Source organism: Ptiloglossa arizonensis, chromosome 2, assembly GCF_051014685.1.
Source record: "Ptiloglossa arizonensis isolate GNS036 chromosome 2, iyPtiAriz1_principal, whole genome shotgun sequence".
NCBI lineage: Eukaryota > Metazoa > Arthropoda > Insecta > Hymenoptera > Colletidae > Ptiloglossa > Ptiloglossa arizonensis.
The window spans coordinates 13,872,294-14,449,009 of NC_135049.1; the positions used below are offsets into that span (position 1 = coordinate 13,872,294).

The window sequence follows — 576,716 nt, forward strand, 5'->3', positions numbered from 1 at the left end:
ACGTTCATTTTTTAACCGTGGTGCGACGCCATAATGCGTAAAAGCAGAACTATACCTTAGACGAGTAAATCGCGTGCATACTCACTAAGGTTATCAACATCTGTGTGCACCTGAACCCTACGATTATTATGTAAATCGTGTTACGTTAAGTTAAAATTAGATTTTCTATCAAGATTTTTGCCTACATTTATTGTGCACATACGCATTCTATTTATATTTTATTCTTTTTCGTATATTGATATAAATATGCAGGTAATGGATCGAGAAAAATGGATTCTGTAACGTTTTAAGGATCATTAAAAAATCTATTATCGATCTACCATGATAAATTGATTCTAGATTAGATTCAAAATCAGATATATGCACACTGTATTTATTCGCGTAATAACGACCTTTAATAATAATAATAATTAAAGTAATTATCAATCCACGATAAATATACAAACTTTCAACAAAGCCAAATTAATCAATGGTACAATAATAATTGATTCTAGATTATGTTCAAAATCGAATACATGTGTGTCTAGAGTATTTATTCGCGTAATAAACACATTTAATAATAATAATAATAATAATAATAACAACAATAATATTAATATTGATAAAGTAATTATACAGTTTAAAGAATTCAGCTCCGATAAACTTGACCTCGAATAACCGGTAAGCAGTTTACCCCTAAGCGGTGCTCATTTTTAAGTAAAAAGTTATCAACTAAGAAAGTTTGAAAAATATAGTACTTATTTTCAGTGATTGTTCGGTAAAGATCAACTTTTTCTATACGAAGGATCGCCATCTGAAAGAACAGACGTAAACCAGTAAAAACAGTACACTACCCGTATCATTTATTTCGACGAATTATAATTCACTAATGTATTCGTTCGATAAATAGAAATATCATTGAAAATAAAAGCCACATATTTCGTTAACATTAGAACGTCCTACGTAACTTACGTCAAGGTAATTGGAGCTAAATTTCCTAAACTACATAATTACCAATAACGATAATAATAATTATTAATCGAAGATAAACATAAAAACCCGGCCTAGGAATTCGAGGAATTCGAATTACACTCGAAACGAATTGAAACTGAGCAACGATCGAATCAACCGTTCGAAATTATTCGTGTTTTAAAACGCTGTTTCAGTTTCCCGAGTAACGATTGAATTAACGGTTCGAAATTATTCGTGCTTTTAAAACGCTGTTTCAGTTTCCCGAGACCAGTAGTTTATTCACCGTGTTCCTACGGTGCTATTCCTGCCTCCGTGTTCTCAGAGGAAGGCTGCCCTTTCTGATATCGAGTGTCGTAGAAAGATCGCGCGGAGCGTTTGCGCCAGCTGATACCCTAACCTCAAAAATACCGCCCGATATCGACTTGCAGGTAGACGAATTTGCTTTTTATCACACGGCTGCTCCCCGAAACGATCAGACGTATTTTCGTTAGCGCAAATTACCCGCAATTCCTCGTAATGGAACTTTTACGAGGTGCGTCGGCAACGGAGACTAATGGCGGGAAGAGCTTCGGGACAACTTTCCGAATGGACACGCTTTTTCGTTCGTCGGTATACTTTTACGATGGTAAGAAGACAATCGATCGGCAAAGTATAGAATTTAATAGATGGACACCGTGATAACGTTCACGTTAGCTCGAAAATTGAACAATCTCGATACAGGCCTTGTCAAAATAGGGGTACGATTATTTTAATAATTTAAAATAATCTTCATCCACTTGGTTTATTTCTTCAAAAATTAGAGACCAAAATTTTCTCAAAACAATCAAAAAATACAAATATACGTATAGCAAATAGCGAATGGGACTGTACTTCGTCGTTGCCATAGGTCTTAAAATACTTAGGTACGGTTATGTATGGGGTAGGTAGCGATTTTTAACTTCAACCGAGGTCGATAAAGACTCTCGTTTGTGGTCTCTGATCTCACAAATCTACAAGCTTCTCGCACCGAGCAAACATAAACAATGGTGCGGATGATCCCGTTGTTCGAATCGGATGTAAAAATCGTTACTTGAAAGCGGGTATCGTTATTATTTCCACGTGTAACTCTTCAACCGATTTTGATAAAGACTCTCGTTTGTGATCTCTGATCTCACAAATCTACAAATTTCTCGCAAACATAAACAGTGATGTGGATAATCCCGTTGCTCGAATCGGATGTAAAAATCGTTACTTGAAAGCGGGTATCGTTATTATTTCCACGGGTAACTCTTCAACCGATCTCGATAAAAACTCTCGTTTGTGGCCGCTCTCTCACAAATCTACAAATTTCTCGCAAACATAAACAATAATGTGGATAATCCCGTTGCTCGAATCGGATGTAAAAATCGTTACTTGAAAGCGGGTATCGTTATTATTACCGCGCGCAACGTTCCTCTGACGACAGGTCGGTAATTCGTGACAAATATTTTCTTGTTTATCCTTTAACGACTCTTGTTCGACACAACGGAGAAGAATACGAAGAAGAAAGAAAGAAAGAAAGAAAGAAAGAAAAAAAAGAGATAAAAAATTCAAGTAGACGGAGCAGAGAGGGGCTCTAAGAGCGAGGTTTCGAGGAATTGTTGCTTTGCAACCTGACCCTAATCTATATAAAGAGACGCAGGGGACGTCGGGGAAGATTTGCGACAATCTTTCCCTGTCGTATTGTACGCATTCCGGATTCGTTCTTTGTAGGTATCACGTGTCCTGGTTGTTACACCGATCGATGGAATTTTCACATCGCGATCCCTTCCCCCCTCCCCCAGTAACCCACACCCCTCCCATTTTTTTTCTCTTCAGAAACAAATGGTCAATTTTATCGAGAAGTTTTATCTCCGCGTGATATACGGGGAGCTGTCCCCGTTCCTCTCCTTATTCCCTTTCATCCCTGATATCCCTACTTCAATCTCGTGCCTTGGATATCGAAACGGACGTACATTGGAGGATCTGCGATATAAGGTCCATTACGGCGACCCGAATGGAAGCATCGACGGGCTATCTGTAGATTTACGCTAAAGCAAGAAGGAAAAGCGATGTCGCGGACCGATAGATTCTTTTGGGATTTTTCTACGTTACGTTGACCAGCGGCAACGTCTCCACGAGTCTTTTTAAATCAATTAGAGTGGGACCGAGAGAGTATCGGGACGCCCGATATTCGTGCGAGAATTTTCTACAGAGAACCGATACGTCACCCCTTCGAGCGCGTTTCGCGATACTTTCTTCATTATTTCCAGATACCTATCCAATGGTTTATTCGTAGCGATATTTTAAAACATACAAGAAATTGCTCCCGTTACGTTTAACGTTATTAAATTTCGTTCCTTCAACTCTTCGAAGGGATTTTATCCGTTCTTTCTCAAATTGTTTCTAATGAACCTGTATCGAGGATATTCACGACGCGTTGTGTAGATTTCGTCGAATACGCAAAGAATTGTTCGGTTTTCGAACGTAACGGGTGTCGAATGGGTTTGTTTCTTTTCATCGGGAAACTCGAATACACAAAGTACTTCGAATCGTTCGAAGTTTCGTTATCGTTAACGACGATCCGCGTAAATCAGATAAATCGTATTTAAAAGTTACTCGTACAATGAATAATTTGTTCGTCGCCAAGCAAAAATATACAATCCAGAGATAGTTCGCGATTGCTCTTAATCCGTAATACGTAACTTTCCCTATCCGATATTAAATTTGTTTAACTTATTGCGCCTTAACCTCTTTAATAATTCGTATATTACATAGATTCTATAAAAAACTGTACTTCTTTGTATGTATATATATATATTATATATCACATTTCTTGATATGTATGTGTTGAACCAGCTCGCAAGTAGCTCGCGAGCGTTTTTCAAACGCGGAGAATTTCACGATATCGAAGATCCCCGTACGATTTACGAATCTTAAGTCGATAGAAGGTATCGCGCGATACGTTAGCTAAAAAACTGTTCAAACAATATCGAAGCGAAGAAACCCATCCGTACGGGTCTCGGGTCGATTCATTTCTTCCTTCGATCCGTGTTCGTTTCCGTGTACACCCGAGAGAAAAACAAAAAGCGAAGCGAATATCGATCAAACCGTAACAACGCGATTCGAGGCTACGAGAGCGTTTCTCGTTGCTTCTTTCGAAAATTGTCGCGCACGTTTTCACTCTATCTCGTCGTTCCTAATTTGTACAACGAATCGATCGCGAAATAGAAGAACACCGTTGACGAAACGCGACAACGCACCGATTCACGCGGTCGTTCGGAGCGACGAAACCAAAGATCACCCAGGAGCTTTCTCTCTCTTTCTCTCTCTATCTCTCTCTCTCTCACTGTCTCTCTCAGCTTCCGAAACCCCCAATTCCCAAACGGGTGGCTCTCCTCCTATACACAATAAGCTTAACGACTCAATATAACAACTTCCAATGTGGATTATAAAAATATTAAATCTTCTGTAATATGAACTAGTTAACCTATACGATATGTAAACTCACGGACCAATGTGATCCATGCGACGAAGGGTCCGCGCAACTCACCGTTCCCCGATCCACCATTGCGATCGGTTCACCCGTGGTTTCGTTACGGGACCCCGCGTCTCTATTTTATTTTGGCCGGCGTTACTGTTACTTCGTGTGAATTCGTGTACTCGTGTGATTCATTTGTGTCTGTGTGTCTCTGTGTGTCTCTGTGTATTTTTTCTTCTCTCGTGTGCGCAAGTTCTTCTTGCCTGTCGACGCGCGCGAGCGTGTACATACCGTGGAACAAGACGCGCGCGGGTCTTGCGCGCAGCCACGTGGAGGAACGGGTAACGGATTCGATGGATCCATTTCCGTGCTCTTATCGTGAGATCGATCGACCTGGATACAACCTGCAACCCGTTATCGTGCAATGTGCTCGAACTCGTTCGAGTAATCGACGAACGAACGTACGTAGGTAGGTAGGTACGAGGAACGATCGCGCGCGGGAAGAATTCTCTCAGAGACGCTCCTACGGGATACAGGCTCCCGTGACTGATATCGTGGATCGTTCCTCGAAACTCCTTCCCTAACACCCCTCGATAATTCCAACGCGATTCATCCCTGTCCCTACATCCACCCCACGGGAGGCGGGTTCGATCGATTTCTGCGCGCTTCGCCGGGCCGATCTTCCGCTGTTGCGTCAGGTGAACTCGTTAGCTCTCGAACCGTTTCAACGATTCTGCGCACGATGGCAATTTCGTCCACTCGTGGTCTAATGAGTCGTTCCACCGTTACCTTTACCTCGAATGCAACGGGTCCTCGAATCTACGGATAAACGGGACCCTGTGTGTATATACTTTTTTGCTTTTCTTTTTTTTACGAGCGCCTGGAGTACCGAGTGCTCTTATCGTGCAGGAGGTGGTACGGGCCCCTTTCGACTTCGATCGATCGGTCTTCAAACCCGAGATCCCGCGAGGTGTGTATCTCGCGAACGATCGAATCCGAAAGAAATTGTTCCGATTGTTCTCGACACTTTCACGGTCGCACGATTCAAAATGGCGGCGTCGAGTTCCAGCGTACCGAACGTCGCTCCGAATTGACTTTTTATTGGACATTTGGAAATTGAGACTTTCAACGGTATTGGAATGTGTACTATTGTCATCAAAGGTGATTGAACAAATGTTTCGTTGAATTTATAGGAATTGGAAATTAAAATTGGCGATTAACTTGGGAATTTTTATCGGTGAATCGAATACCGTTTTTAAGAATTTAGTAAGTCGAGACGTACGATTCGAGAACTTAAGAGTAATGTTTACAGACCGATGTAAGACACACGAGGATAATATTATTATATGGAATCGAAGTGTAGATATTATTACGAATATTGAAACTCGAACAAAAAGTTTTATAGTCGAGTAAATGATGTTGTAGCGAATAAAATAACGAGATCACGTATACGTGACAGCGGCCGTGAAAGTGTTGATACGGAGCTTTCTTTCTTCTAGGAATGTATCGTATCATTTACACGATTGGACTTATTGCACAGTTTACGAGACCAAGATCCAAGTATTTAACACGTTCATTGTCATGGGTAGCCAATTGGATACGCAGCTATAATACGCGGGCGAGAAGATTGCGTACGAAGTTATGGTGAGTGTTATTGGTTCGGAGACCATTTCCTCGGTCGCGAAAAGGATGTATATCTGTCCTGTACGCTCTCAAAGAGACGACCCATAAACGAATACCATCCGCCATAACTTCAGATGCAATCTCTTCGCGTGAGTATAGTACTTACGAGGGTCTAGGACATTTCGTGTATCCATTTGAATTTATACAAACATTTTGCGTTTATATAAGCAAATATTTTCATCGAGATCGTTCATTCGATGACAATATCGACAGTAGTCACGTTTAAATATTACAAGTATCTATCAGGAAGTAAAATAATATTGTATGGTAAACATAATCACACCGTATAAAAATGAATGAAGTTGAATACGTTGTGATATCTTGTTAAGATTTTATTAAATTATTTTATTAGAGAAGATAGGGAAAAAGTTTATGCAAGACAATTTTTATATTTTTGATAAATATTAAATAAAGAATATATACGTATGTATATGTATATCAGAGAATTTTAAAACGTGTATCTTCACGCACAATAATTTTTCTCAATTTTCTCAATTACGATACTTTGAAAAATTGACAAAATTATTCATAAATATTTCTTTCTACACATTTTCTGATTACCTTTACGGTTGTAATATTATTTGATTTCTTTACAGGAACTCGTAGTATTTGAAAATGACTGAAAATAGATCGAAAGCGTTTATAATTTTATCACGTCCGTATCGTCATTGATTAAACGATAACTCGACAGACCGATGCACTGGATTCTTCGCAGTTTCCATTATTGCGATAACATTTATTTATTCTTGGCTTAACAGCGTGTCACGAGCCTCGAAGAAGCCTATCGACTCGAACGAACATTTCCCTTCCGGAAGACACTCGAAGCGTTTCGAAACCAATTTTAACGTTCATTAAACGGAAAATAAGCGCGAGGACTAATTACAAAAATACGTGTCAAAAACTTTCTGCTTCGTTTCGAATCGTTCCCACGTTTCCTCTAACGTTAAATTTGTTAAATCGCTCCGCGGTTACACGAAGTTCGTTCGAACGACAAACTATCTTCGTAAACATCGTGGAAACATAATGAAACGTAACACAAATTCCATTCCAAATGGAAACATTGTTAATTATTAAAATCGTTAAACTAACCGTAGTTACTTCTCGTCGAATGGAAAACAGAAGAAACGCAGATAAAAAGAACACGCGCTCGATATACTCGTTCCTTGACTCGTGAACCGCGAGAATGAAAACGTGGATCTTGGTTCGAGGTTACGGGATCTTGAGACACACGGTACACACCGGTCCCGGTTGCAATCTGTTCTCGAATCGTTGAAACTTTTCGTCTGGTAACGGGGAACAAATATGCCTCGAGTGGAAACACGGATACTCGTGGAACGTGCGCGTATCGTCATCGAGAACGCGTGGCACGGATCATCGCGAGAGACGATTTCTTCCCCGAGATTGGCCCGATTTCGCGAAAGTTCCCGCCACCGGCGTAACGAGCCACCTACTCGTCCACGGACGATGTTCACGATCCTCGAGAGAACCGGTGACTCGGTTCGAGCCGCCCGACTCGTTCGTCGATCCATATGATGATAATTCGCTCGTGGCAACGAAACGAACTCCCACGAGAACTCGCGCGTCGCGATCGAAGACCCACGGATGGATTTCGAGGGTCCTGGATTCCACGCGTTGGTCAAACGAGCGTTCCGTCTCGATGCGCGTCATAAAACGCTCCTTAACGTTAAATTTCAATTAACGGTTCACCGAAACGTTTAAACATATCCAACGTGCTCGTTAAATCCGTGGGAAATTGTCCGCGGGCCGAGTGCCAAATTTCCCGTTTCGATGCGTACAATCGTCGATGCAAACCATTATCAATCCCGGAGGATGAAATCTTTTACGTCTGGAGGACGCGCATCGATCGCGAGCACCGACGATTAGGGGACGTACGGGATGGTTCTGGATGGTGACGGGAAGAGGGACGTGGGTGAGAAATCGGTCTCGACGGTGCATTGAAAAAGCAATTCGAAGCAATTAGCACGCAAGGACGAGTGACTGAAACGCGAACGCAAGAGGAGGACTCTCCAGGATCTCCGCTAATAATGACGAGTTCCGGGGGACGACGGGTGTCGCCGGGTTGTAGGGACGGAGCATATATCCATTAAATTGCATGCACTCGATTTAATGGCTTCGTTCGTTGCCACGGGCTCTTCAACGTGGCTCTCGAGTGTTCGCGTGCTCGAACGTCCTTCCTGCGGAGACCCGCAGGATTGTTGCACTTTTAAGGAATTGTATCGCGCCTACCTGTTCCGCTCGTTTTACGCCGGTGGTGCTCGGTGAAACTTCTCCTCTCGGTTATCGAGAAGAGTGCCGAGATCCGAGAACTTCCCACCGTGGGGAAGCTGTACGAGTACCCCGCGTAACCGTGGATGTTCAGACACACGAGTGAAAAGTACAAACGAGTTATCCGTTGGTCGTTTCGATCGTTCGAGCACATCGAACGGTGTACACCGAGCTGGTCCATCGAACCGTTACCCCATTTTGATCTTACAGCTAATCAGTAAAATATAAAAGGTACTCATCCTGATCAGCCTTAATTCTCTCCACGATGAGGTGTGCCAGTTCCGTTCCGACGAGAATCCAACGATCTCCTCTTGGAACTTCTCGTCTGGAGGATCTCCGATCGCGAGGTGTCCTCTCCGCGACGCCGTGTGCACGTATCGTTCGATTCGTCGCGACAGAGTCCCTCGATGTCCTCCACCGGGGGTTTGCGGTGTGCCTTTGTCGTCGAATCCTCTCTCTCTCTCTGTCTCTCTCTTGGATGTCTTGTCGTTAATTTTCGACGAACGTGGCGCTGGTGCGACACGAGTCGCGGTTTTCGAGGTACCCGGTGAGCAATTTCGATCGTGTCGAGCGGATGGACCGTGGCCACCCACTGGTGACCGTATCCGAGAACTTCGGTCCAGCCGAGTTCGCATCCGTCGTTTTCGCGCTGACCTGTCTCGTCTTCCCGACACGGTCTCCGGGGGTTGTTCGCGTATCGAGGGAGGATATGGCCCGCGCGATCGGTGTTCCTCGGGATCGATCGGTACACGGCGACCAACGCGAACGGGTCGCGCGAGTCTCGGTGTCTCTGTTCCAGGAACGCGTTGAACTCTTGCCCCGTGACGATCCATCGTGGCTGGGCGTAGGTCCCGCCGCGTCACTCGTGCGGCTGGCAGCGATCTGCACCGGTTACTATCTACAATGGTTATTCCTCGGGCCAGCCGAGATCCTCGCCCACGAGCTCGTAGAATCGTTGGTTGTGTTCGTTGAAGAACCTCCTCAGCTTGGTGACTACCACCGGGCTTACGCGCGGATGACGCCTGCCTTTGCTCTCCTTTAAACACTTCTCGGAGGTTTCGTTGCGCAGACAGTAGAAGCCCTTCGTGTGGTTGAAGTAGAAGTTGTGCCTGCCGATACGCGGCTCCAGGCCGAGGAAGCTCTCGATTCTGCGCAGCTGCGGGACCGGATCCTCGATCAGTTGGTCACCGTTCACCACGAGGATCTGCTCCCTGGAGAACACCTCCAGCCATCTGTGCATGTACGTGTGGTAGAGGGAGATCGCGACTGGTCGGTAGGATTCGTTGATGGTACCGTCCGCTCGTATCACCAGCTCCTCGAAGCTACGTGCCGCTTGCTGTTGCTGGAGTTGCTGGAGTTGCTGGACGCTCCGCGGTGTCCCGTTCGTTACGGTCGACGCGGTTGCGGCGTGCGTTCGCAGCTGAGTGTAATCCGATATCGCTCTGGTTACGGGCTCTCGCACTATCAGCAGCAGTTTCACGCTCGCGTTCATCGCGCGTATCCTCTCAGGCACCTGGAACAGACACGCGCGCGCGCGCACGTGAAAATTCGTGTGTTATTTTTCGACGTTGGGATATAGGTATACAGGGGGCTGGGGGTGGGGCTATGGAAACTCGACTGCGCGTAACAACTGTTAAGGTTGCAACGAACGCGGGGTCCACACGAGCGTAACCGCGTCGCGTTAACCCCATGGGCGAACGAAATCGTTAGCGCGCACAGAAGCATGTAACTGCCTTCGCGGACGCAACAGAGCGGAGCAGCCATTTGTCGGTGTTACGTCCGGTGTCGTGTCGAAGGATTCCACACGTTGGTATTACGCGCAATCTCGACGAACAACGAGCTACACACTTGCGCGCAATTGCGGTTTGATTCGTAATCGGGGATCGTAACGTGGTTTTCGTTCTTAATCTTGAAACGTTCTCTCGGTTCGTTAGAGATTCCAAACTTTTGGCTCGGGAATCTACCTGAACGGAACTCATGATTCTAACTTTTGAATTAACGGTATCTCTCAAAGTAAGTAGAATGCTGATTGGAAATTTTAACAGATCGTGAAACAATTAGTTTTTTAGATCTTGTGCCAGAATCGATCGAGTACACCTCCTGATGGTGTAAAGAACAGTTGTTTCCTGATTGCTTGTTATTTATTCGTTAAGAGTTCGGTTTAATCTACACGCTGAGAGCTCAGTTTGACCTACACGCTGAGAGCTCAGATTCATCTACACGTTGAGAACTCAGTTTAACGTACACGTTGAGAACTCAGTTTAGCCTACACGTTGAGAGCTCAGTTTAACCTACACGTTGAGAGTTTGGTGCTCTCTCCACTGTTTCCAATTCTAGAGCGAGTTAGAGGTTCTTAAAGCGAGCAACACGGACAAAGTATTGATACTTTGTCTCGATTCACGTTTTACACTCTGTTCTTTAGGTATAGTGTGTTTCGTTTGTCTCGTACTATATTTGTCACACTTGCTTTTAATCCTTCCGACACATTCTATTTCTCTGTACACAAGAAAGAAACGAGAAACTGCTCAATAAACGTGACTCCTCTGCGTTAAGAGTCTCCGAATCGAGTCGTGAATTTTCTACCGTGACTGTAAATATTTCTCGTTGATCCGTGAGGTTTAATTTCATTCACTAGTGTAGCGAATAATGCATGAAAACGAGAAACTTTTGTTCGAGATAATTGACTAGTCGATTGACACCTAGAGGGCAGTATTTCGCGTTGATTCGGAGTCCCTTTAACACGGGACACGATAAATGTTCGCGACGCGATAACGATATGCTCGTGTAGACTCAACGAAGGATTATGTCAACGACCATGCCATGCATGTACCACCAGTTCTCGTCCGATCACTGAAGTTAAGATGCATTGGGCGCAGTTTAGTACTTGGATGGGTGACCGCCTGGGAACACCACGTGTTGTTGGCAATAATTTTGCAGAGGAGCATCGAACGTTATGCCACTGGCGTTTCCAACCTCTCTCCCTTTAATTACGTCAGAGATAGGTCACACCGTAGCTATTTTAATAGGGAAATTCCAGACGACTCCCCAATTTTCTCCAAGAAATATAAATTGTTTCAAAAATTTTGAAAGTTTCTCCCACTCGGAAAAAAAAAGGATACAGTAAAGGATTGCTGAACAATAAATACAAAGTGCCGTGTGTAATTGTGTTAATTGCAATACAATAAATTAGAGTAAAAAATAAAACTTCGGCATTCGTTGGTAAAAAAAAAAAAAAAAAATCAGAATTGGCGAAATAAAGCAGGTGAAATAATGGAAAACATGAGACAGATAATAGGAATGGGAAAACCAATTCTTTCAGAAAAATATTACCACGCAGTGGTGCAGAACCGGATAATATTATCTATCTTCTTGCTGGTTTCATACCGCATATGCAACTGTTTCATATTCGTTTTATATCGTTTGATGTGTCGCAACGATAAAATCAAATTATTTAACACAACCACAAATAAATTATGTACCACCTTTGAGCTCGGTCTTGATATATATTGTAATTACATTATTTCTCGGTGAGTTACAATGTTCATAGTTTATGATAATCCCCGAAAGATTAGGTTAGGGCTGGATTCAATCAACATTAGATTAACTTCGTTGATCTCCAGGTACTAGGAACGTTGAACTAAGGTAACCGTAATTAGAAATTTACGAAGCGCTATTCATATTGCAAAACTCTTTGATACAAAGAAACTGAAAATGAATTATTTCCACGATTGATATACTATTATTGTCACGTCTGTTTGATTGTCAGTTGAGGCGATATAAATTATTTTTATTAAAATTCTATCGAATAAAATATTTACTCGGTTGTTGCCTAACGTGAATTGAAATCTTTTAATATTTTTCGATAATTAAATATTTCTTTGATTACTAAATCTAATTAAGTTGTTACGTAACGTAGAACGTTTTCACCGTTGAAATATAATTAATTCTATTTTAAAATAAAGATGTACCAACGCTGTAGTTGGAATCTTAATTGATCGTGTATATTTTATACATATAATTATTTGATTGAAAAAATTGATAAAATACGACACTTGTACAGTTACCGTTATTCGAATCGATATAGCGAGTTTTCAAGTAGTGTTTCTTTAAACTTATCAAGCGAATAATGTGTATTCCAATTATCAGAGTATTCGTATAAGTCTTTGTTAAGAATATTTCAATTGTAAGACCGTGCGAGATCAAAATTATTCGACGAAAAGACGTGTAGAAAATCTCTCTTCTTTCTATTGCTAGATGAAAATGAAAAGGAACAATGGTGGTCGTAAAGAAATCTGTTGATATATGACAATTTTCTTGGCGTAAGGAACTCTTGTTGTAGTTAGAGAAGTAGTTGACAGATGGAATACTTGCTGTTGACTTGTCGAAGAACTTGTGAAACTCTGGGAGTTGAAGAACAAGGGAACGCTGTGTAGTAGGGAGAACAATGGCTGTTGGTCTCGAACTTTATAATAAGATAAATTACGTAGTTACATAGATGAAACGATCATTTAGGTTTTTGTAAATGCGTTTGATTCGATGGGGCACTTTTCGTTGAAATTTCTAACGATCGGTGTTGAGTAATAACAACCGATTGCTTTCTGTTTGTTTTGCAACTGATTAACAGAGTAATCGTGGTAAATAGACGATTAATTGCTTACTCGTTTACATTGGTATATAAAATTCTGATTAATGCGTAAATTACAAAAACAATTTATTTTTGTTTTTAGATAGTATTCAATTAGACAAATATTGGAATAGTATTCGATTAGTTAAGTATTTGAATAGTTTTCAACTGATCAACTATTCGGATAGTTTTTGACTAGTCTAGTATTCGTTCAGTATTCAAATCGATTAATCAAATATTCGAATAGTATTCGACTATTCAAGTGTTCGAATAGTATTCGACTAGACAAATGTTCTCCAGCATTCTATTAGTCAAGTACGTGACTAGTGTTTAACTATACGAGTATTTGCCCACTATTCGACTATTTAAGTGTTCGGATACTGTTCGATTAGTTAAATATTCAAATACCACTTGATTAGTAAGTGTTTGAATAGTATTCTATTGGTCAAGTGTTCGAATAGTATTCGATTGATCGAGTATTCGAATAGTATTAAACTAGTCAAATGTTTTCCAGCATTCGACTAGTCAAATACGTGACTAGGGTTCAACTACGCGAGTATTTTCCCACTATTTTACTATTCAAGTGTTCGAATAGTGTTCGATTAGTCAAGTATCCTCCAGCATTCAACTAGTCAAGTATGTAACTAGTGTTACTACCCAATTATTTGTCCAATATTCGACTATTCAAGTGTTCGAATAGTGTTCGATTAGTCAAGTATTCAAATAGTATTCGATCGGTCAAGTATCCTCCAGCATTCAACTAGTCAAGTACGTGACTAGTGTTACTGCCCAATTATTTGTCCAATATTCGTCTATTCAAGTGTTCGAATAGTCAAGTATTCAAATAGTATTCGATCAGCCAAGCACTGAAACACTATTCATCGAATATACCGAAACGATTCGAGCGTTGAAACACATCAGAATACAGAAAAAGCTCGACAAGTGGTCCCTGTTCTGAAAGTAATCGTCTTCCTCGACTCACCTCTGGTGTGACGAAGTAGCTGGGACTTTTCTCGATGGTGATCTGTCCCCTGAAGGAATAGGGCATTTTCCGTCGGTACCATTCGAGGCCTTTCCCGTAGTTGTCGTCGCGGTCGAAGAAATGGACCTCGCCAGCAGCCTTTTGGATCTGCGGATGAAGGAAGAGCATCTCGAGTAGCGCTCTGGTGCCGCACTTCCGCACGCCGATGATGATCGCCTGAGGTAGATGTCGGCTGGTACGCGGGAAGTGGACCTTACTGGAGAATAGCAGGGGCGGCGTGGCACGAACTTGCGACACGAGCTCAACGGTACGACCCTCGACGGCCGAAGCCGCGTGGAGGCTGTACACAGCGCTGTCGTAGAGAATGTGGAAGGTCAGAAAGAGGGAAAAGAGGACGACCGTGAGGAAGGCGGCGGCCATCTTCGGTCTGGATATGCCAACCACCAGGATGCAGTCCGAAGTGTCGCCCTCGGCCGGCCTCATAGCAGAGCGGGACATCCACCTGGACGAGAAATTTTGATACCTTTGTTAAAGGACCTGTCTGAGCTCGAACTGAAGAAAAATAGTCTCGATACTCTACTCTAGAGTATCTACAATCATTTCTAGACATTTCTCTACACATTTCAAGAAAAATTTCTACTCTACCACCCTGTATAAACGGTTCTTCCTTTAATCAACCACCCAAGATTACGCCAAATCAGACCACTGTTAGAGTATTGCGATGTAACAAAAGGTGTTACAAGCGTAATCGATGATCCAAGGTTACACCAAACGGACCACAAACTAAAAACTATTCACTCCCAAGTATACTTTCCTCTGCCTAGTTTATTCTTCTCGACTATTCATTAGTTAGAGCAATGTGATCTAATAAAAGGTGTCAGAAACATAATCAATGATCGAATGGAACTATAATTCCATTGGAACTATAAATCTATTCGGTTGGAACTATAACAGATTACAAAATAATTACAGTAAAATCCGTGTATCTGGGGTTGGTGATAATTCGAAAAAATTATACAAAATACATCGGGTTGTCAGGTGTCTGCGTCTGTTACCCGAAGTTGATGATTCTTTTGTACATCTAGAAGTGTGTACGTTTTACGTACGTATGTATGCACATTTTATCTTATCTCATAGACATTGACATTTCATCTTATCTCGTGACGTACCATTTTCGTTATTACTACATTTCTATTGTTTCTTTCTTTTTATATTATAAATTTAAATTTCAGTTAAACGAGACCACCTATTTGCTTTATTTGTTACTGTATGAGAAAGCTTCTCAAGACAGAGTTCTCAAGGCCATTATTTTACGAGATTTCAAGTTCATCGATAGTTTTTTAAACGATGCTCTATATTTTTCCCCTTATCCTACTTCTATGCTCTCATGGAGCATAGAAACCAAATTCAACGACCGTAATAACCATAAATAACCTATCCTCTATGGATCCTCTATGGTCTTACTGTATACTCTTTTAGGAATAAATTTCTTTTTTGAACACGTTTCCCCACCAGTTCGTAGAAAACCAAGTAATAAAGCTTCCAAATAATTAGCCACATCGTGCAACCCAAGGTAGCTTCAGTTTCGATTATCCATATCTCTAAAATTATCGAGTATTTACACTCGATACTCTATACATATCAAGAAAAATTTGTACTCTACCACCCTGTAAAAACAGTTCTTCCTTTAATCAACCACCCAAGATTACACCAATACTTTCCTCTATCTATTTCACTCTTCTCGACTCTTCATTAGTTAGAGCATTGTAATGTAATAAAAGATATTACAAATGTAATCAACGACCCAAGATTACACCAAACAGACCACAAACGAAAAACTATTCACTCCCAAATATACTTTCCTCTGCCTAGTTTATTCTTCTCGACTCTTCATTAGTTAGAGCATTGTAATCTAATAAAAGATATTACAAATGTAATCAACGACCCAAGATTACACCAAATCAGGCCACAAATGAAAAACTATTCACTCCCAAGTCGAGGGAGTCGACTATTCTACTCTGTCTATTTCACTCTTCTCGACTCTTCATTAGTTAGAGCATTGTAATCTAATAAAAGATGTTACAAGCGTAATCAACGACCCAAGATTACACCAAACCAAACCAAACCACAAACAAAAAACTATTCACTCGCAAGTCTACTTTCCTCGGTCTATTTCACACTTCTCGACTCTTCATTGATCAGAGCATCGCGATCTAACGAAAGCTATTAGAAGCTTTGGGATCACTCGATATACACCGAGACTACGTCGCACCTGCAAGGAAATATTTCCGATTGTGTAAATGTATCTCACCGTAGGCGTGTAGGGGTCGCGAAACGAAATCGTGGCTCGTTATCACTGAACTCTCAATCGAGCTCGACAGTGACCAGGAGCATTATTAGCAGATTGCGGTGTGTCCCTTTCAATTGGGTGGCACGCGTGTCGGTGGCACGCAACATCGACATTAGCGGCACGCGTTGCTCCCGGCTTATACTTTCCACGCCGCAAGAATTATTAAGACCGTCGCTGGTTACCGATCATCGTCTGCATACTTATAAGACCGTGTTACACGCTCGTTCGTGTGTGCCCGGGCGGTCGTGCACGCTGCGTGCCACACGACTTCATTGTGCAACGTGTCGTCGAGTTTCGTGCGTACCACGGCCACGGGTATTCACGCGGAAAACGCAACGCAACGTGGATCCCGTAGACGGGCCGCGTTAAGTATTTACCGGTGTGCAATTGAAATGCGATAGAATAAGCAGAGTCGAGCGAAACGGGAGTTGCCGAGAGGTGTACGGTTCCCGACTCGCGTAATTGCGTATTCATTGTGTCGTCGGTTCGGTTTAACGAGCTGTCGTGTTTCGGGGACACCCGGTGGATTCGAGGGGCATTTAATCGACGACAGCTGACGCGATTTTTTCTACCAAGATTTCGACCCGATGGGAAATGTATACGTTTTTAAAGCGTCCGATTAATTTTGAAATTTTTTAAATCTTGGAAATTGGAAATTGTTTGTTTCTTTTTTTGTTGAGAAATTGATCGAGTGCATCGAATTGAAACGGTGCGTAAATATTCGTCCATGTTTCGTCAAGTTTGAGGAATTTTTTCGGTTACGAACAATTGATTCTGTCGATGGAATTTGTGGTTTATTTAATTCGGTGTTACACGGAGAAGGTAGTTGTATTATGGATTTGTATTAATATTTTCTCGTAAGAAACCAGAGTTACTCTTGATTGTAATTTTTATGCCGAGTATTTTGTGGACAAATTTTCATCGTCAATTCACTGTGTCCAATAACGTGCCGAGTAAATATTACTTTTTACTTTGGATTTAATCGATGTTGAATGTGGATTTAGTCACTTTTTAAAATTAATCTACTTACTGGGATATCTTACTGATTATATTAGGGTGTTATTACTTCTAGTAGCGGTTAGGAGCATATCGCGAGACTTACGATAAATTAAATCCCTTTATGGTCGCGGCCGTAATTAGGATTTTCCTCAATGAAATCTCCCAGATCAAAAGATTAAGCGTGACGTGCTCCTCTATGATTACTGTAGTATATCTGCGTAAAATTAACAAGAACTTCTAAGACACTGTCGAATTTTTACAAAATTGTCAAATCTCCTATTTTTTCGGGAAATAGCTCCCTACTTTCTGAAAAAAAAAAAAAATAGAATGAAACAATTTACACGAACGTGACAGTTTATTATTTCGCGTAAAAATATCCCAGTACCGTTGAAACAAAATTTTTGTTTCGCATCGGTACGTTAAATTGAAAACTTAAATTACGGACAATCATCAATTGTATTGCAATTGAAACGATACGCGTTAAAAATTAAAACGAGCGGCGTCGTAAGCGATCGTAACTTACTGAAAAAATAATTTTCCAAGTATTTTAACCGTGTTGAACGACACACTTGCTCCTTCCCTTTTCAACGAATCACTGTTTGCTCCGCTATCGATTGTTCCCGTGGGAAATAAATAAAAGGAAAACACGTCGAACCCGTGAATAATGATAGCTCAGAGGTCTAACGCGATTGATGCAAGATCAGTTTCCTCATGGAAAGAAATCTCCCCGAATGATTAACGGAGCGACAAAATTAATAGTGGCGCGTTTGCACAAATTGCAACTCGAACACGGCGGGTGTTTTATCGATACTGCTGGAAACAATAAATCAAGGAAGGAAGCCCGCATGCACTCTCGTGGAACGAAGGGATCTTTCGGGATGAAGAAAGTGTACACCAGATAAGAGTAATCGCGTCGGAAATGCCGACATCAGCTACGCGATATAAGTGTCCGTTAAGCGAAATTAATAAATCATATTCGTATGCGTGTTTAATTACTACCGGGTAAGATAATATCGAAGTGAAAAGAATTTACCATCTCTTGGATTATCATACGTAAAAATTCATCTACGGTACCACGATTCGTACTTTACGTTGTTTATTTATATTGCGTTAAATGTATACTTTTAAATCTACAATTTTGTATTACACAGTAGAACCTTTATTGTTCGCGGTTTCGAACGATCGGTTCGTTTCAGCTACTTTTATAAATTTTCCAAACTAATTTTGTAACACATTTAGTTCCACGAAAGTACGTCTCGTTTATACTTTGAATCGTTTAAACACTTTTTTAACGTCCATGAATTCATAGAAGGTTATCGGTAAATATTTTTTACGATTGTGTTTTACATTAGAAAGATACGCGAAGCTTTATCTTTTAAGCGGTACTTTCTATTGTACAATTAATACTTTCTTTGGTTTCAATTTATTTGCGATTGTACATAGATACAGCTTGAAACATTAATATATCATGGTGACAAATTTGCATTTTTTGAGATAATTTGTTTTCCAAATACACTGCGTTGGATTGGATTCCATTTTCAAAAGTTTTCACACCTTTTCCCTCAAATTGGAATTCTTACATTTTTAATTTTATTTTACAAGATTTTTTATGGTTATATAAATAGTAACAAGGGTAGTTCAATTGGAATCGTTTACAGTACATTGGACGTTTTTGCACAAATTTTTCTTTTTTTGATTGCGTTGACGGTTTACAAGGACTTTCGATGCATTTTTCAATGATTACAACACCTACCTTTTTCTTTATTCTCGTATTAATACTTTCTAAGAGTTGGAATAATAATATCGATTAACAAGACAAAAGCCTTGAAGACCTTCAAGCTGTGACTTAGGTCATTACCCGTAATGTATCGTAACTTGGGATACTTGGAAAGTTACGCGAGAGTTGCGTCATGTGTACTAGGACCTGGCCGTGAAATATTCGAGGAAATTACATTGTTAGTCTATTTCCAAGAATTCCAAGTCAATACGTACTTCTTGGAAGAAAATCCCACTACCTTTCCTAACCGACGACGCACATTATCGAGGCATGTTGTACCTGCCGTAATCCTCTTACCGATTGGACACAAATACATTCACCACTGTCTTGTAACGTTGACCAATCAGAGAATCGAAATGTTACCAAGGGAAGAGACTGAATGAATCGGTCGGAGCGGAACAGTCAGTGTCGCAAAGTCAGTAGAGTCAAATGGTGAATACAGCCGTACAGTATTATATAGCGAGTAGTATTGAACAATGAGTAGATTGAACAGTGAGTATTATTGAATAGTTAATACTGTCGAACAGTGAGTAGTACCGAATAGTGAGTAGTATCGAATTGTTAGTAGTGTCGAAGAGTGAGTAGTATCGAACAGTGAGTAGTATAGAACAGTGAGGTAGTATCCAAAGTTAGTAGTATTGAACAGTGACTATTATCGAATAGTTAGTACTGTCGAACAGTGAGTAATATCGAACAGTGAGTATTATCGAATAGTTGGTAGTATCGAACAGTGAGTAATGTCGAACAGTGAGTAGTATCGAATTGTTAGTAGTGTCGAAGAGTGAGTAGTATCGAATAGTTAGTAGTATCGAACAGTGAGTATTATCGAATAGTTAGTACTGTCGAACAGTGAGTAGTAACGAACAGTGACTATTATCGAATAGTTAGTAGTGTCGAACAGTGAGTAGTATCGAATAGTTAGTAGTGTCGAACGGTGAGCAGAATCAAACAGTGAGTAGAGTCAAACACTAAGTAAACTCTTTATGTTTTAAAATCTGCCGTGGCTATAAAATTGTTCACCTATTCGAGTTCTTCATTATTCTACGACAACGTGTCACCTAAATTACTCAGAGGATCGTCTAAATAATTTAGATAATAATTTATCAATTCCACGCAACAGTAACGCTAATCGAGTAACGAATATACGACAGCGGTTGGTACGATTTGAAACAACCGTGGAAAATGAGCTTGATTGCTCCCTAAACTAATTGTTTATTTCGCTGACGACTAATAGAATCTGATTGCTAGTCTAAACTGGCCGAAGCCCAAGACTGACTAAATTGACCGACTGATTCTAACTAGGAGACTCGATGTTTCTGCGCACAAACTGATTGATTAAATGGAAGCCTAATTGCTACCAGCGTGCCGACTGATTTCTGGCAAACTATCGCAAGCATCCTCGCTGGACAACTTTGTCAACTCGTTTCCAGCCAACTTCTAACGTTGATACAATCCCCGTATAAGGACACGAAAGCTCACGAGTGGACCATTTAAGTAAATGGTGTGGTACGTATGAACTTACATAGCACGTAGCCAGGTACGTGGATACATTGACGTCACCGTGGAAAAAGCTCGAAACCTATGACAAACTGAACTTTCACATACGCGTCCGAGGAACTGAACTGAACACATTTCTCGTGGAAGGTTTTACGATGTTGCAATTTCAGAAACTCCGGTTTCATTGCTTCTACCGTAATCGATAAATCAGCTGCCTCCGCCTCGGGCAACCAAGAACAAACCGCGATGAACTATGTCAGGTTATACACTGTATCGGGTGGGGATAATCGTGAGAAAAACATTCAACGTTTATAATTTCCTCGAAATACGCGCGGAACGAACATTTCAAACACGATACGTTGTAATTCATCGTTCTCCCATTACGTTTGCACCGTGCTGCGAATATTATTTTTGCAGATACTTTGAAAGATAAGAAACCTGTACGATAGCTTAATATGGTAATAATAGATAGGTTGGTGTCAAACAGGATGGAATGAGATTTAATGCCTACTTTCGACATTATTAGTAATTCACATTACAAATCATAGAAATCGAGTTTCTTTTCGTATTACAAATGTCTTTACTGTTCAGGTTTGTTTTAAACAATACGGTGTATCGTGAAAGTGGTTTTTGTAAGTTGTTATTATTATTGTAACTATACATAGATTATTCGGTTGAAGTAATTTTTCAAATGGAACATTGTTCTCTTCCCTTTTCTTTATGTTGATTTCGTAACATGAATTTTACTATATCCGAACAATAAATATCAACAAATTGTGCGAACGAGAAAATTGATAATATAAATCAGGAATAAATGAATAAGAAATAACTTCTTACTGCTTATAATAGTAATCCCTGGTGTAATATATACCATTTATTCAACTAGAAACGTAAAACAAATATAAAACTCTAGAAGTTGTAACTGACTAATAATCCTCGTGAATTATCAACTAAAAGTTCCGAATGAAAATTTACGAAAAAGCCTTTTAATTTCGAATCTTGACTCGATAATTAATAAGGATTATTACTTATCTACAACTTCTTAAGTGTTATAATTATTTTACGTTCTTAGGTAATAAACTATTTAATTATTCCCGAAAAGGGTCTTCGTCTTAATAGATATGTATATTACACCCAATATTTGCTCTCGCGATCAGTAAGAAAATTACATTAATTTTTGTTTAAATCGAACAAAGATAATACAAAAAACAGAGGACCAAACGGAACCGTGAAGAAATTATTAGCAATAAAATAGTCGTTACGTTTTTCAAAGACATCAATTTATCAAACAAGCTTTAATAAACAGAACAAATCCCTGATAATCACAAGCAGTTGATGCATTTTTAAACAAGTATGTAAAAAAGAATACTACATGTTTATTTTGTAACCTCGAAAGGGACTCGTTGAAATTACAATTAGAATACGTTAGTGTGTCCATTTAGCAATTTTGAGCAACATTGTTCCTGAATGAAATAATACTTGAAACCTGGTACAAACTTTAATAAACAGTACAAGTCCCTGATAATCATAAGCAGTTGATGCATTTTTAAATACATACGTAAAACAAGAATACTACGTGTTTATTTTGTAGCCTCGAAAGGGACTCGTTGAAATTCACAATTAAGAATACGTCTGTGTGTCCATTTAGCAATTTTGAGCAACATTGTTCCTGAATGAAATAATACTTGAAACCTGGTACAAACTTTAATAAACAGTACAAGTCCCTGATAATCATAAGCAGTTGATGCATTTTTAAATACATACGTAAAAAAAGAATACTACGTGTTTATTTTGTAGCCTCGAAAAGGACTCGTTGAAATTCACAATTAAGAATACATCTGTGTGTCCATTTAGCAATTTTGAGCAACATTGTTCCTGAATGAAATAATACTTGAAACCTGGTACAAACTTTAATAAACAGTACAAGTCCCTGATAATCATAAGCAGTTGATGCATTTTTAAATACATACGTAAAGAAGAATACTACGTGTTTATTTTGTAGCCTCGAAAAGGACTCGTTGAAATTCACAATTAAGAATACGTCTGTGTGTCCATTTAGCAATTTTGAGCAACATTGTTGAATGAAATAATACTTGAAAATGTTACCTGGTAGAAGCAAACGATCCCACCGGACGAAGAGAGCATTAACGCTCTGCTCGCGAACGTTAACGCCGTTGGAAAAAGAATCTGCAACGCGAACTATCGGGGCACAGTTTCTGAACGAAAGCGCTTAATGAAGTCTCGAACAGGGACACAAGAGAGAGGAAACTTTCGATCTCGCGTCGCAACACGGCCGTGAATAAATCGGAATTTAAAAGTGATAAAACTTTCGGTCGAAAGCTCTCGAGCTTAGAATAACTAACGAACGGTTGAAACCAAGTGGATTCGAGGCGAATGAAAATCGTACACGGTGCTTTTGATGTTGTACATCATCGGTCTCCGGTGAAATGTGTCAGTGAAGTAACCTACTTCCGAAACCGTGAAAAATATCTATTCTATTTTTACATCCGTTTCTTCGATAACGCGTGATAAATTATCATTGCCGTAAGATGACAATCGTGGTTGAAAACAAACCGAAATGGAACATAAAATTATTGTTTAATTTGTTCTGGAGTACGGTTAATCGTAATCGAGAAATTTCAACTTCTCAATGAATGTTTCAATTCTCTGCACTATGTGTATAATGTAACACATGGTATAATTTATTGTATAAATATTCGTATATTGATATCGTAATGTATAAATCATATGTACCGTGACCTTTTAGGTGGAGTATTACAACAGTTACGAAAAGTTATCGTAATGTATATTTATCGAAGTATGAATTGTACTTCAATTTTAATTCGAATCTGTATTTCGATAAGTGTGCGTTATTGTAACTATTCTTGTTATGTACATCAATGTTCATTGGTCACCTGCTCGGTTTGGACAGTACAAGGTAAGAGATAAGTAGAAATTTCAGAAACGATTTTTTCAGTTTTTTCTGTCACATTTAGTTACTCGAAGTTATTATTTTACGCATATAATATAATAGGTTGCTCAATAAATTTTGTCGTTCGACAAGAAATGGAGCTATTAGGTTCGTCGTTTTATTTTTCTAAAAATGATACTACTGTTTGATGAATTCCTATATTTACAGTTGTTCAAAGTTGAAGTGTCATAGTATATTTTTACATTGGAAAAAACGACCAAATTTACCGAACAACCCATTACACTCCAATTTAAAAGATTTAGGACATTTGCTACTTTTAATAACACTCTAGTACTTGTAGATTATGAATTTAGAACTACTTATGTTGATATATTATATAATTACAAGCACATGTTTCTTGATACTTGGCACGAGAGTGAGTTCAATAACACGTTACATACGTTACCAAAAAAAAACCTATTCGAAATCCTCATGGTGCGTTTCATAAATGATAGACAGTTTCATTGACGTAATTCACGACTAAAATAATATTACAACCGATCAGTCGTATTTCAATAATAATAAAACACTGTAACAATACCTCCAAACCTGAAATTGAATAGAGAATATTGAATAACTATATTTAATAAATTACAGAAAGAAAGACACACAGAGAACCAGATTCTTAAATAAATAAACAAGTGGGAAAAATTTCTATTTTACATTTATTTTCAGAAAATATAAAAATACTCAACCGTATGCAAGAACTGATCCGTTAACGGTATTGAGAAATTTAAAAAAAAAGAAAAGAAACAATTAAAGTAAGGGAACACGATCTACTATCGATAAAGTCTTCCTACGCGAGGTGAAAAAAAAAAGAAAAAAAAAAAAAACGATCGGAGCACGGGCAAAGTCGCTTTTTAGTTTCCGTGTTGCGAAAAATTCGGATTTGCCAATCGCTTTCGAGAGAAAGAAAGGAAGTTATTGGCCAGCTGGAAGGCAATTCGAGGGAAACAAGCAGCATTGAAAAACCGCAGAATCGTTCTACTCTCTGGTTTCGATCAGTTGATTCTGGCGACCAAAGTCGAGAGAGGGAGAGAAAGAGAGAGAGAGAGAGAAAGAGTGTGTGTGTGTGTGTGTGAGAGAGAGAAGAGAGAAGAGAGAGTTGGCTTTCGGCGCAACGCCAAATATTTATCTCGCATCGTCGGAATCTCTCTTTGGAAACCCATCGACCGTATTATTGTGACAAATCGCAATTTCGACGGTTAACATTCGCGCGAACGACCGATCGTCGATTGACGGACATGTCCGCGTTTTGCTATTGATAGCACCAAGGATACGTAACACGTACATGTGTACGAATCGTGCGCGAGCGCTTCGTAAATATTACAACGCGCTATTAAGTTTACCGATACGGACGATGCGATGAACAATTCTATTGTACAGTGGTGGTCTATCAGAAACGGATCTTCGGTGTCTACGTTTCATCTATGTTTCAGATAACGGGAAGAAACGTTGCTGACGAAAGTTGCGTGGCTTCGAGAAGGATTTATTATAGTGACAATAGGTTTTTTTTTTTGTCTGGTAACGTGGAAGGAAGAAGGTAATTGTCTGACTTATAAAGAAGGAATTTTTTTTCCAATTGTCTAATCGATACAAATTGAGGGAAACTTTTGTTTATGGAAATACACGTTTTAAGAACTCTTTGATAATTTCGTTATTAAAAGAACGACAATTTTTTGAATACACGTATGTATATTATGTACGTATATATGTCTGGTTGTGTTTCAAACTGCTCGATGGATTAGAATGAAACTCGATATTTAAGTTTTATATTCTGATCTGAAAATCTGATTTCGAGTCAATCAAAATCAATTTTTGTTAAAAAATGGTCTTATACTTTTTGGGGGTTTCTCTGACGATATTCGTTATTCGTAAAAGTATTAAAAAATGTTCGGAATAAATTGTAAAGAAAATTAAATTCCGTACAAAAGAGTTAATTAAACTTCTTCTCTATTCTCTCTAATAAAGAAAACATTGAAAACCGTATTCAGCTGGATTAATTTTTAAACGAAATTACAAATTCATCCCTTTGAACTAGTATCTCGAGTACAAAAATAGTTACGTTATATATTCGATTAAAAATGTAACACCTATTACAGTGTTGTGATAAATTGCTCGAATCGACTACGGTATTAAAGTATAGGAAAATTACCGTACGAAATTATTTAAGTTAATCTTTAAACGTGTGGCTCTGTAAGTGTTCGTGTAACGCAGGAATTTCGTTTACCACGAAAGCCATTATACCTCTCCCCCCTCTTCTTGAAGAAACAAATTCCGGGCAGCTTTTCCGTTACACCGTCAATTTTCGATGTAATTCGCAGGAGAGATTGCCGCAGTTATGATAAGTATAGTTTTAGGACAGTGTAGCTCACGGTACACCGTTTCTACCTTCTAATTGCATCCGGTTGCGTCGACCGGTTCGTGACTTCTCGCCATGTCCGTTGCGTTAAAATTGAAGACCTTATCTTGCGAACTAGTTCAATTAGAATCTGCGGAAAGCAACGATCTTCTCGTCACGGAGATTATCCCGGGAACTTTAATTAGCTAATTTACCGAGAAAGAACATTCGAGTTAGACCGAGGATCGTACAAGAGTAAATCTAGTTTGTTATTATTGAGATCTATCGTTTGGTTCTGCGTTTGAGAAGTCCCTTAGCAGTTGATCGTTCGATGGATAATGTGTATAGTGCAATATACCAGATTGTTCGATAAGTTTTGTCGTTCGATAAGAAGCGGAGCTATCGAGTTCATCGTTTTATTTTTCTAAAGATGGTACTACCGTTGGATGAACGTGTGTAAATTTTCATACAGATCTCTCGACTCGTTCGTATATTTACAGTTGGTCAAAGTTCAAGTGTCACAGTATTTTTTTTTACAATGGAAAAGTGAAGAATCATTGATGAAAGAAAGTTTTTGAAAATTTTTATCAGGTTCTTGTGAGAGTGTTCTCGGTGAATCGACGAGGTTCTCTCGATGAAAATGAGCCCAAACACGACTAAATTCGGACTAGTTTTAATTACGGTGAAGTTTGATAATTTAAAAAAAAATTGAGTCGTGTAACGTATAAGTGAAAATCACTCCAAACGAGGTCGTGTTTGGATTCGTTCACATCGGCGAAAACTCATCACTCTATTGATAATACTATCGTAAATATTAACCATAGATTAGGAAAGTTGTACTTCTTATTTCGAACATTACTTGTTACATAAAATTTTTTATACTTTCCATTGTACTTTCACGACAGTATTATCAACAGAGTGTGAATGGATTCAAACGCAACTTCGTTTGGAGTAATTTTTACTTATACCTTACACGACTCATTTTTTTAATTTTCAAATTAAAAATGGTACAATAAATATAATGAAAAGTGTAACAAATATTCATCGATACGTAATGTTCGAGATAAGAAATACATGTATGGAATATAGCCGTATTTTGTGTACGTATCGTGAACCCAATCCGTGGTTAATATTTATATTTTATAGAATCGAGAATCATCGATTTTCGATAGTATTTATTTCGTAAACGAAATTAACCGATTTTTGTATAATACGAGTACGAAATGATACTTACAATACATCTATAGGGGACTGGGAAGACCACTCTCGACGAGGCCGTGCCTTGTTGGGCATTTGCGCTAGTTTGATTGTTCACATCCTTGAATTTTCTGCAAAGTAAAGAAAGAAAGAAAGGTTACGAACGTGCCTCACAATTCGAAGAAACGTTCCGCGATAAAAGTACAAATTTCTATCCGTCTTTATCTTATTTTCATCCTTATTCTATCGCATCGTTCGTTCGACAGAAAAAGTAAACAGAAACAAAATTTCATTTTATTCAAATCGTTGAACAAAGTAACAGCGGAAAGTCTTCGTGAAATACTTGTTTACGATAAAGGCAAATATCTTTTACCCATTTAATGCGAAAAAAGTGCTTCATCGTTGTATTGAATTTTGATGTCCAGAAAGGTGAACATTATTTTAAATAAAAAGCTACAGAAACGAAACGAAAATCGTATCTTAAACCAGTTTGTTGCGTATCCATTAAACAACTGTTAATCATTCGTTAGAACCACGCTGAATGTTCAATTTTATTTGAACTGTTCAATTTTAAATGTTCAAACGTGTTCAATTTTGATTTCCAGAAAGGTGAACATTATTTTAAATAATAAGCTACAGAAACGAAACGACGATCGTATCTTAATCTAGTTTATCGCGTATCCATTAAACAACTGTTAATTATTCGTTAGAGCCACGCTAAATTGAAAAGTGTTCACCTCACTTGTTTGTGAAACGTATCTTTCGTTAAATCGAGTTTTCCGCGAAAAAAAAAAAAAAAACTATAGTAAAAGGCAATTTCGTTCAATTATGCATGCCATTGCAATTCGACACGATTTGCATTGCCGCGTCCCCGTAGAGTTCCTTGGTAGGTGTTTCTAAATTTAATATCGCGTCGTGCGATATCGCTCAAAAGCAACAATTCGTTTAATCGCTAACCGTCACGTTATCTCGGTGAATGAAAAAAAATCTCTTAACCCGATTTTATCACAAACGCGTAAAATCTTCGAAACACGTTTCAGCTTCAGCTGCAATTCCACGGAGTAGCGCTTTGATGGATCGTGGCGAGAAATTATTGTTGTTTGTAAAAATTCGTTTCTCGTTCGACAGTGATTTTTCCGGAATTTTTCGTTTCGTTTGTCGCGCCGGTATCAACAGGCGCGTCGAGAGGCCACGGAAGAATGCAATATCCGCCGGCACATGGAGACCGTGGCGATATGAAAAATCAAACGATTTTAAGAACAATTGGACGACACGGTGGCCGCGTTATTGCGAACGAAAACGAAGATACACGAAAACAACGGTATAACTTTTCTCATTCCGTTGTTTGACGCTCGCGAGTGGCTTCCTGGAGAGTTAAGAGCGCATTGCTGTCCGTCGCCGCGATTGTCGTTCTCACTGGATGTATTCATGAAACTTTCAAATTCAAGTTGCAACTCACCGCGGCGAATGTCTTTAAATGAAGAGTTCTTTTAATTTTTCCTCTTTTTCTCTGCGACGGTGAAGTACCCGCGACTCACTGTTTGCCGCGATGCACTTTATATGTACGAGCTCGTTTCTCATTTCTACTGTACGGTACCGTGAAGTTGACCCGTGGAGAGAACTGCGTAGGCCAGACCTAACCCAGACGCACAAATGAGTCGTGATAGACTTTAGACGAGAGATCGTTTCTCGTTTCTACTGTACCAGGTTGAGAAGTTGACCCGTGAAGTGAATTGCGTAGGCTAGACTTAATCCAAATGTACAAGTTTGCCATAAGAGTCTTTATAAGAGATCCGTTTTCTTTTGTACTATACGAAGCTAAAAAGTCTATCTATGGAAGGAATTGCATAGGCTAGACCTAATCCAAATGCGTAAGTTTGCCATAAGAGTCTTCATACGAGATCGTTTTTCATTTCTATTGTACGAGGATGAGAAGTTGACCCGTGAAGTGAATTGCGTAGGCCAGACCTAATCCAAACGTATAAGTTTGCCATAAGAGTCTTTATAAGAGATAGTTTTTCATTTCTACTGTACGAAGCTAAGAAGTCTATCTATGGAAGGAATTGCATAGGCTAGACCTAATCCAAATGCATAAGTTTGCCATAAGAGTCTTCATACGAGATCGTTTTTCATTTCTATTGTACGAGGGTGAGAAGTTGACCTGTGAAGTGAATTGCGTAGGCCAAACCTAATCCATAAGTTTGCTATAAGAGTCTTCGTAGGAGATCATTTTTCATTTCTTCTGTACAAGGCTGAGAAATTGACCTGTGAAATGAATCGCGTAGGCCAGACCTAATCCAACCGCGTAAGTTTGCCATGATAGTCTTTATACGAGATCGTTTCTCATTTCCACTGTAGGAATCTAAGAAGTTTATCTATGGAAGGAATTGCGTAGGCTAGACCTAATCCAAATGCATAAGTTTGCCATAAGAGTCTTCATACGAGATCGTTTATCATTTCTTCTGTACAAGGCTGAGAAGTTGACCTGTGAAATGAATCGCGTAGACTAGACCTAATCCGAACGCACGATAGACTTTATACGAGATCGTTTCTCATTTCCACTCTACGAAGCTAAGAAGTTTATCTATGGAAGGAACTATGTAAGCTAGGTTTAATTTGGCACAACTCATACCTTTGATGTAATTGTTTATTAAACTCTAACAACAAAAATGACACAAGAGTAAATATCCGTTAGAGAGTGGAGTCAAAGGTTCTTCGTACTCGTCCTCGATAATTCGAATACGATGACAGAGTTAGTTATTCCAAGTTAGATCTCCCGATAATGGTGTATACTAGGGGCTAGACACTCCTGTAATTCGTGATCTCCGATCGATGGTGTTATAAGCGAAAGCTATGTACCCACATTCAAAGACCTAACCTAGATATTCTTCTGCGATATGCTTTACACGAGCTCGTTTCTCATTTCTATTGTACAAAACTGTGAAGTTCACCCTTGAAAGGAATTGCGTAACCTAGACACACTGCTTGCCGCAATACACTTTATACAAACTCGTTTCTCATTTCTACTGTGCAGATCGGAGAAGTTGACCTACAGAAACAATTGCCTAACCCAGACCTAACCCAAACCCACTGTTTGCTGCATTACACTTTATACGAACTCGTTTCTCATTTCTACCGTACCCGAGCAGTTAACCTCCGGCAGGATTTGCGTAAATCGTATTGGGTCAAACGTTCCAGCCAACTTTCTGAAAGTTTACGAGTTAACAAATATTATTCGACGCTGGTCACACAGTACTCTTACCCATGACGATACACTAATCCTTTCGATGCCAAAGTATCAAAAGCAGCGTCAAAAGATGCTAAAACAGTGTCTATACACGCTTAATAATCGGTATGCACGTATAAGCGTATAAGCGTTTAACGAATTAGGCACTATCAACGCTAGATATGTGTTTGCAGAAAGTATATGGTTAAAGCGTGCCACAAATAGTGGCATTCCTCACGACACAATTATCAAAAGTGTGGAGGGCTAGGTTGAAAGGGTTAATCTCAACCAGTGACCCTCGTTCTCTCCCTATTACAATCTTATTTGTACCACAAACAATGATATTCCTGGTGTATATGATACTCTTTTTCCTCGCGTTACAATCGTATTTCCACCCTAGTATTTGTACCAGAAATAGTGATATTCCTCGTGTATATGACACAGTCGTCGAAAGTAGGCAGAGTTAGGTTGGAAGGATCAATCTCAATCGGTGACCCTCTTTCTCTCCGCATTACAATCGTATTTGTACCACAAACAATGATACTCCAGGTGTATATGATACTCTCGTCAAAACTATGCAGAGTTAGGTTCAAAAGGTTAATCTCAACCTTTGACCCTCTTTCTCTCCCCGTTACAATCGTATTTGTACCACAAGCAATGATATTCCTGGTGTATATGATACTCTCGTCAAAAGTGTGCAAAGTTAGGTCGAAAGGGTTAGTCTGAACCAGAGCTCCAATTTCTCTTTTCCCTCCCATTACGATCGTATTTGCACCCGAGTATTTGTACCACAAACAGTGATATTCCTCGTGTACATGACACAGTCGTGAAAAGTAGGCAGAGTCAGGTTGAAAGAGTCAATCCGAACCGGTGACCCCCTTTCTCCCCGCATTACAATCGTATTTGTACCCGGTTATTTATTCGCGGTTCTAGGTACTTCGTCCGCAATGTGTTGAATTTTACAGCACCGCCCTCCTCGTGGACTAGAATTGCATTACGTGCAAGAAACAGCCGCGAATCTTCGAAAGGAAACCTCGGCGTGTTTGCACGTCGGCAGCGTTAACCTTCAAACAAGACAAACAATGGGCGAAGAGGTCGCGATGCGGGAACAGGGAGACAATACGGTGGAGAATGAGGGAACGGTTTCGAAACAAAACGCGAAGAATTCTCCGCGTTCTTCCGCAGTGATACGTGCATCGGAAGGGAAAGTTTGACGAGCATTGTTTGCGCTGGTTATCGATCATCGTTGCCCGCTGTTTGCAAACCGGCGCCGACACGACGATCGTTTACCACCGCCTTTAGTCCTGGATTTTCCCTTCCGGGTTCTCCGTTTCCAAGGGCACATCAATTCCGAAAACGAATCCTCTCCGTGCCCTACAATCGATCAACCCTTCCCGAGTCCACGTCCTGTGACGATTTCGACCCTGTCGGCGTTCAAATCGCGACTCGACCACGAGGAATGCTTCTCGTAGTACGTGTTGTCCAATTGGCAATACTTGGGCATGCATTGGCATTCTTTCTGCGAGAAAAATGGATTTTTTTATTAAAAGAAAATTGAGAAGAATTTTTATTGTTTTGTGCGTACCATCTACTTAGTTTTAAGTTCTTTGTCAATAGGCAACGAAGGGTTCATGTTCCTTCTCGTGGATCGAGAGGCTATAGTGATAGGAAAATTAGTGGTACGTTTCTGGGTTGGTAGGTGACCATATGATTATAATTCTTTTGATTTTATCCAAGGAAAGTAACGATGGGAAAAAGTTACAGTGTACAGCTAGCTAATTTTCGGGTTTGATGAAACTTGGACACATCATTGGTAAGCTGATAGGTCTTCGTTGATGGTGACGTAAAGTAAGGCAGTTATTGTAGACTTAAACAGGGGTATTTATTTCTGTTTTCAATTTTGGATCATTTTCAGTCGCATCGTGACAAAATAGGGGCGGAAAGGACACTCGAAAGAAATTTTGATCTGAAAATTTTGTCGACTCGTGTACAAATGTGTATCTACTGCAAAGTGAATAAACGAAGGACTTTGTTGTCATTGTTACTCCAAGCATCAAAATACTTAGACAAGGTTTAAGAAAAAATAATTACAAAACGAATAAATGATGAAAATTAACGTGAATTTAAGTAAATAATAATAATAATTATATCGAACATGAAATATTATTCTCAAATACTAACTAAACAAATGTGGAATATACAGGCAATAAATCATCTCGATTAGAAATTGTATTCAAGAAGTGAAAACCCTCGAAATTGTGTACGAAACGCTTGTTTAGTTACATTTATGAAAAACTAACAGAGATAGCATCAAATTTTCAGCAATCATACGATCTGTATATAAATTTCACTAAATTATAGATGAGGCCACTCTGGCCGATCGGATCGCCCTTTTATAAATATTTGATTGCCACGAGTGGCACCGTTGATAACTTCATGAAATTTTCATTTACACCGTATTGTTGCTCGCCAAAAATCAAACATTTTTCGTGTACAACATTTTTTCCTACCATCGTTCAGTTTCCAGAAATTTAAATACACTGCTCTTACCTCGATGCATGCTCTCATCTAATGCGCAAGATGTTAAAACAATGTGCAAAAAATTGAGTAGCCTACTCTCGCGAGAGATTTGAACAAACACACGAATTATGCCACATCTCGTACCAGCTACTTTCTTATTTGACGAAGAAACCACTCCTTGTACCGTGTACACCCAATTTATTTACGTCTGTGCAACTCTAAAATTACAAGAGACGTTGAAAAGTGTTTCGAACAAACGGTTTTGCACCGTTTCTCGAGTGTCTGCGAATGTCGAGGAAAATAATCTTCGAAAATGATTTATTTTATATTTTGTATTCGAAGAGGAACGCGATCGATGCATCGAGTAGCCTACTCTCGCGAGAGATTTGAGCAAACACACGAATTATGCCACATCTCGTACCAGCTACTTTCTTATTTGACGAAGAAACCACCCCTTGTACCGTGCACACCCAATTTATTTACGTCTGTGCAACTCTAAAATTACAAGAGACGTTGAAAAGTGTTTCGAACAAACGGTTTTGCACCGTTTCTCGAGTGTCTGCGAATGTCGAGGAAAATAATCTTCGAAAATGATTTATTTTATATTTTTCATTCGAAGAAGAACGTGATCGATACATCGAATAGCAAAGAGGTTAATGATGCACAAGTGGAAGGGAACCGTGTATACGATCGCTTCGACGATGTAACACACGACATTCTTCCGCTTGCATAATGGGTTGCGGCCGCAAGGCCGCGCGGAAGAGCCGCACGGCCGCTTTTCGCCGCCTTAAACCGTCGTACCTCGATCGTCGACATGCAAAGCGAGCACGCAACATTCGCCTCGAGTTTTTTTTCTTTTTTTTCTTCTTCTTCTTCTTCTTCTTCTTCTTCTCCGTTCGCGATCAATTGACTTCCTCGAGGATGATTACAGGTTACTTCTTTCCTCGGATAGCGCGGTGATTTGCTTTGAGAAATTTTTTCACCGCGCATCCGCGCCGCGATCGCGTGGAATCGCTTTGACTTTGTAATTTCACGAACGTAATTCACCCAGATATCGAGCGTTTCGACGGGAATTTATTTTTCTTTTATTAGAAAAAAATACCAAGAGTTTCAACCCTTAACGATGAGAATATCACCGACTTCGAACACCGTTACCTTTCGATTCAAGAGTATCTGTAATTGCACAAGGAGGAGCACGATAAGTGTTGGTACATTTACTTGAGAATTACGAACAATATCGAGAAAATTCTTTTTTAATTTTAAGTCAAGAAACAACGTGCTCGAGATGGAAATTATTCGTTCGTAAATTGCGTTAAACTGGTGGAAATAATCATAGATGGACAACTCGGCAAGTGTATCTATATAATTGTCGTTTCTTGACTTAAAGATATATTCTCGAAGAGGTTTTAAGAAAGCTCTGGAAGTTCGATAGTTAAGATTTATCTCCAACGCTGTTGGTGTATCAAAAAGAGAGAAGAAAAGAATTATTATATTGTTCGCTTTTATTAAGACGTTCTTCGTTTCTTCTTAAAGGAAAAGCTACACCGAAAAATCACACTGAATCGTTGCCAAATACGCAAATAATCGTTGCCAAATACGCAAATAACCGTTGCATACCCAAATGCCAAAGTAATAAATTAGTCGAGCAAGGAAATTGTATTCGCGTAGAGTGTCAAGACCGTGTCTAACAGGGGAAGTCGGTTCAACCTAACAGAAATTGTTTCAGAGAATTGATCTTTCGGGACTGTTCGCCTTCCCACGTTCTTCATTGAAGTGCATTCGAGCCGCGACAAATTAATGCTCGTTGGCATTCCTTTCGCATCGCGAGAAACGCACGGTCACGTGAAACTCGTGTCGTGCATCGCGAGTTTGATCAAGGCCGAAGGGACAGATTTTATACGAACCTCGTAATTGCATTCGGCGGAGATGAGGGCAACGATATAAAATGTTGAAAGTGCCTCGGCAGTCGAAGAAAAGGTGAATGCACTATGACCAGGAATTTGCATAATTGAAGAGTTTCCGCTTTGACCTTTAGCTCGTTAGCGTGAACACAACTCTTCGGAATGGAAGCGTTTTAATTAGAAGCCCGGATTACTGTCCGCTTATTACTATCTTATTTACATGCACGAAATTAATTCTCGAAAACGGGCACGGGCTACCGCGGTTATCGCGTTTATTGTCCGTTATTTTCTTCGGACGTTCTCGATGCTTTGGTATTTTAAATACGCGCAGGACGATCCGGAGAACGATCGAGGAATCGCAAGGCGGTTCCCGCTTTCAAGAGCCGAGTTTTACACCGGATTCAAGATACGGAATTTATCGTTATCAAAGTTTACGTCTTCCCGTAAACTCGTGTGATTTATGCTCCCGGACGAGAATAATGGAATACATTCGAGGAATCTAATTTCGTACAATAAGAATTATAATTTTTATACTCATTGATCTTCGTAAGAATATTATCAACGAATTGGCGAGCTTCTTCCGATAAAAACGAGCCCAAACACGACCTCGTTAGGAGTACTTTCAGTCACACGTGATTCGACTGATTTTTTCAAAATTTACATTTTAAAAATTGCTTTTAATCAAAACTAGTCCGAATGTGGTCGTGTTTGGACGCATTTGATTTATGCTCTCAGACGAGAACAATGGAATACACCAGTGGAATCTAATTTCGTACAATAAAATTTCTAATTTTTACACACGTCGATCTTCGTAAGAATATTATCAACGAATTGGCGAGCTTCTTCCGATAAAAACGAGCCCAAACACGACCTCGTTAGGAGTACTTTCAGTCACACGTGATTCGACTGATTTTTTCAAAATTTACATTTCAAAAATTGCTTTTAATCAAAACTAGTCCGAATGTGGTCGTGTTTGGGCTCATTTTCATCGGGAGAATTCTGCCGATTCGTTGACAATACTCTTGCAAAAGTACGGCGAGAATGATGAAAAAGTTCACTTCGTATCAGTAACCGATATCGATACGATACGCGTCCAGCATCGCTTCGAATTCTCGAACGTCGAATATAATTCAAATTTCATACCGAATAAATCAGTGGAACGCGTACGTGTCCCTGGTATGGAAACAAAATTATAACGCGATCGTTTCTATGACCCGGTTTCCTCTGTTCCGTTTTATAAATTGCATTCACTTATCGGGTAAGCCGTGTATCGGTAATTAATTGACTTTACCGACGGTTCGCGATAAAATTCCAAGTAAAAAGTCTCGAGTTGGGAGACTTTTTAGGCCGCCCTTATTTCGCTTGATTTAAAAACACTTCTGCGGGTATTATTCAAACCCTAAACTGGAAACGTTATCTGACGATCGTTAATGTATGTGGTGTGTTTCATCGTGCCACGCCGCTTTTCAGCGTGTTAAACGCTCGCCACGAAACGTTTCGCGCACGATGCGCCGGGAACACGCGAAACTCGCCTCAAGAACTTTTTCTCGAGCGTGCATTCGAATCGGTCGTAAAGTTTCGTCCTTGATCGACGGGCTGCCACTTCTCGCGCCTCGTTTCCGCAACTCTTGAAACTAATGCGATTTCTCGACGGTCTCGCGGTCATTTTACAAATGCTCCGACACTTCTTTGTCAAAGTAATTGACTCGAGCTCGTGCCACGATGCATACATCGGCCAGCCGTGCACTGGTATTTTTTGCACGACGAAAACACGTCGTCTTACGTGTCGTTACGTTCGTTCGATAAAGTCAAAGGGATTGTAATCGCGTTGTATCTTTTTGAAAACATTCTCGTCGATTTTCGTTTCGTTTTTTCCCGTCGTTAGGTCTTCTTCGTGTACCAGAGCGATATAATCCTTTCGTTGGCTAACAGAGAATTTTAACCGTGCACGAAACGTTAAAAATAAATTCGTACCGTGTTAATTAGCATTCTCTCCACATGGAACTCGTTTCACTCGTGGAAGGAACGTCGGTGGTTAACTATTCGTGAAGAGTTAATCGAATGAAGGCAATCTCGATGATTTACTGGATCGATCATTTCGTTTCTAGTAAAAGTGATAGTCGAATTAACGAAGGATGGTTGTAAGGCAAGAAATGATGATTTAAATTACGTTTACACGTTTCAAAGGTGTAAATGTGATAGTTTAGCAATACGATACAATGTACATAGACAGTTGGGTAGTCGATACTTATGACAGTTGGGTAGTCTTTAGTCCTTAGTCAACGCTTCCAGCAAATAGGAATTGGAAAGGAAAAAGGTGCTGGAGTCGAGGAGTTTAAAAATTATCGAAGAAATGGACGCAACGATGGGATTCGAACCATTTCAAGACATCTTTAGCGAAGGAGCAAAAGTCAAGAAGTCTCGAGACGTTTTACATAACTGTTTTGATTGAACGTTTTGCAAGTTCTTCGGAGTCTTGAAAGTATAAATGTCTTGAATATCTTGAAATTCTTACAGGTCTAAGTCTGTAAGGTAAGATGGTAAACGATAATAAAACGGATTCACAAGGAATCTAAGAAGAAGCTTTCATTGGCAATAGTATCTTTTAATCTGTTTGCACAAGGTGAACAAAAGCAAACTCTTCTGTATCGTAACGATACCAATAAGCAGTGTCCAGCAGGTTGTCTAAAGTGTACATATTTTAATGCGTTTTAAAACTTCTGAAATATTCAAAATATTAAAAATACTCCAGCAGATTTTTAAAATGTTCAAGATATCGAAAAGACTCCAGCAGACTTTCAAAATATTCAAGATATTAAAAATACTTTAGCAGGTTTTTAAAATATTCAAGATATTAAAAAGACTCTAGCAAATTTTCCAAATATTCAAGATATTAAAAAAAAATCCAGCAGATTTTCCAAATATTCAAGATATTAAAAATACTTCAGTAGGTATTTAAAATATTCAAGATATTAAAAAGACTCCAGCAAATTTTCAAAATATTCAAGATATTAAACAAAACTGGAGTAGATTTTCAAAATATTCAAGATATTAAAAATACTTCAGCAGATTTTTAAAATGTTCAAGATATTAAAAGTACTCCAACAGATTTTTTAAGTATTCGAAAAAATATTTCAAATTTTTCAAGTATTCTAGACATTTTAAATATTCCAGATTTTCCAGTTATTTGAAACTCTTGAGCCTATTTTGCTCGTAAGAGAGTCACTAAAAAACTCGAATCTCTACATTTTTTACTTGTTTGTATATTTAAGCTACAAAAGCTAGGTTGTTGAAGTTTTATGTCTCATACGGGGTGGAAGCAAAAATCTTGTGGCCATGTTCAGATGGAAAAACGAAATAAAGCAAATTTCATCGGTATCAGAAACGCATACGACTTGGTCAAATAGAAAAAAATTATTTTGAAATGAAATACGGCGAATAAAAATATATCAAAGAAATAAAAAGTGACCAAAAAATAGATGACCTACTGATATAGGTAACACGAGCTTCTGGGTGCTTACCTTTCACTCTGACCCACTTGTTCAACGGCTATAATTTATTGCAAAAAAAAGGTTAGGAATTTTTTTTCGAAACGTGCTGCGAACTGGACAATTTTCGTAATTTTGAAAAATCCTTTCGGATGCGTTTAAATATCGTCAAAGCCTAAAATATAACCAAATTTCGACGAAATTCGAAACATTGTCGCAAAAAAAGTGTAGTTTGATGCGGAATGACCCGGTTTGGTGATGGGTTGCTGGAACGGTGCACGCGGATTGGTTAATTTTAGAAATTTATCGGCTTCGAAGGGAAAACGGACGATGGTATTTAATTGGTTAAAAAATTCTATCGGTTTTACGGAGGTGATCATCCTCGACTAACAAAATTTCCGCATGACCCTACAGCTGATCCTGAAAGTTGTAAACTTGTAAAGCGCATGGATCCGAAAAACAAGCGTACAAATTGCTCGCTAACTAGTAGCCTTCATGGCATTTGGCCAGAAAGGAAAATTCGAATTTCTGAAGCATGAATAGCTACCATTACCTTTATGAATCCACTATTACGATGCAACACGGTCATAAACGGACAAATTGAGCAAAATCGCTTCAAGCAAAGGAGATGTACAGGATGTAAAATAAACATTTGTGGAATCTATACATTCAGATCGGTGAAGATGTATCGAAAAATTGATTGTCGTTTTAAGAAATTATCGATCTATATAACTTAAGAAAGTTAGATTTTTTTATTAGTTTTTGAATTTCACTCGAGAAAAAGACGAAAATAAACAGGGATACATTTTCCTTTAACATTCTCGACTTTGATATTTCCACGTGTATATTTCTAAACGGGAAAAACGAAAAGAAAGAAGTACGAAACGTAAACCAGTACGAGTACGAAAGAACGTTGTAAAACACCGATAAATAAATTATATTTGTCACCTTATGTATTGCAAATACACAGGCTAGAAAATTACGAAAATTTAAGTAGCCTTCTTGGAATAAAATTTAGGAATGGAGACACTTATTAAACGAAATAAATGGTGTATTTAAAATAATACAAATTTTAAATTCACCATTTTTTTTTTTGGTTAAACACTTTCTTTCGTGACCTCTTTGAATAGCAAAGCTTTTCACCTAAACGTTATGTATTCCACTTTGGAAAATGTTGGTCCAAAGGAATGTTTCATAACATTTTAAATCGTATTTTGCATCTTGAAAGTTAAGAAAAAAATCTTGGTAAATATGGATACTCGGACTTTTCGATTTTCACGAAAATAGAAAATTGTACGAAAATGTTTGCTTCCGAGTAAATGCAATCTTATTCAGAAATCGCATGTTCTCGTTTCGAAATAAAAGAGTTTCCCTTTGAAATGCCAATTCCGTTTTCCGAATTGTTGCAATCTCGATTCTGATCAAATCTCCTTAACCTGGACGAGTCGATCCATTCTTATGTTTCTAAAATTTATATTTAGAGTCTATTTCAAACTCCTGCTATAAATGGTGAACAGAAATTGGGTAGAAACACGGTGCAATTATATGTTTGTGTGTCCATCAACAATTTCGGTAGCTCAAATTAACGATTAGTATCATTTATAATTCAGTTCGAGCCATTACTATTTACACTACACACACTAAATGTAAGCAATTAGTAATGCGGCAAACGAATGGTAATTAACTATGCATTGTTTGCATTAGGATAGATGTCTAATATTTCACGTGTAACAGGTAATGTATAGTAACTAATTACGCGACGATACAATGGCAATTTCACTGTGTACGCGTACAATTTACATAGCTACAAATATTTATACAAACATATTTCATTATCCAATTACGAATCCTTGGAACCTTCAATTACCACGGATTTCTATAAATAAAATACCTTCTTAACTTACGAACTCAGAATTCCAGTTTTTAAAAATACTTTCGTAAATTGAATAATTCTTCGTTCAAATATTACGAAAGAAATCCAAGAAAGTTTGGGATCATTTTGAATCGTTCGTAAAGTTTTGGACGAACGAAATTTAATTCCCCAACGTTTCCACCCATAGGTAGTGTCACGCTTGGTAAATTTTAGACGAAGAATTCTCATTTCTTAATAACCGATACATACGTGTTTTTTTACGTAAAATCGCAACGGTCTTCCAAAGGCAGTTACTTCAGACTTTGGCCCGCGGAAACGAAACGAAAAAGAGTCGAGCTTCGAGAGAATGGTTCGATCGTTTTCCACGGGCTGAATGGCTACTTTAAAGGTTTACTGTTCAATGTTCCCGGAACACGCGAAATTTGTGGAAACTTTTGCCATCTGCAGTCGATCCCGGCGAACTGGATCGATAATTTCGAAGAAACTTCAAAGTGCATCATATCCGTGCAAGCGCGTGCGATTCAAACTTACCAAGAAATCCACCCTTATATTTTCACCGTATTGCGTTCCACGCGTTCGAAATAAATTACGTTTACGTCGTGATAATCGAGCCCTGGAAATACCACACTCCGACAAATTTATTTCACTTTGCGTTTCGAGACAAACGTATAACGGTACCGTGCGTAAAAATACGATATGTATGCACGCGAATATCAACGTGCAAGTGCACTGGACACTTTCCAAGAATCGTTACGCACACTTTACCGCATCTTCTCTGCTCGCGCTAAAATGAATTATTAATTCCACTTTATTCCCTTGCAATGCCGTAACTAAGTTTTCTACTTGATGCTAGAAAATTCGTTCGGTTGGCTCGACGGTGTAACGAAGCGAGCACTTTTTGAGAAGTTATAATCGCGTTGATGTTAACCAACACTAACACTAACGTGGAAATGGAGCGTGTGCGTCGTATGGGAATATAGCTAACGAGTGGTGCTACCAATTCAAGATGAAACCAGCAAGGGTGATTCTTTGTGTAAAAATGAATCGAAAATGTACAATGGACATTCTTCACACGGGACTTTGTTCTCGAGTATGTAATACAACGAAGATCATAATTGTTTACGTCAGTACGTATCCACCGAATGATTTATATTTCGTGTTAGTTTTATTTTTTCTTTCATTATTTTCGTATCGTTTACAGAATCGAGTTTGAACATTTATGGAGCACTCACTTAAATGCGATTTGGTTAACATGTCTGACCATTGTTCGCTGTTTCTACTTGAATCGACGTTACGATATTATTTATTATAACCGGTGACTCGATCATTGCACCACAATTGAAGAAATGTATTTATGCAAACTGTAAGTGGAGAAAGAGTGCTGTATTTTATTATTATTAATATTAAGTGGTACACTGTGCGTTAATAATATTAAGAAATGGACATTTTTTTCGGAGGTATACAATAATTGGAATATTCCACAGAAATATTATTTGCAAATCTTATCATTTATTTGTGGAATAATATACTGAGAATGTATCGGTTCAGAGATTTTGAATAATAATAAAATAAGATCGATATTAATGTTTGGTCACGTTCCATTAATTTCACGTCTTTTATTTTTATTTTAAATACTTTTCCATTTATAGATATTAGATACAAACAGAGGATCGAAATCGTTAATGGTAATCGGTTTGCGAGACACTTACGGTTGATAATTTTCGCGATTGAAGAGGACCAATGCGCGCCATGTTTGCTACGAGAGTAAAACTTTGGAAATTGAGTGATAAATTTGCCCAAAAATCATTTACAGTTTACTCGCGGTTGTAAAGTTGGGATCTTGATACTACAATGAAATTTACCGTTTCTTATCGAAGGGTCCACTTATTCGGTGGACCAATGGAGAGAAGCATTACCAAGATAAGCTGCTATTTGTCTGAAACGTAACGTTCCAGTGGATAAATGTTATCGTAACGTGAGAAAACTTCGGGTCCACGATAAAGTTCTTAATAAAATCTCGTGTTTCCGTGAAACATCATTTCGACACATAATCGGAACGAATTTAGACATTATTTATATCGAAAAGAAGACTGATACTTCCATACGTATGATTTTTCCTTCTTCTCGGATTATATAAGATGAATTATATATATTTATTGAAAACCGAAATATAAATCGAAAATTTAACATCAACGATACGAGTGCGATATATGTAACATACAAATAATCAAGGTTATATTTTTTTTCAAAGAACAAAGAACAGTATATTATTTCACAAAGATTTCCACTCGAATTTCTAACGCATTTTGACGAGTGCAGACCTAGTGACGAAGATTATAATTGTTCACGTCAGTACATCCACCAAATGATGTGAAATAATTACATTTCGTATTAGTTTTATTTTTTCTTTCATTATTTTCGTGTCGTTTACACGACCCTAAGGGAAAGTTTCTCGGATGGTTCTCTTGAAAATATTTCGTTGATTTCAATAGCTCGATCTTGAGATCGAAAGGTGTTCTTATTGCTTAAAACAGACGTAATAACAAAGATTATAATTGTTTACGTCAGTACATCCACCGAATGATTTACATTTCGTATTAGTTTTATTTTTTCTTTCATTATTTTCGTATCGTTTACACAACCCTAAGGGAAAGTTTCTTGGATGGTTCTCTTGAAAATATTTCGTTGATTTCAATAGCTCGATCTTGAGATCGAAAGGTGTTCTTATTGCTTAAAACAGACGTAATAACAAAGATTATAATTGTTTACGTCAGTACATCCACCGAATGATTTACATTTCGTATTAGTTTTATTTTTTCTTTCATTATTTTCGTATCGTTTACACAACCCTAAGGGAAAGTTTCTTGGATGGTTCTCTTGAAAATATTTCGTTGATTTCAATAGCTCGATCTTGAGATCGAAAGGTGTTCTTATTGCTTAAAATTGTGTCCCCTTACACTTCAAGGTGGCGACCGTCTTTATTCTTTCAGTGTCGTGATCGAGTATTCTTGACACAATTTTCGGGGTCACCATTGTCATTATTGAGTGCACCCTCCATTTATCATACGTCGTGCAAGAACCGAGGTCGCGCGAGGATTTAAAAACGATAACCGAGAGACAATACGTTCTCGAATGCGACATTGAACTTCTCGAACTAGCCCTCTTTGTCTCCCAGGTGTCCGTGAATATTCTATTTAAAATTCCTTAGCGAACAATAGCTCGTGAAAATGAAAAATGAAACTTTCGAAGTTGCGACGATACAACATCCCCGAATTGAAAATACGTATTTTAGTGCCCGATGGAAAAGGTAACGCTTAATAGTAAACATTTTCAGTGAATACACGTCTAAAGATGTTTCTTTAGAACGTTAATTTGATTTAAAAAATTTAATATCTATTTATATTTAATGTTTTAGTTACCGTATCTGTGCAATATATGTAACGTATACTTATGTGAAAAAGTCCTTCGTATGCTATCACGACAAATATTTTCCAAATTTCGTGTATTAATCACAATGATAATATTAATTTAAAGCATCACTATTGGAAAATTAATTTTTAAAAGGCAATACAGAGGTTTGAATTAGCTACACTACGCTAATAACTGTCAATTACTGTCATATTTTAGGAATAAGTGTTATCGAAATATTAAAATTAAATATCTTTTAAAGGAACAGCTGTCTCTATATATCATAATTTTATTCGATTTCAATATCTCAATTAGTGCTAAAATACTCGTTAAATATTCATCTACATTTCAGGACACGTGTTGGAAATATCTAATTTTTATCCGTACATTATTAATAAGTTATTCGTCGTTTCATCGAGTCGATTATAATTTATCCGATAGAGATATAATATCCACTTTAGTGCAAACTGAAATAGTCAATGAAACTTGAAGAAAAATGAGAAAAGAAAAAAAAACAAACGTATAATAATGTAATACATTTTTATTATACCAAGATTGTACGTATTAGGAAGGAAAACGATACAATATTGAGTGAAGAAAATATAGTTAAGAATACGTTCGGTACAAAGACTGGGTACAGCTATATGCTCTTATTAAGTTAACCTTGAAAGAATAAAGAATAAAGAAAAGGAAAAAGAAAAATGAGAATAAATATATAAGATAATAATTACGTTGAAAACAAAATTGCTATATTTATTACGATCAGCTTCTTTAACTTTTATGTAGTTCAACAAACTTAATCTTACATTATTTCAAAAACTCAATCTTACATAATTCCAGAAACTCAATCCTATATAATTTTAAAAACACAATTTTCCAAAAATTCTAAAAACATATGGACACCAACTTAATAAATAATTCTGGGGATCCTAACAAATACTCTTGTTATCTCGAAAATAAGATTCGTTCAATTCCATTACAGTTTAAATATCTCGCAAATGTTCAATCCCCTAATACCAACTCAATAAATAATTCTAAGGCTTCTAATAAATAACTTCTAATAATTCTAAGGCTTCTAATAAAATACTCTTGTTTTCTCGAAAAAAAGGTACATTCAATTCGATTATAGTTTAAATATCTCGCAAAAGTTCCACCCCCTAATACCAACTCAATAAATAATTCTAAGGCTTCTAATAAATAACTTCTAGTAATTCTAGGGCTTCTAATAAAATACTCTTATTTTCTCGAGAAGAAGATTTATTCAATTCCGTTACAGCTTTAAATATCTCGCGAAAGTTCAATCTCTCCCAGTTACGTGTAATATGATTCATCGCACGTGTCGGTTTAAGCATACGCTATAGCACACCACGGCTCGTTACTCGCTTCGATTCTTGACCGACCTTCGTCGCTCCAATTAGTGATTACGTTGGTTACCCATTTTCGCCGTGACGCCTCCGTTTTCGAGCGCGTTCGTATCCACAACCAACAGAGACGCATCCCGATCTTAAACCGAGCGGCGTTAGAGGTTTCCCGATTCGCTCAAGGACAGACACGTCCTTCGCTAACTTGATCCCCCTTCAGCCTTTTTCCTCGAGCACTTTTCACGAAGAAGGTTGAGGGAGGGAAGACGCGTCCGCTTTTCTCTCCGGTTGCCATGGCTTTGAGCATCGTCGAACAACGCAAAGGCCAAGTGTCGCAACCACGGCTCTACCCTCGTGCATCGATTATATCATTCTTCACCTCCAGTCTCGCCTCCCGCCCTGCTCCTCCCACCCCTCCGCGTCCCTAGGAGGTCGAATGCAATCACGACCAAAGGTGGAGACGACTTTCAACAGTTCGAAGAAACGGCTGACACGATTTGTTCGCTAATGGATCTGTATTTGGTAATGGCGCGAAGTGACTCTTGCTAACTCTTTCAAGATTAAGTTTCCTCAAAGCTGGATTTACCGAGAGAGAGTCTTCGACGGTTTTGTGTGCGCCAAACAGGTTGGGTCTGGGCTGGGTTAGGTTTTGTAACTACGAGAGACGATCCGGTGGAAGGAATTTGAAAATTGGTCAGAAATTCTGTATAGGGAACTGGTTTAACAAACGTCCACGCGAAAAGAAACTTCGAATCGGTGATTATTAATGTAAACTAAAAATTTGTTGTATACTTTTTTGTTATATCTTTGCGAGGGTATTATCGGTGGATCGGTGAGGTTTTCCCGATGAAAATGAGTCCAAACACGACCATGTTGTGAGTATTTTTTCATCGTAGGTAATTTGGACCGTTTTTGAAAATTCTTCGTGTTACGATTTTGTGTAATTAAAAGTTGTCCGAACACGGTCGTGTTTGGACTTGTTTTCATCGGGAAAATCTCACGAATGTATTGACGACACTCTCTTGATGATAAAACTTTATATGGAATGTAATGGAAATTTTGTATACGAATTAGTATTTTTACTCTTGGTAACATCGAACATATATATATTTTTATCGATTAATTAAGTAAGAGAACAGGCGAGGAATACTTTTGCACACGGGAATGAAATATGTTCGTATAAGTATACGTTTCATTTAACCTTGCCTTCGAGTTATAGCAAGTGGAGTGTTCTAATGACCTGTGTCTGTTTGTATGTCAGCCATAATGCTTGCTGTCTGAAGAACGAACTGGAATGACACATAAAATGCTATGAGTTAGTGTTTGCAGAATAGTTAACAAGGTAATACGTAAGTTATTGAGCGTTGTTTGTAGACTATCGAAAGAATTATTGCAGCACAAAACTCGTTACAACTCGGTGACAAGGCCAAATGCATTATATATATAACCATCGTCTTTAAAACAATTGGAAAACATTTTAATTGAAGAACGGGGTAATATTTCACTGGAAACTATTCCAAAGTTGTATGAATAATTTCGAGAAAGATTGAAGCAGTATCGAAAGCAAATGGTGACATAACACTGTATTAATAAATAATGTAGTGTACGTTCGCGTGTGGTATCTCTTTATTGTAAGAAAGCTCGCGGATCCAATTAAAATTGAATATTTCATTTTATGCAGAGTTCGATTCCTTTCAAGATTTATATAAGCGACATTTTTTATAAATAACGACTATACGTATACCAGAAGAAGCGTAATTATCCATAAACCGATTTTACTGAAAAAAATTTCATTTTTAATATGCAGAACGTGCACAAGAATCCTCGAAACATCTATTCGAATGAAAAACAAGGTGTTTGAAATTTTTCTCGCTTACAATACCTTCCGATCTATAAAGGTCACGCAAAAATGTTCGGTTACAAAAAGTTATAAAATCGTAACCGTATAAAGATTACGAAAAGTATAAAAATTCTTCCTCCTCGCTTCGAGAAGTAATTAGTAACCTCGATCATCGTTTCGTCCCACTACCTAGACAACACGATGACTGAGAAAATGTTGGCGATAATTTGGTAACATCCAAGGGTGGCAAAATTTCCAACAACTCGAAGGACATTACCGTAATCGGAAACAGTATTTCTTCCACAAATTCGGTTCCTTTCTCGACCCTTCGATATTGATATCTCGGATAACAAATACCCGTGTCGCTGCACAATCTCGTGTAACGAACCCCAGACCCCGTCGGGGTCTATTTCGATAAAAACGCGTAACAGACAGCTTCTGTCGGGTCTGCCACTCCTCCATCGAGTACGATTCGTAGGAATTTTAACGGCGCCCCGGAGGAGGGTTGCCACGAGCCAAGCACCCGGTTGCGTTGTCGTTGCCTAGCCACCGTGATTCTCGTCGTTCAAACGACGGGATAAAGGTTATGCGACGCGGGGGGTGTTTCGAGGGATTGTTCTCGTATTACGCGACGCGTCGACGAAATCGAAGCGCGACGTCTCGTGTGTATCGGTATCAACACTCGGTGGGACAAAAAAAAGAAGAAGAAGAAGAAGAAGAAGAAGAGAAAGGAAAAAAGGGGAAGCTGGCCCCGCTACCGCGGACGCACGATTCCCGCTAGCGGAGTGGGGGACTTTCTCTCCCCTCTCCGAGCGTACGTGATGCGCGAGGAGAGATGCGCACCGAACGCAACGGCGCGTACGTCCGTGGCGGTGCAGCCGCGTTCTTTTCTCACCGAGTGTACTCGGCGTCGAACCACGTCGGCTAAAAGATTCAAACCACCACCACCACCACCACCACCACTGTTCTCGTGGAAGGGAGAGGGCGACGGTTTTCATTATTCGGTTCACGTGGGAGCACACGGATGATGCGCACGAAAAAATAGGTTATGCATACTGACAGGCGACGGTGAATGCTTCCATGTGAACCGCGAACATCGACGCCCGTCCACGGAATAACGTTGTTACCGATTTTCGTATCGGGGCATTCGTTATTGTTAGCGTTGACAGGGCTGGCACGGAACAGTTATCGCGCTCGCGCTCGCGCGCGTGCTTTCTGCCAATAATGGGAAACGAAGATTTATTAATCGATCTTGAACGTGTTCACCGAACGAGGATCGAGAGAAAAGGTTCGCGAGCGTAGAATCTCGCACAAAGTCTTGATTGCGGGGTAGGGGTAGGTACGTTTCCAGCAAATATTATTTGTTTTTAAGCAGCTGGAAATGCGGAGACTCGTTCCATTAAAAATAAACGAAGCGGGGTAAATCCCTGTCTGTCTTGGATATTGCAATACCTTGTCGCGTGACACAAAAGACCGCCGAGAACCCGATAAAAAAAATAATAATCGCGTCAAACGAAAGAAACTATAAGTAACAATTTTACTTGTACTTCTACTTACCTGAATAGAAAATTTATATCGATATACGAATTTATGTATTGAATTTTGGCGATCTCGAGCGAAAGACGTTCCCGGTCAGAATTGTTCTCCAAGATTATCCTTCTGTGATAAGAACAGGGGAGATAATTTCGATAACCTTGAAGCGTACAACCGTGAAGCTCGTTAATCGTGAAATTTTCCTTCCCCGTACGAACACCTTGTCTCCGAAATCTAATTCCGTTTGGTCAAAAGGGACGGAAATATTCAGGATGGTCGAGTTAAATGGAACACCCTATATATAGGTGAACTTTTGCCTTGGACAAAAATACAGAGTCCGAGGAGACGCGAAACGAATATCCCTCGTGAATGTATGTACACACATTCTTGGGTAAATCCTTGAGGAACTTTTCACCAATTGTAAGACGAATATGCATCCTTCAACGGAAATCTCGGTGAATTGAAGGAAACTCGAAAGCCAAAAGCGAAATGGAAAACCGAATCGAGAGAATTCACGCCGGATTCGAATATTTCCAAACGACGTGGAAATCCTCGCACGATTTCTGGATTTAATCCTCGCGGTTGAATGGGCGGATGTTCAACGGAAAAAGAAAAGTTATTTCAAGTATGGCGGGGAATTCTTTACAGGAGTTCTGGATTAAATGAATAATCGAGCGGATCCTCGCGCCGAAATGGTGGATCTTGAACTTCGAAAGAAAAGTTATCCCAAGTATGGACAAATATTGATTTGTGCTACGCGTGTCTCGTGGTGTTACACTTTCGTACGACCACGATTCGTATGTGTCTGTATATTTTCATACGGAGAAATCATAATTCAGAAATTATAATTCGGAAATCGTTGAGAATACATTACACTAGATTGATTCGATGGAGAAACATTTAAGAATGTTGAATTATTCTTTCAGGAAATCTCTGTAGGAATCATCCATTTTCAGTTACAGTACGTTGCCTTTAACGTTCAAGGATATCGTGTGTACCAAGACAGAGTGTATCTAATAAGCTTACTGAAACGAAAGTGCATCGCGATACTAAATGTTCCACGGCGAATTTCGTAGTTAATTACTTCTAAACCGTAAGCAGTAGTTGAAATTAGAGCTTCGAAACTGTTCCAACATCTAGGGGGTGGTTGAAAACTTTGACCACCGAAGCCTAGATTGTTTCCTAAACAATTCGTCCCAGTGTACATTTCGGGAACGTAATTTTTCAATCACAGTTGAACCGAAACGTAAAAATTTGCCGAGGAGAATTACAATCTGGGTGAAAATATCTTCAGTTCGCGCACCGGATGGAAAGAAATTGAAATTAATATTCGAGGATAAAATTTAATTGTTCGAAGACCGAACTCGATTCGGAAAACTTCTCGAAACTGACAAAGCTTTCTTCGATTCGATATTCGAGAGCGATAACGACTATGTTAATCATACCGATGGAAGGAGAGATACAAACGAACTTTCGAAGATTGTTGAAGGATCTTTTTTTTCTTTTTTTTAACAGCGATGACAAAATGAACGTTACGTTTTCCTGGAGGGAGTGGTACTCCAGAGGAACCAAGTTCCATTAATTCATACATACCATGTTTGCCTACCATGCAAATAAGGGCCCCAAAGTGAGGCACCTGAATGTATTCCGAAAGATCATTATTCAAGAGTGTAATGCCTTCAACAAGGTGCATTTGATTAATTCATATGCGCCTCAGTTCGGTCATACTTCAGCCCGTGGAAGTGTAATTCCGGAGCTTTAAGAAAGAAGCTTTCAAATTCTATAGACGCCTGAATTTTGCATTACAAAGGCAACGGTATTTTTAAAGTCGTCGGAAAATCAGTAAAATATCTATTCTATTTGTGCGCACTAAGAGAGCAATAGTTTTCGCTTAAAAAAGAAAAGAAAAAAAAAAGGAAAATTGTATTCGTCAAGTTGAAACTAAGACGAGTGTGAACATCTTGAGTCGCATATGGCTGAATATTACAAAACTATACTACTGCTAGAAATTATTTAATTATTCGTTCTACGTGATCTATAAAATGGATAGAAAAAATGGTTAATCTTTGCGATACAAGTATATGCATGTTTAGAGATACAACATTCTCTCGATAAATAGAAATAAATTTTTGACGCACCAGAGCCACGATTGATTATTTTTCGGTGGTGGCGTACATCGTTGCTTTTTTAAACTAATTACCACCAAGATTGTGCTCGAAAATATGCCGGTGTTAAAACATACTGTCGACGATTTTGTACACACACAGGGTTACCTTCTTGTGCTTAATTAGAATTTTCTTCTTCTTTCTGCGCGAAATAACACGAGGACGACCGCGGACTTGTAGATTTTTCCCCTCTTTGCGATATCCAAGAAAGAGAAATCGTACCGTACGGAAAGTAAAACAACCGCAATTTATCATACCATTTCGTATAATTCAATGTCTACTTTGTATCGTTTAACTAGCTCAACATAAGTTCTTGTCCCAACATAGTTACTCCTACCCACGTACACACTAATCGGGTTGTACACGTCCAAGTTTTTCTTCCGTTTCGTGCAAAAAAACTTTTGTAAATTCCTACAGAAACCGAGCATTCGCACCGTTCCCGTACTACCGATATCCAAACGAAAGTTCCACCCGTTTCTCCAAACTTGTACAAAAAAAAGAATTACACCGAATCGACCCACCCGTGTACCGAACGTATAACGAATTAATTCCTCTCGAGCCATCGTAGAATCTACCCGTGGCACGCAAGTAGTCCCATTTTACAACTTCGCAGAAAAAATCCCGCTGAATCCGTTTGTAAACTCTGCGCGCTGCTTTCGTCCCGAATCCGCCCCAGTTTACAATGCCGCCCTCCTGACCGACACGAATCCCGCGATCCCGCCCGAAAACAATTCTTTCCACGTATTCGACCTGCCCCCCGCGCGCGAATATATTTTATTCATCCCCGGTGTCTACTCGGCGCTCCATCGACGAATATCGGAATTCAAAGCAGCCCGCGGGTGGAGGACTCGTCCGAAATTTTAATTGAACGTCGTCGTTCGTCTCGCGAGTGTCCTTCCGCGGAAGGACGTCGTCGGTGTGTCTCGTAATCCGCGGAACGTGGCTGCGCGCGCAACTCGCCAGCTCGCGGTGCCTTGCACTCCGGTCCGTGACGTGTTCATTAATCGGTTGCGTAGGAGAATCGAGCTATACACGTGGGAGGAGTGGTGGTGGAGGAGAATCCGACGATTCGGGCTTCGGAGTGGGGATTGGCTGTCGGAGAGGTGAGTGGGGGTAGCGCGGTGCCGCGACTAGGGGGTGCTCGCGAGAGAGGGGGAGTACGTAGTAGTAGTAACGATAGTAGCGTGTAAGGGATAGCTCCTCGGCCCGGTCGGCGCCAACGAAGGGGCAGGAAACGGGTAACCCCGGCCGTAGTATCGCGCATGCGCGCTCCGCGACTACGGCCACTGAGTCAAGGTCCCGCCGAGCTGACAATCGACCTGACCTCGCTTTTCTCCTTAAAACCAGCGCAAACATCGACACATGCACGCGAAAGAGAGGAACGAGAAAGAGAGAGAGAGAAAGTGAGACGGTACAAGCACACTGCGTGTACGGCCGTGCATGTGGGGCCCGCGTACGTCAAACGGACCAACCAAATTGCGAACAGTGTTCTGGCTTCGACGGGCGTCGTTCGCTCGAGGACACCGCGTTTACGGCCACGGAGGATCCGGAAGTCGCCGAGAAGCAGGGAACCGGGAATAACAGCGGGGAGGATCGGGTTCGTTTGAGCTGCTTTAAAGCTGATTAAAATGCCGCAGCGCGGGAAGTACAGAGTATATGTAGACGGGACGTGTATCGTACACTTTGGTTGTTCGTTTTTGGAGGATAATGAATAATAAACGGTTTTGGGAATTTGGACTCGGTGAGGCCACCCGGGGAATACAGCACGGTATCGGTGACAATAATAGTAATGGAGCTTTGTTTCGAGATTATGTACCGAGTACGAACTGTCGAGGAGGGGAGGGGGCTACTGAGAGGATATAGAAGCGAAAGTAAGTATACGTCACGGTACAAGTCGAGGTATATTAATTTAGTATCGAGTGCGGTCGAAGGAAACTGACTTTGGTACGAAGTGTGTTTATTCGTTATTGTCGAAGGTTTGCAAGATTCTTGGATCGAACTGTAAGATACGGTTATGCTTTGTTGAACGACAATGGTGAAATACAATCTGCACGAATTTAATAATTATTGTACGTTAAGAAGCTGCTCCAGAGATCGTTAACGTAGCCATTGTGTTTTAAACAATGTAATAATGAAATCGTGTATAATTTACCTAGTTTTTTTTTTTTTACTACGAAGCAATTTCTTTCGGTAGTTTAATGCAACGAATGATATCGAACACGATATTTAAAAAGGATGTTTCAATTTTGTCAATTATTCGACGAAAGTTATCTTTCAAAACGAATAAGCGATACCATGAAAAATAGATGTAGATGGTTTTTTAATCGCAAGATACAGTGTGTACACTCAATTTTATACCTGGAATAACGTTTCTTTGTACGTTGACATACAAACTACCCCGCTGTCGTGCCAAAGTACTTTCCAATGTATGCAAAGTACATATTTGAATTTCACTTATAGACTTGTTAAACTTCCTCGCTTATAGACAGCCTCTAGAACTTGAATAGGATCAGTTTTCGTTCCGTGTAAACGATATTACTGGTTGATACCACTATCTCATGAACCATGAACAGAGGTAAAATATTTCCGGTGATTAGAAACAACGACTGAAACATTCCTTTCGTTATTGTACGATTATTCGTTCACAGCCGAGACGAATTGCAGTTAAAATACGAAACATTTATCCCACGTTGATATCCATCTTGTAATTTACCTACAATAAAATACAATGCCGTGGAAGCATTATTTGAAACGAGATTTCTTATTTGAAACGTGTCCCATCTGTTGTGTAATCTACTGTGCAGTCAACTGTCAGTGGTAATATCCTGCGCGTGTCAGACACACGTCACACGAGTGCGAATGCTACGTCTTGACTACTGAAATCCAACTTCTTCAACTTACCGCGAACGAACAATCCTTCGAAGCAAATCATTTTCGCCGAGTTTCGTGTCTTGCAAATTTACGATTTCCATCGGATAAATAAAATTACATATATGCCCTTGACATTTCAAAAGTGAAAAAGTTGTTTCCAGTTCCACGCGAACTTCGCACGTAATTGAAAATATAAAGGAGTGAGAATTTACACACGAATTTCAAAGTAAGAGTGATTCGATATAAAATATTATCGTAATCGTAAAATTAAATAATCTTGACTCTCGAGTATTCCGTTCTGGTCCTCTGCGCGCAAAGTGTACCATAAAATTGTTAAAATAAAATATGGAAAATCGTCGACCGTACACGATAATATTACGTCGATGATTTAACGTAAATGTTAATGGAATGTGTAAATAAAATAATATTAATATTCAGAGGAAGTTTACCTTGCAATTGTTGGGACGAACGTGAATTCGTCGTTCGAAAAATGAATTTTTTTCGTTGGAAAATTTCGATCGTCGAATGTTTAAATATTAACCGGGTAAAATGGCGCAATTACGCGGAAGAGGGACGAAATAAAGTCAGAGGTAAAGTAGGAAACGTATACATTGAGGAAGCGAGAGACACTCTTATCGATAGAAACTTACTCGATAATCACCTGAGATTCCACTTGTTCGACCTAGTCGATATTCGATTAACTACTAACGGACACGACTTGCCCGCGGGAATTCCTGCATTGTTCAGTTTCTGTATCCACTCGAATCGACCCCGTTACAGGAATGAGTGGCACCTCACTGTTTATCGAGACAAGTATTTCGTTATTTTTCTAGCGATAGAATATCGGAGAATCCGTTTCGTTCAGTTTCGGATGAAATAAGAACCCACTTCTTGTTCACGAGAGAATTAATATTGTTACAGAGTGATTCGTGGAAACACGAATAAATTTTCAGAATGTTCCTCCGGGGTTTAGAAACGTAAATATCTGTTCGAATTGTTCGATTGTTTGAACAGAAATTAATATAAAGAAATAAAGAAAGATACTAGGAATATATGACAGAAACTAATATTTATTTCTATGTTATTTAATAGGTGTAAAAAAGTGATCCAAGTCTAATAGATTCGCCATTGACAGTTACTATTTAACAATTTGGAAATACGTTAAATAGTAACGTAAAATTGAACAAACAATTCGTATCATCAGTGTTGAACATTTTTCGAGGTTTCTCGTTGAAATCGACGATAAGGATGTTCTCCAAGTTGAGAAAATAAATTGATACAATCGATGCCGAAACAGAGTACTTCCGACTTTGCAAACAAGGGGATTGTTTAGAAAGGTTCGAATTGCGACGAGTAATTAATAGAGTGGCCTTGTGAGAAAAACGCTAATTTGACGAAATTGATGAATATTTAAGTGGAAACGTACGCGGTATTCACTCGAGTCACAAATTATGCCGTATATTTGCATCTTTACTAGAATTTAATTACTTTCGCGGGGGCTAACAGAAAAATAGGGTCCGCGCGGCGAGTTCCTGACCGAAACGAGTAAATATTCATTGTTGGTAAAGAGAACAAAATCGTGGACATCGTTGCAGGTCCCTTTCCAGTAAATTCATTGGTCAGTCCAGGTCCGAAAGGCCACATTTATGAATTTATGAATATTGTTAAAGCCTGTACTCCCGCTGAACTGCCCTTTGCACTGGGTCAGGTCAAGAGTTCGCGTTCGTCCTTCTTTATGGCGAAACGGTGGTGTTGTCGTAATTACGGTAAAATTATAGTCTTAAGCAAGGGTGAGCTAACGCGGTTGATGTTACACCTTCGTAAAGCTCTACTTACAGCAGTAAGGCTACTTGTCATAACGGTTTGTTCAAGCTAACAACATGACAACTGTAGTTTAAAGCGTACGTCGAGACATCGTGCTAAATGTTTTCGTAATTCATCGCTATAACCCTTGTGTGTGTGTACGATTTTTAATGGATTTAAAAAAAATTGGTCCATTTCGATGCAATTTTCAGTTTTTTAAATTTTCGTTTAGTCAAGAATCGTCTTTCTATTTGTCCTTATTCGTGCTTCTTATTAGGATAAAAGTGGGGTTAGGTTTAGAGGTGCTCAATTTTTAACGGATTCTATGGAAGATTGGTCTATTTCGAGGCGAGTGTCAATTTTTCTTTTAGACAAGACATTTCTCAATTTGTTCTTTTTCGGGCTTCTTATTAGGATAAAAGTGAGGTTAGGTTTAGAAGCGTCCGATTTTTAATGGATTTAAAAAAGATTGGTCCATTTCGAGGCAACTGTCAATTTTTAAAATTTTCTTTTAGTTAAGTCTCTCGATTTATCCTTTTTTATGTTTCTTATTAGGATAAAAGTGAGGTTAGGTTACGGTTTAAACTATTCTTTCCTAGAATAATTCTAACAATAACTCAAAATTAGGAATCAAAACGTTAAGAAACTTTTTCATTGTTAGTTTTACTTCACGCACACGCATTTTTATCCAGCGTAACAATTTAGTAAAATATAAATAAAAAATCAAAAATAATAATACGAGAAAAATTCTCGTTTCAATATTCTAGATCATTGTAAATGTTTAACATGAAAATTCTTCGAGCTGCCAGTAGCTTTATTTATTTGAAAAATATGAATGACTATTGCATATACGCAAAAAAGGCATCATTGCACATCCAAATGACTGTGAAGAGATCGAAGGACGATATCGAAAAGGGGGAACCATACTGGAGCCAGTGAAGTCTCGCGTTAGCAATTAAGGATTAAGACTCATAAGCGCTTCTAAGTTAGAAGTTCAAAGTGGTGAGTAAACTATCGAACGTCATAACTTTGGAAACTCTGTCATTTTCCGACGGAGAGTCTCTACTTTGTGCAGAATTAACTGTTTGTCGAACTTTACGAGGTTCTCATGCGTCCATGAATAATATAACAACGAGCACAGCCACGTAGTGCCACGTAATTACGATAATATTACGCGATAAGCAACCGTGCTGCATTCACATACCGATAGGCTAATGTATTTAAATCATTAACGAAACAAATACGGCCTTACAAATGTTCAATTTAGAAAATTATTGTAATTTCTATGCCAGTTGCGATAAAATTCAATCGGAGTAAATGCAACCAATCTTCTCTTACCCAAAAATGCATGTTGCATGTTACTCTCGTTACTGATGACAGAAAACAAGAGGAAAGAACAAGAAAAACACATTAAACAAAAACGTTTCGTAAACTGTGGCCGTAATTTCAGACTGTAAATGTAATGCGTACACATAAATAATAAAAAAAGTTTGCGTAAACACTAATCTTGCTTAACGTGGTTTACTATTTACAGATATTTTTATTTTTTCAATAAAATATTCCCTGACGACCGATACGATTCAAATTTGCGAATTTTTTAACAAACTCGAACAATACAACTCTCTGGGTCATTGAGACGACACCAAAGTGTGTATCGTAACATGTAACAAGTATCTAACAGGTGTTAAGGATGTTCGGCTAGAAGAAGTGTATCAATATAGCCTAATCCCTCTCTAATCTGATCGAGAGTCATTGAAGAGTGACAAAGCCCAACTGCTCCTCGAACAGATTGAAGCCTAGAGTGCTTCTGATTCTAACGTAGAACTGCCTGGAAAGCCTGATTGATTCTAAGGCTGATTAGGTTGATTGATTAACTGGGTGCTCGATTGCTTTCAGCGTGATGGAATTCTAACTGTTCAAGTCTATTGACTCGAGGATCAAAATACAATACAGCTAATTGGGACGAGCCGTTTAAACAAAACACACAGATTGTTTGCGGAAGGATTTTATTCCGAGCTGGGAACCAGTGTTCAATTCCCATAGACATAAAGATCATGTTTGGGCAAGAATAAGGTAATAATGCTTCCGTGATCACGCATCTCTGAAACACGTTCTAGGGCTGATTAAGCTTTGATTGATTAACCGAACACCCGATTGCTTTCAGCGTGAAAGAACTCCAACTGCTGGGGTATAGTTATCTGAAAATACCTTTCGCGATAAGGGTGATGAACGAAACACGCAGATTGATTGTTCGTGGAAAGATTTTTTTCGCTATTGCGTGTCAGTCTCCATTTACAATAGGCGTAAAGATTACATTTGGGCTGGAACAAGGTGACCGATACTTTCGTGATCATATTTTTGAAACGTGTCACCAAATTACAGGTCCTTTCGAACAGTCCATTCTGAGTACAAATACACTCAACTTTATTTATATCAGCGTTCACGAACCGTGCTACGACAGCATGCAACACGTTCAAACAAGTGAGAATCCCTTACATTACGTGTTGCGTTACACTCGTTCCAATCTAAGGTGTGTTTAATGTCCTTCCATGATCATATTTTTGAAACATGCCACCAAATCACAGGTTCTTTCGAACAGTTCATTCTGAGTATAAATACATTCAACTTTATTTATATCAGCGTTCGCGAACCGTGATACGACAGCATGCAACACGTTCAAACAAGTGAGAATCCCTTACATTATGTGTTGCGTTACACTCGTTCCAACCTAAGGTGTGTTTAATGTCCTTCCATGATCATATTTTTGAAACATGCCACCAAATCACAGGTTCTTTCGAACAGTTCATTCTGAGTATAAATACATTCAACTTTATTTATATCAGCGTTCGCGAACCGTGATACGACAGCATGCAACACGTTCAAACAAGTGAGAATCCCTTACATTATGTGTTGCGTTACACTCGTTCCGATCTAAGGTGAGTTTAATGAACCATGTGTCAGCGTCAATATATTTTTAAACAGAGTCGAAGGCAGATAACACACCCCTGTTTCACTTTCGAAGAATTTATAACACCTACTCAGGTGAAATGCAATCCTTATCCGTTCGTTACAATGGGTGTACACAGAGTGGTTGTACACGCCATGTAAAATAATAATTAAACGGTGGGAGATAAGGGAAAAACGTGACAAGATTTTGATCGTGATCATGATAAAGTACATTACTCGTGTGTTAACTAACTAACCACTTAATACTGACGTGTACTTTTCTCATAAAAAAATCACAAACTTTGCCTTTCTCTTCGTACTCTACAACGTTGTGTAACTCCTTAAGGGCTAAAAGAGAAGCCTGGTTTTAAATATTTCTTTTTCCTCCGGAGGAGTGTGTTTAACAATTCTATCGAACCTACTAACCGTAAGAGCGTATAATATATTACGAGTTTATTAAATTTTATTCGATAAATTATTATTTGCGCCTGTACTTGTGGAAGATACCTAATCTCCAAACTACTTGAAGTAAAAAGACCAAGAAAGTTTTAAGTGTATGAAAATTTTTTATATCATATTTTATCTTTTATTTGTATTTCTCGACCACAATGTTTTTTATAGCCTTTCCTAATAAGTAATAAGTTAATATTTGATAAACTTAAATACTCGTCTTTAAAAAAAAAAACTTCAAAACCCGTTCAATATTTTTCTAGTTTTCCATCTGAAACTATAAAAATATAGTGGTTTTACGCAACTGACCATAACTGTTAAACATATTAGAATTTTTCAATAAAATTTAGTAGATTCGTACTCAAATGTATGTACAAATTTGTACTTCTCATTCTTTTAGAAATATTTCTAAGGATTTGTACTTTACAGTTTGTACCTATCATTATTTTAGAAATATTTCCAAGGATTTGTACATTTTCATTGTTCTATGAATATTTCAACGAATTTGTACTTCCCATTATTAGAGAAATATTTCAAAGAATTTACGCTTATCATTATCATAGAAATATTCCAACGAATTCAAAACCCGTTCAATATTTGTATAATTTCTCCTCTAAACCCATTGGGGTGGTTTCACGCAACTGACGTTGCGTACACGCATTAAAATTTTCCAATAAAATTCAATAGATCCTCAAATGTGTGCACTTGCATCGAACGGATGGAAATTTGTTACAATTACACACTCGTCTCCGAAGAAAAAAAAAAAAAAAAAGATTCCCAAAAATGTACGTTGCATTTCGTTCCGTCAACCTGTGTTCGTAAATCCTTAAACGACCGCGGACGTTGCCGTCGGCGAGCGCGTAGTATAGATCGTAACAAAGAGACAATTTAAAATTTAAAATGGATGTCAAGTTCGCACAGTCGTAGCCGTGTGAAAACGTGATTACACGAAGGCCAGCTTTCATCTTCAATTTACAGCGGCGCGCAGTTGCATATCTGAATTAAATCACCCGTCTTTGTCAGGGGCTTTGCCAGGCACGAAAGGTAAATACGAGCAAATGAATGGAAACGCGATGGCGCTCGCGGAAAAAGCTTACGGAAATTGCCGAAACAGACGGCTCTGTCTGCTTTACAGGTTTTGGGGAGGGCGAGTTGACCCTCGCCGCGCCGCGCGGTTAACCACGCGTCGAACTTTACAGCCCTTTTACATCCATCTGAATAATAGAACGGGCAATTTGCACGAGGTGCAATATATACGAACACGCACGCGAGCATCAGCTGCACCCTAACCTCGCAACTGACGACAATGCTTTTTCATCGCGATGTCTGCTGCTAATACGCTGGCTGGCTCTATGAACGTTACATTTGCATTGTACACGTTACGAGTACCTAAGTCGCGTTACCTCCTCGTAAGAATTTAGTTTCTGCACAGAGTTGCGAGAAATTCTCGGACACTTGTATCGATTTCTCGATGAAATTTTAGAAATTATGGCCATCGATTATGTAACTCGAAACAGGGACTATGAAAGAGGATCTGGTAAATTATTTTGAAAATTATGGTAAAATTATGGTACATGGTGGAACGTACGTTTATATGTTTGCTCGAAACGTTTTAACTTTTTCAAGTGGAAATTAATTGAAAGTAATTTTACTGGAAATTAAAATTGATGGAAATTAATTGAAAGAAGCTTGTGACTAACTCGTCCAAAGCAAGCTTTTACTTGTAATAATTTATATGAAAGTTTTAAGTAGATTGTGTGCAACAAATTGCAAATAGTCGCACTATTTAGATAAATATAAATAAGATTTACAATGTTTTGAAGTATTTTAAGAAGCGTGTAACAAGTGATGTGCATAGCACGTGTTTTCAGTGCAAAAGGTTAAAGAGGAATGTTATCGAAATTGTTCCTAGCACACATCTGCTGATACAAATTAAAATTTTTTTATTTTTCTCGTTGAATCTTCGTAAGAGTGTTATCAATGGCTCGACGAGATTCTCCCGATGAAAATGAGTCGAAACACGACCTACTTCGGATTACTTTTAGTTACACGTTAGACGACACATTTTTTGAAAAATTTTCGATTATTATTAAAACCATCCCAAATGTACTCGTGTTTGGATTCATTTTAATCGCGAGAATTTTACCAATTCATTGATAATACTCTCATTAAGGTATAAGAAAAATGATAGAATAGTTTATTTTGAATTAGGGATTGATACTCGGAACATGTGCAGCATTGTTTTGAATTTTCGATCATGATCGATTATACACGCAAGTGAGATCGAGTTATGAGCTAATGATCCGGGTTAGGTTTAACCTATCGGTGTTCAGACAATTCGATACGTTTTATCGAGGGACAGTCGTGACGTTTTAACGAGGAATTACGTTTCACAATGGATGATAGCACATTTGATCTATTTACAATTTTAATAATTGCTCCCGTGCTACGATACATAAATGAATTGAAATCTTGTCGACGAGAGAACCAACGATCCTTTTGCGGGGAGTGTGCTATTAAATTGAAAACCAAGAATGCTCGTACGTGCCAGTTATCTCGAAAAAGTTAAATTGAAAAAAAAAGAAGAGTTTCTTGCTATCTTCAACAGCTATCAGTCAGTTGTCCGATCAGCCCTGAAAGCACTAGCTCGTTGGTCAATTTAAGATAGCAATCGGCCGCTAAAAACTGCTCTACTCTAAAAACATTCAGACAATCTATATCAATGAGGCGTCAGATAGTTCAGATAACAATCAAGCTCCATTTATAGAGCCGTACAAATCTTTCCAATTTCTTGTGGTTCTTCAAGTGGTTCAGTCTACATCCTTCCTTGTAATATTGGAATAATCATTAGAAATTGCATCACGGTCTTGACGTTTGGTTTATTATTCTTCTAAAAATAATTTTAAAATTACCGATTATTACATAAGAGACATGTGTAATAATTCTAGAGAAAGCAGTAAAGTAATTAAATCGAATTCCTACGCAACACTAAAATAGCTTGTTCTCACAGATCTATTATGTTCATGTATAGCAATGCTTTGTTTAAAGTTTTAAAATTGTTCGAAAAGGATAATGTAGGGAATAAAACACTGAAAATGTGCAAGATAAACCTACAGTTCGAGCTAAACAATTATAAACAACAGTGGAGGTGATTCCTAATCGCTAATCCCTAACACAATCTTGATCTTCAGATTATCCAATTCTGTTATAAGTCCTGTTATCAGAATGATCGTTGTAAAAGTATTGAAAAATTGCAAAAGAATAATACACATTATCACACCTAACTTACTATAACTTACTTGCACAATTAATAACGAAGAAAACTACTATTCGTCTAACTATTACTCGAAAGATGACCCTTTACCAGGATACAGACTCGCAGATGATAGAAGTTGCTTTGTCAGGGCATTCTTCAGGCTATTCACATTTTTCTGAGAAGTTTCGCGGCCTATAGTCTTCGAGCCTGACACAGTTCGTAATCGTTCGCAAGTGAATTGAAATCTGGCCTACGAAATAGCCAGTGATTTGCGAGGAGCATCCCATGAAGTGTCACGCCCTCTTCATTTCCCTGAGAAAGGCGTTAAAACCGTGGTCAAAGCCTACCAAAAGGATGCGCTGGAAGGAGTACTAAAAGCTCTGAGTGCGACTCTCCTCCAAAAGACAAAGGATGGGTTTTCCAACAGAACTTCGCCTCCAGCTTGGAAAACTGAAACAACTCGAGAAGAGGAACAGTGTCCTGAGTTCATTTCAGCAGAAGCCTCGCCCGCTGGTAAAACGGAGTTGAATCCGCTTGATTATAAATTGTGGTCGGAGTTTAAGAACACGATGCTGCAGGATTATTCATAAAAATTCGGGTGGCCCGAGGTTCTCGTCTCAGCTTCTGAAATCATTTTCTCGTTTGTTGGGTCGCTGCAGAAGGCAACGTTGCCTTCGTTGCATCTTAAATGCAATTACATCTCTCTTGTTGTTAACCGTGGAAAAAGAAAATTGTAATCGATAGAAAATCATAAGCTTCAGTCAGAGCTGGAGAACACTTCTTGATAGATTGTTCGTGAAAATTTGGATAACTTGAAAAATTCCCTGAGAGAATTTATAATATGTAATAATAGCTCCTCCTGAGATAATCTTATATTCGTAAGTCAGGTTCCCTAAAAAAAGGTAGCCATTTTGAGTACCGTTACTTTTCTCTTATTATTAACTGTGCAAATAAAAATTCTTGATAATTAAAAATGATACTTTTCGTTTAATTCACGATAACCGAATACACTTGGAACAGAACTTGTAGCGTTACTAAGTAAAACGACGAACTCGTTTCAACGATAAGCTTAACAAATTATAGTTCGTTGCTCGGCTTACACAGGATGCAACGAAAGGTACATTGTCATTTAAATAATGAAACGGGTCATTTACAGTTACTACACAGCCACGCCGTATCTGCAGAACCCGCGAGCATTTCTCCCGGTTTTCCATCCTGCTGTCTGCTGAACCGGACACGACGTCTATGCACCGATGCTGGTACAGCGCAGTCGCAGTGCAACGACAGACTAAACTAAATGTTGCCAGAGAGCCGGCCTACATGGAAGTTTATATCATGTGCGAATCATATGCATACAAATGTTCCTATTTCCGAGACTTGTGTCTCCGTCTCTCTCGCTCTCTCCCCATCAATCCTTTCCTTTGTATCATTTGACGATTCGTCAGAATACCTTGGCGAATATACGCCTTGCATATTTCCTTGAAGAGACGTCACACAGTTTTATGGATACATCGACTGCCATTATTATTTCGATTATTATTGAAAAATTATATTTTCGCGTGAGTAATTATTCTCGTCGTTGTTGCTCTCATCTCTGTAATACGAGATGACAGAAATCTCTATAATATGCAGAGCACACGATAGTAACATGTCGAACAGTTTATTTTTATTATTATTGTATTTCCTCTTTGTTTCTTTCATTCGCAACTGTACAAGCTGCTACGGATTCGGCGCTTTTGTACGGACTATTCCCCATGTATCATGCTGTATTTTCTAGTCTATTGTTCCAAGGAACGTTTTGTTGTACGACACGTATTCAATGTAACAGAATTGTGTATTTATTCAAGTAACTGTAGTGTATTTAACCTCCTTTCAATTATTGTTCCGTCGGTGAAATAATCCCAGTGCAGAGATTACAATTGGTCTTTATTATTATTACACCTCCTTATTACGCTTATGTGGATGTATATGTATTATATGAATATATCTACGGACCAAATGTAACCGGAACACGTACGTGCGTAAAAGACGAGATGCAGCTGAAATATTCTCGTGGAGCCTAACCTCAATTGATGGAGAAAAACAGTAGAGGCGTCGAGTCCTTTGAGTACTAATTAAAATTTGGAGTTTCTTCTAGCCACAGAAATGCAAACTGAAAGAACAAATATCGAAATATTAAATGTTGAAAAAAAAAAAAAACGAAGGTGCCATATATCCATTATAAATTCCAGCTTTCGTCGTTGGTCGTAACAAGATGTAAGTTTCATAACTTCGTAACGTTACAAAGTACACTAACCCCCTCATTAAAACGTTACACTGTCGGGTCCCCGCTCGAAGCGTTTTAAGGAAGGGTGGTAACGAATTTGTTCCTGAAATCGACTTTTCGTATCTCGAGCTGAGACCCAGCGAACCGTCTGACGAGAAGAGTGAACGAGATACGCCAAGAGTGAAAATTTCGTATTAAAAGTGATGCCACAACCGCATCGATGTAAGAGTCATTAACACAACCAAAAACTATTATACCTCTCGTCGTACCTTCGCGAGAGTCTTATCAATAGATTGGCGAGATTCACCCGAGAAAAATGAGTCCAAACATGACCACATTCGGACCAATTTCAATCACAGGTCATTTTTCTAAGTAAATTTTTCAAAAATGTGTCGTATAACGTGTAACTAAAAGTAGTCCGAATTTGGTCGTGTTTGGACTCATTTTCATCGGTAGAACTTCGTCAGTCTACTGATAATACTCCTGTAAGTTTATATCGTTTAACGAGAAATATACCAAATTTTAGTTTGCATCAGTGATTATCGCACCGATAAACGTACAGAATCGCGTAGAAGTTTGGCCAGTTGTTAGGTACTTGTGTTCGATTATCGCTCGAGCCGAAGAACGCAAACGGTGGTGGCGACAATTCGTTACGCTTTATCGAGGAACAAGCGTGACGTTTTAACGAGGGATTAGTGCACTGCCTCGATTAAAAACTGTTGGTTAGAATTTACAGGCTCATTTGTGGTAAGTTTCGCATTACATAATCAACAACCTTCGTGCAAGCTCTCTACCCTCTAGTCGAGTTAGGTGTTATTTACAAAGAACGATGCACCAGACTTGTAGCGGCAAATCGAACCACTAAAAATATCGTCGCGTGTTAAGGCTAATCGTTCGTCAACAGATTAACCTTTATTCCCGTGCAATTTCCTCTCCCGTTCAACTTTCTCGATTATATAAATAATGTACTCGTTGTTTAAGGAAAATCTAATCGACTGTGAAGTACTTTAACGGGTAAGCTTGCGCGCACATATGTGTGTATGTGTGTGTGTGTGTGTGTGTGTGTGTAAAAATCGCAAAGGTCCGCGGTCACGTTTCGCGCGTTTCCTTCGAGTCCAGATGTTTTTAAAGATTAAAAGTTACGAGCCCGGTACTGTATTATGTTTCATGCTTCTAAAGTAAAAGGAAAGTTTCCAGCAGGTTTTCTGCATGGTCCTTTTTACGACAAACATAATCCAATGGTCGACGTGGAAATATGGTGCGTGACAAACAATTGTATCGCAGAAATAGGAAGCAGCGAGCGTAAGTAATGTATTACGAATACTCGAAGAATTAATAATTAGCAAACTTGGACGCGTATGTTAATTTCCGTATTAAAATTAAGTTCCTAGAAACTATTAAAAACGAATAAAAGCACTAATGTTCCGTCATCACGAATATTTCACACATGATATACACGCGTGTATATTTAGTTACTTGGAACATTGTAACGAGCAAGTAATCGTTAAATTTTGTAATAAATATTCACGATTAAGTGTTCTGAAGATATCGTACAGCGATATCGTTACAATATTGCTGAATATGTATGACTCGTAAAAAATCTTTCCGAGAAGTATTAAGCTTTGTACATGAAATTGCGCACAGTGCAGGAATTTTCACTTTAAAGTGAGCTTTTACCCCGGATTCAAGTGACAAAATTATCAGCTGTCTATTCGGTGAAATATTCCCCATGTTTCTTCAGTGACCTATTAACTCGTGTTGACAAAAACTAACATCGTTGTTTCTACTAGTTTTTATTTTAAATGTCAAGTATTCAAAGTCATTTCTTCTTTTTTTTTTACGTATACCTGTGTACAGTACAAAATGGAGTATAGTTCAAAATATAATAGAAGCTACAAAGGCCTTCCAGTTCCATGCTCCGTTAAAAAGGATGATCAATTTTCCTTGATAAACCTTTACTCGAAATACTGTTTAATTAAAAACAGTTTCTAACGAGGATCGATCGTTGGAAAAAAAAACAGCAACTTTAATACAGGGTTCGACGATTCGAATAGAACGAACGGGACAAAATCAGCCGGGAGAAAGTCAACGTATAATTTGCAGCTGTTGCAAAAGTTCGTTAATCGAATTTCATTGTCAACACGAGCTAACCTTTTGATTCGTTGAAAAAACATTTACAGGAACACTTTGCCTTTTACTCGGACATGTGATTCTCATGGAACAGGTTTTTACGGAAAAGTTTCGCCCGCGAAGGGATCAAGGGGCGGAGAATTAAACCAGTGGAAATTTTCTTTGAGCTTGCTGATGTAAAATCGAAAAGTAAACGTAAAATAACCTCTCCCTTCGGCTGTAAAATTGAAACGTGTCCCCGCCTCTACGACTTAATCGACGTTAATCTACGACGTGAAAGTAATTAAAATTTCACAGCTAATCGTCTATAAATCCATCGACCGCTTTTCCTCTTTACGCATCTTCCGGCTAACGGCTTAAGAACTTCCTTCTATTGAAGTAAAATTTAAATCACTTCAACGTACCTATTCTTCGCTCGTCAGTTGTCTAAAATGATCTTTGAACGTTAAGAGTTCGCGTTGTACGAACTTCGATAAACTGCAACGAATGTATCGAAAATAATTCTATCACGTAAAAATTCACAGCACACTTTGTTAATTATAATTCGACGAAACAATTTGTTTCGCATACTCCGCAACTGGTCACGGATTGGAGAAATTCGGTGATCTACTTGTTCCTTGAATTGGCATTGGCTCAAAGTAAATTTTTGAGCGGTAAATTTTTATTTGTGGCGTAATCGTTGCATTTCTTGTTTCGGTGCGCTCTGTATAGCGCAAAGAAGAAAAACAGACGGTAATTTGCAGTACGCGTGAACACACGTTTGAACGTATTGATCTTTAGGATTACCTATAACTACCTAGGCAGATCCTGCGAGTTAGGGCTGTACACAACACGGTAACACTTGCAAATGCTTGATTGTACAGGGAGTTCTAGACGAAATATTACGAAAATAAATGAATCTATTCAACATTTCAAAATGAAGAAAAAAGATTTATTAAACGTCCGTTAGCGAACTCCTTATTAACGAGATATCAAGAGGTATCGAGTGTTACCTCGCTTATTGATCGTAAATTCGCTTCTTTCGATTATCCGAGGAAAGTAGCGATTTTTTTTTAACGAGAAGCAACACTTTTTTTTTACAATTCAAATCTTACCGTTTAAGTACCGTCGATCCAATTAACAAATCGTTATTTAGTCAATTTGTCGTTATTTAGTCGTATTGTTGTATTTTAATATATTTGTGTAAATGACAGTTACGTAAACGATACAAGATATTCAACGTTCTGTGCGCTAACAAATATATGCAAGCTTAATGTGACCAATACTTTCTGGAATTCTGTGTAAGAAAAAGAAAATTAGTATATAGAAATAAAAATAAGCATACGTTTGATACAAAGGTGCTCGTACTTGAAATCTAAAGAATTAATCAAATATAAAACTGGAATAATTTTATTTAGACGATTAAGAGTTGCCACGTACAAAATTATGTACTTGACAATTTTTCTAATAATTCCTTTTTAACAAATATCTACAATCCGTGTAGAAAAATATATTGCACTTAATAAGCTATATTTCGTGTGTAATTAATTTATTATATGTACATACACTGAGCATAAAAAGTTTAAGGTAGCCTGTATAACAGGGTTATAAATATCTACAATCTACAATACTTTTGTAAAGAAAAATATTGTCCATTTTACGTTAATTGTATCATCTTTAATTATACACTTACAAAGCCATACTTCATGATTAATCTACACCATACACTAGGCATGGAGAAATTAAAGTGACTAATTTGCAATCTATATAATAACCCAGTAAATATATATAATCTGTAAAGAAAATTATATTTGTTTACTTTTAATCATTACTATTCGTACAATTAACTCACATTCATACGCTGAGCATAAAAAATTAAAGTAGCCAATTTTTGATACACCCTATATAACAGGGTTATAAATATCTACAATTTGTAAAGAGAAATATTGTCCATTTTACGTTAATTGTTTCATCTTTAATTACACACTTGCAAAGTCATACTTCATGATTAATCTACACCATACACTAGGCATGGAGAAATTAAATTGACTAATTTGCAATCTATATAATAACCCAGTATATATATATAAATTTATTTTCTGTAAAGAAAATTATATTCGTTTATTTTTACTATACGTACCAATCATTACTATACGTACAATTAAGCTACATTCGTACGCCGATCGTAAAAAGGTTAAGGTCACAGGTGTAACGTACACACCAGGTGTAAAGGGGTTAAGGCGGCCCTGTTTCCAGGGCACACCCTGTACAACAGTTTCAGTTGGACAACCGCGCGTAACTTGCACCGAAACGACGTCGACTACGCCAGTATCGTTCCAACAGCTCGCTACCATTATCGCCATTCGTCAGCATTTCGAGATACGGAATTGCCACGGTAACAATTCAATAAAAATTCGCAGAAACGAGGAAGAACGCGAAACGCTGGCATCCGAGACGGTCAGACCGACGACATTCGTTCTCGTAAACTGCGCGCCGCCATGCGCAACCCCCTCAAAGGAAAATTGTGCTTTCCGTTTGCACACGCCGTGGCAGATATGACGTCGCGCTTATTTCCATGCTTTTAATCTCTGTCGATGTTAAATCAACCGGACGCGGGGCGCCGTTTCTTTTGAGGGAAAATGGCGAATATGCCCGTACAAACGAAGGAAAATGGACCGTGTTCGCGCAGATAAAGGAAACTACTACCGGGAACGCGGAAATAATCGTTACGTCTCGCAGAGGAATACCGGCAATTCCACGCTGAAGAATTTCGTAAATGAAAAGAGACTTTTTTCCATTGCGTAGACTACCGTGGAACGGGATTTTCCTTTTCTTTTTTTTTCGAGAACGCTTTAATTTAAGAAAAAGGAAAAAATCGTTGAACTACGTGGGGTTTTCTCACGGTAATACCCTAAAAATGCTGTCGATGTGAATAATTTATAAATTATTACTCCTACAATTCGAACTTTAAAAAGTTTGTACGAATGATTGAAAATGCACGTGTATGTACATAAAAAGTATAATGTCGCTTCATTTGTATGGATAAATCGAATCGATCGAACTTGATTTAAATCTTTCAGGAGTTCTAGCGTCGGTAGTTGCGTAGCCATTTTGTTTCTTTGTAAGTTTCCGAGTATCGATGATTCAGAATGTAGGAAAGAATGGAGAGAATAGCGACAAATGTTGTAATAATAATTGGTCTTTATCGTAACAAGTTTCCATGGCCAATTTAAGGTGATTCAAAAGCGCAGAGCGAACCTTTGTGATAAGATGCTGAAACCAGGGACTTCGAACAGACTGGCATGTACGGAATAATAGGGACGACAGTGATTAAATAACAGATTGCGCAGACAGAAACTGTCTGCTTCCTCTTCTCTTGAGATTTGTCCTTGCCTCAGACACATTTTCCCCGAAATACACCCTAATGCAGCGTTTCTCAAAGTGTGCACCGCGGAGCCCTGGGGTTCCGCTATTTTCACAATAAAATTATCATTTCCGGTTGTAACGAAGGCGCAATGTATCGTTAGGCCGATAATTTGTAAAATTAGTAAGTACGAAAAGTATACTTAAGTTTAAATGTAATGCTTTTCATATGTTTATAAATCATTGTCGGAGAAATACCACGAAATATTTCATGCAATTTTGCAACGTTTTTCAAGAACATCGTGAACTGAAAATAAAGAAAATTATTGCCAATCAACGAAAGTAGACGAAAAGACAAATCTTGTCTCATTATGCCTAGTCGTCGTTGAGGGTAAGATGCTCTTTAGAAAAAACACTCATTCTCTGTAGAATACACACGCTCGACTTTTATAGAAGTTGCAAAACTACTTCCAGTACTGCCACTATTATTGCTACTATTACCTCTGGATTTACTACTGCTACTGGTACATCTGTTACTATGGCTACTAATGCTTCTACTGCTACAAACTGGCACTATTACTGGTCTATTGCTGCTACTCGATTACGAGATTACCACTGCTGCTAGTTATTCTACGACTATTACTATTGCTACTAATGGATGTACAACTATCACTACTGCTACCAGATGTTCTTTTCGTATTACTACGGCTGTTAGATGATCCGTTATTATTACCACAAATCACTATTACGGATACTAACCGATCCACTACAGTCATTACTATTACGACTAGTGATACTACTTATGTTAAAATTATTACAATTCCTGATTATTGTTATATTTCTGTACTTCAATAATTAAGATAGCTTCAAATTTTTGTACGTAGGATAACACGTTAATAAATTTGATGTTACAAAAAATTAAACAAAACTTGTCTTATATATTACATTCCCATTCCCCATTCCTATAAACAATTCCAAATATTGTGCATAATTGGCACTGTGGCGAAAAATTTTAATAAAACTTCGTAATTTCAAATATATTTCCATACTTTCGCTAAAATTGTTCGTCGATTTTCGAACTTTGGTATCAGGAGAACATGATGGCCGAGGAGGTGGCACGATTTCGCTGATTCTTGGAAATGACGTCATTTCCAGGAATTTCCGCGAATCGAGACTTGGCGGGAGTTTTAAATGAAGTTTTACTCCGTTTTACCGATTTTGAATATTTTGCGCCAGTTTTAAGAAATTCCGGCAATAGAATTTTTTTATATTTTACCAAAAGTCTCGTATATAGTCTTTGGTTCGTATTATTTCCATAACTTAATATCAATTTTTCAAGTTATGGAAATAATTAAAGGAAGAGGAATAGAGAGTGGTGAATCAAAGTGACGCTTGGAATGCTTTCGATTTGTATGGTTTATTAACGTAACTATACATTTTGCATATGTTAACAATAAATGCCAGTAGATTGTGTATGTTTTGAAGAGAGATGGTACGGTGTTATTTCGCTTTCTACATGTTTGTCTGTGTTAAGGGTTGAATGGATCGTTGACATAAATCATGGATTCTCATGGGGTGGGCGTTGAATGCTGGTTGGAGACTTGCGCTTATTTTGCGGCAGATGATATTGTTCAGGAAAGTTGTTTAGGAATATCGAAACGTTTACAGGAAATGCGATTTCGGTGTCTGCTTGGGCTGTGAGCATTATGTCTCTAGGAAACTGCAATCATATATGCACAAGTGGAGGCAACCCTGCACATACTGCAACAAATATCTTAAATACTTGTTTTACATTTCAATAATACATTGATATTACATATAAATTCTGCTCGTGACGTAACTCAACGAATTATATATATATAATTATATATAATAAATATTATATATAATATATATGTATATATATATGTATATTCAACAATTATATATATTTAATTATATATATAACTTGTTAAGTATGTATATATATAATTACGTCATAAACTGAGTTTATTTACACAAATAGTCGACTTACATCACGACTTGAATTATTTACATCATTATATAATTGTAGTAAGTCTCTTCTCTAAGATTTCTCTGGTAGTCTATATAATTTCGTCCTATTAGATACAAACATTTTCTTCCATTGTAAATATTTTTTCATTCAGGCTCTTTTCTGTAAAAGACTCCCCCCGTCCATATACTAAATTTTACGCCAATAAATGCATATATTCTTAAAAATCCAACTCGAGTTTACAAAAAAAAAAAAAAAAAACAATTTCTCTCCCTTTTCCAATTACATTTCAGCAATTACTTATATGCACGAGATGGAAAAGTGTTCTTTATCTGATCAATTAATTTATACGTGCGTTATCATATCTCTCGCTTTTCATCACAACCAAAGCATCATAAATCCAGATAACTTTTAAAAGCAGATGACACAACGAAGACACTGAAAATTCTCTTTCGGGCGAAACGTTGAATGTTTAATCAGTTTATTAGCCCCAGTGAAAGAACTTCTTTTACCATTTTTTTACTGTAGCTTCCGTAATCATAAAATTACTTTTTAAAGAGAATCGAGTCCCCGGTTCCCTAAACTTTTAGCTCTGATACACTCGTTCCCGTTGAACATCAATTTGTATTTATGTATATTTTCAAAGCTGGTGGGTGCAGAAACTTCCTCAAATATTTGATTTATTTTTGTAACCGAGTATATTTCCGTATGGTCGCTGTCTGGGAGCTTGTATTGAATTTTCATATCGATTATATCAACAAATATAATAAATTATTCCCTTGACACAACGTTTCTCTAATTAAAAATGCCAACAAATGAATCAAGGAAAAGTATGTGTAACAAGTAGTTCGAAAAATATTTTAAGTTCAGTCGTTAATAAGCTACGAAATTTATCAGCACTCAAAGACTATATATAATAAAATAACTCAAAAGTTGCTAATTACATTCGTAACAAAAATGTTGTATTGTTGGCAGACTGTCAGTTCCGATTAAATTTGTTTCGTTCTATTTTTAATTATGTCTCCTAAACTATCACAGAGAATGTAGATGAAAATTAAGATATCAATAAATATTACAATGTTTCCAAGACCTGCTTTCGTTACTGATAAATTAAAAACCTTACCTCGTTCCTCGACTTGTCACCTTGATCGTACCTCTCGAATAGTCGAAAATCGCTCGCTCAACGTCACGTTTCATAAAAAGAAATTCGAAACCAAAACGATGATCGAAATCTCCCCTAATTTTACACGAGCTACGTCGTATTTTCGTTTCGCTAAAATCCCTATCACCGACTGGAAAAAGTGCTCGACTTGACGTGGAATGGCCCGTATATCATATAGGGATGCAGTGGGATTACCCATTATTGTACAAAATGTCCACCAGAGGGCAACGATCAGAAATCTACCACGTGATAGCCAATCGAAACACTTGACCCTTCGTATCACGGTTACCAACCTTGCGAATTTCACGACGCGAACAAGATCCGTGACTCGTGAACCATAAATCCACGGGTACCTAGACTTTGAAATGTTAGACCACAGGTAACTTGAAACCGACGCTTCTGCAAAGAGTTTCATTTAGAAACCGTACCCTTTGTGTTTCGATGATCGTGCACCGTTTTAGATCAAATATTCTCGTTCAACGTCTCGAGAAAAGAAAAGAAAAGAAAAAAAAAAAATGTACGGTAAATTCTGCCAGAGGATACACTCGAAGCGACGAAGTTTCGCTTTCGATGGTATCGCAAACGCACAAGTATAGCCGTGAGGCCAATGGATGAAGCTATTCACATAGTGGAAATTAGATCTTCTCGTCTACCATACCTTACCGCGATGTCACGACGACGCTTCATTATTCAGGAATTTTCAAACTTGTTCCGCATGCCTTTCCAATTTATTTGTTTTATGAGTTTACAACTAGCTAGGTCACCCCTATTACAAGTTTAGTCGAAAGTTTAACCGAGGAATCGTGCTCCCATCGAGAATAATTTTTCACAAAACGCATCCTCGAAAGTCGTGGACGATTCTCAATTGGAAATCTTTTATCAAGACTTTGTACGAGCCTTTAGGCGCCATTCTCAAGTATCTTAGGAAGGGTTAGCACGGAGTGAAATTTGGAAAAAAAATTTTCGAAATTCTTTTCAGCTCAAATGTTAATTTTAAGTCTTGAGAACAGAACATAGAGTTTCAGGGTGGAGAATATAACTTTTTTTTATAGTTCACAGTATTGTAAAAGACGTTTGTATTAATATACGATGAATGTATAATAAATTTGTAAGAATATGCAATAAAAGTAATTTTTTAATACCTTACGTTTTCTTAACGCCTTGAGAATATATTTTGGAAATCTAGCTGAAAAATACCGACTCCTTCCCGATTTTTTTACACAAAAACCATAGAACTTTTCGGTATGGAGTTTCCGCACGCGTGTTTGTCCAACTTTACGCTAGGTTCACGATTTATTACAAACGAAAATGATAAAAATTGCCGGAGTAGTATAATTTTAGGCGAAGCGTGTTTTGAGAGATTGGCTCAAATATTTCACGCGATTCCTGTCGTTCTATTTGTGCGAAACGAAAAAACCAGACAGCATTTCGATCAGTACGAAACTGTCCATGGCACGGAATCAAAGTAGAAAAACAATCTCGCGAATTAAACAAAACGGGAGCTCTTGAAGTTCGACCATCGATTTTTCCGTGTATTTTTCGCCTTTAGCGTGCCAGAAACGATAGAGAAAAGTATCAAATTTTAAAATCGTCGCGATTCGCGCGACAAAGGAACATCGACCGAAGATTCTCCCTATGTAAATCGATCGATCGAAACGATGTACTGTCGGCCAGTTTGAAAAATGCAGATGCGAGAAAAAACGCGTTCAAAGTTCTGGTTACGCGCGCTACGAAGCGTGTACTGCACTCTTCGAACGTCTACAACTTCGTCGACTCTACGAACTCGAGGTGATCCTTTTGCACGGATATTTTCGAAGTCGCTTTGAGAAAATATAAGAAACAAAAAAAAAAAAAAAGAAGAAAGAAAAAAAAAACAAATCGATCTTTCGGAGCCGGTTTACCGGAACACTTAACGATAATGCGATACCAAACGGAGCAAATTTTTGTTTCTTTCTTTCGATCTCGCTTCGAGGAGAAATATATACGACACGATGCACAGTTTTCCCGTGAAACGGGGAGGGGGAGAGAAAAGGCGTTCTCGTGAAGTTTGAAAGTTTACCGAAAACGAGGAACGGCCACGGAGTGCTCAAAGAGCGAGGGCATTAATTTCTCGACGCGTGTGTAAATTAAAAAATCGTCGTCGCGCGTGGACTCGAAAAGGGTTTTCTTTTTTTTTTTCCCCCTCGAAAGAATGTACATTCACGGCGGAAATTGCAGTGGGGAAAAGGGTCGCGTCGGCTTGTTCCTGAGGAAAAATTAGCCCGGGCCCGAAAATAGAAAGAAAAATGTTTTTACGCGCCGTTGAAATACACCCGCAAAGCAACGATTCAGGTACACGGTAGCCTACCGGGAACAGAATCGGACGTAATGTGCATTCGAATGACGATTTCGAATTAACGTCGAGCCAGTGCTGTGCAAAATATCTTTGATCCCGTTTTGAAAGAGCTCAGCAGCGTGCCTTTGACTTTTAGAAACGATTTACCGAGCAAAGATGACTTTCAGCTCTGCACGATTCATCAGAATGCCGAAACGACTTCAAAGCGACTGGTACGAGGTATCCCGACAACTCTTTCGTCGACAAGCTCGAGTTACTCGTGCCTGTAAATAATATCTGGAGGAAACCACGTTTCCTTATTCTCGTAATATCGAAACACCACGTTCGTCACTTTGAACGCGAACGTTCCCGCGTCTTCGGTGACTTCCGGTCGACACGAGTACATCGTTGGATCGGATCGAACGATGAACAAAGAAGATCAAAAGAATCTTTCGGACTACCGAAGTGGTCAATTTGAAACGTTTTCAAGTTCTTTTTGAAATATAGTAATTCAGTCACCAACGACGCTTCGGCGAAATATTCGGTGACAGTGAAGTAGAGAATTGATTATATTTATGAATAAATTTTTCTTTCATCTTTTTCGATTTTAAACGTACGTTACGTGGTCCGATGCGAGTAGGAATTTGTTCATCGTTGGTTGTTTTAACGTTATGGATGATTAAGAATTTTTTTATGCCGGAAGGGGTGCCGATGTTCGAGAATTTTTTATCAACGATACGGAATGTTTTATAGAAAGGTTTCGAATGTGTGTTAAAAGTGTATACTTCGGAGTGTATTTCTGCTAATTTTCATGGAAGAATGTTGGTGCGTATGGAAAATATAAGCGTTTTCGTAATACACTGACCTAAATTTCTTAGTCGTACTGTGGGGCAGATTTCTCTGGAACTAATGGTCAGAATTTAATGAAATTGAAATATTTAGATACTAAATGGAACATCGCTATTTTTATAAATACGAAGTTTTAAAAATTTTGATACGTTCGAGAACAGTAGGCTCTTGAAGGAAAAAATTAAATTTTACCGAACAAGTATCGTACATTTTTTAAATTTTCTCGAAAAGTATTATTAAATAAAAATGAGTCTTTGTGTGCAACGATAGAGAATGTTATTGTGAATATACAGTTCAAATTTCAAGTCGATTGAATGAGTAGTTTCCCAGAAAAATTATTCATCAGTTTGAACGTATGATTTAACAATTTTCAGTTTTAAGAAAATGAAAAAGGAAAGAAATTTGGTTTTTAAAAATTTTTTTAAATAATATTGCCCTTTCAGAAACATATGTAAAAACTAATGATTCAAGTGCACTAATGCAGCCTATGACAAATTGGTTTTATTGCAGATTGTCTTCGTGGGTGAAAAAACGAAAATTTTCCTCGAATTGAAAATATGGCACCTAATCTGGGTAAACGTTAATTTATTGAGACTTCTTTATTAGTTTAGATACGCATTATAAAATCTAAAAGTTTGCAACACTTTTTGCGACACCCTGTATATCTGTATCAAACTTAAATTTGTAAGTATGTCGTTTGATGTACACATCGAAGTGAACTCCGCAATGCAATATTTTCAATGTTGAACGACTTCAAAGCATACATTTCCGCTTTTGAGTACTTTGAGCTCCATTTTGAATGCGTACATTAGCAGTATGTGCGTGAATTGGAAAATTCCTAAACTGTTTGGTCCAATTTCTGAACTAAAACGTTCTTCTACATAATTAACCCTCGATGAATTTCTACTAGGAAATATTAAAATAAAAAGTATAGAATTTCGTGTAAACATGAAAAATTAACGACGTCGAAATCTTTCATACGGAATCAGTTTTAATTACCCCACCCAGTAGATACGAAGAGAGATATAATATTCGGAAAAACTGTTAAAAAGAAAAATTCACGAAAAGGTAGAAGTCGTAAAATGTCAAGTACACCTCTCGAAAGTGGAAGGGTTAATCCTTTCTTTTGATTCGTTCTTAATTATTTTCTTTCTTTCATAATTCTCCTTCTAAAAGTGCTTGAAACAATTCTGAACGTACATTTTCGTAAAACTGAATTCTACATTTTATTTAATTCTACATCAAAAATATTCTTCACCTCACGATATTATGAAAGGCACAATTCCTATTCAAAAAATTAAATTGCACACAATTATTTACCGATGTCGAGCCTTAAAAAATACACATAGAATATTTAAAATCGTAACAATTTTCGCGAGAGAATTAATTCTCCAAGCGATGTCCAAAATTCTTCGTACTCCCATAGTAATTTGCACACGATACTAATCGGTTTCGTATTAAAATAAATATTCTTAAAATATACTTTTTCAATAATTCCTCAATACGTACCAACTCCTATTATTATATTACGTCACTTTCGATCTCGAATATGTATAACAGAATTAAATTATTTCGATTAATTGGTCCAATTATTCTCTTAATTAAACTTCAAATAATTTTGAAATTATTATGTCATGGATGTGGATGTAGGAAAAATATCAATGTGTTATTTTCTAAAATAATAAACCTGTATACAGGTGTGTGCATCAAAAGGGGCATTAAAATTGAAGCTTGACACATTATGCAATTACGGTGACTCCAAAAACTATTTGCACTCTGTATTATAAGGAAATTCTTCTTACCTGCAAAACCGATTTTAACAAAAATTTGTGCGCATGTGGAGCACAATAATGCATATACAGAGAAATTTTTATATCCACAAAAAATTTATTTAAGAAGGTGAAATCAAGTCTCGAAGGTTTTAATGTATTTTTAATTTTTTTAATGCATCTTTTGCAATGATCCAAAGATGTTCAGTTTTTGAACCAAAAGAATTGTATTAAAACAACGAAGAAATGAATTTTTCGGTCTTAAGTTTATCCTCTCGAGAACATTTTTCGTCGACAAAAAAATTATGTCGTGCACAGTCCGGTATGCTTTATATGCGCAAAAACTTCCATTGAAATCAGACTTGTAGGTAGATTCCTCACAATATAGTCTAGAAATACTTTTTTGATCCACTGTACGTGACATTAAACTTGAAACTCGACGAGAGAAAGGTTCCTACTACGTAAACTTATTCGCGACAGAAGATATTGTGGAAGTTCACGCGGCCATATTGGAATCAACCAACGTCCAATCTAATCGAAATAATTGTCTCAAAAATGACTCGAAATACGTAGCGTACCCGCGTTTACGTATCCATCTTACTTGCAAACTGTACTTAGATATAATTTAATTAAAAGTTTTCGTTCGTACAAAGTGCAAGAAAACTCTGCCACGCGACACTAGAAGCAGAGTGTGACTCCATTATTCTAGACAAGCGAGATTTGTCGCCCGATGTAACCAGCCATAACCATTGTAGTGTAAAACGACTATTTAGTTCTCTTTACTACCGCCTCGAATGTACAGAAACACGGAAGTTTCATTATCGTAAAAAGCGGCCAAGTATGCTTTTGTCCTCGTTATGTTAGTATTTAGTTGCGAGAAACATGAGCACGGTGTTAATAAAAATTAAGTATGCTTCAACGAATCGAGTGAGAAAGTATTCTATTCAAACCGAGGCTAAAAACGAAGTGTAAAGTATTTACATGCAAGCTTCAACTTGGTTATTTAAATATCACCGGTACATTATGAAAGTGAAAACCTTGAAACTTTGCACAAACGTAGTTAAAGAGATGCTATTAAGGCAACCATTTTTTTTTTTCCGACTATGAAACAATTTCAAAGGTGAAAACAAACACCTACCCTAAAGAAATCGAAAGTGTTCGCGTTGTCGCGAATATTCACAAAACCGTATAAAATATCGAGAAAAAAAAATTTTACTCGAAATTTTATGGTTTTTAATGTTTCACAAAACGATGAAAATAACAGACGTGACTCTGAAATAACAGACGTGAACCGCCTATCGAATTCTTCTTCGTAAGAGAGAAGAGAAGATAAAAATAGAGCTCGAAGAACGAGTGACTGCGGAATGAAGTACGAATAACTTTTCTTTTAAATTATGTAACGCTTCGCGTGCGCTTACCATCGCGATCAAAAATAAACTATTACCGACAGGATCTGTAAATGACAAGGGACGTCTCCTTTAACGCTGAGAAAAGCGATCTGAGAATTAATAAACGAATTCAGTGACGTTTCGCTTGTGTCTTTAATCTAGCGACTTATTTAAATTTATAGAAATATATATAATTATAACACCGAATTTAGCACTGAACTTACCAATTGGTAAAAACAACTGGTTTCGATTACTTTTATAAATAAATTTACTTTAAATTCCATTGCACATTTTCCGAAAATTTTACAACTTTGTCTGTTCTACAAACAATCAGTTTTAAAAACCATAAATTGGTCACTATAGACCTCGATTCTCTTTTTTTTCTACTTTGTTATTTTATCGTTCACTTTATCTATTAATTTTCAAATAAACAGTTCAAGGTTTAAACGATCCATCGCAAGTCGAGGAGATCGACGAGGTTTTTGGTAGCGTGGGTCAGAATAGACCCACGCTCGGTTAACGAAACCCTAAAATACCGAAATCTGTCGGTAGTTCTAGTTGTTAACAAATTTCACGAATCGTCGTTCATATTAATTTGACGAAATAATCGTCGAGTTTATTTCGATTTAAAATAAAGGTAATAATTAAAATCTAGATTTACCTCAGATTGGGTTAGTATTTCTTCGAGTCAGATGCATCCAACGAAAGAGTCGACGAAGGACGAAGAACATTTGCGAAGGAAAATAGTCGAATTATTATCGAACATGAGCCAAAGGTATAGTTCTCTTTAATTAGACTGTCAAGTGCATTCCTTTAATTTGGCTGGTCTTTGTTCCACTTGTCCGATACAAGTCGACCTATTTTCCGGTAAGTTGACAATTACAGCTCCTTCGGCTAACGATGAACTCCTGACGTAATCTTAGACCTAGCTGTCTTTGTCGTTTTCCTCTGACAATTCAATGAAAGTCGAAGTTTAAGTAATGGCGAGGACGGATTTAGTCCGTTCTCCCTCGACTTGGATATCTCAAGGTTAGGTTTAAGGCGAATCAGTAACGATTAAAAATTTCTTTTTACGTTTTGAAAATTTTAACCTGAAAGCTTTCCTACGTTTGACTATACATTCGGAGTTAAAAATGTTCCGAATATATGGAACTCTTATTTTCTAAATTTAGAATACAATTAGTACAGGAGGTAAAATATAATTAAGCCATGGGTAAGAAAAGACCCAAGGTACACACTGTGGTGTGTTCAAAAATTAAAGTAAAAAGAGGTCAAAGAAAAATTGCAAAGTAAAATTACCTTTTGATTTGGTTTCCTGAGTATCAGCCTTAAAAGTAACATGTAGCTTTATGTATTATTCTATAATATTTAAATTTTCGTTAAAATTTCTATTTTGATTAAAACCAAAATTTTGGGCAAATGCACGATTATTGAAATACAGAACATAGAAATTGTAACGTTGTCAAAACTGTGGATATGCAAGAATAAAAACAATTGTGTGTCCATACATGTATTCACGGTAGGTCTACGTCTGACTAATGGCTGACTTTTCTACTTACTTTTGTTTTTTCCTTCTGTAGATTTGGAATAAAAATTCTTACAAGAAAAAAATAGTCAGTGTGAAAAATTACAAATTATCAGTTACAAAAAACTTGAATAGAAGTGTAAATAATTAAAAAGTTGAAAATTAACAACCCCTTAGATTTCGATCTAGGAAAGGTATCGTTCGATCGAAAAATTTACCACCCAACATCTTTTAAAATTGAGCAAACAAAAAAAAGAAAAATAGAACAGATAAATCGACGAGTCGTATAAAAAGAAGTTAAGAAATATTTCTGCATAAATTTACAATGTACAAAAATCCAACTATAAGAGACGATACTGATAATTTAGCACGTATGAAGTTTACAGTTTTGTAAATATATAAAAAAAGAAGATGCAACTCTTGTTTAAAATTTGTCTCGATCTCTTTCACCTTCCGGAGTTATTCCGCGAAAAAGAAAAATCTGCATTTTCTTCGAGGGATTTCATCCTCTCGAACAGCATTATATCATCAACGAAAAATGGTTTCATGTTATGAATGAACTACTTTACTTACACAAAATGTTTCAAAATTTTCGGCTTTCCTAGCCTGCTCTGTATGCAAAAATGCAAACTTGACACTATTCGCATTTCCCTTACACGTGGTATCTATTACATTGTCCTTCATCCAAGAATATTCTTAACTCCTGACTGTGGTATTTTAAATGTAAGGAAACACATGGCTACAAATATCTAATTCGTACGTATCTACAACGTGACTAGAAACGAGATAATTGTTCATTAATCGATCTAATTTAAAGTTAGAACCAGGTAGTTAACAAAAAAGTGTGTTAGATAACTGATGGGGTGACCAATAAAAACCAAAGGTCAGAATCAAATAGTTTGAATGAAATAAGTTACATATTTTTAGATTCCAAGTTCTACAATTATATTTACTATGTATTAAATAAAAAAAAATGCCTGGATTGGATGCTCCGGAGACTTACATTTCTCACATTATTCCTAAAATAATCGTAGGTTTTAGGAAATGATTACGAGCCAAGTTCCTAGTTCTGAACACGCGATTTTCTTAACCTCACTTATGCCACCGAAGAAGACTCGAGACTGTCTCGTTAATCGTACGATTAGAACTTAATACACAACTCTGGGGAATCCAATCGAGGAATTTTTTACCCGGCACATTCTCGATCGATGCGTAATAGAATTAACAGAAAAGAAACACTCTGTCCCGAAAACGATATTCATCGTATTATCGGCCGAGTTCTTCGTATCCAGCTGATCCGCTCGCCGAACATCCTCCCCGTCCAAGATGTGTCCTGTATTCGGCGAGTTGCTTCTCCCATCTTTAAACGCCGTGAACGTTTCCTCGTTTTCGTTTCGTTTCCCCGTTTAAAAGTTTATTCAGGAATTCAATTATAACAATTGAATCGCGCATTACCGGGATCCAAATTCAATTTACGCGAAGGGTTGAAGCTGAACAGCCACCAGCATCGGACAATTAAATGGATTGCGCGCTCGGACAGCGCCGGTGTATAAAACCGATGGTTTTCGTAACTCTTTTTACAACGGAAGGAAAACGGCTGGGAAAAGGTAACCCCGTGTGCCGGGACTCGCTGCGAAATTGCGACGCGGAAACGAGCCAGCAGTTGCATTAAAAATTTCAACAATACGTTCTCCTCGGCGCAACTAAGAACTTTATAGACGTACGATCTCCAGTTCCTCGTCCCCGCGACTCCAACTTCTGTAAAATATAACTGTGCTCGCGTACCTCTTGCTTTTACGCGCTCGTTCACCGATGCAACGCACTGATAAAAAATTTCAACGGTAACCTTCTTTTTGTTCCCGACTGTTTGTTTGTAACGTTATTGCGCCTCCTGCGCCGTACACGGCGCTGTCTTCTCGACGGGAGTGTAACACGATTTTTTTTTTTTTTTCCCCACGTGGAAAAAATATCGGTGTGTTCTGCTCACGGTGGTTAAACGGGACCACTGTTTTCGTAGTTGCGCGGCGACGAGAACGTCTCGCGAGCGAGCGAAACATTTTAATGGCCATTTATCATTCGAGCGCGACGACAGTCCCCGATTTTTCACGGTTTGCGTAAACTTGCGAGATTACGGGCGAGAAAGCTTCGTAGCGGCCGTGTAGTGTGGTTGTAATAAGATACACGAGATGAATCGTTCGTAATGGTGAACTTTATTCGCGAGACAACATGGTAATTCACTTATAGGTTATGTCTACCGTGGCACACGTGTTCAAGCCCGGCACACTGCTTACTGCGTCTCGAACCAGTTGACGAATCACTAGCACGGAAGCGACCGAACACAGCCGACGCTAACCGATCCCTGACAGTTGATTTTCTATATCTACGTATTACTGATATCGAACTGCTGAATGAATTTCACACCTTGTGTATACACACTCGGAACTCTGCTCTGCTCGGCGGTCGAAAGTAAACTAAACACAACGAATGCTTCGATGTATACCTGAGACGGATTAACAGGCTTGAAAGGTGTCCCTTCTCAAAGTCGAAGCACTTTGATAATGAAAACCGAGAAGTCCTTGGAGAAATACGTATACACCCGTCATTGCAATACCGTGTAACGGTACGTCACACGTTACGGAGAACAGTCTCTTTAAACGTTCACAACTTCGTTAGTTTTGCCAATCCAGCAATATCTTTTGGCAGAAGTATTTTCAAGGGCCTATACTTTGAGAGAATTTTTAAAAATCAATTTTTTTTAATTCTAGACTAGAATATCCCCGTAGTAAATAGACGACGATGACTTAACGTAACATCGATTTCATTAATTATTAAGCGTTGACTTTTCGTTACGATAATGCATCTCTTGTATACAGAGTATTCTGCAATTGTTGCTACAATCGAGTGAGAGATACAGTATTTATTTATTGAGAATAAATACGTTAAGAATAGATGGCTCGTGCTGTGTAACACAGAGAGGACTACCGAGTGGTCGTTTGTCGTTTCTTTCTCGACAAAGGCAAGAGCGAAACTAAAAGCGAGCGAGGAACAATACGACACGCACGAAACATTATTGCGCGCGAAATACGGAGTATCAGGTGCCTCAAAGGTGGATCGCGACAAAATATCAATGCTTCGTCTGACATGAGCCGTACCATTTCTCGCTTGTGGTTAGTCCCTCTGACTTGCTCCCATTTCATCTCATTGTCGCCTTAGCAGGATAGAAGTGAATCAGAAATGGTGGGAAGAGCATCATCCAGCACTCAAAATGTAGGCCAAGCCTAACTTTCCACGAATAAATACTACTATTTTATATCGACGAATAAATGTAATATATAGAATAAAATTGATCTTTCTAAAAATTTACCCTATATTTTGAGAACCCTTCCACTACACACGTATGCGACATTTAATTTATCAACCGTGTTTACTTCTATGCATAACTTTAATGTAATCCAAACCTAGCTTTTAAGTAACAAATACTATTATTTTATATAGAAGAATAAATGTAAAATATAGAATAAAATTGATCTTTATAAAAATTTACCCTATATTTTGAGAACTCTTCCACTGGCACACATGTGCAAAATTTAATTTATCACCCATGTTTACTTCCACGCATAACTTTAATGTAATCCAAACCCAGCTTTCAACTAACAAATACTATTATTTTAGATTGAAGAGTAAACGGAAAATATAGAATAAAATTGATCTTTATAAAAATTTACCCTACATTTTGAGAACTCTTTCACTGGCACACGTGTGCAAAATTTAATTTATCACCCATGTTTACTTCCACGCATAACTTTAATGTAATCTAAACCTAGCTTTCAACAAACAAATACTATTATTTTAGATTCAAGAGTAAATGTAAAATGTAGAATAAAATTGATCTTTATAAAAATTTACCCTACATTTTGAGAACTCTTTCACTGGCACACGTGTGCAAAATTTAATGTATCACCCATGTTTACTTCCACGCATAACTTTAATGTAATCCAAACCTAGCTTTCAACAAACAAATACTATTATTTTAGATTCAAAAGTAAATGTAAAATGTAGAATAAAATTGATCTTTATAAAAATTTACCCTATATTTTGAGAACTCTTTCACTGGCACACGTGTGCAAAATTTAATTTATCACCCATGTTTACTTCCACGCATAACTTTAATGTAAACCAAACCTAGCTTTCAACAAACAAATACTATTATTTTAGATTGAAGAGTAAACGGAAAATATAGAATAAAATTGATCGTTATAAAAATTTACCCTACATTTTGAGAACTCTTCCACTGGCACACGTGTGCAAAATTTAATTTATCATCCATGGTTACTTCCAAGCATAACTTTGACAAGTTTTCCAAGTGATCCGTAACACGTCCCGCTCAATAAAAAATAACGATCAAATCATCGATCATTACTTTTCAAACACTCGAAGCGAGTCTACCTTTTCACCGTGACGAAGGTATGCGCCTCCTTGATAAAAATGGCTGTCCCATTTCCCCACGAACAAGGAAACCACGATTCTCGGACGCGAGTATGACGTTGAAAATGTATCATACCGCGGAGAAATAACGCGATTCAACGAACTAACGGATTCCTAAGGCGTGTAATCTTCCTTCGTAACCTGTTTCCGAAAGAGCGACCGGCCTGGAACGAGGTCAGAATTTTTTACAATCGTCCTCGCGCGGGTGATACCACCGCGGTATAAATATACTCGGCTTGCAAAAGCACCAGCTCGGTTCTACGTGGAACACGAGAGGAGATCTTGGCTTCGTTTAACCGGCTACTACGTACCACCGCGAAGCGAAAAACGAACGAACGGTCCTCGTGGGAAAGCGAAAGAGACAGGTAACAAAGAAAATAGATCAATTCATGATTCGCCCTCGCGTCCACGTTTGATGAACATTAAGCCGGAAACGAGTGGTGCTTGTTGCAATAATATTCGTAACAATGACCATTGTTCCGTGCCACGTTAATTCGTTCCTACTGGGAATGGAGAAAGACATTTTGCACTTTCACGTGGATACTGATGTACCTTCTCTCTTTCTCTCTTTTACTTTTTCTCGCGCTCGTTTCAAGTTACGTCTGGTATTCCAACGAATCCGTCCATTCAGCCACTACATCCGCCTTCAAAATTCACAGTGCACGTCGTCCCTTTGATAAATCCGGATGAAAGATGGAACGAAATTTCAGATGAAAATGGTTCAATTCTACGCGGATACACGAACCGAACAGTCAGCGATCTGGACACTTCGATCGTGGAATTTCCACTGATTTCTGTAAAAATTCGGGGATTCGAACGATGCTAACTAGCTCGACAGGATCGAGTAGGTAATTCATCGGTGCGATCGAAAGAGACGAGAAGATATTAGGAACGTTATCAATTTTTGATCCAAATCGAGAAACAGCTTGTAACGATTCGGTGCGGATCACTTTGTGCATTGTTCTATTTTAAAGAAGAATATAACTCGAGGAAGCAGAATCGTAAAAAGATAATGTAAATCGTTTCCAATAATAATTTCCTCGACAATTTCAACGACCTTCGAGTATTTTTAAAGAGAAAGATTATTAGTTCGTTCCTACGATTATGGTATTGGAAACATCGAAAGATTAAAGGAAAATAATCGACAATTAGAATTTATTTCGAAGATGAAATTATACACTGGTTATTTCCACGGATCCAGACCTAATCCGGACCATCACTTTTTCTCTGGAACACTCGCGAACCTCTCACCTTTAGTATACTCCAAGGCTATTGAAATCAGCAAGGTCGTTAGTATGGTAAGTAATTACAGAACTTGTTATGCCATTCAATTTTCTCCTCCTCCTCGTTTTTTTCTTTTTTTTTTTTCTATCTACCGGGAAACAAAAAAAAAAATAACACGACCACGGCTCGGTTATTTGTAATGCAATCATAGAAGTGTAGCTGCAATTACACCGGGCACTCGCGATAATAGCAAAAGTGGTGCTTAAGTAGCCAATTTCAAAGAAACGTTCAATCCAGAGTGCCCTTAGTCTGGTGTATAGCTACAGTTTTATAGTAGAGTAATGGCTCTATTTTGTGACACGGAGATGTGTGTGCTTCCGCGAATTAAAGACGACTGAGCGTCAAAGGGGAGAAAAGTCTGCCTTAAGAAAGCACACGCATGAATATTTACGCGGGAAACGCGGTGGTGAGGTGTGAGAGATTAAGGGGTAAGCTTAGGTGCGACGTATAATTGTACTTAATTACGCTTGTGCGATACTATGTTTTCTAATTATTATTTAAGTGTTCTCTATAGCACTTGCCACCGCGTTTAAATTACATTTACGCGTGTTAGAACTTTTCAAACCTCGGTTCGCGGTCACCCTGTATATACTATAATATTTTCGTAAAACAGTAATATTCTCGACAAATGGATTCTATACATGTTTTCTTCACAAGGAATTACGTTTCGTACAGCCTGGTTTATTTTTACGCGGCGGAGTGTCTCATCAGGGAGTGTTTTTACAAAAATAATCTACAACGTGACATTATTCTTTTACTTTTGGTTATTCGGATGTTCTGTCGTGTTCGAATGAAAGAAACACCCTGTATTAAGTAGCTTGACAATTTCTTGTTGACTCGTGTAGTCCAAAATTTGTAGTACTGGAATCCTTACAGAAGTTCGTCGACCCCTGCTCCTAATCAATACAGTTAGGGGTACGTAGGTAACTTCGTCACCGTGAAAAAAAAGGTACTTTTTCAAGAATTTATTCGGAAAAAATCACGGGACGAATTGATTTGTCATTTTTTTTTATCGGAAAGGGGCAAGATTGTAGATATTTTTTCAAAATTTTCCAAGTTCTGTGTAAGCTAATATGGCCAACAATTAAATAAACACCGCGCGTGTGTGCAGTGAAAACATACCCGTTTTGTCTACACGAGTTAGATTTCCATAATAATCCACCGTGAAAAAGGACGAAACTTTATTCAATTTCATCGTATTGACTGTGACCTATCGGGACAGATTTTTAAATTTTCAAAAATGGACAGAGTTACGCCATTTTGTAAGAAAAATTGACATTTTACGTAAAAACTTTCTTCTTTATTAGCGAATGGAAACCTGAAACTTAACAGTCGACGACAACGCACATACTATCAGCACTGTTTATACAATATTTACGTTAAGTGCAAAAAACGATTACTGGATGTTATATACGCGTTAAAAATTATAATAAATGTAACTTTACACATAATAATTGTAATAATCGTATTTGTAAATATTATTGTACGAAACGAAATAAAAAATACTATGTAATACATCTACTGGCACAAGTATTCAATAAATATTACTTACTTGAAATAAAAAAAAGTGGCACTTATTTATAATTTCTAAATTACTCCAGTGCCTATATAGTGATATCACTCACGAAGAAAAAGTAGGTGAGTTTGGATTTATCGGCGTGGGTCACTTTAGACCCGCGTAAACTAACTTTTACCTCGCGTGAACTAACACATACCAAAACAACTAACCAAACTTTGACCTCCCTTTTCCCCAAAGTTTACAGGGACCTAGATTCACCTAATATTTGTGGGATAATCTACTAATTATTAATAATTAATACTCAGACAATAGCTGGACAACAGTAAATAACGTGACTATAATATTATACAACTCCATACAACGCTTCACAACTCTTTGCTCAACATTCCTCGGTTCAACAATCTTCGACTCAACACTCTTCAGCTCAACGTTCCTCGACTCAGCACTTTTTAGCTTAACACTCCTTGACTCAACACTCTTCAGCTCAACAATTCTTGACTCAACACTCTTCAGCTCAACACTCCTCGACTCAACACTCTTCAGTTTAATACTCCTCGGATTAACACTCTTCAACTCAACACTCTTCGTCTCAATACTGTCTTTCCTTTCAAAAAAAGTAAAGCTCCTTACCTGCTTTCTCTCACTCCCACCACACACTCTCTTGTACCCTCACTCGTTGCTCGCAAAATTTCGCTAACGTACCAATAGGCCACCCGTTGTCAACCACCTTTTCGTTGAACCTGACTCCAACCCTCGCCGACTCTTGCTTTCTCTTTCATTGTCCTCTTCCAGTCAAGACCCTCAAAACTATGTTCTCTTAAAGTTGTGTTCTAAACCTACTCTATGCTAAAATTACGATACTACATATTGCAACCCCAGTTTTCGATACACCTTCGAAGTGTGGAAGATAGGATCGTTAAAGGCAACTACATCTTCACATCTTAAAAATCCTCCAATTTATTCAACAATATTTTGGGGCTATCCTACTGCTAGACACGTGGTCATGACACTGATAGAACTCTGACGCAAACTAGATATGAACTCTGACGCAAACTGAACTCTACTGCCTCGAACACTGATCTCTGCTCAACTCTAAGGTCACCAGGGCTCCGATATCCAGTATCTACCCTGTGCTTCGAGCTAAACAAATTACAATTTTGATTATCGACAAATCCGACCCGTAGCCATCCTAAAGTTCCCTAACGGACTCGAATCACGTGTGTTCTCAGCTGCAAACCTCCACCCACGGTAAACGTAAAACAACAGTCTACCAAAGAAATGAAAGTATAGAAGAAAGTGAAGTAACCGAAGTCTACCCCTATGCGTTCCATATATTCCTGGTGATTCCAGAAACAACGAACAAAGGACACGCTGGCAAGAGATACCGCACCTTAATGTACCGGAATCTGTGGTTCTAGTGTCAAATACTTTCCGTACGGCTCTGGAGCGGAATAAATTTACAAAAGGTTGGGAAATCGTCGAATGACTCTTCGTTTCCGGGTACGGTGCAAATGAGCCGGCAGAAAAGCGACGTACGATCCGTAACAAAGGTGAACGCACAAAAGAATCTCTCCGTGCAGAAACAAGACGAAGAACCGGGCCGCGGGTAAAATGGCGATCCCATGGTTCTCATTCTACGTTCGTTCCGGCCACGTCCTAGTTCCGAGAACGCGCAGACATTCAACCGCGAAACCGAAGTTTCGTGGCTTTATGCAAATTCCCGCGCAACTTTTAACATTTACACTGGCTGACTTTCTCGTTAGATATTTCGTGTCGGGTGAAACCGCGACAAGGGCGGAGGAGCCCGAAGTATCCAACTCACGTCGTACGAACGACTTTCCCTGCTCACTTTGTGTCTTCCTCCTCGTTTGCCCTCGCGAGGGAAGGGTCCGGCGGTACGAGACGCCGATTTCAATAAAATTCCTACCGAACGGTGGGATCTGCACCATCGAGAACCGTGGCTACAATATTAGACGAATCTACGTCCCGATAAACTTTGGGAAAATGGAGGTCGGTTGAGTGCGGAGAATTCCGAGAAATGCAACGGGGAATAAGCGAAAGTAACGTTGATGACTATTGTACGTTGTGGGAAAAAATATATATTATTGTTAGTTGTACGAGTCAATGTGATTAATCACCTGTTTTTATCACTGCTATTTTATAGTGAATAGGGTGAATGGAATTGACAACTGATGAGTTGAGCTTTGAATAACCTTGAGTGTAGAAAATCTTTGAGTATAACCTTGAGTATAGAAAATCCTTGAGTATAACCTTGAGTATAGAAAATCTTTGAGTATAACTTTAAGAATAGAAAATCTTTGAGTATAACCTTGAGTATAGAAAATCTGTGAGTATAACCTTGAGTATAGAAAATCTTTGAGTATAACTTTAAGAATAGAAAATCTTTGAGTATAACCTTGAGTATAGAAAATCTGTGAGTATAACATTGAGAATAGAACATCTTTGAGTATAACCTTGAGTATAGAAATACAATGGGGAATAAATGAAAGTAACATTGATAACTATTGAGTGTTATGGAAAAAATTATATATTATTGTTAGTTGTACGAGTCAATGTGATTAATCACCTGTTTTTATCACTGCTATTTTATAGTGAATGGGGTGAATGGAATTGACAACTGATGAGTTGAGCTTTGAATAACCTTGAGTGTAGAAAATCTTTGAGTATAACCTTGAGTATAGAAAATCTTTGAGTATAACCTTGAGTATAGAAAATCTTTGAGTATAACCTTGAGTATAGAAAATCTTTGAGTATAACTTTAAGAATAGAAAATCTGTGAGTATAACATTGAGAATAGAACATCTTTGAGTATAACCTTGATTATAGAAAATCTTTGAGTATAACCTTGAGTATAGAAAATCTGTGAGTATAACATTGAGAATAGAACATCTTTGAGTATAACCTTGAGTATAGAAATACAATGGGGAATAAATGAAAGTAACATTGATAACTATTGAGTGTTATGGAAAAAATTATATATTATTGTTAGTTGTACGAGTCAATGTGATTAATCACCTGTTTTTATCACTGCTATTTTATAGTGAATAGGGTGAATGGAATTGACAACTGATGAGTTGAACTTTGAATAACCTTGAGTATAGAAAATCTTTGAGTATAGAAATACAATGGGGAATAAGTGAAAGTAACATTGAATGTTATGGAAAAAATTATATATTATTGTTAGTCGTACGAGTTAATGTGATCGTTCACCTATTGTCAAAAGTTGACCTTTGAATGACCTTGAGTATGGAAAATTTAGAAATGCACCGGAGGAGTAAGCGAAAGTAACATTGATAATTGTTATAATTAGTCGAAACAATCATGTACTATTATTCATCGATCTATGAACGTTTTTGGAAACTGAAAGTGAATTTTTGTAGTAATTTATGCAAAACAAATAAATACGTAAGGTGTAATACCATGAACAAAAAATAAGTAAAAGTGATGATACAATCACAGTGGAAGGATTATTGCTAAAAGTTTATTTTAGCGAATGCTCGAAACGATGTCATCCTTTGATCGATGAATGCAGATATTGTTTCGAGATACATTTTTCCAGATATTTTCTAATTCAAAATCTACACGCGAACTTCCAAACGGGTTTTCGCCGACATTCATTCACCGAACTGTAACTTGATATTATTTAACAATAATACATGGGAGTTGACGGTAAAAAATTAATTGCTTCTGCCCGTGACGTTAAACTGTCGCAAAATTTAATTCCACCTTCTTGCAATTGCAAAAAGTAGGAAACCCAAAGCGGCTTAAAAAGTAAATTAATACCTTAATAATTGCGGAAAGTTTCATCGCGAAAGGATTTCGAACTTAAATTTTCCTGACCGTTCTGACACTGCACTTTAATCCAGTTAGTCGCTTGGGAACTTATTTAACCGTTTCATAACTTTCTTGTCAATATTATTATGGTCACAACAAATGCAGGTTACTCCCTGTATAATTGAACAAGTCGATACAAAGACGTACCTCTTAATGGGAAAATTCCGAGACGGAGAAAATAATTTCGAATAATTTGAAACTAGAACAGCAAATAAACTTGAAAAATCAACGTTTCAAAGAGCTGGAAAACCGTTTGTTACCTACCAAAATTGACATTCATAAGAAACTTAATCGTAACGACGAATATTCAACATATTTCATTACATTTATCCCAATTAACCGTTTTAAATCTTGTTCAAATTATTAATTAAGGTCATAAATTGCAACCAATACCACTCGATGACTATGTACTTGAAACCATGTCCTTACGATTAATATTAAAATACATACCTATATATATAAAAAAAGTTAAATTCTTACCATTATTTATCCATAATTACCAATCGTTCAATCAGGTCGATTACGATAAACATACAACCAATGTTTGACCCATTTTTCTCTAACAATAATATTAACGCGAATCGAGGTAATAATTTCAATTGCTTCGCATTGCACGTGCACTGTAGACGATAGAAAGAAAAAGTTGTAGAGGAATTTGAAAGTTTTTACGTTGAACTTGTCGAAAGAATTTCTACGAAATTATAAGGGTTAATTGTGCGTACAACGTTTCGTTGCACGAGCTCGAACAAAACATTAAAGAAGTGCAAGCAAAACGAGGTGAAAAGAGAAGAGTTGAAAAATCAAAAATGAAAAGAGTTCGCTGCAAATTCAGCCTTAATTCCGAAACGTACAACCTGCACCACAGAAGGTGGAAACGAGTATTAATTAGGCGCGAACGGGGATGCCTGATTACACGTTCCGCGATGCTTTAAACGAACCGTGATTTCGTGCATCAGGGAAAAATTGCTTCTGAAACATTTCGCTCGAATCGAAGGAGCCCTGAATGGCGGAGAAAAGAACTGGGACGCGTATGCGGCAGCCTGTGATTGGAATAAAGGATGAACCGATAAAAGAGACGAAAAAAAAAAGGGAAAGAAAAGGGCAGCATTCCCCGAATGATAAAATCAAGAGACAGCTTTGTCCTTTTTTTTCCTTTTCGATCGAAGAACGAACCCGATGCATCGTTAAAATATCGTCACACCTTATGATAATATTCGTAGCTCGGTCTGGCACGAGAAAAATTGAAAATACTGATCAAACAAACCGGGAAATTCTTAACACCGAAGCAATTAAATTTCAAATATTGGAATTATTGGTCCAAATAAATAATGAATCAAGATAATTGTGTAATGTTCTCATTTCGTGGATAAAGCTCACTTGAACGAACGGGTCGAGAAAATTATCGCTTCAGAATCATCCGTACATCGAACCTTTAAGCTATTCTTCCACTTGAGCGACTGTCACGTTATCGAAAAAATTACTCGACAATTTACTCTATGACGTGAACCTTCAAATCGTTTAAACAATACCAGAATTGTATGATCGAAACACTCGACCGTGGTTAAAACTTTAAATCGATTTCCCGGTTGAGTGGTATGATAATAATACGATCGAACAACTAATCGCTCGACAATGTGCTACATCTCGGACCTTTAGGCAATTCTTCCACTTGGACGTCGATATTGTGATTGAAAAAATTATCACTCGACAATGGTCTATACATTGACCCTTTGAGCTGTTCTCTCACCTGAATAGCATCTCTGTAACTCTATTGAAAAAATAATCGCTCTACAATATACTGTGCGTTGAATCTTTAAGCCGTTGTTCCACTTGAAAAACACCATGGTGGCGAAAAAATTAGCATTCGAAAGTCGCCGATACATTGACTCTTTAAACGGTTCTCTTACCTAAATATCACGACAGTAACGCTATTGACAAAATAGTTACTTTACAAAATACTATGCGTTGAATCTTTAAGCCGTTGTTTCACTTGAAAAATACTATGATGGCGAGAAAATTAGCACTCAATAGTCGCCTATACACGGACCTTCTATGCCATTCTTTCAGCTAAATAGTACAATTGTAACGCTATTGAAAAAATAATCATTGTACAATATACTGTGCGCTAGACCTTTAAGCCGTTTTTCCACTTGAAAAGTGGAGCTATTTGTATGAGCTATTTTCTCAGTTGAATGACACAACGATGATACAATTGAAAAACTAATCACTCTACAATGTATTATGGCCCGAAACATTATGCTGTACTTCCACTTGAAGTATAGAAAAATACTTGTAAGAAAAATACCACGATAACGAAAAGATTAGCACTCGACGATCGTCCGTACCTAGACCTTAGGTTCTTTGTTCACCTACGTATTACCTAGTCGTTATCAACCGGAGGTTAAAATATCGTGTCGGTGATTGTTCTTTACGTATCGTCAATTGTTCGGTAAAATCCAACGAAAGGAGCATTTAGAGCGGGATTCGAGTGAAGCATTGCCAGCGGTAAACATAATCCGCCGGGCCGGACAGAAATATTCTCAGCGGTGTTATTTCACAAGGATAGTAGAGTCCTCTTATGCTTTATCCCCATCGTACCTTGTACCACGTAAAAAGAGTTTCTCCTCGACTGTACCGTGCGTCCTCTCGAAACTTTATTTCCCGGTTCAGATTTTTATGCTTACACACGTAGTGCTACGTCACGAGTAGTTCCAAAGAGACCAAAATACAATTCCAAGTTCCGTGAAATTCTCTTCTTGTCACGGTATAGACGTCTTTTCCAGCGACGTTGCTTCCTAAGGAGTCACTATTCTCTCCTCAATCGTTATTTCGCGGTACATCGCGGTCCCCTTCGTATCAAATTTTTCCATAGCTTTCGATGTCGGTGCACTTGCCAAAATATTGCTCGCTTCAAGTACTCCGATCGGAACTTGTTCGCGCGCAAAACCGATCGGACGATGACTCTTGAATATTCGCGACAGTATGGAAAAGTTATTTTTTCTTTTCAAAGCGAACCACGTATAGATTATCGTACGAAAAGTATACGTATAATAGATGGTTCGATAAATTCTGTCGTTCGATAAGAAACGGAGCTATTAGGTTCGTCGTTTTGCGAAGTTTCGTGTAGATCTGTCGACTCGTTCGTATATTTACAGTTGTTCAAAATTGAAGTGTCGTAGTATTTTTTACTATAATGAAAAAAACGACAGAACTTATCGAAGAACTTGGTACGCTTGTAAAATAAAATATTAATATAATCGTTCGAACGTACGATATATTATTCGTTATGCAATCGTGCACCATAAATGCATAAAATTCATGTATTTACAGTTGTTCAAAGTTGAAGTGTCATAGTATTTTTTTACAATGAAGAAAACGACAGAACTTATCGTACAACTTAGCATGCGTGTAAAATATTAATATAATCATTTGAACGTACAATATATTATTTCTCGTACCATCGTGCACCATAAATGCATAAAATTCATATATTTACAGTTGTTCAAAGTTGAAGTGTCATAGTATTTTTTACTACAATGAAAAAGCGACAGGACTTATCGAACAACTTAGTACGCGTGTAAAATATTAATATAATCGTTCGAACGTACGATATATTATTCCTCGTACCATCGTGCACCATAAACGCATAAAATCCGCCTTCTACTGATCGAGGTGCAACGAAAGATATCGAGTCCCGAAGCACCGTGTAACGCGAGACTCGGTCGCTGTTGGTCTGTCTCTCTCGCTCTCGTTGCACTCCCATTGGCCATTCTCGTCGGGCCAGCTTACGTCAACCGAACGCGTTTATTGTTCCAATTTGCATTCCCCTTGGTCTTTTCAATGATCGTGCGAACTGAAAATTTCATTCCATTGAAACCTTTTTCATTGTCGAATCGATGCCACGCTTTCGCGGATACGCGTGAAAAATTAATCGACGAAGAAACGTTACGGTGTCGTGCGTGAAAGCGAGATAAAAAGTTCACGAATTCTCAACGTCGGGAATACAAACGACGAGCGAGGAAACTTCACTGCGCACTTTCGATGCACTTTTCTCGCGTAGAAATCGCCCCCTCGTCGATCGGTTCTGTTGCTACCAAGATGGAGAAGAACTCGATCATACGAAAGGAGGACTCGAAGCAGCGCGCGGTACGAGTGGCTGCGCGCAAAACGATGGAAAAAGAAACGTAAACGTGTGGTGGGGAGGGGGTTTCGAGCGTTCGTAGTAAAAAGGATGCACCGGGTTAAGTACGACGATGCACGAAAGCTGCAGAGGGTCCAGGGTCGCATCGATAGGTCAGCGCACTCGTGCCAAATGTCCTGCGAAATAATGCCGCGTGAGTCGCCACCCCCCTCCCCTGTTTCGTTTTCTTTTACACGCGTGCGCGCTCCGTTGGCCGAGAAAAAGGTTAAAAATTCAAAGAGCACGGTGGAATGCAAATGGCGAGCGCCCCGAGATAGAAAAGTACCGTGTTGCGACGCAATAATTAAAATTCCTTTGCTTCTGAACAAAAGCTATCTCTCTACTCTATTTTAGACGCGCTTAACGTACGATCGTGGAAATTTTGACAAACTCGGTTCGGATGGAAAAGGAGAAAAGGAAATTTTCATCCGGTGGAAAATATCTCGGTCGAACAATTTTCTTTGTTTCTTTTTTTTTGCTTATTCTGAATATACAAGATCGGTGGAAATTTTAGCTTCTTCAATTTCGCAAATTATTGTAATCGTTTTCCAAAATGGAGAATGTGTAATTTAATCGTACGTTTGTACACTCTAAAAGAATCTTGTTTCGTTTTCACCAAAAAAAAAAAAAAAAAAAAAAAAAAAACGAAATGACTTCCGAAAAAAAAACTTCTTTTGAGGAAAAAGTGGAAAAATCGAACCGAAACTTCAATTCCAAACAAGGAACATCGTTTGAGAAATTTACTCGACACTGTTCAATTTCTTCGTTGAGCGATTTTTTTTCACACTCTTTTCCAAATATTTCTATTCTTGTTTCGTCGCTAATTTTCGCTGGAAATTCCACGTGAATCGAGCCGGTGTGATCGTTTCGGTGCGATCAATTTTCAACGACACCGGAATTGGAAAACGAATCGCGTTGGAAAAATTCGAGACGAAGCGGAATCTCTCCCCTCGACGAATCCCAAATAAGCGACTTTACACAACCGTGATGACCAACCGTGGTTTCGTTTCTTTTATTCTCCCGCGGCTGAAACTTACAGTGCTATGAATATTTTCGGAGAGTACGCGGTATGTGAGTTACACGGGGCAAACTTTTCATTCTCTGACGCTCGGAGAACTTCTTATTTCGCGTTTTCTCGTGCTCCTCGAGTATCTCTCCTCTCTGAAAACGTTCATTCCGCATCGTCGTATAATGGATCCAATGTCTCGAACAAACATAACGGCGTAATATCGTCGTAATTACTTTCTTTCGTCTATTTTCTTCTTTCTTTTTCTTTCTTTCTTTCTTTTTTTTCGAGCAACACGATCCCGAGACATCGTTTCCAGGATACGAACGTTACAGTCGCGAATATTCTTTAACGGGAACACCGAGTGTTCAACTTAAGACGAAATACGGCACAGTTGCTTACAGTTGAACGGATTAAAAGGCTACAAAAAGGCTTCGGTGTTGCGCCGAGGGGTGATGGAATATAGCTGAAAGCCTCGTAGGCGTTATAAATTGAACGCGGGCGTGAGAAATTACGAGTCCCCGTGAATGAAAAGAGTTTTCGTGATCAAGATCGTGCTAAAAGGTCAGATGGAATCTCCGTTGAATTTTAATCAGACATTATCCTCGTCAGTCTTTACCGAAAGGCTGAGCATTAACATTTTAAACAGGTAATTATACTGTATCTTTCACGGTATCCTTATTACAGTGGGAAAGCTCCTTGGAGAAACATACGCGTGAAGACGAACGAAATAAATCGAAGGAATTATTTCCGGTACAGGTGGCGAGAAGCTCGTATAAATTGGAACGAACGTTGTTGTCGATACGACGATCAATTTTCACGTCTGTGATCACGTTTACTCCCGAATAATCGAAGTTGATAATTTAGTGTAATTGTCTTCGTCGGAACACCGTACGCGATCTTACCGATACCAATAGTTCGTAATTTAATCCACGAGCAAACGTTGAAATCTCTCGAATTTATACATTTCTGCGAAGATACATCTCGGTCGTCTTTTTTTATTTACGATTCGTTTAACTACGGGGAATCGACCGTGTGGGAAACTCGAAACGCACGAATTTCCTCGAACATTTTCACGGCAGTTTTGTAGTCGAAAAAACACGGGGCCACTTTTATTTAAAATTTGTTTCTGAAAAAATCTGTATTTTTTCAAGCGGTGATTCCAGCCCTTCGAATTGTATTACGAGACCGATGGAAAAATGGTTTTATATCGCGTGTAAACTACTCGACTTTCGCGCGCTGTTGAAAAATTTTACAAATTTCCGGTTACCCAAACTTCCCTTGTTAGCGACTTCCTCGACTAATTTTACGAGTGTGTATTCTACTTTCTACGTAGATTTCCGAATCTCGTATATGTCGCAACTTCGGCTGGCTGTATCTCGAAAACAAACGAGTTTGTGTTCGGTAATGGTCGAAAATTTCGTCACAGAATTTTCAACTCTTTGTACAGAGTGTTAGAAAAAATTCAAGAAATATCTACGGATCGATTTTCTGCGAAGATATAACGAAACTTTCGAATACACACGTTGGTGAAATTCGAGAAATATCTACAGATCGATTTCCTATAAAGATGTAACGAAATATTCAAAAACATACGTTGGTAAAAATTCGAGAAATATGATAAAAATGTAACGAAACCTTCGAATACATACGTTGGTAAAAATTCGAGAAATATCTACAGATCGATTTTGTACGAAAATGTAACGAAACCTTCAAAAACATACGTTGGTAAAAATTCGAGAAATATCTACGGATCGATTTCGGACGAAAATGTAACAAAATATTTAAATACACACGTTGGAAAAATTCGAGAAATATCTACAGCATCGATTTTGTACGAAGACGTAACGAAACGTTCAAATATACACATTGGTACAAATTTGAGAAATATCTACGGATCGATTTTGGACGAAAATGTAACAAAATATTTAAAAACATACTTTGGTAAAAATTCGAGAAATATCTACAGATCAATTTTGGACGAAAATGTAACGAAATATTCAAAAACATACATTGGTAAAAATTCGAGAAATATCTACGGATCAATTTTGGACGAAAATGTAACGAAATATTCAAAAACATACTTTGGTAAAAATTCGAGAAATATCTACAGATCAATTTTTTACGAAAATGTAACAAAATATTTAAAAACATACTTTGGTAAAAATTCGAGAAATATCTACAGATCAATTTTGTACGAAAATGTAACAAAATATTTAAAAACATACTTTGGTAAAAATTCGAGAAATATCTACAGATCAATTTTTTACGAAAATGTAACAAAATATTTAAAAACATACTTTGGTAAAAATTCGAGAAATATCTACAGATCAATTTTGTACGAAAATGTAACAAAATATTTAAAAACATAATACTTTGGTAAAAATTGGAGAAATACCTACGGATCGATTTTCGACGAAAATGTAACAAAATATTTAAATACACACGTTGGAAAAATTCAAGAAATATCTACAGCATCTATTTTGTACGAAGACGTAACGAAACGTTCGAATACACACATTGGTAAAAATTCGAGAAATATCTACGCATCAATTTTGTACGAAAATGTAACGTAATATTCGTTGGTAAAAATTGGAGAAATACCTACGGATCGATTTTCGACGAAAATGTAACAAAATGTTTAAATACACACGTTGGAAAAATTCGAGAAATATCTACAGCATCTATTTTGTACGAAGACGTAACGAAACGTTCGAATACACACATTGGTAAAAATTCGAGAAATATCTACGGATTGATTTTGAACGAAGACGTAATGAAACGTTCAAATGCACACGCGTGCGAAAACGCTTAATTTTTTAGTCACATGTTGCTTTACCCCGTTCTAAAACAGCGAGGAAAAACGCCTGTGGGAGAGCAACCGCCCCGCAGCATTGGACTTCCTGCGCACAAAATCGTTCTACTCGGTAACGATCGTTAGTAATGGCTCGTCTGCAACGTGACGTTACATGATTGTGAAACTTGCTAATTCTCCCGTGCAACATTTCTCGCAGAGGTACAGTTTCTGAACAATTCTCGAAAAAAGAAAGTATTCGTAATTGAAAAAAACATCGAAACGTCTCAAGGGAAACGCTGCAAAAATAAACGTTGTAAAAATGTGTAAATCAATGAAATCGAATTCCCAAATTTGGAGTAATATCGATAACCAAATTCCAAACATTGATCTAGTTGCTTTAATAGTCTCAATTCGATTCTAGTTCTCGCTCGAGCAATTTTATTTTCATTTAACCAAAATCTCATTTTGAAGTATACACTGAACAAATTACAGAGTTACTTTTTATCGCTGTTTGTTTTTATCTTTGTCGCCTACCATTGTTCATTGTTGTTATTTTTATCGAAACATAAGTTTCGAAATAATGATAACACTTTTGGAGTCGTGGAAATGGAACGAATTTTGTCCATGATTATTTTCTTTGTCAAGTTTTATTACGTTCGACTTGGAGATTGTCGAGCAATTTGTATCCATTGCTTAGAATTTGGATATTTTCTTTAGAATTTATCAAGAATTTTTTACTTCTTGTAAACGATCTTGATTACCTTTCGTATCATTTTTCACATTGATGCAATCTTTAGGTAGGAAAACTATCCACAATGATGCATTCTTCCTTCGTAGAAATGAATTGCTTATGCAAGCGACTCAATTCATTGCTCTCTAATGAATGGATCGTGGTAGGTTTATCTTCGTTTCCCTATATTTCAACCTGCGACGCATTTCCTACGCATTCAACTGTCTAATTTTATAAATTCGTTACGTAACATTGGCTTTCGGTACGCTCGACAGTCTTCGTGGACGAAAATTACAACTGACGTAATGATTCGCATTCGCATTTTGTTACAGACGAAAGGAAGACTGTCTCATTTGCTTTTCGTACTTTGTAATCTGTCGATCTTTGAATGTAAACGTTTAACAACCTGCTAAGTTGTCGAAGACAACCTAGTTAGTGCAAACGTATTTATTGAAAAAATCGTTTAAAGAATTCGTTTTCGATTATTAAATTTTAGCTTCCTTGGGCATATAAGACAATTATAATGTATACAAAGATCTTGTATACATAATGTAAAAACATTTAATATATTATATATGTATAATGTATTATATATATAATAAATATTTACTATATTATGTATACTAATTTGATTGTATATAGTATAACTATAATATACACAATAGTGTAGAAATTGTATTATCATAATATAGTAATATATCGTAATGTATATGTGTATATATATACAGTGGATTAAAAAAGTATTTGCACACTATATTACGAGGAAGTCTGATTTTAATGAAAATTTGTGTGGTTATAAAGCACACTGAGTTGCATATGACATAACTTTTTGTCGACAAAAAATTTTTCGGAGGGAACTTTTATCATAATTGAACGATAGGGCTAAAAACTGAAAATTTTTTGTAAATGAAAATTTTTACACGATTACGAAGTTATAAGCACAATGAAAGTCGTTCCAAGTTCTTCGATCGTCTGAAATCAACCTTGAAAGTGTCACTTTCTCTTCGATTTTTCAAATACAACTTCATAATAGTGTGAAATAGACTAAAACTTTTCATATGAAAAATATTCAGCTCTCACTGTTCCATCATTCTGTTACCTCGATACAAGAGAAGTTGTATTAAGAAAATTAAAAAAAAACAACATTAAAACCTTTGATACTTGATTTCACCTTTATTGAAGAAATTTCCCTGCGGACAAAAACAATTCACATATGCACTACATGCACTATTATGCTCTACGTGCACACAAAACTTTCGTTAAAATCAGTCTCGCAGATAAGAAAAATTTCCTTACAATACATCGTGCGAATACTTTTTCGAGCCACTGTATAAACAGTACAATCGTAATTTACAATTTGTAAATACACATATATACATGAATTGTTTATGTACACGTGTGCATACATCTATCTACCTATATATATCTTTTTGTTAGGAACTATAGAGCCAAGGGGAAAGAAACGAAAGCAAGACAAATCACAGGGGTCATTATCACCAGTCAACTCGTCCCAATTCGACCCACAGCTCGTTGCCAACGAATATTTCGTGGACAAAGTGCACCCTGGCTGGCGTTACTCGTTTCGTTCGTCTGTCGGGAATTCATCTTGGATTGCAGAAAACAGGAAACGGAAGAAAAAAAAAAGAAAAGAAAGGAGGAAGGGAGAGAGAAGAGGGGTGAGTTTCGTGGGGTTGTTCTCGAAACCGGCTAATTCTTCCGCGAGGCGTGATTGGCCTGGATGCAAGCCACGATCTGAATGTCGCGTTTCCATCGACGAAAATTCTGCAACGTGCATTGCCAAACACCGGCCATTGGCCATCGTCGGAAATAATGACCCAATTTCGATCGCTCATTTTTCAGCAAATAAGCGACCACTGCTCGTCGATCACGACTGGACTGATATCTTCGAATATCGTGGGAGAAAAATATATTCAAATGTGAGAATAAAATGTATCGAACACGCAAGCATGTAACGTATCAACGTACGTAAAGAAAGTACACGTGATGTTACAATTGAGGTACGTTTTTAAATGGAACGACCCTACAGTTTCCCAACTCGTGATTTATGTTTCGTAAATATAATTTTTTTCGGTGAATTAAATACTCGAGTAATTTACCTCGAGTATCTTTATCGAGGATAGAGATTAATAGATTCTACAGTTTCCCAACTCGTGATTTATGTTTCGTAAATATAATTTTTTTCGGTGAATTAAATACTCGAGTAATTTACCTCGAGTATCTTTATCGAGGATAGAGATTAATAGATTCTACAGTTTCCCAACTCGTGATTTATATTAATTAATCGAAGTAAATAAATAAGTAATAAAAGTAAATATAATTTTTCTTCGATGAATTAAATACTCAAGTAATTTACCTCGAGTGTCTCCATCGAGGATAGAGATTAATAGAAGAGTATTAAATAATAGTTTTTATAGTTGACGAGTCGTAATATAATATTATGTAATTTGTAAAATAAAACAGTTCGGGGTTACAACCCTTAGAGGATAACGCAAAGGACAAACAACAACGAATTTATTTATATTATAAAAAGTAAGAAAAGGAATTGGAAAATAGAAAAATCGAATTATTTTCGTAACTGTTATGAGCTCGAACATATCCAACTCGATTAGTTACTAAATGGAAAATATTCAACTTTTCGCTAGATGTAGGGAATACGTCGTTCACGATGTCGGGAGCGTAAAACGGAATAAAGTATGAAAATAATAATTACGGTAATTGGTTGCTCGTGGAAGACGAAACTCCGTCACGATAGCGATAGAATATGCATTTCCTGCAATATCAAAACGTGGAAGAAAAAGTGGGTTCGTATGAGGATTCGTTTGTTTATTCCGCGGTGGTTTGTTCCTCTTTTTACGGTATCTTGCACCGCATCTTTAAATGAAATCGGCTTACGCGGGTAAAATGTAATTTTCCATGTAGCCGTGGTGTTTTTAATGCAACTTAACAAGACGAAACACAAAAGTCACGTAATAATATCACAGTTCTAGATAATAATTCCCCTGGACTCGCGTACCCCGGATGCATTTAAAACTGCACTCTTTCTCCGAATTAAATCAATTAAATGGAAACTGTGTAACGAACCTTTCAACCGTGAACTCTGAATGTTAATTCATAAACTTCGCATCGAATCGCGATATATTTACACGAATACGTGGTCAATCGAACATTTAAACGGTTTATCTTTCACCGTGAACAAAAAAGTTATCGGAATTATTTCTCGTATTTCTGCAATCGTGATAAAATACAACGTACACTTTTTACCAAATTCCAGGTATATTAAGTCCGTTTAGGAAAGAATAGATTTATAAATGTGACACGCACATAGAGACCCCGTTTACGTGTAATTGAATGGAGCACGTTCAATTTTATGTAACCAGAGACTGCTCTTCCAATACTTTACAATTACAAGTGTGTCTTGCAACGTTGCTATTGATACGCTCCAAGATTTCTTTTCAAATTTCAATATTGACAAAACAAACTTTACGATTCCTCTCTCCTCTACTTCGCTACATTCAATTAAAACGATTAAAATTCTCCTCTTTCTAACAGGTTTTTGAATCCTTTCAAGAACATGATATTTCTTTAACAAATTTGTACCTGCATTTCATAGACGTGAAATTTTTTCCACAATCTGGACTTTTTGATCTACCATTGATTCAATTAAAGAAAAAAAATCTGTAACATTGACAATTTTTCTGAACTGTATCTCTTTTTTCCTTTTAATACACTACAGAGATTAGTATTTAGAATGGTATTAAATAATAGTTTTTACAGTTGAAATTTTCGCTCGTGAGCTATTTGGAGTAATTACGTATGATATTATGTAATCTATAAAATAACGTACATACTGGTAACTCTTCCAAAGCTCTGAGACACGATGCTAAGATACTTCAATGTTCATTTGAAAAGACTTTCTTTTCATTTATCGTTACCGTTATTCACGAGTACGAACGAATCGAAAATTTAAGATTCTTCGAAATAGTGACTCTTTGGAACAAGAGTACACGCGAGACGCTCGAACCCGTCACTACTTTCATCGAATGCTACCGCACTCCGAGAATTCGAGCCATCGGCCAAGACTGTAACAAAGAAAGGAGTTCCTCTCAGAAGAGCAACCGGCGGAAGGCCTCCCAAGCCGATTCTTCCGTTGACTCCACCATAGGGAGAAAAATTGAACGATCGATGAATAATAGACTCACCCCCTCCAGCTTTACTAGACGCTCGTAGTCCTTGCATTAAGACCGGTCAGTCAAGGTCCATGCAAGCTGATTTTTATGCTCGAAAATCTGTAATCACACGAAAGAAACAATCAGTTTGAATATTTTCTTCGGACGAATTCTTCGATGATAAATATTACCACAAGTTGTGTCGATATTGTACAAAAAACTGTAAACGTACACCTAAAGAATTTCCATTTTTCGTTCGAAAGTGAGCAGAAACAAGGATAGAAAATTAATGGAATTTTCGAATAATTCTTAATTCTACAAACTCGTGGAATATTCGCGGTGGATACAAATTAATCGCGAAAATAACTTTTACGATAGAATAGCGAGAATTATGAAACACATTTAACGACGGAATATATTATATTATTCCCCGAAATTAAAAACGAAGAATCGAGTTTAAGGTACAAAGAATAGATTTCAAGTAATTTCCGTGTATAATAACACGGTAATAAATTATCGACGAAATATCTACTGTTTGAGTGCAGAAAATACCATTTTTGAAAACAAAAGGTACGAAATGGTATCACCTGCGGTTCGGACATCGCAAAAGTCAATTGAAAATACCTTGAAACACCTGAAGGAAGTTAACATCTAGCACAAAATATTCGATCTAAAAAGGAAGAAAATAATATAATTTTAAACACTGATTAAAAAGAAAAAAAATGACAAAACACTTGTACAGAATATTTTCGTACTTCAATTGAGCGAAATATTTCACAAAGAGGAAGAAAATAATATAATTTTAAACACTGTTTAAAAAGAAAAAAATGACAGTACACTTGTAGAGAATATCTTCCTACTTCGATTGTGCGAAATATTTTTCATATATCGTCCACGGTTGAAAGTACAAGAAAATAAACACTTATACCGGTGGTATAAGATGGAAGATGTTTATTCCCGGTGCTTTACAATGAAAACGTAAAGGAAAGCAACGAGAACGCGGGATTTCTTCACTGCTCGCGCGAAGCATCATGAATGTTCTTAATATCACCGAGACGGGGCAGAAAGGTAACAAGAAAAACCCGCACCTAACAGCACTCCGAAAATTTTTAATCTCGAAGGAAAGACCTTCGGCGTACCGTTTGCCCAATTCCAGCCCCGTTAACCCCCCGCATACGTTACTCTTTATTAAACTGGCAAAGTTTCTCCAACGGGGCTGAATTTGAAACGAAAGAACGCTTTCTTTGTTCTTCTGGAAACCCTAAACTTTCGACCCGTGAAATTCAAGCTTCTCTCCCGAGCGACTTTTACAAGGTACTCCCAGAGCCTGGTAAATAAATACAGGATTTCTAAATTATCTCATAAAGACGATTTATGCGCGGTGGTATTTAGCGAGTAACTTACGATCGATTTGCAGGAGGAGCTGTGAGCGCAACAACGCTGAATGTAGATATTTATTTGCGTGCACTCGTGACTTTTAATTTGTAAAACGAGAAGTAATATAAATTTAAGTTCCTTAATTCGAACTGTTGTTTAACATCTACTGAGGATGTTATCTCGCGGCGGTGTCTTTTGTAGAGGATTGCATCAAAATGTATTTTTGAAAATAAATTATTTGTATCCTTAACTTGATCCTTAGGTAAATAATTATATATTTACTTGGTGCATGGAATGTATCACACGAGTACTTTTATTCTTTCTAGTTGCACAAGTACAGTGGGTAACCAAGACTACACTACTCTTTCTTTTTTAATATGTAAAATTATGTATCTGTAACGGGAGGAAATAATACAAATTTAATTACGTTAACTTGAACTGTTATTTAATATCCACCAGTTTAATGCTCAGTTACTCCAATATCAAAATGTATTATATTTTCAAAAATAAATTATTTGTACTCTTAACTTGACCCCTACGTAAATAATCGTATATACTAGTATTGCATACTACTATTGTTCAATAAATTTCGTCGTTCGATAAAACTTATCGAGCAACCTAGTACTGTACTGTTCAATAAGTTTTATCGAACAACCTATTATTTACTCGGTGCACGGAATATATCGCACGAGTACTTTTATACCTCATAATTGCGTAAGTGAATAGTTAAAGCGTACCTACGATTCGGTGTAATTCATCGCTCGGATATAATTTTGCAACGAATAAAGGGAATTAAGGTCCATTAAACTCTGGAGATGAAACTCTGGACGAAAACGTGGCATTTAATAATCGCGTTGAACTAATAATTAAAAGAAACCGCAAATAGAAATTAGTTAAGCCCGAGCTTATCGAGAATTCGTAACTAACGAAAAGGCACGACGCGATCCAGCATTCTCGTTAAGGTCGTGCCTTCCATTCATTCGTCAGGAAACACAGCGGTTAAACGTACGGCTTCACCCACGCTCAATACTGACCCAGTGAAACTGGGAATCGCTGATGGCGGATAAATAGCATCGGCATTGTTCAATTTGCTCGTGACGTTAGCCTCTCGTTGGCCGCGTGGAATTTCAATCGATCCGGGACGAATTTCGTACGTCGAGTGGTTAAAGTGTGCCACTGATAATGCAACGAGTAAAACCATTGTCTCTGCATCTTGCTCAAATTTCCAGACATTTTTCAAAACGCAAAAGGGATACAATAGCACCTACGATTCGATATTTCTATTCAAATGTTTGTTCGTTAGAAATGCACGTCAGAAATCAAATTCTTGTTCGCACTTAGCATTCTCTTTCGTATCGATTAACAGAGAAAACGTTTAACGAATACTGTATCTGTTTGGAACATTTATCGAGGCTTTGGTATTGCTTGTCAGAAATCAAATCTCTTTTATATTCGACATTCTTTCTTTCCCCCCACCCCTTATCTCCATCGATACAGGGGATATTTAATGGGTAGTTTATTCTTGAATTTTAGGGTAGTTTTCACCCCTTGATCATAAATATCAACCGATAGGAAAGAATTCGTAATATTTTTCAATGCTCCATCAGTATGCCATGTTTCATAAAAATCGGAGATCGTCGATTGGCCGATGCTCCTCGTGAGATAAGAATACGATTGGTTCGACCAATCGCTCGAGGCCACCGAAGGGCCATCCCCGCCATATTGTTCGACTATCTCGCGACCATGGTGGGGATAACTACCCCACAGTGGTGTTGGGGGTAACCCTTCGGTGGTTTTGGGCGGCCAATTGTGTTTGACCTAACTATAATTACAAATGTCCCTCTTAAACTACCAGCCGCGTGTAGAACACCTTTTTCCACTATGATAAATAATCTATCTGTGCTTCACAAATGTTCCATTCACCAAGAATAATAGATTCTCTAGATTCTGATTAATCTGAAAGACGATATTTGTTGCTGGGAGTGTTGATTCCATACGGATAACGTATAAACGAATAAATGTATTTTATACGAATTTCTGCTTCTTTTAATATTCATTCGCCATTTTAATTTGTCCGAGAATCGCACGTAACGAGCATACGAATTACACGACTGATTATAAAATTCCAGAAACGTTCCAAACGGAACCATTTCCTATACGAGAGGATGAAAATCATAGTAACGTAAGTCGAATTTTGAAAAACATTACGAGTTAAAGAACTGGAGGGTACAATCGATATAAAAATCGATTCCAACTACGTGTAATAAGCTTTCGTGACAATATTTCAAATGTTAAAATCATAAATGTACGGCTGTGGAATTTATTACGAGTGCTTTGTACTTTTCTTTGAGATGTGCGAGCATCTGTTTTTATTTTAGAAGTTTTCAGTTTCGTTTAATTCTGTATATAGTGTGACAAGTTATCAAATATTTCAATTCGCGTAATCTACCACTCAACTACACTTGCTACTATACCACACTTACTATTGTTTGGGACGCACTATTACCCAAGTGTAGTAAATGATTTTTCCAAAATGATCATCTAGGAGACTGGTAATATTTTGACACGAGATGTTCACAGTGTAGCATACACTTACGTTTACAAATTTCCTACGACCAATTTCACCCAAATTCCTACACTTGCCATAGTTACTATTGCTTAGGACTCTCTGCCGCTCTAGTATACCCAACTGAGTACTTTTTCTCAACTTGACACTCACTTTCTTCTCAACTGGCTGTTCATCTACAGCTACAATACACATAGACCTAGAAGCCTATCTAAGTACTTTTTCTAAACTTGACACTCACTTTCTTCGTAACTAATTGTTCTTCTATAGCTACAATACACATAGACCTACAAACCTGAGTAGTTTTTCCAAACTTGACACTCACTTTCTTCGTAACTAATTGTTCTTCTATAGCTACAATACACATAGACCTACAAACCTGAGTAGTTTTTCCAAACTTGACACTCACTTTCTTCGTAACTAATTGTTCTTCTATAGCTACAATACACATAGACCTACAAACCTGAGTAGTTTTTCCAAACTTGACACTCACTTTCTTTGTAACTAATTGTTCTTCTATAGCTACAATACACATCGATCTACGAGCCTACCTAAGTACTTTTTCTAAACTTGACACTCACTTTCTTCGTAACTAATTGTTCTTCTATAGCTACAATACACATAGACCTACAAACCTGAGTAGTTTTTCCAAACTTGACACTCACTTTCTTCGTAACTAATTGTTCTTCTATAGCTACAATACACATAGACCTACAAACCTGAGTAGTTTTTCCAAACTTGACACTCACTTTCTTTGTAACTAATTGTTCTTCTATAGCTACAATACACATAGATCTACGAGCCTACCTAAGTAGTTTTTTCAAACTTGACACTCACTTTCTTCGTAACTAACTGTTCCTCTACAGCTACAATACACATAGACCTAAAAACCTACCCGAGTAATTTTTCTCAACTCGACACTCACTTACATCTCAACTGGCTGTTCACCTACATCCACAATACACATGGACCTACCATGTAGAGAATAACCACCCTCGTGGACCTACAATCCTACCAAATTTCATCAAAATTGATAAAGATCCGTACCGACGTTACCCTCGTCAAACGCAGCAACATCCACCGCGGAAATAAATCTGTTGATCGTTGGTGTCGCCTAAAAGGTTCGATCGGGCCACGTTTCTAAAGAGACGGATACAAACAGGATGGAGTGGCGACTGGATCGAAGTTTTGCTACAACGCCTCTGGTATCCGGCGTCGCGCAACCCTGAAGTAATGCTCAAGGGAGCCCGACGCCTTCTCTAAAGAATCATTGTGGATGTAGGAGGCGGAAGATTGGAAAAGGTGGTATGCACAATTTCGCGAGGAAACGGGTCAAGGGTGATTAAGGGACCCTCGTGTGTGCTACGGAATCGGGGTCAACGGGATTCACCTCCCCACACCCCCCACCCCCACCCCTTCTTCCCCTTCTTCCATCTCTACTCCCCTCCGTGGTTACCGCGAACGGAAGAGTCTCGAAGGCACTCGCTCTTAGTCGCTTAAAACATACCTCGTCTTCGCCTCTATCTCCTAATATCTTGATTGCGAGTTATTGCGAACAGCCTCGACTCTTGCCGAAAGAACTTCCATTATTCTTTTATAGCGTACGTGTGAAGCACCCCTTTATACCGCGACGGCTGCCAGACCAATTTGCCCGTGAAGCACGGAGCACGGATATAGCGAGGGTAATACTGACCACCTTTGATTCACTCCAGAGAGGAGCTCTTCATTTTCGCGTGTACTTAAATACGCGCGACGAGGGATAACGATTCCGGTAACTTATTCGTATTTTCGCTACCGTGAGATTTACTATCACGGAGTTCACGCGCGTATTCTCCGTGACAATTTTCCAGGTGAACGTCACCAGGCTCGGTGACTCGTATCACCAATGACGATGATACTTTGTCTTTGAGGGGGGACGCGTAAGTTTAGGCGAATTTTGGGTATCGCGAAGAAAGACCGTCTCTTGTAACTTTCGACGCTAGAACTACCGGCAGTGAACGTATTACTATTTGTATCAGATCGCGTATGTATCTTCGATGTTAGATGAGGAAGGGGAAAATTAATTTACGAGCATCTTTTGTTGTCTATTTTGTCCACGATAATTGTCCACGAAGATTGTAAGTAAAGAGGAAGAAGTTTGAAATGGTCAAATTGATCCCTCTAGTAGTTTTAGTGTTAAAGCTACGACTACCATTAGTTGTTTATTTTGGTAATTGTCCACGAAGATTGTAGGCAAAGATACCGGATTAATAATTTGAGTAATTTTAGGAAGAAGTTTGAAATAGGTCAAATTGATCCCTTTGGTAGTTCTAGTGTTAAAGCTACGACTACCATTAGTTGTTTATTTTGGTAACTGTCCAACGAATATTATAAGCAAAGATACCGGGTTAATAATTGAGTAATTTTAGGAAGAAGTTTGAAACGGGTCAAATTGATCCCTTTGGTAGTTTTAGTGTTAAAGCTACGACTACCATTAGTTGTTTATTTTGGTAACTGTCCACGAATATTATAGGCAAAGATACCGGGTTAATAATTGAGTAATTTTAGGAAGAAGTTTGAAGCGGGTTAAATTGATCTCTTTGGTAGTTCTAGTGTTAAAGCTACGAGTATCATTAGTAGTTCTAGTGTTAAAGCTACGAGTACCATTAATAGTTCTAGTGTTAAAGCTACGAGCACCATTAGTAGAAGTACCAATTTCGATGATTATACACGAATACTGTAGGCAGACACCGTTAATAATTAAGTAATTTTAAGAAGAAATTTGAAATAGGTCTATTCTGATAATTATCCACAAATACTGTAGACCAAGACATCAGGTTTATAATTGAGTAATTTTAAGAAGAAGTTTAAAACAAGGCAAATTGCCCTCTTTGCCAGTGCTAGTGTCAAATGTGGAGTTTTTGCCAAAAGTTGAAAATACAATTGAAAATAATTATTTGACTCGTGTAACAAGCAAATATTAAATAAGAATGAATTGTAATTCAGAAACCTATATTGTAGAAATGCAACAGTAGGTGAGAAACATTTCTGCAAATCCAATTTTACAACTATATTCATTTGAAGATCAATTTTGATCTTTTTTAGAAACCTTTTTGGTTTAGAATTGATATCAAATGTATATTTTTTCGAAAATTGGAAATAAAATTGAGAACAATTATTTTAATCGTCGTAACAAGTAGGTGCTACCTAGTAAGATCTATATAAACGAGAAATGTATATGTTACAGTTCTGCAACCGTGAGATCCAAAAATGAAGGAAATTTACTCAATGATGGCATTGGTTATTGCTCAGTGGTTGAACAAATTTTGGTCAAGGCGGAGAAGTTCCAATGTAAATTTGTTCTAAGAAAATTCCCTCAAAGATGACTCGAGTAATTACTTGGTGGTTGAATAAAATTAAACTCTGAAGTGGTCCGAACAAGCGAGTCTCTGTTTTCAAAACTTCGTACTACAGTAGTTTGGTCGTCGGTGAAAAATAGTGGGACACAGTGTTATATAGGTTAACCATAAATGTAATTTAAAAACAATAAGAAAAAAACGTTTGCAGATAAATTCTTTTTCTAAATGGAATTACACGATTATTATAATTAGAGTTTTATCTTTTTTAAAATCATTTTACACAAGATGTATATTTACACGTATCAACTTACTAAAAAAAATAATTCGTTGCAAATTATTCTTCTCTAAAGAATAATCTCACTTAGCTTCTAAGCTTTCAAGAGTATTTATATACTATAATATATTTATTTGATATTGATCTAATATAAATATACGTATTATAAACTGTTTGTACGCAAGGATATACGTAATAGCGTCTCTTAGATTGTAAATGGAAATCTAGAAAATAATATAACAAACTTCAGGGAAAATACGTTACACTTTGATCGACAAAGAATGGTATCAAATCGAAAGTAGAATATCTCTTGTCTGCAACAAGCAGAAACGTTGGATCGCCTAAAACCATTCGCGACAAACATTCCGTATCGCATTTTCGTTTAAAAAACAACGTCTGTCAGTTGGTACGAAATAGAATTCAGCGTTGTTTGAACAACACGAAAACACACAACGCTTCGATTATCAATTTTGAGCATAGAGTAAACTCGAACGTTTTTTTCCTCACAGAAAAGTTCGTCCATGTTCAAAAAAGTTCTCATACCATTTTACATGTGTCGTATACCCCAGTCGTTGTCACCGAAAAATACCGAATTCTTCTCTCAAAGGAGTAAAAATCACTATTGGAAAAATATTCGATTCCTTCGTAAAGAGAACAATCCAAATAAGATCTAGAAAACATACCGTCATTTGACTCATCGTTAAATTTCAGTTCTTAAAATCTTTCAAGACCTTTGGTAGGTGAACTAACAATTTTAACAGATCACTGGCAGTAAATCTAATTCCAAAACCAATTCGAGTAAATACAGTCAGTGTATTACACAGTGCAAGTACACCTTTAAAGTTTGGAATTTTCATCTAAACGTTAATAATACTATTTGGTATGCTTGAGTCCCAAGAATGTAAAACATTCGTAACTACTCAACGAACATCGAATGTTTTCCTCGATCGAACGTATTATTACTGTCGCGTGTACGGAAGATTGCCATTTGTAAACGAATAGATGAAGAAAAACAAGTCTGCGAACGTAGAGAGGAAAATTGGGGAGAAACTTACCCTCCGAATTTCCCATTGACACGCTCGGGGCTTGAAATACAGGTCGACCTTCAGAAATCGACGTTCCTGGACATTACGAAATTATTCAACGTCACTCACGTTCTCAATCGTATCTCCGAACGAAAATAACTTACTATGTCCTTGCTGTACGCCGCTTCGATCGCATCGGAATTAGCACAGTGCATCGTGGGAAAAATAATTCATTAGATCTCCCCTTATGAACGACCAAGCGCGGACAATCAGCTCTCGAATCAAGATCATTTTATTCACGCTATCGTTGCCCGACGATCAACGTTCAACCGGTGCCGTACACCGGTGTGCCATTTTGAAACGATACGAACGATTCGCCTCGTGCACGTGTGTAACACGCGTGTGCACGATCTGGCCGCATTGAAATCACGAAAATACTCCGAACTTGGACGTCGCTCCGTTTGTTATTCCTGTTGCGTAGATTGCAATAATCCACGCGTTGCACGCCAAGTTAACCTTGCACGGTCAGCGCATGTTAAAGGCACATTACGACGAATGTTAGATAATGTCCATAACACACTTCTGAGTAGGAGTTTCTTTTAAACGATGTCTTCGAAGAACGTGGAATCATTTCATTTGGTTTTAAACGGTCACATGTACTCGCGAAACTAAATTTATTTTAGTACCTAAATTTAGGTACTCGCGTATCTGAAAATTTTCTTTCTAACGTGTAGATTCTTTCTTTTATATTTATTTTTCTTTTTTCTTTTTATTCTTTCAGTAGAACTACACGTGATAATTTAACGATCGGGAAATATATTTAGAAATTTCTACGCGGAAATATTCTTACTTCTAATTCGTACAGATGAAGTAAATAGAAATGATGTACACACTTTGTATAATTTTTTTAAACCCGACTTCGCTCGATTATCTCGCAATTACGTTGCCCGAGTTTTCTCGGGCGCGGCGGTTAAGTAATTGCAGCTCACCCAATAATAAGGGGGAACAAGGTGGGAGATGATTTTCTATCCTAACTGCAACTCCACGCAATTCGATTGGTCGATACTGTAACACTCTTTTTGCGAGATAACGATTCGTTCGCGACGCACAGTTTCTTTTAAACGTTTCATCCTATTCGCGAGCGGAACACGTTGGAGTGATAAAAATAAGCGATCTTAAATTTTAGAATATTTTAGAAAAGGAAAAAAATGTGTAAATTCACCGTTTCACATCAATTTCAAAGATTGCAGAAAAAGTGCAAGATCGATGCATTTCCATTGCGAGAAAAATATCGCGAATGTTTCTACGATTCGGTGCAAAGTTTGAAGATTTTTAAAATAATTTCTGACAATACGAAACTTTTAAGTGCGATTTAATTTCCCAATCGCGTTGTCGCGAACGGTTTACTAAGTTGTTCGATAAGTTTTGTCGTTTTTTCCATTGTGAAAAAAATACTACGACACTTGAACAATTTTAGATATACGAATAAATCCACAGATCTACGTGAAACTTCGTACATGTTCATCAAACGGTAGAAAAATTTATTTTTCTAAGACTTTAGAAAAATAAAACGACGAACCTAATAACTCTATTTTCCATCGAACGACAAAATTTGATCGAACAATCTATTATAAGATACGTTGTAAATTCAGAAACATCGCGCACTTTAACACTAGAACCACCGCTAGATTTAAATACATTAAAATGACTCCTCGTACGTGTCTCGAGAAAGTCGACGACTCAAGATAAAAAGAGAAACTTGTGAAATTGATTACACCTATGGAATAGAAAAATTCGTAACATCTTTCGAAAATGTATTATGGAATTTAAAGTAAATATAATAGTACAGTAGGTACTATTATTACGGTAAAGTAATTACAGACGGTAAAGTAAATATAATAAGGTAAATCTTTGTTAAAGCAGTCGAAAACAGTAATTTTGACTGGTTGGTAAATCCAGTGTTAAATACTTCCAGTTAGTCTACTTTGCAATGGGCATTTATAACCATGTCCTGCACACAGAATGGTTCCAGGAAGTAGGACAGAGTGTAACTCTTTTCTAAACGAAGATCGGTCGTAGAAGCGTGTTGCATGGTTCGATGAGATCTATATTTCTCCTGTCATATTTTTCTTTTTTTTCTTTTTTTTTTTTTTTGCGGAAGATGCGACAATGCATTTCCAAAGATGCAATTGCAATTCGCTTTAATGCGAAACGATGTAATTTCTCATCGTGCCACGGATGCAGGCATCGTGGCAAGAACATCGAGAAGTAAATATTTTACGAGATGTTTTCATATTTCACGTCAGGAAATTGCTTGCCCGCGTCAAGGGTTTCGAACGCTTAATGGAAACCGTCGATAGAATATTTAATAGATCGTATTTAAAATTTAAACGTACAGGGTTTTTCTACACTGTCAACGTTCCACGACAATCGAACGTACATTTCGCACCAGTTCGAATAAATTGTCGATCCGACGAACAAAACTCGAGGCGACTGTTCCGAACGTGTGCGTTTAATATTTTACGAGCTCGTTAATTCTTCGACATATTTTCCAACAAAATTTACAGACTATTTTCACATACTCGGGTCCGTACGAGTTCATGTTCAAGGAAATGCAAATAAAATCACCAGACTACCACCTTAAAATAGAAAGTACCAAACGTTTGTATTTATATACATCGACGCAAGTAGAAATAGCTGGTAATGGACAGACGCGTCAGCCAAGTACCGAATTAGACGCGCACCAAATGAATCTTTCATCTCGATTTTCGCGAAAACGAAGCTACGTTCGCGAGAAAAAACATCCAATTCGACGTTCTCGATTTCTTATTAGAGATGGAAGCTCACAGTACTCGATCGTATCGCGAAATGTTCGATGAAGTGCTCCTGAACCATACTTAGAATCCGAAAGTTCTCGATTTCTTATTACAGATGGAATCTCACAATACTCAATCGTAGCATGAAAAATTAGAAAACGTGCTCTTGAACGATATTTACAATCTGAAAGTTCTCGATTTCTTGTTACACGTGGAATCTCACAGAATCTCAATTGTACCAGAAAAAGTTAGAAAAAATGTTCCTGAACGATATTTACAATCTGAAAGTTCTCGATTTATTATTATACATGGAATCTCACAGTACTTGATCGTACCACGAAATGTTCGAAAAAATATTTCTGAACAATATTTACAATCTGAAAGTTCTCGATTTCTTATTACAGATGGAATCTCACAATACTCAATCGTAGCATGAAAAATTGGAAAACGTGTTCTTGAACGATATTTACAATCTGATAGTTCTCGATTTCTAGTTACACGTGAAATCTCGCCGAATCTCGATCGTACCACGAAAAATTGGAAAAAATGTTCCTGAATCGTACTTACGATCCGAAAGAAATTCGTCCGTTCCCCGATAAACGACGTTTTTATAACCGTGATCCTGTTAGCCGTTATTTTGCTCACGAAATAACCTTTGCCGAAAGTATCGATTGTTAAATATACATTCCAGCCGGGGGACATTCTATCCAACAGCCGAATATTCGATTGGCATCGAATCACCCCGTATATTTCATTGAAATGCAAACCGAGGGAAAAGCTATAATCGGTTGACACTTCTGTTGCAACTGGTAGCCACTTTGAAACGGGGGCTAGGAAATAACAATCGCCAATGGCGGCACCCCGTGAAGGTTCCTCTTGCCAACCTGTGCCGCGGTTAATCGCTTATTATGCTGCACGCGTCACTGAAAAGCAGCTATTGCAGTTGCAATAATAATGGACGAACGTAACAGGCATTCAGTGGGTTAACCAATGCTACCGTTAATATTTGAAGAACACGGATTATATTATGAATCGGTGACCACGTAACTCGATATATATATATATATATATATATATATATATTGTGTGGAAAATGTTCTCCACGGATCTTATTGCGAGCAAACTTGATTAATGCGGGAGCACTGTGCGGACTAATTTCCGCGCGAAACGGAATTTTAGCTTTTAATCGTTTCTCGGTGAAATATTCAATTCGCGAGCAAATTCGCCGACTTTGTTTTCCAAGTCCTCGTTAAAAGTTCGGATTTTCACCTCGATAAAAATTTCGAAACCCCACAATTTACGCATCTAGGGGATCGATCGACCGTGTACGGCGATGTTTCTGTAATTGGCAACAATTTGGGATCAATTATTCTCAATTCGAGGGGAAATACGCGAAATACTGGTTCGAGATTATACAACTTTAAGAAAATTCGGGATAAAGTATTATTTTACTAGAAATTACTACCTTGCGTCCTAAAAATAGGGAGTATCCACGTTATCGATATAGGTTAGGTCTAAGTTTTACTATACTTCGGAATTCAATTTTTTTCGTTGAAATTTATTGGGTCGAAAATGTACGCGATTTTTCGTCTTCTAATTTGAAAATAACCGAGTGGGATACATGTGTACGGTTCTTGGTCGATTTCGTCGATGATTTCGAGACGCTCGAATGTTAAGTATTCTAAGGTGTGGAGATAGCAACTATCAGTTAGAGAATGATCACAAACTGTCGTGAAGAGACAATCTGTCTCATTAAAGAGACGATGTTATATAATAGACGAGAAAGATGCCAACGAAGAGAGGAAAAGTGTGTACGTCGTAAAAGTACTAAAAAAATCAGGAAACATCGAACATACTCCGTTTAATACATGGAAAACAGTTCAAATGTTCATAGATTTCCTCTCGTACAATAGACGATAATATTACTCGAACACTATCGAATGTTAATATTAACAATACTCGCGAAATGAGTTTCGAAGAACATACATTAAAATAGAAATCTACACGTGAATTTCACAATTATTCGTAATATCATTGATATTATCACCGTTTCCGGGAAGGTGTTTTCGTTAAATGTAATAAATTATTCACGCTCGTCGTACGAATTCCGAAATATTGAATTTGTTCGGAAAGTCATCTCGTTTTCCAAAATGGAGAATATGTAATTTAATAAAACGTTTGTACGCTCTAAAAAATCTTACTTCAATTTCACCAAAAAAAAAAAAAAAAAAAACGAAATGACTTTCCGAACGACCTGATGATTACTTACCAAGAGAAATATTATATAAAAAAGAAATAAAAAAGAGAAACGAATCCATATTTGATTTACGATACGCCTATACCTAAACTCGAACGCGAATTATCTACCGACTCGTAAATAAACCAGTTATCACAGTTATCGCCGCCACCTACGCAGAAGTGTTTCCGTTCCGGTGTGAAAATTTCCTTTCATTTCGGCAGGCGCGTTCCTTTCTAAATTTCACAAGCGTATAACACGAAACGGTCGAAATTTAATCTCGGCTCTGGAATCGGGCAACGCCCTCGGCCCCTCGAGCTTCCCCCTCGTCGTGTGGCACCAAGTTCGAGATAGAGAGAGAAACGCACCGTAGGAATGTGTCAGACCTCGAGACCAATTGACTGTACCCACGAGGAGTCGGGGGAGACCCGTTGATCCTCTCCTAGGAACGTTCCTGGCCTTTATCTGGCCCTGGGGACTCACCTTGGGTATCGAGCCACCCCTCTGTGTCATTTCCACCATGTTTCTCTCCAGCGAGAAACGTATCGCCGAAACCGACGACCCCACCGTCAAAACGGTCCCCCGCTCCTGAAATTTGTTTAAAGATTTATCATCCGACTCTTTGTGCCCTGTTCCAACGCGTTTGATAAGGGTGGAGCCGCAGAGGCGAGCAACCGTCTAACCGTTTCCACGACGCAGAAGCGTTTCGAAGTTCGCCACCGCTATCAGGAATAATTTTGCGCCACCGAGGAAACGACAGCCTCCCTTTTACCGGGGTAATGAAAGTATCTCTAACCGGGAGGGGGCCGCCACTCCCCGTGGTTCCCGACGGTTGACGACCGGAGCGGATATCTCCCGCTAACTCGGCAGACGTGCGCGATTATAGTCCCAAACCCGACGTTTCGTGGCTTCTCCGATCGAGCGACAGTGAGAAATCGTCCGTTTGAAACGGTTCGAACGATTTCTCGAAAATGCTAAATGTTCTTCGATAAGTTTTCTCGTTCGAGAAAATTTATCGACCGGTACCTGGTTCTTCGATAAGTTTTGTCGTTCGATCAAATTTATCGACTGGTACTGAGTTGTCAAATAAGTTTCGTCGTTCGATGACGATACAGTGTACTTTTGTTACGGTAGAAAAAGAAGGTTCTTCGAAAGATCGATGTTGTACCATAAAATCGCTATTTTACGAAAATTTGAAACGAAAGATAGAAACAGATGAAAGCACAGGAAACTTCGATCTAATTGTATTTTAATCTGTACTATTTTGTTGTGCAGTACTCGGTTGCTCGATAAGTTTTATAAGATAAAATTTATCGAACAGTACTGTTCAATGTAGTACCGTTCGATAAGTTTTATTAAACAATCTATTAAGTGACCGAATAACCGTGGTTTGTCGCGTCAAACGTTTCGATTGTCTGCGTTTTCGGGTGTGGTTTTGAATTTTTTTATGTTATATTTTGGAATTAGGCGATGAAATTTAGCGTGTCGGGATTGTACAGCTTTCAGAAAATGCAGGAAAAAGAATTACTTTATTGGACATTACCACGTTGCATTCTTAAAATAGAGTATCCACGTTATCGATATAGGTTAGGTTTAAGTTTTGCTATACTTTGGAATTCTATTCTTTGCGAAGAAATTTAATGGATCGAGACTGTACAACTTTAAGAAAATGCAAGAAATTATTTAAAGAATTACTTTACCGGAAATTACCACGTTGTATCTTTAAAACAGAGAGTTTCCACATTATTGATATAGGTTAGGTCAAAGTTTTACTATTCTTTGGAATTCTATTCTTTGCGATAAAATTTACTGGGTCGAGACTGTACAACATTAAGAAAATTCAGGAAAAAGAATTATTTTACTAGAAATTACTACCTTGCATCCTAAAAATAGAAAGTATCCACGTTATCGATATAGGTTAGGTTTACGTTTTATTATACTTCGAAATTCAATTTTTTTCGTGGAAATTTACTGGGTCGAAACTGTACAACTTTAAGAAAACGCAAGAAAAAGAATTGCTTCACTGAAAATGACCACATTGCACCCTTAAAAAGAGAGTATTCAGTTTTTCGGACAAGGTTGGGTCTAAGTTCCATTATACTTTGGAATTCAATTTTTTGCGATGAAATTTACTGGGTCGAAACTGTTCAACTTTAAGAAAACGCAAGAAAAAGAATTTCTTTACTGAAAATTACCACATTGCACCCTTAAAAAGAGAGTAGCCACGTTATCGAACTAGGTTAGGTCTAAGTTGTATTTTATTGAGTCAAAGCTGGTGCAACTTTAAGAAAATACCGAAAAAGAATTACTTTATTGAAAATTACTAAATTAGCCCTCTTAGCCCTCAAAACTATTCGAGATGTACCGAGTGTACAACTTTAACGCTAGAACTACCAAAGGGGCCAATTTTAACCGTTTCGAATTTTTTTTAAATTACTCAATTATTAACCTGGTGTCTTCGCCTACAATATTCGTGGACGATTATCGAAATAGACAACTGATGATACTCGTAAATTAATTTGTCCTTTCCCCATCTAACTTCGAAGATACATATATGGTCTGACGCGAATAGAAATTGTTTGCGTGAAGTGAAATTACACGGTCGGTAATTCTAGTATTAAAAACACGCAAGAAAAAGAATTACTCTACTGGAAATTAGGAAATTGGCTCTTTTAAAGTGGAAAGTACCACAGTTTATATTTACAAAATCACCACAAGTAGAAGTGGCGGGTAATGAACAGACGGGCCAACTTTTACAGCGTGTAAAAATAAATAGCTACGCGAGGGTAGTTTAATTTGTTTAATTAAACGTTTTTGATACTTGTGTCTTTGATCTTTGTACGTAAGATTCATTCGTTTCTGTTTACATAATCTTATTTTTATTTACCCGAGACAAAAACGGTCGAAGCGTTTAATAGAGTCAACTAATATTTATTTAGCAATTTGTTCCTGGATTAATTTTTTATAATGACCAGCAATCTATACTACGAATTTCTTAACATTCTTTTGGATCTTGATCGAACATCGAAGATCTTTATACGAGAAAGAATGAGATTAGAGTTGAGTTCATTTATGAGATAAAATACACTCTTTAAGTTGGTAATTTTCATTTCTGGCTCAAAACAAAACCGATAATTTGAGACTCGTATCTGAACAGTAGAGCAATTAATGTACTTGTGGACGTTTAATTGAGAATGAAAGATCGATCGTAGAAATATTGAGAGTGCAACGATGTTTGTGCATCATCGTCCCCATCGATTAAAAACGTAAGAGAAATATATCACTCCGTAAGTGTCAAGCGTACTAATCGAATCTCGTATCTCGAATGACTGATGGTTGCATTAAATTTAATAGCCTACGTACATACTATCACCGATGATGAATCGTAGCTTTGGAATGCACTTGAGTAGAAAAATTTTGTATTGAAAAATTGTATCAAGTTTTACATCATGGTATGAAAAAAAAGGTAGAAAGAAAGGTAAGGAAACTAATAGATTAAAGAAAAAACAGCTTAGTAGTAAAAATGGAAATGCACCGATTATTTAAATTATCAATTTTTCCTGATAATCACTTTACGTGATATTGATAGTACGTTGTTTAGAATAATGTTGCTCGTTTAAATTTATTCAAATTTACATCCCATGAAAAATTTTCCCTTAAAAATAAGAAAATTTATACGATAAAGATTCATATTGCATATCAATCTAGTAAATCGTTCACATTAAATTTGCTCTCGTAGAAGTTTCATGCGCGTGGATATCGACTTTCCGGAAGATTAATCGCTCGGCAATTTTCTCGGCGTAATTTCGAAAAAAGGAAACTAATGAAGTTGCGTTCCACGCAAGTAGAAATGTGTTAAAAATAAAGCTCGGTCGATTAGCAGCAATTAAAGCGTAGAAAGTCCGCGGCAAGCCTGTTGTACATCAAAGGTGCAATTTAGTGAACGCGATGCACCAATAATTCATTCCGGGCGGGGTAAAATTCGAGCAACACTATTCATAAATTTTGAACGCAGTGTAAATTTCGGCATGTAAGCCATGAAGCATGATTTAATGAAAAATAAACGAACGGTTTAATATTTGTATCCCAATTTCTGCTACCACGATGGATAAAATATTGGTGGGAACATTTTCAAAAAATACATATACCGAACAATATTTTTCAACAAGCATCGTTCGTGATTTTTGCAAATGAAAAATATCACTTTGGAAGAGCAAAATTTCTTTCGTTCTTATACACAATGAATTTTGATTCTAGAACCAAGACACTCGAATTTATTTTCACAGATAGGGGATGCATTTTTTCTTGCAACTTCTCGATTTTAAAATACTTGAGAAAAAGTTTATCTAACCTTGAAATATTTCCAAACCTTCTCTCGCGATAAACTCTCTTTTTTAAATTCGATACGACACATAGAAACAAATTTTAAATACGTCATTATTTAAGTTGAAGTTTGTCAAAATTTTGTCCGTTACATTCTTTATTCGTTTCATAAAAATTAATCTCACAATGATATCTCTTCAAACAATCAATATTCTCTTCTATATACTATCACCGAATAGGAATTAATTACCAGGTTGAAACATTCGTTGAATTGTGCTCGTAAATATTACTTTTTTTAATCACACAAACATACTTCCTCGAACAGAGATTCGACAGCGATATTGGGGGCGCATTAAAAGCCCAGGAATAGAGTTAGCATGCGCGAACCGCGCAAAATTCCAGCGTAAACGCACAACGGCATAATGAAATGTTTAATCACCGCTCGCGGCCGTGAAAATCCGAGGATTCTATGCACCAGTTTAGACGCAATTGCGCCAAGATGCACGTGAGCGTATATGCAATATTCAGTTCCAGTCAGTTAAATGGCTGACGCCCACGCGTGCATTCACAAAGCATTCTAGTACCCCGTATGAGTCTCAACTGGCAATCTACAGGGGGTCTAAAAGTCTTAATGCCCGGAGTCATCACTCAAGAGTTTTGCTGTCGAGAGTAGCTCTCGAGAGTAAAATTCTCTAGTGGACGCAGCATTGAGAGTAAGGGTACCTTCACACTGACACACTGGTGAAACAAGTGTCGTTATTATTTGTTAATTAATGTGAGAAATATCTCGAAGAATGTCCCTTGAACTTCTTTGGAAGGAAACATCGAAATACGCGAAACGTAACGACAAAGAAATGTAGGTACAAGTGCAATATCAACGATAAGAAAAAGAAACTCGTGGGTTATAGTGACGAAAATAATAGTACGATGTCCATTGTACGATAGCATGACTGAACTTTGTAATTGTCCATATGTTTTACCAGCTGAAAAATTCCAATTTCAATAATAATAGTAGTTTCGATAATAATAGTAGTATCGATAATAAAAAAAATTCCAATCCCAAATAATAAAGCAAGAGGTATGGGCATAGTCGTATTTCGAAACCTAACCTCAATATTACAAGTTGTAATGTCCGATCCATAGAATAAAATCTATGCGTGAAATAAAAGGTACAGACATAGTCATCTTTCGCAACCTAACCTCAATGTTAGAGGTTGTGATGTACGATCGATACGACAAAATTCATGTGTAAAGTAAGAGGTATAAGTATTTCGCAACCTAACCTCTATGTTACAGGTTTGGGAAGGTTTGAGGTAGATCTGGGTTAGGTCTATGTTACAGGTTTGGGTAGATTTGAGATAGATTTGGGTTACATAGATAGATCTATGTTATAGGTTTGGGTAGGTTTGAGATAAATCTGGATTAGGTCTATGTTACAGGTTTGGGTAGGTTTGAGATAGATCTGGATTAGGTCTATGTTACAGGTTTGAGTAAGTTTAGATGTCACACCCGCGTATTAAAGTTACCACAAATTATTCCATTAATATTTTTGTCGGTCTTCCAACTTGTGGATACAAACAATTCTATAACCGTGTACATGGTTAGTTTACACTGACTCCCCGTGTTATATAAGATGAGCTAACGTCGACTTGTGCGACAGACTGTACGTGTAACGAGAATTCGGAAACGCTCGACGACAAAAGGCGATTTCACTTTACCTTCGAACTGTACGCATAAATGCCCTTTATTCCTTCCGCAATTAAACCGGAAGCTTTTCGAATGTTTGACGAGCAAAATTAATTACGGACAAGTGCGCTAAGCTCGTTCATAAAGCTAGTCCTCGTACTAAGGCCATAGTATGGTAGTAAACATACCAAAAACAATTACCGAGTCGTCGACCTGCAGAATTAAATAATAACTCGATGGAGCTACCATCGTTGAGAATAAACAAGAGTTTTAGTCGAATTACAGGGAACTGGTTATTCAATGGATCCTTTTTTTTTCATTGTACAACACCAACGACAAATATCGTCGAGCAATCGATAAGAGAATGCGCATGTATGGTTAATATTTTTCGTACATTCTTCGATTCACTTGAACCGTACATTATCTATCTCTTACAATTATTCTACTTTCTAATTTCTATCCTGTTTAATATTATTATTTTTGTTCAAAGTGTTTCCTTCGATATTTACCATTTTAATTGTACACTTTGTACGTTATCGAAATTACGTTTACTCCAAAGATGACTCCAAATACAAATTGCTAACACAAATTGCTAATACAAATTGCTAATACAAATCACTTGGTTAAGACTGTTAATTAATCGTTGGAAAATTATTCATTGGCGACGATTGTACGTCTACACCCTACTCGAATAGATATCAAACAACGTGATCAAACTTGATGTAATTGATGCACCTTGATAAACACAAATGGACGCAAACATGTACCAACAAGCGAAACAGGCCTCAATTCCATCATTTACACCAAACATGTAAATCTTACAATATTAAATCTTGCTGAAAAAAAAAATTCATTCCTTACCTCCAAGCTCCTCGTACCCCTCAAAATTTAAATGTGAAAGAATGCAAGAAAGTCCGATCCAAAATTCCACATAATATCGCAAGATTATGTGGATTATGTTTCGATACTCAAAATTTACCACAATGCTTCCTGCATAATATTTTCAAAATTCGAGAATCTCCAAAAAAACATTTGAACGAAACAATTTTACTTTACCCCTCAAAAACTACGTAAACAGGCTCTTTGGTGGTTGAAAAAAATCCTCGCGTGAAAAACAAAGGCGGAGTTGACGGAAAGAACGTAGAAAATTGTTAAACGTTGCAAAAAGGGTGAATCTCGTGCCCGAATAAATCCCAGATCGCGAGTCCCGGAAGGGACGACGATTCATCGTTCGATTTGCAACGCGATATCCGAGTTTTGCATCGTTGCCACGGGTCAATCACTCATTCGGCACAATATGTAATATATCTGACAATGTAAACTGATAGCATAGGTAATGAAGATTGATCGGGGCGCGAGAGACGCAAGGCGTTGGTGCAATACTCGAACGCAATGTATTTGGGACGTTGATGAATCGCCACGCTCTAATTAGCCCCCTCAGTTTTCGTTAATGAAAATATTAAACGGAAGAGTGATAACGTAAATTAATACCGGAACGGAACTGGGGAACATTAACAATGTATCTTCGAGTGTGCGAAATTGAATGATTTTAACGATCCAGCCTCGTTTCGCACCGCCCATAAACGTGTACAAACCTTTATAAGTACTTTCTCGCGCAAGTAGTGCAAAAGTAGTGTAAAATTTCTATAAGTACTTTCTCGTCGAATTCGTGACCCATTTACTATTGACTGTTCGCAACGAAACGGTTGACCTCTGTTTAAAGGTACGTTTCAGTCACCTGGTTCGCGACAGCTATAGCTATGCACTTTTAAAGGGGTGCAATTTCGCTTCTGGACCGCAATTTTGTAGATGTTCTTTGAGATTTTTTCAAACGAAACGGCATCACAGTTTTGTATCGAGTTCGTGCATATATCTTTCGTTTATATTTCAGGTGTGTACAGAATTTTTGTCGCGTTAAAGTAAGCAAAATTACGAGAGTTACAGTTACTTTAATGGAGTCTCCCTCGTTAAAAGTGTTTTTACGCTCGCCACGATTTCGAGTCATTTTGCTCGTCTGAAATGGAAAAACTCAGGGACCGCGTAATTCGGTTCGGAAGTGGCTACAGACAGTACCGAAATTGCGAGAAAATATTGCCAATTAAAAATTTGACAGTACTTCAAAGTTAAACTTAATTCTCCGTGTTTCTTTCATCTTTGGTGTATCGGAAAACAAATAGTAAAGAACATCAAACTTTGAAAATCTCAGTACAGGCGTTAAAAACACAAATAATGAAGATACTCCTCGAATTTGGTATCGATCGGAACTTGAAATATAATGGCAACCGTTTAAAGAAAAATATGCTTTCGAGAAAATCGTGTTTAAAATGATCCATACCAGTATCGTGATCTCACTTACATTTTCATTCCTCTGACATTGAAATAAAATGAAATGAAAAAGAAATCGATATTTCAATAATGTCCTCGAGTATAATACCCCTTTAAATATTGTGTTTTTCACCCTCTCGTGTAGCAAAATTAATTCTCACGTTGTTAACCTAACTACGCCCTTTTTCGATAACAACACGACGAAAGAGAGTGTTGCTAACTTTTCGGTAAAAATTCACGGTAAATAAATCACTGCTCGATTCTCGACGCGCGAAAACGACAATTTTGCGTTAATTTTTAATCCACTCGAATTTATTGTATTCTCTGTCGCGTTAATTTATTCCTATCGGACACTTCCTCCTCGTTGTAACGTCTCTTACTTCGAATCGAGCCGAGCGAAATATTCCTGATAATTCCCCGGGCAAAGAAAAAGCGTATTACACGGAATGGGGATAATCGAGAAGTTCCAACTATTGGACGTCGTATTACAACGTTTAATAGAAAGAAGCGACCGTTTTTGTTCTCGACTCTTTGGACAGAGCCGGTAATAACGTCGCGTTCGTTACGATCATCGGTAGGATGTATAAATAAAGAGTATTCGATATTGGGTACCGGTTAGAGTGGACGTTCGAATTATTTAGGTAATCAGGTATCGAGTCACATTGCTAGTATCTACGAAGGAAGAGAAGAAAAGAAGTGAAATGGTAGATTGGATTAATCCTGGAAGCTGGAATCGGGATTACGTTAATCGAGGAATATTAAGGGGGAAATTTTACTCCGTGGAAGATATGTGAAAATTAACTTTCTATCGCATAATACGATCGGGCACCCAAGAAAAATAATCCCAGTACTGAAGTTCATCCGGTGAATATTTTTCCACGATGTTTTCTTTCAGGGACATCTGATCTCGGCTACTCGGCTACTTAGTATCAATTTACACGCGGTGTAAGTACGAAGAAATTTATTTTTGCGATTCGAAAGAAACGAAACGAAATTTAATGGAAAGTTAAGGTAGCGATCTATCTAGTAGTTGAAGTGACATTTTGATAATAAATTACTAAGTATTGAGAAATTAAATCGAAACTATTCCAATCTGAAGATATTTCTACAATTTTTTATCTTAAAATCGTCGAATACGTAGAAACGATAAATGATACGAAGTAAATGTTTAAATCTAATCTTATGTATTCGATTCTGTATGACGTAACTGTCGATGGAATTGATGTAACTGCGCTTGAAAATATTAATTTTCTATAATGCGGATAAATTGTGTTATTGAAAAGGATTTTTTCACAAATTTCAACAAATGTTTCTTTGTTCCAGGCTATCGGAGTTCTACCAAGATGTGGAGCAGCTTTGAAGAATTCTCGAGCCACTTTAAATCGTTTAATTTATTAATAAACCACTGTCGAGCTTGGACGATCGTCGTCAAAAATTGTCCTCAGTGTCTGCAAACTTTCTGTGCCAGTTTTTCTATTTTTAATGCAAAACTTACCGTAAATTCTTTGTTTTTCCACTCGATCCGTCACAAACGTGACCAACGCTGCAAACACGTCCAGACTTCAACAACTGCTCGTTACTTATAAATATGCACAATGTGCTTTTGTAAACAACGATGAACTATCAACTCCCAACCATAACTCGAAGCTAACTTCTTAGTATTTTTTCATCGAATCTCTTCATCTGCGTTAAATCATCTCGACGCAATGTGAATAGAAATTTTCACGACAAACGCAAGAATTGCAGATTATTCCACGCATTAACGATAGATCTTATCAAACCATTCTATTGGCTGTTTATGTTTGTCAGGAACAGGTTCAATGAAACACGAACCAGCGATTTATTCGCTTTTCCTCGACTCGCATAAACGTTGCATCGGTATTTGAGGATTGTGCGATAAAAATTGTGTTTGTCAAACGTTGGATTAACCTAGCGATTCAACATAATATTCATATATTATATTAAGTGTTATATTGTGTTAGTTTATGTATCATAAACTACGTCGAGGATTACATTGTATTAATTTATGTATCATAAACTACGTCGAGGATTGTATTCTGTTAAGGATAGGAAAGCACAAAAACCTTCAATCTAATAATATTTTAATCTGTACTAGTTTGTTATACAGTACTAGGTTGTTCAGTATGTTCAACCTATTACGTTCCTTAAATTCCTACAAAAGGAATCTCACTCAAGAAATTCACAGCCACGTTCAAAGGAGTCAAGAATTCTCTTGTTCTTATTTTTGTAACTGATTGCAAATATACTTCAATTACGATACAAAAGAAAGTCCCTTAAAAAATGGTCTTTGTACCATAAAATCACTACCTGCCTCACATTAGAAGTGAAAGATCGAAACAAAAAAAAATACAAAAACTTTTAATCTAATAATATTTTAATCTGTACAACTTTCTTATACGTTCCCTAATTTCCCACAAAAGCAATCTCACTCGAAGAAACTCACATCCGCGTTCAAACGGCTCGAAAACTTTCTTCTTCTCATTTTTGTAACTGATTGCAAATATACTCCAATTACGATACAAAAAAAAGTTCCTTAAAAAATGGTCATTGTACCATAAAACCTCTACCTGCCTCGCATTAGAAGCGAAAGAGACGAAAATAGTAAAAGCACGAAACGATTCCAAATTTTTGGAAAACTCTCTCTCTCTCTCTCTCTCTCTCTCTCTCTGTCTCTCTCTCTCTCTCTCTTCTTCTTCTGAGAATGTAAATTTTCCAACACGTATCGTCTTTCTCGGTTAGGAATCCCCCGTTCCTGACACACTCGAACGAAAGAGAATCCTCCTCCGGTGTAGTAGATCCTCGCTTCGACGTAATCTTACCCCCGAAAGAGGGTAACGGAAAATCGTGATAAATAGAAGGGAACGAGTTTTAAGGGGGCGGAGGGGCGGGTGGTCCGCAAACGAGAAAAAGAGTCTCGCAAACGGTGCCTGAGACTTTCGTGCTATCGCGATGAGAGCTTCTTGAAAAGTGCCGCCTACGGCAGTCCTTCGTACGACGAGAGATATCACGTCATATTTTACCCACAAATCCTGCTCGTCTCTGATGCTTCGCCGTCACAGACGTTTTCCTTTTTTACGGAACGACGATTCTCTTCCTCGAGGTGCACGCGTGTACACGTGTACTTGTTCGTAGCGCGGGATGTCTCGTTCGTCGAATTACTGAGCGAAAACTGACGCAATAACGTCGAATACAGGGTGGGCCGTGTAAAACGCCCGAATATACTACACAGTAACGGTATTGTATCACGTAACGTGCACAAATTAAATTAAGCACGACGAATTGATTTTCTGCTGAATTATTGAAACGACTATTGCGGGAGAGAGAAGGCGTACTTTCGTTGGTTCTGCGAGCTATTCTTACAGGGACATTTCTATTTGGGTATTAGAAAATGTGAGAAAGAAAATTATAGTTGAAAAATTTCCAACGTAAATATACAACATCGAATATAAAGTTACGAAGGAATTTTTATTTTAACGGTGAGATTGCACCGAAAGATTGCAAAATTGAGTAGTAGTGGACTTACATATGTGAACTTAGGGCACATGTTTTAGAGAGCAATGATTCTTTAATCGAAGAAAGTACACATTCTTTTCTTGGAATTGTTAAACAAAGTTGAGGTCTTTTAGAAGGCTTTTAGAAGACTGATTATGGTCATTGAACTAGTCCAAATGTGGACCAAACGTATAATAAAAACCATAGAATTCTATTTAGAAAGAAAATTTGTAACTTCGAAATCTCTTGGATATATTCTCGTACAGAAAAAATAGTCTTTCGGAAGTCTTTTACATTTTTTAGCTGAATTTTTTTTAACGAAATTCTACTTTCTCAACTCGCGTGTACGCGTAATTCACACACGGACGAGTTCAATGACCACAATCATTCAATATTACTCAAAGTCACGGATAATGATACGTGTCATTCGTTGGGACATCGTCCAACGAAAAAGGAGAACTCGAACGACAAGTAACTGCAACCGATGCATTAGCATTTGTGAAAGGTGATCCATATGCAACTGGTAGAATAATGACACTAGAAAGTAGCCCGATTAATTAAACATCAGCAATAAATACTGTTGGAAAGCTAGAATTTTTCTGTCCACAACCTTAACCGACCTCGACTGACTATGGTCATTGAACTCGTCCAAACGTGTACCAAATGCACAGTAAAAACCATAGAACTCCATTTAGAAAGAAAATTTGTAACCTCGAAATCTCCTAGATATATTCGCGTACAAAAAAAAAAAATTAAAATTACGAAACTTCTCAATTCCGTATAATATTTATTAGTATCGCCAACACCGTGAAAATCTTCAATTATGTCGCTTCATACGGTCCACCCTGTATACGCTCTTTCATTTACAAGTATTCACAGCCCCACTCGAAGAGTGTTGCGCTTTCAAGCGTCGAATCGTGTCGGAACTTACAGAGTCGAAAGGTGTCTGGCACATCGAACATTCGCAAACGTGCTTAAACGGAGTCTCGAATTTGTCGAGTGTACCTTCCAACCTATATACAAGTATGTCTGATTTAACTAGAGACGCGGAAATATTTCGCGAGCTGCTGAAGTTAGAACAAAATTTATTCGAACATCGACATCGTGTACGACATGGATACATTTATATAAATTAAATATCGTTTCTTTCGTTACACAATACAAAATCGTTCGATTAATTTTACTTATCTCGTGAATCTCCTCGTCCAAGTATACGTTCGATAATTTGCCTTTACGCTGAATAATCATGTCAAATACATATTTATATTTCTGAATCTATTCTCTTGTGATTCTTTCTTTTTTTTTTTCTTCTATTCTATTATATTTTCGTTGCAAGTATTCGCATCGTGTATTTTTGTTTGTTTGTTTGCTTGAAGTTTTCGTTTGCTTGCTCGTTTGTTTGTTTGCTTTTCGTTTCGAAGAATTACCTGAGATGAAATATTGTTTAAAGTATTGTTTTGAATATATTTTTAATTCAATGGCAAATAAATATTTGAATATCCAATTTGACGAATTTCTCCAAACACGTGAATTACTTCTGAAGTTACTTATTTATAAATACACCAAACAATTGTACGAATTGATAATCTGTATATTATTTAGAATTTGAAGTGTATATTTTACTCTAATTTATCCAGAATATATTTATTAATTCAATGGCAAATAAATACTCGAATATCCAATTTGACCAATTTCTCCAAACACGTGAATTACTTCTGAAGTTACTTATTTATAAATATACCAAACAATTGTACGAATTGATAATCTGTATATTATTTAGAATTTGAAGTGTATATTTTACTCTAATTTATCCAGAATATATTTATTAATTCAATGGCAAATAAATACTCGAATATCCAATTTGACGAATTTCTCCAAGCACCTGAATTACTTCTGAAGTTACTTATTTATAAATATACCAAACAATTGTACGAATTGATAATCTGTATATTATTTAGAATTTAAAGTGTACATTTTACTTCAATTTATCCGTGACGTAGTCATCGATAAGTTCGAGCCCATTTATTAATATTTCTCTCGTTTCGTTTTCTTGAAAAAAAAAAAAAAAAAAATGGAGGAATTCGGGTATCCGCGCCATACACTCGCAACAAAATTCTAACAGTGTTCTTGGCTCCGGGCGACACTCGAGCGCGGAGAAGTTTCCGCGTTGCGGTTCCGCCTCGAATCCATGCCTCGTCTAGTAAGGAGCAACTCTGAAAAGCTGGTCCGTTTGGACAATAAAAATCGTGGAAAAGGAACGTAGACGGAAAATCCCGAGTGGCCATCGACAGAAAAGAGGATGTTCTTCGGAGAAGATTAGAACGGTGAAGCGAAATTGCTTTATAAAATCGTTATTGTCGTTGATTTATCGAGGGCGATATAAAAACGACGAAAAAATATACATAGAAACACACATGCTTGATTAATTTTTATCGTACAGACTTACAAAGAGGTTGAATGCATTTTGATTCGAAACCAAAGAGTTTTCGTAAATTTGGAACTCGAACAATTTCGACAGATCGCAATCTTCAACAAATAAAAATAATACAATTTGTCGAGTACATTTTTATTTTCAAAAAGATTGTTTTTAAAAATTACTTTCTCTTCGTCGAAGAAAATGAAGAATTTTTAGGGAAGAACTTTTCGTTCGATTCGATAAAAATATTGCAGATAGCAATATTTCTTTTTCATTGTGCATTTAACATCACATCATTCACTAGGTTATTAGTAACGACCGAAGAAAGTTTCTTTGTTAGTTTTACAGAATTTCGTCAAATAGTTTCTTTCACGATCCTCGGTAAATCAGAGCTTTCTTCGTTCTTCAGATTATTCTTTACAATTATTCCTTCGAGGTGTGTTGCACCCTGTACGGTATAAAATTAAAATAATCTATTGTACAGTAACTTGTTCTTTACAAAGAATGTAATATAAACAATTTTGTGTCACAATTCTTCGTGTAATTATTATTCTTCGATACTTTCAAAATTGGAGATAGAGACCGACAGATGTAATGAAAGAAATTTCAAACGGACGAGATAATTGATCAGGGAAACCGAGAATCTTCTTTATTTCGAGCACACCGGTGAAGAAGACGAATTTTCGCATGGAAATCTGCACGAATGTTCCGATTAAGCACACGGAGTCTCGAAATAAATTGGCAAGCAGCCTTGCTCGAAACTTCGACAGCGGTGTAAGTTCTCCGGTTAATTCAATCGACCCTCCATTCGGCTCGAATGCAATATTATGTAATAGCATTTGCCAATATGGTCGGAATAGGAAGATGACATCGGATCGAGGCGACCATAACTAACCCTACATGTTCGAAGGGGATATAAGGATAAACTGAATTTCCACATGATCAATCGTATAAACGAAATTAGGTGTAGACGATTTGCAGGTGAAAAGGTCGTCGTTGGGGCGATAATCGAGGTGTTGGATCGAAAATTGCGAGAAATGTTTGCTTGTGTTTTTGAAAAGTTTAACCACTAGAAACTATACTTCCAAAAATAATAGAAATGTATTAGTAATACAACGCCTTTGAATCTTCTTTTTGGAATTGCTACTGTAGAAAATATTTTAATTATCGTGACTAGATTAAGAGCAGGATGTGGTGAAATAATACACGAGTATTTACTTAAAAAACAAAACCATCGATCTGCAATCTATGTAATGTAAAAGTAACAATTGATCACCTTGTGTTCGAGTGTAGAAAATTTCAAATACAAAAGAAGAGGCTAAATCCAATCTCAGCACTAACATTGCTGAACCATATAATGGAAACTATACTGTTCTTGAAAGACACGAAACTATTCGAGAAGATATAATCCGGAAAAAGAAGTGACCCAGAAGTCAATGCAACATTGAACTCCGAAAGGAGAAGAAATATTTTTGAATACGAATCGTCGTAACGTATATTTGTTCATAAACAGTAGAAAAGGAACCATTCGAAAATGTACGAAAAAGTCACGTAGTTCGTCTTTTGAGAGAGTAAACAAATTCCAGCGTAATAAAATCCCAGCGTAACGAAATTCTACCGCAAAGACGTTACCGAATTAAACAATCTCGTGGAAAAACAACGTCGTACAAATTATAATTACACACAAGGGTAAACCTAGGAAGTTGCTCAAGGGCGTTCTACAAAATTATTCGCTCGTTCTTAAGTCTCTCGATAATTAAAAAATTGTCTTATATTCCTCGATACGATCGAGAAGTAAATTTTCCAGCCGGGAAGATGAAAAAGTAACGAACCCCGACTTTGTTCATCCGCGAGTCACGGGATGCACAAAATGTGCGGTACCTTTTCAACGCTAAGAAACGTAACGTAATTTTAAATAAACACATCGTGTTCTCCAGACAGAACGAGAACCAGCGTCGAACTCACCCTCTCCCCCCTCCCCCTCCCTTACGTTTCTGTATTCTTATTCTCTTGGTATTTTCTACCCTCCTTTGATGGAATTTTCATTTCACGTAACGGATGTACGTGCACGACACCGGCAAAGGTAACGTTAGGCAGAACCGCGTCGGGTTTGAAAAAGAAACCAGATCACGATCAAGTTGCGACGAACACGATGGGAATATTATTTCTTGCGGTGCGACTCGAATTTCGGCGTTACTTATCGGGCCTTGGCTGGCTGGGATGCACGGTCTGAGAAACGTAGGAGGATGGTGAGGAACGTGTACGGGGTTAGATAGAAACGTCACTCGATGGCGCGTTGCTTCCGAGGCGAAACGAGCAAAGTGTCGATCCGAATCTCCGATATCCTGCTTCAGCGCGTACGTATGTACGTATGTAGGTACATAGATATATCCACGTAGCACACGTGCTCTTAACGATTACACCGGTGCCAGCTCGGACAGATACGTGGTGCTTTCCCAGGGACCTGTTGGTGAGCGTATAGCGAACCACAATAACGTTCTTCGCCAATTCTATCCACGATGTCCAATTGTCGGGGCATACTAATTCTTTGGGATACAGTGGGGTTAAAAAGTCACGTTTTTAATAAATCGATATTGCACGGTGCATCTTGCAAACCATCGTGGAAAATTAAAGTAACACTATGGAAGGAGGTGAGACTGTTAATATTCCATTTTGTAATTAAATGTTTAATTGATCTATTTTCTAGTTTCGGTTACTTTGTGTCGTTTTACATGTATAACTAATGGGTGACAAAGAGTTAACTGTTCCGGAGACCTTGAGAGGGTATTGCTGAATGGACTGGTTATTTTTTCGGTTTCTTTTATGATTTTTCTTTTTTTTTTAATGGCAGGTAGGCTACTTTGTAGCGAGATTTTCCAGATTTGTTTATCCAGGTCATAAATACACGTGGTATTTTTTTCATTGAGGAATATTAAAAATTATTGGAGTTATAGCTTCTTGTTTAATGACTCTTCTAGACTCTTCTTCGTTAAAATCTCGATAGATAAAAAAATGGCGAAAACCGATTAATAGGCTTTAATGATTGATAAAGTGTGAAGAAACGTCTTAATTTTTCAACACTCTGATACCCATGGTGGAATATTTTACAACCCGCCATGAAAGATTAAAGTAACTCTATACAAGTTGATAGGTTGCTCGATAAGTTTTGTTCGATCACTCGTACAGTCTTCGTCGTGAACTCCATAGATCGTGTCAATTGTGTCGAGACACGTGTGAGAAAATTTTTGGAAAAATTTGATACGAATTCTCCGCTCGACTCGCTCAATCATTTTCGAATGAACGCTTCGAGTTTTCAATGTTTACATAATCGCGTAGTATTGTCGACTGAACAGCTTTGGGATCGTGCCTCTTGGTAGAGGTTACTCTTAAAGGTCTACCATAAATACAATACACCTGCTTCTCGCAGTAGGATACCCAATAACGAAGAAATAAACAGAGGTTTGATACTTTTGGGAAATACCACGTGCACGAGTTTAGATATACTAAATCACCTTTCCTTGTTATTTCGAATAAACTACAAAGTCTTAATCTATAGTCAAATGTAAAAAGAAAATTTCATACACAGTTTAGCAATAAACGCTTTGTTACGATGTTATAAATAAATATTGTACGAGTGAAATATATAACAAGGTATTTTCCATTGGATAAACACATAACCTTTATCTGATGTGCGTAGTTACGTGTATTTTATCATTTGGTAATAATTTCGTGTAATTGATCCAATATGTCAACCTTGTGCTTAGATACAAGCTTGACATCTACTCGTGATACAAGATTCTATTGGGTTGTTCGAAAAGTCATTTTGTTTTCAAAAATGGAGAATATATAATTTAATAAAATGTTTATACACTCTAAAAAAATCGTGTTTCATTTTCACCAAAAAAAAAAACGAAATAACTTTCCGAACAAGCCAATAGTTTACTCGATAGTACTCACCGTTAGTAAGAATAAATAAAAACATTAGAGAACGATATACCAGATTATGTATAATTACCATCAGCTCTGTAATTAAGAAATTGTCCGAAACTCCTACACGTTCAAACAATCCAAGAGTGTCTTTCAGGTAGAATTGAATCGTAGATATTTTCTTTAACAACCAGAATTTTTCATCGTTCAGACTGTACGCGCGAGACAAGTTCGACAGTTTCTGACCAAAAACAAAAACAATCTGTACGTTCGTCGAGCTGGCAATTTATTTACTGCGACGCGATCGAGACAGTGTTTACAACACGGCGAGAACGGCCCAGAATCGGGGTCTACGTCCACGGATCCCCCGTCCGGTCGAGGTGCGCACGCGCGGTACGTCGCGAGCTGCGCATGCGCGGTACGTCGCGAGCTCGCGAACCCGTAACCCATGGCGTGTTTCCATTGCAGAAAAGCACGGATAAATCTAATCCCGGTACATTTCCGAACGATCGCAAATCGTATTTGAGAAAGTGGTGGGAAACGTCGATACCGTAAGTAAAGAACTGTGTCTACACGATACGCGAACGTGATAAACCATGCTGAATTCGAGCGTACAAGGTCCCACGGAGTAAATAAACAGTTTTATGCGTATACCGGATACTAAATCCTAGCCGTCGCGACCGCGGAACCAGTTTTTCGATATCCCGCAACTTCCGACGCGCCATAAAAAGAGGAGCCGCCGATGCACACGTTCGGTAACATTTCACATATTTCGTAACGTTTAAACGACCCCTTTCGACGCAACATCAAAAGCACACCGACGCCGCGAATCCGGCCCGACTTCGCGAATTCATCCAATTGACCCAAATGCAGGATTTCGTCCGGGCCGATGTATTTGTGCACGATCTGCAATTAACGCGTATCGACTTCGATGACCGTGCAGTGAGAGCCATTTACTTCGCAGCGTGGTACGCTCCGAAGGAAGATTGGCTCGAAATTAATCCGCGAAATCGAACCCGTTCGAATTGTCACCGCTAGCTAGTTGCATCGGTCCCGTGTAACACGATTCGCGCGTACTATCGCCTCTACTAACTTCGCGACAGTTTAACGGGAGCTTGGTTCCTCGTGCACCGTTTACACGTAAATATTAAAGGAGAATATCCTTTCGCGTTACGAAAATGTAATTAATATTTTTACATCTCGTACGGAGGTTCGTCGAAGCGAGGTCGATTAAAATTATTCGTCCCGGAAACGAGAAAATTAACGAGTTTAATATCGTCGTTCGTATTCGGTCGTGCAAACACGTATAATTTCGTAACGAACGGTATAAAAGCGAAAATAATAAAGATTTCACGTAATGTAACGGATGTACTTTTTCATTTAAAAGGTAATTCCACCCCGGTAGGCGCGAAGACAATGGTGCAACCTACGTATATATCTGGAGCACTGTTTAGCTTATTCTTTCCTTTCTTCTTAATCGTGTCGGGAAGATCCAGTCGGTCTTTCCGTTTAATAATTAAGCACGAAAAATGTAAAATACGATTTCAAAGATAAAAATTCGTTTCCGCTTTAAGGGACAATGAATTCAACGTCTTCTAGTTTCTTAATAAAGTCGTAACCAGCAAAACGATGACTGAAAGTCTTAATTTTACGCAGACTACATCGTATTTATTCTTGGAATTCTTTTACGAAAATTGAAAAATACAAAAATATATAAATGGTTTACCGACTAAGTAGTCGTGTGTTACTCTGAAAAGGAAAATATCAGAAGTGACTCTCATCGATTTTAATAAAATTTAACAGACTCATAAGTTTACATGTACAAAAATTTTAACCAGAATTATATCCGTAGATTGCCTACAAGTTTGAAAAAATAAAGTTTAGAAAAATTGTTTAATCGTATATATTTGAGTAGTAGAGCATCCCCACCAATAGTAACTGTGGTATGGCTAATATTTTTTTTCTCAAATTTGAATCCATGATCTTTTTCGAATCCGAGAAAAAAGTATTAGCAATCTTCTACGTTTGTCGCTATACCACAGTTACTATTAGTGGAGATGCTCTACTACTCCAATATATATGATTAAGCAATTTTTCCAAACTTTACACTTATTCTTTTCAAAACTTGAGGCCATCTATGCCTATAATTTCAGTTACAATTGTTGTACATGCAAACATACAAGTCTGTGAAACTTCGTTAAGTTTTGAGGCATAGTTGCTAAACGTACGAAATAATACAAAATAACTAAAACTAAAAAATGGATTAATTAGATCTAAAAAATAGATTAATTAGATCTTCTAATTAATGGATTGATTAGATTCCATCTTATTATAACATGAAGTATTAACAGTCTCACCATGCAACTTGTACGAACTCATTTTAATATTTTCTAATACTTTCAAAAATATTCCACTATACATATCAGGGTATCAAAAAGATGGGACATTTCTCAACCCACTATGCCCCAAAGAATACAAAATCGGTGAGGGATACATCAGAAATTTCCCTCGTCGAACTAACACCATATCTTGTACACGTGAACCTATAAACCTCTACCGAGTTTCATTAAAATCGGTGAGAGTCACTTTTGACATTCCCCTTGTGAGCGTTCGATCGAATTGTGGCACAGTGAACGAGCATACACGCTCTCGCATAGACCGACACCGTTCCCCGCATCAACTAAATCGTCGTACGACAAAGAGTCGATGGTATGTACCAAGCCAGAGGGTAGGTAACTTAGTCCATACACTGGTGCATAGATTTCACAGGGAAACGCGACACCGTGTTGAACTTTCCACCCGTGATATCCTGAATGCCCATTCGGGTTCAGGTTTTCAATTATCGACAGGAAATTAAACCGTGTTAGACGATATACAACACGGTTCCACGCTGACTCTTGTCGATTTCGTTTATTCATTGCACCGAACCGACTGCATTCGCACACGTTTAATCTGACCGGCCCGATCGACTCGGAAAGAAAAGGGCGCGAATAATGGTAAAGAAACGTCCATACACGAACGTTCGTGTTTGTCATGTGGCGTGTGCGGCAAGATTGATAGAGCTTTCAACCTTTCGCTTTATACATCGCCGTTCGAATATACAGCGTATCTGTTCCAAATACGATGGTTCGTGCGGTGGCTGCGCGAGATTTGTGAAATATGCGCCGGTATGTTTCGAGGCCGAAGAACTGAGCAGAATTTGAACACTGTCAACCGTGGCGGTGATTGGTGCAACGACTGCTGCAATTCCACGTTTCTTGTAACTGGTATCGTTTCAATCGTTCAGGGAACGCAACTGGCTCGCTTTCTTCCTTCAACGTTTACCAACCGAGTCAGACCCGATTGGGAACACAGCACCTGGACTTCAACTTCAACTTCTAATGGGTTGTTCGATCAGTTTTATCGAACGACAACACTTAGCGAACAATCTGGTGTAACTGGTGAAACTAACGTAAAATTTCGCGAACAAAACTCATTGTATCTAGCTGGAACCATTACCTGAGTTCGTTATCGATCGTTTCGCTATTGTTACAGTTAATACTACCTTCTGAATAATTTAATGTACCATCGATGCAACGTTCTTTGAATTTCGAAGGATCACTGCTATTATATATCGTTGATATTTTTCTAGATTAATTTCACATAATTCGTGTTACTGAAATCTATTTTCGTTCAAGTATATAATTTATAAGTAAGTGTTTTCCCTCAATTTTAAAAAGAAAATTCCACGGGCTGTATTCAATCGGGATTTCAAAGAGTCTAGAAGAATTTACAGACCAGCAGCACGTATGAACTTATTATGTTTTTCTAAAGACATGTTTCGTCTCGTGCTGGTCAATATTACTTTTAAACTGTACTTGTGATCCTGTTGTCAGTGTTACACTTAAACTGCAGTTGTGATATTACTGTCAGTGTTACTCTTAAACTGTAATTATGATACTATTGTAAGTGTTACTTTTAAACTGTATTTGTGATATTACTGTCAGTATTACTCTTAAACTGTAATTATGATACTATTGTAAGTGTTATTTTTAAACTGTATTTGTGATACTATTGTCAGTGTTACTCTTAAACTGTAGTTGTGATATTATTGTCAGTATTACTCTTAAACTGTAATTATGATACTATTGTAAGTGTTACTTTTAAACTGTAGTTGTGATCCTATTCTCAGTGTTACCAGAGTTAATTTGGAACAGTAATTGTTCATCAAATTAGATAAAAATACATTTTGCGCCTTTATTGCAATCTTGTATTTTAAATACAATATGTATGAAAACTATAGATAATAAAAACTGATGGAATTCGTAGAAACATAGAAAAAAGTCTAACAATAAATAAACATAATTATTATAGGTAACTTCGATACCTATTACTTCGATGTATTCAGTAGTATTACCGAAACAAGTAGTCACCAATTTGAACGTGTACTTGAAACACGTTCGTCAATTTATAGCGTATGTAATGGCATAAATTTTCAAAAATGAAAAATTCAAAATCTTAAAAACGATTATAACGAAGGCCTAAGTGTGTTAAGACATGTTTCTTCGGTTCCACGAGTTCCATTAGCCAGTTAAAACTTCGCCTATAGTTCTGACACACTCTGCACAGTGGAAAACAGTTGTCTTTCAAACATTCGCGACGATTTGCCTTCGACCTTCGTAATACTGATCGTGACATTATAATGTCACGTTTCCTCCACCCCGTAATGATCGTAATAACAGCCTTTCAGCTATTTGTAACGCATTCATGTTGCGGAACCATTTATCAATTCGTATCTACCTCCAGTGACTTTGATACGATAAAAGTGCGTACACATACAGAGCGATTCTTATAAACTGACCTCGTGACATCCATCAACCTTTGTGGACATACAACACCTCCGAAAAAAAATGACGCAATTAAAAAAGTTTCGTTTATCACGGTCTAGCCATTGTACAGGGAACGCGTCAGATTACAAGCGCGAAAAATTGTTAAAAAATATTCCTCGAGCTAATAAATTTACAGACGAAACGTTTGCATTAACATATGTTATAAATTCTGTGCGTCATTCGTTGTTGAAAATATTTTTCTTCGATTTAGAATCGGTACACCACGATCGACCACCGTGCGGTTAACGATACGTTTGTATAAATAAAATGTATCTCCTATCATTTGAACGATAAAACAACAAAAGTTATTCTACCCAGCTACTCGATTGAACGCAAAATATGCATACCGATAACCGAAAGATTTTTTCACGGTTTCGATATATATTTTAATATAAATCAACAACATCGACGCGAATTCACGTGTACTGTAAATAACTGTAAAGAATACCTTATTGTTTTTATAGTATATTTCCTTTCGCGCTCGTTTTTCAATTGTGAACGTTGAGATTCATTTCTCGCGATAAACGTATTTTCAGTAACCGATCAAGAACGAAATAAACTTTCTTAAAAATTCTCATCGTTGAATTTGTATTCCGTTCAGAGGCATTCTCTCCAGCTGTCCAGTATACATCGATCGTGTACATCCATATACTGTCACTGTGCTAAGACAGCTGATCGTGAAATTTCACTTACCCGCGTCCCCGTCCTCGTAAACTTACGACCATACATTCCATCCTATCCGAGATCGCGGGAAATTGAAATTGGTGCCTATCGTAAGCGATCTCGTTCCGAAAACTCAATGATCGACAATCTATGGGAACGCATAAGTTCGAATAATTACATTTCGCTCGGCCCTAATTGCCCATACTAATTCGACCGAAGTAGATGGGTATCGCCGGAACGCGGAGAAATTAATTACAAAATTCAATCGCCGATATTTGAAAATTTCAAATCGTACGGGGTCAGCGAAGATTTTCGGTGAAAATAATATGACGTGTAAAAGAAATCGCGGAGAAGAGAATCTTTGAAATTTCAATACCAACGAACTGGAAACTTTCGCAAATTTTATCGCAAATGAGGAAGAAACCGATCGGACAAAATATTTGGTGCTAACAATATTATGTGCAAGTCTGACACTTATATATTGTCAATTAGAGACGACAGTTGCACGATAATCGTAAAAACGCAAGTGAGTCGAGATCTTGTCTAAAAAGATTGATAAATTCATTCTTGACAAACTATAACAATTCTGAACGTGTCGAGCAATATACACTGCACGTAATTGAACAAAGTTACGTTAGAAATGATTTTCGATACGAGTAGAAGGGAAACTAACGATACTGTTGAAGAAGTTCGGGAAACGATAAATTTCGAATTTGTTTAATCGTCTCGAGTGTAAGAACATCGGTGACGATTTCAGGGGGGATATTGAACAAATTGGAACGAATAATTCCTAATCAGCGAGATGTACGATTACCGGTTAACCGTCCCCGGCGGCGATCTTTAATAATAATTAATTACAACCGAAGGAGAGAATCCAGTGAAGAGGCACGAGGAGAATCGGGCTAATAAAGTCCAGCGATGCAAGCTGGTGGTGCTTAATCAAAGGAAAGGCAGATTCGTGCATATACACGGTGGTAAAGGAAATTGAACGATAAATCAAAAAGTCCGGGAGAGTCGACTTGTCCCCGCGAGAAACTTCGTCACGGAACGTTTCGCCGAAGCCTGACGAATGTCCGCGATTTTGTCACAGGTGAATCGAGATGCTGACGATCGATACCGTGGAATTGGCTCCTCCGTGGGAAAACTCGAGCAACGTTCGTGGGAGCTCGTTCTTTTGAAAGTTAAATTTATAGCGGCCCCCCAAGCTTCGTTAACGTACAAGCGATCATTCCTTTCGAATCGTTTCAACCGGCTCGGCTGCCTAATCTAACGCCCCGATTCGGTATTATCGTTGGTATTACACCGATCGAGACGTACTCTCGAACCATTATTTACGAACAATTCGTTCAACCTTGAAGTTACCAGCGTCTGTTACCTTGTCGACGATAACTCGATTGGGAACGTTTCTCGATCGTTTGCTTTCGCCATTTTGGAAATTATAATTCGCGATACTATTCGTTCAGAGGTTATTATATTTTGGTAGAATGATTTTATGAATTTTCTTTCTTGTTCTTTAAAATGATGCTCGATGTTGCGTTGCGATTCGTTTGTTTTGGGTTTACAGACCACTGTCAGGGTTAGGTCGTTTCGAATTTTTCTTGTATCTAAATCTAGTGGGTATTTCACGATTCTGAGTATTCGATAATAAAAGAGAAATTAAAATTAAGTAGAATAAATATTGCGAGTTATCGTACACGTCGTGTCGTCCACGTGTTTCTTTTGAAAAAAAATTGTACATCCGATATATATAGATATATATTTTCAGTAGGAATAGAAGACAAACTATTGTCAATGTTACTCTTGAACTGTAGATATAAACTGTGTATATAGAACTCTTAAACTGTAAATAGAAACTGTGGATGTAAACTGTAAATATAAACTGTAGATATATATAAATATATATATTGTGTGTGTGTGTGTACATGTGTACATAACATTGACAATAGGATCACAACTACAGTGTAAAAGTAACACTGACAATAGTATCACAACTATATATATATATATAAAACTCTGAAACTGTAAATAGAAACTATAGATATACACAATATGTGTATGTAAACTGTAAACATAAACTGTGGATATACATAGTGTGTGTATTCATGTGTGTATATATATAACACTGACAATAGGATCACAAGCACAGTTTAAAAACAACACTGACCATAGTACCACCGCTGTATATATAATTATTTACAAAGTTTTCTGCGCGGTCGTCAGCTGTGTATTGAATAACATTGTGCGTAATGAGAGAGGGGAAGGGTACTCTTTTCAATGAAAATCGTAAGATTAGAAATTCATGGTTATTTCCAATGACTTTCGTCGTAAATTGATGAAACTTAGATCGTATTCAATCTCAACAATTCATAATAAATGCGGCGTGCATAAGTTGTTCTTTCGAGCATACTTTCAGTTCAATTACAACTTCACGGGAACGGCAAACTTATTTCAATTAATGGAGCAGCATTCGAGCTTACGCGGAGCCGAAAGTTCGAAACATTTTGTATCAGTCGCGGCAACGTTACGAACTGCACAAGTTGTTGGGTCGAGATAACCGTTAAACTTGCTACCACCTGACATAATAACCGTACAGCTGACTTTGTCCGACGTACACTACTATCTGACGAAAATCACTCTGTTCACCGTAACGTATTACGTCGCTCACGCTACTTTACATTAGAAACAATTAGAGCGAACGAGTAACCAACTTGTAATCGAACTACGCTGGAAAGATGTATCTAAGTAAACGAGTTGCTCGAAATCTTTTAGAAAGATGGATCACCTTCTCGAGCGAGTTAACCATTGTTCCGAGACTGTACAAATTGAACACGCGCTAAATACTCTGACCAATGAACCTGACAAAAAAGAAAAGTTTCGTAAACTGATGGTGTGCAGAATATTCAATATCCATTATATCGATATATTAATATCACTGTACATTTCTCCTATTTAACGTAACAATTAACAATAATTGTGTACCAAAAGTTCTCAAAACGTTCGAAATTTGAATCGGTAGTATCTCCAAACGGTGTAAGAAAACGTACACCGAATTCATTGTTACGATTACAAAATATCGCGTCGCGTCAATGTTTCGATGTTAAAAGAAATGTTCGGGTTCGCTTCGATCTGTTTGTTTCTTTTTTCGAACCTGTAATTTGAATCTGTAGCCTCTCGCGACGAAATTCAACGGAGTAACGAATATTCAGGGGGAAAAATATCAAAGCACGAGTATCCTGGAACTAACAACTCGCAGAGATATTCAACGATTAAAATACGGTTGGTTTTTCCATCGCGTAAAAAATTACAATTTTTTCACCGTCGTTTTTACACCGGGACCCGGCCACAGCTGACAGTTAAATATTGTTTTTCCCGTATTATCGTACCGCAGAATTTCGACATCGAAAAGAACATTTCACGTGCACGTACCTAGTACAAATATCGAGGACAGACGGTGTTTACGTTCGAAGCTGTTTCAATATTTCCTATAAGAGACTGAATGAAATGCTCCCTGTGGCGTGTTCGTTGCTTTATGAATGAGAATTTTAAACCGGGGCATTCCTCCTCCGTCGGATTAAACTTGGCTCATCGATTTATTGGCTCGATATAATTTTGTGGGACTTGATAAATGGATCGGTTCGCGAACAATGATACGCGACAACCGTTATGCGCGACATTTAATCGGCTGCTCTCGTATGAATCGGAATAATGCCTTTGATACAAATATCAATGGTCGGTCATCTGCATCGCAAATATCGCCCAGAATGGTAATGTCCCAGGCACGTCTCGTATTAAATGTACTCCGACGATGGCTCGATTATTCGCGATACGTTGCTGTAACGAAATGACCTCCTTCCTCTTCGTATCACCCCCTCGCCCCCACGCTTTCCTTGTTTGTTTCCTTTTTGTCGGGACGATATTACCATTTAACTCCACAGGTTCAGTTTCCCACCGACAATCCAATATAATAGTAATGTAATACTAATATTATATAATTTCGGAAAATATTCACGAGATTTACTCTGAAATTAACACGTTGATATTTTGTCGAATCGTAGCTTGGAAAGTAGAAACATTCGATGGTTTACCGATGCACTTGTTATTTTATAGAATTGCTAAGGACAGTAACGTTGTTCTAATATAATACTAATATTGTATAATTTCGGAAAATATTCACGAGATTTACTCTGAAATTAACACGTTGACGTTTCGTCGAATCGTAGCGTGGAAAGTTGAAAGATTCGATGGTTTACCGATGCACTTGTTATTTCATAGAATTGCTAAGGACAGTAACGTTGTTCTAATATAATACTAATATTATATAATTTCGGAAAATATTCACGAGATTTACTCTGAAATTAACACGTTGATATTTTGTCGAATCGTAGCTTGGAAAGTAGAAACATTCGATGGTTTATCGATGCACTTGTTATTTCATAGAATTGCTAAGGACAGTAACGTTGTTCTAATATAATACTAATATTATATAATTTCGGAAAATATTCACGAGATTTACTCTGAAATTAACACGTTGACATTTTGTCGAATCGTAGCTTGGAAAGTAGAAACATTCGATGGTTTATCGATGCACTTGTTGTTTCATAGAATCGCTAAGGTCACTAATTTTATTTAAAAATTCCCGAATATTAGGCTTTATTTGTTGTAAACGCTTTAAAGGGATGCTTCAAAATTGCACTCGATGGCCCACGATGTGTCAAATATACGATAAAATAAATTCTCCCAAAAGTCCTTCCCTCGCGATGAGAAAGTCACATACCCTAATTTAATACGCACAGGTTGTCTGTTTGATCTCGACACGGTGGACTAACTCACGAAGAACCGAGGATATGAAAAATACGATCTTAAAAGTATTATTCGGTACAGAAGCAAACATTACATTACATAAATATATCTCCGTTCTCCGGATCGAATAACATTCGCGAGGAGATTTTTTTCATACGGTCGTGTGCTCATGAAATATTCCACGGTGCATGTATTAAATTAGAATACCCAAGTACGTAACTTTTTCCACGCGAGAAGGAAAGACTTCGACGAGAATTTATTTAAAAAGAAACTACTCGATGAATTTCGTTCATTCTTCTTTTATCGAAAAGAATGTTCATCGTAGATCGTTTAAAAAAAATGACCAAAGTTGCACACCACCGAGAATACATCCAACGAATTAATTTCAACGGATACGCGCAGTTGCACAGTCTGCTCATAGAAATACGTGTATCCCCTTGATACATTATTGAAAGGCTCTTTTCGCATTGATGTGTATGTTTCGAGGTTAAACTTCGATACGGATCTCCATTATGTGCAATAACTCTGATACGTCGACGTATGAAGACATTACAATAATAATAATGACGATAACGTGCGAGCAGATGGGAATCGAGTAACGTTAGTATTCCAAGGTTAATGACAACGTTTTACGATCCGTTGGGTGCGTTGCTCGAAGATTCATCCGGCTTGAAAATTCGCAGCTGGTCGGCTGTTGTATCGCGTTTACGATCGCGGTGCAATTCTAACGAAAACTTAAACGGGACGAAGACGTGGGGGAAATGAAACCCCGATGCATCCACGATGCAAGCCACGAGGCTCGAAATTCGTCGCGCGTTTTCACTGGTCGCGACACTCTGGTCCGTTATCGAAACTCGAACCTTGTTTACCTGGCCTAACGTTGCACGCGGAAACAAAATTACAATCTGTGTACATGTACAGACACGTGTGCGTGGACGCCGACGTTCCAGGCAAATTAGGACGGATCGATAAACGTGCAACGATCTGGCTGACGAGTGTCACTTAATTAGCGGAACTTTAATGTAGCCCATTTGAGTTTATTATTTCGGAACGAGCCGGAACCATAACAGCCGTAGCAACAAACGAACATTCGTACTTTTCCGCGGCAAGCGTTTCGGGGAATTTAGTTCATCGGACTGTGTCTCCCGTAGCTCGAAACCCTTCCTTGTCAAAGAACTACTATACAATCACCTGGGAAATTTATTTCGCGGTTGCAACCGTGTCTGTTATTATCACTCCGAGTTTTAATTAGACCAGGTTGCCGGCTAATTAATGAATCGACAATTACGAATCTGTCGACTTCAGAAACAGTGGACATAGGCGTGGTTAGTGCTTGCAGCTACTCGTAACCGTCACTCTATGACGGTTCTCTAATTTACGCGTGTATGTATGTGTGTTTTCTACGTGTGAATAACCTGGTTGGAAAAATCAGAATTTGTTTCAAACGTGACATTCGGATTTATCGTCGAAAGAAATAGCTGCAAGAAACGTAATATGGATCAATTTTTAAAGAAATTGACAAGGTGATCAAGTTACGCGATTTTAATTTTTCAATTATGTTTATATTATTTATATTATGTCTATATTGTTCCAATTATGTTTATATTATTTATATTATGTTTATGTTATTCCAATTACGTTTGTATTGTCTATATTATGTTTATACTATTCCAATTATGTTTATATTACTTATATTATGTTTGTGCCGTTCCAATTACGTTTATATTATTTATATTATGTTTATATTATTCCAATCATGTTTACATTATTATTTATGTTTCCTTTTTACGTATGAATATCCCGATGGAAGGAATCAGAATTTACTTAAAATTTGACATTAACATTTATCGTCGAAAACAATAGCTGCGAGAAATGTACTATGAATCAATTTGTAAAGAAATTGACAAGGTGAACGAGTTATGACATGGTTCAGACTGTGTTTATCGATTATTGGAACAGTGTTTGAACTATCGAGAAGACTCGAGATACTTGAAAAATTTATGTAAATTCCTAACCGTGGTAATTTATCAATTTCACGGATGACAAAACGCGACGACTCTTTATCTATGGAAGATCTTATCATGTATGCAAAAGATCACCTAAACTAACAGTGAAACTAACGATAAGTAGCAATCTATATCGCATTAGGAACATCGGTGAATCCTTTTTCGAAAAACAAAACATGAAATTAGTCATGCTAAATTCTCCCACTCGTACCTACTAAATAATAGTTAATCAAATGAATAATAATTGATTCATAAATAATTAATCAAATTCCAGCCTTCACAGACCATCTGACAGTGCGTTTTCCTGAGTACAATATACGATCATGAGAAACATAAAATTATGGAAGAAAAAAAAGAAACAAGATTCACGATCTCCTTGAGTGCAGAAAAGGAGCCAAGATTGCCAATCAAATAGTGTAATCTAATGACACTTAATAACCCGTTACGTTCGTTACAAAATAAATAAAACAAAACGCAACTACAAAGTCCGTCACGATCGTTCTTGCAATTAATATTCTTTCAGCGATAACGAATTAATCACGCACGATGAAGTAGAAGTTTACTTAACCAGATCCTGTCTTTCGAGGTGAACTTACTCCCCAAGTACTCACCGTCAACGAGTTTGTAAATTATCACAGCCACGAGTTTCGATCGATGAAAATTATTTTCATTGAACGTGTCCTAAACATCGCTACGAATCTAGTACGGAAGCTAGAATTGTTATAAGTACAGATAAAAATCATTTTACAGATTCAAACTGGTAACGATGTACAGTGTCCGCAAAATGAAACGAATGACGCGACAGGAAATCGATAATTGCAAAAAGTGGTGCATGCACGTGTATGGTGAGTAATGTGTCGATCTTTGTGTTAATAAACAAGCAAATATACTTCTCCCGTTATTCTTATTCCCTGACATCGACATGGACAGCACAAATGGATTTCCATGAACGTTTCCAAACTGCTCTGACAGTCGACAAGTGTAACGCGTAATTATTGATCGACAGGGTGGCCATTATCGCCATTTACGGTGCGCCATTGTTGACGGAAGAACAAGTTCGATTCTCGATCCGGAAAGATGAAATTACTCGTAACTCGATCGAAGTGAATAAATCGAACCGCAGCGTTGTCCGGTCGATGCGATACATTTATTTATTTATTTTTTTTTTTTTTTATTATTTTCATCAGTGTCCGTTGCTCTTTCGATGACCACGAGCGTCAAGAACGGAACAATGTAACGAGCGAGGTCGAATTCGCTGTTAATTCAATTACGCGTTACCGCGAACGAGCGTCGCGAATTGGGAAAAATTGATTATTTTTAATAAATAATCACCCGGTCGGACCGACAGGTGGCTATAAAATAGCCTGATGCCTGCCCACGACCGCAACGCCGCATCGCAATTAATTTACGTGACAACGGTTGAGGCCATTAATTTTCAATCGGTCGCCCGGACCGTGCACCCGATTACAGATTAATTGAGGGTTTATTAATTGGTTACAGGCTTCAAGGATAACGGCTGCCCGAAGGATAAAGGGAGTTTCGTATCCGTGGATGAATTACGGGATCGTGGGCCGCGCGTTTTCGGCCGCGTTTTCCGCGGATCCAGTTCACCGCTGGATCTTTCCGTATGGAATCATAATCGCGCTCCGTTTCGCTTTCGAAGCGATCCGTCACGATGAATTATGAACGCGTATCTTGAAATCGACCTAGATTCTTCGGGGACTCGAGTAGCGATCGTTTTCGCTGTAAAGGACAGATATGTATAGTTCGCGTGCGGAAAGATTGCATCTGGTGGTACGAAAGATTGCATATGGTGGTATTCCGTCGTAAAGCGTGCACGGGACGAATATAGGAGTATCGATGTAACGAGTGTAGTATTATTTGGAGTATTGATGTAACGAGTATAGTATCACTTGGAGTATTTATGTAACGAATATAGTAGTATCTGGAGTATCAGTATAACGAATATAACGGTTCTGGAGTATTAATGCAACGAATATAGCGGTTCTGGAGTATTAATATAAAGAATATAACGATATCTGGAGTATTGATGTAAAGAATATAACAGTATCTGGAGTATTAATATAACGAATATAGCAGTTCTGGAGTATTAATATAAAGACTATAACGGTATCTGGAGTATTAATATAAAGAATATAATTGTTTCTGGAGTATTAATGTAATTCGTTTCTCGGATTCGCGATGAGAAATCGTTCTCAGCAATGTTTTCGGGGGCACAGTTCGAATTCGATAAAAAGGATTCTCCACCCATGCTTCGTATATTGATAATTAGCGGTCCCGATTTTCAAACATGCGAGATATCACCGAGCATATAGGATATTTTGGATTATTTACGAACGAACTACGAGGACTTGGTCTGTAGACAAACATAAGACGAAAATGTTACATAATATTTAGCAATAAACACTTCGTTACATATTTAGAAACAAATATTGCACGTGTGAAATATGTAACAACTTTCTATTGGGTAAATGTCGAAGATCGAGTGTATTTGTTTAATCTGTGTAGTTACGTGATTTCTATCATCCGGTAACAATTCGGTACGGTTAATTGAAAATGTTGACCTTGTGCCCGGATACAAGCTCGACATCGATTCTTGATACGTAATTCTAATTTACTCCAATAGTACTCACCGTTTTTATTATCTGGTAACAATCCTGTGTGGTTATGATCGGTGTAATGTAAAATGATTATTTAGTTGTTTCAAATTACTCGTTTCGAAAGATCCTTGTGCCCGGATACAAGCTCGACATCGATTCTTGATACGTAATTCTAATTTACTCGAATAGTACTCACCGTTTTTGTTATCTGGTAACAATTCTGTATGGTTAATGGTCAGTGTAATGTAAAATGATTATTTAGTTGTTTCAAATTACTCGTTTCGAAAGATCCTTGTGCCCGGATACAAGCTCGACATCGATTCTTGATACGTAATTCTAATTTACTCGAATAGTACTCACCGTTTTTATTATCTGGTAACAATCCTGTGTGGTTATGATCGGTGTAATGTAAAATGATTATTTAGTTGTTTCAAATTACTCGTTTCGAAAGGTCCTTGTGCTCGGATACGAGTTCGACATCGATGTACAATGGAATTTATTACACTACGACTTCGACACGTGCTGCTATTTCACTCGATGGTCGAAGACTAACTGCTGGTAAGGGGATCGTAGTAAGAATATCAGAGAACGATGAAAAACAGGTAACAGCGCGAACCAAGTAAACACGGCCGACCTTCTGCGCGTTGCGATGAAATGAACATTGGTTTACAAGTCTGTAACCAAGCGTTTATTGTCAAATATTATATACCATTTGTTTCTTACTTTTGCCTATGGATTAAATTCTAGTAGTTTTACGAGAAAAACTCGAGTGTATGCCGATTATCAATACACGAAGCACGAGTAAAGAATTTTTTATCGAAACTAATCGAACTGAAACGACTAGTCTCAAGAGAGAATGAAATATTCTAATTTTTACATTACAATGAAATTAAGATTCGACCGAATGGGATTTTGTACCCTCTTCCCTTCGACAAATCCTTTTTGCACCTAAAGAAATGATTTCTGAACAAACAGGACCCGCCATGTTTGCAGATGCAATCACCTAACGCTTGTGTATTATACATATTATTATACACATTAATAATTTATTACCTTCTATTAATATTCTACTGAATATGTTAATGTATGGAAATTGACAGCTGTTAGTTGTCGTCAAGAAAGTGTACAGGGGCGTTTAAGTTTATCACTTACATCTAAGCAAGTAGCTTTTACAATGATCTTTGGAAGCAAGGAAACTTGGAAACTTTTCTTTAAAGCAAGATATTTATAAACACTTAATACTCGTATAAATATCTTATACTTTCTTAATACACTTATAAATATCGTATATGTTCTAGATGGACTTATAAATATCATCAAACATTGATGAATTTCGACTATATCTGAGTGGTGTCTCGTAAAGAACGACTATAATATGTTGTTCGATGAGTTTTATTGAGCAACCTAGTACTATACTGTTCAATAAGTTTTGTCGTTCGATAAAACTTATTGAACAACCTGGTAGTCGCCTGTCGTAACAAAAGGTTTAACTCTAGGATAATTTTTAAAACTTATTGACCTAGTACTATACTGTTCAATAAGTTTTGTCGTTCGATAACCACCTAGTAGTCGCCTGTCATTACAAAAGGGTTAACTCTAGGATAATTTTTGAAATTTATTGAGCAACCTAGTACTATACTGTTCAGTAAGTTTTGTCGTTCGATAAAACTTATTGAAGAACCTAGTAGTCGCCTGTCGTAACAAAAGGGTTAACTCTAGGATAATTTTCGTCGAGTTGTACTTTTGGAGTCGTTCGAGAGATAACAAAGGAATCTTTCATCTTCGATTTTCGCGTACCGATCTTCCTCTTTGGGTCATACGTGCGCTGACGTTACACTCGCGTTAACAACTATGGATATCGTTAACCGAGAGCTCAATAGGGGAACGGGGCAGTTATGCAAATTAAAATACTAAACTGCTTACGAATGCACGTATCGCGTTGGACGTTTCGAATAGCTCGAACAACCGGAACATTTCGTTTTTAATTGCAGCGAACAATTGCAGCGGTACTTTAACGTTTAACGGAAACCATGAACCGACGAGGCGCAACGGGAGTTGTTCAATCCTTTAGGAAACGTTCCAGAGGAATTATTGGAAACCTGGGGAACACTTTGATCGACGTGACTCGCAAGAGCTTAATTAAGGTAAATATTTGATGGATCGTTGATGGGAGTTTCAAATGGTAATGAGGACAACATTTTTGGTAGCACGCGTCTGATGTTCTTCCTTTTGAACGATTAGGGGCGGGCGCATCGCATGAAATATATAGTCTGTACAATAGAACATCTAACGAATTAATGGACAGGACTGTTCCGATTAAAGAAATTTTCAAACAGGATACAGTCTACGAATCGTTTATCATAACTTTCAACCGCTTGGGTCTTCTTTGATAGAAACAATGGACGCAGAATATGTAATAGAATATTTTTATAGAAAAAGATAATTTTTCATTTTTAGCAAGGAAAAAGATTTTCTTTCCTTACCAATATGGAAAAAATGATCTAAATGAACTCGAATGATTTAAATATGTTACCTTTCGAAAGATGATATATATAATGCATGATATTGTATTCGGTTGGAAAGTACTTGGGCTGAGTTACCGGTGATTAGGTTGAGCAGAATTAAATACACTTTTTGTATGACAACGATAAGGAGCAAAATTATTCCATTTTGAAAAAAAAAAAATGGTTTTCAAGCAAATAATCTAAAATTCTTGAGCTTCGAAATGAAAATAAATATCTACTTATATACATTGTCGTCTTTGTTTCTACATTTGTACAATTTTACCGTCTACTTTGCTATTGTAAAATTCCAATAGTGACAAAGATATTGTTCAGTAAGTTTTATCGTCTTTTCCATTGTAAACAAAAATACTACGACGCTTCAATTTTGAACAATTGTAAATATACGAACGAGTCGACAGATCTATGTAAAACTTCACACATGTTTATCAAACAGTGGTACCATCTTCAGAAAAATACAACAACGAACCTAACAGCGCCATTCTTTATCAAACGACAAAACTTATCGAACAATCTATCATTTATACGGTTCGATTTGCCCAGAATATTTCACAACGAATTAACCAAAGATTCTCCCAATAGTAAACTGTCGTTGATCCGTGACGTTAAAGATAAAGATAAATACTAATTATAATATTTACGTGGCGCGAGATTTAAAACTGCAAAAGCGCGCAACACGATCTAATTTAATTGAATTTTCGTTCGATGGCTCCAATGGCTCAATTTCTCATCGAACGACGAAACTTGTCGAGCAACTTATGACGGAACGAAAACGAGACGAATTGCTCGCAATGGGAAATCGTCGAAAAGAAAGAAAGAAAAGGAAATATCAATGACGCAAACGTTAACAAACGCGTGAACGGGTGGTAGAAAAGTGAACCCCGTTTAGTCGGGAAAGGGTTAACAAGCACATTTTAAAGCCTTCGGGACTCTGGCGGGCACGGCGATTAACGAAGATCAAAGTCTCTCCCAAGCAACAAGATCGTGCACCCTTTTCAGTGCAACAGAGTTGCATACACTCGTGCACAAAGAGTTGGTTAACTAGACGCTCACATACGCAGACGGATAAAACACACAGAGGAATGTGAAAGTTGCATGCCGGGCTGGTGTCAAAGAGAAGAACATCTCCAGCTTCTCCATCCGAGTACCATGGCTTTTCACCACACGCTATTCCCTCATCCCGCCAATCTCGAGCCATCTCCGTTCCAATTTCCACGGAAGATGTTTTTCCTCGTGCCATGACTCGAAGCCGCGGACGGAGGTGACATGAAAATTGCAAGAAAGTCTCGCACAGAAACACGGAAGAAATATCGAGCCGGCAGCTCTATCTTATTTTTCCAGGATGGATTGCGAATCGATATTATGCAAACTGGCGCGTCAAAAGCGACGCGAATAATAGCAATCTAGAAGCGAATTTAAATGCACGGCGCAACGACGTCTAGGAATAACGAGGCGTGTAACGAGTAAACGCGAAACACGAACGCGTAACGAAACGATGGAATAAAAATATCCGATATTTAACTATTTTTTTTTCTTTTTTTTATTTCTGACCATTGACGACGAAACATTTTTCGCAAAGATACCCCGATACGTGATCTGAAATTGATTGCAATTTCTGTAATTGAAATTAAAGTTTGCAAAGACGCGGAGCTGAGGTACCACCCGCTTTCAAGTAACAATTTTTAGTAATGGATTCCAACGACGCAATGAACCTACATTTAGTGTATCTGAATTTGAAGTTTCATAGCTGACGAAGTGTACAGAGTGTATTCTTCGAATGTTCGCGTGTTTGTGACTTACTATGGAATTAGAGTTTGTAAAGACGCGGAGCTGAGGTACCACCCGCTTTCAAGTAACAATTCTTCGTAACGGATTCCAACGACGCAATGAACTGCGTTTGGTGTATCTGAATTTGAAGTTTCATAGCTGATGAAGTCTAGGGAGTGTATTCTTCGAATGTTCGCGTGTTTGTGACTTACTATGGAAATTATCTTGCGAAATGATTGGAAACAGAGAAGATCGAAACATCCGTAACTCTGTAAATTTTCTATCTTACAAAGTGAAAGATAAACACCGAAACGCTCGAAAAATATACCATATACCATGATATGTTAAATCAGTAAACGAAAAGAATCAACTCGAAATGGTCCACTTCGAGAACCGAGTACAATTCCATCCCTCGAACCCGTCACGAGGAACTGTTACTCGAAAGCGGGGTTTATTCTTCTCTGCGAACGCAATCACACGCGTTCCAACAACAGCAAATTAATTTATCGACACTGCTCCGTTGCGCGACCGTTCCAATTGTTTACTACGTTACACGTATTGAAAATAACGATTTCAGACGCTCGAGTGTCATCGAAGGGTGACCTCGAAAACCGAAGGTCGAAAACGTATCGAGCGAGTCGGGGATAATTATTCATTTCGTCGTTTGCGCGTCGGATAAATTTAATTTTAATATCGTCATTAAAGCCAATTGAACGGAACGATCCGTGTATTTTATTAACGCGTTACATAAGCAAACGCGGCCATAGTTCGATCATTGTTCAATTATCGCGACAGATTTGCGACCATTGTCTGTCAACCGTGGCTCCAATACTGTTACCACAATGTCGTAGCAGGTACACAATACTCGCGCATAATACCGCGTAATTCTGAGCAATTTCGTGTCGTCGAAGCGATTATTTAAATCGCGCACGTTGCTCAAGCGTGGACAGTTCGTAAGAATGTAACAGTTAACAACTCGCCCGGCGAGCGCAAATTCGCACGTGACTCGAACACTGTGTCACCTTTCGTAAGATCTTGCACTCCCCTGCAACCCCTCTCCCCCCTCCCCCCCAGCGCACCCGTAGATAAAATTACATTCGAAGCGGTGCAATCTTCGAATGCATATTTATGGCGCGTATCGCGTGACTTCTGCGACTCCGTGTTTCGTTTCCGCTCGAAGAATTTCGTCAGGGATCGTGAGATGCACCGGATGTTAAGCTGTTGGCAGTTCCTGGTACCCCCACTCCCCCTCCACGGTCCCTCTTGTCCCGAAATCGTGCGAGTATGATCACCGTGGGAGGATTTTATCGCGAATGGATCGAAATAGAAAATAAGAAACAAGCGAATGAAAGTACAACACGAGAAACGATAAGAGCGAGTAGAGCTCTTGAATTTTATACTCTCGATAAACTCTCCGCTCTCGATTCTCTTTACTCTCGATACAAGGTCTTCGATCTCGCTTCGGGATTTTACGTACCGAATACAGTCGAACGTTAACCGATAAATTTCCTCCTCTCCGTTTACCTCGAAAGGACTCCCACCCTCGTTACGCACTCGTTCTTTCCTCTTATTGGTACTCGCGTACACGGTGATTCAAGAATACGTGTACGTGCTTCGTGAATCTACGCGTCAAGATGAGTAAATAATGTCCTATAAACGTGTGCTCCGTGTACCTTAGTTTTCGAATCAGGAATCATTGAAAAATATTTACAAAGTGCTGAAAAAGAAAAAAATTGATCTTTCGAAATCAGATGACCGAAAGAATGCCTTGAAAGAAATCTAGAGTAGCATTTTGTAACATGAAACATTCTATAGAAGAATACGTGTTCGTACTTCGAGAGGTGAATCTACACGCCAAGCTGAGTAAAAAATGCCCTACAAATGTATGTTCCTTGTATCTTAGTTTTCGAGTTACGAATAACTGAAGAATATTTTCAAAGTGTTAAAAAAGAAAGAAATTGATCTTTCGAAATCAGATGACCGAAATAACTCCTTGAAAAAAATCTAGAGTAACATTTTGTAACATGAAACATTCTATAGAAGAATGTGGACAGTGTCGAGAAATGTTTACTTCTCAATTTCTACCAGAGGTCAACTTCTCAACTTCGTACAGTACACGGGAGTTGAAGTCATGGCTTTCGTTGAATACACGGTAGATTTTAAACAACTCCGAAATAAAAATGTCGAAGGACGTAATAATCCAACAAATAACAGTATTTACACTCATTGACTCTCCACCATTGTACAGTCGTACAACACATGTTCATACTGCTTCAAACCTTCTTATTCCATAAATATAGAAAACAAATTCCACGATTCTTCGATCGTCCATAACTCAAAGAGTATACGTAAAATATGACATTTTTTACTCCTCTTAAAGGGTAGATCCACTTTCTAAAGTATAAACATATATTTATAAATTACCCTGTACATTGTACGTAATAATCCAACAAATAACAGTATTTACATTCCTCGACTTTCACACCATCGTACAGTCGTGCACATGTTCATACTACTTCAATCCTTCTTATTCCGTAAATATAGAAAACAAATTCCACGATTCTTCGATCGTCCATAACTCGAAGAGCATACATAAAATAGGACATTTTTTACTCCTCTTAAAGGGTAGATCCACTTTCTAAAGTGTAAACATATATTTATAAATCACCCTGTAAATTCTGCGTAATAATCCAACAAATAATAGTATTTACACTCCTCGACTTTCACACTATCGTACAGTCCTACTGCCCAACACACATGTTCATACTGCTTCAAACCTTCCTGTTCTGTAAACATAGAAAACCAATTCCACGGTTTTTGTAGGTACCCCAACACTCCGAGAGATCGTGGGAGTCTTTGGAAGATTTGTTCCGTGTAAAAAATACGGGGATCGTGGAATCCTACATTGTGAAACGACGAATCGAACGATAAACAACCCTGTCGTCGACACGGATCCGGAACAAAAGGGTCGCATGATCGAGAAACACGCAAAGTGTCCAGGCGCGAGACGCTCTCGTTCCTCGCGTTTGAATCTCGACGACGCGGTTCGAAGAGGGGACGAGCATCACGCTTCGACGAACGAGATATGTTAAGAACGTGCCATTTTCAGAACAGACGACCGTTCCCATCGCCGAACCCTGAGGAAATCGATTTTCGTCCCACTCGAGACGTGCTTCAGACGATCTACCGCGTAAGAGGCAATTAAGGTAACAAACAAAAAAGAAAAGAAGAAAAAAAAAATAAAAGAGAAGAATAGGAAAAAAGACACCGGAAGAAGAGCAGGAAGAATGCACTTGCCATTGCATCGTCGATAGGAAGAAACGACCGAGCAACCGGCCAATGAGCTCCGCTAACACGCTCGAAATACCGCCGAAAAGAATTAAAGGTTGAAATAGAAAAAGAAGAAGAAAAGAAAAAAAAAAAGAAAAGAAAAGAAGGACGGTGGGTGGATGTCAAAGAACAGCCAGAAAATTATCCGGCGCGTCTGTCTGAATCCGCGTTTTTACGTCAGCTGACCTGAATCGCTTTAATGAAATTTACCTTCTATTCACGTAATTCACGCAAATGTATTCAACGCTCCCGCCGACACGAAAAGATATATATGTGTGTGTGTGTGTGTGTAGAGGAAACTCGGATAATTTCGTAATACTAAGGAGCTTTTTGTTCCCGTTTTTTCATTTTTTTTTTTTTTTTTTTTGAAATATTAGAAGAAACACGTTATAGGTAAGCTCGATTCCGCGCGAGCGAGACGGGGTTTGTCTGCCGAACTGTCGCCCAGTTCTTTGTGATCGTGACCTTGTTGCAGTGTCTAGGTACGAATCAATCACGGTATGAATGATTCGTAAAAGAAAAATTGAAACGTCTCTTTCTTGGCTCCGATAAACAAAGAGTGCTGTCAGATGGGTAAAATTTATGCAAAAAAGATAACACTGTGGAGTAACTGAGAGCTCGAGTTGACCTACACGTTAAGTGCTCGATGTTCCTCCATTTCTGATTCACAGCTACTCTACGAAGGCAAGAATGAGGGAAACGTGTCTCCTCTGCGTTAAGAGCTCGCGAATGCTCCGCTAGTTGCTCTCAACGAATAGATCTTCACATGTCATTCGCAACCACCTGCTTCATTGGTTTTCGAATATAAGTTTGCGAATAAGTTTTATTGTTCTGTTAAGTATCATTTATAACGTTTAACGAATGTATATGACTTATGGGAGTCCCGAAAACACATGCGAAATATCAATGCCAGAACTATCGTATAATTATATTTGCTTGTACGTTTATACGCGCGTGTTCTACATTCCATATTCGTACATACATTTTACTTTAACTTTTCCCTCTAAGAGATCCCGAGAAAATCGCTCACTCGAGAAATGGTACCGAGAACGAACCACAAAAGTGATACACTCACTCCTTTTTCCATCATTTCGATAGATACGAGACGGATTTGATCCGAAATTGATCTCGGACGTGGAAATTTTCTGATTTTATTTTTTTCTTCTCTCTTTCTTTTTATCGCGGATGATCGGTCATCCGAGAAGTTTAAAAATTGGCGCCGCAATCTGAAAAATGATATTCGGGGGAACGACGACGTCGTGGACAGCTCTATCCAGGTGAAACATTGAAACGAAGGAACCTGTCCCGTCCAGGTACCCGGCCATGGATTTTCGCGTCGTTCGAAAAGTATGCTTCTCTATCTCGTATAACAGGCAACGCCGAGAACATCTCAGCGAAATCGATTTAACGTGAGAGAGGTCTTGCCCCACCCCCTCCCCCCTACTGGTCTACCAAGGTATTCGTCTTCGGTCGGCAATTTCACGACACAGAGAGCCAGGAAGCAAGAAGTTCCCCGTGCTTCCATCCGATTCCAATTAAGACGCCTCGGAACGACGTTCCGGAGTCGTGAAAACCCACTACACGGTGGCCTGTTAGCCCGTCGTCCTATCGAACCGAGGACGAGTCAACGTGCAAAACTGTCCGCGTTACGGACAATTCGATTTCTTCCGATTCCAACCGCTCGGACCCGCTTGAATTCTGTCGGAGACACGACCGAGAACGGCGTGCAGCCACATCCCGGTTATATGCGACCATTTTGCCCGGATACATGCGAAAGAATCGTTTCCACGGTTCCTCGTGCTTCTTTGGTTCCAGAGATCGTTCCGTTGGAGCGGTCGATGGTCCGAAGTAGGGCGATAGAATAATAATGTGACGAAAATTGAAATTGTTATATTTGATATTGTATTCTCGGGATAACGATATCGATGGATTTCTGAGATTGTCCCGTCAGAAACGAGCCCAAACACGACCATATTCGGACTATTTTGAATTGTGTACGATACAAAAATTTTCAAAAATTATTTGTGTAAGTGTAAATTGACATGGTCGGAATGTGGTCGTGTTTGAGCTCGTTTTCATTGGGAGAATGTTGCCGATTCAATGATAATGTTCCGATGAAGGTAAAATGAGAAACATAGAGTTAATTTATATTAACGAATATAATATCGGCGCGAGTGGTATCATTTTGATGATCAGCGACCGAATGCTTGTAATCCGAAACGTTGATTCTTCTCATTGGATGACCGCGCGTAGCTAGATCTCGTATTACTTTAAGGTTAGAAAGAAAGTCGATTTGTGGAACAAATTCGCGACCAACCCCGGTTACAAAGGCATATTCATTTTTCCCATATAATTTGGCACTGTGTCACATCGACACGTGTGTTAGAATGTACGAAGTACTATTTACTATGAATCGTTGAATTCAAGTTAGATTACAACAGTGGAAATTTATGGCTAACAACTCAATCGATTAGATACAATGTTGGCGAAGAAAGGACCAATTGTATTGAATCGGAAAGGAATTCACTTCCATCGTGATAACGCTCGACCACGTACGGCTAAAACAGTCCGAGAATGTATTCGCCATACGAATCTGCGATAGTGTGAAAGTGTTTCAACACTTGCAACATGTGTGTCAAAGAACGGGGGAAAGAGATAGGAGAACTCGGAACGCGGCGGTGATGTTTAAATCTCATGTTTCGAGCTTTTCCCAATGGCACATTTGTCGAATGGAACGTGTGTGAGGAAAATCCGCAAAAGAAGGTTAAGACACCTTGGAAATTCTACCGAGAAAAACTCTACACTGTAGAAAATAAGCGTTTTATTGTACCCTCGTTTCTCCAAGAAAATTTATATCGAAAGAACAAACATATATTATGTATCCTCGTACGTATCTTTTATACGCGCGTGTATCCGGATATCAAATAAAGTTTCCTTTCCATGAAGAAGTACATACGAACGGAATAATGAATGTATTCTAGAGAGAAAGAAAGATCACTACCGTAAGAAATTGCTAGTCATACTACGTCAGACGCTTTAGTCAGTACCCTTACCGGGGTACCAAAAATCATGGTACCACGGTTTTCTTAAACCGTGATCGATCTTTCATTATGCATCGTATTTATACAATTCGAATTGTGCAAAAACTTTTAGAACAAATTTAATTACCCAATTTTTGAAATTTGAATCGGTTACCAAATGTATTACAGGGAGAACAGAAACTCAATTTCGAAAGGAATTGAAAATTGCAATAGCTTGGACGTTTAATCAGCCACACTTACATAATCTACATTCTTTATATTCATGGTACCATGGTTTTCTTAAACCGTGATCGATCTTTCATTATGCATCGTATTTATACAATTGGAATTGTGCAAAAACTTTTAGAACAAATTTAATTACCCAACTTTTGAAATTTGAATCGGTTACTAAATATATTACAGGGAGAAAAGAAACTCAATTTCGAAAGGAATTGCAAATTGCAATAGGTTAGACGTTTTAATCAGCCACACTTACATAATCCACATTCTTTATATTCATGGTACTACAAATCTTCTCAAACAATGATTGATTTTTCTTTCTCCCTACAATACATCGTACTAAGTTGTTCCCTAAGTTTCGTCGTTTTTTCCATTGTACAATCAAAAAAATACTACGACACTTCAACTTTGAACAACAGTAAACATACGAACGATTCGACAAATCCACGTGAAACTTCACACATGTTCATCGAACAGTAGTACCATGTTTAGAAAAATAAAACGACGAACCCAACATCTCCATTTCGTATCAAACGACAAAACTTAATCGAACGATCTATCATTTGTACAGTTCGGTTAGAGCAGAGTGTTTCAGAACGAATTAACCAAGGATGTCTCCCAATAGTGAACTGTCGTTGATCCGTGACGTTAAAGATAGAGAATAATGGTAATTGTTTATGTGGCGCCAGATATAAAACTACAAACGCCCCCGCAACACGATCTAATTTAATTTAATTTTCGTACCATGGACGTGATTTTCGTTCTACGCTGCGCAACATTGCGAGCAATTAATTCCACGGCCTGCTATTGACAATTCCATTATTTACAGGGAAGCTCCCGCGTATTCCGTACCGTCAGATTATCTTGCGTTTAACGCGGTCGAGAAACACGGCCGCAAACACCGCGTCGGCAACCGCGGTTAACGTAGAGCTCTTGGATATTGTATCACATATAATACTGCAAAGCGATACAAAGTAATTAACTCAAAATGATAAAGTAGATTAAATTGAAGGGGTACTCTGACCACGGTCCATTTAATTAACCGAATCTTCCGATGCGGGCTCGACACCGAGGTATCCTAATCGAATAAACGTGGATACTTTCGGACAGTCGCTCGTGAACACGGGAGTTTGCAATTAGATCGTAAATTCATTAAGAAGATGCGGAAAGTGCCGCCGAATATTTCCATTTTCCTTGTCGTTCGTACGTAACGGTGTTGTGACATAACAGTATCGTGACATTCGGAAATAAACACGAAAATTCCAAACCGAAAGATACAGTTAAACGGTATCGTATACATTCGTGAACCCTGAATTAATTGCGGTGCGCCGATGGTTTCAGAATGTTTCGTATTTATTTACATTGCCATTGTTCGGTTTACCGAGATTTACGTGCAATATTGTGGAAGAATTTTCGGCGTTCGGTCGAGTTTCCGCGATTACACGCCGTTTCGATACGACTGGATTACATTTACGCGAATTAAAATGTAATCGATACTCTCTGATCGTTCTTTCGGAAACTTTGTCATTGTTTTCTGTACACTCGGCTAAATGAATCTTGAGTTCGTTTAAACGGGCTGTTACAAAGGCACTCAAATTGTAAGTTCGTTATCTTTCACGTTTCTTCTCGATCCTATTTTATTTTTTATTCTTTGACTCTTGGAATTATTTCTTGTATTGAGAACGACGATAAATGTAGCATATAATGTAACGATTGTTGCACAGAAAGTGAATAGAATTTGTTTTGTTTTTGTTATGAATGTGTATCTTTGCAGCTTCTCGAATGTACGAGAACGATTTTACCATTGGGTCCAATCTGACCCTGTATACATCACAGATGCAAGTATCACGACATCCTTTGTCCAACGGTTATAAATTGATCATTGGGTCACAATTTTTTCCTGTGGAGTCAAAAATATTAACACTAGAACTACCGACAGATTTCGTAATATCAAAGTATACCTTATATGAATCTAACAAAAAATCAATCGACGAGGAAAAAGAATTTATATAATTGATCATATGCGTAGAACAGAAAAATCATAACGTCTTCAGAAATATGCCATGGAATTTAAAGTAAATTTTATTATGAAAGCAGTTGAAACCAGTTACTTTGACTGGTTGGTAAATCTAGTATTAATGATCAAAATGAGAGAATAATAATAATATCTTTTTCACACCATAAAAAAAGATGAAACACATTGAGAGTCGTGTGAATAACAAAAGTTTAATTGCGCTGTTATTAAGATCACTGTTATAGAGAGACGAGAGATGAAAATCATGAGAACGATAAAAAAGAAAATACATAAAAGAAAGTATGATTATGGATATCGAAGATTCGCAAATGTATAGCTCGACAAATTTAAACGGAGATCCCTGGGGCGTGGCCTGATCGTGAAGAAATGGTGGGGGTAAGACAAACAGGTTAGAATAATTTAACCTATATAAACATAGATTAACTACCAGATATCATCTGATAATATCAAAAAGAAACAAGACCACGAAGCAAGTGAATCCAGGGATATTTTCAATTTCCCAACCTATACAAAGGTTAGTGTTAACCGGAAGATGAAAAATTGAAAAATTCTTGAAAAAAAAATGAATCCAAATAGAGGATTTTTTCGCGTTAACGCGACACACGCCACATTTCAACGTGCCTCCTCACGCATCGCATTTGCATTTTTATAAACGATGAGACACGTTTTCGTAAATAAATTAAACCGCGCATGAATTAAACATGAACGGAACGCGAACGAGAAGAACACGCCAGGCGTTTTTCCGCGAAAGTAATTGATCTCTTTCACGTCGCTTGTCACGTTGACTCGAGCGTCCGGCACTGTGTCACGAAACGTAGAAAAAAAAAAAAAACGAGGAAAGGGGGCCAGGGAAAAATAGACCGACATCGGTTAAAAATGTCTGCGTAAGTGTCGCCCGCGCGAAACGACGGAACGACAGCGCGGATCGATCGGTAAACGTCCGCGAGGAGCCCTGGAAAAGAAAATTGAAACGGACCGTGGCCTTGAACAACGAAGCTTATAATTTCGATGGTAATTTGCTCGCTCGCGTGTCATTCTCTCATTAACTCGGCTCGCGGTCACATGTGCACACATCACGTGTTTTTCGTATACGCGTACACTCGGTACGACAAACGCTTCGGCGTGTTACTCGGCTCGCGCGGGGAAAAATCATTCTCGGGGGCGCGAAAAAAAAGGGGGCGAGAAGGGGGAGGGGGATGGTGGCCGAATAATCGTCCACACGTGATATTTCTCATACACCACCTGGGAATGAAATACATTTTCCAGAATCTGCGTTGGAATTCACCCCGATTTCGGCGAATAGCTTTTTCTTCTTTTTTTTTTCGCTTTTTTCGGCGGCCGGAATAATTTCATCCGCGAAAAAAAAAAAAGCGTCAAATAGGTTGGTTACCGACGAAAGGACCGTGTTAAAAATAAGCGAATTTTTAAAGCACCCGCAAGTCGAGTATCCTTCCAGAGAATAATCCTGCGCGTCCTAAGGATTTAGAAACGGTCGTTTATTCGAGAAACAGTAGTCGGTTATTTTTTGGCGATTGAATGATACATTTTTTAACGATTTGATCGCATTGTTTTTAGGCGGAATAAAAATTGATCAAATTTGTATCGTAACTGTCTTTTTGTATCTACTGTAGATTTGAAGATATTTATGTCGAGAAATAAGTGAACGCGTATTAAACTTTAAGGGATGTTTTCACTCTGAGGAACCAGGAAGTATCAGAAATAAAAATTGTCAAAAATTTGTTATACATTTTCTAGTTGCTATTTTCCTTTGTTTCGTCAATTATTCACACATTTCGAAAGAAATTTTCTAAATGGTCATCTGTATGCTTAAATACTATTAATTCTAAACTATCGATCGTGTCTTATGGATCTGGTGAGGCGAGAGACGATTAAATTGCTAAAAATAATTTCTATCCCAAAATTAATCCCAAATTGTACCGTTGGCTTGAATAAACACCGGAACAAGAATAGTGTTAGACTGTAAAAACGTCTACAATACAAATTGTGAGATTACGTCAAGCCTACGTTTCTACAAACTATATTTTATAGTTTTTACTTTTGCATCTATCCATACGATACTTTCCAAATATTGAAACACGCGCTGAAAAGAAAAAATATATACATAAAACTAATCACTTTTGCAGACACAATAATAAAAATTTCAGAAAATTTGAAACCATGATATTACCTTACTACCACTGACACTCACCATAAAAAAAAATAAATAAAATACCTAATACCCTAAATCAATAGTAACAACTTGCCCAAGAAAACTCTTGTTTCAAAAACTATTTTTGACACCATATTCAAATGAAACGCGAATATCGAACCTCCAATGAACCTTCTTCGCAACACACAATACAAATAAAAAATACCAACGTGTCTCGTGATTAAGAAAACAATACCAAGGGTTTCAAGATCGGTAAAATTCGTCCCGTCCCACCTACCCTCGACACACTCGACTCGATTGAAATTATTTAAACAAATTGGACGGATTTCAACGGGCGCCAAAGATCCACGCGATTCCTCAATGAGCGGGAAAGCTCGCCATGCTCTGCAAATAATTTCAGGAGCACTTCGCCTCCCTATTGCGGGGACAAAGCAGAAGTCGGGCCTGAAGAGCATCTTAACTTTCAAGAACACATTAATGCAGCCCTCTCGGGAATGCTCAGAAATTCCCCAGGGAGCGTATAATGTCGTCGCGAATTAGGACGCACAAGTGACATCGTTCACACGCAGAATATCGCGGTAATTTCTCAAGCGATCCGAAGCATCGAGCCGACACGCTGCGCGTTCGTTCCTAATCGTTCGCGAACTATGCCAACGGGAGATCCCGTTTCGTCGACGATAACTTGCATTCCACGCGATACGCGGCTACTACCGCACAGTAATTTCTTTCGTCGTGGCACAATTTCACATCTAGTGTGTCGCAAAGTTTACACCCCGCCCCCACCCCCCTTTCTCGGAATCGCTGGCTCGAAGCCGCGGCGTTCTCTTCGACACGTGACGACGTCTTGGTTTATTAACGAGTCACCGAAACGGAAAAATAAAACTCGTCCTCGGTTTATACGGTGAAACGTTCTACCCCGTCCTCGTAAAATGGGAATGTGCACCGAACCCGAACTTGTTCGAACGATTCTTAATTGCACGAGGAACGATACGGGTGAAAGCGAGGGATTGAATTTAACGTAGCTCCCTCTCGTTGCGTCGCGACTCGGGCCCCGAACCAGCGACAGGATGGAAGGGAACGATGTACTGGGTACACTGGTCGTAGATAAACGATACTTTTTCGTGCAATGGACGATTGGTATGTATTGTATAGCGATTCCTGACGTTTGTTCGCGTAGATGGTAAAATTGTTGTCGAGCAACGGAGAAAAAAATTGTTTATCCGTTGTTCGAACAACAGTTTCCTATTTGTGTAGCTGGCGGAGAATTAAGAAATTTTAAATACAACGAACGGAAGAAACTTACCGGAGAGAAATTAAATCTTGATAGCCATCTGCTGGTAAATATTTGAAGCTGTTTGTTACTGCTGAATTTTGTAAATTTACGAAATGAACGATGAACGATCGAGAAACCCTTGGGAAATCTTAGGAACGAAGAGAAGAATTACAGTGTTGTGGAGAATCGTGGAAACAAAACTAAGCTTTCGTTATTCGAAACTTTTATTTTAATCTATTTATTGATTTTCTTTTTTTCTTCTGTTTTTAGATACTTTTAATTCTACTGGATAAATTCGTATCAATGAGAAATTACTAGGAGATATATTATCAGCGTTCAACTTGTACGTAGTAAAAATTTTAGTGGGGACAAAAATTCGTAGTATATTTTTTATCGTGCTCTGTACGTAAACGTAACAGGAAACGATCGTCTCAAACTTATGACGGGTAGTGTACGTATCGTGAGTAACACGGTATACGGCTATAATACGATGCCTTCGTATTTGGCACCCGATGATTCCACGATAAAGTGTTATAGATTGTGCGCCGTTATTTTAAGGGTACGGTTTTACGAGGTGCTGAAAGAAGAGGGGAAACTGAGTTATCGCTACGATTTCGAAATGAGAAATAAATATTCACGATAACCACGTCGCGGACGCGTATCAAAGCTGAGAAGATGGAGGATCCGTCGAGGACAGTAACGTTGAGGACACGTGCAGTGTGACCTGCTCGCGTTACTGTCACGCACTTTTAAATAATATTATAGCAGAAAAACTTTAGCACTTCGGTGATGCTTGAAGTTTATTTATAACGCGAAAACTTGCCCTCCACAACAGCTGTGACATAAAATAAAAGCGTAAGCGGCTTACTCTTGGCTGAAGTGTCCCCCTCAAACAGCATTAAAAACCGTTTCTTGCAAAATGCATTCTGACTTTATTGAGAGCTTTCGCGCTTACGAAGGACCCTCCTTGGGACCAAGGGACTAAAAAAATTTTAACCACCATCCTCGACTTTTGGAACGAGAGGACGAACATTCGACAATGGTCGCTTTTTTTTACTTCGTAAAGACTGTTTCCTCTCTTTTCTTTTTCTTCTTTTTTTTTTTATTTAAACTACGAACTTGAATTTAGCACTTCCGTGTAAAGTTACATTCTTACTTCAGTGTTCTTATTCCACGTTTACTTCGTATCACTGGGAAATCTTATTATAAATATTCATTCGCAAGTTTAGTTACTTCCGTGTTACAATACTTGAAACGCAAATCTGAAAGAGAAATATTTACTAATCGATGAACTCGTATCCAAGTCTAACTCTTATTTTTCAACGATTTTTTACACAGTGATAGAGCTTGATATATCGAAACTAATGACACGTGGTGTTAGACATAGACGATTAAGAGTTTAGGAGATATTTAAAAATATCGAGAGAGTCTATACCAATAATTCCAATAATTCTTTTTATTGCACATATTTTAAAATTTGCTTCTGAGAACTCTGATACAGGTTTCGAACATCTGTACCTTAAGTAATATAACCTCCCTCGGTGGATGGTTTATTTTTTTCTCTCCAATAATTCTTTTTATTGCACGTATTTTAAATTTTCTTCTAAGTTTTCGAACATCTGTACCTTAAGTAATATAACCTCCCTCGATGGATGATTCATTTTTTTCTCTCCAATAATTCTTTTTATTGCACGTATTTTAAAATTTGCTTTTGAGAACTCTTATACAGTTTTCGAACATTTGTACCTTAAGTAATATAACCTCCCTCGATGGATGATTCATTTTTTTCTCTCCAATAATTCTTTTTATTGCACGTATTTTAAATTTTGCTTTTGAGAACTCTTATACAGTTTTCGAACATCTGTACCTTAAGTAATATAACCTCCCTCGAAGGATGATTCATTTGTTTTTCTTCAATAATTCTTTTTATCGCGCGTATTTTAAAATTTGCCTCCGAGAACTCTAACACAGTTTTCGAACGTCGTACCATAAGTACGAATGTTACTTAAATCGAACCAGTTCCCTTCTCACCTGGAAATTTCTTTAAAAGAGGGTTACATAGGTTGTTAGAAGACATTTTATTACAAACTCGAAGCCAAATGTCCTACATTCTCGAACTCCAGTCCATTTCTGTCATTACTGCTCGAAACTGCTTTAACGTATTATTATCCTGCTCGTGGAATTGCTTCTTTAATGACCTTTTCCATAACTGGCGCACCGTAATTCCCCCGAACTATATTTTTTCCACTGTGTGCGAACACTCACGGATACGTAAGCACCATGATCCGTAACATACTCGCTGGTAGGTAACCTGTGTTTTTAAGTCAGCTCTTGCACGCCACAATTCACTGCTGCGCCTTAATTCTGCGATCTTCCGATTTAATTTATGTGCCGACATGTTAATGGCGTGCATTCGTCAGTTCTATCTGTTGTATATTCAAATCTCAGACCACCTGATCACCCGCAATCCACGTCCTTGTTTTCTCAGATCACGCAAACACCATCAACGATATTTGAAGATTATCGTTCGCCATCAAAATGTTCAATGGTCGAACAATTTTGGGGAATCATCGACATGTTGAATCATTTTCTGTTAGCCTAACGTAGCGTTTCATACGAATTCAGATTCGATCTTTTTATTTAAACACTACCAACCACTTGAATTACACGTGAACCCTGTTCAAAGACATGTCTTAACTTTCAAATGCATATAGTTACAGAACTGCAATAAATTTATTTTTCGTTTATAGAATAGATGTGATTAGGTACTGGTAACGTGTTCCTCACCTACTATTGAATATTTTTCTTTTGACGAATTTTCTAATCTTATTTCGTATCTACCACGTTCAATTTCTTCTCTTACGGATTTAATCCTAAGATCTTTACGTATTTCAGTATTGCATACATACTGTGGTGAATTAAAATACTTAAAATATAGAATCAGCTCTGTGCTAGGTTAAAGACACTGCAGATTCGACAATCCTTACACCATTTATTTTACTACTCCAATAGCTTGTCTACTTTGCTTCCAATATTTTGTATCCTCTTCCTTGATCTTCTCACTAGTACGTATTTCCCTTTTTCTTACCTTTCTTAGATACACCTTACATTCCTCCCAAAACTACTTCCTTCAGTTTCTATATTTTTCTAAACATCTAATCCTGTAATAACCGTTCCTAATTTTCTTTTTATTGACTCATTCACCAAAAGCTACAAAAGTCTAGCTCGTAAGCAAAGTCAAGATCTGGAGAGATCGATCTTAACGATCTTAAATTCAGAAATCGTACCAAACACTTGCTCGACAATCATCTACCTTCACCTTCATCCTTCGACAAGTTCCACTTAAACTGTCTTCGCGATAAGTTTCAATAAACCATCGTTATTCAACGAAACGTGTAACATCGTACTTCTTATTCATCGATCACAAAAGATAAAACTTAACGCGTCAAATTTTTACATCAAACGAGATACATCCGATCGACGAAACGCAAATGAATCCTACAAATTCCACGTTACGATCGATTATAATGTTTCCAATTTAGTCGTAGAGCAATCAACAATCAACAATTTACAATTCAGAGCGAATTCAAGCTTAAGTATATTAACGAAACATTTCCAAGGAACCCTCAAGTATAATAATCCATGCCTCGAGTATAATAATCCCCCTGCCAGTACCAATTCGCCAGACTCTCCCCTCTGACCCAACGTCAACCAGGTACACCAGACGATGATCTCGGTGTGTCTCTGCGATTCGCGTAAAAATTCTCCTCCCACCCGAAAACGCAAAGAAGAAGAAGAAGAAAAAAAAAAGAAAAACCATGCAATCTCGGTCTCCTTGTTACCCGATGTTGTAGGAGAAAAATCTAGTCCACCTTCGCGGCCACTTTCAACGAAAATCTCGCCCCACCTAATTGCGAGTGGAAGCGTCGCGCGTGGCCAGGGTAAAAACTAGACTAGTACTCGACTTAATAATTCAACGCTAATTGAGCGAGCAGACGTTACGGTGGCCAGCGAGTGCTTACCGGGCTACGTTTAGGAGATTATTAAACGTAAAGTCGACCCCATGTTGTTAGCAGGGGGAAGTAGAGAACGGGTTGCTCACAATGGAAGACAAATTGCACGGTAAGGCGATGCTGAATTATTCGGCGTACAGGTGCTCGACGCGCACCGATGACGTGGTAACGTTGGTGTGGGATCGTAGGAGGAACTCGCGGAAAATTATACATTACTTCCGGTATTTCCAGAACCTGCGAAAGGGTTAAGGGTTAATAAGATGCTTGTTTGCGGTTCGAGTGGATGCACACTCGAACCGGTGGCATAATTCGGGCAGGGAACTTCCACGGGGTACCCAGCAGTCGGCCATTAGGCTGCAACAATGTGCCTCGCGTGCTTCGGAAACTCAAAATGTCAGAAGAACACCCGAGACTCGTGTGGGTGGACGAGCGGGTGGCAGAGAGTCGATGGTGGAAGGGCGAACGTGACCCAGAACACGAAATCCGGCTACGTGTACGCTTCGCAATTTAAACGTACGATACCGCACGATGGACCTGTACACGTGTAGATTTTAATTCGACACTCGACCACCACCGTGCGGTGAAATACCGCCCAACGTCGTCACGATTCTCTACGCGATAAGGATCGCGCGGTGCACGCTGTAACCGCGTGTACAGACGAGAGGAAAATAAGGGGGAAAGGAATAAATAATAGCTGAAGTAAAAAGTTCCGAGCGGTTCCTTTTTTTTTCTTTTCTATTCACTTCGACGATCAGATTAACGAAGTTGGAATATATTCGGATTGGGATCAAATGTGCGCCGTTTCGTTCGATAACTTTTGTCCATTTCGAAGGGAATTTCGTAATTCGACGATCGAAGAAGTCTTCGTACCTATCGGTGAAAAACTCCACTCGTTTTCACGAGTCTCTTCTCGAGGCCAGTTTTTTACCGCGAAGGAAATTTTGCAAATTTTGCAATTATCACCTCGAAAAGGTGATGATCGCTCGGTGACTCCCATCCAAGCTCACGGAGCTTCTGGCGCGTCGTTAAAGATGTGCTTAAAGCACTTACTATTGGCCAATTCTGGACGTTTCTCGTCGATCGGCTGCTTCAATCCGGTCCGAATTTGTTGATATTTTTTTTAATATTTTTCGTCGTATCTTCGCGAGAATATTACCAATGAATCGGTAAGATACCCTCGATGAAAATGAGCGCAAACACGACCTCGTTCGGACGCGTTTTAAATTATACGAAATTGAAGAATTTTCAAAAATGATTCGAACAACGTATAATTAATAGCAGTCCGAACGAAATCGTGTTTGGGCTCATTTTCATCGTAAGAACGTCGCCAATTCATCGATGATACTCTCGTAAAAGTACAAAGATAAATATAAAAATCGAATAAACGTAAACAGCTCGAATTGAATAAATAAATACAGCTCAGTTTCGGTCAGCTACTACGAAAATTACCAAATATCTCTCAAACTGTTAACTCGTTACACCTAACGCCGTATAGTCATTAACCTCGATATTTCAAATCCTATCACCCCTGTAAAAGTTCGTTAAAAATTGAACACCACGTTCGTTGACCTTTCTTCTAATTCTACCAGCTAAACCTATAGCTCTAAAACAGTCTGTATACCGATCTTCTTCCAGAAATAATTTTTGTACACTCCAAAGATATTTACATAGAAACAATTTTTCTTTAAATATTACGAAACGCGCAACAGTCGACTAAATACGCCACGAGAGCTCGATGAAGTAACCGAAAGCGCTCTAAATACAATTTTTCATCGACGATTCGTTGATCGTCGTTCGATGTAAATTAACGATACGTTGATTATTCCTTTCAACATCGTGGAAAATCGAGTACACGGCGAATTACGACCACCTGAAGACTTCAGTGTCCGATAGCTGTGACAGAGGGTCGTTGTGCTTTTACAGGACGCAATCTGATCCGATTAGATCGCGTGCAAACGCAGCGCGCGTACCGCAAGCCTGAATCTAATAGTTAATTACACGTGGCAACAAGTTGACTTGCCGATAAAATTCCACTCTTCTATCGTGAATTCCATTATTTATTACCGGCCTCGTACGCGCGATCTCTAAACGAATCGCGACAATTCGCTTCGAGCGTTATGAAAATTTAAACCAGAAATTAGACGATATCTCGTGGCGAGTTCCACTCGGAATACGATTCTCGAAATGAAAAAAATTTACAATTGTCGCAAAGAAACGAAAGAATACATATACCGTGTAACGATTCAGAGATACGTTGAATTTCGCGTGAAATTGAAATACGAGTGGGTCTCTTTCGATAATTTCATCTCGTTGTTTATATTTCGTTACTTTATCGTACGCAATTATTCCCGATTCGGTAACTGCTTTCCTCTGTTTACTTTCCAGCCTGTAAGTAGAACATTTCCAAGAAACTTATTTACGAAAAGAACACGTTTTAGCGACCTCCTTGATCACGGTTTCGAATATATTCTTAAATTACGATCACGTATTGCGTTCGAACGACCCGATAGATTTCGTCGAAACTTCGTATCCAAGTTTCATCGTCTCGTCTCAAGATCTGATTAAATTTTCAAAAATATCGACCCGCGAATAACGACGATCTACTCTTGTAGCATTTTTGATTTTTCCGACGTGAATGTTCAAAACGACGTACCTTCGTCGTTTGGAAACATTCTCGAAAACTTTCGACGTAAATTTCAAAGAGGATGAAATTTCGCGCGAAAAACTTAAATAAACTTTCTCTTCATCTTCCCTAATAAAGACAAAATTAAAGAAAACGTTACTATGATTGCACACCCGCAATCGGTGCTTCGTTCACAGGTACGCTGTTCAATGGTTAACATACCGCGCCGTTCGACCATGGCGTATAAGGGAAAACCACGAGTCGGTGTCGTTCATCCGCGATAAATCCTTTTTTAATCGCAACTTGAAACGTGAACGTAACCAAGACCGCGCCAGTGCGTCCAATCTCCGACGCATTGAGAACGTTGGTAACAAACGTCACCCGCGGGTCACGTTCCGCTACGGAATGACGATACCGTACAAACGATTACAAGTCGGCTTCCGTGTGCAACTTTTTTTCCTCTACGTGGCCCCACCAGCGACGAACGATACACTTGTCGCGTGTTACTGCGCGCACAAAGGAATTACCGCGCGTACGGCGTAGGCTATGGTCTCATAACCGAAGGGTAGCTTCCTTCTACCACGTGCAGGCCTCGATTCGAGCACGAGACGAGGGAAACGAACACAAATCCGTTTCACGGGAAACGACACTGGACAAAAAGCGATCTCCATCGGTTACGCTCCTCCTTCTACACCAGTGGTTCTCATTCGTCAAGGAAACGATGCAACAACCACCGAGTGGGACCGAGTTCAACAAGAACTCGGTGTAACGTGGTCGGTGGGAAAGTTTTGCGGTATTTTGATGCGGCTGGGTAATTTTACCACTCGATTGAGAAACAAACGGGTGGAATGTGTAATTTCGAGTCTCGTTTTATCCACCCCTCGTTAAACTTGCTACTGCGGCAAGAGTAAGAACTCCGAGTGATATAATTTGAGGCAATGTTCCGTTGTGTTCGCCTACGTGTGGATAATTTTACTAACGGGTAGAATGTGTAATTTCGGGACTTATTTTGTGTAATCTTTGCACGATATCACAGGATTAGTTTCAATACCATTTGTGGGTTACTTGTGATGTTACAAGTACGAAAAAACTTTTCCACCGAGTCGATATTTCAATCACGGGTGAAATTTATTTGTTAATTTATAGAGACTTTAGTTTCCAAGAAAGGAAAATATGGTTTGTAATATGAGATTTTATTCAAGTTTTTCTTTAATAGAGAAGACAGAGAGAATGTTTTATCTTTGTGATTTATTTTAAACATTCTTTACAAGTAACTTCTTCTGTCGGGAAAGATATAAAATTGCAGGGGACAGATATCGTTGCAATGGACAGATCTTGGTCAAAATTTAAGCAGATCTTGAGAAGGGAATATGAAAACTAAATATGAATATACATATATATGTACTGCGCACGACTGACAAGAAGTCCTGCGGAAGGAATACATATCTAATTGGTCAGAGTAGAGGGTACACCTCTACTCGTGCCTACTAGGTTGTTCGATAAGTTTTGTCGTTTGATAAAATTTACTGCACAGTACTAGGTTGTTCGATAAGTTTTGTCGTTCGATAAAACTTATTGAATAGTACTACATTGAACAGTATTAAAACTTATTGAACAGTACTACATTGAAGAGTACTAAAACTTATTGAACACTATTACATTGAAGAGTACTGAAACTTATTGAACAGTGTTACACTGAAGAGTACTGAAACTTATTGAACAGTATTACATTGAAGAGTACTAAAACTTATTGAACAGTACTACATTGAACAGTACTATACTGAAGAGTACTAAAACTTATTGAACAGTACCACATTGAACAGTACTACAACTTATTGAACAGTACTTATTGAAGAGTACTAAAACTTATTGAACAGTACTTATTGAAGAGTATTAAAACTTATTGAACAGTACTACATTAAACAGTACTAAAACTTATCGAAGAGTACTAAATCTTACTGAACAGTACTGCATTCAACAGTACTAAATTCTACTGAACAGTACTAAAACTTATTGTACAGTACTACATTGAACAGTACTACATTGAACAGTACTATACTGAAGAGTACTAAAACTTATTGAACAGTACCACATTGAACAGTACTACAACTTATTGAACAGTACTTATTGAAGAGTACTAAAACTTATTGAACAGTACTTATTGAAGAGTATTAAAACTTATTGAACAGTACTACATTAAACAGTACTAAAACTTATCGAAGAGTATTAAATCTTACTGAACAGTACTGCATTCAACAGTACTAAATTCTACTGAACAGTACTAAAACTTATTGTACAGTACTACATTGAACAGTACTAAAACTTATTGTACAGTACTACATTGAACAGTACTAAAACTTATTGTACAGTACTACATTGAACAGTACTAAAACTTATTGTACAGTACTACATTGAACAGTACCGTTCGATAAGTTTTATCGAACGACAAAACTTATTGAACAACCTACTATTTTCAGTCGTAACGTATTATTGGCCACAGCAATCAACACTAACTGGGTCGAGCGTTTCACAGGACTCCTTGCGAGCGGCGCACAGTACATAAACACGTTCGAAACGAAATTTATTTCCTTTCTCATTATCGAAACGCGATCAAGTCTTAAAACGTAGTTTTCCGTAAAAAGAAACATCACGAGCCCTGGTTACTGAATTCTTTGGTATATTAATTATCGGGAAATTCTTTTTTTTTTTTTTTATACTTTACTTTATCTCTTCGACCGTTAATTACGGTTTTTCACGAAACGCTTGCTCGTTTCGCACGAAACACTATTTAGTGTTTCGCGTAACACAGTTTGCGAAACGCTGCTCTGTGCACGAAGGCTTCAAGCGAGCACAGATGCGGGTCACACGTATACACACGCCGGTCTCGCGCGAGTGGATATTCAAAGCGAACCTGGGGTCATTTTATAGAATGTTTACGCGATTCCCGATCCTGAATGCGATTTGAGGTCACATACGCAGCGGAAATTTTATGAATGGTATTTGCGCTGATCATATTCCAGAAATTTTCGCAGCGGCTCTTCAATCCAATACTTTGATCTCCTCGAACGCGGTTTTGGATTTATACGCTCAGAAAGCGTACCCGTAGGATCGATGTATACTTTTTGTAATCGGCGTACTGTAAATCCTGCTCGCGACATACCTCGTGGAAATTCGTTTGCTTTTAATTAAACTATCGCTTGACTTATTCGGTGTGTCAGAATCGTTGAATACGTAGTGTAAATGTTAGTGTCGCGAGTTTTGCTCGCTAGTCACTTCCTTCGGGCGCGTTTACAAAGGTTCCTTTATTTTCCAACGAGATTTTAACACAAGAAATATTATTCTTACATATTGGAAATAATTATTCATTCTCGAGAACACGAGTTTGTTCCGTTATCTTATTAATAACGGATCAAAGTAACAAGAAAAAAAAAACGCGGTACGAAAAGAATGTCGTTAATTAATTTAACGATTCCTAAAAGTGTAAAAATCGATCCAGTGTGACGCTGAGTGCAAAAGGTTGAGATGAAATTAGTGACAATTAATACTCATCGTAATCGATGACCTTAGCGGTGAATCGATAACGTTTTATAATTTACCACGATGGGAAAACTCTTGGAAAATGTTCTAAATATACAATCATGCATCGGTGCATTGAAAATACAGCGTGCTTCTTCTGGAACGTTCAGCGCATGTGTGAACGAACGATAACGGAAGCTCTTGATGTAAACCTCGATTCATGATCACAGTGTCTTCTGTCTCGCAAGAGTAAATTAACACATGTTGCGTTAATCTTAGTTGAGTTACTTTAGCGAACAATGTTGTGAAATATTGTACGATTAATTCAAACGACGAAAAATTCTAATTTAAACGCATCTCCTAATTATAGAGACTTGTAACGATGTTTTAAAATTTGTATAATTTAAGGAAGTAGTAATAGAGATCACATTCCCGATCATTTCACAAAAAATGATCAAGCTTACGATCCCTGTAACGTTTAATAGTTAGAAACAACATTTTGAGTTCTGCAACAATTGGATCACGTGACACAGAACTAAAAATACACGATTCCATTCGAAAAAAGAAAAAATCTTGAAATTGTGTTAAAAAAATGATCTCGAAAAAATATTTTTCCTTACACTGTGTATCTTCTCAAATAATGAAACTTTTGGACTGTTTCTCGCAACTCTTTTTGTATAACAAAACCTTTAAGAAATTCTTATACTTAAGACTATTCAAAAAGAAGCAAAGAAATCTAAAAAAAAGTAAAGAAGTCTAGAAAATCGTCCACGATAAAATTACGAACCTAGGGCACGAAGTACACGCTTCGTTTTAAAAAATTTCTACAATTAAAATCGGTCGAGAAGAAGCAAACTATTCTGTAAAAAAGTACAAAATTTGGAGAATCGTTCGCGATAAAATCACCAACCCAGGGCACGAAGTACACGCTTCGTTTTAAAAAATTTTTACAATTAAAATCATTCGTGAAGAAGCAAATTATTCTCTAAAAAAGTACAAAAGTACAAAATTTGAAGACTCGTCTACGATATAATGGTGAACAAACGGCGCAAAATATGCGTTCCATTTTAAGAAATTTCTTCAATTAAAATGCTCGAGAAGAAGCAAACTATTCTTTAAGAAAATTTAAAAGTACAAAATTTGAAGACTCGTCCACGATAAGACGGCGAAGAAACGGTTAAAAATGTGCGTTCAGTTTAAAAAAAATTTCTACAATTGAAACCGTTGCTTCGAGAAGAAGGAAATTATTCCGTAAAAAGGTACAAAGTTTGGAGAATTATTCACGATAAAATGTCGAGCACACGTTGCGAGATGTTCGTTGGAAAAAATTTCCGAAAGCATGGGAACGATCCGACGAAAAGCGCGGGACAAACTCCGCAAAATAACAAGAGGCGACCGCGGTGGGCGAGCTGTGGACCGGTAGGAAAATATCCACACGTTAATTTGCACCAACCGGATAAAACAATTTACCGAATGGGTTTATGTAAATTGTAAATTGTAATTACGGGAATGAGAAACAGATCCCGAAGCGATCAATTCGCGAACGCGTTTAAACGTACCCGATGGAGGCGAGGATCCGTTAATAAGAGAAATTTCGCGTCACTTTTCGACTGGTAATTCGTTTATCGAAGCGCACGCGTCCCGAACTAACATTGCGTCAAGCATATACGTAAATGAATTGTCAGTCAGGGTAATCATAATAGCTTCCTCGAAGCATGTACGTACGTGGTACGAGCGTGTCTCCGGGGTACACGGAACAGCACGTTGGACTGCTTGGTTAGTGGACGTTGAACCGTGAAACTGGACACAGGATATCATCCAGGTACACAGCCAGGTGTGAAGACAAACACCGTGTCCCGGCGTTTACGTTACAAAATTCCCTCGTTTCGGATAATCAAAAAAGAAACGTACCGTTCAACCACGGAATAATAACCGCGACGCGAAATTCTTCGCGCCGGAAATTCTACATATTTTTCCCCGCGAATTTAATCGAGCGATTTCGTTAGATTAAAATCGTTACTTTCGGAGAACCGTGCAAGTGAAAACGCTCGAATTTCTGCGTTCCCTTGGTAACAATTTGTGCAGGGAAATTTCAACCGAACCTTCGCCGGGGAAGAAAAAAAACCTTTCGTTTAGATAAGACCGAGATGATTCCCGCGCAATTTGTAGAACGTAAACTTTACGGATTGATGATGTTCGCAGTGGGGTAATGTTTGTTCCGTTAAGAAGAAAAGAACCACGTGAAGTGTCGAACAATCGAACTTGCTTTGAAGTTTTAACAGTTACGTTTCTTGTCCATTGATGCAAACTACTGCAACAGAGATTCTCGAACGAAACTGCATCGTCTGTTCCGTGCAGGGATTTTCCACTTCCAGTGAACGCGATTATAAATTGCTTGTAATCTGAAATTTACAAGCTTACTACTGTACAATATTTGCAAACGGTACTTGCAACACATTATACGGAAGATGCGAATTAATTGATTAATTATTCCGTCAGTACCTTTGTGTCTGTGTAGTCCATCGTTTATCGTCCATTGGTAGCACATTTTTAGTCTTTTAAGAAATGTATTTAAATATTATATATTCGAGCGAAAAGAAATTTTAATTTCTATGGTGTTCTAATGAAAAGGATCGTTGGATGCGAAGAATGATCGAAAAATTGTTCATTTCACATTTTAGCGATTGGAAATTAGCCAAAAACTAGAAATTAGGACAAAACCGGAAACTGTGACGTAAATGGACGTAGGATAATACACGGAAAGGGTATATAGATTTTTAGTGTCACTTTCCAAATAGCATTTATGAAATGTTGAGCACACTCTCTCGTATTTCATTAAGCATAAATTTACGACAAATATGAACGCACAACAGTGTGCCTCAGCACTCGGTAAACAAATAAAACTTCAACCCCTAGCGAAGCTGTAATCAGATAAACAGAATTCTGAATTTCCCTGTTCTCCATTCGTTATTGCGTTAGTATTGTGAGTACACACCAGCCAATGTTTCTCTCTCTCTCTCTCTCTCTTTATATGTGTACAACATACATGTGCAAACGAAACGTAACAATATTTGATAATAAATTATTTTTATCAGGCTTCATTTATATTTTTGAAACAACTCGGACCACTTTTTTTTCACATCCAGTTTGAAATATTCCCTAAGTTAAACGTCATGGAATGCTAATGCAAAAATATGTATAAATATTGCGCAAATTTAAATGTTCCTTTAAAAACTTTAAGAAGAGCGATGGTCCAATTAACCTGAATTCGCTTTCAGTTTTTCAGTATCCCTTTCCTCGACATCTTACTTTATCTATTAAATTATTTATTCTACTAACAAATCTTTCGAATAAAATTTTCACGACCTCCAGAGAGACATACACTACCGTAATCGGTGTTGTATCATTTTGTTTCTTTTATCGAGAAATGGTGACTTTCAGTTTTTTAAACAAACTAATATTTCTCCCCCAATTTGAATAAAGAATCAAATTCTACATGAAAAAGTATCACACCAAATGCAATCTAAAATAAATAATTAATATTCTAACTCAGATATATTTAACCTAGGATCTGTATAAGTACACTTGTGAAACTTTCTTCGCATATTTAATCGTTAATTATTTTATTTTAGAAAAATGTTCACTTCGAGTGTAAAAATAAATACAATTTGCGCTCTTTGCCCGTCCAACGGTGATCACGATTACAAGTTACGTTACAGATACGGTGAATGTTATTGCCAAAGAATTCATTTCGAGTTTCAAAGTTTTCGGTGAAAAACGATTTAACTTTCCAGCTGGTGGAGAGCCTAACCACCGTTCCGAACTAGACAGAATTCGTTCTTGTTTCGTGCAAACCAACGTATTTTGTTCTCGAATTTAAACGTCTCTATTCGCACGCGGTCTTCCCATGGCACGCTTCTGGTGTATCCAGGTGAACGTGTTTGCAGAGCACTGTGCAAGTATAGCGTCCGTCATAAGTTGCCTACAACTCCGCCCTCCAACTGCTTCCTCTGTTATAGGTGCACGATCGAGTCTTAAATACACGCAGTAAGGTGAACCTAAGCAGCCTTGAATAACACTGAACTGAAATTAAACGGAAAGTCTAGGTTCCGATGTGAAAAATTAATCGTTGGAAACGATGCTCGGAGAACCCGATGTCACGTGTCCACAGTGAGTCAAGAAACTAACTCATAATACTAACGTCATTCGTACAACGTTGCAACGAACGTTGTATAATTATCAGAAATATATTACCGAATGTATAAAAAATATAGAGTATCTTCTCGTGTATGTAGAATGATGTGATTTTTTAAGTATTTTTAGCAAAGAAGAATTTATAGCGAAACGGGGAGTAAATTCTTTGCGTGAAAATAAAACGATATTGTGGAATGACATTTTTTCGTACAAAATTCCGTTTTACGAGAAAATTGCTTTTGAACACTCTTGGGGCACGCGTGAAATAGAGTAGGATTCGACTGGCGTGTCTGACCTATTACTCGCTGTTTCTACTTGCGTTAGTGTTTGGAAATATGTACAATGGTGTATTAACTTTTTTTAGTTGGTTGTAACTAGTTGGAAGATAGAATTGTAAAAGGTATGGTATTTACAAACATTAAGTAGAATTAGTGAGCGATGGGTCAGACACGTTAGTCGAGTCATATACGAAATTTATTCTCAGAGAGGATTTTCTCGGGAAAGAAACCTCGTGTGAAACGTTTAAAACGTTTTTAATATCCGTTACGCAATTGTATCACTTATCTGTAAATTTGTATCGTTTAAACGCTTTTTCGTTGAAAATGGTTCGAAACACGTTTTTGCGATTAAACGTGAAATTCTTTTCTTTGGGATAAGTTCATTGCGGCGAAATATTTTGCGATCATTAAATGGACAGGATTTGTGCAAATAAAATTTATTCAAGAGTCCTTTTTATTTCGACTAATTTGTTAAAATTCGATAGAATCCCGCGCATACCGAAAGAGAGGTAACCCACAGCGTTAAAAATGAATTTTACGCTAACGAAGCAAAATTACACAAAAGCGAGCGAGGAGTAAGTTATTGAAATAGTAAAAAAATAAGGAATTATATTTAATTCGTTCGAGTATTACATCGGCCATATATTTGTATTATTTTTTAAATTCGTCTCAGTCTACGAAACATGGTCAAGATTCGAAGAATCGTGTTTTTATAAAGATACAAACCTTGGCGAAAATTTAATAAAACCGAAGGTATAAAATATTTTAAATATCTTCGACTATAATGAAATTCTTGGTACAGAAAATCTAGCGAAACTTTTTATACAAATTCTTAAATATTTACGAACCCGCTGATTCTCATTTAAACCAACTGAATTTCTGATTTTAAATTAAAAACTACTGTTCTGTCAAGTTTTAAAGACTGATTTCAATTCTAAAACCTATTAGATCTATTTCACACATTAGGTATCGAATCATTATTTTGTTGAACATCGATGTATTTATTTACTTTGCGTTTTATTCGATAATACTTAATTTTATCAGAAAAATGATTTTTTCGTGAAAGAACTTTTCTTAGTTGAAGTTACTACGTGTCGTATAAACGAAACACTCTCACTTGAAGCTATTTATAATAATATGCAATTGACAAGTGTACTACCCGCTGTTTCGGAGTATGTTAACAATAATGACTAGCTAAAGGAATATAACGCTGAATTCCAGTGCCAGATTTATAGGACAATTACATTTATCTGATCGTAGCAAACACAGAATGTATATATACATTATATATATACTCCAATCTTCTACAATTATATCTCGTAACAAACAATCGTAACAATGTAGTATAAAATTAATTTCACGAATCAAAATTTATGAATATTCAAAACGATCAAAATCAGCTAAATTATTGCCCAATATAATACTTTTTCATACATAATTTCTTGTTTCCCAAATCACCAAAACTTTACTCTGCACTTTAGTCAGTTTAAATTTCACACTTTAAAAATCAGGAGACATTCGAGTAAATTTTACTACCGCTAAGAAAATTTATTTCAAATATTCTCTAAATAGAAAAGATTTAAAGATATTAATCTCGAGCCTGGTTTACTTTAAATCACATAGTCATCATAGTCACATTTGTTAAGCATTCGAATCAACTTTAACGAATAACAATTCACCATTTTCTGTTCCAGTAACACAGCTGACATATTTTTATTCGATAAATACTGTACTTGTAAGGCGAGAAAAGTGATCACTGCAGTACTACCCGGATATACGAAACAATTTCTACCCCGGTTACGTGAAACTCAATCACAATCATTCTCGCGAACCTTTTGAACATTTTACGACTACTTTTCTGCACCCTATATACTGTTTTATCGTTCGATAAAACTTATTGAACAGTATAATACTAGGTTGCTCGATAAGTTTTATCGAACGACAAAACTTATCGAACCACCTATTATGTTCAGTTGTAGCGTATTATTGGCTACAGCAATCTATACTAATTGAGTCGATTATTTCACAGGACTTCTTGTGAGCAGTGCACAGTACATAAACACGTTCGAAGCGAAATTTATTTCTTTTTTCATTGTCAAAACGCAATCAAGTCTTAAAACGTATTTTTCCGTAAAAAGAAACATTACCAACCCCGATTACTGAAATCTTTGGTATATCAATTATCGGGAAATTTTTTTTTTTACTTTATTTCGTCTCTTCGTCCGTTAATTTCGATTTGTCACGAAACACTATTTAGTGTTTCGCGTAACACAGTTTACGAACACTACTGTTCAATAAATTTTATCGAACGACAAATCTTATTGAACAACCTACTGCTCCTAAATTCTTCGATGCTTTTTTAAACCATTCTGTGTAACAACGTAAGTTGTCCGAAACTTACGGTCGGGAGAACACCTTCGTTCCTCTGAACCGTGAACAACAACTTTTCTTGAACACAAAAACGTGCTAAGCGCGCTATTGTGGGGCGATAATCTTTAACAGAAAACTTTTTGAAAGAGAGAAGAAGTTGCAACGTTCCGAGACATTGTAAGCCGGCCACGGTTTAACGTCGCCTGTAAATCGTGGCTTATCGCTCTTCATATCGACTCCATACTAGAGTGGCCATCAGAACCTGAAAAGACTCTTTCCACGAGGCCGAGACTTTAGAAAACAAGCGAAAGGGAAGGCTTAACGTTCACAAGAATAATTCGTATCGCAGGAAAATTGTAAAAAATACATTCGAACATGGATTTCATCTTAACCGTGAATACGCAGTTTAGGAAATATCCTCTTCGAAAATGCAAATAACCATTCGCGATCGAGCGTAGATTTTAGTTTTATCGCGGACTGCCAGCTCGATCGGGATTCGAGAATCCAATTTTGTCGCGTGTCGACGGAAAAATACATCGACGGCCCTGATAAAATCTGATTATTGAAATAACGTTACGAAATGGGAGAAAAATATTAAATGATCCGCGGGAACGTACCGGTGCGCCCCTTGAAAATCTTCAACGGTTACGAATCGATCATCATTTCAACCCGATTGATTTTAATGAAATTCACTGTCACCTGGTGCTTCTATCCGTAGGATAATCGAGTTCAATTTTCACGAAAGAGTGGAACCGTGTAAAATTAAAATGTCAAGGAACACTTCCGATTCGAAATTACAATCGATTAACTTGTACACAATGTACGACGACGATAAATAAAAATCTCCTGTTTGTCACCTGACTCTCTGTGTGCAACTTTTCTGTGATAAAGTGTAACGAAGTCGTACATTGTAATAAACGATACTTTTTAAGTAAGCTTCTTTGGTAGAAAACAGAGAAGAATAACGAAAATTTATAACGTGCTACCTTATTGCGTCGAGGTTTACTTTGCCAGAGAAAATCGTTCGAAAATTTCTCCAAAAATTTGTCGATAAGACGAGAAAGAAAAAAAAATGAAACGAGTGTAACGCGATTAAAAGTCACTTTAAGCACAAATGTCTGGAAACTTCTTACACTGAATTACGCGACGTAAGTCTTTACCGGCAGCATCAAAATTCGCCATGGAGAAACGACTTCGCGAGACTGGTAGGAGAATACTTGTGCATAATCTTAATGTCCTTAGAATAGCTAGCTATCGCTTCGGAAGCAGTCAAACTTTCGAAGTGGCATTACTTATCACTGCACATTAAGCACCACTTAGTTTACATGTTGGTACACAGAAGAAACTTTAATGAGAGACAGTGGCAATTTTTGAACTTCAACGCGCGCACTGATTAGGATATTAGAATCAACAACACTCGCTCCACCTTGGCCCTTTGAGTTATCATTTTCGAGATGATAATCACGTTCGACGAACAATTTATAAATATTAATACAACGAAGATTTCGTTGAAATTGTTTCTTAAGAGCGAGACCGATCACAGTTGCGACGGAAAAATATTATAATATTTTGAAAAAAATCTCATCTGGATTTATCATTTTGTAATTACACGAAATTTACTATACTTATCTAAAGAAGAAATAATTCTTTCATATTACGATTTTTGCTTGCTTTGCTTCTATCCTGGACATTGCGAGTATTGTTAACTATGTAGTTAATTTAGTCTGAATGAAGGTATCGATTTAAAAGAAAACTATGATAAATATCAAATAAAATTTACTTTCACCACTATGGTTTCTAGTTATCTTCAAATAAAGTTTCTTTCGCACTTGAAATATATGCAAATAGGTATATACCAATTTCCTAAGAAACGAGATAAGAAATGTTTAATCGATTAAAGATAATCCATTCTTCCAGAAAGACAAGTAACACTATCAACAAATTTTTCTTCGTCAATTTTCTTTGCCTGTTACATGCTTTAAATAATATCGATAAAAGTCACTAAATTTCATATTTATCATTCATTTTGTCCTAAAAGTTATTTAATTCCAAGTTGAATTTTGGATAAAATTGACTCGAATTATTTACAAGATTTAATATTAACCTAAGGGAAAGTAAAGACGTACCAAGTTCTCTGTAATGAAAGACAAAAATTCGTGAATTTTTCGAAAACTAGAAAACCATGAATCGTAAAGGGCAAGTAAGCAATTCGAGGATTTGGTGCACTGAAACAGGGCTAGAGGATACCGATATCCGTATGGATTCCTTTCTAAAAGCATGGGAAAGAGCGGGTTTAGGATGTGAAAGTACCACTTTTCGCGAAGGCACGGATTCCTTTGCTAAAGGGGTGAGAAAGCACTGTGAGACCGACTCCCCACCCAGTTCAATCATTCTGACTTTCTCACTGAGCTCCTCCGCTAAGGGGAGTGCCGCTTCAATGTAGATACGTATTCTCCCTTACACGCGCTTACTGAGCGATTGACAAAAAAACAACCGACTGTTAGTCTTTCTTTCCAAAAAGGTTTTCATGTATATTGTTCTTTCAGTGCTACCTGGGGACGAGTCCCTCTATAACGCGCTTGTTCCTTGAAAAGTGGTAGTCATTATTAAGGTTACTTGCTCTAGTGCTGGAGGGTGTACCTGGAGGAAAAAATTTCAAAAACTCAAGACGCCTTAAGGAAAAACAGTTGGGTGAAGCGTAGATTAGTGAATAAATATATATCGAAAGGTGTATCTCTTGTGATCAATAGTACCTGAGAAAAATTCTTGTGATCAATAGTGCCTGGGAAAAACTCTTGTGATCGGTAGTAGCTGAGGAAAAAATTTCAAAAACTCAAAACGTCTTTAAAAAAGTGGGGTAAAACGTAGATTAGTGAATAAATATATCTCGAAAGGTGTATCTCTTGTGATCAATAGTACCTGAGAAAAATTCCTGTGATCGATAGTACCGGAGAAAAATTCTTGTGATCGATAGTACCTGAGAAAAATTCTTGTGGTCAATAGTACCTGAGAAAAACTCTTGTGATCGATAGTGCCTGGGAAAAACTCTTGTGATCGGTAGTCGCTGAGGAAAAAATTTCAAAAACTCAAAACGTCTTTAAAAAAGTGGGGTAAAACGTAGATTAGTGAATAAATATATCTCGAAAGGTGTATCTCTTGTGATCAATAGTACCTGAGAAAAATTCCTGTGATCGATAGTACCGGAGAAAAATTCTTGTGATCAATAGTACCTGAGAAAAATTCTTGTGATCAATAGTACCTGAGAAAAACTCTTGTGATCGATAGTGCCTGAGGAAAAAATTTCAAAAACTCGAAACATCTTAAGGAGAAAAAGTGGGGTAAAACGTAGATTAGTGAATAAATATATCTCGAAAGATGTATCTCTTGTGATCAATAGTACCTGAGAAAAGTTCTTGTGATCGATAGTACCTGAGAAAAAATCTTGTGGTCAATAGTACCTGAGAAAAACTCTCGTGATCGATAGTGCCTGAGGAAAAAATTTCAAAAACTCAAAACGTCTTAAAAAAAGTGGAATAAAACATAAATTAGTGAATAAATATATCTTGAAAGGTGTATCCCTTGTGATCAATAGTGCCTGAGAAAAACATTTCAAGCACTCATCGTGATTTGAGAAAAAAAAGGACAAAATGTACATTAGTAAATAATAAATACATCTTAGAACGTGTGCCTTTTGATCTGGACGTGATTTTGCGAGCACAATGAGAATCTAGCGTTTAATATTTTGTGTAATCTCGGAGGAATGTTTGGTGAATATTCGATGAAACCTTTACGCCTAAAATCGACCCATATTTACGCCTTTCACTCGCATCCTTCTCTGTATTGCAGTACGACGTGCACACGTTCTCTCTAAAAATATGTACCCGTTGCAGCAAGATAAAAAATAGGGCCAACGACAACTCTCATCCGGCATCCGAGTTAAAAATTTTTAATAACGCGAGCATGTCGCAAAAATGCATCATCAGGCGAAACTGATGAAATCGCGACGGAATTAAAAAAGTTACGTAACCGGTATTCCTTGGAGAAACCACCCGTTTACAATGTTAATTGTCAAACCCACTGATGTGGAACGTTTCAAACTTTTACGCTCGATTCGAACAATTTCGCCAATTTTATTCCATCGCCGTTTCCCTGAGTACCGTTCGAACATTGTACGAAAAAGTATATACAGTGATATTTCTAACCGAGAAACGAATTTTACTTCACTCTCGTCTGGTACAATGCAAATTGAAAACGTACGAGGTAAGGTCCACGTTACTCGAATCGAAGAATGATGAAAAAATTTTTATTCGTTGCTCGCGATGTATCGGTCGCCGTACGAAAAGTGCTTCCCTCGAATTCCATTGAGACGTAAACCAACACCTGTTCACTAACTCGTACAGCACCATTACATAACTAACACGCTCGATAAGGTATTTGTCATAGAGAGCTTTGAGCAGAAGACCGTACCGCGTGCTCTCCTCTGCCCATTGAGCACGAAACCTGCAGCTGCTCCCACCGAATGTGTAAATGACCGTACACTATACTACCCCGACTGAGGTTATTGCATGCAACGAATCGATTAATACAAAGCGCATAAAAAAATATACTGGTATCTATCGTTACGAAATACCACGACGAAGGACTTTCTTTTTCGAATCGAAAAAAAAAAAAACGATAAAATGATAAAAACTGCTTTCCTAAGAAAAATGATATTTGCACAAACTGAAATTTGGTGCAAATATCATTTAATAAATTTGTAAAATTATTTCATAAATCTAGTTCCGATCTAATTGACAAGTATTTTAATTACTTTACCATTAATTGTAGAGATAGAGTGACACAAGAAATTTTAATACAGTATAAAAATACACTACTACTGGAAACATTTGGGTCGATAAAATATTGAAAATTATTTAATAAATATATTGTTATTTTAGTAGTATTAAATACTTCTGTGGGCTTTTTGCAGTCAATATTTTTTTAAAAATGTTATGTTTTACCAATGTCAAAAAACTCTCTTTCATTCTATACCAACGTTCTCATTTAATTTTCACAAGCTAAAAATATTCTATGTCAAGAATCTTTCCAATTCGAAAAATTCGAATAAAACAGAAGCAACGAGCATATAATATATATTTATAAACTAGTATATCACTATTGTAATAAAAATATTCAAAAAATTATAGTATAATTTCCGTGATTCATTGTACAAGAATAGTATATATCGTATAATTTTAATATGTACAATCTTGTGTGGTACTATTTCAGTAAACGTATTTGAAAAATTATAGTGCAATTTCGTGGCCCACTACACGAGAAACGTATGTAATTCGTATAATTTTAACACGTAGGTACAATCTCGGATATCACTGCTGTAATAAAAATAATTGGAAAATTATAACGCCACTTCGTGACCCATTGTGCGAAAAATATATAGTTCGCGTAATTTCAACGTGTGCAATCTCGAAAGTCACCGCTATGATGAAAGTATACGGAAAAATTATAATGCGACTTCGTTCTCACGGACGTTAAACATTTAATTCGAAATATTCTTTACTCTTCACGAAGTGATCCACTGCATGAAAAATGCAACTTTCGTTGCAAAAACAAAATCGACCGAACCATGTGTACAATCTCGAAAGTCACCGCTATGATAAAAGTATACGGAAATTTATAATGCGAATTCGTTCCCAAAGACGTTAAACATTTAATTCGAAATATTCTTTACTCCCCACGAAGTGATCCACTGCATGAAAAATGCAACTTTCGTTGCAAAAACAAAATCGACCGAACGTTTCCAGTTTCCTTTCGTTGTTTCAGCATCCTTGAGTCTACACGGAACAGCCACACTTCAACTAATAAAAACCGTCCGTTAAAGTTGAAGCAGAACGGAGAAATATATCGAGAAACGAAGGAAAGAGGGTACGTGATACGAATCCCTCCCAGCTGCTTGCGTAACAAAATTGCAAGATAAATTTTCACGACGTTTCAAGGAAATCGGCCTTGGAAAAATTCACCTTATCCACGAAGTCGTATGAAATTGTGCTGCACTATGTTCCGAGAGCTTTGAAGAAAAGAGTCGAAAGATTGTACTGTGCATTCGAATGGTTTGTCGTCTATCGACTTAAAACAAATTTAATCGAGCATCAGGATCAACCGGATAAAAAAAGTTTCTATCGAAATTATTTTCATATTCCTCGACCGACGCTATCGTTAAAACACATACTTGCCTCGAGAATTTTCCAAGTGTTAAACTGGAAGAGAGATTCATATTTATCAACTGTTTTACATACGAAAATTTAAAGAAGAGTTATTAAACTTTTCATTGCTGAATTAATTTCGTAATTTATTTCGCAGTAATTGTGCTCGTGATGTACGCAATAATTAAACTAACTGGTAGAGAATCTTACAGAATTGTCTACAAATTTATCAACACGTTTGCACGTATGAAAGTTTAAAGGAGTGATGTTAACCTTTTCACTGCTGAATCAATTTCGTAATTTATTTCGTAGCAATCGTACTCGCGATGCACGTGAAAATTGAATAAAGTGGTAAAGAATCTTGCAGAATTGTCCACAAATATCAACAAATCTGTATACTCGATGTTTTCTCTGTCTCGAGTATCTAGAATAATACTACCTTGATCAAAAAGTTTTAGGACTTTATTCATAAAATCAAAAATACAAATTTATTCGTCCAAATCGATATGGTCCCCTTCAAAGTAGTCCCCATTGACTGCAATGCACTTGCGCCAGCGCTTGATCCAATCCTCGAAACACCGCTGGTACTCAATTTTCGGTATGTCCATCAGAGCCGTCTTCGATTTTGTCATGACCTCCTCTCGGGTACTGTAACGCGTTCCGCGAAGCGGTTTTTTAATTCGGTTGAACAGAAAAAAGTCGCAGGGAGCCAGATCTGGTGAATTTGAAGGCTGCTGGATAGTGTTCGTGTTGTTTTTCGTCAAAAACTCGCGGATAAGGATCGCATTGTGCGCCGGTGCGTTATCGTGGTGCAAAATCCACGAGTTGTTTGCCCACAAATCTGGCCTTTTTTGACGAATTGCTTCGCGCAAACGTCTCAAAACGCCCAAATAATATTCTTTGTTGACTGTCTGTTTTTCTGGCAAGAATTCTTGATGCACAACACCATTGTAATCCATGAAAACCGTGAGCATCGCCTTCTTTCTTGACTGAAAACGACGTTCATCCTCGACCGAATCACGACCACTTCTGAAGCGTTCGTGCCATCGAAAAACATTTGATCTCGAAAGAGTATCGTTGCCGAAACACTTCTCCAACATATCCAAGGCCTGCGGACCGTTAAATCCGTTTTTTACACAAAATTTAATGCAAACTCGTTGATGCTCAAATGATGCCATTTTCAAAATCGAAGACACGAACAAAGGAGATGTGCTCAGTACAACGTAACTTTTACAAATATCAAGCTATGATGCTGAAATTGGAAGGAAGTGTTAATGATAGATAGGGTAACCTAACAAAAAAAAAAAGAAACAATCGGGTGATTGACAGCGACACACGGGGGACAGTCCTAGAACTTTTTGATCAAGGTAGTATTATCACAAGTATACTCGAGCGCAGCGGGTAAGAAGTTGAACGAGTACGTATCAATAGTTCTGAAGTAGAACATTTTTTTTTTAGATAATAATCTACTTAACGATCGTGATTTTCAATCTTCCGTTTTTCTGATCTTTTCAGTCGCGATTCGCTTTTTAACGCCAACGCGCTTCACGACGGTTTCTTTTTTATTTTAGCAAAAATTAAATAACGTTAATGAGAAAAAAATAATGAAAAATTTAAAAAAGACCTCGTAAAAGGGACAGACTGGAAAATTGACGAAGGTTCTATGTGTTTGAAAGGCAGACTCGTGGAAACGGCAAGTCTCTCTAGCTGACAAAGGGCAAGAACAAAATGAAGGAAATTACTTTCAACGGTTTTTCTTTCATCGCTTTGCAACGCATTCAAAGTTACCTAATGTATCGAAAATACCTGTATCTCGGCCCGTTATTTTTATTACTATAAATATCTCGACTTCGTTGGACAAGATACGTCAAAGACGTGCACGTGACAAGTAGCAACGAAATGTAATGCAACAAGTTTATAATGACTCCACCTCCGTCAAAGGGACTGAATACCTTTCTGGATCTCAAAAAGACCAACTTCTAACAAACAGCTTTCCTATTCTACCAACATTTCCTCGTAAAGGAGTATAGAACTAGTCCCGAGATGAATGGCGAGCGTATTTAAAAGAAAGGACAAAGTTTTTAAACATTTACTTAAATTAAACGGAAAACGACAACTGTGTTCCAACCGAGAAGTGTCATTCAACGAAAAACAATTGGAGATTAATTTTTCACACATTTCGTAATTTTAGAAACAAATCGAGAAATTTATTCCTGTAATAAATTACTGGCATGGGGGTATGATGCACACGAAGAGATTGATGCAGTTTTTTTTCGTAGTCGAAGGTCGTATGGAGAAATTGTTTAAAAGATATTCGTTTCCAAGTGGAATGTCAGTGACAGTGTCTCTTAGATAAAAAGGATAAAAAAAGATTTCATGGACTAATTTGTTTCTGTTAGTGAAATTTAACGATCTTTAAATTTCGAGTTCCTTCAATTGTGTTTAACAAACAATTTCAAAAAGAATTCGATGATCCAAGTTCGTAAACGTAAATGTGCTGTAAAGTGATTTTAAATGTGCACTTTACTGACAAACTGTACATCAAATATTTAAATATTTATTATAAAAGATACTGATCAAGATATATACTTAATAATTACTCTAGTAACAAGTAGTAGTTAATAATAACTAAGGGATAGAATCGTTTTATCCACCTCACCTTAATAATTCGCTAAAATCATCTTAACGTCATCGTAACGTTTAATTGATAAATTTGTTTAAATATGAACACATGAAAGTGACAATTGAAATTATGAATAAATATTCATAATTAAATTCATTTAACGATATATTATAATACGGTCACATTATTGCAAGATTGATAAATGCCATAAATCAATATCCATCAATTTGTCAATTTCAATTTTAATTTGTCTTCATTTCGGACAAAAGAAATATTCATAACTAAATTTACCAATGACATAACATGGCAACATTGTCGCAAGATTGATAAATATCATGAATTCGTAACGATTCGAATTTACCTTTATTTGAAACAAAACGTAAATTAAAACAAACGTAATTTTTCTTCCTTGAAAAATTTCAAAGTGGCTGTCATCCTACGAGTGTTCTATCAACTACCCCTTCGACCAAATGGTTGCATTCTCAATCGGCCTTTCCCTTTGTCATCCAAGTCCTCTGTTATCTGAACCCTGCATCATCCCAACCTTTATTCCCCGAAACACTATGACCCAAATCTTGACCTATCCTATTATCCTGGCGCTTACTATAAAATCCTTACGAACCCAAACAACTCCTATAGAAACGACATTCTACCTCTGAATCACCACTGGTTCGTTTCCAACTCTGCATTCAATCCCTGTATTGTTATTGGTCGATTTCTATCTATACAGAATGTCCCAAAGCACGCGTTCAACCCTATCAAAATGGAAAAAAGATATTTTTTACGAAAAACCCAAAAGATTTTATTAACTAATTAGGATATGCTCTCTAAGTTTCGCGTTGTCCTCTGAATATTATTCTTGAAACAAAAACTGTACAAAAGTTCTGCGTTACTATTCGGTGCAATTCTAAATTGCAATTTCAATTTCACAGTTGCATTCTAATTCACGAAATAAAACTAATCATTTCATCTTTCCAAGATTTGAATTCACCATTTAAATAAATAATTAACGTAAAGACTGTTCGAGAGAGAACTTTCGTATTCTTTTGCATAAAATCGATGTATGCGATAAAAAGTACCATTTCTCGTTAAAAAAAACTCGACTTCCGTTATGGATATCCCATTTTCAGTGAGTACAGGACGTTCCTATCACTACAATTCGATACGGCACATTCGAATCGATCGATAAAATTTGTTGGGCTTTCTATAAAATCCACTCCTCTTCGTAACGAGGAATCATAACGTTCATTCCTATTATTTATCCCTATAAATAATAGGGATGAACGGGTGATATGGAACACTCTGTATATTAATATTGCATCAAATATTCGAAATTCGAAATCGTTACTAGATTCCACATTTGTTATTGTACCGAAGATTCAATCTCGGTGTCATTGCCAATTTGTTTCTGCTACGTCACCGAACCACTGAATCTTTACCAGTTTGTTACTACATCAACATTGTATTGATCGTTCAGTTACCGAATCGCTTTCTGCGCGCTTCGCCACAAGCTCTGCGTTTCGAGTTATCGCGCGGTGCAAAAATAAAGTCCTTCCTGAAGACTATCCACAGTGTGCTAACTTATAGTTGAGCACTCCAGTCGATAGCTGGTAAGACGACTCCTGGATTAAGAAAAGTGTCATACCACGTGAGAGGAAAATGTGAACAGTGTCGAGCTCGACACAGATGCAAATTAAATAAAATTTATGAAAGGAATAACGCGATAGTAGATGACTGTTCCAATCTCTGAAGGTTTGTTAAGGAAGGTGATTGTCAAGAAACTGTCGAAGGTGATATGGTGAAGGTTGTCGAGGAACTGTCGAGAAAGAGCTCTGAAGGTTTGTTGAGGTTGATCTAGAACCTCAACTATCCACGTTGTGCCAACTTATACAGTTGATGGCTGGAAAGACGACTCCTGGATTAAGAAAAGTGTCATACCACGTGAGAGGAAAATGTGAACAGTGTCGAGCTCGACACAGATGCAAATTAAATAAAATTTATGAAAGGAATAACGCGATAGTAGATGACTGTTCCAATCTCTGAAGGTCTGTTAAGGAAGGTGATTGTCAAGAAACTGTCGAAGGTGATATGGTGAAGGTTGTCGAGGAACTGTCGAGAAAGAGCTCTGAAGGTTTGTTGAGGTTGATCTAGAACCTCAATTATCCACGTTGTGCCAACTTATACAGTTGATGGCTGGAAAGACGACTCCTGGATTAAATAAAATTAAATAAAATTTATGAAAGGAATAACGCGATAGTAGATGACTGTTCCAATCTCTGAAGGTCTGCTAAGGAAGGTGATTATCAAGAAACTGTCGAAGGTGATGTGGTGAAGGTTATCGAGGAACTGTCGAGAAAGAGCTCTGAAGGTTTGTTGAGGTTGATCTAGGAAGGTGATCTCGGAAGTTCTATGAATATAGATAGTTATCGAGAAGCTGTCCATGAAGATCTCTCTAGGTTTTGTACCTTCGTTTATAAGCTAAACTGTAGCTTCTAATTGGTGGAGAAGTCAGTAGAAACGAAATTGGGAATGGTCGATACAGGATCGAATGTTTAAGAAAAAGGATTGGATTGAGTCGTAAATAATTGCAGATTTAATGATCTACAATTCTAAATAGCCTGCAGTTTCTTCTCACTGTTGTGCTTATCTAATCTTAGAAAGTTTAACAGCCTAAAAACATGTCAGTAAGCACAAATCAAGCAATGGTACAATTTTTGTTTAAATGAAGAAAAGTTATGTTCAATAACAGAGAGTACCTTTTAGACTAATTTATTTTGTAACTCTTTTAAAAGAGGAACAAAATTAATACGAAAACACAAGGAAATTATTTATAACTCAACCCAACAGAAACTGTGGGAAGGAGTCGTGGGAACAATGTGAGATGCATTCAAAGAAAGGTCAGAAAATGCGAATGAGTGAATCAAAGACAAGGTTTCAGGGTGGTCCAACGATGTCTTCTAATTGGTGTAAAGACTGATGAATCTGCAGTGCTCCTAACTTAGTGCAAAGTTGATTTTGTGGTATTTAAAGCGGTTCCAAATGCATTTGCACGTGGAGGGTTTGTGACGCAACAACCGTTAGACTTTCCACATAGGATCAAAATTTCTTAAAAATGAAGCTCCAGTGACCAAAACACGATATCACGCGCGTACTACAAGTATGAATCGATAATTACCCGCAATATTGAAACAATATTTGAACATGAGTTCATTCGAACATGAATAGAAATAAAACTGAGTTTATTTTTCAGTAAAAGTCCCTTGCTTTTCAATGCACTTGGCCTCTCGTTCTGCAAGCTTTCTAATACTTTCTATTCGTCCATTTTATTCTTCACTTCGTTGCAGTCACTTGTTTCGCTACTATGCTGAAAGTCTTCGATGAAATGCAGTCTCTGTTGCACCTCTCGACTACAAAAATCGAATCACTTTGTCTTCTTTGGTACGAACAGAAAGAACAGTCAAGCTAGCAGCAACTGACATAACCCTAGCACCGACAAATTTGTGCGAGAACAAGATGGAAACCACCAACATGGTCTTCAAAGCGACACTATTGTCGACAGAAACAAAAATCACAACTTCGTTGCGAATAATCGTCGACTGGCCCCCCGTGCAACGACCAAAGGAATAATTCTTCGAAGTGTTCAGCCACCAGTGACCCTAATCGTTCTCTAAACGCGACAACTGACCCATTTGGGATGCAGAGCGATGTCGAACGGTACGTGAAATAAATCGAAGGCTTTTCATCCCGCGGAAGTAGTCGACTTTCGAGCAGACTTTAGCCGAGAAGTAGAGCCCGAGAGGCATCCGAGAGACACTTTTAATGACCCTTCCAAAGTACCCGGCGTGGACCGAGTTCGCCATCTCCTCGGCTATTTCGTTCCAACACTGGCCAAAGGTACTGGCTGGCAACTAGTAGCCGCGGGTATTCCCGCTGGCAACGTCAGCACACTTTGTCACCTGGTTAAGGGATCGTTTTTCTGCGCTGCCAGGCTGCCCCGACGAAGCAGAATACAGAAATTCACGGAAGAGCTTGTCCGCGACGATCTACGCGCTCCTGTACCATACGAGCTGAAGAACATGTATACGGGTTGTTCCGGTATGACGGGCATGAATATGACTAGGGTAATTCCGAAGATCGAATTTGTGGTAGGGATCCCGGATCGAGTCTATCTCCTCTCGTGAATGTGAAATGGGAAATCTACGGAAATTGAAGGGAAAAGTTGTCGATCGATCGTTGGTTGATAATGGATCGACTTCGATCTTTAAACGAGGAAGATTCTTTCGTTTACACAGATTCTTTAGTTATGTTCTTTAGTTAGGTTAGTTATGTTATATATAAATAGTTATATAGATTCGGTATACCGATACTGTACATTCCCGCTTTCAAGTAAGAATTCTTATAGCGAGGTTCAGTAACGAAAATCCGTACGTAGCTACTTATCCCGTTTTCGAGTAACTCGGTGCGATTAATAATTTCTAGCAATTTTTAATTTCTAAGCAATGGAGTTTGCAAATTATCCAGATCTACGCTCATAGATTTTCTGAAAAATAAACCGATTAAAAATTGAAAAAGGAAAGATTAACAAATCGAAAGTATTTTTACCAAGATGGAATCTCACGGTATCGTAGTAGGAAATAAATTTTGAAAAATAATTGACAATAAATGAATTTTCCATTCTTTTCGACCCATCCACATTTATTATGCGAATAGTTTCTCTCGAAAACGTTTACGTAAACATTCTTATGCAATAATGACAAAATAATTATAAACTCAAGTTTAAGATTCTCGAGAGTGTTATTTATAAATCGATAGCGTAATAACGGTATCGAACTAAGAAAGAGCAAGCTATCGAACTTAAAATTCTTGATGTACCGCCCCTTAACTGGGAAAGTCTGCATTAAGCACGTTCGGAGACAGAAAGATACAGATAATCTTGTAACAGGGATCGCAAAGATGTTTCGATCCTCGATTGGAACGAAGTTACTTCTAAAGTGTCACGATCCTGGAACACGTACCGAGAAACTTCGAGAATGACACCCTCGAAAAAGCATCCTACGTAGTTTGAATATTCTTAGATAGTTGTCTTTGGACTCCCTTCTTAGTTTAGGAAACTGTTTCATTCTGACATTCATCGATTCGAGACATATTGAATTTATAGAAAAAGCTTGACAAGAACACCTTGTTGACGATGAGTGCGATGAGAATGATAGAAATTAATGTGTTCCGTATTATTTTCAAACATTTTACCAACAATTGTTCATACCTTCCACAAATTTTGGAATATTGCAACCCACACAAAGATCATTATCGTTCAAGTTATTCGCAATGTTACGAAACGTTTTTGTAATAAAACGAACATCATTCTCCGGATGATATCCACGCGTTACTAAAATCGTTAAAAACTTCAAAATGTTTTGAATATGAAAATGTTTTCAAGTTTTAATGTTTTCATTACCACGAGCTATCAACCGCACCATATTAAAATCCAATGACGATTTTACGTCTTCGTTATTTTTAGCATACTACTTAAATGTGATATTACAGTCCAAACGATACTAAAGTAATCGAACATTTCTGGTTGACGATTTATCTTAACTACTCTACTTAATATCTGCTGCGGTACATTATCGACCTTAATTTTCAACTATAGCAGTCTCAGATTATAGAAAACGATTTTTATTCGTCTCTTTGTGAAATAATACATGCGACAATAAACCGAATGCAAAGAAGAAATTATTAACAATTGTTTTCATAAATTTTCTCATTCACAGTTTTATGACAAAACTAATGCAGAAATAACGATTAAACAAAATCTATACTCCCCTTATGTCCTTTACAAAACTTCAATTCATCTCCCTCTACCAATTTTATAATAAATACATCGTCCATAAAAAAAATGACAACGATTGACAGAAGGATAATTTATACAACAACATTGTATTTAAATGTTTCAACTCTCATCTAGGGCTTCTTTGGTAAAAAGTTTAGTCGAATATATAAAAAAAATAAGAGCAAGTATAATATAAAGATAACCAATTGTACAAAAGTATAAATTATCAATTTAGTAAATTAGTTGATGAAAGCTATATCAAAGTTGTAAAGTAACAATTTTTCTTCAAATACCTAACAATTGACAATCTAAAATAACAGAATGATTAACCGTTATTCATAAGTAAGTTCATCTAAACCGTAAACTCTTCTCGCCAATTATTAAACAATAGGTGTGTCTATTAATATGTCTATTATACAATAGGCAATATTGCTCGATTAATAATAATCGAGATACTGATCATGGGCTTCGATCGGTATCTCGTAGTGGAGTTCCGTCAACTTAAAATTGAACTTAAAAATCGCTTCGAAGTAACGGTGCAAGATATGTACGTCAAACTAAACGGACATTCAGCAGAGTTTGTGTCACAGGGATGGGAAATGTAGTAATACGATCAGTTCGGTATAGTTCCAGCAAAACCACGTGTTGCAACTTGGCACGTTTGCGTGAGGATCGACGAACTACGAGACGCAACAGTATATAAGCTTCAGACGGACACGGTTAAATTATCAAACCTGGCAATAGCGACTACAAAAACATCGAACGTAAAAGCACCAACGAGAGTATCCCAACATTCGAGTCGAGCAAAGTATCCGGTTACGACAACCAACTGCTCTTCCTGTACTAATTAAAAATATTTGTGCTCTTCCTCGGCCTGTTCGCTGCATTATCTTCCAACTTAAATTCTCGCTACCGTAGTTCATCGATTGTGTACACTTCATTTGCTTCACCAATGCAAGTCTGTGTATGCAAAATTTTCCTCGATGTGATTTCCCTATCGACCAGTCTATACAAATAATACACTGCTCTGTCTGTTTGTTACCGCATCACGGGGAAACGGTTGCAGCGATTCCGATGAAACTTGGAGCGTATTTGTAAACTAGTCTCGTTAAAAATTCGAAACACATGACAACGCAGAATTCTTGCCAAGAAGAATAGTTGCAGAGAGGGTAGGTACTAACGCTACAATGTACAATATTTCGTTTATCGTTGCCTTTACGGCGAAGATGTACAGAAGAAATGTTTTTACAAATAAAATTTTCAAACTTTTCTCCCCTGTACGAATTTTCGATAGTATCGATAATAACCGAGATATCGAAGCTTTCTACTCTGATACCCTACGAGGGTATCGGTAGAATCTTGCTTGTTTGATCGAATTTTAAATTGAATAATTTACAAAGAAGAAAAATATTTAATAGAATGTTCGAATCGATAATTTGAGACTTTGTTCGAATACCTACGAGTAAGAATTAGTCAACAATCGGTCACGTTTAAAATTTCTTTGTTTCTCAGAATCTTGTATTTCACTGTTGAATATTTTCTCCTGAAACTTGCATCTATTCTATTCGTGAAATTGTCTTGTTCGTTGCTCGTTAATCAGTGTTCACTTTTTATTCACAATACTCGACGTTCCTCGAATTATTACAGCCATTAGTACCGATAATTAGAGCGGTTTATATATCGTGATTTAGAGAACGATAGTCTAAACAGTTCGCGAAATTACTTATCATAACGACACGTTCACCAGACGGAATATTCTGACATTTTAATCTATTCCGTTATAACTCTACGGTAATCGAGTCATTTAACAACAATGATAAACATAATTCCCGAACGCAATGAATATTCGCCATTAACATTGAAGCATTAACGCGCAAGCGAGGACAAACGATCCGTAAACACTTGTGCAACCTCGCGCCATTGAACGAGAAACCGCCATACGGTAATAATCGAATTCGATTCAATTCGGAGCGCGAGAAAAAAAAGAAGAAAGAGAGAGAAAAAAGAAACGAAAGAAGCGGGCGAAGATCGAAGTAACTCAACCTTTAAGAAATTCTTACGGGACCTGTCCCGCTAAATCTCAATTTCTGAACGCGTTCGAGCGTCAAGCTCGATTAAACTTCGGCTTAACAAAATTTCGCAACTTCGTGCATTAATATATTAACGCGGGAAGTTAGCTCTTGGACGTGAGAAAAAGTTGAAAAAAAAAATCACGACACGCGCCCGTGAAAAAACAACGCCAACGAGACGCGACGAAGGTTTAATCGATCCTCGACGAAATTACGAACAAATCCATTCGTTTGGTAAATTTCTTTCCTTAATCTTTCCACTCGATGCTCTGTGCTCTGTGTACGAGGGAAACACGAGAAACAGGAAAGGACAATATTGGCGCGGAGTAAACAAAATATTTATGTACGCAACTCTCTAAACGGCACTTTGTACCATCCTAGGAAAGGGACGCGTTAACACATTCCCTTTTCGTTAAATATTTCCATTTGTCGATCCCTTCTCGCCCCAAATTAACCGCAGTCGCTCGATAAAGGACGAAGGTTGAAAATGACCGTATATATTTGGCAACCATCGGAAAACAAACGATGGAAATTCACGAAAATAACGAATATTCGTTAGAATATTCAATCTCGGCGCGGAGATAATTTTTGCAGGGAATGAGAAAATAATATTAGCAATTCCAACTACATTGCCAAAATCTTGTTACAACTTCAATTACTGGTTGCTCTTGGAAGAGAACGAAAGTTTCGTTTAGGAGGGCTGTCAACACCGAATTGTTTTTCATAAATATTGCACTCTTTTCTTTTGATTTTATTAACGATGATTGTATGTATAGTTAATTTCATATTTTTAACTCGATTTTACCGAACGGAAGCAATTTACTCTTCTCGTGTCTTGTGTCGTCAGAAATTTCAAGGTGACTTTGAATTTTTTAAACAATATGAAAGTATTCTTTTAGTATTGTGTTGTAGCCAATTAAAGTACAAATTTAATAGTAAAGAATAAAATGACTTTTAAATGAACTTTACACTGCAAAACGTGCTCGATTTGGAATATCGATGGAAAGAAAAAAGATCGATTCTGAGAGAAATTAAAAAAAAAAAAAATTTGTCCTTAAATGGTTTGAAACAATTATAGAATATTTTTAATAGTTAAAATAAATATTTTTTATCGTAATGTAACTTGTGTTGAATAGAGATAAATAAAAACTTTAGAAAATATGCTATAGTATGCTATTTCTATTTATTTTATAATACTGAAATATATGTTTATACAAATTCTAAAATATCCGTTCCACAGGAATAAAAAAAAATTCCTAATCTTATGATTACTCTTCCGTGAAAACTATCACAAGAACAGATATTCTTTTCAACGTAAAATATAAGTTCTAAAAGAATCTTTTAAATAGAGAAAACTATTAAATACAAAAAGTAAATCGTTGTTTGTTCTTCGTTCAATAATATTACATAGAGAGGAAAATAACAATTGTTTTTACCGATCCCTCTTTAAGAGTAAGAGAAAGCAAAGTTCTGTGACAAAAACATAAAGGTAAGCCTAAACTGGATCCATTAAGTACAGCACAGTATCCAACAGACAGCTTTCCAATAAGGAAAAACACATTTCACGGCTTGTATCCAACAAGGGTATCGCTTAACAGACCACTTGAGTGTGCCTCAAGTAGATCGCTGTATTTGTTCCACTATACATAGTTCCTGCCATATTGGTTTCAAACTACGTCTGACAATAGACGATCCCCTTTCCCTTGCGTTTTTTCCCTTTTCCTCGTACATTTCAACCAACTTGTGCTCTGATCGCAGGAGTAAATCGAACCTTGCTATATCGTAATGAAATTTTTTATTCGTCCACTGTTTTAAAAATTGGCGCGGATAAAAGTTTCTCGGATTAATAAAATCCAATACCAGAGACGTGTTACGAATTTATTACCATTTCCAATTTAAAATTCCCACAATTTATTACTGTCTACCAGCGTAACTATTTCTTTTTTTTTCTTTTAATTTACGTAATATAATAAAATTAATTCAATTACTAATTATTTATTTAAATATTGATCATTAATCGTAACATCCGTTTGTAGAAACAATTGAATCGAATCACTTTTTGTCAATCTTAATTCCCGAAACACAGTTATTTTTAAATATATAAATAATTTGTGCATCGATCACCGTAATTTATGTACAAATCAAAATTTAAGAGAGAATTTATAATTATACATTATTATTCCTACGAGCTTAAACGTATACAATTATAGATTCATCGAAAATATTGAATATTAAGTAAATATACGTACGACTGAGCAGTTGATTAAATATATTTCTTCTCGATTCGCGATACTACGAATAGTGCTATAAAATTTAATTTTTCCGAGATAAGATTTAATCGGTCGGATAAAAACGTTGACTAAATTGAAAACATTGAAATCAATCTTACCTCTGCAAGGTTTAATCAATTTAAGCGTGTTTTCAAACGAGTACGACAATAAACATTTACAATAACCGTCAATTATCGGAAATAATAAAAAAAAAAAAACTTCCCGATAAACGAACCTTCGAACAATCGACCGATGGAAACAAAAATAGAAAAGTTCAAACATTCGAACACAGTCGCAATATCATACTGACACAGATGCATCTGAATTAACCCAAAGTTTTAAAAAATTACGTAAGACCAAATTTCACACAATTATCTTGTTTACTTTCTCTTCTCTTTGTTTCGCACATTTTCCTACAACCTTGGATGATTATAAGTTCGCACGAAAATTTCTCCTTTCATTTTTTCTTTCTATCAATTTTATACTTTCTCTTTCCTTTGTTTTCTACATTTTCTTCATCCTTCGATGATAATAAATTCGCACGAAAATTTCTCCTCTCGTTTTCTTCTCTCTATCATTTTCATACTTTCTCTTTCCTTTGTTTTCTACATTTTCTTCATCCTTCGATGATAATAAATTCACACGAAAATTTCTCTTCTCATTTCCTTCTTTCCATCATTTTCATACTTTCTCTTCCTTTTATTTCCTACAACCTTCGATAATTTCAAGTTCACACACAAATTTCTCCTTTCTATCATTTTCCTTTCTCATTCCTTTATATTCTACATTTCCTACAACCCTTGAAACTTCAGATGTAACTTTCCCCTTTCGTTTCCCTCTTTACGTTAATACTCTTCCAGAAACCGTTTTCAATTTTCATACATGTCGATACACCGATGAAAATGTTCCTCAAATTTGTCCACAATACAACACCCACCTGTACTACATTACCAGCTCATTGAAGACCTATGGTACACCCGCGAGAAGATTGCGTCTGGAGTTATGGCTGGTTCTATTCGTTCAGAAGCCATCTCCTCAGGCGCGTACGAAGTGTGTGCATATCTGTCCCGTACGCGCCCGAGGAGATGGCCTCAGAAAGGAATAGAACCAGCCATAACTCCAAACGCAATCTCTTCGCGCACGTACCGTACAGTCGTGGCCGAAACGGAAGCCATCTGCGATAATAAATTATCGGAAAGGACGACTTTTAACGTCGATTCGACGCAAAAATAAATCGTTACCGTTATCGAACCAAAATGTACGATGACCTTTCGAATGTATCACGTCGATGGAAATTCCATGTAAATGATTTTTCGCAAACAGTGTCCTTGGAAAAGTGACACGCAGAATCGACAGGTAGCCGGGGACGATTGAAATTTCGCGCGAGCAAAGGATTAATGAAAACCGTTGGAAAATTAATTATGCGCGACCGGATACCAGCGACGTTACGATGTTGTAATTACAGTGGCGTTGGTGTGTACATGCAGTTCACACGAAACGCCAAGTGGCATCGCGATAAGTAAAATTTACCGTGTAACGTACGAACGTGTACGTAAAATGCCAACGTAATGCTAATTACGGACCTCCGGTTAGTAATCGGATCGGTTTATCCGATTAAGTGCGATTGTAACGTAACGAAACAATAAAGGAAACAAAAAGAAAGAAAAGAAAAAGAAACAACAACCGAGAAAAAAATCGGTGAAAACGACCAACCGTTTCGCCAACGCGCGATAATTTTACGGGATTGCGATTACGTCGTACGATTACGTCACTTGTAACTTTCGTTAATTTTACAGAGGGAAAGGCTAATGAAATTCTATTGTACCGCGTAAAGCTGTCGTAACGATCACCCAGAGTCCAGTCCGATTCTACGGAATAATTTAACCATGTTTAACATAGCATTTTTATTCGTTGACTCGGTCGAGACACTTTCGTTCCTCGGTTTCGGCAATGACGTTTTTTTTTGTTTTTTTTTTTGGATGTTTGTAGTATTTATTACGATAGGTCGTCAATTTTAGTATACGTGACGCAACGTATGTGCGAATCGACAGTGAGAAAAGGAATACACGAGTTGTTGATTCAGTGAGGTAAATATCGCGTAGAGGGGACCAAAATTCAAGGAAAATGTGGGATAAAATTTATTTATAGGAGGTTTCGTTTTCGAGAAAATGAATTTCGAAAATCGATTCGATACGTGCGGCTGAGTGGCTGCGCGTCTGACCATTGCTTGCTATTTCTACTCGTATTGGTATTTTCTTCTTTTTTTTAAATTTCACGATATTGTCTATTATTCGTTGATTTTACTATCTTTCAATTATTTAGATAAATGTGATACCATACTAACGCCAATGTTTATAAATTTCAACACAAGTAGAAATAATGAGTAATGGTCGTACCGGACAAATTTTCAAAGTCAAGATTCTTAGAAAGAAAACTTCGTATAAAAATATTGATATTGTCTATCTTTCGTTGATTTTACTATCTTCCAACTATTTAGATAGGTGTGATATCATACTAACGCCAATGTTTATAAATTTCAACACAAGTAGAAATAATGAGTAATGGTCATACCGGACAAATTTTCAAAGACAAGTTTCTAAGAAAGAAAACCTCGTATAAAAATATTCTATTGTACATATTTTATTTACTTTTATTCGAAAAATCACTCCCTCTTCGATTTTCCCTCGAATTTTGGCCCATTCTGTGCATTACTTGTCTCAATTGTAATTTAATAATTTTGACACTTTCTTAAATTACTTCGTATAATTCCAAACTCGATTGTAGAACAAAAATTTATATTAATGATACTAATAGTAATAAGAAAATAGACATATTAATACATACGTGATAATAGAATATAAAGTGACGCTAACATCATTGAAGTTACAGCATACTTCGTATCAAAAGTATATCATCACTTATATCGTAATTATTCTTTGCTTTAACGTTTCAATGGAAACATAATAAATTTAATGAAATAACAAAGAATACTATACGATAAAAAAGGAACGAGTGGAACTACCATCTCAAAGTTAATCTCGAGTCTTTCCAAATTTTTAACTAATCCACAAATAATAATATATAAGAAAACAGAACAGTTTCTTACCCTCTTCTTTCAAATGAAGGTATGATCGTCTATTGTAGGATAACTATCGGTAATAATTCAGAGTAGAAATCGGTGAAAACATCTTCAACGAAAATAAATTCCTTAAGAAGAACTTGATCGTTAAATAATTTCGAATCGAGCCAACTTAGCCGAGCATGCGAGAAAGAAAGTAAGTATGTGTAACGGGGGAGAAGTTTTCGTGTGTCTGTAAGCGCAAACATCGTTCGTTTATCATCGATATCGGTGAACCTTCTTCGTGGATTTCTATTGCGGGGCCAAACAATAACGACCACTAACAATGCTGGACCGAGAACTTTTAAGAAATCGTGCACGACGAGGAATTTTCTTGCGCTTTCTCGAGCTCATCAGCTTTTCGAGTTCAACGACTTTGCTCAGGTTTCTTACGTACGGGTCGAAAACAAAGGAACTAGAAGAAAAGTCGACGGCTTGCGTTCTAATTACAACCGGCGTGGTAACAAAGTGAATTTCACCGTTTGTTTTTCTGCCAACACTTTTCCATTGACCCGGCAATCTTGAATTAAAGAATCTTCTTATTCAACGTTACCAACAAGAACAGCTCAGTGACCATATCCACGATAGTATGTATTTGCATGTTTGTGGAATAATTCAAGTAGTCGTCGGTTTCCCGCACAACTATTCAAAAGTTAATCCAATTAATTTCAGATTGCACATATTGTATGAGAAAAACAAGAACTAGCCCACCAGAAAGTAATGAAAAACATAAAAAGTTCTCCGTTCTTTTGTATTAATCGACATTGACTGTACAGGGTGTTACCGGACGAGTGGTACCATTGGGTGATTCTACGAGCGAAAACAAATCGAGAAAAAGCAATAACATTTTTTTCATACGAAACTTCGTTTACGAGAAAAGCGAGTTTGAAAATTGTAACACGACCATTTTCGTTTACACTTTCGTATTCGTTGTCCTTCGTGATATTTACATTCTGTCTTCGACCGTACGGCTAGCTAACAGTGTCTCGCTATAGTGATCGCGAATACGTTGACACGGTGAAAACGTTCTCTACTCGTAACAGGAGTGCGTTCGTAGCAGCTAAGTGTTACTCGATATTAATTAAAAATGTATTGTATGCAAATTTTCAAACTCGGTGGCTGAATATTAACCGGTAATAATTAAAAATGTATTAACTGCGAATTTTCAAACTCGGCGGCTAAATTTTACCCAATAATAACAAACGTATTATTTACAAATTTTCAAACACGGTGGCCGAGTTTTACCCCGGTAATAATTAAAAATGTATTAACTACGAATTTTCAAACTCGGTAGCTGAGTGTTAGCTGATAATAATTAACACTCTTAACTATAAATATTCAAACTCGGCGGCTAAATATTATCTAATAACGACAAACATATTATCTACAAATTTTCAAACTCGGTGGTTAAATATTATCTAATAATAACAAACGTATCATTTACAAATCTTCAAACTCGGTGACTGAGTGTTACCCCGGTAATAATTAAAAATTTATTAAGTACAAATTTTCAAACTTTGCGGCTAAGTATCAACGCATTATTTACACACTTTCAAACTCGATTCCCTCGTAAACGAAGCTTCAAACGGAAAGATATTATTTCTCTTTTCGACTTATTTTCGCACGTAGAATTACAACTTGCCCAATGATACCATTCATCTGGTAACACCTTGTATATAGTTACATAGTCACAAATTTACAATTTCAAGTATGTTCCAAACATTTCGTTCAATTGATTTCCTTTATTATTAACCCTGTTTAAAATATAAATTGTCATAAATTAAACCAACGATGTAATTTCTTGTACTATAGACAAATAAGAAACTAATCCATAGTCAGTAGAAACATAATACAAGCACATACATGTGTACGTGTTTCGATCCTAATTTTTGGGTCTCTGTAAACTTTCAACTCTAACCGTCCTGATGTTGGAAATGGTAACGAATAGTTGGTGCAAACAAATTGTTTATTAATCATACTGTTGCTCTAAAATGAAAATTGACGAATATTAATAATTCAGAATAATTCAGAATAAATTTGTTATATATGAGGCTTTGTTTTCGAGAAAATCGATTTAGAAAATTTGTTCGATCGAGTAAAACTTTGCAAACGTTATTTCCATTTCTGTTGGTATTTGTAATCATAAATATGGTACGGTACTGTTTGTTTCAATTTGTTTCGAAAACTTATAATACGATAAGATTGACGGAAAATAGATACCATACCACTGTCAATGTGGTATTCAAACAAATACAAATAAGTACAAACACCAACGCGAGTAGAAATAATGAGCAACGGTCAGTCGCGTTTAGTCAAATGGCGCACAATCGTACAAATACGCGTAAAAATGTTCTAAATCGATTATTCCAAAAACAAAGATTCGTATGAAAAAATGTATCCCATTTTCAATTAATGTTTGCACGAAGGATCACCTTGCGCCAGATTTTTCTAATCTCCGTCCGCCTTGTGCGTAATTAGAAATTGCCTGTGCGCATCGTCTATTCGATAGAGAAAAAAAGAGTAGTGCAACAGTAGAGATTATTTCTCTTGTCAAATATCATGTCAAATTTCTCTTCTTTTATAACAGTATCCAGTGTCAATACACACGGTGAAAAATAACTGGCAAGCATATAGCTCACGAGTGTGCAAACTGCACATCGAATCGCTCGGCTTTGTCCTTCGTCAAAATATTTATGTTGCGTTGGTGAAATCATACACGGGACTACAGTTCGAAACTACCGTTTTCCCTGCTCGAATCAAGTTTGAATTGACGTAGGTTCGTAGCGTGTACCGGATATTGTATTCTTTGCAAATGCGTTTTACGAGGAAACGGAACGCCAGTAGTATAGGTTGTTTTATAGACCGACAACGGTTTCGTGTCAATCGCGCAGCGAAACAGTCGGAATGCATTCCACGCCGTCAGACTTCCACGAACGAACATTCGACATCGTTTCTAAATTCTAAATATTTTCTCCTAACGCTCGTCGTATCGCGAACGAAAACGTTGCAAGACGACCACGTTCCACGTACCTGCATTTCCACGAGTACTCGTCGAAGACGTAATTTGATATAGAAACGGTTACGGTTAGATAACGATTATAAAGAATTCCAAAAGTATCGCACGAAATTAATAGTAACGAGCACGAACCGCCGGGAAGAAAATAAATAGACACGCAATGCGAGATAAGCGTTAAATCGCGGCGTTTGCTTCCACAATGTGAAAATATTTTCCATTTAGGGTGCCAATTTCAGAATTCCGTCACGCACACTCGCCACACGAATTTCGATAAATCATTTCTCAGACACTCGTAACACTAACAAACCGTAACAGAAAATTAGATTTCATAATCTCGTTAACTGAATCAACATCTGACAGGCAAATTACTGTAAACAAAGACCGTCGTTCCGGAAAATACGTACTAGTTATCGTGCACAGATTGGTAATTAAACGATCGATCGTTGTTTAGTTACAATACTTTACGCGATGAACGAGGAATTTCAAGAATTCGGTAATGAACGTTCGCGAGGTACGGTATATACAAATAAAGGAGTACATTTGATTCGAAACAAGCACTAGTTTAGATGTAAATTTAGTTTAAACGATCCTGAATTATTTGAGTCCGCTTCGATAAAACATAGTAACGAACTTTAATTCAAATCGAGAAGAAGAAGAAGGAAATAGATATGCACGAAAAGAAAAAACCTGTTGAAATGTTTCAATATTTTAATTTTAGATAAAAGATTAAATATTTCCTTGAAATAAAAATAGCTTACAAATCTCGAAAGATTGGAAGTTAGCGAATTAAAAATTGCTAAGAGCAGCTTCGTTGCAGTCTGAACGAAACTTTTATTGTAATTATTTTGTTCACGTTTTAAGTTAAAATTTTTCTTTCTTTCTTTGTTCTCCCGGAGAAGATTTAAACGATACAATCATTTTTAGAAAACTGTGCACGCGAATATTTTCAGCTTACTGAAAATAAATTTACGTTAAGCAACATTTCTTCGATTTAGTATCGACATTTCAAAGAGACGTTTTCCCAAACGGTTACGTCGACAAATATGTGGAAATATTAATCAACAAGTTCTCGCTTTGAAACCTATTGTAGAGAGAAAAAGATACAAGTCCTGGAAGGAGTTTCAGGTCGTATTGGGTCAGACGTTTTAGTCAGCCTTCGTAAGGCCTGAGTCTGAGCAAACATTACTCGACACCCTCCACATTCTACTTACTCACAGTACCACATTCCCCTTAACTCAGTACTGATCTTTCTTTCTCCCTAGAATACACGTCTCTGTCTTCTCCAACAGAGACTTAAAAACCAAAGAATCACAAACTTACAAAAAATATATTTATTACATATTATATACAATAAATAAGTACAAGCTTGAAAAAAATATTTATAAAATTTCAAAGACTTGAAAACCAAAGAATTACAAACTTACGAAAAGTATATTTATTATAGATTATATACAATAAATAAGTACAAGCTCAAAAAAAAATATTTATAAAATTTCAGAAACTTGAAAACCAAAGAATTACAAACTTATAAAAAATATATTTATTATATATTATATATAATAAGTAAATACAAGCTTAAAAAATATATTTATAAAATTTCAAGCGTGCAGATAATGCACAGAGTTTAAAAAACTGTTAAACATCGCATACATTTCAAGATGTATCGAAATGTGGAATAAATGTATTTTTCACGGAATAATTTGAATAAGAAATATAAAAGATATTGAGACTTGCGTTAAAATAAAGGTTTCTGGAGACGTTAGTCGGTTCATTTGGTGATGCGTATCATTTTTGACCATTTACTTTCGGTCCCCCTCGGAATACATGAAATTTTACATGTTTGTGGAAAATAAATGGAAAGAGGAGAATATTTATAATTAATTTAAGAGTAAAAATAGTTAAGAGTTAGGGACCCATAAGAAGAATACATTTCCTTTTCGTTGGAATGTTCGTGAGTGCGATTAGTACCGAAAAATGATCGGTACAATACCGAAGTGAACTATAAAAATAAATAATACAGTCGTGGATCACACGAGAGAAAAATCAAAGAAAAGACGCATAATTCGAGATCGATTTACCTTGCGTACGAAATCGTTTCTCTTTCCCTGCGATAACGTGTCACGATTGAGATTACGATCGAAAAAGTTACGGAAAAACAATTCGAACGAACAATTCTGGTAATTAGAAGTAACGATTAAAATATTAATACGATTTTAAAGCTTCGTCGTACAAAGTGATAGCACGTGAAGAGTTCTGGCTGAAAGTCCTACGACATGATCAATTTCTTCAAATTCCACTACAATTGATTCAAGACAATACCAAGACGAGAAAGAAAATACGAAAATCAATTTTTCTCTCAAATGACCAGATCGATCCCTTAAATGACGCCGAGTGCAACCCTGAAGCGCTCCCACACCGTGAATGGAAACGAAGAACTCGCGTTGAACGCGTCACGGTTAAAACTCGCGGAAAGATCCCGAAAGTCGTGGCTAGCCATAACCAAGGGCAACGTAGATGCCTCGCTGGTGGAACGCGGCGCACAAGGTACTCTCATCGAGGGAAAACGATGCAAACCGACGGAACACTCGAGCCCAGAAATCCTCTTATCCAAACAAAGCGGGTAACGGAGGTGTGGAAGGTATACGCGTCGCGCACGTTAAGCGGTCGAGTTCCAACCGTGTGGGTGTTGCGGTAGCGGCGTGAACTCTATCGCGGGTACGCGTCTCTCTTTTCCATCTCGCCCCCGCGAGAGTCTAAAGCGTCACGCAACGCCGAGAGAAATACCTCCTCGGTGTGCCACCACTGTCGTCGTCGTCGTCGTCGTCGTCGTCGTCGTCGTCATTGGTTTTCTTCCGAGCGTCGGCTCGCGGCACGATCGTACATACGAGCGTTTAACATACACACCTGGTCGGGCCGACCCAAGGTCAGGTCACTAGGCCGCGGGGCGAACACACACCAGCGGTCTGTTTCCTCGAGGAGCTCTACCGAGTGGGCGATGATCGGGTCGATGACAGACCGTTGCGTTTCGGATGAGGATACGTTGAAAATTGTTCACATCCAACTACCACTGGCCCGGATCATCCCGGGCATAACAACAACGACCACGAGAACGACTCGCCCCTTTCACTGGGGATCCGCGTGAACACTCGGTGCGTCTCGCGTGTTCACGCGGCTTCGACCGTGTGCGTTATCTTTTACCCACCCGGGGATCGTGCGGGGGTTGGGGAATAGGGGTTCGGGATACGGGTGTTATCACCACGATCGAGAGGGGAACCAGAGAGCCGCGCGTAACGCCTGTGTTCAGCGATTCGCGTCGAGCCGACCGGGAGCGGTAGACGAGGGTCGACCTGGCCACTTCGAGCCTCACCGAAGAACTGGCGGGCTTGTGCGCTCGCACGTACCCGTAACCCCCACCCCGCACCGCCGCCCGATCGTCGTCGCTGCTACGCGACACCTATCCGCTCCACCGTAAACCCTCGCCTCTTCTTCCCCTACTTTCGGCCCACCTTCCCCTACCACCGGGAACGCGCTCGGCGGCCGACCATCCACCTACCCCTGCGCTCTTCGACTCGTGTACACAATCGCGGGTGCGCGGAAAATTCAAAGACGAGAGTTAATTATAACGACTCGGACGAGAGCTGTGCAGCTACTCGAGCCGGTTTCTCGGTGTTCCGCGTTCATTGGCTGCTTTCTTGTGTCAATGCACGCTTTCATAGAACGGGATCGTACGGCATTAATCGTCCCAGTGTACCGTTTATTGCGACGCGAATTTATTAACCGCTACCAAATGGTAATTTCCTGTACCTTTTTCGATTCTAACTCTACCGTGGAACAACGTAGAAACCGGTTACGCATTGTCCGTTGCTTTTAAGAGAGATCCTCGCGTTAATAATAGTTTGTAGAATAAATGTGTCGGTTGCACAGCCGAGAATATACAAGCGAGCGATTTGTGTACAAAGAATCGAAGCTTAAGAAATTAACTTACGAGACGAAGGTAAGTATTTATATAGTGATCGATCTAAATACGATAGAGTGATTAAATGTAACGCGTAAGTTATTCAAATGATAATTCCTTGTGTTTGTTTTGTGTATTTTGTTTTTCAACCTTTTTAAATTTCTAATAGAATTTTTGACACTTTGATTAGGCAATTTTTGTTTCTTTAAACGGGTACGGGCTATTTTCGGTTTTAACTTGTTCGCGTAATGCGCGTATGGCGTTCGTTGCGAGTGAACGTAGAAAATTGAACGATGAGCGTTAGTTATGTCGGTTGGGTCGAAACACCAACACTCTCGTTCGTAAATTTTATTCGTGATTTCTACGATCTACTTGTTCCTTACCGTTGGAAGAAATGGCCTGACGCGACGGCACAATGCATTTGATTGCATTACACGTAGACTGGAACGCGTAATTTTAGATTGGCACGTGAATGTGCAATTTGTACGATCAATTTCACAATATACGTCCAAATCACCACGCATGAGCAAAATTTGATTCGAACAATAGATGACGATGAGAAACAAATGATAGTGATTTATTTGCGACCAACGAGTATACTTTACTCGAATGAAAATTCATACCATTAAAATCCGGATAACATTTTATTCTAAATAATTATTCGAATATCGATGAATCAGAGACGAGCAAACAAAACCTTATTTGCATAATGATTAATAAATAAACAATTTACTCAATTACACGACTGCATGAAGACTTTTACTCGTTATTTAAATAATATTTCATACCCTAGCGAAATATGTGTTTCGAATAGTAAATACCAAATGAATCATTTTATCTTGAAAGCTCGTCTATTAGAAATTTAACTAAAATTCTATTTAACACTTAATAAATCAATTATTGCAAATACATTACAGTTATGTTTAAATACATTGATCAAAAATTAATTGAAAAATATACAAAACGTACGTAAATTTCGACTAAATGTGAGCATGTTATCTATAATCTCGTTCGAATTCAAAAAATGAAACATAATCACCCAATGTACAACGAAATATAATCAACTTCTAATTTTTACTCATTTGTAAATTAATTATTGCACACCGGAGACGACCTGAATTAAAAATCGAAACGTTTATCAAAAATAAACTGTACTTATTTGAAGTAGATTTGTTAAAGTATTAGTGTATCTCTACTGTAACACAAACATTATACACTCTGTAGATACTATACACACTGAATTACACGCTCAAAAATTAAATGCATTTTCAAATCGTCGATCGATCGAGAGTCGTAGTCCGATCGAAAGACGCCATAATCGAGGGATGTATTTCCCTAGAACGATCGACTGATCTTTCCTAGTCGTGCAGCGCAATCATGTGATTTCGCATTTGTTATGTACATGGGAGAGTACTGAGTTCGGTATGCATTCCTATGTTGTCCGTGTACGTATACGTGCGGACCCAGATTCGCTCCAGCATACGTGATTATTATCAAATAGAACGTGAAATACGTGTAACTACGAAAGAAAAAACACACAACTCGATCTATATATTCGTTCTAATTGATACATCTCTGTAGAACAATTAATTCCAGTGGATCAAGAACCATCAAAGAACTGAACAGATATAGGTGGGCGAATATTTTTGCATATTTTAATAGAAATTAAAATTATAGGTCTTTGACCCAATGACTGCATGTCTCGACCACCTATCGACAAAAGCAAAATATGGAAATTCCTATCTCAACGAGTACTCTCGTTTCAATCAATTTTCCACTAAGAATTATTCTCGAATAGGAATAAAACGTAGGAAAAAAAAATAACAATTTAATCCTTCCCTGTGGTGTCTATCTTCTTCGTCGAGACGAATTTCTGGAAACTAAAATTTGGCAAACAATGTTCCACTGAACGAACAAGTACGATCGTGCAGTTTTATCTACTCGAAAAAGTTTCCTTCAAATATTACAAATAAAAGTTCTATTGTTTTATAGTACCTTTCCCAAGTTTTAAGAAAAATTGTAGCAACGGTATAACCCAGCGATACAAAAGTCTATCTGCGTCCGAAAAGACACAGACGTGGTACCTCAAGAGTTAATGTATAATACATGGTATTTTCTTCCAGATATTTTCTTCGAGGTATTTTCTATTATTTTATCGTATCTTTTTTCATTTCTGAGAAAAATATTATTTCCCAATTTCTAAGAAAATTTACACTATTTCCCAATATTCAAGAAAATTTGTAATTCTAAATTTCTAAGAAAATCTGCATTGCTACTTAATTTCTAAGGGAAAGTTGTGCCCAATCTGGGTCGAGAAAGACCCACGCGCTATTTCCCAATACCCAAGAAAATTCACCCTATTTCTAAATTTCTAAGAAAATTTACCCTATTTCTAAATTTCCAAGAAAATCTGCATTGCTTCTTAATTTCTAAGGGAAGTTGTGCCCAATCTGGGTCGAGAAAGACCCACGCGCTATTTCCCAATACCCAAGAAAATTCACCCTATTTCCAAATTTCCAAGAAGATCTGCATTGCTACTTAATTTCTGAGGGATGTTGTGCCCACTCCGGGTCCAAAAAGACCCCGGCCTGGCAACCCAAGGATCAAAGAAACTTCGAGCTCTCGTTTACGATCGCGGAAAGGGAGGAGTGGTAACCGTGATTCAATTACGGTCGGTTGGACCGGTGTCAGGCATCGTCAGACATCGGTGCACAGGATCGTGTAACGCAAACTTGCGTGGCAATATATCGTTACCGCTTTCGTTCCTGCCACGCAAATTGCGTAGGCGCGTTTACGTCGACTGTGCGGATACGGATGGGGGGGATTGGAAGCGGGTAGAGTAGGGGGTGGCGTGAGTGGGTGGGGGAGGAGTGCGATACGCCACGGCATAGAGCAGCTACCCGCGACTTCATTCCTCACGGCGGCGCGAATCGATAAACGGCGACCATCACGCAACACACAAACCCATCCTCACCGACCACCCCGACCTCGACGACCGGTGCACCATTCCCCGGTTCGTACGGAACCCGTACGCTACAGATCGCGTGTCATTAAAGTAGACAGAGGTTTCGGGGCACCCCCGACTTCGATAATGATGCAACAGTCACCCCCCACTCTTACTTCTCTCCCCTCCACGTTCACCGTCAACCATCAGCCATCAGTCTCGTTCCCTTGAAATTCGACGAACGGGCTCCCCCGTAAATGGCTTTACGCTTTCGGGGGATTTCTTTCTTCGTGGTTGGACTTTTCACCCACGATGGGCGTTGAGAAAAGTTTCGAGCTACTGTACAAAGGACGTTCGAATCGATGAGAAACTCGAAACGTTTTCGTTAACTTTCGTGAAAATATATTTCACGCGAATAGATCGGGCAAAATTAGCGAAAAATATATGAAAAGTATCAAAATTAGGGCGCTCACGGTCGATGGATATGAATCGGTCGAACCGATAAAACGAGAGGGCAAAGTGTGTAAAATTTTGAAAAATTTATAATTTCGACGGATTTTTGGGTTTTGCGTTCTATGGTTAAGTATGTAATTTGTATTGGTTCACCGTCGATTGTGAATATATTCAATTTCTCTTACGTTTTTTGTATAACGTATTTACTCGTGTCGACGAACAATTTTCGTCCACTAAAAGGGCCACGAATCAAGGATTCGAAACGTTTCTATTAATTAAGTAGACAATGCTCGGAATCTATAAACGTGTGCAAAGTATTCGTTTGTACATGTATTTTGTGAAAATAAATTAAATTCTCAAATGAGCCACCGGTTGATCTTTGTTTGGCTGAGACAGCCAAGAAAGAAAGTATTTCGTCGTGAAAACGTACGCTTGCAAAAAGTTCGGTTACAAATGTATCGAACCGTCGGAAAGAAAAATAAGAAACAATATTATTTGTACAAGAATGCACTTACCTATTGTACACGAGAGTAACAGAAGCGGAACCATTTGAAGAGCGATCCTCTTCGGAAAAATGCACGGCGATATAAAATGCGTGATTGTATGAAAATGTACCGTTAGCGTCTGAGAAGAATGCAGCTGGGGTCCAGTAATTCCTTCCGTGTCAGCAGAAAGTCACCAACTCCAACACCAACCAACACACCTGCTCGAAGGAGAAAAAAATATTATTGAAAATCGTGTAGAATCGCTTTGGGGAGGATAAAGAGAATGGTTACCGAAATAAAAGATTATAGTTCTGAATTGAAGGGTAACTGTTTCTATTAAAATGCAAATTTTTTTTTATACGTTTTCTTCTAGAGTATCCAATCGATAATACTGTACCGAAGATAAATCAAACAATAGAGTTGTCAAAGGCTCTATTTTTATAATATTTATAGTCATTAAAGACTCTATTTTATAAACGCTTTGCTACGATAAATTGCATAAATCTACTAACAATTTATCAATTCGGTTTAATAATGTAATCGTTAGCTCACACGATGGCATAAAAAAAAAGGGTATTGATAATCGGAAATCTGAAAGATGACTATGGACGAATTATAGAACGGTCCTTTTATATTTTTCAACAATCGAAAAGTATGGCATACTCGACCTCCTTTTGTACTTTACACAGATCGAAACAATGAATTTAGGGTAATTGTAGCGAAATAAAGGATAACTTGATGCTTTCTGAGTCTGCGCGAGCCTTGATGAAGGAACGTGCCGAATTTTGCATTCGGATGAACGAAAAATATATAAAACACCCTCTGTGACGAATAAAACGATTTTTATTCGGTAATTCGAAGAAATTAGCTTTCCAACCAATATTTTTTTTTTATTTCTACGTGTGTGAAACTTGTGCAAAGTACTATAAAGATGTGATCACCCTTTATAGAACAGAAAATAACTTGTCGAAACAGTAGATCCGAGAAATGAACAAAAGAATTATTTTTAGTAGTTTTGTTTACCAAAACTCTATTTTCCTTACTCTCAGTTTTAGAATTTGTTATTTGTGAATCTGATCATACGTCTTACACTCTACTCAAAATAAATAATTAAAAAAATTGTTCTTAACGATCCTTTCGTTCGTTTAAAATGTATACACGTACAACTGACCAATGAAGAAACACAAAATCTCAAAAATTAACCAAAAGTATAAATTTACAATAGCCAAAATCTGAGAAGTTAACCAAACGTATAAATTTACAATAGTCAAAATCTGAGAAATTGACCAAACGTATAAATTTACAATAGCCAAAATCTGAGAAATTGACCAAATGTATAAATTTACAGTAGCCAAAATTAAATCGGAAATATAGCTTGTACAAAATCGTATAATATTAATTTAATCTTTGCTGGTGTAATATTAATTTGAATTAATTTCGAAGCGGTGTACTGTATCCAATTCATTATTTTAACCAAAGTTCTACAGATGAGCGTAATTCGCATCCAGAAAAAATAATCGAATAACGAACAAAGGACCAACGACTGGTTCGTTCTTCGATTGTTGGATAAAAATTGAAATTTGAATGAAACATGTCACAATGAACGAATAAAAATTTAACTGTCCAATTGGATAAACGTCACGAACGTATCGCTGTACGTTCCTTTCAATTCGTCAGCTTTTATTCGAATACTCGGTTGCATAGTAGTTCTTAAAATATTGATCAACCCGCTCGTGGTGGAAGTTTATTTATTTCGAACGGTGTACATTAATTGGTTTGTACGCGATACGAAACGATACGACGCAAGTTTTCGTTTACACGGGCTTCCTTGCCGGAGAAGACGAGCGAAAAAATTTGAAGAGCTCGGTATACGAAACGCGAGAAACGTGACGGATTTACTAAAAGAAAATCCGTTCAAAACGGGGTATCCGGGTATCCAAGAACGAGGTTACTCGAGATCGTATGCAATAGCGGTGAATGCGAACCATTATCATTTGCATTCATAATAGTTGAAACGTACTTAGACATAATCGCTACTTTGGATAATATACAATGCATACGTACATATCTCAGAAATAACAATAGGTAAAAACGATTGTTCTCTATTAACGTGGTTAAACTAACGTGAAACGTGAAATGTACGCGTTCAGTTTCGGTACTTACGCAAGAACAGGTCCGCCCAGCCACGATGGATAAACAAATATTCGTTAAATAGAAAGGATAGTTTTTTGTTGATTAATTCTCGTTACTTGACAACAGTTTTTAATATCTGATAGGTTGTATACTAAATAGAAAGGATAGTTTCTTGTTTATTAATTCTCGTTACTTGACAACAGTTTTTAATGTCTGATAGGTTGTATACTAAATAGAAAGGATAGTTTCTTGTTGATTAATTCTCGTTACTTGACAACAGTTTTTAATATCTAATAGGTTGTATACTAAATAGAAAGAATAGTTTTTTGTTGATTAATTCTCGTTACTTGACAACAGTTTTTAATATCTGATAGGTTGTATACTAAATAGAAAGGATAGTTTCTTGTTTATTAATTCTCGTTACTTGACAACAGCTTTTAATGTCTAATAGGTTGTTCAATAAATTTTATCGAACGACAAATGAGCAATTATACTGTTCAATAAGTTTTATCGAACGACGAAACTTATTGAACAACATAGTATAAATAAAAATATAAGCAAAGTGGTCGCGTTACGATTGACATTATAAATATTATAAAATATTCATTTGTAGTAGTAATAGTGATGCAATGATACCGTGTTTCTAAGATAAGAAATACCTCGTGAAGCAGTATTTTTATAATTTAGTTATTAAAAATGTTCCTTATTTATGTATCATCACCACGTAAAAAAGATATCGAATTAATCTTACAGATGAGAAACTATGTAAGCACATAGTTTATAATAGATAGAACGATTTCGACTGAAATAATGTATATACTTTTTGAACACGGATAAATAATTTGGATATTTTTGTCTTCCTCGATTTTTACACATTTCTTATATTAATTTCGTCTGCTTTTCGATACACATTCTATCGATTTTCAATTTTTAAATTGTATGCGTTCAGTTTCAAATCTGATCAATTTAAATAATTTGATTAATTACTTTCGTTCGTCAAAATGAATACAGTATTTTCGTTATTATAAATTCATAAAACGTTCCTGATGCTACATGAAATTTGAAAAGTCTCCATCCTACTATCCTGGTCTTCTTTAAGTACGAAAACTTGTGGGACACCGTGTAGATTTTATATTTTATTATTCCATTATGGATACCAAAATTCCAAGAATAAATTATTTACTGTGAGACACCTCGTAGATTTTATATTTTATTATTCCATTATGGATACCAACATTCCAAGAATAAATTGTTTACGATTATACTGTAACATTTATGGTTAAAGAAAATCTACCTCGTAGAAAATTTGTTATAAATTTCACACAGTGTATAACAAAATGTGAAATATAATTCTTCAAATTATACGAGCAAAATGATTGATTCTGATCTATTTTTTTTTCAAACCATTTGACTCGAAACGATTTTCATTTATTTACATCTACGTAAATTTTGAAGAAAGAAAGGATATTGTTAATAACCATTCCTTTGTCTCGAGATTATTTCTTTTTTAAATCTCTGCATTGTCAATATTTTTACTAAGTGTTTATCAATTTTTTATTACACCATCGTACTATGTGACTGTCCAAAAGTTTTGATCCCGAAATATAAAATAAAATATAGATTTACCAGTAATACTTTAGTAATGAAAATCAGCAAACATTCTCATAATATATTATTATTATAATAATTCTGTTGAAAAAGTTGCTTTTTAGAATTATACTCTTCGAAACATTTGGTAGATTTCATTCCTAACCTGACCTTCATTTCCTTTCTTTATGCTTTGTTATCAATGTCGTGAGACGCAATGAATGCAATATAATTTATTCACGAATTTTCAAATGGACAATGAATTTCTATACATATACGAATAATTGAACATGAGCTTACTCCACCAAGATTAATATAGCATAATTTCTTAAAAGCCAATATACATACATATCTTCTTTAATCTTGTACTTATAAATGAACGCTATCGCTGTTTAAATGTTCGTTATATATCGAAGAGGTTTAAAATTGCACGATAATGAACAATACTTTAAAAAATACGAACAATATTAAAATATAAATAAATTCGGATAGATACCGAGATAGATTGATTGACAATTACTTTGAAATTTAAATTGAAACGAGAGTTTAAGATATTGTAATACTTTATGTTTTTTCGATATGTAAAGTTTGTATCGAAATCGATCAAAATAAAATAGACTCGTTACTTTATAGTTATATCCAGAGTTCCTCATTTGTTTCAATACAATCTATAACCACTTTGAAATAAACTATTGGAAAATACCTTGAATATAATCTTAATTCCTTGTACGGTGAAATTAGTCTTTTGCCACTTGAAAAAGACGACGCAACCGCGAAGTAACCTGGAACGCCATTGTGTAGCAACGAAAAATCGTCGAAAGTTTGGCGCGAAAACGAAGTGCGCATGTAAGAAAAGCGGCGGCCTAGATGGAGCCAGTAGCGCAGTGAAAACAGAAACCCAAACCGGTCATGGAGGCTAGTTAACGACTGTGCGCCGCGCTTGCGAATAGTAATTTCATCGAGATATTGTGATATTACGCGAACGCCAGAAAATCGACGAAAAGATCGCTAGTTTAAACAAAAATGGGTGCATACTTGTCAGAGCCGATTACAAAGAAAGTGTCGAGCGACGAAGTAGGAAAGAATGTCGCATTCGGCGCGAGTTCCATGCAAGGCTGGCGAATTAGTCAAGAGGTAAGCTAAAACCCTCGAGCGGCCAGTGCACCGTTACCCAGTTTCGTTTCGGTCAGAGAACGGTTTGCCGGTTCACCGTTTCGCCAGGGTATTACGACATCCATCCTGATCCATTGGAAACGTAATCCACCTATGTCTCGAAGCGCGAAATTCGGTCTATTCGACTCAACGATACGGAAAATACTGTGCTAAATGTAACGGGAATGTTTCAACGTTTTGCGTGTAAAGAAAACCATAAACGGCACCGTTGCAAAATTAATAACATTTATTGTAATGTTTTAAAGTTCATTTTAACACAAAAGTTATCGTGATCTATAAAAATTGTTGTGTTTTGTACAAATGATAAAACTTCTTACAATATTTTATATACTCATTTTATACTTCACGATGTTATTTTTCTATTGTACGGTATAGAAATAGAAAAGTAATGCAACTGACAGAATTATTTAACCCAAAGTGGACTATTCAATTATCTAATTTCGGTTCTCCTTATAACAATTACTTTTTAAACAATAGAAAGTAACAAAAGTAAAATATCAGTTTATCAAATTTTAATTATTAGTTTTTAAAAATGATGTAATATATTATATATAAAACCAGTGATGAGTTTATGATATTAATGTACATGACAACCTTATTTATCAAATATATTTGAAGGTTTTCTTTGTATTATAATATCGATTGTAATAAATTTTAATTATACAAAGTATATATAAAGTAAGATAAAGTTTTAATAATTTAAATAAATTAAGATGTACTCAAATTATATTGCAACACGTCCACAATGTAATTATTTGTCTATAGGATGCACACAATTGTTGCATAGATTTTGATGAAAATGTTTCCTTATTTGCTGTATACGATGGTCATGGTGGACACGAAGTGGCAACTTATTGTGCACGTAATCTACCAGATTTTATTAAACAAACTGATGCATACAAAAGAGGGGATATAAGGCAAGCTCTTATCGATGCCTTTTTAGGCTTCGATGCCACGCTTGAAAAACCTGAAGTAGTTACTATTCTTAAAGAGCTTGCAGGAACATCTACGTCAGACAAAAAGAAAGATGATTTAAATGAATCTGGTGCGTTTATTTTTCTACTTAAAATACATTTCTGTATAAATTACATTTACATAAATTATACTATTAATTATGCTTTGTAATTATTAGTTTGTCCACCTATTTCTGTGTACAAAGATATATTTAATAAAGTCATCTTCATACATTATATTGCATGTAGATGAAGAAGAAAATGTTAATAATCTATGTATGGAAGCAACAATGCCATTGGAAGAAGTAATGGCAAAATATCAATCAGAATCAAATCCTAACGTAAAAAATCTGAAAAATGAAACATGCAATAAACGAGTCTGTTCTGCAAGTCCTTACTTGCGTGGTCGCAGAGGTAGAGAAAAAGCAAGTTCATCATCTGGTGCAGGTTGTTCATCGTCTTCATCTTCATGGAATACAAATGAAACTGACGTGAGTAGTTCCAGCCAACCATGTGGATCAACATTATCCAGCACAATGGAAAGAAAGGAATCCGAATGCCCAGGAAACAATGAAGCTGAACAAGTTCTTGATTCAACAACTAGTAATGGAAATGTTCATGCATCTCCACCAGTTGGATCAACAGCAGATGTTGAACCAACAAAAAGTGCAGACATGCCTGACAGTTCTGGAGATGTAGACAAAAAAGTCTCGAGTCCTGGCAAAATTACATGTGCAGAATCAAATGCAAGTGAAGTAGAAGTAAATGGTGCAGAATCAAAACGAATTGGAGATGCAGATAGCAGTAAGAGTGGGGGTGATAATGTATCAAGTAGTTCGTGTATTCCTGTAGAAAATGGGGATGCAGGACAGCAAGAACGAATAAGCAGTACTGGTAGAAGAAGAATTCAACCTGTTACTTTATATCACACTCTTCTAAAGAAAGATACTGAAGATTCTGAGGAAGATGACGACGATGATGAAAATGATGAAACATTCGACGGAGTCCCAGAAAGGTAGAAATCATTGATAAAACGAAAATGTTCCTCTCTTTATACATAGTCATAGTCCTTATTGTACAATTTATATTATATTTTTATTTCATAGTGTTAGTGACGAAGACGATACAGAAGATGTCGATGAAGATGAAAGTGATGAAGATGAAGATGAAGAAGATGAGGATGGAGATGGTAATATTGATGATGATGACGACGATGATGATAGTGAGGGTCTTATGATGGATACAGAAGAGGTATGATTCCTTTTATAAGCATATTAAATAATATTAATAAAAAGCAATTTAAATTTTTTAAATATGCTTTAATATTAAGTAATATGAATCATTAATTTATACAGCCAGGTTATGATAGTGGATGCACTGCGGTAGTTGCAGTAATGAAGGACAATGAATTATTCGTAGCAAATGCTGGAGACTCTCGTTGTGTTTTATGTAGAGATGGTCAAGCAGTTGAACTTAGTTTAGATCACAAACCTGAAGATGAACCAGAAATGGAACGCATAGTAAAGGCTGGTGGAAAAGTGACAGCTGATGGTAGAGTAAATGGTGGCCTTAATTTATCAAGGGCACTTGGGGACCATGCTTATAAACAAAATGTTGATTTACCGGCACAAGAGCAAATGATCTCTGCACTTCCGGATGTGAGGCATATCACAATTGAACCAGATAAAGATGAATTTATGGTGCTTGCCTGTGACGGCATTTGGAACTTCATGTCAAGTCAAGACGTTATACAATTTATCCGTGCTCGTCTGACAAACAATTATGATAATCTTTCAAAAATTTGTGAAGAGGTGCATAATAATTGACTACTTCTAATCTTACTTCATTTACAACCTATATCAATTATTAATAAAAATATTACATTTATTACAGCTATTTGACCATTGTCTTGCACCTGATACATGTGGAGATGGTACAGGATGCGATAATATGACAGCTGTAATAATCCGATTTAAACAACAGGCTGATGTCGTAACAAACAGTACTACCGCCGAAGTATGTACTGCTAAAAGGGCATTGTCACCATCTGCACCCACAGAAGAGAATAATGACTGTGTTACACAGGAAAACACGACGACACCCTGCAAACGTCCTAAGACCGAAGCGACTATGTGAGATTTGTGTTAAATGTTATGAACTGATCTCTGGGGACAGATGAGTGAATGTGAATTTATGTAAAATGATGTAATTCTATAGAACTGTGAATTTTGAACGGATACTCGATGGCGATCAATACAGTTACTTCAAATAACATGTAAAGTATGTTAGTGCTGACTATTGGTAGCAGACTGATGAGTTGGAGCACATGAGGATGATATTTTACTGCTTACATTTTGGTACTAGAAGTTCACTCTAACAGGAATGAATTTTTCTTTGAATAGAAATAAACATTGTCTGTTATTTTTAACTTTGACATCAATAATTTTTAAAATTAATTCATTGTATCTGTTAATGAGTAGTGCATTGTACGGTCTAACATTTTTATAACATCATGTACAAAATATGTAAGGCATTCAAACATAATTCTGTATAATTAACAAAGTAATAGATGTTTCACTTTATAAGTACTTTCTATGATAATGATAAGGTAGATGACAAGTATAAACAACATCAGTTTTAAATCATTCACTAAATCAAAGCCTTGTAAAATTTTACAAATAGTATAAACAAGTTAAGATACAGTAACAATTAGATCAAAAATACATTTGGTTTTAAACTTTTACATTTTCCAAATGACTTTGGAAAATTCCTTTGGTTCATATCTACAATTCCCATTTTTACATAAAAAAAATTCGATTATACATCATCCCATTTGCTCCATCAACATTTACGAAGTATACTCTTTGAGTTTTTAGATGACATCCATAGTAGATATGTAATTGTACATATTTATAAATTTAGACTATAGGATTTATATTTGTAATTCAACACGATACCATTTCTTACTTTTACGAAATAAAGTTTATTTTTGAATCCCTGGGTATAGTGGTTGAATGGATGGGTGTGCGAGTAGTCTCAAAATGTGTAAACTGTTGTATCGTGTATTGAGAACAATTGCGTATTTCGCGTTACCAATTTGTGATCTTGTACTAAAAATACTGTTAAAAGCGTATGCGCTGTACTATGGGGTACTATTTACTTCAAAAAACTCTGAATTTCTTTTAAAATTTCATACACCATCAGAAATGTTTTGTAAATTTATAATAACGTAAACACGATATTCATTTTTAAGGATAAAAGTAATTAATAAAATTATTTAAATTGATTAGATTTAAAACTAAAAACAAACAATTTGAAAATTGATAAAATATGTATTGAAAAGTAGACTAAATTAACATAAGAAATGTGTAAAAAGGGAGGATGGGAAAAATATTTAAATTATTTATCTGTTTTTAAGAAGTACGTACTTTATTTCAGTCAAAATCGTTATATCCACACTATGTGCTTACATAGTTTCTCATCTATATGACTAGTTCGATTTCTTTTTTACGTGGTGATGATACATAAATAAGGAACATTTTTAATAAGTAAAATATAGAAATACTGCTTCACAAGATATTTTTTATCTCACAGACATGGTTTCATTATATCACTACTTCATCGTATCATAAGTATTCAATATTGCAACGATTGTGTATTTACAAAATACAACATTTTTGTTCACTAAACAGTATAGCTGTTAGATAAACAATTAATATAAATTATCCGCGGTATCTTTAAAATTGCTTTAGATTTTTTGTTGTTATTCATCTTCTATCAATGCTCACATGTAATTGCGGCTGTTAGTAGACAGTAATTGTATGAAAAACTGTTTTTAATTATATAAAGAAAGTAATCGTAACATTTACGAAAAAGGAAAAATAACACTATTGTCAAGGTGATCAATAGCATATGAATACTAGAAACAGTACCTAGTATCACTCAGAATTAACTGATGTGCCTTTCTGATTCAGGGGTTGAGAACCTTCACAATATGTATGTACATTCGACGCCGTCTTATTAAGAAGGGTTTAAACCCCGATACCGTCTTAACTGCAAACTTCGTCATAAATTTATGTATAAATATCTTGTTTCATAATATATGTCGCTCTAATTATTTTTGGTAATTTTACTTGTGCTCCTCAATTCGTCGAAAATTACAATTATTGCCATTTTTTTAACCTACTTAATGTTTAATTCACACTTAATTGTTCAATGGTTTCTAACTGTTCCATTTCAATCTTTCTTAAAGAATCATATTGTATACGAAGTCTCTCAAGTTCCATAGATTTTTCAAGAATCTGTGCCTGTAATTAATAAATATTAAGTTCTTTTAAGCTATATTAATTACAATGTACTTTAGCAAATATTATTTTACTTATTTATTCATAAATATTTTTATGTAAAATTAATACATCTCATACACTTTATATTATATTCAAGATATTTTGAGTTAATTATTACTTAATATTTTCTGAATGTTAAAGCTTTAAGCGCTGAAGATGTGCTAGGGCGGCATTTAGTACGTATGTATATCATGAACGATTCATCTCATGCTACTTACCGACCGATTTTTAAAAAATTTAAACAATGTTAATCGTAACCAAAAAAATAAAATCATGTCGAACACGTCTGTATACATATTTTATGGATAAATTCTATGTCATTTCGAAATATTATATAGAATTAACTGTTATTATTTTTTACATCAGCAAAAAATACTGAAATTAAAATTGGATTACTATTTTTTTTAATTTTATCCTTATTTTAAAAATATAACTATAAAGAAAGCTTATACCTTTTTATTCCATATAATATTTAGCATTACATTTTCTTTAAAGAATTCTGTTATATAAATAGACATATAGCGAGTTTCAAAGAACAGCTACGGATTCTCGCAATATAAGTTAAATCAAGCAGTAACATGATTTCGACCCTTAAGGTATTTATTTTCACAGATATTTCAGTTTTATCATTTATGCATATATTTAGCGTATAATCACCTGAATTTGCTGTTTTTGAGCATCTCTTTCTTTCGCCATAGAACGAAGTAAATTCCGGGTTCCAATCGTTTTCATTTTCTCCTTCTCCACTTCGTTCGCCAATCGATCTATTACTTCTATAAATTCGTCAGAATTTGTTTGAAATTCAGTAATTTCTGAGAAACAAAAAATGATATAAAAACTTTATTGAATAAAATGGTAAATTAAAAGGTATTAAAATATTTCTATAAAATAAATGCTGAAGAAGCATTTCATTCAAAAATTATTCTAGAAGTTTATTACAAATTACGTATTTGATTTGTATTAAGCAAAAAAATGTGAAGATTTTTACACCAGAATTTACGCTACAATTAGAAGAACATATTTAAACACAAATAAGAAATGTAACAAATTTTTATTAGGTATATATACAGCAGTTGAATTACTAAAAATAAATTACTTTTAAAAAAAAACTGGTTCTATAAATGTTTATGACAACAATAGTGGAATAGAAAATAATATACATAATGTAGATATGTCTGTTTAATAATAAAATGATGGAAAGTTTAGAATTGTAATATGAGACATTCATTTTGAAACGTTGGTTAAGATTTCGTCCGAAGGCGGCAACCTATGTAGATGGCAGTAATTACTATCAGCAAGTATGTGCATGCATTTGTTTTGTCCAAAGCATATTGAACGATTATTGAATTCACGAAGAATAAAAGATAACGAGGTAAGCCAAGTAACGAACCTCGTCAAAACACTTTTCTGATGAAGTCATGCATACCGAAACAGGAAATGAATGCAAATTACATTATGTAATTGCAATAATTTTTATAAAACTCACTCGAAATGAAATTCCGGCATTCTTCTTTAAGTTTGTTTGTCTGATTCGCCACTTCCGGTTCTAATATACGGATCTTACTTAAATCATCAATGTAAATCCCATACTTTGCCAAAGAGTCGGCCATTTTCTTAAATAAACAAACGATCACTCTAACTAGTCGCGCCTGCGCATATCTCAAACTAGTTTCGTTTCTTCATGCTAGTCACTCACCAAAATGGGGGTACGATAGGATGTATTTTTTTTATCGAATCATAAGACATAAAAGACCAGTGAATCGTGCCGTTTAGTAAGATTTTAATATTTAAAATGGGACTAATAAATGCTACATAAAATATCTTTGCTCTGGTTATCGTTTGTCACTGACATCGTCGTCCCATAGATTCAACGCTTCATTTTTTCTGTTATATTTTGGGTTTGACATTTAACAAAATCAATATTCTTTTTCATTTAAACATTTATTATTATTATTATCTAACATTTCAATACATCGTCGATGTTATTCGTTATGTCTGGAGAGCACAAAGCGGAAATTAAGTATCCTTCAGAGTATATCAAGCTCAATATCGGCGGTTCCCTATACTACACAACTTTAGGTACACTCCAAAAACATGACACTATGCTACGTGCTATGTTTAGTGGTCGCATGGAAGTTCTCACAGACCCCGAAGGTGAGATGTTTCAGAAATGTTAAATTTTACCACTATATTGTTCCTTATAATTCACAATTCATAACACATAAAAATGGTAAAAATAATTTTGTAATTTGTTAAAAAACTTGTAATAGAGTACGCATAATAAAAGATTATTTCTACATTTATGAAAAATGCGCGATTCTTTAAAATTTTATTTAAAGATTTAAATATCTATTTATAATGTAAAATATACAAATAATAGTTTGCTTCGTACATAAATGTTACGAATTGTATTCACAGGTTGGACATTAATAGACAGGTGCGGTAAACATTTTGGAACAATCTTAAATTTCTTAAGGGACGGCTCGGTTCCATTACCGGAAAGCACAAAAGAAATGGCAGAACTACTTACAGAAGCAAAATTTTATTGCATCAGCGAATTAGCTGAATCTTGTGAACAAGCGCTTCTTCGAAAGGAGAGAGAAGCAGAACCTATATGTAGGGTTCCGCTTATCACTTCTCAAAGAGAAGAGCAATTGTTAATTAGCAGTACTACTAAACCGGTAGTGAAGCTGCTCATTAATAGGCACAATAACAAATATTCATATACAAGGTGATACTACCAGTTTCATAGAAATTGTGATATGCAGTGAAGCAAAGAACAAATAAATATAAAAAGCCTTGTCTTTGCAGTTCGTCAGATGACAATCTGTTAAAAAACATAGAATTGTTCGACAAAATGTCCCTTAGATTCAGCGGTAGAGTGCTATTTATTAAAGATGTTATTGGCTCCAGTGAAATTTGTTGTTGGACATTCTATGGTCATGGTCGCAAAGTTGCAGAAGTTTGTTGTCACTCCATTGTATATACAACTGACAAAAAACACACAAAGGTAACATTAAACAATGCGCACTATATTAAGGTTTCTACATATATTAATTATAAAAGTATATACTATATAATGTGAAGTATTAATTTGAATATGAAGTAAAAAAGTAAAGTTTTAATTCACAACACATAGGTTGAGTTTCCAGAGGCCAGAATTTATGAAGAGACATTAAATATTTTGTTATATGAACACCGAAATGGTCCTGACCAAGAACTTATGCAAGCAACATCCTCACGTGGTGCAGTCAGTGGTGCACCACCTTGTACATCAGATGAAGAAGAGGGTGAGCGTTCAGGCTTGGCTCGCCTTCGCTCCAACAAACAAAACACCAACTGACCCAACCTTGCCCCCCTTACCTTTCCTCATCCCGCGACCCTTAGCGTCGTTCGAGTCCTCGCCCTTAAGACGCGAGCCAATATAAAGTAAGATGTGTGAAAAAGGAGATACAAACAAAATTCCATATATACATATGAATATATAAATATTTCACATATATATATGTGTCTCTTTCCCTTTCTCGTACAACAATGAACGAACAATATCGTTAGGATTGGTTGTATGATGGGCTATCATTAAGTTTCACATCACACTTTTATATTTTCTTGATATATAGATATATATCCTAATTATTTTACATATCTGGGATCATTTACAGATAATTTTGATTTCTAACAGAATGACAAATTCGTCTTGAATTAATTCATACTTATGCAATAAGGTATAGTATAATACAAAAATATAAATTAGTTTTCTTATTTCTTATTTTCATATTGAGAATTTGAAAATAAGTAACTACAAGGAAACAGAGATGCAAGTACTATTTATGTGCCAAATGTTGTGTCAGAAGTAAAAACAGAAGTAAGTCGAAGTTGCCATTCTGTGATTGATGGAATTATTTACTATCTGATACTCTATAACAACTTTTAAGCAGTTATTTAGAATAATAAATTGTATAAAAACTTGCACAACATAGGACTGCATTGTTACCTGTTATAAGTATTATTATTATTATAGTTATTACTATTATACAATTATAATTACTATTACTATTACTATTATTATTAGTATCATAATTATCAATATTTTTATTACTATTACTAGCATTATTATAAATTCAACATGTTTATATCATTTTTTACAAAACAGAATTCTATATATGTCAATAAATTAATGAAATAAAAAATGTGTTTGCTTACATTTTCAACAGAAAAATTCTATTAAACTGCTTAAAGGATGCTGTGGAGTAAACACTGCCAGTAAAATAACTACAACAGAGTATATAAAATGATATCAGCCAGGTACAACTTAATGTTATTCGAAATTATATAAACATAGGTCCTGTATCTTGAACAACATAATAATTTTAATAAGCATATAAGCTTTGTGTTAATTTCTGTACATCATTCCAAAATGTGGTACATTTTTCTCATATTAATGCTTTTTACTTTACTTACGTACTTGAATTTATGAAAACAAATATGTTTAATTCAATGAATTATATTTCCCCTAATATGGTGCAAAATCTTATATTTAATGAAGGGACCATATGTATTCCAGTTTCATACCTACAATTATTTCACTGTAGGAAAACTTTCATACAAAGATTGTTTACTATTTCTTGATTTACTAAATTCAAAAATTAAAAGTCCACATATTTTATTCTCCCGAATACAAGACGATATTTATGCGTATACATTATAGTAATATGAAAAAACAAGGTTTTTGATAAAAAAAAAGAAGTTTAAGTTCCTATAATTTTATATAAGAAAAATTTTGAAATTTTAGGTAGTGAGTGTCGTTCATATTTCATATTTATTATAAACTGCTATAGTTAATACAATTATGTAATATGTAAGTTAAGCTAAATGCAATATATATTATGTTAATGAAAATATTATTGCTGCTTGAATTTTTCAACCTCACGGTAGAGCACAGTTTTAGCGGCCTCCTTGTAGTCAGGTAAAACCGACACGAGCTTTAACATTTGTTGAAATTACAAGTTTTCATATGTAAAATAATAGAATTAGTCGCTGTCAAAAATGAATGAAAAATTGTACTGATTATTTATGTTTTCTTTCAGGAAACTAGTACGTCCCGTCAAAATACATAGGGTAGCCATGGTCCACTTATTAAATCGACGAAATTTCTAATCTAGCTACATTGTGCAAGCCAGCAACGTTTGTTTTACAATTATTTAAAAATATACAAAAAGTTTTGTCTTGTATCCGGGTGAATTGAGAACCTCATAAATTTTTTGAATAATTTTTTTCAATCAGTTCATAAATCAAAAACAAAAACAGTATCTATTGTTTTTTGAAGAATCAACTCATCGCTGCTCAAATAACAAAACAACATATTTTAATCCACACTCTTCCAGGTGTTTACATTTGCTTACATTTTTGAAACTGTATATAATAAAGATGTTTGTACATGACATCTATTGTGAATTTGCAGATTTGCCAAAATATTTTATCCAAAGGCAAAAATAAAATATCAAATGGTAGTACTGTATGATGTTTAATATCAAGTTTAATCTACTGAATAAAAATAACCCGGCTCCATGTATAGATAACGCTATAACTGTTATAAAAAATAATGATAATATTATATTTAGTACCATTTTATGAAATGTGTATTAAACTATAGCTTTCATTGCAAACTTAGATAACATTAATAATATGATGTGTTAATCTATGCTTTAACAAATATTATTTGTATCTGTGTGCATATTTGTTAGAAAAAGACTGATTTGCAAAATATTTTTCTTCAAATTTTATTTAAGAAAAATAAATTTGCAAAATGTGGGGCCATTAAATATCTGAGATAATAATTGTCTGGAGAACAGGGTATTTTTGTAAAATGTAAAGAAAAATATCAAATAATACTTGCTAGATCCATAATAAAGAAATAAAATAGTTACATAAACAAAAATATCAACATGGAATACATAAGTATTTATCTGTCCTGAGTAAGTGAATTAAATTGCGTAAAATATATGGTATTAACAAAATATTCTTATTGTCTTGAATTATGATAATAAAATAAATTAACATTGAAAAATACACATACAGATATGTAATTCAGAGTGTTAATAAGTATTACTGTGATATTGAAATTGGAATTGCATAATAAAAGTAGTGTATGATAATCATATGTAGAGTATTAATTATTTCAAAATGATTTTAATTAATTGTATTTTATGATTGTAAAATACAACAGTTGTCTTTTTATCATAAATGTATTATTTTAATTTTATAATTTATGATAACAATGTATTTCTATTTTATTTATTATTTAGGTGTTATATAATTAAATAACTTCTTTGTAAATGAATCTTACATTTTGAATTAAATAGATAAGGCATATCTTCAATAACATATTTTAAGTAATTTCATTTTTAAAATACATATATTTCTAATCTATATACATATATATAATTACTTAAAAATTGTTAATAATTGCATAAAGTTTAAAAAAAATTTATTAATTTTAAAAGAAAGTTAATTATTTTGTTCAATTTTGTACAAGTAAATGCTAACGAAACAAACTTATTGTTCCTACATTCAAAAATTATATTACATTAATAAAGTAATTGTAAAGTGACATTATAATACATTTGAATTTAATATATTTTACAAGAATAAAGTAATTGTTTTATTGTAAAAAAGTGTATATATATTTATAATTAAGTTTTAAACTTCATGCTTACCAACGTTAAAATTTGTATACCAACATAATAGTTACGAAATTAATTTACATTGGCACTATATCGCACGCCGTACATATTACTACATCGACAGTTCAAGCGGATCAGCTTTTCACAAAAATGGGTAAGACGAAAGAAATAAGCACAGATGAAGATATGATTGTAGGTACGCTTTTCCATATACTGAGTGATTAATATTCACATTACGGAACAATGATCGCATTTATTAATTCTTTCTTTCTTTTAATTTCGTCGCTGGGGTTAGTAAAGTTCTTTTGAGATAGTCAACTCAGTGAAGCGATATCAACAGCAAATAACCACAATGGCACTTCGCGAAGATATATTTTCGCGGGAAATTTAAAAAGCCAAACATGTATTTATGTTCAGTTTTATTTATTTTCTCATAGTTAAATAAATATATATTCTTCACATTTTAGAAACTAACGAAGTATCTCCACAAAAAAGACATAAGAAACATAAACATAAAAAACATAAGAAGAAAAAACCAACACATGATGAAAGTGATAGTTTTAATGATGTTGCTGTTGAAACAGAAAAAAAGAAAACATTTAGAGTTAAAATGAAAAAGGATGATGATAAAGGGTAAGTAGAATATAAATTTGAAATCATCAAAGTAAAATAAATGTATTATTTAACAATACATTTAAATGTATCATTTCATGTTAACAAAGTACCATTTAATTATTTTATAGTTCAGAGAAACCTCGTGAAAAAGTACAGAAATCATCTAATATCAGTATCGCAGGTTCAAGTACTGCACCATCACCAAAAGCTACAACAAAGAAAAAAGTACCGAAGAGTAATAAAGGGAAAGACAGTGGTACTAGTAGTGAAGAGGAAAGATGGCTCGATGCAATAGAATCTGGAAAACTAGAAGAAGTAAATAAACATAAATAATGTCAATGGAATCTAATTACTAAATACATTTCTTGAAATAAGAAGAGAAATATAATGTCACAAATTTTGTGATTATATTGTAGGTAGATGATGAATTGAAAAAAATCAAACCAAAGGATCCTAAATTAATGACAGCTCGTCAAAGAGCTATGTTTGAAAGAAAAACTGATACAGAACCAAATCCAGGTGTAGAACAACTTATGTCTTTACCAACTGGATACAAAGAAAAAGTTATGACAGCTGAAGCCATACAAAAAGCAGCTCTTAAATCCTTAAAAAGAAAACAACTTGCAGATGAAAAGAGGGAAAAAGATAAGGTATTTAACTACTAAAATTTTATTTCTCTGTTATTTAATATGATTTTCTTTAGAACTTGTATGTAATACAATTTTATACTAAATATAAACATTTTTTGCCATACTTGTAGAAAAAAACAATGGAAAGGTTATTGAAGAAACAAGAGTCCAAAGCTTCTAAAGTTATTAGTAAAGGTAAACCTTCTAGAAGACAAGTTCCTTTAGTTACGTATCGTTTAACATTAGAAAGAAGCTCAATATCTTTACCTCCAGGAGAAGATTTTCCATTACAACCTACACAAGGGTAAGTGAAAATGATTTAAAATTTTTTATCATCTTAGTTAGAAATATTAAACAAAATTAATGGTATTATTTATTATATATTTTTTTTTTCAGAAAAGACCCTCCAAGTCAAGTCCTTTGTGGTGTAAATCAATGCAAAAATCCGAAAAAATATTCATGCTCAAAAACTGGAGTACCATTGTGCAGTTTAGAATGTTATAAAACTAATTTAGCAATATCTACATGAGTGTAGAATATGTTTAGTTACTTTCTAATGTCTTTCAATAGAATATTTTAGGTTTACATTATTCACGAACTAAATGCTATAAATATTAATTTATTTATTACAATATCCGTTAAATTCGCTTCTTACTACTAGTGAGAACTAATCTAATTTGAATTACCAATACTTATTTTTGTTTTAAATTGTTCTTACATTCACAAAAGTATTGATCAACAGAATCCCTCTTTCTTTATACAAATTTAGTAGATAGATACTAAAGTAATAATGTGTTAAAAGTTGATCCCATCAATGTAATGTATATTACATTGTTGCACATACAATATCATTAAATTCCTTAGAAAAGGAAAGGAAGAACAGAATGTATTATATGAGGAAAGAATAATTAAATTAAATAAAAGCATTGTCTTTAGAGTCTGTCATTAACGTGACAGTCGCTTTGTAAATACTTTTGTATATTCTATCTGTACAGTTTTATCTCTACAGATAATTATATCTCAAATATTTTTTAACGCGAAACTATTGCATTTAGTTTTAGAAGTGAATGTATTTTTTTAAATAAAATGAAAGGAAAAGATTATGTAACATTTATTCGCCATCTACACAACTGGGTACCGATTTTGTTGAAGCATTACTAAAATTTACCAATATTAGTTACGTAAACATTATATCTTCCGACAGTAAAAAAAAAACCGAATCTGCATCGAATGCAACTTGCGTAACTAGGACTAGCCTAGGCCTTGCTTTCACCAACCAAGTTAGGTTCAAACAAGTCGTCGTTTGATCGTGAACCGCGTAACATCGCAGTGTTCACTTTTCGGGTCATCGCTGATTCGTATTTCGCGATGGCAACATTGCGATCGATATAGATTTACGAACTTTAACTAAATCCAGATTTTTTGGGTTACGATGTTGCGGTTTGACAATTTGACAATTTTCATCATTCTTTTAATCTCATTAAAGACTTCAAGATCTCAAACGCGGGGTGAGAAATTTGTCTACTTCAGGAGGAATGATCTTAAACCTTGAAACATTCACATTTATTGAAGTGGAACTACAGGTGTTCACTTAACACAATCGTTTCATAAGTGTATTGACCTCAACGCCGCTAGAAAACAAATGTGTTTGCAAAGATGTGATCGTGAAAATTCAAAAGTGATTTTGTTTTTTCGAGTAACAAACCGGTCAAAAACGTATCGCACGATTTACTGTTACACGCTTAATAAAATTTAACCGATATTTAGATACTTAATTGTAACGAATGATATAACCAAAGAATGAAATAAAGCTATTTTTTAAAAATATATTAATAAACGATTAAAAGATGTATATTTCTCATTTTCTTTCAAGATTTTGAATTTTCCAATAACATGCACAGTTTGTGAATTGTCAAAAAATGTAGTGCTCGTCAAAATATTATTTTGTTTGATTGTATAATTAAAATCATTCTTTGAAATTGTGAGTTTTTCGTTAATAGTACCTGTAAATTAATTTTTTTTTATCTCTTTAAAAATTAGATGGTCATTATCACGAATGCCTGCGCCCTTGTGCCAATGAAGATTCGTCAAAAAAGATATGCCACTATGAATTCTTCGTCAGCGAATTACCTGCCACGATTAGGTGAGACGGATATACAAGAATGCTTTACTGTGTTTAATGTAACATTGCACTCCCGGAAGCGTATAATGACCGACCAAAAAATTCTTCAATAGTACTTTCAAAATAGATTGTTAATTTAATGACTCATACTAAAAATAATTACATGTCCGTTTTCAATAATTTAGTGTATATGAAATAATAACTCGAACTAAATTCTCAAAATTTTACTTTAGGAAAGGGTAATATTATACTTCAGGCAACGTTAGTTCAGAAGTATGTTAATTGTCTCGCGATACAACGTTTATTTATTTTGAGACGAAGACGTACCTCGCGTATAAAATCTAAATATCGTATAGTTTCTAACAAAGGAGATCCGGTCGGAATCTCGGCCAATTCCCGCGTTAGTCAGATAAATGTGCAATTTCCAGTGTAATACACGAGGTAACGGTTGACACGCTTGGTTACAGAGTGCATCTTGCGATTTTTACGATTTCCAACAGGTTTCGACACCACCACAAACGCGGTTACCTGCACTGTACACAGTAAAGCTGTATAATAGCATCATATACTCCGTGCGAATCTTATAGCATAAAAGTGACTAACATCGTGATTTTCTTCATGGTCAAGTTCGAGGCGCGTTCCTTGGACATTAAATCATTAACATTTCGATCGATTGCTGGATTGATTCTATCACATTCTTGTTGATAAGCGGCATTGACCAACATCCGATTAACCGGGAATCTATAGTAGTTTTAAGGGGGTCAAAGCAATTGTTTTCCTATCGTGTTTAAATCTAACAAATGATTTTTCAGATACATACATTATGTTTCGCGCAATTTTTATTGCCATTTACAGCATTCGCAACGAATCCAAAATCGGGGGCAAATCGGTGATCCCTAATCAAGTGAATCCACTGAGAGACTTTCTGGGGATCAATGGAAAGAGCCCAGGACCTCGAATAGAGGTAATACAAAATCTGTGACATACGATATTATTTTCAATTTTTTAGATAATTTTAATTATCCATACTAAAGAAATATATAAACATTTGATTAGAATAGGGTCGCGATTACACTAGAAGTGATTTCACGACAATTGGCAATCACTGGTATTGATGAACGATAATACACGAATAAATACGTAGTTTATTCCAACGACCTACGAGCGAGATAGGTCGCTGGAACAAAACACTGCCCAATTGGTCGCGCGACTTTACTAGCGACCGTCAGTTCGTGCGAAATCGCTTGCAGTGTAACCGCGGCCTAATGACTTCACGCCTGAACGGAATGATTCTAAATAAGAATTGCACAAAATAATTGTTGAACAATATCCACTTATGTAATACCACTTTCCATCATCATTTTCTTACTCATAAACTAATTGCATTTCTGATCCTTTTCAATATATTTCATATTACATTTACAAAACAAATGTGCACAAATATTTAACAAAAAATATAGTGTGTACTTTTTAAACAAACCACTATGTCTGAATATATGCAAATACAGATTATGAATCCTTTATTTGATTCGTAAATAATTCTTTAAAATCTAAAGTTCAGATAAAGATAAAGAAAAATTTAGATAATTCTTTACATTAAATGGAATCGATTATAGATCATTTATTTGCTGTTAAATTATCACATAACTTTCAGATTTGTCTTGGGGACACAATCGAAGTACTTTTGTATAACAGATTAGGGTCTCAGGAATTATCTCTACACTGGCATGGATTACAACAAAAGGATTCCGCTCATATGGACGGTGTGCCGATGGTTACACAATGTTCGATATTACCATTTGGCGGTTTTCGATATAAACTAAAACCGGACACTACTGGTACATACTTTTATTATGCGCATTTAGGTAAGCAAAATTTTATTTCTACATAAATGTAAATAGTACGAAAGTAATAATAACAAGTAACAAAAATAGAATTAAAATATATGTACAATTTAATTAAAAAAAAATATTAATAGCATCAAGTATTTAAAATCGAAAAAAAACTATTAACTGTTACAAACAGCTCCAAATTCATTACTTTTTCTTTTGAAATTCTAATTTATACCTTCTATTGAAGAACTGATGGGTCATTGTATTTATATTTATTTTAAATAATATATCTTGCAAAAATAATAATACTAAACATTTGTTAAAATTGTTAGCAGTTTATCGAAGAACATTTGACTACCGTTGTTCTTTCATAATCATATACGAGTGATGACGAAAAGTACATAAATACAAAGCTACAGTAAATTATAAACGAAGTTTAACAAAATTGATTCTACAGTTATTTTATGTTAATTTCATTTTAAAATTGCTAAATAATTATTTAAAAATTATTTCTTTGAATTTTATTCGAAATAATATCAAATTTCCCGCGCTGTAGAACGACTTCTACTTCCGGCAGGAGAAGCAAAATCAAAGTAGATCAATAATCTTGAAACCGTGTAGAAGTTAGGTTACGTGTTAACTTCTCTTTCCCCAGTATCCGAAGGAAAGTAGTATCTAGTAAATGTCAGAAACGTCATTCTTACAAATAATTATGCTTAAATATGTTTCCTGTTGTGTTAGAGTGATATATCCTAGTTCTGTAATTGGGAAAAAGAAAAGTAGAATGAAATGTAAGAAGAAACCTCTGTCGACCATAGACGTTCAGGTACTTCAAAACATTTTCGTAGACTGCAGATGAGATTACAAAAAGTATTTTGTTCATAATTACACCATTTACTACATTTTTATGAAAAATTGATTTTCTTTTTTCGCATCTTTTTTTTTGTTAAAACTACATCAATTACGAGTAAATTAATAAAAAATATTATTTATTGTTTTTGTATTAGATCGTTTGGAATGAAATTTATTTTCCTTTTAAAACAGACATGCACGTATAAGTTGAATGTTACTGTATAAAATATTTTTAATTTCATTTGTCTCGGGAAATGTAAAATGGCGTATGGCAAAATCGAAAAAGTGAAATAAATTAATTAAAACTATTTCTTTTTGCGTAATTTGAAATACTATGAATAATGAAACTGAAAAATAGGTTTTCACAAATTTCATTTGTGTTGTAGTTGTAATTGTAGTATACGATGTATTTTATATAACGAGAAAATTAGTATAAAAATTCGTTTTAAAAATTGCACAAAAGATGCTGTTAGTTTGTGTAAACCTGATACCTACTTTCGAACATCGGCTCAAACCGCGTCATAGTCAAGCAAAACAAGATTGAGGTAGATCAATAAAATTGAAAGAATATACGTGCTTACTTTTAAGGTTGCTCGAACAATGAACTTACAAGTAGGGAACAAGTATTACTCATGGCATTCAAATTACAGTATTTATGTTTATAAATGCAAATTAAAATCAAAATTTGTGAATAATGTTGAACGTTAAATATTGTGCGCATGCGTCCGCGTAAAAATCAGTATGAGTGAAAATTTCATTCAAATAAATTCTGATACGAACAAAAATAAAAATCTATACGATATTAAGGAATACATATTTTTCGAATAAAAATTTATGTCTTATTTTAAGTAAATCTGAATATTCTAATGTATTTTGCATACTTTACATATTCTGCATATATTTTATCTCTTGCATTAATTTTGCATATTTTTTCATTTGGTTTGATTATTTTTTGTCTATATTTCCATATATGTCATACGTGAAAATATTATTATTTTTTGTAGAGAGAATAATGTTTTATAAGCGATATTTGTATCAAATGTTTTATTTATGTAGGAAAATTATTTAAAGATTATATAAATAAGACATTAGCAAATTATGTAAAGAACAATATATATATATATATATATATATATATATATATATATATATATATGGAATTTTTTATAAATATTTTATTTTGAAATTTGAAATAGTGTAAATTCAAGTATTTTAAGCACTATTTGTAAATATTTCCTACTCACTGCTGATCAAATTTATTGTATGAATGTAAATTGGGAAAGGGAAGAATTTTATTTGAATGGTGGATAATGAATAAATCCTATTCGTTGTTCTCTGTAACTTACTCAAAATTTAACGCACATTGTACTGTACGTAATGAATTTTACTTATTTGTTTGCTTTATTATTTATTTTGAAGCCGAAAAATAAATTATCGTTCTTCGACAAATTTAAAAAAAGAAAGCGATCGTACGGTCTATGAAACCGTACTACTTTTCATTAATTATAAAAATAACAAAGGTATAATAGGGCGGGATTATTAGTTTCACAGCAGGGCGACGGCATATACGGGTCGTTGACAGTTCGAGGACCACAAGATGACCCCAGCTTGGAAAGGATACTTCTCTTGTCATCAAGGCCACCAACTCCGCTGTCGCGGCATTCGCACCTACATCCACCCACGCCAAGTGAACTCCTCTTAAACGGCCAGGTACTGATTTATCTAATTAGACGATAACGAAAGGACGAGAAGATTTATAAGTGAACAAAAAAAAAATGATTTATGAAATGAACAAGTGAACGCGATACATAAATGATTTTTTTTTAAACAAAGAACGCGTTACCGACGATAAAATTTCAAGATACAACGTACCTGCACGTATATGCTAATTAAACATATAAATCTATGCTAAAAAATTAGACATAAATAAATTTCGAAATTGTACAATATGCAGGACGTGAGTAGACTATATGTATAAACTATGGAAGTTAATAGAACTTATAAAAGGAAATGAAACATTTTTCGACATTCAAAAGTTTAGTTTATACGTTCCATAATAAATACTCAGAAATAATACTCGAGATGTAAATTGAAATAATTCAACAGTTCCAAAATCATCTATTAGTGTTTCTATAATTCCCCCTTTCCTCACTTGTAATTTTACATCGATTTTATGGTGCGAATTAAGCACTTCAGAAATATGATACTTTCCCTTGTTTCCGGAATATTTGAGCGAGACGAGACGTTAAGTTCGTGTCACGGTATGTTGCCTTCAACATATTTGCAAATGATGCTTTATTAAACATAACTTTCATCGAAAAAAATTTGAAGAATTTGAGAAACGACCGCGTCGCAGTGGCTTCATTCGCGCAATGTTGTATAACATAGATTACGCCAACGGTATGAAAACTTCCTCTCGATTCATGAAAGTGCCGAACGTAACGTTACGTTCCACGGAAACGATGGTCGAACTTTGAAAAGAACTTTTTCTTTCAGCCTGACGGAACGGTTTTGGAAGTCGATCATGGTAAACGATATCTGTTACGACTTATCAACGCCAATGCGTACAATTGTCCCGTACGATTATCTGTATCGGGACACGACTTTCGAGTATTGGCTGCCGACGGCAACACGGTTCAATCAGTGACGGCCAGACACATCGTTTTGTTTCCAGGTACGTTCTTTTTCTTTCTCAACACAATTTATCGAACATTGTACGTATAAAAGTTTCTATGCACGTAAGATATGATCGTTGCACGTGCAAGTTGAACTCGTACGCACACCGTTGCGTAAAACGCCTCATCTGAGATTTTATACGTCAGCTTCGCCTCACTTTCGTACATGCAATTGCGCTCTGTCGAGGCAGAGTACGAGCTTGAGTGAAAGCGAGCGGGGCGGGCGAAGAAAAATTGCAATTGAAAGAGACTGGACGAAGCGTAGCAAAATTAAATTGATACGCGGCGTAGAGCATGCGTACAAAACATTTGTTTCTCGTGCAGGAATGTATATAGATATACTTCTCCGTTGCAAAGGAAGAAGTCAATATCGAGTAAAATGAATACCTAATATTTAAAACTAGTTTTAAAACCTATCGAAGCGGTAGCAGTGACGTAACACGATTAAAATCGAACAAAACGAAAGAAAATTACTAGCGATTCGCTGAGAATATTTTTGATGTCTTACGATATCGACTTGGCGAGAATCGAAGAAATACGCGCGATCGCGTACGTATGTATAGTTGAGTGCAGTGCCGTGATTCCGTTTTATAGCGTTTGTCTCCAAAGAACCATAATATCGCAGTAAGAATAACGGAACGAAGAAAAGGGGATCTCGCAGCTTGCAATTTTCGAGCCAAGGGAAGAAAGCGAACCAATGAAAAAGTACGCCGAAAGGAAACGATATAGGAAAGGAGAAAACAAGGGGAATCGGAACGAGACACAAACGCGCCGCCGTATCGAACGGAGAAAGGAAACTCCGGGAAAGGGACAAAGAAACACGGGAAGACGATAGAAACGGAAAGAACATGGAAATTATAATTAGCACAAAGACGCGCACGGGCGCGAGAAGAAAGAAAAATTAATAGGGGGAAAAAGAAGGAGGGAGCGGACAAAAGTAGAAACAGAGCCGATGACAAGAACAAAAAAAGGACGAAACGAGGCGCAAGGTCATTCGGTAAACAAAGAGGAAGGAAACGTAAAGAAGGCATAAGAAGCCTGGCGAGAAGAAATACGAAAGGGAAAGGGGGAAAGAAAGGGCTGGGGAGGGAGAGAGAGCGATCGGCGGTAGGCGGAAGGGGAGGGGAGACGAAAGGATGAAACTGCTTGGCGCTCATACGTTTAGCGATGCGGCGTGCAACGGTGGCCAGGCTCGTTCGCGCAGACTCGGCCGTCTTCGTGTTCTCGCCGGGTTTCCGCAAAGGGAAATAAAGAAAGGAAGGCGACCAAGCGCGCGCGGGTCTCGCGCAAAAATCATTAAAACGCGTGCTCGATTCGCGGCTGCGGCGTCGTTGTCGGCTCGTAGTCGACGATTTATTAGCGGGTACACGAGCATACCCACCCGCCTCGCCTGGCTACCTACCGGCCGGCTGTACACCACCGTCCGTCCGCTTTTCTCCGTCTCTCCTGCACGATTCCTTCGAAAACAGCGGCCGCCACTATTCGCGCGGCCCGACCGACCCGCCGCTTTGTATTTCCATGTCTAACTACGACGCCTGGAACGAGCTAGAAACGAACGACACGCGCCTCAGCATGGAATGGACTCGCGACAAGACCCTTGAGCTACTGCGCGAGTATCAACAAAGACGCGTCCTCTGGGATTGGAACGCCCGTGGTTATCGGGACAGAGCGAAACGTAAACGCGCCATCCAGGAACTCGCCGAGATACTCTGCTGCAACACCCTCGAGATCGAGAAAAAGATCACGAATCTCAAGTGCCAATACTCGAGGGAGGTGCACAAGATACAGAATAGCCGCGACGCTGCCACCGGCCCCGACGATGTTTACGTGTCCAAGTGGTTCGCGTTTAAGGCGATGCAGTTTCTTCAATTCGGCACACGCAGATACAGCAAACGAAAGAAGGTACGTAAAAGACGACGTTGTGGTGGTGTGTCTGTCTCTCCGCAATCGTCGCCCGAGAAAACCCAGTCGCGATGGATATTCTCGTTTCCACGTGTCCCGTTCGACTCGCAGGAATGCGATGCTGAGTTCCCCGATATTTTAAATTACTCGTACCGAGGGATCCGATTCTCTGAAAAACTTCGAGGGGGGAATAGTTTGTCCTTTCGTTTCAACAAACGTAAGTAGATCAAACGTCGATGCTGCCTTCCTTTCTCTGATCGCAAGGAGGCCAGTTTACACGATCGGGGCATAATTGGCCAACCGATTTCGGAGAAAGACCATTGTGTCTGAACGTGTTCCGTGGAAACGACGACTCGCTCGCCCGTGGATATATATATATATATATGTATGTATGCATCTATGTACACGTATATATACATACATATATATTTCGTCTGTCTCGTAGCGATCGTGTCACGCTCGTTTCTTCTGCTCGTTCTCGCCACGGTTAATTGCTTTTCGCGTTAATTTCTCTCTCGTCTGCGGGGTGTTATACCGAATCGATTTAAGAACATGCCCGATTCGTGGCATTCGTGCGCTACACCCGTTTGATGACATTCCTCTGTCTCTATCATTCCTATATACTTTTTTTCGCGCATCTGCGCCTCTTTTTGTTCACTCCTCTTTGTCCGTTTGACGCCAAGTGCCTTTGTCTCCTCCGTTTTCTCTTCTCTCTTTTCCTTGGCGCTTCCTCCCGACGTTTCTTTTTAACGGAGTGATTGAATTATATCGACGCATTGCTAACGCAAGATGCATCGTCTTTGCAAAGCGTTTCTAACGCTGCATACGAAAGCGAAGTCGTGCGAACTCGCGGTTCGATGCGCGCACATAAGCATATCGGCACTCAATCTCTGCGAATCTTTTAACTTTCTTTTACACGTTGAATCTCAAATTTAATCTTTTTTGTTTTGTTTTGTTTTGTTTTTCCTTTCTTTCTTTCTTTCATTCATTATTATTTCGTATTCGTTCCCAGGACATCGATAGAAAATCAATTCAGAGCGGCGCGGATAAAGTATGATATTTTTTTCGCGATTGTCGTTAAAATTGCACAACTTCAAACGTAGAATCGAAGTTTGTTTATATTACACGGGTAGCGACTTAATCCGTGTATTTTTTCTTAATTAAGCGTATATCTGATATACGCGGGCATTGTTATTTGGGGGAAAATGTGCACTCGTGAAAGTTTTAACACGGAATTTCCCCGTAGATAGAAATACATGATTAATCCCGACTCGTGTGAACCGAGGATAGTAGATTGAATCGTGATTCGATTCGATTGTGTTTATATCCCGGGTAATTATGATCGTCAGGATTGCAAAGTTTTCTCCGCGCCGGTGAAGTTCTATAGGCAAATTAAATTTGAAGGGAACTACAGAACTATCGTCCGTACGACGATCAACATTTAACGTGATTTCTTAAACAATTATACTGAATCGGCCAAAGCAGCTAACTATATTGATTAAAAAGATTACTTTGTACAGTTAGGATTTTATATATGTTTACTGTTCTAGGTAAATGATTGTATTGCTAGTTAGAATACGCGTGATCAAAAATAAAAAAATGTATTCGTAATAACGACGTGGATAAATATGTAAAATTTTTAAAAATACACGCATCTCGCTATATTTTTCGCGATATATAACATACGAAACGTGATAAATCAATCTTTTGCTCCGTTGAATAACGATAGATAAAATCTTATTTGAAATATTACTTATTTGTGCAGATGACACGGATGAAATAAATTTTGCGTGTAGGTCCTCCCTCGGGAATTAGACAAATCGATTTGAGTTATGACACTACTATATTCTTAAATCTATGTACATCCAGTATAGTTGACAATGAGAATTATATTATACAAAATAATAAGATAAAAATAATAAAAATAATAAACTAAATGCACTTGGTAACGGCCAAGTCAATTGTCACACTATGTACATTTTTATTTCGTATTCTAAACTACCCTCAAAACGTCGTTCGTGTCGAAAATTAGCCCAATCTAACAAACTTAAAAACATGTGACAAACTAAATGAATCCACCCGATCGCTAAAGTGGACCAAAAAGATCGAAACGAGTAATTCTCAATTTCCATTATCGTATCCGTGTACGTTAGACTAAATGTTTACGAATAAATTCGGTGTAAATGCGCAACTAAAGCGAACGAAGCCAAGAAAACCGTGTATACGTATCGTGAGCCCTCGACGTTGAACCATTCGTAAAAATTCCGTTTGCACGAATCTACGATCGCTGCGCGGACGATGAAAACAACTGGGTTTCTCGCTCGCGTACCGCGCCGCACGACGACGCTTAAACGCGTAATAAAATTCTTATTCCCCGCAGAAAGTCGAGGAGGAATCGCCGAAGTTGCAAGAGGAGTACATAGTGAGTGACATCGATCCCGAGAGCATAACGTTTATAGACTGTAACGAGGAAACGAACGGCTCGGGAACTGGTTCCTTCAACGCCTCGTTGAGCGAAGACGCCGAGGAGTCGTCGTCGTCGAGTCTGAAGGCGTTGAAGCTCTACAACGGCTCGTTGCAGGATCACAATAGCCCGATCGGTGATCTGGACGAGTCTGGCCAAACGAACCTCGAGGTGGCGTCGAACGAACGGAAGCGAACGAAAGAGGAGTTCGCTAAATTCGCCGAGAGCATCGCTGTCCAATTGGCGGAGATCCCGGATTCGTACTCAAGGTCCGTCGCGAAGCTCAGGATTAATCAAATACTTTTCGAAGCGGAGATCGGCGTTTACGCGCAAACGCGTCGTTAACAAGTGCAACGAAGGGACACACTCTGACGCCTTCGATTGCTGGCTCACATTCCATTGCTCAGACGGAAACAACGCGATTACGATCGAACGACGACGGTGGAACCGTTTTCATTGAACGATCGAAGTAAATCGTGCATCGATCGTCATCGTTCGGGAAACGTGTATCGGCGTTACGACACTTCGAGAAACGGATTCGAACGAAGATAGCAAATGAACGTTTCCGCGAATTCGTCGCTCGAGGCGGGCCCTATATACACGCAAAGGACTTATCGGTTGGTTTGGTGGATCATCTTTCTCACTGGTCTTTTTTTCGTGAGAACGACCGTCGGATCCACTCTGCCGCGGGCCGAAACCTTCGATAAAGTTACGATTGTGTGCGTGGGACGTTTTACGACGGCGTCGGGGTAAAATAATTTATGAAACGGAAGAATTCGTATGGAAATTGTACCGTTTTAACCGGGGACGAATAAGTAATATTAATTAATCAGCGTACCATGGCGACAGTAGGTGCAAAATACTTATTGTAACGTTATGGAGATTATCTGTAATAGCATATTGGTCGTGCTATAATGCACAACCAATTTTCACAGCACTTCCAATTTTACTATAGGATTTTGGTTAGTTGAGTTTTCCATTTTTGAAGTTCACCGAGAAGCGACAATACGACGTTTGCCGAGATTTATCGATCAATTGGGGACAATGGAATTATCGAACAACGTTAAACGTTGACCGAAAATTGTTTAAGCGCAAATGGATTCTTATTTTCCATGGTCCAGTTATTCGAGTGAAGAACGATGTTCCTGAGGTGGCACATCGGTCGTTGTGTGTATTTAATTAGCTGTGAAATGTTATGCGAAGCTTAAAATCAATGATCGATAGTCGTAACAAAAGTTAAAGATTTGAGATTTTAGACGAGACGCGTTGAAAAGTTTGAACGAAATTAACGTTTGTCCTTCCTCGAGAACGCGAAACATTAACGTTAAGATTGTACGATCGAGAACGATGATTAGCGGGAGAGTTATCGTAGCCGATCGCGCGATGTATGTTACGATTTGAATTCGTAAATTCAAATAGCGGAAAACCATTTACCGTGCCGCTCATTATAAGTAAGAAAACTGTTTATACTTAATATTATATTTTTTTGATAATTGTACACAATTGGAATATTTCCTGGGAGATAAATCGTTTAAGGCCCCAGGAACAAAATTGAGAATCGCTGTAAACGAAACAAAAAAGAAAATGAAAAAAATACTTTACATACGTTTAAGATTACAGTGTAAAAGAATCAAAAGCGTTAGATGAAATCTTTCTCGAAATGGCTTTTTCACTTATGTGCATTAATTGTAGAAGCGCATAGACTCTTCGATTATCAAAGATTACAGAATAATCTTTCGAAAAATTATTATTTCTTGTTTCGCGTCGATTTGTTTGTTACGTTTGAGTTGTATGAAAACGTACTTGTTCTGTGTGCGACGAGACGGAAATATGTTACGAAAGTTATAATCGAACCATGTACATACCGTAAATGTAATGTTGATTATTTCGAAATCTACAAGAGGATAGAGAGAGAGAGAGAGAGAGGTTGAATTGTCTTCAAATTCACAAATGCCTTTTACGTATCGAAAACACCTTGAGATGCACGTAACGGTTCTAATCGTAAGCTTCGATTCACGAGAAAGACTGTATTTTAAAGGACACCGTTTTTTCGTAATCTTATTTGTCTACCATGATGACACCAATCGAATATTTTTTTAAGCGGTCTGTTGTCGGTCCTTATGTACAATCGTTGAACGAAATGTTACTCATATTCGATAGAAATAGCGGATATGTGATTTTAGATGTAAAATATGCAAAATATGCAAAATGTCGGCGTCATTTGAGCCAGTTTGAAAGTGAAACGATTCACACGATGCAGTGGAAAATCTTTTTAAAGAATACTGTTCAAATGCACTTGACGAAAATCCAATGTAACGATTAGAGAGAAAATTCATATCTTTCCGTACAATTTTTATCGTAATACCACGTAATACTTTAATCTTATTATTTTATTTCATCTGACTGTACCGAAATACTGTATGGTCGAGTTCCTGCGACAAATGTCATTCGTCACTCGTAAAGTATTCAAATCTCGTTCAATTTTCATTCGTGAATATCCAAGTGCAAATTACGATCACTATTAATTTTTCACAAAATTAATGCCGAGTGACGTTATCCGAATTTAGTTTCCTTATTAATTCTTAACTCGACAATTTGTTAATTTTATCATTAAGCGGCACAATGATTGCAGAACAAATTATGTTTTATAAAACGAAGTTTTATGGAATTAGCTCTCTAACAACATTGTCATTTATATCTGATACAACCTGCCTCGTCGGTGACTTAGACTATAAGTATTTCATTGGTATTGTTTTAGGGCTTTAAATAGTAGGCATAATAAGCTGTATAAATAGCGAACTATTTTTTATCGAAAAAATTCCCTCCGTAAAGACAAAGATATGTCTCATCTTAAATCGTTTATCCTTGGTTTATAAAAAGACTGTCGTATTTCATATCATGAACATTAGGTCTTCCTTTAATAGTTACGTAGTATGTACACATGATTTATCAATCTCCGGTGCATGTCTTTATAATGTTATTCATTGTTGTTCCTGATTCTGCGATAGTTTTATATTTTTGTATTGTCATGATTTTTTCTAAAGTCTTCACTTGCGGTTATTAAAATCTAAGGTATATATACTTTAAACTAATCTACTTAAATATATTGTTCTTTAGAATACATCTCTATTACGTAAGTTTTTTTTTTTTTTTTTTATTTCTATTAAACAAATTTAGTCGTTAGACCAACATTACAAGCGTATTATTTCTTTTGATCGAACCTTTTCTTACAGTTTCGTATAAATTTAATTTATTGTAGTTTGTATATTAAAATGTGCAATATTTACATGAAATTTAAGGTTTTATTTTGCGTGTTGATTAATTTTTAACGCATTATTTCGTTATTGTTTCTCAAAAAATGATTCTTCGAAATCGTAATTCGTATAGATCGCCATAGGTATTGGTATCGTTTTGAGAATTAAACTTAACATAATCGCAGCGTGGCTGTTGTAAAAGTTTACAATTGATAGATGCAGTTATCGCAAAAGTAAACATAATCAGAAGAAATGAAATTTATCACGTAAATAGTGAAAGGAAAAGTTTAACAAAAATTTGAGGAACGTAACTGAGAATTTCTTATTATTTGAAATTTTACGATTGTTATGTTCAATATTTGTCCAGAATTTCGTATTGTTTATTTATGTTAATTTGTATCCTCGATCGTGACTTTTGAAGAAATACATACACTACGTCTCTGTGCAAAAGAAAGCATCAACACCAGAAAAGGTTAGTTGAGAGAAATGTATGGTAATGCGAATACGGGTCAATATGAGAGTTAAACTGCGACCGCTGCCTTGATATCCCCTAGTCTAACTCTTCTTCCTATACATAGTAATTACGATATTAATACTGGCGCATCGATAAACATAATTGGTTCTGCTAGTATAAAAGTTTCTTGTAAAAAACGTAGCGGTAAGATTACTAAAATCTGACTGGGAAAATCAAGGTGATTGTTAAAAGTTTATCTTATTATATATGTATGATTTTATTCTATCGATCGATGTGTTCGTACAGTATTACGAATGAGATCAATGAATTATTATAAAATGCATTTCACATGTGTTCGTTTAATGATTTCTCGTTGGTAAAGAGACACCAAAAACGTTGATAACGGAAACCGTAGATGAAAATATATCTCGACCAATTTTATGTTTAAGTTAAAATTGTAAATAAATTTCAGTTTTCAGTAGTTACAGAGATAGATACTCGATTTTACGAGAACTGCATTGCATTTGGCTATGATCGAGCAGTACACTTTTTGTTGCAGTATGTTCCGACACTCCTTGTACTTGTTTATATATTTTTCTGTAATGTTACGCGGTATACAACATACGTTTAACTTTGTATAATTTTGTTGAATAAAATGACTAGCGTAAGCGTTTTTACGAATGCCGTTACTCTTTCCATGATTGCGGTACAATGTGTTAATCGTTTTAAATGTTTAATAGTTGATACATTGTAGACTGTGAGAACATTTGAACTATGAAAAAAGATTTTCTTGGACACTGTTTCAAAAATTATTAATCGATACTTTTTTCACTGATACAATTAAACAGAAATTGAATAAAGTACAATGGATCTTAGAGTCCAATCAAGTTCAATTAATTTTCTCGAAGACACCGGAAGCGAACCCATAACGTAACCGGACCGTGTGATAGAAGGGGTAACACCGGTGGCCTTGAGCAGCTAATTGATTTTGTTCCGACTTACTATCGTTTGAGAAGAAATACAAATATCACTCGAAACGCTTAAGAAAACAAGATCTTTTATTTTGGCATTTTATAATTCGTCCCAAAACAATTGTAATCGAAAGTACCGTACACATTTACGATAAACAGTGTACTTGAAAAATGAAAACTTTGTGATAGAGTGTGAAGATAAATTATTCTGGCGTGGTCGACACTCTAACGATTACGATTAGGAACGAGTATAAACGACATGAAATTGAAAAAAAAAAACGAAAAATATTTCGAAATAAATACTTTACTATTTGAACAATTTGAATTTCAGGCGAGAGGTTTGACGTGACCATCGAAGCAAATCAACCTTCTGGGAAGTACCTCGTCGATATAAAGGGTCTGCAAGAATGTCAAAACCTTCGTCAGGAAGCTTTCATTCTTTATAACGACGCAAAGCTGAAGTCCACGGTAATGAAAGACCAAGAACTACTGAAAATCGATGACGATGCACTTGCGAACAAGGGCTACAATTGTCGTGAAATCTCGAGGAATTTTATTTGTGCGTTGGATTTAAAAGGATCGAAGGCAACGTTGGCTGAGATTAACGCGAACGAAGTTATTTATATTCCATTCGACGTTAATGCTTTTCCTTCGTTCACGGATGAAATGAGCGACAATAGATATAATTTTTACGGATGTGCATTCTACCCCGCTTATCTGAGTAAGAATATGTGTACCTGTTAGCCTGCCCTTCTGTTCGAATTTATTTACCCTGAAATGATTTCCAGTTGTTTATAGGTAGAGAATTTTTGAATAAAGTATTCATTTATTTACTTCGCCATTTTACAATTTTTTGTTTGTAAAAATTGTTTACAAGTATTTTTTAGTCTATTTTCCTGAAAATTCGTAGAAATAAATACAAAACTCTTCTTTCACATTGAAGCCTTTTATGTGACGTATGTGGTATCGCTATAGATTCACTCATTATGGGACACGTGGTTGACATTCGCATAATTTCTTTTAAATAGCACGTCATAAAAACAATTAACGTTTGAAATATTGAGAATCAGAACATCATTAGTGTTAATTATTCGTTAGATCAGCTACACGAATAATCGAATAATAATAATATTCTTATCTTTGATTTGCGTCATTTAATTGTACAAAACATAAACAAATATATCAAAGAAACATTACTTTTCTTTTTTTAAACGGAATTATTTAAAAATGTGAAAGTATATAAGCTACTTTACTTAAAAAGAAAAATTTTAAGAATCTACATTGCTTGACCGTAATGACAATTTTACAACTATGTTACGTATGTCGCATAAAGTGCCCCAATGTACGTTAAAACATTGAAAGAAAACATTTTTCTAACAACTTTCCGGAAAACACATTTTGAAATTTTATTTTACATTTCAAAATTCACTTCAGGAAAAAAAGTTTAGCAAACATACCGTAGAATTTAGAAGTGTCCATCAACTTTAAAATCATAATGCGGTACAATTAAAAATACTTTTCCGCCTAATTCAAGTTGAGAAAAACGTAGATAATTATAAACTAATTGCAACAGCATTAACTCCATACTGATTTCAGGTACCAATAATGGAGTCGTAAAGGTTGCGCAAATTAATGGTATGTCGTTCAAATACCCTTCCTCTCCGTTGTTATCGCAACCAGAAAATACACCGGAGGAATCAATTTGCACCCCTGAAAGACGTTCGATAGAGTGTACCGACACACCACTATTTTGCGAATGTATTCAGATGATCACAGTTCCCGCCATGAGAAATATCGAAATTGTTTTAATAAACGAAGGTGAGTTTTTTTCACAAATAGAAAGTATTGGGCTGTTCGAAAAGTAATTTCGTTTTTTTTTTTCTTTTTTTTTTGGTGAAAATGAAACACGATTTTTTCAAAGTGTATATAAACATTTTATTAAATTATATATTCTCCATTTTGGAAAACGAAATGACTTTCCGAATAACTCAATACAATAGATATACACGGGACCGGACCATATTCTCAAACAGTTATCGTGGTAGATGGCTCAGGAATTCTGGAAACAATTAAGTTGAAAGGTATTGAATGCAAGTGAGATAACAATACTTGACTCGAATACGTTTATTTATTTTAGATAAGTAACATCGAGGCAGCACACGCCGCAAAGTCAATTTTTAGAAGTGGTGGGGATAAAATCGTATTGCAAATGCGGACGGAAGTTCCATAAATCATCTAATTTATATATTTTTATATTATACGTCAGTGTTTTTTATATTCACTATTAATAATTTTAATTTTTTTTTTTTTTTTGCCATGATAGAGGAAGGTGTGATAATATTTTCTACCTAGGGGTACGAGTGAAGGAAATGTGGCTTTGCGTATATGTAACCAATTATTCTTATAATATTCGAAATGATTTTTTTTTTCAGGTTTTGGCGGGAATGTTTCATATACGTTTCACATACACGGTTACAACGCAAGTATCATTGGAAGAGGTAATTTTGAACAAGCGATTACCAAAGAGAAAATTATGTATTTAGACCGGAACGGAAAATTGAAACGTAACTTGATAAATCCACCACGGAAAGACAGTTTTGTTGTGCCAAACAAAGGTTACGTTATTCTTCGATTTTTCACCGACAATTCAGGTGAGACGTCTGCACGGTTAGAAAGAATTATCTAATCTAAATATTTGAAGATAAGGAATATATACACGTAATTTGAACTATTATAATTACAATAATTTAATACGATTAATAATTCCGAGGATGGAAGAACGTGTAAATATTTGAACTAAAAATATTTTTATCTGACGTTATGGCACGTAAAATAGAAAGAAATGTGACTTTCATTAATCTTGTGTATCGATAAAATTAGGAAGAAATATTGAGAAGAAATAATATTATATAATTAATTCAATTATTATTTCTAGGATACTGGTTGTGGGAAACACGGAGCACAGCAATTTCTCCTGGAACGTTTGGACCCGGTATGCAATTTATATTAAAGGTAAAAAGTCACGAAAGTTTCTTATCTGTTCCTCTAGATTTCCCTACCTGCGGAAACAACAAACGTCCAGACATGGTGTTCGAAGTAAACTAAAATATACTATGTATATAGATTTTTTTAAATGTTAATTACCGTTGATTAATTACATAAGTTCGATTACCATTAAATTATCGTCGCATCCAAATTAATTCGAACGGCTTCCTATGAAATATTTTCATAGATTGTATAATGTTTATACATGATATTGTACAATACGACACGAAATATAATACTTTGAGAACATGATATATATATATATATATTTCCTTAATACATGCTATATTTACAATAGGTTCGCGATACAAATTGAAACATAATAGAATATTTTTAATTGTGATAACATTCTTAATACAGCCAATGACATATTATGTACATGAATATTGATTTTGTTAAAACATCGACGAAATACCAGTCGGGTCAGTAATATCCACTGTAACCGTAAAAATCGTTCAAAGCTTGTAACGGTGGTTTCCAATTGTCACATTGTGGAAAATTGTACGGTATCGGTGGAAGATCATTTTTGTCACCTACGTGGATAACCAATTCCATTCCAGTGACATGATGCCAGCTGAAGTGACAATGAAGTAACCACCATCCTGTAACAAATACATAATAACACAATAAATACGATCGTTTCGATGCTACGATTCAATTGGAGCATTTCGTACATTTATCAAATACATTATATTGTTAGCGACAAACGAAAAATATGTGTACATAGAAAATGATGCTTAATGTAAATGAACACTTTACCTGGATTGTTAGCCCTAAAACGCACAATTACCCATCCGCCTGTTGGAATTTTTACAGTGTCTTTACCCGGCGGGTTCGTATACTCTCCTCGTTGAAGACGTTGAATATGTGTGTTCATTATATTATTAATATCTGTTTGCGTAATGTTTCTACTATCCGGGAACTGTCCTATGGACAATACTTTGAATTCAAAACCGTGCATATGGAACGGATGAAGCAGATCCTCGAGTGGTACTGAAATAGTAAATAGTAATTGGTAACTAGTAAATAGGAATAAAAACAGTAATTTGAATCATTGTTCGGACTCGTTTTCATCGAGTAAACCGTGTTAGTTCATTGGCAATACTTCTATCAAAGGCAATGACAAATATAAAAATTCTAATTTTCATCAACAGGACTCGAATAGACGAAAACATAAACACCAGTGAGGATGACTCCACTTCATTTATACGGGATAAAATTGTTTCACTTAAATGGGAGGTACTCCAATCGCTCTATAGAACATTGGTTAATCATACACCGGCATTCCTTCCGCGAAGGAAGTGTATCATTTTTTTCGTTGTTACTTTCCTTCGATGAAGTGTCAAAGAAACTATAATCACGTCGTCTAACTCGGAAACTTTCCCGTTGATTTTCGCATCATTTTTCCTGTTATTATTCCCTCTCGATGTACCGAGTGAGTCGATAAGAAATGTTGCTCGGAATATCACGTTTTCTTTGTATCGAATTAACAAACAACGTGGTGTTTCAGCAAACAGTTCTTATTGATTCATCCTGTGCAGTGGATTCTTTCTTCTCGGATTCAACGAACGAAATAACGAAATAGTATCCATTACAAAACGATTAAAATTATTTCGTACGACCGTTCTTTCCATACGAAATCCATTTCCTTTGCGAATAGGGGGCCAGTAACTATACTAACATTATTGTGACAAAGATACGAAGTGAATTAAATATTACTTCGGTCGTATATCAGCATTTCTATGAGGTTGTCGAGTCCTGAATAGATAACTTGAGTACATGTGCAGGGTTCGGTGCAATTGCTGTATTGGTTCGGCTTGCATATAGTTTGATAACTATTTGTGTTCGAGATCAGAGGCGAGGATGGAGTTTCGAACGCGATATCGTTGAACATAGACAAGAGCTGAGACCCATCGTTTGCATCTGAAACCGAAAGATTTCTTTTGTTACATTCACTTTTCGTAGACTTCTGAGAAGAGAATGCCCATGAAAAAGTATGTACCAAAGAATTCAGAGTACGTATTCTTTCTGAAAAGCTTTCTGTTGCCAAATTCGGTGAAATTGTAAAACCAGAAGTCCAATACGTGCAGCTCGTCTGGATTGATTTGCAAGATATCGGATTCATCCTCCAAGCTTTTCAATTGATTCACGCAAACTGAAGTTTTCGTATCGGATGTGTCGCAACTCGTTCCTTCCAGCGGATTGTATATCTGGAACGTACAAATTTATAAATTGTTTACAAATTTATAAGTACCAACGGAGTACAATCTCTACTACTCTGAAATATAATTCGAAGTTTCTTATATATTTCTATATATCTTATATATATCTATATTTCTATATATCATATATATATATCTATATTTCTATATATCATATATATATATCTATATTTCTATATATCTATATTATTCTATATATCTATATTTCTATATATTTTATATATATCTATATTTCTATATATCTTATACATATCTATATTTCTTATAATACTCGACAAAATTATCAACACTTACAATACCCTGTGGTACATTATCGTACGTGGGTGGAGGCGTCGATGGCCTCGAAGGAGCACCCTTGTATCTCAAGATGGCCAGTTGTTGAACCTTCTTAGTCTTACATTCGCCGAGACCACGTACTTGTATCCAATAAGACCTCACTGGTTGATTCGCGTTTAATACACAGTCCACTCGTTCACCTGTACGTGTACATATTCATCCCCGTGCGTGACTATTAGGTGGTCTTGTATTTTTCGTAAAGAAAAAAGACTTCAAAACTACGTTTCGAGAAAAATACGTTTCGTGAAAGTGTGTTAGTAGCAGTTAAGTATTACTCGATAATAAAGAAATATATTATTTTCAAATTTTCAAACTCGATGTCTGAGTATTACCCGATAATAATTAAAAATGTATTAACCACAAATTTTCAAACTCCGGAGCTAAGTATCACCTAGTAATAATAAACGTATTATTTACAAATTATCAAACTAGATTTCCTCGTAAACGAAGCTTCAAACTGAAAAACGTTATTCCTTTTTTTTCGACTTATTTGCACATGTGGAATCACTATTGATGATATAATTTGTCGATAACATCTTATATATATATATATATATATATATGTATATAATTTTAATCGAATTCACCCGCAGTTTCATGTGCAAACTTTTAAACGTAATTTTTAAATACTGTCTCCAATCAATTGTAATGTTCTGGTCGAATTTAACGTTTTCCAAATTAATAAATTGAAAGATATCTGACCTGCTGCTGAAATTAGTACGTCCACTTTTTTAGCTTTCACGTTCGCGCCATCTTGAGCAATTATGGTGCAATCGTGATTCTCGACGCTGTATTCTGCCAAACACACTGTACTGAACGAATTAATTATGCGAATTCTGTACCGTTTCCCCGCTTCGACTTCGAAAGTCGCTAAATCTGCGTTAGTGGTTTGTTTGGTGACCGGATCCTAAAAATAATCATGTTCTTGCAATAAACTCTTTGGAAGTATATTTATCGAGTCGGTTTTCAAATTGTGATAAACAATCGCAACAAGTTCCTACGACAAAAGTAAGGATATACTGTTGTATTCGCGTGTTTTAATTTATAAATGAACACGCAACAAATAAGATGGTACGCGCGAATACATTTCCAAGATGAACGCGTCTAAAAACGAAAATAAATTCACGGTTCAATATTACAAGAAGATTGAAACGAAATTAGGAAGAAATACATTGATGAGAAATAATTGAAGATCGTTGGTGATAAATTAACGAGGGAATACTGCGTTTAAAATTGATACTACAAGTGAAGAAACAAGAGATACCAGCAAAAGTTATCAGTATACTTCATTTTACGGAAATGTGAATTTTACCGTCCAATTTCCCATGCCGTTTATGAGTATGGTTTCTGCAGTTTGTCCTAAATCGTGTCTGTAAAAACCAGGAAAATATCGGAACGACATTTGGTGCATCCAGTCGCATAAGAATATTGTAATCGAGTCTTCGTCGTATTCGTCCTTGTGAGGTTCCAATGACGGAGGACTTCTAACGATTAGGGATCCAAATTGTCCGTCTAGCATATACGTCGACATGTGAGAATGGTAAAAGTGTGTACCGGCGTTTTGCACCTTGAATTGATACCTGAGATAAGAAATTTCGTAAAATTCACATTGGGTACATTCGGTACATTCAATACATCCAGTGATGCCCTGGAATATCGTTGGATCCGCTATTTTCGTACAATTAAACAATTCTCAGATATTGGTCACTGTAATGTACAATGTACTTTAAAAATTTATATATTTTCAGCAAACTGATACATTTTACGGCAACTCTATCGATATAGTTTCTAATTAGAATTTACTACGAGGATGATATAATTGTAAAAGTACGTTGAAAAGAAGAAAATTGGACGTCTCTTTTTATTTTCGCAAGAGAAGCTCAAAATAGTTATTATCCCGATGGAAATTTTAAACATCGTATCGTTGATCCTATCTTTTCGACATGTGCAAGTGTGGATACTGTCTAAAATCTACAAGAATAATATAAAGTACGTTGAAAAAAAAAATTGGACGTCTCTTTTTATTTTCACAAGAGAAGCTCAAAATAGCTATTATCTCGATGAAAATTGGAAACATCGTATCGTTGATTCTATCTTTTCGACACGTTCAAGTGTGGATATTGTCTAAAATCTACAAGAATAATATAAAGTACGTTGAAAAAAAAAATTGGACCTTTCTTTTTATTTTCACAAGAGAAGCTCAAAATAGCTCTTATCTCGATGGAAATTAAAAACATCGTGTCGTTGATTCTATCTTTTCGACACGTTCAAGTGTGGATACTGTCTAAAAGCTTGTTCAATTCTTCATCGAAGTGTTTCAACATAGTCGGTTCTATACATACATATGTAATGAATTTCAGATAACTCCACGAGTAATAATTCAAGTCACACCGGCGAACTCATATATCAAACGATGACAGCCATGAATGACAGTCGTGTATCGATTGAAACAACCTGCCATTATTATCATTTCCAACACAAAATAGTATCGTACAAAGTTCTTACACGTATCACTCTTATCGACAGAACGGATTTAACTAATTTACAGAGCGCTTCGAAATAATATTTATAAAATATTCAACAAGATCGTGGGTGATGCATCGGGCATTGTTTACGTACGCTCGAATGCAATCAGTTACACGTGTTAATTTGATTTATCGAAAGAGTTACCGCGACACGAATCACGAATATAGAATCTGAAAATTATTTCAATGTTTTTTTAGCGCTAAATTTATTTCCGAACCAAGTTCCACGTATTATGTAACATCCTCTCTGTATTCATATCGAGACTCTATTGAATTTACCTTATTTGTCAAATAAAGTTAAATCTGTAGTAGTATTTAATTTAACTTTCTATAAATCTATAATTGTGATTAATTTAACTTTCTATAAATCTATAATAGTAATTGATTTAACTTTCTATAAATCTGTACTAGTATTTAATTTAACTTTCTATAAATCTATGATAATAATTCATTTAACTTTCTATAAATCTATAATAATAATTGATTTAACTTTCTATAAATCTGTATTAGTATTTAATTTAACTTTCTACAGGTAATGCGAAATTGACGAAATAAAGAATTTAATACGCTTGTAATACATAGTGGTTCAAGCATTCTGAATTTTTCTAATGCAACGACACGTGTAGGGAGCATTTTCGTTTGAAATGTTAAATGATAGACAGACTCTGTTGCACGTAGTGTATTTACCTAAACGATGTCGAAGATGGGATTGGACATTGCGTGACGTAAGGGACACCATCGTAATATTGATATCCATTTTGGAAGATACCGTGCCAATGTAGAGTTAGTTCGGTACCTATAGCAGCGTTCTTCACGTCGACTATAACATAATCGTTCAAACAGACCTGAAAACGAGAGTGCAATATTAGGTGTAGATTAATTGCTGCCTTTAGAAAATGCACAATACCACCAAAGAACAGTATTAAAATAGTATGAAAAGAGAAATATGACAACGACCAGACTGGGTGAGCTTGTAAAAAAAAAAACAAAATACCTAAATATCTCCCTTGAATTTAAAAATTAAAAAGAAATGTGTAGAAAGTAGGTACGGAACGAACATAATTTTTTTATCTCTTAGAAGCCAGTGAAACCGTGTTGTAAATTTGTTAAGAAACGAAAAATAGCTGTTCGTTGGTTCTGGTTTCAAGAAAGCTATTCGATATAATTCATTTTAAAGTTTGATCTCTCAATGTTTTCAAGTTCTTCAAAAGTTTTCAAAACATTATACGACATACATTAGAAAACAAGTGTGACAGTGTGTAAAAAATTGGACAAAATCGACACAACGCGAAATATTCAAGGCAATATCTTTAGGGATGAAATAAATAATTATTGGATAATTAATCGTTTCAATAATTTATAAATTAAAGCAAAGACGTATATACCTCGATTGGCGGTCCTGGTAGTTGTCGATTAATAGGTAATAATGTTTTTTCGACTTTGTCGGCGTAAATGCATTGTTCTTGTTGACTCTCTTCATCGCAAGCACTAAAAGCAATTAATACGTCGTTTATTACGTCTAATTATAATAATACGAAATTGTCGATTCTCGATTTCTCGTACACGTTCGTACGTACAAAATAAAAATACTTTATGGAAGCAAACTGTATTAATTGAAAGATATTCGTTTAAACGAAACGAGTATTTCAAGCCGAAAGATTGGAATGTTCAGTATTTTTGAAAAATAAATACGTTAAATAAAAAAGTAAACGCGCAGAGAAGATCCACGTTTGTACGTACAAATACCGAACTGTATATTGATCATGGTGTTGCGTTTACTGTAATAAAAATTTCGAATTGAAAAACGAAAAAGAGTTGTTAATATCAATGATAAAATCAAATCGAGATGCTTCGTGCACGAATAATTTCGAATGATTTGAAACAAAGTTACTTGAATCGAAAGAATTGTGAATATCACACGTTCGATAGATTGTGTTCGACGATATCTTTCAGCTCTGGTTATTGCAAACTTTTAACAATCGAGGCCGCAAAACAAAACGATTGAAACAATTACAATTACAACTTCCTCGATAACGATAACCAAGTGCATATCATATTAGTCAATTAATGCAAAGAATTTTAATTTTGATCCCCGTAACCGGTTATATAGAAAGTATTACAGAAAAATGAAACAAAAATGTTGGTAAAATTATAAAAACTGTGTTGAAGGATAAAAATAAGTGTGTTCGATGAACATTCGATGCACAATATTTTGTTAAGGGTATGGTCATACGTACGGTCCATATACTGTATAGAATTCGATGTGAAAATGATAGTAACAATACTTAGGTGGTTCACCATCAACGCATGTTCGTCGGCATTCCTCGGGCGTAGACAATACTATACCCGAATTGGGATCATAATCTATAATAACGTAATCGAATAAGAATAATTTAATAAAAGTTCTAAAATGTTCTCGATAATATACAATTAGTACTGGATAAACGATAGATAAAATACCGGAAAGACAAACTTTTAACATATTTTAATACATTTGAATACATAAGGAAAGTAAAGAGAAAAAAGAAAGTAGTATTTTACTACTCGAGATTCTAAAACGATTCTAGAAATATAAAATTCCATAAAATCGTAACAATTTCAGGTAAATATATTAAATTAAAAAAATTAAAATGTTAAAATATATTAAAATAAATGTTAGATATATATCAAAGTATGTAATTTAACAAATTATTTTTCTCTTGGTGATTCTCACGTAGATGCCAATTGTAAGACAACCCTAACAGCAGGCAACCCTAATGCACGAAACGTGAATTCGTATCGTAACTCTAGGTTTCGAATAATTATATTTCGATAACTAAAAAGAAGGAATGCTATTCTTCTCGAAACATTTAGTAAACTTTCCCCTCCAATGTACATCAAGTAAATGTCAGTTGCTATAACGACAAAATTTGATAACACTATATGGTAATTTTCATCTTCTGGACCTTTGCAATAACAAAGTTCACAATTAATTCACCGTTTTACAAACCGTACGTAAATATCTATTAAACGTTCCAATCCTCACGGTGGATTGTAATTTGTTCCTAACGATTTTCGAAGAATTGTTCGAATTGAAAATTTTCAATATTAAAATCACATTTTAACTATCAAATCGATCGAAAATGCATTTTGTCGATTAACAACCTTCGTACTCTGAACAACACGAGCACGACCCTGTTTACGAGCAGATAACCGAACAATACTTAAATTAAATCGATGAAATTTTTGTTTTCACGTATTTTTATTAAAAGTGCAAAAAAACCACAGTTTTTTTTTAAATCGTACTTACAACACTGCGACAGCTGCGCACGGATCAAGAGAACAACAATCGACGCGCAAAGCCACGTTAATTTCGGCAAAATGATGAAACAAGAGGACGTCATTGTTTTCTTTTTTTTTTTCAGTCACAATTTTCAGCATCGGCGAAACAGGTCGACTTATATGCTTTCCCTCGATCAGTGGCTCAGTTTTTGTCGCATTGATGGCCTCAACTTTATGGAAAAACACCGTTGTTTAATCGCGTCTAATTACCGTTTCAAATTTCCGGGTATCAACAAACATTATAATAATGTAAAACTTATCACTTAAAAAGTGCTTCGTCGCTAAATTCTGCCAAATTACACGAAGTCAAGGATATCGTTTAATACGGGTGTACCAATGTATAAGCTCGGATTGTGTGTAAAAATAAGATTGTTCACGAAGAAACGAAGCATCATCGAATTATTCGAAATGGTTCATAACGACTGATCGATGTTGGATAAAGAATATTTAATAATAGAAATATTTAGATAAAACGTTTCAGAGTATACTCCGAAGAATATGTTTAAACAATATTGCGCGGCTACGAATTTAAAATGAGCGTAATCGAAATAGCGATCGACTTTTATCGATGAATGTCGATACTGAGATTGAAAATTGAGGTAATTATTTTTTAGCTATTTTTCGGTTTGATTTTACTAATCTTGGGAGATAGAGAAGGTGAAACAATATACAGAGAGACACTATTTTTGCGAAACAAACATTTATTTGAGGTTTTGTGAAAGAAGTTATCGTTCATTTGTGTAACTACCGATGAATGTATGAATGGAAAGAGAAAAATAGAATTTGCATCTATGTTGAGAATATAAGGTAGAAAAAATTAAACAATAGGAGTAATTTCATTATCGTTACAGGAAATGTTATTACACTATACGTAGAAGGATAAATATTGAATATATTATTTCAATTATCATAGATTATTGTGACGTCAAACATGATTAGAACATTCCCGGGAACCACATTTCTGAATAAACTAGAAAGTTTCCCCATTATACACTGCTAAAAAAAAAAAGAAAGAAACCACAGAATTTCATAGGAGAATATTATGAAAAATATTAATTAAAAACAATTTATTGTTTTGATATGGCATAAATTTATTAATTTGATTATTAAAATTATCCCAAGACTAAATTATCAGCAAATGATTCAATATTATTGTTTACTGTTTTTTCAATAATCGATACAAAATTTATTTGTCCACATTATACAAGGCAGTGTAATAAGTGATTTTTTAATGTATTCTGTTGAATGATAATTTTACAACAATTTATTATACTTTGCAAAATGTATGGCAAATAGAGTTTGCACACTCTAATGGAAATTTATGTTTGACGTACAACGACAATAAGAATAAGTGCAATCTGCTCTTGATCTTAAAATTGTCGTAATGTACATACTTCCTGTACATACATTCGCGTTGGTTATGAATAATGTATACCCAGTAAATAAGATGGCTAAATTAGTACAGGAATGTAATACCCTATAATTACAACAATACTTTAACAATGCGTAAAAAATAAACTTTACACGTTCAAAACTTGACGTCCGGAAGGAAGATAATTTTCTAGGGTTTCTAAAATTTTAACATCGTTTCATTTAAAGTTCAAGCTATATAAGTGAAAATAATTTTATTTTACATGATTCCAAACATTACAGTCTCAATTTAATGACTAAAAACACTTTCTTATACTTTCCATCTATTACTGAGTATTCAAGAATAGTGTACATAATTTTAATTTAAAGGTAATACTCTTCTAAAACAGTGATGTCAGTATCAGTGTTTTGAACGAACCACAGTGATAAATTCTCTATTGCATTGCAGCATATAAAAAATCATAAAATTATTTAATTTCTGAGGTTTATCAAATGATTAATCAATTTTTCATTTAAATCTCACTTGTATTATAATTCACGTTGCATAGCAGATGTACATGTAAATATACTGAGATATTTAACTTCATTTGATTTGTTACACATAGTTGGGCATAAATTATTATTTGTACAAGAAAATGCATTATTTTATTTATGTCAAATTGGAAATATGATTTGTGACGCATGTTGATAGATACAAATAAATTTATGGCAGCAATATGTCGTACAAAAATACGATTGTATTTCTCCTTGAATCAAATTTTTGTTATATATCTAGAGAAACTTCGCTTTGTATATTAAAATAAATATCCTATAAGCAGAATTGTCATGTCGAAATGAATAATATTTCGATTTAACGCAAAATATGCGTCACTAGCGTTTAATATATTGTAAGAAATCCATTCCCGGTTTTTAAATGTATAAAGATTTACAAAATCGTCTTAACAGTACTTCATATAAGCTGCTATTCAACTCATCAAAATGAGATCACATCTCACTCCTCCAGGAAGAAGTATTGTCCAGCTCTCTTCTGTTCCAAGTCCTAGAAAAGCATAAAATTAAATTTAGTTTAAAAGAAATTTTAATTAGTTATGAATTCCATACTATTATGACAGCCTTTCAATAATAAAATATATATAAAAAATAAGAATTAAAAGTTGCATACTTTTACAGATTGGCTCTTATTAATCCTTGGTCTAAAGTTGTTCGGATCTCTTCTGAAAGTGATGCCAAGGAGTTCTAAGAATCTGTTCATACCGTTTAGTAAAGACTGTGGACTATGAGCTGTAGTTGACAAAGATGGTACACCAGAAAATACTATTACACGGTCAGCCAAATATGTAGCCATTATAAAATCGTGCTCGACTACAAATCCAGTTTTCTTTGCGTGCAGTATGAATCTAAAATAGTGACAGAAGTTATAATAATTCCTTGGCTACATACCTCGTTCTATTATATTTAAGACAATACTTGGTTATTATAACAAGCACGAGTAATAATTTTTTCATTACCGTTTTATTACTTTAGCCGCAACTAAACGTTGTTCAGAATCCAAATATGCGGAAGGTTCATCGATCAAATAAACATCAGCTGGCTTTCCAAGACATAATGCCAAAGCCACCCGTTGCAATTCTCCTCCCGAAAGATTCTGCACTTCTTGATCCATAATATCGTCTATTTTCAACGGTTTCATAACATCCGTCACAAATTGAGGATGAACGTATGCATCCCTAATTTTTTCGTGCAATAATTGTCGCACGATACCTTGAGATTTAGGGCTTATTTTTTGTGGTTTATAACTGATATGTAGTTGTGGGATGCTTCCTATAAAATATACAATTATATTACTTAATAATCTCACTGTTTAATTTATATTTTGAAGCATAAGAATTATATTGCAACTTGTTAATAAAACTAAATTTAGTTTTACGCACCAGAGCCATCATCGGGAGGCAAATTACCAGCCAACATTCTAATAAATGTTGTTTTCCCAGTTCCATTTTCACCAAGTAACACAAGAATTTCCGAATCCGTAAACTGACCTTTTTCAACTTCTAAGTTAAACGAACCCATTGTTTTTGTCATCGCGGGGTATTCGTAATGATTCATACGTTTCACTTCCTCTTCTGTTGCGCTTTCTGCTACTTTAAAAACAAGAGATTCCTCGCGGAATCTCAAATTTTCCGTTGGTACAAAACCATCAAGAAAAATGTTTATACCTTCTCTTACAGAGAAAGGCATAGTAACTACACCATAAGCTCCAGGAACACCATAAAGACAACATATGAAGTCTGATAGATAATCCAGAACTGATAAGTCGTGCTCTACTACTATTATAAACCTATTAAATTTTAGTAATATTAACAGTTTCGTTGCAAACACATCGCGTTAAACAAATATTAACTCCTTACTTGTCAGGATGAATAAGAGATCGAATTGTTAAAGCTGCATTAAGACGTTGCTTTACGTCTAAATATGAAGATGGTTCATCGAACATAAAAATGTCTCCATCTTGAATGCATACCATAGCACAAGCGAATCGTTGAAGTTCTCCACCAGAAAGTGCGTCGATACCTCTATCGCGTATATGCATCAAATCTAAAAAGAAAATTCAATTATCAGATTATTAATTACTTAAAAATCAACTATTTGCTTAATTCCATTTTTATTTAATTACTTTTCTCACAATCTACATTTAGAATATGATGGATTTTATTATAAAATATTTTAAATACTACATTTTTAATACAGATATTATCTCACCTAACATTCCACAAATGTCTAGTTGCTTTTTACACTCATCCTTCTTATCTAAGAGTTGTTGCACAGTGCCTTTTACAGCTTTAGGAATTTGATCTACATACTGAGGTTTAATTAGAGCTTTCAAATCATCTTCCAATATTTTAGTAAAGTAATTTTGTAATTCACTACCCCTAAAATGACTTAAAATTTCTGTCCAATCTGGCGGATCCTGTATTAATTAAGGAACTGTAAGTTTGTAAGAGGATAATATATATCATGAAAATAACACATGCAAATATACATACCGTGTACCGACCCAGATTTGGCTTCTGCTTGCCTGCTAAAATTTTTAAAGCAGTTGATTTACCAATTCCATTGGTTCCAACCAAACCTAATACTTCTCCAGGACGTGGAATAGGTAGTCTATGTAGTTTAAATGAATTCTTTGAATAACGGTGCGTAGTTTCTTTTTCTAAATTACTAGGAAGGTTAATAATAGATATTGCCTCAAATGGACATTTCTAAAACCAAAACATTATGAATATTTGGAATGTTTGAAATGATCATAAACTTAACTATTATCAATATAACTTAATTATTCTAATATAATATAGATTATACATATTAAAATTTATATTTATATTCTGTGTATTTACACTATAAAATCAGTTCTACTATAAAAATATTTATTTTCTACAAAATAGTTTAACATACCTTAACACAAATACCACATCCAATACATAATTCTTCTGAAATAGAAGCTATTTTACTATTTGGATTAACTTCTATACAAAGTTTTCCCATTCGTACTACTGGACAAGATCTTTTACATTCTTGTCTGCACCGTTTTGGTTTACATTTATCAGAATTAACAATGGCTATACGAGTCAAACGATCCGTTTCCTCCATTGACTTTTTTGGCGGCATGATGATAAAATATCTATCTGCCTGAAAATTATATTTACAAAATACTCAAATTAAGAAAAGCTTACTTATAATTTGCTTTAATAAAGGTATATTCTAAGTCTTACATTAGTATTTACTCCTTATTAACATAATCAGAATGATGTTAAATTATTGGTTGTTAGAAAAACATGGAAACATTTTATAATAAGTGATATAAAAATTGCTAGATAATATTTACTTCTAGAAAAATGTTTAACAAAAATTTAATATTTCAAAATATCTTAAGGTAATTATAAATTCCATTAAAAATATTATATTTTGAAACAATTGAATGACTTTTTAAGATACGGATTCTTGTTTTAAATTAAGAATATTATTAAGTAATTAAAACCCGTGAAAAACAATTTAACATATGTTTTATTGATATTTTACTAAGAAACGAATAGTCACTTTTCTGACTAGAGCATAAATTAGAAAATAATAATTTAATTATAAACATAATGTACAAAAATTCTTATATATATTTATATTTAATCAAAAAATGTATTATACGAAAATACAGTTCCTGATTTCATTATGTGATTCTAACCTCGTGTAATTACTGATACAATATGCTGGCAGAAAAGTATTTCATAAATATAACATGTGATTTGTGAAATTAATTTATTTTATATATATTATGTCATTGTAATATTTAATAGGAGCATGTACAAGTATGTACCTGTCAAAACCAAAAACGTGGAGGAAACTCCTTTACAGGCTTTTCGAAGGAGTTCCGCACTCGCACACCATCGCATGTGTCGATTACAACCATAGAATATAGAAAGATAGAATATGAACTCAATATATAATGCAAACTTACTCTATCATTTTCTAAATACTTTTCAATCGCAATTATTGTAAAGAAAAATAATTCAAATCATTCTAGCATTTATATTATTACATTATTGTGTGATTTTCAAGTTCAATCTAAATATTAACCAATTTACAAATAACTTTCGAAACAACGTTCAGAAATTATGAAAGATAATTATTAGAACATTATTTGTGAAGTGCATTACATTTTTATTGTTACACACGTAATAAAATTGTTATTTCGTATAACAAAGAAAAGTGAAAGTAAATGCAAAAAATTGTATTATAAATTTTAAGATCGGGTGTTTCCAAAAAACGTTTGCATACGCCATCTAGTTTCACGTATTGCATTTCTCATGAAACATTATAAAGATTCGTTCTGAAGTTTTGAGCATATAATAATAGCAATTACTTGTAGCTCCTGATTTTCTTAGTAAGTATCAGCTTACAATTATGTTTCTTTTAACCATGAAGATTTTTAATCTCTAACTACTTGAACAGTATACAATTGGAATTTATAAACGAACATTAGCCTAACCGTACTTAGTTTTAAAACAGGTGTCAAGTGACAGTTCTTGGTGCTTCTGTCATTTGTACAGTTCACATTGCTAATGAAGTATTCAAACTCAATACGTCATAATACATTAGAATATTTATACATCATTTTTACATACATTTTTCTATGTATTATATATCAAATTTTAGTGACTTGAGTATTATAAAAAAATGGCGGTTTTACCTAAACTGTTCTTTTTATAAATTCTTTACTTTTTCGCAAAATGTATCGTTGCATTTATTAGAGTAATTTCTTGTACAACATCTGTAACTATATAATAATTTTAATACTTTTCTTCAATGTATATTTCAGTAATATTTTTGTCACATATTAATTCTATTAATCAGGTTTAATACTTTTATAACATATTTTATCATTATCCACTTCTATATTTATCCAAACTTTTTAATTATGTTTGCATTTTATTTAAATGTATACATATTATTATACATACATAATGACTTATTTTTACTGATATATTATGTATAGCTGCTGCATTAAGTGGAATGGAGCGAAGTATTCATGAAATGCTGAAAGATGCTCCATCTTTAAATGATAATGATAATGTAGTTCACAGTGGAAGCCCTCCACCTCATGTACCAAACAATTGTAGTAATGATAGCCAAGCAAGACCAGCTACAATAAATTTAACAATGGCTGGTCCTATGTCGCAAACGTGTAAGTAATATAAATACTACCAAAGTATACTATAATAAATATATCGTTAAAACTTAGTTCTAAAAAAATATTTTTATTGCTATGACAGCTGTAACAGTATCTCCAAATACACCTATTCAGAATGGTGATATGCAAACAATGCGTACTGCTCAGAGTAAAATTGAAAGCATTAAAAATTGGAGTATTTCTACTTATAAGTGTACTAGACAGTTAATGTATGAAAAACTTGGAAAAACATCTCGTACGGTTGATTCGGGTAAGTCATTTGTAATGCATCTTGATTATTAATAATAACAATTCACTTTGATTTTTAGAGCTTGAAACGCAAATTGAATTATTGAGAGATACACAAAGAAAATATTGTAATGTTCTACGATTATCTAGAGCACTAGCTTCTCATTTTCACCACGTTGTTCAAACACAACATGCTCTTGGAGAAGCGTTTTCTGAATTAGCGCAGAAATCTCCAGAGTTACAAGAAGAGTTTCTATATAACTCTGAAACTCAAAGAAATTTGACTAAAAACGGTGAAACATTACTAGGGGCCTTAAACTTTTTTGTTTCTTCCGTAAATACACTTTGTAACAAAACTATTGAAGACACTTTGCTTACAGTAAGACAATATGAAACAGCAAGGTAATATTAAATTTGACAATAAAAGATATAAAATGTAAAACATATTTTACAACATTAATATTTCAAAAATGTTAATCTCTTTTACAGAATAGAATACGATGCCTATAGGACAGATCTTGAAGTATTAGCACAAGCAACAAAATCTGATGGTACTAATGCAGCAAGATTAGAAGAGGCACAATCTAATTATGAAGAACATAAACAAAATTTTGAGAAACTACGCTCAGATGTTTCAATTAAACTTAAATTTTTAGATGAGAACAGAGTACGTTTTCGTTTGTTTATTGTTTCCTTTTAAATATCTGTAATTTTTTCTAAATTATATTTTGATTACAGATCAAGGTAATGCATAAACAGTTGCTGTTGTTTCATAATGCAGTGTCTGCCTACTTTTCTGGAAATCAAACTGCATTGGAAGCAACATTGAAGCAATTTAACATAAAAGTTAAATCGCCAAATTCGTCTTTACCATCGTGGCTCGAACAGTAGTTACATTAGAAGAAATAAATGCAAATATTTTGGAGAATTCAAACAAAAGGGTGCATTCGTCCATACGAATTTTTCTTCAAACAGCAGAGAAAGTGACAAGGTAGAACATCCTTCAAATCCTTAAAAATGTGTTAGGAGATGCTGTTGTTAAGACATCTGTCAGTTTAAATGACTTCTGAAACAAGAATGGATTATAACAAAAACAGACTGACTTTTTTCTGAATTATGCTTTAAATATTGGCCAATTTCAAATACGTAACACCATACATCAATGCATCTTAATCATATGATTAGCACTTATGTGCAACATTTAACAGCAATTAAGAATATGTCTTTTGATGGATTTGGTAAAAGTTTTCTTTGTTCAATAGTAATGCTTATAAAACCATGAAGGCAATAGATATTTAATTTTTATATCTGACTTAGAGAAGTACTAATGTAAATACATGAAATATGGTAAACTGAGCTTTGAATTTTACAATATGTATAAAACAGTATTAATTGGTTGTTTATATTACATTTTGCACCAACATAATAGATATATTGCCTGTGTTATCGAGGAAACAGTAATGATGACTGGAAAATATCCACAGATTAGATATTCTGTTTTATTTTTCATTCCATTTTAAATATTAAAAGTATCAATTGAATTTTATTTGCGGTACATTCAAACCAATTTTTCTCATTTAATTCAGAATATAGAATTATACCAATACAGTGTCAATACTTCCAAATTTTAATTTATTGTATTTATACATTCTAATCAGATTTAGATATTTGCATTACTATCATCTTCTCATATCTGCTGATTTTTATATCAAAATTAACTGTTTTTAAGAATTCAGAAAGAAAATAAATTTTTAAATGCTGTACTTAACGTAATTGTATTTCATAATTAACTTGGATACTATTTGTGTGCTTGTTTTTAAGATACATAAGAAATTGCTATAAGTCTTTTTACTTAATTCTATCATTTTCATTAACAAAAGATATGTATTAATTAGTATTTACATATTCATACATGCAAAATAGTTATGTTTGTAACATTAATCGCAATATTACAAAATGTAATAAATAATGTATGATTATGACTTATTTTTCCGAAATACTTCAAGTATTTCAATACAGAGAGTATAAATCTGTAACTTTTTATCAATACAACAGTATTGTCTCATCAAATGCAATTATTTTCTATTGAAAATATTTTTGTTTAAAAAAGCAATGTTCAACTGTTGGAAAGCTGAACAAACTAGTCATATTCTTTAAGCGAATGTTTAAAACTTATATGATTTGAAAATATGGTTTATTTTTCCTTTTGTGTATGTTAGCATTCTTTATGTCTTTATTTTTTTATTTTAAATTAGCAGTACATAGAATATGTACCAAGACATTACAGACTATTATGCTTCAAAAATAGCCAATTTTTAGTATAGGTGGAGTAAATGTATGTATATTGTCACCATTGTTTGTTGCTTACACTCATAGTTTATATTAGCTTTGATAGTAAGTTAAATTATAAAAAAAAAACTAATCTATTAATATTACTTATATCATCAATACGTTTTATCATAATTTTTTTAATAAAATTCTTCCAACGTGATCATGATGTAAATCTTTTAATGTATGTAAAACAATATGTGTAAATGAGTCATACGTGAAATACATATACAATTCACAGTATTTTCAAAATTCTTGCAGACTGGTACAATTGTAAATCTGCATTTATCTTTGAAACAACAGAACTTACAAAACTTATAACCCATGATGTATTAATAGTATTTTAGCTTTTATGTAATTTATGTTGATTTAATGAACAATCTCTGAAGATTGATCAATTTTTAAAATATTTTGCTATGATTATAAAGGAAATACATTCCATTATTAAACAAATTTTATTAGGGGCGTTTAGGCCAATAAAACATACTGTAATAAAATAAGAATAAAGTCTTACATTTATTAGTTAAGAATAAGAATGCAGAACATCATTAATTAACTTGCATTACTGAAATATGCAATCCAAACACTTTTTAGTTTATAAAACGTATTGTAGCTAATGTATTATGTTCCTAATCATGATGTTATTGTGTGTATATTATGTGTATACAAATTCCTAATAATAAATGAATGCTTATATACTTTGCTTTGTACAGAGTTATGATTACTTAATAGTACTTTTTGTATAAAAATATTAAATCTAGTTCAAAATTAAGTATATAATTGTGAAAAAATAATTAATTTTAATTTTTAGCATATTGATTACTCTTTGAATATTGATTTATTTGTTAATGCATTTAGCATTACCTTATAATATATTAATACAAACAGTAATAGGTAATAATGAACAAGTATTATTTATACAATTTGAAATGTACATGTTGTAAAATATTTGTTGTTCTAAAGATCTATTTTAAAGCTTTGGAGGTATGATTTTTATGATACATACAATTAAATATTGATTAATTTACATAGGATCAATTATGTAACATTCTCAGGACTTTTTTCCATTTGTGCTTCTAAAGCTTCTTGAGCCCTTTGATTCTCTTCTATCCTCTTCTGCACAAAAATAGGCTGTACTTCCATAAATACTTGTATCATTCTATTATTTGCATTAATATGTTTATCCAAACATCTCCTTAAGCATATATCCTATGAAATGCCAGATTTAAAAAAAGAAATAGTTTCATGTTATTTACTCTATAAACGTTTCCATTTTAAACACTTGTAGTAATTAGATTGTAATAATGTATTACAAATATAATTGATTAAAAAACATACCTCATCAGACGAAATTTCTCTCGAAAGAAACGTATTCATACATCGATTAAAACAAGCTTCAGATATTTGGTTATACTGCAGCAGAAAATCCTTAAACTACAAAATAATTATATCAAAATATAGTTTTGTCGTCAGTATTTGCAATTACACGAAACTAGGTTAGAAAGTAATATTCAATTACTAAATATGAAATATCAATAGTAAGTACTTTTCCCAGCTGTAGAATATCCATATTTAAATTGTAGTACTGAAATTAAATGACACGTCCTAATATTTAGTTTTTACTTTCATTCAGGTTACAATGTATTACCGATTCTTCAAATTTATAGTGATATTACTTCTTATCATCGATTCTCAGTAGAAAATAAAATTAAAACCCGACTGATTGACTTTGTTCTACACCAAGAAGTACAGCTATCATTTATTTAATACAAAGTACATACAAACAAAATTCCCTGATTTCAACGAAAGTGTATTAGCGATTGTACTTTGAATAGATATCTATACAAGTTACTATATAATTTTTGTCTTTAAACATTATCATTAACAAACAAATCGATTTTAAACATATATATTACAAAATAAAAACTTTATGCAAAAATGTTGCTTATCACATTCTATATTTTCTATACTCGATGTATATATCAATTATATATACACTTAAATAAATTTTCTTAACTAAATTACACGCTTTAAGGAGAATTAATATAATCAATTACTTAAAAAATAAGACGTAGTAAAATATGGGTGTAATTAAATTTTATTGTAGAAAATCTATAAATGTGTACTATTTTGTTTTTGAAAATATGCACGTATAAACATTTAAATTTAAAAAAAAATGGTGAAATTATAGGTTACTCAATATTTAACAAAAAACATTTCAAATTTAAAAATGTTGTGATAAATTAACTAAAAATTGAAAAAATTGTAGGAAAAATGCGAAAGAAAAGTTAGTTACTTTTACTCCCAAAAAGTTACTAGATTTGAATTATTTAACCTAAAAGAATGATTAAGAAATGTGGCAAAATACTGTTAATACATATTTTTTGAAAACTTTAATTTTTCTAAAAAATTTTTAATGGAAGTCTGCTCTCAGATTTTCAATCATTTTGTCACATTTTTTTGTACGAAACACTGTACGATAAACCATAACTACATCCCTAGCCAGAATATATGTCATTACAGCGGACCAATGAGAGTCTAATCGCGTGGCAATTTTTTGTTTATACCCACTCTATTTTTATTTTGAACAAATGATATACCAGAATATATCTTATAATGATCATATACTGATTTAGTGGTAATTACAAACCTTACATAATTTTGTATCTCTTTATTTATGTAAATATCGTTCCTAATTGTGATAGTAAAATAACGCTATTATGAAAATAGAATTAAAATTAAAATCAAAATGGCGACGTACATTTATAAACTACTTACTTAAGCTTTGAACATACGAAGATATATTAATTTTTATGTTCATCATTGTTCAATGATTTAAGAGAATTATATTACATAAATTTCAAATTTATAATTATTGGAAATATATAAAATGTTATGAATAAGTGTTTTATATACTGCTTATATTTATTCTAATACATTATGTTTAAAACTCCTTTCTTCATTTTGCTTTTACAATATACATACATATAATATAATATGGAATAACAATAGTAATATGTACATATGTCAGGAGATCCAACGATGTAATAAATTTGTACAAAATATGAAAGAATTTTACAATATGATGCAAATTATATTCAACTAAAAAACATGTAAATGAAGAAAACCTGATGGCATGTGTATACATTAATATTATACAATAAATATATACCCTTATACTGTATAATCGTTGTTATTTTAATAGAAAAGACAATAGTTTCGATGTGTTTGTATCGAGAAAGAGCGCGCATTCATCGGTACGATTCGGAGGGTCTCGGCTCCGATCGGACCGAACCGTTCGTGATTGGTCGTGGATTGCGAGTCAGCGAAACGTGAATCAGTCGGCGTTGACGGCAAGGAGCAACGAGAAGTTCGAGTTTAAGCGGTGTGGAAACGTGAGATTCGTCGGTGCGTGTCGCCGGTGAATGAAGCGGGCTAATTGTTACGTGCGATGGCCGCGTGCTACAGCGAGCAGGCATCATCCACCTCGGGAAACGTAACGAAAAAGTCACCTGCGGCCACCGCGAAACCGGTCAGTTGGCAACATAGACTGTTCGGTAAACAACTGTCGCGGTGCAGTCAGGTTAATCAGCAGGACACGAAGCCGTGCGATGCAAGTGGTTCGCTCGTCGATGATGACGGCCGGCCGACTTGTGAGGTGATCGGTGTGTATTTTAGTTTCATTAATCCCGGTGCTACCTGCGATGATTTTACGCGTCAGCTACTTGAACTGTATACGAATGTCAATTCGGTGCATACGGAGAACGATCGAGACGCGGAGAATCCTGGCAGAGAGAGGAGAAAAAAGTTTGAAGTCGTGCACGTGGTTCTCTGGAGTAACGTAGCTGATGTACTCGACTTTGAAGAAAGTTTTCGTGCACACGTTTCCGAGTTACCCTGGCTGGCTGTGCCGAACGTAGACTATGAAAGAAAGGTAAGACACGCAACATTTTTTTTACTTTTTTTGTCACGTTTGTAATAGTCCGCAGTAATTAGTACTATTTTATATTATTTTTATTTTGATGTTAATACATAAATTGCTTACCAACACCGATGCCAATATGTGTCAAATTAAATTGAACTAATTTAATACAATGTAGGAACATAATTAACATATCATTAATCGTACGGGAACATCACTAAACGACTTAATGCGGAATTTTTCTTTTTTTTTCGGACACCGCATTGCGTTTATTATAAACACCTATAAATGCATTCACATTGACGCTAAGCTTCTTGAATTCATATGTAACTGCAATTTTTAAAAAGACATATGCATTTAAATTTCCATGTAATAAGTGTAAGATAAATGTACTTTATTGTGGCACTGACCCAGTAGTTCTTATATTTTGTTTTAATTCTTGATAAAACAATCTTAATTGTCAATTCTTTTTCTATTCTTAGCCTCTTTCGAAGTCGAATAGAGGACAAATTGCAAGAAATTGTATTAAGGAAAAACAGCTTTCCTTTATTAACTCGATTGAGCAAAAATAAATTTTACTTCGACAAAAATGTCGAAGAATTTCTATCGAATTTTAAGAAATTTCTATGGATACAAGTAAACATATTTGTAAATATTGTAGAGTGTCGTTGTATCAATTTAATTTCATCATACTAAAGTTGATAAAGTACTTGCACATTTTTATAGTCGTACAACATTGAATTGAAACATAAATATATATTACCGATTTTATGTAAGTTTATATTGAAGTCAGTAATTGAATAATCGCAGCCAGTCAATTAAAGGTTACATTTCAGTTTCGTGAGAAAAACAAACGATTTAAAAATTTTTACATTTCCCAGAAAACTGTCTCTCATTTTACACATTTATACGTTTACTGATCGTTTTTATCGACAACTTTTTCCAATACATGATTTATAATTGCGAACGGTTGTGTTTGAAATTCTCTATCTCGTGTTTCTGTTTCAAGTTGATGTCACCGTCTCTTTATCGTCCAATTTGCAGACATGCATGAACCCCAATTAAATTCAATTAAATAATTAGACTCGGCTTTTAAATCGAATAAAGGTTCTCCAGTGACAGGGCCATTCAGATAATTTGTAAGTTCTTGAAACTTTCGAAGCCTTCCGACAAATTTTAAAACCTGTTCCCAATAATCATTTCAATGGCTGCCGTCGTGTTTCAATATTCCGAGAATGCCGATGTTTTAAGATCGCTCGTAATCTTTCCTGGCTGCACGAATTTTACGGTCGGACGGTATGATCAATTGAAGTGAGTGTATCATTTGAAATTTGTACACACGTCTGTCATAAAGTTATACATGTATACAGAGGGGGCACGCATGTCGTTATGCAGAACGACCGCGCGTGCAGCGCCTTTTTTATTTCCGACGGGTGTTTTAACCCCTCGCCAGACGTGCTATTTAGGGTCCGATTTTATTTGCGCCAACACACCAGGCAGAGTCGACTTTCTCTAACTAAAAATCATTCGCGATATTTTCACTCAACATCTGCTCTTCGACGTTTTCGATCTCGCGATTCTGATCTTTAACGAAGATCAATATCTCGTTGATGACTATTTGTACGGTACCTCTTGCAAACGTATTTCAATATTTCGTGTATTTTACTGACGATTTTTTTTCTCACGATTCTCTAATTATCGTACGTTGCAGATGAAAAAAATTCAAAATACAAAAATAAGTGAATTCACGCTTTGAATTTCTGCGAGAGAGGTACAAGACTGGATGATCGTTCGTTTTAATTTCGGTTAAAACGCCGACGATTTTTCAATCGATCGAAAACACTGTTTTAATACATTTATTTTGTGATAATACATCACTGGATAAATTCAATTTAGAACGATAATTTTGTTTCGTGGCAATTAAAACAAAGGATAGAACAGTTTCGTACATTGATCTTTTCATCGCCCACGCACCTCGATGATTCCCGCGGTATCTCTTGTCTCGGAAGTTCGAGTCACTCTTTATGCAAATTAACGAGGTTCTGACATTGCAACTAAGTAACGAACAAAAAAGAAAGAAACACGCGGGGTCTATATCGAGTTACGGGTAGCAACTTGAATTTGAATGTAATGCCAGTGGCGTCTCAAAACTTCTATGTAAGACGAATATTCTCAGTATTTATTGTACGTATACACATTACCAGGATATAAATGTAAGAGACTATCGGAGGTCGTTATTCCCTCTCTTTTTACCACGATCATTAGTCAGGCCACTCGAGCAGTTGGTGTTTGTGATGCATATACATATACTCAATAGTCTGATCCGCGAGTAAATGCAACGATAAGCGTCCTGCGCAATTAGCGTCAAGTAGCCTCGTGATTCTTCCTTGCTCGTTATTCCGCCTATCTACCCAATCCACATTGGGAATCACCCCCTTGAAATCGTAGGCTCTTTGTACACTGTTCCATTCATTTAACAATGAGAAGAGCAACTTTGGTGTATGTAACGTTGCGAAAAAGAAACGACCGAATACTTTCTCCCTTTCGCTCTTTCAGTATTTTCTTAGACAGCATTCAAGGTAAACAAAGAAACCTGGAACCGGTGTATGTTTCCAAGGTGACGGGCACCGAGAAAGTCGAAACAAATGCATCCCCGAGAATTCTTAATTTGATGTTTTGCTGTAAAATATTTAAACTAACGTTTATGAAATTTGTTCGTAAATTCAATTAATAGAACACTCAGAGGTAATACCATTTTCTCCATCTATCGCTAATACACGTTTCGTATCAGGCTCTCGAAGCAACTGGGATTCGTATTTTTTCGCTTCCATAAGGGATGTCTAGTTTGTTGGACAAAACTGAATGATTAGCTGTATAAAGCAAGCCGAACGGCGCTAGGATGTCCGCCAGGTTGAATGGTGTAACAGACCCAACGCTGCTCATCGTTTGTACGACGTAAACCGTTTCATAAAGGTACACGCCTTTGCTTCGACGGGGTAGCGCCGAGAAAAAGAGTCAAGCCGAGCAGCCTTTCCATTCCAGGGTGGCCGACCCATATCTTCCGCAAATAGCTTTCTCATTCGGCCGGCGAGATCAAGAAAGCGACTGGGTAGGTAGCGGATGGAGAGAAAGAGAGAGAGAGAATATATTTACGTTTGTACACGCATCAGAGAGAAGAAGAGAACGAATCGGTGCGATGCAGGTCCCTTCCCACGAAATACGACTGAAACAGGAAGAAGAAAAAAGGAATGAGAGAAACGTTGGAATCTAGATAGACTTTGAGGTAGTTCGTACAGAGAGTGGCCCGTACGCGGCGCTATGTATCACTCCCCCCTCCCCTTCAGCTCCTGTTCCAGTCTGCTTTTTAGCCAGCATATCGTGTAGATTACACACGACCTACTCGGCAGTGGTCAAAGGAAAAGTGAAGTACGTGAGAATCGCCCGAATAAATGTGTTCCAGTACCTATGACTCGAAAACTCGCGTGAAACCCCCTCCGAATGCTTTGACGCCGTGCATCCACGACGGTATCATAGGATGAAAGTGGTAGAAAGTTGCTCGAAAAAAATTAAATGTTTTGCGCTGTTTGCCGCGCATGCACAGATGCTTTCGTGATATCTTCTATCTGGGTAATTCGTTCCTTCAAATTATTCCATCTTAAGTTGCGCGTTTTACGTCCATCCTGTGTATCGCATGTAGGTACGTATATGGTCTGTCAGAAGTACACGATCTTGTTCTTCCTTTTATAGATATTTTAACGGGAAGCGAATGTTTCAAATGCTTCTGAATTGTTGTTTGATTCCATAAGTCTTACAAAATCGATTCTTACTGGAATGCAACGAGTCCTATATTTCGCAACATTTTCGACTTGTACACAAAAAGCATGTATTCGTTTGCGTGCAATTGAAAGCGCGGTAGCTTAAGACGATGTTGGGGTTGACCAATGAAAACACAGTGGTCTCGTCAGTCTCCTCAGTCGGACGAGAGATGTCGGGAGGCCACGATATCTATATATACCAGGGGTGCACAACTTTAAATAACGGAAAAGATTGAAACTTAATTGTACATGATATTGATTAATTATGTTGAAAATGTTGGTAGATTATACGACATTTAAGCGAATATTATACAATACTTATGTGATTATATATAGTAATAAACATTTTTTAGCTACTCAAATTGTAATTAACCAAGTATACCGTGACTTGATACTTTATAATTTTTTGAGTGTATACAGGGTAATAAAATAGAAATTGAAAATAAGAATTATGTTATTACAAAACCAATGAAACATTATAGATTCACCGTTGTTAGGTATATTGAACAAATGAATACATTTATTAACTCGATTTACATCCCTTAAAATCGTAACAATTGTAAAGAAACAATAGGAGTAGCAATAAGAACATAATAAAATTATATTATCAATAATCGTATTAGATCCAATATTGTAGTATTAAATATATAGACCTAATGTTGACTAAGAATTATTGTTTGCGAAGTCAAGAAAAACTAGCTTGCATTGTGTAGTATTGGATAGCTTTTGCCGTGCTATGCCGGGATGAAATACTATCCATAAATTTCTAGTTAAGTAGTAGTAGCATTTAAGTTTTTCCATATTTGCCGAGGTACACGGTTTGCGACGACAAAGCACGCGTTGCGCACCTCTGTCGTTCACGAAGGAGGCGATTGAACGCGCGCGAACGAGTCAACAGTGATCTCATCCCTTCCCCTCCATCGCTTGTCTTCTACCCGATGTCACGGTACGACAAGGGGTTCCCCTTACAAGAGAGACCAAACGGCAGAGTGTCTGGTAGAAAATGCGGATTGGAAAACATCACTTTTTAAATTATCTTACTCCGTGCAAAAAATCTTTTTCCGTGCTCCTATTAGTCGAACGAAGTAACCAACCGCGTTTTCGCTTCTTATAAAAAATTCAGAGTAACATAAAATCGATATAGAACTACAATACCGGATCGAAGCGTTCAGACGACCAATCCGATCTCGTCGAATTCTCCGTTTTAACGATTCAATGAATGTAACGTTTAATTCGCTCGGATATCAAATATTCAGCTCCCGTTGCACTTCGTATACGTGTAATCGCAATAGGATCGCAAAATAGTGATATTACACTAGCATTTTTAGTACTGATACAAATTCTCTGGTGGGAGGGAGGGGGTAGAGAGAGAGAGGATCGACGAGGGTAAGCGGACGATGGAGAGCAAGGACGACACGGCGGGTTGGGAGGGGTAGCAAGCAGGAGCGATGGAGGTGCCGTGGTAGGGGACATACAGACCACCGGGGGAAATAACGATAGCACCGTCGAGCGAGCGGCAGCAACGCCAAGGGAGGACGTTACGCGTTATCGACCGCTCGAGACGGAGACGGCAAACGAACGTATATACGCGGACCGTAGACACGAACGAGAAAGCGCCGTAGGAAATATACGAAGGGACGAGGTAATGCCTCCCTGTGGAGGGTCGCGATAACGTACGACGTCGCACATTCGGTACCTAGAGGAGACCCTTCTTGCCTTATTCTGGTGTTCACCCTCTTTGTGTTCAGCGGCGGCGCATCAGTAGAGAATTTTGCGCATCCCAACTTGGCTTGTTGGAAAAATAGCGAATAGAAAGTTTTCTTCGTACGTTCAGGACGAAACATAGTCAAACGTTGAACATTTTCTGGAAAAGTAATTTTCTATTTAATGTTGAACACAGGTATAGCGAAATTCTCGGATCATCGCTGGTTGATAGGAGAGTTGATGGGTACCCGATAGCGCTCGATCCTTTCGCTTTTATCCAGACTTGGGTGTTGCGGCGCTTACTAAGTTCCTGTAGCTATTTGTTATCTCCATTTTTGTGTTCACAAGCATGAAAAGGAGCAGTTGTATTGAAACGTAAATTCACATTAGTATGATTAATTATCGGAATTATATATATTTAGAATACGTGAAAAGAATATTATGAATGTAGATAATTGAGCTACAATTTCTATTTATTTCCTTTTATCGATACATTTGGTACTACGATTCGGTTGGGAAACCGTACACCGCACTATATTTGTAGCCATTTTATTTAATGAAATGTGTGCTTTTAACTATGTATGTAATATAGATCTCTCGCGAATACGAGTGCGTTACATGTACATATTTGTATGATGTACGCATAACAGAGAACATGTTAATCTAAAAGATTAATATGTCGGTAATTTCTTTTTGTAGTTGAGAGCTTACTACTGTGATTAATTCAAAGTTGTTCAGCAAATTCTATTTTCTATGCAATAATTCAATCATTCACTTGATAAGTCTTGTGGAAAATTCAGATCAAGCTTAGCCTCGAGAAACGTACTTCGGTAGTAGCCACCTAGTGGTAAAAATTTAAAACAAGGGGAATGTTGAAATTTAATTTAATAACAATTAAAGAAAAGAGTCGCAAATAATTACAACGATAATCGAGGTCTTTCCAATAAGTAGATGATATACACACGTTGAATATTTAAGTTATTTGTAGATATTCGACGAATTTTTAATTATTAAACAAACGATTTCATCTCACTCGAACATTTTTTCATCAACTCCGGTCTGAAAGCCATTTATAATGTGTCCATTGTGTTTGAACCTTACCTATTCCTTTTATTTTCTCATACGCGGAGCATTCCCTACGGTCGTTTGCAAAAATGGATAATGGCGTATACAGTAGAATAAAAAATTAATTTATTATTGCATGAAATTGATCGAAATAACACCGATTATATAAGCGATATTATTCCTATTGTTTACTAATGTAATATATATCACTCGAAACAGAAGAAAATTGTAGCAAATATTTAATCGTTATATTTTTACATCCAGGTTAATAATCGCTTATAGATTTCTACAAAAGAGATTAATATTTACACATTGATATATCTATTATATATAAATTGACCTTAAAAATTACACAGAATTTATAAAGAATCAGTATTTAATATAACATTCGTATACATTATTTGAAAGGTCCACATAAAACTCGGTATATTTCAACTCTTCCCTTGAAAGTAATATTTTCATTTAAGATACAAGTATTGGAAAAGAATAACACATGCGGTTCAAAACTTTAATTATTACTTGCCACATGTGCCCTTCAGTCACGCACAGGCCTGGTGTGCGACCTCCAGTGCACGAACTGTGTTTTCTGCAGAGGCCTCATATTTTCTTGAAAATCGTTCTCTAATTTCATTCAATTCCACCCCTTTGCCGCTACATGTTATTATAAAAATGTGCGCTCTCAAGTCCGTTGTGAATTATGGGTCTGGATGGCAGAAACGAAAAAGAAAATAATAAAAAGAATGTCGACGAGTTTTAAACATTTTTATTCTGCACAAACATTTACACACAAACGTACCTTTAAGAAATTTGTTCGAAATTCACCATACGTCATCAAAGTACGGAATTTTCGGTTGTTTCGCTAATATAACTATTAGCATTGTTGCAAATTCCAGTAGAGAATATCCACTTTACAAAGACAAATTCAAAATTGTTGGGGCAGAAGTGAAGGAATACTGCAAAGGGACTAAAGTTTGCCATTGATTTCTCTTCAGAGTCGAAGAAAAATATTCCGAGAAATCCCATGAAGTTCGTAGTCTCGACGAGTCACTTTCCTTTATCTTTACCAGAACAGAAGCTTCTCGCTTTCCTATCATCAGTGCCTGTTTTGACGACCGAGCACTACTGTAACCGTGCAGCCTCCTAGACGAGACAACGACCCTTATTATCGGTAGACTTCATTCTTGATCGTCTTACCGACAGAGAGAAGGAAAGAGATAGACGTTTCCTTGGCCGTTTCTAAAAGTAATATTTCCCTTCATTCAGACACGAACGTTGAAAGGGTTGATTGCTTATCTTCGAAGAAACGGAAATCTACCCGCGTCTGGTTGCCCCCCCCCCCCCCCCCCCATTCTGTATTTTCGTGCATATCTATCCTTCCTTATCTTTTTCCGGCGGTCGAAACCTTTCCGCAGATTCTAATATCACACTCGAGGCCTTCCCTTCTTTCGCCTCTTGTAGCGCTGTAATCATGCAGCTGGGCAGAAGGGATAGCACTCATTGTCAGCAGACATTATTCCCCTGTAGACACTCGTTGCGCCCTTTTTGCCGTGGTTGAATTTCGTAGCGCGGGAAGGATAACGGAAGAAACAGAACCGCGCTACGTGTCTCGAATTATTTACGCTAGTATATATACAGATACTCTTGCTTATAAGGTTTATTCTGCTCACGTTTCCTGAAATTGATGGGTTTCGATTTTTTTTCCCCTCTCTCACTCTCTCTCTTTCTCTATTTTTTCTTTTGCAGTCAATACTCGCGCGCTGTGCGAGCTGAATTCAAACGGTCGTTTTCGTGTCTCGAAAATGAAATTCTATAACATCGTGTAGCGTGAAACGTCGATGGGGGAATTTATGGTCGTTATTAACACGAACTGCCAATCGTCGAGTGATGTAACTTTTTTCTTGAATACCTTTCCGAAATATTTTACGCTACCTGAAGACCGTGTTTCGACATAATTGAAGAGTATACCAAATATCGATGCAATAAATACAATTAGTCCACGCTTTATTGATTCGTATTATTATAGAAAGTACGGTTCAAGTAAGAAATGTTCCGTGAAAATAATAATATTGTTTATACTTCTTTATGAGAAAGAAGTAAAAGAATACAGGAAGAAATGTGTCGTAAAAATGTCACGATCAGTATTAAAGTTTACAGAAGACGTTTCTATTGCTTCATTAGAATTTTATTGGTTCTCCATTGTAAATATAAATTATCCTACACAGTGTATATTTTTAATACTAATACTAATGCTGTATTTTCGTACAGCATTAGTAACGTTTTTATTACATCGTGTCGGAGTTTGGAAAAGTAATTGCTGCTTTATTATTTTGAATGGCGCGTTTTATTTTTGTATCTGACGTAACATTTTTCTATTTCGTTAAAATATATGCGAGGCCCGTAGCGTAATCGTTGAATTACAATTGCAACCACGTGAAACAATTTATCTAATTCAACATCGTACGATCATACGGTCGACGGAAGTAAAACTTACCAATACAACCACAAACGCAACGATAGGCGCTACTTATTCGACGTCTGATTGATAGAATATGTCTTGCTAGTTACAAGTCGAAACGCGTCTGGTGCCTTTTGTTGATTCCTTGGCAGTGTGGGCAAATTTTGTTCGCACCGAGCGTACAAAAACGTGTATAACATTTTCTTCAGAACAGTTTTCATCTAACAGTGTATACACAGATTACAGTATTGTACACTTTGCTTCTAACATTGCACTCTGATCAAGATTCGAACGACTTAAAACAATTCGATTCAACGTTCAAAGTTGTCATTCGTCTATTTCGCTTTATCGAAGCACCGATGGTACTTTAAACGAAACACGTGGAGTATTATATTAGCGAGGTTTTTTTTCTTTTTTTCTTTTTACCTTATATAGCGGATCTCGTATGGATCATTATATGTCACATTATTTTAACGTACATTCTGTTCTTTACGTCGTACTTTAATCAAAATTCGAACAGCAACGGATGGCTCTCAAATGTAAATCTATTCTAACATAAAGCAAAGCACTCACGGGCGAATATTGATGAAGAATCCTTAAGGATCTTGTGATCGATGTTGAAATACTCTTACAGGCGATCAAGTATCTTTTTTACAGACCAGGCTAACTCGGAGGTATCGGATAAAGGCTGGTGTGCCGACTTTAATTTTATTGGACGGTTCTAACGGCTCGGTGGTAACCAGAGGAGGCGTAGAACGAACCATTGGCGATTCTTCCGGAGCTGAATTCCCTTGGAAACCTCCTCATCCAAAAGCAGCTCTCGAGGATGGACCGTTGTTACCATGCGGAGCCCGCGATAGCAACGAACCAATGTTGCACGAGGAGTTGCGCCATTGCTTTAAGGGTGTCTATTTTAGCGCACATTGGGTAAATATACGGTTTCTTTTCAAGAATACAAAATAAAAAAAAAACGTAACTAGAACGTGAAAATAAATTGTAAGATGTAATAAATGTTTCTTTTATTTCCACCAGTGCCCACCTTGCAAAGCGTTCACCCCACAACTCGTGGACACCTATCAGCGAATTCGGGAAAGAGGCCATCATTTCGAGGTGATCTTTGTGAGTTCGGACAGGTAGGTTGTTATTTTACACGTTTCTCTTTAAACGATAATACAAAATCGAAAAGTGTGTAACTGTGATCGTGTGATTGTATCGGATTATTATTGCGCGTCGTTTTCACCGTTCGAATAAATTTTATTCGAGGAAAATATATAGATTATAATTTATAAGACGTATCCTTTCGTAGAAGTTGGATTTATTTTTGAAAATTCGTTCAACATCGATTTCATTGCATTTAGCGCGGAGAGGGTCAGAAATGGAAGCACGATTTTTTAACGAGCCATACTTTGAATTTTAGGTACCCACGAAATCTGTGAGAAACACACCAATTGTGTTTGGATGCGTGCGATCACTCCTTCTTTTTTCCAAATAAATATGTTCTAATTTCGTATTCGATCGTTGAACGACGTTCAATCTTAGGGAGTCACAAATACAGTGGCTCCCGGTTGTGCGAAATCAATTTTATAATCGTTTCAGTTCAATAATCGTGCTCGTTTGACTTTGTATAACCGAGAAAGAAATTATTGTTCCACGAATCGAATTTTTCTATTTCGGATTGTAACTGTAAACCCCGCACGTGTCGCCTGATGAGAAAAGTGGGCGAGATTCGCTGAGAGTGAGCGAGATAAAAGAACAATGGACAAGCGTTGGATTACCAGTATCAAAATATAATATTCTTTGGTACATCTTAATGAGAGTATTACCAATGAGTTGGTGAGATTTTCTTAAAGAAAATGAATCCAAACACAATCTCGTTCGAACTATTTTTTAATTACTTATATGTATGTTTTGAATTATTTTTTAAAAACTTTCAATCGCTGCAAAAATCTGAAGAAGATTGGGCTTGGGCTTATTTTCAACAAGAGAGTTTCACCGATACATTGATAATATACTCATAAAGGTACAGTAACAAATATAAAATTGGTTACTTTTATTAGTGGATGATATTCAATTCCACGTTTGTATCTTATCACTATCGCTTGAGGAAGACTCGCTGAGTTGCGTTGAAGAAACATAAACAGTGGGGGGGGGGGGGGGGGCTATCAAGGGTTACAGTATATAACAGATATAGTGGCAACGCACATTGACTGTCGGTTTTTGAACATTTTTTTTTTTTTTTTAGGTAATAGCCTACTTGGCATGTTTTCATCGACCAATTTCAAAAAACAGTTGTCCATAATATGTATTTTCCTTACGTTAGTTTGTAACTGAAAAATGTCAACCATCTTGATCAAACTCGCTTGAAAAATTAATGGAAAACTGAATATAAATTTTTCAGTTTGAGCTTATAGAGCTATCTTTATATATGTTTAGAATGTAATTAATTATAAGATTAATAAAATTAACTTATGGAATGGAATTAAAATATAAAGTGTTTTTCGCCCCCTAGGAGCGAAGAATCTTATAACGTTTATATTGAATCGATGCCTTGGTTGAGGATACCTTTTAGTCAAGAAGAAAGACGACGAAAATTAGCGAGAGCTCTTGACGTACAAGCAATACCCACTTTAGTGATACTCGATCCCCGCGATAACATTATAACTTTGGATGGTCGAGCGGAATTGATTGAGGACCCCGAAGGACTGGTAAACAAAAACTTTCTGGACTAAATTTAACGAACTGTGTAATCTTCCAAAGCAGTTCGAAAAATATAAGTTGTTTGTCTTTCAACATTTGGACATTTATTGAGAGTTCACACCAGGAAAATTTTGTCCGTTAATTATCAATACATTACAGGAAGTTATAAAATATTATATATTATTTATTTCATAGGTAATTAACAAATTAATAACAATGTTACATTAAAAAAGGATATTTTATTATTTTTTGTGCGGTTATAATTAATAAACAAAATATTCCTAATGTGAATCCCTCATCAGAAGTTGGAACATTGATAGAAAAACAGAAGCATGGTTTTTCACAGTGCTCTGGAAGAGTGTTTAATTTAATATTTTATCTTCCATAAAAATATTAGAAACTATATATATTTCTTAAAAATTATTTTGACCAACTTCATTATTGTTGTATTATTTGTGGTATACATAATTCTTTCCGTTCTTTAGAATTTTCCATGGACCAGCTGTTTGGTGAATATTTTAACAGAGAAATATGCTACTTCATTGCACGACGCACCAGCAATTATATTATTTGTCGGTAAGTTCACTTAAAAACGTAGTATTTCCGGCTGTTGCTTTTATCTCGATGGTATGTTTTGGCAGAAGGTGAAGACTGTGAGATTCAATTCGCAGAAAGCGTATTATTGCCAGCTGCACAGACGTACAGAAAAGATAGACCTGATTATGATCCAAATTACGATGATCCAGATGATATTTTGCAGTTTTACATAGCATTAGATGTAAGTGACAGAATAAATCTAAAAGCTGAATTCAAAATTTTACAAGAATATTTACATTTTAAAAATTAAACCAAAAGTCCTAATAAACGTGGGTCCCGAAATCTTTCGTTTTTGGAATTCCGCCATTTGACATTATAACATATGTTATATTTAGAAATTTTGAAGTAGACATAGAAAGTATTATAATAACTGAACAAAAATTGTATATAACAAGAAACAAGCTGATCCGTCCTCCCAATACAGAGTTATCAAAACATATAGACAATGCACGCAATGCTATGAAGACATACAATAACTTAAAGAGACTGTATTTTAAAAGGAAAAGGATTGCGGCTCATGTTTATAAGAATTTTTTTCTTATTTTTGGAAAGTAGAATATACCTGTAAATTTATAAGCACTTGTATAAACTTATCTTGCATATGTAATTAACGAACATTCTTTTCTAATTTAATAAATATTTGATTGTTTTTATCACAGTGCGAAACGTCAGATATCCTTCGCGAGTTTGTGGGTTTGGATGACGCTGTACCCCTTTTAACGGCGATTGACATACCACGAGGAGTTTATGTCGTAATGGAGGATGGTGCCGAGATAACTGTGGATTCTGTACAACAATTTGTTGATGGATTTCGTAATGACAAATTGCCTATAAACAAAATAGCCGCGGTACACAAAACTGTCAAAAACGATCACATTTCTACTTGAATAAGTGCGAATTATTGCGGATGATTTTATACAAATTATTGAAGACCATATGTTGAAGGAAGGAGCAGCTAGGTTTTTAAGTGGTCATTATACAACCACAGAATAAAGAAACCCCATCCTCTCTTCTTAATCCTATCTCTGTGATACCATTGCTCCTTCGAGTAGGAAGGATCCCGCGCAAGAATGCGTTTGTATTGTATCCGTACACCCCTTTGTGGAAATAACCAAAAGACATGTATTATATATCATAGTCAATAAAAATTGAGCGAATTGTATTTTTAAGTGTACACATGCACACGAATATGGTAATATATTATAATGTATTACTTAATGAACGCCAAATGAACACGTCGAACGTATCCTGTGTTACTAAGTGTTTATTTATCCTGTTTCCCGTACAGGCAAATAATCGTTAACTTCATAAAATTTCATGTCTTAAAATAACTTAACTTTTGCAAACTGAAAAATAAATAGATATAACAGATATAAAAAATTGAATGAGTTTATTGAAATTTCTGTTTTTAAACTTATAGTTGTTTCTATATAAAACTTATATGTAATGTCACTTTTACATTATACATCTATAAATACCAATTTATTTACCGAATTATATTTCACTCTTCGAATATTTTTTTCTCATCTTTTCTTCTTGTTTCTTATTTATATTACCAACAGAACCGAAATTTGATTAGCCATTTCTTATATAAATGAAAAATTTACAATATAAATTGCAATAATTCTACTTTGTACGTATATCTATAATATGATTAAAGCTACATGTCATTAATAGTAAAACGAACATCGCTAACTCGCGTTTATCAAAAAATTACATGTCACAGGAAATAAAGTACATTAAATGCATCACATCGTCGTATTTTCTAAAAGATATTACTGTCACTATTTGTACTATTTTATTTACAAAATAAATAATAGGTGAAAAAATTTTATTTTTATACGTCAAATAGATCACTAAAATAATTTTATGCTAGAAGAGCTGCCAAAGCATCCAAAAATTTTGGTCTTTCCTCAGTTTTCAGTCTTATTACTAAAAAAAGAAAACTTATTAAAAAATTGAACATTTTAGAGGTAGAATTATAAAACTCTTAAACAATTTTTACTTGTTGTATCAAAGTAGTCTGCTTCTATGTTACAATTTGTATTTTTAGCTGCTTGTTCAAAAGCCCTTCCAAATAGACTGTAATAAATTAATATTGTTGCAATTAAACCAAATATAAGTTAAAATATTTTCATAATTACTCAAATATTGTGACCTACCTTCTTGGCTGGTCTTCACATACTGGTGGTATACCAACTACAAGACATGTACCACTTTCTGGATTTGATATTGAAGAAGCTACAAGTGGCCATTCTGGTGCTCGTCTGTTTTTTGAAGAATCTACATAAGCCTTCAAAGTAAATTGAGCTAACATCAGTAATGGATGTGCATGCGCGAACAGATAATTATCTGCACTTCCTTCTGGGATGATTACGTAAAGAAACGAACCGGCGCTTCTAATTTGCTTCATTTGTAAAATACTTTGTGCAGTTTTAAAAATATTACTAAGCATAAGTTTTGCCTTTTCTATGCCACTTTCTAAGACGTCTTTTTTAGTGCGCGATAAACAGTCCAATGCATCCAAAAAACAACGTTGCGGTAACCTTTCTTTTGACTAAGAAATCAAAATATTAATATGAATAATAACATTCATAGAATTAAACACTAACAAAAATACTATTAACTTACAGAAGATTCAATTAAGGCAAGCATAGCATAAACTATGTCCGAAGCACAATATTTAAACCTGTAACCATACTGAAGGGTAAAACTCGTTCCAATAATAGTGTCTACTTTGTATTTTCCTGCTAACTTTTCGACCATTTGTCTAAATTCTTGTCTAAGTGTGAGATCCATTGCAGAAAATCGTTGCTTTGACTGTGCTAAAGGTAAACCCATTTCTGCTAGAAGTTCCTTTAACCTTTGTTCTCCTCGAACTGACCAAAGTCTTAATGATACTGCAGTTGGTACTGAATGTCTTAGACTAGCTTCTACAGTCCAGTGCCGATACAGTACAAGTAAAAGACTATAATTCATATGTAAGGTATTACATTTTATATTTTGTTATGAATAGATAATAATATTTTGAATGGCAAAGGATACTCTTTATCATAAGTAATTCGAATTGTACTTTTCTGCTGTTGTTGCTGTCCATCAACATCTCCTCCTTGTTTATGAGTTAATCGGGATACATGAGAGTGAAGTGCACCCTCTTCAAGAACACTCAACCTTGATTCTACCTTACCAAGAATAGCTTGTTCAGTAGATCCAACTATAGCCCACCAAACCATATCTAAATTGTCTTTTGACATATTCCATGCCATTTCAAAAACAAGCATTGCACACTGTAAGAACAAAAAACATAATGAAATTTTTAATCAATGTGTATTTTTATTTTAATACAATGCTTACAGATTTGCCATAATAACTGTACTGCGTATAATTGAATAGAGTAGTTGCTCTGTTTTCTGACCACTTTCTGCGTTCAGCCCTTTTAATAATATCTTCTTCATTTAATCTTCGTCTTTTTTTTTGAGATTCATCATTTTCTAATTCTTCATTCATATCATCTTCATCAGACTAAGGATTATGAAACATGACATTTTTTTAAACATTTATGAACATGCAAAGTAAAAAAAGGTTACCGAATCGTCTCTGAAGATATCATTGTATTCTGGAATCTCATCCTCTTCATCAGCTTTGCCAAGTATACGTACTTGATCTTCTGAGTATATGTTGCATAAATCATAAGGTCTATGACTATCAAGAATATAAAATATCACAGATTCTGCAGGCTGCAACAATTCCACTAAGTCTAAGGTTCCTCCACAATTAATCAAAATAACATTTTTTACCTAAACAAATAGCAATTGTTAATTGTTAATTCTATTGCAAAAAATATACAAATATATATATATTTATGAAATTTTCATTACCTCCTCACAATTTTCATTAAAGGCATGTATCATATCCTGAATACCTTGGACAGGTATAAGTGTATATATCATGGTATCATTTTTAAATAGTTGCTGCAAAATTCTACAAGCACAAATGGCATCAATATCAAAATTAACTAGTAATAAACATCTCTGTAACAAAGAATAAAGGCAAATGAATAACTTTACTATGAAAATAATTAATTACAATTTACATTAGTGTTTCTATTTAAATTCAATGATTTTGGCAACTCATGATATATATAAAAGGGTGTAATATATGTGATTGTAACTAAAAATTATAACTATTCACCAAGTATGAACTAACAAATATAAGAACAATTCAAAAGTAAAACAAAAGTAAATCAAACGTAAGATTTTATGATCATTCGAAAACAACAAGATTAAGTAACAAGAAAGACTATTTAACCTATATAAATACATTGAGTTACCAAATTTTTAAAATGCAAAAAGTTAAATATGTAACTCACGTCACCCCTTATTAAGCGGTAGAAACCTCTTTCTAAGTTTTCCACAAACATATTGCGGTGATTCTCGGCATGGGAATACCTTTTATAATCACCGAACTCATTCAACACCGTTTCACTTTTTACTAATTCTAAACGACAACGTGCTGTTTGCAGTACTGAATGCAAGAAAATGCATTGGTAGATAATCAGGAAATATCGATACTAAACAGTTATAAATATTCATCACAGAATGTATAATGTATAAAATGTCCGAAATTCATGATTGTATAAATTGTATTAAAATTCTTATTTAATGAACGCATAAAATTGTAATGCAGAATTTAAAATACAAACAATAACACTCAGAAATTGGAGGCAAGTTGCAGTTGAATTTAAAAGTAGTTGGTGCATAAAAGAACTCTAAGATGGGCTTCAATTATGTATTTTCATATTAAATAAAAATACAATTTCATCACAGTCATTATGTATTATTTTTACATTAGTTAGTTGTTTGAGTTACTTATCTTATCATATCACATGAATTCAATATAACATACTTTTAAGAACCTTTTCTATGTTATCAGAATATTATTTAACATAGCAGATCTACTCTACACTTTGTTCATGGAATTCTGTAGTAGGACATAGTTGCTTCCGCGTGTTTGGTGTCGCATCGGTTCTTTGGAGTACACGTGTTGTTTCTACCTGCTTAAAAATGGCAGAAAGCGGTAATTGTTATTAATTTTATTTGTATTTTATATTGTTTCATGTACTATTTATCACACTGTACTCGTTAATTTAAATTAGGATTTTTATTTCATGCATAAGCATTAATAAAGATATGTACCTATTGTTATAAGTTTTGGTTACATGTGTAGCGGTAAACACGTGTTTTTATGCTTAATAAAAATCCCGATCGAAGATATTACTTTAAGTATAACACGTTGTACATGTTTTGTGCGCTTGATTTATATTGAAATTAATTTTCCATATACGTATGTGGTTATGTTCTAAAATTATGGTGTCGACAATTAAAGTGGTTGTAAATACATAGGTTAATTTTTGTTTTTTTTATGTAGACAAAAGTAAGAAAAAAAGTAAGAAGAAATCGCTTGGAGAAATACAAGCAACAATGAAGTGTCAAATTGAACCTTCCACTGAACTTGTAAAACTTGAATACAAAGATTGGCCTCTACTATTTAAGGTACATAATATAAAAATAAATTTATTTGGTGACCAAAAGAATAATTTTTTTACATAATTTTGACTGAGAATAAATTAATATTATTTCAGAATTTTGATAAAATGTTAACTCGTACAAAACATTTTACTCCTTTAATCAGTGGCTCAACACCATTACATCGTAGTTTATCTGAGTATGTAAAATCTGGATGCATTAATCTTGATAAACCATGCAATCCATCATCCCATGAGGTTGTAGCATGGATAAAGAGAATTTTAAAAGTAGAGAAAACTGGTCACTCCGGTACCTTAGATCCTAAGGTATCTGGTTGCTTAATAGTATGTATTGATAGAGCAACTAGATTAGCTAAATCACAGCAGTCTGCTGGAAAAGAATATGTTTCTGTCTTTAAATTACATTCTGCTCCAGAAAGTATTCAAAAGGTAAATTCATTACAGTTCATTTAACTGTAATTGTATCAATTTTACTCAATACATTAATCACAATAATGAAACAATATAGGTAAATCAAGCATTGGAAAAATTACGTGGTGCGCTTTTCCAACGGCCTCCACTTATATCTGCAGTCAAACGTCAACTTCGTGTCAGAACAGTTTATGACAGTTGGTTCCTAGATTACGATGATGAACGGAATATGGGAGTGTTCAGAGTTAGTTGTGAAGCTGGTTCTTATATTAGAACTATTTGTGTTCATCTTGGCCTCTTCTTAGGCACTGGTTGTCAAATGCAAGAACTACGAAGAAATCGTTCAGGTGTACAATCTGAAAAAGATGGAATGGTTACTATGCATGATATACTTGATGCTCAATGGTTATATGAAAACCATGGAGATGAATCATATTTAAGAAGAGTAATTAAACCTTTGGAAGCTCTTCTTGTAAATCACAAGAGAATCATTGTAAAAGATAGTGCAGTATGTATCTATACTTCCTATAAACAATTTTTATAATATATTTTTATTATGATGCTACATAATTATATTGATAGGTAAATGCTATTTGCTATGGGGCTAAAATTATGCTGCCAGGTATTCTGATGTATGATGATGGTATAGAACTGAACCAGGAAATTGTAATAGTAACTACTAAAGGCGAAGCTATAGCACTTGGTAAATAAATTTTCAAAGTATTATAGCACTGCCACACATTATTTGTAGCTTTGATTTAAGTCCTGGTGTATTTAGGAATCAATACTTCCATTATGAAATATTGAACATACTATTGTAACTATTTATTTGATTTATATTCCATTTCTTCAGTTCATTTTCATTTCTATAGAATAAATAAATGATTTAAATTGTACTTACAAGTTTCTTTTTACTATTACAGCTATAGCATTAATGACATCTCCCACAATGACAGCTTGTGATCATGGTGTAGCTGCAAAAATAAAACGAGTAATCATGGAAAGAGATGCATATCCAAGGAAATGGGGTTTGGGACCAAAAGCATCTGTAAAAAAACGTATGATAATTGAAGGAAAGTTAGACAAATATGGAAAACCGAATGAAAATACACCTGCTGGTTGGTTGTCAAGTTATACAGATTATAGTACAGCTACAATTAAGGTAAGCATTACATTTTTCTTTCACTGCTTATTTAAATAGATAATTTATTTAAATTTTTGTACTAAATAGACAGAGGAAAATGGTGTTACTGATACTGTAACTCAAAAACGCAAATGGGAAGCTACTCTTCCACCACCTACAACAGATGTTACAATAAAAGAGGAAAAAATCGAAGATCCAGAAACAGCATCGCCAAAAGACAAAAAGAAAGACAAAAAAGATAAGAAGAAAAAGAAAAAGAAGGAAAAGAATGAATCTGAAGCTGATGACTCAGTAGTAATAGAAGGTGCAAGTGAGGTGAGATGATTATTAATACTTATACAAAATTTCAAGTATTTATCAATATTTTTATTTATAGGAAACACCAGTTAAGGAAGAGAAAAAGAAAAAGAAGAAAAAAAAAGATAAAGAACAAGAAGCACCAACATCGAGTTGAAAACACTTTTTTAAATTATATACTTGTTAAAAGGGTATAACAATCTTTTCGTAAATGCGAAGAAAAAAATACGATATTTCATATAAGAGAACGTAACTCTTCTTTACAAACCAATTTTCAGAAAATATACCTTATTTTGCAATTTTTAATTTGTAAAAAGGAAATATTCATCTCTTATATATATTATTCACTGTATTAAATTAAAAAGAATATTTTATATTTTGTAAACTTGTACAGATTGTAATTCAAAACAGTTTACATTTAGTAACCATTTAGATAATATTCCAAAACTTAATTTGCAGTAATTGTATAACACTTTTTATTAATGGTAAAATAAGAACAAATAAAAATTACCATTAGAAGTTTATTAAATTTCGCAAATAATAAAAATGTATATTGATACGATATTTTGTATCAAAAAATGTATATAATGAATTAGCTTTATTTGAAAATGTTAAACAAATATTCTTTTATAATTTGCTTATTGTAATGCTATTTCCTTAGTTTACATTTATAAAAACATGCAACATTGCAGTATTTTAATTTTATACCAAGTAACGTTATCTTAGACTATTTCATCACTTTTTCAGCATACATGTTTCACTCACCTTATAACAGACGGTAAGTCATAAGTTATGTCTGAATATCTGTCAAATTTATAAATATATTTTCAATAAATATATAAAAATCTACTTATATGCATTTCATTATTTTTTTCAATATGAGTATAAGTAGTAAAAAATTGAAAAGATAATTAAAAAATTGTGCACCATATGTATTATTTTTGGGTACAAATTATAAACACATTTTAAAAAGATTGTATATATTTTTAATATAGTGCAAATTGTATTTTAAGAAATAGTTATTTAAATACAACTGTATCAAGCATAGCTCCCAGACATTGAACAATATTTGTAGCCATAAGCGTGTCCACCTTCTCTTCCAAATGTCGCTTTGGATCCTGTTTACCCACATTTTTTATAGCTAACTGTTCAGGTGTCATTTTTTCTTCATCTTCCAAAGCCTATAAAAATAAATTTCCTGATTATTACATTTGTTTAGGACTTTTAATTCTATTTTTAAAGTGCTTTTAATACCACATTTTAATACATTACCTTGTTGTAATTCTTTGCAAGTTCAAGCATTTCAGATACAATATTTTCATTGAGACAACTGTGTTCTGAATATTCAGCGAGAATGAGACCATCCATCCATGTCTTTTTGTGTAAATTTAACAACATTTTCTGTTCTAATTCATTCTTGCGATAGTTAATACTAATGCTATAATAATGACGATTTAAACCATGAATCAAAGCTTGAACAGATGGTTTCTGAAGATGACCTAAATTGGACGTAGTTTGACGAGGTTCTTGACCCAAAACCTGTAATTTTATGTACAACATACAGATATATACATTAAATAGAGATCATATTTTGTTTTAAGATATTTACCATCATGTTTGGATTAATTAATCTAAATGCATCAATAACAACTTTCCCTTTTACAGACTGTATAGGATCAATAACAACAGCCACTGCTCTTTCACTAAGAGCTTCAAATGACTGCTGTGTGTTAATATCTACACCAGAAAGCCAGCAACCAAATCCAGGATGAGAATGATACCATCCAACAACCATTTCTGGCCGACCTGTTTGTTTAAGCATATCTAACATTTTTGCTTGAAATACTGGATCAACTGCCTCTACACTAACTCCCTAAGAGGACAAACAATATACTAATAAATATAGCATTACAAGTCAACAGTTAATAGTTATTTTAACGAGAAACAAAATACAAGTGAAACAACATTGTAATATACTAGAAGATTCTTAATCTTACTGTTCCTGTTTGAGGCATAGCAAACACATCAATAACACGAACAGTATAATCATCAACAAATTCTCCAAGCATCAAACCCATTACTTCCATAGGTACGCCAGCACGTCCATGTTTAAGCATTTTTAAAAGTGCTAAAGATGATATGTACACCTGATAATATTAATGATAATAGTATGTCATTAATTTATTAACAATTATAAAGTAAACTAATATGTTCTAAACAAAAATTTATCTTTAATTATAATTGTCAATAAAGCAGAACAATTAAAGTAAACAAGAAGTTCTCTATGTTAATTAAAATAAGAAATAAATGAGTTTAATAAATGTGAAATTAAATAAATTTTACCTGCTCTGCAGTGTCAACAACTGGAGCATCTGAAGTTCCTTGATTCAGACCTGGCATAGTTGCACCTAATCTCAGAAGTCGATCCATATTTTTTATCTTTTATTTCTCAAACGTTTCTAAAAGCATTATATATACACTTAACTGTCTATCAGAAACAGAAAATATACTAATTATTAAATTGTGTATTCATGTTTAAGGTATATCAATCTTTATTGAGGTTAAGTTCATCGACAATACGTAAGAAAGAAACAATATTACATTAAATCGAATAAATTATGCTTTTTATTAACTTACTTATTAAATTAGACCACTAATAGAAAATACTACAATTTACCGTTCATTCGTAGTATTAAATAAGCACTCCTTTTATAAGCAATGCATTGACAACTCTCAAATGTGCACACTCACGAGCGCAACCTATAGGAAGTGAGAAATATTTATAGAATTTTCAATGATAATCGAAATCCAAAACTAATGAAAGAAGAAATAAAAGAATTACATCGAATGAGATATACAGGAGGACCACATAATTTAGGTAAACTTTACTACAAAAAAAAAAATTAAGTTACAATTTACAAATATAAAATGAGTAATTTAAACATAATTTATGATAAAGTGAGGTTATGGAGTTAAATTTTAATCACTTTATCAAAATGCAAGTTTATTAAAATGTAAACAGTTTTGTTATTTTGATCATTTTTTCAAAAATGAAACAAAATAATATGTACTTATGAATGAACAAAATAGTATGTTTTTATAAGTTACGTTATTTTGAACAGTGCAATACAATAACTATTTGTAAATATACAAACGTAAAACCATTAATAAATGTATATTTTAAGTAGCCATGTTTTATAGGTGATCCCGATGATAAAACTTTAAGAAAGGTAGAAGAAGAAATACTCATACCGCAAAAAATGCGGGATAAAGCAAAAAATGAAAAATGCATTGAAGAAGTTAAGGGTAATATTCATGTATTTGAAAAAATATTATTATTTATATTTGAACACATTAGATAATATTTTTTTCTACACATTTGACTTGCAGAGTTTTCAAACTGTTGTAAAGCTGCTAGTTTTTTAATGGTCGTTAAATGTAGAAAAGAAAATGCTGCGTTAAAAACATGCTTAACGGATTGGTATACCAATGAAAGCTTTAAGGAAACTTGTAGACAAGAATATTTAGAGGAAAGAAGTGATTATCGAAGAACTGGTTTATCAAAAAAATTCGGAACAAGATTACAAGCAGCATAAAAGTCTTTGTTACTAGTGATAAATAGAAAATTGAAAAAGCATTATTATTAATTACAAATGATAAACAATATTATTTTCTACTATTATTCCTTGTATAATGGAAGCATTGATTTTCTAATAGTAAGACTAGCAAAACAATAAAGAAAAGCAATTTAATAAAAATGACATTTTTAACTACAGTATATGCATTTATTTGTAAATTTAGTAAATATGTTATACAAAATTAACATGAATCGTCGTCCTCCTCTTCTATATCTTTATTATGTTTGGGATTCCATCTTCTCCATAATAGTTCTCTTACAGAAAATTCTGACAAAATATCTAAATTAAGTATGTTAGAAGTATATGAAGCTGAAGATGGCCATAAAACTTGGGCAAATAATATTTCCTATGTTCAGAATACAAAATGAAATTTAAATAATTTAAAATATAAATGAAAATTGAAACATAATGAATTTACATAAATTACCTTTGCAGCAGTCTCCGATAATCTATCTAGTCCAAGTAGATTATTCCATGTTGGTTTGTGCATAGATTTACTTTGATCTCTAATTAATGAATCACCTTCTAAAACATCTACTATGACAATGTATGATGCATGATAATATGATGGTCCTTGTTTATATAGTACTAAAATATGAAAAATTATTTACATTAATATTAATAAATTTTTCATTCAATTGAATAGATAATGCAAGAGAAAAAAGTAACACTGACAAAAGTCTCCACCATATTTAAGTCCTGGTTTTACTACCCATCCTTTGCTTCGGAAATAGTGATATACAACATATTTTTGCACAAAATTTTTATCAGCTTTGCAAAACAAATGCCAAGCACTATCAATGTCTAATAAATTACCATCAAAATCTATTACATTTAAACAACCTAAGCCATACAAAAGAAAAAAGGTTTCTTCAAATGTAAGGTGAAGAGTTTCTTGTACTGGAAAACTTCCACATTCGATTTTCGGTTTTATTTCCTTTAGATAGTTTTCATTTTCCGAATCACTATTTGGCAAAACAAGTAATTTGTTCTGAACATCTGCATCATTGTTAACAAAACATACATTATCTTCCTTAAAATTAAAATTTTCAAAGCAATAAGACTCTTCTTTTTCTTCACTTTCTATACATTCTTTATCATTATTTTTAATATTCTGAGATTGTTCAGTAATATCATTATTTACAATAACACATATGTCATCTTCTTTTGTTAAATCAAGATTTATTTGATCAATTTCTACTTTTTTATCGGTTGGTTCACTTTTCCTCAAATTTTTGTCAGAAGAAACCAAGTTTGTATCTATTTCAACTATTTCTGGACTTTTTGAAGAGGTTTCATTATCTTGAAGGTCATTGGCACAAGAAAATTCATATTTATTTTCTTCTAAATGTATATATTTACTATTACTAGGTTCCATACTAAGTTCATTGAATTGTTTCAACCATTCTTGTCTACGAATCCATTGCCTACTTCTTATAACAGGAGGTGCTCCATAACGTGCCTTTCCAAATGAAGGAAAACCACGTGATAACGAACCTTTACCAAAAAATCCCTATAAAAATAAAATTAAAAATAATACTAATAATTTCAATTATATACATGTATACATACGATTATTATTATATTTAGATATATACTTGTACGTAATAATTACCATAGAATGTACTGCAATAATTTCATTTGGTTCGATTATGCAAGATCCTATATCTGTAAGGTGAGCAGTATAAGTCACCCATTCATTTTTGTCACCTATCATAATTGGAAATGGTGGTTCATCTTTTAATTTCACACGTCGTTTTCTCTTTGGTTCCCGTAAATTCATATTATTATTTTATATAATATAATACAGATGTAGAATAATACACAGTGGTAAAATGTATTACACGAAGACTCGTATTTAATTTATTATTTTGAGATTTATAAATCAAATTTTTTATTCAAACATCTGTGCATTAATATCTGTTATGACAAACATATATTTATTATCTAACTATCCAATCCTTATTTCTATAAACATAATTGGGAAGAGGTTTCAATCATTTTAAGAGTATCTTTTTTTGAAATGAATGGTACCAGAGAATTTTATACCGGAGAAATACAACACAATTTTTATGTTTAATGTATTTTATGATATAGCAGAATTTTTTTAAATTGATAATTTTAAAGGTTGAAGTATTAAGTATTAAAGTTATTAGAATTTATTGTGCACAGTTGGTACATCTTTTTTGTGTAATTAGTACAATGTGTCTACTATAATAGGTTAACAGCACCGTATTTTAAAATTTGCTTATCTTTATGATTATGCAAATAGTTTATGTACTCAACATTTAATAGTTACACTGTATAAAGTATAGTTAAGAAAAAATAAAATAAAAAATATATTAAAATTGACAACGGTGATTAAAGGCATATGTACTTATATTTGTATATACATATACGTCTTGCACTTTTCATGTTGCACAGATGAAAACCTAGATGGCGTTATTTATATTTTATAATAAATTATCAACAGAATAAACAGATTATTACTTTTTGAATATGTACTATTATTATTGCACATTGCTTCCACTAAACGATTTCCAATTTTAATTCTATGTTTCTATTAACAATGAAGTAAGTCAAACAGGAGTATTCAGGCAAAGTTGGTGAATTTATTCTCTATCTTTCTTATGTAATGTTCTCCCGTCTTTCTCTAGCTTCTATAAACGACTTCCATTATCGTTCTGTATTTCTATTAACATCGGAACATTTCGAATAGGAAATCAAAAAGAAAAGTTCCCAATATTATATTGAAACAAATAGGTTATGTTAGTGCGAAAAGAATTGCCATCTTCTAAAATTATAAGCAATTAATTCATGTTGGTAAACATTTTTGCTAAAATGGACCTTGAATGTAGTCACGAACATTTGCTAAACAATGCACGTCCAGATTATCGTTAATTTGAACCGGAAATTAAAAAAAAATATAGATTGCATTGAATACAATCGACGTGGTAAATAATGGCTTAAAATATCATTTTGGTGAAATTCTACATCATATATGTTCGGAACATGCGTAAATGTTAATAACAATCGCGTCGATGTACAAAAATTCACTGAAAGCATTCCCCTTTGCAGATTTCGCAATATCCAGAAGTTTATTTATCATAATTATTAACAACCGTCATAGGAACATAGTTTAAACTTTTATTAACAACTTTCTAGTATGAATAATGGCTTAAAATATCATTTTGTTGAAGTATTCGTTCGCGAATAAATTGTTGTCATTGAGATTCAACCGATATTGTCAAGGATACACATATCGATTATCGATTCAAAAGTGTTCATCACGATAATTTTTCTATCTAAAAAAACAATTAATTGAATTCCGACGTTTTTAAGTGAAAAATGCAACTTTTATACGTATAGTGTAAATTATAAGAATTGAATAAATGTTAAAATAATGTAACAACTAGACAATTATTACTTTCCATGCCCTAAAACTTTACGAAACACGTTTTTACTTCAAATCTCGATCAAAATCAATTTCTATAAGTTACTTAATCATTTGTAATGCATAAATAAGATGCACATTGTTCGATCAATACTGGGAACATGCTTAAATGTTGATAACAATCGCGGAAATGAACGAACATTCACCGAAACCGTTCGCCTTCGCAGATTTTGCAATATTTTGATGTATATTTATCATATTTATTAACAACCGTCGTAGGACCGTAGATTAAACAATTATTAACAATGTTCTAGTATAAATAATGGCTAAAAAGCCATCAATTTGTTGAAATATTCGATTAGATCGAACAAATACAATCGAAGAAACCGTGCGATAAAATAAATGAATATTTCTCTACATATCAGAATTATAGTTTGTATGTTTGCAAATATATTCTGAACCCGCAATTACAAATCCCTGTAATGTGGTAATTACATGGGTTGCCATCTATTGGAGAAACAGTTAAACTACACTTAAGGGGTGAAAACACCTGGCGGAGAAACGCTCAAGTTTGTCGAGGAATTGTTCTAACCTTCATCAATAGATGGCCTCACAAACATTATCGACCGACATTACAGATAAGTATCTGCTTTCGAATAATATTCCCTACAGTTCGATAAAATAAATGAATAGTTCTTTAGATTTAAAAATTATAGTTTGTATGAATGCAAATATATTCTGAATGCGCAATTCCAAACATTTGTGACGTGGTAATTACATGGGTTGCCATCTATTGTAGAACGGGTTAAACTACACTTAAGATGTGAAAACCCTTGGCGGAGAAACGCCCAAGTTTGTTGCGTTACCATTATGCTTATGGTGCCATCTATTGATGAAGGTCAGAACAATTCCTCGACAAACTTGAGCGTTTCTCCGCCAGGTGTTTTCACCCCTTAAGTATAGTTTAATCCTTTCTCCAATAGATGGCAACCCATGTAAATATCACGTCACAAATGTTTGGAAGCGCGCGTTCAGAATATATTTACCGATATTTACCGATACCACATATAAGTAATTCCATTTGTATGATATTCCCTACCGCGCGATCAAATAAATAAATATTTCTGTACAAACTTTTATATGTATTATCTTTCGAATAAAGGTAAAATTAAACGAAATCAGCATAATGTAATTTCCTTACATTCTAGCCTTACTTTATACAATTAAAAAAATCTTTAATACCTCGAAATCAAGGCTAGACATATTGATTATCGACTCACAAGTATTTATCACGATGATTTTTCTATATAGAAAAGCGATTAATCGAATTTCAGCACTTTTGAGTAAAAAATACAACTTCTACGCGTATTGTGTAAATTATGAGAATTAAATAAATGGTAAATTATTGCACTAAATAGACAATTATTACTTTCGGTGCTTTAAAATTTTACGAAACAAATTTTTACTTTGAATCTCGATCAAAAACAAATTCTATAAGTTACTTAATCATTTATAATGCATAAATAACATACATATTGTTCGATTAATTTTGGGAACATGTATAAATGTTAGTAACAATCGCGAAGATTAACAAACATGTTCTCCAATAGATGACAACCCATATAATTACCACGTTACAAATGGTTGGAATTGCGCGTTCAGAATATATTTGCATGCATACAAATAATAATTTCGATATGTACCGAAATATTCATTTATTTTATCGCACGGTAGGCAATGGCATTCGAAAGGAGATACTTATATGTAATGTCGGTAGATAATGCTTGTGGGGCCATCTATTGATGAAAGTCAGAACAATTCCTCGACAAACTTGAGCGTTTCTCCGCCAGGTGTTTTCACCCCTTAAGTGTAGTTTATCTCTTTCTCCAATAGATGGCAACCCATGTAATTACCACATTACAGGGATTTGTAATTGCGGGTTCAGAATTAATTTGCATACATACAAACTATAATTCCGATATGTAGAGAAATATTCATTTATTTTATCGCACGGTTTCATCGATTGTATTTGTTCGATCTAACCAAATATTTCAAGAAATTGATGGTTTTCTAGCCATTATGTATACCGGAACATTGTCAAAAATTGTTTAATCTACGGTCCAACGACGGTTGTTAATAATTATGATCAATAAACGTCAAGATATTGCGAAATCTGCGAAAGCGAACGGTTTCGGTGAATGATTTTTCATTTCCGCGATTGTTACTAACATTCATGCATGTTCCCAATATTAATCGAACAATGTGCATCTTATTTATACATTAAAAATGATCGATTCGCAAAATCGGCAAAATTTCATTTAAAATGGCCGTAACGGGTCAAATTCGCAGAATTCTTAGAATTGGCGTCATTTCTAAAAAATACAATTCCAAAAATCTCCAACATTTCGACATGACGATGGAAGAGAATAGTACGTGAAACTAAATAGGATTGATTTAGGTTAATTTGAAGTAACATTAATTTACAAACAAATATCTGAGTCAGAATAAACGTGATTATTTAAGTAAGTAGTCATAGTAACAATAGTAGCAGTTATAACAGTAGTTTTATAAGTATTCTTTCTCAAGGATTACTATTATATATTTTCAATGACGACCGGTCCCAGTAACATACCTATGTATTGTTAGTTTATGAGTTAATTGTATTGGGAGAAAAGTTTGTTCAAAGAAAATCTTTCTTTCGGTGAACAATTACTTCAATTGCGGTTCTTTTATTTTAAGAAAAGATTACTGATTTAGACAAAACATTTTTTTTTAATTCCATTGTTGTTTCTTTATTGGAATTATTAAAAAATTCGAACATGCGCCGGTCTGTTTATAGCTACTCCTGTGATTTAATTTTGATTACTTTCGGAGGAAACAATTATTAATTTTTCCAAACGTATAGTCTTAATTCTAAACGTTAAAGTGCTGTATTCGTATTCCAGTCTGAATCGATAACGTTGGAAGTGATACGGAAATGGTAATGGGGCGCTAGAGCGAGAGCCCCAAGTTGTAGGAAATGGCATTGACTGAGACGTCTAGTTTATTCCTCGTCCGTGCAATCAATAATAAGTATTTTACTTTTGTTAATATTACTACCTTCGGTGGTTGTTTGCAATACGGTTTCCAATATCATTGGTTGAAACCTTGAATGCGCAAAAAAATCATTAATTTTTCACGAGGTCTATAACTAAAAACACGAGTTATTATTTGAAATTCTCAGGACTTTTAGTACAAGTTTTAAAACAATTGTTTCATTAATTTAAAATTTATATTTTATTTATGAATAATATTAGAAGCTTTTATAACCAATTACAAAATATCAATATAAGACAGGAATGCATCTTAATACTGCGGACGTTACAAAGAGGGCGTAAATACTATGAAAACTTTCGATTTTATTAATATACGTACTACGCGTATTTCTCATGGTGTATAATTTTTTGTATAAATATTTTCGAAATAGTGAATAGACTTAATTTTATTGGCCCTCGTAAATTATGCATTAAATGTATTAATTTCATTAATTTTTATTAAGGAAAAAGGTAAATCATACTTATTTTCGTAACAAATATTTGCAAAATTTCATTCAATAAGTGATCAGTATGTAAAGCTAGTACAAACAAGCAAACAGTATAATAATAAACATGTCGCAAGAAATGTAAATAAATATGTGTTGTATTATTTCACGTGTTATATTATTTTACCTCTTGAACGATGCGAAGTCCAGCTTCTAAACTTCTAAATGACGAATTTATAATGTAAACGCCTATAACGTGCTTTTTCTGTTTCTAATCGATGAGTCATGAGTAGATTGCGAAAGAACTCTGTACAACGGATAATAAATCATTTTCAGAACGACGCACATAAATGAAATATTACGCTTTTAACGGGTTTCAAAAATGACGCGTCGAGCCGTGCTGAAGTTTTTTAATCATAGTTATTATTATCGTTAATATCCATATAATTATCAATAACTACAGTAAAACACAAAACAAAAATGGTGATATCTGTACATTTCTTTCCTTAAGTAAGTAGTAACATAAACGTTTTTGTATACCAGTAGCCTATAATAGGAAGAAACTAAATCATAATATTCACAGATATTTTACAAGATAGATAAGACACGAGGTAGACACGCATGCCGCGGGAATTTGAATTCTATATATATGCATATATATATAAAACGATTACCACGAATAAAAGAAAAGTAGAAGAAAAAGAGAGGGGGGTGGGTGAGGAGGTTAAGAGGAGAAAGGGCACAAAGGACAGAGAAGAAACAGAAACAATAGTCGTTTTCTAAAAATGAACGAAACACCGCGACGTGAGCGTCTTATTCGCGTCCTATTATACTTATCCGTAGCTGTAATATATATGCTTTTTTTTATACTTATCATCTCGCTCGCTCACTTATACTTCTACACTGTACATATGCACAACGCATCTTTTACACTGTACATGCACACGCTCTCCACGAGTATCAGCGCTGCCTTAAATTAATCGTGTTTTCTTAGGGGTCGTCAGAACAGAAGTGTGGTTCGGACAATGCGTGTACGTTTTGCATTGTTCACACGTCAGGAAAATAAATTGTCGAATAGAAAATCGAAGAAGTTAAGCTTTTAAACGTATCGGCTCCCTCGATATAATACATTATAAACGTATCGTTTATCCAACGAAACGTGTTCGTGTATTATATTCGTCTCGATATTAATTAACACGGTGGACGGGGTAGGGGTGGGGGGGATAAAAGAAACATTATTCACGAAGGATTATCTTTACCTGTAAAAGAACAACGATAACAATTAAGAAAAAACAAAAGTCCCTTTTTAATGACTTAAAACGAACGATTTGTTGGAATCGATTGAACACGGTATTAAGGAATAAAATATGTTTTGACCATCCCTAATACTTTTACATAAGGTTATTCTCTAGAGGCATGCGCCCTACACGCAGCAGCAATAATATCGTAAATAGGTAAGTTTCTTTATATTACTTAATATGTTTTCTCACGGCTCCGTGTGATATAGTGTAATTTCTGGTCTATACACGTAAGCGCATTATTATCTTCGACACGATTGCTAAAGAGTCTATGACACATCGCGTAGAAGGCGACAAGGGGTAAGAGAAGTGGGGATGGAAGTGTGTAGAACGGGGCGACGTCAATGGTCAATGAGATCGGTCATACTATATCTGTTTCCAGTATGACATACTTTAAGCCCCTCCTTTCAATGTGCGGGTTGGTACGTTCTAACTAGCCTGGTGTAATAATGTTAATAATAATTGATAGCAGCGATAATAGTAGTAGTAGAGTAGTGGTAATAATAATAGTAGTAGTGATGATAATAGTATAGTAGTATAGTAGTAGTAGCAGTAGTGGTGGTAGTAATAATAATAATAATAATAATAATAATAATAATAATAATAATAATAATAATAATAATAATAATAATAATATTAATAATAATAATAATAATATTAATAATAATGATAATAGTAGTAGTAATAGTGTAGTAGTAGTCGTAGTAGTGGCAGCAGTAACAGCAGTAGTAGTAGTAGTAGTAGTAGTAGTAGTAGTAGTAGTAGTAGTAGTAGTAGTAGTAGTAGTAGTAGTAGTAGTAATAGTAGGAGTAGGAGTAAGAATGAGAGTAGGAGTAGGAGGGGGTGGGGAGAAGAAAGCAAACGAGCAGGAGGGGAGAGAAGAAGCGGAGTAATAGTACTAGTAGTAATAGTAATAGCAGTAGAATAGTCGAGTAATGGTAATGGTAATGGTAGTGGTGGTGATGGTTGTGATAGTAATAATAGTAGTAGTAGTAATAGTGGTAGTAATAGTAGTAATAGTAGTAGTAGTAGTAGCAGCAGCAGTAGAGTAATGGTAATTGTAGTGGTAGTGGTAATTGTAGTGGTAGTGGTAGTGGTAGTGGTAGTGGTAGTGGTAGTGGTAGTGGTAGTGGTAGTGGTAGTGGTAGTGGTATTGGTAGTGGTAGTGGTAGTGGTAGTGGTAGTGGTAGTGGTAGTGGTAATGGTAGTGGTAGTGGTAGTGGAGGTGGTAGTGGAGGTGGTAGTGGAGGTAGTGGTGGTGGTGGTGGTGGTGGTGGTGGTGGTGGTGGTGGTGGTAGTGGTGGTGGCGGTGGTAGTGGTGGTGGCGGTGGTAGTCGTGGTAATGGCGATGGTGGTGATCGTAATAGTAGAAGTAGGAGTAGGAGTAGTAGTAGTAGTAGTAGTAGTAGTAGTAATGTAGCAGTGGTAGTAGTAGTACTAGTGATAATGATGACCGTAGTAGTAATAGTAGCAGTAGTAGTAGTAGTAGTTCTAATAGTAGTTGTAATAATAATAATAATAACAATAAAATAATAATAATAATAATAATAATAATAATAATAATAATAATAATAATAATAGTAATACTACTACTAATAATAATAAAGAATCAAAATAAGAATATTAAAAATTTTTTTATAATGTACATAGTGCTAAGATGATAATAATGATAATAATATGTTACATCCTGCTATGGAAAATTATATTACATTAGGGATAAACGCTATTTAGGTAGTCCTTTCGCTCTTTTTTCACTAGAGGTCTAGATCGTAACTTTACTTTCTACTTCGACACGAGCGGCAGCAGCAACAGCGGCAGCAGCAACTATTGTTACAGTAATATAATACATAGGTATTTATATAGAGCAGTATTATACAAAAAACACATCACATACCGCAGGGACCAGAATCGGTCACCATTTATCTGTTTTTACTTTTTGTTTCCTTCGTCTTTACGCAGACATATATCGTTAAATAATTAAAATCACAGTAGTTATGCCCTCGCTGGCTCGCTTATAATTTACACAGTATCATTAATATCTAAGCCTTACTTAAAATAGCTCGTGTATAGTGGTAGGGTACGTTAGTTTTTTTCCTCTATTTCTTACTTACGAAATCGACTGTCCATCTAGAGCAACGGTAGGTATGTTTACTGTTTACCTAGGAGGGACGAGTGTGAGTTTTTTTTTTCCTTGAGGACATCGCGTGGTTTTAATCGAAGGTCTTTACTGAGGACTGGGGTTGTGCCTGACCCGCTTGTCAGAAAGACCAAGAGTGACGTCGGTCAATCTCACAAAAGTTGTCAGTGATGAGCGTACTGCGAGTCATTTCCAATAAAATGAACCCGCCTTCGCGATACATTGGCAGAAAGGCACGCCTGGTGATGATCACGCATTGACCGTGCTAGCCTCTCTACGTTACACAACCCCGAACCCTTGTTTTAGGCCCACGATCTATAAATCGGCACGATTCGCCAGAATCCATTTGATTGTCACTGATATTTTCTTCAGAGGAGAAATCATTTCCTTTGAGAATATACTCTCTTCTTTTGTTGTACGACTCTGCACACCGTCAGAGGGACACTCCAGGCTTCATGCCACATGCGAAGCGTCCTACAGCGCGTGAAGGCGAGAGATACAGGTAGATTGTAATCCAGTAGACCACTGGTTGGCCTCAAACCGTGGCAATGACGATGAGCAAATGGGCGATCTTCGCGACTCGGTGTAATAGGTCCGGCGCAATTCGCGCCAGACTTTCGTTCGCGAAGTCACACGACGGGAAGATGTGAACTACATACGCAGGCTGTAAATGAAATTTCGTTACAGTTTTATCTTTGTACCGCACTTAGTCTTCTTACTTCATGTTCATTGAAATATTTTCCAGGCATATTCGCTAATCGACTAATTATTGCAATGCGAGTTAACGCGGGGTTGATCACTACCGACCGATCACAGTTGTCGGTTCAATTTGACCAACAACCGTATCATTGGAATTCGAAAAATGACTCGACACTCAATTATTCGCACCATAAACGTTAAAGGATGATATTTTCTATTTCATCATTCACACACCTGTTGTGAGCCTGGCACAGCGATGTTAACAATTCCAGCGGCCTGTTTTTGTTGTAAATACATTATAAATCCAGTCTGAAGGTTCTTACTCTGTTGTAACACGTCTACCTCGTCCCGACCACACGGAAGTGCAAGGAGCATACAATGTTCGTTATCCATCTGTGAAAAAGAAATTTAAATAACTCGCATCGTTCGTATTTTGAGTAATTTCTTTCTTTCGGTAGAGATTAGATAATGACGTCTACGACAAACAACATAACGTTCAAATTAAGATACGATTTTCTGTGATACGTACTTGCATTTTCCTCGCCACACCTTCAACTTGTGTTTGTTCCAGTCTCATTCTTTGAGCAATTCTTAACGGCGGCGTGGAACCGTCGCTATTGCATGGTAGACTATCTCTCGCTACGTTGGGATTACCAAAAACGAAATGCATTTGTACTGCCGCTTGGTCATTCTTCAGGGCTAATAGCCCTTGCCACATGACCGGGTAACGTTGTAGCAACATCTGAAACGAGTCCGCCTGTGGCGGTACTTGCGAAGCGTGAGGTGGTGTGACGACTTGATGTTTCCTAGGTCTGTCCGGTGTGATGGCTCTGTCGCTAGGTGCTTCGCTGGCAGCAATTGGATATTGAGAACGTAAATGCGCGGGAGGCGGTTCGTAGAAACCACCCCTGGCGGCAGTTGGTGCCCCGGTCAAGGACGAATTTGTTCCCGCGTTGTATTGCGGCGGTGGCGGTGGCAATCTCGCTGCTCCGTGCAGCATGTAAACTTGAGCTACTTGAGGACTATCGGTGGTGCGATCTTGAGGCGTTCTTGTGGTCCGTATCAGTTCCAACGGCGGACTGTGACTGTCTTCTATACCAGTGTCCAGTTTTGGATCCAACGGCAGATGAGGCGATCGAGTTCCTGGAATGTGATACGCTATGCGCGGAGCTGTCATGACTTCTTGCTGTGCGCGTAAATACTGATATTGGAGCACTTGTGGATGCATGTAATGCGGTGGCAGTTCTCCACCTCTCGTCAGCCCTCCATAAGGGTTCACAACGTCGCCCTGCAAGAAACATGTTCCTATTAGAATCGTTTTACGGATACGTGAAATATGCTTCTTGAGTAGTATAAGACTTTCACAATGTCGATTGACAGATATATTTACTGCGCGTTTTTATGCAACATCAATGTGAGCGATCGATCGAAATAAAGTTAGGCGTAAGTAAGTACCTGAGAAGCATTAGCATGATGATGGGCAGGTGGGGGCAATGGAGGACTCTGGGAACGATGTGGGGGGACAAGTCCATACTGACCCCCTGGTGATGGAGTAGCACCCGCACTCCCATGCTAGCCAAAACCAAGCAAAGTTAGTTTTTTGTGTGTCGTAGTTTTAGGAAATATACAGGGTGTCAAAAAAGATTAGGGCCAAACTTATACCAGGTGTTACCGAGGCCAAATAGACGAAAAAAGATCATATAAATATACGCTCGAAAATGCTTTATTAAAAAGATATAAGCGTTCAATGACTGTTATTATTTACATGGGTCCTAGGTCACCTGACCTAATGCCTCTAAACTTCTATTTATGGAATCGTGCAAAAGAGTGAGTTTATAAAAATATAATAGAAACAAAAAATCAGCTTTGGAAATGCATTGAAAATACATTTACTATTATTTCCAATACAGTTGGAATATTCGAAAAAGTTCGGCAATCACTAATTCTACGAATGCAAGCCTGCATTCTTGCAGAAAGATGAATTCTCAAATGTTTCTTACAACTGTCACAATAAATCACAAATATCTTCGAACCCTTACATCTTTTTAATGAAGCATTATCGTGGATAGGTTTACATAAACTTTTTTTCATTTATTTGGCCTCAGTAACACGTAGTATAAGTTTGTCTTTAACCTTTTTGGAGACACTGTATATCTCATGTAGTTACACACAGAATCTAGTGTATTAAGTTTTTTGCTACCGTACGAGAATAGATTAAATTTCACTCGGACGTGAAGTGAACACCAAAAATGAACAAATATCACACTATTTAATCGCGTTATCGTTGACACGCGGTAGAAAATAACAAACATCTGTATATGCTAAGCACACCGTGTACACTTTTCTGCTTACCAATGGCCCTTCGTAAGACGATATTGGTACTCCACGTGCTTGAGGGCTCGCTGTTGGTACCATAATACAACCAGACATGGATACTTCTACTTTTGGTGGTTCCATTGTTCCCGTTACCTGAAATCGAGGTTCAAAATTAAAATTAAAACCAATACACCCAATGCTGTTCTCATTTCTAACGTTCGTTAAGTCGGAAGACGTTATTATTACCGGTGGTTTTGGTGCTGGTAGTCTGGAACAGTTCACACCTACAGGTTGTGGATTCATGAGATGCGGTTGAGTAGGTGGACTCGCCACGGTGCCTGTAACTATCGGTGGCACCACGGCTTGCAGAAGGTGAGTTTTCGGATTCAGAGGATGCGGTTGACCATTGATGCCTTTTAATGCCGCGGGCTGCGAGACCGGTTGATGGATCCTCGGTGTCGGGGCTGTCGTCACGCTGGCTGGATGAACGTTCATCGGCAACTTCTGAGGTAGATTGACTATCGTCGAGGCTTGTTGCTTGGCCGCTTGGAGAAGATGTTGCTTGGGATTCGGTGGAACGCCGGTATTGTTGAGAACTGGCGACATTGGTTGACCTTGACTCTTCCCGTTTGCTGCGTTGATCTGCGGTGTTTGTTTAGCGCGCGGACTCAAGCTGGGAGACGCGACTCTGCCGCTGGGTATCTGGAGATGAAGCCCCTGAACAGCCTGCGTCGGCTTCATAGTGTTCTGCACCACCGACTGACTGGATACGCTAGGAGCTGTCGGTTTGGTGATCACGATTTGCTGTTGCACCACTGGCGGCGTTGCTAGTTTACTGGCGTTCAAGACGTGTGCTTTCAGACTGGTAGGTTTCGGCTGCGAGGAGCATATCTGTGGCGTTGTTTGTGGTGTCGTCACTGTCGTCGTAGGTATACAGGCAACGGTCGTTGACGTCGTCACGGTTTGGACTATACTGACCGTGGAAGTGACCTGAACAGCTGGAGACTGTGGTTTTGTGATCACGCTGGTCTGAGGTTGAATCGGCTGAGGTTGAATCTGTTGAGGTTGAATCTGTTGAGGTTGAATCTGTTGAGGTTGAACTTGTTGAGGTTGAATTTGTTGAGGTTGGATCTGCTGAGGTTGAATCTGCTGAGGTTGAATCTGCTGAGGTTGAATCTGTTGCGGTTGGATCTGTTGAGGTTGGATCTGCTGAGGTTGAATCTGTTGCGGTTGGATCTGCTGAGGTTGGATCTGCTGAGGTTGGATCTGCTGAGGTTGGATCTGCTGAGGTTGGATCTGCTGAGGTTGGATCTGCTGAGGTTGGATCTGCTGAGGTTGGATCTGCTGAGGTTGAATCGGCTGAGTTTGAATTTGTTGCGCTTGAATCGGTTGAGTTTGGATCTGCTGAGTCTGTATCTGTTGATTCTGAACCGGTTCCGCTGCCTGTTCCTTCTTTGGTTCCTCGGCAATCGTCAAGTTTTCAGGCTGTTGTGGTTTCGGTCGCAACACTTCAGCTGAGTTAGCAGTGATCAATCCAGCGGTGATGGTACGCGATTCACACGCGGCTCGGGTCGTGGCTTGCATTTGACCGGATGCCGTTGAAACTGGGATGTATTGACCTTCTTCCGATTCCCTCATCGGTATTAGCATTCCGGTTACTGGATCTATCAGCGTCATCGGCTCGTGAGAAACCGATTTCTGCGTGGGCGACGGGACGACTTGGTTCGTCTCTTCCGGTTTGACAGGTTCCTCCCGAACTGGAGCAGTTTCTTCCTTGGTTTGAATCTCCTGCGGCGCCGGCGGTGCTGCCTCCTTCGCCTTCTCCTCGCTACTGTCGTCGTTGTTCTCCGATGTTCGTCTGACCGACTTCCGCCCGCCTCTGGGTGACTTACGAGGCTCCGTCAGCTGCACCGTGGACTGCACGCTACGCGGTGTGTTGTTGTGCCTGGTGCTTCGTCTGGTAGCGTGAACGTTGCCGGTGGTACCTCCACCCAGACCCTTGTTCGCCGCTGAACCGCGCACGACGTCCTCGATGACATCGTCGATGGTATTACGGCTACCATCTCTCTCGGCCAATCTCTTTGACTTCCTCGTGTTCGTGGCTGGAGAAACGAACTCTTCCGGTGGCACTTCCTTCACCGCGGCTATAGGGGTCGCCGGCTGAGCGTTAGACCCGGTCAGACTCGGTACCGGAGACTTGATCGTGAGAATCAACCTCGGACGTCCAGCGTTATCCTCCTCGCTGTCGTCGTGGAACTCGTAGACGTCGGCGGGCAGCTTGTTCTTCTCCACGTGGTGCTTGTTACCTCTAGACGAGGTTCTACCTCCGTTTCCACGTCTGTGGGAAACGGTCGTCGTGTTCCTGCTGCTACGTCTCGTGGTGACACCACCGCGACTACTGACGCCACGTTTGTTTTTCGTTTTACCGCGACGACTCCTGGTCGACTCGTTCTCACAGGTCTCGACACCCTCGTCCTGGTCGTCGTTCGTCGCGAAGTTCTTTTTGCTTTCGGTCTCCGGTGCTTCGGCGCCGAACCACTCGGACTCGTTCTTCGGTTGTTCCGGGGTGGTCTCGTTGCTCAAATTTGGACCGTGTTGCGTCTCCTCGTCCCCGTCGTTGCCTTCGCCGTCGCATAGAGCATCCACCTTCTTTATCACGCTCTCGATGTTCACCTCCTTCGCTGACCAGTAATCACTGTCCTCTTTGCTATCGGCCGGATCCTCCTTGGAGACATCGATGGCCAACGGATCGATGCTCGGTTCTTTCAACGGATCCTCCGCAGGTTCCTCCTCTGTATCCACCTCCTCGTTCTCCTTCGCGATCTCCTCCTCCTTGATCTCGTTCACTGGCTCCGATTTAACGGACGTTTCCACCTCCGTTTTCGGAGCCACGTTGTCCGTAGGCTCTGTTTTCGGCACACAGGACGCTTTCTCGGTCTTCACTGGATCCGGTTGCTCTACTTTCGGTTTCACGTCGTTCGTGCACGTCGGTTTTGTTGGAAATTCGGCCTCGACACTTGGGAACTCCTCTTTCGGCGTTGGTGGCTCCTCGTGTTTCACCTCAACGGGCTCCTCTTTCGCGACCTCTATCGGTTGGGTGGGTTGTATCGGCGGTGTGAGCTGCATAGGTTGAGCGGTTTGCGCCAACTGAGCGTTGGGATCCACCTCTAGTTCTTGATCGGGTGGTACGCGCTGTTCCAAGCATTTCACCTTGCTTTGTTCCGTTACAGGTGACGCTTGAATAGCCGAGACCACGGATGGCGTTGCTCTGGTTATAATTGCTTGAGAAACGGTGGACACGAGGGGTATATGCGGCTTTGGTAGTTGACCGGTTTGCGAGACGGGAGAATGACGTTGGCCGGTGGTCAGTGGCAAGGTTTGCGCGATGATGCATTTCTCCTCGGGTACCGAGACAGCGACCGTTGTTGCAATCTGTTGGGTAACTATCGGTACGACGGTCTTGATCAGCGGTTGATTGGTCGTGGCGACCGTCGATGCACCGATACTGTGCACCACGGATTTGTGCACCAAATGTGGTTGTCCGTGAGCGACTATCACGGGACTGGGTGTCGAGGAACGGGGCACGTGAGTGGTCAGAAGTTGCAGATTCGACAAATCTTGCTTCTGTCTCGGCGACAGTAGGTTGTTGTCGGTCGTGATGGTACCGGGGATTTGTTTCTGAGATCTGGACGACAGGTTACACGTATCCGCGATGGTGGTCGGTTTCCCGAACACGGGGCTGGACGTGCTGGCGTTGATTTCGATTTTCGCCGTTTCGGGGATATAGGTGGGCGGTTGGTTGGGCGACGGAACTTTGGGCGACGTTGACGCTTTGTTTGTGGGCTCCGGTATCACCGCTGGCGACAACTTGGGCTCTTCCAAACGTTGAGGTGGTTCGTTGGGATTGACAGGTAGTAACGTTTCGATGACCGATTTCCCGCCCAGGGCCGAATCCCTCGAGCTCTTCACGGGCATGTAAGGACGGTGTGGAATATTCAACGTCAACGGTGGCAACCCGCTCCTTGGATAACTCGGTGCCAGAGCTCTCATCCCTGGTGCGTGCTGGATGACCGGTTGCTGAGTAGCCGCGGTGGAGTAGATTTGTTGCGCCGGTGTTTCCGGTCGGTGAGAAGACGCGGACGCGCTCACCGCGATTCTCGCCGGCGGTGGCGATGGTTTGCCGACATTGGGCACGTGAGGACTTAACGACGGATTTCTGGACCATTGTCCGTTAGGCGACAGAGGTTGCGAGACACGAGGTGACAGCTGCGACGGTACCAAAGGCGGTATCCTCGATGGAACGAGTGGCGGTAACGGTGTGAGATTGGAAGCGGCCGACGAGGATACCGTGGATATGTTCTGCATCCTGGGGGACGCTTGCCGCATCGGGACCATCTGAGACTGCGGCGACACGGCGAGCTTCTGATACAGAGGCTGGACGCTGATGGGTGGTCTTGGACTGGCTGCTGCGATCCTCGGTGTCTCGTTGGTGATCGGTACGCTGCACGGGCCCAGAGTCGGTTGTTTGTACTGCGGTGGCGGTGACGTTGAAACCCGATGAGCCTGGGTGGTAATTCTCTCCGGGCTGGCGACACTGACGTTGGTGTCCACGGTCTCCAGTTGCACCGCCTTCACGACCTCGCGCGGCTTCTCGTTCAGGTTCCACGAATGGGCGATCACGGACGCCGGTGGACTCTGAGGCTTCACGGGTAGGGCGATACGCGGCGTTTCGACCGGTTTCTCCGTTACGGCCAAAGGCGGGGCGGCAACCGTGCTGATGGTTTTCGATGGTGATTTATAGAAGGATGGAATGTCTGGTGTTTTCGGTGGCTGGGTCAGGTCGAAGGTCTCGTAATTGGGATCCTCCTCCGTGTCGGTGTCTATTTGTAGATCGTGCTCGCTCTGCGGTGTGTCCGGTTTCAAGTCGGTTTCGCCCTCGCCGGCGGAGGCGTTCAGACTCTCGACCGCCTGTTGCATCTCCTCGACGTCCTCCTGAGGAGCCTCCGGCGGTTGACCGACCGTGTCGTCCGCCTCCGCATCCTCCTCCTCGCCCTCGTAGGAGAAGTCCTCGGTAGACCCGCCGAACGTCTCTTCCAGCAACGCGGCTACCGCATCCTCGGTCTCCTCCTGAGAGATGGCTACCCGGGGTTTGTCCTCGGTTTGGGCCGGTGGTGTCGTCGGTGCAGCGACCTCCGGTTCCTCTCTGCCACTGCGCGACTGACAGCTACCCTCCCGCTCCTCCGGCTCGGAGATGCTCTTCACCGCGTTCTCGTGGATGGTCTCGTCGATCTCGATCCCAAATCCGGGTATGAACTTGTCCTTCTTCTTCTCGGGTTTGGAGCTCTGGATACCGCCGCTGACCACCGGCGGTGTCATCGACGGTACCACCACCGTGGTGGTCGTGTTCGACGCCACCTTCGGTATAGGGCTCAACAAAGTGTCCCTGGGCGTTGGCAAGGTCGGTGACATCGTTTTCGTGATCAACGGGCTACTGGCTCTCGGAGGGCTAGGATCCGCGCCCAGATAGGGCAACTCGCCGCTCTTCTCGTGATGATGGTGATGGTGATGGTGATGATGATGATAGTCCTTCCGGCTCCGCTCCTCCTTCGACTTCTTCCGTTTCTTCTTCTTCTCTTTCACCTTCTCCGGGACCGTGGAAGGCGTGGACGGCTCGACGCTGTCGTTGTCGTCGGTGAATCGAAACACGTCGTGATCGTTGTTCTCGGTACAGGTGATGGCCGATTTCGGTGAGTTCGGTAGCCCGAGTAGCTTCGCCTCGATCTCGCGTCCCGCCTCGGCCAGGTCGACGCTGTTCTCGTCCTCCGGTTGGTGGCGTCGTTTCTTCTCCGTCTTCCGTCTCACGCGTTCCACGTCCAAGACCGGGCTGTGACCACCGTCGCTGTCGCTGGCGTACGCGTTGTTCTCCGGCGCCATGTTCCCCAAACGATTGAAAAACGTGTTCGACGGCCCGTCGTCGACGTCGTCCGACAACGGTCCGAATATGTCCTCCATCCGCTGCGAGTCCCTGGTCTCCTGTCTGTTCAGCCTTTTTCTCCTCGCTTTCGACTTGTCGTCCCCGTTCCGATCCCTCCTCTTGTCCTTCTTGTTCCGTTGTTTCTTATCCGAGCGTATCCTCTCCTCCGTGTTCTCCAGCACCGTTGTCCCGGACGTGGCCGTGGTGGTAACGACCACGGAGGACTCCGTCATGTGATTCGGCCGACAGTCCGCGTTGCCCGTCACAACGTTGGACTTGTTCTTGTGCTCGATGCTCTCGGGCAACTCGCTCTTCAAACTGTCCTCGTTCGACATGGAGTTCTTCTGACGTTTCTGTTTCTTCTTGTGCGACTTCTTGCGCGAGTCCCTCTCGTGGTTGTTCACCACGATGGCGGGATGGTTGCCGCGGAAGGCGACCGAGATACGCTCGTCGTCGTCCGACGTTCTTGGCTCCTCTTTGACGGTCGCGTGGCTGACCACCACGTTCGAGGTCTCAAGAGGGTTGTGCTTCTCCTCCGTGTCGGCGAAACCGAGATCGACGTCGCTCTCCAGGAACCTCTCGGTCTTCACCTTGCGAATCTTGTTATTGAACGACTCCTCCTCCTCGCTGGTGTCGGAATGGATCCGCGACCGCGAGCCCTTCCTCGAGAGCGATTTCGCCCTGGCCGAGTCAGACTCGGACGTCGCCTCGTCCTCGGTGAGAGCTTTGCTGGACACCGAATCTCCGTCCCACGATGTGCTCTGTTTCTTCTCCTCCCGTCTCGCTCGGCTCTGCTTCAGCTGCGAGAACTTGTCCTTCAACCGTACCTGTCGTTTCTCCTCCTCGAGTTTCTGCATGTTCTTGGTCGAACGCGCCTTCACCTTGTCGTACATGCTGATGTACGCCGGCTCGTCGTCCACGATATCGAAGATCGAGTGTTTCTTCGGCTCGTCGCTGTCCGTGTCCGTGGCCAACGGATGCCTGGCGACGTCCAGGTCGTGCGTGGACAACGGGCCGTCGTCCACGTCGCTGTGCAAGTTCATGGAAGACTGTTGCTGATGATGCTGCTGTATCTCGCGGGAGTGGTTCGAGCTGACGGACGTCTGCTCGCTCGGTGAGTTCGAGTCGTTGCGTTTCGCGAGCTCCAACCTCGAGAGGAACTCCTTGTCCGATTCGTGGGACACCCTTGGGCTTCGTTCCCTGGACTCCTTCTCCGAACGATTCTTCTTGCTACGTTGTTTCTCCTTGCCGCTGTCCCGATTGTTCTCCCTGCTCTCTCTGTTCGATTCTCGGTTGAGCTCGCCGTGACCGATGTTGTCCCTGGTGTCTTGGGCCTGGGTGGATCCGCTGCTGCTCTCCTTGCTGTCACGGCTCTCCCTGCTCTCGCGACTCGAACGATGGGAATCGTTACGGTGTTTGCGGTCCTCGGATTTTCGGTTCTGCCTGGGCCTGTCCCTCCAATGCTCGGAGATCTTCATGCGTTTCGCTTCGTCCTCCGTGGGCCCGTCCTGCGAGGAACACCGCCGCTTGATGGACACCGGAGCCGGCGATATCTGATTCTGAGACTGGGAGACGGATTGGTGAAGATGATTCTCGGTGGGCTGTCGTCTGCTCTCGTCCCGGTCCCTCTTGTCTTTGTCCTTGTCGTCTCGGTCCCTCCTCTTGTCGCGTTCGGACTTTTCCTTCTCGCGCCTCTCCTGGTCCTCGCGGTCCCTCCTCTTCTCCCGATCGTGTTTCTCCCGTTCGAATCTCTCCCTCTCCTCTTTCTCGCGTTTCTCTTTCTCCGCTCGTTCCCGTTCCTCCTTCTCTTTCCGTCGTTCCCTCTCCTGGCGTTCCTTCTCCTCCCTCTCGCGTTTCCTCTCCCTGTCGAGACGTTCCTTCTCCTCCCGTCTTCTGTCGCGTTCCTCTTTCTCCCGCCTCTCCTGTTCCTCCCTCTCCTTCCTTAGGCGTTCCTTCTCCTGTTTCTCCCGTTCCAATCTAAGCTCCCGTTCCTTCCTGTCCCGATCCTCCCGCTCCCTCCTCTCCCGTTCCTCCCGTTCCCTGCGCTCTTGGCGTTCCTTCTCCTCCCTCTCGCGTTTCTCGCGGTCCAATCGTTCCTTCTCCCTCCTCTCCTTCTCCTTGGCCTCGGTCTCCTCCCTCTCCTTACGCTCTCGTTCTCTCTCCTCCCTCTCCCGTTTATCTTTCTCGTGTCGTTCCTTGTCCAATCTCTCCCGTTCCCGTCTCTCCTCGTCCTTCTCCCGCCTCTCCTCGCGTTCCTTTCGCTCCTGTCTGTCGCGATCCTCCTTCTCCCTCCTCTCCTGTCTCTCGCGATCGTCCTTCTCCCGTCTCTCCTTCTCCTCCCGTTCCTTCCTCTCGTAACGCACCTCCTTGTTCTCCTTGAACTCCCTCGCGTGACCGTCCGGTTCCACGGCGTCGTTCGCCACGGAGCCACCGTCCTTCTCCTCGCGATCCTTGCGATTCCTCTCGGTGTCCGTATCCTCCTTTCGCGATTTCCTCTGGCAGTCCTTGCTCTTGCCGTACTTCGAGTCCCTGTTGTCCTTACCGTCGCGCGAGTCTCTGCTCTCGCGACCACCGCCGCCGCCGCCGCTACCGCCGCTACCGCCGCCGGCGCTGATTTCCTTCCTCAAACGCGACCGAGAGCTGTCCACGGACGAAGACGACGACGACGAGCAGGAAGAGTTCGACGAGGACGTCGTGGAAGACGATGGCACCGTGGACGCGGCGCTGGACATGGAAGGTTGGTACTGGCCGCTGGACGAAGACGATGATACCGTGCTCGATACGGTGGTCGTCACCGATGTCGTTGCGGGCGTCGACAATGTCGTTGTCGTCGTCATTGTCGTCGTCGTTATCGTCGCCGTCGACGTTGCTGCGACCGGTTGCGTCGCGGTGGTCGGTATCGGGAACGCGATGCTCGAGGCGGTCGTGACGGCCGACGACGTCGACGTCGGGGCGGTGCTCGGTCCACGACTGGTCGATGCCCCCATAACGTGTATACTACTTACGCTACCGTTGCTGCTAAGAATACTACTAGCTGACGCTAAACCACTACTGTTGCCGCTACTGGCTGCCGTCCCGCTACCAAGACCGATCGGTAGCGAGACTGGTGGTAATTCGGGACTAACGGTTTTGATTGATGTGCCGGGTGTGATGGGTGTCGCTGGCGTCGGGTGTACACAATTATGCTGCACCGTTGCCCGCGGGTCTGTCTTTAGCGCGGACGACATGGTAGCCGTGAACGTTAACGGGGACAGGGACGTGCTCATGCCGATCTGACCGGCCGCGGGACCGCCGCCACCGGTCAGCTGCACCGGCGGATGACTAGGAAACGGGTACTGCAGGCAAACCTTGCTGGTGCAGCCGCCGCTCGACGCGAGGCCACTGGTACCGCCGATCATCGAGCCGACGTTTAGAACGCCGGTGAACTCTCTCGGTTCGTACTTCTCACTAAAGTTCTCTAAACGCTTAGAGTCTTCGTCGAACACACTCCGTTTGGCAAGAACCGACTTGACGATGTCGGAGGGCTGCACTTCGTGCAGATCCAGATCGAGCAACTTGTGACGAAACCTGAACCGCTCGGACGCGGTGGCGTCGAGTTTCGCCAGAGCGTCGCCACCGGCGGCGCTCAACGCTCGCGAACCGGACCACTTCTCGTACTTCTCGTCGAGGGAGCGTATCCTTTCCTCGAGGCTGGGCGACTGGGGCGCCGTCTCGCTGTCGGAGCTCGTTGGACTCGGGCTGGGATGACGAGGCGGCGGCGACGCCGGCGGTTGGGGTGCTGCCCGCGGACTGGGCGCCGTCGACAGATTCGCCGCGCACGGCGGGCTGCTCACTTTCGCGAGGGTGACGTTGTTCGACCGATTGCTGCCGCTACTGCTGTTGTTGTTATTGTTGTTGTTGTTGTTACTGCTGCTGGTGTTGTTGTTGTTGTTATTGTTGTTGTTATTATTGTTATTGTTGTTGTTGTTGTTGTTGTTCAACATCTGTGCAGCAAACCTCGGCAACGGCAACGACAGGGGTCCCTCGTGGCTCCTTTCGCGAAACCGCCTCGGCTCGCTCGGTACCAAGTTCTCCGGTCTCTCGTCAACCAACGGCGTACCTGGCCGCGATCCGTCGTGATGCTCGTGATGCCTTTAACAGAAATCATTCGACGCGTTACGTTTCGTCACCGTGCTAAACGCAAAGGACGATTTTTCACGTGCGACTACGCGCGCGATTGTTAAAGGTAAGTCGGTATCGACGAAGATACCAGTTCACATTTAATCTTGATATTTACCAACGAATAGTATTCTTCGTTAATTTTATTCGTATCTTTGAACGCTCAGAGGAAACACTCTGTACACGAGTAGTAGGAGACACGCATTATCGAGATGCACTTTAGAATACGACCTGGGCTGGTGTACGCGGTTGAGAAACATCGTTCGAGAATTTTATTGAACGTAATTCGATTTTTTTGGTACCGATCCTTGTAATCTGGAGAATTAGAAATGTGAGAATAAAAATTTGGAAAAATATTCTGGTAATTTAATGTCTGCCTATCAAAATCGTCCTAGGTACAATCTATTGTTCAGTGTGTACAATTGCGGTTTCAGAAAGCAAGGAAAATATATTCTATTTTCACGATTACATAACAAGGATCAAGTGGAGTATACGCATATATTTTCACTTCGCTGTAAGTCACTTACAAATACTTGAGCTCGAACATTCGTTTTTTATATATAAAACAACTTATCATAATGATTTAATAGATTTACATTCGATTTTAGTACAGTGTATGCTCAAAAAAGTTTCCTTCTACGTCCAAGTATTTTGTATCCTCGTTGAAGATTTGCGACGTAATTCACATTTGTGCATCTTCAACCTGTTCGTGTTGTTTCCATTACTCAATCCGTAAAAAATTCCTACAACAAAAATTTAATAGCATCGGATAATCAAAGAACTACTCTTCTCGTTTAAATATACAAGGAAACGTTTTTGGATACACATTTCAATAAACGCAAGTCTAAACCTGGAGATTGCTGCCATAAGTTGCCTTTAATTTATCCTCTACCGTGCAACCGTGCACAAAACTAGCTCAAGGTCTTCTTAATACTCAAAGAACCTGTACGATCCACAAAAATTGGAACATACTAGCAGATTTTCCAATGGATTCTCACCTATCCAAGAACCTCTGCCGACGTGACGATCGCTGCATCCTTCAGCTTTAGGACCGGTCAAACAGACCCAAGCGATACCTTAATCTTTTCTCTACATCCCAAGCAACTGACAGTTTTACTTTTCAACCCTTTGGTTCCTACCACTGACTACAATCGGCATCCACGTAAATACCTGTAGGTCCTGAAATGTCGACTCTAGTTGGCATCTTCCAAACGAAGACCTCTAAGTCCAATTTGGGACAGTGTGTGACAGACACACTCGCCACGAATTTCCCCGTACAAAGAAAGAAAGCACATTCGCGCGAACTTACGCCGTAGCTGATGTTTTTTTTAAAATACACAACGTTTAACCGAGGGTAACAAGCGTACCTGCTGGTAACATCGCGGCGACGTTTGCAAGGTCCTGGACCCCTCCCTTCGCAGCTACCTCTTCTCGTGCCGTGATGCACCACTACTTTGCTGTCGCTAACCCGCCGAATGTCCATCCCTTTTCTACTCGAATGCGAGGTGACGAGTAAAGACGCGATCTCGGGCTCGTCGTCCTCGCACAGTATCGTCGTGGATGCTCCGTCGAGTTTCGCGCGTTTCTTCGGGGCGAATCCGACCTCGTCCCCGCTGCTGTGACACTCCTCGAGCTGCTCCAACAGGTGCACCCGTTCCTTCTGGAGGTGTCTGATGTCCGGGGGCGGTAGCAACGGCGGTGGCGGTGCGGGCGGTTCGACGCTGGTCACCACGCTCTGCACGGCGTGACGACGAGACGGTGGCGGGCAGTCGTCGTCGTTGAGCTTACCATCGCCGAGCACGCTGCTCTGGTAGTCGTCGTGGCTCGCCCCGCTTCCCTGACTGAACTCGTCGTAACTACGGAATCGACGGGGAGCCGGTTCGCTGTAGTCGCCGTCGTAATAGGTGTCCTGATAGGACCTCCTACTGCTGCGGGACATCGCTGTCGGGTGAGCCGGACTTGCGCCCGGTGTACTGCCACCACCGGACGTGCGGGAGTAACTCGCCGTTCTCGACCTCGGGGGCGTCTCGTAGCGGGTGAACCTGCTACTCGAATTCGACACCGTCACCCCCGTGTCGAAACTGCTACGCTCCCGCCTGGAAGGAATCCTTCAAATAACGGGTGTACTATATTTCCACGGTCTCGTGCGAGTACCACGTATAGCGCGTGTATCGTTTCATGCCACGTGGGGTTGGCTGCTGGCCTAATTGCGGACTGGCTCATTATTATTTCTAGCTGTTTGTCGAAGAAATCGTCGGTACTACTATCTGGAATCGTAATCTACCCGAGGATTGCTGAAGTACTGCTAAAGTATTACTGAAGTATTACTATCAGAAGAACGAGTCAATCGGAGCAGATGGAACGAAAGAAGGACTCTTCTTACTCGTGGGGCATTACTTGCCTCCATGTGACATCAAGTGATACACGCACGCTACGTAATCTACGTATTACGATCCAAGAACGAACTTGGTCGAACCATCTTTTAACTGTAAGTTGTACGAAAGGTGTCCCGACGAGGTGTCCGGGGAATTTTGAGCGATTAGCAGATCGCTTCGCAGTCAATTGATGGTGGAAGTTCTCGACTCTTGGGTGATAATATGAGAATCTTTAGGTCTCTTCTAGAGATTGGCACTGGTGTGAACTATCGAGAAAAATGTAAACAATAAACTCCAAATTTCTCTGTATTGTCAACGGATTGGGAGGTATCTTCCGGGTGAAAGTAAATTCGAATACCACCTGATTCGGACTATTTTTAATAATACGGAAAACCTCGACTCGAATATTGCATAATTAAAAATAATTCCGAACGAGGTTGTGTTTGGGTTCGTTTCACGAGACGCGTTCGCTAAATGGTTTGCTTTGCAACCTGAGATAAAGATCGTTAATATTCATAACCCAAGTCTACCGAACGGGTGAAAAAATTTTTCGAATACCTCTCGAGACACCTTCGGACACGTTGCAACCTCAATCCTTCGTAAGCACACACGTTCACGTGCGGTTTCGAATTCGAAGTGTCTTCAATGATCAGAGACACCCATAACGTAGCGTTACGGGTAAGACTACACAATGCGCTACAAAATATACATACGAGACATCGAAGGTCGTCGCTGGAGAAGGCCTCGTGTCCCAAGGTTTTTCACCGGCGATACCCTGCCGCTCGAGGTGCTCGTAGAACGTTTCCTGGCACTCCCTGGAAGCGAAGTCGACCTGCAGCCGGCGTCCGCGTAGCGCTGCTCCCCTCATCTCCTTCACGGCGGCTTGTGCGCAGCTAATCTGCTCGAAGAAGACCAGAGCGTGTCCGCGCTCTCGATCAACTACGACCTGAGATATCGGTCCGAACTGATGGAACTGCATGTTCAGGTACTTTTCCGACATACAATCTAAAAGAACGTTCGAGAAATTGTAATTTTATCGTTGTCGATAACATTTCCGTCGAACCCGATTCACCGCTCGTTAATTTCTATCGAGGACGAATAATCGTTCCATTTGTCCGAAATGATCGCAAACACAATTAAACGACTGAAACTAGATATATTTCGTACAATTATAAAAAAAGAACAAAAAAAAAACGTGACATTTGCATCAGGTGTAAGCACACGCCCTTTTGGAACTATGCTCGACGCCAACTTGGTTGGCTGCTCAAGGCCACGTCCCCACCACCTTACACACTGCTCCCCTCCCTCGTGGCAATACTACGGATCCCTCGTGTTTCTTCGATTGGACTTACGGAAGCACGTTAACGCGATACGAACAACCTTCGCTCGTCTTCTGGCCGCCAAACGATACCTGTTTGCCCTCTTCTTTCGCGCCTATATTTTCTCATTTCTTTCGCGGACGAAAGTTTCATTGACACGGTGTACATATCTGTCCTCGTCTATATTCTACATCGTGTTTCATCGTACGGGCTACTGCGCGGGAGTAACGTTGCATCGGCCAGAGTTTCGAAACTATATCGACGGAGACGGAGTGGGGGAAGGTCCCTGAACCTCGCGTCCAGCCCAATGTCACCGCTTCTTCGTTACCGACTGCGCGTTTACCGACGTGGCAAGAGCAACAGCGATACCCGAACGGTGTATGGTGGGGGGTTACCCTTCGATGACCCTGAGCGTCCAAACAAGTTGGCGTCGAGCATAGTTTCATCCAAGGATTTATCGATACCAACTATTGGTAACTTGTTCGTACGGAAAAAGCTACCATTTGTCGCTCGTTACGATAACTTGATGGTATAAATATATTCGTCGAGGAACGAATTTGGCGGAAAAGGGGCATTCGCGACCGCTTTACGATAATTACCTCCAATGCCATCGACCCAAACACAGGACGTGGGCATCGATTTTCCAAATCCAAGTTTTATTCGATTTGCACCCAGATGTTCGCCGTCCATCGATCGCATAGCTTTGACGACGCTACCGATGTCGGAATATTGGCAGAAAGCATAGCTTGACACCGCGCCCTGTTTCTTAATATCTATTTCCTGTAAGATTAAAGAAACATCGTGTTCACTTTCGTGCGAGCACTGTTGTCGGTTCAGCTACGCTTAAATATCGATGTAGTTTTAAAACGATGCACGTACAATTTTAGAGTTTGTGTACAGAGTGTCTTACAACATTTACGCAAATTTTGAGACTCACTTGGAGTGGTTATTAAAAAAAATATATATGTATTATTCGGGTGTCTACAACAGAATTTCACTCTCGTAATAAAATTGCAAGCCAAATGTGAAATAAATGATGTAAAATTAAATTAACGTATATTGTTTGAAGAAATACACGCTGGCGATTATTCGAGTTCTATTAATGCATTTAGTGAAATTTTGTAACAGCAAAATAAGCTTTCGCACAATTCCTTGATTTACTCCATTCGGTAAAGTTTTGTTTTTATTTTCTATTTATGTGCAAGTAGCCTGCTCAAAATAATTAAAAGATCGTGTTCCTAGACAATTTCGGAGATTCAAACATCTGGGATAAAAAATATTGTTTGTTTAATACAGAAACGTTTTCACTAAATGTGTAACTTACAGGGTACATTGCTATTTTTAAAGTAGCTTATGGGATAACGTAACATAAAATCATTTAAGTCGCCGGTCGTTTAATTATTTTGAGCCACATTTATTATTAAATGTTTAGTTGTTGGCAAAATATTATTTAGAAGCAATTATTTTTTTATTAGATTAATACTTGACAAAAGTATTAACCAGTTATTCATCTAATACCAACTTTATGACAAAACACCGTACTAAATGTAACACTGTTTAACGAACGATTCCAAGTCAAGGACAGTGAATTGTCGATTATAAACATAGATAGGATCAATTACATCGATCTATCGATCTTTTTACATTTCCAAAAATTGCCAACATCTATTTACATCGACGCAAGTTATTTATAAAAATACAATTCTGCAAAAATGAATTAAAAATGTATAATACTATCTCTATTTTTTCTCTCGTTCAATGAAAGAAAATAGCCACGTGCGAAAAGAACTTATCTCGCGGCATGGGAAATCATTTTTGGCGCTGGGTATCATCCCTTTTGCGGCGGTACAGTAACTCCTCGATTAAAGTTGCACACTCGGACCCACTTAAAAGACTTTTAATGTGTACGACAGGCGATTTTCTTTCAGGAATCCATCTTCTTTTTCCCAATCCGAAGCTGAGCGTCGCCTGTACCATTCGATCGGCGTAGAGAGTTAAACAAGATACACCGAGAGAGACAGAGCAACGGTACCACTGATACGAACTACCAATTTTCATACTTTCCATTTCATCCTTACGAGAACATTGCCAACAAACTGGCGAGATTTTCCCGAGGAAAACGAGTCCAAACACGACCCAGTTCGGACAATTTTCCCTTACACGCGTTCGATGATTTTCAAAAATGAGTCGCACAATCTATAATTAGTAATACTCCAAACAGGGTCGTGTTTGTACTCGTTTTAATCGGCAGGACCTCCCCGATCCGTTGACGATACTCTCACAGGGCTGCGACGACAACCGCAGAAAATCTTGCGTTTCATATTATCGTGTTTCCAAGAAACTCCGTCTCGCCTGCGCGTCGTCCCTCTCGTCGTTCCGGTTCCATCCCCGGTAACTTTAATCGGGGTAGAAATTCGAACTCTTAACGAGGAGCAACTGTACCGCATTATTCGGGGTCGCATCCTGCTCGAGGGAAACGGCAGAAAGCGTACGGGAGAACTTACTATTATCTCGCCAAACGGTTCGAAATGCTTCCTAAGCTCGGACGCGGTGACGTCCTTCTCGAGGTTCCCGATGAAGAGCGTGCGCGTGGCTTTCGGATGGTACTCGTCGAGCTCGGCCTCGTAGGGTCGGAACTCGTTGTCCTCGACATCGTAACCCTGGTAGGGTGCGACCTCGATCTTACAGCCGAAAAAGAGTTTGTCGTGCGACACCTCGAGGGCCTTCTCGACGTCCTCGGGCTTCTTGAAGCAGACCAGCGCGTACCGGTCGCCGGCCGCCCCCACGACCTTCACCCACGTCACTTTCCCGTGTTTCTTGTATTCGTGGAAGAGGCCATCCTTGAGGGAGGTGTCGCTGCTACGCGCCGGTAAATTACGGACGCAGATAGCGAGCGGCCTGCGGTCCTCGGTGACGGCGGCATTTCCGGTGCGGTGCGGCGAACTGCCGGGCGACGTGCTGCCCCCGGAAGTGCTGCCGGCGGAACTCCCGCTGCGGCTGCTGCTGCTGCTACCGGAACGGCTACTGCCGCTCGGCGAGCTGCTTCCGCTTCGCGATTTTCTGCGCTGTTTTTTGTGCTGTCGTAGCACGCCGCTGCTACTGCTGCCGCCGCCTCCGCCGCCGCCTAGTGGAACAACACGACCAATGTAATCTACTGCACGTGTGTAATTCGGTTTTCGTCGATTACCCCTTCTTCCCCTTCCGACCGACCAACCAACCAACCCCCTCTCCCCTCCGCCCCGCCGCGTCGCGAACCGGTATCTCGTCGTCGCGCGATCGACGCCGCCGTAACCGATCGACTCGTTATTGGTTCGCGCGAACGTGCTCGACGCCTCCGCGTTTCGTTGAATTAATATCGCGACGCACTATTCGTCCGGTGCACCACCGGTGGTGCACGATCGGGACCTTCGACACGTTCAATGCTTTCACACGTTGTAAAGTATATTCGTTGAAAACGGTACGACGATTCGATAAGTGTGTTTACATTTATCGTGTTCCTTATATACTTCGAGCTTGCACGACACAGAGCTCGTTTAACAGTGCGAGGCACGCAGATTGAATAACGAGTCGCGAGAAAACGACGAAGAGGCTGGTTCGAATTCAATATTGGATTGTTTCTTTTTTTACGTTTTCTTAGAGATTTGAATCTTGATTGGAATATGTTGTATGTACTGCGGCGAAGTACGAAGAACTTCTCGATACAAAATCCGTTGTTATATTTCGAATCGAGGACAAACGATGGTTGTAAAACAATAATAGTCGTCTCGTTGAACTACGTTACGAAAGGTATGTGTTTACTCGTTTTCGTTTCGATTCGATTGGTTTTTCACGGGAAAATACGAACGATGAAAAAGCTTTCAATTTGTGGGAAATAGTGGCTATTTTGATGCAACGTGAGTAGTTGAGAATCAAAATCGTGAGATCTACGATCACCGTGTATCTTATTATTGTTCCAAGGAGAGTGTGCTCTCGTTCGCGCGATTTCACGTTCTGTCACGAAGCGCGCGCATTGAATGATTGTCGAGTGTGCTCGAAGAAAACATGAATCATCCGTGTAACGTAAGCGATAGAAGGGTGCATCAGGAACGATTGGACAACGTCATACTCGAACGGAAAGTGCCTACCCCTCAAATGGAAATATTTATGCAATATTTTGCGGCGTACGTTCGACGAAGAATAATTGTCACTATTTGTTTAAATTTGATGTTACGGCTCTCTTACAGGAAAGGGCAAAAACTTTGAAAAAATTAAATCAATATCGTAACGCATATAAATGTCTATAAAAAAATATATATACACCGAGTGGTTTAAGAGACCTAACTCGACTTCCTAACTACGCACGACTTAGTAAATACAATAGAATATAGAAAAAAGAAAATGGAAAAAAAAATATGAATAATAGCGGTGGAACAAATGAGCTATAGAATAACGGAAAATTGTGAATGTCGAGGATTCGCGAACAGATTCACCGAATGAGAATTTGGCAGAAAAAGAGGAACAGTCGCGGACAAAGATCGCCGTTTGTTTAAAAGAACAAATACTCGGGTAAAAGACCCAAACAGCGGACACGTAATTATCCAAATACAAAGTATTAGGTTGTTCGGGAAGTCATTTCGTTTTTTCTTTTCGTGAAAACGAAAGACGATCTTTTTAGAGCGTATAAACATTTTATTAAATTATATATTCTCCATTTTGGAAAACGAAACGACTTTCCGAAGAGCCAAATGTTTCCACTGTCCGTGTACTATCGCAACAAGATCCGTAAACATGTCCATCGAGGGGTCGGACTGTACCTTTAGGGCGACCGGAAGGCAAAGGGCTCCGAGAAGCAGGTACCCGCGAGGTAGCCAAACGAGACAAAAAGGTAACGCGATTGCGAAACTACCGAATCTTAATACGAGGCGTCGTTATCTAACGATCGTAAATCGTCAAGTGTCAGAAAAGCCTTGATGATCAGGACCACGTGTCGGCCGCGGGCAAACGACACCCACACACGCGTACAGAAACGCACGGGAGCACGCGGGCATAGCTCGGTCGCGTATCGCCCCGAACGAGTCACGGAAACGCGTGCGCGCGCGCACACGCCCGGCGCAACTGGATAACCCCGCACCCGACGCACGAAAACCACCCACCCACACGCATGCGTCGTACGCAGGCGCGCGCGCCCGCGCCCGCGTTCACGCTCGCGCGCATACGAAACGTAGAGACAGAGAGAACCAAAGAAACACGGACGTATCCACCTGCAGAAACACACGCGGACGTGGACGCAGACGCGGACGCAGACGCAAAGGTGGTCGGAGTAAGCGTGCGGCCGGAGCACGAGCCAAGAGGGAGCGTATATAGCTGGTGCGCACCGTGATGTACGTGGCGTAAGAACAATTACCTTGCTCGTCCTGGTAGGCGTCGTTGTTGGCAGGCGAGGGTGGCGGCGGTGCGTTCCCGTATCTCGAGGTCGTCGACTCGTAGGTCGACCAGGAGGACGGTGGCAGGCCACCACGATGACGGTCTAAATGGGGCGGGGGCGGCGGCCCGGAGGCATACGGGCCGGTTCTCGAGTAAAGCCGATCCCTCGCCCTGGTCGATGTCACGTGGTAAGAGCTGGCAGGAGGTGGACGCCCGCGGGGTATGTAGCCGCCAGGATCACCGGGAGAAGGATCCGCCGGATGGCCGCCAACGACGACGCCGCCGCCGCCGCCGACGCCGCCGACACCGCCGACACCACCCCCAGAACCGACCCCTCGACTGCTTCTCTCGCTGCCGTAGAAACTGCCGTGGGAGCCACGTGACTCGAAACCCTCTCCTCCGCGTTCTCGGTCTCGGTCCCTTTCTCGCTCCCTCTCACGGTCCCTCTCCCTCTCCCGGTCCCTCTCTCTCTCCCTGTCTCTGTCACGGTCCCTGTCTCGATCCCTGTCCCGGTCTCTGTCCCTCTCCCTCTCCCTGTCCCTCTCTCTGTCGTTAATGCCGCCGCTGCCACCGCCACTGCTGCCACCGCCACCGCCACCGCCACCGCCGACGCCGACGCCGCCGACACCGCCAACACCGACGACACCGCCGACACCGACGACACCGCCGACACCGACGACGTTGATTCCACCGCTTCCGACGGCGCTGCCTCCGCCGCCTGCGACTCCGACGCCGCTACCGACGCTGCTGCTACCGCCACCGCCGCCGCCGCCGCTGACTCCGCCACCGACGTTACCGCCGACGATACCGGAACCGACACCAACGCCGCCGACGCCGACGCCGCCGCTACCGACGCCGCTGACTCCGATTCCGCTGACTCCTCCCCCGCCGCTACCGCCGCCGGATCCGTGATCCTCCGAACTTCTGAAACAACACCCAACGTACGCGTTAACGCTTTCGAAGACGCCTTCTTCGGGGGCATATCGGGGAAAACAAGCCGCGCGCTAACCAACCGGACGATGGAAAGTGGACGAGAAACGGTGGTGGTGGTGGTGGTGGTGGTGTTCCTGCTGCTGGTGGTGGTGGTGGTGATGGTGTTGGTGCTGGTGGGGGAGAGAGAAGATGGATGATGGGTGGAAGTGGGTAGGGAGCGGTGGTTCCCACCCGCCTTAAGCCGCGATACCACTCGCGGCGCGCGACGTCGTTAACCCTACAGAGGTTCTGGCGCGGATCTCGAGAGACCCCCAGACCGACGAATATTACGGTATAACGGGTGGGAGAACGGCGTCCAATCCGGACGAGCTTTACTCGTACGCCGTGCGGGTAAAACTCCTCGTTGTGCACGTGGTATCGTGGGTGTACCATTCCGAAACCATCGTACCCCCATCGAAAACTAAAGCTCGCGCCGATCTCTTTCGATCGAAATTCGGAGCTATTTTTCACCAGGGTTTCTCGAATGGAAATTTTTTACTTTGTTCTTAACCCTTTCCACTCGAGAGATCCTCGATCGTCGCTTAATTCGGTCGCCAATCCGGACGAGCTATCCTCGTACGCCGTGCGGGTAGAAATCCTCGTTGTGCACCTGGCGGTGTGAGGACCACCAAGCACTCCGATAAGACGGACACATAACCCAAACACCAGGATCACCGATAATCAAAAAACCGTGTATATAAGCCACCGTTCGCCGAATAAAGATTCATTCGTTGCGCCAGCTTACTCGGGTCTAAACCGCTGTTCGTCACCAATCGCGTACCATTACCTGTAATTACGCTAGTATATTCTCTACGGAGATATTCGATAAACGGTAACTCTCTACGGAGACTTTCGTCGAAACGGTAACTCTTCACAGAGACACGTTCGCTAAATGGTAACTTTTGGTGATTACCTCCTATTTCTACGTAGTAGGAAATAAATCGAAATACTATTATTTTAATATTTCTTTTCGCGAATCGTGGGTTAAAGTGCGCGGTTAAAACGATTTTAAAATTATAATATTTTTGATTCGCGATCGGATACGGTCCCGTAACAGCGGCATCGTGGGTGTACCACTCCGATCTTTCGATCGAAATTCTGAGATATTTTTCACCGAGGTTTCTCGAAAGGAAATTTTTTACTTTATTCTTAACCCTTTCCACTCGAGAGGAAACTCGATGGCCACTTAATTCGGCATGCTTTCTCCAATTCGGAAAACCATCGTGATTTGGGATTGAAATTAAAATTCAATTATTCCTTTCTTGTAAGATATAAACGTACCTATAGGAAATGTTGGAAATGTTTTAAATTAATTACACGATTCGAAGGATTTCATCGAGGAGCTGGTTTCTGGTAAGAGAAAAGCTTCGAGTGCAAAGGGTTAATAATCGTTGACCCTACGGAGAAGATGTATCAACGAAACGTGGATGGTGTAACCTTGGGAACGGAATGATAAATGTACCACTGTTCGATATCGGAGAGTTTTAGATTACGCTTTAAAGTTTGTCTCGTATCGATCGGTGATAAAGCGACTTGATCGTGAGTACCTCGTCCACGAATCACACTGTTGTATAATTGGTGAAATTTACGAATACATCCAACCGAGTGTACACTACGAATATATATACTATTCGCATTTGTTAATTATTTACTTGTCTCGTATTGATCAGAACGGTCGACATTTCGAAAGAGGATGTTAATAACGATTAACGCTCGCTGGAATGAGACTGGTTTCTCGTTTGAATTCTGTAACTATTTCCCGATCGATCGTATATGCGAATGATGTTTTTAAAATATCAATCGCCAGGTCAAACGATACGAACCGGCTCGTGTACGGAATATGTAATATACAGTTTATACGGTTGTGTATACAATTCCTGCCATCTTCGAATCCACTTTAGATTTTCTCTTCGATATCGAAGAATCGATATCGAGGATCTTCGATTCGTTCGTTGTGTATTTGGAACGACTTGTTCGAGTTACGGACAAAAAATTTCTCTACCCATGCTTCGCATATTGATAATCGATGGTCCTTAATTTCTTTTTTTTTTTAACACTGCGCGAGCCACTGTTCGAATCATTTTCGAAAAATTTATTTCTTTTCGAAATAGTTATTTTCCGTTCGAAAATTCGATACGCCTTTACGGCTATCTTCGAACATATCGAATAACGAATACCTCGTTCGTACAATTCGAATCGTATAATTTCGATCGTTCGATCCAATAACGTGATTCGACGCGATTGCGTTCGAATACTAATGGAATGCGCGCAATTATGCACCACATGGCTGTTTAAGGTGCAACGTATTCACAAAACTCGCTTGTTGCAAGATCGGTTACGATATAATAATTCCGTGAAAGCCAGAAGCAATAAAATTGCTCGGGTATCCGACTCTCGCGAAATAATAGATTTCGATTCGTTGTTATGTACTAAAGATCGAACGTCTATTTAAAAGACGCGCGTAAACGTGTATTACAAGTATCCGTACTCTAATTTCAGTAAACGTGTAGCCGTGGATTGTTTCCCGTATATTTAACACATACGAGTCTATTATTTCGTATATTAACGTATCCGTGTTTCAATTCGTATAATTTTCAAAATATGGCGATTGATTCGCGAAAGAGAAAGTATCGTTTCGCACATTCGAGGTCGTAGACGCACAAACAAAATAAAGCGAATAACCGAATTTATGGAACTCTGAAAAAAAGAATGCGAATTCGAAATACTCAAAATCCCCTCCAATGTCGTTACTTACTCGCGAATATTAATTTTCAATTACTGGAAATATTTTCGTTCCAAAAACAACCGTTTATTGTCAAAAAATGTTTAAAATACCTTAGATGGTACGTATGATCGAATGAATCGTGTCAATGAATTGGTTTAGAAATTTATTTCTGTAGCCTGAAAATGTTGTATACCATATTTTTCTTTTGCAAACTAGTGACCGTGTTCTAAAAATTATACAATCATATTTTCCTTCTACAAATTAATAACTGCGTTCTAAAAATTATACGAGTTAAAATACGAGTGCGTTACGTAGCTAAATACGTAGCGTGAAGTAAATATCACCAATACGTATACAATGTACTCGTTGATCGATTGGTGCTTGAGTAAAAAAAAATATAAATTTCCTATTTATTTTATTTAGCACCTTTATTAAATACGAGGTTACGGGTGAATAACATAAACAGAAATATTGGGTTGTTCGGAGAGTTATTTCGTTTTCCAAAATGGAGAATATATAATTTAATAAAATGTTATTTATACACTCTAAACAACCTAATACATAAGCGGGCGCGCGCGAGAAGCAAGGTGAGAAAAAATGCTGTTATTCGAACCTAACTTCAATAACCTCGGATAACTTCTTTTCGAACGCGCAAAAAGAAGAGTGCACACAATCGCGAGTATATCGCGAGCTCGTAATTCCACGTACCAGGAACTGATAAATTTTATGACGAAACTTCCTCTAGATCCCTTCGCGCTGAAAACATCAATCATTCATTCGACGCCTCTGGCGCCAGTCAGGTGAATGTTATTTCAAGTTCCGCGACCGTTGGTCGGTTTACTTCTCAAATGTTAACTCGGCAGATATTTGGAACCTGAACGTCAACTGTGCATCATTGAATTTCAGAGGAATGCGCACGCGGTGCATAGCGTTGAATATCGCTTATTTTATTTCCAGAAATCTATCTAGGTTTCCTATGACCCGTCCTTGGAAAAAGCCAGTGACATTTATACCGAGTGGCCAACAAATGGAAATCAATTCTCTCGAAAATTAATTTTATCTCGTACCTGTCATTCAATTTTGCAGCATCGTTTGCTTCTTGGTAATATAAGTCGTTACGAGACGCCCTGTACGATTTTAGATTCCTTTGTTCCAAGTGCTTCGTCGACGCGATAGATTAAAAAAAAAAAAAACTATGCGCAGCGAAGACGGTCGTGCCCTTGAGCATAGAATGTAAACAGCGCCAGACCCGAAGTAACCCTAATCGGGTGCTTAAAGTGTAAGGTGGACCGGGCCCTCTTGCGGCGAACAGTTTCAGTTATTCGATATTCAATATGTTTGTACCGGTAAGTGTTCTACTTTTGTTCAACTTGTGACACATTCGATGTATAACTTGTAATATATTCTCGTTGTATTATATTTCAAACCGAAGTATTTTAAAAGCTGAAATTAAATTATTTATAGGTACACGTTAAATTTATGTTTAAACGCCCAAGAATTAATATCTACCGCACACTTATCGAGGGAAAAAAATTTCTCTTCGAGAAAAGTATGGACAAAGTACGCGACGAACGGATAACACCGAGCCCAACCCAGATGTACAAAGTACCGTGTTGCAGCCAACAGCTTCTCAGCAATCGCTCCAAGTGTGCCTCGAGTAAATCGCTATATTCCACGCGCTATACGTTAAATTATCGTAATAACCGTCTAACTCGTCAAAATCATAGATGCAAGCGTTCACGAGAGACGCCTGTAACCAACCCTTTACCCTCCAGCTCGGTTAATCTCTGTCCCACGAATACATGATTTTTTCTCGTCGTCTGACACTAACCGCTCTTCCTACTTACATCTTTATCGGAACGGTCGTATCCGTCGGGGTCAAAGTTCGAAAACGTGGCTCGATATCATGATGCTGCGTCGAAGTTCGCCGTGTATCTTACCACTCTTTCCTAAACGTGTTTATGCACATGCATAGGTGGGTTTCCTCTCTCTTTCTCTGTCTGTGTACGATGCAACGACATGCACGAGCGTGTAATCGCGGCGAAGAATCAGCGGCCTTTCACCCGACGCCTCCTCGTGTTCATTCCGTTACCATACGGTCACCCGTGCTTATCTCTCACCTTCGCGAGAAACTTCGACCTGAATTTCTTTAAAGGCTGGATTACGCGTGGCCGTTTCTCGTTTCTCGAATGATCTTGTTTGCCTGCGAGAAGAACCGGGACGACGTTGCCATGCGCCGACTTTTACACGCGCCGCGGCGAGCCGGTGAAATTTTCCGTTAACCAGACGTCACCCTTTTTATTAGGATCGCCTTTGTCCGGACACACCTTCCCGTTTCGACCATCGGTCATTTGCATAATCGAGTTTCGATGCAATTTGCATTGTATCCTCCGCGAACATTTGCGCAACCAATTATTAATCGCGAAATAATAATCCTTCTATTTTACCGTCAATACCACGCGGAGGTTAAATTTCTGTTCCGATAGTTATCGTTTGACGTGTAACCTACTTTTTACACTTAAAATCGGTAACACGTTGCGATACGGATGTATTGTCCGATTGTGACGATAAGAGTAATGTAAAAAAAAAAAGATTGTAGAGAAACAAACAAACAAACAGGGCAACCGGTTCACCTTGAACAACATAACCTAAACGAATTTCGTAAGGTTCCTTGCGAAATGCGTCGATACAATGGCACATGATTACGAAACTTAAAATTTTGTATCGTAACGTGAAATGAAATAAACGCAGAGAAATTTTTGGCAGTGCAATATAACACAAAGTCGTTTGTTAATTTAGAGATTTAGAAATATTTTACAGCCAAACACACTCTGTGATAGGTTTAAGTGTAACGAAACGAATGCTACGTACCGATTTTTTTCATTGGTTCGTACATTCGACTCAGTAGCGCCCTCTGCACGCGTACTTCTGTAATTTCTTTTCATCCACCCGACCCAGATCTACCCCATATTTATTTCTATTTCTTTTACGACCGTTAAAAAACGGATTAAAAATAAATCTTTTATTTCAATATTTCAGATAAAACGATTTCAGTAGTTCCAATTAGATTTCTTATCGACCTATATATACTTCGTATAAAACGACACTTGATCGAGATGCACTACAGTAAGTGTTTCACCGTTATTAGTTTCATCGAGTCGGATTACACAATGATAAAAATCAAAAAAGAAGGGACAATCTCTCTCGTAAATTATATTGACGCGATTGAACAGATTCCATTCAACCGTCTCGTAAGCGTTCTAATTACGTGAAAACACGAACAAAAACTCAGTCGATAAAGAAGCTATCCGTAGTATAAAATAAATTTACAATGGATGTTTACAAAGTGGAAAGATAAGGTAAAACCGGTGACAATCGTTTAATCATCGTCCCGTTTTACGCTACTAAGATAGTTAAACATTTAGAAACACGTAAACAAGTAAGGTTAACCGTAGGAGCGTTTAATGTCGGTTTCGTGACGCGAAGATCGGGATAAAACAGTTCAGCTTCGAAGAAGTGTGTATATCCTTTTGTACGGTCTCGCATGAGAAACGTGATAACTTATTGTCCACGGATACGAAAAAAAAAAAAAACATACCGTCGGTCTAGAAAAATATCTGCAACTGAGCGTGTACAGTCATCTGTTCGTGTACGAAGGACAAAACGATATACGGTATCAGTCACGCGACCGATGGCAATTCGATATCATCGCCACGGATGCGGGAAAACGTGTCTTCGAAAAATTTACACCCAGATAATCTGACCGTTCTTCGGGATTACGCCGGTTTATCGATTTGACTTGTTATTTCGAAATATGTACTTGAAAAATTCTAGATATAACACGCGACATCTAGTTTCGTTACTAATGTACCGACGTGAAAGTTACCGATTCTAACGTCCGTATTAAACGCGATAATATTACCGATATCGATACTAGGTGACGCATATTATAGATAACGCCTCTAAACGAATTTTTGTACAACAGTTTTCATTCGTATCATCAAACCGTTACAAATTACAGAAATGTACGATTAAGGGTATATTTTTATTTTACTCAAAACGCGGAACGTCAAGTGTGTACAGAAACTGTGTTATAAATCTGTACGTCGTTTACGTTCTGTCCGTTAAACGCGTGTGTGGTATTTTCTGCGTGTCGATGTTTACCCTCGGAAAGTGCAATACTGTTCCTTTGTTATGACGGGCGACGTACACAATTTCCTAGAATCTTGTGTTTAAATTTGCCATAAAACACTAGTTGGCATGACCGCCGATAAGATATTTTCAGGGTTGTATTACCATGTTTGCGTACACTCGCATATAGAGAACAAATAGGACCATCAATTTTGTTCTAAACCAGTAAACGTTCTACATTACCTGTTACTAAATTTATATTGTCACACGAGCAAAAGTACCTCCTTAAATAGAATGTTGTACGACACGGGAATAATTGATATAAATTATTCGTAAATATTTGAGGAATAATTCGTTCATACAGATATTCTGCCGCGTGATCATTTTAATAAAACGGCAACAATAAAAAAGAAATTAACTTGACTACATATTTTAAACTGGTGTATAAGTCCATCCATATAGATGATTCATATGCAAATCGTAAACCTTGTTATCAATTCGTAAACCGCAAACAATGATGTCACCGTCGGAACCGATGCTACGTACACCTCTATTTGTTCGATAATGTGATGATTAGCTAATTAAATATATACTCGACGAGTAAAAAAAAAAGAGTGCAGTACATTTTTTGTAAGCGATCAACGTTCCGGCAATTCCAGATTAAGCATTCGTGTATCAACAAATTTCAACGTTCATTGGCATGGAACTTTCCGTTTTTGATCGACGTAAATACCTATCGTATTTATTACATTCGAATTTGTATCGTTATTACATTAAAAAAGAAGAACACCATCGAACATTCATCGATTCTATCGAAGTTTTGTTTCATTTGTTTCGTGTACAGCTTTTCTTAACTATTCCACCAATACGATAGTTTTAATTATTAGAATAGGGGAGATTGTTTCACTTTTCTTTTCTTTATATATCAATTACATTTCCGTTACGAGAATAATAATTTGTAGTGGAGAATAAATTTTTGTTTCTCAAAATATTGCCAACGTCTCGAAGGACACAGGTTCGAAGTCTTTCTAGTACGTTACTGCGGTAAACGAAGCCTCTTTCTCCCCTCCGTCGCGGTTCACAGCCACTAACGTGCTACTGCGCGCGCGCATAACCGTACAGCATGGCAACATTGCGAATGACCACGTCGTCACGGTCACCTGACTTTTCGTGGAAATGCGACGCTACCGCGCGCGCGGATAAGGTATGTGACGAATACTGACAGAATCTCGGCTTTATATTATTCCAAATCCTCGAATACATCTTCGAATTTGAGGAAAAAGTCCTAATAGTTGAGATGCGCGGATATAACCTCCCTTCTCGCACAACGAACAGAGAAAATACGAAGCTTTTCCTAAATCGTACGCGATAAAGTGATTCGGACCAACGCGTACGGAGACCGGAATAGCCAGGGCAGTGAACAACCGACATACGTGTACGTGTATCACGTGGTCTGGTAAAATGAGTGCGTGGCAGAAACGTTTTCGACGTTCGAAGAGTGCGCAGAGAATACGGATTTTGTTTGGAACGTCACTGTGTCTGAACAACGGATACGATAACCGGCCTTCTTTCGATCGATTATCTACCTGTTTATTTCCACGAATACGATTTCGTGCTGGGACTACGTGGGCTCTTGTGACCACCGATATCGGTATATGGTAGCATTGTATGGTCGCCGAGAAACGCGAACATAATCGCTACTGAAAAATAAGCGCAAAATATGGCTTCGTCGATATCGTAGCCGGGCGTTAATTAGGTTGCGTTCGCGATGGCAATACATTTTTTCCCTTCATCAGCAACGAAATTTGTCGAAGCGGTTACGTTGCATTATTTCGAAGATGAACGACAAATTTATAGGGGATATGAGGTCGTTCTAGAAATCTCACTGATTTATGAAACTCATTATTAAGCGTACCATTCGAACGGGGAAATACATTCTATCGCAATATTTCGTTGTGCATTGCATTTAATGTGTACCTGCGACGAATTGCTTCAATTTCATTTAAATCTATTTGAAACGCGGAAATATATCTTTCGAGCAGCATTGAAATTGGTGAAATACTTTATTGGATTATTAAAACGTTCAACTCATCCCAGTCGTTCTACAGCGAACGTTGGTAAAGTTATTTAACGTCAGAAAATGAATGCACGAGCAATTCAGGAAATTAAGGTTCTTATCGATCGCAGACGTTCAGTAGCTCTTGCGTTCTCGGCCATGGACGTATTTCGCTAATTCAAAGGTCTGCGCCTTGTTTAACACTTTTCTTTTATAAAATATCGCTCTTAACATTTTAATTCTCTCTCCACATATTAATTTTACCCATATATAATCTAGATGCTTTAATCTTTGACCTTAACCCTCCGGTGGAGAAATGCATTTGTCTTACACAGTAGCCAATCGGAAACGATTGTTAAAAACAAAGATGTTTACATCGAATTTTACCTAAGCACAAAGTACGTGTCATCTTTCTTTTAATCTTTCATGATGAGATACATATCTCCGATTCTGTATGAAATATGATAATGAAATCCCAAAGAATACAATATCAAACTTTACCTAGACATAACCTCTACATTTTTGTTTCTTTGGTTTTTTTTAACTCTCTGCAATGAGCCGTATATTTTCTACTTTGCATCAAACAATTAAAAAGGGAAATTCATGGGAAGATATGTCAGAATAAAAGAATATAATATTCGTAATAATTTGATATTAATCAAGAACTTGTGGGAAGCGGTTTACGGTTCGTAGCCCTCTAGTGGCGGGTGTAAGAGTTAATAGCAAATTTCTCGTAAAAACGATTGCAGAAAATCATCATATTATGATGTCGCAAACTGTTTTCAATCACTTGAGAAACTCGCAGTTTGAAATAAAAAAAAAAGAACATAAAGCCGACGTCCAGTTGTTTTTAATCGTAACATCAAAGCATAGGGTTAACATATATGCAATAATTTTCGTTTTAACACAGCCCGATTTTCACTTTCGTATTTAGTTTAAAAATCTATATACGTACACATTGCAGAGAAGTTGAATGAAATGTATACAATCTGCACGTGAAAAGAAAGTCGACTTTCAATAAATTCTTCGATATTGCTTCGAATCCGTGTTTGATATAATCAATACACTTATGGACAATAGAAATACTTTTCAATAGCACTTTCTATAATCCAAAATCACCGCAATCCAATACTACATCCACCAAATTGATAGAAACGAAGAAAGCACATTTTTCACACATTGTACAACGCACACATACATAAATAGATTATTCTTATTCGTTCAACCGACATTTTGGTATATCATCTATAGACAATTTTTGTAAAACATTCTAGAAGATTAAACATAATTACACATCTTAGATTCATTTTCCTTAGTCACTTAGAATTATAACTATGTTGGACATACAAGGAAATTGAAACAAGATTGAATTATTAACACATGGAATACTATGGGGGTCACCGGTGACCGGCGACGCCAACATTAATAGAAATACATAATTAGAATAAATGTCAGTACTTATAAATTTTTCACCACCACCATTATCACCATAATGGTGATAACGCAGAAATTAATACAGTATAAAGCACATAAATATAGTCTTATTTATACATAAAATATACACCTATTATGCGCGCACTTTGCGATGTGTCATATTAAAACACTCCAAAGAAAGAAAATGTAAACCAGTACAGTCTTCATAATATGTCACGACTTTTTTAGTACAACTTTTTGCGGTCGTCCTACGTAGTTTCTTTGAATTTTTTCATAACATATTTTGCAAAATTATCGCACAGTTCTAGCTTTTCCCAGTATTTTTTTTAACTCATGATGTGGTTTTTTCAGCAAGCTTTCACGTGGAAAAATATGAACGTCAATTTCGTTAAATATATTGCTATTCCCAGCCTAAAATCGGGAATTTGAATATTTCTGCGAGTTATCTGTTTGAATAATATCATCGCGTTTACAATATATGGATTTAATAACAGTTCTACTGCTAATTTCCGGTATCACTTTACAGTTTTGCGCAATAGCGAACTATATGTTACCATTTGGTCAGATAAATCAACTGAAGATATCCCTAAATTGTATTCTACAACTATTTTTGATTTTTTATACGAATAAGTATGAAATTACCCAATAGTCATTTCTGCTGAATGTTACAACTGATAATTGTAAATAAAAAAAACAAGAAAATCGCGTAAAATCGTCGCAATGCGTTTCAACGTCACGGGTCACCGGTGACCCAGTAAGATAAATTCATTAAATACGATTATGCACCTCAACTTATCTGTTGTAGATAATATTTCAACATAATGTGTATCGTACAATTTATGTAAAATTAGCGTGGTTTTAACTTGTTAATGAATTTGCCAACATTAGCGAAATACGTCCGTATTCCTTGACGTACAAATATATTCTGCGTCTTTTCTTTTTACACATAAATTACATGGTAATTACATTGAACGTTTTGGTCATTTAAATACACATACATTTATTGATTATTTTTTATATTCGCTACGAAACTTAAACTTTATGTTTGTTAACAAATTCGCGTGTGAGTAACTGCAATTACTCTCTGAACGCATATAGTTATAAAAAAATACATTTTTCTTTACTTCTGGGATAGATGCAAATTTATACAGTTTTAGAAAAGTTCACTTTCGGTTGTAATGCAAAAACTACCAAAAGACTACGAATCAAGATCGATTTTCGTTTCCCGCAAGTTGTCGATTATTATTAAATTTATGTACAGGGTGTTTAAACACAATTAGAACGGATTGTACTTCCTGTTATAGCATTGCATATAAGATTTATGTGTTTTACCAGTGCAGCTGGATATCTATAAAGTGTAATTGCTCATTCTTTTTAAATAAACCGATTTTTCTCATCATTCTGTGTATATTTCTGTTCCTTCCTTACTCCACCAATCATTGATTGCGTATGTTAAGTATCACAAATTCATTCTTTGGCACACTGTAGATTGTACAAACTCCTCAAAAATTGAAATCACAATTGCACATTCCCAATTGTTACTGTTCTTTATAAACAGGGTTCGTTTCGTAAGTAGCACAATATAACAAAAAATTCTTTCCTTCTACTTTTTGTGATATAACAGATTATTCTTGTAAGCCTTACATTTTGATGCATTACGTAAAACAGTGTTGTTATTATATAAAAGGCGATCGCTCGTATTGATAAATCTATGATGCAACAGCGCATAAATCCAACAATAGATCCGAGCTAGAAATTGTAAGAAAGATCCAGACGGTCCGTGAATTTCATTTGTATAAAAATATAATGGTACTGGCTGCTCGTTGGTAACGTTTCAATGTCGTTTTACCAGCTTCCTGTGACGTGTAATTTAATTAATTCTCCCGACGTGACTCGTCACGAAAATCGACGTCTATACGTCTGTTTTCCGTTACCAAAATAACACACTACCTTGACATTGATCAACGGTACGTATGTAATAACATTTTTATGAATTATTGAATCCATTGTATCGCTTGAACATCGTGACTCGTCATAACTCGCTTAAATACGATCCGATCCGAATCGAAATATTTTTCAATAGTTTCACATATTAAAAATACCACGATAATACTTCCGAATTATCGTTGTGGAAGGTAATAAACGGTCAGGAAATTGAATAAAAGTATCTCAGCAGTGCTAATATAATAATAGTACTACTGTGATAATCGTACGTACTAATATTGCTGATAATCGTACGTACTAATGGTGTACAGTGTATTAACGTATTTCATACGATACTGTTCGAGGCTTTTGAAAGTAATTCATCTTCATTTTTTTTTCTTCTATTCGGAATAGTGTTTCCGTATTATAATGCACAGTGGTTACAGTCGGATTAAACTTAACTGGCTGGTCATGGCGAGATCCTCTACAATGAATAATTCCAGAAACGGCTCCTACTTTCATGCCAGCTGGTCTCTCAGAACGACAGAGAGCATGTGCCAGCATGTTTGCACAAAGAGACGAGAGATATAGCGCTGGGGTCGCCAACTGGTATGGAGGGAATCGGTGACCTTGAGCGACCAATTGATTTTGACCTTATAACCTTTTCACTCCGTTATCGAGATAAGCTTTTACTCTTGCTTCAAGTTTGGAGAGCAGTGTCTAATGATGGGAACGTAAGCTGTAGCGTAACAGTTGAATTGCCTAGCTCGCTATACTTGGAACAAAATCACATGGCTGCTCAAGGTCGCTTCTGTGACCCCTGGGTGACCCTCCGTGACCTTGAACGGGCAGTTGATTTTGATCCCAGTATAGTTCGTCCGAGTATTCACCGACATACCACACCATTTTAAACTTTGATCGTTGCTTGCGGAAGGAACAAATTAATTTGTTTACAATCGATTTAAGCAATCTCTTTATTCTAGATTGTTTTCAACGAAGAACGTCTTCCAGCTCAATCCCGAGGTTATATTCGGTATAAAAATACTTCTTTCATTACGGTCGAGTAAAATTTACACAACTCCGACGATTTTCAATTAAACGCTTAACGTTTTTGCGTGCCGCGTCATTCACACACAGACAACGAGCACGAATAATTGAATAATTCTGTTCCTTGATGTAATTCTGTCTCTCTGATCGTTTCCTTATATTTTCCGTTTCAACTTATTCTTAAACAACGATATGCATTTCACGACAGTTTCTCACCAAGGATAAACCAAACCCATCGAGGATCGAGAAGTTTAAAATACCAGAAATAATCACTGGAATCGACCGGGACAAAGATTATCGGTACAGAATCGACGAAGACGACTGCGGTGCAGCCAATGAGAATGTCGCATCGCTCTTCAAAAAGGACGTACCACCCCGGAAGCCTCGAACGGTGTTAATTCTACGAACCCGGGCTATAAAAGCCTCGGGAGTCTCGTTCGTACCTAATGCAAACGAACTCACCCGTGCGAGGGAAACCTGTGCTGAAGATGCTGTGGTTCGTAGTATTGTGTGGTAAGGGCTCGTTCGTCCAAGGTATGCTCAGTCGCGTGGGCCTTCGCTGCGGACTTGATATCCATGAACGCCACCGTCGCGGAGGCACCCCCGGTGCTGCTCGAGGAACCGCTACCCCCGCCACTGCTACCGTTGCCAGAACTGGAACCGGAACCACCCTCGTTGCCTTCTCCGAGGGAACCACTGGAACCTCCATCCACGGGGCACTCTTCGCCCCGCGGCAGCAGCTTGACGCTCTGCACGCGTCCATACCTGAAGCATTCAAAATTTTAGGTTAATTGCGAGGTGAACGTACACCGCTTGAAGAAAATTAAATCCAAACAGTTGGCGGTTACGTTTACCCGTTTCGTAGACCAATGGGTTCTGTAGTATTATATAACGCGCTTTAAACAAGTTAAGAATTTACGTTATTCGATGTATAGGTAATTGCTCCATCCTACGGACACGGGGTACTGTGTATTTAGTTATTGTTTGGAATATTTTAGAGTGTTTATTGAGTTCAAAGGTTCTCGCGTGTATACACCGTTAAACCGTTCGTGTGTTTCGTAATTGTTAAAGAGTCGTTCGTAGGCAGAGAATTGTTTCTACGGTATGGAACATTGAAGTGTGGTCGTAACAGCGATTTAAAGTGGATATTCGTAAGTATCGTTTGAGATTTAGAAGAAGGGAAGGAAAGATGCGAGCACAGAGACGTTGTAATCCCTCTGCCTTTAGAAAGCTCTCCGAGTACCTGACACTGGTACGAGAAATTAAGTCGAAGCGAGACGATGAAAGATGGATGGGAATAGTGAAAAGGAAAGAAAAAAAAAAGTTGGATCGAAATCTTCGGTCGTTAGATACAAATTTTCACGGATAATTTATTTGTAGATAATTTTTTAGCGCAACAGTACCAGCCAGGTGCCGAAAATGTTTGAAAATTTGAAGAAATTTTGAATTTCTGCGACTAAATTTACGATACTCCTACACCAGAATTCAGTATAATTTAGTCTCTACGGCTGGAGTTACTGGTACAACCGCAACGAACAATTCTTGGGATTGAATTACTTTTTCAACGGGTATAGCAGATGGATATGCTTATTTTGAAGAATGGAACTGTGTACGCCTTATATTTTTGCTCAGCTGCAACTTGAAATCAGTATACTTAAAGAAAGCGCGTCTTGTTTTCACCCTATAGAAAACTGAGATATTGAATTTCGACGAAATTAAAGAAAACAAAGAGCCAAAGTTGTTTCTGGCACACCCTGTGTACAGAAAGCTCGACAGTAGTAGAAACGGGGCTTACTAGGTGAGGTAGGGTAAGCGGTAGGGAGTGGGGAGTCAAGCATCTTGATAGGTCGATCGAGAGAAGAATATTACGCGCAAGCGCAAAGACTCCAACGGTTTCGGAGTATCTCGGGGAGTTGTTCGTCTAATCTCGCGTGAGTCGCACGTATTTCCTTGTGCGTTCTTCCGAAGAAATCCTTTGTTTTTCTCCCGGATCATACACGCAGCTTATACTATATCAACGAAAAATGCATCACAATAATCCGTTGTTTGTTCTTCACGCTCACAGGCGTCAGTATAACGCGTTAGAGAATGCACGAGAATTGGGCGGCACCTTGGACTATAGTTCGCTTGGATTAACTGCACAAAGTACTTACTAGGCCGTTACGAAATCAAGGAACGGTGGATTTAATTCGTAAAGCGAAAATACGGGAGGATACTAATTTATCACGATGCTCGAGCATTTTTTGTATCGTGAAATGTCGGATCGTTTCGAATGGGGCGTGGTCCCTCTTCCATATGCCGTGTGATTCGATGGCGAGAAAGGGGCGCGCAAAGCTTTGTATAACGGGTTTTTATCTTTCTCGTTGCACTTTGTTTCGCTTGGACATTTTGAAAATTTATTCAACGTGTCAGAACAGGTTGGATCATCCGTAACGAAAATGTTACTGTATTTCAAGAATTATTCTAGAATGGTCTCCAACTCGACGAGAACTACTTTACGGAGTTATCTCGGTTTCACTACAAACGGAGTCGTGGAAGAGAAACGAATAAGTTATAATATTGCAACATACACATCCTCTGGAAGATTGTTCTCACGAAATGGCAGCCGCAGCAGCGATGTGCCGTTTATACGCGACTTCCGTAATCATTCCCATTCCACATTTCGCGCGTTTATTGTTCGTAAATATGATAGCGACTGATAGTACAAATTTTTCCACGGGTATTAACGTGTGATGTGTGGAGTGCTATTTCGAAATTTCGTTTCTTCGTTAATAATACTAGACGATGAAATCGCTGTTTATGCGTGACAATGATATTAAATAAAGTGAAAAATGACGCAGTGAATACGAGAGGATTGATATTAATTCGCAATGGTTATCCTAGCAGACGTTATTCTACGTGACATTTTACGAAAGACAACCGATCGCGCTCTGTGCGTTGTGGCCGCAAAAGTTCCCATCCCACCCAGTTCGTTCGGTCTCCCTCTTGTTTTCTTCTCCTACACACATCCTCGCATGAAATGCGCGCACAGGCGCATACAGCCGAAGCCCTGAAAAGTCTCGCACACTACGGCAAACGTCCTTTTCTGTGGCACACATGAGTGAAAGCGGGTGAGAAGGGAGTGACGAGAGGAGAAGAAATAAGATAGAAGGCCATAGGAGGGGGGAGAGCCAAGTGCCACGGTGGCTGGCTGGCTGGCTGGCTGGCGAGCGAGCCACAAACCGTACCCATTCCCCTCCAGAATCCCTGCTTGCTGCTTGTCGAGGAATTTTACTTCGGCAGACTCGCTCCCAGGCTCAATTCCTTCGTTTCTCTCTACGAAGTACAGCGAGTTTTGCTTTATGTGAAAACATTAGCATGACTTTTCATAAATTTCAAGTCTCTAGGTCAGAGTTTGATTTTGTTGCAAGAAAAACTCTGGTATCAAATGCCGTAACGCGGTCTTTAGACACGGAGGCGTAATCATCACGCAAGTATACATGCTGCAAAACGACACATAATCCATCCGTATCCGACTCGCTTGAAAATATTCGAGCAGGTCTACGAACTGGATACATATTCGTTGTGTTGAGAGAATACAGTGGTACTTCTGTAGAGTACTTGGAGTGTGTGATGTTCTTCGTTTTTATGTTTCAATCTTTAAGTGATTCGCTTTTAGAATTCTGTTGCACCACCATTATTTTTAATAGGAATAACGTAAACGTTTCACGTTTTATACAATAGTGAATTTTTCGGCATCAATCTCTCTTCTGTTACCGAGTGGAATGAAAATAGTCATTTATAGGCTTAAAAGTGTTTCGTCACGTGTCTGTGGCACGTATTAAAACGAAGTTCCTTTGAGAAATTGAGTCTCATGACCCACCGTGATGGCATCTACTTTGACGATCGTTTGTCTTTGCACGTTTGAAATGGGAGACGTACAGGAAATCAATACATCGTCCCACGGTTAAGAGTTTCTAGGCTGTGTGTATGTGTGAGAATGAAAGCGAGAAAGAGAGACGGAAAAAATTCTCTACAACTACAAATCAATTAACGTGTCACACATAATATACACCAATTTACTTTACTCTTCAACTATTCACGATATTCTGCAAGAAGAAAAAAAAAGAAATGGATGCGAACAATTTTCGTAATTGCGGAAGCGTATTGTAAAATCCGTCGATCAAACTTTCATCGTAGAAATTTAGTGCGAGTGTTCTACGTTATATAAACGAAGTAACTCAAAATTTTTGTGATATACACGCCACATAATTCTAGTTCTACAGTTGTCAAGACGTTGCACGCTGTACTTATCTACGAGTAACAAATAAAAACTTTATAAATGTACGTGCAACCTAGCGTAGGAAGTTTAAATGCTGTGATAGAAAACCAGGTTTACGGGTAGGATTCTTTATATTTCTCCAGATCTCGGAATTCCAAGCCCTGTGAGTGTGTCGATTTAACCTTAACAATACATAGAGGTTCTACGATTCCGCGAAGAACAGCACGAATAAAAAGGAACACAATGCAGAACGAGCACTACGGGATAACAACAAAGAAAGAAGGCTTTTGTTCCTCGACTTTTTCCCGTTCCCCTCTTGCCCCCGCGTGATTCCGTCATGGCTCTCGCGAAATCGAATAAAAAAAAAAAAGCTGTATCGTGCTACGAGGACATTAGTTACTCTGGAAATCTCCCTGGAAGGTTAGAAAATGAATAGGCATTCGTCTAACGAATGATAATACGAACTTGTTCCGAATCTTCAATCGTTCCTTTGTTGCTTCCAACTCGTCTTTATTCTTCAAGAAATATTTATTCTTTCGCGACTATATGCAAATAACTGAGTAAACACGCCACGAAGACGTTTTCCTTAGAATAGTATCACCAACGATTTGGATAAATCAAATTCTGTGGAAGATATATTAAAAATGTTAGTGGTCCAGTCGATGAGAATATACGCGAATCAAAGATAGCACGATCGGTGTGCAAATTTCGTTTGCTTGAGCATAAATTCTTCGAAATTGAGGAGTGCCGCGTCTGCTCGAGATACGTGTAAAAGGCACGAAAAGTCTCTCCGAACAGTACCATTCTAGGCAGACGACACTGACACAAGCCGCAAACGTCGCAAGCAGCAGCGTTGGGACGCCTCAACGAGGCCGGCGAGGACGTGGCAACAGCGCTATGACTCAGCTCTCCTCGTTCCAACCGCTTCCCTTGCCCCCTAACCCGCCACAGCTACCTCTACGCAGCTGACGCCCTTCTCCTCCTGCCGGGAACTCCGCCGCGACTCGACTCGATTCTATCCTTCCTCGTGTCGTGTCCGAGACTCCCCTCCCTTATCCCCGTCTACCCGCTTCGTTCCGCTCCCCCTAACGGCTTACCGCTCCGCGCTTTTTCCCTCTACCGCGACCCCAACTCTCTCGGGATACTGACAACTCGTTTGTCCCCCTCTCTAGAAGCGTGCGCGGGCCGATTCCTACACGGCGTCGTGCCACTGTCAAGAAGACGAGCGTGCAAAGTCCCCTTTGAAAGAAAAACACCTACCTCTCTAGCCCCCATGCTCTTTCTGCTTTTTCTCTCTTTCCTGTCTATCTTTGTCCTTACTTTCCTCTCTCTTTCTCTCCTCGCGACTACCCTACCCCCACCATTCCTTTTTCTTCGTCCAACGGCTTCTTCCTTCTTGCTCCTTTTCTTCTGGATCTTCTCTCTTTCGGGGTTCTCCTCCTGTATATCCGCTGCCCGAGCGAACAATGCAACGTGATCCAGGTGCAAGAAAAAGAGAAGGACAGAGAGCCCACGAGTAGACGAGTAGACGAAATAGGGGTGGGGATAGAACGAAAGGCCAGCGGATGCGAGAAGCGCGAACGAAATTGTGTAGTTACAATACGGCGAATTTACGCGACCGTTGTGTGAGGTATCTTTCAATTGTTTTACTCGTGCTGATACGGTATGACGTTTAGCGATAGTAACAGATTGTTTTAACGAACGATTAGATAATCAACGATAATCTACGTTATCTAACCGCGATAATCTGTGATGTCTTTTGTAGCACGATTTAATTGTTTGTTAACGAAAATATTATTAGATACACGTGCAAAGGGATCGATTTAAGATCAAAAACTTAGAGAAGAGAAAAACGTATTTCAATCGCGAATATACTAGTCATTTACGCGCAATTATAAAATTCTAATGAAAATTATATTTTTTCCTCGTATAAAATGTATAACTTATTAGGAAAAAGTAAAAGAAATTATACCTGTTCTATCTTGTCATTACACACATATATGCTTTATGATCGTACCACACTTTTTTCATTTTATTTCATTCTATTTATCCATTATGAACGCATTCTTTGCATTCTTCGCATTTGTTTGCTACTTTACGAAACATTATCTGTTTCGAAGTCTTAAGAAGCTTTAGTTTCTCGTATAAATTGAACATTTTTCAATCGAGTTCAAATAATTAACAATACACAGAAGTAAACTATTATAATAATAGATTCTGGTTTTACAACAAAAAATTAAAATATTTTAATACCTTATCAGTACGAAACGCTTTCATAAGTTATCTTTAATGATTCAAATGAAATGTCTCTTACGATTCGTAAAAAGCTTTATCCTGAAGTAATTTTCCCAACAATGAAATGCAGTCGAACCATCATTACTCAATGACCATGTCTATTTAAGATAAGAAACGACGCAACTAGCAGTTTATAAATTACATTAACATCGACCTTAGATGTATAACGCGTACATGACTTTGTTCGTGAAATGTGCTTCTTCAACTATAATAAATTAAACCTTCTTCCGGTATTAATGTAAGGAAAACATGGTTGAATAATTGCTCCTGAGTTGTATAGAACATGATATATTGTTGTAGTTGGCAGTTATTTTCCAATACTAGGTCTAGATGATTCAACTGATTATACCAATCGTTCAACAAACGAAATATTCAGCCTCGAATCCTGGTTCGGTAATTCTAACCCTAAATTATGTTCCAAACAGGAACTTTCGTGTATTTTAGTTTTTTATGCGCGATGAAATGGAGCCACATTTGTCATACTAGCTGATTCACGGGCAGCGGCCATTTTGAAATATTAGGCTCGGAGAGAAAGACTGTACGGCTTAGATAGTTCAATTCCGTAGAGGTTTGGTCCAGCAGTTGGTCAGTGAAATTCACAAAAAGTACAAACTACTGTCCAAAGAGTACAATACAAACTTATTTCACGGTTTGCAAATTTAAATGTTATCCAAATCTCGAATACCCGAGAAAAAAATATTAGTAAACACAATATCTAATATAAATGACGACAAATATCTCTATTTATCGATTGAAATTAATTAATTATTTCTCATTGTACACAGTCCGATCCAATGAAAGTAACACACTTGACAATTCAGAGGTTAAAAACTTCTAAATCTATTCGGTAATACGATTTTGTAAAACTCGAGGATCTTCGCGCTGTAAAAGCCAAGAGATTTGGAGTGTCGCGCGGTACAAATGAACTTTCAGGTTCAAAACCTCGCAGGCAATGTCAAGCAACGGCAATAGTGTACTTCTGTTATTTACGCTCTGCTCCGTAACGAAGGTTATCAACATCGGTTATTACAATACACACGCGCCGGGTCTATTATTATCGTTCACAGAACGTCTTCCACGCCCGTAGAAAGTTCCTTGGCACACTAAGCACGCGAGGAGAACAGAGAGAAGCGAGGAAGCGGACGCACGGAATCTTTTTTCACCAGCTTTCGGACCCGGACGTTTAACAGTGGGTGGGGGGGAGACAGGACGAGACGCACGGGGATCGATACGAATGCAATCGCGGCAATAATTCACGCGTTATCTGCTCTCCTATTCTAATGCGAGCGCGAGAGAAGGCAGGCCATCGGCTACGAGGCCGCGTGGGTTCGAGGTCGAAGCCGTAGAGTCACGTTAGGCGACTGCCGTCTGTGTCGTAGCCGAGGTGCCGTTATTTTAATGCAGATACGCAGCCCGGACGAGAATGAAAGGTTGAAGGAGACATTTGCACGTACAGTGTGCGACAGCGATGTATCCAGACGGCTGACGCGATGCCAACTTCTGTTCCGTCCAATACCGATCTTCGATTCTTACGACGTTACTGAATCAACCGAACGACCGAGCACTCTCGTGCGCTCGCGGGAGGAGACCCGTACCGTGTCGGATTAAGTTATTTCGAACAGAGACACCGGAAATTATACTCGTGCCAGTGACGAATTGTACACGTGGATATTACTCTAATACTTATTGAAATTAAACACACAGTTTAAACGATTATTTGTTTGAACTGTTTTCATCGTAAAATAATATCGAACTTGTATTTGCCTACTTCATTTTTTTTTTTTTTTAATTTGTACAAATAAGAAATATGTATTGGAAAAATAAAACACTACGAAAAATTGTTATCCGTGGATCGATATTGTTCAAAATCTACGCAGGTCCTGAGATGATAATATAAAACTGAAATATACTAGTTTCATTGAAATACGTATATTGAACTTTTTTATAGTCAAAAAAGTGATCAAGGAATTTGAAAACGTGTTCCCCGCGAGAAAACTTATTTCGAAATTTGTCTCGATCGCTCTTCTTTCTCGCAAGTCGGAAAGTAATAGCGCAAGCGACCTTGAAATTTGAAAAGTTATAATTTCGAGAACGAATCACTTTTATCGCGTGTACTTCCTCGAATTTTGTCCGTATCACCAGAAATATTTGCAATTATCAGTTTCAAGTTGGTTGCCCGCGTGTGCACGCGCATACTTATAGAAATAGCATCGAACGTGTCAGTGTATTCGTCGAATTTTTTGCCGGTTAAGATACGAGGCTACTTGAATTTTCGTCGGCAATCGAGTGTTTCAAAGAGCATACCTGGCGACGGGCAAAAATCGACTGGGAATTCCTAGAACGTTTCACTCTTTCCAATGTGACTGACGCGCGAGTGAGAAGACCGAAAACAAGGAGACGGTCGAACGTCGTAGAAACGTTCGACACTGAAGGCGTCGAGCAGGTCATAAAAGAGATCGTTAGGCGGACGGTGGAGAAGAGGAGAGAAAGGAGCGAGAAGAATAAGAAGTAACGGTAGTCGGTATTACAACTCCACCGCGCCTATATTCCTCCACGACGTTTGTTGTTCGTGCTTCCTTACGTCGCGTCGTGGAGAAAGCCAAGTCGTGTCGTTGAATCGTGCTCGATACGCGTTAACCACGTGAGAAAAAGAGACAAACGGGAACAGAGAGAAAGACCGTGTTTATCGCAATTTGGGAGCTAAACGCTTTGAAACCGAGACATTCCGTATTTACTAGTACATTACGTTTGGCATTTTACACGGAAAAATATGCACGGTATACCTTGACTTGTCGCGAGTTTTTTTTACGTAAGAAGTTGCTACAATGTTATCCCCACTATTTCCTGGAACTACTCGCGCCATGTCGACTGTATCTCATTCTGATTCCCGATCTACTCGAACGCTCGCGAACCGGAAAGATTAACCGCGATCAAATTTCACATACCTACCTGATGAGAAGTTGTCACAGCTCGGTCCAAGCTTGACAGCTCTTTCTCTCTCTCTCTCTCTCTCTCTCTGCGCGCATGCGCGTACGCGTGTGTAAAATGCAGACAGAGGTTAGGTTTTAATAACAGTATTTGTAATTCTAGTACGCTTCTCAAGCATTTACGTACTCCCTGTTTTATTTCTTATATATTCATGCGTATACACACGCGTAACAATGTTAACAATCGTCGACTCGTTCGTACTCGAAATTTAAAAGATTCCTAACCACAATTAAGATAATCACGATTGAAAGAAATATTTTACCAACTCTGATGCGGACTTCGACTACACTTCTGGCCGGTGAAGCATGGCCTCTAGAACGAACCAATGACAATCCAATCATGTGACGATCCGTTTGTTTACATTCGTTCTATCTTTATTTCGAATCGTGAATAGTTATATATTCTCGGTGATGACGTGGTACGAAATGTATAAATTTCGTACGAAGTGATTAATCATTATTACGAATCAAATTCACACGAGTTGAAAACAACGACGAGGCGAAAGCGTGCAAATTATAAAACGGAAAATTGTACGCGCGTGCAAACCCAGAAGAGACGGACCGCAGACTAGCGGAAGACGAGAGTGCCGAGAGGAAACCGTATGTGCAAAAATATATTGCGCACACCGCGGCGTGAGCCTTTGAGCTTCGAGAGTTCTTGCTGGCGCTGAAGAAGGGTTCCTTCTTGAGCGTAGACGGACCAAGAGGTAGAAGAGGAAGAAGAAGAGGGCTAGGAGGAAGGGGTAGCGAGAAATGACAATGTGTGCTCTTCTCTCTCTCTCTCTCTCTCTCTCTCTCTCTCTCTCTCTCTCTCTCTTTCTCTTTCGTAGAGACGAGGAGAAAAATGCGAGAGAAGAAAAAACGCGCGCGAGAGAGAGTGGGACAGAGAGGTGTGTATGGATGGAGGGTGGAGGGAGAGGTGGAGAACCCATTGGCGTAACTTCCATACGGAATGATTGCAGGTGTAGATATTTCAAAAGACGCGTGAAGAAACTCCCTCTCTTTTCTTACGTTCTTTATACATTGTATGAAACATTAACTCTTTGCGCCAGAACTATTGTTCGGTTTGTGGGTTCCTCTTCTCCTTCTTTTGTGAACCAATAGCCGTAACGCTTATAAAAAAATAACGTTAACCGGAGGATATCGTGAAATAAATAAAAATAATAACGTAAAGCGACGTTGAATATGAAAAATATCGAAGAATAAATAATAGTAAGGTTAAACGTGTACGGAGAAATGAAAATGCAGAGAATTGAAGAACAATTTTGACGATACAAGAAAATTTGAAAAAGATTCGCTAGTTTTGGAGATGTATTTCCTAACGGTTAAGCTTTGCGTGAAAATGTAGTTCAAACCACATTGTGTTTATTTAGTATTCTGATAGAGTTAAAGTAACGAATATTAATAATTGTAAATTGAAAAGTAATGTTTGTAAGTCGAAGAATGATTTTTGTGAAAAATTATTGTATCGTTGCCTCGTTGAAGTGTTTGATAATTTTGTCGTGGCAAAGATGAAATACAAACTCCCACTCGACGATTGTATCGTAGCGTAATTACAATGACTGGCGTAACAACAACATTTCAAACGCAGAATTTAATTACACCGGCGAGGGAAATTTTTCGCGGTGTTACAAGGCGCAAACTTTATTTCGAAACACCACGAAACTATCCGCTCCTTGAAACACGGGAAACGAGGAGAGCGGCAATTAAAACGTAAATGTGTAACAGCTGGAACCTCCTGTGAATATAACTAAAGTTAAGGCTCAAAACCTGTATGGATAGACCAACAACGTAAAACATGATTTCAAGTCATTCAAGTAACCGGTGAGATTCATCGCCAAATGACGTCAATACGAAAGAGTGCCTTTGCAATCAAAAACTTAAATGTTTCACTAAACGATTTTACCAGTCCATTTCGAAAATTAAGTTTTTTTTTCCAAATAAATGTTATCCAAGGAAAATTGTACATACAAAGAAGCAATTATTCCTCCGTTACTATATTTAAACTTATAATTTGTATTTCCTTGCAAAAACTTCATAAAAAATGGTTCTATTCCCAATTACCTTAGCAAGTTCATTTCTTACTTTTAGTAATTAACCTCATTTTTGCAACTGTCCTCGAATTTTCAATATTTACTTTAATCAATTACTATTTCCCCTTTTCGGTAAGAAGAGTTTAAGTTCCATTACCAATACAACTATACACATTTATTACGTGAATTTACCCATTACAGTCAATTTTATTTAAAAATTCTCGAACATATCGTTTCGTTTGTTAAATTACATCTACCATTATTATTAATAACCACCTTTGGTTTCATTGTACATTATACATTTTTCCCGTTAATTCTCAATTTAGGACATATTAAAAAAATTCTTCCTGTTCGAATAAGTATTTTTTTCGGACAGTTCTAAGGACCCGAAATTACAGCTAAAACAACTATACTTGTTAAAACGATCGTTCTCAAACTTAATACGTTCTTTTTAATACGTATTATTTAATTAGTAAAAATGGTCGTTCGCGGTGAGACGTGGAACGCGTTTCCCGCGCGTTTTGGTAATAAACGGTGAGAATAAATTCGCGATTTTGTGTTGATACTCGAGGCGAGTGGTGTTACGCCACTGGCTGCGTGTGCATCGTGCAACGGCAGCCTCTCGGCGCGGTTCACACCGAGACAGCGCCTTTTTCTAGGGCTCCCTTCTCCGTCCTTTCGACGATTTCACCACGCTTATCCGGCTATGGTTCTCCTCCGCGGGCACGAGCGCTCCCTCGCAGGTGTACAATGAAGGGTGGGTGTAACTTTCCAAAACCTGATTCGCTCGGTTTTCATGGTTTCACGGAGAGCGCGAAAAATCGGTGGAAAGTAACGATCCCGGGGAGGAACAACGAAAGCGTAGACGAGAATTCGCACAGTTTGTGCATAACCACGTACAGCTTGTTTCAAAAATCACGGCTCGAGTTTTACGACGAGAAACAATAGATCGCTTTGGTCTTCAACAAATAGATGAAATTGTGGGTCACGAGTGCTCGACGAGATTTGAAATTGTACTTTAAAGTTTCCGTTTGGATTACAGGCTAATAGTCATAATATTTATTCGTAGACTTCGTGTAAACAAAACCACGTGATTGTGAGCGACACTACTTGGTTTATCGCTGCGTGTCTGGGTTAGGTCTTATAAATCTTAGAGACTTCACACAAAAAAAAAAAAAAAAAAAAAAAAAGAAAGAAAGAAAAAGATGTATGTTTTTTGTTATTAATCCTGAGTCATTGAGTTTGGAAACTTTCGGAATGGCACGGTACAGTTAATTCTATTTTGAAACTTGTACATTGTTTTTCATTCTTAATTTAAGATAATTCTACTTTTATCGTATATTATTCATCAATTCTTTATCATTCTCGCCAAAACAAAGTCTTCGTGATGTTTTCAATATATAATGATGTATTGAAAATAAATTCTTTTGTATATTTATTCGAGATATAGCCTTTTATTGTTTGAGCCCTGTCACAGACACAAGATTTTGTTTACACTTTGAAATCTTTCAAAGAGAATATAATACAAAATATTTATTTGCATTTCTTGGATAATAAATATTGCAATATAACCGTATTTTGAATTTCCATAACATAAACTGTAATGTGTGCGCACTTGCTGGCTACATGAAAAAAATATATATATAAAAATTATAAATGTAATGTTTCTGTAGATGGAGAAACATAGAAAAGGAAGTTTTATGATTTTTTTAGTTATAATGGAAGCAATATACAGAGTGGAACGTAATTCGTGGTAATAATAACCGAAAATTCAATGTATAATATATTATTTTTGTTTATGTTTGCAGAAATTTTGTAACGATATTAATTGTAATAAAAAATATGGATGGAAGACCAACGCAATAAACTGTATTTACACATGTTCATAAACAGAACGAACCATTAATACGACAATACCTAAATATTTCCATTGTTTATTAATGTGTGAAGAAAATTATTTTAGAAAAAGTAAGAATATATCGCAAACATAGCGATAGAAACAAAATTATATACTTCTCTTTGCAGCTTCGTAGAGAATAAAAAGACAAATTCAACGATCCATAACAATGTACCATTTCGATCGTCTAATATCAAGATATTTACTGTCGAAGACTCTATATGGCTAACGATAAGCGAAGTGGAAAAACAAAAATCAATGATTACGAAACGTTTCACGTGAAAGTGCGTCATTGAGAACCATAAAACCTTATTTTATTCAAGGAAGACTCGAGAGACAAAAATATCCGCCAAATTCTACCACAACTTTTAAAGATATCCAACCGAATATTCGAGAAATCGTGTAGCTTGAGGTTATTTAAAAATTGCAAGAGCAACTTTGAATATAAATTTTACCCAATATTGTTTACCATAAAAACCTACAACATTGGAAGATATGAACTAAATTACTGAAGATGCACTAGAATGTGCATCAATTACAATGTTGCATATATCAATAAGTGACGAAGATGTATAAGGTGTTCCCATTTAAACAGGTCATTCTGTATTTATAACTCAACATACAAAGCTCTGAGAAGTCAAACTGATCGATTCCTCTTTGTCTACATTCCTGGATTTTACAATGAAGAAAATTGTACATTTTTCAACTACGGTTCAATTTTAAGAAACAATCTCAAAATCATTTTTCGTATCAATTTTCTGCTTTTGAGAGACTCCTTTTACGTGCATCTAAGAATTAAGAAATGAAATCTATATTCTAAAGAGCACTCTCTATCAGAATTCTCTAAAAATATAAAGAAAAAGGATATTCGTATTTGAATATAATACGTATATAGTTTTATTATTATTCTACTTTTGCAAGTACAAAATTGTTACACTCACTTGCTATACCTTTCCTTGTGCGATTTAAATACATTCGAAGACAAGTAACTGAATATTTTCTTGTGCTTTGTGTCCTTGGAAAATAAAGACGGAAAAAAGTACGTGTAGACGTACGTACGTGTGTGTGTGTGTGACGTCATGTCCTAGAAAATACGATTAAGGAACATGTAGGTGGAGATGATAAATGGAAGAAAAAGATTTACAATTTGTATTCTGAATGTACAAGTGCTATAGTCGCTCGAGGTGCGATATATTTCGTAACTTACGTTTTCTCGAACAACACGTGCAACTGTTTACAGTCTGCGTACACGCACGATAAAAAGATATGCGACGTCGAGACTCACAAGTTCGTTCGCGCGAGTCAACGAGTTAATACAACGTTTTCGAACTCGAGCTAATTTCCATCGCGCAATATTAATTCTAACCGTCATCAAGACCGTTTCTCTTGGTCGAATCGAAAGATTTATCAACAATTTTGCGCACACACCGCGACACCCTTTTATCCACACATTAGAATCTCGATATCAAAATTTGTACAATTTTTCCACGAGAAGAAAGAACGGTAACGTACAAAAAAATAAGATACAATTCAATTTCGTATCTTCTGTCTATTTTTTATTATTCAACTGTCTACGTATTGCTTGCATCGAACACACAAGAAAGCAAGAAATTTTTGATTAAAAAACCCCTCTTGGATAATTACTTAAATCAATCGAAAATTTTCTTCTCTTCTACTATTCGCAACATTGTAATTTTTCAATCGATATTAAAGAAGAAAGAATAGGAACAAACATTGTATAGAGGACTCGAACCAATCGAAAACGTTGCATTGATACGAAACTGGTCGAATCGACTCGTATGTCGAAAGAAAAACACCACTGTACACCTAATAAATTTAATTTCTTAAGAAATACGAAAGTACGTATTTCACGGCGGCACGGTTCGAACTCATTTCGAACGAACAGCATCTTGACACGAATTCGGGCAGAGCCGCCAGCGAAGGGGACCGAATCGAACGTTTTCGGTCACGCTAGAATTTTCCATGCTCGTTAAGTAAGCGCGTACGAACACAACGGCGGGAGAGACAAGCCCACGCAGCCAGTTTCCTTTGATCGAGGTCGACGAACTATGAACGTGCCAGGCCCATGTTGAACTTTCACGTCAACGGAGTCGAATTCCGCGAATTAAAAATTTGCCACGGCGGGTACACCCCGTGAACATTCATCGTGTGCAGCGAAATTCAATTAGCAGAAGCGTTGCCACGCACGTATGTAGAACGCAAGGAAGTGGGTTTCGCTTTCTATCCAAGAAATCGGACGTTTCTTATTGAATCTTTATCGATCTATCGAAGAAAGAACACCTGCGAGATCGCCACCGCCTTTCGATTTTTATCGAGAATTTTGTAAATCCTCGGCTGCCACGTGTTTATTCTCGAGAACAACTCAAACGATTCGGATTTCTAGTTTATCGTGTAATTGTTAAAAATTCAAGAACCTCCTATCGGGCGTTTGCGTCACACCTTTTACGAAAGAGTTTCGTAATTTTAAAAGTGTTCAATTATCTTGAAATAAATGTTATCTCCGCGTGGAATTTATTATTACCGTGTTAATTATTTTTCGCGATGTTAGTTCAATTTAGTAGCTTTTTAACGGCTTTTGGTAAACGTTGTTTCTAAAGTTTATTCGGTTCGGTGTCTTTGTTACTCGATTATTAAATTAACCGGCGAGCGTCGCGTTAAATATTTATTAATGGGGAAGTAAATGGACTAAACGATGAAAGTGCTCGATAGAGAAGTTTACAACGGTTATAAACGATTAAGATTGAAGTGTATTAGTGTAAAAATAGTAATTGCGTTATTGGTGATAGATCATGCGAGTATTCGATCAAAAGAAAAGCATTTTGCATACTGGTAGAGGGCGCCACTGTCAACGTAAAGCAATTAATGTTCGTTTCCATACAGCGGAATGTTAAACAAAATAAATGTTTCGATCGACACTCGATGCATTCCTCTTACGATATGCTTCATTATGATAAAAGGGTTATGAAATACATTTATCTTGCATGTTAAACGTGTTGGCAGAACACAAACAATTATTTTTACAAAGGTACACATCCATTGAACATGCTTTGCTATAATAAATGAAAAAATCAATATGTTATAAATTATTTATACAACTTACTTTCTCTCTTTCTTTTTTACGTGAAAAATGTTTCGAAGATTATTAAAATTTGTACAACTATTGCGTTTAATATTTTGTTGAAATTTTGTTTTTCTTTGCAACTAGCTACAATTATATCTTTTCCTTTTCTTTGTTCCATTATACATTTATAAAAAGATATTTAATTTATACTTCTGTCCCTATAATTTGTCACAGATTATTGCAAGATTTTTGGAAATTTTTCCATACAAAAGGACCAAAATTTGACAGTTAAAAATTGTATTAAAAATCTGCTTGTATTGACTAATAATGAAAACGGTTTTAATCGTTACATTAATATTTTAATTAATAGCCAAACGTGAAAATACAGTAACATCTGTATGAATGATCAGATATATTTTGTTTAACCTATAAAAGTTTACTGTTATTTTTCATTCTCAAATATTTGAGGAAGCTTCTTTGTAACTGTAAAATATAACTGATAATGAACTTGTGTGCGATTTAGCAACTTTTAATATGACAGTCGATCTTGAACAATTTTATAAATTATTGAGAGCAACAGTCAACTTGTTGATCTACAATGCACTGTTTAAAATAATTATAGCATTTAAACAGCATATTATAGAAAAAAAATTGTAATAAAAATATTTCTGCACGGAAATTAACTGTACTTCTTTCCTTCTTAAAATATATATTCTCCTAAACTGCCTGTAGTTTCTCAATTGTTGTTCAACGCTGTTTCAAGAAATAATCTAGATCAAACTTGAAGTGTTAAATTGTATCGAATCGTTTTAATAAAACTTTATTTCGATTGCTATGTGTTCGCAATTAGATTTACACCAGATTGTTAAACAATTTGGCCAGTCTTATCAACCACACAATAGATCCAATCATTAAACTGATTTACGATGCTCTCCATTGCGGTGCAGTGATTTTATTGTTACTTAAAAAGTATTGGTATTTCACACACCTAACTTGCTAACCAATCGATCGTCTTCAAGGTCAAGAAATGACTACGTTTCTCAAGATGACTAAGATCAAGGAAAGATTGATTAAACGGGAAGAAAACTATTAAAAATATTGTCGACTAATTGTTTCGTGCGTTTATCCATTGTTGCTCCTTATCGAAAAAATTGTTTTAATTTTACAGCACAGGACTGTTAAAAATGATGTTTACAAGATTTATTCGCACAAACGTACAAATTCGATTAAATTACAAAACAACAGCTACGACACGACATATCTGTTGAGATACAGGCAAAGAATGAGAGCAACGAACCACGTAAACATGTTTAAATACAATAGAACAGTGTTTCTCAAACTATGGTCCGAGAACGTGTCGGTAAAGGTTCGCGAGTTCTCGGAAGAAGAAAAGAAGCATATCGTATAGCAGTGGTTCTCCACCTTTGCAGGAATAGTTACAGTCACGATATTCAAAAGTATGAAAAATGAAAATTCAACAGATTATTGGACCATATAGTCCACTCCACGGATACAGGTTAAGAATCATTGTCGTATAAGAATAAAAAAAATGCTTCCTGTAATATTCGATTCTTATTAAAAATGTATCGGTTGAGAAGATTTTCTATGGTCGTGAAAATATAAGAAAGAAACTAGAAATCGGAATGGATTACTTTGCATACTGGGTAGAAACATAATGAACACGTTCGTAATGAGGTCCACTGAATCGAGTTCTAATCAACTGCGTGCTACATAATAACTTTCCCGAAACCAAATAGTCTTAAAAATGTTATTCGACATTTTCCACGTACCTTCTCGAGCGAAATCACCTCCTTTCAAGTTTTACCACATATTTCAAGGCACCCTGCATAATTGAAGCGAGAGGTTAAAACCGTGCGGTTATACTTAAATCTTGTCCCAAAAGTTAAATCAATACCTTTGTTTAATAAAAAGAAATCCATCAAACGCGACGAGTGTCGTTCGTCTACATTTTGAAAGTAATTGATCGCGAATAAGATTCGATAACGACTAATAAATCAATACAAATAATTTTGCGTTGAAAAAGTTCGTAAATTCGAAACATAACCTCCAATTTTCCAATACATACATAATAATAGTCAACATAAAATTTCCAACATACGTACTAAATACATACCTCCTAATCATTAATAACCATACACCAATATCTTCTTGCCACATTGTTACATTTTATCACACCGTAGCCACTCATTGTCGCACAATTTTTAATATTCACTTTCATAAACTGTTCGATAAATAATTATTTCTGAAATTGATTCTCCAAACTTTCGAATCGTAATATGTCTTATACACGATTTTTATTTGCAAACTCCTCCTTGCTAAAATCCTCCCGCTTTTCAAATAGCGATTAATGGCGGCGGGAGTTGTTGCTTTCCCAGCGAGCAAAGCGGGTAAAACGCGGAATTCGCTGTTCAACTTTCCGCTCACGAGTGCCTTATTTTTAATCGAATCGGCTAGCTATGTCCCGGGAAGAGGAAACGTGCTCCGTAGAAAATTAAATTCTATTGCTTCCTGTTGACTGACAAAGCACGAGGCGAGAGTTCGAATGCCATCGACCAAAATAGATCATCATTAAACGGCAGACCGTACAGGTTCCCATCCGGCAAACCGCCACCCACGGCGGCTTAAACGAAAGCTAAGTCGGTTTACGGTCCGTTCCGTACGGGCCGCGCGTTTCCCTTCGCTCGGTTTGATTTTTTCCGCTCCTTTTCCGTGTCCGTTTTCTTTCAGCGGTCGTAGCCATCAACAAAGTGCAACACACGTGACGCCGCGGGAATTAGATCGCACGTTTACGATGCGGACTCGTAAAAGCTGAATTACAGACAGACCCGGCGAGCGTTCGACGGAACGGTCCGTTTCCACGAATAATACACGACAGTGAACGTCTTTCTCGGGAACGTGGTATTCGGGAGTGCCTCTGACGACGAAACTCGGAAACTTTTCGCGGGCACCTTGAACGGAACACGTGGAGCGACTTTTGATGGTAAATCGTAAAATTACCGTGTTCACAGTCGATCCGTTACCGGTGAACGTTTCTTTCGAAATTCTTTCCTCCTCGAGTATCACGGGGGACTCGAATAATGTAGATTTCGACGACCGAATATCCTTTGACTTTTATACTTTGGTACTTTTCGCTGTTATTTTTCATCTCCTTCCTCGTACTTGCGTAATAAGTAAATTAATTTACAAATACAATTTTGCAACTTTGCGAATGTACCTTGAGAGGTCCTAATTAATGACGAATATTCTTTTTTTTTAAAATACATTCGAAACACGATTGCGACAATAAGATTTTCTAATTTTGCGAACGCTTCGGGCGAAACCAATAACAAATGTGAAATTACTGCGTTCTATTTATGCATTGGTAAATTGGATGATGAAATTTTCGGTACGAAAGCGATGAACGTAAATTTAACTAAAAGTAATTACTGTAAATTTAACCGAAACAAATTAATGTAAGTTTAACTAAGAAATATTAATGTAAATTTAACTGTATCACGGATTGTTTAAATTTGAATTGTACTAAAGACAATGCAATCTGCAAAATTGTGTATACGTCGAATTATGGCGTTAATCAATTATACAGTACCAGATATATTATACAACAATAATATACGATATTATACACGCGGACCAATCAGATGCACTTTGTCCGCTTCTCGTATACGAAGATCAGGGTAACGAAATACCTGGATACAGTGTAAGACGTCGAGAGTTGAGTTTCATCTTGGATTTCGTGTCTGGTTACAAGTTGCATGCGCTTATTGTGATCTTAGACGAGCGAGCCAGTCTCGAATAAGATTTAATTGCAATGGGTTAAACATCCGCTCCAGTCACACATTATAAATAACAAAATTATCCCCCTATCGTATGGAAACGCTTGACATTTTACTCTATAATGTAATAATTATATGTTTGTATAACCGTGGAGAATTACTTTTTAAATTTCTATTCTAAGATACAATACGGTATTCAAAATGGCACGATGGTGTTTGCAAAGGTGAAAGCTATATTTTGAGGGTTATTAAATTTCTATTATAAATGAAGATACGTGCGTTTAATAAAAACACGTTTAATGAAAATATTTCTGCTGGAATTAATAGGAGATTTTTATTGATAACACGATAGAAGGATAACCACTTTTATCTGATCATAAATAATGGTTATAATATAATATATAATATAATGTATAATTATTTTGTATCCAGAAGGAAAACACATAAATTATGCATTGCAAGGAGGAAAACTATTAAGAAATCGTATCAATAACCGCTATTATTAATAAAAAAAATATCATAATTAATTATCAAGTATCGTAAATTGCAATTCATTTTGTACAATGTGGTACCTCGTTTAATATGAATATTCTATGGTAAATATTTCATTATATTAGATGCTAAAATATTAATTTAAATGCAAATTATGAGATATCCATAGAAATAGGCATAATTAATAATCGAGGCTCAAAGGACTAATTAAAAATTGGATTAAGGGGAAAATAAAGGTTATCCATGTTTATATTACCATCAATTTTGTACCAGGATAATGACGTAATAACATAATCGTGTTATTTCGTAAATAATTATAGACTAAATGTGTACTTTAATGCATTACGGTTTGTCTACGTGTCGTACGGTATAAACTGCGAAAAGGTTGAACACGGTGCCCATGGAAGTGAAAATCCACTCAGCTTTTCTTTACGAGTTTAACCCTTTAGCTACGGAAGGTGTACACATCATCCTGAGAAAGTAGACATTCATTTTCTAAATATATATACCACCTCATACTGGCAATTACTCGATAATAGCGTACACAGTTTACAATTTAACACGTTGACGGCCGCTGTCACGTATACGTGAGTTCGCCGGTCAACCGTTATCGGCCGTTGTCACGTACGCGTGACCTTACATTTTTCGGTCTCTGTGTCACCATCCATTCGACATATTAAGTTTGTTTAGGATCAAGTTTTGTATCGTATGTTCATCACGATTTCTACATTTATAGTTCTACATTTATATTATAATAATATATAATACTATGCATATAATAATAATATCTAGCATACTCGTGTGTCTTACTATATTCTACGAACCTTGAGTCTAGAAAGCTGTCTCAAGAATTTTAGTAGACAGAAATCAGAAATCAATATTTATTAAATACTTTTCTCTATACTATTATCGTATAGTTGTAAACGTAACGCGAAATAATCGATGAACACAATTTTTCCAAATTTTTTCCTCAACTCACTCTCGTAATTATCACCACAAATATTTCCAAAGCAGTTAATGGGCCATTTAATTTTCTCATTCTACCACGTTAACATTTGGTATTACGGTAGTGAAAGAATGCGCGTATTTGTTAAGGCGCTCACGTACGAGTGCCCTTAAGCTGAGAGATTCTGCCTCATCCACAATACTCTGCGACTACCTTGCCAATGAAGCATCGTTCCTTCTTCAGACCTTGAGAACAATGTGCAGAGCGGGAAACGTTTAACAGGATTTAGGAAACGCATTAACTGTTCCATTTTATTTTTCCACGTTTTAAATTGTTGAATTTTACAAGAAGGGCATCAACGATTGGAACAGACACTGAAAGCAGTTTTGTCGAATGTGATAGACAAAATGATCGATTCTCTTCGATGGACAAAATTATGTAACTTGAAAAATATATCACTTCGTTACAATCTGGTTAAAAAAAAAAGAAAAGAAAAATAAAATGATTTTCCACGATATCTTGTATTTCTTATTATTATTTTTACAAGTGTCGTGGAACAGGTTCGTGTCACAGGAATGATCAAATGTTCGTTAAATATCGTAATTTCGAACGATCGAAGATGTACCGGGTGTTTAAAAAGTATCGAAGTGAGAGCACGGTGATGAAACGATGGCGTTCATCGCATGGAAATGATTTTAATCGATCAAAGTCGAAGCGTGGTCGCCAGAAGACCACGTAGCTCGCATTATTCTCGCTAAATTAAGCCCTGAATACCGATTTAATACCACGTCGCATCGTGTAACAGGTTAGACCTTTATGGACAGCGATGACGAACGATATGGCGACTTATCAAAGATAATCTGAACACACGGAAGGAACGACGGTAGACGCCATAAAAGAGGAAAAATTGCCATGTCGCAATAAAGAGATAATCTTTTATCAAAAAATGATTATGCTACGGTCGCGGGCTCCACCAACAATTTTTATCTCAGGGACGACTCCTCGTAATACCTAAACGCATGAACACGAATTATTTTCAATTACCCTCCTGTCTGTAATGTCACCGGACACTTGACGAACGTGGAATAAGAAACGAACATTACGAAACGATATAAATTACGAAACGAAAACTAACGTTTATTGATTCTTTGTATTCGTAAAATAAATCTACTTGAATTCTAAAATAAATGTACTTGAATACACGTACTTGAAATGCACGTCATATGTTATGGATCACGTATCGAAATATTTGTGTATTTTGCGCGTACAATCTTCCTTATTAGATATTTATTTAGATTACTCGTGTGTATTGTAAATTTCACAGTATCACGATAACTTGAAATAAATAAATGGAACAAAATAAGGTACAGTAAACCCCGCTTTGAAGTGCCAACTTTACACCGAACGCAAGCGTTGGAATCATCCCCACCACTGTTTGTATTTGTTCGGCACGATAAACACATCGACTCGCGCATCATATTTCATCCAATAATGAAAATTAAAATTTATATATTTGTCATTGTATCTTCATGAAATATTATCGAGATTGTCGAGAGCTTCCCGATGAAAATGAGGTCAAACACGATTCCGTTCGAACTATCTTTAACGATACCCAATTAACAGGTTTTCAAAAATAATCCGAGTTACACATAACAAAAAATATGTTCGAATCTAGAACTAGATTCGTATAATTTTCCTCTCCGTAACTGTTTTCTTTCATATAAATGATTTTCGATTCTGTATTCGTGTTATTCTAATAATTTGAATGGTAACAATTTCGGATAAATGCCTCTGTTCAGTTTGCTTCTTCTCTCCGTGAATGTGTCTCGTTTTCAAAAATTACCGAAAAATATCTTTACGTCTCAAAACCTGCGACACTACGCACGAAAACGTTGGAAATATTGCTCGAGGAAACGGACAATATGAATTTAAATATCTTTTGTTCTCGTGTTCCACAATAACAAACTGGTTTGAACTCGTTCCTTTGGGTCCTTCTGTTTGTGTAAGGAAAGAAAAAAAATATGTAAGTTCTACTTGTCGATTTTTTTCAAAGGTCTGCCAGGAAACCTTTGAGGAAAGAACGAGAGAATGCGAGGTCGAATAAGAGATCGTTCGGCGAGCGTAAAGCCACGTTTCCACGATACGCAACGCGCGGCCTGGGAACACACGACACGCGCAAGACGGTTCGATGCTGCGCCGCGTTTCGAATGCTCCGGCGGTGTGCGCGCGCACCGTGCCGCACGACGCGTATGTGAGAACGTGGCTTAAGGAGAGGCGCAACCTTTTCGTTCGAAGATCGTTCTAGCACCTCGGATGCCAACGACCATTCGAGCCGAGCAGGAAGCCGTTCTCTTTCCTTCTCGGTTTGCTTGGCATCTTCGATGTTACGTAATCGGGACCCCTGTCATCTCCGCGTCCTCGGTCACCACCTACGAGTCTCGCCTCTGGAAAGGTACAAATCACGTGCGCGCGCGCGCACGCGCCCATACGAAGCGACACGAGGCATCGACTTCGCGATTCGTTTCGGTGCCGGTTCGAGCGGCTTTGGGAGAAGAGATCTTCGTCTCGGATTAGATAGCTCAATGGGTGGTGCAGTCGTTCGGCAAATGAAAGATCGGACTTCGATGTAGGAATCCAATTCATCCATTTGCATTTCGCGTTTTAACATTATTTATCGCCGCGCGAGGAAATATAAAAGTAATCGTTTATTATCATCGACAAGAGGAAACAACCACGTGGTAGATTGTCGAAATGAACGACATTTTTAACCGAGTAACGTACAAACGACGAACATTTTGCCCGGTTGCTCGTCGAACAAAAATTTAATTTTTCAATCACGAAGTGAAATATTTCACGATGAACCAGTAAAAACTTATCTATCCGATCGAATAATCGTCGTGGATCTATTCGAATCAAATTTTACTCGTCTCCGAGATAGGTAGCTTATATTATTATACGGTTATTACTGAATAGTTTTTCAAACTGACATACCTATAGTTATCGTCAACGGGGATTTTTATAAAATTTTCAAGGCGTGCATCTAGACGTCGAACGATACCAATCTGTACAATATCACTTTACAATGATCATTCTTTATAAACAATCGAGATCCGAGATAGAAAAATCCTTGAACGTTTGACCCTCGCGCGAAGATACAACGCGATAAAGTAGACGGGGAGAAAAATCATTAATAAAAACTATTATTATTATCATCTTAATACACACATAATGTTAGTTTTTTAATCAAACAAAAAACCACTTCGCTGGGAGTACCTTCGAAAACGAGAATGCGCGTAAAGGTGTTAAAAACTCGTGAACTTTTTGCGTAATCAAACACGACCGGGCTTTACCGTAGCCAGAGCTGTAAATGTGGCCGCCATTTTTCGAATATTAGACTCGGGCGGACAAAATCTGCCTACGGCCTGGCTAGTCCCGTCGACTAAGCAGCGAAAGATCCGGTTTTGAATCCTGGTTCAGCAATCGGCTGTTTTTTTTTTTCTACCTCCTACAGCGTTTTGCACTCGATTTTCATTCGTTTTACGTATTTTGAGCTCGCCTTCGTGTCAGCCGCGATTCCATGACACACTATTCCAACTAGTTCTATTTTCCATAAATATCGACCGATAATTACCATTGTATACTTTATTACATATCATTTTACACAAGATCTAGAACGTTCAGATACAGTAACGTGTGATTCATTCGAGGCCACGGTGATCGACGTGTCATCGGTGCTATGTATTATGAATAGTAGCTCTACATTCGTTACCGACGGTAACATAAATTACAAAGTTCGCGTTTACGCAAACGATCGACACGCCACGTCACCGACAACCATTTTTTTTTTTTTTTCACATTCTGGTTTAAATCTATATTCCGTTGGAATATGTATATATTTTGCGGCAATGTCAAATTCTTCACAAATTGTCGTAAATTTTTGTCGAACGACACGAGCCGATTTGTACAATGAGTCGTATTGGGTTATTTATAAACTCGAAGAGATACGAAAAACAATGTACGGATGGAAAATGTTTCATTCGCGCCGTAGATAGCTCGCGGTGAACAGAGTTAGTTCGTTGATGGAGATACCGAGGACATTCGAAGGGCAAATTTCTTTCTTTTTTTTTTTAATCACAAAATGTTTAATTCTTTATGCAGAAATTCGCATAATTCGGACTTTTGAAAATAAAAACGGTGAGGTACATTTGTTCTAAAATTAATAGTCACCGAGAAATTTAATAACTAATATATTATAATAGTGTATTTTTATTTGAAAATATTTCATTCTATAATTCGAATTCTATTAGGTTGTTCGGAAAGTCATTTCGTTTTTTTTGGTGAAAATGCAACACGATTTCTTTAGAGTGTATAAACATTTTATTAAATTATATATTTTCCATTTTAGAAAACCAAATGACTTTCCGAACAACCCAATAATTTTTATTCAACGAATAATGGGACAAAACGATGATTATCGTTTATTCGTTGTTCGAAACTTTTATCTGACCGAAACTTGTGCCCATCTCTGGAGGAAAGAATCTTTTTCACACTAACACAAATACATAGGCACATTTTCGACTTTCGATTGGTAGAATGTGCTAGCAAGGACACGCTGTTCTATGCTGGCTGAAATATTGTTTCGTCTCAACTGTAAACGTTGGGTTAGCAGCCGAGTATCTTGCAAGCTATTAATTTTAAGATCGTGCATCTTAAAATTTTATTCTCAAAATTTATTATATATCATTATTGAATATATTGTATAAATTAAATGGTATATTTGATTTTTTAATGTATTGGATATCTTAGAAAATAATAGTTATTCAAACGAATAATCCTTGATTTATTAGATTGTTCGGAAAGTCATTTCCTTTTTTTTTTTTTTTTTTTTGGTGAAAATGAAACAATTTTTTTAGAGTATATAAACATTTTATATATACTCACATGGAAAATGAAATAACTTTCCGAGCAACCTAATATTTGAAACGTATTCTTCAATCTAACACGACGTTTAATTCAAAAGCGAAAGTAACATGTTTTCAGTCGTGTCGCTCGAAACTCATTGTGAGATTTCTCGTGAATTTCTACAACGCAATAAATCTTTGAAATTTCGTACACAGTTGCGCAACATTTAAAACGTATAGCCGAAGCACAACAGCGAAGGCATTTCGCGAAACCCTTTGGTCTAAACAATTGAAACAAAAAGCAATCTAGACGTAACGAATGATCAGGTTGCATGCAGTTGGATATTCTGAATACAATTTCTTCCTCCGATGCGAAACACGCCAATAGGTACCTCGTGATGCGTGAATCCTTTCCGTATCGGTATATACACATATGTGTGTGTGTATTTTTTTCGTCGAAGGACTATTTGTCCGTGCGACACAATGCTATCCGATCCCATAAAGCACCATAGAAATCGTGGAACCCCGGATACCGTACACATCGATGATGTTTTCTACTCTGAGTGAAGCTTTCTGCAAATGATTCGACTAGATACGTTTGCACGGTTGCAATATTTTTACAAAATATTCTTGTCGATTTTAATGTCCATAGTGCGTATCGTTCGCGAAATAAAATTTTCTACAGCATGTTGAAAACTATGAGAAAGAAATTTGGGCGTTAAAAAATATTCTTAACAATTTTAATGTCCACAGAGCGTATGGTTCGCGAAATAAAATTTTCTACGCCACGTTAAAAACTATTAGAAAGAAATTTGGAAGTTAAAAAATATTCTTCTTAATTTTAACGTCCATAGTGCGTATCGTTCGCGAAATAAAATTTTGTATGCCATGTTGAAAACTATCAGAAAGAAATTTGAGCGTTAAAAAATATTCTTGTCGATTTTAATATCTATAGTGCGTATGGTTCGCGAAATAAAATTTTCTACGCCATGTTAAAAACTATGAGAAAGAAATTTTGGGGTTATGTAGAGACAAAATTAACTGTACGTTCAAAAGACTATTTTTCCGGCCGTGAATTGAATCGATTCGCTTCTCGGTTCGAAACACAGCGTGTACTTGCAGCTTTACGCGAAGAGTTCAAACACAGAGCGGAAGAGTAGGTATGGTAGGAGTGGCTCTCAGTGACCTTCAGCGGCCAGTTGATTTTTCAGCTACTGTCCGTTCACGGCCCGGTTCATAGTACATAAACAAGATCGACGATCATTTTCGAAAGTATGCAAAACACACACGTGCCCCAAGTATTTAAAAAAAAATTTTTTTCTTACCAAAACGAAGATCCGCGTAAAAAAATGTTATTCCACGATAAATGTGATAAACTTAAGTACTTGGTGGTATCGTTTCGTACCGACTACCGTGCACAATCTTAAATTATATAATCCACCGAACTTAGATTACGCGTAGTTCGATAAGTAATTACAGTTTACGTAAAAAGTCCACGGTGTAATGTGTTTCTAAATATATTACCGTGCATTTCCGCGAGTAATTAGATCAGTTAGTCATACGGGCAACGTACAGATTAGAAAGCTGCGGAAATTCGACTCGAGCAATGTCACGCTTACGATGCAAAAACAGAAAACAATTCCTCGTATTTCGATAAGTACAACACAAATTAGATTCGGCAACAGGTGAATATTAACGGTTAAATTCACTTCCGGCATTGATAACTCACCTTCGTTGCTCTGAAATAGCGACCAAAAAGAATTATTTGACCGAATCACCATTATTGTAACAAGTTTTCGATCGCAGCGATTTTCGATTAATTCGTTTCGTGATATCCAACGTTTTCCGATTTTCGATGGAACCTTGAAAACCGTTTTAAACAACGAGACCCGTGTATCGAATTACAGGAACGGTCGTATTAAACTCCGTAACGAGACGTGTCATCTTCTTCCTAAATAAATAATCAAATACCGCATTGTTTGTGATAAATCGAATCTAAATCGCTGTTATCGACCTTATCGTTAACAGTGTTATTTTTAATTTTGTGATAGAACTCCAAAAATAGGGATTGATAATTCCATTTTACGTCTATAATTAACATTGTCAAGATCAAAGTTCCAATCCGAATCAATACCGTTTTGTAAACGCCGTGTACAGATGGTCGGTCTTGCATATTTTGGTTTTTTATTTGTAAATTTTAAGTTTTCATTCCTTCCTACAGATGTACCAGTCATTAATGACAATTAGCAACCTGTTTTAACAGAAAATTTCACTTGTTTAAGTGTACTATTCGGCGATTGAAAATACAAATACACGTATACTTATAAAAACAATGTAACAACTGCACACCAAATTGGATAATAACGTGTCTAGTATCGTTTTAGTCGATTGCTTTTTTAACGCAGCGCTTATATTTTATCATAAAAACATGTTGCGTATTCTATTTAACGGTTGCATAATATGATAATCGATAACATTTTTGAATAATTTTTGGTAAATTTTCTTTACACGAAACACCGATAATTTTCCATTACATTCGCTATTATTAACCTCCTATATTTATATTTACATCACCGCTTAATATGTAACCAAAGAGTTCGTTCCCTCCGAAATAACGAAAAAAAAAAATAAAAATAAAAGGTTACCCTTCCTTTTACACGTACGTCGTAGTCAATTTATTTCAACCGCGACCGTTCTTATTTTTACTTGGAATTATCGTACTATTTGAGTTGTACCACTTTCTCGTCGCGTGGGTGCGATATTTGTAACGTAAGGTTATTGGTGTGAAACCGGGCCGGTGCGAATATACACCGTTTCGCGCTAGTAGGGTTAATTTCTATCGAACGAACCTGCGCAGCGGCTCATTACCATCGACGTTGTTAATATCGGCAAATTTGTAGCAACGGACAAATTTTCCGGCTGAATGTACCGACGCCGAGAGTGTAAATCACTTCTTTGCTCTATTATTTCCATACGGGGAGACGGTATTGAAAGATGGACGCGTATAGCAGCGCGCTGTATATAGACGGGCGATCGCGGAGACGCGTGGATCGTCGTGTTACGACAGTTAGCGGGATTGAACTATATAATAGAATCGAACGACGCCGCTTCTATAGTTTCTGCCCGAGCGCGCACACTTGTAATATGTACGGCCATAATGCGCCCACGCGGTACAGTCCTGCGGCAAAACGCCGGCGTCTGTTGGAAAATGTTTTCCACATAGTTTCCTCGGTGAAACTGGGTCGTACGTACCGACGTGTACGTTCGCGTATACACGCCTAACCGGCTGCGTTCGCGATATTCCCAGGTATCTATTTATCGCGGCCGTATCTGCCCTTGCGAACTTCACGGGCAAACGCGGAGGCACCTGTGAGCGACTACGCCAAGGAATTAAAATGCACGATACCAGTCATTTTCTATGTTGACGCCCTCGTTCGCACTTGTACAAACTATCGTTAATACGCGTGCCCGACTTCGGGCGAATTGTTGAGTGTTTGCGGATTACGCAACCTGACTTTGCGCAAACCCTCCCCCACCACCCCTTGTTCGATGGTTTAAAAAGATAAGGAGGCCACGTGAAGCGCTACGCACCGATTTTGATGGAAACTTCCTAGGCGGATAAGAAACTGAAAAGTATGATTTCTTTGGAGAAGTATAGAAATATTTTTTTATTACGTAAGACGGTTCACAGCGCGTAATACTGGGTCGTAGAAAAAATTCCAAGTACCGAATGTACTTTTTATTTCTTTTAGAAGTACAGAAATATCCCTTATTGCGCAAAATAATAGCATTCCTTGTTATTATTGGATCGTGTAAAAAATTGTTTAAAAAATTTGGAAGTAATTGGAAAAAGCAAAAAACGCAAACAATATTGATGTTTGTTTAAAGGGTTTATTATGTAAACACGAGTGAAATTAAAATAAAATATGATTACGCTTAAAATAGGAATACTCGAGGGAAAACAATAGTCGACATGGGTATAGTTTAAACACTGATGTTATATTTAAACGCATCAGTCTCAGCTTCGACCGAGTAAAATTGATAGAACGGGTTAGATTATATTTTAGACTCAGAGCCGAGAAGCTCTTTTGCTGAAACGTTTAAATATAGTATCATTATTTAAATAATGCTTGCGTCGATCACTGCCATTTTTCAATTGATTCTGAATACGATGAGCAACTTTTATACGAATAATTTTAAACGAGAATATTATTTCAAAAACAAGTAAAACAGATACGTTTCGTATGCCATGAATATATAACGAATAATGAATACAGAGAATATCAAATTGCTATTGAAACAATAATTTTTAGAAAGTCGTTCCAGTGTACATCGAGTTACATTTAACGAAGTTTATAAACAAACATCGTGATTGTCAAATTGTAGCAGTTAATGTACCGTAAAGAAGATTTAAATTTTGTCGTTCTCTCTGAAAAAATTCTAATAAAAAGAAATCAATCGGTGCCTTAGAAATTGTATTTTAAAATTTTCTTTTTTATACAAACGAACCACTTCTCTGTCGCGTCTAAGTTAACTCGTTCGTACATAAAACGAGATTAAAAGTATTGCAATTCAGATTATTGAAAATAACTAGACGTGGAAATGGTTGAAACAGTAAAAAAAAAATTTCTAACACGACAAGGGCTCGAACCTACGACGCAGGAATTACGAGTCTTCGACCGCGGTAGCCGCGTCGGGCCACCTTTTTATTTGCTACTAGGCTCGAGTTAGACGTACATTTTTTACGCAGCAAGTTACGTTTTGTATTTACCTCGTAGAAATTGTTTCTTACGCAGTACCGCTTTCGTCGTCGCATCGATTGCTAAACATCGTATGTTTACACCGCGCGTGAAAAAAAGTCCACCTCTAAGACTTAATAACGATGTCATAGATACACTTGATACGAAAAAAAACTTGTTCGTCCTACCACTGATGAACCGGAGTCATCGACCGGATATTTTTTCCCCGGTGTCCCATCCACGATCTTCACCGTTCGATGTCTCGCGAACTAAAGAGTGTTGGAGCAACACAGACGAAATATATTTTTAATTTCTCCGTTCACCCGTGAACTTTCATTAAAATCGATGACCGACAACACTTGGTGTCTCTCCTCCCTCTCCCTCGTGAGCGACGCCCAAAGTGACTCTGGAACCGTTTTCGTTCGATCGAATCGACCGGGAAAGATCGAGACGTGCCCGAGAATAATGTAACCGAAACGACTCGAAGAAGGGAGGCGGGCGAAGCTTGCCCCACCGGGATTACCGTATAAGCAGTCGGTCGCTCGGCTCTGCCCGCTGGAAAAATCAAACGTGCGCCGTCTATTTTTGTTTCATCAACCTGGCGGGCGGAAAATTCACGCAATCTCGAGTACCGGTACTCGACTTCGAGCGCTCCTCCAACAACGTGCATACAAAACCGGAATCCCGGCTTGTCGGAGGCAGCGAGCAGAGGAGGAGGCTGCCCGCGATATATTTCGATACGTAAATAAATACAAGGTCGACCGACAAACGTTTCTGGGATATAAAGGGCTGGGAAACTGCTGTGCATAATTGGCGCCGAGCATGTATTGACCGCGTCGCGGGCCGAGCGACCGTGAACGGGCACGCCGTGTCCCGGTCAAAAGTTCTCCGGTCTGCCGGCGACGCGCGTGCGAGCGCTCCAGGGTTCACGCTCGGCAACGTCGCCATATATCGATCCAGCTGTCGCTGTAGGGAACAAGACTGGGGCACGGGCTCGATATCCACGAAATTTAACTCTTTCGTTACCGTTTCGAGACCAAAGGTTGCTTCCACGGTACGCAGGGAGAGAGGTGGATGGAACGAACGGTGGTGCAACCCGCGGCTTAATTTTATCGGGGAATTTCGACGGACGACTCGCGGAACTTTTCTAATTCCGAATGCCGTGGTCCGTGTCCGTTCTCGACGAATTGTTTCCTCGTTCGAAGCGTGGCTTTTTCTTACGTAGAACGCGATCGATAAGATCGCTGCGCGATCGCGCGCGCAGCCCCGTGCACGAAACGGCGCGTCGTGCGCGCGTTCGTCTCCTCTCTCTTTCTCTCGTGGCAGCCTCGAGAGTTTCGTTCGCCGAAATAAATCACCGGGCAAAGGATTTCTGTATTTTTAACGTTCTCTCCCTCTACCCCGAGTACGAGGCAACGTCTGTTCCTGATGATATCGCGTCCGCGTACGTACGAGGAATAATAACACGAGTCTGACCTATCGAGTCGAAGGAAGCGAGGCGAAAGCACAGTTAAAACGCGAACCCAACTATCGTCTGGAAATTCCAGCGTCACATGCATAAAATATTCGATGACTCGGACAACCTACGCCCCGGCATTCTCGATGGTGGCGCGCACACATTGTGCTGCGTGTATCGAGGCAGCAGACAGGCACAGGCCTTCTCGTTCCGAATTTAGTTTTCCAGTAAACCACGAGCGTGTGTACTTTCTCCGTTAATTCTTAAACGACAAATCGAGAACGATATCCGCGTTCTATTTCGACGAACGTCGAGGTGGAACGGTCGAGAAGAGATTCGCGACCCCAACACCTACCACTACCACTACCGTCCGACTCGACCAACCCTCGACGACGGTTCAACCCAACCCCATCCGAGGCTTCGAACAGTGACGAGCCAGCCTGGGTGCTTGGCGCACGCGGGATTCCCCTTTCCTTCCATCTCTTTCCTCTCTTCCTTCCGTCATACCTCATCCCTCATCCCTCATCCCTATCAGCATCCCCACTTCTCGCTTCGCCATTATCTCGCTTTCCAGCCCTTCCACCACCGTCGCTACTCCCCTATCTCGCTTTAATCCCCCTTCTGGGCGTCCCCTTTCTCCTACCCCCTGCGATTTCCCACTCGGTCCGTCTCCCTCACCCCCAACCTTATTCGCCCCTCTACTACCGCGCGACGTACCAGCAGCAGCAGCAGCAGCAGCGGCACCGGTACATACTACTCTTCCTTTCTGGAACCTCTAACAAACACGGGTTCGAGAAATTAGTATACCGTTGTACTGTAACAAGGGAAATACTTTTTGCGTTACCTTCCTCTCGCGAGATGCGACTACAGAGGTATCTTCTTTGTAGGTAAATTGGTATCGTTGTAGTGACCAGAGGATCTCATCGTTTTTTTCGTCATTGTTATTTTTTCTTCGAAAGTATTGTAATCGAAGCGACAGCGAACGAAACACCCTACCGTGGGCGAGAAATTTGAATTCGAAGTTACGATCTTCGTTTCATTGTTGCCTCGAATGTGACGGAGGGAAAAAGGTTCGAAGTTTTGAGCATCGATTTGACGATTTTGCTATTTGAATCATCGACAGAGATATATATATTTGAAATTAGAAGGGGAAAAGAAATTTTATTTGCGAATATAATTAGTTTTCTATTTCGGTAATTGTCACCGAGTATTGGGAACAAGCACCGTTAATCATCGAGTAATTTTAAAAAGAAGCTCGAAACGTTAAAGAGTCAATTAAATTGACTCCTTTGGTAGTTGTAGTGTCAATGAAATACATATGTACAAGACACATGGAATAAATTATTTCTATGGAAAAAAAATATAACACTATTATTATTTAAAATTTAAACATGACACTATAATTATTTACCATCTTTAGAAATATTGTATCATAGAGGAAGCGAAATTGTTGAATCGTAGAAAAAACGACGATAAAATATATAAGACGTATATTATGTAATATTTTTATATACGTTACTATGGAAATTTAATTAATCTATTGCACATTTCTCCATATACTTTCTCTCGTAGTGTTTTAAACTATTTCATTGCCGAAAATGATCAGAAAATGCGCTAGTCGAAACGATCGATAATAAAGAACGGAATGCTCGCATTTGCATTATTATCGAGTAATAGTAGAAAGTTTCGTAAGTTGGGTAAATAAGTTAACTCGGTTTCGCGGTGGAAACGTTAACGTGATGTTTTCCTCGAAACCGGGAACGCTTACGCAGCGAACTTTAACCATTGTAATTTCAAGGATAGTGAAAATAAATCGACGCGCATTTAAATATAAATATTTGTTGCTACGGTACATCCGATGAATCGCGTCCCGTAAACCTGCCATTTTGTATATACAACGCTGTTTCGTGTACACGATGTACCAAGGATATTTAATAAATTTCAAAAGGAAAAAACAATTCGGTATCGCGACGTCCCGTAATATAGATACGACCGTGGTATTGTTCGTTTGTGCGCGTAAAATTGATGTATTTTTTCTGTTTACGTTATCGTTCGAATCTATGCGAGCAGACTTCCCTAGTTTTTTATGTAACTGGCTCGACAGCGGCCACTATCTGTCCAGGAAATGTAACCCGTCAACAAGCGAATCTGCTTATTCACGCAGTCGACAAAAAGTACGAGCAGATCGCTATTGTTGACTGGCAGAGATACACAGTCAAGGCACAGGTCACTCGTACTGATTTGTAACAGGGGATTATGTAATCCGTTTAAATTTCCCCGCAATCTGCTGTCCTCTAGCATTCCGTTTTAACGTAAAACTTTATTGCTACCCTGCGGTTCAATTTACGCGATCCTACGGCGGTCTACGTTACGCCGACAAATATTTGGAACAATTTCGAACGAACGGAACGACGTTAATAAATGAATGTTCAAACCGTGACTAAAATACAAATTACTTTAATACATATTACTATATATAATTGTTTAGAAGTAATATTATTACTATATGAAATGTAGTATTTATATATCTATCTATCTATAAATATAGTATTATTACTATATGAAATATAGATGAAATATAGTAATAATATTACTATATGTAATATTATATGTAAAGTACATATGTTGTAAAAAAGTTGTAAAAAAACGTGGAAACGCCGATTCCAAGCAGGAATTTTTTTTTTCTAAGAATTGTCTATTGAAAGATTTCTCACACTGTTTGCACTTGTAACAATGTACGATAATATCTGTGGCTTTTCGGTTTTAAAAGTATTCTCAATTATCTAGGAGATAATAAAGCAACTCGATAGAATCATGTTGAATTCTTCCACGAAATTTTTAAATTTCTATACATATATTTTTTCAAATAATTTTTTTTATCAACGTAATCTCGAGTTTTACCCAATCTTGCTTGTACTCCACTTAATTTAGTCATACCTATATAATTATATTTACACTTCCTTTCAGCTAAGGTTCGTACCTGGGAAATTCCACGTAACCCAGCAATTTTTATTTACTCTTGCATATCAACAGGGAAAGAATAATTACTTCCCATACTTCTTGCATATTAATTTACCGATAGAGCAATCAACTTTATTAAATCCTATTTCTAATTATAAAATCTGCATTTTTTTTTTTAATTTCTAAACTATACAAAAATTCTTTTCCTTTTAACGTGCATATACAAATACTTACACATATTCCCATTTTGAAATCTGACTCAATTTAGAACAAAACCAAAATATTTAAGATGTATATTACGTAATATATCACGGACAATAATACTTTTTACACCTTTTTTGCTTTTTCCTTTTTCTTTTACATACATACATTATTTGTTTGTAAAGATGCCATAGCTTCGAATAAATCCCAAAGAGAATGAAATTCTATAAAAAAAATAAAAAAATGTTACGTAAACCTTTTCTCTATCTTCTCTAACGAAGTAAAAATTAAATAAAATCACGTTGCATTGGACTCGTGGCGAAAGATAGATGCACGTTGCAAGAAAGAAGAAACAATACAAACCGAAAGATTGGCCCGTATCGATTCCTCGCATGCAAGGAGCTACGTGCCGCGTAGTTGCTCGCCCCAAACGCGTCTCGTTCGTTCGGCCGGCATCGTTATTCCCCCGCAAGAATACACGTATATAGTTTTCTGCTCCGGGCCGGTCGTCGTCAGTTTGCCCAACGCATACCCGGAGTTAATTTACCAAAATTGCAAACGGATGCAAATGACAAGGTTTCGGTATCGACTGCGCGGGAGAGGCGAACGTGGTGTGTGACCAAAGGCGAAATGAGTCACACTCCAACGCGACCGATCGAGGCGGGTACCAGGTACCTCGCGGCACGTTCGCCACTTTTATCGCGGAGGCATCGAAGCAATTTTCTTGGTGCGCCATTGCCGTGCTCCGCCGCGCCGTAGAACGAGCAAAAATTAGCCGTAATGCGGACGTACCGTGACCGATCGCAGAAGTAAACGCGGCTCACTTGGACGAAAACGCAGACGGATTCGAGTAATAAAAACTGGTCTGTCGAGGCGAACGAGAGAGCCTCGTCCGGCTAAATCCTCGGTAGATTGATACAGTGAGCCCTCCGACAACACGGATTTGGTTACACGTGATTTTTTTCTCTTTTGTTTTTTTTTCTTGAGAATTCCCCCGGTCTCTTGCCGAACGATGATCTTTAATCTTTACCGCTGTGGTTTTCGCTGCTGGGAAATGCTCTTTTGTTGATTCAGTGTAACTCTTGTTACAGGATACTGCGACAATGTTGGATTTGGGTGTGGGGATTATTATTGTTGTTCCACCGTGACGATTATTCTTCTTTTTACGTTTCTCATTGTTTATCTATTTGTCAGAGAGTGTATCTAGTATGTGCAACGATGTGTATACGTGAAAATAAATGCTTCTTTTGAACGATTTACATTTTCTAATTGGATTTTTGTACCCTCATTTTATATTCCAAGAATATAACACGAAATAAAATTTCTAATCGAGAATGGACTACGTATTGTATACGTACATGTATGTATTACATCTAAGATTTGGAGAGGATTGAAATATTCTGTCTCGCGCTGACTTTAACCACTCAAGGGAGGCAATCTGGTAACTTCGGATAAAATTAACAGAGATAAATAAGTCATGGTACTTTTCCGAGGAGAAAAATGTGATTTAAATACGCAATGAATAAGTTTTCGTTTAATTTTTTCTTCGTTCAAGAAGACGAAGAAAAGAATCGTTTAACTCTTTTAAATAGAATTTAAGTCTTTTTAAGATTTATTTAAAATATTGTTTAACAGATTTTTTAAAGTAACGATTATACCAGTACAGTATACCAAGAGCATAAAAAAAAACTGTACGAGAGAACCCTCATTACACGTATAAAATCGTGGTAAATCGCTTTAACCACACACACACACACACACACATGGTTCTCTTTTTTAATTGTTAAAATAAACTCTTTTTTTTTATTTTTCTTGACTACATTCCTTCCTTACAGGTTGAAAAATAAAAATTAATTTCTTTTAGGATAATTAAAGAGACAAAGCATTATTCCAAGTGTTGGTAGAATCAATTCTGCTGAATTTGACTTCCACTGTTATTTGAGATGCCCTTTGAAGTTACATTTTCTCAAAATTGTTAAAAACGAGGCTTGCCGTAGTAAAAGCGGTAACGTTAGTTTTAACGTTGTTAAATTTGCGCTGAATACATTTGCACCGTTTATGAAAGAAAAGTAACTCCATTTCTACAAAATATTTGCACGTGCACGATTACGATGTACAGGAGTATACCACCAATAGAAAACGCACGAATGACCGTATAATAAAAGTAATCGACCATTTCACATAATTAATGCCCCGTAAAGAGAATGGAAAGTTTTTCTATGAAACGTGCAAGAAACAATCAAATTAATGTGAAATTTGTTTTTACGTCATGTCATTTCAAACATGTATTTACTATAATCGCCTAAACGAGCTCAGACTGCTGATCAATGAGTGTTGGCTGTGCTTCGATAAATGTAAACGCACCCTAATATATTCTAGAATAGAACAACACTCGATCGTGTTTAGAGATTCGATTGCGACAGCTTTGTTTTTAAAAGTACGAGAAAATACCCGAGACAAAAGTTGAATGATTTTATTAAGCGAATCAAACGAGAGGAGAACCTTTTTTGAATGGTCCTCTTTGTCTACAGTTATTTAGATCATTGATATCATTACTGTAACAACACGTTTCTTCTTCACTTGGGATCAGAGACTTTTATGATGTACGTTTAAAAATTTATGCGATGCATATGGGTCACTGTTCATGAATCAAATACATAATTATGTAACGGTTAATATAATTAAGAAGTTTCGTCTCTGGACAATTCATGAGAACGAGGTAAATATCTCTCTTCGATTATGATTCTTTATTTAAGAATACTTTACTTTAACCAATGAGTAGGTTGGAGATTGTAAGGTACAGAATAGTTTCTTGCGATACTGATTAACCTCTACTGGAATAGTAACACGTTTGTGGGTGTATTTAGTTTTCTAAGTTATTTTAAATATTATAAAATCTAAGTAATTTCTAAAATTATGAATAAATGTTCACACTTTATATTTTCCAGTAATACCATACACACGTTTATCTCTTCTTTTCAGAGTGTACCCTTCATTATGATCAATTAGTGCTAATTCTCTGATTCATCGACAAACGCATGGAACGAAAAACAAGTTTAAAATCTACGTCGCGAATGAAAAGGTCTTTAAAAATTTGTTTAAGTAGCTGATGCAACCTACAGAGCCGGATAACGTGCGTTTGTCGGTGAGTCACGGTTAAATTTTTGCATTGTAGATGATAGTTAAGTACAGTGACATTGCAAAGAATTCATCGCACGATTCTCTTTCATACTCTTCACGGTGTCAACGTTAAATGATCTATATAAGAAAAAAAAAAAAAAAAAAAAATACGGTATGAATCATTCGCCAAAGGCCTTAACAGATACTCATGTGTTTACTATGGAATACAAACTGAGAAAATTAACTACAATTACTCATCCGAATGAAGGTACAATGTTTTTTTGTATATATCTACAGGCAAGTGCAATAAACAGGTTATTAAATGACTGTTGAATTAATCGTTCAATAAATTCCCAAAACATTATGTGAAACAATTTGACAAACTTTGACGTACAACATTATGAAAGTGTAGAGTTCGTTTTAAAGTCTCGTAACGTTCCTAATTTTTCAAATTTCGTTAAAATACCCAGCATAATATTTGTAAGACTTTGAACTTCGAGAAAATGTAAAAAAATAAAATTGATATTTGTTATCTTCGAAATATACAAATCCTTGAGAATTTATCGTCCAATGTTAGGATACGTACAGAGTTCAGTTCGAAATTCTATGTAAAATATTTAGCATATTTCAAAGCTTCGAACTTCAAGAAAATTGAAAAAATATAAAACTGATATTTGCTGCTCTCAAAGTAAACGCATCGCTTAAAGTTTATCGTCCACTATTGGTTCATTTCAAAGTTCTATAACATTGTTAATGTCGCGAATATCAACGCAATATAATTAAGTTTCGAATAGAAGAAAAAGAACATTTTTTTATTTCATCTCCAAAGTAGACCCTTTAATCAATTCAATTTAAGCTACGAGTTAGACTCGCAGAGCATGTCCCGAACTGAAACACGTTATACAAATCAGACTCGTAGTTGTCGATCTTGGACGATATTAGGTCATAATTTGCATTTATGCAAGGTGTTAAGAACTGTCGTACGAACGTGTGTCCTATATAATCCTTCGATTAAAAGAAATGTTCAAAGCGAACATCTCCTATTTAAACATTTTTGTTCTAGAATCGTTCAAGTATCTGTTATGTGTTCAACGCGAGCCAACAATGTACTATACGGAGCCGAGGAGTTAACCTATGGAAGAAATTGAGAATTGTATTAGGTCAAACGTTTTAGTCGGCCTTCGAAGGCCTGCAACTAATAACAAGTACAAATTGCTCGACGCTGTCCATATATTCCTCTATAACACGATACTACATTCCCCTTAACCCAGGAGTCATTTTTCCAGCACTCAACTTTGCACGAGAAACGTTATAAAATAGATTGAAACCACGTATAATAGGTTGCTCGATAAGTTTCGTCGTTCGATAAGAAACGGAGCTATTAAGTTCGTCGTTTTAGTTTTCTAAAGATGGTACTACTATTCGATGAACATGTGTAAAGTTTCATATAGATCTGTCGACTCGTTCGTATATTCACAGTTGTTCAAAGTTCAAGCGTCGCAGTATTTTTTTTTACAATGGAAAACACGACAAAATTTATCGAACAATCCGGTATAAATATCAAACTATGTAAATAAGTTTAGAATTAATTGTTAGGTACGTCGATGCACGCGACGAATACTTCGAACAATTTTTTTTTTTAATCGTCCATAATTAAAAAAGTAAAGTAAATTGGACATAAATCGCACAAAAATTTTTACTCAGTTTCGGTCGGTAAATTTATCCTCTGAAGTGTAGACACGTATTTCTGAAACACTCTGTACGTATCGAGCGGGAAATATTACAGTTATAACTGTTAAATTGCTCGTCTCGTAAATATTGAGGTAAAATTTTGTCAAAAATCAGCGAGTCGATGGCCGCGGTTGTTCGCGCGAAACGCGGAATGCTAAATTGTCGAGTGAAAATTTTTGTATCATTTTCTGACATCCGCTCCCATGGAACGATGACGCAACGAATAGGTACGTTATCAATGCAAGATTATTATCCGGTCGACAGTTCGAAGGGTTGTGCAACGTGTACCTGGACGCAATTACAGGTATCCGCGTAAATGTATCCGCGTGGCAGGGAAAGGTAAATAAATGTCAACCTCCCATTACGTAACCGATAGAAAATGCCATTTCATGCGTTCCTAGCGACGTACGGTCGCATAATTGAGGACAATCGTTGAATGCAAAGAAAACGTGCGAGCAAAGTCGACTAGGTAACTTAACGTCCGTCGCTCGTTTATGTAACTTTGGCCGGGCGTTATTTCATAAGTGGCAATTGATTCAATTTGGAACGAGCGCGAGAATGAAGCGGGCCGTCGAACACCCATTCAGACCTCTTTCAAAATGTAAACGAGATTATGCCCGCGCCGCCTTCGTTACGACGAAAAGCGCTCGCCGACCGACGAGAGGCGACGTCGATTCGTCGAGAAACTCCCCGGCGGACATCAAACTTTCCATCGTTACGAGTGCGCAATTTTCCCTATCTTGCTTCCCGCGTATCGCTACCACCGATCGACGACGTTTATTTTTCTTTCCTTTTTTTCTTTTTTCTTGCTTCTTCTTCTTCTTCTTCTTCTTCTTCTTCTTTTAACCGTAATAATTCGGACGGGCGCTCGTTTCGTAAAAAAGTAGAAACACTTTTCCAGAGGAGCGCTCGAAGAAACTGATTAAAAATAGAATCGGAGCGATAGCGCGCGAATTAATAAATTACGATTAAATTTCTGTTTTCTCCGAGCGTAGCCGATTAGTTCGAAGCGATGAGTCACGTGTCGTGAAACGATTAATGGTACAAGATACGAGTAATGAATAAACGAGTGTTATGTATGTACACAAGTGTGGACGAAGTGTTGAGGAAGTTTTCTATATTACAATTGGCACATTACGCGTACCGTGTAATAACTTTAACGATAAGGTTTATATTCTTAACGAATATGCCGTATTCGTTAACGTTAACGTCTTGGATTTGAAAAAATCGAAAGATTCGTCTCGGAGGTTCTACGTCCAACGCGTTTCCTAACAAGAATGAATTTTTAACCGTAAAACAGTAACATCGGACTAATTATATTACCGGTAATAAATGTATACTTGCTTCTTATAACCTTTAAATTTTGTTGAGTCAAGCATGTAAACATTATTTGTTATTGCTAAGAAACAATAGTGAAATGGGTAAATGGTGATCGAGTGAAACTTCCGAATATTTACCGAAATCTATTGTGTAAATAAGTGTTTTACTCACCTTTGCTCTGGACATATGTTTACATGGCAATTTGAAGACACCAGAGACTTCTCGTATATGTTTTATGTATCTGACAATGACCTGACTCGTAGTCAAAACTTATTACGTAATAAACGCTAGAACAACCGAATCTCTCTCTTCCGAGCGTTTGAAAAATATTTAACCAATATACGGGTTCGTGTTTCAAGAAACTAATAGAAAATAGCGATTCTCGCGGCTTCGTGTTCGTGGGATTCGAAGCGTTTCGCGAACCAGCTTTTCTAACGTCGCTCGGAAGTCGAAGAACACCGACGACCGCGAGAGCCCCGCGGCTGCGAATCACCCTCCCTACTTCACTCTTCCCCCCCTCCACATTTTTTCTCCGGGTCCACTTCCTCGAAGCAGGTGATACGCTCCGCGACATCGAGCTTCACGAAAACGAGGCTGCTTTACATTCCGCGGCGAGTGAATTATGGGCAACGGGGTGCCGTGACGCGTCGAGCGGAAAGAAAACACGATCTCTCGTTACGCGTCGCTAAAGAACAAGAATAAAGAGAGGATCGGAGAAACGGGGGAAAAGACGGAGAAGGAAACGGGGAGACTGGAAAGGACCCGTGGAGCGCGACGAAACAACAAAGAACGGGGCAACGGCGACCACTGAGGCGAACTAGACGGTTGGTGGGAGGGGAAATGATCGAGCGACTTCTGCGCAAAAGAAAAGTGGAATCGCCTAGGCTCGAGCCTTCCGCGAGCCACGGCTAAGCAACCGACCGGTAGTCGACCCTGTAATAACCGACGATAACCGACCAGTTCTGTAATCATCGTTCTGCTCGATCCGTCAATACGTTACTGCTGCCAACGGTGGTGACGCCTCGCGTTGTCCGTGAAAACGTTCGAGCTTAAGGAAACGATCCTGAAACGATCGCGCCCCGACCGGTGTTGTCATTTCGCTACCATGGCTCGTTGGGCGGTTCTTGGAAACCCATTCGAAACGAATTCGCCTCACGCGAAGAAAACCGCCGTTCAGAGCGCTTCGTAACGGCCCCGACGTTCTAACGCAATGTTTCAAGTTCTTACGTTATATCGACAGTTCGGAATCGCCGCCGTAACCGAGGAGGAAATAGCAGTTCTCTAACAGCTCTACTCGCCCGTTTCAAAATATTTGGACAACTGTTACGACGACGCTTCGGGCGGCTGAATTACGATGACCTCTTGCGACATTGGCCTTTCGGTAGACTGCCGCGTAAAAGTCAACTTTTCACGGAGATCGAGAAAAAAAATCGGTTAATTTGGTATTTTTACCAATAGCTTTGTTATTTATGATTATACATTACGAGGGGATATAAAAATCGTTTGTTTGGTTATGTCAAGTCTGCTGTACGTTGTAACGTACGCGGACTTTATTCGATACAAAGTTGGGCGTTCTTTAAGCATTTTTAGAGACACTTACCGACATCTGTCACGAAATGTTACAAATAGTTTGGCAGTGATGCGACGTAGCGGATCATGAGGGAGATGTTGCAGCCAAAAGTATTCAAAATAATATTTTCATCGCAAAACATGTTGTTTTATGTAGAAAGTCATATTGTGCACATTGTACCGTGCTTTAGCGTAGTCTTTTCTAACAGCGTTACGAGACTTTTCATTACTCGTGATTTGTACGATACAATATGTAAAACGAAGTTGTAAAATAACAATAATAATAAAGAATAGTTTTATTTCAACCGCACTTTAATGTTTTAATTTTTTAATTTCTCTGTATTAATCGTGAAAAATTTCTACTTATTCTTGTACAATATTTCTAACGAATGCAGAATTATTATTTATAAGCAAAAATATATTTGCAGATGTATATGGGGCAATTCGACAGAAATAGAACAAGTGACTATTACTATATCGTCTTTGTTACATAAATTCAAAGAAAGTGTACACGTCATAATCAGAGTAATTACGTAATTACGTAAAGGCGCGTATAATCAATGCTTTTAAACCCAACCTCAAAATTATCTTCTTTGCCGATAAAGACACGACCGAATAGTCAATAGATCAGTTTTTACAAGGCTCGGTTTTTGTACCGAAACTATCACTTTTTGTAAATTTTTTAAGTAAATTTACCCAAGTATGTAATTATTCGTTTGCTCGAGAGGTTGATCGTGCCGTGTTGTAAAATAATAAATCTTGTACGATAATTCTTACGTGTTGCGAGCAATAATCATTTTTCTCGCCGTGATCAAGAATATCAACACATTTTCAAAAATACGAAACCGTTTATCCACTTCCATTTTATTGCGTTAAATTACAAAATCCATATACACGGTGACCCAGAAATAATTGACCAGTCTATGATTCCACGATAAAGCATAACGTATTTGTCGATAACAGAGGTGCTGTGAACCGTAAAATTCACAGAAAAATACAAACATCGTGCCAGTTTTGCGGATAACACGTTGAAGAGAAAAGAGACCGTGCTTAGCATGCGAGTAACGTTGTAATTGGCACGTCTTGCCGAGACACCAAATGCTCTTTCGAGGTTAGAAGTGCAATGCACTGTTGCGTTCACTGTGCAGTGGTGCACCAGCAGAATGTTTATACCCATGTAACGGTGTCCAAGGAAATGTCTATGAATAGACACGTCGTATTTTTACTGCGCGTCAAATCTCCCATGATCGAAATATTCCAACGTTTTCCATATACGTACGATACACCAAAGCGGTGTACATTTTTCTCTGAACAAAGATTATTAATTTTAAATGCTATACTTGCGTTGGTACAAAAGTGACCTCGGTTAAAAATGGAGAAAAAATTAAATTTCACACTTATTTCTGTTACATGGACCTACTATTAGGTTGTTCGGAAAATAATTTCGTTTTCCAAAATGGAGAATATATAATTTAATAAAATGTCTATACACTCTAAAAAAAATTGTGTTTGTTTTCGCCAGAAAAGAAACGAAATGACTTTCCGAACGACCCAATATATGCTGTAATAATGTAGGAAAAATATATTTCAATGTATCGAATTATTGTCTTGCGTCGTGTAATAGGCATAGTTGACCGATTGGAATTTTTGTTAATAATATTCTCAGCGTGGAAGACAATTTTGGCAACTTGAACGATTTTTGCGGTGAACTCGTTGAACCCGCAAAGAGAAGCGCACATTCGACGAAGGAAAATCGAACTTTCTCTTTCGCATGCTAATTTCAAATACGTTGCACATTCTGCTCGTTTATCAAATTCGTTGTGGTCGAGTATTTTACACTTTCCTGAATTACTATTCGCGGATTTGCAAACGTGAGCTCTCTAAAATTTCATGAACGTTTCAATTCGTACCGATGTATTCTCGATGGTCGACCAATGATGGTCAGTGGACACTCGACGCGTGAAAATCATCGAGCCGACTCTCGCAGATTTCGTCATCGAGTGTACAGAAGATCTTAACCATCTACGTGGCACAACTTTGTTTCAGATTTTTTACATTAATGAAACGAATGCAACCAGTGATGAAATTTACATATTTACGCAATAATTATGAAAATAGCGTAGATATTTCTCTTTCAAAATTTCTTTCATTCTTATACAATACGTTTAATGAACGTAGATTTGCATCTCGTACGATTTAGAAGGGAAATGACCGTGTGCATACACCGGGTGACCCGCCAAAAACAGAACACCTAATTAGTTCCTTTCCCGTTAAAGATGGGAAACATTGTTCGAGACAAACGTTAATTAGCCGCGTAAGGAGAATAAGATGAAAAGATAATTCTTTTCCGAAGATCTTTTTTCTTTTTTTTTTTCCAAAGTAATCAAGAACGTCAAATATTTTCCCACGTAGAACTGTACGTGTACTTCTCTTTATGTGGATCTGGTAATTTTTAAGTTACATTCAGCTATCGTTATTATAGAGCTATTTTACTCTTTACTTAACCAACCGCGTAACATTCCTCGGTTAACTTTGTCGTTCTCTAGATACTTTACTGCAATATTTCTGAAACTAGAGCACGCAAGCCCTATAGGTGTTTTACCGGTTCAAGGTGTACGCGAAAGAAAATTTTTTAATTTAGAAAAATGTGACCAAATTAAACATCTCGTTCTGTTATATTAATACACTAATTATCGGGGTTTAACATTTACCGAAGTACGTTTTTCTTATATTATTTTAAATATGCTATCTCGTTTAATAAATACCTCTATTCCTAAATTTTAACTCAGAAATTTATATAAATATATTGCTTGGATTTTCACGATTTTTCATTTCGTGTCGCTTTCCTTGAAACATTTAATGCAGTAAATATTATTTATCAGTGTGATAGTTTTGCACGAATTCTTGTATTTGTTAAACAAACCAGCGAATTGACCGAAATCTATAGAAACAAGTTACTTTTGAATTAATCGAAATAAACTTAACAAAAATAGAAATTTTCTTTGAGTGAAGAAGGGGACATGATTTATTTTACCATGTTTGTGCAGAGCATGCATATGTAATGTAACATTAAAGTTTAACATTGTAACGGAAGACAAAGTGAGAAAATAAGTTGCACCTGAAAATATCTCTGTGCAATCCCATTGGTCGAAACTTTGGTAATCTTTTACCAGAAAACGATTCGTCTATAACACAGTTCTTTCCTAACTTTTTATCCTTTTCTCAGTTAGAATACATAAAAACGATGCAAAAATTATCCCTAAAATTATTTCAACCCTCGTAATACCACCAATTTAAACAGCTATAGGAGGGTCTACGCCTGGGTCCAAACAGACCCGTAACTTAATCCCTTCGCCTAAAGTATTGTGTAAAACTCACTAAGAAAATCAGGCCAAACATAAGAACCACGGATGAGTCTTGGCCACATTCGTACGTTCGAATATATTTTCTTAGAAATATTAGAAGAAAAAAAACCCCCTTACACAATGTCTTCAAAAATAAAATTCAGCGTGAGAATTGTAGTTTACGACACGCGTTATCGAAACTTAAATCGTAGAGTAAATGGTTAATACGCACAAATATTTGTAATAAAAATTATCTTATTAATTATCTTATTATTAAAAATCAGTCTCTCTAAATTCGAAAAGATCGACAAGGGTAGAACAAGGATTAACAAATCTCCGCAGGATCGAAACTGGTCGCCCCTCCAGGGGGTTCAATTGTACAAAGCTCGCGGTATTGTGCGAATAAAGTAAACATTCGTTTACCGCGGTAAACAAGAGGCGAGGAAATAAAGTATGCCGAGAAGCGAGGGTGCAGTTGAAGTGGCGTATCCGAACGCAGCCCCGGATCCTCTCGTTTAAATATTTCCGTGAGAAACGAAATTGAAACGGTACCGCGAACGACCGGGCACGAAAATCACACATTTTCGGATTCTCCGTTCACCGGTGAGGTTCTATCGCGATCGGTGCGCAACACTTGTCGCGGTTCCCTTGTAAGGGCTCGTTTCGTGGATACGAGCCAGTTTCATTCACTTGGCGCAATGTTCGCCGGCTGGTTGCGTAACACTCCGCCTCGACCACCCCCCACCCCGCCGCCTTTTTGCGGGCGCCGTCGCAAGCCGCGTACATGCAAATCGAGCCTCGCCAGCCTCTCTTTGCACCGGGCTCAAGATTAAGGACACAGTTGTGCAAGACGAGGGTTATCCAGATAAGCGAGTATCGAGTGACCCCTCCGTGCGAATGCATTCGCCGTACGATACACGCGGACGTGTTACGTGGCTTCGCGCGAGTCCATCGTGGTCCGAGGGTACGGAAAAAAAAAAAGAAAAAAAAATGAAAGAAAGAAAAATGTAATATCGATTCGATAAACGAACGGAGAACGAAGAGAAGGAACGACCTCACGCTCGCGGCCACGAGTTCTCGGGACGCGATAACGCGCACGGTTCGAAAGGTGTATCCTTCTCTGTTCTCGGGACGGTCTCAGTGCGCAGGTCCGAACGCTCGGCGCGTGCCGTGTGCGGGTAACCCGTAGTTGCGCTTGTCGAGCATGCTCACCGGACGCCCATCGGCGTTTACCGCACAGACGGTAGTCGCTGAATCTTAACACTAGAACCGAGCAAAGGGACAATTTGACCTGCTTCGAACTTCTTCTTAAAATTACTTAATTATTAATGATGTCATCGCCTACAATATTCGTTGGCAATTATCGAGATAAATTAATGGTACTCATAAATTAATTTGCCCTTTCCTCGTCTAACGAAGATACGTATATGGTCTGATACGAATAGGAATACGTTCACCAATGGTAGTTCTAGCGTTAAAAATAGAATATCTTTCGTGCGAACCGTTCACAGAATATTATTTATCAACGGTTGTGTAATTAAGAATCGAGTAAAAAAAAAGAGTCTGTGTTATTCGTTATTCATTCCGGTTAGAATGTAAAAAATGGAGAGGCGAGGGATCAATGAATTAACTAAAAAGAAGTCGGTAACAGAAGTTTGAATCTGACCGAATTGCAAAATCGTATTTGAAAAGAGGAAACACGTTAAATCGATTTAACGAATGGTGAATCTGAGCAGTAATGAGTATTAGAAGCGGTAGATGAATGAATAAAATTGTAGCTTTATGCTTATTGCAACGTGGAAATATCTACAAAATACGGGAATAGTGCAATAACATGCGATAAACGCTTGTTATCGAAATAAAATAAAACGATTGTACGAATGTTCTTTTTGTACAATTATAAGTAATCGATAACGTAAAAATTTCCAACAAAAGTGGTATGTGCTTTTCTGATAGATTTAATTTTCTTTCTTTTTTTTTCCAAACGCACGGAACTCGTAAAACACTCGTTTTTAAAAGTCGATTTGCAAAGACTGTTACGAATGACGTAAGAAATCTCGAGGAGCCCTCCTCCCCGGTTTTCAAACCGATGATTCGTGTCTCGTGATGTTGGCTACTTTTTTACAGTTAAAGGAAGATTTTTTGTCCCATTCGTATTAATACGACGCTTATCGCTCAACTTTTCCTTATAGTTAATTCTTGGAAACTTAGGTTCACGTGAACCGCTCTAACAGCTTCGGTGATCCACGCCACTCGTCGAAAGGTAAAAGTTTCTTCGTGAAAATTGCTAGAATTTCTCACTTGATATTAAAATAAAACGATTCGGGCGGACATTTGCGGTTGCGCGTAATCGATTTGTAGAATGTAACTTTTCGATTTGTTATCGAACTTCTATCCGACTTCCGTGACACAGTGTTTGTCGTTGGAATGCAAAAGTTCCTAAATAAGATAATCGTTCAAATTTTCGATATCACTGAGAACTGGACGATAAGCGGTTAACGCGTCACAGTGACAAATACAATTTGCTATTAATCTGTCTGGAACAAAAAAAATCTGTGAAATTATCTCGAGTTTTATCGTCAAGACGCTGTAAGGCTCGTAAACTGCTCGTGACACGCCACTTGAGACCAATATTAACCGACAAAGTGTTAATTTGCTTCTATTAAACTCCAAAGTTGAAAGAACGGTACTGACCAACGATGGTTCAGTATACGATAATCTCGAGGGCGTTTAAAGAAGTTAGAACAGTGGTTTTCAAACTTATTCAAAGACGTCCACTTGGGGGAAGAGAAACAAAAAAGAAAATCTTTGTTTCAAAATTTATACATCGAAACACTGTAAATCGTTTCTATTGATTCCCGTTCATTGAATGTTAAATACAAAATATTACCTATGGAAAGTCACTGGTCCGATTAAATACTCGCAAAATACAAATACTAACAAATATATTCACCACGTTAGGTAATGCAAATAATGCGGCGCGAAACAGAAAATCACCAAAGTTCAGGTAACGTATTTTGTATAATTCTCTCGAACTAAAATATAGAAATAGGTGAATTTATTAAACGGATGTTTAATTTCTCGCGTTAAACACTGTCGTGCAAAAGTTTACTCCACCAGTTGCGTATAAATATTCGTAATTAAAATACTCGATAGCATAACGCGACAATATTGTCGCAAGATCGATGAATGTCAATTTTAATTTATTTACACGAAGCAATTTGTTCCCGAAGAGATTAAAATTATACAAGAAACCATACTCTCTTACTGTTATATTGGGTCGTTCGGAAAGACGTTCCTTTTTTGTTTTTTTTTTTTTTTTGTGAAAATGAAACACGATTTTTTTAGAATGTATAAACGTTTTATTAAATTACATATTCTTCACTTTGGAAAACGAAATGAACAACCTAATAATTATTCCTAAATATAGGAATATTTTACCTAATAATATTCTCCATTTTGGAAACTTTTCGTTGCAACCTAATAATTATAAATGTACATTATAAAGAAACACGTGTTATTCATATATATATCTCTACATGAAATTTTCTTGCGCGTTCCCTTTGGATTGCAAGAACCTCGTATGCATACACTATATATTCTCCATTTTGGAAAACGAAATGAACAACCTAATAATTATTCCTAAATATAGGAATATTTTACCTAATAATATTCTCCATTTTGGAAACTTTTCGAGCAACCTAATAATTATAAATGTACATTATAAAGAAACACGTGTTATTCATATATATATATCTCTAGATGAAATTTTCCTGCGCGTTCCCTTTGGATTGCAAGAACCTCGTATGCATACCGTGAAAAACGCTAGATCGTAATCGATAAATACGTCTGGTCGCACGGAACGTTACAACGTCTTCGGAATCTACCGCTTCGAGGGATTGGGAGTACGGGTTTTCGCAACGAAACGATATTTCATGGATGCTCGTGTTTCAACGGATACGCTCTCTCCGTGAGAAAATAAGAATGCCTGCGAAATCAGCCGCGGGAGAAGGTTTCCTTTTATTCTAAGGCGTAACGGACCGACGGATTGGATTATGGTGGTATCGAATTACAACGTTCGTTCGGTCCTCGATAGTTGGGTCTCCGATTCGAAACTGTACCTTTCATCGAAAACAAAGGGAATGCGTACCTATTCAATTAATCGCACGGGTGTGCCGTTAAACCGAATTTTCACCCTGGAAATTATAGATAATGAGAAACGAGATTTAGGTGCACAATAGATACGGTAGATTTTTACACGCGATTGGACCTAAGAGTACCAATAGCGGTCGCTTGGTACCATTTTATTGAAATTTATTGGGAAAGGATTTATGTGCTTCGTTCCGAGGAAACTTTGCAACTTCTTTGACTAACAGTATCGAGTCGATTGTGGCGTGTCCTTTTTATTGATACAAATGGGTAAAATTTGTATCCAGATAAAAGTTTGGAGCATCGAATAAAAGATAATCTCTTTATTCGTTACTTGTTGGTTAAAATTTAGAATTTAGGTTACAAAATGAAATATTACAACAAAAAAAAACGAACAAATCGAAATTAACTGTCCAATTTAATTGCTGTTAGTTTTATTTGAATCGAATGGTGCTCATTTCTGTTTATTGATGTCTCAATTATTTATTGGAAGAGCTCGGGAGAGATCAAAATTCAGACTTACCAAGTAGATTTTTTTTTTTTTTATATTTTTTTTTACTATTGATTGAGAATTCGTATCCCGTTCGTTTGTCTCGATACGAACTGATAGCATTAATATCGTGAGAATGCAGTTTATGAACGATTTTTCTCACAGGATGAATATTGCTCGTAAGTATTCTTTATAGCTCGTTGCAGTATATGTACAGTACGGAAAAAGAAAGATCAGAACCTATTAGAAATCGTATTGGGTTAGATGTTTTGATTAACACTGTTTCGGTGTTCTTCTTACAATATATAGGCTACTAAAATCTCGTAATTCCAACATATCAAAAACGATATAAATATTGATGCATTAACCGTTTCACTGACCAAGCAGTCAAGGTTGGTTGCATTCACATTCTTTACTTCAAAATTGGAAAATACTCGATGACGTGTCTTCGTTCGATAAAAGAGCAAAGTATACACAAATGTTAGCTGAGTGTAGAATCGACAAGCGAGAATGTGCTTTTGTTTTTTAAAACAATAAAGAATGCAGCGTAACGATCGTTTCCTACATTCGCTCGCCAAAGATTGATACCGCCATTGTAGTCGAATGAGTAAAATATGACTAATTAACATTTACTTATAATCGAAGGTTATAGAAGTAGTTTCTTATGGAAGAATTTTTAACGTTTTGTGTGCAAAGTCTGCGCAATAAAAACAGAGTTAGGTATTATTCGAATAGATATTTATATGAACAATTACTCGTATATATGCGCACAATTATTTGAATAAAATAATTTTATCTGAACGAAGATTCGGATAAAATAGTTTTGTCTAGATAATTATTTGAAAGAAATTGTTTTGTTCGTTTCGTAAGTAATTTACGAATAAATAACGTTCGTTATTCGCGATCTCCAACAATAAGGAAAAAGTCTTTAATATAATACAAATTTTATCGAATACAGATGAACCAATAAACATTTATTCGTTATGTAAACGATAATAGAATCTTTTATATACTCGTGCACGCGAGTCTTGTGAATGTATGTGGTGTTTGTAATGTGTACGACGTTCTGTGCGTGTTTTATGCGGTGTATGTTATGTTATATGGAGTGTGTCGTGATTTATGAATAGTGTTATATATGATAAAAAAGAAAGCGTAACAAAAATATTATCAAATTTTTTGGAAACTTGAAAGAAATGTATTTCAATAAAAATTTATTTCACGTATTACATTACATACGCGCAAACACATATTAAAAAAATAGCTGTGAAAGACTTATGTCACAAATACATGCGCGCGCATGCATAAAATAAGTATTATCGTTTGTATAACGATTCGTCCAGTCTAGATTGTTTGAAGAAACTTTTACTCGGACAGTAACAAATAAAAATTATTCATTCTCCGCATAAAATTGTACACAACACTATTTTGATAGAATTTGTATGTAATGCATGTTTCGTATGTAAGAAATCAAATAATTTCGTTAAATAATTAAATTATTTATTAACATTGCAAAAAAGGATTTCTGGAAAAATTGTTCGTCAAAGACTAGTTTTTCAGTTTCATATTGTCGCATCGATATTATATCTCGATAAGTAAAATATTATTTTGGTAAGTTGACATTATCAGTTAATATAAATGTTAGTTTACTCTCTGTTGTTATTCTCCACGATACACAAAACTATTCGTCCCAACCAAACTGATGCTTCGATAAAGTAACCAATGAACCACATGTGGTACATGGTCTATAAAATGTCTTGTTTGCTACAATGGCCACGCGTATCTAGATTTCGCTGAATGCAGCCAGAGGATTGCCTTACGTATCACAGAACTGTAGTCGATACACGGATGTGTAAGCGATAACGAGTACGGCCTTGTGTGTGCTTACGCTGGACGATTAAGTCCGAGGACTTGTTACACGAATACGTACACGATAACGACGTCGGTTTTATTGCTTATGCTTGATCATGTACGAGCAAGAAAAGAGCATCTTTGAACGACAAAACGGCCCGAAGACTTTTCAAGCTAAAGGATGCAGTACGTCTAAAGCAGTATCGCAATTTCCTCAACCCCTTGTCGTACAGTTTACTATGAGTCATTTTCCAATTACATACTATTTGATTATTTTGAATAAGTTCGTGTACATGCACTGATGCTTAAAAAGGTACAGATTTAATGCATTTAAATAACATCGCGTTTCACGTTATCCTAAGTTCAAATAACTGTACAAAAAAGGGGACGATAATGGTAAAAGTAATGGCTCTTATAACGACATTCTAAACGGGGTCTGAAAATCTAAGATCAAAAGCTACAGACAAAATATCGGTTTACCGTATTGGAAGAAATTTGAACAGACGTCGAAAAATGTTATTCGTCACGCTGAATAAATATTTATTTTAAGAGATAAAAATGCCATCAGGGCTCGTAAATCGAGCCTGCAAATAAAATAAAGTTAAAAATAATTTGCGAACTTGTTGGTTCGCAGAAAAGAATAGTTGAAAACATACAGTTATTTGTCAATACCAACATGTCTTCTTTTAGGTACAAATCCGTGATAATGTCTACGAATGCTACAAATTTCTTAACAATGAGCATGCAAGGAGAAAAGATTGACCAAGAACAATATCTCTGATTATAAATATAATTAGATTTGATATTCGAGGAACTAAAACTGTCCAACGATGAAATCGAGGCGCGTAAAATTGTGGAACGTTTCACAGAAATCGCGGCAGCCGACCAGGGACTGAAAAGCGCGCGAACGAAAGCAAATGTGCACGCGCGGCGTTACGTAAGCGCGAACACTACGCGTTGGAAAATAAAAATCATTACGGGGCAGACAGACGTCATTCCCAGAAGCAACAATTTCGCTGTGCCAGCGCTCCCGCTCGCGAATCAGAATCAACCGGACGCCTCTATGCGCTGGAACGCCCGCGCACGTTTGCGCGAAGCGATGCGCTAATTTTGAAAGTACCGTAACGCGTCGACGGCGAACTTTGGAACGAAAATAAAAATCGCCGATGCAATCGCCGCGGCGCTATCGCGAGTCTGTAGCTCCCGATGATGTTTGTCTGAACTATTCGTAGCCCATGCCACTCGCTCGCACGCTCGCGCGCGCATGAGACGCAGGAGAGGGGGAAGACTCGGTCTCACACGCGCGCGAGCACGCTGTCTCTCGTTCGCTCCTCCTCCTCCTCCTCCTCCATAGCTCGCGGTCGATGATCAAGACGTGCGCGTGTGTGTGCACGTGAGTGTAATAATGCGCAGCAGCACAGATGCTGTTGACCTTGCGTTAAAAGCGCTGTCGAATCCGTGTACAGCGATCTCCTAGTCGGTCGCGTTTTGCACCAACGCCAGAACCTCCGCGTTAAGGATATAAGCGGCTGTTACACCAATCGCGAAAAAAAAACTCGTCTATATATCGCCGCTGATGCAACGAAAGGCGCTAAGCGCGATCCCGATTTCCAATTGGCGGAATCCGACTGACGATGCGTACTGTGCCAATCGGATGCTGGAACGCCTCTACGGTAACGCGGAGGAACTTTCTCGCGCCGAACGTACGTGACTGACGAAATTTGAATTTAAAAGTCCTGCTGGACTCCGGACAATAAAATATAGTAATGTGTTTACGATGGAGAAAATTCATTCGTGCACTTTAAACGACGGGTAGAGATTACAGTGGCTATAGAATACATATGCAAAAATCTTGGGCATCTGCTAAGACGGCTTATCGCGCTCTGCGTGTTATTTGCGTAAAATACGTTATTATTAGAGATGTAACCGCGCAGTTTTGTTAGCTTCTACGGGCCGGTTGATCGATTTTTGGAGAGCATAGCTTCACAGCGTGTCTCTGCAATGAGCCTTTAAAGTAAAGGAGAGATACCCTTGAAAATATTCGACGAAGAATCTTCAAAATACAGTTATTCTTGTAATATATCCTTCGATGCCCAGAATTTAACTCTGTATAATAAAATAAAATAGGCCGGTTGCATGATTTATTGTCAAAATCAATATCAAAATAGTCTGACGACTGATTTAGATTTATCGTCAGGATATCGTGATATGTGATTTTTTAAAACGTGGAAATACGCCTTTAAGGTGTATTAAAGAGAGTGGCGTATGTTTTTCTATTAGTAGCTTAAAGTGATCCGGAAAGTTTTAAAGCATGCACCGATACATTTTGCTCAGAGCCTAACTCGGTATAATATTTATGTAGTTTTTTTTTTTTTTTTTTTTAAATAAAGTAATACACTTTTTTGAATCTACGCTTTATACTTTATGGTTTAATTTTTCGTTGAATAAAAATTAGAATTTGAATTCTAGAATAAAACATCTCACAATGAACAAATAGAAAATTAACTGTCCAATTATATAAATGTTACGAATAATTCGTTACATGTTGGCTTTATTGGTGATCTTGTGATCGAATAAAATTTTGCCTATTTTTGACATTTATCTCGTAAGGAGGCAATCTTAAACTTTGAACTCATTAATTATTACATAATACGCACATATACGTGTATATTTATATCCCTTCTATTTTTAGGATAATGTCTTTGTAATATAGATTAATGAATGGCTATTTATAATATGTTGCAACAATTGCATAATATTTGTTTTTAAGAAAAGCTTTGTATCAAGCACCAATGAGTGCTTTCCCCTCCAAATACATACCCGTTAACGATGTCACGCGAAGCGTTTAATGATCATTGATATTGGCGTGGTATTGGGCGATGCTAATTAAACCAATAATGACTGTTACGATGGTTCAAGTGTCCTTTGTCATTAAAATTAGCTACATCCGAAAATAAAACAAATGCAAAAGAGAAGGAATCGCGATACATTAACACTGATAAAATTATAGTCCGAAAACGCAATCTCTGTTATTTAAAGGCTGATAGAACGATAGAATGATACGCGATACGAATGAAACTGATCCTGCCTCAGTATCCTTGATATTGTTGTTCGTGGAGTATTGTAATATCTTCCTACAATGTGGGTACTAAGTGCTCTATTACAGATTAACGTTCGAAGAATGCATGGCTCGTTATTTATAAACATCGGTATCTGACGTTCGTTTCTTGTCGACAAGTCCCGGAAGCATTTTCGAATTTCAAGGTTGAATCAGTCTCGGTAGCCATTTATCGAAATTTGACCTAAAATAATCCTCACACTCTGGATCGTTGGATTCGTCTGTGTACAAGCTATAAACTTGGACTTAAGAATACGCGTACTTCCCTTTACAAAAATGAAGGTGACCTTCAAAATTTAAAAATAATTCCACCTGGAACAATCTTACGTCGACAAAAAGATTTAACGAGATTAAAATAAGTTCGATCCGAATCGTATTTTTCACTAGTTTCTAAACTGATAACACCTCGATAAATCGACGTCTTGGAAGTCGAATGTGAATATTTATCGGATGTAATGTTTCACGCGGACCATTTTGATCGGTTTATTGCGCAACGCTTACCGTAAAATTACAATTAAAAAAATATATCGTGTAAACGCTTCTTGAATTCAAATATGTGGTGTCGGTGATATTACAGCGTTATTATCGTTACTGTAGAAACATTTATACTGCCGTACAATTGTTATTAATGAGGTGACAGTATTGTGCTTTATGAATACACTATACAATACATATACGTATATACGGAGTGTATGAATTTGAATAGCACCTGAACCGTTGCTTAGTCGATAGCTATAAATATTGCGTCACAGTGTCAATTATAGTAAAATAATATTCTTTCGAATTATGAAATAATAAATAACATCGAAAACGACTTGTACACTATTAAATTATAAAACAAAAACATAAAATGAATTATATATATTTTGTATTAAATTATGAAAATATATCAAGTGAACGTGCACTAATAGATATTATTTTTTAGTCGACACGATTTCAAAAGAGTTTGTGCACTGTACATACGAAACCTTAATTGCCACTAATTCCTTACAATTTTATTCAATTTACTATTAGCTCTTTTCTAAACAGAGTATTAAAGAGAAATTAAATTTACAAGGCCTTAATCACGTTCCACTTCAAACTTTGAATTTACAATTAAATTAAAATCATTTATTATTTAACGATTAATCAAAGTTCAGAACATAAGTGTATACAATTACAGACTCTACTTCATGGTCAAGATAAAGAAGTAAAATCTCCTTCGACCGAACCAGTTATTAACCACAATGTTTCAAGGAAAAGGGGAAAAACAATATTCCATGAAATAAGTCTCGCACGGAACGAATGTTTCCGTTGATAGTCGCTACGCGAGAGGACGAGCCCGAAAAGGAACAGCTCGTTTGCCCGTTATTAAACAAACGATTACTCACTGAGCGCCGAACTTGGAACAATCTCTTTCGAAATGGTTCACGACGACTAAAATCTACCGAGTTGTAAATCGCGATTTCGAGAAGATTCCATGGATCTCGAACGATGACGGTGAGCCTGCTCGATTGAAAAACTGTGCGATTTTCGCGATGGCTGCCACTTTGCCCTCTTGCCGATGGAATAAGTGTGTCACGGCCAGCCGGTAGTAGGAACGACGCTCGTTCAGTCGAGCCAGGAAAGCTTCTGTGCCGATATACACGACCGAAAGGTGAGTGTACAGCAAAATGCTACCTTTGTACGTGTATGTAGACATACACGGTGAACGCAGAGGGAGAGAAAAAGTACTATTCTATATAGAAGCAATACATAGCAAACGGCGTTGCAGGTGGAGGAGGTTATTACGAGCATCGCCTCTCTCTCTGTCTCCTTTCCCTTCTCTCGGCACGACGTCTCCCTCCTTCTCCCTCGCGCTGGTTTTCTAACGCGCTCCCTCGATGTGCCAGACTCATTTAACCTTTATGAGCCCGAGTACGACACGAGAGAGAAAGAGGAGAGGACTGCACGGGAGCCTAGTACGAAAGGATCGGTCGTCGTGGAGTGTTCACCCTACCCGACGGCGTAAAGCATTTTTAATTTAGTAAATTCGAAATACCGGTACGCTTACTCATCGGGACGAGTTCGTGAAACGTACGTACGCGCGTAAAGCCCGCGGAACGAGTAAACGAAAAGTTTCGCACCGGGAAGGGGTTTGCGCAGGGATTGTGTATTAGATACGGAGTTAGATCGGGCGTTCGTTCTTTACGCTCCGCGCCGAGTTTTTCTCGTCCGAATGGCCGAACCGTTTTTACACAAAGCACGCGACTCACAATGTAAACAAACGGCTCGACTCGCTCGACCTTAAGCGAAATATCGGTGCGTCGGGAGACCCGCTGCTAACGAAGCCAGCTGTAATACAGTCGAAATTTATTTCTTATTTAAACACGGAAGTATCGAGGATGTTACATCGGCTGAAAAATGTTATATTTTTTTTCAATATTGAGCGTTTACCGAACGTAACAACGTCGTCGTTTCGTTTTAAGTTCGCGCGCGCACGAACCTAATAGTTCGAGTTCGATGTAACTGCGTTTTATTTACTATTGCTACTTCTGATACGAACAGGGAATTCGTATTGCGTTTCTCTCGTTACGAACGCACACTCGCGATCGCAGACACACACCGGAGCCTCTTATGAATATTTATTGCTGAAACGCCGCCTCCTTGTACACTTTCTTCCGCATCCGCGCAATATTTTTCAGCCGGTACTCGATCACACGTACGCGTCTCGTTCTGTCGCTCGGTTCCTATGCGCGCAAAGAGGTCTGCGAACAAGGAGGAGGTGAAAGAGGCAACGTGCGGAGGTGGCAGTGCGGAGGCACTGGCGAAAGAGTCGTTGAACTACAAAACAACAGACGTAGACGACCGGCCTAAAAACCTCGGAGGAAGAGGCGGCCTCTCGATTTGTCTCGCTCCGCGCCTGGTAATTGCAGCTTGCTTCTTCAACGTTAAATGTCCTTCTTCCTGGCGGTCGATGAAAGGACGGGGCGACAGGAGTATCAGACTCAATGAGACGTAAACGCGCGGAAATTAATACGAGTATAATGAGGGGTGGAATGGAGAGCCCTTCCTCGCGTACTGTACGTATCAAATGCAACGTTCTTGCATTAAGGTAAATGCATCTAATTTCCACACTAACCTGCTCGCCGATACTTTCAATTAATTCCGTTAACGTGATTATTAACGGTTTGATAAAAGCCTTACTTTTTTATTTTTATTTTTAGTAAGTCATGTACTTCGTATCGATTGATATTGGTGACATTGCAGCAATTTTCTTAGACACGATAAAATAAAATCGTACGGAAGCAACGATAGCGCGTTCACGGCGAGAGTGTTGGACGTTGAACAATTTCGTTTCGATTTTACAAACGTCCGTTCGAAAAGCAATTGTGCTTTTCTCGCTACGTTGTGGAATTCTTTTACATTGTTGGCTCGTTTCGTGAGAATTTAAATATAAAATAAACTGTTCGTTTTGCAAAGAGAAAACAAAAAAAGGTATTGTTTCACCACTGTTGTTACCATTGTTTTTTCTTCCGATTCGACGAATCTATTGTCGAAAAATGTATCTTACTTATCCTTTTGCCCGCGATTTCGTTACAGCGTATTACAAAATGGCTCCTACGATTCATTTATTATCGCGGTCAAAATATCAGGGCGACCCTGTATTTATACGGTCTCCTAAATAAATGTCGAACTCATTTCGGTATATTTGCCTAGAGAATATATTTGGAGCTTGTATAACTCAAGCAAAGGGTCACAGTGAGACAATATTAAAAATAGAACGAAACAAGAATTAGGGTGCCAGTAAAATTAGCTAAACTGAGTCCCAAATGTTTCGAATTAAATATTTGGATTCGGTGCTCCGAGTCGTAAATTCTAATTCGAACAAAATAATAATAATTAAGGACACTTAGAGCGCAACTGAAACGAAGGGAACATACACGTGGTAAAATCGTCAAGTCTCGGCGGGAATTTTTCCCCGTTTACTAATTTCAAATCGAGGGTATATGGATTCGAACGAGACCGAAATAAATTTAAAGAAACATTGGCACGAACAGCTGTAGGTCAAGACAGCTGAATTTCATTGCTCCGTTTCGTGAAACCTCGGATCATTTTAATGCACTTTTGCTGTAAGTATTCTTATTTATGAATGACAACCAACAAGCCACACCAGAGTTCCCGTATACACAGTGGCCGCCACCTATGCGCGCGTCGGGAGCGTGGGCTGTCTTATTTCGCTTTTTCTAAACATGCGAGCGCGATTGTAATTGCGAAACTTCTCAATGAATCTAGATTCCTTGGCAAAATTGTGTAACTCCGAACACGAAGCCGAGAAAGCAAATCGATCCTCGTACAGAAAGGACGGAGGTCGTTGAAACAGGATAGCTTCAAGCCTTTGAAATGAAATATTGTCTTTCGGTGTTACATCGATGCTAAATACTAATCGCGTATCGTAGTTTACACGTACCAGTTTCGACCGTGCCACAAGGCCAACGTCTGTCAACTATGCTCGCGCGTTTTATCGCGGCAACAACGAAAACCTACAAACGAGGTCGCGTCCAAGTCAAAAGAGAAAGGCAATGTACCCAGAACCGTCCATTAATATGCGGAAGAATGTGACGTGGTTTCGCACAGCCGATGGAAAATTGATGCTTCTAAGTTTAATCGTGATAGTCACGTCTGCAATTTCGAATGCTCCCGCAAACAGTTCTATTTCCGTTGCATATTTTTAACCTTTAACCGGATGGTGACGCACTTACGATCGTCTGGGTTCCTTGCGTTTCAAATAGAAACGAGAATGCGTTTTCTGTTCGCGACAAAGCCATAGAACTCTTCTTTACACGATTCCACTGTTATCTACAGGTCTATCGAGTGTTTTGTAAAATAAGAACCCGAACATCGGATGTGTGCTAATACGAAGTTACGTTACAAAAGGGTAAACGTAAATTGTACGTCAACGGTGAAGAAACGTAATAAGTAACGTTTGCCTTTTCTTTCTTTTTTGGTTATAGAAAGTAACATTGTTGCCTTTCGTTCAAAATTTATTTCGTATTTAAAATCGAAGTACTTTTGAAATAATCATTTTCTTATTCCACAAGCTGTATTTAATTTTAGTACTTGTTTTAATAAAATGCTAGACCTACAATTTCATGTTTCTCTTCTCAAGTGTCGTTTTCCCATTTCTCTCGTCCTCCTTCAAATTTTACATTAAAATTTTATTCTTTATACTGTACACTACTGAAGTAGATTCAAATAATACAAAATAAAAACGTTTAAAATATTTATACAATTACACTCCCGTTTATTTCGGCTGAAATTATTCAAACTTATATTTTCGTTCGTATAATTACCTACGTGCCTCCCGATAACTTTGTCTCGCGTCTAACAGACTTCGAAGAATTTGTTAATGGCGTTACCCCCACGTATTTACGCGCTTTCTCCGGCAGCAGTTTGTTCTACTTCGACACAGAATCTTTTATTTACACAGACGGATTATGCAAAGAACTTTCCAAAGTGTAAAATGCACACCGCTAAAAAAAAAAATCGCGGAATCAACATCTACACCGTTTCTATACTGATAAATCTTCGGATTCGTACAGCTTTCGTTCGACATTCTGTTACAATAAGTGGAGAATCGCCCCCCATTGAAACAAACCGCGGCAACGTGCGATTTTCTCTGTCCCAGAAACGATTCTGATTAGAATGGTGACGTAACGAACGCGTATGCATCGTAAATGACCCATCCAGATTATTTCTACTCTATACCGCCTATCATCCGTGTCCGTGGACACGTTTTGCTCGCGCAACGTAACCTCACTTTTTCACGAAGCTCCGTCCGTTGGATTTCACCCACTGCCAAACGATTCTTTTAAAACATTCAAATGTATGTTTATGTATCCCCCGGCTCCGATCAATCGAATCTCCCGTTTTTAGTTCACACGGACGCTGTATCGTCAGCGGTTACGACATAATCATTACAATCTACGAGAGATAACCTGAACGAGTCTAAAGTCCAATAAGGTGAAAAAGAAAATTTCGTTATCATTCGCGTCCAACGTACGATATATTTTCTCAAGCGGCCGTTCCTCGAAGCCCCATTTTCGAGGCTTCCCTTGCTATAAGGTGGTTTTCTCGAACATTATATATATATATCACATACCATATATATACAGATATATATATATGTATTTATATACATAGATATGTGTGTATATATATATACACACACCACCGTATATGTACATATATATATATATATATGCGTGTATATGGTATATAGACAAGGGGTTGCAATACCTCGTGTGACGCAGCAGCAACTCGAAGGGTGGGGACTCTGCCGTGTATGTGCGCCTTCTCCCTACTGTATATAATGCTCCCTCCACCTATCACCCTTCCCTTCGCCCTCTAACCCGACTGCCCACCTTCCGACTCTCCCCATCGCCCCTATTCTCCCCACCGATATTCACTCCCGACGCCCCTCTGTGTATCCCAGCGACGTTGCCGGGTGTTACATAATAGCTGGGCGGTGTTGCCAGGTTTCTACGGACGACACGCAACGTTGCCAACTCGAACCGGTGTACCATGTCGGGCTGCCTGTTCGCCTGGCTTGCCTGCCTGCCTACCTACCTACCTACCTACCCACCAGTCTGGCTAAGCTCAGCCCAGACCCGTATTCAGGATCTTTGGACACCAGCTCCGTTGTAATTAGACGGGCCTTCGTAAAATTGGCTGGAATAAAGTACACGCGGAATAACTTCTATCCCGCGACACGTTTCGCTTCAACTTTTTTTAACGATTGCGTTCGAGCGTACTCGAGATAACGATATTATTTTTCAAACGTTCGAACTTGATAGAAACTGTTTTTGTTTACTTCTTTATTTAATTTCCATCGTACACTCGTGGATACGATTAATGAAAAATAAATTGCGAGATTGATTCGATGCAAAAGTTTTTTTCCATCACCGATCGGTTCGCCGGCGAAAAGGTTAATACTGGTCGCACGTTGAAGATATTTCTTACAGGACGCACCTGAATGCCTATAGAGTTGTTTCAATAGCGTATCGCGGCGATCCCATGTCTCGAGGAATGCTCTATGATTAAAGTCAAGATTATAGAAATTTGCATCGCATCGAGATTTACAGTGCTGCTCCTGTGGAATTGAACGAGTATCTCGCGGGGCGATCGTTACTACGTTTTTTTTTTCAATATTCATATTCTTACGGTTTCACGTGAAGAGTGTTCTCGCGTTCGGTTGCATTTATCGTGTAGGTATTTACGCGTTGGGAGAAGTCGACAGTGAGATATGCGATTTTTACCACCGAAAAGGCGATGTCTTTATTTGACCGATCTATTATGGCAATTCCCTTTGTCCCTGAGAACTTGGGCCCTTCCCTAGTCCGGATGTCTCGGGCCTGGTTCCGGATCTCAGATTACCAGGCCCCTCGAGGCGTTTCGAACGGAGCCTCGCTCTACTTATTCCATGCTTGAAAAATATCAACTGAATATGGTGAGAAAGATTCAGTTGTTCTCCTCTCTTCATGTATTAACCTCTTGGGCCCGTTACGCATTAATTTTCCATTCAATAAAGTATCGAAGGAAATTAAAATAAACCAACTGTTATTAAATAATACACCGAGTGTTTGTAATTAATAACGGAAGAAGAAAATTCAACTTCAATTGAGTTTCTATCCGATCGTATCCTGGAAATTGTTCCCCGAAAATGTACTTAACATCTCAAAGATACTAAGAAACGTGCTAATTCGTTCTATCATTTAAAGGAACCTGACGAAGACGAATTGTACTATTCGGAACAATGAATGTCGCGATAAGAAAAAGGAAACGCTGTTAACGGTATTATTATTCTCCTTCGTAATCTTAATATATCAACCAACCATAATCCACGATCTTACATGGCTTATCAGATGTTTTGCCGAAGCGTGACTAACCATATTTGGAATTGTTATATGTATATAAGAAAAAAATACCGATAGAGGACAAATGACTTTAAAATAGTCAATTGCATTAAAATATTCATTACGCGAATGTGTGTACGAATCGTACAATGCAATTAGTGTAACAATACAGTGCTGTTACAGCACTGCAGGAAAATATATATATATATATATATAAAAAAAAAAACAAAAAAAACGAACGAATAAATAAAACCTAAAAGTTCAATGGCCAAACGATGAAAAACAACAAGGCCCCGTGCGAAGAATACAATAATACAAAGGTCCCGAATGTGTAATACGATACAATTAAGTCGGCACAGGATCCCGTGAAGTGGGGTTATTTTTTTAATATGAAAGGTAAGGCCTTGAAATCTACAAAAACGTACGTTCTGACAGGCCCCACGGTGAAGCGACGTTGCCAATTTCATTGCGGTGCGCACTCCCGGCAACGTCGCTGCAAACTCTATCGATTCCAGATCTACAATTTCTCGTGAGCCCTCTGGGTCACTCGAGCACGTTTCCGTGGCATGGTACGTGACTACAAAAACTATTACATCCTTTACCAAAAGTTACAAAGGGAAAAAAAAAGAAGAAAAGAAATAAAAAAAATAAAAAAGGAAGTAACCCTCGAGTATTCGTCTCAAGGGAATACGTTCTGTTTTGTTTCGAATTTCTCGCCCTTCAAAAAGTTGAAAAAGCAATCTATTAATACCAAACAACGTAACTAAACGTTACATCCTCCGAAAGAAAACAGGAAAGTTCAGCAAGTGGGGTGTTCGAGATACACGGTTATTTTTGGGGTTGCTGCAGGACTACGGAGTCGTAGAAGGTGAACACTAATAGCGAGAGAACAAAGTAAAGAACGAACAGGGCGAGATGTACTGCGAACTATAACAAGAGTAAAGAAAAATGTACCTGTTTTCAATTTTTCTGTTTGATTTTGTAAAGCGTTCTTTTTTCATTCCTACATACGCGATAAATTCATATTCCATGTATTCAATAATTACAGCTGAGTAATTTAATGGTCGTTTTGTTGTAATATAAAATCTCGAATAAAATATAAAGGAATATTGAAAATATTTGGTACCGTTATTCGTGTATGCTACATACTTTAAACAAAAATGAGGACACTCGCGTTTAACAACTATTAAACAAGGTCACTGAACGGTATACTCGTTCCATTCGATTTTATACTACTGAACGATGCTTGAACAAGGGTAAATGATTTTGTAAAGATTCTTGAAACCAAATTTTCGATTAGGGAATATTTCTCAATATATTGCCGCAAAACGTGGAACGCCGTAATAGAAGTAAGAGCAAGATTAAAACAAATCGTTGCAATACTTTCATCCATACTGTGCAAAGAATTGTGCAATTGAAGTACCTTTATCTATTGCGTTCTTACGTTACAGAAGCCGCACTTGCAAGAAAGAGTTACTTTGCTACTTGCTACTTATGCACGAAAATACATTGTCCTAGAAAATTCAAGAATATTGTAACAATCTGTAAACACTTTAAATATAAAGAAACTTGCAATTCCAAGCTCCAAGTTGCTCGAGAAAAAATTGATTTTCAGATAATGTAACGAAAATTGTTTAATCGATTGCAAACCGACTATAAGTGTATAATAAAACCGTGTAACTTAAGGTTTTAAATATATATTAAAATAGTGTTTCTTAATAAAATGTACGGTCAGAAAATATTTTATGGTCACTGTTCGTGCTTCTTTTTCTCTTTTCGGAAATTCCATGGATTTCTATTTAATTTGCTGACGAAATAAGGGACATTCGTACAAGTCGTAAAAATACAAGTGAGAAGCAGGAAAATGTTGAGGTCAAGTTATGAGCCTCGGATGGTCGATGTTTTCGGGACGTCTCGTATGCCATCCACCACCTTCGTGAACTCAGCGCCTTAGCCGGTGAAAGTCAGTCGTGTATTCTATGTGGCGAAGAGCCCTTGGATACATACGACGACTACATGTTCACGTACATACACGTATATTTACGTATACCATTCCATGTACATCCTGGCATTATGCAGAGACATGCATAGACTGCATTGTTGTATAAGTATTATACACACTTGACGCATTATAAACTATTCAAACCGATAGCGAGTACCGGATGGTTCTGTCTCGTGTCATACTGGGATCGACTACAAACTTGAAAACTCTAAGAACGGAGACATAATAGACATAACATACGTACAAACGTAACATAGACAAATGTATTGTTCAGGGCTTCTGTTGATAACGACTTCGCGCAAAGAGAGCGTTCGTAGCGAGCGTTCGAAGGGAACATCGAACGCGTTTCTCTAAATTTTATTATTAGCGAAATGTAGATTTTATTCAACAATTTCGAACGAACGAGTCACTGTTCGTATTATACTTTTCGCAATTCACTCACGGAACCTACCTATCCTATATAAAAGTCATCGAATACGGAGCACCGAACTGTTACAGTTACATAAACGATTATGTCACGAATTAATTCGAATTCCTTAGAAACGGGCGAATTTCGTCAACACTTCGAAAGAAAAACCTCCGTATCGGGATCCTTTGGATGGCGAAGGAACGACCAACTAATGTGCGAGTTCGCAGAACGATGATCGAGGCAAGTATACGGAGTGCTCCGTTTACCAAGCTGCCAACTCAGTCGGTTCGCTGTGTGAGAGGGCAAAAGATGCGACGTTGCCGTGCCAACACACGTAAACGACCGGCGCAGAAACGGCAACATTGCAAAACGAGAGACACGCTGCGAGACACGAAGGAGAAGGCAACGTAGTCGTTTCGGTCTGAAACGCAATGCCGGCCACTTGCCAGATACCGTACCACACACCAGGGTCGATGGATGAAGAAATTTGGCGGTATCGGCTTCTTCGTGCAGGTGTTCTCGGGAAGACCACGATGTCTTAAATCCCAATACCCTTTCGCGTTGTCAAAACGACAGGGAACACGAGGGAATTACAATACGTTTTTACGCTCGCGCTGTACTCGCCACGAGTACCGATCGAAGCTACATCGAAGTGAACACTGCTCGAAGAGGTATCCTACGCTTTCGGTATTGTGCGCGATATTGAAACGTTCGAACCGATCGCGTTAGAGTAGAAGACTTTAAGCGTTCCTGTTTGCGTGCGTAGTTCAAGTGATACACACAAAGAAATGAAATATCAAAGGCAAAGAGAGCACCTCGACGTTCCTAGTTTCCCTCGTCTACGGGGTGCCGCGGATGTAATTAGCTGCGTCTCGACGACATAACGCGTTCAGGGAACTGCTTTCCAAATAACTGCGCGATTTTCGACCCTATGTATTCATTCGTATTAAAGCTGACGCTGCGTCGTCGAACAGCTCTTACGCTATTCTTCCAAGAATAATGTCGATACGGGGAAACTTTACAGCTATTTCAAGAAAGTTCCACGTCTCGTAGAATCTATACCATTTGGATAACATTCGTGTATGTAAACGACGGGTAGTTTTCACGTGTTCCTTAGAAAATAATTCGCTTTACGAATATCGTACGAAATGCGTGAATCACTTAAGACACATTTCGCCAAAGAAACGAGGAATTCGATCGTCGCTGTAAGGAAGAAAAAGCCGCACAAGGCACCAAGTCTCTGTACATATAGAGAGTATGTAACTTGGATACATATTTGTGACAGCTCGTAGATCATCGTAGCTGCACCAACACACCAAAATACGTGTGACTGGAGGTTGTCGAAGAGTCGAAGGTTTTCGGATGGGTGACGTCGAGTGGAAGACGAGGACGAGGCGCAGAGGGAAGGTGGGGTGAACATGGGGTGCAGGGGCGCGGTAGGGTATGGGGTGGGGAGAGATGGGGCAGAGTGAGGCTGGAGAAGGGGAGGTGGTCGACCACGCGCGATCAATATAACAAAATACGCCGGCACCCGCTCTCACACATATATGTACGCGTGCGCGCTCACACGTACATTCTCAAGCATTCTGTCAATACATCGACCTACACATACGCATAAATTGTAAATATAATCTAAACGTGCACAGCTCAAGTCGAATGCACATGTATGAAAGCTGCGTATACTCTTATCTCCGTGTGAACATAAATTGCAAACGCGGTACGTGTGCATATTACTTGTGCACAGGCATATATACGTAGGCACACTCGATGGATACGGTTATATCTCGTGTACAATGTGCGCAGAGAAATTCGGAGGTACATTATATGTCATGCGTGTACGTGCAGGAGAAACGTACATTTCGGTAAGGGAGTGTAACACGCTGCAGGAATACGATGTATATACTGCACGCATAAGAATGTAGCGGTCGTGCGTTTCAAAACACATTGTCGAATCAAACTCGGATTTCGTACGTATACGAATAAGAAAATGGTTAAAGGTGTACGCGAGATTTGGCACAATTTTTATTTCCATGAATAATATTTTAGGCCTTTGTACATATTTTTATCCGTTGTCGCGTAAAACTTTTCTTTAAAAATTGAACGCGAAAAGAATATACACCGATCGTTACATACAAACGAGGAAAAATTTATATTTTCAGGAGAGTTTGTCGAAATTTAATTGACTGTAGAAAAAATTGAAAAAATATTTCCTATTGCGTAAGAAAATCATATTTCTACCTAGTATAATGATAGCAAGAATATTGTGCATTCTTTAAAAATATTAAATTTAATATTATAAAGAGTATAAAGTTTCCTATAAAGTTGTACCAAAACGCTTAGTAGAACGATTGACTAATTTAGTTTAGCCCACTATAAGCCACAAATCATTTCAAATAATAAAATTCTTTAATATTTTCCACGTAGTTAAGTTTTCTTTTTATAAAAATGATTTGTAGCTTTTGTTTTTACTATAACAGTTCACATATGAAAATAAATATTGCTACTATAATAAATAATGCAATTATGTAAAATCAATTCAACTCTATAAAGATGAAATAAGAAAATAGTGTTGACTTAATATTTTTAAAAGAAATTTAATTCTTTTAAATGCAGTAAGTAATGTAACCTAAATGAGTCAATAAAAGAAATAATGTTTGAATTTTGTCGTTTTTATAATTTCTTGAATTAGAAACAAGATGTACAATATAAAGTAATAAAACTCAATGTGAACAAAACTATTAGAAAACGAATAAACGATCAAAACGTGTGCCTTGAAATTTTCATATCCTCGATACAAAAATTATGTAATTGTATGTTACGTTCGTTGAAATTATGATTTCAAAAATATACTCGAACAAATATTACACTACGCGTACGGCACGTTTCGAGAAACGAGAGGTCAACGGCGTAACGACGCCACCCGCCATTTTAAGGACGAACCTTTAAGGCTATAACGCACGGTAGACGACCATAAGAACGTAGCCAGTGTACATACAAACGAAGTATCGCCAGCTGGCACGTAAAATGTGGTGTTGCTGACAATACGAATATGCACCAACGTGTATGTTTCAAAAAGAAAAATTAATAGTACAATGAAACCTAGGATCCTTACTAAAAACATGAAATTCATAGCTTCTTCGAAACTAATTATTCTCTGTTACTAAAAATCCCACATTACTTCTTGGGGCTTAATCAAGGCATTTAAATTAATTTATGATTGGAAACTTTTCTTTCTAATTTCAGTGAAACTATCAATTCATAAAAATGCCTCGTTATCTTACGGGGACTATGTGTTCTAAAATAGTTCCAGGTTCTCTAAACGTAAAAAGAAATTGTAACGTAATTATGACTAGAGACACCATAAAAAAAGTACCGACTAAATTCACAAATAGTAGGAAATATATTTGAATTAAATTATATAAATTGGATGCGTAAGCAGTATTATACAATCTATTGTGCGGTGGAATCGTTATATAAAGTTGAAAGCGATGTATTTTTTCATAAATTTTTCAATTTTTGTTGTCTATTTGATAGATAATGAAAATGTAAAGAATTTTAGTTTTATAGTATTATTTGCACTACAATATTCCACGCGATACGTGTCTCGTTCTTTCATGTAAGTCTCCGCAAATTGAGCGACACTGCGCCACGTCACCGTTAGTTTTCACTTCTGTTTTCCTACTTCGATCTCTGCTCTTTAACAATTCTACCTGTATTGTAGATACATTGGTATTTTATATACCATATATTTCTACTTTATACATGCAAATGAGAATAGAATATTAAAAAAGTGAATATTTTTTACACGAACTACTAAGCAACTGTATATTTACGAAAATATAGATAAAACAACTTACGTAGATACTATTAACGTATGTTTAAATTTACTTTGGTGTAATTCGATTAAAAATGATAAAAATTTTAACTCTATACGAATGGACACGTTAATAAAAAGTTGTTAAAAGAACGTACCATGTATCTTTTCCAAAATTATTTCATCATTTTCTTTAAAATTATAAATTGCACTTAAAGTATTTTCAGATCCAGTATTTGTAGACTGATTGAAGATTTACTAAAAATTGCAGTAGGTTCCCACTAAAGTAAGAAACTACATAATTCCTCGCTATAAAATTCAACGAATAAGTTATCGAAATAGATACAAATGAATTATATTAAACGAAAAACTTATCCCGACTATCAAAATCTTACAGTATACTTTCTTTTATAAATGCCTAATAAAATATAAGATTTAAATTAAATATATTTTGCAATACTTGTAGTACTACTACAACAGTGAAGCAATTACTGCGAAGTGATTTTTGTTTAATTAAATGTTCATTTTCATCTTATTCGATGCTTTCTTTCCTAAACCCACGAAACGTGTACTCTGTTTGGATCCACAATTTGAGCGCCACTGTCGAACAATAACTTCGTGCCGCTGCGAGCTCTCAAAATGGCTGTCCTCAGCTATTATTACTTCGGGAAAAAACAAATGACGGCGCGCTCACGCTACGAGGAGAGGAGAGACAGCCAAGGCTCTCTGTACATCGCACGTTTGTACGCGCGCGCACGTGCGTACGTGTGTGTATATGGTGTGGGTGTGTATAGACGCGTTCAGAATCCTCGATCTACGTACGGAGTCAAAAACATTGAGTGCACCTTACGTGTTCCTGAATTCCGGTTCTATCAAACTGATAATGTTCCTTCGTTACACGAAAACATAAACAAACCTGTAAATAATGAATAATTCGCGCGACTTTCGTCGATGTTTATTTACAGGTCACAAAACATTGTACACAGTACTTTATACTAGGGATTGGCTAGCAGACGGGATAAAGCCTGGCAGACGCTACACAGGCACGACCATGGAGTCGTAAAATTCTAGACAAAATTATTGTTGACCGTGCCTTGACTGCGGCAGCAATGAAGGTATCCTACTGTCTATCCTTAAATGTATGCACGGGGACCGTATTTCCTTTTCGAGAAGTTCATCATGAAATTACAGTTCACGGTAAATTGGGAATATTTGAAAAAATCGAAAGGCCTGTAAATCTCTTTTGGCGTCCCAAGGTTTGCGTCTACACTAAACACGACACGGTTACGAGGTACGTCGTAAATGGAAAACTAAGCGTGTACTTTGTGCATATTAGGAATGTATGCTTAAAATTTGTTGTATTTTGTGTGTGTGTATGTGTCAGCTTATACATATATGAGTATGTAACGCATTTACAGTTACGTAAGTGGCCTTTTGTTAAAGGCATGTGAAATAAACGAGAAAAGAAACTTACCGTTTGAAATGCTCTCGTATGCGATCCTCTCGGATGTTTTCCGGCAGATTTCCAACCCACAGGTGACGTGTCTCTCTAACCATTTTGCTCCGAACTCTTCATTTGGGATCGGATGTTGTGGTATCGTTTGGCGGCACTGTACAACGACACACAACTTCGCCCGACGCTAATCACGGCACTCTCACCACACCACCGATATTCAATACCGCCAGCGGGCCGGCTAAGAAAACCTCTTTTCTCCTCACCCTATTACTCTAAATTTTCCTCGTTTCGCGAGAAATCAATGATCCGTTTGGTACTCCGAACGACACAATTGATTTCCAATTCGATTCACGAGAAACTCGTGTAGCTCGCGACGCACACGCGATAAGACGAAGGAACCGTTACGTGTATTCCACGACGAAGGAAGGAGCTTCCTCCCACTTCGACACTCTCAATTTAATCACTGGCAACAAACAGATTATCACTAGTCACTAGCCGGAAGGTAGTGACCCCAAGCAGGACGAGTGCTGTCGTCAGGGCAGCGCCGTGGAACGATCGGCCGATAGAAGAGGGTGGCAACGGAGCTCTCGCGATAAAATTTTTGCGTCGCGACGCACGCCGACGACGACGACGACAACGACGACGACGACGAAGACGAAGAGGAGAAGGAGGAGCCTTGATAGTGGACACCACTGATGACAACGGCTACAAAGATCAGGACCGTTGCCGAACACCACATCGTATACCACTGAATCGCGTATGAAGAAAGGCGATTAATCACACGTCACACCAAGCACACCGAGCACAACGCGCGGGCGATACATCCCACGCATATTTGTTGAGCAGAATCACACTCGCGTCGATCTACGTAATTTTATGCCTCGTTCTTGTCGAACACCGACAAGGAGGCTATGTACGCTGAAACTCTCGCGAAACCCCACTAAAAACAATCGATCTACCGACGATAGAACCGTTGCTTTTTCTTCCTGTTAAATTTCAACGCGTAACCTTTCCGCGCACGACACTACTTTTTTTTCTTTTTCCTTCTTTCTTTATTCACTTAGCGTAGTTGCTTCTATCACATCACTGAATTTTCACCGCTCGGACCTCGTTAATGGAATTATACGTCGAATATATTTTTTTGATGAAAGCGAGTCGCGGCTTCTCTCTACCTTTCCCGCGATCGAATAACTTGTGTCACGTAACGTGCATTAATCGAACAAATTAATCGTATTGGCAAACTCGATCGCTACGATGCACGTTTGTATATGTACGTCTTAAACGCACTCACTTCGTTCACTCGGGCCATGTAACGCGGATGGAGCTGACTTCGCTCCTCCTCACTGCACTACACTACTCGGAGTGACGTCACCGTGGCGGGAGCGTAGTATGGCTCGCTGGCTAGTATCTCTGTTTGGTCCGGTAGTGGGGAACACCGCGTAGGGGAACGAAACGAGTCTACCTCGAAAAGCGGCGGCGGCTTGCAATCGCGATCGTCGCCCGCCAGCCGGTGAAGTGTGCCCCTGGTGGGGGAAACTTTTCGTGCGTCCCCGGAGGGGAGAGAGTGGAAGGGACTCGTTCGAATCGAAGCAAGGACAGGTAGGGAGAACTCGGGACTCCGGGAGAGAAGGGATAACGGGTCGAACGAGCTAACCCGAACCCCCAAGCCGCGCTCGTCCCTTTCGAGCCACTTCTGTCTCTCTCATCGCTACCTCTCCTCCCGGCTCTTCCCGTCTCTTCCGATCGTCGCTCCTTCACCCTCTGCCCCTCTTAACGAATCACCCAGCACCCCGTCGTCCCGTCCTCTTTTCACCGCTTCTCTTCCTACTCTGTCGCTACTTCGTCCTCTTCCTCCTACCTTGTTCCACCGCCGCCGTCGCCTCTCAACCGCCATCTTTGTTGTACGCTCTCTCTTTCCATCCTGCTCTCTCCAGGGCCGGTTTAGGGGCAGCCAATTACCCGGGGCATCGATACTTTCTACAAAGAATAAAGACGGAAAATCGGATTATTACGAAAATAAAAGTACTTAACTTTGTGACGTGCTCTCTAATCAAGGTAGTAACGATCAAACAAACGCGTCGGTTCGATGGCGCGTACGAGCTAATAAAAGATTTACCTGCCCGATCGCTTTGTGTGTAAATACCGTAGATCAGAATTATTGCGGAATAAGACATCTAAATAGTTTGACATTCCTTCGACGTTATAATTCGATCATTTTTACGACGAAAACGGAATATGTGCAGAAATTATTATTATGTAGTCGTTATTGAATTATTAATATGTACGTCTGAACGTATTTCGTCCGACTCGAATAATCTCGTTTAAAGTATTCATTTATATTAAAAATAGTCAGTAATAAATTTATATATGTACATATAAAAAATAAATTGCGTTAAATATTGAACAATTTATATATGTAATAGATAAAAATGTACCGCAAACTGTTGTATAAGTTATTTTAGAATATTATTAAGGATCGTATTTTACACGATATTGCGATTCTATTCAATTGACTTAATTTTATTCCTGAAGTACAGTAAATATATTCAAATATAAATCAAGATATGAGAATAATAACTTTTTGAATTAGGTAGGGTGCCAGACTGCGTTTAGCCGAACCTGTTCTTACTCCATCTTGTTTCCGCTAAAATCGCGTCAAAGTCGTAGATTCATGACGTCGATGTAGTGCCTTCGACTTCACAAGACCTACTGTTCGTTTATCCTTTCGTGACGTACCTTCTTCTCATAGTTCACGACAGTCTGCTCATACGGAATTAACTCTATTGGCGACAATACTAAACGTCCGTTTGTCGGTTGCAGTACGTCATCGAGGTTAGAGAAAGCGATTTCTGTCGCAGTCGAAACGCTTCGTCCGAAAACGGAGGCAATTTCATGACTGTTTCGTACTGACAACGTTGTGAGAACGTTCCGAATGAGAAACGCGTATTGCGTGTTTTGTGCTGGTGATTTATAAGACACCTCCTACATAAAGCGTCTTCGTATAAAAATATCCATTTCTTTAAACTTAGGTCGTATTTTCTATTAAATAAATTTACAGTTAATTATTCGGGATATTTATCATAAAATATTTGAAGAATTGCTTATCAATGTCTTAACGTATTCGTCATTATTAATTTTAGAACTTAGATTGATTTATTGAATGTAATATTTGTATTATGTGCTGCATATTATTAAATAAATGCGCAAACAATTATGTACATTTTCATAAAATATCCTAAAAATTCTCAAATATCTGATATGTTTCTCAAAACCACTGTATTTAGGACAACAATATTAGACATTTGAAAAATATCACCTAATTATTAATTTTATATATTAAATACGAAATTGTAATACGAATGTAACGAAGTGTCTTTAACATCTTTGTGTCAATGATAAAAAATAATACTGGTCAAGGCGATTTGAATCTTCAAAACTGGTTTGTTGTTTTTAGAAATATATAAATTTATAAATATATATTTTTATCGAGTATAAAATAGGATTTTAAATAGTAATTTTAATATTAATAGTAATATATAAAAAGCTACTTAATGTGTATGGACAATCTGTTATACATATATATATTAGTAGCCTAGAAAAAAGGTTGATGTGTATTTTATGTGTAGTAGTTTCGTTAAATTTATGTTAAGAATTATCTAAAACGACAATTTACTACTTATCACATAACCTTCCTTCTTCGTCCTTCATTGGACCATTGACCGCATATATTTTATTTCTTTGAAGGTTATAATATCGTCATCTATAGAACAAAAGAATACATGTCTAAAAATATTTAATATTTAAATTTGATAATAAGAATACTGTACGCATTGAAAACCATTTTACCTCTCATATTAGATATGCACATATGTATGTACATACGTATGATGTACGTAGCAACGAAAAAATAAAACTTTTTAAAAGAAACTAATTTCCACATTTTGTATTAATTATTGAAATGTTAGCATGATGAAAGAATACCACTGTGCCACTAATTAATATGTACTATATACTGTATTAATCTCAACATTAATAAATTAAAATTGAGAAAAGAAACGTTCAATTTTATATTAATCTAATAATTACCCTGCATGAAATTTAAGCAAGTTGATTTAGAACTATGTATATATGTTCAACACATTGCATAATATTTTTTATTAATTTATACAACATTTGAATGATTTAATTGTGCAGGCTTGGTAAACTGATGGTGTCACGAAAAGAATCGTCTAACTGACACTTAGCGCCATCTATGAAGGACAATCATTAATGATCGATCAGTTACCAACAGTAAACACAAACAACAATTCAGTATCGAACAAACAAAGTTGTTTATTTCATATATCTGAATGTATGTAATTGTTACCCTTCATTATCAGTTTTCACGTGTACGGTGCTATTTAACCTTTTTTTTATAATATTATAATTTCAAACGGAAGTGTCTTTGACAATTATTCTGTAAAGCACAAGCAGTATTGAATTATTAATTATATTTTTCCACGAATGAAATATTGAAGGAAACATGACTTCATATACGGATATGCAAGAGGAATTAGGACCATCTATTTTATCGTCTGATCCAATCGAGCGAAAGCAAGCTCGTAAACTTCGTATTCAACATCGTTTAGATGCATTAACTAAGTGAGAATTAAATAAAATTTTAATTATGAATGTATATTCTTTTTAAAAAGATGATTATTTAAATAACATATCGTTTAATCTCTTCTAACTATAAGTTTGAATTTTCCGTTAACAAACAAGTTATCATTTTTTATATGGTATTCCACAATGAGTGGTTCTATAGGGATGTGTAAAATTAAATTTCGAAATTTGTAAAATTAAAGTTTAAGAATCAAGCGTGGACGTATCCCAGGTATTTTCAAAATCTTTTTTCTCGAAAACAACGGTATCTACACAAAGAAATGTATTGTTTCTTTCCGACTTATTTATGCATTATTTTTGCATTATTTTTGCACTTGGAATTACCTCCTCGGTTCTACCACCAATTACGGGTACAGTTTGTATATTTATTAACTACCTTTACAGATGGCTGCTATATTTATGTACAACTTATCGTACAGTTACAAATACAGTAATTTTCAATGCAAACGACATTTTACATATTTAATTTTAGGTTGTCGGTACGCAAAAATGAGGAACTTATAGAAATAACACCTATCGAGAAACAAGTACTTGATAGTACATACGCTTTGGAAAAATTGTGCGCAGAAGGAGAGGAAGTGGTACGTGTATTTCGATACTTAAATAAATGATAACCAAACGTTCAATTGTTATTAATTATCATCCTTCTTGGAAGATATTACAGTTGTAAAAGCTTCGTTGACGCATCAGTGACCGCGATATTTAAAAATTTGTGAAAATGTAAAATTTCACGAATTCGTCCACAATTGGATACAAATTGGTAGATTGTTCGCGATAAACACGATACGATGTAATTTTTTTATTCAAGTTTCATATTTCAGCGAAAATAAACTCTGAGCGTAGCACACGGTTTTACAATAAATTACGTTATTGGTATCGTACCATTTTTTTCTGTAAATCGATGATATTTTAAATAATAACGAATTTACAGGTCACCAGCGTCAAAGTAGCGAACGATGCGAGGGAAGTGCAGAGACGCAAGGAAATTCAAGAGACAAGGGACAGATTATTGGCGGTACTCGAGGAGGAAGACAAAAAGTGTATGGAGAAGTACCTTGAGATTAGCCAGAAGTGGCCAGAAATTCTTGCCTTGAACGACCCGATAGATATTCATGACGAATTGGAGATTCAAAATGCCAAGTGCCTGAAAATCCTAGAAGAAAAAGATGACCTGATCGCGGAACTAAAGCGCGAGCTGGAACACGCCGATTTAATGTATGCCGAGGAAGTGAACAAACAGAACGAGGATATCGATTTGCTTGTCGAAAGAATGGAGAACCAAGTTAGTTTCGAATCGTCTCAGTTTCTTCTGTCGATTATACAGGGTGTTTCTTTCTTTTTTTTTTTATATAAATTGAGCATCTAGAATATCTTCATTTTCGTTCGCACGGTACCAAAGAAGTACAAAAGAGAAGATCGTCTTCCTCGAAGGGTATCGATCGAAATTATTATTTTTTCTCCTCCAACGAATAATACATTTCTATCGACACAACGATGTTAATTATAAAATAAAAAGAAAATCAATGTTGACTTTTAAATGACCTTAAACAACGAAACCGTATTTACGCAGAAAAGAAGGGATTCTATAAGTGTGAAATATTATAAATTCTATAGAAATTTTAATGGATTTTTCGCACAGGTGCGCACAATGACGAAAGCTTACCGCCACGAGTTGACGATGGTCGAAAATGTCATCGAATCGGAGCGCAAAGTACTTCTGGCAACATCTCAGGAAAAATGGGACTCGCTGCTTAAGAAGTATCAAGATGACACCGTTGAAGCACGAGAGAAGAAGAAGGAAATAATGCTCTCGTACGAGGAAGAATTGAAGAAAGCGATGATGGAACATCAGGAACAATTTCGACAGCTGAAGATTAGTTTTGAGTTGGAGATACAGAGACTCCAGCAGGAGGTGCAGAATATGAAAGCTTTGTGCTTGATGAACGTCGAGAAATTGGATTACAATTACGCGGTATTGAAACGCCGTGAAGAAGAGAACATTATTGTGAAGAATCAGCAGAAAAGAAGGATAAACAAGTAAATATTTCCGATCGTTTCGAAACGATTTATACTTTTAAAAGCCGTTTATTTAACTTCGTGTGTGTGTGTGTGTGTATTTCAGGCTTCAGGATGTTATGCACGGTTTAAAAAAGACGTACACGGATTTGGAGGAATCGACGCGATCGGAAATTGAAAAGCTGACGAATGAAATATTAAAGTCGCAGAAAACTGTTCTGGATCTCGAGGAAAAATCTAATCATTTTTCAACGGTCAATGATAGAAAGTATATGCAGATTTGGGACATGAATATTGAATCTGCGAACGAATTGGTCGACAAGGTACGGTAGAGAACGAGCTACAAACAAAAGCACGGTTTCTTTAGACGAGTACATTTCAGATTTTAACGGCGGACAGAATTATACACGAACAGTTGTTAGGTATAGAATGGCAACCACCGACAGAACAGTTATTGAAAAAGGAAGATTTAAAATCGTATCGCAGCGCGATGTGCGCTCTAAAACAGGGTAAAATTTCGACCATATTTATAAATTTGTAAAGTTGAAAATTGATAAAGTTAAAAATCAATTTAACTATGTTCGACGTATCCTCTGTTCACGTTTTCAGAAAAAGAGGAAGCGAGGAAGAGGAAAACGATTTCGAAGCTGTACAAGCCACCAACAACATTGGAAGAAATGAATTTAGAACGACGTCTGTTGAATCACATTGCTAATCTAATTTCCGATCATTGCGATTACCTTATTGAGGACACTTTGAAAGAACTACTTTCTGATTACACAGAGGATGACAAGTTATTAATTCGATTGGACAAAGTATTTGAGGTAACTGTTTTTAAATTATCAATGGAGTAACTAAATGTTGCGAGTAAAATGTAAAAGTAATTCGAATTTTCAGGCATTGAAAATTGAATCTGAACAAGACCTTCAATTCTTGCTAAACTTCTTTTTACCATACGCATATTGTCCCACTTGCACGATTAAACCCGTGAGCGTGCCGAGTGTTTCTACACAATCTGATAAAAATACTTCATCTGGGTGTGTAAAAAGCTTGATAGTATAATGTTGTTTACACGAAAAAGGATTTATAAATTTCATTTAAATTTACCGTTTAGTTAATGGAATTTAGTATTTGTATTTTAAGATTGTAAATGTTGAATGTGAAACTGTAGGACCACTTTACCCTCCGTTTGTGGGAGCGACGAACTCGATCCAGAAGTGACTAAGTTAACTGAAGCTCTTCGTGCAGCACTTTGTTGCACAAAATTCCATGAAGCAGAGGACACAGAGACCACGAATAATACACCGGAACCTTCTTCGACTGAAACACCATTGGAGGATGTGCAAGTTACGTCAGTTTGTGTTGCTGAAGGCATTGTTGAAGTCACCAATGGTATAAAATGGAAGAGAATTTAATCTTTTTCGCTGATATAAAACTACAGTAAAATCAAAATGATATAATGGTCTCACAATCATAGAAATGGCGAAATTCTAATAATATTTAGCATTATGTATTATCATAAATATGTATTGTTTTTACTTTGTTTTTGTAGAGGATAATGAACAAAAACGGCTATTGGTATGCGACAAAGGCCATATGTTGGCAATTGCAACCGAATTTGTGACTAATGCCTTAAAAGAATTTGTAGAGAGATGTGAAATTGTTAAGAAGGAAGAAAGTACTATACCTACTGCTAAAAAAGTAATGAAAGTAAAAGTCACAGTGTCACGAAACATAACAGAAGAAGATATAACTGAATTTTGGCAACGATATCGAAATATTTTTCCAGAACAAAAAGAAACACTTTGGGATAATCTGCTGGTTGGTCTTAAAAAGTACTACGAGGTACTAAAGGAAAGGCATACATTAAATGCTGAAACTGAGTCTTTGCAAAAACAAAATGCAGAACTGAGACGTTTGCTAAGAAGTTATTCAGAAGAGGTAATCTATTAGATAACAGATAGAGTAATTTATTAAACATTTTCAATTATATTGCATGTAACTAATTTTCAGCCCAAAATTGAGGAGTTAACAGAAAGAGATACAAAGCTTCTTCAAAATATACTTAAAGATTAAAGAAGTCATACAGTATGAAGTATTATTTGCAATATTATATATTTTTCAATTGATGTTTGAATGGACCATATGTATATACATTCATACAATATCAGTACCATCTTGTGCTATTTCATCTAATGACAGGGACTAGAGAAGGATCAAATACTTCATAAATAGGTTCAAATTTTTACCGAATAGATTTGCACTCTCCATGATTATTTGGAGAAATGAAGATAGTATTTTTAAGTTGTAATAGAGTTGAATCTACATGAGACAAGTTCCAATTTTCTTTAAATATTCAAAAAAACCAAAGCAGTACTTTTACCGTCGAACCCTGATCGATTTCGAAGTTTTTATGAGTACCATACTAGAAATTTTATGTTATTTCGAATTATATTGTTTATATAAAATAACAATCAGTCAACTACAATTAATGTGTAAACATAGTACTCATTGTAGTAATAAACAGAAGACAATCATACAGCGACGATTTTGTATTTTCTCTTGTTGTAAGATTGCAGTAGAATAGAGGATTTACTTGTAAGAGATTTAATTTTTCTCAATATCAAAGTTCAGGGTTCGAAACTTGTTTGTTTAGATCGAATACATCGCAAGGACAACAAATAAAGTAACAGATCTAATTAGCATTCAAACTACATCAAGTGAAATTTGGGTATTGAAATTAACACAAATTTGTGAGTACATATTGAACACGATTCCATTCCTAATAAGAACATCATGAATAATTGGAACATATCCCATTTTTTAACATGTAATGGATATTTTATTTGGTCTGCTTTCGAAGTTTTTATAATTATTAAGTATTTTTAATAAAAATTATGTTAGTATCGATTTCTGTTTAAATCAATTTATCTCATATATGTATTTATATTACATAATAAAGAAATAGTGTGAAGAAGGAGATATAAAATTCAATACACTATAAAGCACGAATGAAATTACAAACATAGTCTATATGATGTTATACATATAGCACAATATTTAGACTTTAAATACAAAATTGATTTGATCAAAAGTGACACGCTTCTCAAATTAATTCTCTTACTTTCTTTAAAGAATAAAACATGTATGATTTATGTATGTATTAAAATAGACATATTGATTTTGTCACATTTTTTCCTATGTCTGATTTGCGAAACCTCCAGGTACAAAGTTGTTTGATAGCGATTGAACAAGTTTTTTGGGATTTATATCAGTTTTAGGTTTTTTCCAATATGGAAAAAATCTTTTCTTTTTTTGAATCTTTGCTTGTTTTAACTTACTAGTATGTTTCTTTGACGTTATATGCTGTAATGTAATATAAATTGTATTATTAAGCAGTTATCACATATTTACTTTGGGTTTTTTTTTAACAATGAATAAAACATACCACATTATATTGTGCTGGAGAATTGAAGATCTTGTTGCACATGTTGCACGAAAGTGATACACCTTTAGATGCTGAGTTCTCCTGGACACTCATGGAAGTTGACGTCATTGAACTGCCAACTTCTTTGCCACCCCACCCACCTAAGCATCAATGTGCGATCAACACTATCTATGTATCACAACCGCTGAAGCGGTCAAATGTGATAATAAATCAGCTTGAACACTACATTCATGCTATGGAAAAAGCAACCATTAATGTAAACAGTTTTAACAAAAGGCGTAATTAAAAAATTTTACATGTATATGTGTATACATACATGTACAAGCAATTCTCTACCTTTTCAAAATAAATATTAGAGTTTCTCCTACATATTTAATATATAAGAATTACTTAAGGGCACTTATATGTGAAAATTTGTCAAAAGATTGTATTGTGTTAGGTATACTAAAAATTTTACTTCCCTTCCTGAAAATGATAATACATAGATTTTATATTTAAGTCTCAGTATAAGTGAACCAAAACCCTGTTTTATCGTTAATTCAAGTTTTCCAAAAATTATATCATTCCATACAAAAGTACAGATATCTTAAAAACTATTTGAGATAGAGACTTGAAATTTTCTACATTATGTTAGATGTAAATTTAAATATAAGTAGATTATTATTATATACCAAGTTTTAAATTTACAAAAATGATGGCTATGATTTCATATAAAAAAGTTATATCTTTTGTTCCATATGCTAAAATAATATTTTGTATGAAAACTGTTAACCCTGAAAATATGGTAAAACAAGTTATACATGTAAAATTAGATTTTACAACATAATTTATTTAAAAGTACTTGGAATTAGATGATAAGCCATGAAATGATAGGCACCCAAAGCAGCTATTAATATGTCACGTAAATTTTATCTCTATTACTTTTATTCTTGGTATAACTATAACAGAATGATGTACATATTTGCTAAAAATACACGTACAAGTGCCCTTAGAAAATTTACTTTACTTTGTTTTGTATTGAGTACTGGAAACAGAATATTAAAAACATGTAATAAATTTACATTGCACAGTAGAAATGTAATTGAAAAAATAATTTAACACAAAGAAAATTGTAAATTGTTATTTTTAGAAGATATAAACGATTATACGTTATTCAAAATTATTTATAAAAAGGAAGTTAGGGTATATGTCAATTAAAATAATAAAAAGGTAAAATGCACATGTAATTTACACGTTTATACAAGGGATCCAACAAGAAGAGTCAAATTATTTTGTGAACAATATAAACTTTATTAATCAGAATTTTTAACTAAATAACTCATAACTGAGTTGCTTTCAATGGCACTATGTTCACAAACAAATAATTAATAAATATACAATTTTAGTCTGACAAAAATAAATAATAAATAATATGCAATAAATAATAATAAATAATAATAAATAATAAACAGTAAATTATGACAAGCATGAAAATATCACTAAGCATCTTGATAGCAATTGCTGAATTAAAGCTATTTCAACACTGAACAGTTAGTTATATATTAATTTATAAAAATAGGTGGAAAGCAAAAGTAAGCAATAGCATTAGACATGCAAATATAAATAAGATTAGACAGTAGATTAGCACAACAATATTTTTTTCTATTATTTTATCCATGCACACAGTGCGACTACATCTAAACCCATATGGCAGTGATTTCCGTACCATATAGGGTTTATTACCTCTCATTGCTTTCTTTTTATGCCGGCTTCCTATAAAAAAGAATACATTTAAATCTGTTACAAACATGAAAACGTGAAAAAAATTTTAATTTATAAAATACCATTCAAATGTGTTTGAAGTTGTTGTATAGAATTTAAACACACATTACACACATTACATTTCAGACCATTTGTTTCCTCATCTTTTGTAAATGCTACTTTTGTTTCTTCAAGCGATGCCATTATGTTTTTGGATCTAATCTGTAAAATATAGTACATGTCTCTATATTTCTAGCTTATTATGTTCTTCTGTTTTCTGTCTGTTTTAAAACTTATGAACATTTCTTTTATTATATGTGTTCCCTTGTACTTCAACTTTTTCTAAAAACCATTGTGTTTTCTTTCCATACATTTTTATTTTTACAAACCTGTTTAGCATGGCGAGCACCTTGTAAATGTGTGTCTAATACTGTTTGACTTGTAAATGAAAGATCACAATCATTGCAGCGCACAAAGGGTTTCTTTGTAGGTAAATTACCCATTATATTATCCACTACTGCTTTAGTCACAGGATCATTGAGACTTCGACTCATCACATCTTCTGAAGATACAGCCATTGTCGAAACTAAAAGTTTAATACACAAATTGATTGACACAACACACACAATCACACACACACACACACACTAATGGTAGAATAAATACATTTTATTTAAACTTTATTTTACAATAATATAAAAGTTACAGGATATTGTATTGCTACGTAAATAAATAATTATGATTGTTTTAAAATTTATCTTTAAAACGAATATATTAACGTCAATTAGAAATCATTAATTATTTTCGTTGAACTACATGGTCTTGCAAATTATTTATTTAAAATATTGTCTTAAATATACCTATTTACGATATTGCATATAACTAAGGTTAACTTTAACAATATTCAACTCGTGTGGTAGACTCTTTAATTTTTCAATGAAACTTGAAATTATATAGTGGGCAATTGTGTTTATAAATGAAGTGGCTTTTCTTTTCAGAGCGTCAGAAATGCAAGTCCTCGAGTTGGTTGCCTGATTTTTTAGGAACATTATTCTGAAGCGTTACAGTTTAAAATTACATTTGATAGGCTGATAGGCACTGAGAGTTCCTAGCGTGTCGTCACTCAAGGTGCGTTTAATAATTGCAACCCGGATTGAAATACTGCGCACAATTTGGAAGAGAATTCAAATTGCCAGCAATAACACGTGTCCTTACGAAAGACATTTTACAAGTTTTATTAATGGATCATCGATGAAATTACGAAAAAGATACGTATAAATGGTACTGTAAATTTATATTTTATGATATTTAAACATTTTTTTGACAATTACTTATTTTCTATGAAATTTCAATTATAAATATTATTTGCTTTACTAAATATTTCATTTTTAATTTTTAAATGCATTGTGTTTGTCTCCTTTATTTCATATATATTTTCATCTCGGTATTAGCAAAGTGTCAAATTCTTTAATTAAGCATCTGAAATTTCTACAAAACATATACAAATTTGTAATTTAGAAAAGGAAATACAAAGAATTGCAAATAATTCAAACCTTCTTTCTTTATACTATATCTTAATAAATATCCACCGAGTCACTGAAAAATCAGACTATATCATGAGGGAATCGACGTTATCCATATTAAGAAAGTTTGTTGTCCCTTAAATATGCATAAAATCAAACAGGTGAATGAAGCTTTGCGAGAGATCGATCCAATCAGCGGTTTTCGAAGCGCGATGTCAGTCGTAGTAGAGTATAATATTCGCGGCTTAAGAAGGGCAGCCAATTAGAAAAGTTGGTGAATATCGTCGGTCGGTACTTAGGCGCGTGTGTTTGTCGAGTGCATATAGGTGACGGTCGCGAAATATAGTCGCAGCCATCTTATATTTTGTGTCGGAGAAAAACAATTTGGCCGTACAAATGTTTCGCGATTGTCCGTGAAGCCGCTCGAGAACGGGAGGCGTGCGCTCGATGAGGCGTGACGTTTTTCGACCCTAGCCCAGACTACTACATTAGCAAAGGTTCGTAAAACGATGCTTTCTTTTTCGGCTGCAGTAAAAGCGACCCCCACTTGCGAAGTGCTTACGAAGAATCCGGTTTCGCAGTCAAAATATTCCGCCGTTTCTCTCGTCGCTTTTTTAAAAATAGAGTTGCCCGTGTTGCTCGCTGCTGGGCTATGTTCTGTTGTCGACGGCATCGTGCCGTCTTCAAGCACTTCGCGTAAAAGTTATGCAATCAGCTGATCGTCCAGTTACCTTCTGTCACTTGTCAAAGATAAATGTCAAAACGATTGGTCTAACCTGACTCGCGTATTTTTGAGTCGGGCATGTACGAACAAAAATTACAAGATAATCTACGTCGTCGCAACTTTTTGCGTTTCAATGAGTGTCTTAAATGGCGATTTATAGAGGTTCCTTGTCATGCAGGTGGATTGGTACGCAGGATATGAGCAGCTTGTCAAGCGCAACCTGACTCTGCTCCCCCATCAAGAAGCAGTGCAGCAGCAGGAGCCACAGTCGCAACAGCTGGCTCAGCCGCAGCAGACTGACATAATGACGTCCATGTTTGAACAACAAATCAAAAGCGAGCCAATGGGCTTCTATTCAGTTGCTTCGAGCCGTTCGGATGGTTCAAACTCCATGGTCAATCTGTCTGACGACCGTGAGGATCTTTCTCAGCAGGAGGGTCATCTACAACCTCAGCAACAAACAACGCTACAATTAAACCAGCAACAGGGTCAACAACAAACTCAACAGAGTCAACAACAAGCACAGCAGGGACAACAGCAGCAGAGTCAAAGTGTGCAACAGGAGACTCCAAGCCGTCAATCGACAGGACAGCAAACTGTTAAAGAGGGTTCAAGGTCGAGACCGCAACCCTGTAAAGTATGCGGCAAGGTGCTATCTTCTGCTTCATCGTATTATGTACATATGAAACTTCATTCGGGTAACAAACCATATCATTGTACAGTATGCGAAGCCAGTTTTTGCCGTAAACCGTATTTGGAAGTGCACATGAGGACGCACACGGGAGAACGACCTTTCCAATGTGAGCTGTGTTTGAAAAGGTTTACACAAAAGAGTAGTCTTAATACTCACAAGCGGGTGCACACAGGAGAAAGACCATACGCCTGCGATATATGTCAAAAACGTTTTGCAGTGAAGAGCTATGTGACCGCGCACCGTTGGAGTCATGTTGCTGAAAAGCCCTTGGTGTGCGACAGATGTTCTCTCACATTCACGTCCAAGAGTCAGTTTGCAATTCACATCCGTACCCATACTGCGAGTACTACGTACGAGTGCAACATTTGTGGGCGTACATTTGTACGTGACAGTTATCTCATACGGCATCAAAATCGAGTACACCGTGATATGAATCAAAGCAATACGAATCACAATCCACCAACACCGCAGAGCACCGGTGGTGGTACCCCGGGCACAGGTTTCGAGAGTCCGGTTTGTGATTTACGCTACAGCGAAGGACCTTCTTCGTTGGATGGCTTAGCAGGTTCTAAAGGAGGCATCGCAGCAGAGATTGCAAGTTTAGCGAAGCAAAACAATCTTCAACTTCCTCTACCGCTGCTACATCCGCAGACTACCAACTAGTGTTTAGATGGCAGTATGTCTGAGTTCTTACCGCAACACCAGTCATCGCAGCAAGTAGTATGTCCCACCTCGGCGTCTTCGCCATTCACACTTAATTCACCTGTGTCTCACGAGCACACACCATCGCAGAGTGTCTACCAAACGACGGGCTCTTCCAGTTCCTTGGATAGCCTCAACTCCCAACTCTACCCGCAAATGTCATCCCCTATAGATTCATCAGAGTCGCATCATCATTCGCATCAACTGCATCGCGGCATTCCTCCACCAGGGCTTCACCCTGCACTCTATTTGTACGCTCAGTACTCGAATACGAGTTCTCCGATCTCGTACACCGAATATATTCAACGCAACAATTGAATGCCAGTTTATGCCAGCAATGACGATTTTTACCACGAACGTAGTGACGATTCGCGCGACGTCAGCGCTTTAACGCGGGCTCTTCGATCGCGTGTCATTTAATGGTGCTGGTTAAACAAAGTGCCTAAAGAGCATCCGCTTTCTGGATCGTGATGGATGCTTACCCCAGTCGTGGATTAATAATACTAAAGAATTTTTACGCACCGATCTTGTTTCGATTTTTTAAAAACGGAAGAGAGAGTGGAATCAATTGTAAATTGATTACCGTTTTGCACGTATTCAGTCACCCCTCGGTCCATTTAATGGATTCTACGTTGACGAGCGTATTTTAACGAGAATTAAATAGCACCGTTCGAAGGGACGTATTCGAGTAGCGATCGATATTAACCTCGACCGCTGGATTTTCCTCGTTTTATCGATCTCGTCGTGGTACATCGATGTTAGCATAAACTATCGCGTAACGTTTCTACACGACTTTTCCAAGTTTCCGCACTTCTTGATTTACCTGTTTTTCAATCACACTGCGAGTACATATACATATATATATATCTATGTGTGTATATATATTATGCGCGAACCATTATACGCATAACATATTTATATTATATTTTTAAAGGAGTTTAGTCACTTGGATCTGTGATATAGATAGTAATTATTATCTACAACGTTTAAACTATTGGTTTACTATTTTGATGATATCAAAACGAGGAAAAAAAAGAAAGCAATGTCACGGAGCGATGTAGCTGTCAGAATTTAACGGACATTGGTCTCTACCGAAGGTGTTTGGTAGACACCCTACTATTACTTTTACAAACAAACAAAAACAAGAATATTACTATTACTAATGCTGCTACTATTACTATTACTACAACTACTAGTACTACTCTTACTAATATTCTCACTAACAGTACCACTACTACTACCACCACCATCACCACCACTACCACCAACAACACCACCACCACCACCACCACCATCACTAACATTACCACTATCACTATCACTAACATTACCACTATCACTATCACTAGTACTACCACTAGCACTAGCACTACTACTACCACTACCAAACTACTACCATTACCACTACCACTACCACCACCACCACCACCACCACTAACATCGCCGTCGACATTTCCCCTATATATTATTCCTGCTATTATTATTATTATTATTATTACTACTACTACTACTACTACTACTGCTAGTACTACTACTACTACTACTACTACTACTACCCCTATTACTACTACTACTACCACCACTACTACTACCACTACTACCATCACTACTACTACTTACTACTATTTACTACTATTACTACTACTGCAACTACTACTACTATCACCACCACCACCACCACCACCACCACCACTACCACTACCACTACCACTACCACTACCACTACCACTACCACTACTACTACTACTACTACTACTACTACTACTACTACTACTACTACTACTACTACTACTACTACTACTACTACTACTACTACTACTACTACTACTACTACTACTACTACTACTACTACTACTACTACTACTACTACTACTACTACTACTACTACTACTACTATTACTATTACTCTTACTACTATTATTATTAGAAACACGCAAACGTTACTTTATTTTAGTAACGTGCATAGCGCGTGTACTGGTAGGATTCGTGACACAGTCACCATGGTTTTTCGTTAGCTTTAAATCTTAAGTTTGTTCTCTTCTCTTGTCATTTTAGCTTATTTCTGGTTTCTTCTACTTCTTTTTTTTGCCTCCCCCTTCCCTTGCTTCGGTTCCATCCCCATCCTTCGTACTAATTTCTGTATACCTCACCGCGTTACGTATTTGAACGATAGAAACGTTTCGGTGTCGTATTCTTTTATCACGTAGGACAATTATACAGCTTTGAATCAGTTCCATGGGTGTACTTACTTTTCACATATCGAAGTGTATTGTACACACAGATACATATTGTATATACGTATAAATATACATACGGATGTATTATAAAACGATGAGCGGATGTGCAGGTCGTGTTAGTTTCTAAGAACTAGGAGTGTAATAGCAGGGCTGTTGATCTTTTCTTTTTTTTTTCTTTTTTTTTTTTTAACTACTGTTAGAGATTAGTTTTAGCGTTTATTATTATTATTATTATTATTATTATTAATGTTCTGATTAATACGATTATCACGATTATTGTTAATCTTTCATCACTAACGCCACAATGCTTAGACACAAGCGGGGGAACCATGACAGCCGCGGAAAGTTTTTCGTTTTCTTCGGAATTTTGCGTACGATCCAGTGCGATGTCCGTTCGTTACGACGATAAAACGAAAATAGAAGATCGATCGCGCGCGCGTTAATAAACGAACCAAACGCAGGTGAAGACCGTGCGCGTGCGCGTGCGCGCGCGCGCCCGTTTCGAATATTTTCGAATCGACAGCGTGGTGAAGCGTGGTTACGCGAGATTTACGTGGTTCGATTCGAAATAGAAACAGAACAAAGTAATAATAAACAAAAAAAAAAAACCAAAAAAAAAACCCCAAAAAAATCAAAAAAAAAAAAACAAGAACAAAACCAAGAAAAAAGAGAAAATTATATTCGCGCTAGCGTGCCTCGAACTTCCTTATATCGTAGAGGTCTGTTTCGATGGTCTTTTAGTCTTCACACTGAACAAAACGAGTAATAAAAAAAAAAAAAAGTTACGAACAATTCTCTGCGCGCGTATGCCTGAGGCTTTTGATTTAAACAAGACGCGAAGTCATCGGGCGAAGACTGATTTATTACACGCAAAGGATTGCGAACAAAGAAAGAGGAAAATGATTATATTTGTGCTTTGTGACGTTGTTGGTTGTTTTCGTTTGTTTTCAGTTACGCGTGGTACGTGTATATGCTTGTGTATTCGCGTGGAGGTGAGAAACGGGATTATGGTTTTTCTATCGTTTCTACTCTCGCGGGGAACAAAAGGAGTACAGATAGAAACAAACAAACAAACACTTTCGTGCGTTTCGTTCGGAGAACTAGGTGCAATGAGAACAAGAAAAGCGATGTCCTTCATGCTGGCTAGTCATTGTGCAGCTCTATGAAATATTAATTGTACTACAAAGCTGTGATTTAAAGCCTCCGTGCATATGTTCGCGCAGCTCCTAATTATTATAGCGATACATATTTTGTAGCTTGTTACGACTGTAAATACAGTAGGTAGCTCGTAGAAATACCTAAGAAAAAAAAAAATTGCAGTTCCGAATTGATCGGTCGATTCTTTGTTACGATCTCTTCACTTCTTTTTCTCTCTCTATCTCTCTCTATCTCTCTCTGTCCAATTTTTTCTCTTTCTTTTTTTTTTTCTCTTTTTTTTTATTCTTCGTACCTTCTATTTTTCTCGTCCCTTCCCCCTACCTGTCCCCACGTCCTCACTTTCCTATTTCTTTTTTGCCTTTCTTCGATACATGTGCTTTCACGGTGCTGGGCAAGCAGATTCTTTCCATCCGTGAAAATAAAGAAACAAGACTTTCGACAAAGTAACAAAGCGCACGCGTCTTCGTTGCACGCATTGCTATTTTATTGTTTGAAATAGAAATGTTCGAGTTGTTTGCTCTCTTTAGCGTAATTATTTATTGCAGACTTCTGTTGGGTTGTCCGGAAAAACTTGTGCCAATTGTTAAGAGATTCCGCAAGTGAAATTTTTATCCACGAAGACGTTATTAACGTTTCTTTCTGCATAGAGAGTATTTCGATAAAAGCTCCTATTCTCTGGGAATGGTAATGCTCGTAATGTTTATTTCGTCGTCCATTTTGACGAAATCTTTGAATTGATTCTAGAGTACCTTTCATCGAACAATAAGTGTCCTCTGAAAATTGATATTCATTTTCGAATAGATTTAACCGAACTGTTAAATCACAATTTCGTACTATCTAGCCTAGGAAAGGTAATATAATTTCCGTAGTCCACTCTCGCTAGCATCGTCGAGGCGAATAGGCTAAAATTACCCTTCGATTTATCTTCCGCCTAAATTCGCAAGGTCTCATCTGCACTACTGGGTATTCGTAGTAATTCTCTATTTCGTGTCACGTCTATCGAAATCCATTCACGTTACGAACATTTTTATTCGATAAATGACCAAAAGGTCACTTCCGATGTTTCTTAGGTGTATCGGTGAAAAATTGTTCGTGGTTAAAAAAATAAATGGACGATAACAACAAATACGAGAACACGCGACAAATCGTCGAGGAATCGAGCGATTTTCGTTAAGAAATTATTACAAAACTTAGAGCCTTCGAAAAGAACGAACAATATTAGTATTTATTTACATAGGTGATGACTTATATAAACTCTATTGTGTCTGTATCTATTCAGGGAATAGCCTCTGCCAAGACGGCCTTGGTGCGGTCACGTGGTTTTGTTTACAGTCCCGTTCTCATAGAATGATCGAGGTTCTATTATAATTGTCTGGTAGAAGACTGTAATTCCCGATCCCGTTCCAATTTTATTCGACGTGGAATAATATTCTTCGAGCGAAAATTCTGCAAGCATCAACGGTGACTTGTCTCGCTTACTTCGGGACTTTATTCTACATTGTTGTCGTGTATCTTTCAAATCATCGAGGATTGTGTTTTTGGTGTTTCGAGTGTCTCTAACAATTTTTATTATCGCGTAGTGTGCGAAATTAGTCTTCGTTAGCATCTGGATTCGATCATTAGTGGCGGTTTGTCAGTTCTAGATTTATCTATACTCTCCGTGCGGTGAACGCCGATGGGCGTTCGATGGACACGTTCGATAAACGCGATCATTGGATTTCCGCACACAGTGGATGCTATTGTGCGGTCTGATTTTATTTTTACCACGGAAAGTAGTCGTGTTAAACTTTTAATTTGACAAATTATTCGCAAATAATTATTTCAATTAAGTTTTCGGTAAAAGAGAAGCGTCGAATACGTTATTTGACTTTTTCCGTATTTAAAAGAATGTAAATTGGGGAAAATTTAATTTCACATTGTTTTGTTAAACATTCATGGAAACGTATCGTTTTACAATGTGCACGCGAGACGAATGTTTTCCACAATTGCGACACGTTTCAACGTTGTTTGTTGAAAATCCTCACCGACTCTCCGGACAACCCAATATTTCCTATATTATTATGTTGTTTCGGTACGTTAAAACGAAAAGATTGTACGCGAGATATTTGTTCTCCTTTTATACGATCGTTTGTTTTACGAACAATTTAATAAGTTCGAGCACGTTCTCGTTAATTTTTTATAGTCGAGAAATTGGACGTATACGAACGAGATATAAAAAAAAAAAAAAAAGAACAACGGATTGGAAAGAAACTTTTGTTATTTGTATCGACGTAGTCGCGCGCAAAAGTATTCGCTCGTTGACGAATCGCACGAGAAAAATGATTTTCTTTTTCTTTTTTTTTCTTTTTTTTTGCTACTTTATCTTTGATTTACATTTTTCTGTGATAATCTCATGATCTTTTAGTAGCTTTTAATTTTACGGTTAAACCAAAACTAAGAACTTTGCGTTAAATATTTCCCCTTTTATAGTATTTCTTTGTTAGGAAAGTGGAGGTTTTCCATCGATGTTTCGAGTACTGTTAACCATTTCTTTGTTATTTACACGAGCGACTGGGTCGGGGCTCGTAATTAATTCGGTAGGCTCTAAAAATTTTACCAATGATTCAAGCAGAGTACTTGGAATTTTTATTAGCAAATAAGCGGATTTAAAAAAAATATATATATATATAGTATAAAGTATAATATTCAAGTGAAGGAAACTATCGATGAAACCCTTCGCAAAATGACGATTTCCCTTTTTAGCTGGTACCGTAACGCCGCTATCTTATTGTAAAAATAGATAATTTATTTTAATTCCCGTACTGGATATCTTCCATACGCGTGATTCTTTTACCCAGTAAATTGTATAAATACGAGCTTAATGTTAACAGAGACGGACGCACGAGTATCTTATTTTCGATTGACGATTTTCTCGTTAAAACGTGGTAACACGAATTCGATTTGTTGCTCGTGAAAGATGAACGCGCGGATGGCAGCCATATTGTTTTACGAGGCTTTCGAACGAAAAGGAATCATTAACTTTTCTTCCCACAGAATTATTATAGTATACAATACCGTAGCTTCCAATTCTTTTCAAAACGAACTCCTTTCAACGTGAATTGGTGTCTCTGTCAAGAATGAGAAGCTTATTATCGAATTATGATTATTATTATTATTCTCAAAGTTAACAAGTTCACCGTGGTGACTTTACTCGCTGACTTTCGTCTCTGGTTGTCTCTTTGTGGTACAGTGTGTTAAAAAACGTCCCAAGTTTTTAACACCACGATATGCACGAATATTTTTCAATCCATCGTGAAGAATCAAAACAACTCTGTACAAATTCTATACTGTCTCTAATTAATTCTAATTAATCTATTTTTTGGTCCTAGTTATTTTCCATTGTTTTACACGTTCAACAACTAAACGTTGAAACAACTATCCGTGTCTCAAAACACCGGAAACACGCGGGACTCCATTGCGTAGGTATATCGACTCGATGTGCCTCGCACTTATCTTCGTTACAGTTTTATCGTGCACGAACGTGTCTCGATATTCTCGATTTTTCTCCAATAGTGTCGCCCTGTGATGTCCATTCCGTGGTGTACGTTATCTTCGATCTCTGAATAGATAACAGACATCCACTTCGGGCATGTCCTTCGTTCAGCTTTCAGCGCGCGTAATGCAAAACGACTCGAGCTGTAACACCGTGTCGTCACTTCCTCTTCTTCGAGATAAGCTCTAATAGATTTCGTAGACGTCGCGATAACAATAAATCTGAATAATTCCTCGTCTGCTTTTCAGCTTTCCTTCACCGCGGTCATCCTAGTATCCAAGTCTCGTTTCGATCGTGGAATCGATTCTGAACGACATCGAATCCGTCGAGTGTATATAACACAAATTTCATGTCACGTGCATCGTAATCGAACAGCAATTTTACGATTAACATCGTAATTTATAAGCGTCTCTGCGATATCGTACGAAGCTTGTACTGCTTTGCACACTTGCCCCTCGATATTGTGTACTTGGTACGGTGGTGTGTCCCTATCTGCTATACTAACTCTTGGAAAATTGAGTTAACTGTTGCCAGTTTCGTTGTGAACTGAGAAACGTCTCCGTTGGGAAGCTGAGGAATTATCTTCGAGACACTGATCACGTTATCGTAATTTCTTTTCGAGAAAAGAAGAATTAGGCGCTCCGTCTGGCAATCGATTCGGTCCACGAGTAACCATTGCTTGTATTTACGTTGCTGTAATTATGTGAGTGATCGTCGATCGTTTTATCCAAAAACGTAGGCTCGCGTGATCCTTTTCGTACACACTGTAGACTTGTGTTGTTACAATTATGGTAACGATTGTTGATAATTTTATCTAAGAACATAGAGATTCACGTGTTACTTCTCACATACACGTTCAGTGTTCTAATTAAGTATCGAGCTACGCTAAGATTTATAATTGCGAAGCGTCTTGGAAACCGAACGTAGGTGTATCTCAGCTTCGCATTACTCGTTCTCTTTGTATCGTAATCGTACTGTTCTAATTCTTTGAACGTATCGTTAGAGCATCCTTCAATAAAGCGATACTCGGAGTAACGATAGTCATTTCCGTAGAGTACGATATACTTTGAGATTATGATACATTTTATTCGCTGCTCTGTCACTAGTCGAGAATTTTAAACACTGTAGATCCTTAGATCTTCTGGATCTTCGTGTAACTCGTATTCGTGTTAAATACCTATTCGTGGATACGGATGAATTAACACGAATTAATAATAGTAAAGAAATTAATATCAGTTTTCATTAATCTAAGCCTCGATACACAATTGTTAAGATACAGTTGCATTCTCTCAATTTGTCGTCTAGATTAGCGCTAATTTATTACTGTTCTCCATTTCTGTCTATTTAAATTCTCTCGTACTTCGTCCTGTGGGAAAGGATAATTTTTAAACCTTCAATCAGACGGTAATCCGTAGTGTTCAATGGTTGCTCTTCAATATTTTTAAATAAATCATCAGAATCGTACTCGTCTTCTGTCACCTTGTATCAAAAATAAACTCTCGGTAAAATCATTTTAACCGACGTGACAAATGTGTTGAAATGTGACACTATTCCCAAGACTGGTTCTCTCATCTTCGATAATTTAAATCATACATCGCCTGCATCTACCATTTTCTTGGTTTCTAACTGCAAAACATTCTCGCTTGAAACGAATCACCGAAAGTAAAGTGTACAGCTTGTTTCGTTCGTTGTCCATTATCTCGTTAGTGGCTAAGACGTTAACATCTAAGTAGCAGCACGTTCTGTCTTTCAAAATCGTAGAAATTTGACAAATTTGTCTTCGTTAAAAAAAGTCCAAGAGTCATCCAAAACTTTCAAACGATCCTTTAATTTTTGCAACTATATTCATCCAAGTTGTACAATCTAAAAGCTAAGTATTTAGGTAGAGAATTTTTCTTTAATTTTTCTTCAATTTTTCTCTAATTTTTGCTCTGATTTTTCTTTGATTTTTCTCAGACGTTTCAATGTGCGAATAATTTGACGATCTTCTAGATATTTATTGCGGAGAAATTTAACAAAAAAAAAATACGTCGCGTAGACATACTCCTGGTCAAAGTTATCTCTACTTGGACAAACTTTCGTTATCGTAATACAATATGGCTGTCGCTTATAGTTAATACTTTAATCGATAATTAGATGCGGTACGGGGCTGACATTTCGTTAAACGAGATGTTTTCGATAAAAAGAAAAAAGAAAAAAAAAAATAAAGGAAGAGTTCTTCCCATAAACGAATATATCGATCTATTTATCGACGGTAGAGACCATAACGCGATGAGATTTAATCCGTGTCGATTTTCGTCACGAAAATCGAGGAAATCTATTTCAAACAGTATTTTTTCTGAACACGGCACGTCGAAGCATTGTCCAGCACTGATACTTCGTAGCTCCCGGATCAATTTAACGATCTCAATAATTCTGACCGCAACGCTGCGGACGTATCTGAGAGTTCTCGTTTTATTCGTGGCATGTATATCAAATACCCGTGTATTTTTCATAAGAGGGGAAAAGGGTAGGTCCTTTCTTCGAAAGAGCACATGTCGGACCAATATTAAGGAAATTAACAAACGAAAAAAAAAAAAAAGAAACGGAAAGAAGATCGATGGCGAAAATTCGAAAAAAAAGAAAAAAGAAAAATCGAAGAACAAAAAAAAAAGGAAAAAAAAGCAAACGGACACGTATCAGAGGAAACGAGAGTTCGCGAGTTTGCGAAATCTACGGGCGAACGAACGAATCCGAGAATCGTAAATACGCGATAGACGGAATTATTTATTGTACGATGTAGAAGATACGCGATCGGGCGCAAGAATCGTTTGTTCGTCGGGGGAATCGTTGTCTTCTTTTTCTTTTCTTTTCTTTTTTTTACTTTTCTTTTCTTTTTTTTTTCTTTTTTTCGTTAACAAGGTCTTTCTTCGCTTTCTCGTTTCGCAGCGTATCGTTAGGACGCGGGGAATACACTGTGCACGACGAGAGGTGAGCGAGTACTCGAGAGCTTCGAATCGGGTAGCGTTTAAGTATCGTAGGAACACAGTATTGTCCTTCAGATTGTCGCGTAGTTGTTCTTCATTTTCATCTTCATTTTCTATACCGTCTCTTCTGTTCCCTTACCTAATACTTTCTTATCTCATGTACATACAATTGAGTATAAATCCGAATATAAATTTCTTATTTCTTGTGTATATGTATATATATATATATAATTCAGTATAAATTGAATAATAATTTTCTTAATCCCGTGTACATATCGTATACGTAGACTTCTTCTTTCGTAACTGTCTCGCGCACAATTCGCACCCTATTTATCCACCTAATTTGAACCATCCTTTCTTAAAATTACGAAGACAAGAAGCACACATCCCTGATGAGAATTAAGAACGAACTTGCTTAGACTCGTTACGTACAATTCTGTAGTAGACGAATAGTTTTTCAATAGAAAAAAAAAAAGATACATTTGGCAGCTTTTGTATCCAAGTATGTCATTTAACCACTCGAAAGTGTTTATAGCACCTTACCACATCTCTCCCGCCAAGTGTCCACACATAAGTTCTGAAAATTTCAAAGTTCAACCCGATTCGATCCGAGTGTTGGACTCTCGCGATTCGGAGCTCCGTGTATTCGAGTACTCGGACGACACGGTTGCAGTTATCCGGGTAGTAGCATTCGTTCGATACCCTCGCCACGAAATAACGTGTTCCACGAGAAATATTATTTCTAGTCTCTCCGAAACGCATCGCGCCTAGAGAACGATCGTTATGTATTCGTTATTAGACCTAAAATTTCATGTCGTACGTAAATACGAACTTACGCAAAGTGGTACGCGCAGTTGCGCAAAATACCATTAAATTAGTTCGCGTATTGTGTTAAATTCGTGGGTGGTTTCAACGTTGATATCGTGGGTGGATAAAATCCAAATTGCTCGTAATCGAGTTCGAATTTTGTAATCTTGGAACAAATGGTAGAAATTCGTGCGATGGTAGCCAATTGCGGCCGTTACTCGAATAAACTGTCACCGTGTATAGGACCGAGTGGAACCGAACCGCTCCCGAGTATTATCCGCGCACCTCTGCGTGCTCGCGTTCGAACGAACGAATGGAAATAAGAACGGGTGTCACCCGGTTGCGTTCACCGCGAAATTCACCGGCCAAGCTTGTACATACGATTATACAGTTAACGCGTAAGAGAAACGAACAATATGTATATATTCGCAGAGAGTGCCGCCCAATCGAGAGATGCACGAGAGAATGAAGCACCGTCGCGAGGTGTCGCGGTTTGACAGCGACGTGGAACGCGCGCAACGGCCGCCATTTTTTCACGGGTTCGTTTAGCGGAGAATTTTTTCGCGCGGCAGTGTTCCTCCACGCTCTCGTCACTACACATACACACACGCATTACGCGTATACACAAACACACATCACGAGCATACACACACACACACACAGTGCACACAAATATACACCACGCGATACACACACATCACGAGCATACACATACACACAGTGCATACAAATATACACCACGCGCATACACCCACATCACACGCATATAAACAAACACACAAACACACAGACAGAAACGCTTTGTCTTTCACCGGAAGTTTCTCTTCCCTTATAGCGACGTCGATCTCTAATTCTCCCAGAAAACGCGCTTTCGCAAACCGGAAGGAATCGTAATCTCAACGCAAAAGTATTACTCTTATTTTTCATACTACATTATATAGTTGTACGGTCCTCGTTTCACGCTCTCGCTGTTCTCCTTTTCCTTTCTGTTCGCGCGACTGAACCACTATACGGAGTATTTTGACCGATCGGGTCGCATCGTTTCTCTCTGGGGGCAGAGGGCGCGCGAGTCGACGTGATTTTTTTTTTTTTTCTCTTCCTCAAACGAAACGAACAAAAGTAATTCGGGAGTGGAAACGTTCTTGCGCGTATTCTCTCTTTCTCTCCGTCTGTCTCTCTTTCTTCTCCTCTCTCTCTCTCTCTCTCCCTCTCCCTCTCTCTTTTTTTTCGTGCTTATCGATTTCTCGCGTCGGTTGAAAAGCAAAACGGAAACGAATAGCAGAGACAAGAGGGGATAAGTTTTTTTGTTGTTTTTTTTTTTTTTTTTTTCAAGCAATGCGACGAGGCGTTCTCCCGCCCACGGGGATGATGTCACGTGGGCCGGGAAAAACCCGATGGAAGAGTAAAAAGCGCCATTTTGTGTCAAAAAAAATTACGAGTAATTGTCACTCGAACGAGAAATGAAAAAACTGCGTGGCCAATTGGGATGAGAATGGCTTGGAGAATAGCGATATTTCGTGCAATGTGATTGTTGTGTTTATATCGACCCACAATATTTTTTACATGATCGTTTCGAAAGTGATTATAATTTATAAATGTGTATATATATGTATATATATGTGTATATATGTATATATATATGTATATATATGTATGTGTATATATATATATGTATGCATATATATGTATTTGTTGGATATATTTTTCCTTCTATGTGATTAAATTTACTTTTTCGTTTGATCATTAATATGTATATATGTTATTACGATAATAATAATAATTATTATTATTATTATTATTATTATTAGTCGTATTATTATTATTGTTTCGTGCTCGTCCATGTCAGTATTATGTTTCTCCGGGTAGGTGTCTCGCGGCGAGTGTATGGAGATTAGCAACGTCGCTTGTACTATACTCGGTTCTCCGTCTCTCTCGTTGCACAATAAATTACGTTATGTTATCATACATTCACGGAAGTCGTAGAATTTCTTTGAAAAGGTATCGATCGGAAGACGTCCATATTGTCGACGCGTAACGCGCGATTATTAAGCATGATTGGGTACTCGGGTGGGTAAATAATTTTACAATCGAGGCGAGGGACGATCCAGAAATTCAACAAATTGTGAAACTATGAAATCTTCATAGGTACAGTGATTCCCGTTTTCGAGCAACAAAATCGAGATCGACGGTTTACTCGAAAGCGGGGTAGGTAGTGTTTTGCGATCTTGAAGGAGAAAGTGATCGAGGCCACAACGAGAGCGAGTGAGACAGAACAATAGTGAGTGAGTCTCGCATTACACGTGTATCGAAGCAAAGTCATGTGTGGACTTATTTTTATCGGAAAAACTTTACCAGTCCAATAATAATACTGACACGAAGATGTGGTAAAAAATATAAATAATTTTATTTTGCCTTTTGCCTGTCGACAGAACAGTTACTCAACAGCGGGAATTATTGTACTATGGTATCTATTTAATTGTTTGATTTCATTTTAGAAAAAATCAATTTAGAAAAATTACTTCTTGTAAGCAGAATTTTCGTGTCGATAATTATTTCTGTAACTATAGAAAATTTCTAAGTAAAAGCGAAAGAATATACCAAAAGGTTCTAATTATTAATATCAAGGAATATCTTTGGAAATATTAATTTGAATATTATTACTTTGGATAGAATTACTCTGGATAATTATAAAGAAAGAAAATTTGTTACGCTACAAACAACGTATAATGATAGAACTATCATAAATGGGACAACGTAACGTATAAAATAATGGTCAAATAAAAACAAAATTCACTGAATTTGATTAAATGTTCAGCCTTTCTTTGGCATAACAAGTGTTGTACGAGACGTACACAAATACGTCGTAATACAGTAAAACCATGTTAGTCCAGATTAATTGGGTAGAAAGGTCATTCGGATTAGGCGACAATCCGGATCAGCAAAGCAAACGATAATCCTAAAAGATAAAAAACTCTAGAAGACCTATAAATAGCAAATTTAACGATATAGGTAAAATGCCGACTTTGGTAAAACTGTAATTTACATTTCTTAAAAAAATTGATCATTTTCACGTTAATTCGCTTAAAAGAAGTGATCTTTCTTTGTAAAACTACTCGATTCCTTTTATCGTACGAAAAGTTTGAAATAAAAAGGAAAACTCGATCTTCAAGGATTGATTATATCTCTTTAGAGTGAATTTTCATAGCAAACAAAATAACGTATTATTTATCAAGATGTCATTTTCATAATTGTTTGAATTTCTGAGATCTTCAATTCTTCTCTTATTTGTCGCTCGATAAATTTGAGCGTCGTTCACTCTATAATTCTGCATACTTTCGTTAAAATTGACGTTGAATATACTTCATGGATGTTCCTTTGGGTGAGTTCATCGCGAAAAATACTCGTGTACCGTATTGAGATTCCATTGATCGCACTGTTCTACAGCGATCGTACATTTCATCGTGTTCTGATGGACGTAACAGTCATAATGTTCAGAGAGCTTCATCGATATCGTGTTACGGAGTTAGTGGATGCATTGCTGACTGCAGAATTATTCGGATTTACGGTAGTTCCCGCTTGTATGTTACCGAACGTGGCTGCTCATTTGCATACATTTAGAGAAGGTACTAGATTTTTTGCAGACATCGACTTTTTTAAATCACGGACCAAAGCTGAGAATTGCATGTACCGTCCAACGAGAGAAATAAACGAGATACGTCGAGAACGAGCGAAATAGAGCAACGTGAAATGTCTCGGGATGATCGTCCACTAATGGAAATAAAATTTTTTTATTGTTTTTTATCATATTTTCACGAAAATACGACAAACGGAATCGTGACGTTCTCTTGATGAAAATGAGTTCAAACACGACCTAATTACGACTATTTTTAATTATGTTCTATTTAAAGCTTTTTTTTACGTATAATTAAAAATTGTCCGAATAAGATCGTGTTTGGGTTTATTTTCATCGTGAATTTCATCTTTTGCACGAGTTGCTTGACTCGAGAGACCGTTCGTATTGAATAAATGAAAATAGTCATGGGGTAACATAGTAATGTCGTTACTTCTAAACGGGGAACATATAAGCGGGGATCACCGAGTTTGTGAGAAAATAGGAACGGCTAGAAATGGAGTAAAAATCATCGAACGTTTGCTAGTTTGAATCATTATCAAAATCACATCGAAAGATTTATTAGATGAATTGTTTCTTTGTTGTAGCTTGCAAATTTTTATAATGTTTTTGCGTTTGTCATTGGGACCTGTTTGGTAGTAAATGTACGAAATAACAGATTGTATATAATTTAGTTACGATATCAATAGGTTTAAATGAAACACATATTGATTATGTTAAATTGTATAGATAGTTTTTTAGCAGGGAAATTTACCAGTGAAAAGTAACAATTATCGAGTACGTGAAAGATATAGGTGTTCCATTTGATACAGTAACGATACTAAACTAAAACTTGAAATCTTGTTAGTATTTTATTTTTAGAAAACATTAAACAAAATTTACTTCTTAACTGATTTGTATCTTCCGAAGAATTTTCAAAAGGACTATTCTCCTTGAAATCGAAGGCAAAAAATTCTACAAAGAGTGTCCATACCGTTTATATGTCTTTTCAGGTAGTATTTTGTTTTTTTTAATTTAAAACTTTATAAAATAGCGAACGATAAAACGAGTGTAAATATACCAGAATGACTTTTTCATTCTTACGGGATTAAGTAAAAATACTTCAAACGTAGCAAAAAAAATTCCATATCATCAGCAGCAATGACAAACTACAAATAGAAATAATGATTCAAATCAGTATTTTTTGAAGCGAACGTTAAAACCGGTTAGCCTTAGTCTTAAGGTCTGATTCGCTCAAGCCAGGTCCAGACCAAATGCATTGTTTCTCATTTTTGTTTACGTTAGATCGATTTCAGTCTCAAGGTGAGACGAAATCGTAATTCTTTTGTCCATGCATGATTGGACCGATCGTTCCAATACACGCATCAACAAGAGAGACAATTGTAACAGTCTAATTTGATCGTTAAAAAAAAAAAAATGAAGTCGCAGTTTCGTTTCACGTTCATCGACTCGGTCTGAATTCGATTTTGAACTCGAAGTAATTTCTAATCTGACGTTCAATTCGTGCCGCTTGATCGCTCGTGTGTACAGTTGGTCGGAAAAGTTTCCATTCACCCTGTAAATTGCAGTATTATAGTCAAAAGTAAAGACGGTTACGATGATTGTACCAGGTTAGTCGGTAACTGATTTGTACCGGGCACGTCAACGGATATAAAATACAAAATGACGAGAAGTGTACGTTAAAATGTCACGGTTTTCGGATGCAAAATTTTCTTCAAATGCACGTTCGTACCACGTTAGATGGGTGTGTGTAGACTGGTGGCTGACTGCACTTGTGATTAGAGTTATCCGAGTACTCGAAACATTCGTTTTATTGAACCCACTCGAATGGTTGTACAGTTAGGAGCTGAAGTGTATGGCGCTGGAAGGTCATATCGACGTATCCTATTGGTCAGTCATCTACCCCCTTCTTCGTAACGCACACTGAGCGAAACCTACGAAGAGTTATCTACCGACTGGTGTTGAATTTAGTCTACTTTGTAACACATAATTAACTAAACCGGGAAGGTTTATACAACCTAATAAGGAAACACGGCCCACAGACGGGGTCGTGAAGTATTTCCAATTACCTTACGGTATTTTTTTCAGCTCCCAACTGTACACGCGATACTCGGTTTCGTACGTGCTCAGACACTTAAAGCTTCGTTCCCACTAGCGCTCAAGGGACGCGACAAGATCGTACACAGTTCGATGAAAATCTCAGATCGTTCGGTTCGTTGTGCCGGTTTCATATTTAAAACGACGTTCAAAAATAGTTTCAATGAAAATTTGACAGTAGCGCCACTGTTAGACGAAGACGAAGAATGTGAAAGTAACGAGCGAAGGTAAATTCTGCTTTGCCCCGAAGAAAACAACAAAGAATTTTTTCGCTCATTTCCCCTGCGATTAATAATAATAATAATAATAATAATAATAATAATAATAATAATAATAATAATAATAATGGTAGTAATAATAATAGTAATAATAATAATACTAAGAATAATAATAATACATCTTTATTGCATTAGAATTACGTAAACAAAGAAGAAAATAATGTACAGAAATAGAAATAAGTATACGTTACGGTACAAAGGCGAGGTGCAGCCGTAAGCTGTTATTGACATAACCTCGATTATTAAATTGACGACGAAAGAAAATTCTATCGTTACTTTCGGACGACTAGAGATAAATTTGATAGTTTCTTTGTTCGAAGTTATCATTGTAAGTAGAACACCGCGTATCATATCATTAGCCTTCATTGCGGAGGGGTTCTATTCATTTTTCGTTCGTACCGCAGCCTAGAAAATACTCCATGGGAATAAAGACGGACCAACCGCGGTGTTTACGCTCAATTACGCTTGCAAAATTATCACCGAAGATTGCACGCGGTCGACCGAGCGTAGCGTCTGCTCGACGCCCGAATGCTCGCGTTCAAAACAATGTTATGATTTTGTGTCGTTGAGCGTGAGCGTCGCTCGAACGCTAGTGGTGACCCCTGAGCGCTAGTGGAAATCAACCATAATACTTTGGCTCGTCTCCTGGTACGAGCAGCTCGCGATGCAATTAAATCGACTTTCGCGAGGGCGAGGGTTGATCAGCGTCGGACGCGGTGCGGGGAAAGGGGGACGGGAAATCGAGGGTGATGTACGAAATTCAATAAGAGCAAAATCAATCTCGATTTATTATCAGAGACAGTCTAATACCTTGCAAGTGGGCGGGGTGTCGGTGCGGTGCAGTAGCTTAGAGACGGGGTGGGGTGGGGTGGGGGGAGTGAAAAGAGAAGAAGTAGAGAAAAGAACACGACGAAAAGACAGAAAAAAAAGAGAGGGTGGAAAGGAAAGAAGGACGAGTCGACGATTATAAACGATGCTCGCGTCGTTCGACATTGCGCCTGTACCATTTTGCTTCTTTAGCAGAGTACAATGCCATTTATTTTTGTAATACGTTTACGTAGGATAGCTCTTATTTTTATAGAGGTTTATCGTGCTACCGTACGTCTTATAGAGGCCTGCGTATAAAATAGTATAGGGTTTCACGGGAGTCGCGGATTCCACGGCACGGGATTCGATACGCGAGAAGACACGCACTTCTAGCACTAGCTTTTACTTTCGACTACGCGTTACATCGTTCAAACGTACGGAAGCAATGATTTTGCGAAAGGTTAATGCACGTGTCTCCCGGATAACCGATCGCGAATCACCTCCGTTGCTGTTCGGTAATTCGAAGAAGGTAGCTTCCTTCTTTACATCGGATAGAGTCCGTACTAACCGACAGAAGAAAAGAAACAAGCGTAAACTAACCTCGCATAGGATGAATCGATTATCGATGAAAATTACAATTTTTTATATTTTTCATCGTATCCTCGCGAGGTTATTACCTACGGATTGGCGATGTTTTCCCGATGAAAACGAGTCCAAACACGACCTGATTCGGACTATACTTAGTTATAGCTACTATAGTCACTTCCAAAAAAAATTTACAATTGTGTGTAATTAAAAATCGACAGAACGTGGTCGTGTTTGGACTTGTTTTAACCGGGAAAATCTCATCAGTCCGTTTATGATATTCTCGTGAAGATATTGCAGTTTTGTTAGCCGTAGTAAAATTCGGTCAGTTATTCGTAATAAAAATCGGTCAGTTATCCGAGAGAGGTACTGTTGTATCCTGGAACGATCACGGTTGACCGATCTCGATCGGCCCACTGCACTTTAGAAGAGGGGGTAAACAGCAATAACAGAAACGCGAAGAACAATGAAACGTTTCGCTGCGGGAACAGCGTCGATCGTGGTCACTTTAACGACAATTTCGATCCTCTCAAGTTTCTTTTCCCATCTGACGATGTCCGATTGTCGTTGAAGAGACCCGCAAGACAACGTAGACGATAGTAATACATGTAACATTTCTTCCGCCGATCGTTGCTTTTCGTTGAACGAATTGGACGTATATTTGGGCGAACCTTTCGAGGACAGTTTTTTTTTGTCATAAAACAAAAAGAGAAATGTATATTGTCCGCTCGGGACAACACGTTTGCTGCTACTACTAATGTTCTCTTTTTCGATATTTCGATTCCCGCGTAAATCCTACATTTACCACTTCGGCGTTATTTGAGTTTCTCATCGCAAAGGGGCGTAACCATATCAAAAGTATCTCACTTTAGTTCGCGAGGAGCAAAAGAAACTCACAAAGCGGGAAACGTATTAAAGATGAAGTAAACAATAGATCGTTCCATTGTTCTATAATGTCGACACACACAAAAAATCGCGACAAACGATCGAAGAACCAGTGGTAAAGTTTCCATTAGACAATTATTGCAAAAGTTAGAGCTTTAGAATGGAACCAACAATATTACTATGTATATATAAATATATATGTATAAATAGTAGCTGTATAAATTCTGTTGCAATTGCATCCAATCGGAGAATAGCTCCCTGTCGATACAGCTCTGTCACGTGGTTTTGTTTGCACTTCATTGTTATGTTGAACGGACAATAGACATCGTGTCCCGTAGTTAGGGAGCCCACCGCGGAACAGTAGCGCCATTTTCGCGTCAAACAGCCACACGCTGAAAATAAAATAATATAGTATACGCACCTTGATGCCATTAATAATAAATAACTAACGTAAAGCTGTCAAGTCAAAAAGAAATCAAGTGCAGTTATGTGATAAGCGAAAGACGTTGAATATCTCTAAGTCGCGCACGTTTCGTTCGAAGTAAATCGATATTTTTATAAACGAAACCCGGAATGGTTCGATACCTTTCGCACGTTTCGTCTCACGAGATCTCCGTTTCGAACGTCTTCCCCGGTTCGTGTTTTCTTATTTTGATTGATAGGGCAGGTTACCGTTGAATTTATTATACACGCGCATCACGTACACACACACGCCCACAGATCATATCACATATATACACAAGTGTACACATTTGGTCTACTCTATAAACGGGGGGTGCTAGAAAGCCGGAAAATAGGAGAATGGGAAAAGATCGATTGGCTTCGTTAGGCCGTAAGTACAAGCGTAAGATTTTTTATTGCTAATATTTTTCCTCAGGTCGAGTCTTGAACGGTGCCTAAAAGCTTTGATTTAAGGAGAAAATGGAAAAAAAAGCAAGTTCTGAATTGCGTGTCGATGAACTTTTCTTAGAGAGACGGTTCGTTATCGGACTCTCGCGGTGTGGTATTTCGCGTTGTCCTCGGGAGAGAGCAAGATCACGATTTAGAGAAAAAAATTAAAAAAGTAAAGGGAAGGTGAAAAAAAGGGGGGGGGGGGTTATATATAAAAAATGGAATAATCATTGGAGGAACAAAAGATTCTGATACGATATGACGATAAAGATAAGATATAACTATATACATACCGTCGATGCGTAGAAAGTACTGTGTCATATACATATATGATATATATATATATATGTACATACATACACTAGCGCGCGTGCGCGCGCGTGTATGTATGTATGTACGTGTACGAACGAGATGTGCGAGTGTGCGCGAACGATGCGTGGGTGCTTGTTACGTACGCGCGCATGTGCGTATGCGTGCGGCATTAAACAAGAGGATTATATCGTAGTGCTCCGTTTAAGGAAAGTGTATAGGACGTAGAGAAAATCGCGGTGCAATTGATCGTACCTTTAATATTTAACAAAAAACAAGTCAAAAACGTAGGATAGAATTTTTCATTTAAAGCCTCGTTTAAAAACAAAGACACTTCGAATGGCAACATTGGCGTACATTTAGCTGGGATTTGATTTGCAATAAGAATGCAATAAAAAGAAGCGGTAGTATGCAATCAAGCTATGCTATGTTCGTGGCTAAAAATATCAAAGATTTGTCTCGATTAACACGTTGACCATCATCGGATGCATCGTATTTCATACACCGGACGCGAGACGCTTTGAGCCTCGAGTGTCACAACTGACACGCTGCAAAATCATATTGCTACATTTTTATCGCACTATTTTCAAGCAAAACGTACGTACGTTAGAATACTCTGTGGTCTGAACTGACTGCTTGGCCTATATTTCTTCTGGCTCGTAGAGCCTTAAAAACGATACGATGAACGCTAAAAAAATGTAAACAAACAAATAAGAGTGTTCGTTGTCCGGCGATCAACGTGTTACGAGAATTCATTGGAGTATTTGAAGAATCAAAGGGTCGAACACGTTAACCGTGGTTCATGAATTCTTTATCCAATATCTTCGTGGAAACAATATTTTTATCTATTCGTGAACATGGAGCGTAAAAAAAGTCGAGGATCGAATGACATTTTCTCAAATTCCAGCGATCTGCGACCTTGCGCGCATCGTATGCAAACACGGTAGAAATCTAAACCGAATGTATTCAAGTGCACGCGTACGCCATCTGTGCCTCGAAGTCGTCTTTCTCGATCTGGACGATTTACGCGCGAAATGAATCGAAACAAAGAAGAGGTTACGTTTAATTTTTGTTTACGTAGAAAAATGTTTCGGTTTTCGGTTGCACCGTTGCTTTCTCTGTGTTTTGTAAAAGAATAATTAAAGCTACAGATCTAATATAAACGACAATGAACAAGTAGGTAGGTCACGCCGATACATGTATGTACCTATAAACATAAGACGAGAGTACGCACTTTTGTAATAGTAGTTCTGAGAAGAGAAGAAAAAGCGATATATGATAGTGAATGATATATTATATATATTATATATATATGTATACACATATGAGAAAAAAAAAGAAGTTGACGCTTGATACACCATAGTTTTCACCGACATATCCTGGTTGAACACATCCTCTTTACGTACATACTGCATACCTATGTAGTTATTATTACGATACACGCGATATAGAGTATTTTATGATTAAACGATAATAATATTATTACAATTATTATGGATTAATTATGATTATGATTCTGATTATTGTCATCATCATATTATGATTATTAAGAGTATAGGTACATGTAAACGTAACGATGGTACAACTAAGGCAAGTATGTACTGTACATAGCTGTCACTTACCCTCTGCCCCACCATACGACTATATAAATATGTATATATATATATATATAAATTGATATAAAAAAAAAATATATATATATATATATATACACATAAAGCCATTATTTTGCAGAACATTAATCATTGTTGTACTACCGATTATTTTAAATTACTATTGTCACTATTATTATTATTATTTTATCGAAAAGCATTGTAATTATAATTATTATTATTATTATTGTTATCATTATTATTATTACTATTATGGTCATTACCGCGACAAGAACATATTGAAACCGTGACTAATTTTAATTAGCGTATGATATATTATCATTGCTGAAAGTAGATCCTCACTCTTAGCACGGGCAGATAGAAAACCGTATTCTTATTTTCACAGATTGGATTCTACCTCAATTTTATTATTATTATAAAGAAAAAAAAAAGAAGAAACAAACGAGGCGTCCTCCACACTTTTCTATCCTTCCATTATCTGCTAAACTGAAGCACTTCGATCGGTTAAAAATGCTACTATTATTACTATTAAACTAGTGAGAATCGTTAAAACTGCAGCGACCTCAGCCTGTGATAGTTACAAAGGATATTATTTCAATTAAGAATCTGCTGTATTATGTCAAACGTAGATCATCGATCGGCGATAGTTTGAAAAAAAAAAAAAAGCGTAATGTTTCCGTACATGTTTGCGATTGGATTTTATTAGCGAGGCATTGCCGCCTAACGTCGAGCTCATTACGAACAGAGTCGTTCGATCGAAAGAAAGAAACGAACGCACGGTTCGAGGACAGTGTTATATAGTTTGGTACTGTTGTCGAGATTAGTAAGACTTTTTAAATTTAATTTTTGTAATGAGCTTTGTTGCTATCGTTGCGAACGCTAACGTAGCGCAGTATGTATATATATATACATATATGTTATACTATAAAAAGAACTTTGCTTTTACGATATTCGCGTATAACAATGATGTACATTTACGGATTACACGTTTCCTTGGGGCGAATTGTAAAGATAAAGGACGCGAGTTAATACTTTCTTTGAATCGTACATATTATATAATTACGCTAATACTTGTAATTTTATCTGTAACCGCATGTGATAAGGGACAAGAGAGTACTCAAAGGGAGTACTAAAAGAGAGTACGCAAAGGCAAATGTAACGAGTGTCATCGAGTGCTTTAACGAATATACATATATGTATATATATATACATATGTATGTATATATGTCTATATATATATATGTGTGTGTGTATGTAACAAACGCTGTGCGCTTGTGATCTTAAGAATTTACGTTTTTAAAAACTAACTCCACTCTTCTTTTTTCTTACATGCTGTGTCATGTGAACGACTCGAAGTTTCCGTACGGTATGTTCCTTTATTAGACGAAACACGCAAAGATCATTTATATTAGCTGTAATGATTGCCTGTAGGGCTTCTTCGTAATATCTTTCAGTATATTACTGTATTGTGATGTTAACTTAAGCCATGGACCGAAGTGGGAGAATTTCTCGAGGTCGCTGTAGTGAATTCTACCGCTGAAGTGAGGGATCACTTTCTCAGTTTTTTAGATTGCTCGAGGAGCTCCAACAAGTGGACGTCGACTGTTATCGGCGAGTAAGGAAAAGTAAAAAGATGTACCCGCATAATTATCTTTGAATGGCGAAATGCGACGATTGGGGACTGTGTATTGTGATCAGCAAACAGACTACAATGTAGTTTGTTCGTAATCGAATGAACAAACGGAAACATTTGTGTAATAAAGTAGATATCCATGAAATACAGTCTTCTTGTGTGTGTGTGTTTTTTTGCTCCTGTGTCTGGATAAAGAGAAAAATCAACGGCAAACGTACCCTCTGTTTTCAGAAAAATTTATTTCGTAATGTAATTCGGCGTAGAATGTGTTTTTTTTTAATACTTTACTCCATCTCAACATCAACAACGGCATCTTCAACGATTATCTGTTCCGATGTCACAGGAACTTGTATTATGGGTAAGGGATCGGGAGATCGAGTGTAAGTGTTACTCGTTGAATGCTCCTTAAAATATTCTCCACCTTTCTCTTCGTATTCTTTTTTGCTTACTAGATACTCGGGAAGATTTCCGTTCAGACCAAAGTCTCTTGCACCATACCACGCGTCTATGCTGGTATTTTTTGCGATATTTATTTGAAAATTAGAACCAAACGGTCTCATCTCGCGAAGTTCGCGATTTAGTCTTTCCAGTAGACCCGGAAAAATGGTTGGACCACCGGTCAAGAATATGTTTCCCACGAGTCGTAATTGTTGCTCAGGTGGGTATAGCTTTAAAACGAATTCGATTGTTTCAGCTATGCCTGCTTCCATGGAACCTATCATAGATGGTTGGAATAATATTTCTGGAGCTCTCAAACGTTCCACTCCTACGTGTAATTGATGAGTTTCCCCAGGAACCATCGGGACGTTTGATCCAGCTCCGTCAAATTCTGGATCGTGATGACGCAATACATCCTCGAGTTCTAAAAGTTTTTCTTGCTCCAACTCTGAATCTGAATCTCCACCTTCCTACATAGTGATACTTTACTTGAAAACATGATTCAACACCAAAATTTAAAACTTCAAAATATTTCTTACGAACCCTGTTTATAACTTTATATACATCCCAGTCTTCATCTCTCATACCAAAATCATCATCGCGTTTCTCTTTTCTTGCTAATTGACTTATTATACGCATTCTTTCCTGCGCGGCAGCTGTTCTACGTTTGGCCATATCTTGCCTGCGTTGTCTTTTAGCCATCCGTTTTTCTAGTATTTCTTGCCTATAGTGTAGATCAAATTTTACTCTCATGACATTGTGAAAATCATGAAAATAATTATAAATTATCAGTTACCTTTTCCTCCTAACACCAGCTATCCATTCATCAAAATCTTGTTGATCTTTCGGTTGGAGACTTGATTTTATTTTTGGTTTTTGCTCTTCCATTACAATATTTTCTTCTTGCGAATTTGCAGCCACTATTTTTTGTCTAGTCCTTTCTACTTTTGCTTGTAAATTATTAATCATTTTTATCAAGTCTGTTTCGTTCGCGAGGGAATAACTCTTTAAGGCTTGATCAAATTCATCTGTTTCACCTTCTTCTAATAAATCTTGAATGGCTAATAATTGATTTAGTTGCTCTTCGTCTTCTGCTAACTATAAATATCAATTATATTAACCTTATATTCAAAACTTTTTTTTGTATCCTTAAAGATTACTGACCCTCTCTTCCCTTTTCCGAGCATTGATTTCCATTAATCTTCTAGCTAGCTCACGTTTCCTTTCTTTTTGTTGCTCAACTGTTAAACCAGGAGCATTTGTAGGTGCCACATAGGGTAACTGTACCCTTAATACATTTGCGTCGTAATAATCTGGATCAGCCCATTTAGAAATTTCTTCTTGATAATTTAATGCAATCATAGAATGTTCGTGTATTAATTCCTATGAAAGGGGAAAGTAAGTCTTGAGAACGAAAAGCAATAATGAATATACAAAGTATGTAATTTGTATACCTCTGCTCGACTTGGTGTTATAGCATTTACGTGTACTGGATATTTAAGTTGAAGCAACCTATGCATGTAAGATGTAATGTGATATCCACCAACATTGATCCTTCTTGAATTTACAGGATCTGCTTTACCATCTAATATTGGTATTATATGTGTAGTATGGTATCCAATACTAATTATTAGACCATCTGATGGACAATTGTTATGCTGATAAGAAAATAAACAATCTACTCCATATGCTATTGAAGGCACGTTGTAACATTCAAATAAAAGTTCTGCCATCACTGAAATATGTACAATTAGTGTTCTAACCTCAACTTATGATTACAAAACACACATTTTTTATCTTACAGTTTCGAGAATAATTAGGATTCAGAAATGTTTCAGTTAATATAATTGGATGGTTTACTACGCCTTCTGTATCTATTCCCATATGAGTGAAGGTATAATCAAATATTTGTTCTTGAGCTTCAAAATGGGTTACCACATTACGATCAAATTGTGTTTTTAACTGAAATCGTACTGCTTCAATGTTTGCTATATCATTTCCAACTTGAGGTTCGCCATCCTTTTTGCCACGTTCTTTCCGTGGTTTTGCAATAAGATTTTTAAATATCAGTTGGGGTTCTTTCTCAGTAGCCCAACCTACTCTACAGTTGTACGATCCTAAAATAAGTTATTTGTTAATTTTTATTGCATAATTAATGTGCTATATAAAGTATGATATAGTACATCTTACCATTATCAATAACAAGTGGAGTTCCTTCAGATTTTACTCTATTTGGATAAAGATGTATTATATCAGGTGTAGCTTTCACGTCTTTTAATTCCAGAATTTCCATATTATTTCATTGAATGGACTACTTTTCCTTAAAAATCGATTTATTACACGGAACCACACAACTGTTAATTATATTCAGTCGTTTTCAAGACATGATGTAAACAGCTAAAATACTGTAATACCGACAGAAATGAAAATGCAACTAACATGGCGTATGAATTGCAATGCGTAAAACGCGCGAAAATTGAACTTGTAGACTTAAAGTTTAAAATAATTAAATTAGAGAAACATGAAAATTCAATAATATCATTTACGTTGTATAATATTATTTTTACTTGTACTATGAATTTTGTTTTATCATTAATTCTTAATATAACATTTTCTCAAAATATCAGATGAATAGCATTTGATGATTCATAAACTGTATAAATTGTTATAACGAACAAAATAATATTAATCGAAAAAATTTTTATTACAATTCGTATAGATTTTTTAAATCCTGAATGTCATTTATTTATGGCAATCGACGACCATGGTCTGTATGCTCAGAGGTCATTTTAGTTTGCAAGTGTCACCGCTAGATGTCTATAGTATTAGTCATACTAATTTTTGAAATTTACTGCTTTTCTCAATACTAAAATAAGTAATTCAATTATTGGGGGTAAATTACGAAAAATGATATCGGACAAACATTATTATACGAGAACAAATAGTATCAAAATGATCTACGAAAAAGAAAAATATCCTTTTTATTTCTTCAAGTTCTACGTGAAAAATGTATCGATTTTTCAACTATTATTTCATAGCATCAGCAGTCACTTCAAATAGCATTTATTTTAAGACAATTTCATTCTTGACAAGAATAAAACGAGTTACATGACCTTTAACAGTAAATTGTTTCGCGTATTCCAACGCGAAAGGTATTAAAAATTCCGACCTTTGACATTAAATACGTATTGCAAGATAGACGAATCCTTGCCATAAGATGCTGTCATCGTAATACCAAGTATACATTATATTTGTAATCATTCCATATTTTTTCGATAAAACTATAAAAGTTTCTGATTGTGACTTAGGTTGATAATCTATTTTTGTACAAATCAAATGAAATATTTTTTGCTGTCGTGTTAAAATATATTAATTATAAAAAAAAATACAATCTTTGTACTATTTTAAGCAATCTATTCCTCGTACAAACTTTCTACGTTTTGTCACCATTTAGGACTTTTGCAGGGCATTATATCGAGGTTAGAACACCACATATTCGATTTATAACGATCCATACATCAATGTTTCTTCAAAATAGATATTGTTTTTCCAAATAATGTATCGTATATACCGAGATGGTCACAAAAAACAATACAATAATCACTATTCGCCACTATACTGAGAATTGGTTCTAATGTAAAAACATGACAATGGATCTTTCAGGCGATTGAGTTATTCTACGTGAAGTATTCGAACACGTGATGAATCATGAACGAACTCTATTATAATCTTTAAAAATTGTCTATAGAATCTCTGATTTCACAAGCACTCGTGTTCACGTCCGCGTGTATCGGAATTTAGTCTCAAAACACAACGACGCACACCATCTAGCGTTTCATCCGCGCAACCACTAGAAGCTTGCCTACGAAGGGTGGGGGTCAGAAATCGAAGCCTATCGTTTTATATCTACCACTGTCGTGGCACCGTTCGTAACACCGTCTCGATTCTTTTTGACAGACGCTTTCGTGTCTGCACCTGATTACAGAACAAGCTGCGGTACACCTGATTTTACGTCACGAATCGTACGTGAATCTAAATTGTTCTTGCTTTCACGGACATTCGTCACGGGGTGGCGTTTAAAAAGCGATCGTTTGACGAAAAAGAAAGCGAGATTGTATTTTTATTCAAATTATCGAAAGTCCGCTACCTTTCTTTTGTGTTTCACAACGGGCGAGCACGTTTCACGCGTACGTATGTCATGTATTCTAACGTTTCACTGCATAATCCGTCACCAGTAAAAACGTACATATCGAATCGCATGGAAAGATCGCATAGATATTTTTTGCTACGAATAGATGAAAGAATATCAAGAACATCAAGAAACGTAAGCGAATTCATTGATGAAGAGCAAATCACGTACGATCGAAAGCGATATACGTATTCAAAGCACCCGGAAGAGAACGTGTGCTCAGAAGTAACGATATTAACATTCACGGACACTTTCAAAGCGTTGCGCAAATATAATTTCACAAACGCGTGTGAAATCGTAACGGGTCACTTTTGATCGACCGAGTGATACGTATCGATCGATGAAACGGTGCGTATCGACTTTTTCGATTACTGCAATGTGTACAAACAGTATCGAAGACACCTTACATAATGGTAATTATATTCTCCGATACGAGATATTTATATTGCATAACAATTTCGAACAAATTATATCATACTCGTTACGATCGGGTATTTTAAACATTGAACGTACTCGTGTACATTCAAAGTTGATTTCTCCTACTAACCAACAAATCAAATTACGTTCAATCGTGCAAAACGTGCATGTTACTGTGTAATACGAATACCACTAAGTACGTTCCGAATCGATTCGCAACAGTTCGTATATTTTTCTCAATTATTTCCCAATGTACAATACATTCCCACCGTGTGTTACAGCTGTTGTCAAAAGATGTTCAACGGATACAATCGAAATCGATAAAAATCGTTCACGGTGTCGAGGAAAGGAGTTAACCCTATTGAAATTGATCTCGAGCGGAAACGACGCGACGAAGCGATACTCGTATCGCTGATAAGAGCGAGCAGGTAGTCGACGTTAGGGGTGGGGGTGGTGCGTTTACGCGGAACCCGGAAGCGACCACTGGACAGGAATATCGGTATCAATAATACCGACACGGCAGAAATGAAGAAAGAAAGAAAAAAAGAAAAAAAAAAGAACAAAACAAAAAGAGCCCAGGCGTAACGCGGGACGGAAAGCTGGGGCGAAACGAGTCTCAACTCGCGTACGTATCGACACTCCCGTCGAAGAAAACCGGTGATAGGAGAGCAAGCGAGAAAGGAGTTTCGGCGAAAGGGGGGGGGGGGTGGGGGTTGTGAAATGCAAGGAAGGATGCAGTGGTGGTGTGCCGACAGAACGAATCAGGACCAGTTTCAGGCCTGCACTCACGTTATATCCACCGTTCCTTACGTGCTGTCGAGGGAACAAGAAGAGGAACAAGAAGAGGAACAAGAAGAAGAGACGAAGAGGAGGAAAAGCGTGATCTGGTGGTTCTGGAGCAAGGGTTTCGACGAATAAGGGGGAAAAAGAAAAAAAAGAAAGAAAGAAAGAAACAGAGAGAAAAGAAAAAGGACCATGTATAGTCGCGTGTTCTCCCTTTTGTTGGTCAGTGCGGTGACCTTGAGCAGGGCCCAGTTTCGGTGCCCGGAACCGAAAGGCTTCTTCCCGGACCAGGAACAATGCGATCTGTACTTCGTCTGTCTGGATGGCAAAGCGGAGGAGAAGTTGTGCAAAGATGGTCTCGTATTCAGGGACGACAACCCGAAGAAGGAGCTCTGTGATATACCAGCCAACGTGCCATGCGGGGACCGTACTCTTCTTCGTAAGTCCCATTCCGAGCCCGAGGCGCGGCTCGTGTCGTTCGTTATTCGCTGCCACGTTCGGGCGGTACTTTGCTTTCGCGAATAATGCTGCTCTTATCGTTCACAAGCACGGTGATACGTACTTGTCGATCGAAAGAATTCCAGTTTCGACGATGCTCGAGTTTTGAAAGATACGAAAGAAATTTCGAAATTGGAGATTTTGTATAGATACGAAAGAAATTTCGAAATTGGAGATTTTGTATAGATATGAAGGAAATTTCGAAATTGGAGATTTTGTATAGATACGAAAGAAATTTCGAAATTGGAGATTTTGTATAGATACGAAGGAAATTTCGAAATTGGAGATTTTGTATAGATACGAAGGAAATTTCGAAATTGGAGATTTTGTATAGATACGAAGGAAATTTCGAAATTGGAGATTTTGTATAGATACGAAGGAAATTTCGAAATTGGAGATTTTGTATAGATACAAGGAAATTTCGAAATTGGAGATTTTGTATAGATACGAAGGAAATTTCGAAATTGGAGATTTTGTATAGATACGAAAGAAATTTCGAAATTGAAGATTTTGTATAGATACGAAAGAAATTTCGAAATTGGAGATTTTGTATAGATACGAAAGAAATTTTGAAATTGGAGATTTTGTATAGATACAAGGAAATTTCGAAATTGGAGATTTTGTATAGATACGAAGGAAATTTCGAAATTGGAGATTTTGTATAGATACGAAAGAAATTTCGAAATTGAAGATTTTGTATAGATACGAAAGAAATTTCGAAATTGGAGATTTTGTATAGATACGAAAGAAATTTTGAAATTGGAGATTTTGTATAGATACGAAAGAAATTTCGAAATTGGAGATTTTGTATAGATACGAAAAAAATTTCGAAATTGGAGATTTTGTATAGATACGAAGGAAATTTCGAAATTGGAGATTTTGTATAGATACGAAGGAAATTTCGAAATTGGAGATTTTGTATAGATACGAAAGAAATTTCGAAATTGGAGATTTTGTATAGATACGAAGGAAATTTCGAAATTGGAGATTTTGTATAGATACGAAAGAAATTTCGAAATTGGAGATTTTGTATAGATACGAAGGAAATTTTGAAATTGGAGATTTTGTATAGATACGAAGGAAATTTCGAAATTAGAGATTTTGTATAGATACGAAAGAAATTTCGAAATTGGAGATTTTGTATAGATACGAAGGAAATTTCGAAATTGGAGATTTTGTATAGATACGAAGGAAATTTCGAAATTGGAGATTTTGTATAGATACGAAAGAAATTTCGAAATTGGAGATTTTGTATAGATACGAAAGAAATTTCGAAATTGGAAATTTTGTATAGATACGAAAGAAATTTCGAAATTGGAGATTTTGTATAGATAGAATCTAGATTGTGGAACTTGGAAGAATTTTTGAAAAATTTGATACAGTTTTGTAATATTCCATCAAGCGAGAGTTGTATGTTTTGGGAATTTTAAAAATACGAAAGAAATTTCGAAACTCGAGGCTTTGTATTAATAGAATTGAGATTGTGGAACTTGGAAAAATTTTTGAAAAATTTGATACAGTTTTTGTAATATTGGATCGAGTGGGTTCAAGGTGAGAAATTACAGTTTGTCTATGTAGAGTTAATGTCGGGGGAAAAATATTTACAGTGTTTGTAGATAATATACTAGGCATGCATTGTATACACGAATATTGACTAGTATTGCACAATAGATTTTTTTAAGTAGAAAATAATCAAGAACACCTAACAATTTGTGAAAAATGTAGAACGTATTTCATTGTAAATACATAAACGAAAGGGAGAAAGATTCGATTTAGGTTCGAGAAAATAAAAAAAATGTCAAAAAATATAACGCACAAAATTATAAAAAAAGATTTAACAAACATCATAAATAATTAATTACTTGCTTGTGAGATAATCTTAATAAGACGAAAAGTTAAAATTAACGAGTTCAATGACAATCTTGAAAGGAAGTAAAAATTTACTGTATAAATTCTTTTTAAGCATTTAATCGCTTCAATTACCATTTTTACGACACGATGCAAAATAAAACTAAACCACATGTTAGAGTGGCACGGTTTTACAGGTCTGCCAGACATTGGGTTTAAGCTATTGCTTCGATGCAAACGTTGAATAATCCGTCCAGATTATATAATAATACATTATTAATATCTTTCAAATTTTTAATAATTGAAAACTCGATTGTTTCGTTCGATAACCCTCCATGGAATTCGAAGAGGACCCAAACCTTAAAATGTTCGAAAATCTTGATTACCTATATATTAATATTAACAAACGCATTCGTGTTTTCCAATCGAAGCGAGCGCGTGGCAATATTTTAAATCGTTTAAAAGTTATTATCACGATGCAAAGATTTTACCGAAAATTTTCCTTCGGAAGGACTCGAATCAAACCCGGTGAGATATAATCGCACAAAGATCGCGCGATACCGGGACCATACCGTGGCGGACTTATGAGAAACCAAAGGTGAAAGTGACGTGTATCGATCGCGCACGTAGGAATATTCTGGTCATACTATCTTCTATTTTCGAGAAATTCCGAACGCCGACGTGAATCGCATTCCTGGCGAGCAATCGCGGACTACGTACCGATTTTCTGGAACGAGACTCGCTAGCTACACGAGGAAAAGTTTCCGATCTAAAAATGGAACCCTGGTCCGATTCGATGGAGCAGACTTCGTCTCGGGTTCGAATATACGATAACGATTAGATCGGGTTCGCAATGTCGCCAAAGATGCGATAAATTAAGGTAAACCGGTTTCCCCGTGCATTCTTGGCTAAAATCGTTTCCAGGCTCGTTTCCATTTTTCTTCGTTGTTTTACTTTTGCCGTCCCCGCTATTTTTTGCCACGTGAATAAATCTGCATGCTGATACTCATTTTTAGGACCCACAAAACCGAACGAAAGAAACGATGAAAGTGAAACGATGTTTCCACTAATTCGTTTATCGGACAGACCGGTACCGTACTGTACGTTATATGTAGATATAATACGTTGTCTGTAGTACTATAACTGTATAGTATTATATAGTATGTAGTATGTATACTTCGTATATGTATAGCGTATTAGACTACGCAATGTATTACGGTATACTGTACAATACAAAATACTATATTGTACACTGTAGGAAGTATACGTTCGCTATACAATGCACTACACTTCGTATATGTATAGTATATTAGGCAACACAATGTATTACGGTATACTATGCAATACAGAGTACTATATTGTACATTGTACGAAGTACACATACATTATACAATGCACTATACGAAGAAATATTCAGTTAACTTCTGTACAAAAATATAGAATCCTTACTCTATTTAAAAAATGTGTTCAATATTCGGAAAAAGTCGGAGTACTATACGAGTTTTTCTTTAAGTTTTTCTCTAACAAAATATGTACACGTATAGAATTTATCTACAGAGCGATCATTTTCATTAATTACTATTTTCTATTTCTACACTCATTTATTAAAATTTTTCCTATAGAAATCATATAGATTATTTTCAAAAATTCATTCGTTGTTAATTTTATCATATCTTAAGTTTTTGTTTTTTAAGAAGTTGTCTTAGTTTGGTTCATATTTATAATATTCTGTGTAGCATTGTCTCCTTTTGTTAAATTGTTTTCATTTGGGTGTTCAGAGGAGCCACAACCGAGCAAAGGATGTCCACGCGCTAATGGATACTTCAAGCACGAAGACCCAACCGCTTGTGATCGTTTCGTCAATTGCATCGACGGTGTGGCGCAAATAATGCCCTGTCCACCTGGTCTGATCTACGAGGATAAGATGTCCAGTTGCGTCTGGCCTGCCGATGCCAGTAGACTGTGCGAACACGTGAAAAGAGACGTCCTGGACGACGGTTTTGTTTGCCCCGATGGAGATGTACCAGGACCACTTGGCAGGATTCTGCCCCATCCTACGTATCCACATCCAGAGGACTGCGCCAAGTTCTATATTTGCAAAAATGGTGTGGTGCCGCAGAAAGGGCAATGTGAACCTGGCACTGTTTACAGCGAGGACAGCTTCAAGTGTATGGAACCGGAGAATGTTCCTGGATGGTAAGTTTAATGGCGTGGTTCTTACACTTTTCAGTCTCGATCTGGCAAAACCTAAATGTGTTCTTGGAATCTTTGAGCATTTAATCTCAGATGACAAGAGTGTATTGCAAGAGTGCTCTGTTATTAATGTGTTTCAACTTGGTAGTGGTAGTTTATCTGTAATTGTTGCTTCCTGGCAACAAAATGCACTTGGTACATTGTACATATGTATATCTTACCCTATACTTACATTTCCTACATCACATATATTCATCGCATATCATCTTACTTCCTATGCAATAGCTTAGCCTACCGTTCTTAAGTATCTATCTTTGATATGATTTATCTTTGTACTTATATATCCTTTTTTCTTTACGTTCTTTCCATTTTTCTGAAATATTCTACTCATTTCTTGTTTCTCCTATCATTTACTATTCCCTTTAATCTTACATTGATATTCTTTGCTAACCTTCTATTAAATATTTCAACATACTGTATTTATAACCACATACTATACACTCTTTCAACATTGTTTAATTAATATTTGAACTTCAACTCCCAATTCTTTACTGCCTTTTCTCAAATGCACTATTAAGTTTCCTACCCCATAAAACTTGTAAAACCTATTATATTTTGCATTTTGAATCTTTTTATGATACTTTTTCATTGCTCTTTTCCTACTTTTTTCTTTTTTACTTTCCTTTGATATGATATACTGTAGTATATGTATACATTTTTATACTTAATGTCCATTTTAACATTTGGTTTGTATTCTTTCTACTATAACAAATCAATAATATTTTGATATTTAAAAAGATTATACATTTTATACATTCTCTGAGAGTAGAAATCTATACGATAGATAATTATTTAATTCCAAGATTTATTATTCTTTCATTCTTTATTTGTTTCACCTTTGAATAGTCTACCTACTTTTTCTTTCTTAATCTTGTTTGATACTCCTTCCGTTAATATCTCCTCTTTCTTATATTCTCTTCTATCTATCTTGTTCTCTTATTCTTTTAAGAATTTTATCTGATTCATTTCATACTGCTTGTTTGCTAATTCTTGCATTTATAACAATATCACTCTCATACTCTTCTCCCTAACCTCACTTTCTAGTTTTTCGTTTGTTCTGTCTTCCTACAACCTTTTTCCTATTCTATTGTTTTGTCTAATATTTTCTTATCTCCTATAAATAAATTTATTAATTTTCCATGCCTTTCTATAGTCTACGTTCCTCTTTTATATCTACGTTATAGATAAATTTCTTTCACAGCTTTTTCACACACTACCATTTTCTATTCATCCACCTAAACAAGTTTCAGTTGCATAATAAATACGATTTTGAAAGAAAAAGTTTAATTTACAAAAATTCCTTTTTTAACTATTTGCCAGATTTGAGACATTCGTACTTCAGTAACGATGCTCAATTGTTTTATCTGTTTTTCTTCCTGTTGCAGCGAGGACTATTACAAGAACAAGAACTGAACAAAGACAAGGTGCCAGTTACTCAGCGATACGTTTGTAACGCTTAATTTTTTTTTTTACACTTAGGAACAATAAACCCGTGATACACTTACGTAAATGATTGGCCTTTGCATATACACCTCCCACGACAATTATACCTTTCTCCTTATGTAATCGGATTACGCTCCGGAAATTTATAGCGTCGATAACTTTGTTGCGGCCTGCTACGATCGTTGGAAAAATGCAAATTGGTAACCGTAACTTAACATACCGGGAAGAAATTGATAGTAATAGTAGTAGTAGTAGTAAAAGAGAAATATTGAAAATTGTTTACGGAACTTTCTCACCAAACGTGCGAGTAAACTCGAACGTGAAAGTATATACTATAAATACGTATATGAAATTTAAAAGTCAAAGTGCCACTTTTGCCCCATCTTTCATAGCTGTAGAGCAATGTAAATATTGTGAGATCCTTAAATAATGGTAATTTATTAGCGACTTTCTACGATTCGATTGCAACGAATGAACCGATGAACAAAGGGCAATTATCATTCTCAATGTAAATCAGTAAAAATTGATCCTGTTTGAATACAATGAGCCACGCATAATGACGTTCTTTGAGTTGGCAGACAATTTCACTTCATTCACTTGATCACAACCTTTCTCTTTACGTAATTTACAATGTGCGCGACGAAATGTACTCTCGCGACCCTGTCAAACAATGTACATTGTAACCAAATCTGTCTCAAAATTGTGAAAGCTCTAATTAAATTGTTAACATTTATGGGAGCTTCTTTAGGATACATTTAAACACATCAGTACACGCTGATAAAAAAGCACCGAGAAATTTTGCGTTAGTTCTATTTGACACAAGCAAATTTGTATCTTTCGAGTCTCGATGAATAATAATACTAATAATATCGTGTTCATTGGGCCATACTAAAGAGTATAGCACAGAATATTATAAAATGTGAGCATAAGTCATGTTGCTATTAATCTTAATCTATATATAGTACCGTTTCTCAAGTTGTTACAAGTTTGGTCCCGAATTGTGACAAACTGAGAAACAGGTAGATTAAATTTGATCTCGGTTTATATTTATCACCTGTATAACTCTGTGATAATCTTGGGGACAGTACTGCGTATATTTATTAAAGATCTAACCCACGATACAAGCTCCACCATGAAAATATCAAGATTGATTCTCCATCTAGGAAATCAATAGCGACAAAGGAAAACTAAACAGATGGTTTCGAAAACTAACCAGATGGTTTTGAAAACTAACCAGTTGATTTTGAAAACTAAACAGATAGTTCATCTCGAACCCTGCTCGCACAGAATGACGACTTTCGTTCTGAATATAATTTCCCCAGTACCGGTGTTCCAATATAGAAAATAATTACGTTTAAAATCTCGCCAAAGTTGTGCAAACGATTGGGAAAGAATTGAAGAGGATTGTGCAGACAAGCAAATGGATCTTGCATCAGAGCAATGCCATCCAGTGATGTTGCGCCCGTTAAGTAGTTCACAGCCAATAAGACATCGCTATATTTGATCATCCTCCCCTCCCCCCATCAACAGATTTTACTCCTTATTACTTTATCCTCTTCCCGAACAAGTCGAGTTCGTTCTTGGAATCCATTTTACGTTCTACGAATGCAAGAGGCGAGAGTAAGGATTCTTTGGAAAATGATATGCACTAGACACTTACGGAAAATGATACGCACCATTGCAACGTAGCCAGCCAGCTGTGCGTGGACGCAACGGTTGATTATTTCGAGGGCGATCGAGGAACGATTTTCTCGAATCGTCTAAGTAAAAATATGGTTCCAGTCTCGTTATTTTCGTGCCCGGTCTCGTACGCCGCGCGAGGGATCGCTCGCCGGGACGACTTTCTAATTTGAGTTTTACGAAGATGACGAAGGTTCGAGAGCTCAATTAGCCACAGGCCACAGACATGACCGTGACGTATTTATTTCGTTCATCTGACCGGTTCGCCGACAATGCTGATCACGCGAGTACCGAGATCGCGCGTTGGTATTCGTCGGCTTTCACTGTCCATGCTGGGAGATCTGGTTCTCCGTTCGGGACCGAAGTAGCAATGGGTGTTGCGTAAGGCCAGTTATGGTCCCCGGAGGGGTAACCGTACCTTATGCATTTACTGTATCGAAATATGTTCGAACGGCCACTTTGTCTTGATATATTTTCAATAAGCGACGATAAGGTACGGGATCGATATTTGACGAATAAATAAGATTACCGTCGAGTGTTTAATAACTTATTGAACGATTTAGACGGTATACGAGTGACAATAACGATAAAGAAAATTCGTTTGTAGAAAATACGAAAAATGATACTCGTTGCATCGTACACATTTTTAAGTTTCGATTCTTAATACACAAGTATTTAAAATGTTTATCAGTGTGTCGGTAATTGATAGTTAACTCGTGAACGTATTTTAACTTAACGACTATACCGGTAATCAATTATTGTCAGTTCCTTTTCAGTTTATTGGGCGGTCTGGATGTGGTCTAAGGAAGAAAAAGGTTTACGTTGAAACAGGTAACTGTTTGCCAGGAGGTATGTAGCAATATTACAAATGAAACTTTACAGGTTTGTAGGAGACCACGAGGAAAGTGTCGAGCAATTTATTTTTGCCAGCTTTTGGTTTTTCAGGATTGAAACACCCCTTAAAGGTTAATATGTTTTCCTATTAACATTGCAATTTCTCTAGATGTATATTTTCAAACTTATGGTAGTACAAATTTAACAATTTTTTGCGACTTGTAAAACCACGTAATTGAATCTTTGAAAATTTGGTACTTAAATAAGAAATCAATGTTCTTTTTTTTAAATAATTCTTTCATTACTTTTCGGATAAATGACTATTAGATTTCTAAGTCTAAGTTAAAATTTAACAATTTTTTGCGACCTGTAAAACCACGTAATTGAATCTTTGAAAATTTGGTACTTAAATAAGAAATGAATGTTTCTTTTTTAAATAATTCTTTCATTACTTCTCGGATAAATGACTATTAGATTTCTAAGTCTAAGTTAAAATTTAACAATTTTTTGCGACCTGTAAAACCACGTAATTGAATCTTTGAAAATTTGGTACTTAAATAAGAAATGAATGTTTCTTTTTTAAATAATTCTTTCATTACTTCTCGGATAAATGACTATTAGATTTCTAAGTCTAAGTTAAAATTTAACAATTTTTTGCGACCTGTAAAACCACGTAATTGAATCTTTGAAAATTTGGTACTTAAATAAGAAATCAATGTTCTTTTTTTTAAATAATTCTTTCATTACTTTTCGGATAAATGACTATTAGATTTCCAAGTCTAAGTTGTAACGATTCAGAATTCTGGTTCTCGATGATTTCTAAAATTCTAATTGTCCTGATTTCTAGATTGTCCTTTGAATCTCGCACATGACCTTCGATGCTCGAGAGTTTCTCTCCCCCAACGATCATCTCTACGAAATTAACAAAATTATGAAACGTAAGATCGTAATTTGCCTTTGAGCATCCGATAATTACCTTAAATATTCGCGATAATTATAACAAAGATACGAATTACCTACATATACAATCATGTGAATGAGGATTATCTAAGTAATTACAGTGTAGAAAACCGACGATCGCATCTGCACGTCTACTAATACGAAAGGTGCATGGGAATGTTAACGAGGAGGAAATCATTGCTCGTATTATAAAACATCGCTTACCGGTTCTGCAAGTAATCAAGAAGCATCATCGCGAACCTCATTACTGCGTTTAACAAGTCGCATCGATTAAGCGATTATGACGGGAAATATATTTTTTTCGCCTTATTATGTAATTTGACTCTCGCGATTCCATAAGCGGCGGTGAATCGTAAATTTTTCCACGTTCCAAAATGTCAAGAAAGTAACAGGAGGACGGGTTCGTCTCGCGATATGCACACAGCCGCTCGAAAGTCATAGGACACCATATGTTTCGTAATAATTTTACGTTGAGAGCGACTTCTAAACTTGATTATTATTACATTCTGTGGAATAAATGAATCTTCTAATCGACTTTGCGATTCTAACATAGTAATGCAATATTGTCTGAACGATTCAACACGACTACAAACGAATTCAAGGTAATTATTTATAATATAATGATTATTATTATATTTTGTACAATAAATGAATTTTGGAATTTATTCTACGGTCCTAACATATTGACGCAATATTATCTGAACGATTCAACGTGACTACAAACGAATTCAAGGTAATTATTTATAATATAATGATTATTATTATATTTTGTACAATAAATGAATTTTGGAATTGATTCTGTGGTTTTAACATATTAATGCAATATTAACTGAACGATTCAACGCGACTACAAACGAATTCAAGGTAATTATTTATAATGTAATGATTACTATTATATTTTGTATAATAAATGAATTTTGCAATCGATTCTGTGATTCTAATATATTAATGCAATATTAACTGAACGATTCAACGCGACTACAAACGAATTTAAGATAGTTATTTACAATATAATGACTTTGAAGTATATGGAAGCGAAGGTCACCGAGTATACTTAATCCTAATTTCACCCCTAATTTCGGAGTTACGGTTAATTAATGTTCTGATTTGTATTAACAATGTTATTTCTAAATTTACAAGTATTTTATATAATTTTTCTATCAGATGGATAAACAATTTTTGTTTGTAGTTCTTTTGTAATTCATAGATCTACAGAAACTATGACCGGCCATTGCAATTGAACAATTACGTGGACAAAGTTGCGCACGCGCAGACTGTTTCAAGAAACTCGTTCAATTGTTATTAATAAACAAGCGCGTCGATAGGCAATTTTGGTTGTTGTAAAAATTCGATCGTTTATTGAATTTTACCGCGCACAAAGAGTCTTCGTGGCGATGAATTTCACGCGCGATGTTTATGGTTTGCTCTGTGCACGAACAAAGGTGAGGTTAGGCAATGATGGAGGACATTCGAAAAAGTAGATCGAACGTGCATGATCGAGTACGTGAACAGGAAAACTCGTGAGAACCGTAGATTCACGATCAATGAACTTTCTCACGAATTTCTCGAAATTTCTTGCGTCGTGTTGTATCAGATCGTGTCTGAAAACATTATGCTTTATCTCCGAACAAATTGTATTGTGCCCAAAATGACCGGCAAGAGAACATGGCGAACAATCGTCAATTTTGACGAATTATTGCGTACATCGTCGAAACTCTTACCCAAAAACCATCTCAAGATATCGAAAATTGTTTCAAACAATATTTGTACCTTTTCGTCCTACAAACTATCACGCCAAAAATATCGGAAGAAAAGGAGCGCGTACAAACAACTGGCGTCCAATACAGTGTGGGCCAACTTGGACTGTTTTTAAAAACTTTTATAGAGATCAATTATTCTTTCTCTCGCAGATTGCAAAGAATTTGATGAAAACTCTACATCGGTCGGTCCAAGTTCGCCCTGTGAAAGAATAAAGCGTACGTGTGCACCTTTCGACTGCACACGATCGTTTACAAACTTCGCCAGTTTACTCAAACGGTCGAACGTTCCACGCATTCCATCTCCGGTTTCGTAAAAATGTTACGTTCGCGTCAAGGTCCGGAGCAAAAAATGGTTTCTTTTCCACCACCGGTCCTTTCACTTCTCCGACTTCCGAAGTCGGGCGTTCTCTGTGCGATCATCCCCTTTCATCGTTCTTACTAAAGCGCCGCCGACAAAGTTCGTACGAGCAGTTCGGCAGGGACCCGTTCGCGTGGCCTAGGCGGGCCACCGTGTGCCACCGAGCGAAAAGAAAACGGCCGAGCGACGAAATCGTTCGGGTCTATTCGTGGTTGAACCGAGGCCGCACGATCGCGGTAAGAAATCGCGCGGGGCGAGCGATCGGGTGGGGTAACGAGAGATCGAGCCGTTCGTGCAAGTGAAGGGAGTAGCTCTCTGTCCCGAGGTCGATAACTAAGTGTCAGTAGTCAGAGTCGACCCGTGGCGGATCAGACCGAGCCGTGTACTATGAGCCATCCGTGGAGCGTGACCCTATTGGCCCTGGCGGCTTTTCTGGCCTCCGGTAAGTTTTTTGCGCCAATCAGCACCATCGACACCCTCCAGCGTCCCCCCACGGGATCGCGGTTCGTCGCGTGACAAACTACGATGCGCGCAACGCAGCCTCCCGGCTGCAAAGGACTCAGGGCCCCCACGATGCGTCCCGAAGACGCATCGCCGTTCTCCGGGCTGCATTCTGGCAGGCGTTTTATCCGCGTCCATCCCAGTGGTGCATCGTGTTTCCCGGTGTTGCGACACACGCGCGGCAGAAATTTCAGTAGCTTTCACCGGGTACCGTCGTGAGGTACTCCTCTCGCCATATGGTTACGTCGCCGCGACCTATGATATAATGGCGGTGAGCTCGACTAACGTTTACGCCTTCCACGAACTATTATTCAGAAATGCATCGGGCATATCGACGCTTACGATCTAACCGCCGTGCATTATTCATGTACACGCACCTTGAAGATAGCACCTCCTCTATCTTTCTCTCTTGCACACAGACTCGAGAGAGAGTCGCGTCTCCTTTTTATCTCGATTTGAACGTATCGGGCGTTCTCTCGTTCCTCCTTGCGCCGCGAGAGGGTTCCTGGATTCAATTAGGCGCGAGTGTTCGGCGTGGGGAGGGAGTAATTTACGATCGTGGATGTATTTTATTATTTATCAGGGTTCGTTGAATCTATAGGATATTTATGATTTCGTTTTTGGGAGTTTGATCGCGTTCGGTTTGTTCGGTGGTGGATTGTGGTTTTTACGGACGAACGTTGATGTTTCATCGTTATCGAAGCTCGCGGACGAATGTCTAGTTGCGGTCGACGTTGTCGGAGCGTGTAAGTTTCTCCTACTACCCGATCCTTGGATCTGCTCTTTTCGTCCACACTCCGTTTCCTTTCTATTGTGACTGTCGCACGACGTCAAAGGTCTTCTTACGATCTCACTTTCCCGAACGGTTGGTTCTCCTCGTAAAGAAACGCCGCGACTTTCGGCTTCGATGCCGCACGAATATTTACGTCTCTTGGTTGATTTTATTTTCTATTTTCGCGGCCGTGATCTACCATGCGCGTCCGAATCGCGACGCGCACTTCCGTTCGATCGTTCGTAGCTCGAGCGTGTAATGCGAGACACTTGATTCGCGGAACAAGATCGCGCGTCTCACTCGTTAAAAGTCTTAGAGCCCGCTCGATTTGGTCACTTTTATCGAGGAGTTTCTGTAAACTTCGCCTAATCGCCTCTTACGTTGTCACAACACGATTTTTACTCGACGATAACTTTTCAGGGATCACTGTACGTCATGTTGTCGACTGGTAGCTTCTTTTATGGTGTTTTTCACCGATATATGATCGTTTATGAAGAAATTACACTCGTGTGAAGAAACTGTAGTTCGTATGAGGTATAGAATTTGTACACGAGGGATTAAGAGTGGTCGAAATATTATTTATTTTCTGAATAAAAGATCATTGACAGAAGTTAAAATCATAGTGTACTCATAAGAGGTATGGAGCCATTATATGGGGGGTTAAAAATGTTCGAAATGTTATCTTTTTCCCCATGAAAGACCATCGATGGAAACTAAAGTCGTTGTTTACTCATAAGAGATATAAAGCTCGTACACGAAGGGTTAAAAATAGGTCAAAATATTATTTTTCTTCTGAATAGAAGTCTTCTCGATAGAAGTTAAAATCATGGTTTACTCGTAAGAGGTATGGAGTCCTTATACGGAATGTTAAAAATGGTCGAAATGTTATCTTTTTCTCCATTAAAGATCATCGATAGAGATTAAGATAGTTGTTTGTCTGTTAATATTGGACACTTGACTTTCATTTTTACAGTGGAGGCAGGTGCTCTTTTGGGCGCACCACCGTGTCCAGATCCATATGGTGTCCATGCGTACCCCCATCCCGAGTCCTGTAACAGTTTCTTCCTTTGCACGAACGGTACACTGACCCTCGAATACTGTGAGAACGGACTGCTTTTCGACGGCCATGGTGACGTGTACCATCATTGCAACTATCACTGGGCCGTGGACTGCGGAGATCGCAAGGCTGACCGTAAGTATCGCGTTACGCTCTCAATAATCGCGGCAATGTCATAACAAACGTAAGTATACGAGCCACGCGCGAAGGTATACCTTTCGTCGGTACGTGGACTCGTTAGCATAACGTAATTTAAATTACGTGTAATTGAAAATCGTGCGCGTGCGATCCTAATTGACAACCGAACACGTGAGAGTGGATTATCGTTAGAATAACGATGCTTGCGATGTGAATTGCAATTGGACAGATCGAAGAAAGCAACGTTGATTAATTAAACGATGAATCGTAACTCGACAACACCAATTTCTTCAATTTTGCATCGAATATTCTCTTTTATATTCGATTCATTTGTCGAGGGAAGTGTTCGATAAAAGTAACTTGTACTCCAATTTCTTCAATTTTGCATTGAATATTCTTTTTTATAAATTCGATTCATTTATCGAAGGAAGTGTTCGATAAAAGTAACTTGTACTCCAATTTCTTCAATTTTGCATCGAATATTCTTTTTTATAAATTGGATTCACTTATCGAAGGAAGTGTTCGATAAAAGTAACTTGTACTCCAATTTCTTCAATTTTGCATCGAATATTCTTTTTTATAAATTGGATTCACTTCTCGAAGGAAGTGTTCGATAAAAGTTTAAAAGCAACACCGTTGTAAAATAATACTTAGAAAAAGGAAGAAATAAGACATTTGGGAGAACAACGTGTAAAAATGATGAAATTTGGAGAATCGGAATTTTATTTTTTTAAACGTGTACTTTCTTTATATATCGATTTCCCTTTGTGAAATATATCGAGCAGTTTTGTAACAATAAACACCGTTGTTATAATCAAAATTCACGCCGCGAAACATAGGGATCGAAACGATAAAAATTTCACTACTCGTCAACCACTCTCGAAAGTGTTGAACATTTAATATTTCTCTGCCGGTAGTTGCAAAAAGATGTTCGCGCGATAAACATTCATCGCATGATTTCTTTCGAAAGAAACTTACTATATAGGTTGTACAGCGTAAGAAAGTAAAAGTTACGTGGTCGAACGATTCGATTTTGAGAACAAAGACTCGCCATCGAGCAAATTATTCCCAATCGTAACACTTTTCTTCAAAATTTCTTTTAAACGCCAATGTTGATTTAATTACCGCTTCGATTTTTTTCTCGAACAACTTGTTCTTCGTGCCGCTAAAATTCGATGAAAATTACCGACGAGACCCTAACGATAGTTGTCAATATTACCACGTTGTTCGATGTGAAACAGTACGAAACGTTATTTGTAGTCACTCCGCTCAGCACTCCCGGTTGCGAATACCAATTCGGCATGTACCCTGTAAGCGATGCGTGCAGCACCACGTACATCAGATGCGTTCACGGACATCCCGACGAAGCACATTGCGACCCTGGATTAGTATACGAAGCGAAGAGTCACACGTGCGTCTGGCCGGATCAACTGTTGCCCTACTGCAACCCGGAGGAAATTGTCGGCTTCAAGTGTCCCCACAAAGTACCATCCCATAGCGCGGCTGCTAAATTCTGGCCCTTCCCTAGGTAGGTATAAATGGTTCATACGGGGGACTGACAGCAAATGATCACTCCGAGAAACTATAAATAATGTCCGTGTGACCCTCACGATGTTAGAATTCTTTTTTTTAATTCATCGATTAGGTCAAAATCGTGCGCGTGCGATCCTAATTGACAACCGAACACGTGAGAGTGGATTATCGTTAGAATAACGATGCTTGCGATGTGAATTGTAATTGGAGACATCGAAGAAAGCAACGTTGATTAATTAAACGATGAATCGTAACTCGACAACACCAATTTCTTCAATTTTGCATCGAATATTCTCTTTTATATTCACGATAATGACGAGCCATTGGCTCGTGTCGTAAGGAATTCCGAGTAATTGTGACATTTAAAGGAATTCTGAGCCCTGAATCTGAAATCTATTAGGTTGTTCGGAAAGTCATTTCGTGTTTTTTTTTTTAGTGAGAATGAAACACGATATTTTTGGAGTGTTTTTGGAAAACGAAATTACTTTCCGAACAACCCAATATTTAGAGACCAACTCTCTGGTAACCACAAGCTATTTTTCCACTCGTCGATTCGTGGCAATAACGTCTTCGTGGCAATAACGAGCCATTAGCTCGTGTTGTAAAGAATTTTGAATAATTGTGACATTTGAAGAAATTCTGATCCCTAAATCTGAAGTCTATTTAGAAACCAACTCTCTGGTAAACAAAAGCTATCTTTTCACTCATCCTTAGTGAGAGAAAGACTTACATCTTCGTGGCAGTAATGAGCCATTAGCTCGTATTGTAAAGAATTCTGAGTAACTGTGACATTTAAAAAAATTCTGATCCCTGAATCTGAAATCCATTTAGACACCAACTTTCTGGTAAACAAAATCTATTTTTCCATTCATCGATTACATCTTCGTGGCAATAACGAGCCATTAACTCGCGTTGTAAAGAATTCTGAGTAATTGTGACATTTAAAAAAATTCTGATCCCTAAATCTGGAATCCATTTGGAGATTAACTCTTTGGTAAACAAAATCTATTTTTCCATTCATCGATTACATCTTCGTGGCAATAACGAGCCATTAACTCGCGTTGTAAAGAATTCTGAGTAATTGTGACATTTAAAAAAATTCTGATCCCTAAATCTGGAATCCATTTAGAGACCATCTTTCTGGTAAACAAAATCTGTCGATTACGTCGTCACTATATTCAGTAACGATGTCAGTGGTTAGCTCGTATCATTGACTCAAGAAATCCTTGAGCAATGGTGACGTGTTCGTTTAAACAAATTTCAATCGTTAAATTTCAAATCCATCCAGAGAGTGAACGATACTTTGCAACAGATATTCTTTTCACGATATGAATGTTCTTTGTTAGGGTTACCTTCATCCCATAGAAATTTTCTCAGAGATCTCTCAATAATGGGTCTCTTCGTTTGCAAGGAAATGGATGTAACTGGAATCGATTCTCGTTCGAAGAATACGAATCCTGGTGTATTTATGTCCAGTGTCTCGCGTACCAGGTAAAAGGAAGATCACGTGAAAGTTAAGAAACCTTTCTCGACAAACAACATTGCTGGTGAAAGAGTCACCCGGTAAAAGGAAATACCGCTCGGGTTTCGCTTAAACAAGCAAAAGAATCGATGTTCTTAAATATCAAGCGATTCGAGTTTACCCAGCGCGCAAATTAAGAACCGGTCTACCTTTGGAGGGCCGTGGCACACCCGCTGTGAAGCAACACGTGTTTCAGAGATATTCGGTTCTTAGTCAACCGTATTAACGAACACATTGTCCTCTTCTTTTAGTCGATATTACTCCGGCGTTAATAGCCGGATAAAATGTCATTTTTAAACGTGACGATAAATACCTCTTGAAATAGCTACGTATTCAAACGTTCCCGTATCAAACTGTTTACTCTCGTACGTAAAAATTGAAACAAAGTCTCACCTCGTGGGATAAACAAGGTTCGTTAGATCGACGACCTCCTTTTTGGTTTTTTAAAACAAAAATATTTACCATCACGATTTTAACCATCTTCGGTGACACAAAGATCTACAGCGATGGACAAAGTAACATTTATTAGATGATTGTTAAAAGAAAGAGAATCCACGAAAAGAGTTTTTACTTTCGAACGTAAAAATTGAAACAAAGTCTCACCTCGTGGGATAAACAAGCTTCGTTAGATCGACGACTCTCTTTTTGGTTTTTTAAAACAAAAATATTTACCATCACGATTTTAACCAACTTCGGTGACGCAAAAATCTACAGTGATCGATAAACTAACATTGATTAGATGATTGTTAAAAGAAAGAGAATTCACGATAAGAGTTTAACAAATCACCAATAATACACACCGTTTTACTCGACAGGTGTGAGTAATACGATAAACCGAATCGAGTAAAATTGATGAATTAAATTCTTATTGTAAATTCTCTTTCTTAATATCTATATATATTTCCTTCATTTAATCATTGTTACGTCTGCGTCATCGAGGATTACGTCCAACAGGAATCGCTTAAATCGATTGGAACGAACCTCGATTTTAAATGTAAAATTTCTTCTTTACCCGCAAGATGTTCGAAGTAGTTATTTTTACTATCGACACTGTGTTATATTTTTATTTTATTTACCATCAATTCTTGCTCGTCGTTTGTTTCCCTAGACGCAATAACCACTGACCGACGCGATTGATTCCTAGATTCGAATACCACGAGGATGAAAATTCTCGTGGATTCATTCGGTGAGATTTCTTTTGAACACCGAGTAACTTTATTCTTCAGATTCCCGGTACCAGGCGATTGCGGTAGATTGATTACCTGCGTTGACGGACATCCACGTTTGATCACTTGCGGTGATGGTAAACTCTTCGATTCCGTGAGCTTGGCCTGTCTCGATCCCGACGAGCTGCCTCACTGGTACGTTATAAAATTTCATTAATCGATCCGCGTCTGCTTTACATTCTGACGTGGAATCAATACTAATATTAAAATTAAACTGATAGGAATAAGTTAAAAAGAAAAAAATTTTCTTTTGCAGCGCCAATGATCTATAAATAGTGTAGGAGAATCAGCGTTCCTGAATCAGATTCGCAAGAGCCCACCAACAGTCGTAGAATCCCGAAATCCGAAAGTCGTCCTCGGTGACTTGATCGTTTGTTTGGAAATCTGTAAAATAGTATCTCGGAAATCCTACCCGCGTATATCGGTGAAACGAACGTAAACACTGTCCGATTCGTCCAACCTGTGAAAACACCATCGAAAAGGAAAGCTCCTAAAATTGTAATCGCGCGGAGGTAGATTAAGTTTAAGCTCTCCGTCCAGCGAGCAATCGAACCGGGCCACCGGTTCGTTGGATCGTTCGTAAATTACTTTATTTCTATTTAAACGCAAGAAAAAGGTTCTAACGATACGTGAAACATGTACAACGAAATATTCGAATAAATATGTGGACATGAGTAGAAAAAAAAAAACTATACAACGTACACTTTATTTCAACGAGTCTGCATCGTACAGGTGAGCGTGTCCCGGTTAAGTAAAGTCTTACGAGTTTAAGGCGAAGGTAAGGTGAGAATGGGTAAAGAGAATATTTACACTTCGACTATAAGAAATGATAACGGAACGGATACGGTGAGAGTTTCTCCGAAATTGATCCTCGCGTTGGATCAGGGGATCGGTACCAACACGCGTTCCCCTAAAGATTCACAATCCGTCTTAGCTTAGAAAATACGTGCACGGGTCGACGGGATATCGACGACCAAAGAGAGAAAGGAAAGAAAAAAAAAAAACGAGAAAAATATCCGTCCCCACCAGGGACGCTAGGTATCCTAGAACGAAGCGGGTGAATACACATGAAACTTAATTTAACGACACCTCTAGGGAGACTCGGTTCGATCGGAGCCGTGTTACCGATTTCACACCGTGTCTCGTGTTCTGGTTCGTCGTCAACGTGCCAGGGTTCCCGTTCACCCCGTAACGTGTTTATTCTCAGTCACGTTCGTCGCGAATGATTTTCGTTTGGCCGCGATTTAGTTCCTGGGACGCGCTCGAAGCGGTATCGGTAAGGCTCCGGCTGGTAACGGGGCAACACCTGGTGGTAGATTCTCTTCCTCGGGGTCCTGTTCGTTCCGACCGTCGGGCAGATCACCCTCGAGATTCGGCGGCGTCGTCGGTACGTCGCAATCCTCCGTGGGCGGTACCACGCACCTCAGCGACCTTCGGTCGAAGACCAGCATCGCTGGACACCTCTGCAGCCGTGGATAACCGCCTTGACATTGCCAGTAGCGGTTGCAGGACTTGCCCAATGGAACGTTTCCGTTCGCGTCGTCGTTGCAGAGAGCTGTCGGGGTTTGAATTACGTGTAATAGGATAGCTCGCTGGGAAGAGACCGTTCCACGGTGTTATCGCGAGACGCGGGGATGTTTCGCCCGGAGGTATCCACTCGCGGTTAATATTATCTTCAGCGAATGTTTAGTAATATTTTAGGGAGGATATTTTGCGAGTCGGGAGTGGGTGTACCGTGGAAGTGATGTAAAGCTTTCTCCCAAGAATTTCGTTTTCTTTTTGTGTCACTTTTCTGGGACATCTTCGAAAATGTGTTGTTAACCGTGCAGAAACAGAGAAGTGGAATTTAAAAAATTTGAAATAGTTTAGAAAATTAACGAAGCTTTGGGATCGGAGAAGGGACTTCTAAGGAATTATTTTTCTCGGCCGAGTAACCTGATAATTTCGTATTGTTAGTTTGTTATTGACGATGTAAGTACGTTTGCTCAGGTTGAACAGAATTTTTTTAATAGTTTAGTAATTAATGAAGCTTTGAGATTAGAGAAGGGACTGCTAAGAAATAATTTTTTTCGGGCGAGTAACCTGATAATTTCGTATTGCTAATTTATTATTGACGATATAAGTATATTTGCTCAAATTGAACAGAGAAGTGGAATTTTTTAAATAATTTAGTAATTAATGAAGCTCTGAGATTCCAAAAAGGACTTCCAAGAAATTACTTTTCTTCTGTGAATAACCTGATAATTTATTATTGACGATGTAAGTATATTTGCTCAGATTGAGCAGAGAAGTGGACATTTTAAAATAGAAACTAACGAAGCTTCGAGATTGCAAATGGGACCTCCGAGAAATGATTTTTTTCGTATAAATAATGTGATAATTTTGTGGTACGTAAATTTATTATTGACGATGTAGGTGCGTTTGCTGAGATTGAACAGAAAAGTGGAATTTTTCAAATAATTTCATATTTTGAGGGGGATTATTGTATATATGTTTGTGCAATTTTTCTTTATCTAGAAATGTTTTTCTGGCTTAACAATCGAGGATAGAATTAAGAGGAGAATAAGTATATTTACACAAGAATAATAGGAAGGAGAGGGTCTTTCGATGTATTAATTAGCTTCTGGACTGGATAAGTGTAGCTTTTTTACTAAATATAATCAAAGAATCAAGAAGCATTTGTACTACCGAAGCTTTGCGATTATATTGAGACAAGTGTAGGCGTTATTGCACAATATACCAAGAATATATTGTATATACAAGAGAGTAAAAATATTGTAAATATTATTGATAGAATATTATGAAGATATATATATAGCATATATATAATATCGTGCATGGTTACTTAGCTGGAATTTGAAAAATTCTTATCGAAAACAATCGTGTAATGTTATCAAATGTCTATCCATTGCCTTGAAAGATCTGTTAAATTTACAGAAAATACACCCAACAACCAATAACGTAAATTCTTTCCTTTCGCTCCCAAAAGAGAAATATATCCCTATTATTTCTTAGACGATCTGACACGCGTGTTCGATAAATGAGTAAAAGTTAGATCGTTACTTTTAAGCGGTCAATAATCCATGCAATTTCACTCTCTTCCCGGAAGCAAGTGTTCGCGATAGAAGTGCATATCGTAACGGTGCAAGTGCGATTAAACGCGTGCGTGCGTGCGATGTTTAGAAAAACGTCTTTCCGTAAGAAAGAAAAAAAAATAAAAAGAAATTGATCGAAGCACGAAGCGTTTAACTTTTCATTTCAAGAACCCGTTGCCGCGAAAAAGGTGCTGCTCGAGGCTTTTCTCGGCCAATTTCCGGGATAAATTTTATTACTCTTGTATCGGAAACCGCAATGTCTGCGCTCTTGGGTCCATTGTTTTCGCGGAGTTGAACATTTCACGGTCTGCCGCGATCAATGAGATTTTTTATTCGCGAAGCTGTTTGTCAAGCTACTTGCTCACTGTCGGTAATACGTGGGTTAGAGACGGAGGCGCGACGAGGACTCACTTTGAATGCTAATTAGCGTAGCGGCTCGCCTCTTTTTCTTACAGGAGGGCACTGACTTGGAGCGAAGCCTCGAACAAGACGAGAAAAAAGACAAAACAGCGCGCACAGGCGTACGGTGTCCTCGTACGCGGTCGCTTTCGAAAGTGAGAATGATCGCGAACATCGCCTCGGGGCAATGCGCTGCGTTTCGCGACAGAGGGGACAGACAGCACCTCGGAGTAAATAAAAGAGAAAAAATGGAAAGAAACAAAATTAAGACGCAAATAGGAGCATTTAAAGCTTTCACATTTTGCAACTCGTCGGTGTAACGCGATTTACTATTTAATACCGCTCTCGTGTAACTCGTTCGCCTTGAACACTATTTAATGCAGTCGCGGTAAAAGTTAAATAAAAAAGAAAAAAATGCAAACAGGAGCATTTAAAGCTTTCACGTTTTGCAACTCGTCGGTGTGACGCGATTTACTATTTAATGTAGCGGTGTAACTCGTCCGCTTTGAACACTATTTAATGCAGTATGCATTATTGCAGTAATGCAGTAATGCAGTAATGCAGTATGCACTATTGCAGTAATGCAGTATGCACCATTACAGTAATGCAGTATGCACTATTACAGTAATGCAGTATGCACCATTACAGTAATGCAGTATGCACTATTACAGTAATGCAGTAATGCAGTATGCACTATTACAGTAATGCACTATTGCAGTAATGCACTATTACAGTAATGCACTATTGCAGTAATGCAGTAATGCAGTAATGCAGTATGCACTATTGAAGTAATGAAGTAATGCAGTATACACTATTGCAGTAATGCAGTAATGCAGTATGCACTATTGCAGTAATGCAGTAATGCACCATTTAATGTTGTAGTAAAAACTAAATAAAAAAAAACGCAAACAGGAGCATTTAAAGTTTTCATATTTTGCAACTCGTCTTGAACACTATTTAATATAGTCGTAGTTGAAGCTGAATAAAAAAAAAGAAAAGAAAGATGCAAATAGAAGCATTTAAAGCTTTCACATTTTGCAACTCGTCCGCCTTGAACACTATTTAATGCAGTCGTAGTTGAAGCTGAATAAAAAAAAAGGAAAAGAAAGATGCAAATAGGAGCATTTAAAGCTTTCACATTTTGCAACGTAGCGTTTAATCGCGATGTAACTCGTCGGCCTTGAACACTATTTAATGCAGTCGTAGTAAAAGCCAAAGCACATTGCACAGTGTGATCGTTAGTACGCGTTGTTTAAGCAATTATTTATTGAGAACGTACGGTGAACACTACAGTGTAGAAGAAGAGAAAGAATTTCGATGAATTATTTATCTGGAGTCAAGCGGTTAGTTACGGGTAAATTATGAACAGTATGGATTTATGGTCATTGTTATTATGAAAGTAAGAATCGTTTATAGGTTCCTACAATGTTTAAGGAGTGAAAAATTGACGGTGAAACGTAGAAAATAGTTTCCTCGACCAATTATTTGCACGGAGAACCTACTATATTACAAATCTACAAAATTTCTAACCGTTAAAAGCATCCTGTGTATACGTATTTTGTATTTTTCTCGTGCTCGTACCACATTTATCACCACACGCAAAGACGCCACATTCTGCGTATAAAAATTGTTAGCATATTGTATTAAACAAAGGGAATATTAAACATATCTACATTCCTGTTAAATAAAACAAGCGTACACTCTTGTCCATAAGTATCAGAACACCCTGTATCCTTCGTAAAAAAAGGGACGAAAATCGTTTCTGAAAGTGTACATTATATTTTCGTCGTTAATTCGATTTTTTCAATCTGCACTTTTCTGTATTATTTTTAAAAATCCTAAATATTTTATACAGAAAAAAAATTCAATTTTTTTCGCCTACCTAAAAGAAAATGATGTAACTCTCTAATATATCGTTTCAATAGGTCTACGAAACAACAGTCACTTCCATTACGAATCTAAAATAACAAATTAGGGTTCACAAGTTCACACAAGTTCACAAAAGAATTAACAAATCTTGTTTATCCTTCGTAACCTTACATGTTATCTATCACTGTTATACGAACATATCTTTAAACTTCACGAAACAATTAACAAATCTTCTTTATCCTTCGTAATCTTACATGTTATCTATCACTGTTATACGAACATATCTTTAAACTTCACGAAACAATTAACAAATCTTCTTTATCCTTCGTAATCTTACATGTTATCTATCACTGTTATACGAACATATCTTTAAACTTCACGAAACAATTAACAAATCTTCTTTATCCTTCGTAATCTTACATGTTATCTATCACTGATTTTTCAAGGGAAATTAATTCCGATCAGTACGACCATCCATTTCCAAATTTAATACGACCGCAAAGGGTTAATACTTTCGGACAGGGGTGTATCTGTTACTAGAGAAGCGAATAAATTTCATTATCGTTTACTCACGATGTTTTTGGCATCCTTCGACGTTCTCCGGCCAATCGCAGGACCTGGCTCTCTCGTTGTACAAAAGTCCACCGATGCACAGTTGCTCGGTGGCGGTTCCGTTCCAGCAGGTCCAATACCTGGTGCAAGATGTCTCGTGGCCGAAAATACCATAAAGCCAGTCGCAATGGTCGGCTGGAATCGGTGGATTGGCTTGACGTTTTCCATCGCAATAGTTCGCTCTCCAGGGGTAGTCGCAGCCCTCGGTTACACCGCGATGTTTGCCAGCGAAAACAAGACCGTTTGGACAGTCGAACAACTCTGGACGTCCATTCACACACTCCCAATAACGATCGCAGTACTCTATGTCACCCACGACCCTCGATTTTGTTTGGCAGGGGTCTTCTTGCTGCTGCTTCTGGCCGAACGATCCTGAGAGAGCAAAGGGTAAGTTGAATAGTGACACTTTAGGCACTTGATTATACGGTACGGGATCATTGAGTGGGTGTTCAAAGATTGTGAACTATAGAAGTATCTGTAGAACTTAGTATTATGACTGCCAGGGGATTTGATTTGGAATAATGTTTTTTTTCAGTGTGAGTTTGGAGAATATGAACTATGAAAGTATCTACCTTCTAGTATCTATTACTAGAGTATCTGACTTGAAGTAATATTTGTTTTGGAATGTGAGTTCAAAGATCATGAACTATGGAAGTATCTACCACTTAGTATCTGCTACCAGGGTATTTGACTTGAAATAATATTTGTTTTGGAATGTGAGTTCAAAGATCATGAACTGTAGAAGTATCTACCCTCTAGTATCTATTACTAGAGTATTTGACTTGAAGTAATATTTGTTTTGGAATGTGAGTTCAAAGATCATGAACTGTAGAAGTATCTACCCTCTAGTATCTATTACTAGAGTATTTGACTTGAAATAATATTTGTTTTGGCACGTGAGTTCATAAATTATATATGTATTGTGAATGTATGTATATAATTATGTAGAAGTATTCATCACATAGTATGTAATAGCACTATACTATACTATACTGTTCAATACCAAGTACTATACTGTTCAATAAGAGGTTCGACTTGGAGAAATATATTTTTTGTGGAGTGTGAGTTCAAAGATCATGAACTATGGAAGTATCTGCAACCTAGTATCTGAAACCAGAGCGATTGCTTCAGAAAGTAAATGCAAATAATGTGGTTTTTCAAGAAACAAGCTGGAAACTTAATAAATAAAAGAAAGTATTTTAATCGAAGGAAAAATAGGGAAAATATATGGAAAAGGAATGCGTCAATGTTCTGTTTAACCGCATATTTCTAAGAGATTTTTGTTGTTTCGTTACATTTTTCTTGAGTTAATTCGTGCATTAAATTGTATAAATAATATTCTTCGAGTAACGAATGAGAATTGATCGTTAATAATATCGGATGGAAAAGGAAAATTCCATTGTAACTTGAACGATATTTGCGTATTATACAAATATAAAAATCGTATCAAAACTAATATCGATCGAGTGAATTGTATAATAATTAATTTCTACCAGAGGAATTCAAATGACGTATTGCGTAAGTAATTTAGTAAGCGACAGGGTATATTTTAAAATGAATAATTCAAGTATTGAACGGCTAATGTAACGGTCAATATAACGGTTGCGATAAAACGTGGGTAAGTAATACAGAAATTATGCTTGCTGTAAATAATATTTATTTTTCAAACAGGAAGTCCGCGGCATGAAAGACGATTATGTGCGCATTAAAATGGCGCGAGTCCGTAGAAATTTAAAGACGGTCGTAAAAGTAATCTCACTAGTTGGTAAAAATGCGTTTCTCGTTGACGAACGACAACCATTAATTGTTAACGAACGTTAATTACGAAATCTTTGACGGTAAATTAAACATCCCCTTTTTTTACCACCACATTGTCAACGCAGTTGAAAAGTCTGCTTGCATCGAAGATAAAAGAAATTGATCACTTCTTTGTGTATTTTATTAAAATTTAAAGACACGATAAGAAAAGAATTATAATAAAATTCGAAAAATTACTTTTCGGAGACTGAAATTCAACGCACTGAACTAAATACCTCATCGTCGCCCTAATTAAAATACCCTCGATGTTTGTAAATGTTTCTCGTTTCATAAAATTTCGCAAAAGCGTACAATTTCTTCCACGATATTTTTCAAATACAATTTTACAGTTTTTCATCTTTCGAGTCTTCTAATTTCCATTACTTATTTAACTAATAGAAATTATAATTTTCATTAGTTATTTAACTAATAGAAATCATAATTTCCATTACTTATTTAACTAATAGAAATTATAATTTTCATTACTTATTTAACTAATAGAAATCATAATTTCCATTATTTATTTAACTAACAGAAATTATAATTTTCATTAGTTATTTAACAGTCCAATTTCCATTAGTTATTTAACTAACAGTGTCGAGCAAATTTATGCGAAATAAAAATCGTTTCGACGTGTTTGTACAAACCGACAATATCGTGCCAAATATGGACATACATTGAATCGACAAAATGATTTATACATGACAAAATTCACACAATTGTGAATGAACAGCTCGACGAAATGTAAACAAACGTACATACGTACAAAGTGAAACTTTGTCAAACGTATCGAAATGTTCGACAGTTTCCGCAAAAGACAATCTCGAGTATCAATTTCTAGGACCCCCAATTAGGCGGATTTCTTAGAATTCCTGTTGCGCGGTTTTCCACGGCAACAGGAAATTATACGTAATTCCATTGAGAAGGCCAAGCGGCTCGAGGGTCGCAACCTAATATCAAGTTGCGCGACAGCATGCTCGTTCTCTTCTTTCGATTCAGGAACGCGTTCCCGCCGACCATGAGGCATAGTAACACGATTTCTTGTTCGATCCGATCGAACGTTCGTGACTCATCCTTCGTTGGCACATCGAAATGGTCGCAACGAATCGTGATCACGTTTTTCTTCGATACTTCGTTATTTCATTTTTCTTTGGAGAAAGATGGAAGCGCGACACTCGAAGGTCGTAGACTCTTTGGAGTTTGTACAGCGGATCGAAAAAATAATATTCGTACGATGTATCAATAGGAAATTCTTCTTACCTGTAAGATTGATTTTAACGAAAGTTTTGCATACGTAGAGTGCATATGCAGAGAATTGTTCTTGTCTAAAGGAAATTTCTTCAAGAAGGTGAAATCGAGCTCGGAAGGTTTTAATGTTTTTTTTTTTTCTTTTAAAATTTTTTTAATGCAACTTTTCTTGGGACTTTCTCGCAACTGATGTATTTTGCATCGTCAGGAAGTTGTATTTGAAAAATCGAAGAGAAAGTGGCATCTTGAATGCTACATCCGTTTTATACGATTCGAGAGCTTGCAAAGACTTTCATTTTCTTTATAACTTTGTAGTTTTACAAAAAATGTTCAGTTTTCAGTGCTGTATCGTTCGACTGTGAAAAAAATCGTCGAAAAGTTGTATTGAAAAATTGAAGAAGTATTGAATTTTCGAATCTTGATTTTATCCTCTCGAGAGGATTTTTTATCGACAAAAAAAGTTGTCATATGCAACCTAGTATGCTTTACGTGCACGTAAACTTTCATTAAAACCAGGAGAATTTTCTTATAATATAACGTAGTTAAAAATTGTTGTGTGTCACTGTAGTTAAATTTACTAATCGATAGTCGAGTATCGAGAATATTTTCCATTGTTAATGTATACTGGAACGATGCCTCTTTCAGTTGCATTCGATCAGGTACGGCGAGATATTTATTTAAATTTTGAAACGAACATACTACACTTTACAAATAAATATCTATCGTTTTAAATAGTCGTAATAAATGGATACTTTCTGTAAAATTATTAAAAGTTTATTAATGTACGCGACATGAGAAAGTTCAATTGCACTTGAACCAGGATGCAACAGATAAATCTCATTTCTTGCAACTGTATACTCATCGTGGTGATCTTAAATAACAGTGGAGTATAATGTTGAATAATTTTTCCAATTCTTTTCATCTTCTTCGGGTTTAATCTTTTCAGGGACGGATTGTTCTGTGAGAAATGAACTGAATTCAAATCGATATTGTCATCTCTTAATCATTCGACGATGTTGCTGTGTCATTTTGATGCAATTGTAATGTAATTATGCATTACACTGTATCGTATCGTTTACATCTTTTGATCAGAGACAAGGTGCACCAATGTGCGTTGCGTGTTGCAGAATGCAATTCTTCGTGCGATACTATCTCAGATGCCAATTGCGATTGGAAAGATGTTAATGCACATTATGATCGCATCGTGTATAGCCGTGAGAGAGTACCGATACAATCGGTGGAATAAGAATATAATGTTAGAAAATGAAAGTTTTATCGTAACAATATGATAATGAGCAATTATTCAGGGAGTCAAATTACGCCAACGACTTTCAAGATATCCATGTTCTGTCTTCGTGGAATCATCGCAAATTGTTCAACTGGTGTTCTTAACACTCGACGATGCATATATATCTCTGGCAACCATTTAGTTCAAATTGTTCAAAAATATCTGAAACGGTAAAATCATAAATATTTTAAACCGTAAGGTGGAGTTGATTAACACTTAACCCACGAATTTCAACATGCGAAGATTATGTTCGTCTTACGTTAAGGGAAGTTCCTATAACGTTATACTTCGTTAATAATTGCTCGACTGCTACTTAAAAATACGTTAATAAATACTATGTATATAAATATTCTTTTCTATTTCACTCCTGTTTCGTTTAAGTTTCAATTGTTCCGTGTCGTACATTCTCACGATTAATTCTTTTCCCTTTGTAATCTAAAAAGGGAGTTATTTACCCCGTAAATAAATAGAAAAATAAGTGACATTACGACACTATCTTTTACGTGAAACCGTGTAATGTATCGGAACGTACCGTGTTACCTTTATATTCGTAAGAGAGTATTTTAATCGAGTTTATCGAGAAAAATTCGCAAGAAAAAAAACGTTAATTGCGACGTAAACGCCTATTGCGGTGGAACGGCCACTTCCAAGCGCTAGAAGGTTCTGTAACCCAGCGTGGTAACTGTCTCGTTCCGTACCCCGTGAGGCACTTTCAGCTTCAAACGTGCCGTAGCCGAAGGGGGTTCAACGAAACGCAGTACCACAGCGCCGAGCTAGCGTCACGAAATTAATTTACGTCCACCGACTGCTCGTCTCCGCGTCCAGAGTGTCGCAGCGGTGCAGCGCAATCGTTTAACCACAGACCAGTCACGGATTATTTATTCGTGGGGCCCGAGGCGAAATCGAAATTTAGAGGCCTTAAAATTTCAAGTATGGAAATTGAAACGATTAGATAGGAGGTACGAATTTTTTTGATCGATTGTAGAACTTACCGGTTCTATAACGAGACAAATAGAACAGAGTTGCGAGTATTGGATTGATGAAACAAGAATGTAGAGAATTTTGTACAGGTTTAATTAGCTTTATTGTTCGTTTGGAGGGAAAAATATTTTTAAATATGGAAATTGAAACGATTTGATACGAGCCACGAATTTTTGAGTGAACCTTTTCAGTTGTATAATGAGACAAATAGAACAGAGTTGTATTGGATTGAGAAAACAAGAATGTAGAGAATTTTGTACAGGTTTAATTAGCTTTATTATTTGTTCAGCAGAGAACATATAACGAAGTTGTACGTACTGATTGATCAAGAATTATCAAATTCTGCACTAGCATACTGATCAGCCTTGTTTTCTATAGTGAGAAAAATGGGAGGAAGTTGTACGTATCGAATGATAAAGCAAGAATATATAAAATTGCACATTAATACACTGATTAATCTTCTTTTCTATAGTAAGAAAAATAGGGCAAGAACAGAGTTGTAAATATTGATCGATAAAGCAAGAGTGTATGAAATTGCACACTGACATACTGATCAGCCTTCTTTTCTATAATAAGAAAAATAGAACAAAGTTGTAAATATTGAATAATAAAGCAAGAATATATAAAATTGCACACTGATACACTGATCAGCCTTCTTTTCTATGGTAAGAAAAGTAGAACAAAGTTGTAAATATTGAATAATAAAGCAAGAATATATAAAATTGCACACTGATACACTGATCAGCCTTCTTTTCTATGGTAAGAAAAGTAGAACAAAGTTGTAAATATTGATCGACAAAGCAAGAATACATAAAATAGCATACTAACATACCGATCAGCCTTCTTTTCTAGTAAAAAAAATAGAACAAAGTTATAAATATTGATCCACGAAGCAAGAACGTAACAAACTGTATCCCAACATTCTACTCAGCCTTATTATTTCTACAATAAGAGAAATAGATCAAAGTTATAAATATTGATACAGAAAGCAAGAACGTAACAAACTGTATCCCAACATCCTACTCAGCCTTGTTATTTCTACAATAAGAGAAACAGAACGAACTTATGATAATTCCATGAAGAAAGCAAGAATCTCGAAAAAGTGTGCACTACCTTAACGTAAACATTGTTAACAATATAAAATTTCCAACTTTCCTACGTACGAAACCTTTCTGCGAGTGAAAATATTTTCAAATCGAACATTGATTATCTTTCACCAACTTCGGGGCCCGGAGTACGCGAGGCCCTCCTCGTGCACAAGCCTCCATCTTTTCTGCAACTCGTCACTGCCACGGAGGGTGGCCGGGCGTAATAACTACACCTTCGACGTACCTCCAGCGCGTGTAATTCGGTCTCCATTCGGCTTTGGCCAGGTAGAAAAGTAAATAGTAAAGTAAGGTGGGAAGCCAGGTTGCAGTGCGCTCCCAAGAGAGCACCGCCTCGGTCGTAAGTGAAAGTGTCTAGCCTTGACTTGCAACCTTCAGGGCACTTCATTCCTCCGTACCGTGCTCCATGAAACGTAAGTTTCGATTCATGAGGTTCGATCTGATGTCGTTCTCGTCTTTCTTCGCGGATCGTTGTTACCAACGGTGAAAAATTAATCGTAATCCAACGATTTCCAACGAAGTTACGTTTACACGGTGTAACCAACGAGCTTCGTTTCGCTTCGTTTAATTTTGTTACACCGTTTCATTGAGAATCCCTCTTCCTCTTCCTTGGAATGCAAAACGAAGGGAAGGAAGATCGGCCTCTGTCACGGTTTATCTACTTCTCTGAACAAGAGCCAGCCACACTTGGAACAACGTTGTTTGAAATACTACTTTATCAAGTACGCATTATCGGATTCAATTTTTCAAACACAATTACCGTTATCTCGTCCCGTGAAATATGTTCGAAAATACAGATTCTGTAGCAGAGATAACGATACAACGAAACGATCTTGGGAGTAACCGATGTGTTCTGGAAGTGCAACGTTTCGAAATCGTTCGGTAGGCGCAATCTTTTTACATCGTTAAAACGATGGAATGTTAACGATCGGTGGAAGAGAAGAAATTAACGGGTAAGATATCGTAAAAATCTTTGCTAGCATATTCTGTTACTCGTTAGCAAATTATTCATTCTATACCGTTGTTTCGAAAGTTAATTTAATATACACGTTTATATTCAGGCTTTATTCGATGCGCTTATTATTTCAAATAAATCGACCGGTTATTATTAAATATTGTCGAGGTGATTATTAAATATTGTCGAGGTAAACAAAAGTATCTGAAATATTATTTCTTAGTTTTATTTCAAAGAAACCTTTACTCGTGCCTGCTCTGAATCTTGTAGAAAAGAATTATTGCGACGAGATTGCAGCAGCCGTGATTTTGTAACTTATTATTCCTGGAACGGGAAGATTTATAATTATCTCGTTTTAAGTGAAACGTGTTTTCGAGGAGAGACCATGGGCCAATGGAAGCCAGAATGTCAAGGATGCACGTGTTCGAATAATGCAAAACAGGTTAATCTGCGTAAGATCTGATTCGTCTTCGGAGTATAAGTTGAAATCGTTGAACAGTTTGTAACCGCTTTTGAAAGTCAAGCTGATTGAGAAGATACGTATCAGATTGGTTTCGTAACTCTTTGGGTATTTTGTTCGTGAAAATTACATTCAAGAAAAATGTCTACAGATATGCAAACAATGTTAACCGTTTACAGAATGGTCGTCTTGTACGATTTCTTGCCATTAATGAATTAATTGAACGATGCACCTATTATAAAAATTAGGTAGGTTATTTTCAAAAGCACATCGAATGGTGGTTTCGATGTACTCAAATGGTTCACATTTATCGTTAAAACGAATGTGTTCTCAACGAAACGATTAAATTTAAAATTCTCGTCTCAAGATTCGATTCAATTTTGAACAAAATCGGTTCACGGATAACAATGATTATCTCTAGTAGTTTTAATTTTTTCGTTATACATTCGCTATTTGGAAAAATATTGAAAACCGTTTCAAATAAATCCTTGCAGGGAACTAAATTCCGCATAGAAAACCCGAATAAACCTTTTCTAAATTTTCTCTCGTAAAGAAAAAGTAAAGTGAAATCGTACTCGTTGTATACTTGCATGAAAATTTGTTTCATCAGAGAACATTGTGACTTTCTTTTTAATTTATAATAGTTTGTTCGATAAGTTTCGTCGTTCGAGAAAATAAGAAAAAATAAAGTGAAATCTTAATCGTTGTAAACTTGCATGAAAATTTTTTTCATCAGAAAACATTGTGACTCTCTTTTTAATTTATAATAGGTTCTTCGAGAAGTTTTGTCGTTCGATAAAACTTATTGAACAGTACTACATTGAACATTACTATATTGAATAGTACTACATTAAAAAGCACTACATTGAACAGTACTATATTGAACAGTACTAAAACTTATCGAACAGTACTATATTGAACAGTACTACAATGAACAGTACTAAAACTTATTGAACAGTACTACATTGAACTGTACTAAAACATATTGAACAGTACTACATTAAACGGTACTGTTCGATACATTTTATCGAACGACAAAACTTACCGAAGAACCTATTACAAATAAAAAAGAAAGTGACAATGTTTTCCGATGAAAAGAATTTTCATGCAAGTTTACGAGTAAGATTTCACATGATTTTTTCTCTTATTTTCTCGAACGACAAAATTCATCGAACAACCCAGTATGTTCAACGTCACATCCGCGATGGTTCGATACGTTAAACGGAGCTTTCGTACGTTACGATTACCATCCTGAAATCGTGTACAAGAATAATGTATTGTAATATTGTTATCGTCGCGTTTGTTTCAATGGCAGCAGCCACTTGCAGGCGGTCGTTCCTCGTTCACAAAACGATTATTCGTACGAGTCGTGTCGTCGTATTCCGTTGCTCGCTTGGAACAACATTCTATCGAGCATTCTAGACTTCTGAAAGGCAGCAAAGCGATCCATTTTGAAAGGTACAGGATAGTTAGAGGCGTGCTGCCGTCGCCTTTCTTCAGGCATGCAATCCCCGTTACTCGTCGAAAAATCACGGTATGTTACACTAACGCAACAAATACCGACCAACACACTCGTTGGACTGGATCTGATAGATAAGGGAAGGAAAGCGAGACGCCAGACAGAAATCGTGGCAACGACTGCTTATCCGAGATCTCCTACATTTGTTTTTTCCTCTCCTTGGATAATAAAGTATTTTAATATCATCGAAACGCGATGATCAACGTTTGATTGGGAAACGAATGACAGCAGCAACGATCGAACGAATAATTCTATAAACGAATCGTGACGGAATAAAATGGAAATTAATTGGATAAAATAATATAAACGAATAGTGACGGAATAAAATAGAAATTAATTGGATAAAATAATATAAACGAATAGTGACGGAATAAAATAGAAATTAATTGGATAAAATAATATAAACGAATAGTGACGGGAATAAAATAGAAATTAATTGGATAAAATAATTCATTTTTAGCGAAATACAGGTAAGACGATTCGATTGGGTTCGAGGATAATTTAATATCACATTCTCTTGGATGTTTAATCACGGGTACCTTTGGTGGAATATTTTTTACGAAAAACGTATTATTATCGTGTTGCGTCACGTTCATGGAAGAGTGAAATTGATCCGTGCGAGTTAAAAATTGTACGTCGCGGTTGTTAAAATTGTGTAATGTGTAATTTAACGGCGCGACGGAAGTCTTTCTTTTTTGTTCGAAAAATAAGGCGTGATTCAAGGTATCCGAAAACGTGAATTTAAAATTGAACTGCGGGATAAAATTGCAAATTTTCTGTAAATTTATTTTATATTTTTAGGGAGAAAATGTCACTGCCAACCTGTGTCGTTTTCAGTTGCACCTTCTAATGTATCGTTAAACATTTAATACGCATTCATAGAAGCATCATATAACACCTACTATGTCGACTTGTTAATCCTTTGGTGCACAGTGGGTTAGATATATAATATTTTTCAATCAACCATGAAAAATTAAAATAACTCCACACAAGTTGCATGGTGGGACTGTTAATATTCCATCTCGTAATTAAATACCTAAATAATCCATTTTTTAGTTTTAGTTACTTCGTATCGTTTCACACGTTCAGCAACCGTGTCTCGAATAGTCAAACGAAATTTAACTTTAATCAATTTATTTTTCAGTTTTACTTACTTCGTATCGTTTCACATGTTCAGCAACCGTGTCTCGAATAGTCAAACGAAATTTAACTTTAATCAATTTATTTTTCAGCTTTACTTACTTTGTATCGTTTCACATGTTCAGCAACCGTACCTCGAAGAGTGAAACGCAATTTAATTTTAATTAATTTATTTTCTACTTTTAGTTACTTTGTATCGTTTCACATGTTCAGCAACAGTGCCTCGAATAGTCGAACGAAATTTAACTTTAATCAATTTATTTTTCAGTTTTACTTACTTCGTATCGTTTCACATGTTCAGCAACCGTGTCTCGAATAGTCAAACGAAATTTAACTTTAATCAATTTATTTTTCAGCTTTACTTACTTTGTATCGTTTCACATGTTCAGCAACCGTGCCTCGAACAGTGAAACGCAATTTAACTTTAATCAATTTATTTTCTAGTTTTAGTTACTTTGTATCGTTTCATACGTTCAGCAACAGTGCCTCGAATAGTCAAACGAAATTTAACTTTAATCAATTTATTTTTTAGCTTTACTTACTTCGTATCGTTTCACATGTTCAGCAACCGTACCTCGAAGAGTGAAACGCAATTTAACTTTAATTAATTTATTTTCTACTTTTAGTTACTTTGTATCGTTACACATGTTCAGCAACCGTGCCACGAAGTGTCAAACGAAATCAAAATTTCCACAACTGTTTCCTACCTCGTTATTTAAACGCATTGAAATCGTTAAGACACGGTTGCCTACCTACTTTGTAGGTGGACACATCCCCGGTTAGGCAGCTTGGGTTATGTAAGAGAGACTCTTATTAGCAGTGTCGTGGCATCGGGTTACTTTCCCTTCCTTTACGACTCCTTGTAAAGAAGTAAGTGCCCGCAGTAGGTCAACAGTTGGCTCTAACAATAAGAAGCAAAGGCGAGAGTGCTTCCACCGTGAAACCTCTAATTGTTTACGTTCCGTGGATAACACGTGCGCTCTGCCATGGATTACTATACTCGTTACCAACCTCGACTGTCTCTCGCCTACCTCACCACCCGGTTTTTACCGGGGAACTCGTTTCCTCGAAACGGTTCATTTAGTTTTCTTACGACGTCCCACTGTTAATAATCACCATGCGATTTACTTTTATCGGGGTCCCTTCCTGCGCCATTTTTCTACTCGATCGTCGTCGTTACGTGCCATTAGTGACTCCCTCGTAAGAACCGTGTCGTTTTAATTGTCCCCCATCGCGTTAAAAACCCAACAGTCGCGAACTTTCTTCGCTCCTTGTGAAACGAACGGTCAGGATTACGTGGAACCTTTGCTTTCCAGGGAATGCAATTTGTTTTTCTTGCAAAGCACAGGCGGCGCTCGACGAGTGGAAAGTTGTAACGGGGAATGTCGAAGAACAAGGTGTCGTCCCACAATTCGCGTGGAAGCTGCACGGGTATTAGTCATGCGTGACTTTTATAATATAACGTACGAACTGACATGTACACGGTGTGACGATAAAGTTTACGAATCGATGGTAGAGCTTACCTTCTAATTGTTTTTCAGTCATTTTTTTCGTACTACTAACAAGTCACGTGTGTCTCTAATTTTTTCACGTTACCAACAAGTCACACATCTCTCTAACTTTGTCGTGTTACCAAAAAGTCACACATCTATCTGATTTTGTCATATACCAACAAGTCATGCATCTCTCTAATTTGGTCATGTACCAACAAGTCACACGTCTCTCAAATTTTGTCCTGTTACAAAAATGTCACACATCTATTTAATTTTGTCATGTACTAACAAGTCATATGTCTTCGTAATTTTTGTATGTACCAACAAGTCACACGTCTCTCTAATTTTGTTATGTATTAACAAGTCACGTGTCTCTGTAATTTTTTGATGTACCAATAAGTCACACATTTCTCCAATTTTGTCATGTATTAACGAGTCAAATGTCTTTGTAATTTTTTCGTGTTATCAATAAGTTACGCATCTCTCTAATTTTTTCATGTTATTAATAAGTCACACATCTCTCTACTTTGTCATGTATTATCAAGTCACACGACTCTCTAATTTTGTCACGTTACCAACAAATCACACGTCTCTTTAATTTGTTCGTATTACCAACAAATCACACGTCTCTTTAATTTGTTCGTGTTACCAACAAATCACACATGCTCAATTAAACTGACTTTATTTCATTGTCATTAAAGAATTAGTCTTCTAGACGCAGATTTCGTAACTTAACTTTTCATACATTGTTACCGTTTCGAAATGGAACGGAAAACAGATATCAAGTTTCGTCTCAAACCTGGAAAAATGGCCACAGAAACTTTTTACATGTTAATAACTGTGTCAAGCCCAACTGTTTTTGAATGAAATTTTTGATCTTGTCATCGACGCGAAGATGTTGCTGAAGATCAAATGAGCGAACGTCCATCGAATGCTAGAATCGATGAAAATCTAAAAAAAGTTGAAAAACTTGTCGAATCTAATAAACGAACGATCTTCAGAATGATAGAAGATGAGAATTAATACAGAAACTATTTAGAGAATGTTGGTAGAAGATTTACAGAAGAGAATAATTTGTCCAAGATTCTTTCTGACCTGTAAAACTCGACGAACAAAAATAAAGTCGAATTAAATATTACAAATTTTTCAAAACGTTACAAACATTCAAAAAACAAAATCTCATACGTGTATCGAACAACATACCGAATAAACAATTTGAAAACTGTTTTCAGGTTTTAGATGAAAGATTTATAAAATGTGTTGATGTCATGTCAAAGAGGAGATATTCGGAAGAATGAAATATATTAGTTTATTTTTTGAAGTTCTCTTCTTTCGTTCTGTTCCTCTCGAAGTGTCCAATTTTCTTCTCGTTGCATACTGCACGCTAGATGCAGTTTTTATCGACTACGTTCCAGTTCAAATTGTACCAATTGAGCGAGCTTCTTCGACCCTTTCTCGATAGTTTCAGAGTGAGTTAGACAAAATTGTTTTCGCAACGTGACTAGAAAATGCATTCGAAGTACCGAGCTCGTACGTTTTAATCACTGCAGTCCGGGAACTTTATCGTCACACCGTGTATGTATGCAACGTTGGCGCGGCGCGTTAGATCGTACAGCATGGATCGAGAGAAAGGTCGATCTTCGTACAATTCTGCGGGAATTATCCGAATCGATGCACGAAGCTCGGTGCACTTTCCCGGTGAATACTCCATTATCTTCGACGCGGTCGCTTTCCCGCATTGATGGAACATTTTAAAATAATTTTGAGATCGTCCGCCTGAAACTATAAGGAAGGAAAGTATCGCAAAGAAGAACGATTTCCAGAAAATTTTTCTGGTATGTGAACACACAAATGTAACGTTTGAAAATGATTTCACGATTCTTTGCTCCTGATTCAAAAGACCTTTTACTCGCCGATCTACGAGGAAGGAAAGTATCGCAACGATTACAAATTAAAAGAAATCTTTTCGATGTGTGCACGATCGTAATTTCAACGACACTTTAATAACATACGTATACTTTATATTCTCATCTCGAGAGTTGATAAAAATTTGAACAAAATCGATTCATGAATAACGAATGTTGGGTGCGTTAGTTTTGTAGGTGTGTCGTATATCCGTTATTCGTAAAAATTGTGAAAAATGTTCCGAATGAGTCTCAAAGGGAATCAAATTTCCCACGAGAATGTTAAATAAATTTTACTTCCGTTTCGTCCACTAAGGGAACAAAATTCGAATTGTAAGAATATTTCTCGGGCACTGGAACCGCATTCTTCTTCTCGAAAAATATTGTGACGCATTCGTCACTGTTAATTTCCCGCTTGATCGATCTTCTGTACAATTTTCGAACAGGTTCGGCTTATTCGTCGCCTTGTCGCGTTTGAAAAATGCAACAGGTTCGAGTCGTGGAAAATTGTAACGCCCGCCGAACCGGCGCCGCGAGAAAATTCGCTGGAAAAGTAACCGTAGCTCCATGTCGAGCCACGTTCCTTCCTGAACGTGGGAATAAATGAATATCGACGTCCTTCCTGGGACAGGTAGAGAGCTACAAGTTGCACGAGCCCCACCTTTTCGCGTTCCTTCCGTAAAGTGCAACGTTCCACGTCAAAAGCCAGCTCATGTAATAAACGTGCCACGACCGAAACGACGTTTACGAGACACGTTCGCCACTTCCTTCTCTCCTTTCCTCCGGAGAGTATCTCCTCTTTCGTTCTATTCCTCTCGAAGTGTTCAATTTTCTTCTCGTTGCATACTGCACGCTACATGTAGTATGCAGTATTGCATACTGCAGTTTTTATCGACCATATTCGTTCCAGTTAAAATTGCACCAATTAAGCGAGCTTCTTCGACTCTTTCTCGATAGTTTCAGAGTGAGTTAGACAAAATTGTTTTTGCAACATGATTAGAGAATGTATTCGAAACGAAATAACGAAGAGTATCTGTTCTTTCGTTCTATTCCTCTCGAAGTGTCCAATTTTCTTCTCGTTGCATACTGCACGCTAGATGCAGTTTTTATCGACTACGTTCCAGTCAAAATTGCACCAATTAAGCGAGCTTCTTCGACTCTTTTTCGATAGTTTCAGAGTAAGTTAGACGAAATTGTTTTTGTAATATGATTAGAGAATGTATTCGAAACGAAACAACGAAGAGTATCTGTTCTTTCGTTCTATTCCTCTCGAAGTGTCCAATTTTCTTCTCGTTTGTTTCTTCGCGTTGCATACTGCATGCTAGATGCAGTTTTTATCGACCACATTCGTTCCAGTTAAATTTGTACCAATTAAGACAGTTTCTTTGATTCTTTCTCGGTAGTTTTAGAGAGAGTAAGACAAAATGATCTTTGCAACAAGAATAAAAAATGTATTCGAAACGAAATAACGACGTTGGGATCACCTGTATTATGAGCCCCTTTTGGAGCGAACTTTAAATATCTTTTCATAAAAATGTATTCATATTCCTAGAAATTGAATTAAATTTTATTTCAAAGATTTCTTAAAATTTGTTCTTTTTTTTATGATCGATGTGATAGTTATTAATTGGCTCTTTGAAATTATTTTTACGAGTACCGTTAACATTTTGACTATTTTGAAAATTTTCGAAAGAAAGTAGAAGTTTTGGTTCGGCATTTTATAAATATTGAATCTCCAACAATTTTCAATGTGAAATATTTCAGAATTGTGGATTTATACGAATTGAAAATTCAGGCAAGCTTTAACAATCTGAAATCACTAACAAACCAAAAATTAAAGACGTTGTAACAAAAATTTTGAAACAAATCATGCTTTTTTTAAACTGTCTTTTTCTGAGCAGAATAAGGTACAGGTAGAAGTGTAATTGATAATGAGTGTAAACAAAGGTGACATAAGTTAAGTCGACAGTGATGCAACGATAGAAAGTTTAACGTCACGAACACATGACAATGGCTGTTAACTGTTTACTTGTACGAAATCACGTACACGTGACAGCGGCTGTCAAAGTCAGGTTTGTGAGTTAAAAAATATCTATTTTTAGATTATTTTGCGATTTTCGTAAGATTTATGAGACCTTGAAACCAAGTTTCTAAAACATTAACGCGAAATTTGTAAAATTTCCAGAACAATAAAAGTTTGAAGGTTCAGCAGCTATAAAGTTTATAGAGGTTTGTGCTTAAATTCTTGAGTAATTTAGTTATCGACAAAAAGTGGCAAAACGACATTTGTCATAAATACATACGATCAGTCGTCGTCCATTTTGCAACCACGTTGATCATTTTAAACGCTTTGCTTTCAAAACAGTATTTTCCACATCAACCAGACAGTTACTTCATAAATTACCAAACCTATTGATATGCACGCATCTGGAAACTAGTCGATATTTGTAAAAAACTTTTTCTTCGAGATACTAAGTTGTTCGATAAGTTTTGTCGTTTTTTCCATTGTAAAAAAATACTATGACAATTTTCAAAGTTGAAACTTTCAACTTTGAACAACTGTAAATATACGAACGAGTCGACGAATCTACACGAAACTTCACACACGTTCATCGAACAGTAGTACCATCTTTAAAAAAATAAAAAATACGAAACTAATACCCCTATTTCTTATCGAATGACAATATTATCGAGCAACCTTTTTTACGAACAACTTCACACATGTTCATCGAACAGTAGTACCATCTTTAGAAAAATGAAACAACAAACCTAATACCTTTATTTCTTATCGAACGATAAAAATTATCGAGCAACCAGTTTCATGAACAACTTCACACATGTTCATCGAACAGTAGTACCATCTTTAGAAAAATGAAACAACAAACCTAATACCTCTATTTCTTATCGAACGATACAAATTATCGAGCAACCAGTTTCATGAACAACTTCACACATGTTCATCGAACAGTAGTACCATCTTTAGAAAAATGAAACAACAAACCTAATACCTCTATTTCTTATCGAACGATAAAAATTATCGAGCAACCAGTTTCATGAACAACTTCACAACATGTTTATCGAACAGTAGTACCATCTTTAAAAAAATAAAAAATACGAACCTAATACCTATATTTCTTATCGAACGACAAAACTTATCGAGCAACCTGTTACACGGAAGTTGCAAAATTGTCGTTGAAACTCTAAATTTGTTCATCGAACACCTACCACTTCGTTGAACGTTATTTAATCCATCCACGTGTGTATAAATTAAAACGTAGGACTTGAATCGTTTCATTCAAAGAGTTAGGAAGGGATCAATCAATGGCGTCGTTCGAGCAGAAGTTTCGAAACACGACACGCGTAACGGTTCGTAGCTCGTAGAGTATCGAAACTCATTATCGAAGATGTTTACAGTGTCTTCGAGTACGAGTCGTATATTTGTACATATAATTTTTCGCACGTTCGATAACATTTTACATTGATTCGCAATAATCGTATAAAAAATAATCTTGTAAATCTGTGAATACTTTCTTAACACGTGGAACAACGAATGCACGTTTCGTGCCAGGATTTTGACGCTGTTCCTCTCAATCTAATCGATTAAAAATTACAGAGCTCCACCTGCTCTCTCTTCTCACAATAGTTTTTTTTTTTTTTTTTTTTGCCCGTACAATTTGCATCGCGCGAAATTACACCGAACGAAACGTTTCTCCTTTGCATTTTCTTCTTTTTCCGCTGATCACCGTTAACGATACTTTTTCTCCGGATTATATCACAGTTTCCGGTTCCAGAGAGATTCGAGCGCGGCGGTGTTCACGTTCCAACATGGCGGATTAGTTTATCGCGGAGGATTCTGGACGCGGAATTCCGAGCGGTGCGGGGGGCGAGGGCGCGGAAAAAGAAAAAAAAAAGAAAGCAATTACGGAAACGCGCGCGAATAAATAAATAATTACGAGATTACGTGGGACACCGGTTATCTGCCCGGTACGAAAATAATCTCTATAATAAAACTGTGCGCCACGGTAGAAAGTAGAATCTCTTACGTAAACCGTGTAGCTGCAGATCGAGGCGCGATCGATGCAAGAGGACTAAAACTCTTTCGAGATGTGTGGCGTCGAGTGCCGTTATATCGACTCGGGGAACTTCCGAGAACGCCGCCGAGAATAATATTAAAAGTAAAAGTTACAACAACGTCGTCTCGGAACGCTCCAACTTGTCGTAGCCTCGAAATTGAACAAACACATTGTACAATCGACTTTCAGTCATCGTAACAGGTTGTGTTTCGACGATAGAATATCTATCCTTTTATTTTATTCATTTTTCATATATGTATACACGTATAAAATTTTATATACATTTATTTGTTTCATTTTTATTTCATTCACTTTCAAAGGAATACAATTTTTTATTTCAGTCCTCTTTTAAAGGAATGAATTTTTTTTTTTCAGTCCTCTTTTTATTCACTTTAAAGGGCTAAAATAAAAGGATAAACATGTATATATAATTATTCTGCTACGAGTTCTTTTATCGCGCGAATAATCGAAATTTCGAACGAAAAGAATTGTACGAAATTCGATGCCATTAAATATTTGTCGTCTGGTCCATGAGATCGCAGAGTAACGTGGACAAATTTTCCAACATTTTCCCGATTTTTCATGGAACGTTGTACTTCTCTTCGGGTTGCACGAGTATCTATTTTGCCGAGTATTTTGCAATCGTTGATTCGTGAAAACACTTCGAGTTCGAGGTGGAAGAAAAACTTTCTTTCGCCGAGATCGAAAAATCGATCGGTGGCTCGCGATCCGTGGATGCAAAATAAGGGAAGGAGAGAAGAGAGAGAGAGAGAGAGAGAGAGAGAAGAGAGAGAGAGAGAGAGTAATCTGTCTGCTGAGCTACTTTCATATTTTCACTCCCGAGACACGGGAGAAAGTTCTTCGGATGTGTGAAACTCGGTGAATGCCTGACATTGTCTTACGAAGACGTGTGTAATAATCTGGGGGTGGAGGGTGGGGGTGGGGGCATTCCTTGAAGTTACGAATACCTGTATTAAACGACAATGAAGATTGTGTAACGAAAAAACTACGAACGATCAAATTTATTTACACCTGTTCGACGACGAGTCAATTTCACTTGAACCTTTCCAACCTGGCGTATGTGTACACGGTGTGTCTTAAACGCGATATCGATGTGTAAGATATACACACGGATAGACACACACGTGTGCGTTACACGTGTACTTATAAAGATGGGCGAAAGTCTTTCTCGATATATGTTACATCGTTCGGTTACAATTCGTTCGAAACAACTACGAAATAGAAAGCTTTCGAAGAATAGAAACTGATCGTTTTTGCAAAGTTTTCAGTGATCGTGAATTATCTATATTTCGTTCCACGTGGGATTTTCTATCGGTTGTGAATCGTTCGAAACGACTTCGAGAAAAAGTATTTTGATTCGAGAAGATAGAAACTGATAGTTTGGTTTGATAACTGAACTGATAATAAGTTTAGAGTAATTTTTATGTTACATTTCACGTGAGATCTTCTATCGGTTACAAATCGTTCGAAATAGCTTCAGAAAAAAGTATTTTGATTCGAAAGAATAGAAATTGATCATTTTTGCAAAGTTGAGACTAGTTAACAATAATCAATATTTTATACCATGCGAGATTTCCTATCGGTTACAAATCGTTCGAAACAACTTCGAAAAAAAACGATTCCAATTCCAAAGAACAGAAACTGATAATATTTGCAAAGTTAAGACCAATTGACAATAATCTTAACCATGCGAGATCTATCGGTTACTAATTCCTCGCGACAGCTTCGCAAAAAGCACCCAATTCCAACGAATCGAAACCAATTGATAATTTCAGCAAAGTCGAGACCGGTCGACAACTTTCTACGTTAAATTTCACGCAAGATCCAGCATCCTTTACGATTCCCTCGAGAGAGTTTCGTAGAAAGATCTCCCCTTCGAAAGAATCGAAACCGAAATCGTGACCAATCCCAACGATTCTCTGGATTTCGTTCCACGTAGGATTTACGATCGTAATCCTCGGTCCAAGAACGATCGAGAACCCGATCCGAAGAATCTCGTTCTCGTACTTTCATACTCGGCCGGTAACGCACAACCGGAGTGTTTGACGAACGTTTAGCGACGAGTGAACGCACCGAACGAGGTCGAGTTACCTCGAGAAAGTACAATTAACGAACGTTTGTACCAGCTAAGAAGGAATATCGCGCCGAATCGATACGGTGTACCAGAGCCAGCCATTATTGCGAAACAATTAATTGGAACGTTCTCGTGCGAATCACCCTCGATTTCGCGCGGTACACGATCGAAAGCGTCGCCGCCGGTTTCTGAACACGGGAGCGTCGCAACGACGACGCTCGTTCCGCGAAAGTAGGCCGACGCGCACTTTTCAGATCCAGCAGCTGCAAGAAACGCGCTCGTCTGATCACAGAAAGTCCGTTTTCACTTGCACAGAACGTCCTGCAACGATGACCGTGCTCGAACAACCACTACAAATCGCTCGATACCGCGACCCACGTACGCAAACCGTGGCGAACGTCCCATACTCGTTCCCACGAACGACGAGCATCTACGTCACACTTTTAACCCTTTGCGCTCCGGAGGCGACTCTCGGACGCCTGCGACGTTTCATACGGCGACTCGAGTGACGAGTGAGAGGCGACGGTCTTTATTTATGCTAGATTTCGTAATCTTCAATTGGCAAGAGCGCGGTTCTCGTTCGTGAATAGGTTCCTCGGTTCTTCGATGCAAGAGTATTACGGTCTTTGTTGGCTAGTACGAAACGTTACACCTTGAAACGAGGATGAGACGCTCGATAGCACATTCCTTCGAAATTATAGACTGATGACGATGTCTTAGACGTTAACTCGGGCTCGACTATCGTGACAAGGGATAGTCGAGATAGTGACAGGAGGTACTATATATCATGATTGAGTATAGTATTATACTTTTGTTAGAAGACTTTTAAAAATGGAGTTTGAGAGCGATCATTAGTTCGAAAAAGATGAATTTAATTTTGAATTGTCGAAGATGATACTCGATAGCAAATTCCTTTGAGATTATAGACTGATGACGATGTCTTAGACGTTAGCTCGGGCTCGATTATCGTGACAAGGGATAGTCGAGATAGTGACAGGAGGTATATCATGATAGAGTATAGTATTATACTTTTGTTAGAAGACTTTTAAAAATGGAGTTTGGGAGCGATAATTAGTTCCAACGAAGATGAATTTAATTTTGAATTGTCGAAGATGATACTCGATAGCAAATTCCTTTGAAATTATAGACTGATGACGATGTCTTAGACAGTAGCTCAGATTCGACTATCGTGACAAGAGATATATAATAGTACGATAGAGTATAGTATATATTATACTTTCGTTAGAAGACTTGTAAAAATGGAGTTTGGGAGCGATAATTGGTTCGAACAAAGATGAATTTAATTTCGAATCGTCGAAGATTGATTGTATTGTTCGAAAAGTCATTTCGTTTGTTTTTTTTCGGTGAAAATGAGACACGATGTTTTCAGAGCGCGTATAAACATTTGATTAAATTATATATATCCTCCATTTTGGAAAACGAAACGACTTTCCGAATGAACTAACAGTTCGAACGAAGATGAATTTAATTTCGAATCGTCGAAGATTGATTGTATAATTACCGATAGATAGAAAACGAAAGCAGCGATGAAATTAGCGACACAGCGTACCGGGTGTAAGAAATGAAAAAATTGAACAAACTTCAATGAAGATTCCAACGATTCGGATTGGGCAATTTGTAAAGTGTCTAGTTAAATACCATCGAGCGACACGACACTCGTCACACATGCGCGAAAGCATCTCGAGTTGCCACTCGGTTTGAAAAAGTCGTCGAGCGTAAAGGGTTAAGTGTTCGTATATTTCACGACCGGTGGAAGCCCGAGAAACGGTAAAATCGTGTTCGATTTCGTACGAGTGATGCGTAAAACAGTCATCAACGTGGATTCCAACCGGAACGGTGAAATATAATCGTTACAGTTAATCTCGGGGTAAAACGACGCCATCGATCGTCGTCGTGCGAAACAGAGACGACGACGAAGAAGCCGTAACCGATACGCGATAGGGATCCGTGAAACGAAAGGAAACGATGGAAAGAAGACGGAGAGGTACGGTGAAAAAGTTGGAACGAAAGACGCTCGACGCGATGGTGAAAAGAGGCGGATAAAACTAGAAAAAGAAACGAACGAAAAGGTGTACGAAAGGACTCACCGTGAGCAGCCAGGAACACCAGAAGAAACGAGAGAACCTGCGACGATGCCATTCTGAGTTATACCGTGTACGGTGTTCGGGCACGACCAATTCGATTAACTCGAATCTACTTAAATTTCAGTCCGATCGTTGGAACCATCCAAGGATGGGGCGTAGAAGCGTGAAGTGACTCTTATAAGAACCGAAGAAGCTCGGCTGATGAGTTTTCGTGTCGAGACTGGTCACTGGGAGAGGCGTTTGGCTTCGTGTCTTATATGAGCTCCCCACTCTTCCGGCAGGTCCGATCTCTGCCGCATAGGAAGGCCTCCCTGGAGAACACATCTGGTTTCTTCTATCGAGGACTCACGGCGTGGCTGGTATAGCCACGACGATGATACCGGTGGATCGTTGAAAATCGAGAACGGGGAGTAAACGGTGATCGTGATCACCAGGTTCGATACTTTGGGGGAGTACAATGCCCTTCGCGGGATCTGTCGAAACCTTTGCTCGTGGTGGTTTCTTTCTCGGTGGGTTTCAACGAGTCAAGTACGGGAACTTTCTTCGCTTGTTCGTCACTGGTTCGATCTGTGATGGGAACGGTTACTGTGATTTAAGTCGTTTTGCTATTTGGTTTTCGATGATCGTAATTTAGGATCGATAGATATATATGTATGTTTCGTCGTTCGATGAGAAATCGAGGTGTTGAGTTGTTTTATTTTTACGATGATGGTAACACTGTTCGATGACACACGTGGGAAGTTTCAAGCGGATCTGTCGATTCGTTTGTATATTTGCGGTTTGTTTAAGGTTGAAGTGTCGTGGGGTTTTTTTCGAATGGAGGAAAGGAAATTATTCAGAGAACGATCTGGTACTTATTTTTGTATGTACGAATCGAAGAAGTGAAGAAGTTTTGGGAATTAGTCTCAGAAGTCGAAAAGTTTACATACTAGGTGTTTGCTTTCGTTTCACAATTTAATTTTCGATGTTTATACTTATCGATGTACATACGAATTAAAGAAGCGAAGAAATTTAAAGAATTGGTCTCAGAAGTCGAAAAGTTTATATAATCGGTGTTTGCTCTCGTTTCACAATTTAGTTCTCGATGATTATATTTATTCATGTACGTACTAATTATAAAAATGAAGAAGTGAAGAAGTTTAGGGAATTGGTCTCAAAAGTCGAAAAGTTTATATACTTGGTGTTTGCTTTCAATTCAAAATTTAGTTTTCGATAATTATACTTATTCATGTATGTACGAATTAAAGAAGTGAAGAAATTTAAAGAATTGGTCTTAGAAGTCGAAAAGTTTATATACTTGGTGTTTGCTTTCGATTCAAAATTTAGTTTTCGATAATTATACTTATTTATGTATGTACGAATTAAAGAAGTGAAGAAATTTAAAGAATTGGTCTCAGAAGTCGAAAAGTTTATATACTCGGTGTTTGCTTTAATTTAAGCGGTTAGAATTATATCGTGATTCACGTAGTATACTCGAGTGCGGTAATTAAAACGGTTGAAACTAGTTTCCGGTTTGCCGATGAAAACTCGTGTATACGGACTTGTTTTATTTTTCTTGGTCGAGGAAAATCGATGCACGATACTTGTTTTAGCTTTGTTACTTCGTTGCGGATCGTGTGATTATTATTATTTTATCTTACGTTTATTCGGTTCGCGATTGTAATTTTTTGGTGTAAATGGTAAAAATTGATTTTAAAAAATAACTCGATGAAAAGAACGTTCTATTTAATTCTTTTCCAATTCCTAATTGTTCACATTTCTCTTTTTTTGTTATCGAAAAGGACTCAAAACAGAGGGTTGAAACATTTTAATAAAAATGAAACCAGCGAAGACTTTCTATTTGCAATATTAATAAAACCTTGGGTTCGTTATAATCTTATGTATAGAAAGTTTTTACACGATTCATTGTTTTATTCATCGAAACGTTTTCAACTATTTGTCGTGGATTCTTTTCGATGAAAAAGGTTAACAATCAGGAATCAGTGTGTACCTACAAGTCGATAATAGTTAAGTTTATTAAATTTTTGACTACTAAGAGCAAAGTAAATGCGAAAACGAACAAATTTCACTGAAACGAATGACATAATTCTTTTTTTACTAGATATCTTAAAATTATGTCAGACACGGGAAAACTGGATCCAATTTACAATAACTTGGTAATTAATTTCAAATTTCCCTGCTGAATAATTCTCCATCCGAATAATTTCAACTCCAGACGCAGTCGTTATCCAAGATCGATCTGGATCCATTTATCAATTCTCAGCGTCGAATTTGTCAATATTTATCTTATAAATTACGGACAATCGATCAAATTCAGACACATCGTGACACGTAACAAATTTTCACCCTTAAATTCATCGATTCTCCTCCCATAATTTATATTTTCACTGTAAACTCTCGATTTCACTCGTTGCCTTTACGTTTTAATAAAAGAAAGTTCTAATTCTTTCAATGAATAACTTCGACACACGTTACAAATGACACGACTTCGTGACATTTAGATTATTTCAGCGATGATGCGACAATCGAGATATACAATATGGCGTAAAATTATTTAGGCATGGATAGGTACTTTCTAATTCCACGAAGTGGAAGTCAACATGTTTGTCTCGATTATAATGGAAATTTTCTTCGTATGTATGTCTTCTAGGTTCACTTCCTTTTCCGTATGAAAATATCCTCTACTTCCATTACGTTTAATGTTACATTACGTACAATATTATTGTATCGTTTTCAAACTTTGTACACTTCCCTCGAACAATTACGTGCTTCTATAATACACCTCTGTTCGTTTGCAAGGTCGAAAGATAAATAAAAATTCAATAATAAATTTTCTCCATTTGGCTCATTGAACAGTTACCATAAATTGTACTTGTGATAAAATATTTCAATATTTTCGTACAAATTGGAACAAGCATTCCAATATCGGTGTAATTTACAATAAACGGTCCTTATCTTATTTTCCAGGTGAATTAATTCGCGCGTGCATAGTTATGCAACGAATGTTAAAAATTAACCACTCTCGGTACTCGTTTAATTGCATTGCTTGGTATCGCGGCCGAATACAAACGTTCCAATGGCGTTCATTGTCCTTTAGACATCGATTTCCGACGATCGAATCGAGCTTATCACTCTAAGTCGAAACGGAACGCAGCTCCGTCCTTTTGATTCCATTGTGCATGATTTAACGACGAAGTAATTGAATTTATCGCGCGATACTTCACGCTCGGATACTTCGTAACCATGCCGAGCAAATTGCGTTGACTCTATCATCGCACGCGATCGTATTTCACTCCTGTTTCCTTCTCCCTTTATGGGACGAATACTATATGCAAAAGTCCTTCCTCGTTTCTGTATCATCACAGGGCTGTTCATCGTGCGCGAAATTGATTCGATAAAGCAATCAGCAATAGATTTACCAACCAGTCGAAACGACTGGTTGCAACTACTTTTACAAAGGAATTTACTTTAAATTACGTAGCATATTTTCGAAAGACAATATTTTCAAAAGGCACTATTTAAAAAAAAAAAAAATTTCAAAAGAGAATATTTTCAAAAGACAATACTTTCAAAAGGCAATACTTACAAAAGACAATACTTTCAAAAGGCAATACTTTTAAAAGATTATATTTTCAAAAGACCATACTTTCAAAAGGTTATATTTTCAAAAGATAATATTTTTAAAAGACAATATTTTCAAAAGACAATACTTTCAAAAGACTATATTTTCAAAAGACAATACTTTCAAAGAACAATATTTTCAAAAGACTATATTTTCAAAAGACAATACTTTCGAAACACAATATTTTCCAAAGACAATACTTTCAAAAAACAATACTTTTAAAATATTATATTTTCAAAAGACCATACTTTCAAAAGATTATATTTTCAAAAGATAATACTTTCAAAAGACTATATTTTCAAAAGACAATACTTTCAAAAGACAATATTTTCAAACGGCAATATTTTCAAAAGACAATACTTTCAAAAGACAATATTTTCAAAAGACAATACTTTCAAAAGACAATACTTTCAAAAGACTATATTTTCAAAAAACAATACTTTCAAAAAACAATATTTTCAAAAGGCAATATTTTCAAAAGACAATACTTTCAAAACACAATATTTTCAAAAGGCAGTATTTTCAAAAGACAATACTTTCAAAACACAATATTTTCAAAAGACGTTACGACATTTTTTATTCTGTAGATGTAATCAATTTCATAAGTTTCTCTTTTTCCCCAACCATTAATTTCCCTAAAATACGTATGAGGAACACCTTAATATATCGGAAACTATCGGTAGTTCTAGTGTTAATAAGCCCACCGTGAACCAGTCTTGCGAAACAACTCTTCGTATCCTTCGTCCTTCGTAAAACTACCATCCTTTTGATGTTCTTCTGTTCACATGCAATTGTTTCGCGATTATTTCAAAACACACTTGTCGCGGACAATTCCTTCGGCAGCTCGGCTTTTACGCACAAATTTACAAGCTTTGCTGAGAGACATTGTATTTACATTATAGCGAGAGACATCCTGACACAGTGTTTCTCAAAGTTTCCTGACCCAGTTGGATAAAGTAATAGGTTTGCTCAATAAGTTTTGTCGTTCCATAACAAATGGAGCTATTAAGTTTATTTATTTTTCTAAAAATGGTACTACTGTTCGACGAACATGTGTGAAGTTTCGTGTAGATCTGTCGACTCAGTATATTTACATTTGTTCAAAGTTGAAGTGTTATAATATTTTTTTAAAACGACAAAACTTATTGGACAACCTAGTAGTTAACACGATAGTCGAACCCTATAACCTTCCTTTTTTATGCGTTATAATCGAGCTTCTTTGAAGCACCAGTAATTAATTTTATTTTTTGTAATTGTTTAATGGTCGATTCATAATTTTATAATCTTCTTTTTTCTACGAGTTTTCTTGAAAACTCGAACGATCAACTTTACTTTCTGTACATTTTTCATAGTCTATTCACTGCTCTATGATCTTCTTTTTTCTGTAACCGATCAACTCGACTTTCTGTAAATTTGTAAGTTTTGGCTATATTTTAAATTACAGGAAGAGACATCCAATACAACGTTTCTCAAACTTTCCTGACCGACTTGGACGAAGCACTTAACTTAATAGTCGATCTACAACCCTCCCTCGCTTTATGGCTATACTTGAACCTTTCAGAAACCGAACCAATAAACTCGACTTTCTGTAAATTGTTAAGTTTTAGTTATATTTTCAGATATAATATCGAGACAATATGTACAACATGAATTGTCTCTAATTTTTATTCCAACTATTTGGAACTGTAATAATGCATATTTGAAGACTTACATTACAGTCAGAAATGAAGCCACAAATGTTACCCTGAACTGTACAATTCCAAACTATTGATCTCCACAATTATCCTCAGCTCTAAACCAAAACCAACTAAACACAAAGTCGAAAGAAAATTGAACTCGTGATATGTTACTTTCCAGTCGCATCGGTTCGAAGATAAACTTCGTTGCAATTACAAATACCATCTTTTCCCAACCATCTGGTATAGTTTACATCACGAGTGAAAGAAACGTTCATTATGAACATTCTCCAGAAAATTAAGAGTCCAGTCATATCGGTTCGTAGAGTCTCGTTGTTCGAGACCACCCTTTGACCAAAGCCGATCTTGCAACAGCTCTAAACCAAATACAACTAAACACAAAGTCGAAAGAAAATTGAACTCGTGATATGTTACTTTCCAGTCGCATCGGTTCGAAGATAAACTTCGTTGGAAGTACAAATACCATCTTTTCCCAACCATCTGGTATAGTTTACATCACGAGTGAAAGAAACGTTCATTATGAACATTCTCCAGAAAATTAAGAGTCCAGTCACATCGGTTCGTAGAGTCTCGTTGTTCGAGACCACCCTTTGACCAAAGCCGATCTTGCAACAGAACCTCAACGATCCAACTGGTTCGAGGACCTGTTCGTAACCGATGTATCCAAAGGGAACAGCGCACAGGTTATTCACCCAACGGATATCGGGATAATCGTCGATCTAATATCTTCCCGATTTGACGTTATGCAAGATTAACGGCAAACGAGGCGCGTGGCTAACGATGCAGGATCGTTCTTCATTCTTTCGAAAGACGATGCAGGGGCGTTTGCTCGATATAAAGTTGAGATTACTTTGAGTGGGAATCGGTATCATTGCACCGCCGGTGAAATCCCCTCGGATGATCTTTTGCCGGTGATCGCGTGGTAGAAACCTTCTCTCCTCGTTTAACGTTGAAGCAAAGAAGCTGATCTCAATAACCGCGAGTGCTGTCTTTCTTGACTAATGCCACGGCTGCCGGTGCTAGAAACGGCGTGCATATTCCTTCGCACTTCAGCGTTCTCGAAAGAAGGCCTTCACGGTTTCTTTCACCGGTTCGAGCCGCTTCACGCGATAAGTTGGTGAAAATAGTGGTGAAACACTCTTGATTACCAGATGAAATTCACCGACACTCTTCGGCGTGGTTTTCTGCCCGCGACTCGCCTTGAGCTTCTTGCTCGCGAGCAGACAATGCCAGAAATAATGGGAATAAGGCGAATGAAATTAAGAGTGATTCGACACGACACCCTATCATTGAATCGTTTCATCAGTTTTCGAGTATTTCACCGAGCGAGATTTTTCATTATGTAAATGTCCATCGATGTTCTGTATTCGGTATTTTATCAGTTGGAGCGCGTTTGAACGAGTTGGTTATCATTTTTCAGTTATAAATATATATAAGGAAAATTCGTGTTGAGGATAAAGAAGAATCCACTACACACAGGCTGCAGTACACGAGACGTTAATCGATGTTTTGTATTCGGTATTTTATCAGTTGGAGCGCGTTTGAACGAGTTGGTTATCATTTTTCAGTTATAAATATATATAAAGAAAATTCGTGTTGAGAATAAAGGAAAATGCACTACATGCAGGCTGTAGTACATGAGACGTTAATTGATGTTTTGAGTTGGGTCTTTTATCAGTTGAAGCATGTTTGAACGAGTTGGTTATCATTTTTCAGTTATAAATATATATAAGGAAAATTCTATCGAGGATAAGGAAGAACCCAGTACACACAGGCTGTAGTACATAAAACGTTAATCGATGTTTTGTATTCGATCTTCTATTAGTTGCAGTGTGTTTGATCGAGTTGGTTATCATTTTTCAGATATAATTATAAGGAAAATTCTATTGACGATAAAGAAGAACCCACTACACACAGGCTGCAGTACACGAGACGTTAATCGATATTTTGTATTCGGTATTTTATCAGTTGGAGCGCGTTTGAGCGAGTTGGTTATCATTTTTCAATCGAAGATGAACCCAAAGGAAATTCGTATTAATTATTTACGAGAATGTATTACACGCAAAACGTTACGAGTATCAGTGAAATTTATAATATTTATCATAAATTTTCAACGATTTAGATACGATGAAATTGACATTGGACGAGTTTTTAAAAATTGACCGATCGATTTTTAGGCGATAGATATTTGTGAATTAATTTGGTGCTAGGAAAAGAATCGCACAAGAAGATGACCATTCTGCGAAGAAGTGTACTTATTTACTTTTCGTGTACTTTGTACATCCATATGTACTTTTGTGAGTAGAATTTACTCGAATGAATACACTTTACGACTTGTAACACGCGTTTCTCATATTTGATGCAAGAGAACGAATTTATTAGTTGAACGTAATTATGGTACTTATCAAAAGTTTGGGTGTATCTATGATACATTGCCTAGAATATGCGGACAAACAGGTTACGGAATGTGGATGGAAAATCATGGTTACGTGACTGGACGCTTCGAATCTCATTTGGCTGAGAGTCATTCTCAGACAAATTATGCAATTAAACCGGTGCATTTACAAAATTATGTCCCTAGTTATGTGTGAAAATAATAACGTTGAAATAATAGAAATTTGAAAGTCAAAATTGGATATGTAAGGAGTACGCGAAGTTACCAAGCCTGAATCGTAAAAAAATAGTACGTAAGACACTATTTAAAAGAAAATGATCAGGTGGTTCGAAGGGAAAGTGTCAATTTTTCTACGCAAGTAAAATGTATAATTAATCTTCGAAGCATGATTTTGATCGATGCGAATGTAAAATTTTAATCGATCGCGCAGAACCTTCGATCAGTATCGTTAGAAAAATTAAGTTAAATTAAAAATGAAAACGTGACAACACCTATACGATTACACACGTAATGATACAAATGTACACGTATACACACACATATACACGAAAGAAAGTATATTAAAAATTAATTAGGCGCAGTAATAGAAATGTTGGAGTGATCCAAGAAATTTGTGAAAATAATTTTGCAAACTTTTCCCTTCCAATGCATAAAATATCACTGCATATAAATCCAATAAACTATATACAATAATGTTTATTTACCAAAAGCAGAGAAGGGCTTTCTAGATTAGAATAACAGATCACTTTAAACTGATTAAAAAGAAGCGTTTACTCAATAGCGTGTCTAGAGTTTTCCATTTACAGGTGCACTCGGTTGTGCAATTAATTGTAAGTGGATCATAAAGACACAACGTTTAACATTATTATTAATTCCACGCAAATGAATAATGCAGCGGTTTCTCCTTCCCTTGAATACTCCCTACTCTTCCGTTCCTTTCACTCACTTCCTAGCGATCCTGTGAGGATTTTGCAAAACTTGTGTATAAGGTTTCGCAACGATGAACTCCTGTAAATATTTCTACAGTGCACTTCGTCGAGCTTCGAAGAATTATTAATACAGTAGCAACGAAACGAAGTTTCACTGATCTCGAAAAGTTATTCTTCGCGAGTTATTTTCTTCTCTTTCGAAAAGAGAAACGATGATCGATCAAAATCCATCGAACGATGCTAGAAATTGACCACAAACTCGAAATCGAAGGTATTTCATCAACGATGCTTAGAAAGCTACTGTTCAAACACGCCCGAAGGATCGCTCGACACATTCAACACTTTCGCTGTGATCGAATGGAGATCTTTACAAGCAAGCCTTATGATTAACTGCTCGCACGATATTGTGATCTACAAAATAGTATTATAAACACGTTATACGTAAATAATGGGTTATTATCGAATGCATAATAGAATACTTCCTATAAATAATGATAGCGTAAACTGTATATTAACAGCGAAACGAAAGCGTTACTTTTTTTCTATGAGAAAATGACTGCACTTACCGAACTGTTTCTAACTGTTTCGTTTGACTCGAGAAATTAAGAAATTAGCTGGTTGTAATAACAGTATGTAGAAATCATAGCAACATGATCTCTAATTGACGTACACCTATAAATATTAAAACACGTCTGTGTATTAAAGCATGTGACTGAGTTTATCAATAAAAACAGCTGTCGATCTTAACATTTTAATACCGACGTTAAATTCTAATATTAAAAATGACTACAACTTTGAAGCTCTGTCGCAATATTTGCTCCTATTACGTAATTAACCATCGAGTTGTCCGTGCGATTAAAAATTTTAAACAAAGGGGTCAAGTTTTTCTTCATTCTAAAGAGAAAGATTCTTTCTGGATTATTAAATCGATTATTCCGCAACGTTCTTTAAAATTTTCATTATGTTCGGTGAATGTTAACAAAATTCCTTTAATTTTTTCACACAGAGAGAGACACTCTCTGTTTACGGTTACACTATTGAGCGTACAATTTCTGTAGCAATAATGACGCGTTGAAACAGAATATAACTCGGTGTCGTATTAAGTATTGAACGGATTTAAGCATCAAATTTAACAAAATCGACGTACCAAAAATACAAACGACGAGTCATCGTTGTTTCACGTGCAAGTGATCATCGAGGATACACCTGCAGCTTTCTTACAAAATCGATTCAGCGAATTTGCATGAAAAGAAAAACGGAAAAGATTTCGTAAAGAACCGAACACACTTCCCGGAAGAAGAAAGGCTTCAAGCTCGGCATAGAATTCACCAAGGATTTTCACCTTGGTTCCTCGTGTAGAAAGGTAGATGTAACCGGGGACGCCTTGTTACCAGACAAAGATTATCACGATGCTCGGTGAGAATGGTCACAAGAGGAAACGAGACACATCAGAACGAAACAATGGACACCGAGTTTCGAAAGTCTCTCGCGGTGAGCACTCGTACCCCTTCGCTCCCCTCGATCTCACCCTCGATTTCAAATCCAACGGTTAATTGTTCAATTCTTTAATTAACCGAAACTATTGATTAATTCTTCTTGCACTTCAAGGAGAGAGTGAAATGTCGAAATGACAGTAATTAATCAATTTTCAACGCTCGTTGATCCCGATTAGATAACAGTCTCGAGATCGTCTTGGCCAAGAACGAAGGACGATCTGGCAATAATACAAATATTATTGTAAATGATCACAATCGTGTGAATAAATCTGTACGATGTATCGAGATTCAACGTTTCTCAGTGAATTCGGAAAAATTATAATAAAATTGTCCAATTTTGTATACTACTCTAAATTATTATTCAATCGAAACATCGTTCTTTCGTAACACGTAGAGAAATTGATTTCGAGTACTTCACAATTTACAAAAAGAGACCGTACGAATCAAATCGTACAAATGAAATTTCTTCTCGCCGTTCTACTCGTGAAATTTTCAAAAGGTTGATTTTTCTTTAGAAAATATCGAATTTTTTAGAAAGAATTTTACCTTTCGAACGAATGCGCGCCTGAAAGAGGCAACGAGCGAGCACTCGAGCAAAACTGGCCACAGGTTCCTAGAAAATATTTTTACCATGTCTTTGTGTAATTTTCATCTACTTGAACTTACTCGGGATTTGCATAGGGAACACCGTGTCATTTTCTAATTTACTTCTTTTTCGGAATTATTTCCAGCCACGATCCCGCACGCTGTTCCATTGGAAATTAGATCGAGACACGAAAATGCTAATTTATGAAACATTGCTGAACATCGTGTACCACTTCGGTTCATCGTTAAGTCTCACGCGTACGCATAAAGAAGAAGCAATTATCAAAGAAATATCTTATGCTTTCTAGTGCGCGAACTCCGAGCGTGCTGACACGTTCGTTGAAACTTTCGACACGGTGTCACAGTTACGTAAATTCAACATTAATTTATGAAAACTGTTTGCAGACCTTTCGATATAATTAAATGTAACGTTTCGGTGGCGGTTTCTTATCATCCCTTTCATTATAGGATTTTGTATCCGTTGACCAATTAATGGACCGACACGTTGCTATCTCGATCGGCTGAACAAGAAGCTGGGGAGTTGAAAGGATTTTTGTGTTAGGATAACGTTTCAATTAAGTTAGTTCAAACTCTTCCAGGGAAGCTATTAGATTGTTCGGAAAGTCATTTCGTTTTCCAAAATGGAGAATATACAATTTAATAAAATGTTTATACACTCTAAAAAGATCGTGTTTCATTTTCACCAAAAAGACACGAAATGAAACTTTCCGAACGACTCGATAGTATACACGAATGTATTTGGTTACTTTAAATATTTCAATTTTGTAAAAAATATTCAGAATTCAATTTTTTAACGATGTACCAAGACTTTTCAATTTTTTGTTAATACGATGAACATATAATGGAATGAACTACTAAGGATTTTGCTTGGAAGGAAGACTGATAAATATTATATAATAGGTTGTTCGTTAAGTTTTGTCGTTCGATAAAACTGTTCAATGCAGTACGGTTCAGTGTAGTACTGTTCAATGTGGTACTGTTCAATCTAGTACTGTTCAATAAGTTTTGTCGTTCAATAATGTAGTACTGTTCAATAAGGTTTGTCGTTCGATAATGTAGTACTGTTCAATAAATTTTGTCGTTCGATAATGTATATCGTACATCAGTACTATTTATAGTATTATCGTCATAGTACTATTCAATGTAGTACTGTTCAATACATTTTGTCGTTTAATAAAACTTATTGAACAGAACTACACTGAACAGTACTACATTGGACAGTACTACATTGAACAGTACTATATTGAATAGTACTACATTGAATAGTACTACATTGAACAGTACTACATTGAAGAGTACTACATTGAACAGTACTACCCTGAACAGTACTACATTGAAGAGTACTACACTGAACAGTACTACATTGAAGAGTACTACATTGAACAGTACTACACTGAACAGTACTACACTGACCAGTACTACATTGAACAAAACTACATTGAACAGTACTGTTGAATAAGTTTTATCGAACGATAAAACTTCCTGAACAACCTATTATACATATATGTACGTTTGCTCTCAATTTTCGGAATATATTACTATTATTCGAATAAAAAATTGTGTCAGTTTGCAAGACAAAAGTAGAAACTGTATAGAGCCCTTTTCGTTCGTGTTTCTCTTGCGTGCGCGCGCGTCCATCGCAGTGAAAGAACCGAAGGTCATTCCATTCCTAGACAGGAAATAACTCAGCATCTTCCTTCAAAATTATTCGCTGGAAGAAGACACCAGACGCTGGAAACTCGTAAAATCCGAACGCTTTCACGCGATTCGGTCAGTGTTCGATTCTCGTGACTCTATTGGTCTCTGGATCCACCATTGTGGGCCGAACAGGTCGTTAGAAATAGGATAAATTTGAGAGCCTCTGTGGGAGTCCGAAGTGCAGAAAATCTTGTGAGTCTGTGGGTTGCTATGACCCGGAGAGCAAGGACCTCTGGTCCTTGACGAGTTCGAGTCCACCACTTCTTCTCTCCTCTTATTTTCTGCTCTTATCTTTTATTTTTCTCTGTTGGCGGACCCTCCTGCGGTACGTCTCATCCCGCTGGTCCTTTAGCTCCTTTTTAATTGTTTTATCGCTGCCCCTTCTTTCTCTCCGCCAAAATGCATTCGCTTTATTAGGTCGTCTAATCGAACCTTGGGAAAATCCCACCTCGTATCGGCCGATCGTCACGATTCCAGGACGTTCGAATGCCTCTGACGAATCGTTCGTAAAACTCTGTTAATCGTCCAGTCATTTCTCTTAATTGCATCTTCGTTTCGCGGGAACGATCACGAAACGTTGCAAATGTTCGAGTTCCTTCTTTCATTGTAACTTAATCTTATATTTAACATGTATCGTTAGCGTCACAATGACATTGTTCTCAAACGAAATCGTTTGAACGAAACAGTAATCGATACAGACTCGAAAACTAGTAGCTATAGAATCGATACCATACAGTCATAACACTTTTTCGGTTCTCGTAACTGTTTTATGAAACAAAATCGATATTGTTATTGTTTTCATTCCTTGCTCAGGAGTTCGAGTAATCGACTCCATTTTTTGCAAAGTTCTAAGTTTTGAGAAATATATTTTCTCTATATTTCAACAAGAGACATCTAAGACTGGTGATCAAACTTGGACGAAGCACTTAACTCGATAGATATTTCTGTAACCTTCTTTTCTTTTATGGGTCATGTTTGAGACTCTCGGAGGTCCAAGTGATCAATTTCACTTCGTATAAATTTCTTCATAAAGTGTTAGCTATATTCCATATTATAACAGGTTGATCAAACTCGAACGAATCAATTAACTCAATAGATATTTCTATAACTTTCCTTTCTCATATTTGAGACTCTCAGAGACCCGAGTGATCGATCTCACTTTCTATAAATTTCTAAGTCTTAGCTATATTTCATTTTATAGCAGGAGACATCTAACACAGTTAATCGAACTTGGACGAAACATTTAACTCAATAGACATTTCTATAACTCTCCTTTTTCTATGGATCACATTTGAGACACTCGGAGACCCAAGTGATCAATCTCACTTTCTATAAATTTCTAAGCGATAGCTATATTCTATATCATAGCAAGAGACATCTAACATAGGTGATCAAACTTAGACGAAGCATTTAACTCAATAGACATTTCTACAACCTTTCTTTTACTACGGGTCATATTTGAGACTCTCAGAGACCCAAGTGATCAATCTCACTTTCTATAAATTTCTAAGTCTTAGCTATATTCTATACTGTAGCAAGGGACATCTAACACAGACGATTAAACTTGGCCGAAATACTTAACTCGATAGACATTTCCATAACTGTCCTATTTCTATGAATCGTATTTGAGACTCTCAGAAACCCGAGTGATCAATGTTACTCTCTGTAAATTTCTACGATTTTAATTATGTTTCACATTGTAGTCAAACACACGTAACGATGTACCGATTCGTCCTTCGGTCACCAGCGTTTGTTCAGGAGCTGCTCGCGGCGTCTTCGACGTACGAGAAAACTGTACAATTGAGTTTTCTTTCGGTAAACGCATTGCGTAACTCGTACACGGTAACGGTACAGAGGCGCGTGACGATCGTCACAAATCCGTGGAAGAAGGCGCAGACACGATTAAACCGAGGGAATCGGCGCAAGGAATAACTCGGCGTGTGCAGCAGTCATCTGCAAGATGGATCTTTGACCTTCTGTGCAGTTCTCAACGAACATCTCTCCGGGTGAAACCACAACGAGCTACCTTCGCAACAAAGGAATGTAACCCTGTGTAGGGGGAGTTTGTTTTCTCGGAATTGATGTATTTCTCGGTAATGTTGCACCCACCGAACTTACAGCCGTAATCCTTCTCGCGAATAAGCTGCGAACTGGCAAGAATTTCTTTTCAACGTTCGAGAAAATATATAGACCTCTCGTGGGTTTGGTATCCCTGCCGAACAATGCAGAATGGGTATAGAAATATTCGAAGGCAGAATACACGAAATACGATTTCGCGTTATCTTTTATTTAATATTCTACAATAATTAGCTATATTCTATATTATAGCAGAAGACGTCTGACAGAGTTAATCAAACTTAGACGAAGCATTTAACTCAATAGACATTTCTATAACTTTCCTTTTTCTATGGATCACATTCGAGACACTCAGAGACCCAAGTGATCGATCTCACTTTCTATAAATTTCTAAGTGTTAGCTATATTCTATATTATAGCAAGAGACATCTAACACAGTTGATCGAACTTAGACGAAGCATTTAACTCAATAGACATTTCTATAATTTTCCTTTCTCTATGGATCACATTCGAGACACTCGGAGACCCAAGTGATCGATCTCACTTTCTATAAATTTCTAAGTGTTAGCTATATTCTATATTATAGCAAGAGACACCTAACACAGTTGATCGAACTTAGACGAAGCATTTAACTCAATAGACATTTCTATAATTTTCCTTTCTCTATGGATCACATTTGAGACACTCAGAGACCCAAGTGATCGATCTCACTTTCTATAAATTTCTAAGTGTTAGCTATATTCTATATTATAGCAGAAGACGTCTGACAGAGTTAATCAAACTTAGACGAAGCATTTAACTCAATAGACATTGCTATAACTTTCCCTTTTTTATGGATCACATTTGAGACACTCAGAGACCCAAGTGATCGATCTCACTTTCTATAAATTTCTAAGTGTTAGCTATATTCTATATTATAGCAAGAGACATCTAACACAGTTGATCGAACTTAGACGAAGCATTTAACTCAATAGACATTTCTATAATTTTCCTTTCTCTATGGATCACATTCGAGACACTCGGAGACCCAAGTGATCGATCTCACTTTCTATAAATTTCTAAGTGTTAGCTATATTCTATATTATAGCAAGAGACACCTAACACAGTTGATCGAACTTAGACGAAGCATTTAACTCAATAGACATTTCTATAATTTTCCTTTCTCTATGGATCACATTTGAGACACTCAGAGACCCAAGTGATCGATCTCACTTTCTATAAATTTCTAAGTGTTAGCTATATTCTATATTATAGCAGAAGACGTCTGACAGAGTTAATCAAACTTAGACGAAGCATTTAACTCAATAGACATTTCTATAACTTTCCCTTTTTTATGGATCACATTTGAGACACTCAGAGACCCAAGTGATCAATCTCACTTTCTTTAAATTTCTAAGTGTTAGCTATATTCTATATTATAGCAAGAGACATCTAACACAGTTGATCGAACTTAGACGAAGCATTTAAATCAATAGACATTTCTATAATTTTCCTTTCTCTATGGATCACATTTGAGACACTCAGAGGCCCAAGTTCTCTATCGAATTATGATAGAGACACGTTCGTTCTTTTGGTATTTTATCGTGGAAAGGGTGTCTTAGGATGAGACTTGGAATTGAACGGAAACGATTGATTCTACGAGACATGGATACACTTTCCATTTATCGTGTCGGATCTTCGGGGTAAGAACGACGGTTCAATTTTTCTTTCCACGGAGATTGTTTCAAGGTCATTTTTCTTGAGATTTTATTGCGCAAAGAAGATCGAGACGATGCTCAAGGTTACACGGAATCGGAGAAAAAACGCTTAGTCAGCGTTTTCTTTATATCGGAGAGGATGACTACGGTTTGAACGTTTTACTGGAAATTGGCGTACAGTACGAAGATGTTGCTCGATGTAGGTTTCGTTCTCTCGCGCAACCTTGAACATTATTGGGTCGCATATCTTCGAATTTGGTTTACTTGGATTCAAAAAAAAAAATATCAACGAAATGGGACTCGCGAAAGAATCGAGTTAACGTTAAATTAATTCTCGAAAATGTGTCAAAACATTGAAACAATAGTTGTATGTGTTGTATGGATAGCTTCTATAAATTGGTTCAAAATTTCAACCGAATGATTTATATTTTTATACATTTATTTCAATTTAGATTTTACAATCAGTCGTGAAAAATCGTATTCTTTTAATCTATATAGACCAAGTATCGATTAATTTAGTTAGTGCTCTTAAAATTTGTAAAAATATTTGTCAGCCCCTGTTATATTTTACAAACAATAACAGAGTACAATTGATGATATGAGCCGCTGTAACACAAAAAATTATATTTTGTCGATTTACGTGGACCAAGCGTTAATAAATTGATCAAGTGCCCTGAAAGCCTGCAAAAATATTGTTCAACACGCGGTGTATTTCACAAACAATAACAGACACTGCAAACGACAGTACGAACTACTTGAACCCCAAAAAATTATATTTTCTCGACACACGTAGACCAAGCGTTAATAAATCGATCAAGTGCCCTGAAAGCCTGCAAAAATATTGTTCAACGCGCGGTGTATTTTACAAACAATAACAGAAACTACGATTAACGATCCGAGCCGTTTCAAGTGCGAGCCACTGTACAAACGAACGAACGAACGAAGACACAGAAGAGACTGACCCACGCCTAACAAACTTCTTCGAAGGTGCTTCCTCGGGACCGAGAGACGAGAAAAAATACCGGGTACGTTTACGATGTTTCGAAGAAGCCGAGGGTGTTTCGTCTCGTCGTGCATCGCCCTTAGACAAGACCGCAAGGTAGCCCGATTGTCGTCCATTCGAAAGAGGAACGAGTCCCTCGTACGACAGTTGCGAAACCCTTCGCGGAATCCTGACAGAAAACTACCAGAACTCCGAAAAATAAATTAAATTCACCCCCGTGAATTTATTACGGCGGTTCGTCCACCTTATTCGCGTACATAATGCTTGTGTATATATATACATATATACATATATATTTATCGATGCCACGTTTCGTATATCCGGCGCGTATTTTTTCAATGCAAATCGCCAGCCCCCCTTCTGGCTCTGTTGGACTTGACGGCATTGTAACCAGTCGTTATTCGCATGAAAGGACGGCTATAAAAAGAATTAATGTCGATGCCCTTTGGAAAGCCTAGCTGTTTGCTTTTCCTTCTTTTTGGCTCTTCGCGAAGACCCAGTCTCTCGCCGGTGCCTAAAATCTCGTCGTGCTCTCGAGAAGGACGACGAAAGAACGATGAAAATGCACAACTGGCGCCCGGATACCGTAATGCTCGTTCAAATTCATCGGAGCGGCTCTCGTTCAGCGTAGGTTGAAGAGGGAACGGAATAGGTGGTCCACCCTCTTCGAACTGTTCTTCTTTCATTTTTTTTTCTTTCGTTTTGCTCGAAAGATTGTTCGGTACGTTCGCCGCGAGAACGAAAAAAAGGGAAACGAGCGTTATGGTTAATCGATTGCGAACTGAGCTCCTTGAATTATTAATAATCGCTGCCAAACTGAGATCGAATGGACGAGGGAACTCGTCGCGACGATCGATTGCATTTTTAGAAGCTCTCGACGAATCGTCGGATCATTTGTCTTCGAAACGTTCCGTAATTAATTAATATCGAATTTTTTCACCGTGCAGTGTTAACCGTGCAGTGTTAACTGTGTTTTTTAACTTTTGGGTTTTTTTTCAAGATTCTTACGTTTATTCGATGTTTATTTTCTGGGTTGGATCGATAACTGTTGTACCTGGGCTTTGTAAGATGACTGTGTCATTTGTTTGTAATTCTAAGTATATCTCTGGAGTGTTTCATTATTGTTATTTTTTTTCCCTAAGTATTCTTAAAGATCAGGTAATATCAATCGTGACGTTTTTTTATCAAAACAATCTTCATTTTATTTTTCATTTTCCCTAGTATTCTCAAAGATCAAATAACATTAATTGTAACGTTTTTTAACAAAACAATCTTCATTCTATCTTCAACGATCGAATAATATTAATTGTAAAGTTTTTTATCAAAATAATTTCCATTCTATCTCTAAAGATCAAATAATATTAATTGTAAAGTTTTTTTATCAAAACAATCTTCTTTCTATCTTTTACTTTCCCTAGTACTCTCAAAGTTCAAATATCATTAATTGTAACATTTTTTTACCAAAACAATCTTTATTCCATCTCCAACGATCAAATAATATTAATTGTTACATTTTTTATCAAAAGAATCTTCGTCCCATCTTTTCTTTTCCTTATTACTTTCAAAGATCAAATGATATCGATCGTAACGTATTTCTATGAAAACCAACATCGTTCTATCTCGATTAACCGAGTATTTGAAACTTTTTCTTCTGAAAACGTACGCAGCGTTAACGATTCGACCGCGCAACACGAGGCTCTAATGTAATTACTTTCTCGTATTATGAAAATATGAGAAATTAAACGTAAAATCACGGATCGAATTATTATTAATTTTCGATCCGCGCAGCTTAATTTCTAACGTCGGAACACCGTGTTCTCATGGGACACGGATCCAAGTTTTCACGTAGGCTCTGGTTCTTATCTTCGTAATCGCGGTAAGTCGGTTACGACGAAGTATAATTTTACTTTCTCTTAAACTTTTGGCCATACAGGTGCCGATACCAATTACAGACGGGAAGAAATCCTTTGCATTACTTTTCGATTGAGACGCACAGTATATCTACCTAAGTTATAACTAACGAACCGGTAGAAAGTGGTCCCACTATACCTGTTTTACCTCTCGCCGCCGAACAGAAGCATTTTCCATCGCTGAAAAGATAAATGCCCCCCAATAAGAAACAAATTATCCACGTTCTACTCAACGGATCGCGGATATACAATTTGCTGCCTCCTGACTCGTTCTCGAGAGACTACGGATACCGAATTAAGTATTACTCGAACAACTTTACGCGAACAGTAATTCGAACAATTTATACGAGCAATTATTATTCGTCGTCCGCCATGAGTGATTTGCTCGAAATTTTCTTCGATATATCGCGAATGGCCGAACAAATATTTACTCGCGTACAATTATTTCTTCTGATCGTATAAAACAAATTTCGAATCGAATCAAGTAGACTATTAAATTTATACATTGAATCGTGTTCTTATTTTCATTTCTGAGTCGACGAAGAAGAAAATGACAATTACTCCGTGAAAAAATGAATCATTTTTATTTTAACGAAAATATGCACTTTTTGTGCATATCGTGTGCATATATTCTCCTTCGTTACTGTCGACGAGCAATTGATACGTAAGAGAAACACCTTAGCACTCGAAAGAGCACTAGTATGTCCATCACGGTCTACCTTGGTAATTATAATGTTTCACGATAGTGCCTCGGGGCTTGCACGAATATTGCATCGAGGTTCGTTGAAGTACGTGTCTCGCGAGATATCGCCATCGTATTTGGGCCTAAGTGGTGGATCGTGTAAGCTCTGTCAAATTTATAGTTCGATTCGGCACCATGCACGAGTAATCCCTTATCTGGATCCGTGTTTGAAACGCTTGTGTCGTTAAAATTAATTGTGTTAAAAGCTCGTGTCCACTTCTTCCAGCCCTTGTATTTTTCTCGGTTAAAAGTTCTTTTTCTCAGTCCCCCGATTGTACATGCGGGTATTCGTGCAACGTGTGTAGGCGCATAGGGTGCATAATCATAAAAATAATTTACTACACGCGTTATACGAAAATACTATACGTGTCGTGACATGAATACGATACAGAATGAAAAACAGAAGTATGACAAAAATCGTACTCGTAAAATGTTACAAAAATTGCACCACAAAAATCACAATTATCACAAACGTACAATAGAAATCACATATGCTACAAAATATTACAGAAATCGCTCTCATAATAGAAATATTCCAAGAATCACATTCGTCACAGGAAAATAACAAAAATCACACACAGAATATAGAAGTGTTACTTTTATTGTGATATAGAATATCACAAAAATTTGTCGTCGTTGCAGAAATACGATACAGAATAAAAAGCAGAAGTATGACAAAAATCATACTCGTAAAATGTTACAAAAATTGCACACAAAATACCACAAAAATCACAATTATCACAAACGTACAATAGAAATCACATATGCTACAAAATATTACAGAAATCGCTCTCATAATAGAAATATTCCAAGAATCACATTCGTCACAGGAAAATAACAAAAATCACACACAGAATATAGAAGTGTTACTTTTATTGTGATATAGAATATCACAAAAATTTATCGTCGTTGCAGAAATACGATACAGAATGAAAAGCAGAAGTATGATAAAAAATCACACTTGTAAAATATCACAAAAATTGCACACAAAAATCACGATTATCACAAAGGTATAATAGAAATCACATATGCTGCAAAATATCACAAAAATCACTCTCATGATAGAAACATTCCAAGAATCACATTCGTCGCGGAAAAATAACAAAAATCACGCACCATAGAATATCACAAAAATTTACCGTCGTTGCAGAAATACAATAAAAATCCACCACACGAAAGAGATTACCACAAATAAACTTTCCTTTCATTTTTCTCACTCGAATTAGAATTTGCTTCTTCGTTTACCTAATTGCGTCTGTTTCATCGATTTCGTTACTTATCCTTTCTTCGACGTCGTATTGGTCATTGTCGATTTGATTTTTCTAAACATCGTCGTATTTCATTTCCTTTTTATTCCGTGTCATTTTTTTCGTTCATTGCTTGCTCATGTTTCTCACGCCAGAGTTCGCGTTTTATTTTTCTATTTCTTTTATTTTCGACACCAGGTTGCAGATTCTTTCCGATTATGCACCCTCGTATCTAGGTATCTTTCGCACGCTGCCCGCTTTGAGCGAAAAGTTGGCCAAAACAAGAGCAACATAACAGAAGGGTGAACACCGTAGAAAAGGATCGTTGAATATTAAAATGGAAACGATCGGAGACATTAATCGGATCATCGGATAGACGATTAAATTTTGTAACTGTCCAGAACATATGTCAGATTATGTTCTGCAGTCAGTTTTAATATTCTTTACACGAACCTTGATCTTGACGGTAGATTGACAGTGGACAGTGACTTTTAATATTAGCTGTTTATCGTCGTGCAAAGTGGAACTATATTCTTCGGAAGTTTAAACGATTTATTTATAAATAAAGTAAAAATCGTATATTTTAAGAGACACGAAATCCTTGTTAATGTTATTCAATCCTCTCTCCAATGGACAATAAATTACTACATTTTTGTACAATTAATTAAAGAAATTAATGAAGGTTACACAGTATGATTCAAAGTGGTCAGAACACAGAATTAAATTAAATTTTAGACTCGTTAAAATTATGAAAATTTCTTTAATGGGAGAAATATTATTCTCTAGACGAGAGAAAAGACATTTTTCAAACGAATTTAAAGATCCAATGTATGTATATATTTTATTGTTAATTGTAATTTTAATATTGAATTAGTCGATCGTACCACGTTTTACCGTACTTGTTCATCAATGTGTAATCAATTAAACGATAAAATATGCACGAACCATTCTTGGAATTATTCCCATAGAATTTATCACCTTGTGTAAAGATATATGTATACGGTCCTATTTAAAATATTTGATGCAAAACTCTTTTTCATCGAGGAAAAAGTTATTTTTGCAACAGTACCTTAAAATCGCGTGATGGTTATCAGAGGAATCCAGCTGAATTGGAAATTCGTATCACGAACACCTACGGTGTCCCGTAATCTTTTTGGAGAGATGTTCTCCATGTAAGGCACGCTTATAATTATACGGATATGGAAAGTATAGCTGAAACGTGCATCAAAGTATTTTTACGAGCTTGTTACGGACATAAATTCATTATCCTTATCTGTGAAATTAATTACCTCTTTTACTTAAACAGTGTGAATTCGAGCATTCGTGAACAGGTGTAAAATCATAGAATAAAAAAATGCTGTTTGGATTTCATAGAAAAATTGTATCGCGTGATTCTTTTCATACACGCTAATGGAAATCTTTATTACCTCGTTTACAAATTCACTTAACGTCTACACTTTTCGTAGCGATGATATCGATATAAGTTGGTCATTACCCAATTTGTTTTAACCTAGATACCAAGCTGTACACTTTCATTACAAATAACTAGTTTAATTAGTTTTAGCAAGAATTACATTTGTGGAATGAAATTTAACAAATATACTGATTTACTTAGTATTGGCAGTGTATTTAAACTTTTGATTAAGTAGCATGTAAAGAACACGAATCCATTTAAAATCAAAAGGGACACAATGAAATAATATTGTAATTAGCAATATTGAAAACGATAGTTTTGATTGCTTTTACAGTATTTTATTATAAAGTTTGCAGAGATGTTTTCTGTGCAAGTTATTTAAATTTTGAAATAAATTCACCTTTATATATAATTTTTATTTCTATTATTGGAGAAGGAATATTTATATTTTTATATTTCGTACAATTAATTAATAATTAAAATAGAAAATGCTAATTATAGAAGTGATCTACTAAACCATCGGATAATAATACTTTTTCAGTAACATTCACCGAAGTAGAAGTGATAATAAGTAAAATGTTCGAGTGATGCAATACATACTTCCTAGTAGTATGTTTCTAAAGCTGTTTAGTAGGCATACCTTTAAGCATACAATTTGCACAACTGTATAAAAGTTACCTGAAACGAGTCTAACAAGAAACGAATTCTTGTCACGAGTGCGTACAGTGTTTCACATTTTATCTCGGAATGACAGTCCTCGCAGATCTTCCTGGCCATTATGCTAAACTATACAACGTTTCTCCTAAACGTATGTAACATGAAAAAAAAAAAAAACACTCTCCGAACAATAAAACATGCGTTCAAGTGTTGTTCGAGTAATCCGTTATTCAGTAAATGCAATGATTGATGTCCAATTCATCGTTGAATATACAAAAGCCGAGTTAACTTACATTCGGGAAGTTTGTTTAAAAAGTTTAGCTAAAGTCAAAGGAAATAACAAATTATGATCCTTGTTGAAAAAAGGAATCAAGTTATCTATTTAATAAAAAAAATCGTTCCCGATTAATTGCAATTTATTCGGATTGTCGTAATTATTCAGATTAAATAAGTGTAATTAAGAATCTCGGTTACTAAACGATAGAGTGTCTTTAAAAGGAGAGTATGAATTTGCAGGAGCAATTTTCTTGAAAGCAATCATGTAATCGTGATAATCGTGTATCGAAGCAATCCGATGTACTTTTACTTAATCACGAGTAATTCGATTTCTCATGGAAACTTCGAGCAAAAATTATATAATAACGTACACGATTGGGTGATTTTATTTTTTTAAATACGAACTTAATTATACTTGCCCGTAGATACAATTTAAGCATTTTAAATTTTATTTGTTATTCGTTACTTTTACTCGTCACATATTATTCACCCATCTTTGTCTTCGTCTACTGTTCAATGTATTACTATTCCATATAGTACTGTTCAATGTTGTACAGTTCAATGTAATACTGTTTAATGTAGTACTGTTCAATGTAGTACTATTCCATGTAGTACTGTTCAATGTATTACTATTCCATGTAGTACTGTTCAATGTAGTACTCTTCAATCTAGTACTGTTCAATGTAGTACTGTTCAATGTAGTATTGTTCAATGTAGTACTGTTCAATGTAGTACTATTCCATGTAGTACTGTTCAATGTTGTACAGTTCAATGTAATACTATTTAATGTAGTACTGTTCAATGTAGTACTATTTCATGTAGTACTGTTCCATATAGTACTGTTCAATGTAGTACTCTTCAATGTAGTACTCTTCAATGTATTACTATTCCATGTAGTACTGTTCAATGTAGTACTGTTCAATGTAGTACTGTTCCATATAATACTGTTCAATGTACTACTATTCCATGTAGTACTGTTCTATGTAGTACTGTTCCATGTAGTACTGTTCCATGTAGTACTGTTCAATGTAGTACTGTTCAATGTATTACTATTCCATATAGTACTGTTCAATGTAGAACTATTCAATGTAGTACTGTACAATAAGTGTCATCGCACGACGAAACTTATCGAACAACCTAGTACATCGCGGTTAACTCGCGTTACGCGACAATTTCTTCAACGATGCACAAATAGGGAGGTGAGCAGTGTTTCGATGGTACGATCGTCAAAAACACAAGGCAACGTGCCATTTAACTGTTCCAGGATCCGGTGAAATGTAAATCGTCACACGCGCGGAAAACCAAGTGCTGAGGTCACGCGTGACTCACTATGCCCGGCATTCTTCGGTATCTTTGCCAAAAATCGTCGAGGGCCGGTTACACATCGGGCGCGGATATCTGGATTTCAGGATTACGAGAATTCGTTCGAGCCTTTTCTTTTTTCGTTCTCCTCGTTCCAGAGTATTCTTCCTCGTCGCCGGATAATAAAAAAGCCGATGATCCCCGTGGCTGGCCCGGCCCTGGCAACGTAACCTGTACCATAAAATTCACGCAATGCACCCGAGGGGGGAAGGGGATGGCGGAAGGGGAGAAGAAGTTACGAACCGAAACGTTCAAAGACCGGTGTTCGAATATCAAAACGCATTTCGTTAACGAGGGTTCGCCTAAAGAGTAATCTCGAGAGTGCATTTACCCCCGCATTCCAGCTTTCAGTCGCGCAGGTTCAACGATCAGATTTTTTGTCCGCGTCGCGAGTGAAGGTTCCACAGAAATCGAACCGGAAGTCAGGTTCACCGACTATGACCGAGTTCGACGACTCGATCGACAACCGTGTATCTTAATATTAACGTTCTTTCGATCGAGAGAAGAAACGCGAAGACGATAGTTAACTGTAAGAGGGTTTTTCCCTCGTGTCGAAGAGTAGACGATGGTTGGGGATTTTTTTTTTCTCTTTTTTTTTTTCGAGAGAAAAGTACGCGATGCGTGAAACTGACACGCTCTGTGGTAATTAATACACTCGAGAAGGTGTGTGAATTATTTTTTCACGCAATTCGCTCCGATGATGAACGAGTAATTGCTAATAAATGTACAGTGATCGATAGAGAAATTACGGAATAATTGAAAAGCTTGTACAGAATCTGTAGACTGAAGGATTCTTAAAAAAAAGTTGAAGGTTTGCAAGGAGAGTGTTGGGATAATAAACTTTTAGAATGAAATTGGGTATAATTTATGCAGCTAGTGTGACAAGTTCGATAGTGTCGCAGTATTTGTTAAAATGGGCTGGTTTTTGAGAAACTTCGTGTTACACTTTTATCATAAATGTAGACAATTTTGGGCATAAAAATTGTGGTTATGGTATTAGATGTATATTTTTTAAAGAAGTGCTTCTTCAAGAATTCCATACAATTATTGGGATTGTACGTACCGTAAAAGTATGGGCAACTCACGTACAGAGATAGTAGGTGTTACATTAGAATTCTTTTTCGAGATGACATCATCAGAAGTATATCAATATTGCCTATATTTACAGTAAAACTTTCAAGTGAAATTTCTCAAGACCAAAAGCCTTCTTCTTGAAATTACTCAATTATTAACCTGGTGTCTTTGCCTACAATATTCGTGGGCAATTATTCAAATATACAACTAAGGGTGTTCGTAGCTTTAACACTAAAATTACTAAAGTGGTCAATTTGACTTTAAACTTCTTTTTAAAATTACTCGATTATTAACCTGATGTCTTTGCCTACAATATTCGTGCACAATTATCGAAATAGGCAACTAACGGTAGTCGTAGCTTTAACACTAGAACTACCAAAAGGGTCAATTTGATGTGTTCCAAGTTTCTCTTTAAAATTACTTATTTTTAAAATTATTAACCTAGTGTCTTTGCCTATAATATTCGTAGACAATCATCGAAATAGACAACCAACGGTAGTCGTAGCTTTAATCCTAAAGCTACGAAAGGGGTCCATTTCATCTGTTTCAAACTTCTTCTTAAAATTACTCAATTATTAACCTGGTGTCTGCTTAAAATATTCGTGGACAATTATTCAAATAGACAACTAACGGTAGTCGTAGCTTTAACACTAGAGCTACTAAAGAGGTCAATTTGACTTCAAACTTTGCAGATAGTGTGACAAGTTCAGTGTAATTTTTAAAAAATTACCCAATTATTAACTTATTGTCTTTGTCTACAATATTCGTGGACAATTATCGAAATAGACAACTAACAGTAGTCGTAGCTTTAACACTAAAGCTACCAAAAGTCTCAATTTAACTTCGAACTTCTTCTAAAAATTACTCAATTATTAACCTGGTGTCTTCACCCACAATATTCGTGGACAATAATCAAAATAGACAACTAACAGTAGTCGTAGCTTTAACACTAAAGCTACCAAAAGTCTCAATTTAACTTCGAACTTCTTCTAAAAATCACTCAATTATTAACCTGGTGTCTTCACCCACAACATTCTTGGACAATAATCAAAATAGACAACCGATTAATTTACCCTTTCCCCATCCAACTTCCAAGATACCTACACGATCCGAGACACTCGATCGATTAACACTCGAAAGCGATATCGTTCGTTCGCGTGCGCTCTGAAAATGATCGAATGCGATTCGAGCGCATGGTTACCAGGACACCAGCGTTAATATCGCGCAGGTTGTCGCGCGAGGTGATCCCGCGATTGCATAAGGATCTCGCGCGTATAAGGAGAGCATCAAAATAAAGGTGAGGTTCAATGCTCAGCGGAGAGACACGCGACAATACCGTTACAAAATGTTGGTAAAAAGACCGCTGGCCAAGTACGTACATCCTCGCGGGACCTTGACATCCTACGCGTTCGGACACCGTTGGCCACCGCCATCGCGAAACAATTTTTTGCCTCCAAGCGAACGTGCGAAACCACGCGGGCAACGAATGATCACCGGGGAAGTACACGGTCCTGACCGGTCATTCTAAATCTCCTCCAATAAGAATCCGCCCAACCGACGCACCGAATCGCGTCCTTGTCGCTTCTTCGACCCCGCTGACAGCCAAGTGGAGGGGAATTTAAGCGGCAGCAAGAGTGGTGCAGAAGCGTGCACTTCCTGAGCAAGAAGTCCCACCGCAGGATCCTGCGCCCGTGTAATTGGGGTCCTGCGAAGCTACTCCCTACGAAGGCAGAATGGTGGGGGATGCCCTATGTAAGCCCTCGAACCGACCAGGTCCAGACCATCCAGCATCAGGACATCGTACAAGGACCGAGATACCGGTGCTCGCGACCGATTCCTTAACGATTACCGCGGGTTATACGTCAGGCCATCTTAAGGGTACCCGTCCCTTGGTGTATCATCGGTCGAACGGTCCAGGGTCACGATGAAGTTCATCTTGATATTACTGACCCTCGTGCTCGGTTTCTGCGACGCTGCTAGACGAACTGCGACCACTGAGGCGACTGCGGCCACCTTCGAGGAGAGGCAGCTCGGTCAGCGTGGTCAGACACAAGGTTAGTGATTTCATTTCGGGTGATTTGAATGTTTAACGTCCGGGGGGAGGAGTGACGGTTCGTTGGAGGGAATTTGAAGGGAATTTGAAGGGAATCGGTGATATGATTTTTAACGAGTTTAGTATTTGCTGGCTTTGAAGGGGACTGATCGCTTGTCAGAGAGGTGATAGGTTGTTTGATCAAATTTATCGAATAGTAGAGTACTGGGTCGACGAATGTATTCTTATCGAACGATAAAACTTATCGAATAGTAGAGTACCAGGTTGACGAATGTATTTTTATCGAACGATAAAACTTATTGAACAATCTATTATATTGGGTTGTTCGGAAAGTCATTTCGTTTTCCAAAATGGAGAATGTATGATTTAAGAAAATGTTTGTACACTCTAAAAACATCGTGTTTCATTTTTACCAAAAAAAAATGAAACGATTAGTGTCGCGTAGAAAGCTAGAGTCTGATAGAAGAGTAGTGCTAAGTAGAAGGCTAGAATCGTTTGAGTTTGAAGTCAATTTATAATTTATAAATTTGCTTCCTTAGAATGGGAATATTCTATTTTTCTAGGGACAAGTAGAACGTTTGAATCAAGTGGAAGTTCAGGGAGAAATTGTTGGAAGGACATAGGAAGTTAAAATCGAGTGGATGACTAGATTTACCTAGGACTAGAGGACTAGAGTCAAGTGGGTGATTGGTGCCAAGTAGAGAAGTAGACTAGTGTCGAGTAAAATGCTAGAGTCGACTAAGAGAACAATGTTAACTAGAAGACTGGAGTCAAGTGGAAGTTTGAAGTGAAATAGATTAGTGCTTTGATTTTTAGTGATTTTAAAATTTGTTTCCTTAGAGTGGGACAGCTCGTTTGTTAGAGACAATAGCGAGATAGAGTCAAGTAGAAGAGTAGAGTCGACTGGACGACTAAATTCAATTAGAGAACTAGAATTGAGTAGACGATCAGAGTTAAGTAGAAGGCTAGAGTCAAGTAGAGGAGTGACTCAATTAAAAGACTAATGTCATGTAGAAAACTAGAGCCAAGTAGAAGAATAATGCTAACTGAAAAGTCATAGTTGTTTGAAAGTTTCAAATCCAGTAGATTTGTATAATTTACAAACGTAACCCTTAGAATGAAACAACATTCCTCTTTGTTAGGAACAAATAGAACCTACCACTAGGTAAAATTTTAATACACACAAATTCGATTAGAGAACTACAATTGAATAGACGATCAGAGTTAAGTAGAAGGCTAGAGTCAAGTAGACGAGTGACTCAATTAAAAGATTAGTGTCACGTAGAAAACTAGAGTCAAGTAGAAGAGTAATGCTAACTTAAAAGTCATAGTTGTTTGAAAGTTTCAAGTCCAGTAGTTATTTACATTTATAATTTACAAACGTAACCCTTAGAATGCAACATCATTCCTCTTTGTTAGGGACAAGTATTATAAAACATTTGGATCGATTAGAAGATCAGGGACAAGTAGAAGACTAAACTCGAAAATAAGAGCCAACTAGAATTCCAGAATCAGAAGGTTGACGTCAACTGGAAGATTAGAATTCCGGAGTAAAATAAGAGGTTAACGTTAACTAAACTTCCAGAGCTAACTGAAATCTCAAGATCAACTAGATTTTACTACATCCGGTTAAAGGACACAATCTTAGATCTAACAACAATTATATACTAACCAGTTCCCGTTGAATCTTGAGACTAGTTTTAGACAATTTCTTCACCGTCGTGTTTTACGTTCACTATAATAGAAAATGTATGGGACCTCATAGAGCTACAGAAGTTGGACAAGCAGGCGGACTTTTGGGAGAAAAATCCAACTTCGATTGCGAATACCACAGAATCGGAGGATCCTAGTGTGTTGACCGGAAGACAAAGTTATCCAGTACTTCCAGGACCTGGAGACACGAACGAGCTACCGGGACCCATAGCGACTATTGAACCGATACCGATTCTCAAACCACCACCTGGATGTTACGCTCTGCGCGGACAGTTTCCAAGTTCGACGAACTGTGCTAATTATTTAAATTGTTGGGACGCCGTGGTCATCGAACAATCTTGTCCGGATGGTCTATTGTTCAATGCAGTTAGTTTGGTTTGCGATTACGATTACAATGTAAACTGTGGTAGCCGACCTTTGCCTACGCCAAGTGAGTAAATACCTTTAGTAAACAATTTCCATTACTTGAAAGAAAAGTTCCAGATTGTCTAATTCATTGGCAACAATTTGTTCCTTTCAAAATTGATACTAATTACCTTTTTCTTTCAAAATTGATACTAATAATTTGTTTCTTTCAAAATTGATACTAATTATTTTTTCTTTCAAAATTGATACTAATCATTTGTTTCTTTCAAAATTGATACTAATTATTTTTTTTTCTTTCAAAATTGATACTAATCATTTCTTACGTGTCTTCTAAGTTAAAAACTAGTACATAATGACTAGGATTAATATTGTACGGTAAACATTAATGAAACCAAGAAATAAAATTGATGCTAATTATATTTTTCCTTCAAAATTTTAATACACAAAAGATATTTTTTCCGCGTGTTTTCTAAGTTGAAAATTAGTACGTAATGAATTAATCACCAGGATGAATATTATATAGTGAAAAATTATTAATGCAACCAAGGAATAAAATTGATACTAATTATTTTTTTCCTTCAAAATTTTGATACACAAAAAATATTTTTTCTGGATGTTTTCTAAGCCGAAAACTAGTACATATTGTACACTGAACAGTTATTGATGCAACCGGGAAATAAAATTGATGCTAATTATTTTTTTCCTTCAAAATTTTAATACACAAAAGATATTTTTTCCGCGTGTCTTCTAAGTTGAAAATTAGTACATAATGAATTAATCACCAGGATGAATATTATACAGTGAACAGTTATTGATGCAACCAAGGAATAAAATTGATACTAATTATTTTCTTCCTTCAAAATTTTGATACACAAAAAATATTTTTTCTGGATGTTTTCTAAGCCGAAAACTAGTACATATTGTACACTGAACAGTTATTAATGCAACCGAGAAATAAAATTGATGCTAATTATTTTTTTCCTTCAAAATTTTAATACACAAAAGATATTTTTTCCGCGTGTCTTCTAAGTTGAAAATTAGTACGTAATGAATTAATCACCAGGATGAATATTATACAGTGAACAGTTATTGATGCAACCAAGGAATAAAATTGATACTAATTATTTTCTTCCTTCAAAATTTTGATACACAAAAAATATTTTTTCTGGATGTTTTCTAAGCCGAAAACTAGTACATATTGTACACTGAACAGTTATTAATGCAACCGAGAAATAAAATTGATGCTAATTATTTTTTTCCTTCAAAATTTTAATACACGAAAGATATTTTTTCCGCGTGTCTTCTAAGTTGAAAATTAGTACGTAATGAATTAATCACCAGGATGAATATTATACAGTGAACAGTTATTGATGCAACCAAGGAATAAAATTGATACTAATTATTTTTTTCCTTCAAAATTTTGATACACAAAAAATATTTTTTCTGGATGTTTTCTAAGCCGAAAACTAGTATATATTGTACACTGAACAGTTATTAATGCAACCGAGAAATAAAATTGATGCTAATTATTTTTTTCCTTCAAAATTTTAATACACAAAAGATATTTTTTCCGCGTGTCTTCTAAGTTGAAAATTAGTACGTAATGAATTAATCACCAGGATGAATATTATACAATGAACAGTTATTGATGCAACCAAGGAATAAAATTGATACTAATTATTTTTTTCCTTCAAAATTTGGATACACAAAAAATATTTTTTCTGGATGTTTTCTAAGCCGAAAACTAGTACATATTGTACACTGAACAATTATTAATGCAACCGAGAAATAAAATTGATGCTAATTATTTTTTTCCTTCAAAATTTTAATACACAAAAGATATTTTTTCCGCGTGTCTTCTAAGTTGAAAATTAGTACGTAATGAATTAATCACCAGGATGAATATTATATAGTGAAAAATTATTAATGCAACCAAGGAATAAAATTGATACTAATTATTTTTTTCCTTCAAAATTTTGATACACAAAAAATATTTTTTCTGGATGTTTTCTAAGCCGAAAACTAGTACATATTGTACACTGAACAGTTATTGATGCAACCGAGAAATAAAATTGTAACGATAAAGGAATTTCGAGAACCATCTCGTCGCAAAATCACGAATATTTGCCAATTACGAGTGCAAATATTCCATTTACAAAATTTCGATGAACAGATGAATTGTTTTACTTTTGCAGAACCACCACTGCCCATAGGATCCAAATCGTGCCCAGACCTGAATGGTCGTTACAGGAGCGCGACCAACTGCTCAGAATTCTACGTGTGCGTTTTTGGAAGACCCGTAAAGTTTAGCTGCCCACGCGGCTTGGTCTATAATGACGTAAGGAGACACTCGTTTTTAACTTGTTCCTAGAGCACTCGTGGAATTTTAAGTCGCGAATTGACAGCATGTGCCATACACGCGCGAGAATCTCGACTCGCATTCTCCTTTACCCACGATCAACGACCTCTTTTGAAAATCCCGTGTCGTTTGCTTAAAATTATAATAAATTTTATATTAACGCGTTGGACGTTGGTCTGCTCTCTGCGTTACGTACGATTAGTTTGCCTAACAGCCAAAACTGTAACCGAATTGCAAATTGCTTAGAATTCACGTCCATTTTGAAAAAGGCTGTAAGGTTTTTTGAATACTATCAGAAAATGAAGTTCTGAATTACAGTGTTCAAATATACAAACGAGTACAATTTGGAAATAGAGAAAATTGTACTTTTTTTTTCATTATTCTGTGGGTAGCTTCATTGTTATGTGGTTTCATGCTAGATTTTTACTTGTTGCTATGCTGTTCATAGTCCTTCGATCATAGTTGTTTATTTAAAGAGGGCCAAAAAAGAAAATGATCAATGTTTCATATATGCATTTAGAGTACATTTTTTGAACAATATTTCTATCAATTTTCCTAAGAACGTGTTAAAGTATATAGAAAATAAAAATGGACAAAGTTTTAAAGATTGAAAATTTAAGAATTAAAATTCTATATCGAAAAAACTGCAAAAATACATAGTCAAGGAATTGAAATTCTATGTTAAGAAAACTGAAAAAAATACATAATCAAAGGATTAAGATTCTATATTGAAAGAACTGCAAAAAATACACAGTCAAAGGATTAAAATTCTATATTGAAAAAAATTGAAAAAATACATAATCAAAGGATTAAAATTCTATATTGAAAAAACTGCAAAAAATACATAATCAAAGGATTAAAATTCTATATTGAAAAAACTGCAAAAAATACACAGTCAAAGGATTAAAATTCTATATTGAAAAAAATTGAAAAAATACACACTCAAAGGATTACAATTCTATATTGCAAAAAATACAAAAAATACTGATTTCTAAAACTGAAAAGATGGTGTTTGTCCTTGAACTATAATTAATCGCCTCCCCAGGTATTGGATGTTTGCGACTACTCGTACAACGTCGACTGTAAAGGCACAGCAACACCCAGACCTCCGATTCCACCGATAACCGTTTGGCCAATAACAGAACCGCCTTCTTCTCCACCATCGCAATCACCCACGTATGGACCAGCACCGTCCTACGGAGCTTCTCCACCCCCGCAGCCAGCACCGTCTTATTCGATCAATCCATGGTTGAACAGCAAGACCAATCGCGAACCTTGGCATCAGCCACCGGAATCGTTGGAAGTCGAAAAGGACGAAGGATCACTCTTCAATGGACAACAACAACAACAACAACAACAACCGCCCGAGGCGTTCCCGAATTCGTGGAACATATTGCAAAATATTCCAGCGAGCCTCGTCGCTGTCCCGTGCGAGAACGGAAATATACACAGGCTCAACGAAGGTTGTACGAACGTGGTAGTTTGTAGAAACGATCACCCGCAGCTGGTACGATGTTCCTCGGGGCTTATGTACGACAGACCATCGGACACTTGTCAACCACCCTCTGTTGCCAAATGGTAGGTATTTTCGAGCAATTGTATATTTTTATCGGAGTAGTTGTTTCGGACAGAGTTTGGGCAAAAAATGGAAGAAATGACGATTAATAAGAACAATGTGTATGTATGTAAATATGAAAGAAAAATGAAGTCAGAAATTTAGGGAAAATTGTATTTTTTGCATTTTATTTGCATATATATTTTGTTGAATAAAAATTATAGAATCTATAATTTTTATATAGAATTTTGTTGAATAAAAATGATAGAATCTATAATTTTTATATAGAATTTTGTTGAATAAAAATGATAGAATCTATCATTTTTATATAGAATTTTGTTGAATAAAATTTATAGAATCTATAATCTTTATATAGAATTTTGTTGAATAAAATTTATAGAATCTATAATTTTGATGAAATTATGCAAATTTCTTCTATCTCTGATTTCAGAAAGCTTTAATAGTTAATTTCACGGTGCGTAATTTTTCAAAATTGTATCGCAGTTTTGTTTATTCAAAGAAAACGAAGTCTGAAATCTAGGGAAAATTGTAACAGAGAAATAATCTTTGAATTGTTTTATTTTCTTATACATAAATGTATCATTGAGCGTTCATGTAATACATTACGTGCGAAAAATTTCAAAAGAAGAACGAGCAATTAATAAATTATACTTTTCGTTTCTGTTTCAGCTAATCAACGAGTCACTTAGAACTTACACTTTGTACTATGTACGCTAACCACTCAAACGTAAATAAAGCATCGATTTTTCATATACCCCGAGTTCGATATTTTCCTCACTACGATCGACAAAATTGTTCAAGAAATGAAACCAGGTGAACACTGAAGGGTAAAATATGTTCACTACACCTGAAAAAAAAATTGTTTTCAAACGAACTATAACGAGACTTCGTGCACACATTTCCCTAAATTTTCTCCTCGAACAGTTTCACTTTTCGTATATTTATGAAAGTATATATTTTCATCGAAATAAAAATACTTTTCAAATGCTCGAATATCTAAAGAACGAAAGAGCTTGTAACGTGTATTAAAAGGTTAAATCTTCAAATTTCACGAAGACGCTGTAAAGAATATTTTCGTACAAACACAAGTGAACAATTTCTTTCGTGCGTTAAAATACAATCTCGATATTACAAAAGAAAATATAATATACTAACAAAAATACAAAGAACATCGATCAATAAAAAAAAGTTTCAAACCAACCATTATCGATGGTAACAGGGCATTTGTAGAACCGTATAATGAATCGTTCTATTCGCCACTGCAAGAGAGCGGCACTGTTCCTCGATAAAGTTCTCCAGAAACGAAATCTAAAGATACGATACCCAAAAAGAAACCAAACAATTACAGGCGAGTACAGTAACCAAGTATTGGGTTGTTTGGAAAGTCATTTATTTTTTTTGGTGAAAATGAAACACGATTTTTCTAGAGTGTATAAACATTTTGTTAAATTATATATTCTCCATTTTGGAAAACGAAATTACTTTCCGAGCAACCCAATAGTAACAATAATGACTATCGAATGAACATTCGAAGATGAAGAGCCATTCGTTGCAGCCCTCTCTTGAGACGATATCTCTAGGCCTCTACAGCCTCTTCTTTCTTCGAGAGTTGCTCAATTTGAAACTCAAACCTCAAACCTGGTCTCGAGACACAGGTGCAACACACAGACTGTTCCAACGATTCTGAGAACCGTTGTCCAAGCACGCATGTGTGCACAGTGATAGATGCATGTGTGCATAGTGATAGATGCATGTGTGCATAATGATAGATGCATGTATGCATAGTGATGGATGCACGTGTGATAGAATCTCGAGAGGAAGGTTCGTTTCGGGGTGTGACAACGCGATCACGACCGCGAGATTCGAACGATCGAGAGCAACACAAGAAGCAAACGCAACTCTTCGTTTGGAGCAGCTTTGCAATCAATTCTTCGAATCTAGCTACAGGTGTAGGTCTGTCACGCGAAAACGCGCCTACTCGAGCCTGAGAGACTATGACCAACCTGCCCCTGATCCTACGTCTAGCGACACGCACACCAGGAGGTAAGTTACCTACCTACCTGACCCTGCATTTAAAAAGAAAAAATGGCAAAGATAGTCTCTCGAGCACACAACGCTCCACGGTAGTCACACACAACGCTCGGGTGCAACGTGCCTGACCTAGGGAGGACGCCCCGGGACATCTCTGACACCCAAGCTTGTCGCACAACTTGCACACTCTGAGGTATGTAGGTACCAGTTTCCTGAAATTGGCTGACAAAGGCTGGCGACCGTTGCGTATGCGTATCGTGTACATAAATATATAATAGGTTGCTCGGTAAGTTTTGTCGTTTGATAAGAAATGGAGATACTGGTTCGTTGTTTTATTTTTTTAAAGGTGGTACTACTGTTTGATGAATGTGTGTGAAGTTTCATGTAATAGGTTGTTGAACAACTGAACAGTACTACATTGAACGGTACTGTTAGGCTGTTCAATGTAGTACTGTTCAATGTAGGACTGTTTAATGTAGTACTGTCCAATGTAGTACTGTTTAATGTAGTACTGTCCAATGTAGTACTGTTCAATGTAGGACTGTTTAATGTAGTACTGTTCAATGTAGTACTGTTCAATGTAGTACTGTTCCATATAGAACTGTTCTATGCAATACTGTTCCATGTAGTATTGTTCCATGTAGTACTGTTCAATGTAGTATTGTTCAATGTAGTAGTATTCGATGTAGTACTGTTCCATGTAATACTGTTCCATGTAGTACTATTTAATGTAGTACTGTCCAATGTAGTACTCTTAAATGTATAATAGTACTGTTCAATGTAGTACTCTTCAATGTAGTACTGTTCAATGTAGTACTGTTCAATAAGTTTTAGTACTGTCCAATGTAGTACTGTTCAATGTAGTACTACTCAAGGTAATTTAATCCAGAAATGCGTAAGCACACACCTAAAAACATGTCTACCAACTGTACCTAGATGAAACATGGAAATCGAATCGCAATCGAATCAACTTTTCTCGTGATTTCGATTTGAATTTATAAACAACAGTTTTATAAATATTATATGACACTGAGAGTAAATAAGAGTAAAAGTGATAATTAGAAGTCAACTAGATAAAGTATGTGTATCTTATAATATATTTTGCCGATCATCCGATAATTTAGCACTCCAACGTCCACAGAACAAATAGACCCCTCGACCATAATTCATCGAATAGTTAATTAGGTGATGGGTGGGAAAAAAACCCATCTAACTCTACCTCTCCACTGAAATTTATATTTCTACGAATTTAAAGCATCACTGACTATTATTATGAATAACATTTTTGCTATATAAGGTCGCCAATCAACTCAGGTAGAAACGAAGACCTTCGAATGAAAAAAAACAAACAAACACCGTGTTAACGTTTAACTCTCTAATAATTTATTGTCACTCAATTTCTCGAGGCTATCCTTTCGATCAGGCTATTTTTCTATATTTCTTTGAAATTTAGATCTCGATATATAATAAGATTAATTAAATTATTTCATTCAAATACCTTCATTTTAAAGCAGTGCGAGCAGTATATTGTTTTATCACCGTGTTAACTATCGTTTAAACGTTCATTTCGTATGTACAAGAACAATTTACGAATTATTAGGTTGTTCGGAAAGTCATTTCGTTTTTTTTAGTGAAATTGAAACACGATTTTTTGAATCTCGTCTGTACTTTCAATGTCGCGAAAGTACACCGCTTGAGGCGCTTCAACAGTCTAATGTCGGTATAAATAAAATAATTTCTACATTACCTGTATTGCCGTTAAAGAAGTTACCGTACAATATCGATCGATAATCGATAGAATTGTCTTAAAATGTTTTTTTTTTTTACTTCGAAAAGAGACAAATTAAAAGATGGCTTTTCGTATTATAAATGAAATAAAATTTTAAATTTATAGAATATTTCGTTGGAAAATAAAAACCTATAATCTTTAATCGATTACTGTATTTAATTCCTCGTTATTCCTTTCAATTTTATGTCTCTGTACTATATATTTTTCTTACTTCTAATTATTTATCGAGTTCAAACGATTCTTTAACTAAATGTAACATCGAACGAAGAAAATTTATAATAAAACATTTTCTATTTTTATATTCGAATTATTTATTAAATTCGTTCGACTTTTAAGCTAGTCATCATTTTAAGTGTATCATCGGTGATTTAGTTGAATACAGTTCCCAGAATTACCGTTCTTAAACGTAGAGGTCGTTTCAAAACCATTGTTATATTTTACATGGTCGGTATTTCAGATTGTGTGGTGTTAACTACTACACGATGAAACATCTACTCCGTATCGTGTACATTTGATAAATTTGCATTCATAAACAATTCTGTCCAACATAAACTTCAAAGTTAATAATTCTTCAATCTGTCTCCCTTAGCCTGGTTACTAACATCAGACCATGCCACGTTAAGGCTGATTCACACTGTCTATTGAACAATCGTCGGTTTTCTTCAAAAGAAATACAAGGAGAAACGATGACGAATAGTATGAATACTGTTATGCAAAATCTATCGAAGAATTTTTCCTCGAATGATCGACGCACAATTGTTCGACGAGAAGTATGAATCAACCCTTACGTATGCTACTCCATGCGAGTGCATTGCGACATGCACATGAGGATAAAACTGCATAAAGGGCTCCATCAGACGACGACACTGTTCTACATTATAAACTATAATTTATGCTACTCAAAGACAAAAATATGTAAATGTTAATCGAACAAAATTCATACATAGTGATGTTACTTATGTTTATATGTAATGAAGATTTTTCGATTATTGTTCGTCTTTTACAAATGTAACATTCTTTTTTCGTGATTTTTAAATCAGTAGCTTGAACAAATTTTCCTGTTACAGAATTGTGAACGTTTTTATAAGCTTCTCGATAGATTATAAATATTGCTTTCTTTCACTCAACCTTTCTTTATCCTTGAATAATATCTGAAGATTTTTCAATTATTGTTCGTCTTTTACAAATATGGAATGTTTCTTCGTGATTTTTAAATCAGTATCTTGAACAAATTTTCCTGTTACAGGATTGTGAACGTTTTTATAAGCTTCTCGATAGATTATAAATATTACTTTTTTCCCACTCTTCGTGTAATCTTTCACTCAACCTTTCTTTATCCTTGAATAATATTCTCGCAAGAAATATCAGCTTCGACTTCCGACAACAGGTAGATAGAATCGAGCACCTTGTTCAGGAACTCTTGCTAATTAGAATTTCACGATTGATCAATCCCCGGTTTAAAAAAGCCGTACGAAAACTGAAAAATGTGACGACTGGAAATAATCTCGAGTCTATTCAGAAACGAAAGTAATGAAAGTCGAATGTACGTTTCACTAACTCCGTCGTAAAATTTCGAAGTTACATAATAAACGCTTGTTTAGCATTACGACTGTACAACACGTAATGTATCGGACAGAATTTCTTCTTAAATAAACTCCAGGAACCATACTTAGATAAACTCGACACGACGAATAGTTGAAACGTATTTATCTACTTTTAGAATTGAATATTTTCTAATTTCTTTCGCAAATAAATCCAAACGAGTCGTGCATTCAGTCAAAACTGGTACAATTATTCTCAACAAAACATTTCTAAACGTTACCAATCTTCATTAAGCCTGAAAAATTGATCTTTGAATATTAAAGATACCGAGTCTTAAAAATTGATCTTTGAATATTAAAGATACCAAGTCTTGAAAATTGATCTTTGAATATTAAAGATACCGAGTCTTAAAAATTGATCTTTGAATATTAAAGATACCAAGTCTTGAAAATTGATCTTTAATCGTTTCCCTGTCGAATACATTCCACTCCCAAAGATAGAAATATAATACTACATCGGTATAGATCGATAATTAAACGTAAATTAAAAGATACAAGTCGTTCGATAAATATACGATCCTAAGGAGAATAATTTACGATCGAAGATGAATCTAGCATGACGCTTGTACACGTGTAAAATGTGTTCACGTGTTACGAAAACTCGTAAAAAAAAAATTCACATTCGTAGTTAAACAAGGGTTTGTCACTTTCTCGAATATTCTACTAACATTTTCGCACCTTTTTTCCTTGCAGTGTTACTTCTCACGAGATCGTCACAAGTGAGCCACTTAATCTTTTCTCTCATCTTTTACCAACGTTGCTATACTCTTTTCATTTTGAACGAGATTGAACGAGAACAGAGATTAAAAAACGGACGAGATATCGTCCATGGTGAGATAAGAATTGTAAAGGAGTCAATTCGTGTAAACAGTCGAGGGATGAACCCTCGAACAGTTTTTATAAACCCTCGAACAGTTTAATAAATAATTCGATTTATAAACTCGAGGTTCGTTCGTGTAACAGGGTCAGCGAGTTTCTTAATCCGCACCTGAATGAAACAGAACACACTGACAGCAAAGAGATATCACTTTCCCGGCTTTCTTGCTGCCACGCCCGACTACCGTGCTTTTGTACGAACTTAAACGAAACGCGTGGTCTACGACGCATACTAATAAACCGTAAAGGAAAGAAAGAAAAAGGAAAAAAAAAATATCAAGAGACCAGTATTAAATACCTACCGAATCACGAACGATCGACAGAACCAATTTTAATCGGCTCTTGCGACGTTTATTGAGGAGAAAACAGGAACGTAAATGGGGGTACATCACGAAAGTTGTCCAAGTTCTACATTTCGAATTATTCTTAGTAAAATATCGATGAACAGATCCAGTAGAAATCGGCAACGAGTCGCGACCGAGACGCTCGAAAATTTCGTTTATTCGAAAAATTAATTTCTAACTGGATTATTGTTAAAGTCGTCTTCTGTCGTTCAGGTTCTCCACAAGGGATTCTAATCGAAAGTTAAAGTTTGATTTTGATGCACTCAATTTTGTAATTCGTGTTGTTTCTCGAAAATCAAAATTATCGAAAGCTACTTATAGTACGTTGTATATAGAATTATCTGTATATACAACGTATGTACTACGTACTAATTGTATATAGTTTGTAAATTGATGAATCGTTCGAGAACTTTGTGACAGCAAAAACACGAGAGAAGAAAATTATTCTTTCATTATATAAACTGATATTTACTTGGAAAAGCTTTTTGAAACGATCCAAAATTATTTGAGTATCCAGTCATCTTTCTTCTCTTTTTTTTTTTATAGAAAATTGCCGTGTAATTATCATGATATGATAGATACGATACTCAAAATTTTAACTTCTTCTCACTTACTACAAAGTAGTAGATCCTTCGCCACGTGGAGGCTCTGATTATTATTACAGATATTATAAATTATTACAGATGTTTATAAATGTGAGAATAAGAATAATCAAAGCCACCACGTGCTACGCCCTACGGTTTAGTAATAATTGAAAAGAAGTAAAAATATCAAGAATCGCATTATAGCTACCATATTTATAATTGTTACATCTCTCTCGAAAAGAATCCGAATATTGTGCTCGAAAGTTTCGAAAATAAAGAATTCATCTTCATCGAATAGTTCAATATTATTCATTTTAAAAATCTCTCTCGGAAAGAATCCAAACACCGTGCTCGAAAGTTTCGAAAATAAAGAATTCATCTTCACCGAATAGTTCAATATTATTCATTTTAAAAATCTCTCTCGGAAAGAATCCAAATATTGTGCTCGAAAGTTTCGAAAATAAAGAATTCATCTTCATCGAATAGTTCAATATTATTCATTTTAAAAATCTCTCGGAAAGAATCGAAACACCTCAAGTTTCGAAAATAAAGATCATCGACTGGTTCAATATTATTCACTTTACGAATCTCTCTCGGAAAGAATCCAAACACCTCAAGTTTCGAAAATAAAGATCACCGAATAGTTCAATATTATTCCTTTTACAAATTACACCGATATAAAATCGCACGTACATCGTACGTTCTTACCTCGTAACGATGGAAACGTTTGAAGATTCATCCAACATCGAGGATCTCGCGAGATCTTATCGACGGTGAAAGAAGAAAGAGAAAATCGGAAACGAACGGTCTGAAGGAAACGCGTTGCAGAATTCGAGATAGATACGGTCGCGGCAAGAAACGAATTGTGAAAATTTCCACGGCAAGTGGTTGTCGGTGGTGTGGTTGATGATTTGCGATACAAGCGTGCAATTCTTTGGTTACGGGGAGGCTCGTGGCTACGAAAGAAAGAGGATAGTACCAGCTCGTACGATGCTGCGCGCGGCCTCGACCTTTCCGGAAAAGCTTTCGAATTATGGCGGACATGCATCGGTGCCGCGAGCCGGGAAAATCCAACGTGCACGGAACGTTACGTTCGACGATTGCAGCGTCACACGCGACGTGAGTTTGTTAATCGTTAAATAAATCAAACGATTGGCAACAGCCACTTGTGATCGGAATTAAATATAGTAGTGCGGTGACGATCGATCAGGCGCGGAGAGAAATCAGTGACGGTGATTAGGGCGTTTCGTAGCTCGCGTTAATAACGTTTCTCTTTGGAAACATTTATTATCTGAAGACACAACGTAACAAAATAAACTATACTATGTTTGATACTAAGTATAAGTGTATCAAACAAGTTCAATGGTTGATGATGTCGTAGCATGTCGTAGTATGTCGTAGCATGTCGTAGTATGTCACAGTATGTCACAGTATGTCATAGTATGTAACAGTATGTATGGCTTGCACCTGTTCGATACTAAGCATAAGTGTATCAAACAAGTTCAATGGTTGATAATGTCGTAGTATGTCGTAGCATGTCGTAGTATGTCGTAGCATGTCGTAGTATGTCACAGTATGTCACAGTATGTCATAGTATGTAACAGTATGTATGGCTTGCACCTGTTCGATACTAAGCATAAGTGTATCAAACAAGTTCAATGGTTGATAATGTCGTAGTATGTCGTAGTATGTCGTAGTATGTCGTAGTATGTCGTAGTATGTCGTAGTATGTCGTAGTATGTCGTAGTATGTCGTAGTATGTTGTAGTATGTCGTAGTATGTCGTAGTATGTCGTAGTATGTCGTAGTATGTCGTAGTATGTCGTAGTATGTCGTAATATGTCGTAGTATGTCGTAGTATGTCGTAATAAGTCGTAGTATGTCACAGTATGTAACAGTATGTAACAGTATGTAACAGTATGTATGGCTTGCACCTGTTCGATACTAAGTATAAATGTATCAAACAAGTTCAATGGTTGATAATGTCGTAGTATGTCGTAGTATGTCGTAGTATGTCGTAGTATGTTGTAGTATGTCGTAGTATGTCGTAGTATGTCGTAGTATGTCGTAGTATGTCGTAGTATGTCGTAATATGTCGTAGTATGTCGTAGTATGTCGTAATAAGTCGTAGTATGTCACAGTATGTAACAGTATGTAACAGTATGTAACAGTATGTATGGCTTGCACCTGTTCGATACTAAGTATAAATGTATCAAACAAATTCAACGGTTGATAATGTCGTAGTATGTCGTAGTATGTCACAGTATATCACAATATGTCACAGTATGTAACAGTATGTAACAGTATGTATGGGTAAAAAGACGTAATAAGACAGGACAGTTGAAAAGACCCACTGAGACGAGAGACTTGTAAAAGACGTAAGCGACGAAGACGATAAAGACGCGTGCCGAAGGCATCAAGACGATAAGCTTAGTTTTACACATAGTCGATCTGTCTTTAGCGAAAAGAGAAACCTATTACCAATACCACGTTTAATACTAATAATACTGCAACATTGTAACGCATAATACACGTAATACACTTAAATATACACCAACGCACCGCACGAGTACAACAAATGTTTGGAGGCTCGTACGAGGATCAACAATAATTGTTTCGCGATGCTGACGTATACGTACGCGTAAATGTTTAACCAAGTTTTGTTTTTTACTTTTACTTTTGAAACGATACTTTGTTTACGATTATTTCGTCTCAGATGTGTGCACCGTGGTACACGTGGATTTGTGAAATGACAAGTGATTGAATAATATACATCACGAAGTATGTATTTATTCTTTAAGGAACAAGACTCGAGAACATTTTTCGATTCAATAACAATTGTCTCGTAGATCCTCTTATTATCGTAGATCCTCTTTAACCGCGCGGCACAATTTTCCTAGAAGAAGGACGTTGTCCTCTGACCGTTGTTGAGAATAGAGAAAGGAGCTGATGAAATTTCACAGTGATAACCTATAATCTTCTAATCGCTCGTCCCACTCGGTGTTACAAGACACAACATTTGTTAATTTTCGAGTTAAACTGAATCCTGAGATTTTAATCTCACGAGTAAAAATTTTAATTCTCTTTCATCGTGGACGAGCAATCTTGTAATTATACAACTTGTACAAGTTCAGCTCGTATCACCGAACCAGGATCCTGAATAGGGATCTTTGAAAATGTTATAATCACTATTTCACAAAGTATACTAATTTTGCTTTGCATCGATGCGAAAATAGAATTGAAAACGTAACGATCGTTAAGATAAGAAAATAAATGGATCGTTCGTCGACGACTAAAGAGAATTTTAATTTTCAAATATTCACTTACGTAGTTCTAAACAATTAATTCTTTCGATCCTTTTGGAGCGAAATGAATAGAAAATACTATATATAAAATCTACTGACAACGATAGAATGGAAATTTGTTAATAAATATGCTTGCCCAATGCTGGATCGATTCTCAAACAAGGAAGGAACGTTGCTGGTCGATTTACTATGTTTTCGATACGTGCTTTCCAGCAATCTGGCCTTTGTTTATGTAATGAAATTCTTCCATTAACTGTTACGTAACGTAAATATTCTTTGCATATTTCATACGATGCATTGTTTCATCCGAGTCACGGAGATTGATTTTTCATCAGTTAGGGTAGTTTTCGACTCGGTAAAAATTACATTTGTACTGAGTTATACATTCGTCAGTTGTAATTTTCGAATTAATCGAATTTCAGATCGAGTACGAATCCAAGTTGCACAATATTGACTCCTCGTGTTCAATCGAATCGATACCCAATTAACTAATAATTTCGAATCGAACGCGAACGAAATAATGAAAGTTAGTTTTTCCTATCACTTAGTATTCCAAGACTCTCGAGTTTCTTCACACCTCGTATTATATAATATCGCACATAATATCGAAATTAAAAGAATGGAAACAGTTGCACGCGTTAGACTGGTCGGTCTTCGTCGAAAACTTTCTGGCAAGATTACAGATAAACGAGTAGTACAAACGAGAATATTCAAATACCACGCGATCGTCGTTAAAACAGAAGGAGGAAGTCGATAATTTGATTGCGTCACGTGTGCGCCGAATATGCTATAAATTCGCGCTAATGCTCCCGGTTGAAAATCAGTAAAGCTTGAAAACTGAGCGCGAATTACGTGTTGCTCGGCGATACGTACGAACGAGATTCATGAATTCCGTGATACGAGTGACACGTGCTCTACTCGCATACCTCTGTGAAAACACGATTGACGTGTCGCCGCGTTTCTTGTGTCGCATGGCTAACACACATACGGAACGAGTCAAATTTTAACACGATTCGTCGAAAAAATTTCAGAGAAAAACCACCATCTGTCTCGAAATAATTGGCACGAAATTCATCAAGTCTGTGACACGTGGAATAAAGTTGAGAACACTTGGAGAATGTTTCAGCCTTCGAGTATATTATAATTCTACTCGAATACTTAAATATTCGAATATTATTCGTTACATCCGGGTATAAAGTATTCGAATTTTATTCGTAGCATTCGAATATGAAGTATTCGTAACTTATTCGTAGCATTCGAATATCAAATATTCGAAACTTATTCGTGGTATTCGAATATAATATATTCGAATTGTATTCGTAGCATTCGAATATGAAGTATTCGAAAGTTATTCGTAGCATTCGAATATCAAATATTCGAAACTTATTCGTAGCATTCGAATATCAAATATTCGAAACTTATTCGTGGTATTCGAATATAATATATTCGAATTTTATTCGTAGTATTCGAATATTAAATATTCGAAACTTATTTGTAGGATTCGAATATTAAATATTCGAAACTTATTCGTAGCATTCGAATATAATATATTCGAATTTTATTCGTAGGATTCGAATATTAAATATTCGAAACTTATTTGTAGGATTCGAATATTAAATATTCGAAACTTATTCGTAGCATTCGAATATAATATATTCGAATTTTATTCGTAGTATTCGAATATCAAATATTCGAAACTTATTCGTAGTATTCGAATATTAAATATTCGAAACTTATTCGTAGCATTCGAATATTAAATACTCGAATTTTATTCGTAGCATTCGAATATCAAATATTCGACACTTATTCGTAGTATTCGAATATCAAATATTCGAATTTTATTCGTAGTATTCGAATATCAAATATTCGAAACTTATTCGTAGCATTCGAATATAATATATTCGAATTTTATTCGTAGGATTCGAATATTAAATATTCGAAACTTATTTGTAGGATTCGAATATTAAATATTCGAAACTTATTCGTAGCATTCGAATATAATATATTCGAATTTTATTCGTAGTATTCGAATATTAAATATTCGAAAGTTATTCGTAGTATTCGAATATCAAATATTCGAAACTGATTCGTAGCATTCGAATATAATATATTCGAATTTTATTCGTAGGATTCGAATATTAAATATTCGAAAGTTATTCGTAGCATTTGAATATCAAATATTCGAATTTTATTCGTAGTATTCGAATATTAAATATTCGAAACTTATTCGTAGCATTCGAATATTAAATACTCGAATTTTATTCGTAGCATTCGAATATCAAATATTCGACACTTATTCGTAGTATTCGAATATCAAATATTCGAATTTTATTCGTAGTATTCGAACACCAGTTCATTTTAATATTCTCAGCCCTGATTCGTGGTTTCACAGGCGCTACGCATTTCTAAATTATTCACACCTCATTTTTTCATGTTCACTTAATAACCTCTAAATGCATACGGTTGCACAATTGTAACACATTTATTTTTCATTTATATAGGTGTTATTAAATATTAACGACGTGTTTCTTACTTTCTACTGCGTTTCTACAACATATTTTTGTCAATTTTAATTTATTTCTCAGTCAGTATCTACTTATTACCATTCTATTTGCAACTAGCGAAAAAAAAAAAACTATGCCTTTGAAAGTTAACTTCTACTTAATTTCAAATATCTTACAAGAATCATTATTTACAGGCATTAAAGGATCGAATTAAATATTACTTTACAATGACACGAGATGAATATAAATTTCTGATTAATCGTATTGTTTTTTGTACGTCGTTATTGTTCACCGTATGTATCGTAACCAGAAGTGCCCTAATATCTTCTACGAGTAACTTCGATTTGTTTCCGTAAATACTGAAAACTGGTTTAATTCAAACCTGGTCAAACTTAACATCGTGTAAAGTGATCACAGATGTTATCTTAGAATTGAAGAGTATATTCGCGATGTTGAGACACGTGTGATCTAATCTATTCAAAAAACCTTCGAACGAACAGGATATTTTAGATTGTCCGAGATACATGTGTTACACCTACGGATCGTTACACGGTCAGTGACTATGATCTATATCGTTGAATATTATATAAAACCAGGCGCAGAATGAAGGTAACCTGAAATCTATGAAAGTTGGCAGTAAAAGTAGTTTATCTTTGCTGGTCTTCTCATCGTTAGTCTTCCTAATTAGCCTAATGTGTTTGTTACTGTGCGATTAAATTGCTTAAACAAATTTTACTATAGCTTTTTGAACTTTGCTTAAAATACTTCTGATTAAATTCTTACGAATATTTATTTGGGACATGAAACACAAAATGGCGATAAAATTCTAAACAAATATTCAAAATTTAAATTAAAATATTCGAATTAAGAAATACTAAAGTACAATTTCCACAATTCGATCCGATTTCATCGCAAATGAACATTGTCACTCTTTACGCAAACCTTAATTTTATTTAAGAGTACAAGAGTACAAATATATCAGAATTTCTCAAAAATAATTCGACTCGTATTAAAAGTATATATTCAGTGTGCAATTGCGAGAATTAATTTTTTACACTACTTTAGCTAGACTGGAACGAATAATTCAACAACTATCGTACAAAAAAGAGAACGTGAAATGAAATGTAAAAAATTCCAAAAATTTCCTACTTTGCATTAAAATATCGTATCTATCCAAGAAAGCTTCGAGCGTGTATAACAGTGTATTGGGTGAAATTGTTTAAAACGAGCACCGAAAGAGTAAAAGTTCCATCTGAGTAGCACACGGGTTAGGAAAATTCGATTAAATAGAGCTTCACATCGTTCATCGTGCGTTCTGCATGTAAATCGTTAATTATTCCTCGTTAATTAATTATTCGTTGTAAAAACGTAATTATAGATGACGTGCAAATTTCTTTCGGAAATAAAATTAATAGAGGAGTGAAAATTTATTTCAATTCACACGGTCGAAGAAATTTTAACATAACACAACCGTACATTGTCGATACACCGTACATTCTACGTGTAAACTATTAATCCACTACTTCACGAAGTAAGAGTTAATTACCGAAAGTGTATTAATTTCTTTCCTCGGGTATATTAATAGATGGAAGAGAAATTAGTTCGACGTTGAACGTTTCCAGGTGAGATTTCAGTACTTCGAGTTTATATTTCAACTGTGAATAGAAACATTACCAACTTCTACGAATGAAGTGTCTGATAGATAAAACAAACAGAATACTGTTACAATTTTGCCTTTAATTTTAATCGAATTTCGATTCTATTAGTAATTACTGCTATTATTTTATATTTCAGGTAGCCATTTTCAGGTATCGATAATATTTGCTATAATTTGCTATAGATTTGATCGAATGCTTGTTGATAAATGTAAACATTTCTAAAATTAACGTTTCGTCTTTATTCTTTTCAGAAACGATATAACAAACAATTAATCCAAAGGGAGAGCGTAGTATATACGAGAAATATTTACTTTTCTTCTTTAATTCTTTAATTCTTAAATTCTTCTTTAATAAAAAATGGAAAAGAAGAACACTAATTAGAAATTAAGAGGCAACGAAAGGAAATTTTGAAATTTTTAAAAGTGAATATGGCTGTACAAAATTGAGAAGAAAATCTATTATTTTCTTTTTCAGTATCCATAATATTTGCTATAATTCGCTACAGATTTGATCGATTGCTCGTTAATGAATGTAAAAACTTCTAAAATTAACGTTTCGTTCTTCGTCCAAAAGGACAGTATCGTGTATACGAGAACTATTTACTTTTCTTCTTAAATTTTTCTTTAATAAAAAATGACAAAGAGGAACCACGAATTGGAAATTAAGAGGCAACGAAAAGAAATTTGGAAACTTTTAGTAGCGAATATGATTGTACGAAATTGAGAAGAGTATCCATGTTCTGGTATCGACAGACCGAAACCGTGTAAACGATTCCCGAGATCAACTGAGACGTTAACGAGAAACTTACGGCACGTGTAATGGCCAGACACGAAACTGCCACAAGACGGTACCGATATCGTTTCGCCTCGTTTCGGTCGTGCACCCTTCGAGGAACACATTGTTTCAGGGCCGAGTTCCCGCGAGACCACGTGGGCGGGTTAACTGCATTTCTCGCGCGTGACACATCGGACACACGCGAACGTAAGAATTTTACACGTAGACGTCCGTATTTCCAAGAGAATTCTGCACGCGGGTACCGAGAGCCTCGCGAACCAGAGATAAATAAAGAGGGAGAAGGAAAAAGAAGAAGGAGGATTAAAAAAAAAAAAAAGGAGTAGAAAAGAGAAACGAGGGAAGACGCCGTGGGATTCCTCGCCCACCTCCCGCCATTGCGTTCCGTGATTTTTTCGCTTCGAAAGGTACATATCTCCTGGAAGTCATTGCTTCTAGGTGTGACTCGAATTCTTCAGGTTCTCTCTTTCTTTATCCATTCCATTCTTCCTACCTCTCTGCAACGCTATTTGTGTTACTCGTACAACAGTAGACCCGTTCAGAAGTATTTACACCGATGCATTGAAAAAGAAAAGATCACTTTCACCGGTGAGGAACAAAAGAGTTTGTGAATATACATTCGATCGTCTGTTTAGGACCAACTCCAAACACTTTCCTCGTGAATTTCACGAAGAACGAATTTTCATAATTCTACACCTCGGTTGTGTTCTCGAGTTTAAAAGAATCTACAGGTCGTATCGTTAGAAATGAAAAGATTGAAGAAAACTTAGTTTGACATCACTACTGAGAAAAATTTTTATATTTACATCGATGCATTGAAAAAGAAAAGATCACTTTCACCGGTGAGGAACAAAAGAGTTTGTGAATATACCTTCGATTGTCTATTTAGGACCAACTCCAATTTTCCTCGTGAATTTCACGAAGAACGAATTTTCATAATTCTACACCTCGGTTGTGTTCTCCAGTTTAAAAGAACCTACAGTTGTATCGTTAAAAATGAAAAGATTGAAGAAAACTTAGTTTAACATTACTACCAGGGACGAGAATAGTTAACATAATATTCAGAAATTGATTCAAAATTACTCGATACATTTGCGTCGTCCACGTACAGTGTTTTCAGTATTCGTAAAGAAGGAGAATAATCAATGAAATATACCGAAATTTGTCCCGATTCGTGTTTTTGCATTCGTGTGTACGTTGCACGATGCGAATACTGTTATTAATTTCCAATTCGAAGAACAAACGACGGAATTACGTGGGAACAAAGAGCACAAAGGAGTTTAACTGAATCTGGAGGTTCTCCAACCTACTTCGATCGAAGGCACAACTAGGTCACCTTGCCGGAGGTTTTGCAACTCCGATAGGTAGCTATCTAAGAGGAGTGTATAGGCGTACAGGGGCGGATCTGCATAGCGTGTACACCACGGACTGAAAATCCGGTTTTGGGAAAATAACGAGAGGAGCTCGAGGAGTCGGCGAGGACTGTTTCATGCGAGGGCAAACTTTCCTCAAATTCTTGGAACGCATTAACCACGGCCCCGTAGTCTCGCCCGATCTCTGACCAATGGGATTGCAATTGTGCAAGAACAAAGATCGATCTTCGATCGATTTTTTTCTTGCAAAAAGAATTCGAATTCTTTCACCTTTCGACGCGAAAGAAAAAGTATCGTATAACGTTGCGATTCATAGCGAGTTTTATTGTTCTTCAAATGAGAACGAAACGAAAGCGAAAAATAACACCCACTCTGTAATCTCGGAGACTGGAAATTATCGATCTTTAACTTTCCAATCGCACTCGTGAAATTTAATATACTAGGTTGTTCGATGAGTTTCGTCGCTTTTTCCATTGTAAAAGAATACTACGACAGTCTAAATTCGAGAAACTTTAAATATACGAAGTCTATACGAAACTTCATCAATGATTAATCGATGTTCATCAAACAGTAGTGCTATCTTTATAAAAATAAAACGATGAACTTAATAGCTCTGTTTCTTATCGAACGACGAAACTTATCGAGCAGCGATGTAGAAGGAAAGATATAAAATTGCGTTGATTAATTTTCCCCAGAAATGTTCGAAAGTGAGAAAGAAATGTTTCATTGCAAATAATAACGTAACATTTTGACCGATATCGATGAAAGATTGTATGTTTATAATAATGTGTAGTAATGTAAATGAAACATTCTTGGATCGATTGAAAGATGTATTGGATTTAATTATAGATTTGATGATAGCTCTACATGACCATGTCTTGGTAATTTGTAAATTTTTTTTTTTTTTTTTTTAAGAAAGTAAGAGTAAGTGAACGTATTTAGATTTTCCGATGAAAAATGTAAAAGAAAGTGCAGGGGAGACAGGTATTTTAAATACATTCCGTTTCTACCAGCACAACGACCCAAACCACAAATCTGCGATTGTCGGAGAACGGTTACTTTATAACCGTCCAAAAGTGATCGAAACGTCGCTTTACTCGCCAAATTTAAATGGAATTGAAAATACGTGGCACGAATTAGAAATTCGATTTTGGCAACATTACGGTGCAAACAAATAACGATTATTTAAAACACCACAGTCATTGCTCGTGGAATATTTTTCAGTGTTTTCGAACTGCTCGAGTAAAAATCGAAATTAATCGAAAAGTCGATCAAATTCAAAGCAACGATCAAAGTAAAGAAAAGCTACTTTGGTATTTAATATTTGTATTAAGCTTAGATTTTCCGTAACCAATGCACAAGTTTCCAAAATGTAAACGAACGATGTTTATTAATAACAATTTATGTTATTACGTACCTTTTATATATATAGATATTTATCATACAATGCTTTGGTTACTACTCCACAAAATTGTATTATTGTGATTATGTTAGGTAATAAAAAACAAAAGTATTTTTTTACATTCATTATAAAGGTATTTTATTCGTATCTAGTATTCTATTTTAACCAATATAGCGTTAAAGACATCAATTTTTCTCCCAAAGATAATGATCGATCGAATCACTTTTCCTTTCGGCAAAATTTCAAATTTAATTCGAAAGAATGATATCGTGATTGATAGCGAATTTTATTGTTTTTCAAATGAGAACGAAACGCATTATAAAAGAACAAAAATAACATTCGTTAATTATTGTCGCGCGCCGATACTTTGAAAAATGTTTCGATTGTTCTTCCGTTGAATGAAATTTTCCCTCGGATCGTTTCGAGGCTTCGTTTTTCCCGAGCAACGAAAAGAGAAAGCAACGAGCCGAATAATTCTGGCAACGATGACGCTGCGTTTGTTAATGTCGACGATCTGTGTTTCTTTTTGTGGAAAATAACGATCGGCATGTGGCAAGGTCGATGGCGTCAACGACTGTCGAGAGACTCTTGAGAAATGGAAGGCCACTTTCCCTTTCTCTTCGCTTTTCAACAATGCGTTCAAGTCTTCGCCAACACACTCCGATAAAATATCACGCAGCGCAACAATGCGAGATAAAACATTGAAAATTGTTACACGGAAGCGATCGTGCACGCTGGCGATCAGAGTTTACTATCCATAACGCGTTTCAAGTATTTAAACAAATATTTATAACCACGCATCGACGTAATATCGCGCGTTTACTTTCCAGTGAAAGACACGTCGATATTTATGTAACCGACTAAACAATTTGTGAACGTAAGCGGGAGTTTCGATCGGATGTTAATCGAATAATTTTACTAACGCTTGTAAACTTCTCTGCGTTGTATTTAATAATCTGTATGTAATAAACAATGATGGGAAAAATAAATTCGAAATGTCCGATCGACCAGGATCTACGAAGATTCATTTCGGCTGTGATACGAGCAATTTATTTTATCCGTGAGAAACGATCTGACCAGTAACGATTGTTTATTTTTGTCAACGTAATTTGACGAGAATACCGATTCGATGCGTTGAAACGAAAGGTAATAAAACGTGCTTGAACATCTCACGTGGAAAATTGAAATAAATCGTTTAAAACGATCATTTGTCTTTGTTTTATACTATCCGTGTCAAAATTGATTTATGGATCTACGTCGACTGGAGGTTTTTTGCCTATGTGAGTACCAATGCTCACAAGTATACTGCGATCTCTTTCTTAGATCACCCGGTATGCAGAGATTAGAATTCCAATGCGTCTGATGACCAACAGTATCTATCTACTTCCTAGCACTGGCAACACATCGACCGATGGAATTCTTTCCAGGTAATTGTTTTATATCATACCCTTGTACGAATGTTAAATAGAAACAATAGAATGAAACAGTAAATACCGCATTATCGTACACGGCACGTTATTACGTTGTTATTATGCCGGTAGAATCGATTTCCTTCGTAAACAAAATTTCAATTCTGCTCGTTGAGTGTTTCATAAATTCCTGGAAGCCTCTTCGCGCGCTCGATCGAAATCGTTTTACACGAGGAAACCCATGGAAAACAAGAAAGATTGCCCGAGTAAAAAAAATATGGATCTCGACCGCATTTTTGCATCGTGTTTGGATGATCGAAAAAGTTCTACGTCGCTTCACGCGATTCGGGGATCCTCGTCGAGATCCGAAGACACGAGATCTCGGCGATCTCGGAACAAAAATAGAAAATTCAGAACGAATGCTTGCGTTAATGAAAAACACAATGAAAAAAGTTTCATAAATCACTAGTCGGTTCGTGCACTTTGTTACATAATGCTTCCAACTTAATTTTTCGAGTCATCTTCGCCGCGAGAAAAAAGTTCCTTACGCAACGAAAATACTTGCAAGAGTTCAATGGACATTAGAAACTTACATAAATTATAACGACCATTTGTATAATTCCATCATATGTAATTATCTCTACGTCTGGAATTAATTTTCCGAATGTGTTACTCCTTTCCTATGAACTGTATACTATTTTTATTTTACACGGAAAATTCTCTCATTACAGCGAATAAATAAATCTCTTTAAGGAGTCAATGGAATAGTGAGCGAAATTCTTTGCGCGTGATTATCGTTCAAAATAAGGATCGAAAGATAATGGTGGTCGATTTGTATAATTGTGGTTACATAAATTATAACGTCCACTTGTATAATTGCATCAACTGTAATTATCTTTTCATCTGGCATCAATTTTCCGACTGTGTTGTTTCTTTTCTACGAAATGTATACTATTTTTATTTTATGTGGAAAAATCTCTGATTACAGCTAATAAATAAATCACTTTGAGAAGTCACGTCACTTTGCGAATGATTAACGTCTAAAATAAGGATCAAAAGAGAGTGTTGGTCCATTTGTATAATTGTGGTTATATAAATTATAACGTCCACTTGTATAATTGCATCAAATGTAATTATCTTTTCATTTAGCATTAATTTTCCGACTGTGTTATTTCTTTCCTACTTTCCTACATCTTTACACGGAAAAATTTCCGATTACAGCATAAATAAATAATAAATAATCTCTTTAAAAGTTCACATCGCTTTGCAAGTGATTAACGTCGAAACTAAGCTCAAAAAATAATGGTGGTCCATTTGTATAATCGTGGTTACACGAATTATAACGTCCACTACTATAATTGCATCGACTGTTACCATCTTTTCATCTAGCATTAATTTTCCGACTGTGTTATTTCTTTTCTACAAAATGTATACTATTTTTATTTTATACGGAAAAATCTCCGATTACAACATAAATAAATAATAAATAATCTCTTTAAAAATTCACATCGCTTTGCAAGTGATTAACGTCCAAACTAAGCTCAAAAAATAATGGTGGTCCATTTGTATAATTGTGGTTACACTAATTATAACGTCCACTACTATAATTGCATCGACTGTTACCATCTTTTCATCTAGCATTAATTTCCCGACTGTGTTACTTCTTTCCTACGAAATATATACTATCTTTGCACAGGAAAATCTCCGATTGCAGCGAATAACCGATTTTAAAGCGAAAATCACTTTAAGAAGGCACGTGACTTTGGAAGTGATTAACGTCTAAAATAAGGATCAGAAGAGTGTTGATCCATTTGTATAATTGTATAATCCACTTCTTTTCTACGAAATACATACTACCTTTACACGGAAAAGTGTCCGATTGAAACGAACAAGTAAATCTCGTCGAGAAGTCAACGGAACAGTGGACGAAATTCTTTCGCAGCTACTTTGCAGACGATTAACGTTGAACGTAACGATAAAAAGATAATGATGGTCCAGACCGCTGCTTTCGAAGCACGGTCGAAATTTATGCGCGTCTGACCTTACCGAGAGACCATGTGTTCACACTGTTTCATCCCGATGCGTTCTCGGTGCCAGAAGGTGAGTTACGCAACGACATATTATATGTATGTACCTCTCGCCTCGCCTACCGTCCTGTCTCGCAAGCCGGCGAACGTCTCAGCTGTGCGTACATATTCGCGGTAAGGTTAAACTCCAGTGACATTTTGGACGACTTTCACCCGCTCGAGCAGACGTGGAACGCTGCTTTCTTCGTCTTTGCGCCTCGACGCAACGACGACGAGGATCCGGGGTCTTGGTCTTCGATTAAACGAATCGAACACGAACACCGAGCGCCTAATTTGCTTCTTAATTGGACGTACCCGAGAACGCGTGGCCGTGGCCCCAATTTTTCACGGGGGAAAAAAAAGGGGTAAAACGCTACCCTTCGACTTCGATTATCGTTCGATAACAGTCCTCAACCCGTTCGTTATTGCCGATAATGAATAGACAAGTTTCAGAAACGATGTTCGAGAAACGGTCCATTAGCGACCGATACAGTTTCTCCATACAGAGCGAGCAACTTCTCTGAATGGAGCTGTAATCCCTCCCTACACGATGAAAGCAGTTTACGTTAAGTAAGAGCATCGTAAGTTTATGTAACGCGCCAAGTGCATAAAGTCCTGATTAATCGAAGGTGAATTACCACGGTTGCGAATTATTGCGATAATCCCGCGATCTCACGCCAGGCATGAACCGTCCTGTGAAATGGATTCTTGGAAGTGAGCGGAGCATTAACGCAACGCAATTTTATTTCGCGGTTTTAACGTTGCTTTGTTCTCTTTTTTCTTTTTCTTTGTTTTTTTTTTTTTTTTTTTTCAAAAATTATCCACACGTGAGTATTATTTTTGTAGAACATCGATTCGTGGATGTTTTGGTTACGGAAGCAACCAAACTTTTTGGAAAGTGATATTTCAATTTAGTTTTCAACGAGTGTTTTCGAAAGAATTGGGCTCGAAGTACAGTCGAAAATGTACACGTGTTTTTTTCTTTTTTTTTATCACTGTTCGAAGATTCCAAAAGTGCTAAGTCAGAAACAGTTAGAGATAAAAGAAAAATATCTTGACAAAAATTGAATGGTTTTCGACAATGTTCAATTTTTGTTAAGACATCTTTTTTCTAACTCTAATCGTTTCCGAGTTAGCACTTTCGGAGTCGAATTTCGAAGAGTGGTTTCACACGGCTGGGTTGACGCGGCTAAAGAAGAATATATACATATGAATTTTTAATCGTTTCACCAGCCTACAAAGTTTCACCTAAATCGGCGGGAGACCATTCTGGACCTCCCTCCAACTGAAGATCGTTGCTCGAATTTCATCGACCGAAGATACCTAAATCTTTTCCGTTCCCGCGAGTTCGAAATTACACTGCGAAATTGCATCGAGAAAAATCTATAACCTTCTCGCGTCCCAGCCTCGCGAACCCAGACCGCAGTTCACTCGTCCTCGTTATTAGCACGTTAAACGCCACCCGGGAGAAAGCGAGAATGCGTGCGAGAACAAGAGCAAACGGACCACGAGCGCACCTTTCCATCGTATGTAAAACGACAGTATCCCTCCCCACTTATCGGCTCCATTAAGTTTTACATTTTCGCGCCGCGTTTCCCGTTACCGTTTTCATATGCGCGAGCGCGTGCGCGTGCGCGCATTTCTTTCGTCTCGCCAAGCGTATCGCAGGTCGCGAACCGGTCGCGGCGTCATTTTCGATTCGATCGCGGAAGAAACCGACTCGTCTCGTCTAAATATATATTCAATACCGGTATACGTTGCGCCGCGCCGCGCCGCTCCGTTACCGCTCCAGACGTTGTGCGCGCGCAGCCACGGCCCTGCGCACGCGCACGAGGACGAGCCGATCCGATTGCCCGCGCGTGCGCGTACGATAATTGTCCGTTTATAATAATCGTATGCGCGCAAGGAGTCGACGGCACGGCACACGTACGAACGCCCGTAGACCGACGGATACCTGTGGAATATCTAGGGCGCAGCGCGAAGTGGTTCTCCTTGGGCCGCCGATGCCGCATTCCGATCCATGCATCTCCCGGCAGTTCCTTTTTTCTTTATTTTCCCCCTCGTTCTCTCCGTCTTTCCCGCGCTTTTCCCACTTTCCGCGCGTTTTCACCTCCAGCGTCGATCTCTCGCGCGAAACGCGCTCGGAATTCGAACGGCAACGGGAGTTCAAACCTGGCGCGTTCCTTGGGTCTTTCCCGACCCGTCGCGACCTCAGAATAGTATTAGGTTGTTCGGAAAGTCGTTTCGTTTTTTTTTTAGTGAAAATGAAACATGATCTTTTTAGAGTGTATAAACATTTTATTAAATTATATAATATTCTCCATTTTGGAAAACGAAACGACTTTCCGAACAATCCAATAGGTTGCCCGATAAGTTTAGTCGTTCGATAAGAAATGGAGCTATTAGGTTCGTCGTTTTATCTTTCTAAAGATGTATCACTGTTTGATGAACATATGTGAAATTTTGTGTAGATCTGTCGACTCATTTGTACATTTTTCGTAAATATTCGTATATTCACAGTTGTTCAAAGTTGAAGTGTCATAGTATTTTTTTTACAATGGAAAAAACGACAAAACTTATCGATCAATCTAGTATATTGTTTCTTTATAATCGAAGCTATAGATACGATTGGATGCTTCCGTATTTCTTTAGTCCTCACATAGTATTAGAAAGTTGAAAACACGAGTTTCATACATTCGGGAGATATTTTACCCAAAGATTTTCAATCAAATAGGGATTCTTGACTTGCAGTCAAATGAAAGATCGCTTTAGAATTAGTATCCTCGTTCGTCGTTTCGTTGTTTCTTAAACGACAGTGGTCCCCGGTTATGTGAAATAATTTTTCCCCGGTTAAGTGAACTTGATCCGCGCTTACGTTCCTGAAGCGCGTGTAAGCGAACGGAGACGACGAGGTACGAGTGTAAAGGTCGAATATCATACTCTAATGAAAATAACAATTTTTGTTATTACATCTCCATGAGAACAGTATCGAAATTTTCCTAATGTAAACGAATGGTTCAAACATGACGTGCTTCAAAATACTTCTTAATCATGCGTAATTTTGTTAACTCGTATCCTTTTGGAGCTTATCAATCTTTGAAGAAAGATTTCGAAATAAAGTTTGCACCAAACATTTACTTTCGTATTAATTTTGTTACTATCGATAACAATAATAATAATTCGACTAAAACAATTTCATCTGGATAATAATCTAAATAAACCTTTATTCGAATAATGTCCAATTCTGTCTCATGGTACCCCTCAAGTGCACTCCCATTGATTCCTACACTTGATCGCTCTCCATCGACTTCACCGACTCTTCGATCCCTACTCGACCTCAAAACACCTTTCTCAATTCGAAAAGTTTCAAGGGTATCGGTCACGAAAAATCTCCTCATCGATACCGATCGATCTAATTCTCGTTCGATCGTTTTCAAATGCTTACTGGCCTCGTTGCCCCCTCCCCCTCCTCACCGTCCGCGATCACCGCTTCTCTCCTTCACTTTCTTCGTGTTTTACTTTCTCCACGATCGATTCCCCGTGATCTTATTTCCGTTTCCATTTGTTTACGCGTCACCGTGAAACGGAAACCGCAGCCGCATGAAAACGGTCGCGGATTGGCCGCGTCGTTTACCGCCAAATTGCATTATGGCTACCAGAGTGACGCCCACGCGTGCATACAGTGCAGCCCGTAATGCAACGCGATGCATCACGCCCGATGATCGTACACCGATGTCGATCGCAGCTCTACCACGGACACGAGGGCGTCGTTCGTTCAGAAAAGTTTCTAGTCGGTATGCTCGGACGCGGTTAATCTCTCGTGCCCTTGAAACTCAACGATGCTCTCGAATCGAAAGCGGTTTTCTCGGTGTGTTCGATAAGTATAGTGAAACGAGTTGTCCATGAATTCACGGAACGCGCATAATTTCACAACTAGCGCATTGTTTTTAATATAAGTACACTCCCGTTTAAAACTGATATTAAAATGTCGCGAAAAGGAACAAAAGAAAAAAAGATTGATAGAAATTTAAGAGAAAGTAATCTTTTCTTATATTTTACGTTAGTTGTATACGGGGTGAAAAATATGCGCGACAATTTGCAAAAAATCTCACCAATATCGTTAACACGAGATTTACCAACGAAACGACCGATTTCAATTGCTTTTATAAATTTGCTTTCAGTTCCATAATATACTTTCTGAAAACACGACTTTTTCTGTTACAGATCAGTATCGTAAGTATCTAGACGTGCCATTAATTTTATAAATTTCTCTTTCTCCTTGTTCAACGTTTTTCTCGAGAAACGGGTAAAGTGTAACTTAATATAATGGAATCTGTTGGTACTTCTAATGTTAATAACGGTTAGATCTTTTTGCGCGAATGTATCATCCGTGTACTTTAAGTACCGCTTCCATTAATTTTGCCATCCCGGTGATTAATACTTTTATGTAATAACTTGATTAATATCATCCCATTCGTTTTACAGAATGTTCCACAGCTCCGTTCGCGACTTTGCAAATATTTAAATATTGTCGTTGTTCGATTGTCGTTATTTTGTCATTATTTAAAACATTGTCATTATTTTGTCGTTATTTAAAACACTGTCATTATTTTGTCGTTATTTAAAACACTCTCATTATTTTATCATTATTTAAAACATTCGAACCACCGAGTACTTCTTTCCCGTTCTTAACAACGAACGTACATTTGTAAATGTACGCGAGAACAAAGTAATTTTACCGAAATTTTTCCAATGTGAACGAGTGGTTCAATTATTACGTGGTTCAAAATACTTTTTAATCATGGATAGTTTGGTAGTTCGTAACATTTTGGAGCTAATCAATCTCTGGAGAAAGATTTATAGTAATTTTAATAGTTTACAGTGTAGGATAAGAAATTGTTAAAATTGTTAAGTGTTCCGTGACTTTTGAGCTATGGTGTATACCCCCGGTGCATAGAATGAAATAATTTCCCGCTACGTAACAATTCGAACGTCGAAGATGTACATGTAACACAAAACAAGACGTTCTTTCGATTGTAACCGAGTCGAGGTGAAATCAAACGCTACTTTTCAATTTAATTGCTTTCGATTACGTTGATTAGCTTTGCGCAATGTAAAATTGCGTTAGAGATTTCTCTAATTAGACGTTTGAACAAAAATTCCTGTGTTTGCGAGAATCGTGAAAATTATATAAATCACACGAACGATAAAACCGAAAGGTTGATTAATAAGCTTCGAAAGTCGATTACGACGCGCGATTTTTGGGTTGATTTTTAAAAATTGTATCGATACCGATCCTTCTAACGTCGATACGAAGACGTACGCGTTCACGTTGAAGTTTATCTTTCTAAGAAGTTACGAATTCCTTTCCACTCGGCGACAAACAACATTACGAATTTGTTACGATGCCGGTAACTGTTTAAAGGTGACACGTCTGAATACGGAAGCAGACACGTAAGTATGCGATACGTGGAGTCGCTGAGGTGTAACAACTACTCGGAACAACTATTATATTTGTGTAATGTGTAATTTTAAATTCAATTCATGGTTTTAAGGCTGTGTGTAAATATCGTATTTATATTAAATTTAAATATTACACGCAGTATAAACAGTATTTGAACGGTAAATAATTTGCAGTAGTAGTTTTCATTGGTATTGTTACAAATATTAAATTGAATGCTCCCTTTGAAAGAAAATTAATCAAAAATACACAAATCTATTATATAAATAATACGTAGAAATATATATATATATATATATATATATAATAAATTTATATAATAAATTATAGTATACAATAAATTTAATTAAATACCGTTTAACTGGGACAATATAAAAATAAACTCGTGATATTCGTGTTTATCGTGTTGCATTGCAAAATTTGTATTCCATGTGATCATTTTGTCGACAATACGTGAATAAGTATACTTGATTCTTCTAGCCTACGATATTCGCGGAGAATCGTTCGAACTAGATTTCATGAATGTTGAACGTGTATTTTTCTCGGTGTGCACCTGAACTTCAACTTCCCGTTTTGCATAATAGTACAATTATTGGGTTACTCGTTTCGCGAAGAGAAGTACGGCAGTGGTCGTACGAAAAAAAAAGTTGAAATGTCATGCAGCAGACCAATCGGTAACGGAAAGTCGAGAAACGTAGCCTCTGGCGATTAAATTCGTTACAATCTGTACGTGTAACATACCCTTAAGTTGTACGATCACCTACATCCGCGACTATTCTAGATCTCATGCCGTACGCGGCTAACAACACTCCAGGCGAATTTCGTTATTGGCTGGTATCCTTGAATTCTAACCAACCTCACGAGGTAATCGACCCGATAATTATTATACAGCTGCAAACGGAACACCAGCGCTGCTAAATAGTGACATTCTTGGAATTACTATCACCAACCGTGGGAATCATTCATAATTTCTCGTCAGTTTTCATCCTGTATTGCGTTATCCGTAATAGCCAATTGATTTCGTCAATCACGAGCAACGGAAGAAATTTATTGGCCAATGAAAAAAAAAAAAAAACACGTTTAATATTATTTTCCAACTTCACGGAACAATTCGTTTTATCTATTCGTTATATACATATGTATCAAAAATATTATTATAGGATAACGGTATCAATTTGAATATTAAAGTACAGTAGAGGTGTAATAGTTTAATAGAATGAATAGATGAATAAGGAAGTATAATTTATTTATATATATTTTTGTTATTTTTGTTAATCAGCAATGTATCTAACAGTATCCAATGTGAAAAATTAAAGAAAGATATATGAAAAAGAGTTTAAAATAACTCGGATAATTCAATGCTGCGCTTACAGTTTATTCTTTCATAATGCTATGCTTAAAGTATTATGTTCACGTATGCATTACATTGCATGTGACATAACAAGCACATGTATTTCTAGCGCGATGAAAAATGTTGCATCACGATTACAATCATCGATCGACACCTTTCGTATCGGATTAATATCAATTAATCTACAATTGTTGCTCCGATTTAAATTCTGTTCGTAGATTATCGAGAAAAAATTATTCGTACTATAAAATATCTAGAAAATACATCTGAACAAATCTGGGTCAATTGTTGCCCTAAATTTTATTTTATTCTTTGAAATAATCGTAGCCAGCTGTACACTGTGAATTAACGTAACATTTTTAACATCTCGTTAACTCTGTACGAAAAATATGAAACCCACGCACGAAAATTGAATAAACGAACCGAATATTGAACGTTACAAATTAAATATATAATTCTAGAAAGATAAACGATTTAAACAAAAGCAATCGAAATTGTTACCACGGTTTTCGAGTGTTCTTAGAAAATACACATTAACCGGGATAAAAGAAATCTAACGAGGAAAGAGTTATGAAAATACTCGTTCGAGATGCGGCGGACTTGAAAAAAAAATCTCGGACAATCTCTGTTCCGTTCTAAATGCAACTATCGCCGACTTCACCGAGAAATGGTTTGTTGCACCAGCGGAGTGCAACCACTGGTTGCATTGGCATCACTCGCAAGGATTCCCTCTTTCCATTTGGCTAATCGGGCACGAGATCTAACGGTTTCTCATTATAATACGTGTTCGTACATACACGTGCACCGAGATGCACCGGACACAACGGGCAAGTGCACGACGTCGAGACATAGGAGTATACTCACGGAACAACAGGCATGGAATATAAATTTCGACGTACGTTAACCTTTTCAACCTGACCAAGTTTTTTTCTCGCGATACTGCAAGCACAAGATCATAAACTGCCTATCGTGTTCTAAACATGACTCGTGAACAAAATAGTTTGATATTTTGAAATTAATCGCTAGAAATATACTTCCACATATAATAGATTGTTCGATAAGTTTTGTCGTTCGATGAAACTTATCGAACAGTACTGTTCAATGTAGTACTGTTCAATAAGTTTTAGTATTGTTCAATGTAGTACTGTTCAATGTAGTACTGTTTAATGTAGTACTGTTTAATGTAGTACTGTTCAATGTAGTACTGTTCAATGTAGTACTGTTTAATATAGTACTGTTCAATGTAGTACTGTTCAATAAGTTTTAGTATTGCTCAATGTAGTACTGTTCAATAAGTTTTAGTATTGCTCAATGTAATACTGTTCAATAAGTTTTAGTATTGCTCAATGTAGTATTGTTCAATGTAGTACTGTTCAATAAGTTTTAGTATTGCTCAATGTAGTACTGTTCAATAAGTTTCAGTACTGTTCAATGTAGTACTGTTCAATAAGTCTACAACCTAGTATGTAAATTTTTTCTTTGTCGTTAATTATGGAAAAAAAACAATTTGTCTAGCTGTCTCATCGCTACGAGTCGAGTTCGTCTTTCATCGATGATGTTTCCAGTTTTAATTGAGACAAAGAATTTATATTAGAGGATTATCCAAATATGGAACTGCTAATCGGACTCTTCGCTATAAATATCGGCGAAGTTGACAAAAGGCAGCGATGTTGCTCCGTGTAGCCAAAAATAAAAAAAACAAAATTATTCAAATTATTTTCTCTCATGAATAATTGATCGCCGAAGCAAAGAAATCGCGAACTTGTATTAAGTTTTGATTTTAACTTTTTACGCTTTCACATTTTATCGTGTTATCTCATTTCGAATAATCGTAATGGTTTATTTATTCATATTAGGAAACCTGTTTTAGACAGAACTCCTTATAGATAGAAATTGGTAGCCGAGCTACATTTGTCTGAAAAATAAATTCACGATACCATGTTTCTATGAGAAACAAAGATGTGTGAGAATATAGGTTAAATAGGAATACAGTATCATCCTTTGATCAAGAAGATACACGAGAACAATCGTGGAACGGTATTATAAATTATAATGCAACTTATTTACAAAGATGCTTTACATGTATGAAATGATTAGCGTTGAGAAGTGTTAGCTCTACCGGTGGTGCGTAGATGTTAGCTTAGAGATAAAAAGTCATTATGACGCAATAATGACGAAAAGGAAAATGGTCGTAACATTTGAATATTTAGAAAGTGGATAAACAGTGGTAAAAGTTGTTGACTGTAACGTTTGAAAGGGCAAACTTGTGTACAATTGTGAGTTCTTTTATTTTTTGGAAAAATCGTTTCTTACTCGTATCGGGCGATTATAATAATAAATTAAATTAACTACGATAAATTTCAAATATCCTGAACCTTTAGTCAATTACCTCCCAAATCTCTACACTTCTCTCCAAAATACAAAATATCATTTTGGATACATTGAAAAATTGCATTTTTAAATCCTTGCTCCTCTTCGAATCATTTTTGTCATTCGTAGTCAACTCGACACGCTAATTCTCGCAGCAAAAATTACTCCTTTCTCGCTCACATCAGATGATTGTAATTATAAATTAAATCAACAATGATAAATTCGAAATATCCTCTACCTCTAACCAACTACCTTCTAAATCCCCACGCATCTCTCTAAAATAAAAAAACACCGCTTGTTGTAAAATGTTATTTAACGATCTTTCTTCTTCTACGAATCATTGTTAATTACCTCCCAAATCTCTACACTCCCCTCCAAAATGCAAAATATCACTTTGGATACATTGAAAAAACTACATTTACAAATCCTTGCTCCTCTTCGAATTATTTCCATTACTCGTAGCTAACTCTGCACACTCGCAGGAAAAATGACTCGTTCCGATGCTACAAGGGGCAATAACATCGTTCAAATCGATCCACGTACCGAAATAGTTACACGACGAATTGTACGCGATTAATAAGAAAAGGAGCTGAAAATTCTATCGAATTATCCATCTGGAAGACTTTCGCTATCGATCGAATTTCACTAACGATCGAACCGAGGAGGCATCGAG

The 576,716-nt window shown here is 37.1% G+C and overlaps 29 protein-coding genes, 4 long non-coding RNA genes and 1 other non-coding gene across 59 annotated transcripts; 18 read left to right on the plus strand and 16 right to left on the minus strand.

The window, feature by feature from the left end:
• Positions 1-9,305: 9,305 nt before the first annotated feature.
• Positions 9,306-217,806, minus strand: Hs3st-a (Heparan sulfate 3-O sulfotransferase-A). 3 transcript variants are annotated; one of them, XM_076327814.1, is made up of 5 exons: positions 217,683-217,806; positions 104,592-104,678; positions 27,174-27,267; positions 14,005-14,506; positions 9,306-9,911 (listed from the first exon to the last, which is right to left on the minus strand). In XM_076327814.1, the coding sequence occupies exons 3-5, from the start codon at positions 27,230-27,232 to the stop codon at positions 9,306-9,308; spliced, it is 1,167 nt and encodes a 388-aa protein (XP_076183929.1). In that variant the 5' UTR covers positions 27,233-27,267; positions 104,592-104,678; positions 217,683-217,806. The 3 variants fall into 3 exon arrangements, with proteins under 3 accessions (XP_076183929.1, XP_076183927.1, XP_076183928.1); XM_076327812.1 differs by lacking the exon at positions 217,683-217,806 and adding an exon at positions 212,720-213,157; XM_076327813.1 differs by lacking the exon at positions 217,683-217,806 and adding an exon at positions 113,169-113,353.
• Positions 11,204-11,323, plus strand: LOC143143925 (5S ribosomal RNA). The gene has a single exon (XR_012991295.1). It is a non-coding gene; the product is annotated as a 5S ribosomal RNA (ribosomal RNA).
• LOC143155274 (uncharacterized) lies at positions 19,991-102,192 on the plus strand. The gene is made up of 3 exons (XR_012994365.1): positions 19,991-20,081; positions 20,433-20,636; positions 101,809-102,192. It is a non-coding gene; the product is annotated as an uncharacterized LOC143155274 (long non-coding RNA).
• On the minus strand, positions 81,451-83,411 carry LOC143143259 (uncharacterized). Its single transcript, XM_076304322.1, has 2 exons — positions 82,362-83,411; positions 81,451-82,273 (listed from the first exon to the last, which is right to left on the minus strand). The coding sequence occupies exons 1-2, from the start codon at positions 82,582-82,584 to the stop codon at positions 81,942-81,944; spliced, it is 555 nt and encodes a 184-aa protein (XP_076160437.1). The 5' UTR covers positions 82,585-83,411; the 3' UTR covers positions 81,451-81,941.
• On the minus strand, positions 112,821-113,392 carry LOC143154821 (uncharacterized). The gene is made up of 3 exons (XR_012994259.1): positions 113,303-113,392; positions 113,077-113,234; positions 112,821-112,890 (listed from the first exon to the last, which is right to left on the minus strand). It is a non-coding gene; the product is annotated as an uncharacterized LOC143154821 (long non-coding RNA).
• Positions 217,807-222,282: 4,476 nt separating the features above from the next.
• LOC143143741 (putative protein phosphatase CG10417) lies at positions 222,283-228,197 on the plus strand. The gene is made up of 6 exons (XM_076305376.1): positions 222,283-222,506; positions 223,311-223,590; positions 223,748-224,513; positions 224,605-224,749; positions 224,854-225,309; positions 225,392-228,197. The coding sequence occupies exons 1-6, from the start codon at positions 222,396-222,398 to the stop codon at positions 225,632-225,634; spliced, it is 2,001 nt and encodes a 666-aa protein (XP_076161491.1). The 5' UTR covers positions 222,283-222,395; the 3' UTR covers positions 225,635-228,197.
• Positions 227,061-229,899, minus strand: Ift20 (intraflagellar transport 20). Of its 2 annotated transcripts, none has more exons than XM_076305393.1 (4): positions 229,541-229,899; positions 229,331-229,457; positions 228,502-228,617; positions 227,061-227,805 (listed from the first exon to the last, which is right to left on the minus strand). In XM_076305393.1, the coding sequence occupies exons 2-4, from the start codon at positions 229,452-229,454 to the stop codon at positions 227,692-227,694; spliced, it is 354 nt and encodes a 117-aa protein (XP_076161508.1). In that variant the 5' UTR covers positions 229,455-229,457; positions 229,541-229,899; the 3' UTR covers positions 227,061-227,691. The 2 variants fall into 2 exon arrangements, with proteins under 2 accessions (XP_076161508.1, XP_076161506.1); XM_076305391.1 differs by having other exon boundaries at positions 228,502-228,656; positions 229,541-229,894.
• Positions 229,082-233,854, plus strand: LOC143143746 (BTB/POZ domain-containing adapter for CUL3-mediated RhoA degradation protein 3). Of its 3 annotated transcripts, none has more exons than XM_076305389.1 (5): positions 229,082-229,216; positions 229,846-229,998; positions 230,263-230,575; positions 230,656-230,854; positions 230,984-232,925. In XM_076305389.1, exons 2-5 carry the CDS (start codon positions 229,947-229,949, stop codon positions 231,185-231,187), a joined length of 768 nt encoding a protein of 255 aa, XP_076161504.1. In that variant the 5' UTR covers positions 229,082-229,216; positions 229,846-229,946; the 3' UTR covers positions 231,188-232,925. The 3 variants fall into 3 exon arrangements, with proteins under 3 accessions (XP_076161504.1, XP_076161503.1, XP_076161502.1); XM_076305388.1 differs by lacking the exon at positions 229,082-229,216 and adding an exon at positions 232,932-233,854 and having other exon boundaries at positions 229,239-229,998; positions 230,984-231,134; XM_076305387.1 differs by lacking the exon at positions 229,082-229,216 and having other exon boundaries at positions 229,241-229,998.
• A 755-nt stretch (positions 233,855-234,609) lies between these two features.
• Positions 234,610-236,863, plus strand: LOC143143745 (INO80 complex subunit B). 2 transcript variants are annotated; one of them, XM_076305386.1, is made up of 6 exons: positions 234,610-234,681; positions 234,995-235,160; positions 235,271-235,457; positions 235,559-235,792; positions 235,903-236,075; positions 236,168-236,863. In XM_076305386.1, exons 1-6 carry the CDS (start codon positions 234,678-234,680, stop codon positions 236,298-236,300), a joined length of 897 nt encoding a protein of 298 aa, XP_076161501.1. In that variant the 5' UTR covers positions 234,610-234,677; the 3' UTR covers positions 236,301-236,863. The 2 variants fall into 2 exon arrangements, with proteins under 2 accessions (XP_076161501.1, XP_076161500.1); XM_076305385.1 differs by having other exon boundaries at positions 234,628-234,723.
• A 15-nt stretch (positions 236,864-236,878) lies between these two features.
• LOC143143743 (uncharacterized) lies at positions 236,879-255,590 on the plus strand. Its single transcript, XM_076305379.1, has 10 exons — positions 236,879-237,279; positions 237,812-237,914; positions 238,749-238,857; positions 239,548-239,758; positions 242,121-242,287; positions 243,074-243,251; positions 252,629-253,018; positions 253,894-254,115; positions 254,730-254,948; positions 255,233-255,590. Exons 1-10 carry the CDS (start codon positions 237,204-237,206, stop codon positions 255,400-255,402), a joined length of 1,845 nt encoding a protein of 614 aa, XP_076161494.1. The 5' UTR covers positions 236,879-237,203; the 3' UTR covers positions 255,403-255,590.
• Positions 237,308-239,054, minus strand: LOC143143750 (uncharacterized). Of its 2 annotated transcripts, XR_012991235.1 has the most exons (4): positions 238,940-239,054; positions 238,714-238,869; positions 238,497-238,634; positions 237,308-238,426 (listed from the first exon to the last, which is right to left on the minus strand). It is a non-coding gene; the product is annotated as an uncharacterized LOC143143750 (long non-coding RNA). The 2 variants fall into 2 exon arrangements; XR_012991234.1 differs by having other exon boundaries at positions 238,714-239,002.
• LOC143143748 (uncharacterized) lies at positions 244,401-250,616 on the plus strand. The gene is made up of 2 exons (XM_076305390.1): positions 244,401-245,154; positions 247,535-250,616. Exons 1-2 carry the CDS (start codon positions 244,771-244,773, stop codon positions 247,961-247,963), a joined length of 813 nt encoding a protein of 270 aa, XP_076161505.1. The 5' UTR covers positions 244,401-244,770; the 3' UTR covers positions 247,964-250,616.
• Positions 255,588-263,877, minus strand: LOC143143742 (uncharacterized). The gene is made up of 11 exons (XM_076305377.1): positions 263,715-263,877; positions 262,663-262,789; positions 261,811-261,913; positions 261,113-261,270; positions 259,213-259,480; positions 258,603-258,807; positions 257,859-258,040; positions 257,345-257,552; positions 257,062-257,265; positions 256,102-256,335; positions 255,588-255,944 (listed from the first exon to the last, which is right to left on the minus strand). The coding sequence occupies exons 1-11, from the start codon at positions 263,806-263,808 to the stop codon at positions 255,766-255,768; spliced, it is 1,962 nt and encodes a 653-aa protein (XP_076161492.1). The 5' UTR covers positions 263,809-263,877; the 3' UTR covers positions 255,588-255,765.
• Positions 263,878-265,710: 1,833 nt separating this feature from the next.
• Positions 265,711-269,567, minus strand: Pix (ATP-binding cassette sub-family E member 1 pix). Its single transcript, XM_076327175.1, has 9 exons — positions 269,484-269,567; positions 268,571-268,804; positions 268,162-268,377; positions 267,878-268,085; positions 267,526-267,712; positions 267,049-267,455; positions 266,626-266,938; positions 266,280-266,514; positions 265,711-266,156 (listed from the first exon to the last, which is right to left on the minus strand). The coding sequence occupies exons 2-9, from the start codon at positions 268,781-268,783 to the stop codon at positions 266,109-266,111; spliced, it is 1,827 nt and encodes a 608-aa protein (XP_076183290.1). The 5' UTR covers positions 268,784-268,804; positions 269,484-269,567; the 3' UTR covers positions 265,711-266,108.
• Positions 269,568-269,942: 375 nt separating this feature from the next.
• Positions 269,943-272,804, plus strand: Arfip (ADP ribosylation factor interacting protein arfaptin). Of its 5 annotated transcripts, none has more exons than XM_076305380.1 (6): positions 269,943-270,050; positions 270,663-270,851; positions 270,940-271,107; positions 271,166-271,487; positions 271,575-271,752; positions 271,824-272,804. In XM_076305380.1, the coding sequence occupies exons 2-6, from the start codon at positions 270,680-270,682 to the stop codon at positions 271,974-271,976; spliced, it is 993 nt and encodes a 330-aa protein (XP_076161495.1). In that variant the 5' UTR covers positions 269,943-270,050; positions 270,663-270,679; the 3' UTR covers positions 271,977-272,804. The 5 variants fall into 5 exon arrangements, with proteins under 5 accessions (XP_076161495.1, XP_076161499.1, XP_076161496.1 ...); XM_076305384.1 differs by lacking the exon at positions 269,943-270,050 and adding an exon at positions 270,084-270,233; XM_076305381.1 differs by lacking the exon at positions 269,943-270,050 and adding an exon at positions 270,283-270,418.
• A 1,414-nt stretch (positions 272,805-274,218) lies between these two features.
• Positions 274,219-275,288, minus strand: LOC143143365 (mitochondrial import inner membrane translocase subunit Tim9). Of its 2 annotated transcripts, none has more exons than XM_076304513.1 (3): positions 274,933-275,288; positions 274,752-274,847; positions 274,219-274,622 (listed from the first exon to the last, which is right to left on the minus strand). In XM_076304513.1, the coding sequence occupies exons 1-3, from the start codon at positions 274,981-274,983 to the stop codon at positions 274,452-274,454; spliced, it is 318 nt and encodes a 105-aa protein (XP_076160628.1). In that variant the 5' UTR covers positions 274,984-275,288; the 3' UTR covers positions 274,219-274,451. The 2 variants fall into 2 exon arrangements, with proteins under 2 accessions (XP_076160628.1, XP_076160629.1); XM_076304514.1 differs by having other exon boundaries at positions 274,960-275,279.
• A 1,482-nt stretch (positions 275,289-276,770) lies between these two features.
• On the plus strand, positions 276,771-291,017 carry LOC143155352 (nucleoredoxin). Its single transcript, XM_076327979.1, has 7 exons — positions 276,771-277,347; positions 287,032-287,301; positions 287,407-287,507; positions 288,884-289,079; positions 289,557-289,647; positions 289,713-289,849; positions 290,328-291,017. Exons 1-7 carry the CDS (start codon positions 276,865-276,867, stop codon positions 290,553-290,555), a joined length of 1,506 nt encoding a protein of 501 aa, XP_076184094.1. The 5' UTR covers positions 276,771-276,864; the 3' UTR covers positions 290,556-291,017.
• A 305-nt stretch (positions 291,018-291,322) lies between these two features.
• On the minus strand, positions 291,323-294,223 carry Cdc45 (cell division cycle protein 45). 3 transcript variants are annotated; one of them, XM_076303926.1, is made up of 10 exons: positions 294,038-294,223; positions 293,547-293,699; positions 293,256-293,465; positions 293,023-293,190; positions 292,714-292,955; positions 292,424-292,636; positions 292,300-292,357; positions 291,831-292,225; positions 291,674-291,750; positions 291,323-291,600 (listed from the first exon to the last, which is right to left on the minus strand). In XM_076303926.1, the coding sequence occupies exons 1-10, from the start codon at positions 294,086-294,088 to the stop codon at positions 291,536-291,538; spliced, it is 1,632 nt and encodes a 543-aa protein (XP_076160041.1). In that variant the 5' UTR covers positions 294,089-294,223; the 3' UTR covers positions 291,323-291,535. The 3 variants fall into 3 exon arrangements, 2 of the variants coding, with proteins under 2 accessions (XP_076160041.1, XP_076160040.1); XR_012991011.1 differs by having other exon boundaries at positions 291,539-291,600; positions 291,831-291,961; positions 292,060-292,225; positions 292,300-292,636; positions 294,038-294,220; XM_076303925.1 differs by having other exon boundaries at positions 292,300-292,636; positions 294,038-294,220.
• A 443-nt stretch (positions 294,224-294,666) lies between these two features.
• Nop60b (dyskerin pseudouridine synthase 1 Nop60B) lies at positions 294,667-297,483 on the plus strand. The gene is made up of 8 exons (XM_076327715.1): positions 294,667-294,744; positions 295,096-295,220; positions 295,310-295,642; positions 295,722-296,132; positions 296,207-296,327; positions 296,548-296,786; positions 296,856-297,083; positions 297,145-297,483. Exons 1-8 carry the CDS (start codon positions 294,732-294,734, stop codon positions 297,220-297,222), a joined length of 1,548 nt encoding a protein of 515 aa, XP_076183830.1. The 5' UTR covers positions 294,667-294,731; the 3' UTR covers positions 297,223-297,483.
• A 545-nt stretch (positions 297,484-298,028) lies between these two features.
• Positions 298,029-299,926, minus strand: Rpn11 (regulatory particle non-ATPase 11). 3 transcript variants are annotated; one of them, XM_076304297.1, is made up of 7 exons: positions 299,908-299,926; positions 299,703-299,825; positions 299,409-299,524; positions 299,063-299,212; positions 298,675-298,938; positions 298,338-298,604; positions 298,029-298,246 (listed from the first exon to the last, which is right to left on the minus strand). In XM_076304297.1, exons 3-7 carry the CDS (start codon positions 299,493-299,495, stop codon positions 298,085-298,087), a joined length of 930 nt encoding a protein of 309 aa, XP_076160412.1. In that variant the 5' UTR covers positions 299,496-299,524; positions 299,703-299,825; positions 299,908-299,926; the 3' UTR covers positions 298,029-298,084. The 3 variants fall into 3 exon arrangements, with proteins under 3 accessions (XP_076160412.1, XP_076160414.1, XP_076160413.1); XM_076304299.1 differs by lacking the exon at positions 299,908-299,926 and having other exon boundaries at positions 299,743-299,825; XM_076304298.1 differs by lacking the exon at positions 299,908-299,926 and having other exon boundaries at positions 299,409-299,553.
• LOC143143246 (COX assembly mitochondrial protein homolog) lies at positions 299,453-300,840 on the plus strand. Its single transcript, XM_076304300.1, has 4 exons — positions 299,453-299,645; positions 299,756-299,943; positions 300,267-300,371; positions 300,456-300,840. The coding sequence occupies exons 2-4, from the start codon at positions 299,883-299,885 to the stop codon at positions 300,659-300,661; spliced, it is 372 nt and encodes a 123-aa protein (XP_076160415.1). The 5' UTR covers positions 299,453-299,645; positions 299,756-299,882; the 3' UTR covers positions 300,662-300,840.
• Tsen2 (tRNA splicing endonuclease subunit 2) lies at positions 300,837-303,085 on the minus strand. 2 transcript variants are annotated; one of them, XM_076304296.1, is made up of 4 exons: positions 302,319-303,085; positions 301,379-302,216; positions 301,131-301,291; positions 300,837-300,970 (listed from the first exon to the last, which is right to left on the minus strand). In XM_076304296.1, the coding sequence occupies exons 1-4, from the start codon at positions 302,484-302,486 to the stop codon at positions 300,959-300,961; spliced, it is 1,179 nt and encodes a 392-aa protein (XP_076160411.1). In that variant the 5' UTR covers positions 302,487-303,085; the 3' UTR covers positions 300,837-300,958. The 2 variants fall into 2 exon arrangements, with proteins under 2 accessions (XP_076160411.1, XP_076160409.1); XM_076304294.1 differs by having other exon boundaries at positions 300,837-301,049.
• A 7,451-nt stretch (positions 303,086-310,536) lies between these two features.
• LOC143143504 (uncharacterized) lies at positions 310,537-420,028 on the minus strand. Of its 5 annotated transcripts, none has more exons than XM_076304798.1 (13): positions 419,892-420,028; positions 348,047-348,349; positions 333,277-334,217; positions 330,398-331,017; positions 328,493-328,673; positions 327,288-327,579; positions 325,567-326,307; positions 314,314-324,172; positions 314,104-314,220; positions 313,207-313,323; positions 312,281-313,039; positions 311,986-312,144; positions 310,537-311,716 (listed from the first exon to the last, which is right to left on the minus strand). In XM_076304798.1, the coding sequence occupies exons 1-13, from the start codon at positions 419,972-419,974 to the stop codon at positions 311,588-311,590; spliced, it is 14,301 nt and encodes a 4,766-aa protein (XP_076160913.1). In that variant the 5' UTR covers positions 419,975-420,028; the 3' UTR covers positions 310,537-311,587. The 5 variants fall into 5 exon arrangements, with proteins under 5 accessions (XP_076160913.1, XP_076160914.1, XP_076160912.1 ...); XM_076304799.1 differs by having other exon boundaries at positions 325,567-326,295; positions 333,277-334,220; XM_076304797.1 differs by having other exon boundaries at positions 333,277-334,220.
• LOC143143505 (uncharacterized) lies at positions 337,810-338,915 on the plus strand. Its single transcript, XM_076304802.1, has 2 exons — positions 337,810-338,339; positions 338,458-338,915. Exons 1-2 carry the CDS (start codon positions 338,328-338,330, stop codon positions 338,797-338,799), a joined length of 354 nt encoding a protein of 117 aa, XP_076160917.1. The 5' UTR covers positions 337,810-338,327; the 3' UTR covers positions 338,800-338,915.
• On the minus strand, positions 370,754-377,776 carry LOC143143499 (uncharacterized). Its single transcript, XM_076304791.1, has 2 exons — positions 376,407-377,776; positions 370,754-376,223 (listed from the first exon to the last, which is right to left on the minus strand). Exon 2 carries the CDS (start codon positions 372,012-372,014, stop codon positions 371,673-371,675), a length of 342 nt encoding a protein of 113 aa, XP_076160906.1. The 5' UTR covers positions 372,015-376,223; positions 376,407-377,776; the 3' UTR covers positions 370,754-371,672.
• Positions 406,285-407,780, plus strand: LOC143155355 (uncharacterized). 2 transcript variants are annotated; one of them, XR_012994386.1, is made up of 2 exons: positions 406,285-407,391; positions 407,504-407,780. It is a non-coding gene; the product is annotated as an uncharacterized LOC143155355 (long non-coding RNA). The 2 variants fall into 2 exon arrangements; XR_012994387.1 differs by having other exon boundaries at positions 406,285-407,359.
• A 4,367-nt stretch (positions 420,029-424,395) lies between the features above and the next one.
• On the plus strand, positions 424,396-430,187 carry LOC143154822 (dynein regulatory complex protein 1). Its single transcript, XM_076326810.1, has 11 exons — positions 424,396-424,514; positions 425,008-425,116; positions 425,467-425,817; positions 426,175-426,572; positions 426,658-426,874; positions 426,934-427,060; positions 427,161-427,375; positions 427,449-427,588; positions 427,723-427,943; positions 428,104-428,492; positions 430,098-430,187. Exons 1-11 carry the CDS (start codon positions 424,396-424,398, stop codon positions 430,185-430,187), a joined length of 2,376 nt encoding a protein of 791 aa, XP_076182925.1.
• LOC143143593 (zinc finger protein 346) lies at positions 430,095-438,156 on the minus strand. 2 transcript variants are annotated; one of them, XM_076304986.1, is made up of 5 exons: positions 434,837-436,196; positions 432,129-432,325; positions 431,823-431,961; positions 431,722-431,751; positions 430,095-430,232 (listed from the first exon to the last, which is right to left on the minus strand). In XM_076304986.1, the coding sequence occupies exons 1-5, from the start codon at positions 434,862-434,864 to the stop codon at positions 430,228-430,230; spliced, it is 399 nt and encodes a 132-aa protein (XP_076161101.1). In that variant the 5' UTR covers positions 434,865-436,196; the 3' UTR covers positions 430,095-430,227. The 2 variants fall into 2 exon arrangements, with proteins under 2 accessions (XP_076161101.1, XP_076161100.1); XM_076304985.1 differs by lacking the exon at positions 430,095-430,232 and adding an exon at positions 437,697-438,156 and having other exon boundaries at positions 431,447-431,751; positions 434,837-436,205.
• Positions 433,569-436,416, plus strand: LOC143143591 (uncharacterized). Of its 2 annotated transcripts, XM_076304983.1 has the most exons (2): positions 433,569-433,759; positions 434,165-436,416. In XM_076304983.1, exon 2 carries the CDS (start codon positions 434,291-434,293, stop codon positions 435,341-435,343), a length of 1,053 nt encoding a protein of 350 aa, XP_076161098.1. In that variant the 5' UTR covers positions 433,569-433,759; positions 434,165-434,290; the 3' UTR covers positions 435,344-436,416. The 2 variants fall into 2 exon arrangements, with proteins under 2 accessions (XP_076161098.1, XP_076161096.1); XM_076304981.1 differs by lacking the exon at positions 433,569-433,759 and having other exon boundaries at positions 434,159-436,416.
• A 20,605-nt stretch (positions 438,157-458,761) lies between the features above and the next one.
• On the minus strand, positions 458,762-463,079 carry Arp5 (Actin-related protein 5). Of its 2 annotated transcripts, XM_076304980.1 has the most exons (8): positions 462,676-463,079; positions 461,440-461,603; positions 461,052-461,366; positions 460,704-460,984; positions 460,414-460,632; positions 460,046-460,347; positions 459,793-459,973; positions 458,762-459,719 (listed from the first exon to the last, which is right to left on the minus strand). In XM_076304980.1, exons 2-8 carry the CDS (start codon positions 461,540-461,542, stop codon positions 459,096-459,098), a joined length of 2,025 nt encoding a protein of 674 aa, XP_076161095.1. In that variant the 5' UTR covers positions 461,543-461,603; positions 462,676-463,079; the 3' UTR covers positions 458,762-459,095. The 2 variants fall into 2 exon arrangements, with proteins under 2 accessions (XP_076161095.1, XP_076161094.1); XM_076304979.1 differs by lacking the exon at positions 462,676-463,079 and having other exon boundaries at positions 461,440-461,735.
• A 1,501-nt stretch (positions 463,080-464,580) lies between these two features.
• On the plus strand, positions 464,581-470,747 carry LOC143143592 (protein obstructor-E). The gene is made up of 3 exons (XM_076304984.1): positions 464,581-465,077; positions 468,763-469,180; positions 470,623-470,747. The coding sequence occupies exons 1-3, from the start codon at positions 464,831-464,833 to the stop codon at positions 470,648-470,650; spliced, it is 693 nt and encodes a 230-aa protein (XP_076161099.1). The 5' UTR covers positions 464,581-464,830; the 3' UTR covers positions 470,651-470,747.
• Positions 470,748-476,572: 5,825 nt separating this feature from the next.
• On the plus strand, positions 476,573-483,730 carry Cpap3-d (cuticular protein analogous to peritrophins 3-D). Its single transcript, XM_076326724.1, has 5 exons — positions 476,573-476,714; positions 478,519-478,737; positions 480,001-480,268; positions 483,022-483,156; positions 483,278-483,730. The coding sequence occupies exons 1-5, from the start codon at positions 476,660-476,662 to the stop codon at positions 483,291-483,293; spliced, it is 693 nt and encodes a 230-aa protein (XP_076182839.1). The 5' UTR covers positions 476,573-476,659; the 3' UTR covers positions 483,294-483,730.
• LOC143154770 (protein obstructor-E) lies at positions 483,709-511,371 on the minus strand. The gene is made up of 3 exons (XM_076326723.1): positions 511,164-511,371; positions 488,958-489,368; positions 483,709-484,576 (listed from the first exon to the last, which is right to left on the minus strand). Exons 1-3 carry the CDS (start codon positions 511,213-511,215, stop codon positions 484,266-484,268), a joined length of 774 nt encoding a protein of 257 aa, XP_076182838.1. The 5' UTR covers positions 511,216-511,371; the 3' UTR covers positions 483,709-484,265.
• Positions 511,372-538,985: 27,614 nt separating this feature from the next.
• Positions 538,986-545,801, plus strand: LOC143154823 (uncharacterized). The gene is made up of 6 exons (XM_076326812.1): positions 538,986-539,115; positions 539,955-540,089; positions 540,859-541,257; positions 543,389-543,531; positions 544,598-545,130; positions 545,798-545,801. The coding sequence occupies exons 1-6, from the start codon at positions 538,986-538,988 to the stop codon at positions 545,799-545,801; spliced, it is 1,344 nt and encodes a 447-aa protein (XP_076182927.1).
• Positions 545,802-576,716: the final 30,915 nt, after the last annotated feature.

Bases quoted from the DNA above. Each gene is read 5' to 3' on its own strand.
- Hs3st-a (XM_076327814.1), bottom strand. From the start codon at position 27,232: ATGCCCAACAAGGCACGGCCTCGTCGAGAGTGGTCTTCCCAGTCCCCT. The intron at 14,507-27,173 runs GTAAGTATCATT...TTTCTCGTCCAG, and splicing joins CAGTCCCCTATAGATGTATT to GTGGATGTCCCGCTCTGCTA. The intron at 9,912-14,004 runs GTGAGTCGAGGA...TGTCTGTTCCAG, and splicing joins GCTACTTCGTCACACCAGAG to GTGCCTGAGAGGATACGCGC.
- LOC143143259 (XM_076304322.1), bottom strand. From the start codon at position 82,584: ATGGCCATTAAAATGTTTCGCTCGCTCGCGAGACGTTCTCGTCGCCGC. The intron at 82,274-82,361 runs GTTACCGTTGAA...TATATTTTACAG, and splicing joins CAGTCGGGAACAAAAAGAAG to AAGTTGGAGTCGCGGGGACG.
- LOC143143741 (XM_076305376.1), top strand. From the start codon at position 222,396: ATGGGTGCATACTTGTCAGAGCCGATTACAAAGAAAGTGTCGAGCGAC. The intron at 223,591-223,747 runs GTGCGTTTATTT...TATTGCATGTAG, and splicing joins AGATGATTTAAATGAATCTG to ATGAAGAAGAAAATGTTAAT. The intron at 224,514-224,604 runs GTAGAAATCATT...TTTATTTCATAG, and splicing joins TTCGACGGAGTCCCAGAAAG to TGTTAGTGACGAAGACGATA.
- Ift20 (XM_076305391.1), bottom strand. From the start codon at position 229,454: ATGGCCGACTCTTTGGCAAAGTATGGGATTTACATTGATGATTTAAGT. The intron at 228,657-229,330 runs GTGAGTTTTATA...TTTGTTTCTCAG, and splicing joins ATGCCGGAATTTCATTTCGA to AAATTACTGAATTTCAAACA. The intron at 227,806-228,501 runs GTGATTATACGC...TATTAATTACAG, and splicing joins CTCAAAAACAGCAAATTCAG to GCACAGATTCTTGAAAAATC.
- LOC143143746 (XM_076305387.1), top strand. From the start codon at position 229,824: ATGTTATTCGTTATGTCTGGAGAGCACAAAGCGGAAATTAAGTATCCT. The intron at 229,999-230,262 runs GTGAGATGTTTC...TTGTATTCACAG, and splicing joins AGTTCTCACAGACCCCGAAG to GTTGGACATTAATAGACAGG. The intron at 230,576-230,655 runs GTGATACTACCA...TTGTCTTTGCAG, and splicing joins AACAAATATTCATATACAAG to TTCGTCAGATGACAATCTGT.
- LOC143143745 (XM_076305385.1), top strand. From the start codon at position 234,678: ATGGGTAAGACGAAAGAAATAAGCACAGATGAAGATATGATTGTAG. The intron at 235,793-235,902 runs GTATTTAACTAC...CCATACTTGTAG, and splicing joins AAAAGAGGGAAAAAGATAAG to AAAAAAACAATGGAAAGGTT. The intron at 236,076-236,167 runs GTAAGTGAAAAT...TTTTTTTTTCAG, and splicing joins CCATTACAACCTACACAAGG to AAAAGACCCTCCAAGTCAAG.
- LOC143143743 (XM_076305379.1), top strand. From the start codon at position 237,204: ATGTTGCGGTTTGACAATTTGACAATTTTCATCATTCTTTTAATCTCA. The intron at 237,280-237,811 runs GTGAGAAATTTG...TTTAAAAATTAG, and splicing joins TTCAAGATCTCAAACGCGGG to ATGGTCATTATCACGAATGC. The intron at 243,252-252,628 runs GTACGTTCTTTT...TTTGAATTTCAG, and splicing joins ACACATCGTTTTGTTTCCAG to GCGAGAGGTTTGACGTGACC.
- LOC143143748 (XM_076305390.1), top strand. From the start codon at position 244,771: ATGTCTAACTACGACGCCTGGAACGAGCTAGAAACGAACGACACGCGC. The intron at 245,155-247,534 runs GTACGTAAAAGA...TATTCCCCGCAG, and splicing joins GATACAGCAAACGAAAGAAG to AAAGTCGAGGAGGAATCGCC.
- LOC143143742 (XM_076305377.1), bottom strand. From the start codon at position 263,808: ATGACGTCCTCTTGTTTCATCATTTTGCCGAAATTAACGTGGCTTTGC. The intron at 262,790-263,714 runs GTAAGTACGATT...ACGTTATTATAG, and splicing joins TGCGCAGCTGTCGCAGTGTT to ATTATGATCCCAATTCGGGT. The intron at 255,945-256,101 runs GTAAAGTGTTCA...TATTTGTTACAG, and splicing joins TTTTAGGGCTAACAATCCAG to GATGGTGGTTACTTCATTGT.
- Pix (XM_076327175.1), bottom strand. From the start codon at position 268,783: ATGCCGCCAAAAAAGTCAATGGAGGAAACGGATCGTTTGACTCGTATA. The intron at 267,713-267,877 runs GTGAGATAATAT...TTTTCTTTTTAG, and splicing joins AGACATTTGTGGAATGTTAG to ATTTGATGCATATACGCGAT. The intron at 266,157-266,279 runs GTATGCAACTTT...ATGCTTTTCTAG, and splicing joins ATAAGAGCCAATCTGTAAAA to GACTTGGAACAGAAGAGAGC.
- Arfip (XM_076305380.1), top strand. From the start codon at position 270,680: ATGGAGCGAAGTATTCATGAAATGCTGAAAGATGCTCCATCTTTAAAT. The intron at 271,488-271,574 runs GTAATATTAAAT...TCTCTTTTACAG, and splicing joins AGACAATATGAAACAGCAAG to AATAGAATACGATGCCTATA. The intron at 271,753-271,823 runs GTACGTTTTCGT...TTTTGATTACAG, and splicing joins AATTTTTAGATGAGAACAGA to ATCAAGGTAATGCATAAACA.
- LOC143143365 (XM_076304513.1), bottom strand. From the start codon at position 274,983: ATGGATATTCTACAGCTGGGAAAAGTACTTACTATTGATATTTCATAT. The intron at 274,848-274,932 runs GTAATTGAATAT...ATTATTTTGTAG, and splicing joins CTATTGATATTTCATATTTA to TTTAAGGATTTTCTGCTGCA. The intron at 274,623-274,751 runs GTATGTTTTTTA...GGCATTTCATAG, and splicing joins GAGAAATTTCGTCTGATGAG to GATATATGCTTAAGGAGATG.
- LOC143155352 (XM_076327979.1), top strand. From the start codon at position 276,865: ATGGCCGCGTGCTACAGCGAGCAGGCATCATCCACCTCGGGAAACGTA. The intron at 287,302-287,406 runs GTAAATATACGG...TATTTCCACCAG, and splicing joins TCTATTTTAGCGCACATTGG to TGCCCACCTTGCAAAGCGTT. The intron at 289,850-290,327 runs GTAAGTGACAGA...TTTTTATCACAG, and splicing joins AGTTTTACATAGCATTAGAT to TGCGAAACGTCAGATATCCT.
- Cdc45 (XM_076303925.1), bottom strand. From the start codon at position 294,088: ATGTTTGTGGAAAACTTAGAAAGAGGTTTCTACCGCTTAATAAGGGGT. The intron at 293,466-293,546 runs GTAATGAAAATT...CTATTTGTTTAG, and splicing joins TTAATGAAAATTGTGAGGAG to GTAAAAAATGTTATTTTGAT. The intron at 291,751-291,830 runs GTAGGTCACAAT...AATTTATTACAG, and splicing joins TGTGAAGACCAGCCAAGAAG to TCTATTTGGAAGGGCTTTTG.
- Nop60b (XM_076327715.1), top strand. The intron at 296,328-296,547 runs GTAAATAAATTT...TTACTATTACAG, and splicing joins AGGCGAAGCTATAGCACTTG to CTATAGCATTAATGACATCT. The intron at 297,084-297,144 runs GTGAGATGATTA...TTTTATTTATAG, and splicing joins TAATAGAAGGTGCAAGTGAG to GAAACACCAGTTAAGGAAGA.
- Rpn11 (XM_076304297.1), bottom strand. From the start codon at position 299,495: ATGGATCGACTTCTGAGATTAGGTGCAACTATGCCAGGTCTGAATCAA. The intron at 299,213-299,408 runs GTAAAATTTATT...TAATATTATCAG, and splicing joins TTGTTGACACTGCAGAGCAG to GTGTACATATCATCTTTAGC. The intron at 298,605-298,674 runs GTAAATATCTTA...ATAAAATTACAG, and splicing joins TAATTAATCCAAACATGATG to GTTTTGGGTCAAGAACCTCG.
- LOC143143246 (XM_076304300.1), top strand. From the start codon at position 299,883: ATGAAAGAAGAAATAAAAGAATTACATCGAATGAGATATACAGGAGGA. The intron at 299,944-300,266 runs GTAAACTTTACT...CATGTTTTATAG, and splicing joins AGGAGGACCACATAATTTAG to GTGATCCCGATGATAAAACT. The intron at 300,372-300,455 runs GTAATATTCATG...TTTGACTTGCAG, and splicing joins ATGCATTGAAGAAGTTAAGG to AGTTTTCAAACTGTTGTAAA.
- Tsen2 (XM_076304294.1), bottom strand. From the start codon at position 302,486: ATGAATTTACGGGAACCAAAGAGAAAACGACGTGTGAAATTAAAAGAT. The intron at 302,217-302,318 runs GTAATTATTACG...TTATTTTTATAG, and splicing joins TTATTGCAGTACATTCTATG to GGATTTTTTGGTAAAGGTTC. The intron at 301,050-301,130 runs GTAATTTATGTA...TTCTGAACATAG, and splicing joins TATCGGAGACTGCTGCAAAG to GAAATATTATTTGCCCAAGT.
- LOC143143499 (XM_076304791.1), bottom strand. From the start codon at position 372,014: ATGAATTGGATTCCTACATCGAAGTCCGATCTTTCATTTGCCGAACGA.
- LOC143143504 (XM_076304797.1), bottom strand. From the start codon at position 419,974: ATGGTTAGAGAGACACGTCACCTGTGGGTTGGAAATCTGCCGGAAAAC. The intron at 326,308-327,287 runs GTATGTATATTT...CGTTATTTGAAG, and splicing joins GCGACGACCTTCGATGTCTC to GATTCCTTCCAGGCGGGAGC. The intron at 313,040-313,206 runs GTACTTACTTAC...TGTTTCTTGCAG, and splicing joins ATCATGCTAATGCTTCTCAG to GGCGACGTTGTGAACCCTTA.
- LOC143154822 (XM_076326810.1), top strand. From the start codon at position 424,396: ATGACTTCATATACGGATATGCAAGAGGAATTAGGACCATCTATTTTA. The intron at 425,117-425,466 runs GTACGTGTATTT...ACGAATTTACAG, and splicing joins GCGCAGAAGGAGAGGAAGTG to GTCACCAGCGTCAAAGTAGC. The intron at 426,875-426,933 runs GTACGGTAGAGA...AGTACATTTCAG, and splicing joins CGAACGAATTGGTCGACAAG to ATTTTAACGGCGGACAGAAT.
- LOC143143591 (XM_076304981.1), top strand. From the start codon at position 434,159: ATGCAGGTGGATTGGTACGCAGGATATGAGCAGCTTGTCAAGCGCAAC.
- LOC143143593 (XM_076304985.1), bottom strand. From the start codon at position 434,864: ATGGTCTTTCTCCTGTGTGCACCCGCTT. The intron at 431,962-432,128 runs GTTTGTAAAAAT...TATATTTTACAG, and splicing joins GTGCTCGCCATGCTAAACAG to ATTAGATCCAAAAACATAAT. The intron at 431,752-431,822 runs GTATTTTATAAA...TCTTTTTTATAG, and splicing joins ACTTCAAACACATTTGAATG to GAAGCCGGCATAAAAAGAAA.
- Arp5 (XM_076304980.1), bottom strand. From the start codon at position 461,542: ATGGAAATTCTGGAATTAAAAGACGTGAAAGCTACACCTGATATAATA. The intron at 461,367-461,439 runs GTAAGATGTACT...AACTTATTTTAG, and splicing joins TCCACTTGTTATTGATAATG to GATCGTACAACTGTAGAGTA. The intron at 460,633-460,703 runs GTATACAAATTA...CCCCTTTCATAG, and splicing joins TAACACCAAGTCGAGCAGAG to GAATTAATACACGAACATTC.
- LOC143143592 (XM_076304984.1), top strand. From the start codon at position 464,831: ATGTATAGTCGCGTGTTCTCCCTTTTGTTGGTCAGTGCGGTGACCTTG. The intron at 465,078-468,762 runs GTAAGTCCCATT...TTGGGTGTTCAG, and splicing joins CGGGGACCGTACTCTTCTTC to AGGAGCCACAACCGAGCAAA. The intron at 469,181-470,622 runs GTAAGTTTAATG...TTCCTGTTGCAG, and splicing joins CCGGAGAATGTTCCTGGATG to CGAGGACTATTACAAGAACA.
- Cpap3-d (XM_076326724.1), top strand. From the start codon at position 476,660: ATGAGCCATCCGTGGAGCGTGACCCTATTGGCCCTGGCGGCTTTTCTG. The intron at 476,715-478,518 runs GTAAGTTTTTTG...TCATTTTTACAG, and splicing joins GGCGGCTTTTCTGGCCTCCG to TGGAGGCAGGTGCTCTTTTG. The intron at 480,269-483,021 runs GTAGGTATAAAT...TTTATTCTTCAG, and splicing joins AAATTCTGGCCCTTCCCTAG to ATTCCCGGTACCAGGCGATT.
- LOC143154770 (XM_076326723.1), bottom strand. From the start codon at position 511,215: ATGGCATCGTCGCAGGTTCTCTCGTTTCTTCTGGTGTTCCTGGCTGCT. The intron at 489,369-511,163 runs GTGAGTCCTTTC...TTGCTCTCTCAG, and splicing joins GGTGTTCCTGGCTGCTCACG to GATCGTTCGGCCAGAAGCAG. The intron at 484,577-488,957 runs GTGAGTAAACGA...AAACCCCGACAG, and splicing joins CGAAGGATGCCAAAAACATC to CTCTCTGCAACGACGACGCG.
- LOC143154823 (XM_076326812.1), top strand. From the start codon at position 538,986: ATGAAGTTCATCTTGATATTACTGACCCTCGTGCTCGGTTTCTGCGAC. The intron at 540,090-540,858 runs GTAGAGGAGTGA...TCACTATAATAG, and splicing joins AAGTAGAAGGCTAGAGTCAA to AAAATGTATGGGACCTCATA. The intron at 541,258-543,388 runs GTGAGTAAATAC...TTACTTTTGCAG, and splicing joins CCGACCTTTGCCTACGCCAA to AACCACCACTGCCCATAGGA.